This window comes from Symphalangus syndactylus, chromosome 12 (genome assembly GCF_028878055.3).
Source record: "Symphalangus syndactylus isolate Jambi chromosome 12, NHGRI_mSymSyn1-v2.1_pri, whole genome shotgun sequence".
In the NCBI taxonomy this organism is placed as follows: Eukaryota; Metazoa; Chordata; class Mammalia; order Primates; family Hylobatidae; genus Symphalangus; species Symphalangus syndactylus.
Genome location: NC_072441.2, coordinates 95,811,509 through 96,388,224, shown reverse-complemented (window position 1 = coordinate 96,388,224; position 576,716 = coordinate 95,811,509). Strand labels below are relative to the sequence as shown.

The 576,716-nt window shown below is 40.7% G+C and overlaps 7 protein-coding genes, 1 non-coding gene and 3 pseudogenes across 42 annotated transcripts; 4 read left to right on the top strand and 7 right to left on the bottom strand.

Annotated features, from left to right (window-relative positions):
• Positions 1 to 6,710: 6,710 nt before the first annotated feature.
• LOC134734782 (dynactin subunit 5-like) lies at positions 6,711 to 7,620 on the bottom strand (annotated as a pseudogene).
• A 47,237-nt stretch (positions 7,621 to 54,857) lies between these two features.
• On the bottom strand, positions 54,858 to 89,056 carry TBX19 (T-box transcription factor 19). 4 transcript variants are annotated; one of them, XM_063625132.1, is made up of 9 exons: positions 88,226 to 88,311; positions 87,711 to 87,888; positions 78,128 to 78,392; positions 76,282 to 76,416; positions 71,658 to 71,719; positions 69,073 to 69,134; positions 64,377 to 64,565; positions 60,706 to 60,841; positions 54,858 to 56,659 (listed from the first exon to the last, which is right to left on the bottom strand). In XM_063625132.1, exons 3-9 carry the CDS (start codon positions 78,386 to 78,388, stop codon positions 56,365 to 56,367), a joined length of 1,140 nt encoding a protein of 379 aa, XP_063481202.1. In that variant the 5' UTR covers positions 78,389 to 78,392; positions 87,711 to 87,888; positions 88,226 to 88,311; the 3' UTR covers positions 54,858 to 56,364. The 4 variants fall into 4 exon arrangements, with proteins under 4 accessions (XP_063481202.1, XP_063481200.1, XP_063481203.1 ...); XM_063625130.1 differs by lacking the exon at positions 87,711 to 87,888 and having other exon boundaries at positions 88,226 to 89,056; XM_063625133.1 differs by lacking the exon at positions 88,226 to 88,311 and having other exon boundaries at positions 76,282 to 76,380; positions 87,711 to 87,987.
• A 12,453-nt stretch (positions 89,057 to 101,509) lies between these two features.
• Positions 101,510 to 101,612, top strand: LOC134734958 (U6 spliceosomal RNA). The gene has a single exon (XR_010117826.1). It is a non-coding gene; the product is annotated as a U6 spliceosomal RNA (small nuclear RNA).
• Positions 101,613 to 112,302: 10,690 nt separating this feature from the next.
• SFT2D2 (SFT2 domain containing 2) lies at positions 112,303 to 139,391 on the bottom strand. 2 transcript variants are annotated; one of them, XM_063625134.1, is made up of 8 exons: positions 139,179 to 139,391; positions 133,664 to 133,750; positions 133,344 to 133,429; positions 130,085 to 130,166; positions 128,648 to 128,683; positions 128,502 to 128,560; positions 126,135 to 126,164; positions 112,303 to 122,791 (listed from the first exon to the last, which is right to left on the bottom strand). In XM_063625134.1, the coding sequence occupies exons 1-8, from the start codon at positions 139,239 to 139,241 to the stop codon at positions 122,752 to 122,754; spliced, it is 483 nt and encodes a 160-aa protein (XP_063481204.1). In that variant the 5' UTR covers positions 139,242 to 139,391; the 3' UTR covers positions 112,303 to 122,751. The 2 variants fall into 2 exon arrangements, with proteins under 2 accessions (XP_063481204.1, XP_063481205.1); XM_063625135.1 differs by lacking the exon at positions 128,648 to 128,683 and having other exon boundaries at positions 139,179 to 139,373.
• Positions 139,392 to 153,412: 14,021 nt separating this feature from the next.
• LOC134734011 (cytochrome c oxidase subunit NDUFA4-like) lies at positions 153,413 to 154,459 on the bottom strand (annotated as a pseudogene).
• Positions 154,460 to 156,737: 2,278 nt separating this feature from the next.
• Positions 156,738 to 164,881, bottom strand: LOC134734007 (large ribosomal subunit protein eL34-like; annotated as a pseudogene).
• Positions 164,882 to 168,911: 4,030 nt separating this feature from the next.
• On the bottom strand, positions 168,912 to 189,890 carry TIPRL (TOR signaling pathway regulator). The gene is made up of 7 exons (XM_063625116.1): positions 189,526 to 189,890; positions 184,479 to 184,658; positions 183,677 to 183,776; positions 177,073 to 177,204; positions 172,471 to 172,566; positions 170,138 to 170,200; positions 168,912 to 169,217 (listed from the first exon to the last, which is right to left on the bottom strand). The coding sequence occupies exons 1-7, from the start codon at positions 189,627 to 189,629 to the stop codon at positions 169,074 to 169,076; spliced, it is 819 nt and encodes a 272-aa protein (XP_063481186.1). The 5' UTR covers positions 189,630 to 189,890; the 3' UTR covers positions 168,912 to 169,073.
• Positions 189,891 to 232,122: 42,232 nt separating this feature from the next.
• On the top strand, positions 232,123 to 283,812 carry GPR161 (G protein-coupled receptor 161). 3 transcript variants are annotated; one of them, XM_063625111.1, is made up of 6 exons: positions 232,123 to 232,227; positions 264,591 to 265,008; positions 272,057 to 272,781; positions 278,620 to 278,724; positions 281,600 to 281,719; positions 283,512 to 283,812. In XM_063625111.1, the coding sequence occupies exons 2-6, from the start codon at positions 264,635 to 264,637 to the stop codon at positions 283,775 to 283,777; spliced, it is 1,590 nt and encodes a 529-aa protein (XP_063481181.1). In that variant the 5' UTR covers positions 232,123 to 232,227; positions 264,591 to 264,634; the 3' UTR covers positions 283,778 to 283,812. The 3 variants fall into 3 exon arrangements, with proteins under 3 accessions (XP_063481181.1, XP_063481180.1, XP_063481179.1); XM_063625109.1 differs by lacking the exon at positions 232,123 to 232,227 and adding an exon at positions 233,144 to 233,207; XM_063625110.1 differs by lacking the exons at positions 232,123 to 232,227; positions 264,591 to 265,008 and adding an exon at positions 232,570 to 232,709.
• A 9,956-nt stretch (positions 283,813 to 293,768) lies between these two features.
• Positions 293,769 to 433,230, bottom strand: DCAF6 (DDB1 and CUL4 associated factor 6). Of its 20 annotated transcripts, XM_063625080.1 has the most exons (22): positions 432,813 to 432,979; positions 417,620 to 417,681; positions 403,141 to 403,233; positions 394,848 to 395,033; positions 382,367 to 382,480; positions 378,686 to 378,821; positions 376,270 to 376,484; positions 367,066 to 367,159; positions 365,654 to 365,773; positions 364,846 to 365,106; positions 353,085 to 353,255; positions 345,970 to 346,029; positions 330,547 to 330,664; positions 325,909 to 326,024; positions 324,378 to 324,464; positions 323,822 to 324,149; positions 318,141 to 318,182; positions 306,644 to 306,782; positions 304,728 to 304,884; positions 304,003 to 304,091; positions 301,694 to 301,799; positions 293,769 to 294,234 (listed from the first exon to the last, which is right to left on the bottom strand). In XM_063625080.1, exons 1-22 carry the CDS (start codon positions 432,907 to 432,909, stop codon positions 294,170 to 294,172), a joined length of 2,856 nt encoding a protein of 951 aa, XP_063481150.1. In that variant the 5' UTR covers positions 432,910 to 432,979; the 3' UTR covers positions 293,769 to 294,169. The 20 variants fall into 20 exon arrangements, with proteins under 20 accessions (XP_063481150.1, XP_063481162.1, XP_063481151.1 ...); XM_063625092.1 differs by lacking the exons at positions 318,141 to 318,182; positions 432,813 to 432,979 and adding an exon at positions 433,129 to 433,209; XM_063625081.1 differs by lacking the exon at positions 318,141 to 318,182.
• MPC2 (mitochondrial pyruvate carrier 2) lies at positions 432,693 to 451,682 on the top strand. 4 transcript variants are annotated; one of them, XM_063625127.1, is made up of 6 exons: positions 432,693 to 432,816; positions 433,927 to 434,092; positions 445,237 to 445,277; positions 449,127 to 449,211; positions 449,676 to 449,787; positions 451,392 to 451,682. In XM_063625127.1, the coding sequence occupies exons 2-6, from the start codon at positions 433,984 to 433,986 to the stop codon at positions 451,426 to 451,428; spliced, it is 384 nt and encodes a 127-aa protein (XP_063481197.1). In that variant the 5' UTR covers positions 432,693 to 432,816; positions 433,927 to 433,983; the 3' UTR covers positions 451,429 to 451,682. The 4 variants fall into 4 exon arrangements, with proteins under 4 accessions (XP_063481197.1, XP_063481196.1, XP_063481199.1 ...); XM_063625126.1 differs by having other exon boundaries at positions 432,748 to 432,882; XM_063625129.1 differs by lacking the exon at positions 432,693 to 432,816 and adding an exon at positions 433,148 to 433,288.
• A 3,769-nt stretch (positions 451,683 to 455,451) lies between these two features.
• ADCY10 (adenylate cyclase 10) lies at positions 455,452 to 559,906 on the top strand. Of its 7 annotated transcripts, none has more exons than XM_063625077.1 (34): positions 455,456 to 455,715; positions 460,155 to 460,318; positions 464,836 to 465,041; positions 466,024 to 466,128; positions 467,967 to 468,005; positions 468,216 to 468,359; positions 470,985 to 471,190; positions 473,771 to 473,855; positions 476,525 to 476,613; positions 486,772 to 486,963; positions 490,077 to 490,195; positions 490,497 to 490,573; positions 492,836 to 493,025; positions 496,304 to 496,359; positions 499,961 to 500,114; positions 507,564 to 507,756; positions 508,736 to 508,822; positions 512,183 to 512,457; positions 514,122 to 514,258; positions 520,351 to 520,479; positions 522,624 to 522,902; positions 523,034 to 523,324; positions 532,435 to 532,504; positions 533,217 to 533,448; positions 535,680 to 535,787; positions 536,904 to 537,079; positions 540,643 to 540,799; positions 545,507 to 545,711; positions 545,790 to 545,886; positions 547,248 to 547,363; positions 548,555 to 548,672; positions 551,089 to 551,284; positions 558,422 to 558,610; positions 559,526 to 559,906. In XM_063625077.1, the coding sequence occupies exons 3-34, from the start codon at positions 464,894 to 464,896 to the stop codon at positions 559,685 to 559,687; spliced, it is 4,821 nt and encodes a 1,606-aa protein (XP_063481147.1). In that variant the 5' UTR covers positions 455,456 to 455,715; positions 460,155 to 460,318; positions 464,836 to 464,893; the 3' UTR covers positions 559,688 to 559,906. The 7 variants fall into 7 exon arrangements, with proteins under 7 accessions (XP_063481149.1, XP_063481147.1, XP_063481144.1 ...); XM_063625074.1 differs by having other exon boundaries at positions 473,771 to 473,867; XM_063625075.1 differs by having other exon boundaries at positions 455,456 to 455,749; positions 473,771 to 473,867.
• Positions 559,907 to 576,716: the final 16,810 nt, after the last annotated feature.

Here is a 576,716-nt window from a genome sequence, read left to right as displayed (position 1 = left end):
GCAACAGGCATTGTACTCTCTGGGGACAGAAGCCCCACAAGGCCAATTCCTGCCCTCACCTTAGCCTCACGGACAGAGTTCCCATCCTGACCCTCTGTGACACTTTACAACTTAGTGAGATTGAAAAAGAAAGGACAGAATTGTGGAGGTTAGCAGTAATGGAAATTAGAAGCATTTTGCAGCCACCCTTTTATTAAACCTTCTTCCCTGACTCCTCTCTCCCAGCGATCATAGTCCCCGTGTGCAGGATTAGAAAGTTCTCTTGCACAGAAGCACCTTTCTGATATTTCAGTCTTCACCATTCATTCCTTTGACATAATTGAGGCTTTTTTTCTAGACTCTCTCTGAAAATGCAAATATCCCAGAGACAGAAAAGTTGAAGACATGCTAAGGAATCAAGGTTTCAATGAGATAGAAAATTACACTAGTCATAATATTTCCATGTTAATTTACAGTTGATTAAGCACTTTCACAGGTCTAGCCTTATTTGATACTTACTAACAAACATATGACTTAGAAAAGCAAGACATATTTTTGGTGTTATCATTTTCATTTTACATAAAAGACTCCTGAAAACCAGAAATATTGACCCAACACTCCTATCCTATGCAAGTTAGAGAGCTGATTACAGACTCAAAACCAGATTTCTGCCTATCCAAGAATGGAGCTGGCCCCAGTCAGTCATTCTCACTCTTCCCTCTCCCTTGCCTCTCCTGCTCCCCACACTGACCAGTCCCCAAGTCTGTGGCACCAGAATCCTAGCTGTGCCTGGGTCCCAAGTCCAGACACCCTCACCAATTTTCTGCCCCATTTTCCCGAAGTCAGGCAATTGTCTAAAAGACCCTGGGTCCTGTCCTTCCTTCCCTACCCTGCACCAGCAACCCCACTCTATACAATTCAACAATAACAAATATTTATTGAGCACCTACTGTGTGCCAGGCTCTAGGCATTAGGATACAACATTGTAGGATGAGACCCAAAGGTCCTTCCTCCCAATCAGGACTCTCTTGCCAGAGTTCTATGATCTTTATTTCAGTGGCGAAGGTAATGATAACGCCTAAGAGCTGCTGGAGAGATTACAATGCGTGAGTGACTATTCTCAGCATTTGACTTATGGTAACTCATCCAATCCTTATAACAGCCCTATGAGGTATTATTCACATTTAACAAATGAGAAAACTGAGACAGAAGGAGGTTGCCTAGTAAGACTGCACACCTGGTAAGAGGCAGAGCAGAGGTAGACAGAGGAACCTGGCTCGCAGTCCACACCCTTATGTCTTAGGCTAAGCTGTAAACTGGTGGAAGCAGTGGAAAGAGAAACAACCTTTAAACCAGTATGTATTAATGTAATACTTCTCTGTGCTCAGGCCAGGGAGATAGAAATGAATGTAAGTGCCTCATGGAAGGAGCTTCCTTTCTCCACCTCCTTTCAAAGACAAGGCCCACCCATGAAACACTTCTCTAGCAACAGGGAGGGCCCCAGGCCTCCAAATTTACTGTTCATTTGCCCATTCTGTCTGCACACCCTCGATCTGGCCCTGCCTTTCTGATCACCGCTAATGCTGGGCCCTAGCTCCCAAGAGTCTCCCAAAGCCCTATTGGTCTGCTAATGCTTTGGCTATTGCCTCCAACTCAACCCAGCACACACTCTGAGACCCATTTCTGATCGTCAGCTCTCAGCCTTCACACTTCCTGACTTAGGTAATAGGTCAGCCCATCCCAAATTAACCTGCACGTTCCCCTACCTGGAAGTGGGTTAAGATACTAGCTCAGACTTACTACCTATCAGCACAATATGCATGCTTGACTTATATTTGTTCCTTTGATTCACTTTCATTCATTTATCCCTTCAACAAATAATGTGCACCTACTATGGGCTAGGCATGTATAACATACTTTACATGTATTGTACCTTTAAATTCTCCCAAGGACACCATTAGGTTTCTATTACCTCCATTTTATATATGATAAAGCTGAGTTGTCAGCACTTTTATCAAAGAAGAATTTGCTATCCGCGAGCAACTTGAGGTGGGCTTACCTTTCACCTTCCCGCCCCAGCCCTTCAACAGGCACACGGCAGACAGTTGTTAAATTGCGCCAGATTAATGAGCCAGCTGGGCACTGTGTGCAGCCTACCTCCTGATGACCCCCAGTGGAGATCTTGCTGTTCAGGGCCCTCTCTTGTTTATATTCACTTGGTGAAAATCGGCCTGGACGTCTCCTGCATTAACAGCAGCCACCAGGCACAGTATCCAAGCTTTGCAAACTAGGAATGGTTAAAAATTTAGCTCTTGCCACGTCTCTAACAGAACAGAACCAAAAGCAATCATCTGACGTTAGGGGGTGCCACACACAAGCAGTGAGGACCTCTGCCAGCCCAGCTTCCTCCTGGGGAGGTGAGTTTTTTGCCTGGGCACATGGAAAAATAACATATATGATACATGCTCTTTTCTTTGCCCTGGAGGCCTTGACAGCTGTCAGCTCCGTTCTGACAGGTCCTAACCATAATGAACCAGTAATGCTTCTTCAGGTCCTTGCTAAGCGTTAGATCCCTAGGTGATGCCATGTGCCAAGGGAGATCACCCAGAGACTCTGATCCCAAGGCAGCAGCCTTACTGGGGAATTTTAGCCCAGGATTTTCTCCAAACACAGGGGCACTAAAAGTCAGACCTGACCTGACTGGAGGGTTTAGAATTTAGAGCCAATTGACCAAACACCTCCAAAGAAAAAAGCAAATGGTTTTTTGAAGACAGTGGTTCTTGCTGTTTCCTCTTAGGACTCCATTAATAAAATAATAATAAAAATAAAGTCTCATTAAAAGAACATATTTAATGCTCGCTTCAGCAGCACATATACTAAAAAAGAACATATTTAGAACAATTATTCTCTTCAGCAGGTTGTAATTCCTGTAACTCTCAGGGAACAGCTTTGGGCTCTGCATCGCGACTCCCACGCAGGACACAATCTGTCTGTCTAGAAGGGAATGAGTCAGCCTGCAGCAGGAGGGAGGCAGGCTGCAGCATCCTCCCCATGGAAACTGCACAGCCAACCTGGGTTTTCTTACAAGATGAGCTTTTAACCCAATAAGCAAGTCCCTTCTCTCTGTTTCCAAAAGAGGAGTGTCTCAGAGGCTTCCTTACTATAAAGGAACTGTCCTGTCTCAGAAGCCACTGTCCCACTCCAGAGCAGGACTGATGCCCACTCAACTCTTCCCCAGCCTGGGTTTGCTTGCAAAACTCTATATACGCTTTTGACCTCTCCTATCTGTGGGGCCCTCATGACGTCACTATTTCCAGCTATAAATCTGATTTTGCAGGACTTCCTGATGTGCACTGCAGGCATTTTGAGCATGAATTGAATGCTAAGCCCTGTGTTAGGTGCTAGTATTTTAGGCTGGGAAGGGTGAAGAACGGGATCTTCCCAGGTCAGGCCCAGTGGCCATTATTCCTTTATCTTCCCACCCTTCAGCAACAGATAGGCCTCATAGCTGAAAAGGCAAAGCTGAACACTGGCACGTCAGCCCCAGCTGCAGAATTCCTGCCTTCTCCCAGCCCATTGCCTCTCTGCATTATTCTCCCTAGAAGATCTGCCCCAAGAGCAGAGCCATGAGTGAGGGGCCAGGCCACCTCTGTGTGGCCAGAATCCAGAGCTGAGCTTGGGAAGCTCCTCTTTGAGGCTGACTCACGCCTGACAGAGGAGCTGATTGGACACTCAGGGGTCATCATCTCCCCGCGTCCCCTTGCTGCTGGGGGTGTTTCCTAATGTCCACCCAAGATGTTGCCTGTCTTCCCTATTCTGCCTTAAGGGGAACGATGCTCCAGTCCCCTCCTGCGTGGGGCATACTGATGGCGTTCTCTGCCATCAAGGGTGTGTAGATTGGTGCTGCAACTTCCTCCTCTGTCCCACGCCTTCCTGCTTTCTGTCCATCTGACTTTTTCCAGGGCTTTCCACTGTAGCCCTCGGGAGGCACTTGGCTCCGTCATACATAATTCTGACTGTCATCATCCCTGCTGCATTTCCTCAGTCAGCTCTGTTACTTTCTCCTAAACACCCCCAAGTGTGCATCTATTCCAGCAGCTAAAAAGCCTCATTGTGCATGAGGCTCTCCTGTCCGCACTGTGAAGGAAGCAACTGCCACTTCCAGAATCAGGGACATCAGCGTCTTCCGGCTTGCTGAAGAAAATGTTTTTCTTCTTACAGTCCCATCCTTTTCAAGGGCAGCTCTTCACAGCTCATTTTCCTTACCTGGGCCAGGTCTCCCCTCACTATGGCCGGAGTGGTCATTCTAACATTTCTTTTTTTTAAAACCATCTCCAAATAGTTCTTTATTGAACACCCACTTTGGCTAGGCAACATATTCCCCCTGCCCTCTAATCCAGGCTCAGGTACCCGTGCCAGGAGCATCCTCAGAAGGCACCTCCCAAGACCAGGAGTACTGAGAGATTGGGTAGAGGGTAAGGGACAGCAGGGATAGGGAGGAAAGTGAAGATGCCAGGGAAAGAGGAGAGGCCTAAACTGGACAGCTGATGCTTTTTCCTACCCAGCACCCATTCGTCCCTTCTTCAGGTAATCTCATCCACCACCACACCATCAGCACCAACTCTCAGTCTCTGTGGATACATGCCAGGCCTGTCCACTCAGTGTATTCCATCTTCCTGGCCACAGTGATGACTTGAGGCTGGATATCTTCCTTGTGTGGACCAATGAGAACTAAATCCAGCAGTTCTGTCAGCAAATGGGAGCTCTTTTTACCAATAACTCGTGCTGTGGGGCCACACCATGAAGCCCAAGAATAAAGCCAACTCAAAGGAAAGCAGAGCTGAGAGCCGAAGAGACAGATCCCTGTTTGGAGTTCTGGGATGCAGCCCGAAGCCCAACCTAGCCCTGCCTTTTCAGCTATGTGAGCCATTAAATTCCCTTTGCCCCAAGCCCACTGGAAATAGTCCAAATCAAGGTCCTTCCCATCTGGTTGTTCTTCAGCAAGTATTCTGAGGACAAGGAGACTTTCTTCTCTAGGGTTATAAAAGTAATTGTGTGGTGACAGACTGGTCTAGGTCCCTAGGGTGAGAGCCACCATGGAGACGGAGTCCAGCTGGCCTTTCTGAGGATACACACCCACGACTATCAACATCTTCAAATACATCAGCACATAATTATAAACTCCTATTGTTTGTAGTAGCTATTGTTTTTGTCTTCCTAGCACCTTGTTTTGGACGAGAAAAGGTCATGATCCAGACTGGATTAATCACTGTGGCAAGGCCACAGTGACTGATCCAAGAGGGCATGGGGACTCACAACAAACCACTGAGAACTTCGGGAGTTTCCGAATTAGAACTGGACTGGAAGAAACCTTTTATTCAGGACCGCCAAGCTGGGAGGATGCAGGTCTGGAGCTGTCAGCTGTTATGGCCCCAAATGGCACAGAGAAGGCTCACGTGCAGCAGGAGGAAACGAAGCCAACACAGAGGCCTGGGTGAGTTTGCTTGTCGTCTCCCAGTGGCCATTCTCCCCCTGCTCCTTTTTACTAGGAATCTCCTAACTCAGAGTTTTGGCTGCCTAAGTAGAAACTAAATTTGCAGCCTCCCTTGTTGCTAACTGTGGCCACATGGCAAGACAGTAGAAACCTGGGTGCCTGATGCCATCATGGAGCCAGCCACTTGCCTGGCCTGGACCAGGTGACTATCTCTGCACTGTTAAGGTAGAGAGAAATTAACTTCCATCTTGTCTGAGCTATGTATTTTGGTTGTTTTAATGTATAAATGTTTTAAAAAACTGACAAACTGGAAAGGAGTTCTAGATGGAAATAGTGGAAATGATTTCATACAGCTGTTCTATTTTGCAAACCCCACAAATGGACATTAAGTCAGGATAGCTCCTGCTAAATTCTAACCTTCAAGGCTGAACTGTTCTGCCCTATTCACTTTCAGATCAGAGCATTAAGCAAGGCCAACCTTCTCAGCCCCTCACTTCTAAATCTTCCTTCTAAGCTAAGAGGTCAGAGCAGAACCAGGAAGGGTTGTGCTATTGGCCAGAAGGAGATGATAAGAACAGCCCTAGCAAATTCATTTACTCCTGGGGATCTGTGCCCACAAACTGATTTCAAGAGTCCTTCATGTATAGATGCAAATGGTCTCCAAGTACAGACATTTTGGTGTGAATTGTAGAGTTTATGGCAAATACGGGGTAGGCTGAATTTTTCTAGGCCAGGGAGCAAGAGTTCACAAATGCAGTGTCTTCAGTGAAATAAGGTAAGTACCTTGAAGCAAGGAGTAACCACCTGACTAATGCATCCACATGACAGAATCAAATCTAACACTTGGCAGAAGTAGAATCTGGGATGCTGAGGTCCCCACTTTTAGTGAAAGCCAAAGGCCCTAGGTCAAAATGGTAAAAAGCCTTTTACTAACTACCCTAGGACAGCTAAGGTCCATTTAGGAAGAAGAGAGAGAAACACTAATCACTCCTCCCTTCAAGTTTTAATAGCCAACAGGAATCTGGGCTCTGAAAAGTCACAAACACCTTTTCCCAGGATTATGAGCAATTGCAACAACTGGCCAAATGTGTTAACAGCAGAAAAGCTGGGTATTACCTGTGTGGGAGGCACTCAGCATGGGCAGTGTATGGCCGTGAGCAGCACACCAGCTACATAACCTCCACACCAGGAGGGTGCTGCTGCTGTGCAGGCCCATTTCCGGTGGGATCCAGCCATGCACAGGACCAAGGGGCTGGAGCGTTGGGAACAGATGATTCTGTGTTCCACAGATAATGGTACAAAGTGACTGGTCATAGATAAGTTGTAAGCACAGCATTTGAAGACAACTCTTCCAGACAGTCCATCTGTTAGTAAATTCTTAAGAGCTTCGAGCCTTGAGGATTGAGAAATTCTAAAGAAATTTTTTAAAAGAAGGAGGGTGGTAGATGTCAAAGACACAAGAGCTCTTTGTAGGTGCTGACTGGCTTACTTTGTCCCCAGGTTCATCTTAGAGCTCAAGCAGATTCAAGACGTGAGGCAGAGACTCTAGACTTGTGTCAGGGGCAAAAACTTCTGATAGTAGCTCTTGGTGACATCAATCATCAGCTCCTGAGTGCACTCCGGGAGGTCTCCTGAGAAGCGTCCTGGGCAGTCTGAGAAGACAGTGAATGATGGGACCACAGTTTCTGGAGGTAATGCTGTGTTGTCAAGAATTTTGCAGCAGTCTTTCAACAAACACCGGCACCCAATCACACAGTTCTTGCCAACATGAATGCAAGAACCAATCTGAGCTGCGTTGACCACACACTCTTCCTCAATAAAGACATGATCCCCAATATGTAAAGGAAAGAATTCAACACTTTTGCTGAATTTCTTGAATGGTGGCCTTATGACACCACAACTTTTCACCACACAATGATGTCCAACTCTTAGGTTTTCCAGATCCCCCTCGGATAATACAGTCATTCATCACAATGGTCTTGCCATTGAGAACTATGTTCTGGCTTCCACACAACACTGACTGGAGGCTGACTTTGTTCCCAGATGCCGTCTTGATGTACTCAGACTTGTTGTAGAGCAGCTCAACCAACTCCATGGCCACCGCCTCCTTCCCTCAGCCCGGGATCCTGTCAGAGTCAGTCAGTCAGTCTTTCTGAGATTCCAGCTACTTCCGCCATTCCAATATTTCTATCTGGCCATGGCCTTTCTCTGCTGAAACTCTTAAATGAGGCCACATAGGCCAGGGGCTGTGCTAAAAAACATGGTCTCTGAAGCTGGACTACCTGGTTTCAATCCTGACTCTCCTTTCTAGCACAGGCTTCTCATCTGTAAAAGGGGAATAATAATAGCCCCAGTCTCTTAGAGTTGCTTTAAAAACTGATTGAGGTTAGTAGTAGGCTTAGGACAATATCTGGCATAAAGTAGACATCTGTAAACACTTGTTGTTCCCCACTCTTTGCTATTTAAAATCCAAGCTTCTTAAATGGTCGATAAAAGACTTTACAATCTGTTCCACTTACCTTTCCAGTCCCATCTCCCAATCTCCCAAGCCAGCACACACTGCTCCAGACACACTGCGCCTAGTGCAGACCCTGAAAGCACTTTCTCTCTCTCTCACTATCTCTTCCCTTTCTCTCTTTCTCTCTTCTTCCTCCCCATTATCTCTTTGCCTGCCCAACTGCTCCTTGCCTTCCCCACACCGGGTCAGTGCTCTCTGTGCCCATGTCACTTCCTAAGCTATGTTCTCATTCTCTTTTTTCCACTAGCCTAAAAACCCAGTTGTCTTCTCAGCATGTTGCACAGTGCCTGTTACCTAGTAGGTGCTCAGTAAATATTTGATGAAAGAACAAATGTCCAAGCTGTACGACAGATTAGTCATCAGCCATATTTCCAACTCCCCAGTCATTCTGAATACAATCATTGTTTGGACTTGGCTCTCTGCACCAAAAGGAAGCTGCTTCTCTCACAAAGATGTCCAAATCTTAGAGAGAAAACAGGGACTGTGGCAGGGAAGAGTCAGAGGCAGAGTCTGGGTCAGTAGAAGACAGCAACCATGAACAGACCTGGACTCTCTCCTCAAGACTGGAATATGCCAAAGAGCACAGGACCCTGAAACATTAGGGAAGGGCCTCTGGACTGCTGGGTGGTGTCAGAGACCTGGCCTTGCCACTAACTTCGTGGATAACCTTGGACAAATCATCTTGGCTCTCTGGGCCTCAGTTTCCTCACATATACAATGAAGGATTTGACTTTTATGCTCTCTAAGGATTCTTCCAACTCTAATGAAGTGTATCTATGATTCACGTCATGTCATTCCTCCTTTCCAAACATCTGCAGTGGCTCCTCATCACCTGTGGAATCAAGAATCAGCCAGAAACAGTGGCTCACTCCTGTAATCTCAGCACCTGGGGAGGCCAAGGTGGGAGGATCGCTTGAGTCCAGGAGTTCAAGAATAGCCTGAGCAATTTAGATGGGGGGGACTCCTTCTCCACAAAAATTTTGTAATTACCCAGGCATGATGGCATGCGCCTGTGGTCCCAGCTGCTCAGGAGGCTAAGGTGGGAGGATCACTTAAGCCCAGGAGGTCAATGTTGCAGTGAATCATGGTCATGCCACCACACTCTAGCCTGGGTGACAGAGCAACACTCTGTCTCAAAAAAACAAAAAAAAATCAATACAGCACTGGCTTATAGGACTGTGTACTCTCACTTTGGCCTGTCCCTAACTCTCACCTTCCACTCAGTTCAGATCTTTCCCTTTGTGCCAATTCAGCACGTCTATTCCCTATTCCCCAATCAGCTGGTTATTCTTCTACTGACAATGCCTTCCCTCCTCTCTGTCAATCTGACATCCTCCCCCTTTTCAAGATCCAACTCAAATCCCAACTCCTTCATGCCACTTTCCTCAGCCAGCCCGCCGAGGGGGCTTTGGCCTTCCCTGTTGGTCTCCATTTACAGGTTATATACATGGTACCATACTGCCTTATGCATTGCCTCCGATCTTGCCTTTATTGATCCCTACATATTAGTATCGTCTTTTCATAAGGAATATGTGCCTCTCAAGAAAGGGACCCTATCTTTATTTTTACACCTTTCTCTCACCCCCTGCCTCCTATTCTGTAAGCCAGAGAACTGTATTGAGTAAACACATGTTGGCTAAATAAGTAACTCTCTCACAGAATTATACATCTTCTGAGCATTCATAAGTGTTCAGAAAATGGTGCTATACGCCATAATATTTAGGGAGCCCTGGTTTTCTTGAAGACAGTTTTCAAAAAACAAGATGCCTCCGAGTTTGCCGATGGTCTCATAAGTAACTCTGCCGTCACCTCCCTTGTACACCAGAAGCTCTTTCAGCTAAGAGATCTACACATTCTGAGCTCTCCTCTCCTTACCACCTCCCAACCTCATCCCCATAAGTCCATGGTCACAGCACTGATATTTTGAAAAAAATCAAAGCTTAGAGGAAATGTAAAGAGAATAATCTATCAAACTGCCCCATCCTCTTTTGGGCCCTCTGCCTGATTTAAATCTGCCTCCAGATTTGTGGACCCCATACTTTTCATGACTAATTTTACTTAGGTAGGCTCTCTTTACTGCCATTTTTAAAATAATAATGTCAGGAAACTCATTTTCTCACCCAGTGGCATGTATTATGAAATACCCAGTACTGCTGTTTCTTTCACGAGCCTTCCAGTAACAGAAGAATCTGACACTCCCCTCTTTCCTTCCCTCCATTCTTTCCCTGCCCAAGCTTTCCATCTGGCATCATCATCATCACCATCCTAACAGTGCTAGCCACAGCTGACACAGCCCTCTCATGGCCCTTATCTGTTTCACCCTGCTCCAATTGCTGTCAGTGGACAACCAAGATTCTCAGGGGCCCTCCTCTCCCTTCCCCTGCCAGCCACTCCATAGCTACAGCATTCCCAGACTACCACATGATTTCTGTGGATAAAGTGACCTACTCATGTGGTAAAGTGTCACAGAGTGGCAGGAGCCAGGAAAGGTGGCAGGGAAGGGCTGTAACAGGAGGACAGACATCAAGCTAAAACCCAAAGATCAAACTGAATGGCCGGTAGAGATACCAGTCCCATTTAGAAAACTTCTTCTACCCCTTTGGATGTCATTGCCAGCTTGGAGTTTTCTTAGTGTCATGATAAGGTGAAGTGTTGGAACAAATGCTGACAGCAGCACTTCGTTTCCTTCAAACACCAGATGGTGCCAGATACAGATTTCTTTCAGCCATAAGTCAACCTAGTGACTTAGAGAGTAGTCGTCCAATGAAGCTATGAGTTATGAAAAAAGCACCTTGGCTTCCTGCCTCATGACCCACAGGAGCCAACCTGGTTCTGTTTTCAGTGATGGGTATCTGAGTTACCGGCAGCGAATGTGTACAAGTCTGAAGCAACCTCAATTCTTGCCTCCTCAGAAGAAAAAAATTGAGGGACATAAGGCAGAAGAAGAAACTGAGGCAAATTTTAGAGCATGAGTGAGAGTTTATTAAAAAGCTTTACAGCAGGAATGAAAAGAAAGTAAAGCACACTTGGAAGAGGGTTAAGCGGGTGTCTTGGAGAACAAGTGTGGGATTTGACGTTTTGGCTTGGAGTTTTATATGTTGGCATACTTCTGGGGTCTTGCATCCCTTCTCCCCGCTTCTTCCTTTGGGGTGGGTTTTCTGCATGTGTAATGGCCTGCTAGTGTTTGGGAGGGGAGCGTTCAGTGTCTTTACACATGCTGACTTGAGGCGTTCTTCCCATTCCAGTGCAATGCCCGCAGAAGGTCATATACCAGTTAAACTCCACCATTTTGCCTCTTAATGCACATGCTTGAGCTAACTCGCCCAACTCCTGAAATTTTATCAGGAAGCTACTGATCACCAGTTTCAGGTTTTTTCTATCTATAGGGAGACTGCCTTTCCCTGGCACTGGCTGTGACCAATTATTATTTTAGAGAGATGGCTGAAAACCACCTGATCATCACCTGATGGTTGCCCCACATTATTAGGCAGATCCGCCTCCTGCCCTGCTCATGCCTGACTAGCTACCTACTGTAACAATTCCTGCATGCTTGTCATGCCTGATTGTTCAGCTTCCCAAGGAGTTGCAAGCCCCAGATTCTATTTCTGTTATTTACACCCAGAAGAGTCTGACCTGGCACCTTATAAGGTCAGTGGACTCAGTAGTTCCTCAGTTGCACTTCTTGCCCAGTGATGACCTTTGTCACTTTATAAGATCATTTCCCTCTTCAGAAGCTACAGAGCATCTTGACAGTCCAACGTCCCAACCAAAGCAGAGATAAACTGTACCTCACTCCCAATCAAGGACCCACCAGCCCCTTCGTCAACACTTGAGTTATGGTTACTGAGTACTTAGGGAGAAATTCTTCTAAGTCCTTTGCAAGAATTAATTTATTTAGTGCTTGCACTACCCTACAAAGTAGATACAATTATTATCTTATCCCTCGTTTCACAGAGGAGGAAATAGAGTTCAGAGAGGTTAACACACATACCTAAAGTTACAGGAAAGAAACAGGACTAGGCTTTGAACCCAGGCAGTCAGACTCCACAGCCTAGCATCATACACCAACTTATACTGCTTCTCAAAAGCTGCCTAAAAATAAGTACACAGAGTTATTTAGTGCTAACATGTGCTGTGAAGAAAAACACAGTAGGGAGATGGGTAAGGAGAAAAAAAGAGTGATAGGCTGATCTTTTTGTAGGATGCTCAGAGGAAGGCCTGTTAGAATGGAGTTGCTATAAACTGAGAGAGTGAAGAGTGAAGAAGAGTGGGTTTGGAGAACTATTTCCAGCCTGTGGTGCCACTCAGAACTACTCAGTCACACTTCTATATAAAATATCTTCCAAGATCTGAAGAAAACTCTCTCTTCTCTACCCTTCCGTAAATCACCGCATAATTTTGTGCAATGTTCACTTTCCAGTGTTGTAACCACCTTGAAGACCTGCTTTGACCACAGCTCTGACTCTCAATGTCTTCCTTAAGTGTTAGGTCTGCCACCGACTCCAGACTCAGACCCAACAGCACACAGGCAAGTTCTTTACACTCAATCTAGACCTCGCCTGCCTCTGAACTCTCATTGTCTCTGTAGCTGCTGTATCTTTTGGCTCCCAGATCTTTTCCCATGGACAGTTCTCATTCTAGATTCTTTCTTCATATGAGTCAAGGATAAAATTCTTGAACAGGACAAAGTCAAGGTCCAGGACAGAGTCCTCCGTCTCAACTAGAGACCATCCCACAGGTTGAGAATGGATGTTGTTTGTTTCAACAAGTCTGGGTACATCTGACAACAATAGTATCCAGTCATATATTATACACTCTTCTCCACCAAGATAGCCAGAAAGCACATTCCTGAATGTCAGGCAGAAATGACAATACATTGTATCCACAGATGTCCCTGAGATTACAAATTAGTTGCTCTGTTTTAAAAAGTAGAATGATGTTAATTTCTTATATGTTCTTCCTGTAGGAATTTATCCTTCCACCTATTTCAAATATGCCTAATCTCTTTAAGAAATATGCATTTGAATGGTATCTGTGTCATAACTTGCTTATCTGCCTGTCACTCTCTGTGATTTCTCAGCTGTTATCTGCAAAGCTCTGATATCTGCACATTTCTTCAGCAGAGCTTACCACTGCCTTGCCTGGGTTGAGAATGGCCTGCCTCTTTTTTAATTCTCCCTTCTCCCTTTTGTAGAAAAGCGGACTTGCAGCAACCCCTTTTTGGAACATACTGGGAAATAAGTAAGCATAAATAAATGTAATATGAGAATCACAGGAGAAGATTTTTTTATCTTGAATCAACTTCTTCATGTAATGAAGACTTCTGGATAAAAACAAAATTTCAAAAGCCTTTTCTATTATGCTCAGCAGTTTTTACAAGCCTTTCTTTCTGGCACCTTTTCCAATCATGCTTTTTCCTAGAAATCAAGTCTAATGTTCTTTCCATTTCTTGCAAAACTCTTTCTGCCGGTGATACCCTGGATTCCAGGGCAGGGGAAAGCTCACTCCGGGGGCCAGACCCAGCTTCTCCCTGACTTGGTGTGTGATCTGTTTTGAGTCATTGTGTGACTTCATGACACCACCCACAAATCAACCACCAGCTCACCACTCCGTTCCTATGGTCTGTCTTAAAGGAACTTGGTAGAGGTATTAGAGCAATGAGATGGTATGAGTCTGAATCAACACTTGAACATTTCCCCTCAAGTTAAAGGAGAAAAAATGATGCACACTACAATGAAGAAAATAAAACACAGTATAGTTACCTAATTAACACTGTACTGCCATTATGTAAGCATGACCTGACAACAGACTGCTTAAGGGCAGTAAACCCTGCTTTCTCTCAACCATTTTAAGGTTTTATAGGGAATGAAATGATGCATTTGGGAAAATGGTTTAAAAAGTGATAATGCTGGCCATATTGCCCAAAGTAATTTATAGACTCAATGCTATCCCCATAAAGCTACCATTGACTTTCTTCACAGAATTAGAAAAAAACTACTTTAAATTTCACATGGATCCAAAAAAGAGCCTGTATAGCCAAGACAATCTTAAGCAAAAAGAACAAAGCTGGAAGCATCACACTACCTGACTTCAACCTATACTACAAGGCTACAGTAACCAAAATAGCATGGTACTGGTACCAAAACAGATATATAAACCAATGGAACAGAACAGAGGCCTCAGAACTAATGCCACACATCTACAATCATCTCATCTTTGACAAACCTGACAAAAACCAGCAATGGAGAAAGGAGTCTTTATTTAATAAATGGTGTTGGGAAAACTGGCTAGCCATATGCAGAAAACTGAAACTGGACCCCCTCCTTACACCTTATACAAAAATTAACTCAAGATGGATTAAAGACTTAAATGTATGACCTAAAACCATAAAAACCCTAGAAGAAAACACAGGCTATACCATTCAGAACATGGGCATGGGTTCTAGGCATGGGCAAAGATTTCATGACTCAGACACCAAAAGCAATGGGAACAAAAGCCAAAATTGACAGATGGGATCTAATTAAACTAAAGAGCTTCTGCACAGCAAAAGAAACTATCATCAGAGTGAACAGGCAACCTACAGAATGGGAGAAAATTTTTGCAATCTATCCATCTGACAAAGGGCTAATATCCAGAATCTACAAGGAACTTAAACAAACTTACAAGAAAAAAACAAACAACCCCATCAAAAAGTAAGCAAAGGATATGAACAGACACTTCTCAAAAGAAGACGTTTATGCAGCCAACAAACATATGAAAAAAAGCTCATCATCACTGGTCATTAGAGAAATGCAAACAAAAACCACAATGAGATACCATCTCACACCAGTTAGAATGGCCATCATTAAAAAGTCAGGAAACAACAGATGCTGGAGAGGATATAGAGAAATAGGAACCCTTTTACACTGTTGGTGGGAGTGTAAATTAGTTTAACCATTGTGGAAAACAGTGTGGCGATTCCTCAAGGATCTAGAACCAGAAATACCATTTGACCCAGCAATCCCATTACTGGGTATATACCCAAACAGTTATAAATCATTCTACTATAAAGATACATGCACACATATGTTGATTGCAGCACTATTCACAATAGCAAAGACTTGGAACCAACCCAAATGTCCATCAATGATAGACTGGATAAAGAAAATGTGGCACATATTCACCATGGAATACTATGCAGCCATAAAAAAAGAATGAGCCTATGTGCTTTGCAAGGACATGGATGAAGCTGGAAACTATCATTCTTAGCAAAGTAACACGGGAACAGAAAACCAAATACTGCATGTTCTCACTTATAAGTGAGAGATGAACAACGAGAACACATGGACACAGGGAGGGGAACATCACACACCGGGGCCTGTTGGGGGGTGGGGGGCTAGGGGAGAGATAGCATTAGGAGAAATACCTAATGTAGATGATGGGTCGATGGGTGCAGCAAAGCACCATGGTACATGTATACCTATGTAACAAACCTGCACGTTCTGCACATGTATCCCAAAACTTAAAGTATAATTTAAAAAATGATAATGCCTAATGCCAGTAGGCTTATGGCAAAATCAGTGCATTCATTTATTGCTTGCAACAAGTTAAATTGATCAATCATTTTGAATTGTTAATGCAAAGCATGAGTCAATATGAAGTTCACAACTTGCAACTCAGTCATCCCACTCCAAGGAACTTACCCAGAAGAAATAATTAAAGAAAAGAAAGAAGGCAGAGGAGGAGGAGGAGGAGAAGTGTGTGTGTGTGTGTATGTGTGTATTTTTATATACACACATACATACTTATACATACAGGCTCAGAGATATCATTACAGCAAAATTTTCAGCCTTGCGAAGTCCCAGGTATGCACTCAAAAATATTTGCTGAAAACTCAATAAGTCCAATAGTCTAATAATGATTTAACAAATTTTGGTACATTAATAAGATGAAACATTATACCAATATTAAAATTATATCAGGAAGTCCATTAAAATACAGAGAAGAGGTTAGACGTGGTGGCTCACATCTGTAATCCCAGCATTCTGGGAGGCCAAGGCGGGCAGATCACATGAGATCAGGAGTTAGAGACAAGCCTGGCCAACATGGTGAAACCCCGTCTCTACTAAAAATACAAAAATTAGCCAGGCATGTTGGCACACACCTATAATCCCAGCTACTTGGGAGGCTGAGGCTCAAGAATCACTTGAACCTGGGAGGCAGAGGTTGCAGTGAGCCAGGATCACGCCATTGCACTCCAACCTGGGCAACAGAGCAAGACTTCACCTCAAAAAATATACATATATACACATATATAAATATATATATACACATATGTATAAATATATATATTTATATATGTGTATATATGGAGAAGATTGCATAGTATAAAATTAAATGCAAGTATCACATTTCAAAACAATATACAAATTAATTGCAATTACAGTCATTCCTCAATATATGCGGAGGCATGTCTCTAGGATACCCTAGTATACCAAAATCCATGTATATTCAAGTTCCATAGGGCTGAAGTACCTACATGCATGAAAAATCAGCCCTCTGCTTACACAGGATTTGCATCCCATGAATACTGTATTTTGATCCACATTCCTTTGAAAAAAAATCCACATATAAGTGGACCAACACGGTTCATGCTCCCGTTGTTCAAGGGTCAACTGTAAACAAATGTGTATACATAAGGAGAATGATATGCTGAAATAAAAATAGTTCTGAAAAATGAAGGCAGAAATTTTTTAAAGTTTCTGAAATTAATGAAAATAGGAACACAGCTTACCAAAATCTCCAGTATGCAGCTAAAGCAGTGTTAAGCACTGCTTTATAACACTAAAAACCTTCATCTAGAAGTTAGAAAGATCTCACATTAACTGTCTAACTTTGCACCTAAAGGAACCAGGAAAAAAGAACAAACCAGCTACAAAGCTAGCAGAAGAAAGGAAACAACTAAAATTAGAGAAGAACTGAATGAAGTTGAGATGCAAAAATTCATACAAAAGATCAATGAGACCAAAAATTGGTTCTTTGAAAAATTAAACGAGATTGATAGACCACTAGCTAGATTAACAAAGTATGGTGGCTCAAATCTGTAATCCTAACACTTTGGGAGGTGGCAGGAAGATCCCTTGAGCCCAGAAGTTCAAGACCAGCCTGGGCAATATAGGGGGACCCTGTCTCAAGGAAGGGAGGGAAGGAGGAAGGAAGGAAGGAAGGAAGGAAGGAAGGAAGGAAGGAAGGAAGGAAGGAAGGAAGGACGGAAGGAAGGAAGGAAGGAAGGAAGGAAGGAAGGGAGGGAGGGAGGGAAAGAAAGGAAAGGTCCAAATAAGTACACTCAGAAATGACAAAGATGACATTACAATTGATCTCACAGAAATATAAAAGATCCTCAGAGAATAATATAAACAACTCTATGCACACAAATTTTAAAAATCTGGAGGAAATGGATAAATTCCTAGAAACACAGTCTCCCAAGATTGAATCAGCAAGAGATTGAAACCCTGAATGGACCACTATTGAGCTCTGAAATTGAATCAGTAATAAAAAGTCTACCAACCAAATAAAAGGCCTGAACCAGATGAATTCACAGCCAAATTCTACCAGACATACAAAGAACTGGTACCAACACTATTGAAACTATTCCAAAAAAATCAAGGAGGAGGGGCTCCTCCCTAACTCATTCTATGAAGCGAGCATCAGCCTAATACCAAAACCTAGCAGAAACACAATGAATAAAGAAAACTTCGCGCCAATACACCTGATGAACATAGATGCAAAAATCATCAGCAAAATACTACCAAACCAAATCCAGCAGCACATCAAAAGTTAATACACCATGACTGAGTAGGCCTTATACTTGAGAGGCAAGGTTGGTTCAACATATGCAAATAAATAAATGTGATTCACTACATAAACAAAATTAAAAGCAAAACGTATGATCACCTCAATAGACACAGAAAAATCTCTTGATAAAATCCAACATCTCTTCATGATTAAAAACCCTCAACAGACTAAACATTGAAGGAACATACCTCAAAACTATAGAAGCCATCTATGACAAACCCACAGTCAAAATCATATTTAACAGGTAAAAGCTCGAAGCATTCCCCTTGAGAACTGGAACAAGACAAGGTGCCCATTCTCACCACTCCTATTAAACATAGTACTAGAAGTCCTCACCAGAGCAAGCAGGCAAGAGAAAGAAATAAAAGGCTTCCAAATAAGAAAAGAAGTCAAACTTTGCCATCAATATGATTCTATACCTAAAAAACCCTAAAGACTCTGCCAAAAGGCTACTAGAACTGATAAATGATTTTAGTAAGGCTTCAGAATACAATATGAATGTACAAAAATCAGTAGCATTTCTATATACCAATAACGTTCAGGCTGAGAGTCAAATCAAGAACACAATCCCATTTGCAAAAGCCACAGAGAAAATGAAATACCTAATAATACAGCTAACCAAAGAGGTGAAACATGTCTATAAAGAGAACTACAAAACACTGCTGGAAGAAATCAGAATGACACAAATAAATGGAAAAACATTCCATGCTCAGGGATTAAAAAAATCAATATCGTTAAGATGGCCAAACTGCCCAAAGCAATTAACAGATTCAATGCTATTCCTATCAAACTACCACCATTCTTCATAGAATTTGAAAAAAGCTATCTTAAAATTCACGTGGAATAAAAAAAAGAGCTTGAATAGGCAAGGCAATCCTAAGCCAAAAGAACAAAGCTGGAGGCACCACACTACCTGACTTGAAACTATAATATAAGGTTACAGAAACCAAAGCAGCATGGTACTGGTACAAAAACAGACACATAGACCAATGGAACAGAATAGAAAATTCAGAAATAAAGCCACGCACCTACAACAATCTAATCTTGCACAAGGCCAACAAAACAAGCAATGGAGAAAGGACTCCCTTTCATATTGAGAAGAATGAAACTGGACTCTTACTTTTCACCATATACAAAAATTAACTCAAGATGGATTACAGATTTAAATGTAAGACATCAAACTATAAAAATTCTAGAAGAAAACCTAGGGAGTACTCTTCTCAGCATCAGCCTTGGCAAAGAATTTTTGGCTAAGTCCCCAAGGGCAATTGCAAGAACAAAAAAAAAATTGACAAATGGTACCTAGTTAAACTAAAGAGCTTCTGCACAGCAAAAGAAACTATCAACAGAGTAGAAAATAAGCTAATCCTATAGGACAGAAAAAGGAAAAGGAGAGGAGTCATAAGGGGATATAAGCATAAGACACCCAAGCCAGAAACAGCAACCCGTTCAGGTCCCCTTCCACCATGCGGAAGCTTTACTTTCGCTTTTGCTTTAATAAATCTTGCCCCTGCACAAAAAAAAAGCAAACAGAAACTATCAACAGAGTAAACAGACAACCTACAGAATGGGAGAAAATATTCAAAAACTCTGCATACAACAAAGGTCTCATATCCAGAATCTATTTAAAAAAAAAAAAAATCAACAGGCAAAAACAAATAACCCCATTAAAAAATAGGCAAAAGACATGAACAGAAACTTCTCAAAAGAAGACATACAAGTGTCAAACTGAAAAAATGCTCATCATCACTAAGCATAAGAGAAATATAAGTCAAAACCACAGTTAGATACCATCTTGCACCAGTCAGAATAGCTATTACTAAAAAGTCAAAAAACAACAGATACTGGCAAGGCTTCAGAGAAAAGGGAATGCTTATACACCGTTGATAGGAATGTAAATTAGTTTAGCCACTGTAGAAAGCTGTTTAGAGATTTCTCAAATAACTTAAAAACATAGCTACCGTGTATACCAGCAATCCCATTACTGGGTATATACCCAGAGAAAAATAGATCCTTATACCAAAAAGACACATGCACTTATCTGTTTATCACCATGCTATTCACAATAGTAAAGTCATGGAATTAACCTAGCTACCCATCATTGGTGAGTTGGATAAAGAAAATGTGGTACACATACAGCATGAAATACTATGCAACCATGAAAAAGAATGAAACCATGTTCTTTGCAGCAAAATGGATGGAGCTGGAGGCCACAATCCTAAGTGAATGAACATCAGAATAGAAAACCAAATACTGCATGTTCTCACTTATAAGTGGGAGCTAAACACTGAGCACACATGGACATAAACATGGGAACAGTACACACTGCAGACAACTAGAGGAGGGAGGAAGGACAGCATGGATTGAAAAACTACCTATTGGGTACTATGCTCACTACCTGGGTGCAATATACTATGTAACAAACCTGCACATTTATCCCCTGCATCTACAATAAAAGCATAAATTTATTTTTTAAAAAAAGAAGACATAAAAAATAAAAAAACAATAAAAAAACTGGAGCACAAAAAATAATTATGTAAAGTGAGAGAAGTGAAAGCAATTTTTTAAGTTTATTAGATTTTCTTGAATAGTGTTGTATTTTCTTTGACACTTCAGAAGTGCTTTTTACAGAAAGAAAAATATACCATCCATAAAGGCAAAAGATGGTAAAATTCTTTAGGATAAATTTTTTTCCATGAATTTTTCGTTTTTATTTTTATTTTTTTCAACCACTTTATTGCAGTATGATTGACATGTGAAAAGCTGCATATATTCAATGTATACATCTCAATGAGTTTGAAGATAAGCATACACCCATGAAACCATCATCATCATCAGGACCATAAACATATCCATCACTTCTCTAAGTTTCCTCTGCCCCCTTTAATATCGTTACCGTTATGATTATTTCTTGCTTGGTAAGAACACTTAACAACATCTATCCTCTTAGCAAATTTTAAGTATAGAAGACAATATTGTTAGCCATAGGCACTACACTGTGTAGTACATCTCCAGAACTTATTTATCTTGCATAACTGAAACTTCATACCCTTCAACCATCACCTCCTCACTTCCGCTTCCCCTGAGCTCCTGGCAACCACCATTCTACTCTCTGCTTCTATGAGTTTGGCTGTTGTAGATTCCACATATAAGTGAGTCCGTACAGTATTTGTATTTCTGTGTCTGTCTTATTTGACTTAGCATAATGTCCTCCAGGTCCATCCATGTTGTTGCATATGGCAAGGTTTCCTTCTATTTTAAGGCTGACTGATATTCCATCGTATGTATATACCAAACTTTCTTTATCCGTTCATCCACTGGTGGACATTTAAGCAGTATTCATATCTTGGTGGATGTCAGTTATGCTATTAACACAGTGAACATGGGAGTGCAAATATCTCTCCAGGATTCTGATTTCAATTCCTTTGGATATGTACACAGAAGTGGGATGGCTGGATCATCTGGTAGTTCTGTTTTTGGTTTTGTGAAGAACTTCCATACTATTTTCCATAATGGCTGTACCTCTTTGGGATAAAATTTAAATGGTCATTTTAAAATCATTTTGCATGACTCCTGGAAGGTTAAATTGCCCAGAGCAGATCCCTATCCAAGAGAAAGGGCTGCCTTTTTGGGCAACCTTGTGGGCATCACACTTAGACAATGCCCAATCTAAGATTTCTTCCTTCTTGAAACTTGTCAGTTGACTTAACGTCTCAGGCCCAAGAAATTATACAATATCCTAGCAACCACTTTGATATTAGACAGGAGCTTAGGTTCACTTGTTTCTGTTTTAGAGCTGCTACCTGCAAAGTGCCAGGCATTCGACATGTATTATCTGCCTTAATCTCAAAACCACGCTGCAAACTAAGGATTATGGGGCCTCATCCTACAGATGAGGTAGTTAAGGCTCAATAAGCTTTAAAAATTTTGTCAAGTGTCTCAGCTCAGAAATGCAGAGACAATGTTTCAAATTAGGTCTGCCAAGCTCCCAAGATGATGGAGCCTTTTCCACTCGCCCATTCTGTTTCATCACAAAGTCAAGAAGAAGAAAAATCTGCAGTGGAAGCAAGACCTTGAACCTTAGCAGCACCTGGCTGTTTGAGGCCAGCTGCTCAGAGCCTCAAGAATAAAAAAAACAGCATTGATTTGGGCTCAAGTTCTCTCTTTTTTCCAGTCTTGCCCATCACTTTCATGGTTACTTTGAATTTGGAGAGCATTTGTCTGGCTTTTCATAAAATTCTGGCCTGGCGCAGTGGCTCACGCCTGTAATCTCAGCACTTTGGGAGGCTGAGGTGGGTGGATCATGAGGTCAGGAGATCAAGACTACCCTGGCCAACATGGTGAAACCCTGTCTCTACTAAAAATACAAAAATTAGCTGGGCATGGCAGCATGTGCCTGTAATCCCAGCTACTCAGGAGGCTGAGGCAGGAGAATCGCTTGAACCCGGGAAGCAGAGGTTGCAGTGAGCTGAGATTGCACTCCAGCCTGGTGACAGAGCTAGACTCCGTCTCAATAAAAAAAGAGAGTTCTACTTTTTCTACAGTAACCACACTGATACTCAGGGAAAAAAATTAATAAAACTACCTTTAAAAATCAAGAGACAAGCTGGGCATAGTGGTGCAAGCCTATAATCTCAGCTATTCAGAAAGCTAAAGCAAGAGGGTCCCTTGGGCCTTGGAGTTTAAGCCTGTAGTGTGCTGTGATCATGCCTGTGAATAGCCACTTCACTCCAGACTGGGCAAGGTAGTAGCAAGACTCTGTCACTTAAAAAACGAAATCAGGAAACAGAGGAGACAGTGAGACAGAAGGAAAACATTATGGCAAATTAACCCACATACAGCACCATTTTCATTTTGTTTTTTATCTGTCTTAGCTCAGGTCACAACAATTCCATCCCTTATCATCAGGTATGTGTGTCCAGCACCTAACTATGTTAAACTGGGAACAGTTTAAGATACCCAAGTACAACATGGACTTCAGTAACAGAAAACCTTCCTTCCACTTCCCAGCTGAGTGCCCTAAGACAGTGCCCTTACTTAACTTCTCAGCCTTGGTTCCTATCTATAGCATGAGGATAATCATCTTGGCTAACAGTGATAGGGCAAAGGTCAAATTCGGTAAAATATCTGAAATCTCTGTAAGCTATAAAGCACCATGCCCATATTTTTGGACATTATGTTTTATACATCGATTTACTTAACATTCATCCTGGCAACCTCCTTATTTGCATGCCCTCTGGCAAACAGAAATCTAGGACACAGCACAGCAACCTTGGAAGCATAGAGAAAATGCAAACTATGAGCAAACCTACCATAAACACACAGATTTACCAGGAAATCCTTTATACTGTAAGCAAAGAAATAAATTTTGGTGCATAAATGTAGGGGATTCATTATTAACTGAATCTTACTCTTTAGTCAAAGAAGGTTTCTTGAAGAAGGAGGGATGTCAGGCAATTTTTAAATACCAGAAAGTTGAGCCTAAGATGCACTTATGAGGGGTAAGTGGTCCATTGACCCAGGACAGTAAGTAGATGTGTCTCATCCCATCACCCAGGCTACTAAGAGAAGAAGAGAGGTATGAGAAGACATTGAGTACATAGACCAAGTTCTCTGTTTCACTGTGAGTCACATGAAGACCCTGAAACGTGAGGATGTCAACTCAGAGCCTACAGATGGCAAAATCAGGATTCTTATCCTCTACATACTTACAGATCTTTACTACCCTTGGAATTCAGGGCTGCTTAGATGATAGAGAGAAAAAGACAAGGTATCTCATGGGGGCTCTCACTCTTGCTCTGATTTTGGCTTCCTCTCCTTGGCCTTTTGTATCATCTCCTGGGGGGTCTCTAGAGCTACCTAAGTAGCTAACAAACAAGCTGAAAAGCTCATCTTCAGCAAGATCACTTTTGCAAGCGTAACAGCCTCAGATGAAATAGATTGGCTTCTTAAAGGACTTTGGCAGCACTCTTTAAAAAAATCCTGTTGAGGCAGCAGTGCATGTGAGAGGGAGTGGGGAGCACGGATGGTGGGGTGGGCTTACAACATTCTAACAACCGGAGGTCTCATGATACCTTGGCTTTTCCTAGAGAGACAGGACTCAGGTGTTCTGGGCCCTAATGATCCATTCTTGTTTTCACTGCCTCCTCTGTCCCCCACTTGTCCTTGTCCTTCCTCTAGGAGGCAGCAATACAACAGGGCTGTGTTACGCAGTGGGCTCGATCATCCACTCTCCAAAAGGCTCAAAGAACACAGATGGATTCTTCCTCCTGAGTAAATCCTCCTCAATTAGAAAGCTCCACGGCTGGCCCTATCTTAACATCTGCCTGAGGTCCATATACTGTCTACAAGACGCTCATTAGTACTGCAGGCCCTAGAGTCATCGGGAGACCTTGGACACCAGTAGAACATGTAGAACCATCTCCTCCAGAGCCAACAACTTATTACGAAACCTTCACATTTTCACTGCCAAGCAGGCAGAAGGGGGCCTCAGAAAACCACAAGCTTTGTCTCTTTTCATACACCTCTAATATCGAGGTGTCAGGTCAGACAACTCGATCAAAACTGCAGTATAAAATCCTTTATACTGTAAGCAAAGAAATTTATGTCAATGGACCACTTAACCTTCATAAGTGCATCTTAGGCTCAGCTTTCTGGTATTTAAAAAATTGCCTGACACCCCTCCTTCTTCAGGAAATCTTCTTTGACTAAAGAGTAAGATTCAGTTAATAATGAATTCCCTACATTTATGCACCAAAATTTATTTCTTTGCTTACAGAACCAAATTTATTTCTTTGCACCAGGACCAAAATTGCATTATACCCTCCTCAAGAAGCTTCGTAAATGATTATTTGGTTTTGAACTTTGTTTGTTTTTGGTGTTTTGCCTGTCCTACTCAGAAGGCAGCTTTTATCCTGACGACGTTTCAGTTTTAGCTACGGCTCTCTCTAAAGCTGCTAGTTTTGTATGGGTAGCTTCTTCCTTAGAAGGAAAATCTGCAGTATCTTTTTTAAGTTCTGCGTCAGAAGACGGCCTGGACGCAGGGTGGGGGTGATTGATGAGTCGGAGCTTTGCTGCCACCTAGTGTCCGACTGAGAAGGATGACGCAGTTTCCTAGATAAAGACTTGCAAGCTCTAGAGCCTCATCTGCTTTGCCGTGGGCGTGGGTGATTGTGCAGAGTTCTGGGTCACGCGCTTGGCTCTGATTTAAGGAGGTCAACCACACATACCCACAGGCAGAAACACGGAGGCTGGCGCCTGCCGTCGCACCCCATCACCAGGACAAAAGGGGTGGGACCAGCACTCCCCATTTCCACAACCTTTCCCATGGCCTTTGGGTGACTTTTCCTGCGCTCCTCCCCCAATACGATATTCTCCCCTAAGGAATAAATGGAGAGACAGAGGGGGAAGCAGGAAAATGTAAGCAGTGTGATTTTCTCTGGGCTCCTCATTCCCCTGCAGAGAGCTCTGAGGACTAAAACCAAGACTTGAAGGAGAGAAAGAGATTTTAATATCCAAGCTCTGAAATCTCCAGGTTATGCAAACCATTAAAGTGATGTGAATGGCCTCCCATAAGGAGGGATGGAGAGGAACCTGTGAACCAGCTAGAAATAAACACTTAGGAAAAATAGCTTAAGCTTATTTAACTAAAGTTACGTCTGATGGCTGTTTGTGATTCCTCTGCAAGCTTGAACCCCTAATAGCACCTGCTATGTATTACGTATGCCCAAAGTGGGGACATTCATGCAAGACTTCTTCACACTTTTAATAATAATAATGCTGTGAACTTCGGTTAATTAGAAGGGTCAGGGACTGGAAGATCTGATTAATTCAATTTTCTAGTTAACTAAGAGTTAATGAGGCAGTTATCCCTCTTTTCTAGGAAAGTGATTTTTGGTAGTTACAGCTCTCAGTGCTCATCTGTGTCTGTGGAATATTTCTGTCAATGTGAAGACTCTGACACATGCTTATCAAATTTTAGAAGGCATGGGTTTGAAAGGTTTGGTAATGCATTACATGGCAGAAGTCATTCAAAAGTAATTCAACAGTCTTATATTATGAGTTAAGATTAAAGTCCTGGAAATAGATTTTTTTTTAAGTTAACCATACAAATACAGGATGTTGAAACTTGGCTTAATAGCAGTTCATGTGGGAAGCCCTAGGCATTTTAGTAACCCGATGTGGCTGCCAAAAATGACAAAGCAGTCTTAGGCAGCGCTGAACGAGAAAGGCAGTGTTGGGAGCAGGAAAGATGGGAGCGCTACTGAATATGCCATGGTAGGGTCATGTCTGCAGATCTCTATTCTATTCTGCCTGCCACAGCAGAAAAGGAAAGGGAACTGATGAAAATTTTAGAAATCACAGTAATGAGGAAAATTCGAAGCTGCTGACAATGTTTGCAGTAGAAGAATGGAAGGCCCAGGGAGAAACTGAAGAGCTATATTCAAACGTGAAGGGTTGTCATGGGAAGAGAGGACAAGGTTTAGAGCTGTTACAAGAAAAACTTTAAACAAAACAAATTTAACAGAGTTTATTTGTCCAAAGAACAATTCATGAGTTGGGCAGCACTCAGAACTAGAAGCAGTTCAGAAAACTGCTGCAGCAGCTTGGACAGCAAGTTCTTTATGGGCTAAATGCAGAAGGAGGGCAAAGAAAACATATATCAATATTGAACCAGAGTCTTTACCAATCGGCAGCCACAAAGGTGGTTTCTGATTGGTAAAGGCTCTAGTTTCATTTCACTGTTTTATGCTGGGATTTGGTTTGCCTAGTAGGAACTTAAAGCCCAGGAGCCATTCCAGCCTAATGACCTCCCAATTTATATATATATATATTTTTTTATTATTATTATACATGACCTCCCAATTTTAAAAAGTATTTTAGCAATTCCTTGCCTATCAGCCTCTTGTTATGATAGATTGACCACAACATGGCCATAAACACCACTCCCTGTCATGATCATGGCTGGTTTTTCTTCTTCTCAGCACAAAACTCCTAAGTCACAACATCAGGCTCCTGGAAGAAATATTCCTGTTGTTGTTCACCCATTTTTGTCACCCTAATCACAGTGAGACCTTCTCTCATACCTTTAATGGCTACAGATATGCATTTAATACCCTTGAAAGAATACAATGCACCAGGACCAGGGAGACTGCAATGAGGACTATAAGAGGATAATACCAAGACACTGGAGTGTGCTCCTTAGCCAATGCCCCCATTAACCAGATCAACTAAAGTGAACAAAATAAAAACAAAGGTTAATGGGTAGAACAAGCTGTCAACTTAGTCTCTGAGTCCAGAGAGCAGTTAGTAGAGAAGATTTCTAGATTTAAACTCAGAATGTATTTTCCCGATTTGTCATTTAAATGTCTCTGATTATGTCATTGGACATTTCAGTGTATTCCCTGAATGGTCCAGGCATGCATCAATAGGCATGAGAGCTGTCCTCTAGAATTTAGATCAAGTTGTTTAACTATAGCTTGTAGGGCTTCAGGAACAGAGCAGTTTATAGATGAAAGAATCTTGAGGATAATGAGTGAGACTAGAATATGATATCCACAAGGCTACACTCTATTTTTCTGGTGAAATATAATTTTTCTCTCTACAGCTGGTCCCATTTCTACCAAAGATGATCACAATAAGACCAATTTGGTTGCAAAATATGTCCAGTCTCAGTAAACTTGGCCTGATTATTTATGTAGGTGCAGCAAGAATGATTGACTGTATGAGCTCTTTCAAGCCTTCTTTGTCGGGACTTTGAAGTAAGGAATGTCAAAAGAGACTTTCAAAAGCCTCTCCGTGCTAAGAAGCCAAGCCAAGGACCCACCATCAAACTTTGCCTGCCATATGTAAATTTTGGTGAATTGCTCTCTTCTCAAGATTCTCAAAATATTTTTAAGGCTCCTGGGTCTTCTTTTAATAAAACCAGGGAACCCTTCAAGACAGGTACCAAGCCAGTTTGCTACAAGGTGCTTTATTGGTGTTGAAAAGTCAGTCTTGGTTCTTTAAAACTGTCTGGACCATATGAGTATATTTACATCCTCAAACATGACATTCCAGTCAAAGCCTTGGTAATATAACCAATGTTTCCAATTGTGTCCTGTAATAACAAAAACCAATTCTTATTGAACTTATGCAAATAACTATATTGCCATGAAAATAAGAATGCTCTTTAATAGTTTCTGAATTCTGAAGGGATTAGTAGGGATAAAATGAATGTTTCATCTTTGTTCACAAAGGTAAACTTTACCAAATTGCTATGTATAGCTAGCTTAAGAGAGAAGAAAAAGGTTTCCTTAAATCTGAAAAACAAAGCATCAAAGAATCAGCAATTTTTCAAATACAAAGACCATGAAAAACCATAATTCTTCTTCATCAGTTTGTTCAGTCCCATGAAATTAATCCTTCTTCTGCTTGATGTTGTGTTAGCAGGGTTTTTTTTTGTTTTTTTTTTTTTTTTTTTGCTTTTTTTTTGGTTTTTCAGGTTTTTTTGTTTGTTGGTTAGTTGGTTTTTTGAAACGGAGTCTCGCTGTGTTGCTCAGGCTGGAGTACAGTGGCACAACCTCCGCTCGCTACAACCTCTGCCTCCCAGGTTCAAGCAATTCTCCTCCCTCAGCCTCCTGAATAGCTGGGATTACAGGTGCCCATCACCAATGCTGTGTCAGCAGTTTTATGAATCAATTATTTTCTTTATTAGAGTTCTGAAAATTCTTACCTAATTCAATGGTGCAATATTAAAGGTAGAAACCAGTACTTGTCAGAGTCCTTTCTATGACTCTCCTTAAAGACCAAACACATTAGCATTATAGTTGATGAGACTTAATTTTAAGACTTAAAATGGTCATGGTTAAAGATCTGAAGAGAGTTCACTACAATAATGATGCAATTGCCAAGGAAATGTGGTTATTTCTGTGACATACAACATTTTAACACAATAATCAGAACTATGACGGATAACATCATACCAGGATGATATGGTTTGGCTGTGTCTTCACCCAAATCTCAACTTGAATTGTATCTCCTAGAATTCCCGCCTGTTGTGGGAGGGACCCGGGGGAGGTAATTGAATTATAGAGGCTGGTCTTTCCCGTGCTATTCTCATGATCGTGAATAAGTCTCACAAGATCTGATGGGCTTATCGGGGGGTTCTGCTTTTGCTTCTTCCTCATTTTTCTCTTGCTACCACCATGTAAGAAGTGCCTTTCATCTCCCACCATGCTTCTGAGGCGTCCCCAGCCATGTGGAACTCTAAGTCCAATTAAACCTCTTTTCTTCCCCAGTTTTGGGTATGTCTTTATCAGCAGCATGAAAACAAACTAATACAGTAAATTGATACCAGTACAGAGGGGTGTTGCTGAAAAGATACCTGAAAATATGGAAGTGACTTTGGAACTGGGTAACAGGAAGAGGCTGGAACAGTTTGGAGGGCTCAGAAGAAGACAGGAGAATGTGGGAAACTTTGGAACCTCCTAGAGGCTTGTTAAATGGCTTTGACAAAAGTGCTGATAGTGATATGAACAATATGAACAATAAGGTCCAGGCTGAGGTGGTCTCAGATGGAGCAGATGGAGATGAGGAACTTGTTGGGAGCTGGAGCAAAGGCGACTCTTGTTATGTTTTAGCAAAGAGACTGGTGGCATATTCCCCCTGCCCTAGAGATTTGTGGAACTTTGAACTTGAGGGAGATTATTTAGGGTATCTAATGTAAGAAATTTCTCAGCAGCAAAGCATACAAAAGGTGACATGGGTGCTATTAAAAGCATTCCATTTAAAAAGGCAAACAGAATAAAAGTTCAGAAAATTTGCAGCCTGACAATGCAATAGAAAACAAAAATCCATTTTTTTTTTAGGAGAAAGTCAAGCTGGCTTCAGAAATTTGCATAAGCAGCAAGAAGCCTAATGTTAATCCCCAAGACCACGGGGAAAACGTCTCCAGGCCATGTCAGAGACCTTCACAGCAGCCCCTCCCACCACAGGTTTAGAGGCCCAGGAGGAAAAAGTGGTTTTATGGACCAGACCCAGGGTCTCCTTGCTATGTGCAGCCTAGGGACTTGGTGCCCTGTGTCCCAGCCACTCCAGCCATGGTGGAAAGGGGACAATGTACAGCTTGGGCTGTGGTTTCAGAGGGTGAAAGCCCCAAGCCTTGGCAGTTTCCACATGGTGTTGAGCCTGTGGGTGCACAGAAGTCAAGAATTGAGGCTTGGGAACCTCCACCTAGATTGCAGAGGATGTATAGAATTGCCTGCATGCCCTGGCAGAAGTTTGCTGCAGGTGGGGGAGGGCACTCGTGGAGAACCTCTGCTAGGGCAGTGGGGAAGGGAAATGTGGGGTTGGAACCCCCACAAAGAGTCCCTAATGGGGCATTGTCTAGTGGAGCTGTGAGAAGAAGGCCACTGTCCTTCAGGCCCCAGAATGGTAGATCCACTGGCAGCTTGCAGCGTGTGCCTGGAAAAGCCACAAACACTCAATGCCAGCCCAGGAAAGCAGCCATGAGGGAGGCTGTACCCTGAAAAGCCACAGGGGTGGAGTTGCCCAAGACCATGGGAACCCACCTTTTGCATCAGTGTGACCTGGATGTGAGACCTGGCATCAAAGGAGATCATTTTGGAGCTTTAACATTTGACTGCCCTGCTGGATTTCAGATTTGCATGGACCCTGTAACCCCTTTGTTTTGGCCAATTTCTCCCATTTGGAATGGCTGTATTTACCAAATACCTGTACTCCCATTGTATCTAGGAAGTAACTAACTTGCTTTTGATTCTACAGGCTCATAGGCAGTAGGGACTTGCCTTGTCTCAGATGAGACTTTGGACTGTGGACTTTTGGGTTAATGCTGAAATGAGTTAAGACTTGGAGACTGTTGGGAAGGCATGATTGGTTTGAAATGTGAGGACATGAGATTTGGAGGGGTCAGGGGAGGAATGATACGGTTTGGCTGTATCCCCACCCAAATCTCAACTTGAATTGTATCTCCCAGAATTCCCACATGTTGTGGGAGGGATCCAGGGGGAGGTACTTGAATCATGGGGGCCGGTCTTTCCCATGCTATTCTCATGATAGTGAATAAGTCTCACGAGATCTGATGGTCTTATCAGATCTCTTTTGCTTTTTCACTTTTGCTTCTTCCTCATTTTTCTCTTACTGTCACCACCACGTAAGAAGTGCCTTCCACCTCCCGCCAAGATTCTGAGGCCTCCCTAGCCATGTGGAATTCTTAAGTCCAATTAAATCTCTTTTTTTTCCCCAGTTTTGAATATGACTTTTAAAACAAAAGGCTTAATTTAGAATATGATTTTGAGAAGTTTGTCCAATTTATCAAAGGTTTAAAACACTTTATCAAAATAGGATCCCAGGTTACTATGAAATAATAGTCATTCATTTAACCAGAGTGATAATTTAAAATTAACCTTTAAGGCTGGGCTCGGTGGCTCATACCTGTAATCCCAGCACTTTGGGAGGCCCAGGCAGGTGGATCACCTGAGGTCAGAAGTCCAAAACCAGCTTGGCCAACATGGTGAAACCCCATCTCTACAAAAATACAAAAAAAAAAGTTAGCCAGGCATGATGGCGGGTGCCTGTAATTCCAGCTACTCGGGAGGCTGAGGCAGGAGAATTGAATTGCTTGAACCCAGGAGGCAGAGGGTGCAGTAAGCCAAGATAGTGCCATTGCATGACAGCCTGGGCAACAGAGTGAGAACCTGTCTCAATAAAAAAATAAAATTAAATTAACCTTTAATTTTAAATTAATAATTAATAATTTTAAATTAATCATTAATAATTTTAAATTAATCTTTAATTTTTCTGTAATAAGAAGCCAAAATTAGATAAGCTTAAACTTATGTTCAGTAATGTTTTAGCATTCTATCTTATTTGGAAATGATCTAAATGTTTACATTAAGTTAAGAAACAATATTTAAATGAAGTTAAGAAACATCAAAGACAAATACAGAGAGTTACATAGTTAAAGAAAAACCTTAGCTCTTTTAATAGAGAGAACTCAGTTCTCTTCAGTAATTGAAGCCCTAATAAAACAAGAACAGACCAGTACTCCAAGAAAACTTTGTACTCACATTCTTTTGACACTGAAGCTTGTAATTTTTAATAACATCATAAATTCATATAAATCTTAGCCAACTTGATCACACATAAAATTCCTTTTCCAAGATTTATCTTCCACAAACCTTCTACAACTTTCTTATATCCATTCAGTTTAGGCCTACACCTTTCTCCTGTCCTACTGTGGAATAACGAGTCATTCAATTTTAAGACAAAAATTACTTTCTTTTTCCCTTAGCAACAAAACAACAAAAACCCTCATGCCTAATAGTTTTACTTACCAAAAACATGTCTTACACACCTCATATATGAGTTGTTTCTCTTATTATTTCTAGTTTTAATTACCACATGTTAACCAGAATTCTTAACTCTCATTAACTTTAATTTTTAGAAGCATGTACTTTCTCATAGTACAATTTTTCAATGTGGCACAAGACATGTTTGCTAACAGACCAAATATCTTTAATTTTTCTGTAATAAGAAGCCAAAATTAGATCGGTTTAAAGAAATTAATGTTTCAGTATTTTATCTTATTTGGAAATAATCTAAATATTTAAATGAATATTCATCTTTTAATTTCATTTAGTGAAATTCCAAGGGTGTAAGTTACCAAAGAGATTTGGGAAACTATTTTTAAATAGACACATTATAATACAAAACAAAGCTAGCCATCATCAAGTTATTCTCTGTTAGCTATTTTTACAGCATGTGCAGGTCAGACAGTCTTCATGAAAGCAAGAATCCTAAATGTTAAATACGTGATTTTTGTTGCTATTTTTCTGCTACATATGATAGACATGAAGTAATGGACACTGTACTTCCACTTGTACATTTATTCTTAGGTTGACCTCATAGATCTATAATCTGAAACATGCAGTAAAGATAACATAAACTTATTTGACTAGTAAACCCAAGTAAAATTAAAATGTTATGCTGATGTTGTCCTCAAAACTGGTAACTCAAAAGATACAACTACTTTTATTAAACCAAAAATAGTGAACTAGTCTTGTTTTGTTTTCCAAAGATGTACTTAAGTCATGTGAACTTGAAAAGCATTTGGGTTAGTTTCTATACTTCCAAGAGTTTAAGGAATACTTAATTTATATAAGCACTCATTTTTCTCTAAGCCAATTAGAGCTCTTTTATAATTTTGTCAATACCATCCAGGGGTAGAAAAAGGTTACATATATATAACATAAATAGACTTACTTAAACATAGACATATGCAGAGATCCTATAGCTTTCATTTTAGTTTTAGTCACATACCAGGTACAATATATAAAACTCATCAGTTTGTAAAAGAATATCTGAATCAGAATTGTATTTCTGGCCAATGGAATGAGATTATCTGCCCAGATGGCTAGAACATTTTTCCAATATTTGTAGAAAAGACTTGAAAGATTTTGTATTTGCTAATTTCCACATAGCTCCTTTTTTGTTTTCCTCCAATGAATCATTTCCCTTAAATTTGCATTTCCAAAGTGCTCTAAGATATGACAAGGTAGAAAATTTACATTTCAAAGACATGGAGCTTAGACTTTATGATTAAATACCATCATTTGCAGAAACAAAAAAGCACATAGGTGAAGGACCAGTTAAGACAAGAAGACCAGGAAAGCCACCTTAAAGAAAAGTAAGGCTTGTTATGTAACCTTAAGCCAGTTCCTTTTCCATTGTAACAGTTTTTAGTGATGCCGTCTTTCTTCTCTTTCTGATGCAGAGAGGCCTTACAAATGAAGGTTTCCTTTATGGAAGTACATTTTTCTTACAAAACAGTCCCAAAATAATCAGCTGAAAATAGTACTTATGCTGAAAAGGCATATTTTGGAGATTAATTTAGCTGAATAGGCAGCTTCCTAGCCCAGCCTGTGTTTTTCAAACTATATTACTGAGTTTAGAGCAGAACCCATAATGAATAGGGCAGACAAGGCATTTTCTATGCCTGGACTCAGCATGAGACCAGAGTGTTTTACAAATAGTACTTCTAATCTTGCCTTATAGTCAGAGACCGGCTTATTCTTTTTTGTTTGTTTGTTTACAAGATGGAATGACAGAGCAGTGGACTTTTTTTGAGGGAATATTTTAGGAATGGATTCTAGGAGATTATTTGCTATTTTCATAGCCTTTTACTGGTCCACTCCTGAAAGATTGAGTGGTTGGATCTGTCAAGGCGTTTGAGCCAGAGCAACTCCATCTTGAATAGGAGCTGGGTAAAATGGGGCTGAAACCTACTGGGCTGCATTCCCAGATGATTAAAGCATTCTAAATCATAGGATGAGATAGGAGGTTGGCATAAAATACAGGTCATAAAGACCTTGCTGATAAAACAGGTTGCAGTAAAGAAGCCAGCTCTAACCCACCAAAACCAAGATGGCAACAAGAGTGATCTCTGGTCGCCCTCACTGCTACACTCCCACCAGCACCACTGACAGTTTACAAATACCATGGCAATGTCAGGAAGTTACCCTATATGGTCTAAAAAGGGAGGCATGAATAATCCACCCCTTGTTTAATATATCATCAAGAATTAACCATAAAAATGGCCAACCAGCAGCTCTATGGGCGGCTCTGTCTAAGGAGTAACTATTCTTTTATTCCTTTACTTTCCTAATAAACTTGCTTTCACTTTATTGTATGGACTCACCCTGAATTCTTTCTTGCACGAGATCCAAGAACCCTCTCTTTGGGTCTGGATTGGGACCCTTTTCCTGTAACACATATTTGATATCTTTCTCAAATATCTGCCATTTGGCTCCAGTTATTAATTTATGGGCTTTGCCAGGTGCAAGTATCATGTGACTAAATTGGTAAAGATCAAGGGTCTTAGATTATATACTTCAATGAGAATTTTAAATTCCTAAGCAATTTTCTGAGGTTTTTCCTTTGAAAAGGGGAAACCATTTACTATTGATCTGAACTCAAGACTTTGACCAAAGAAGTTACAGAAGTAAATCTGGTTTCTCTGGGGGCCTAATTTTATAAGGCATTTATCTACTTTTATTTTCATCTATGGGGTAGGAAGGTATCTAAGTGAAAAAATTTGTAGATTCAGAGTAGGAGAGAAGGATAAAAACAAAATAAGAGTAGTGAGATACTATTTTTTCTGTTTCATCGATCAGTTGCTTAAGCTTTTCATTTGCCTTTTGTAAGGATTTTTTTGGAGGGGCAATTTTTGATTCATTTCGTCTTTTTGGAGCCTCCATATGCCAATAAAAAAATACATCCCATTGTTTCTGAAGAATTTTGGGTCCTTTATTTTCTAATGCACCTCACAAGCGAACAATTTTAACTAGGGTAAAAATTCTTCACTGTGGCCATTGTAACTCTTCAGTTGTCTTTGGTAAGGTCTACCCATTTCCCTAGAAAAGCACAGGGCCTGGGTCCCTAGTCCTCATACATGAGATTGGCTAGAGTTCCAGATGATGGAGTTCTAGACTCCTTGGATCCAGATGAACCCATGATTCCCTGTCTCCTCATATCTTACCTACTAGAGGCCTCTCTTCTGGAACCAGTTTGGTTTTTATCATGACTTCCAGACCCAGTCCAGATTTAAAACATTCAAATGAACTCGGAGAACTTGACACCAGTTGCAGAGCTTGTATACAAGAGTAATCTTCAAATGCACAGCAAGAAGCAGTGAGCACAAAGGCTTCAATGAGGTACCTACGCCTGTTTACTCATTGCTCCCAGGAGTCATCATGGGGAGTGGGGGTAAACTCCTTCAGATTCTAATTCTGACACCAAAACTGTTAAAAGAAAAACTTTAGACAAAATGAATTTTTGAAAGTCTATTTAAGCAAAGAACAATTCATGAATTGAGCAGCACTTAGAACCAGTAGTTCAGAGAGCTCCATGGCAGCAGCAATGGGCAGAAAGTTTTTATAGGCCAAATACAGAAGGAAGACAAGGAAAATATATTTGGCAAGGTGTGGTGGTTCACACATAATCTCAGCACTTTGGAAGGCCAAAGCTGGGGGATTACTTGAGGCCAAGAGTTTGAGACCAGTCTGGGCAAGATAGTGAGCCCCCATCTCTATTTAATAATAGAATATATGTAAATATTGATGCAAATATTGAAATTGATATTTTAATATAATATGAAACATAAACATCTTTATATAATATATATTATATATATTATTGTATATTCATATATAATATATAATATACTATATATTATTGTATATTCATATATAATATATAATATATTATATATATTATTGTATATTCATATATAATATATAATATATTATATATATTATTGTATATTCATATATAATATATATTATTGTATATTCATATATAATATATAATATATTATATATATTATTGTATATTCATATATAATATATAGTAAATAATATAATAAATATTAAATATATATTTATATATTATAGATATATAACATAAATATATTAAATATATATTTATATATTATATGTATAATATATAATAAATAGATATGTTTTTTGTTTTTGTTTTTGGCAATTTCTGATTGTTAAATTCTCTAGCTCTGTCTTACTGTTTACATGGGGCTTTGATTTGCTCAGTAGGAATGTAAAGCTCTGGAGCCACTCCAGCTTAATAGCCTCCCAACTTTAAAAAATTTAACAGAACTTTCTAACAGAGTTGTTCAAGTCTGCGTTGCAAGAAAGTAGTGGGCCCACCATAGAGTTCATAAGGTCTAACACTGTAAGATGTCACAGAAATAATTCCTATCATGGGTTAGGGGTTAGCCTAGAATACACACACACACACACACACACACACATACACACACACACACCTATAACATCTCTTTTTGGCTCAGCTACTTACCAGCGGTGTGAACTTAAACAAGTTTCTTAACCTCGCTAAGCTTCTGTTTCCTTCTCTATAAGAAAATAATGGAGCTTATGTCATAGAATGGTTGTGAGAACTAGACAGATAATACATGTACAGCATTTAATGCCTGGCACATTAGTAAATATTCAACAGATGTTAGATCTTACACTAACTCTCAGAGTTAATGATCTTAAGTTCCCCATAAGTTACGGAGAGGTGAATATAACACAGCAGGAAGGAGCATAGGCTCTGGAGCCAGACTGCCTGGATTTCAAGCGCAGCTCTGCCATGTAAATAATTTAACTTCTCTGTTTCTTCATTTTCTCATCTGTAAAATGGATATTGTAATAATCCTTACTTCAAAGCTTGTTGTGAGGAGTAAATGAGCCAATATATGTCAAGTGCTTAGAAGTGTGCTTACTATGTGTAAGTATAGTCATGCATCACTGAGAACAAGAATATATTCTGAGAAATGTGTTTTTAGGAGACTTTGTTGTGTGAACATCGTAGAGGATACTTACACAAACCTAGAGGCTATAGCTTACTACACACCTAACCAATATGGAATAGCCTACGGCTTCTAGGCTACAAACCCACAACATGTTACTGTACTGAATACTGTATGCAATTATAACACGATGGTTGTTGTGTATGGTTAGATATAACCATAGAAAAAGTAGTAAAACTACCATATAAAAAATAAAAAATGGTACACCTGTTTATGACATTTACCTTGAATAGCAGGACTGGAAGTTGCTCTGGGCGAGTCAGTGAGTGAGTATGAGTGAATGTGAAGGCCTAGGACTTTACTGTACACTCCTGTAGACTTTATCAACACTGTACACTTAACCTACACTAAATTCATAAAAACAGTAGTTTTGTTTCTTTGATAATAAATCAGCTTACTGTAACTTTTTTACGTGATAAACTTTTTAATGTTTTCAAATTTTTTTGACTCTTTTATAAGAACAGCTTAAGACACAAACACATTGTATATTTACACAAAATTATTTTCTTTATCTCCATATTCTACAAGTTTTCCTACTTCAAAATTTTTATTTTATTTTTTACTTTTTACACATTTTTGTTAAAACCTGAAACACAAACATACACTTACCTAGGCCTACAGAGGGTCAGGATCGTTAATACCACCATCTTCCACCTGCACATCTTATCCCACTGGAAGGTCTTCAGGGGGATTAACACACACGAAGCTGTCATCTCCTATGATAACAATGCTTTCTTCTGGAATACCTCCTGATGGACCTGCCTGAGGCTGTCTTAAAATTAACTTCTTCTTAGTAAGTATAAGGAGTGCCGGGCGCAGTGGCTCATGCCTGTAATCCCAGCACTTTGGGAGGCTGAGACGGGTGCATCACCTGAGGTCAGGAGTTCGAGACCAGCCTACCCAAAATGGTGAAACCCCATCACTACTAAAAATACAAATCATTAGCCGGGTGTGGTGGTGGGCATCTGTAATCCCAGCTACTCGGGAGGCTGAGGCAGGAGAATTGCTTGAACCCAAGAGGCGGAGGTTGCAGTGAGCCAAGGTCACGCCACTGCACTCCAGCCTGGGTGACAAGAGCAAAACTCCATCTCAAAAAAAAAAAAAAAAAACTTCAGAAAAAAATAAGTATAAGGAGTACTCCTTAAAATAATGATAAATAGTACAGTAAATACATAAACCAGTAACCATAGTGATTTATTATCAAGTATTATGTACTATACATGATTGTATGTGCTATAATTTTATGTGCTGGCAGTGCACATAGGTTTGTTTATGCCAGCATCACCACAAACACATGAGTAATACATAGGTGATTGATGGATAGATAGATAGATAGATGATGATGATAGATAGATAGATAGATAGATAGATAGATAGATAGATAGATGATAGATAGATAACAGGGATATGACCATATGCAACTGGGGGAGCTGGCTAAGCAGTTTCTGTAAAATTCTTGTCTTCACATCTGATGCTGGAACTTGAAGTCCTCAGGGCAAGCAGTAGGGGAAGGAGTGAGTGTACAGTGGAGAACAAGAATAAGCTAGAACCCACAAGCATGAGCCAAAACCCACACAGATAAATAACTAGTGTCAGTTCTTGTTAGCTCAACATGAATAGTATGAGTGTCCTACAGAAACCAGGGCCCATCATCATTGGAACTAAACAGATACACCTGGCCCAGGAGTCAGAGAAGCTGAAGGAGGAGTCAGATAGGCTGGAGCAGTTGCAGGCCCAGCCACCGCCTCGCTCCCATGGATAAGCGAGAACTTGTATGAGCTGAAACATGGATGCTGCTTCACTTCCCATAAGACTCTCTCTGGGGGATCCTCTAAGTGGCAATATATAAGAAAAAGATTCTGGGAAATATAGTTCAGCCTAGCAAAATTCACACATGACAAAGCTACTACACTGAATCAGAGATGCAGCTAAGACTTGAAGTCAAAATGGGGCTCTTGTCTCAACTCAGACCTTAGGGCAGGCCTGTGGCAATTGATCTGACCTAGAGAACAACAGAAAGGGGAGTGCAGCCTCCTTACACACTGGAGGATGGCAGAGTATAGATGGGGGATTCAGTGGCTTTACCAATGTGGTAGCACCCAGAGACAGGATTATTACTAAGCTAAGGAGGTTTAAGTATCAGAGCTCTTACTTGCAAAGATCTGTCCAAGATGTTAGGGGGACACTATCAAATCAACAGTCATAATTTTTGCATTTCCAAAATTGTTCAATTTAAGGCATGACAGGACCTGCCTGGGTCCCTCCCTCAATCTCTGCTTAACCTGGTCCAGTGGGCATCTGATCGTCACTGAGTTCCCTATATGTTATTTCTTCTCCCATGGAAAACAGCAAGTGAAATGGAGAGGTGGCAGAATTTTTTGTCCCCAAAACTTCTTCTAGGGGAGAGAATCTCCTAAAGAGAAAGTTACATTGCCTAGAGTGTCTTTCTTTAAGGGTTGATAAAGGAACAATGGGAAAAGAGGCAAATCATCACAATCTGTAAAGAAACCAACCAGCTGGTCACCAAACTCATTTCCTCTTCTTCATGGGCACAGGCCTAGACATTTCCCACTCCCTCTCGTGGCCTGTGACAGATTTCTAATGGAATATGAAAGGAAGCAATAGACACTGTTTCCAGCATTGGCTGAGAAGAATCATCCATATACAATTTGTCTATGTACTTTCTCCTGCTGGCTGAGGTAAAAGAGAGAAGACACCCACGACCACTACCACCCAGGGAAACTTGAGAGCCTGTGTTAAAAATGGAAGAGCCACGAAATGGTTTCTTCCATCCAGAAACCAAGTCAGAATGTCATATAAGTAAAAACTGAAGTCTTACTGTGTGAATTCACTGGGATTCAGGGCTCTCATCTATTGCAGAAGCTAGGATCCTATACAAAGACACATACCTATGTAATTGTTTGGTTTTGGTTTTTGTTTTTTTGGGGGGTGTTTTTGTTTTTGTTTTTTTGAGATGGAGTATCGCTCTGTCGCCCAGGCTGGAGTGCAGTGGTGCGATCTCGGCTCACTGCAACCTCCACCTCCCAGGTTCAAGCAATTCTCCTGCCTCAGCCTCCCAAGTAGCTGGGACTACAGGTGCGCACCACTATGTCCAGCTAATTTTTGTATTTTTAGTAGAGACGGGGTTCACCATATTGCTCAGGCTGGCCTTGAACTCCTGACCTTGTGATACATCCGCCCGGCCTCCCAAAGTGCTGGCATTACAGGTGTGAGCCACCACACCCGGCCCAAATGAACCATTTCTTTTTAATCAAAAATAAGTATCATATGAACAATGTGGTAAAGAAACTTAAAGAGAGAAAGATCTGTTTTGTCAGCCATGAGAGCTCCATAAGGTAGACAGACTGTGTATTGGACCTTAAAAGTTAAATGCGGTTTAATAGGAAAACATTGAAGAAAGCAGTTCCACGTGGAGAAACAGTAAGAGCCAAAACTAAGATGTGGAAAGGGTAATAGTAGATTGGCTAGAAAGTAAGTTTTATGTAAAAGAATAATGGGCAATTAAACTGGAATGGCATGTTGAGGTCAATTTTGGAAGGTATTCTGCAGGAGGCTGAGGAAATTGGCTTTTATATTTATATTTCCAGTAGTGAGTTATTGAAGGTTTTTGAGCAGAGTGGTGATGCAACTCACATGGAACTTTAGGAAGATGGTGCTCATAGCAATTGTAAGATGGCCTAAAGACAGAGAGGGGAAGCCATAGCCATAATCTAAAAATATGAGAATAAGAACCTGAATGACAGCAGTGTTGTGAGACAGTTCTTTATGGGTCTCTCACAGCTTAGTTGTCCAAATAATGTGAAAAATGTATTGTAAGCTCTAAAGCACAATATAAATATCAATTATTATTTTTATTACCATTAACATTATTAAAGGAAAAGGAAGGGGATGAAATTCCAAGCCAACGTTTGCTGCTTAAACAAGCAATCCTCAATAAAGTTGGAGGTGGGAGACAACAGATTAAACTAATGATTAAAGTGGGTTTTGGGAATTATTTGTAATTGTCAATTTTGTAAATTCTCTCATTCTCCCCATTAATATGGAAACTTCAGAGTCAATCATATCAGAACCAATGGGAAACATTTGATGAGGGATTGGAGAGAGACACAGAAAGATTATGCTGGGAATTGTTAATAAGAAGATTCTCCCATGAATAATGGTAAGTTTATCTTTAGTGATCATAAAATTTTATTTAAAATGCATTTCTGTGTTGCTTATTTCTCCTAACTTCATTCATCTTCCACTCTTCATTTTTTTGTATCCACAAGTCACACCAGCTTTGCTGAAGTGATAACTGATAGCACTCAGTCAGGATTGAGACTAAGCATAGTACAGCCTTTTCACAGGACTTGCAATGCCTATAGGGCATAAATTGGTGGGAGGGAAGATGGAAGTTGTACTTGCTTTTGTATTTGGATAAAAACAAGAATGTAAGCATCACTCCATGGGGACCCAGTACTGGGGAGATGCTTTTCTACCCTGGTACCTTTTAAGTGCATTACACTGAAATATTTATGCATGTTGCATTGCAAATAAAAGGAATCAAATAAATGCTAAACTCATAACATTATTAATTTATTGGACATCTATGGTCCTGTACCTCTAGTAATCACAGGAAGTCTTCAAACAACAAACAACTCTTTAAGGAAAAAAAAGATAAAATAATGAGGTCAGCAGGAATAATTGGATGCTCTGTAAAGGTCAGAAACGTGATATCAGAGTAAAGGAACGAGAGTTTAGTTCAGTTCAGTAACACTCACTGAGCCTCTACGAGGTAATGGGCATTTGTGTAAGTTGCCAGAAATACAAAGATGAAGGAGACACAGGGCCCGTCCTTGGGGAGCTTCAGCCAGTGAAGGAGAAAGATGCCTAAAAATATAAAACTGAGGCAGTTATAAAAATCAAGACCTTCAGATGTCTACATTGTCAATAAAAGATTGAACTTGGGAAAGTCCACCAACTGATACAAGAAGAATTATGTGGAAGGTTCTCCATTTTTGTCTAGGCTCTAGGAGGAAGAAAAATTTTTCCTTGATAGTTTAAAATCTCAAACTGAGATCTCAAATTTAGAGGTGGATAGTTTAAAATCTTGAACTTGAGACTGGATTTAGCACTGGTTCAACATGTGGAGACAAGAAAACCCCAAGGTAAGAAATTAACATTAAAATTGGTCCTGATTTGATCTGGTAGATTTTGTTTTGTTTTGTTTTTTTCAAAAATGGCCATAAGAACATTTCCCATGCCACATGCTCTTCTTACAAAATCCCTTTGACATAGCTACTATCAAAAGATGGAGTCCACTTTCCCTCACCCTTGAATCTGAGTGAGCTGCAACCATGACAGAAGTGATACCCTATGCCTTCCAAGGCTAGGTAATAAAAGGCAAGACAGATTTTTCTGGCTTTCTTCTGGATGCTCACTGTTAGAACCCAGCCCCATGCCATGAGCCCAGTGACTTCAAGAGGACACATGTAGGCTGTAGGCATTCCAGCCAACAGTTCTAGCTGAGGTCCCAGATAACATTCAGTGTCAACCACCAGACATGTGAGTGAAGGAGGCTTTATATGACTCAGCCCCCAGGCTTTGGTTCTTCTCAGCTAAGGTCCCGAGTACCATGGAGTAGAGACCAGCCATCCCTACTGTGCCCTTTTTGAAGTTTTGTCCAATAGACTCCATGAGCTAATTAAATGGTGGTAGTTGTTTTGTGTCACTACACTTGAGGGGGTTAGTTATGCAGCAATAGCAACTAGAACAAATGGTGATATGTCAGAGGTACAGAATGAAAGCAAATATAAGCCTTTTTGAAAAAACACTCATGACTCAAATCACAGGCAATGGGAGAGACAGAGACAGAGAGAGAAAGCCTCCAATGAAATGAGCTACCCATCAAAAGTACAAATATACAATAAGAAATCATTCATGAGTGTGAGTCAATAGACACAATAAGCTGCAGAATTAGATCCCAAGAACTTTGAATAATAGTACGATAATCAGACCAGCATATAAAATAAGTATATTTAAAATTATTTAAATTTTTTAAAAAACAACAAGCAGTTGTAAAACTTAGGAATAGTTTCACTGCTGCAAATAACACAAAACCCAAAATAATTTACTTAAGATAGAAGGTTATTTTGTCTTATGTAAACAAATCCCAGAAGTAAGACGTCTAGGGCTGATATGATAGCTCAAAGAGTATGGCGAAATCATAGTCCTTCTATCTTGTGGCTTCTACCTCATAGTTCAAGATAATTTGATTCTCAAATTGTGGCTTCTACCTCATGGTTCAAGAAAACTGCTCAAGCTCTAATTATTACACCTGCATTTCAGCCAACAAGCAAAGGGAATCCAGGCTAAGAAGTTCTCATCCCTCCCTTTAAGAGCACTCCTGGAAGTCACACCGTTTTGGAGCACCTTATTTGTGGCTTCAGCTTTTTCACAGGACTTTCAATGTCTACAGAGGATAAATATGAGGGAGGGAGGAAGGATAGAATTTGTATGCTCTTGGGTCTTTGCATAAAAACAAGAATGTAAATATCACCCCATGGAGGCACAGAACTGGGAAGATGCTTTTCTACCCTGGTGCATTTTAAGTGCATTACACTGAATTATTTACGTGGACAGTTTGCTTATACTCTGTACTGGGTTGAATAGTGTCCCCCAAAATTCATATCCCCCCAGAAACTCAGAATTTGACCTTTCTGGAAATAACATATTTGCAGGTATAATTAGTTAAAATTAGATCACACTGGATTAAGATGGGCCCTAATCCAGTGACTAGTGTCTTTATAAAAAGAGGAAACAGACAGACAGACACACAGGGAGAACACCAGGTGATAATGGAGGCAGAGATTGGAGTAAGGCATCTACAAGCCATGGAATGCCAAAATTGCCTTCAGCCACCATAAGGCGGGGAAAGGCATGGAAATAGCACACACATCTGTAGGAGAGGCTGGGAGGTGCCTTGATTCTATGCTGCCAGAAATGACATAACAATTGCATTCATTTAGTACCAATGTTTGTTAGCTATATACTCTGATTGCCTCTTCATACAGCGATTTTTGTAATATTATTTTCCATAGAGAAACTAGAAAAGTAATTTAGTCTATCTCTAAAATGACTAATCAAGATTTAACATGGTGGGATTTGGGGGGTATTCATATTTTAGATCGGTTTCTTTCCACGTCACAAGCAGTTGCTGCTAATTTCATGTATATTTCTAAAATTGTCAAATTCAGGGAGACTTGTATTAAGTTTCTTTTATATCCGAGACATTACAAGTGTATTTGCTGCTTATGGTGTTGCTAAGGATTTCTGCCTTACAAACACAGGACTTCTAATACATACATTTTTAGAACCCCCATCAAAAAGAGAAATAAAGTATGGTGTATTGCCGGACATGGTGGCTCACACCTGTAATCCCAGCACTTTGGGAGGCCGAGGTGAAAGAATCACTCAATCCCAGGAGTTTGAGACCAGCCTGGTCAACATCATGAGATCCTCATCTCTACAAAAAATAAAAAAGATTAGTTGGGCGTGGTGGGACACACCTGTGTTCTTAGCTACTAGGGAGGATGAGGCAGGAGGATCGCTTAAGCCCGGGAGGTCAAGGCTGCAGTAAGCCCAGATCATGCCACTGCACTCCAGCCTGGATGACGGAGCAGGACCCTGTCTCATTAAAAAAAAAAAAAAAAAGGTGTCATGCATTTATGGTTGTATCTCTTTATTCCTGGTAGGAGATAATTTCCATTTTGACTAGATGTCGCTGAGTTCTCCATTTACAGATCTACATGTCTGATGACCCTATCAAAGAAAATTCACAGAGCAGCTTCTGGTTCTACACACTCCAATCTTGCTTCTCTTCCATTACCTGGACTCTTCTGATGCCATGTGCCATAGGACATGTTTACATGACAATGCAATCTCCGGTACTTTATTTTCACATCATGAGCAGCAGGAGTATCCCTGGAAGACATTTCTTCAGTGAGAGAGCCAGGAATAACATGAAAAATGACTCAGAACCCCATAAATATATTTTATTAAATCCAAACTAAATGTATTCCCAACTCGGTTTTCCTTCAATTCGATTCCAAAATGCCCAGCGTCACCCTGCACAAAGACAGGTGTTAAGAAGGGAAGTAGGAGTGGAAAGAAAATTGGTCTTAACCTAACAGTGTTAAAATAGTTTATTTTTGCAAATTAAAATACGTACATATGATTGTGTAAATATATTGCAATGTCCCTTTCCAGGGCACTGAAAGAAGCCTGTCCAAGCAAGCGGCCCTAAAGCTAAGTTTCTTTAGCTTTACGGTAGATTCACCTCTGCTAAAAAGAGATATCATCCAGACCCTGTAAAAAAAAAAAAAAGACAAATTACTGATAAGAATTATGGGCATAAGAATGAAAACACTTTTCATAAAAGAGAGAACACAAATGGCCATAAAACTATGAAAAGATATTCAACCTCACCTAAGATGAAAATTAAAATAGCCATTCCAATTAAAAAATATTAATAGCTTTGTAACACAGGGTGATAGCAAGATTGGAAACTTATTTATTACTGCTTACATTGTAAATTGATGCAACCAGTTTAGAGAACAATTGAACAATACCTGCAAAAGTTGAGCTACACATATTCTAAGTCTGGGATTCTACTTTGAGGTATCTACCCTGCAGAAACTCTCATGTATGTTCACCAGAGAAATGTACAAGGATGTTCGCTGCGGCACTGTTATATTAGGTAGGAGGAATAAGTTCTACAGTCCTAGAGCACTGTTGACTATAGTGAACAGTATTATATAGTTTCAAATAGCTAAAAAGAGGATATTGAACATTCCCAACACAAAGGAATGATAAATGTCTGAGATGATGAATATGCTAATTATTCTGATTTGATCATTTTACATTGTATGTATCAAAACATCACTGTGTACCCCATACATATGTACAATTATTATTCATCATTTAGAAAATAAAATTTAAAAATAAATAAATCTCTACTCACCCAGGCCCTTACACGGTGGCATTTCCAGAACCTTATTTCCTTTTGCCAACGGAGCCTCCATTCCAGGCTTCCTCTCTTTGGCTCCAAAACTCACAAAGGAGCCTAAAGCTGGTCTTTGGATACACAAAAGATTCACCTATATTTCAAAATAAATTCTAACTTATTTTATTAGAAATAAGTGAACAGCTGTCTAAGGTATTTTAAGGTATTATATATTAGTATCTCTGCAAGACAGTACTTTGGTAAGTTATAAGAGGTGGTCATTTCTCAATCTGCTAGAACTTTAGGCTATTGTGACTTAAAGTATTTTCTCAGTTGGGGTGCAAGGCTTATTACTGTGATTTTCATTTCTGGCTACAGGAGGGAAGTAGCAGTTGAGATGGAGAGAAGGAAGTGGTAGGGTTAAATTGAAAAGTATTTCTGAGGTAGCAGAAACCAGGCTTAGTGGCTAATCAAATGTGGCAAATGAAAGAAAGAGACTTAAGTACCTGGGTAAATGGTGATGTCACTCATCTAAACAGGCAATGTAGAAAGAGAAGCCATTATTGAGTTTTAGGTGTGTTGACATTGAGGCACCCATAGGACACAGAGTGGAAATGTCCTGTAGGTGGTAGTATAGTATACATGGAATCCAGAATCAAGAGAAGAGGTCTAGCCGGAGAATATTTATAAGCTCTTAGCACTTACATAGAAACTTAAAGTTATAAGCTGAGCATATCATTCGAAGAGCATATAGAGCAGTAGATTTTAATTTTGGGGGGATGATGGATCCCACTGGAAATCTAATAAAAGCTATGGATCCCTTCCCCTCACTTTGTCTCTTCACCTCCTAAAAATTACCCTAAGTGCATATAAAATTCTGCGTATACCAAAGACCTTACTTATAAAGTTGCTGATGTCCCAGGTTTATATACAACTCTGAGAACATTCAAGAAACTGCTGCCTGGCTCACGCCTGTAATCCCAGCACTGTGGGAGGCCAAAGCAGGTGTATCACTTGAGGTCAGGAGTTTGAGACCAGCCTGGCCAACATGGTGAAACCCCATAGTGTATTTTTAGTCTCTACTAAAAATACAAAAAATTAGCCGGGCATGGTGGAGCACACCTGTGATCCCAGCTACTTGGGAGGCTGAGGCAGGAGAATCACTTGAACCCTGGAGGCAGAGGTTGCAGTGAGCTGAGATCACACCACTGCACTCCTGCCTGGGTGACAGAGCCCAGGCTGTCTCAAAAAAAAAAAGAAAAAGAAAGAAAGAAAGAAAGAAAGAAAGAAAGAAAGAAAGAAAGAAAGAAAGAAAGAAAGAAAGAAAGAAAGAAAGAAAGAAAGAAAGAGAGAGAAAGAAAGAGCTCCCCAAGCCCTTATCCTACCCTTATCCCACCTATAGTGTAACCTCTCTGGACTTATGAGGCACTAGCCCACATGGAAAGAGATCAGGGCACTGGAAGAATGCTTTGCTTTCTCTACTTCCTATCTCCTCCCTATGTAAACCGATTGATGAGGTTCCTACCTCTTAAACAACAGTTAAATAATTGATCCTGGGCAATGTCATCACCACACCCCCAGGACCTCCTTTGGAACGCCTAATGTCTGAACTGATGAGTAAGCCCTATCCCTGTGTTTCAGAGTGCTGTGAGCCTGCGTGACTCACCAACTCTGATTCTTGATCTGTTTTGTGAACTCCCACCAGTTCTGGGCCATGTTCTGGGCCTTGAGTTTTACAATAACTTTAAAGATGAAAATCTTAAAATCACATGCCAAAAAAAAAAAAGTGAGAGACAGAGATCACATGCTATTTTCCTAGGTCTCAGATCATAGCCAAGTATTTGGGGGGTTACATTTGATAGGGCTGGGAGAGATAAACAGGATTGTCTACGATGAAATAAAACAGCTGTTTTTACTGCATCCAATGCTTTCAGCTGCTCTACATAACAGTTTGCTTTCTGTAAATAATTGTGCTAAACAATAGACCCACCTACAGGATGCTAAGAAAAGTGCAACCGCAGGAATTTAAGGCCATCTGTTAGCTTTTCTACTCTCTCTGCTCATCTCTGCCCTATCTCGTTTCAGAAAAATATTCATTCCGCATGTGGTCAACACAGCAGGATTCTGGACTCCACAAGTACGTGTCCAATGTTATAGGTTGACCAACTCATCCTGGGCAAATCCAGGCTGTCTCCATTTTAAATTGAAATGGAAATTTTATTGGAAATAAATGGAAATTAATGGAAAGTTTATTCCATTTAAATTGAAATTTTAAATTGAAATGCCTATATCCCAGGAAGCCCCTCAGTCTGAGGCACTGACAAGAAAGTATCAGTGGTCCCTGTATCTTATCCTCTCTGCAGAGCAAGAAATTTATGGCATCATCTTGCTGGTAACTGACTTGGCAGCAGGCTGACCAAACAGTAGCATAACTTATACGTGTGGGTTCCCAATTCAAAGTCTAATCATTATAAAGATTACAAAGTCCTTCTCCCTTTCATCACATTTGTGAACTTTAAAACTGCAAAGTTAAGTCTTGGATTTCTGAATGCTTTGGCTACAGCACATTTTTGTTTTGTTGCCAGTAAGTACACTTTTTAAAATGTCTATCCTAAAATCAATCACCTCAATACCAATCAATATTTGCCAGGCTTCATTAGATTTTGAGATCACATTGGTCTTAATCAAATTATAATGTGCTCTTATCCACATTCTCCTGCTCCAGGAAATTCAGACTTTCACCAGAATCTGCCCCAAAAGGTTTCTGGAAATGCCCTAGAGATGCTACCCAGTCCTTGGAAGACCAGCAATCTGCCACCAGGCCCCAGATGGTCCCTGGCCCATGAAGCCCTGCTCATTCCACAATCTCCCTGTCTCCCGCTTTCCCACTCCCTACGCCCAGCCTCCTCCCAAGTATGAACACAGACTCTTTTCCCTAATCGCCACCACAGCCCTGGGAATCTGATGTAAATGTAACAAGAAACCAAGGGGAAGTGCCAGCTGAGTAACATAACTGCTCCTGCTTGGGACAATCCTCAGTACAGGGTGACATTGGGTTGTGAATGGGAACAAGAACTTCATCATCAGGTAGGTCTGAATTCTGCCCCTAGTAGTTGTGTTACACTGAAAACCCCATCTACGCTGTCTGAGCTGGCTCCCGCCATCTGTAAGATGAGGAAAATGATAGCTAGTATCTATCCCACACGAAAACTCATACATGAATGTTCAAAAAATGGGAACATCCCAAATGCCCATCGGCTGATGAATGGATAAACAAAATGTGGCTGTGTTTATCAATGGAATATTACTTGTCAGAAAAAGGAATGCAGTACTGATATTCGCTACAGCATCAAGGATCCTCTAAGTGAAAGAAGCCAGTCACAAAAGACCATACATCACATGACTCCAGCCAAATGAATTGTCCAGAATGGGAAATCTATAGAGAAGCAAAGGAGATCAGTGGCTGCCTAGGGGAGTGGGTGGAGGTGAGTAGGAAGGAAGTGGGCAGTGACTATTAATGGGTATAAGCTTTCTTTGTAGGGTTACGAAAACGTTCTAAAATTAGATTATGGTGATGGGCACACAACTCTGTAAATATACTAGAAAAATCCAATGAATTTCCCCTTTAAAGAGGCTGTGTAAATTATATATCACTAAAGCTATTAAAAATAATAATCTGTCTGGGCACGGTGGTTCATGCCTGTAATCGCAGCAATTTGGGAGGCTGAGGTGCGTGGATCACCAGAGGTCAGGAGTTTGAGACCAGCCTGACCAACATGGTGAAACCATGTCTCTACAAAAATACAAAAGAATTAGCCAAACATGATGGCGAGTGCCTGTAATCCCAGCTACTCGGGAGGCTGAGGCAGGAGAATTGCTTGAACCCAGCAGGCAGAGGTTGCAGTGAGCCGAGATCGTGCCGCTGCACTCCAGCCTAGGCAACAGAGCGAGACTCTGTCTCAAACAAACAAACGACAGCAAAAAAAAACTTACGTAAAGAAATATGATCTTATAAAGACGTAACTTGGACAAAAATATACAAAGAACTTTTTATCAAACCAAACATGTTTCCCCATATAAAATTTCCAAGTACTGCTAAGGATTATTTCTAAAAATTCTGGATTAATACCTATGGGGTGCCTACCATGTACCTACCAGGCACACGTGCAAGGTGTTGGAGGTACAGCAATGGAAGACAGTTTTCGTCCTCAAGTGTAACCAAGACAGTCATCCGCCCTGTAATAACACAATTAGCGATTTCTCTAATTTAAATTTCTAACTCTAGTAACCATCAACACCCACCTGCTCAAGTTAACAGAAATCCATGGAGTATCCTCAATCTCTCATGACTTCCTGTCATTACAACCCTGGACATTTTCCCCCAACATATCCCACTTAGCAACTTTAGCCCAGGCCCCAAGTGTTAAAGCTTGAGAATCAACTCTTTTAACCCACACACCAGCCATTTTTCTCAAGGCACACCAGTGTCCAGGTGGCTGCATAAGTCCACATTGGGTCCAGAAGCATCTCTTACCTCCAGTTGCTCTTGCGTGGAAACCAGTCATCCATTCAAACTACTCCTCCCATAGTGGTAATATAATTTTGTCTTAGAGGAAATACACTTCTCCTGCTGCCCAACCTTGGTCTGGGCTAACCCAAGCCATCCAATATATTTCACTACATTTTAACCACAAACAGAAAAGGTCTTTCCTTCTAAGAGATTACTATGTTCCCACCTAAATATGTCTGATTCCTCCTCAGCAACCTCCAAGCTCCAAGCCCTCCCCATCTAATAAGTATGTAGGAGGGATACCACAGCTCCATCCTCCAGAACCAGCCCTGGTTAACCCAAAACTCCTTGTTACACTCTTCCCCAAACTCCGCCCCCCAAAAAGTGCTCTTTCAGAACAAAGTGAATCTATCCCAAAGATTTATTGACTTCTTCTCTAGGGATAGGAAACTCATCACTAAATAGACATACTTGTGTATACACACACACACACACACACATAAACACACACACAGTTACTCCTACAAAGTGCTCCAAATCAGAGTGGTCATGACCAGAAAATGTGAATTTCCGATGTTTCCATGTTGAGAATGAGAGTTTGACCAACTTCTCACTCCCAACTAGTTGAATTCTAAGTCCTCATCTGGGCCTAACCAGTTGCTCTGGCCTCCGGGTTTCCCAGACTCCAGTTTTATTTCAGTAGCCTAGGTCCTTTGACAGGAAGGAGGCTGGAGAAATGAAACAATTGATTGGCTGGAGATGAAATCACAGGGACATCTAAAACTGTCTTCGTGTGGCTGAGTCAGTTCCTGGAAGGGGGCCTCAGGACCAGGTGGCATCTCTTGTTTTGCCACAATGCTAAATCTGAAAGATATCTCAAAGACCAATTCTTTAGGTTTCACAAAAGTGATGTTAGCTATAGGAGTAGATGCGGGAATTATAAATCATGTGACCCCCAGTTTTGTGATTCTGGGGCAGTAAACAACTTACAGAAAAACAAACTAAACAATGGCAGGTCATGGTTTAACTATGCCTATTCTACAGCAAAGTTCAAGGCCCTACCACAATTTTAGCCTTGTCTTATGAATGCAGCTTCAGTCTACAAAAAAAAAAAGCAATTTAGCCTGTGAGGTTAGAGGCAAGATGGAGTCAGTCACGTTAGATTTCTCTCATTACTTACTCCAAAAAGGTAGTTTCACCAAGAGTTTGGGGGTTCTATTCCTAGAAGGTTGGGGGGTTGGACAGACTACACCATAGATGTGTCTATAATGATAATGATGGAAAAGTTTTGGTGTCTTCAGACCACAGAGGCTATTCCTTTATATCTTTTTTGGCACCACATATCCCTACTTTAACCTCTGTTCCAGGATGCCCATACTCTCTCTGTTCACCAACCTGGCCAGTAGCCAACAAGTGGCTCAATAAAGTGGGAATGGGTGGAGAAAATAAAAAGGAGGGAGTTGAAAGAAGTGCCACTTGAATGCCCCAGTTGCCATCCCCTACTTTGGCTGACCCAAATTTCCATAAAAGAGAATTCATATTCTTCACAAATGTGATATTTTAACTTGCTGATATTCACTCAAATTTATTCTAGTCTTGGAGAAAGTGGTGAAGACCTACCAAGCTTTGAATATCCTTCATTGAGTTTTTTTCTTAATAGCTTAGGTGATGAAAACATTCCTCCTCTAATTTGACCACCATCCAGTTCTGGGGGGTGTCCACCAAGTGACACAAAGAGAATCAGCAGTTTCCCATAAGCATCTGGCTAAGCATGGTGGACAGAGGTGGTTGGTAATGAGGCTGGCTCATCCAGGGAAGGGAGGACTGGTGAGGTCACACAGATTCAAATAAAGGCCCCACAGTAGGGGAAACTTTCCAATAGGCCAGGCTTCAGGGAGAGTTAGAATCTCTACCATCTGGCTAAAAGTACTGCATAACTCTTCTATTCAGGTGGGATTTCAGTTCCTCTTAAATTTCATGAAATAGTCCAGAAAACCTGAAAGGCACCGTTTTTGTTTTATAGTGAGCTGAGTAGAGAAGATACATGAGCAAGGAAATGGTATACAAAACTCCAAAGTTTGTCTAACACATTACAGAAGCTAATCTGTCACTTACTAAACTGACTTATGTAACTAGTGTTGTTTCTTCTGATCAGAAATTTGCCCTAGACTATTTAAAGAAAAAAATTGGGCCGGGCGCAGTGGCTCACGCTTGTAATCCCAGCACTTTGGGAGGCCGAGGCGGGCGTATCACGAGGTCAGGAGATCTAGACCAAGGTGGAACCCCGTCTCTACTAAAAATACAAAAAATTAGCCGGGCGTGGTGGCGGGCGCCTGTAGTCCCAGCCACTCGGAGAGGCTGAGGCAGGAGAATGGCGTGAACCCGGGAGGCGGAGCTTGCAGTGAGCCGAGATCGCGCCACTGGACTCCAGCCTGGGCGACAGAGCGAGACTCCGTCTCAAAAAAAAAAAAAACAAAAAAAAAAACAAAAAAAAAGAAAAAATAGAAAGTGTCTCTGGCTAGATAGCTAACAGCAAATAGAGATCCTATTTGTGGAATCAGCTATCACGGTGTGTGTGTTTCAGAATCACAGCAGGTTCCAAGCTGAGTATCCTACAAGACTGAGAGATGTGATCACCCCAAACTCAGCTAATGCTCATGTTATCACGCTGCAGAGGACCCCATTCACCTGAGCAATATAAATGCAAATATAATGGAGGCTATGAGCTTCTTTCTGTTCTGTGCCCCTGGGCCAGGTCTTCTGTCTGCTCCAGGCTAGGGGAGGTGCAGGAAGGGTGAGACTCAATGTGGGTTTTTATTCCCTAATTACACTTGCTGAGCTCTTGGTACAGGACATGTGAAGGATTTGGTGCCAGGACTTGCTGCAGTGACCGGTGAAGAGGCCTTGGCCAGACCTGCTGGGGCAATTACAGGCCACAACAGCCTAAAGTTCTAGCAGATTGAGAAATGACCACCTGTTATAACTTATCAAAGTACTGTCTTGCAGAGATACTAATATATTAATACCTTAGTGACCTCTAATGGTATTGTAAAGGGACTGGGAAACAGGAACAACGCTGCCTTGGGGGCATGCTGACCAGACAGCTTTCCAAATGCATGGATCCATTGTGCCTTGGCCACTCAAACGCCAATAGTGGCCCAGAGCTCTGGCCAGGCAACCCGAAGTCAGGCAATGTGTCTTCCCTGGACACCATGTAGCTGGAGTAGTATTGCTTCCTGAGATGCAAAAAACAGTACAGCCCAGAAATATTGGGCAGTAACACCAGCTGTGACACCACAGCATGTCAAAAGACCTTTCGCTGTAGAAAGAGCCAAGGACTCAATAGTACCATGTTTGGACCCCTCAGACTAAGCCTTGGAGTGGGCTGGGTTTGCACGGGTTCAGCTGATGGAAGAGTGGTGGAAGCAGCTGAGCCAATGCTAGGCTCCAAGTGGAAACTTAGACTCCTCAAGTGGTGGCCCTGAGAAGGGCTGCTCAGCCGGTGTAGTCTAAAGTCGATGTTTGGAGAACTGCTCATCACCCAGGTCTGGAAACCTCACTCCCAAGGTTATTAGCACATCCAGTAGTAGGTAGCAAAAGAAGAGGAAGACTCATGAAACTGATTCTGCTCAATGGTTACAGCAATGACCTTGGCTGGGGCAGAGGTAAAAACTCATCTGAAATAAGGTTCCTGGAGTATTTATCATTCTATTTCTCTCTTCTAGGTAAGGAGTTTCCAAACCTAGCCCAGGGCCAATGCCTGGAGCTATGGTTTGAAATGCAGATTCCTGAACACCAGCCCCAAAAATTCTGATCCAACAGGTGTGGGGTATACCCATGAATCTGTATGTCTATCAAGGGCCCCCTGTTCCAGGTGATCCTGACTTAGGGGATCCAAGAACTGGTATTTGGGAATAACCACTCTAATACACCCCGTCTCCATATATGATTGTCATTCACTGAGAATTGGTGGTGCCTCAGATGAGGAGCCCGTGTAACTAACAGCCAGCATGTTCCTAGGCTCCCACACGGACGCACCTATGTGTCATGGGGCATGTGTCTCTGAGATCTGCCCCCCAGCCACTTCACACCGTCCTTGTAGCACACATGCACATTACACCAACTCAGTTCAGCAAATGTTTATTGGGCACCTACAAATAGGCAAGGCACAGTACCAGCTGCTGTGGGTTACAAAGACAAGAAGGTTAGGCCTCACCCTCGAGAGGCTTACAGTCTAATAGGGAGAGACACACTCACAGGTAACAAAAATACAAGGCAAAATGAGGTGAGCTCTATGGCAGAGGCAAAAACAATGAGAACAGCAAGCAGAGATAGATCAAACATATCTCAGCAGACCAGATGTTGGATGCAGGGAGTGATGTTTCAGCCAGGCTCTGGGAGATGGGTCGGATTCGCACAGATGAACTGGAGAAAAAAGGACACTAAGGCACAGCCAAGGTATAGAGGTGGGAAAGTGCAATGAATGTTTAGAGAACAGAGATGCCTGCCTTGACCAATACATAGAAGGCCAACAGGATAACAGAGGGACCTAAGCTGGGGAAGTGGTTGCAGCCCAGATGGTGTGATCGCTCACAGTAGGATTTCTTTCTTTCTTTCTTTCTTTCTTTCTTTCTTTCTTTCTTTCTTTCTTTCTTTTCTTTCTTTCTTTTTTCTTTCTTTCTTTCTTTCTTTCTTTCTTTCTTTCTTTCTTTCTTTCTTTTTTTTCAAATGAGACAAAGTCTTGATCTATCACCCAGGCTGGAGTGCAATGCCACAATCATAGTTCACTGCAGCCTCAACCTCCTGAGATCAAGCGATCCTCCTCCAAGTAGCTGGGACTATAGGCACATGCCACCATGCCCAGCTAATTTTGTGGGCATGTGTATTTTTTGTAGACACAGGCTCTCACTTTGTTGCACAGGTTGGTCTCAAACTCCTGACCTCAAGCGATCCTCTTACCTTGGCCTCCAAAAGGGCTGAGATTATAGGCTTAAGCTACCACACCCAGCTATAGTGAGGAGAATTGACTTCATTCCATTGGTAATGGTGAACCATTGAAGGTTTCTGAGCAGAGGAGTGACATCACTTCATTTCCACAAGTCTGGGCACACTGCTGTGAGTAATACATGATTAGTTTTATTCTTTTTGTTAACCTTACTCTATGGCTTACACCCCGTCCTGGTCTCAAGGCAGAAGTGCGAACCTGAGCCCTGTAGCCACACATACTTTCCAGCTGCACAAAGCAGGAAGCAGTGGCCTTTAGCTAGGTAAACTTTGAGCTCATTAAACAGCTTTGCACCTTCTCCACAGAAAAGGAAGTGAGGCTTTCCAGAACGATTTGAGAATAAGTGGCAGGGCACAAGGACGGTACTTAACAAACTTCTGTCACCTAAGCATGGCAAGAATAAGTTGCAGAGAAAATGGGAGTGCAGAAGAAAATGGTGGAGAGATGCAAATGATCTAACTAGCATCATCCAAACTGAACCCTCTCCCAGTATGACTTCTGTAATAACCCACCTCCGCCTCCAGCTAGTGGGAAGGAAGATTCCACAGTCTGACTCACTAGATCAGTTGATGGGGTTTCTAAGCACTCTACACATAGAAGGATCTCTGGGGATAGAGGCTCCTAGGATCCTGCTTAACCATCCAGTGAGGAAGGAGAATGGTGCCCACCCGCTCCTGGGCCACCCCAGCCCGCGAAGGGATGCGAGGCCACTGCTGTCCAGGTGGACACAGCAATGCTGGTTAGTGAGGGCTCCCCCAGAACCTCCACACCAGCCGAAGTGGGTGCTTGGGTGGAGAGCACAGAAGGGGGTGAAGTTACAGCTGGGTTTCCGAGGAGAAATGCTCCTGGGGTGCTGGCGTGCACCTCCGGGCCTGGCCCAGTGGGGCCTCCGGCACCATTGCTGATGGTCCACAGGCACGGGTAAGGGCTGCAGAGACAGAGAAAGAGGGGAAGGGAACGTTCAACGGCACTCCAAGGAAGGAGTGCCACCTGACAAGCACGTACACAGTGCTGAGAAGGGCATGGTTACAAGAGGGCTTCTGGCCATGGCTTTATTTCTAGCTATGACACAGATTGGTCCTGTTCCTGCAGAAAAGCTAAGAGAAGCAGCAAAGTATGGTAGGATAATGATACGATTAAGTATTCTGGTACTGGCCCGGCCACCAGCGAATTATTTGGTTCTAGACAGAATTTCTTTTATCTGGGCTCCCTTGCAGCCTATGCAAAATTGGCAGGGCAGTAGAAAAAAAGGTATTAAAACTGTATGATTTCTGCATATGATCTCTCCCTGGCCAATGTGGCATAATAACCAGGAAACATCACTGTCAGAAGACTTAAGTTTAAATCCCACCTCTACCCCTTATTAGCTCTGTGGCCTTGGCTAAATAATTTAATATCTCTGAGGGTCAATTTCTCATCTTCAAGATGTAGATTCATAACTTTACCTACCCTACAGAGATTGCTACAAGGATTAAATAAGAGGAGTATATGGTCCTTAGCATGTAGTACTCAGTAAATGGTGGTTGTTATCATTAATTCTTCCATTCCTGGTCTGCACTTGTGAGCTCTGGTGCCTGGCAGAAAGGCTGGGAGCTACAACATTTTCTTTGCCTTCTCTGGTTCTATAGCACTGGTTCACACACTTGGTTGCACATTCGGCACGTTGGAATCACTACTGGGGGTTTTTAAAGTAATATTGGTGCCTGGATCCCACTCTCACCCCACTCCCCTGCCCCTGATTGAACTGATCTGGCATGCAGCCTGAGTATGAGGATTTTTTTAAGTTTCCCAGGTGATTGTAATATACAGCCAAGCTTGCACCTCAATATAGACGCAGTTGGAACAGGTGCAATGAACCCAATGTTTTCAGCCTGTAGTCATCACTATGTTTCTTACATTTTAGAGTTTCTGCATTGCCCAACACTGTACTGCTTGATAATTGGCTTATTATCCAATGGCAATATTGAATACATTTGTTTTGTTTTGTTTCTAACAAAATATTCATGGAGTCAGGAATGAGTTTAACACACCAACAGGGAAACCAGAGTTGGCAATGCCATCCTTCACCTGGTGCCATTTTTCAATGCTACAGGTCTCCTTGAACCATATGAAACCTGCAGAAGCCCATCCTCTGAGCTCTCTCTGAGCTAGCTCAGCTTATGGGGATTCTGGCCCCAATCTTCAGAAGAAGCTATTCTACATTATCTCTTACAGACCCTTTCTGATGCCTCCTGGGCCTGTGGGAGAACCATGGGCTCTGAGCTGTACTGCAGAAACTTCAGGAAGTTTTTAAGGCCTCTGAGCTTCAGTTTCTTCATCAGCAAAATCGGAATTTTAATACCTGCCTTATAGTTGTCTTTGAGTACTATAGATGACTTATATATGGATGACTTATATATATGTAAGTATCTAGTATACAACTTGGCACATGATTGTTTAATATCTTCAGGGAACCTCATCTTCACTCTCTTTCTCACTTCCTACCACAGCCCAAATCAATGCTTTTCCCTCAGATCCTCTAGATCAGTGTCAAATGCAAATGATCCTCTAGATCAGCATCAAAATGCAAACCATAAATGCCAGCTACATATGTAAGTTTAAATTTTCTAGTAGCCACATTTAGAAAAAAATTAATTTGTTAATATTTTATTTAACAAAAATATTCAAAATATTACCATGTCAACATGCATTTGATGTAAATATATATATTTATTATATATGTATATATTTACATAATATTTACATAATAACATCTATATTTACATATACTATTATATTTTCATATATTTATATATTTTTAAATATATATTTTATAGATATTAAAATATATAAATATATTTTTATATAAATTATAAATACATATTAAAATATATATTATCTATTTTATATATAAGTCTATATCATATTTTAAAATATAAAAATATATGTAATATAGTAGTATATATATTTTATATATATATATATATAAAAAAACTGGGATTTTTATTCTTTGTCTCACACTAAATCTTCAAAATCCTATGTGAGTATTACACTCAACTTGGACTAGCTGCATTTCAAGTGTTTGACAACCACGGGTGGCTGGTGGCTGCTGCACTGGACAGCACAGCTCTACACCCCTGTGGGGCACAGCAATATCAGCAACACCCAGGAACTTGGTAGAAATGCAGAATCTCAGGCCCCCACCCAGACCTACCAATCAGATTCTGCATTTTAACAACAACCCCAGGTGATTCTAAGCCACCACATTCTCCTAACCTTTCCTAACTTTTTCTAGACTTACAAATCACAAGTCATCTGATGCCTTCCCAAGTCCCATCCTTTTCTTTTTTTTTCTGGAGACAGAGTTTCGCTCTTGTTGCCCAGGCTACAGTGCAGTGCCTCAGCTCACTGCAACCTCCGCCTCCTGAGTTCAAGTGATTCTCCTGTCTCAGCTTCCCAAGTAGCTGGGATTACAGGCATGTACCACCACGCCTGGCTAATTTTTGTATTTTTAGTAGAGACGGGGTTTCACCATGTTGGCCAGGCTGGTCTCAAACTCCCGACCTGAGGGGATCTACCCGCCTCGGCCTCCCAAAGTGCTGGGATTACAGGTATTAGCCACCACACCCAGCCAAGTCTCATCTTTTAATTTTGAATCCACTTTGGACCTTCTCAAAATTCTGCATAACCATATTGAACATAATAGCTGACATTTACACGAATGTTACTGCTTACAAAGCATGCTAATGCATTTTCTCATTTCTGCATTTGATGCTCACAGTAACTCTGCAAAGTAGCTCATATTATTTCCATGACACCGATAAGAAAGGTGAGGCTCAGTAAGGCTAAGAAAATTGCCCAAAGCCACAAAGTCACTACTAAGAGGTAGAACTGGGACTCAAACCCCTGCCTGTCAGACTCAAAGGCCTTCTCTTCCCACTTCACCACTCAGATTTCTAGAAGTCAGAACTTAATGCAGGTCGCTAGTGTGAGGATTAAACCATGGGGTCCCCCATGCTACACTTAGCTCTGTTACCAGGGTCGTGAGGCCAGGCATCCACAATATGTCCCCCTTTTAGGGTGGGTGACTCATGGGAAAATGGACAATCATAGGTCTTGACTTCTCAGTGTATATTTATACTTTTCCTCTAAAGTATTAAGTATTCTGGTACTGGCCCGGCCACCAGCGAATTATTTGGTTTTAGACAGAATTTCATTTATCTGGGCTCCCTTGCAGCCTTTGCAAAATTGGCAGGGCAGTAGAAAAAAAGGTATTAAAACTGTATGATTTCTGCATATGATCTCTCCCTGGCCAATGTGGCATAATAACCAGGAAACATCACTGTCAGAAGACTTAAGTTTAAATCCCACCAAATAGATACAGTCAGTATCTATTTGCTACCACCATAGTTTAAAGTATTTCTGACTGGTTTAAGACAAATGATCCCAGGTCATAATGTCTTTATCCTTTTATTTATTTATTTATTTATTTATTTTTTGAGACGGAGTTTCACTCTTGTTGCCCAAGCTGGAGTGCAATGGCACAATCTCAGCTCACTGCAACCTCCACCTCCCGGGTTCAAGCAATTCTCCTGCCTCAGCCTCCCGAGTAGCTAGGATTACAGGCATGTGCCACCATGCCCAGCTAATTTTTGTATTTTTAGTAGAGATGGGGTTTCACTGTGTTGGCCAGGCTGGTCTCGGACTTTTGACCTCAGGTGATCCGCCTGCCTCGGCCTCCTAAATTGCTGGGATTACAGATGTGAGCCACTGCACCCGGCCTATCCTTTTAAATAAAAGAAACGGTATATGACTGAGCTGTTTCTCCAGTTATGAAAGAACTCCATCCTGTTGCCACCTTGACTTCTTAGTGTTTCAGAAGTCAGGACAATAGGTTAGACCAAGCCACCCTAGGAAAAAGAATGAACTTGAGGCCCCAGTGCTAAAGTAAACCCCCAAGACGACCAATGAGCGAGTTGATGGTGTTAGTCTTACCTGGGCCCTGGATTGATTGGTCCGTTGGTGTGGGGTACAGACAGGATGCTGGCATGGGGTGTGGAGGATAAGGAAGTCCAGCTGTCAGGTCCCGAGAAAACTTGCAGATTATTGCTTGAGCTTTCTATCAAATTCACTTGGGGAAATAACAACAGTTGAATTGATAGCAAATGTAGAAGACATAAAGATGGTGACCAGTGACATTATCCTAGGGCAAAATGTAACCATGGCTTGCACTACAGGCACCAACAGTTAGTTCTTTCTCAGGGAAATAGAAAATAAAAAGAAATGTAGGTTTCTTGAATGTCAACCATATGCCAGGTATCATTCATAGTTTAACCTTCACACCAATGACTCCTTAACTCCATCTTACAGATAAGCCTCAGGGTGGTAGAATGATTTGCCCTGAGTAACAACGATCAGTCTAACTCATTTCACCACAGTCACCCTCTTTTAAGAAGGGACCATACCAGCCTCCCCTCAAGCTAAGCCTAAGGGCCACCAGTGCCCCAGATGAGATTTCTGAGGTCCAGGAACTTATTCTTCTCAGCCATCCCTGAGTAGGTTTAAATATCTCAAGCACAGTGCCTTTTGGCCAGGCATGGTGCTCACACCTGTAATCCTGGCACTTTGGGAGTCCAAGGCAGGGGAATCCTTTGAGCCCAGGAATTTGAGACCTTTCTGGGCAACACAGAGAGACACCATCCCTAAAATTTAAAAAAAAAAAAAATAAGAAAAAAAATCATACCTTTTTACAAAAAGAAGTAGATAGTATGATCTCACTTATATGTGGACTCTAAGAAAGTTGAATACATAGAAGCAGAGAGTACAACAGTGGTTACCAGGAGTGGGAAGCTGGGGAAATGAGATATTGGTCAAAGGATATAAAGTTGCACTTATGTAGGATGAATAAGTCTAGAGATCTAACTTACAATCTGAAGACTATAGTTAATAATATTGTACTGTGTACTGGAAATTGGCTAAGAGAGTAGATTTCAGGTGCTCTCATCATGAAAAAAAGTAACTATGTGAGGAGATGGACATGTTAATTTGCTTGACAGCAGTAATCACTTCACTATGCATATGTATATCAAAACATCACGTTGGACACCTTGAATATATACAGTTTTTATGGGGGTGGGGGAAGAATAATGTCTTCCATTTCTTTGAATCTCTATTTGCATAAATAGTATACAAATAAGAGACAGGAAGAAGGCAGAAGGAGGGAGGAAGGAAGGGAAAAGAGGGAGAAGGAGAGAGAGAAGGAAGATTCCAACGTCTATCTCTGGTGCTATGGTTTGAATGTGTCCCCCAAGGTTCATCTGATGGGAACTTAATTCCCAATGCAAGAGTGTCGAGAGGTGGGGCCTTTAAGAGGTGACTAGGCCATGGGGGCTCTACCCTCATGAATAGGTTAATGTCAATATTACAGGAATGGGTTTCTGATAAAAGGATGGGTTTGGCCTCCTGCCCTCTCCCCCCTCTTTCCCCCACCATCCGTGTGATGCCTTCTGCAATGTTATGATACAGCCAGAAGATCCTTACCATATGCTGGCACCTTAATCTTAAACTCCCCAGCCTCCAGGACGATGAGAAAATAAATTTCTATTGCTTATAAATTACCCAATCTCAAGTATTTTGTTATAGCGCCACAAAGGGGACTAAGACACCTGGCCATGTCTCTTCATTTTACGATCCAGCACTTCCAAGCTCTCCAGCCCTAACTCTTGCATCTTCCATCTGTCCCCATTCCCCCTACACTCTGCTCCAAAGCTATTTCCAGACAACCTAGGGTCTTTCCCTCTTCTGTATCTTTGCCCAGCCCACTCTGTCTACCTGGAATGCCCTGCACCTCTGCCTGTGGCACATGTCATCCTCCACCTTTTACCCCTGCCCACTCCCACTCTGTCCTTTTCTATTCATTTTTCAAGGCTCCATTTAAATGTTAACCCCTCTGGGCAGCGTTTGCTGCCCCACCAGGCATATCTAGCTGCTCTTTTTCCTTCATTCCCATGGCACCCTGACTTATGTGTTTTACAGACTGTTTCTCAAACTCTAGAGCGCTTATGAATCCCCTGCTGATCTTGTTAAAATGCAGACCCTGACTCAGGAGTAGAGCCTGAAAGTCTACATTTCTAACAAGTTCCCAGGTGATGCTTCTGCATTATATTAGGATTCATTATTTATGTATTTGTGTAACCCCGAGCTCCTCCAGGGCAGAGGCTATATCTTTTTTTTTTTTTTTTTTTTTGAGATGGTGCCTTGCTCTTGTTGCCCAGGCTAGAGTACAGTGACACAATCTTGGCTCACTGCAGCCTCTGCCTCCCGGATTCAAGCAATTCTCCTGCCTCAGCCTCCCAAGTAGCTGGGATTACAGGCACCCGCTACCACGCCTGGCTAGTTTTTGTATTTTTAGTAGAGACGGGGTTTCGCCATGTTGGCCAGGCTGCTCTCGAACTCCTGACCTTGTGATCTCCCCGCCTCAGCCTCCCAAAGTGCTGGGATTACAGGCGTGAGCCACCGCTCCTGGCCCTGAAGCTATGTCTTAATCACTTTCCTATCCCACTGCCTAGAAGAACGTGGTACACAGTAGGTGCTCAGAAGATGTGATTTGATGCTGACTGCAGGAAAGAATGAGGAAGGAGAGCGAGCCACTGCTCAGTTTCTGCTATTGGTAAGCTACATAATCTCCCCTCCTGGCAGGAACTGTTGAGGTTGCCAAGAATAGCAGGCTAAGGGACACAGGGACAGGTAGCTGGTGACCAGGAGGACCCTCTACAAATGCAGAGCTCAGGATGTCACCGAGGAAGGAAGGAGGATGGAATCCAAATACTCTCCACTATCTCCCATGCCGTGAACTTGACTTGTTTTATTGTCAGTCTCTTCATATTAGTATAGAATCTCCGTAAGGGCAGGGCATTTGTCCATTTCATTCCTGTGCTTGAAACAGAGCCTAGCATATAGTCGATCCTCAATAAATATTTGTTGCATGAATAATTTAATGAAAAAGTAACCATTGTTTTCATTTCTCCCTTCTTTCTACAAATCTAATAATCAGGCAAGGTCTGGGCCTACATAAGGCAAAGGTGGAAAAGGCAGTAGTCAATGAGAAAAAAGCACACAAACAATACTGCTAACTTAAAAAAAAACAGTCAGCAAAAATTATTTTAAAATATTAAGGTTGGGTTTACATGTCTCCAACTGAATCAAACTGAACATGCAGGGATCCAGCTCCCCAGAGACCTTCCTAATAGTTCCCTAATGCTAGACCCAGTATTCCCTGAACTGAGCCATGAATGCAGCCATAGAAAAGAGCCATGTGAAGGTGATGAGCTGAGTGTTTCAGACACACACAACTTGACATGGCTTTTAGAGATCTGCCTGGACTGCTCAGAACATCAGTGTCCTGGCCTTTCACGCCCATTAGAAACCAGGAGACTGGGGGTTTTATGAAATAATTTTTTAAAAAAACTAAGATTGTTATACCTAATTAATCAAATATTTGTACATAAAATAATAAAATAAAACACAAAAACAATAATATCATAGATGTATATTAGATGACAGGGGTTCCATCTTTAGCTACTCCTTTTCCTAGCTGTTTATCCATTTCTCCTGACTGCCCCCACCCCAGCCCATACCCCAAGGGTTTAATCAGCAGAGTCACAGACCTGAGGGAGAATGGTTTCTGTGCATGTACGCAGAAGGGTAGGGAGCCTGCCGGTGTCCTCGGAGACCCGAATAGTGCTCACAGCCATGGTGGGTGTGGGGAGCAGGCAGAGGCAGAGGAGCGGCATACTGGTAATTGGAGTTTCCTGCTGTGCACACTCCGTCCGGATTGGAAAAGATCCAGCCTCCCACTAAAATGGACAAGAGGAAGACACCAAGGCTGAGTCTGTGAACTCCCACACCAAAAATCAGGTGACCAGCTACTTTACACAGCTACAGTTCGTGTAAATGACACTGATGCCAGCCTGTGTGGTGGTATCATCCCCTGGCTGCCACTGCCCTTGCCCATGAGCAGCTAACTTGGCTTCTCTGGAAATGCATGACCAGTCCTGAAACTGCCTTTGCAAAAAGTCTATCAGTGAGAAAATTATGGCAGTCGTAGAGATCTGATCTACCCAATCTCCCTCTTGCCTTTAGCCTTCAAGCTGCCAAGCTAGCTTTGGGAGACATTTAGCTTATAGTTTAAATAACAGTAACCCTTCTCTAAAACTCAACTGCCTTTGTAAAGCTAATGAAAGACTACCAGGCTAGGAGCATAGAGGAGCCTGAATTCTGCTAAGGTGTAGACACAAATGATTGCCAGCCCTTACTCCAGACTTTACAAGATATGCAACTTTCCCAATTACTCCTGCAGATAACATCACTATTGTAGAACCTAAGATAGGCCTTTAGACATATCTTTTCAGGTTTTTGGCATATCTGACACCAGTGGCTCCACCTGGACCCACCAACCCCACCTGTGGCCCCACCCAGAAGTGACTCAGCACCAGAGGACAGCTTCAATTCCCTGTGATTCCATCTCTGATTCAACCAATCAGCAGCAAGCACCTATTGCCTAGCTACCCCCCACTTCTTCCCTAAAATTGCCTCTGAAAAAGGTAACCTAACCTACAAGTTTTTGATGAGATTGATTTGAGTAAGAGCTCTGTCCCCAACATGGCATGGCCAGACTCATGTCTATTAAACTCTTTCTTTATTGCAATGCTATTGACTTTGTGTCAGAGGTGTTTGAACCAGAGTGACTCCATCTTAAATAGGGGCTGGGTAAAGTGAGGCTAAGACCTACTGGGCTGCATTCCCAGGTGGTTAGGAATTCTTAGTCACAGGATAAGATAGGAGGTGAGCACAACATACAACAAAGACCTTGCTGATAAAACCGTATGTGGTAAATAAGCTAGCCAAAACCCACCAAAACCAAGATGGCAATGAAACTGACCTCTGGTTATCCTCACTGCTATTTATATGTGAATCATAATGCATTAAAATGCTAAAAGACACTCCTACAAGCACCATGATAGTTTACAAATGCCATGGCAATGTCAGGAAGTTACCCCATATGGTCTAAAAAGGGGAGAAATCAATCCTCAGCTGTGGGAATTGCCCACCCTTTTCCTGAAAAACTCATGAATAATCCACCCCCTGTATAGCATATAATCAAGAAATAACTATAACTATACTCAGTTGAGCAGCCCATGCCTCTGTTCTGCCTATGAAGTAGCCATTCTTTTATTCCTTTACTTTCTTAATAAACTTGCTTTCACTTTACTCTGTGGACTCGCCCCGAATTCTTTCTTGCATGAGGTCCAAGAACTCTCTGTTGGGGTCTGGATCAGGACCCCTTCCCAGTAACATCTTTTTGTGCAGCAGGAAGAACCTATCAGATGGTTACAGTCCTATCAAAGGACTCTATCAAAGGGTGGAAAACCTCTAAAGCAACACTGGAATATAACAATATGAAATACAATGAGTTCATGTCCTTTGTGGGGACATGGATGAAGCTGGAAACCATCACTCTCAGTAAACTATCACAAGGACAAAAAACCAAACACCCGCATGTTCTCATTCATAGGTGGGAACTGAACAATGAGAACACATGGACACAGGAAAGGGAACATCACACACCGGGGCCTGTCGTGGGGTAGGCGGAGCGGGGAGGGATAGCATTAGGAGATAGACCTAATGTAAATGACGAGTTAATGGTTGCAGCACACCAACATGGCACATGTATACGTATGTAACAAACCTGCACATTGTGAACATGTACCCTAGAACTTAAAGTATAATAAAAAAAAAGAAAAAAGAAATGAAAACAAATACAATCTGAATGCAGAAGTTAATAGAAATGCATAGTTAAGGTGCTTCTGGCTTAATTAAAATAAAAGTCAGTCTAGGAGGCATTACACGTATATGTAACTCATGGACCTTCAGCTACCAGGGGAGGTAGGGAATGATTAATGTGGTTACGCAGGAAGAGTGAAAGCCTCTCTATTTCTGCCGAGTGGGAAGGTGCCTTCAGTTCTTACTCTAAGCAAGAGATATCATGATGCCTTCCAACCCCACCCCACAAAGAGAATTCTGACAGCACTGAAAGGGAGAGTTGGCCTAGCACACCTTGACAGCAAGCATTTTGGTTTGTTTTTTGGTTTTTGGGTTTTTTTCCTTTTTTCTTCTTTTTCATTCCACTTATTTACTGGCAGGCAGCAAGCATTTTGCAGAATATTTTGGACGACTGCAAAATGTTTTGTAGAAAGATTCTGAACAGAAGACTATTTCAAGTGAGTTCACGGGCAAAGACTGAGAATTAGTACTGCAGGCCCCAAAACAAGAAGCTTGTTCTCCTGCTGACCATGCCTCAGCTAAGGGATCAGTGGATGGGGATTCAGATAGGAATAGAGCTGTTCCTTAAGAACACTGACTAAGGATTGTCACCTGGTCTTCAGCAATGAGGAAATGGAGCCTGATATTAGAACCCACTGCCTTTGCTTAATACTTTTTAAGTACCAGTAAGCAAATTGTACAAAGTTCATATTACAATCATTCTCAACGAATCTTTTTGTCATCTTCATTTTTGCAGAGTTGCACAAACTTACGGCCCAAGGGGTCCCTATCTGACTAACAGAATCAAGATTCAGGCACCCAGCGGGCAAAACCAGGCAAGTGGCCCCTCGGAACCAGACTTTGCCACATATAATGTACACACCTCAAGAAGTTTGCCGAGAAGATTGCAACACATGAACTTTGAACTCCTATGGTTCTGCACATGGCCCTAACCTATACAACGAGGTTTTTATTCCAGTTCATTCCACCTAAAGGAAAAAACTGAGGGGGAAATGATAAAATAAAAATAGTTCAGAATAGTCTGAGTTATGTGAGGCATGCAAAATTTATCAGGCCCAGAGGGATGAGTGTGAGGAGCACCTTCAGTCAAGGGCACCCCCTGCACCCATGCCCGGGGCAATTGTTTAAAGGCATTTTTGTTCCTGACTAGCTGCCTCACCCATTATCTTCACGTTCCTGGAATATGTGATACAAAGAACAATATATAACCAATCAATAGCTCATGTTACAGTAAACAGTTTATGAATCGCCTCTTCTTTTTCCCTTTAAAAATCCACTTGTAACTGCTGCTAACCCAAGTATATATTCAGGGGAACTTGAATCTATGCTCCCAAGTTGTAGTCCTCAAACTTGGCCCAAATAAACTTTCTACTTATATTAATGTTGCCTCAGTTTTTTCATTTAGGTTGACAGTCATTTTTAGAGTGCTTTTCGGCCGGGCACAACGGCTCACGCCTGTAATCCCAGCACTTTGGGAGGCCGAGGCAGGCGGATCACAAGGTCAGGAGTTCAAGACCAGCCCGGCCTATATGGTGAAACCCCGTCTCTACCAAAAATACAAAAATTAGCCGGGCGTGGGGGCGCATGCCTGTGGGCCCAGCTGCTCAAGAGGCTGAGGCAGAGGAGTCACTTGAACCCGGGAGGTTGCAGTGAGCCGAGATTGGGCCATTGCACTCCAGCCTGGGCGACAGAGCAAGACTCTGTCTCAAAAAAAAAAAAAAAAAAAAAAAAAAAAAGAGTGCTTTTCTGAGAGCTGCTTCTCTTTATGCGGCTATACTCCTGGGTCTGGTATGGAAGGTGCATTAAGATTGAAGGGAAGGAAGAAGTAAAGAACTCTGCAGCTGGCAAACTGCATAAGGGATCTTTGCAAGCCAATATAATCCAAATTAAAGAGGGTTTCAGACATCAGGGTTAACTTTCCTACTCTGATGTCACTGATGGTGGGTTGCCTTGCAGCTGCAGAGGATTCCCTCCACCATCCTGGGACATGGACAAGGTAACACCCTGATGGGAACATCCAACGCTACCTTCAGAATCCCAGCTGTATTACTCCACCTCTTCCTACAGCCTTCCAGCCCACAAATAAAGACTCTTCCCCATGGAGGCTATGGCCTGCATGACACATTGCTATGAGGACCAACTCCAAAATTAGCAAACACTAAGAACAGGAAAACTCCAAAACAGAGAGACCAGAGTGGCGAGCATAAAGTTAGGAGGCAAGCCAAGAACACACTGTTGAGGGCTCAGCGCCTTACTGACACGAAAACCAGAGTCTAAGAAATTCATCATTTTCATTCTTATCTCCTGCCTAAGATTTTTTTAAGCCTCTTAAGCCTAGGACCATTGGCTCTCTGGAAATTCTGGAAAGGGCACAAATTTGTCCTTAATAGAATAAACAGTGTGTTGGGTTTTGATCTGGAAGTCGTTAAGCAGTCCTGACAGGCAAAGAGTCTGAGTGTGGAGGGAGTTGGCTCCAAGTACAGCCCCACGCACCTCCCACCTCGTGTACACCCAACTCACGGTGAGAATAGGTCACGTGCTGGCTTTCAGAGATAGCCTCCGGTACGTCTCTTAGGTGATTTCTGAAAGAGTAGAGAAAATGCACCATGGCTGTCCAACTTTTTATGTATGTCCACTATAAAGCATACCCAAAATTCTCCTTGAAGAGCAATCAATTTCTTAGAATAAGAAAACCAAACACCTTTTTTCCTAAGCTCTTGTCCTTCCCCATTCTCCTTCCTTCGGGGTGCTGTCTCTACTTGTGCAATTGCTCTCGGAGTTGCAGTTTTACTGTTTACCCCTCTTTACCACATTTACAGCTATCCCTGTTTATTTTGATCTGAATAATTTGGGGATATTGCTCCTGACTGACAAGATTCAAGCAATAATAACAGCACAATTCCAGGGCACAATTACATATGTGATATGCTAGATCCACCAATGACCCTGTGAGGGAAATATTAGCATATTTTTCTAATTTTGTAGATTAGAAAAGTGGATCTTGAGGAGGTAAACTGACTTATGCAAGAACAAACAGCCAGTAAATTACAGAGCAAGGATTCAGTCAGGATCTCTTACTCAAAGTCCTAAATTCTTTGTATTATACCATGCTACTGTCACTTTGAATCTAGATTCTGTCATCTCACATATCAGTTTGTCCTTTAGGCCTTCTGTTAACTGAAAACGTTATAAGTGTGTCTTGTATATCATCATAATTTATTCCAATATTGGAGCTAGGCACAGTAGCTCACTCCTGCAATCTCAGCAACTAAGGAGGCGGAGGCAGGAGGATCACTTGAGGCCAGGAGTTTGAGACTGTTTGGGCAACATACTGAGACCCCGTCTCTTTAAAAAAAAACACATAGCCAGGCATGGTGGCACATGCCTGTAGTCCCCACTACTTGGGAGGCTGAAGCAGGAGGATAGCTTGAGCCCAGGAATTTAAGGCTGTAGTGAGCTATATCACACCACTGTACTCCAGCCTGCGTGATAGAGCAAGACCCCATCTCTAAAATAATAATAATAATAATAGTATATTCAAATATTGGACAGGACAGGGTTGTGTGATGCATCATTATGAACATCTGTCCATTAATCTAGAGCCTTATCAGAGCCTTTAAGGTGAACAGGAAAGATTAGAGAGTTATAAAAACTATTTAAAAGATTTGAAACTCAAGCAATAAAATCTGAACATTAAAAAGATAATCATATTATACTGTAGGCTTTTTCAATTAAAAAGTCAGTGATAAGCACCATCATCTTCTTTTTCCTGGAATGAAAAAGACATAGAGGCTGGGCACGATGGCTCAAGCCTGCCATCTCAGCAATTTGGGAGGCCGAGGCGGGTGGATCACCTGAGGTCAGGAGTTCAAGACCAGCCTGGCCAACATGGCAAAACCCTGTCTCCACTAAAAATAAAAAATAAAAAATTAGCTGAGCATGGTGGTGGGCACCTGTAATCCCAGCTACTAGGGAGGCTGAGACATGAGAATCGCTTGCACCCAGGAAGCAGAAGTTGCAGTGAGCCAAGATAGTGCCACTGCACTCCAGCCTGACTCTGTCTCAAGAAAGAAAGAAGGAAGGAAGGAAGGAAGGAAGGAAGGAAGGAAGGAAGGAAGGAAGGAAGGAAGGAAGGAAGGAAAGAAGGAAGGAAGGAAGGAGAGGGAGGCAAGGCAAGGCAAGGCAATGCAAGGCAGGAAGCAAAGGAAGGAAGGAAAGGAAGGAAGGAAAAGAAAGAAAGGGAAAGAAAGAAAGGAAAAAAGAGAGAAAGGAAGGAAGAAAGAAAAGATATAGAGATGGCAGGTCACTGCCCCAAAGTACCAGAATCATCACTCATACCCCCAGAAGTCTCTGACTTCTTTTCTCAGCAGAGGAAATGTGAACCTCTCTCCACTTTTCGCTTTTCCTAGGCTAAGTATAGTTTTTAAAAAGCAATTTATTAAAGCCATGCTACTCAGAAGTAATTAGGAAAAAGGCAGAGTGAATTATTGTAAATCTAAATCATTTAATTTTTTTAATGTGATTGTGCTACTTTCAAGAATTCATAGTAAAACAGGTCTTTAAAAAAAACACTGTTAGTTAACAGTTCTCCTGGATCTCTATTATAAGGAATAGATAATTATGATTTGAATCTTCTAGATGTTATTGAATATTGAATTGAATATTGAAAGCCTATTTCTTTTTTTTTTTTTTTTGAGATGGAGTCTCGCTCTGTCACCCAGGCTAGAGTGCAGTGGCGCCATCTCGGCTCACTGCAAGCTCTGCCTCCCGGGTTCATGCCATTCTCCTGCCTCAGCCTCCTGAGTAGCTGGGACTACAGGTGCCCGCCACCATACCCGGCTAATTTTTTGCATTTTTTAGTAGAGACGGGGTTTCACCATGTTAGCCAGGATGGTCTCGATCTCCTGACCTTGTGATCCGCCCGCCTCGGCCTCCCAAAGTGCTGGGATTACAGGCATGAGCCACCACGCCTGGCCGAAAGCCTATTTCTGTAAAAGGTAATGAAAGTGCTACTAGTCTAGTTCCTTTCAAGATAATCATAAATTGCACATTTGTATTTGCATAAATCATTCATTAGAAGATTTCACTAAAATTTCTTTACTCACCTTTCCTTGGCATCCAAGAAGGCTTTGGCAAAAGGATTGTACTTGATTTTGAGAGCTGTTATCTTGCATTTACAAGACAAGAAGTGTTAGTAAAAGTAGGATACACATAGGCAAACAGAACCCTTTGTCTTCTATAAAACCAGTTTAATTCCCTCTCTTTTCCTTCCCTTTCCTGCCAGGCATGGTGGCTTATGCCTGTAATCCCAGCACTCTGAGAGGCAGAGGCCCTTTCCATCTTTGCTTACTCCAGCACTTAATCACCATTGAGCGCAATGTCTCTGGCAAAGGACATTTTATCATTGCATGTGGTGAAAATGCTAATGCCATGTAAAGTGAGAAAAGAAAGGGCAAAACACTGGAAATGAGCAAAGCCCTGATGTGCGAAGCCTAGCATTCATTATTTTACTCATGTATTTATTTTTTTTCAACAATCCTTGATCCCCTACTACATGTGATTTACTTTTCTAGTCACTTGGTACACAGTGGAGAGCAGCACAGGTGTGAACCTGCCCCTCTGGGAGAGTCCCTCATTCATAAATAATCACTTACACATGGGGCCATGTCAATGCAAAAAGCAAACTATCACTCCCATTCACTGTCACTCTCTTTATCTGCCTTAGCCTGAGCCTGCTTCATTTCTCATTAGGGACATCTGACATCTAGATAGATAGTGATCGTGACAGAGATAAAAGAGATAGAGACAAAGAAATATTTATTTTTCATCTCTCCCCACTGGGATGTAAGTGCCTTGAAGATAGGGTATTCATCTGTTTTATTCATTGCAGTATTTCCAGCATCTAGAACAATATCCAGCATGTAGTAATGCCCAGCAAATATTTGTTGAGTAAATAAACATTTACAGAATATATATATATATATTTTTTTTTAGAAGGGAGTCTTACTCCCAGGCTGGAGTGCAGTAGCTCAATCTTGGCTCACTTCAACCTCCGCCACCTGGGTTCAAGCAATTTTCCTGCCTCAGCCTCCTGAGTAGGTGGGATTAGAGGTGCCTGCCACCACGCCCGGCTGATTTTTATATTTTTAGTAGAGACAGGGTTTCGCCATGTTGGCCATGTTGGTCTAGAACTCCTGACCTCAGGCGATCCACCTGCCTCAGCTTCCCAAAGTGCTGGGATTACAGGCATGAGCCACCACACCCAGCTCACAGAATATTTATGTCAGCAAGGATCTGAGACTTGATGGAAGAAGGAAAGCAAAATAAGACCCAGATATGGTTTGGCTACGTCCCCACCCAAATTTCATCTTGAATTGTAGCTCCCATAATTCCCACGTGTTGTGGGACGGACCTGGTGGGAGACAACTGAATCACGAGGGCAGTTTCCCCCATACTGTTCTCGTGGTAGTTGAATAAGTCTCACGAGATCTGATGGTTTTATAAGGGGTTTCCCCTTTCTCTTGGCTCTCATTCTCTTTGCCTGTCACCATGTAAGATGTGTCTTTTGCCTTCCACCATGATTGTGAGACTTCCCCAGCCATGTGGAACTTAGAGTCCATTAAACCTCTTTTTCTTTATAAATTACCCAGTCTCAGGTATGTCTTTATTAGCAGTGTGAAAATGGACTTATATAGAGCCCAACTCCTTCTGGCCCAGAACTTGTGAGAAGAAATCAGGAGAAAGAGGAAAAAGAGGTGTGGGGTCAGATAGGTACAACCTGGTCTTTCTCTTGGCTTAAACCTGGAGAGGTAGAAAAGCATACAAGAAGCTAGCAGGGGGTGCAAACGAGACATTGGCCTCCTTCACCCACCCCCACGCCCACTCGCCACTCGGGGTGCATCTGCATGGACTTGGCAGGGAAGCTTTGTTGGCGGAGGGAGGCACTGGGGCTAGGCTTTCCAGAGCTTGATTGCCATGGAGCATGTTCAAGACCCAGGAGTAGCGGGTCAGGCTGGGAGATTGCTGGATGGGCCAAAAACGACCAGTCAGGTGGTTCAAAGAGAACTGTCCAGCACCTGCAGCCAGGAAGAGCTTCTGAGGGTTTACCAAGTCAGCAGCCAAATGACAAGTTCCGCACACCACCAACTAAACCAACAGCACACAAGTGGGCAGGGGCCTTGCCTGGAGACCAGAGGAGGTTAGGACATGGTCTCCAATTCCATATGCACCCCCCACCACCCCACTTCCCAGAGTTACAAAGGCCATACCTCCCCTCATAGACCCAGACTCCAGCCCAGGGAGAAAAGCTGGGAGAGAGGGCTATCTGCAAAATGGAATTACTTTGTCATCGAAAGACTGGCCACCAGCTGAGGGACTGTTTACATTATTAGCTAGTTCATTTCTGTTCCCATTGGCCAGCTGCAGGGGCTCTGCCAAGAGGCCAGTTTACTTACAGAAATGACATTTTCTCTGCACATCTGTGATGTGAGTTAAATCTGCAACTTGCATTTCACCTGTAGGCACTAAGACAGTAGTTTCCAAACCTGGATGATCAATAGAATCCTCTGGGGAGACTTTAAAATCTACGGATTCTGAGCTTCATCCTTGGAGATTCTGACTCAGTTGGCTGAGTGGCAGCCCAAAATCTATCTTTAAAGCTTCCAAATAAATATAGATGGAAGCAACAACAAGATCTTTTTTTTTTTTTTTTTCTGAGAACAGAGTCTTGCTCTGTCACCCAGGATGGAGTGCAGTAGCATAATCTCGGCTCACTGCAACCTCTGCCTCCCAGGTTCAAGCAATTCTCCTGCCTCAGCCTCCCGAGTAGCTGGGATTACAGGCGCCCGCCACTGCACCCAGCTAATTTTTGTATTTTTAGTGGAGACGGGGTTTCACCAGGTTGGCCAGGCTGGTCTGGAACTCCTGACCTCATGATCTGCCTGCCTTGGCCTCCCAAAGTGCTGGGATTACAGACGTGAGCCACCACGCCCGGCCCAGATCTTATTTTTTTAACCTAATAGAGTGTCAAAGATGACAAAGATTGATAATAGTGTTGATCATGGTGTGGGGGCTACAAATAGAGATGCCATTTTGAGGGAAGCAATTTGGCCATGTCTATCCATTTCTAGGTGTTCACCCATGCAAGTGAATGACAGATGCACCAGGATATTCATTGCAGCATTATCTATAATAGAAAATAAAGGGCCGGGCATGGTGGTTCACACCTGTAATCCCAACACTTTGGGAAGCCAAGGTGGACAGATCACCTGAGGTCAGGAGTTCGAGACCTGCCTGGCCAATATAGTGAAACCCCATCGCTACCAAAAATACAAAAATTACCCAGGAGTGGTGGCGCATGCCTGTAGTCCCAGCTACTTGGGAGGCTGAGGCAGGAGAATCGCTTGAACCTGGGAGGCGGAGGTTGCAGTGAGCTGAGATCACACCACTGCACTCCAACCTGGGTGACAGAGCGAGACTCTATCTCAAAAAAAAAAAAAAAATTAGCCAGGCATAGTGGCAGGTGCCTGTAATCCTAGTTACTCGGGAGGCTGAGGCAGGAGAATAGCTTGAACCCAGGAGGCAGAGGTTGCAGTGAGCCGAGATCACACCATTGCACTCCAGCCTGCACAACAAGAGTAAAAACTCTGTCTCAAAAAAAAGAAAAAAGAAAACGGTTAGAAACAACTTAAATGTCCATTGGTGGGGGGCTGATTATGTGAAATAGTGTATTCATACAATGAAATATTCTGCAGGCACTACAGAAAAGGAGATATACCCAGGTATAATTACATAGAAAGGTAATCATAATACACTGTTAAACTGAGGAAAAAGAAATTTGCAGATTAATAATATATACAACATGAGCCAATTTATGTGAGGAAATCTACATTCACATATATATTTACATACACTTAGAAAATTTGTCAAAAAAACACACTGTAAGTTATTCTTCATCGTGTCCATGGGGAGTGAGTTTCCAAAAGCAGAAGAAACGAGTACAGCTTTCCCTTGTAGTCTTCATGTCTACTTTATATACTTCTGTACTGTCAGTTTATTATGTATTTTTAAATAAATAAATACTGTCTTTAAAAATTTTTTTTAAGTTTAATCAAAAAGAATTCAATCTTCCCTGGGTTCTTCTGATTATCAGCAGATCATGTGAACGGACCCAAAGCAGCTCACAGACAGGCCAGGCGCTAACCACTCAGCCCTCACAGCCAGGCAGCTCAAGTCACTTGGCAGCAGCAGACTAACTGTTCTCAGATATTCAATATTAACAAGCAGGACTGATAGCATAATGAAACCCAAGGGAGGGTGCACGTTTGGATCACTTGCTACAGACTTGCTTCTAGAGCAGGAGACCCGACAGCTCCTGCCCAATTGTACCCACTCAAGACACACTCAGCTCTGAGCAGGCCAAGGACACATAGGGTCCTGACAACAAAGACTCCAGAGTTTCAACAGAACTCAGGAGTTTCATGACAATGCACAGCTGTGCCTTGTTGGCACCAGGAGAGCACATGCTGGTGAGCCTTTAGCAAACAGGCAAGAGGGAGGGAGAGCAGCTACTCCATTGTTTAACTTCACGTCTGCTGAGTGTATCCAAATCCTGGAAAACCTACCTTTCATCTAAAAGGACCCCCACTCCCATCCTGCCATGATCTCCCAGGTGACAGTTACACACACACACACACACACACACACACACACACACACACACTCTCTTACCTCCTCATTCTGATAGGCAGTCACGGCTATGAACTGGGTTTCAGGGAAGGAGCAGTTTGTTACCATTCGATGGGCACTTCCAACACGCACTATGTGAACCTGGGGTTCATATTTATGCAGAGAATTCAACATTATCTGTCGAGGCAGGAGAAGAGAAGAGGAGAAAAGCAAAGCCCCGTGTATCACAGGTGATAAACGAGCCAGCATCTCCAGTTGGTCCTAAGCTCAGCACCACCCCGGTTAAGGACACACATTTCAAATCCTAGGCCACCTGAGCTGCCACCACACCTCTAAGAAACAAATGAAGGGAATTTTCCAGAAGCTCCAGGAATCATAACACTGAAGCCTTTACAAGGGTGAGGGGTGGGTTGTCAGAGAGGAGTCTTTTTTTTCTCTTTTTTTTTTTTTTTGAGATGGAGTCTCTCTCTGTCGCCCAGGCTGGAGTGCTGTGGCGCTATCTCAGCTCACTGCAAGCTCTGCCTCCCGGGTTCACGCCATTCTGCTGCCTCAGCCTCCCAAGCAGCTGGGACTACAGGCGCCCGCCACCAGGCCCGGCTAACTTTTTGTATTTTTAGTACAGACGGGGTTTCACCGTGTTAGCCAGGATGGTCTCGATCTCCTGACCTCGTGATCCGCCCGCCTCGGCCTCCCATAGTGCTGGGATTACAGGCGTGAGCCACCACGCCTGGCCAAGGAGTTAAGAGTGTTCAGTTTTCTGCCAAAATCTTGGCTTCCTTTTTACCTTCCCCTATTTTCAGCACAACAATGTGGATTTTAATCCATCAAAATATAGTTTGCCCTTTTTTTTCATTTCAGGAATCCTAATAACTCAAAATGCTGACAATGGGTGCATTTTCCAAGTGACTAAAGAATAGCGAAATCTGGCATCTGATGGCTACACTCTCTCTGAGTCAAATGAAAGGTGTAATGACAGTCTCCTGCTGTGAAATCTGGTAGGCAGTAACAATTTACTGTTCAATTTCCTGTTTTAATAAGGAACTGGAAGCTTCTGAGTATCACAGACTCGGGTACTGTTACCTCTGGACACATGAACTCCTATGGTCCCTGCCACCTGAGCACAGAGATCAGAGAAGGGGCACATGGGCACAGGGTGGGAGGCTGAGGGAAAGCCAAACACGCAGGTGGGAAAGAGAAGAATCCAGACCCTTTACTCTCATCTGTGTCTCCAATCCCCAGAAACTGCCTACATTATAGAAAGTAACTAGCAACCTTCTATAGCAGACTAGTATTCACAATCCTAACACAGAAAACAAGAGGAAAAAGCCCCAAATGCTTGTTTACTCTAATTGGAGACCTGAAATAAAACCTTCCTTGTTTAAGGAAGGTTTGTTTGGATTTTTTTTTTTTTCTGAAAAACCAAAGCTGATTCAATATTCTATTGATAATTATCATAATGCCCAAGTGGAGGTAGTAATTATTTCATTTAGAAGCAGCTTTTTATGAAGGTATTTGTCTATTGCCAGCATGCCACTTATACTAAAAAAGGGGAGAGGGACTAACAAAACCCTGGTACCCACAAACATCTCCCTCCCAGAGCTGGGTAAAAAGCACAGCACACAAGACAAAACTATGAAAAGGGCCCCAGTGATTAAGTAAACCACTGCTCTCTCACTCTCTTAACATCAGGAAGTCCATTAAAAACTGAAAGCACCAATTAAGAGCTGTTTATTCTTGTTTACATTTGGACTCCGGGGAATAATTGGCTTCTGTGGGAGAAGAGGCTGGTAAGGACACCTCTAATTGCCTAAATGCACCCTTGATATTTCTTGATTGGTGGTGTAGGGAGGCCGGAGCGGGTGGCCAGGCCTGCCCGCCTCATTCATACCTGCCCGCCTCCATTGAGCTTGTTGGTCAGCTTCACTTTGCTGAAGGAGATGGGAGCTTTCATCCAGTGGGCCCCAAAGTTGGGGGAGTCCGGGTGAATGTAGACGCAGCTGTGGCTGGAGACCTCTGGCTTGCCGGCGGGCACCCACTCCCCGTTGACGTACTTCCAGCGGTGACTGTCCGTAGGGACAAAGTCCAGCAGGAGGGAGTACATGGCATTGGGGTCCAACCCTGTGACACTGATCTTTAGGACTGGAAACATCCGTCTAAAAGGAAAGGCAGAAACTTAGCCACAGGAGGGACGTTAGAGGAACTCTCACCTTGTCCAGGGGCCTCTCAATACTGAGACCTTCCACGGAATGCCCTGTGAGGAGGCCAAATAAACAGGGCCCAAGTCCACAACCCCAATTCTACTGGAGCTTCTTTTTATAAATGAATTTAATACTAGGGTTTCACTTTAAAACATGCTCCATTTTAAAGTCTGAAAACCACTGATGGAGTCATTTGACACAACAGGAACCTGAAGCCCAAGATGTATCAAATGCCACATCCCCACAGAAAGCTTTCTTCAAAGATTTCCCACTGGCACACTGATGCCACTGACCAGCCCTTCCCAACCTCACAAAGAACACTATTCCTGAATAATAGCATTTATAGCAAAACATGCCAGCCTGGGCAACATAGTGACACACCCCCATCTCAAAAACAAAAATTAGCTGGGCATGGTAGTCCCAGTTATTCGGGAGGCTGAGGTAGGAGGATTGCTTGAGCACAGGAGTTAGAGGCTGCAGTGAGCTGTGATGGTGCCACTGCACTCCAGCCTGGGTGACAGAGGGAGACGCTGTCTCAAAAGAACAAAAACAGAGTTACATGTTAAGTAAGTGAGAGGAACTCTTAACTGTACAAAGTGAGACCAGTTCTTTCCTCCAGGATGCCTCAAGGCCTTTAACATACCCATGTACACCATGGGACTTTTTGAAGAAAGCATGGGAATGTGCACACCCTAAATGTATGTGACAGTGGGATCATCATTTAACTAAGCATTTTATGAGAATTTTTGTCCAAAGAACACACTTTGAGACATGCAGATCTAGATTCATCGATCCTTCTTCTACATGCTAGAATAATAACAAGTTTACTCTCACAAATATTTGGAGAAACCATCCAAGTAGCTGGCTTATAAGTCTAGAACATTTTCATCATCCCAAAAAGAAACCCCATGGCCATTAGCAGTTACTCCCTATTCTATTTAGACTTCTTTTTTTTTCAGACGGAGTCTCTGCCTCCTGGGTTCAAGTGATTCTCCTGCCTCAGCCTCCAGGAGAGTAGCTGGGATTACAGATGTGTGCCACCACACCTGACTAATTTTTGTATTTTTAGTAGAGACAGGGTTTCACCATGTTGGCCAGGCTGGTCTCAAACTCTCAACCTCAGGCGATCCACCTGCCTCAGAATCCCAAAGTGCTGGGATTACAGGTGTGAGCCACCACGCCCGGTCTCTATTTAGACTTCATATCACCAGAATCAAAGCAGAGAGAAGTAGCTTCTGCCCACTAGGTAGGAGAGAGGCAGAGTTGATATCCTTTGTGCTTCCAACTCCAAAGTCACTGCCTAAGGTAAGATTCTGGAGCCAAAGCAAGGCCAGGCCTGCCGAAGGGCTTGGGTGTAATGGTAATACAGCCAACACTTACAGAGCACTCACTAGGTGCCAGGCATGGGAATAAGCACTTTACATGAACTAACTCAGTGAGTTCTTCACAACAACTTTATGAGGCTGTGTTGGTGTGTTCAAGGAGAGAAAATCAATTTAAATGGGAGGCTAGGACAAGTATATACATTAAGTAAAATTTCTATGGAGAAAAATGCATCAGACGATGCATTCCAAATCCAGGTCTTCGCTGAGAACTGCATTATCCACCTCAACACTCCTCGTCCCTTAGTGAGATGATTACACTTTTACATTAACTAAAATGATCCACCTCCTCTAGGGCGGCTGCCTGTGTGATGTAAAATCTTCATGTTGCATTTTCTTTTGTTCTTTCTTCAATAGAAGGATTATTGTCTTTTATTTTCTCCTACTATCAGATTAAACGATTCCCTTTTACGATATATTTTAATGTTTTCAATTATCTTAATAATATTGGCCAAGTGTAAAAAACAGAAGGATCCTGAGAACACAAACGCCATTTGCAAAGAATCATAAAAGTGGGCATCAGAAATGATTCTAGGGATCATATAGGGTTATTCTGACAGCCAGCAGTCAGACCTGTTGATATGAGGTATATGGAGACATGGTCTCTGTGTTCTGGTCCAGTGCTTCTTCTGAAGTACTAAGGTTTACTTTTTATTTTATTTTAAGGAAAACACAAAAGTGGCATGTGTATAATTGTCATTTTGCATACTAAAGTTAAAAAGTACCAAAGGAGTTTAAGTCCAGCCTGGGCAACATGGCGAAACCCCATCTTTATAAAAAATACAAAATTTAGCCAGGCATGGTGGTGCAGACCTGTAGTTCCAGCTATTGGGGAGGCTGAAGCAGGAGGATCACCTGAGCATGGAAGGTCGAGGCTGCAGTGAGCTATTATCACATCCCTGTACTCCAGGCTGGGTGACAGAGTGAGACTGTGTCTCAAAAAAAAAAAAGTACCAAAGCTTTTCTCAATAAGACTATATTGTACACATAAAGGTAAGAAAAAAAACTTATAAAACATATAATATATACTCATGCACTAAACTGCCAGAGTAATGATGCAATTGTTCAAGCATGAGAGCATGGCTGGTGTCTTCATGATAAGAAATGTCAGGATGTTTCATAAATTTCTGACTTATGATTTAAGAAATGACTTAATGCAAGACACTTTTGTTTGTTTTATTTTTATTGAAAAAGTATCTGACTGTGTTGCCCAGGCTGCTTTCAAATTCCTGGGCTCAACTCCTACCTCAGCCTCCCAAAGTGCTGGGACTACAGGTGTAAGCCACAGTGCCTAACCGTAAGATTGTTTTTCTAATGATAATAGTTATCATGTACAGTCAGGCCTCCACATTCCCAGGGTCTGTATCTGTAGATTCAACCAAATGCAAATTGAAAAATTTGAAAAGAAGTAATACAACAATAAAAAATAATACAAATAAAAACAATATGGCATAACTATTTACATAGCATTAACATTGTATTAGGTATTATAAATAATCCAGAAATAACTTAAGTATATGGGAGGATGTGCATAGGTTATATGCAAAATATTCTAGTCCATTTATATAAGGAACTTCAGCATCCTCAGATTTTGATGTTTGCAGGGGCCTGGAACCAATCCTCTGTGGATGTCAAGGGATGGCTGTACTGAGTTTTACTCTGCACCTAGGACTTCGCGTAGGTGAATATTTCACTTAAGTGAAATAAAACTTAAGTCTTACTTCACCCACAAGGAGGTTATTATGCCAATTTTATAGATGAGGAAACTGGGACTCAGAAAGCACACATTACATTTCATTCACTTCTCCTTTTTTTTTTTTTTTTTTTTTACTCTCTTTTCCTTTCTTATTAGCTTCTCAAAAGCTAACATGGTTGAGCCACAGTGAAAGGAAAAGTCCTCCTCAACGTTTTCCCAAATCTTAATACCTACTTAGAGATTTATTTGCCCATTTGACAAATGGTTTCTTAGTGCCTGCTCTATCCCGGGAACTGTTCTAGGTGGGGATTCAATGACAAAAATTGCAGACCCAGTATCTTCTTGTTCATGAAGCTTACATTCTAACAAAGAAGTCAGGCAACAAAAATGTCAACAAATCTTTGTTGTTTCTTTAACATATAAGATCATTTGGGGCTGGGTGTGATGGCTCACACCAATAATCCCAGGACTTTGAGAGGCCAAGATGGGAGGATCACTTGAGGCCCAGAGTTCGAGACCAGTCTGGTCAATTTAGCGAGACCCCATCTCTATTAAAAAAAAAAAATCATTTTAAATTGCAAGAGTGCCATGAAGGAACTAAAATGCATGATGTCACAGAAGGAGACTAAAGGATGAGAAGCTACTTTAGCCGGATCTGAACAGGAAGTAACATTTGAGCTAAGACCTAAATAATGAGAAGGAATGACTCATGCAAAATGTTAGAGGAGGTGCACTTAGAGGCAAAAGAAATAGCAAGTACAATGGCCCTTAGATTTAAATAGCCCCGCTCTATTCAGAAACTAAAAGAGAAGACCAAAGTGGCTGAGGCAAAGTGAAGGGAAAATTCCAATTATTATCCTCACTGCTAATAGGTTAGAGTGCCCTCCTCTTAACTCTCTCAACTATATTATGTGAGGTCTCATAAAGAGTGTAGCATGACTTTTCATTCCAGAATAAGAAAATGTGTAATGGCTTTCCATCTTTCATGCTATGGTCAGAGCTGTACCTGATGTTTCAAAGAAGCCATGATCAATCAAAAGATGCTTAACATCATTAGCCATCAGAGAAATGCAAAATCCAAACCACAGTGAGATGCCACTTCATGGCCACTAGGATGGCTGCAATATGAAAAGCAGACAATAAAAAGCATTGGTGAAGATGTAGAGAAATTGGAATCCTCATACATTTCTGGCAGAAATGTAAAATGATGCAGCCACTTTGGAAAATAGTCTGGCAGTTCCTCACCTGGTTAAATATACAGTTTCTCAATAATCCAGAAATTCCACTCCTAGGTATATACACAATAAAAATGAAAACAAAGTTCCATGCAAACATTTGTACACAGAGGTACATAGCAGCATTATGCATAATAGCCAAAATGTAGAAAAACGCAAATGTCCATGAACTGATGAAGGATAAATAAAATGTGTTATATCCATGCAATGGAGTATTTGTCAATAAAAAAGATGAAGTGCTGATACATGCTACAACATTGATGAACCTTGACAACATTACACTAAGTAAAAGAAGTTGTTCACAAAGGACCACATATTGTATGATTCCCAGGATGTCAAATGTCCATGATATGAAATAGGTAACTCTATAGAAACAGAAAGTAGATTAGTGGTTGCCAGGGGCTGAGGAGGTGATGGCTAAGGGTGCAGGGCTTCCTTTTGAAGCAATAAAAATGTTATAAAATTAATTGTGGAGATGGATGCACAACTCTGTGAATTACTGAGAACCACTGAACTATACACTTCAAATGGATGAGCTGTATGGCATGTGAATTAGATCATCATAAAGCTGTTAATAAAAACAAAGAAGTCACAGTGTCTTGTCTCTTAGAAGGAGGACATATCTGGGAAATGGTAGAATGATTAATTGCTCTATTTTCTTTAGCATTGCATTTGCCAAGAACTTTATAATTATTTTTTGTTTTTATCACTACATAAATAAACTGAGAAATGACTTTTTTAATCCATTCCCTATTTTAATACATTTTTTAACACATTCCCTATTATGGCAATGAGGAATAAATAAAAGTCAGTCAACTTGCCTAAGGTCTTATAACTGGGACTGGAACTCACCCTGCCTCCAAGCCAAGTTCCCCTCCTCCCACCCCACTTTCCCCTCTTTTGTCTCACAATGACAGGGATGCATTATCCAGGGATCCAGTAACTAATTGATCTGTGATTACCACTCGTGATCAGGCTTTATTTTCAGGAATGAACTGCATTTCCAATCAAGGTGATTTTTTTCCCCATTTTTTCCTAGATGTAGCTAATATAGAGAAACCCAGAGTCTGAGGGATAAGAAATATGTAAAGCAGTCCCTAACTAACAGCATAACTTCACTTAATCCACCCTGGAGAGAAAGCCTCCTTGGAGAGAAAGAGAGGAAAATGTGGCAGGGTGAATAAGCACTCCTCAAGAAAACTACATCTGAAGAACCACAGGCGGTTGGGCTTTGCCCGTAAACTGTTTGGCTTTTATTATGAGACCAGCTTTCCAGTTTCATTTCACTGACAGGGAATCTCCAGAAGCCAGTGTTGCTGGAGGAGGCTATGAGAAGTGAGGTTTGCAGGAAGAAAGGGGGGCAGAGATGAGGGAGCAGCAGAGAATTAAAAGCAAATTCAAAAAGTTAAACTTGTAAACACTTTCCTCCATCTCTCCACAAAACTCTACTATTTATCAAATACTCATCAGAACTTTCAGAGGGGTGTGTGTGTGTGTGTGTGTGTGTGTGTGTGAGACACACATGGCGCATGGATGCTGACATTTATGTGAAGGTGAGCAGGCATAAGAATGGCAACAGGTGTCAATTAAAGATAAATAAATGAAGGGAAAAAAAGAACAGCATTAGGGAAGTAAGGTGGCCTGGTTAGAGGCAGATTACATAAATGCATATGATCTTCTTGAGTTGTAATTTTAAAGTTCAGAGAAAAATACCCATGGGCTATAGGGACGTGGAAATGTATTGGCCTGATGTGCAACCTTACTTTTCTCCTCTCCTGTACTACTGCCCTTACTGGAGACTGTGAACATCAACTCAGTGGCACTGCACAAATACCCCTTAATCATCAAGCATTGGTGAAGCATCGAAACTAATCAGCAAATTTAAAGTTAGTAATTCCCATCTCTTATTTTATGATAACAAGAAATACAGCATTTTCCCCTTAGGTGAAAATGTTACAAGTAAAGAAAACAAAAGCAAGAGATTTGATTTTTTTTTTATTTTTTTTTTTGAGACACGGTCTCACTCTGTTGCCCAGGCTCGGGTGCAGTGGTGTGATCACCGCAACCTTGACCTCCCCAGGGTCAGGCGATCTCCCACCTCAGCCTCCCAAGTAGCTGGGACTACAGGTAGGTGTCACCATGCCCAGCTAATTTTTTGTATTTTTTGGAGAGACAGGGTTTCTCCATGTTGCCCAGGCTGTTCTAAAACTTCTGAGCTCAAGTGATCCACCTACCTGGGCCTCCTGGCTAATCGTTTAAATTTTTTGTAGAGAAGAGGTCTCCCTATATCATCCAGTCTGGTCTCAAACTCCTGGGCTCAAGCAATCCTCCCACTTCAGCCTCCCAAAGTGCTGGGATTACAGACATGAGCTGCCATGCTAGCAAGCAATTTAATTTATTTACCTCTGAAGTCTGAAATGAATTCTTTCTGCAAACTAAAGCATAAGTTTCCAGCTTAAAGGATGGACGTGAAAGGGAATACTGGCTGGATACACTAGAGATGACTCAAATGAGCTCTAAGGAGGTATTATACTTATTACTGTTATATCTAAAGGAGTATTAACTATGAATAACTAAAAGTTTTCAATTTTAAAAAGAGAGAGAGGAAGAAAAGGAGGAAAGAGAAAAGAAGTAGTAGAATGGGGGAGGGGAGAGAGAGAAAGAAAAGGAGGAAGGGAGAGAGAGAAAGGAAGGAACAAAAGAAGGGAGGCCAATATCAGGATCCCAGTTTCTGGAGATAATTCCATGTTTTTCAGGGAAAAGCCTTTCTCTTTACAGCTTCTGATCAATGTCAGAGGCAAGCTTCCTATTTATATATGTGAAAGTAGATCTCCACTTGACAATGAGTCTTTTCACTCTTTCATCAGCCCATCTTATGCTATTTCAAGGTTTGCTATTTTAATGCAGAACAATGAGACCTCAAGTGTACAGGAGTTATCACCCCAAATGATGCTTTTTTAAAAAGTCAAGGTGACAATGTCAATGAAAAAGGGCCCAGGTGACATTGTGAATGAAAAAGGCTAGGACTAGGTAATCATACCAGGAACATTCTTCTCCACAGGGAAGGGCCACAATTCTACGTGCCCCAGGTGCGGGAGTTGGTGTGGAGGGCAAGGATTTGAAGGAGACACAGAGAGTCTACAGACATAAGAGAATGGGTAGAAAGGAGGCATAGAGGAATAAATAGGGAGAAAAGAGAGAAGGAAGAAGGGAGTAAAGAAGATGAAGCAAGAAAGATGTCTATATTAACAAAGGTAAAGTGTGACTAATGGTTTAATCTGAGAAACTAAGAGGTTGGGAGTAATTTCAGAACAAGTTCATTCATTATTAAGTACATCAATTTCTTATGGACTTGTCTTCCCTTCTTTAATCAAAGTATAAAGGGAACTTTCTATCTTCTGGCAAAATCTTGACCCTAAAGGGCTCAGAGATCTTAGGAGAATTTAAGAAAAAGATTTCATTTATAGGAAGAGGAGGAACACAGCAGGACATCCATAGATAAGAACCACCAAGTTCACTGCAATTAGACTTTTTCTACAAGAATACTGTTCATGTAGCTAATATTAAATGACTTTAAAGATGAAGGATTTTGTTTTGCTTTTTAAAGACAGGGTCTCACCACGTTGCCCAGACTGCTCCTGGGCTCAAGGATCCCTTGCCTCAGCTTCCTGCATAGCTGGGACAACAGAAGCACACCACCACGCTGAGTTGATGTGAAGAATATTACATTTTAAATATAGGGGAAAATTACAAAGGCAATAAAGGCAAGATAAAACTTTTCTTAAATGGTAAAAGTACATTCCAATGTGACATATTATTAAATTGGAATTTATAATGGTTTCAGAAACTTTTATTATTTATTCCTTATTGAAATAGATGAACCATATATTTACTTGGTGATTGTACTTATTTTTACTTTAATATATGGCCAATTTGACAGCCAAATCAATAGCATAAGGCTAAGTATTAGTGTAATTCGTATCCAATAATACAAAGAATAATAAGCAGAAAGTTCTACCTATAATCAGATATAATAAAATTTTTACACTTGCATCTTTGCCCATTTTTAAAGGGTAAAAGACTAAATCCAATTAAGAATTTGGGGTAATTCTGTGAAATTAAAAATATGTTTTATGTTTTCTTCTATGAAAGAAGCTAAAAATAATGTGTAAATACAGGTCAAGAGAAGGAATTATAATTACAGTAACAAATATTAAAAGCAATAAATCTATATGAAATAAGTATGGAACCCATTTTGAGAAAGAAAATATAAAAATCAAGCAAGGTTGATATTCCTGCTACTGGTATAATCGCAATTTCTTGAAATGCCCTAATTCAGGTATGGCTTTAATTTTAGAAAGTACTTTAATGCCATGTAACAGCTCTTGAGTTGATAACTCTCTAAGATTGACAAGAAATAGTTCATTTTCTATACTGTGCTTTATTAAAATATAGAAAACCGAGACATCAGGAATGGAAGCATTTTGCACAAGGACAAAAGCCTGACAGAAAGAAGTTCAGATGGCCTTGGCTCTTCTCTATTATCAGAATTCTCTCGAGGGTGTCATAATTAGAGTTCAGCCAAAACTAAGCCTACTGAAAATGCCTTTCAGCATTTTGTACTTTTGTGACCATGTGTATGAAAAGATATGTGAACATCAGCTGAAGGTTGGAGCTAGTTTGGCCAAGCTGCGAGCGGTGAGATTTTGTTTCAAAATATTTATCTCCTCTAAGAAGTGAAATCTTCTAGTATTACCTTGACAGCCCCTTAGCAGACTAGGTTTAATAGAATCTGAGAAATGCCAGCAGAGATCAGTTTCAGTTAATCCCTAAATTTGTTGCACTGAGAAGAAAGAAGGCATCTTCTCTTCTCTAAAGCAGTATAATATGTTTTCATTCACTATTACTGCAACAGCTTTCACATCATCACAAACACACACAATCTCAAATGAACACTCACCACAAACACACACAGGGAAGCAGGTGAAGTGATAGGCAATGAGTTCACATTTGCCCTTTTGCTTCCAATCTTCAACTAGTCAAACATTTCTGGCAAGTTTGCTATACTTAGGAGGAGATCATCCAGGTTCCAAATAAAGTTGTCTTTCACCTTATCTGGACGGAGTTCGGGCTCAGGTCTGCAACAGGGTATGCAGCTAGTCACAAATTAATATTATTTTCTGACATTTGAGTCCATTTTCCCATCCTAATGGGGCATGCCCCCCACTTTATGGTAATTTCCCAGAATTTCTCCATTTAAAATGCACATAAGACAGGTGGCTTCATCCTCTGATGATTTCAGAGAAATTAATTAAGTTGGCTGGAGGAAAGCCATTGAAGACAGTCGTTCCTGTAAGCATGTTTAATCAGATCCCGCCGCCTCTGAGTGAAGAGTGGCAGCCTCTTCAATATTCAAGGGGTCTCATCTCTCCTGCCAAGCCCTGCCAGCCCACGCGGGGCAGCAGATAAACTCACCTGCCATTCTTGGTCACAATCATCTCATTAGTGACTTCCTTGAATCTCTGCCAGAGAGGTGCATCCTCCAGGATGATCTGAAGTTGCTTCTCCGTAGGGTCGCCTTTTTCCCTCCCTGCCTGAAGCTCGCTCTCCACCACATTGAGCAGATGAGAAACAGTGCCATCGCTGGGCTTCCGAGTGCCCAGCTCACTCATGGCCATACGCACTTCTTGAACTTTGCCGAGAGCCGTTACCTACCTTGCCTGCTTCTAGCTTCTTCCTTCCCTCACTTGCCTGCTTTTCAAACCCACTTGAACAGTGCTTGGGGAGCGGAGAGAAGATACCCTGGCTCTTGCCTAAGCTCCTAGGATGACACCCCTTAAAAGTCTCCACGTTATACCACCAACCTGTTAAGCTTTAGTTGGAGAGCGGGGTGGAGGCAGGGGAGAGGTAGGGAAAAAAAAGCCCTCTCTTAATTACTCATTGGATCAGGTGGGAGAGAGCCTGGCTTTCCCATTGGCTGCTGTGCACAGAGTAGATATTTAAGAAGAGTACTCCATCCAAATTATCAGGCTTTTATCTTGTTGTACCTGAAGAGGTCTAATCGGTGTATTGAGGACCATTTTCCCATTAATTAAAATTATTCCAGGCCCAGACTGCACTGTCAGGCAAATCATGTTTGTGCATAAATCATGATGTGTGGCACCTATAAAGAAAAGGGTCCTGGGGAGAATCAACAAACTTGATGCCCAGGCTATAAGCTACTCTCCAGCATCTTAGACAAAGGCTCTGGAGGGAAGAAAGCATATATGGAAGGTCCAAGGCACTGTGCCAAGAAACATGACTACTGTACCAGAGAATAAAGGGAGACACTCTGTGTGCCACTGCTCAAGGGTCAGGGCTCGGGAGAAAAGAAAAGAGCTCAGGACCTCTTTCGCCCAGGGTGTCCCCTACTGATCATCTCTCTCCTGAGTGTCCCATACTTGCTCACACCCCACTTATCTCAAGGGCCCTCCTCACCTCCTACAAATGGAGCTCCAAATGTTGTCCTTCTTCCCTAGAGTCTAGAACCCCAATTTTTCTTATCTCTAGCCTTTGCCAGAGGGAGAAAAAAAAGCAGGTAGTATCATATTAATCTCTCCAAGGAACACTCTGCCTCCAGTCAGTGAAAATAAACTGTTTACATTATTATGTAGAGCAATTTCAATCTTTGGTCCAGAAAGGCATTCTGGTTTTCTCTTTAGACAATTCATCCTTATTTTGGCATTCCAGGATGAATCCCACATTCCCTGGCAAGAAACACTAGTAGAAAGCTTTTCTTTTGCCCACAACACACAGTACTAATGGCGAGTGAGTGGATGGCAGATGGAAGGGACAGGAACAGAGGAAGCTCTACCTTCTCTAGCCCCCAACCTTGAGGAGATCCTGGGGGTTGTGAGTTTTTCTCTCATTTCAATACAAAGTAAGAAAACAAGAACAAAAGGAAAACAAACCCAAAAAGGTAAGATAAAGTCAGGGTAAGGATGACAGAAAATGTATTCAGGGCCTCCTATGCTACATACCTATGAAGCATCACATACAGCAAGGAACAAACAGAAACGGCCTGTGCCTTTACAGAATTAACAATCTGATGGAGAAAATAAATGATATAAAGTAAGTAACAACTAAGTAATTATCAATAGTGATAAGTCTATGAAGACTACATAAAAGGGTGAAGTGGTCAAGAAAAATTTGTGCACAGCAGGGTAGGGAACTCCAGTTAGATGGAGTTGTGCAGAACAGCTTCTTTGAGGAGGAGACATTTCAGATGAGACCAAAAGCTCAGCAAGGATGTAGTCGGGGAAGAGTTGGCAGAGTGCCAAGCAGAAGAATTACATGTGAGAAGCATGGCTTGAGCCAGGTGGAAATCTCCAGGGAGGCCAGTGTGACCAGAATGTGGTGGTAAAGAGAGCAGAATCAGATGTTCTTTGAGAGAGGGCCAGGTCGGACCATGAGGCCTTAGAAGTCATGATGAAGAATTTGGATTTTCTTCAGCATGAGACAGGAAACAATTGGAGAGTATTAAGTTGGAAAACAGCATGATTGGCTTTATGTTTGCAAAAAATCTAATTGATTTGTGAAGAATAGACTAGGAAAGGGCAAGAGCTGAAGTAAAGGACAAATTAGAGGCTATGATAGCAATTCAGGCAAGAGCTGGTGATGGCTTAGCCTAGGGAAGTAGCAGTGGCCAAAAAATGAAGTGTATAGGTTCTAGATATACCTTAGAAGTCAATATGACAGAACAACATGAGGGACTGGATGTGGGGGTGAGAGAGAGCACAGAACCATGTGCCTGATGGGAACAATTATTAGATGGCAGGGCCATTTACTGAGATACGGAAGGTGAGGGAGGTGGAAGGGTAGGCAGAGGTACAATTTGGTTAGGAGACTCAAAAATTTCAATTTCATACAGCTAACATTGAAAAGAATGTGGTAGGCTGAATAAGGACCCCCTGCAAAAATTTCCGAATCCCCAGAACCTGTGAGTGTATTACCTCACATGGGAAAAAGGGACTTTTCAGATGTGATTCAGTTAAGGGTCTTGAGATGGGGAGATTATCCTGGGTTATCTGGTGAGCCCAGTGCAATCACAAAAATAAGAGGGAGACAGGAGGATCAAAGTCAGAGGAAGAAGATGTAAGGACAGATGTAGAAGTCAGAGGGGAGAGAAGATGCTACACTCCTGGCTTTGAAGATGGAAAAAGAGGCCAGAAGACATGGAATGTAAGAAGTCTCTAGAAGCTGGAAAAGATAAGGAAATAGATTATCCTCTAGAGCCTCCAGAAGGAACATAGTCCTGCCGACACCTTGGTTGTAGTCCAGTGAAACTAATTTTGGGCTTCTGATTCCCCAAACTGTAAGATAATAGGTTTACGTTGTTTTAAGCCACTAAGTTTGTGGTACAGCAATAGGAAACTAATGCAAAGACTATTAGGTATATAAGTGGAGATTTTGAGAAGGCACTGCTTAGAACTGTGACACAATTGTGGCTCTGAGCTTCCAAGCAGCCAATGCAAAGTGGGGGAATATAATCTGGCATACATTAAACTGTGTCCCTAAAATAAAAGCAAGCCTTGACCTGTGAGAAATTTCCCCCATAAATCTTTATGAGGAAAACACTGTGAGATACAGTGAACAATGTCTCCCCAAACAGTCTACCAGTAAAATAAAAATCCTTCCTTCAAATAGTTTTACAATCTAGAAGGGACAGAAAGACATGCTTGAGGAATTCCAATACAGAAATGTGAAGTGTTCTGAAGCACCAGTAAGGGAGAAATGAAGAAAAAACAGAACTAAGACTGGAATATGACAAGGATGACCACTTACACTACTGTTATTCAACATAATACTAGAAGTTCTAGCTACAGCAATCAGACAAGAGAAAGAAGTAAAAGACATCCAAACTGGAAAGCAGGAGGTCAAATTTTCCTTGTTTGCAGATGATATGATCTTATATTTGGAAAAAACTGAAGACTCTGCCAAAAAACTATTAGAATTTATAAACAAATTCAATAAAGTTGCAGGATACAAAATCAACATATGAAAATCAATATAGCACTTCTATAGGCCAACAGTGAAGAATCTGAAAAAGATATCAAAAAAGTAATTCCATTTACAACAGCTACAAATAAAATAAAATATCTAGGAATAAACTTAACCAAAGAAGTGAAAGATCTCTACAGTGAAAACTATAAAACATTGATGTAAGAAATAGAAGAGTACATTAAAAAGTGGGGAGATAATCCATGTTCATGGACTAGAAGAATCAATATTGTTAAAATGTCCATACTACACAAAGCAATCTACAGATTCAATGCAAGCCCAATCAAAATATCAATGACATTCTTCACAGAAATAGAAAAAAAATCCTAAAAATTTATATGGAACCACAAAAGATGCAGAATAGCCAAAGCCATCCTGAGCAAAAAGAAAAAAACTGAAGGAATCATATTACCTGACTTCAAATTATATTAAAGAGATATAGTAACCAAAACAGCATGGTACTGGCATAAAAACAGACAAATAGACCAATGGAACAGAATAGAGAACACAGAAATAAATCCTACAGTGAATTCATTTTCAACAGAGGTGCCAAGAACATACATTGGAGAAAGGACAGTCTCTTCAATAGATGGTACTGACACAAACTGGAAAACCTAAAAGAAATGACTGAATTCCTGAAAACATACAACCTCCCAATATTGAACCAGGAAGAAATTGAAAGCCTGAACAGATCAATAACAAGTTTCAAAATTGAATTAGTAATAAAAAAAAATTACCAACCAGAAAAAGCCCTGGGCCAGATGGATTTACAGTTGATTTCTACCAGACATATAAAGAGCTAGTACCAATCCTACTGAAACTATTTCAAAAAATAGAGGAGGAGGAACTCCTCCCTAACTCATTCTGCAAGGCCAGCATCATTCTGATACCAAAACTTGGCAGAAAAAAAATCTTCAGGCCAATATCCCTGATGAACATACATGCAAAAATCCTTAACAAAATACTAGCAAACCAAATCCAATTCACCACAATCAAGAAAGCTTTATTCCTGGGATGCAAGGTTTGTTCAACATACATAAATCAATACATGTGATTCATCAAATAAATAGAACTAAAAACAAAAACCGCATGATCATCTCAATAGATGCAGAAAAGGCTCCTGATTAAATTCGACCTCCCTTCATGTTAAAAATCCTCAACAAACTAGGCATCAAAAAGGAACATACCTCAAAATAATAGCCATCTATGACAAACCCACAGCCAACATCATACTGAAGAGGCAAAAGCTGAAAGCATTTCCCTTGAGAACCAGAACAAGACAAGGATGCCCACTCTCACCACTCCTATTCAACACAGTACTGGAAGTTCTAGCTGGGGTAATCAGGCAAAAGAAAAATAAAAGGTATTCAAATAGGAAGACAGGAAGTCAAACTATCCTTCTTTGCAGATGATATTATTCTATACCTAGAAAACCCTACAGTCTCTTCCCAAATGCTCCTAGATATGATAAACAAATTCAGCAAAGTTTCAGGACACAAAATCAGTGTACAAAAGTCGCTAGCATTTCTATACACCAACAATGTCCAAGTTGAGAGCCAAATAATGAATGCAATACCATTCACAATAGCCACAAAAAAAAAACTAAAACACCTAGGAATATGGCTAACCAGGGATGTGAACGATCACAACAAGAATTACAAAACACTGCTTAAAAAAAAAAAAATCAAAGATGACCCAAACAAATGGAAAAACAGTCTAGACTCACAAATAAGAAGAATCAATATTGTTAAAATGGCCATACTGTCCAAAGCAATTTACAGATTCAATGCTGTTCCTGTAAAACTACCAACATTTTTCACAGATTTCGAAAATATCATTTTAAAATTCATTTGGGACCAAAAAGGAGCCCAAATAGCCAAAGCAATTCTAAGCAAAAAGAACTAAGCTTGAGGCATCACACCACTCAACTTCAAACTGTACTACAAGGCTACAACAGTAACTACAACAGCATGTTACTGGTACAAAAGTCGACACAGAGATCACTGGTACAGGTTAGAGAACCCAGAAACAGAAACCATACGCCTACAACCATCTGACCTTCAACAAAGCTGACAATAGCAAGCAATGAAGAAAGGACTCCCTCTTCAATAAATGGTACTGAGATAACTGGCTAGTTACCTCAATCTTTCAATATGCAGAAGATTGAAACCAGACCACTATTTATCACCAAATATAAATTCAACTCATGTCGGATTAAAGACTTAAAGGTAAAACCTAAAACTATGAAAACCCTAGAAGAAAACCTAGGAAATATCATTCTGGACATTGGTGCTGTCAAAGACTTCATGATGAAGATTTCAAAAGCAATTGCAACAAAAACAAAAATTGGCCAGCTGCAGTGGCTCACACTTGTAATCCCACAACTTTAAGAGGCCAAGGCAGGTGGATCATTTGAGCCCAGGAATGCGGGACTAGCCTGGCCAACATGGTAAAACCCTATCTCTACAAAAAATACAAAAATCAGCTGGGCATGGTGGTACATGTCTGTATTTGCAGCTCCTCAGGAGGCTGAGGTGGGAGGACCGCTTGAGCCTGGGAGGTGGAAGTTGCAGTGAGTCAAGGTCATGCCACTGCACTGCAGCTTGGGTGACATAGCATGACCCTGTCTCAAAAAAAGAAAAAAAAAGATTAAAAGTGGGACCTAATTAAACTTAAGAGCTTCTGCACAGCAAAAGAAACTATCAATAGAGTAAACAGGCAACCTACAGAATGGGAGAAAACAATTTGCAAACTATGCTTGTGACAAAGGTCTAATATCCAGCATCTATAAAGAACTTAAATAAATCAACAAGCAAAAAAAAAACTTTATTAAAAAATGCCCAAAGGACATGAACAGACACTTCTCAAAAGAAGACATAAAAGCAGCCAACAAGCATATGAAAAAATGCTCAATATCACTAATCATTAGAGAAATGCAAATCAAAACCACAATTAGATACAATCTCACACCGCTCTGAATGGCTGTTACTAAAAAGTCAAAAAGTAACAGATGCTAGCGAGATTGTGGAGAAAAGAGAATGCTTATACACTGCTGGTGGGAATTTTGTAAATTAGTGTAGTCACTGTGGAAAGCAGTCTAGAGATTTCTCAAAGAACTTAAAATAGAACTACCATTAGACCCAGCAATTTCATTACTGTGTGTATACCAAAAGAAATATAAACCATTCTCCATAAAGACACATGCACACGAATGTTTATCACAGCACTATTCACAATAGCAAAGACATGGAATCAACCTGGATTCCCACTAGTGGTGGACTGGATAAAGAAAATGTGGTACATATACACCTTGGAATACTATACAGCCGTAAGAATGAGATCATGTCTTTTGCAGCAACATAGATAGTCATTATCCTAAGTGAATTAACACAGAACAGAAAATCAGATTCTGCATGTTCTCACTTAGAAGAGGGAGCTAAACACTGAGTACACACAGATACAAAGAAGGGAACAATAGACACTGGGGCCTACTTGAGGCTGCAGGGTGAGAAGAGGGTGCAGATTGACAAACTACTATCAGGCATTATGCTAATTACCTAGGTCACAAAATTAGCTGTACACCAAACCCTGAAACATGCAATTTACCCATGTAACAAACCTGCACATGTACCCCTTGAGCCTAAAAGTTGGAAAGAAAAAAATTAAAAAATAAAATAAAAATGTGGGGTCAACAGAAAAGAATGTTATGATAAATAAATACATAATGCTGAGAAAACTGAATATCCATATGCAGAAGAATGAAACTAAACCCCTATCTCTCCCCATATACAAAAATCAAATCAAAAGGGATTAAAGACTTAAATCTAAGACCTCAAACTACGAAACTATTAACACTAACCGAAAACATGGGGGAAACTCTCCAGGACATTGGTCTGAGCAAAGATGTCTTGAGTAATACCACAAAACCACAGACAACCAAAGCAAAAATAGATCAATGAGATCACATTGAGTTATTAATAAAATACTCTGCACAGCAAAGGAAATAATCCACCAAGTGAAATGACAACCCACAGAATAGGAGAAAATATTTGCAAACCAGAATTATTAAGGGATTAATAGCCAGAATATATCAGAAGCTCAAAAAACTCAATTGGAAAAAAAAATCTAATAATCTGATTTTAAAATAGGTGAAAGATCTGAATAGACATTTCTCAAAAGAAGACATACAAATGGCAGATGAAAAGTGCTCGACACCACTGATGATCAGAGAAATGAAAATGAAAACTGCAATGAGATATCATTTCATCCCAGTTAAATGGCTTTTATCCAAAATACAGGCAATAGCAAATGCTGGCGAGGATGTGGAAAAAAGGGAGCCCGTACACACTGTTGGTGTGAATATAAATCAGTGCAACCACTATGGAGAACAGTACGGAGGTTCCTCAAAAAACTAAAAGTAGAATTACCATACGATCCAGCGATCCCACTTCTAGGTCTATACCCCCAAAGAAAAGAAATCAGTTTTTTTAAGACATACCTGCACTTCCATGTTTATTGCAGCACTCTTCACAACAGCCAAGATTTGGAAGCAACCTAAGTGTCCATTAACAGACAAATGGATAAAGAAAATCTGGTACATATACACAAGGGAGTACTATTCAGCCATAAAAAAAGAATAAAAACCTGTCATTTGCAACAACATAAATGGAACTGGAGGTCATTATGTTAAGTGAACTAAGCCAGGCACAGAAAGAGAAATTTTGCATGTTCTCATTAATGTATGAGAGCTAAAAATTAAAACAATTGAACTCAGAGAGTAGAATGCTGGTTACCAAAGGCTGGGAAGTGTAGTGGGAGAGTAGTAGGAAGTAGAGATGGTTAATGGGTACAAAAATATAATTAGATAGAATGAATAAAATCTAGTTGTATTGTTGACTATAGCCAATAATAATTTATTGTATATTTTTAAATAACTAAAAGAGTATAATTGAAATGTTTATAACCACAAAGAAATGACAAATGCTTGATTGAGGTGATGGATATCCCATTTACCCTGTTTTGATTTTTAGGTGTTACACGCCTATATCAAAATCTCATGTGCCCCATAAATAGATATACCTACTAGGTACCCATAACATTAATTTTTTTTTTTTTTTGAGACAGAGTCTTACTCTGTCACCCAGGCTGGAGTGCAGTGGCATGATCTTGGCTCACCGCAACCTCCACCTCCCAGGTTCAAGCAATTCTCCTGCCTCAGCCTCTCGAGTAGCTGGGATTACAGGTGCTCACCACCATGCCTGGCTAATTTTTGTATTTTTAGTGGAAATAGGGTTTCACCATGTTGGCCAGGCTGTCTCCAACTCCTCTCCTCAAGTGATCTATCTGCCTCAGCCTCCCAAAGTGCTGGGATTACAGGTGTGAGCCACTGCACCCAGCCAAAAAATAAAATATTTTTAAACAATTTTTTAAAGCAAAGAAAATGACTGCCTTTTAGCCCTATGAGTAAATAAAACAATAACAAGATTTTATAATCTTATTTTTTTAATTTAACGACATATAAAGAATATTTTTCCCATGTCACCAAATAATTTTCTACATTATTTTGACACTTGCAAATTATCCCATCTTATAAATGAGCCATTTTTTAACCAATCTAATATTCTTATGTATTTTTTTATGTTTAAACAATTAAAATTCCAGATAATAAATATTTTTCGAAGTAGTGTTGACAATAATAAAACATGCTGACCATATTTACATCTCATTTACAACAATCTTATAAGGTAAGTGGTATAATTATACCCATTTTATAGGTAAGAAACTTGAAGGTCACAGTGGTTAAGTAACTTGACCACAAGTATCTAGACAATGACTACTAACGCAAGTATTTAAGCCCAGGGAGTCCAAACAGATAGACTTGATTTTAACCCTTCGATTTCCAGGAATTCATTCATTCAGAGACACAACGAGAAAATCAGGAGATTCTAATTATCTCCATAATATAGATGAAAAAAACAGGTAAGAAAGGAAAAAAGGACTTGTCCAATATTCAATGAACCAGGAGAAGGGTTAGAAAAGGAATGACTCAGCCACGTGCGGTGGCTCACGCCTGTAATCCTAACACTTTGGGAGGCCAAGGCAGGTGGATCACTTGAGGTCAGGAGTTCAAAACCAGCCTGGCCAACATGGTAAAACCCCATCTCTACTAAAAATACAAAAAAAAATTAGCCTGGCGTCATGGCAGGCACCTGTAATCCCAGCTACTCAGGAGGTTGAGGGAGGAGAATAGCTTGAACCCAGGAGGCTTGCAGTGAGCCGAGATCATGGTACTGCACTCCATTCCGGGTGGCAGAGCGAGACTCCATCTCAAAAAAAAAAAAGGAATGACTCCCCCCGCCAATTAATCTCCATCTGAGCACAGAGTACCAAGGTGTACAAATCATGTCACTTTTAGGGAACCAGCAAGAAAGACTTTCTCACGAGTGGTCTCAATTCCCTTGTCAGGCTGGGTTAACAGAAAACTAGCAGGTGGAGCTCCTCCATCCCGCTGTATTTCCCTTAACCATAAAAATTCTTTTCTACCTGTTGTATATTGGGCTGCCATGGAAGGTTTTGTTATGAAGAAAAAATACGTGGGAAAGTGTTTTCATATTTTTTAAATTAGATATACAAGTTTTTAAAAATGTTTCCAAATCTCTGGACTAAATAATGTCTAAGTATTTCCCAACTCTAACAATCTAGCATTTCCTCTGATATGTATTGATGGTGTAAGGAAAATGGCTGTGCTTCAGTCAGGACGAGGCAGAGGTAGACATCCAGTACAGCATGATACAGTGGGTCTGGAGTGCAGGCACACAATCCTGTGCATTATATAATCACATGTATGTAGCCATTTGATGTAACCAGTTTGTGTGAGATCGTACCTGGCTTTGAGCCATTATTGTCCATTATTGTTGTGAGTAGTATAACTACACTGCTGACTCTGTAGGAGGGGAGAGAATAAAGCCATGTCCCAACTGCCTATGGTCCCCTTGAGTGTTCTTTCAGCTACCCACCACCAATCCACCAACTCCGCTTGGACCTCAGCTAGGGCTGGAACCTGACAATTGGCCTAATCAGCAGGATCCCAAGGTGAGTGAGTCCTTGGCCCCGATGATCCCGGGTGGGCCATGTGGCCCCAGCATGAGTTATGGTACCTGGTGGCAGCTGTGCTGCTAGGATGGGCCCCAGTGGAAACATGGGCAGTGGTGGACAGGTCCCCCATGAGCATGGAGAAGGGGCGGAAGCACCTGGAAGGACAGAGCACCGAGAAGGAGCTGCTTCTGCCAGCAGAGTTGGATGGGCGTTTTTGACTGTACTACGGGAAGCACACGCTCGGTCCCTGCGGGATGCACACAGGTAAAGGGACCTCCAGGCACAAGCAGAGTGCCAGGAGGCCCGGATACACAGCTTGGAATGAGAATTAGGAGCTGCCATTAGTGTGGGCCTGGGCCCACCATCCCAGCCAGAGACCCTGGCTTGTTCTGATACCTAGGAGGAAGAACCCCTGTTTCAGGCTCGCCCAGTTGTCTGCCAGAAAATAGAGCATGAACAGCTGTTGGAGCCCCACAAATGGCGGGCCCAGGGACCCCTACCATGTGCCCTGGCACATACATCTAGCTTCTGTGGAAAACTGGACATGGTTAGACATTTGGGGTCCCATGGCCAACGTTTGGAATGCAACATGACAAGCTTTGGATAGGGGATGCCACAAAACCCATAGCATGCCCACCCGCTGGCTAACCCGTAGTGACTATGATGGATGGGGCTCGTTAGTGGGAGAACGTGTGGTGCCCCCACCACAGGTACCATGATGTATAGAGCAGCATTGGGGCAATGTCGTCATGGGTTGGTTATCTGCCATAGCCTGCACAAACATAACATATGTCACCACACCAAAGGTGCAGTGGAATAGGCGGCCTCATCAATGCTGGGCCCCAGTGGACTTAGTGCCCCCTGGAAATTTATAGATCTATGAAGACATGGGATGGTCATCTTTGCCAGTGAATTGGACTGGCTGCTGTACCTAGAGGGGCCCTTATGTGCCTGCCACTATTATTCCCACATTACCTAGATGCCCACCTAACTGGGAAGCACTACATTCCCAGTTTTTTGAGTGCGACGAACCCCCTGGTGGCTCTACCCCTTAGCATTAACCATCCCTGAAGCAGGTGTCACCTGTAGAAATGTAAGTTATGGCCCTTGCAGAGCACACTGCTTGAGCTTTGAATTACACCTGAGTTGCCCTCCTTCTGTTGACAGATGAGGTTGATCAAACCAGGAAGGTAGTACTGCAGAACTGGGTGGCCCTCAACATATTAACTGCTGCCCAAGGTGGCACCTGTGCTCTTTTGGGAACACAATGTTGTGCCTTCATCCCTGACAATGAACAAAACATAACAGCAGTTTTGCAAGAGTTTCTCAGGAAATCAAGGCAGTTGACAGCCTTACTGATGACCCCCTACAGACATGGTGAGCGTCTTTAGGCTCTGGCCTATGCTGGACCCTAATAATTATGGGCAGCATAGCAGGAATATTAGTAGTGAGTTGTTGCTCCCTATATTGCTGCTGCAGCCTATGAGTCCAAAGTTCCACCCTGTGGGCACGTATCCCCACTACAAGGACTCCCTCGGCCTAGAGGGTGGAGTGTAAGGTAAATGGCTGTGCTGCAATCAGGAGTAGGCTGAGGTAGACATCTGGTACAGCCTGACACAGCAGGTTTGGAGCACAGGCACACGACCCCATGCATTATGTAATCACATTTATGTAGCCATTTGATGTAACCTGCCTGTGTGAGCTCATATGAGGCTTTGAGCCATTATCGTCTGTAATATAACTGCACTGCTGACTCTATAGGAGGGGAGAGAATAAAGCCATGTCCCAACTGCCTACGGTTCCTTGACTGTTCTTTCCACTACCTGCCACCCGTCCACAAACTCCCTTCAGACCCCAGCTCAGGTTGGAACCTGACAGATGGTACTACATGACTGTTGCCATTTCACTTATTAGTGAGGGGCGAATTATTGTATATATATATTTTTTTTAAGTGGGCAAGGCATGGTAGGTCACACCTATAATCTCATCACTTTGGGAGGCTGTGAGGGAAGATCGCTTGAGCCCTGGAGTTCAAGATCAGCCTGGGCAACATAGCAAGATCCCATCACTACAGAAAAATTAAAAATTAGCTGGGCATGGTGGTATCTGCCTGTAGTCCTAGCTTCTTGGGAGCTTGAGGCAGGAGGACCACTTGAGCCCAGAAGTTTGAGGCTATAGTGAACTATGATCACGCTACTGCACTCTAGCCTGGGCAAAAGAGCAAGACCCTGTCTCAAAGTCTCAACAAACAAAAGCTCATAACATTTCATGGAAGCTTCATCTTCCTCAGATATGATGTTCTGGCTTTCTATTATAGTGGGTTACTGGCTTTCTGAATTATTTTCTAAGAGCTTCACATTTGTGTTCCTGGCATATTTTGTAAGTAGGTCCTGGCTGAGCATCTTAGGGAACAAGTCACTCCTTTTTTTCTCTCTTCAGGTGTCTTCGCAGCACAATACTTCCATGGAACACAAAGTTAAATCTTAGACAATGTGCTATACAATATATCTTCAATATTTGAAAATAGAGACTCATACCTGCATCTTAGGATTAAATCACTAAATTGTTTTGCCTACAATATAATAAGCCCATATTACTTTTAACCGTAAGACCCAACAGCTGTGCTTGCTTTGGCAGCAAATCTACTAAAACTGCAATGATACAGAGAAGATTAGCACGGTCCCTGTACAAGGATGACATGCAAATTCATGAAGTGTTTCATATTAAAAAAAAAAAAAAGATCTAGTAGCTGGCACATAGTAGGTCCTGTATTGTTATTGCTTAATCTATCAAGGTGTAGTGAGGCAAAAACTGATGTTAAGAAAAAAATTAATAACATTTAGAGGCATCATAATATTTATAGAGGCATTTTTAAGAGAAAATTGATATTTCATAAAGATTTCTTCAAGAACATTTTTATTTTTAAATATTTTGGGGCTAGGCACGGTGGCTCACCCCTGTAATCTAAACACTTTGGAAGGCCAAGGCGGGAGGATCACTTGAGGAATTCAAGACCAGCATGGGCAACATAGTGAGACCTTTTCTCTATAAAAAATTAAAGAAAAATTAGCTGTTTATAGTGGTACACACCTATAGTCCCAGCTACTTGAGAGGCTGCGTGGAAGGGATTCCTTGAGCTCAGCAGTTGGAGGTTAGAGTGAGCCATGATTGTACCACTATACTCTAGCCTGAGCAACAAAGCAAGATTCTATCTCTGAAAAAAAAAATTATACACCTTTGCTGTATTTGAGATAGCCCAAATGTGAAAACATTAAAAGATAACTTCCCATTCAGAAATCAGAAAACATTTTCAGTAATGAATAATAAAACTATTATGTTTTAAGTCAAATGTTACATGCTTCTTCTCAGACTCTGGGAATGTTCCACTTTCAACAAAGTGTCCAATCAAATAAAAACAAGACACACAGACATCCCCCCCAAAAAAAATCAATGCAATTAAAAAAAAAAAAAAATACTGGCTGGGTGCGGTGGCTCACGCTTGTAATCCCAGCACTTTGGGAGGCCGAGGCGGGCGGATCACGGGGTCAGGAGATCGAGACCACGGTGAAACCCCGTCTCTACTAAAAATACAAAAAATTAGCAGGGCGTGGTGGCGGGCGCCTGTAGTCCCAGCTACTCGGAGAGGCTGAGGCAGGAGAATGGCGTGAACCCGGGAGGCGGAGCTTGCAGTGAGCCGAGATTGTGCCAGTGCACTCCAGCCTGGGCAACAGAGCAAGACTCTGTCTCAAAAAAAAAAAAAAAAAAAAAAAAAAAAATTACTGACAATTCCCACCTCTATTTAGACTATGAAGAAGCTATGCCCTGGTGATTTACTATTAAGTTGGAGATGGAAGACCTGAGATGTCATGCAAAACTCTGAGCACCTTAAAATTGTGGCTTGAATGAAACATTGCAGGACAAGAAGGAGAAGTAAAGTCTTCACTTGGGAAGGCCCCAAGAATGATCTACATGAGTGAATCAAATAGCCAGGCACAATGAGGTCTAGAACTGCTTTTCTCCCAGCACAAGCATGTCTGAGTCTCACGTTAGACAACTGAGTTTTATTCCTATAGAAGTCTAGCTATTTATGAAAATATCTGAGATGCATTTTCAGTTGCTTATGCAGAGAGCTCCAGCTTGCAAGTGGAAGAGTCATGCGGGAGCCCAGGCAGGAACCCCACTCACTTGAGACTTTCTCCTCAGCTTGGGGCCTGCAGGTACCCACCTTCCCCATGTGGGCCACCTTATCGGAAGGAATCTGAAATGTTGAAGTCCACAGGAAACAGCAAAAGAATGCAGGTTCGGGATTCTGCCACAAATAATCCTGTGTCCGCAGACAATTAATTTTGCTGTACCTTTTTCTCCACATACTAGAAAGAGCTGAAAAGAAATCTTTGAGTTCTCCCAAACATCCTCTGATTTTAGAGATGGGGCTCATGGTAACAAGGATAGGAGTGACTTTCCTGGCATCATTTCACCCATTCATTCACCCACTGAGTGTTCACTTTGTGCCAGGCGTATTGGACCTCAGGGAGCTTACAGTGAGGAGACCAACAAGTTTCCTGCAATGGAAGTTTGGAAGGAAGCATAGAACAGAGAAAGCTTGCCATTCTCTGCAGGAACCAGGGACACCTTCACAGAGCAGGGAACATACAAGCTCAGTTTTGAAGTAGATGTCTGCCTTGGGCCAGGGAGGAACTACATTCCAGGGAAAGGAGACTATTCCATGAAAAGCTCAGGAGGCATTAACGCATTGAGTATTCAAATAGCAGCAAGTTCAGCCAGTGGAATATCAGACTAGAGAGGAAATGATTAAGGGCTTGGAATGTTCCATATTTCCCACAAAGAAATAATTTTAGTTGGCATATGAACTAACATTTGTTACTATAATAGTTACAGCAGAAAAATGCAACTAGAATTTGAAACCTATGCCTTTAAGGAGAATGTTGCTTAGGACAAGAGTAAAACTAAACAGACAGTAGTGTGAAATGCCTGTAAAGTAATAGTGGTGGTAAAACTTGAAAACCACAAAAGATGGAAGATGAAACGGGGAGGGAGGAAAGGAAGGCAGGGCAGAGGTTGAAAAACTATCAGTTACTAAGCTCACTACCTGGGTGACGGATCAATCATACCTCAAACCTCAGCACCATGAAAGGAACAGGCAGATGCAATGCAGGAAAGGGCATAGCAGATGTGAGAGCTATTTAGAAGGTAGAATCCATAGAAATTGGCCATCACTGGATATGGCTATTAAGGGAGAAGGTATCCAGGATGACTGTTCAGCTATCCAGTTGGACAACGGGGCAAATGGCAGAACCATTCTCCAGGACAGAGAACACAAGAAGAATCAGGAGGAATGATGTTGCATGTTCACCATGAGCAGGGGCATTAATTTCGATGAACATCCTGTAGTTCACAGGCTGGCTATAAACACACCCGTGGACACCAACTTGAATATTGGGAACGGGGACCCAGGGAAAGGAGATGCCCAGTGCTGTGACCTCTGGGCTGGAACCCTGCTGAAATGATTAGGAAGGCTAAATGTTTCTCTTCTGCTTAATAACGTAAGTTCTATCTCACAGGCTCAGCAGCTGTCCTGTAGCTAGTTGTTGAGGGGGGCAAAAGAGCTATTAATTAAGGCGTGCAGTCTAGCTGACACCTGATAGTACTGCTGTGTCCTCTGGCACACAGCAGCCCATGTCTCCAATTTAAAGGGCAGAAATTAAAAGCCATGCAACCTGACCTCACAAGCTTGAGCTCCCCTGAACTGTGGCCGGATCCCTAGACATACACCAGGCAGAATCCACGTCTGCACATTTAGTCCCCGCAGCCTGCAGAAACCTAACACCTTTTCCTACCCACTTCCAGTGCCACCAGGAAATTAGCACTCACCCAGGTACTGGGTCATAATTAAACTGAACAAAAAGACAGCTGCTTCTACCTTTCTTTTTTAATCACCAACATGCAGCCTTGGGGATTACCAGCTTTGGGTTGATTTAGGGAGGATTACTCTTTCATTAGTTTCCAGGGTCAGTTCCAATACGCTGTCATAGGAGCCCTTTAAGACACCCTTCCATGCCAACAGTTCATCCCTTTCCATGACTGAAAGGTTAGGTTTTTGCAAGCCTACTATTTGTCAGACCCCCAAATATCTGATTTTTAACCAGAAACAACACCCTAAAATGATTCTGCACCGATTTTCTAGGTGTATATGAGATGTCACTCTAAATCCCCAATGTAGTCTCTAATAATGATGAGAAGGAACAAATGTGGGAAAGGAACAAATGTGGAGAGCTCAAGCTTCTGCATAGCAAAGAAAACCATTTACAGAGTGAAGAGAACTCACAGAGTAGGAGAAAATATCTGTATACCACACATCTGATAAGGGGTTAATATCCCAAATATATAAGAAACTCAATAGCAAGAAAACAAATAACCTGATTTTTAAATGGACAAAGGACTTGAAGAGATATTTTTTAAAAGAAGACATACAAATAGCCAATAGATTAATTTAAAAATGCTCAACATCACTAATAATCAAGGAAATGCAAATTAAAATCACAATGAGAGGTTATCTTACACATGTTAAAATGACTGCCATCAAAAAGACAAAAGATAACAAGTATTGGCAAGAATATGGAGAAAAAGGACCACTTGTATACTGTTGTAATGTAAATTAGTATAGCCATTATGGAAAACAGTACAGAGGTTCCTCAAAAAACTAAAATTAGAATACCATATGATCCAGTAACCCCACTTCTGGGTATATATTAGAAAGAATGGAAATCAGTACACTGAAGAGATATCTGTACTCCCATGTTCACTGCAGCATTGTTCACACAGCCAAGATATGATATCATGCTAGGTGTCCATTAACAGAGAAAATGTGGTATATATACACAATAGAATACTAATCAGCCTTTAAAAAGAAGGAAATTCTGTCACTAGGACAATATAGATGAACCTGGTGGGCTGTGTGAAATAATCTATGCACAGAAAGACAAATACTGCACAATCTCACTTATATGTGCAATTTAAAATAGTCAAACTTACAGAAGTAAAAAATAGAATGATAGTTACCAGGAGTAGAGAGTGGATGAGAGATGCTGACCAAAGAATACAAAGTTTCAGTTAGATAGGAGAATAAGTTTTTGAGATCTATTGCACAGTACGGTGACCATAGTTAATAATAATGTATTATATATTTCAAAACTGCTAAAAGAATAGATTTTAAATGTTCTCAGTTATAAAAAACGTAAAGTATGTGATACATATGTTTACATGTTAATTAGCTTGGTCTTAATGTTAATTAGCTTGATCTAATCATTCCACAGTGAATACAGATATCAAAACATTACATTGTGCCCCATACTCCATTAATATATATAATTGTCAATTAAAACTTTTTTTTTTTGAGACAGAGTCTTACTCTGTCACCCAGGCTGAAGTGCAGTGGTGCAATCTCAACTCACTGCAACCTCTGCCTCCCAGGTTCAAGCGATCCTCCCACCTCAGCCTCCAGAATAGCTGGGACTACAGGTGTGTGCCACTGTGCCCACCTAATTTTTTAGTAAAAGCAGGTTTCACCATGTTGGCCAGGCTGGTCGCAAACTCCTAACCTCATGTGATCCACCCACCTCGGCCTCCCAAAGTGCTGGAATTACAGGTGTGAGCCATTGCGCCTGGGATTATAGGTGTGAGCCATTATAAAAAAAATAGATGAAGAAGTATATACCATGCTAATGTTAATCAAAAGATAGCAAGAGAAGCTATATTAATTTCAGGCAGAGCAAGCTTCAGGGAAAGGAAAGGTATCACAGATAAAGATGGGACACTGCATAATGCTAAAGGGGTCAATTCTCCAAAAAGGCATAACAACCTTTAATGTACATGTGCCTAACAACAGAATATCAAAATATGTGAGGCAAAAACCAATAGAAACGCAAAGAGAAATAGAAGAATCCACTATTGTAGTGAACACTTCAAAGCCCTTCTATCAGAAATTGACAGATCCAGCAGGCAGAAATTCAGTAAGAACACACTTGAATTCAACAACACCATCAATCAACTAAATATAATGGGTATTTATAGACTACTTCATCCAACAACAGCAAGATACATATTATTCTCAAGCTCATGTGCAATACTCGTCAACATAGACCATATTCTGGGCTCTTAAAACACCTTAACAAATTTTTTAAAAAATAGAAATCATAAAATTGGATCCTTATCTTATACCATATATAAAAATCAACTCAGAATGGATTAAGGACTTAAATATAAAACCTGAAACAGTACAACTGAAAGAAGAAAACACAGAGGGAAAGCTCCATTATTTTGGCCTGAACGATAACAGAAAGATAGCTGGAAAATCTCAAATTACTTGGAGATTAATCAACACACTTCTAAATTACACATGGGTCAAAAAAAAAATCAAGATAAATTTAAAAATATTTTGAACTAAATGAAAATGAAAATACAGCTCATCAAATTTTGTGGGATGCAGCAAAAGTAGTGCCTGGTGAAATTTACAGCATTGTGTGCACATATTAGTAAAGAGGAAAGCTCCAAAATCAATAACCTTCCACCTTGGAAAACAAGAGAAAGCACAGCAATTAAACCTGAAGTAAGCAGAAGACAAGAAATAACAATTAGAGTAGAAATCAATGAAACTGAAAAAAGGAAATCAATAAAGAAAATCAACAAAACCAAAAGCTGGTTCTTTGAAAAAAATCAATAAAATCAATGAGCCTCTAGCCAGGCTAACTAAAAAGCCAGGGTGGTGGTGGGGAGGGCAAATTACTAATATCAGAAATGACAGAGGAGACGTCACTACAGATGTCATAGACTTTAAAAGGATAATAAAAGAATTCCATGAACAACTCTATGATCACAAATCTGATAACCTAGATGAAACTGATCAATTCCTTGAAAGATAAAATCTGCCAAAACTCACACAAGAAATGACAATCTAAATAGATCTATATTTATTAAATAAGTTGAATCAATAATTAATAAACTTAAAAATACAGAAAGTTCCAGGCCTAAATAGGTTCACTGTTGAATTCTGTCAGCCATGTAAGGAAGAAATTACACCAATTCTCTACAATCTCTTTCAGAAGATAGAAGCAGAGGAAATACCTCCTAATTTATCCTATGAGGCCAGCATTACCTAATACCAAAACCAAACAAAGACATTACAAGAAAACTACAGACCAGTATCTCTCATGAACATAGATACAAAAATCCTCTACAAAATATTAACATACTAAGTCCAAAATGTAAAAAAGAATTCTATATCACAACCATGAGATTTATCCCAAGTAGGCAAGGCTGGTTCAACATTCAGAAATCAATTAACACAATCTATCACATCAACAGGTTAAAGAAGAAAAATAACACAATATCTTTGTTGTTGTTGTTGTTGTTTGTTTTTTTGTTTTTTTAGACAGAGTCTCACTCTGTCCTAGGTTGGAGTGTAGTGGAACAATCTTGGCTCACTGCAACCTCTGCCTCCCAGTTTCAAGTGATTCTTGTGCCTCAGCCTCCCAGGTTGCTGGGATTACAGGCATGGGCCACCACACCCAGCTAACTTTTTTTGTATTTTTAGCAGAGACAAGGTTTTGCCATGTTGGCCAGGCTGGCCTTGAACTCCTGGCCTCATGTGATCCACCCACCTCGGCCTCCCAAAATGCTGAGATTACAGGCATGAGCCACTGCACCCAGCCTATGATCATATCAATAGATGCAGAAAAAGCCTTTGACAAAGTCCAATACCCACCCATGGTAAAAACTCTCAGGAAACTAGGAATAGAGGGGAACTTCCTCAATTTGATCAAGAATATCCATTAAAAACCTACAGCTAACATTATACTTCATGATGAGAAACTTAAGATTCAGAAACTTAAGGTTAAGAGCATAATGGCAAGGATGTCCCCTCTCACCACTCCTTTTTATCATCATACTGGAAGTGCTAGCTAATGCAATAAGACAAGAAAAGGAAATAAAAGGGATACGAACTGGGAAGGAAGAAATAAAACTTTGTTCATCCATGACAGGGTAGTCTATGTCAAAAATCCAAAAGAATCAACAAAAAAATCCTGGAACTAGTAAGCAATTATAGTAAGGTTACAGGACACAAGGTTAATATACAAAAGTCAATTGTTTTCCTATATATCAGCAATGAGCAAGTGGAATTTGAATTTAAAAACACAATACCACTTATGTTAGCCTCTCAAAACATAAAATACTTAGGTATAAATCAAACAAAATATGTACAAAATCTGTATAAGGAAACCTTAAAAGCTCTGATGACAGAAATTAAAGAACTAACTAAATGGAGAGATATACCATGTTCATGAATAGGAAGAGTTAATATTTGGCCAGTCATGGTGGCTCACACCTGTAATCCCAACACATTGGGAGGCCAAGGCAGGAGAATCACTTGAGCCCAAGAGTTCGAGACCAGCCTGGGGAACATGGTGAGATTCTGTCTCTCCAAAAATTTTAAAATTCACCAGGCATAGTGGTGTGCTCCTGTAGTCCCAGCTACTCAGCAAGCTGGGGCAAAGGATCACTTGAGTCAAGGATCAAGCCTGCAGTGAGCCATGATCACGCCACTGCACTCCAGCCTGGGCAATAGAGTGAAACCCTGTCTCAGAAAAAAAAAAAAAAAAAAAACAATATTTTCATAACATCAATTCTGTTATGAGTGGGATTGATTCATTGCAATCCCAGTCAAAAACCTGGCATGTTATTTTCTATAAATATTTTTAAAAATGAATTCTAAAGTTTACATGGAGAAGCAAAAAGACCTTGAATAGCCAACACAATATTAAAGGAGAAAAACTAAGTTGGAGAACTGACACTACCTTACTTCAAGACTTACTACAAAGCTACAGTAATTAAGGCAGTGTGGTATTGATGAAAGAATAGACAAACATATCAAAGGAACAGAATTCAGAACCCATAAACAGACCCACATAAACATAATCAACTGATCTTTGACAAAGAAGCAAAGGAAATACAATGGAACAAAAATCATCTTTTTAACAAATGAAGCTAGACCTGGACATGAAAAAAAAAAAATGAATCACAGAGGCTAAATGTAAAGTAAAAAACTATAAAACTCCTACAAGATAATAACACAGGAGAAAACCTAGATGATCTAGGGGTTTGTTTTGTCTAGAGACAGGGTCTCGCTCTGTCATCTAGGCTGGAATGCAGTGGCACAACCATAGCTCACCACAGCCTCAAACTACTTTGCTCAAGGGAGCCTCCCACCTCAGCCTCCTGAGTAGCTGGACTATAGGAGCACACCACCACATCAAGCTTATTTATTTATTTATTTAGACTAAGATGGTAGGCCATAAAATAAGTCACAATAAATTGAAAAGGATTAAAATATTGAGACTATATTCTGACTATAATGAAATTAAATTAGAAATCAAGAGATCTGCAAAATCCCCAAATGTTTAGAAGTTAAACATGCTTGTAAGTAATCAATGAGTCAAAAAAGAAATCACAGAAGAAAATATTTTGAATTGAATTAAAAACACAGTATATAAAAATTTGTAAGATACAGCTAATGCAGTGCTGAAAAGGAAATTTATGGCTTAAATGTTATTAGAAAAAAGATGTAAAAATCAACGGTTTAGGCTTCTACTTTAAATAGCTACAGAACAAATTAAACCCAAAGTATGTATAAGAAAGAAAATAGGCCGGGTGCAGTGGCTCATGCCTGTAATCCCAGCACTTTGGGAGGACGAGGCAGACTGATCACCTGAGGTCAGGAATTCGAGACCAGCCTGACCAACATGGAGAAACCCATCTCTACTAAAAAAATACAAAATTAGCCAGGTGTGGTGGCACATGCCTATCATCCTAGCTACTCAGGAGGCTGAAACAGAAGAATTTCTCGAACCCGGGAGGCAGAGGTTGCGGTGAGCCAAGACCATGCCATTGCACTCCAGACTGGGCAACAAGAGCGAAACTCCATCTCGAAAAAAAAAAAAAAAGAAAGAAAATAAGAGGAAAAAAATCAAATAACAGACAATGAACATTGAAAATCAATGAATCCAAATACTGGTTCTTTTATTGTAAAACATAACACAATAGAAAAGTACACAAACAAAAAAATACATATATAGCACAATGATTTATCAAATACCATGAAACTACCACATGGTCTTTGAAGACCATGACCAGCACCCAGAGGCACCCTCACATCATGTCCCCTCCCAATCCCTATTCTCTCTGTCCCTCCCAAAGTAATGACTATCCTAAATCATGCAAATAACTTCCTTGCTTTTCATTATTTTATCACCAATGGAGGAACCGAACAACTTGAAAGTCCAGAGTTATTTTACCTATTTTCTTAAATTTCATATGATAATAAAATATGTACTAGATATGTTTGTTGGCCATTCACGTATCTGGCTTTGGGTGTTCAAATCTTAACCAAGCTGCCTTTGAAAAGATCAATGAAAAAGGCTGACAACCTTCTACCTACACTAAACAAGGCAAGAGAAGGCTCAAATTACCAACATTAGCAATGAAAGAAAGAACATAAGTAGAAATCTTACAGATATTAAAATAGGGAAACATCATGAACAACTTTACACCAATTAGACAACCTACTTTACACAAAATAACTAAACCAGCTAGGTGCGTAGGAATATGCCAAAATAGGCCAGGCACAGTGGCTCAGGCCTATAATCCCAGCACTTTGGGAAGCTGAGGCAGGTGGATTACCTGAGGTCAGGAGTTCAAGACCAACCTGGCCAACATAGTAAAACCCTGTCTCTACTAAAAATACAAAAATTAGCCAGGTGTGGTGCGCTACTGTAATCCCAACTACTTCGGAGGCTGAGGCACAAGAATCACTTGAACCTGGGAGGCCGAGGTTGCAGTGAGCCAAGATCACACCACTGCATTCCAGCCTGGGCAACAGAGCGAGACTCCATCTCAAAAAAAAATGTGTGTGTGTGTGTGTGTGTGTGTTTTCCAAAATAAACACTTAAGGAAATGTCTTTCCTTTTAAAAACCTTCCAAACTGTCCCTAGACCCATGTGAAACCCTAAGTCATTTAAAAGAGAGGACTACATGTCAAGTTAGGCCCCAAAAAACATCTTTAAGTGCCTATAATGTGTGCTACACACTGAGAATTCAAATTAAAGATACGGTTTTTTCTTACAGTTCTACAATCTTCCTTTGGCTTAAAGACTCCTGGAAATACAGACATGAGTAAGAGATAACACTAGATTTATTAAAGATCATAATGCTATCATTTATTGAAGAAAAAAAGCAAAAAAAAAAAAAAACTAACAATTGTGATGGAGAGGAGAGACAGCTTGGCAACATTCCTTTTAAAGTTAAGTTAGCATAAAGAAAACAATACTTATTAAATGAAATAGATATTCAAGGTAGGAAAAGTAGTACTCAAGAATGTATTTTTGGATACAAAAATTCAGTTACACAATCAGTAGCATTCAAAATTAGTTATGAGTATTTATACAATTACAAAAATGGATTCATGTTTTAACAAAGTATTTTAAAAGCTCAAACATTTTAAAACAGGCACAATATTCTAAAGGCATATAAATTCACCATGGGCTTTTGAATGTCCTCACTCCCAACTTCACAATCAAAATTTACAGAAGCAGCAAAAGATCAGAGTTCAGAGGGCTATTTTTTTTTTCCCTTTCCTTACTTAAGGTTGCAAACACATTGACAGAGGCAAAATAAACACCTTTCATAGCAGAAAGACCAAAAAATTGAATGTAAACTATAGCTCTCCCTTAGGAGATTACACAAATACAAGGTTCATTTGTACTTAGAACAAGGCTCATAACTTCTTGTAGCATGGACATTCAACAGGCACAGAGCAACATTCACCCAAATACTAGCTGCAATTTGTCCTTTAAGGATGCCTCACAAGTATATTATGTCCAGGTAGCCAGTCCATTTATATCAGGGACCGGTTGTCCTTTTGTTGTTTGTGGCTGTTTATTAAATGTAGTGGCATTACTTTGTTGTGAATATGTACCATCATTTGCTACAATGCTATGAACTGACCTTTCATTTTACTTTTTTTAGTAAATTATTCCAGATCCTGAATAACCTTTCATTTTAAACAGCAAAGTTTCTCCTGTCTAGTGGACTCATGATTACAGATCATCCTGTCTACAGAAAATCATTTTGTACATTTCTAAGCCCATTATCAGTTTATCTACTCCTGCTAGAAAGGGACATAATTTTTTGTCAATTTACATTAACAAAGGCTCTGCTACTCCCCATTTATCTCGCTGCAACAAAAACTGGTAAGCCAAGGGTAAAGCTTAAGTATCAGGGACTATGAATTTACAGTAGAAGTGAAAATAACCAAAGTGGAACTAAATCCCCTATTCTTGAGTGCAACTGAGATCAAGTAAACTTCGCTGGACTTTCTTCTTAACTATATATAAAACTATTAACTAGAAGGTAAAGTCACACAATTTTACCTCCCAACAAACTTTTGAAATAAAAATTTCCAAAAAATTTAGATGTCTAGGTTTTGTTATATCTTACCAAGAGTTACACAGACATAAATTTGTATTTAACTTCAGTTAAACATCTATTCACTTTTTAAAAATGCTGTCTGCAAATAAACTACTGGACATCTTAAGCTTACTAAAAAAACTTAAGATTTTTAAATTTAAAAAAAAACTAAGACAAAAATCTAGCAAATGGCTTCATGTACCTTTAAACACTGATTCTTAAAAATTTATATGCTGAAAATGAGGTTTGAGAATAGGTATTTTAAACTATTTATAATCCTACAGTCCGACTCTAGTCAGAAGTTATCTGAGCAAAGAAAATAAAGCCTGGTGTAGACAGTCCCATAGAAAATAGAATCCACAGCCACTGGGCTGCCCTTCAATTTCCCAATTCATTCCACTAAGTCTCATGATGCAAATCTGTCACTTTCATAGGGCTATCAAAAACAGAAGCCAAGCCAGATCCTCCACACTTTCAGATATAGTCCCTTATTATCTATTTTAACAGAAGTATCAAAAAGCGATTTTTATTTATTTATTTATTTTTGAGACAGAGTCTCACTCTATTGCTCAGGCTGGAGTGCAGGGGTGCGATGTCGGCTCACTGAACTTCAACCTCCTGGGTTCAAGCAATTCTTGTGCCTCAGCCTCCCTCCCAAGTAGCTGGGATTACAGGCACACACCAGCTAGCCTGGCTGATTTTTTTGCTGTTGTATTTTTTGTAGAGATGGGGTTTCGCCATGTTGGCCAGGCTGGTCTTGAACTCCTGGCCTCAAGCGTATCACCCCCCTCAGCCTCCCAAAGTGCTCAGATTACAGGTGTGAGCCACTGTACCCAGCCAAAAGGTAATTTTATTTGGAATGCATTTCATGATTTTATTTCTTGCTCCCTGAGCATGCAGTGATTAGGGTGGAAGGGAAGTGGCACTCAGGCAGATAATTCACAAAGTCACCACACAAGGGTGATAGATAGATGATCCAGCACTGAGATAATCAACCCAGTGAAAATGCTACACTGGGGACCATGTTTTGCCCTTCCCAGAGACAAGACATCTTGAGCTGGGATCTGAGCTACGGCTACGCAGAGGAGCAGAACTGAAGGCTCCCTTTGAGCCCATTCTGCAAACGGGGATGAATTTCAGATAATGAGACAAGAGATGGGAGTGAGTTAGTACACAGCATGCCCAATACTCAACAAGCAGCCTCAGAGAGACTCAGAGAAGGGGGAGAGGGGACTGGAAGCCATCTCTTCTGTTCTGAAGGGCAGTGCTCCTCCCAAGACAGCACTCAGAGAGCCAACAGCCCAGGGCAGATCACGCCAGGACAGTGCTTCCACATGGCTGGCTGAGCACCACATTCCCATCTGCAAAAGAGTCACCTTATTGGTTCCCTTAACTTCCAAAATGCAGCAAGCCCTCCTTCACCCAGCAGTGAACGGAAGAGAAGGGAATGTAGGGCAGCAGGGAGACAGAGACCATTATTAACCACAGGTCTGAAACCCTAATTCTTTACTCACTCATCAGGTTGCTTTTAATCACTGCTGTTGCTTGGTAACAGGTTTCAGCAGATTTGAAATGGATTTCTTCCTCCCACAGTCTAACAAAAACAAGTAGGGAAACAACCAAAGAATAAGGCAACTTAAGGAAAAACGTAGGAAGACCCTGGGAGGCAGGGTCATGCTAAAGCTGCCAATGGTGTCCTGATGGGAGCTGTCTGAGCAAACTGGCCACAGGCCATGAGTGAAAGCAAAGCAGAAGCCTTTCTACAAGACCCATCTCCTGCCAAGAACCCCTCCCTGATGCCTCCACTGGTGTGGTCTGGGATAGGCTCTTTACCCTCTCACAGGATGGAGGCAATACCATTCACTGGGCAGTCACTGTGAATACTGAATGAGATAAAACATGGCAGTGTCTACAGGGCCAGGCACATAGTACTAGATAGTATTTGTTAGATAAATTAATGATCGGAGATATTCACTCTCACCTTCCAAAGTTGTCAGTTATTTCTGGGATTAAATAACACCTACCCTACTGAGACTCTACTTATGCCAAGCCCTGTTCTAAGCACTTGACATGTCTCACTGACATCTTGCAATGACCCAGCAGGAATTGTTATTCCCACAATTTTTAAACAGATGAACAAACTGAGGAGCCAGAGGTTAGGTAACTTGTTCAATATGACACAACTAGTATATGACTAGTCACAGCTCACAGCCAGATAAACCTGACTTCAAAGCCTACATTCACTACTAGTACGCTATACAGCCCTGGTGACATCCTAAAAGGTACCTTGGCCTCATGTCCCACAAAGTCAATCCAGGCATTAAAAAGGACATGGGGCTGGGCATGGTGGCTCACGCCTGTAATCCCAGCACTTTGCCGAGGCAGGAGGATCACCTGAGGTCAGGAGTTCCAGACCAGCCTGGCCAACATGGTGAAACCCCATTTCTACTAAAAATTCAAAAATTAGCCAGGTGTGGTTGCACATACCTGTAGTCCCAGCTACTTGGGAGGCTGAGGCACGAGAATCACTTGAACCCGGAAGGCAGAGGTTGCAGTGAGCTGAAATCACGCCACCGCACTCTGGCCTGGGAAACAGCGAAACTCTGTTTCAAAATTAAAGAAGTGTGTAGAGGGAAATTTATAGCACTAAATGCCCACAAGAGAAAGCAGGAAAGATCTAAAATCAACACCCTAACATCACAATTAAAAGACCTAGAGAAACAAGAGCAAACAAATTCAAAAGCTAGCAGAAGACAAGAAATAACTAAGATTAGAGCAAGGCTGAAGGAGATGGAGACCACGAAAAAACCAATGAATCCAGGAGCTGGTTTTTTTAAAAGATCAACAAAATGGATAGACTGCTAGCCAGACTAATAAAGAAGAAAAGAGAGAAGAATCAAATAAATGCAATAAAAAATGATAAACGGGATATCACCACCGATCCCACAGAAATACAAACTACCATTAGAGAATACTATAAACACCTCTATGCAAATAAAGTAGAAAATCTAGAAGAAATGGATAAATTTCTGGACACATACACCCTCCCAAGACTAAACCAGGAAGAAGTTGAGTCCCTGAATAGACCAGTAACAAGTTCTGAAATTAAGGCAGTAATTAATAGCCTACCAATCATAAAAAGTCCAGGACCAGATGGATTCACAGCCGAATTCTACCAGAGGTACAAAAGGGAACTGGTACCATTCCTTCTGAAACTATTCCAAACAATAGAAAAAGAGGGAATCCTCCCTAACTCAATAGATGCAGAAAAGGCATTCAACAAAATTCAACAGCCCTTCATGCTAAAAAATCTCAATAAACCAGGTATTGATGGAACGCATCTCAAAATAAGAAGAGCTATTTATGACAAACCCACAGCCAATATCATACTGAATGGGCAAAAACTGGAAGCATTCCCTTTGAAAACCGGCACAAGACAAGGATGCCCTCTCTCACCATTCCTATTCAACACAGTATTGGAAGTTCTGGCCAGGGCAATCAGGCAAGAGAAAGAAATAAAGGGTATTCAATTAGGAAAAGAGGAAGTCTTAAACATAAGACCCAAAACCATAAAAACCCTAGAAGAAAACCTAGGCAATACCATTCAGGACATAGGCATAGGCAAAGACTTCATGACTAAAACACCAAAAGCAATGGCAACAAAAGCTAAATAGACAAATGAGGTCTAATTAAACTAAACAGCTTCTGCACAGCAAAAGAAACTATCATCAGAGTGAACAGGCAACCTACAGAATGGGAGAAAATTTTTGCAATCTATCCATCTGACAAAGGGCTAATATCCAGAATCTACATAGAACTTAAACAAATGTATAAGAGCAAAACAACCCCATCGAAAAGTGGGCGAAGGATAGACACTTCTCAAAAAAAGATATTTATGCAGCCAACAAACATATGAAAAAATGCTCATCATCACTGGTCATTAGGGAAATGCAAATCAAAACCACAATCAGATACCATCTCATGCCAGTTAGAAAGAATGGCAATCATTAAAAAGTCAGGAAATAACAGATGCTAGAAAGGACAGGGAGAAATAGGAACACTTCTACACTGTTGGTGGGAGTGTAAATTAGTTCAACCATTGAGAAAGACAATGTGGCAATTCCTCAAGGATCTAGAACTAGAAATACCATTTGACCCAGCCATCCCATTACTAGGTATACACCCAAAGGGTTATAATAAATCATTCTACTATAAAGACACAGGCACATGTATGTTTACTGCAGCATTGTTCACAACAGCAAAGACTTGGAACCAACTCAAATGTCCATCAATGATAGACTGGATAAAGAAAATGTGGCATATATACACCCATGGAATAGTATGCAGCCATAAAAAAGGATGAGTTCATGTCCTTTGTAGGGACATGGATGAAGCTGGAAACCATCATTCTCAGCAAACTAACACAAGAACAGAAAACCAAACACCACATGTTCTCACTCATAAGTGGGAGTTGAACAATGAGAACACATAGAAAAGGGAGGGGAACATCACATACCAGGGCCTGTCGGGGGGTGGGGGCTAGGGGAGGGATAACATTACATGTATACCTATGTAACAAACCCGCATGTTCTGCACATGTACCCCAGAACTTAAAGTATAATTAAAAAAAAGAAATATTTCCAGAATCTCATATAAAAAAAGAATAAAATTAAAAATGCAGTTTATTTATGTAAAAGATCGGTGGAACTTAAAAGATAATCACTGTGAGTGACTTACAGTAAAAATTAAAAAATGAAAAAGACTAGTGTACTACAAAAAGAGACTATCTGAAAAAAAAATCACAGAATATCAAAAACTTGAATGGGAACAAGAACTCTTCTGCAGTTTGAGATTTCTGATAGTCATGAAAAAGAAGAAGACCTGTTGCATAAAAATCACTTAATGCAAGATGAAATTGCCAGGCTCAGGCTGGAAATAGACACAATAAAAAATGAAATCCTGGAAAAGAAATACTTAAAAGACATTGAAATTATAAAAAGAAAGCATGAAGACCTTCAAAAGGCTCTAAAATAGAATGGGGAAACATCAACAAAAATGAGAGCCCATTATAGCGGACAGCTTACTGCTCTGACAGATGAGAACACAATGCTCCATTCCAAACTGGAGAAAGAAAAACAAAGCAGGCAAAGACTGACGAAATGGAATCATACCATCGTAGACTGAATGTTGCTCTACGTGATCATCATCAAAGTCACTCAACAGAAAGAGACCAAGAGCTTGATGTCCCGGGCACAGTGGATAAATTGCGTCATTTACAGGAAAATTTGAATTCTCATGTTCTGATTCTTTCGCAGCAACTTCCTAAAGCTGAGAGTAAGTCCAGGGGCCTCGAAAATGAGCTCCATAACACAAGAGAGGCTCTGAAAGAAAAGGCTTTGGTTTTTGAAAACATACAAAGAGACCTAAACCAAACTGTGTCAAATGAAGGACATTGAAAAAATGTACACAAATGGCCAAGATAAAGTAGAAAAATGCATAGAAAAGCAAGTAAGATTATGTCAACTACAAAGACAAAATACATTGCTTCAATAGCAACTGGATGATGTTCACAACAAAGCTGACAATCAAGAAAAAACAGTAATTGATATTCAAGCCAAATGTGATGCTACAGTACAAAACCTTCAAGCTGAGTGCATAAAGCGCCGTCTTTTGCTAGAAGAGGATGATCAATAAAGTTAATCATTTGAAAGAAAAGCAATGTCAATATGAAAGAGAGAAAGCAGAAAGAGAAGTAGTTGTGAGACAACTTCAACAAAAACAGGGTGACGTCCTAAACAATCAACAACAAAAGCTTTGCTGGATGCTTCATTGCGTCACTGTGTCCATTGAGAAAGTGAGATGCAGGATTCAAAGAAGAAATTAGGCCAGATGAGAATTCAATTTCAAGAAAAACGGAATCAACTTACAGCAACTATAAGATGTACTAAGGAGACGCAAGGCCACATACAAAAGCTTGAAATAGAAAATTCCATGTTAAGAAATACAATTAAAAAGCAAGATGGCCAAATTGAGCAGCTTCAGAAAATCCTGCGAAGTTCAGGTTTGATGCAGCAGTTGTTGCAAGAAAATGAAACTACAGAAATAGATGAAGCTTCTTCTGAATTTAAATCTAGATCCTCTGTAGCAGAGGTCCCCAACCTACAGGCCACAGACAGGTCCATGACCTGTTAGGAACCAGCAGCACAGCAGGAGAGTTACTGTGGATCTTCTAGATCATCTGCATGCCATGTGAATCTTATAACCAGTTTTTAATTTCTACAACAACAAAAAAAAAAGCCATTGGATGGGGACTGCATTATATCTACAGATTAATATGGGAAAGAATTAACATCAACAATGTTGAGTCTCTCAACCTATCAACAAGATATTTACTTAGGTCTTAATTTTTCTTAGCAATGCTTTTTAGTGTACAGATATTCCACATAGTTTGTCGGGTTTATTCCCAAGAATTTTATATTTAATGCTATTGTAAATAGTATTATTTTTAAATTTTCAATTCCTAATTCTTTACTTCTAACATGGAGAAACACAATTGATTTTTGTATATCAATTATATATCCTGCTGTGCTGCAAAACTCACTTACTGGTTTCAGTAACTTAGTAATGGATTTTATTTGGTTTTCTACATAAATGATAATATCTATGAATAGACAGTTTTACTCATTTCTTTTCAATCTAAAGGCCTTTTATTTTTCTCCTTCCCTCCCTTTTTCCCCCCACTCCCAATTAAAACGTGATTGCAGTGGCTAGAATTTCTAGTATAACGTTGAATAGAAGTGGTAAGAGCTGACATCTGTCTTATTCTCAATCTTAGGGAAAAACATTCAGCCTTTCATCATTACACAGGATGTTAGCAGTAGATATTTTAAAGATGCCCTTCGACAGGTTGAGGAAATTCTCTTGTATCCCTAGTTTGCTGAGATTATTTTTTAAATAAAGCATGGTTGTTCAATCTAAAAAAAAAAAAAAGGGACATGGACATGGAGGGGTGAGCCTTCTAGGTGTCTTATTCCAGGCTGCTGGAGCTCACAGTGACTAGCCAAGCCTCGTATCAGTTCTAAAGAAAAGGAACCATGAGCACTCCTGACCTCCTCCATGCCCCTTCTCACGCCACAGCCCTTCTGAGATCTGTCTCCAAGAGGCACCTGGGATGTGAAAGAATCCCACGAAAGCCAGAGGAGTAGCATAAAATTTCCTTTCCTGGCTGAGGACAGGTTAGTGACCTGAGCAGATGACTGGATGCCGCCAATAGCCTAGAAAGAACCTGGGAAGACTAGCTCCTCTCTCTGGCCCCGTCAGGCTTGTTCACACCTCCCCAGCCTCAGAAGAAAAGATCGGCAGGGCACAGTGGCTCACACCTGTAATCCCAGCACTTTGGGAGGTCAAGGCGGGTGGATCACCTGAGGTCAGGAGTTCCAGACCAGTTTGGCCAACATAGTGAAACCCTGTCTCCACTAAAAACATAAAAATTAGCACAGGCGTGGTGGCGGGCACCTGTAATCCCAGCTACTTGGAAAGCTGAGGCAGGAGAATTGCTTGAACCCGGGAGGTGGACGTTGCAGTGAGCAGAGATCACGCCACTGCACTCCAGCCTGGGCGACAGAGTGAGACTCCATCTCAAAAAGAAAAAAAAAAAAACAGTCTGAGTTCTTAGCCACAGTAGGACAAAGAAAGGTTCAGCAATTAGCCACAAGCAAGGGGACAACCAGCAGGCCACTTCCTTTGGTTTAGCGGTGACAGAGGAGGAGCCCTAGTGGACTAGTTGGCCCTGTGCAAAGAGCAGCAAAGCAATCCAGATAAATGTCATTTGTAGAATGACTCTGGAGGTCCTGGAGGGCCAGGAACGCTGGCTGACAAGACAGGGCACTAATCATAGTCAGACAACAAGGAAGAGCTGAAAGGGAACACAAGGGACATTGAACATCCTGCAAATCCAGGAAGAAGCTTCCAAAAGAGATGGGCAGGGAGGGCCAGGTAGGAGATGGCTTGGCTGATGAAAACGGGGGAAACAGTCACAGGCAGTTACAGAAGGCACAACCAGAAACAGGCCGGGAAACTCTGGGTCATGAAGCAGGCTGAAGCTGTGGCTTTGGGTGGATCCAAAAACCAGTGTGGGCCTTGATTCCCTTGACTGCACGGTGGTATAACAATCCCTGCTTCCTCACAATGCTCTCCATAAGAACCAGGTAAGATCATGGACACAAAAGCACTTTGTAGGTTAGGCATCAGGCTGATATGAGACCACCTGCAGTTTATCCCCAGTGTCCCCAGCACAGGCTGAGTGCAAACACTGGGACTATTTAAAGGTCACTGGGCAGGCATGCCTACTTCCTGCTGGCCTCACAGCAGGGATCTGTCTTCCCACCCACTCTCCCCTGGCCCAACTCCAAGGGAGAACGGAAAATAAAATCAGCTTAAAAGCAAACATTTATAAATAATGAAGAAAAAAATACAGCTGAGCGCAGCAGGATTTTTCAACTCCTATGGGCTCTTATCCAAAAAAAAAATAGCAGTGTTTTCTGCTGCTGCTCTGTTCTTTCTCCATCTAGTGCCAGGAGATCATAAAGAAAGATATGTAGGGAGAGGGAAGGAGGGATGGGAAATAAAACCCAAGAGAAAAAGAGTCTGCACCTAATGTCAGAAAATACATTCCACAGTCAGGCATAGAATCAGAACACCAAGAATGCTTAGATTCAAATTCAGAAACAGCATATACCACCAAAAAGTGCTTCTTTTCTACCTCACTCCATGGCCAGGCTCTCCAGGGCCTTGTCTAAAGCAGAGTCACTTATTCTCAGATGCCCTAGTGGCCTCCTCCTAGATGCCCTAGTCTGATTCTCAGAGTAGAAGCAGACTCACTCTACGCAGGATGGTGGTGATGGTTTCCATGCTGAGGGACAAGTGGACCCCAAAACTCTGTCCCTTACTGTTGCTGCCCTGTGATCTCTTATGGGGCTGCCTTTTGCCACCTGGGAATCACTTGCACCCAAGGCTTATCTGCTGCTGCTGAATAGGTTTGTATTCATGGGAATTCAGTGGGACAACATCCAGAGAGGAAACAGGTACATGAGGAAGATTCCACTCCACAAGATACAGAACCCACTTCTCATCCCGTGCTACTGACATTCAGGTTCAAGAATGTATTGTTGCTTCCAAAAGTAACCCTCAAATGTTCAAATCACAAGCAACACATTGCTGCAAGATAAAAGGCACATGTCTGTAAGACAGAGGTTTCGAAGATAGTTACAAAACTGTCCACCAGCTTCTGTCCATAGTGCCTTCCAAAGCTTCACAAAACTGGCCATGAATTATGCAAGACACACGGCAAAACACTTCTTCACAGCATCCCTAGGAAAGAAAAGACACAAAGATGAGTGGAACGTCATCACCCCAAAGGCACTCCTTTAGAGGGCACCCAGAGTGGAAGCTGCAGAGTAGAAAGCACCTAGACTGAAAGATCAGACCTACACAGCATCAAACTGCAGCTTCAACATTTATTAGTAGTACTATCCTGGGAAAGTTCCTTGTCCTGTTTGAGTTTCAAATTCCTCATCTGTAAGACGGGATGTCCCCACTTACCCTACAGTCTGATTATGGGAATAGCCATCATAATCAGAGAAAAAGATAATATAGACTGTCAGAAACTAAGAAATCAGTCAGGACTGCTGCACTTTAATATCGGCCAAAATCACAGAATGCACTGACAGCATTAAGTCAAATATTAACTGGGACCTTTCTTCATTCTAAGCAGGCAGCAGAAGGGAGCTCACTATGGCTCCTGAGCACTTATTAATATGCTGTATTAGCCTTATCACAGGTATTTACTGCTTGGAATTCAGTGTAGAGGGTGCAAGAAAGAGTTGGTCTTCAAGAAATTACTGTTCTACCCAAGCAAGCACCTCCATTTCCACCACCACACCACACTGTGCAATGTGGCACTAGGCTTCTCATACCCCAGCTCTGTTCCACGTTCTCAACTGTGCTGCACTAAGGATACTGGGAGTCACATAAGGGAGAGAGAGGTGAATGGATGCATTTCCATGAGTAGGCACTGCATTTTAATATCAAGATGATTCCAGGGCAGCATTTCTTGAGATACACTCTGCACTGCAGTCTCAGAAGAGTCTCTGCACAAGAAGGGTTTTATGGCCACATAAGTCTCCCTCATGGCAGCTCACAATACACATAGCATATGGAAGGATCTAGCAAGCCAGGCAAAGAGGAACCTACCTAATTTTGCTTAACCTGTTTCTCAAACTTACTTTATCATAGAACTCTTTTCTTCCACAGAAACACTATTTCTGTGGAACACCGTGGGAAAAGCTATTCTAGGGGAACTTACAAATAGAAGGGTGGGGCCAGGCATGGTGGTTCGGACCTGTAAACCCAGCACTTTGGGAGGCCGAGGCAGGCTGATCACTTGAGGTCAGGAGTTCGAGACCAGCCTGGCCAACATGGTGAAACCCCATCTCTACTAAAAATACAAAAAATGAGCCTGGCGTGGTGGTGTGTACATGGAGGCTGAGGCAGGAGAATAGCTTGAAGCCAGGAGGTTGGAGATTGAGGTGAGCTGAGATCGGGCCACTGCACTCCAGCCTGGGCCATAGAGTGAGACTCCATCTCAAAAAAAAAAAAAAAAAAAAAAAAAATAGAAGGGTGGGATCTAGCTCTGTGATTCCCTCCCTACTAGAGGAGTAATTCATCTCCTCAGCACATGAAACTCACCATCTCAAATAAAATTCCATCATTCTATCAATCACTTGTACATAAATTTTATACGTGCCAATCCAGATCAAGCCTGAAGCTCTGACTAATGACTCCAAGCAAGTTTCACGAATGAGACCTGTGCAACTGCATTGGCCCCACAGTTAGAAGGGTCCACATTGGGTTTAATGCCTTGATTTGATGTTGCCATCTTGAAATTCTTAATCTTTTTTTTTTTTTTTTTTTGAGACAGAGTCTCCCTCTGTTGCCCAGGCTGGAGGGCAATGGCACGATCTCGGCTCACTGCAACCTCCGCCTCCCAGGTTCAAGCGATTCTACTGCCTCAGCCTCCTGAGTAGCTGGGATTACAGGTGCGTGCCACCACACTCGGTTAATTTTGGTATTTTTAGTAGCGTCAGGATTTCACCACATTGGTCAAGCTAGTCTCGAACTCCCGACCTCGTGATCCACCCACTTCGGCCTCCCAAAGTGCTGGGATTACAGGCTGAGCCACTGTGCCCGGCCTATGATTTTTGAACAAGAAGCTCACGTTTTTATTTTGCACTGGGCCCTGAAAATTATGTAGCTGGTTCAGGGACCAAGAAATATTCATATGTTGGCAGGTTGATCAATATCTCATTGGATGCTCAGTTATGATGAACTCTGGCTTACTTCACATAAAAATCTAGCTTCCCAGGACATCCCTGCCCATATTCTTCTCAGACAAGCCACCAGGCCGCAAAACCAGCCAGGTCTGCATGGAGTATTTCATAACTGTTACCCTCCTAGAATCTATCAACAAAGCCACTCAGCTGCCTTTCAACTGAAAGGCTTAACTTCGCATCCAATCAATCACTCCTCAATACTTTCAAATCACTGTTAGCAACAGTCTTGGAATTTGTTAAGACATAAGACTGCTCTTCCTCCTTCCCAAGTCATGCATAATTTTTCATTTCCTCAGTACTTTTTTTTTTCTTTTTTTTTTTTTTTGAGATGGAGTCTCGCCCTGTCGCCCAGGCTGGAGTGCAGTGGCATGATCTTGGCTCACTGCAAGCTCTGCCTCCTGGGTTCACGCCATTCTCCTGCCTCAGCCTCCCGAGTAGCTGTGACTACAGGCGCCCGCCACCACGCCCAGCTAATTTTTTGTATTTTCAGTAGAGATGGGGTTTCACTGTGTTAGCCAGGATGGTCTCGATCTCCTGACAGCGTGATCCGCCCGCCTCGGCCTCCCAAAGTGCTAGGATTACAGACGTGAGCCACTGCGCCTGGCCCAGTACACTTTTTTAATTAGCAGGTAATGATAAAAAAAAAAAAAAAAAAGAACAGAAGTTAAATAGTTGCATTAGAACAAAGTCAGAGGCAAAGATCATGCGGCTAATTTTGAGAGGTCCATCACTGAAAGTGCTTAAAGAGGTATGGAGTATTAGAATTTCAGAGCTAAAAGAGGCCTCTGGAGATGATCTAGACCAACTCAGTCTACTTATCAGTGCTTTGAGGCCAGAGGGGTCAAGAGAGCTGCTCGAGGTCACACTGCTAATTAGGAAGCCCTGGTACTGCTTACTCTCCTTTTATAAACTCTTGTGAAACCTTCCCAGCAGTGGGATACTGCAAGAAGCATGAATTGAGATCCCTCCATATCTTACTCAGTGATATGAAATGACATTCACCTTTATAAAAAAAAAAAAAAACCCTACTCAAAGCTACGGGTTAAAAGAGTAATAAAGTGCATATATGCACCATATATAAGAGTAGAATGTTCACAGCATTGGAAATTGCTGTACCTGGGTAAATATCCATTATTAGTTGTATAATTAGAGTGGGTGGTGGGGTGACCTTTAACTTACGTATCTATAAATGAGATGTATAGTATTTGTCTACTTGGCTCAAAAGACTTCAGTAAAGATAAATAAAATAGGATATACTCTCTGAAAGCAGACTCTAAATTAAAATGAATGACAGAAATCGTTATTTCCAAATACAGTCTTACCTTGCAAATGGTATGAAGGAAAGGCTATACCTATAATGAAAAACAAAACAAAGGGTCAAATGAGATGAAGGGAGTAGAAGATTATCCAGCGGAATGGGCTTCTGAGCTGTAAGAATACCTGCAGTGATTTATCCAGACCCTCTCCCATCCTCAGCCTGGGGGATGAGCATGTGCACACAAAGGCCCACGCATGTGCATGCATGTGTACCCAAACACACACACTATGGCCATGTACAGATAGGCAGCCACAGAAGAAGGGCAAAAGGTTCATGTGGAGATAAACCCTATGACCTCAGCCTCACTGCAGTACTGCTATAACCTTGAGCTAGCAGCAATCGCCTTAAACAGTCAGATTTCAGATACCCAGATGGCACAGAAACTCTACTCTGAAAAAATATCAAATAAAACCCAGAATAGTTGAACCGCCCCCCACCCCCGCCCCCCCCCTTTTTTTTTTTTTTTTGAGACAGGTTGGTGCTCTGTCGCCTAGGCTGCTGGAATATAGTGGCTCAATCATAGCTCACTGCAGCCTTGAATTCCTAGGCTCAAGCCTAGGAGGCTCAAGCAATCCCCCTGCCTCAGCCTCCAGAATTGCTGGGACTACAAGTATGTGCCACCATGCCTGGCTAATTTTTTAATTTTTTTTTTTTTTTTTTTTTTTTTTTTTGCAGAGACCAGGTCATGCTACGCTGTCCAGGCTAGTCTCAAACTCCTGGCTTCAAGCAATCCTCCCACCTCAGCCTCCCAAAGTCTTGGCATTACAGTGTGAGCCACCCATACCTGGCACAGTTGAACTCCCAACATTTTATAAATTCTAAACAGAATTTAACTTCTACCCAATTGGGATAAATTTTCTGCTCTGCTCCTATTAATTTTAAAAGAAGAGAAAAGAGAATAAAAAAGAGAAGAAAAAAATGCTACCAACTACTCTATGAATGAAAATGTAGTACGTCCAAAGGTATCTTGGTAAATTCCAGTTAGCTCAGCCCTATCGCTTAGAAGGGAACCATATACAAGGAAGAGGCTCCATAATGCTGAAGAACCAGGCACTGTGTGTCAGGCAGGCTATAAGTTAGTCAGCCCTTAGAAAAGCAAACACAGTCGGAACATGTCAGTGTTGAAGGGAATATCACCATTCAGCTGAACCTCTGAAACTGGATTCAAAATCAGTCTATAAGCAAAGCAAGGTGTGTGTATATGGGTACCAATTTCTGCCCTAGAAGAAAAATTAAAATATAAACAGTCTACCACTTGAATGTGCATGTCATTTAAAAAAAAAAAAAAAAAACACACACACACACACAAACACCACCATCCTTCTCTATATCTTATACTTACCATGTACAGAAGCTCAATTACTTGTCAACACAGTAAATTCCAAAAGGCAATTTGAAACTATATTTATTCAAAAGTCCAAAATTGCTAAAGGGAGGGATGGGAGTTAAGCTTACAGTCTCAAGATTCATTTCTACCAAATAGGAGTTAACCAATTCTTGGGAACTTTAAAATGCCCACAATCCTCTTTTCTTTGCATTGTAGCAAACATTTTTTTCAAAAATAGGTGAGTCACATCTATACTGAAACTGTTCTGGCAGATACCATCCCTTGATAAACCTTGAAAGAACTACAGAAATGTCTTGGAACCTACAGATTCCACCTGTGCCACCATCCCTCTCACTCTGAGGTCGTATAGGCTTGAAAGGACCATGAACCTACAGCCCCATTCATGGTTTCACAAAATGTCTCCAGCGGCCCTTTTACTATGCTTGGCTCTGGAGTTACAATTTCCTACTCTTCAGCTGAATTACCAAAAGCCAACAAGCCTCTAAGCACATACACTGATCCTACAGCCCACAGACACACATTTTTCCATTTTGTCAGTGACTGTTCCTCGTCTCCTGCTGACAATTCACTCTTTGTCCTTCTGTTAAATGATTTGTTCTATCACAAATGTAACATTCATTATTTTTCTTACCACTTTCCTTTTTTGGTAACCTCTATTGGACTCACAAGCCTTTTTAACATCCTTTATAATACTTCTATTATCCTTGCACTTACCGGACATGAGTGGCTTAATAATATTTGTAACATCTCAAAAATCAACCATTAGTTCAGCAAAAATACCACAGCAGGCAAACAAGGAGCCTCCTGTGACCACTCAAGACCACTAATGCCATCTATTTGCAGTGGGCTGGGTTGATGGGTATTTGCTCTGGAGCCTGACTTCACTTTCATCATTGAGAATCCTTAAATTAAACAGCTTCTGTGTTTTCTTAATTCTCCCACCCACAATATGTGAGTTTTATCTCCTTCGGCTACATTAGTCAGTGGGCTATGTGGGAGGGGATTGTTCAAAAGGTTACTTACCACGTCAATGCCAAAGACTGCAAAATGCAGAAGATAAGTGCAAGTCCCTTGTTATGCCACTGGAAAAATAATAATATGGTTATAGGAGAGTGTGAGACAAGGGGCAAAAGCCAAAATGGTTAAGAAAAATTAAAATATACATTTACCCAAAAGGCGGAACACAGGGTAAGTGCAAAACACAACTAAAGGGAAAAAGGAAACATTAATTAATGACAATAACATGGCAGGACAAAAAAAAAAAAAACTCAAAACTTGTTATTCTTCACAAATGCACAATACTTACGCATCCTTCATCTCAAAGCAGTTAACCCACCTGAGCACCCATATTTGGCAGAATAGTTAAAAATCTCCATGAAATCAAACTAGCCAATAAAGATTCACATAGATAAGATGTGCTTTTACTTTCAAGTTTTCCCAGAACCAAACAAATCATATTTCAGGCCCACCCATTCATCCGTCCATCCATCTTTTCATTCAAATGCACTAAAGTAAGCTTAACACAAATCTTTCTATTTTAACTCCTACCAAATGCTAGTCTCTGCAGCAGAAAGCACATGTGAGGACAGAGGTTAACATGAGATATCAATCTCACAGTCAGCATGCCAGTTACTTGTGTACCTATTACCTAACACTTTCCCTAAGGCCATTCTTAGAAAGCTCTTTCTGCAGGAGACTTGTGCAGGCCGTGGGCATCTGAGGCTGGCCAAGGACAACTGGTGCTACAGCAGTCAGCCATGCCTTTCCTCACCATCCTTCTATAACAGTAACTACTCAAATATGTCCTAAACATTCTCTGTGTCCAGCACTGTGCCCAATACTCTAAAAGGACACAAAATAAATAGTAAATGTGGTCACAGCTTTTGAGAACTCACCTATTTGAACAAATGAGATTATATAAATAAAACTAAAAATAAAAGTATGTTCTTCAAGTTCCAAATGTTGCAATAGTTATAAAACTCCAGAGAATGTAGGTCTGGAATGATTTTGATAACCACAGGGAAGAAAATAGGCCAAAAATGAGAGGCATTTAGGGTCAATGGGACAGGAAGATATAACAAAGCTGAAGACAATGTTGTCAGAGCAGGGTACAAGGATGACAGGCCATAAGGAGGCTACTCCCACTTCAGGGAGACTGATGAAAAACAGTAGTAAGTCCCCAAGTCAGATAATGAGGAATAAAGAGCCCATTCTATAAGACAGGACACCCACCCTAGAGAATGAATCCTGTGTTTCGGAGTTATTCCCTCTAAGCCCTGCCTGTGTGTGGCTTCAACAGTCACCAGGAAGGTGTCTGAGCTCCCTTACTACCACCACACCACTCTGGCTAATCTGACAAGCAATGCCCTCTAGAGGTGCTTTTCAGAACTGGTAGCACCTTGACACCCACTGAAACACAAAGTAGGGGAGGAGGGGATCGTAATATTACACAGAGTGTTCCCTTCTGCCACATGGTTATAGGAATAGGGTAATAAGTCAAGCTGAATGGAAAAAGAGAAGAGGTCCTTAGGTTTAAAAAGAAAAAAACTTATACGATAGAAATAAACACTCCCATTTGAGAAGTCCAGCTAAAAAGCAGACCTTACCAGCACCATGATAGTTGCAATCAAACGAGTAGGCTCAAACATTCGCTTCAGCTGTTTCACTGGTCCCATGAGGAAGATGGTACTGAAAGGCAAACACACACACACAAGCCGTTCAGAACAGAACTGCACTAGGCACACTGAGTCGCCTCCCCAAGATTTCCTTTGGCAATAGTAGCTAACATTTGAAAAGCTCTTATTCTGTGGAAGGCACTGTGCTGAAGGGCCTTTTGTGCATTATTCTCATTTAATCCATCAACAACCAACCTATAAAGTAGAAACAATTACCACACCAAAGCCCAGAGTTACTTTATCCAAGGCCACCCAACTAGGGAATGATAGACCCAGGCTGTAAATGCATGTGGGTGTGACTGTAGAATCATATCATACCACTAGGTTAGATAAGCCTTCTCCTTGAGGTGCCACCTTGCCTCCCTGACAATACCTACTCATGGAAACAAACAAGGCTCAGGAAGTTTAAAGAAAAACCATACCTTACAGGCTTAGGTAGCTTATGTTAGAAAGTAGAGCATTTCATTTTCTTTCATAATCTTCAGGGAATAATTCTAATGATGATGATATCATGATGGGTTATTTGTTGAATGTTTGCTAAATGCCAGATATTACATATATTACCTCATTTCTTCTCCTCAACAACTTTGTGAGTTATGTATTACACTTATTTTAGAGACAAGAAAATCACACGGCTACCATTTGACTCTATAGCTATTGGATTCCAAAGCTCTAAAAAGACATCCCCAGCATGCTTGGGTTTTTTTTGTTTTTTTTTTTTTTCTGAGATGGAGTCTCGCTCTGTCGCCAGGCTGGAGTGCAGTGATGCAATCTCGGCTCATTGCAACCTCCACCTCCTGGGTTCAGGTGATTCTCCTGCCTCAGCCTCCCGAGTAGCTGGGACTACAGGCACACGCCACCACACCCAGCTAATTTTTGTATTGTTAGTAGAGACAGAGTTTCACCATGTTGGCCAGGATGGTCTCGATCTCTTGACCTCGTGATCCGCCCACCTCGGCCTCCCAAAGTGCTGGGATTAAAGGCGTGAGCCACCGCGCCTGGCCCCCAGCATGCTTTCTGTATGAATGAACTTGAGACATGGCTAGCAAGAGTAATCACAAATGAAGCAGACTGTCATGTCTAACACATCAACTTGGCATGAGCCACCACACCCGGCCAATAAGTCTTCCACTCTTTGAAGTGCCATTAAGTTGCAAGGCTTCACTCTCAAGTGTCCCAACTAAGAGAACACTTCTTTAACCTACACCGAATAAGAAGCAACAGTCAAGGCTGGTCCTAAAAATTAAACATAGCATATACACAAAACCTTAACAGACTACAGGCAAAGACACAAACTCCCAAATACCCTGAAAATAACAATTTTCTCCCTTTATTATTTCCCTACACGGTGCTATGAAGAATCCAGCCCACAGGGATTTGCTAAAGAGCTCTTCTGGACGAAGCAACACACCCATATATTTATGCTCAGTCTAGACTATACAATGTAACTTACACTGTCTGCCCAAAACAACCTCCCACCCAAAGTTAGTATTGGAGAAAGCTTTAGGGGCAACAAGAGACGTCTCTAAGGGTCAGCATTTTACTGTCATAAGCACTAATAAATTAAGCTTTACACAGGTGGCCAGAATCATGCAATCATTTAATTAACATCCCCCATTTCCAGCCAGAGACAGAGCTAAGTTTGGGTACAACTGGGGACAAGATACATGTGCAGCCCTTATCAAGTGCCTTACAGATCTAACAAGTCAGTGTAATAAAATGCCACCTGCACTGGCACATAAATACAGATGGGATACTGAGAGTCCAAAGGAAGAGGTCATCAATTCTGGAGAGGAGGAGGTAATCAGGAAAAGCTTCATAGAAGAGGTGGCTTTGGAGCCAGGTCTTAACAAATGAGCAAGTATCTACCAAACCAGGGGAGGTATAGATAGGGCAGTATTCCAGGCAGAGAAAACAACCTAACAAGGGCACAATGGCATTTTGGGAAATGCAAGAAGTTCAGCCTGGCTGGGAGGCACACTGGATAGGGAATGGGACAACGGTGAAGCCAGATCTCAAAGAGCCTTGACTGTATGCGTGCTGAGGAATTTGGACTTCATTTGTACAGACAAAACAGGGAGCCACTTGAGGGGGCTAAGCAGGGCTATAAATGAATGGCTCTACAGCTCAGTGGAAAATGGCCTGGAGAGGGGCAATGGAGACAGACCAAGCAGATGCATCTTGCTCAGGTAAGGGTGATAACAGGCCAAAGCTAAGACCAGCTCAGATATCACCTTCTCTAGGAAGCCCTCCCTGACTCAGGTCGTGTCGGCTGCCCCTCCTTGAGAATCGCTTTCCATATCTTGTTATATCATGAGTTATATGTCTGTCTGCCTGGCCGGGACCAAACTGGACTTGTCTTTGTATCCTCTGAGCCCAGCACAGAGTGTGATCAATGCTTACCCATTGAGCATGCAAGTCAGTCAGTGAAGTACAAACAGCCATAGGGACAAAGAGGAAGGAGCCAGTAAGACAGGGTAACATCAAGCCCTGGTGAGGAATCATGGAGGGGAGACTTGGACCCCCAGGACTCTGAAGCCATTTACAGAGACACAAGGGAAGGGAAAAGGGGGAAAAAAGATGACTGAGTTCAGGTTCCTGCAGGTCATTCAGGTAGAGGCCAGGCCAGTGCTCCCAGTTGGAGAGGGTGGAGTTGTTGGCACCAGTGTGATTGAAGCATCAGTGTGAATGAGCTTGACCTGGAAAGTGTGTGCATCCACAACATGCAGAATGGGCTGCCCACCTCCAGGAAGGGCTCAGATGCCCTGCCCACATGAGCTGCTACTCAGGTCTGGGAAGGTCTGACACTAAATAAAAACCAGTTTCCCTTATGGCCACTGGAGTGATGAGCCCTTTGAAAACCATCAACTCAATCTCTGACAGCAGTAAGAATATAGCAAGCAGGAGGACTGGGTTGTAAACCCTGGAGAAATCACTGAACTGCTTTGTGTTGCAGTTTCTGTACATGTAAAATCACAATGGCAATACATTTGCTGCTTTCTCCCAGGTGTTTCAAACTAAGATATAAAATATTTTCGAATAATAAGATATGAATGTGAGATATTCTAACTATTTCTCTCCAAATCCCTTACAACTACTGGAGCCTCCTCTTTCACCTCCCTCAAGGGCAACCAACATCCATTTTCCCATCTAATGACTGGCAAAGATTGGATTTTTAAAAAACAGTTACCTCCCAATTGATGCGATATTACCAAAGGTATAAAACACTGCGAAGAGGTGTAGTCCCTTCCTGGGCACCCACAGCAGAACAGTACCCTGGAATTTAAAGCACAGTGTTTGCACATGAGCAACCCCTCCCACCCGGCCACACAAGCAGAGCTCCCAGAGGAAGCCCTGAGGAGTCCGTTTCCCTCCCCACTTCCCTTATTCCCCCCTCCTCTCATCCATGCATTTTAGTGAAGGGCAAAAGGGGAAAGGAGGTGGACAAAAGGGGGAATATATAGCAAAGACAGGTAGGAGGAAAAGACAGAGGAGGGAGGGAAATCTTACCAGCAGTGAGCAGAGAATTCCTATAGCAAAACACGCAATGAAGCCTTTTATCCTGGTACCCCAGCTTAACGAAGATGCCTCAACAACCTAAAATTGAAAAGAAAAATACATATACACACACATTTACTAAAAACAAAGCAAGCACATAATTAAATCTAGAAAGTGTTAAGTTGTATTAGGGAAGGCAAGGAGCACAGAATCCTACACACTCAGGCAATGTAAGTCATCGAATCCAGACTTTATCAGAGCTGTAAAGTTATTATGCAGACATGAATCTCCTCTCTAGCAGCTGACAGCTGTGCCTCCAGCTGAACATCTTCAGAGGTAGAACTCCTTGCCTCAAGCACAACCCATTTCAGGAACAGGAAGGCAAGACAGCCAATCCTAGAGTAGCCCAGAGCCTTCCTACAACCCAGGCAGGATGAGGACCACACCTGGAAAGGCATGAGTCCACCAGGGACTCACAAGTCCACCTGGGATCCTCCACCAGGCAGGGTCCCAGGAAATAAGGAAAAGATGAGGGGACGGCACTCAAGCAGCTGCTCCACGGGTCATCCTCTCCTACATCAACTCTCACCCACATTATTCACTCTTGGTTCAGATGTTGTACTTACAGGATGCTGGCATCAGCCAACTCATCCAAGTGTGAGACAGATCCTGGTTAATTAATTACTGTCCTGCTCAAGCTGATTCTTTGCCATCATGATTAATCCCTCCCTGGAGCAAAGTTCAGGAGAAGCCAGGAGTTCCAAAAACACTACTGAAACAGGAGAGCCTGTGAGTAGCTCCCAGTGGTTCTTTTCCCATGTCAAAAATGACAACAGCCAGGCACAGTGGCTCACACACCTGTAATCCTAGCACTTTGGGAGGCTGAGGTGCGTGCATCACCTGAGGTCAGGAGTTCGAGATCAGCCTGACCAACATGGTGAAACCTCGTCTCTACTAAAAATACAAAAAATTAGCCAGGTGTGGTGGTGGATGCCTGTAATCCCTGCTACTTGGGAGGCTGAGGCAGGAGAATTGCTTGAACTTGGGAGGTGGAGGTTGCAGTGAGCCAAGATCATACATTGTACTCCAGCCTGGGCAACAAGAGTGTAACTCTGTCTCGGAAAAAAATGACAACAAAGTCTCTGCACTGGTGACCCTGCTAGTCTGTCCACCTGATGCAAGTGGGAACAGTTGTTCCAAGCTGGACAAAGACAGCTGCCAGTGAGAGACCAACACCACACAGGGCAGCTAGGCCATGTATATTCACACAGGGCTCACCTTGTATGGCCAGCATAGTCTCCATCTAGCAATGTGGTCAAAGTTTCCTACCATATTTCCACCCAGCTGATGGAAGAAGGTAGGTAGTGGCAGAAAGTCAAGAGTCATTAGACTGGCAACTCCCTCAACCCCCAGCTCAGGGATCTGTTTTCAACCCTGTCTCCAGAGTTCCCGTCAAACCAGAAGCTTGAACAGAAGGATGAGAGGCTCCCCTCAGGTGTGGCATGTATTGCCAAAGACTACCTTACTCTCCACTCAAGAGAAAGGTATTTAGGTCAGGTTATACATTCATATATATTGGAACTGGGCTCATGACCCTGCACAGAAGGCACAAATTAGGGATGATAACAGACAGCAGGGGCCCAGTGTTAAGACCTGACAGATGAGCCACCTGGTTTTACGCTGAGATAAACCTCTCCTGGAGGAGTCTGCTTTCCCAAACCCCCTTGGACTCCAAAATGAGCCATGTGATGATGCTCTGGTAGCAGCCTTTACAAGGCCCCAGACAATCTAGTGAGGCTACTTCTGACTAAAGCATTTAAGCTCTCACCAAGGACAGAATAAAATGAGAAGCTACCACTCTTCCTACTCATGCAAGAACCAAAGAACTTACCTTGCCAAGGCGAGAAAGGAACTAGATGCAGGTGGGAAGAAAAGAGCGGTAGTAGGACTGGCCTGGCTTGTCTGTAGGAAGAAGAGTGGTAGTGGGATTGGCCTGGCTTGTTCATAGGAAGAAGAGTGGTAGTGGGATTGGCCTGGCTTGTCTGTAGGAAGAAGAGTGGTAGTGGGATTGGCCTGGCTTGTTCATAGGAAGAAGCATGGTAGTAGGATTGGCCTGGCTTGTCTGCAGCAAGAAAAGTAGTAGTAAGATTGGACTGGATGGTTCTCTGAGCACTACATGGCATCAACAGGGATAATTTTAAAAGATTCAACCTTTCTATTTGAAGAGGATAAACCATAAGGTTAAGAATTAAATTTGAATTGGCTTTGACATCTAGATTGCTAAATAACCTCAACAGAACAGTGAGATTCCAGAGAATGGCCTGAACCTGGGAGGCAGAGCTCGCAGTGAGCCGAGATCGCGCCACTGCACTCCAGCCTGGGCGACAGAGCGAGACTCCGTCTCAAAAAAAAAAAAAAAAAAAGTGAGATTCCAGCCCTCATACAAATCAAAATAACCACAATAGGAAGCAGTTCAGCCAAGAATGTGTTTCTGGTTTCTACCTTCAGAATGGAAAGTGACACTCCATATCCAAGTCTCTCAAGCTGAATCCATCCAAATGTTACTCTGTCTGCCAAAATAGAAGGGGTGGGGGGCATATTTCACCACTGTATTTTTCCATTACATGTGATTGCAAGTTCTTTTACATGCACACTTGGTCAGGGAAGGAGGAAGCTGTTGTTCCACTTCTTCTAACTGGACTCAGTGAAAGCAAAACACTTCTTTTTGCCAAATTATAAAAACAAACTCATAAAAATGTCTGTAAATTCATGACTGCTGGAAGCTGTGCTAGCATATTGTTTTTGGAAACTAGAGTAGCTAAAATGGTACCTGGATGGAATTTGTAGGCAATGCGCTCACAGGCAGTCTGACTGGCAGTTATTCACAAAGGTCCCTTTCACTCTGTGATGTGGAGAGAAGAGGGGCTCTTGCCAAGAAGAATACTAAGAATTGTTCAGAAAAACAGGATCGGTAACCAGAAGAAGGTGAGAAAGGAATACTGCTTCATTTCCACACTTTAAAATCAGATACTATTCATACCTTTTTTGTCCCCAGAATCCTTTATAAAAAACATAAAACCTATACTTTCAGAAAGAAGTCCATTGAAACTAAAGACTTAAGGTGTATTTATGAAGATGAGGTACCAATCACAAAATTAATCGTGAGGCTATTATTAGATACTGCCATGCAAATTTTATAACTACCTAGGAGAGGTAGGAGAAATAGAACTAGTCACACCTTTATGGTTTGCATTAAAGGAATAAAGGTTTTAAAAAGCACTCTCTTCTAGTGACCTCTTAAAGAGATTTCAAGAGTGCCTAATTCAACTTACCACACAAAATAGCAATTTCCCCACAGAATCCTCCAGTTCTACCAGCCCCCAAACCATGAAAAATATGAGACAATCAAATCAGTACCAGTATTTTAAAGGAGGCTCTGACCTAATCGTAAACACTAAGCTGAAACAGCCTGGAAGATGAAGTTAGTCGGCAACAAAACATTTCCCAGGAATTCAAGACTCTGGAAGTGCCATACAATGATGTTATAAACAGAAATCTCACTCAGAAAGAGGAAACTGACCAACTGACCAAAGTATTTTAAAACAAGAACGAAGCGCCTATTCTTTTTAAATTAGATCAACAGATGCCTCAGCATAACACATTAAAGCCCTTCTCACAGTATCCAACACAGACGGTCACCATTTTAGGTTAAAAACAAGCTCAACATTTATGTTTGCAAACTTTACTAGTCGTCCACTGTTGAGGGTCAGCCCACTGCTTCGTAATGATTTTTGAGACAGTAATATCTGCATCATCCCACTGTCAACACTCCACCCCCCAAGAGTCTGCAGGGAGAGAAAGTGTCTGCCTCTTAAGCACCAACTGTTCATAAAGGCTTGTTGACAGTCTATGGAAATAAAGCTTTAAATAACGAGGGTCAGCTACCTACGAGTCAGACCTTTCTTAGGCCCGGTCTGAGGTTCCACTTGAGATTCATAATAGAGGCTAGAAATCAAGAAAAAAGAACCCGTGAAATTACTCCTGAGCCTTGACCAATTATTAAAGGCAACAAATTAAAAAGAACCCACCAACTTGTTTTGAAATATCAAAAAGTTAAACTTCAGTGACTCCAACATTCGATCCCATAGGATTACTCCCTCAAGGTGAAGATTCAGAGAGCAAGTTTTACATTCTGAGATGTCATGCAGAAAGTGTAAGTCCCAGTATCACACAAAACAAAACCGAATAAAATCAGCAACCACAAACGTGGGTGAAAGCAGCTTGCTGAGAAAGAAGAAGAACTTGCCGAGAAACCAGAAGAAACACTGATTAGTTTCCAGTTGGCCATATCATCTTAACATCCACATTTCACAGATGGGGAACGGAGTCTAAAGAATACACCAAAAAGTGAAGAGAAACGTTATTCTGTCATCCAAAAAGGAAAACAAAAGCTAAAAGCACCCCAAATAGAAATGCAGCATTCTGTGTGGTTCAACAACATAGGACATTAGTGGCCAGGTTTCAGCACGATCAAAACTTTTCTAATAGGCCGGGCGCGGTGGCTCATGCATGTAATCCCAGCACTTTGGGAGGCAGAGGTGGGCGGATCACTTGAGGTCAGGAGTTCGAGACCAGCCTGGCCAAGATGGTGAAACCCCGTCTCTAGTAAAAATACAAAAATTAGCTGGGTTTGGTGGCGGGTGTCTGTAATCCCAGCTACTTGGGAGGCTGACGTGGGAGAATCGCTTGAACCCAGGAGGCGGAGGCTGCAGTGAGCCAAGATTGCACCACTGCACTCCAGCCTGGGCGACAGAGTGAGACTCTGTCTCAGAAAAAAGAAAAAAAAAAAAAAAGCTTTTCTAATAAAACAAGCCAACACGCAGGCAGTCTCCTGAGGCGCTGGGTGTCTAGAGTCTAGGTGTGGGCAGTGTGGACAGAGACACAAGATGTGGTCCCTGCCCTCATGGGATGGGGGCAGTTTCTCACCCCCAATCACAAGGCAACGTGTACAGGGGCGGGTGGGAGTGTCACACCCTACAACCTAAACTGGACAGAAAACCAAGGCAGAGCTCGAGGCGCGGCCACCAGCCCCGTCGCGAGGTAGGGACCGCCACCCCAACACCCCAGTCCGGGTCTAGCGCCCCGACCCACCTGGCAAGGGCTCCTTCCGCCAGGACCTCGGGGCCCCCAGCCCTACATGGCCCTAAAGCGCATTCCCCGGCCGGTGGGGCCGGGGCCGACAGCCCAGTCGCCCGCCCTCCCACTCGCAGCTCAGCCCGCGTATTTCCTCCTGCGCCGCCCCCTTGTCAGGGAGGATGGGCTGAAGGGGCGCGGGGCAGAAAAGGACGCCGCGGCCACTGCCCCGTGTAGCGCCAGGCCTCTTAGCGGAGCCCTGCAGAAGAAGAGGAGAAGGGGCAGAGCTACCGTCCAGAAACTCCAGGGAGTCCCCGCAGGCTTCCCAGGCCCGGGCAGGGGACGTAGGACGGGAGCGCGGCGAGAGGGGACCGAGGGCCCCGGGCTCACTCACCTCGGACAGGCCGCTCCGGTCCTCCGTGTCCTGCCCGCTCAGCACCTTCTTCAGCTTGTCCATTGCGGCCCAGTCCCCACCAGCTCCAGCCCCTCTGCCGCAGCCTGTTGCGCTCGCTAAGTTGACGGCTCTTCCGGGTGCTAGGCAGCCGCCCGGGCGCCAACGGCTGCGCGCCCCGCCCAGGCACCTGCCCACCTGGGGGCGCCCGGCATGCTCCGCGCGCCCGCGCCCGCCTCCGCGTGTTTTGGTCCCGGGGGGCGGGTCGGGCCGGAGGGGCTGGGATTGAAGAACCAGACGCTGCCAAACACTAATTCGGCGTCCTGAACAGTTTCAAACCGGAACGGGCCGCGCTCGCTCACCCTACTTGATCCAGTCAACAAATGCTGAGCACCTACCACGTGCAAGGCTCTAGAGAAACAAAGACGGGGAAGAAGCTTTGTGCAGACGGGATCAAAGGCTGTGGTTCATCCATATTGCGATCGTGCCTACACAGGAAAAGATTTTTTTTTTTTTTTTAATCACTCAAGGCCTTAGCCTGGTGTGATGGGGCATGACTGCAAGCCCAGCTACTCCGGAGGCTGAGGCAGGAGGCTCACTTCAGCCAAGGAGTTCCAGGCTGTAATGAACTATGACCAGGATACTGCACTCCAGCCTGGGCAACAGAGCGAGACTCTGTCTCAAAAAAAAAAAAAAAGTGACTGAAGAAATGTGGAAAGGAATAATAGATTGTTAAATTGTTTTGTGTTTGTACAATAGTTTGTTTTACTGACCTCAAAAAAACTAAAAACAGACTGGGCATGGTGGCTCATGTCTGTATTCCCAGCACTTTGGGAAGATGGCTTGAGCCCGGGAGTTCCAGACCAGCCTGGGCAACATAGGGAGACCTCACCTCTGCAAAACATTTTTAAAAATTAATCAGGCATGCTGGCGGGCACCTGTAATCCAAGCTACTTGCGAGGCTGAGGAGGAAGAATGGCTTGGACTCAGGAGGTCAAGGCTGCAGTAAGCCATGGTGTCAGTGCAGTAAGCCACTGCACTCTAGCCTAGGCAACAGAGTGGAAACAATACAAATGGCCACCAACTGATTAATGGTAAATAAAATGTGACATACCCATGCAATAAAAAGGAGTGGAGTACTGACACATGTTACAATGTGGATGAACCTCGAAAACATTGTATTAAGTGAAAGAAGTGTGGACCCCGAAAATTTGAGACAGGTCTCAATTAACCAGGAAGTTTATTTTGCCAAGGTTGAGGAACAGCACCTGTGACACAGCCTCAGGAAGTCCTGACGACATGTGCCCAAGGTGATTGGGGCATAGCTTGGTTTTATACATTTTAGGGAGACATGAGGCATCCATCAATATGTGTAAGAAGTACATTGGTTTTATCTGGAAAGGCGGGACAACTCAAAGCAAAGGCAGGAAGACTCAAGCAGGGAGGGGCTTCCAGGTCACAGATAGGTGAGAGACAAATGGTTGCACTCTTTTGAGTTTTTGATTAGCCTTTCCAAAGGAGGCAATCAGATGTGCATTTATCTCAGTGAACACAGGGATAACTTTGAATCGAATGAGAGGCAGGTTTGTTCTAAGCAGTTCCCAGCTTGAATTTTCACTTTAGTAATTTGGAGGGGGCCCAAGATATTTCCCTTTCACAGATGCTAGACACAATAGACCATATATTGTATGATTTCATTTATAGGAAATGTCCAGAATAGGCAAACACATAGAAACAGAAAGTAGACTAATGGTTGCCTAGGGATGGAGGAGGGGAAATGGTAATAAGAGACTAATGGGGTGATTTAAATGTTCTGGAATTAGATTGTGGTAATGGTTGCATGCACAGCTCTGAACATACTAAAAACCATTGAATTGTATGCTTTGAGTTAATTGTATGGCATATGAATTCTATTGCAATAAAGCCATTTCGAAAATGCTTAGAACAGTGCTCAGTATATATTTCACAATCCATTAATATTATCTATTGTAAAATGTAACAGGCATCCACTCTTATCTTTCTCCAATGTGTCTGAGTCTGAACGCAGAATATGGGCTCCTGATTTACCTACAGGTATATTTGCACATTGTGCAATTGGCCCATTACAAGGTGATTCATTGTAGCATTGTTTGTAACAGAAAAAAATTGGAAACAACTTAAAAGTTCATGAATGAGGGAAGTGCTTGAATAAATTATGGTACATTCATTCACAAGAATTCTAAGTAGTCATTAAACACAGAAGAATGAGGAAGGTTTAATAAATGTCTTCAGAAGGTTTTTTCTGACTGCCACACCATCCCTTGAAGGATCTTTGTCAACGTAAGTCTGACTCATTTGTTGCCCTGCTTAACATCTCACACAGTGTGGTAAACTGAAAAATGTTCCCCAAGGCCGGGCGCGGTGGCTCACGCTTGTAATCCCAGCACTTTGGGAGGCCGAGGCGGGTGGATCACGAGGTCAAGAGATCGAGACCACGGTGAAACCCCATCTCTACTAAAAATGCAAAAAAAAAAATTAGCCGGGCGTGGTGGCAGGCGCCTGTAGTCCCAGCTACTCAGAGAGGCTGAGGCTGGAGAATGGCGTGACCCCGGGAGGCGGAGCTTGCAGTGAGCCAGATCGCACCACTGCACTCCAGCCTGGGTGCCTGGGTGACAGAGCGAGACTCCGTCTCAAAAAAAAAAAAAAAAAAAAAGAAAAATGTTCCTCAAAAGATATCCATGTCCTAATCTCTGGAACGTGTACATGTTACCTTAGATAGTGAAAAGTGGAGTGGGGGCGGTATTTTGTGCAGGTAATTAAGAATCTTAAAATAGATTATGCACAATTATCCAGGTGAGCCACAAATGCAATCATGTATATCCTTATAAGAGGGAAGCAGAGGGAGATTTGACACCGACAGAAGAGGAGAAGGCACTGTGACCACAGAGGCAGAGACGGGAGTGACGCAGCCACAAGCCAAGGAATGCCAGTAGCCACTAGAAGCTGGAAGAGGCAAGGAAAGGATTCTCCCCTAGAGCCTCCAGAGGGACCCTAGAGCCTCCAGAGGGAGCATAGTCCTGCCAATAGCTTGTTTTCAGCATTTCTGGCCTCCAGAACTGTGAGAGAATCAATTTCTGTTGCCACCAAATTTGTGATATGTAACTGCAGCTGCAGGAAACTAATGCCCATGTTCCCTACCACCTACAGATAAATTGCTGCTGACTTCTCAGCAACACATACCTTCCTCTTTGGGTTCATCTCTCTCCTTTCACATACTCAGGCTCCAGGCATAGGAGACTGTAGTTCCTGAACTCATTGTGTTCCCCACCTTGTCCTGGAAAACACCTGCTCTTTTCCATCTTTGTCCCTTTCCCTTCCCCCAACACACAGTTCTCTCAAGTCACCTTATTCTTACCTCCACCATAACACTTAGCACAATATGCTCCATTTGTTCGCATTAGGATCCCTATGAGGCATTGATCTTACTTGTCTTTCCATCCCCAGCGCCAAGCACAGTGCCTGGAACGTATAGTAGGTGCTAAATAAATAGTAACCTACTCTAGTCATTGGCCAGGCGCAGTGGCTTATGCCTGTAATCCCAGCACTTTGGGAGGCCAAGGCAGGTGGATCAGGAGGTCAGGAGTTCGAGACCAGCCTGTCCAACATGGTGAAAACCCGTCTCTACTAAAAATACAAAAAAATTAGCCGGGCATGGTGGCAGGCGCCTATAATCCCAGATGCTCCGGAGGCTGAGGCAGGAGAATCACTTGAACCCGGGAGGCGGAGTTGCAGTGAGCCGAGATCGCCCCATTGCACTCCAGCCTGGGCAACATGAGCGAAACTCAGTCTCAAATAAATGAATAAATAAATAACCTACTCTAGTCACTGGTCACATTCTCATTCCCCACTGTGCAATGCAGATGCAAACAAGTCCTCAAGGCTGAGTGATGTACCCCCTCACAACCTTTCTGTACCTCTGTTTTGCCAGGATGAACAAACAGGCAGCTTTAGATGAAATTTTATGTGTGCTCTGTTAAATTTCACCCTCCTCTCAGCAAAAGCTAAACACAAAAAAAGTTCTTACAAAGTCTCTTAGAAGTGTGTGTGCAAGGAAGCTCTAAGGAGTTAGTTTCCAAGGAATAGGAAATAAGGCAGTCCTCTGAGCATTATTAATGCATGAAATTAACACAGAAATCAACGGGGTGGACATATTCCTACTTAGTTATTAAGAAATAGCCCTTAGAAAATCATGATTGAATACCTTAATGTATCTAGAATAGGAAAAGGAGAAGGGAAGGAAGGCCATTCCTCAAACTGGTTAATCCTAGGGGCTAGGAAAAGGAGATTACTAAGGAAGTGTTGCCAAAGCCCATTTAAGCACAGCACAGGTAAGACATAGTTCTGGTGTCTGAGTCCCACATGAAGCAGGTATATCCTTATCACAATTGTAAGAGCCTAGGCCACCATGCAAATCCTGAACTTTCTTCCTTTTTTTTTTTTTTTGAGATGGAGTCTCGTTCTGTCACCCACGCTGGAGTGCAGTGGCACAATCTCGGCTCACTCCAACCTCCACCTCCCAGCTTCAAGCAATTCTCCTGCCTCAGCTTCCCAACTAGCTGGAACTACAGGTGTGCACCACAACACCCAGCTAATTTTTGTATTTTTTTAATAGAGACCGGGTTTCACTATATGTTGGCCAGGCTGGTCTCAAACTCCTGACCTCAGGTGATCCGCCCACCTCAGCCTCCCAAAGTGCTGGGATTACAGGCGTGAGCCACCGCATCCAGCCTATTCTTTTATTTTGATTTCTTACATACCAAGAACGCTTCTCCATTATAAAATCTGCTGCTCCCAGGAAGATGTCAGTCTTCTGAATGGTCACAATTCAGACCTTGAAGCCGTGAAGCCAAGAGACAGATCTTTGAAGGACACTTAGGGTTGTGCCATTCTGTGGATATTTGTAGGGGCAGCCAGGCCTCCCCTCTACTTCCAGTGGGTATTCTTACCTTTTCTTCAGTCTTCCACACGAAGTAAATAAGTGAAGTAGAAACCTTAGCTGAACCAATCAGGACAGTGCCTCTTGTTCTATTTTGGCATCACAGACCCTTTTGAGAGTATGATTGTCATGGAGCCTTTCCCCACCTGCCCCTGTGGAGAAAAGTGGCCCACACTACCAGGGGTGTCATATATGCCAGGCATTCCGCCATGACTATGGGCCCGTGGTTGAAAACCCCAGGTTTAGAAAAACATTCAGATACACACCACCAGCCTTATATATCACTCCAAGCCCTAGATTGCTTTGTGTGTTCACCTGATTTTAGTGGCGGAGTAAGAGTTTAAATGATTTTTCCAAAGTCCCTTTGAGGGAGAGGCATGACCATTTAAAGGTAGGAAAGGAAGCTGAAAAGTAACTGTTTGATGTCAGTATTCTCATGGCCCCATGGATTCTTTATCAATTACAATATAGCTGGCTGATAAAGGAACAGTTATATAGACAGGGATGAAAGAAACCATTTAAATCCAGGAGTGTTCAGAATTGGGGATAATAAGACTCTCCCAGTCATCACTGCAGGGAAGTAACTTTGCAATACATGAATGTTGTAAGGAGGGCTCTGATGCCCCACCTCATACCTGCTTGCCACCTGAATCCACGTGCACCAGCAATAGACATGCAGTTTGATATGCTTGGCCCTGTGTCCCCACCCAAATCTCATCTGGAATTATAATCCCCACGTGTCAGGGGAGGGGCCTAGTGGGAGGTGATTGCATCAGGTGGGTAGTTTCCCTTACGCCGTTCTCACAATAGTGAGTTCTCATGAGATCTGATGGTTTAAAAGTGTGTGGCAGTTTCTCCTTCACTCTCTCCCTGCCACCATGTGAAGAAGGTCCTTGGTTCCCGTTCACTTTCCATCATGATTGTAAGTTTCCTGAGCCTCCCCAGCTGTACAGAACTGTGAGTCAATTACAATTAAACTTTTTTCTTCAAAAATTACCCAGTCTCAGGAGGTTCTTTATAGCAGTGTGAAAACAGTCGTTTCTCTCCTCACGCCCTGCCCTGTGTGTGTGTGTGTGTGTGTAGGGGCAGGGGGTGGGGTAGGCGCCGGGAGGATAGCAGAAAGTGGTTTATAGAGAGAAATCCCCCCTCCCTCTGTCTCTGTATGGGGGAGCTGTTTTCTCCTTCCTTCCATCTTTCTTGACTATTGAACTTTTTGCTCCTTAAAACTACTCCACGTGTGTCCATGTTGTTTTGTCAAAATTGGTGCAAGACTAAGGACCCTGGTGTTCGAACACTCCAGTCATCAGAACTGTCTCAGTATTGATGGAAGGGGGATCCAGCCATCAACCTGGAGTCAAACCCCAACCAACAAGATGAGACTATAAATGGCACAATCTGGGGCACGTTCCACAAGGTTTTGTAGAAGTCTCCAACAAGATTAAACCCCTTTTGACCACAGCTGCAATCCCCACATTCATGACCACACTTTCTTTGCCTTTTCTTCCTGTCTCCCTTTCCCATTTTCTCACCTGTTCTTCCTGAGATTGCCTGTCAAACTGCCTGCCTGCCTCCTGATGCTTGTCTCAGGGTACATTTTGAAGGAAACCCAAACCAAGACAGGGGTAGTATTTGCTGTAATGGGCTTTTATTTCTATCTTAGACAAATTCAGGTCTCAGAAAAACCTGGCACTTGTAACCAAAAATAAAATTCTAAGGCCCTCCAACCATCAGAATGGGCCCCTCCTCTTGGCCCAGAACATTCCAAAGTTAACTTGAAAATCTAGTTCAGGCCACAACAGGATGGTGGGGTCGAACATGCCTCAGTATGCCCTCCTGCCTTCTGGAATTCAGGAAAAGCTGACTAGCATTAACATCAATACAGACCTTAAGTCTGATAAAAGACATCTGCAATGTATTCTCTCTGAAGCCTTCTACTTGGAGGCTTCATCTGCAATATAAAATCTTGGTCTCTATAACCCCTTTAGGGAAACCAGACATTTCTTTCTATTGATATAACTCTTTCAACCAATTGCCAATCAGAAAATTTTTAAATTTACCTATGACTTGGAAGCCCCACTTCCAGTTGTCTTGCCCTTCCAGATCAAACCAGTGTAAATGTTACGTGTGTTGACGATGTATCATGTCTCCCTAAAATGTATAAAAGCAAGCTGTGCCCCAGCCACCTTGGGCACATGCCATCACGACCTCTTGAGGCTGTGTCACAGGCGTATCCTTAACCTTGGCAAAAATAAACTTTCTAAATTGATTGAGACCTGTCTCAGATACGTTTGTGGGTTCACACACTGTAACACCAATCCAGACTTAAAATCCACATGGGTATTTTCTCTGCCAGTGCCCTGCTATGGTTTGAATATGTCATATCCCCCAAAAATCACATGTTAGAAACTCAATCCCCATACAACAGTATTAAGAGATGGGATCTTTATGAGATTATTCGGCCATGAGGGCTCTGCCCTCATGAATATATTAATGCTATTATCACAGGAGTGGATTCCTTATAGAAAGACCAGTTCAGCCTCCTTTTCTTTCTCCTGCCCTCTGCCTTTTGTCATGGAATGACGCAGCTAGAAGGCCCTTGGCAGATACTGGCCCATTGATCTTGAACTTCCCAGTTCTGGAACTGTAAGCCAATAAATTTCTGTTCATTTTAAATTACCCAGTCTGTGGTATTCTGTTATAGGCGCACAAAACAGACTATGACATGCCATAAATACAACATACGTAGGAAAACACACATATCTAAAGATTTTATTATTATTATTATTATTTAGAGACAGGGTCTTGCTATGTTGCTCAGCCAAGTCTCAAACTCCTGGCCTCAAGCAACCCTTTCACCTCGACTTCCCAAGTGGTGGGTACCCAGCTCTGTCTAAAGATTTTTTACTGAAGAATATCAATCTGAAATAATCAAAAGGATCAGGATCCAGTTTTTTGTTTTTTGTTTTTTTTTTTTTATTATACTTTAGGGTTTTAGGGTACATGTGCACAATGTGCAGGTTTGTTACATATGTATCCATGTGCCATGTTGATTTCCTGCACCCATTAACTCGTCATTTAGCATTAGGTGTATCTCCTAATGCTGTCCCTCCCCCCTCCCCCCACCCCACAACAGTCCCCGGAGCGTGATGTTCCCCTTCCTGTGTCCATGAGTTCTCATTGTTCAATTACCACCTATGAGTGAGAACATGCGGTGTTTGGTTTTTTGTCCTTGCGATAGTTTACTGAGAATGATGTTTTCCAGTTTCATCCATGTCCCTACAAAGGACACGAACTCATCATTTTTTATGGCTGCATAGTATTCCATGGTGTATATGTGCCACATTTTCTTAATCCAGTCTACCGTTGTTGGACATTTGGGTTGGTTCCAACTCTTTGCTATTGTGAATAGTGCCGCAATAAACATACGTGTGCATGTGTCTTTATAGCAGCATGATTTAGAGTCCTTTGGGTATATACCCAGTAATGGGATGGCTGGGTCAAATGGTATTTCTAGTTCTAGATCCCTGAAGAATCGCCACACTGACTTCCACAATGGTTGAACTAGTTTACAGTCCCACCAACAGTGTAAAAGTGTTCCTATTTCTCCACATCCTCTCCAGCACCTGTTGTTTCCTGACTTTTTAATGATGGCCATTCTAACTGGTGTGAGATGGTATCTCACTGTGGTTTTGATTTGCATTTCTCTGATGGCCAGTGATGAGGAGCATTTCTTCATGTGTTTTTTGGCTGCATAAATGTCTTCTTTTGAGAAGTGTCTGTTCATGTCCTCTGCCCACTTTTTGATGGGGTTGTTTGTTTTTTTCTTGTAAATTTGTTTGAGTTCATTGTAGATTCTGGATATTAGCCCTTTGTCAGATGAGTAGGTTGCAAAAATTTTCTCCCATTGTGTAGGTTGCCTGTTCACTCTGATGATAGTTTCTTTTGCTGTGCAGAAGCTCTTTAGTTTAATGAGATCCCATTTGTCGATTTTGGCTTTTGTTGCCATTGCTTTTGGTGTTTTAGACATGAAGTCCTTGCCCACGCCTATGTCCTGAATGGTATTGCCTAGGTTTTCTTGTAGGATTTTAATGGTTTTAGGTCTAACATATAAGTCTTTAATCCATCTTGAATTAATTTTTGTATAAGGTGTAAGGAAGGGATCCAGTTGCAGCTTTCTACATATGGCTAGCCAGTTTTCCCAGCACCATTTATTAAATAGGGAATCCTTTCCCCATTTCTTGTTTTTGTCAGGTTTGTCAAAGATCAGATAGTTGTAGCTATGCGGCATCATTTCTGAGGGCTCTGTTCTGTTCCATTGATCTATGTCTCTGTTGTGGTACCAGTACCATGCTGTTTTGGTTACTGTAGCCTTGTAGTAGAGTTTAAAGTCAGGTAGCGTGATGCCTCCAGCTTTGTTCTTTTGGCTTAGGATTGACTTGGCGATGCGGGCTCTTTTTTGGTTCCATATGAACTTTAAAGTAGTTCTTTCCAATTCTGTGAAGAAAGTCATTGGTAGCTTGATGGGGATGGCATTGAATCTATAAATTACCTTGGGCAGTATGGCCATTTTCACGATATTGATTCTTCCAACCCATGAGCATGGAATGTTCTTCCATTTGTTTGTATCCTCTTTTATTTCATTGAGCAGTGGTTTGTAGTTCTCCTTGAAGAGGTCCTTCACATCCCTTGTAAGTTGGATTCCTAGGTATTTTATTCTCTTTGAAGCAATTGTGAATGGGAGTTCACTCATGATTTGGCTCTCTGTTTGTCTATTATTGGTGTACAAGAATAATATTCACGTTAAATGTAAATGGGCTAAATGCTCCAATCAAAAGACACAGACTGGCAAACTGGATAAGGAGTCAGGACCCATCAGTGTGCTGTATTCAGGAAACCCATCTCACGTGCAGAGACACACATAGACTCAAAATAAAGGGATGGAGGAAGATCTATCAAGCAATTGGAAAACAAAAAAAGGCAGGGGTTGCAATCCTAGTCTCTGATAAAATAGACTTTAAACCAACAAAGATCAAAAGAGACAAAGAAGGCCATTACATAATGGTAAAGGGATCAATTCAACAAGAAGAGCTAACTATCCTAAATATATATGCACCCAACACAGGAGCACCCAGATTCATAAAGCAAGTCCTCAGTGACCTACGAAGGGACTTAAACTCCCACACAATAATAATGGGAGATTTTAACACCCCACTGTCAGCATTAGACAGATCAACGAGACAGAAAGTTAACAAGGATATCCAGGAATTGAACTCAGCTCTACATAAAGTGGACCTAATAGACATCTACAGAACTCTCCACCCCAAATCAACAGAATACACATTTTTTTCAGCACCACACCACACCTATTCCAAAATTGACCACATAGTTGGAAGTAAAGCTCTTCTCAGCAAATGTAAAAGAACAGAGATTATAACAAACTGTCTCTCAGACCACAGTGCAATCAAACTAGAACTCAGGATTAAGAAACTCAGTCAAAACCGCTCAACTACATGGAAACTGAACAACCTGCTCCTGAATGACTATTGGGTACATAATGAAATGAAGGCAGAAATAAAGATGTTCTTTGAAACCAACGAGAACAAAGACACAACATACCAGAATCTCTGGGACACGTTCAAAGCAGTGTGTAGAGGGAAATTTATAGCACTAAATGCCCACAAGAGAAAGCAGGAAAGATCCAAAATTGACACCCTAACATCACAATTAAAAGAACTAGAAAAGCAAGAGCAAACACATTCAAAAGCTAGCAGAAGGCTAGAAATAAGTAAAATCAGAGCAGAACTGAAGGAAATAGAGACACAAAAAACCCTTCAAAAAATTAATGAATCCAGGAGCTGGTTTTTTGAAAAGATCAACAAAATTGATGGACCGCTAGCAAGACTAATAAAGAAGAAAAGAGAGAAGAATCAAATAGATGCAATAAAAAACGAAAAAGGGGATATCACCACCGATCCCACGGAAATACAATCTATCTACCATCAGAGAATACTACAAACACCTCTATGCAAATAAACTAGAAAATCTAGAAGAAATGGATAAATTCCTCGACAAATACACCCTCCCAAGACTAAACCAGGAAGAAGTTGAATCTCTGAATAGACCAATAACAGGTTCTGAAATTGTGGCAATAATCAATAGCTTACCAACCAAAAAGAGTCCAGGATCTGATGGATTCACAGCTGAATTCTACCAGAGGTACAAGGAGGAACTGGTACCATTCCTTCTGAAACTATTCCAATCGATAGAAAAAGAGGGAATCCTCCCTAACACATTTTACGAAGCCAGCATCGTCCTGATACCAAAACCTGGCAGAGACATAACCAAAAAAGAGAATTTCAGACCAATATCCTTGATGAACATTGATGCAAAAATCCTCAATAAAATACTGGCAAACCGAATCCAGCAGCACATCAAAAAGCTTATCCACCATGATCAAGTGGGCTTCATCCCTGGGATGCAAGGCTGGTTCAACATACGCAAATCAATAAATGTAATCCAGCATATAAACAGAACCAAAGACAAAAACCACATGATTATCTCAATAGATGCAGAAAAGGCCTTTGACAAAATTCAACAACCCTTCATGCTAAAAACTCTCAATAAATTAGGTATTGATGGGACGTATCTCAAAATAATAAGAGCTATCTACAACAAACCCACAGCCAATATCATACTGAATGGGCAAAAACTGGAAGCATTCCCTCTGAAAACTGGCACAAGACAGGGATGCCCTCTCTCACCGCTACTATTCAACATAGTGCTGGAAGTTCTGGCCAGAGCAATCAGGCAGGAGAAGGAAATAAAGGGTATTCAATTAGGAAAAGAGGAAGTCAGATTGTCCCTGTTTGCAGATGACATGATTGTATATCTAGAAAACCCCATTGTCTCAGCCCAAAATCTCCTTAAGCTGATTAGCAACTTCAGCAAAGTCTCAGGATACAAAATTAATGTACAGGATCCAGTTTTAAAGAGCTTATTCAAGAGAAGCTGAAGCCATTCCTGGATGCACCCCTTCAGAGAAATGAGGTTAGTGCTTCGAAGTCAAAAGCTAAATTTTTTCTTATACAGGAAAAAGACAAATTTAACAAGATTACAACATTTTCTATACAAAACTGATTTATGAGTTATAACACATTAATTAGTTACAGTTTGTTTCCATGTAGCTTGTTTTCTTCTCCTTATAACTGGTTTTTCATTTCCTTTCCAATTTTAAAGAGAGTATTTAACATTCCATCTTAAGCCATATGATAGCCTAGAAATCTTTGTGTGAGAAAGGTAAGAGGGGGGTCAATATATAATGAAAGTCTACAGTTAGAGGGAAGGGGGTCTTCCCTGGCAGCCTTTAGCCACTTACATTTTATGAAACAATGCAAGTAAGGGAAAAGGCTTCATTTGTTATTAGACAAACAAAAGCTTATAGCTTATAGCTGCCTAGCTTACAGCCTGTCAGTGACTCAGGCCCTCAAATTCTCATTCCTTTAAGGCTCAAAATAATTTAGCATTCCAATAGCTTAGACTTTGAATTACTTATTTTCACAAGAGGACACCTGTAGGCAGGTTTTCTACAACCACTACCTGACCCTTTATTTATAATGCAACTCAAGAAGGCCCTGGCCTGGCACAGCGGCTCATGCCTGTAATCCCAGCACTTTAGGAGGCTAAGGCAGGCAGATTGCTTGAGCCCAGGTGTTCAAGGCCAGCCTGGGAAATACAGGGAGACACTGTCTCTACAAAAATAAAAATAAAAATAAGCCAGGCATGGTGACACGGGCCTACAGTCTCAGCTACACAGGAGGCTGAGGCAGGAGGATCACTTGAACCCAGGAGGTTGGGATTGTAGTGAGCTGAGATCATGCCACTGCACTACAGTCTGGGCAACAGAGTGAGACCTTGTCTCAAAAAAAAAAAAAAAAAAAGGCTTGGCATGGCACCTCACGCCTATAATTCCAGCACTTTAGGAGGCTGAGGTGGGCAAACTGCCTAAGGTCAAGAGTCTGAGACCAGCCTGGCCAACATAGTGAAACTTGTCTCTACTAAAAATACCAAAATTAGCCAGGCATGGTGATGCATGCCTGTAATCCCAGCTACTCAGGAGGCTGAGGCAGGAGAATCTCTTGAACCCAGGAGACGGAGGTTGCATTGAGCCAAGATCACACTGATGCACTCCAGCCTGAGACTCCATCTCAAAAAAAAAAAAAAAAGGAAGGCCCTAAGACAACTAAGACAACAGGCCTCATGCCTCACATTTATAGAGTATCAAGTCCTCCAGACAGCTAAGTTTATGATGATATGAAAGATTAGGGAAAGATTTTTGTATTTTGTGAATCACTGAGGGAAGCTATGTGATTAAGTACATAAGGAAAAAAACTAGACTATTTCTAGTTTCTGGAAGCAGCATTATCTGTAACCTTGTTTTGAGTGTCTTAATAACAATCCTTTAAATGTTAATGTGAGAAATGACTAATAAACAATTATTAAAAATGAGGCTTTAATTTGCCTTATTTGCATAACAGTGATTGCTCCATTGATTATCCCCTCTCCTGAATCACCAATCTGATTATTGGGCTATTCCCATAGACATGACTGTCCCCACAAATCCCTAGCTACCAGCCTGTTTCTTTTAAAGCAATTTTGTTGAGAGATCTATCTTCATATTTCAAAGTCCAGTCTGGCTTCTGCTGTAATCACTCCCCCAAAACTGTATAAAATTAGCAATATCAGGCTAGGAGTGGTGGCTCACACCTGTAATCCCAGCACTTTGGGAAGCTGAGGCAGGCAGATCATTTGAGCCCAGGAGTTCAAAACCAGCCTAGACAACATGGCAAAAACCCATTGCTGCAAAAAATACAAAAAAATTAACTGGACGTGGTGGTGTGCGCCTGTAGTCCCAGCTACCAAGGAGGCTAAGGTGGGAGGATCACTTGAGCCCTGGGAGGTTGAGGCTGCAGTGAGCTGTGATCACGCCACTATATTCCAGCCTGGACAACAGAGAAAGGCCACGTCTTAATAAAAAGAAAAAAAAAATCGGCAATATCTCTGTGCTGCCAATAAAAACTCCTGTCATCTTACTATTAATAGTTCCCTTAACAGCATTCAATTCAGATGCCAACTCCTTCCTAGAAACATTCTTCTCTTCCCTTGGCTTCTATGTGACTGTACTCTCCTGGTTTCTACATTGGCTATTCCTTCTTCTCTCTTGATCTCCAAGTGTTGTTCAGGGATCAGGAATCCCTCCAAGGCCTTCGTTATTTCTTTTTCTTTTTTTTTTTAATTTTTTTTTTTTTTTTTTTTTTTTTTTGAGACGGAGTCTTGCTCTGTCACCCACGCTGGAGTGCAGTGGTGCGATCTAGGCTCACTGCAAGCTCCGCCTCCCCGGGTTCACGCCATTCTCTTGCCTCAGCCTCCGGAGTTGCTGGGACTACAGGCACCCTCCACCACACCCGGCTAATTTTTTGTATTTTTTAGAGGAGACGGGGTTTCACCATGTTAGCCAGGATGGTCTCAATCTCCTGACCTCGAGATCCGCCCGCCTCGGCCTCCCAAAGTGCTGGGATTACAGGCGTGAGCCACTGTGCCCGGCCTACTTCTTTTTCTTTTTAGTTTTTTTCAAGTTTCAGATACTAATTAATCAATATAATCTCCAATCCAATATATCAACATGATTTCATGCATTTAGAGGAGAAATATTTCCTGATTAAGTGGAAAATTGTGCAGATGGCTTCTGGAAGAACTTCATTCTAAAGCAGCTTTATAGGGAAACATTTAGAAATCTGGACCTTCTTTCTTCGGTATGCTGTAATCCACATTCACTGGGTAGAACTTATATGGATCATTGGGACCCAGTTTGTTTCAGGGTTCTGGGTTATTCTTTCTGTCTCAACTAACATCTGGATTGAACAATGCCAGACACAAGACACACAGTGCTGCTGCAGTACCTTCAGCTCCAATAAACACAAAGAGGGGATCAAGCTCAGATGCTTCTTGGCCTGACTGAGGATCTGGTGGAGCATGTTTGCAGCATTTGAAAGGAAAGAAACTCTTCATTTCTTTGTCAACATTCTTTAAGTGATTTCATTCATTTATATGTCTTTAAAAGTTACCTATATTGGTGATAATCCTCAATTTCTTTCTTTAGTTCAGGTATCTCTTGAGCTACAGATTCAGATACCCATTGAACTACACATTAGGCCAGGTGCGGTGGCTCACGCCTGTAATCCCTGCACTTTGGGAGGCCAAGGTGGGCAGATCATGTGAAGCCAGAAGTTCAAGACCAGCCTGGCCAACATGGTGAAACCCTGCCTCTACTGAAAATACAAAAATTAGCTGGGCATGATGGTGTGTACCTGTAGTCCCAGCTACTCAGGAGGCTGAGGCAGGAGAATGGCTTGAACCCAAGAGGCAGAGGTTGCAGTGAGCCAAGATCGTGCCACTTCACTCCAGCGTGGGCAACAGAGTGAAACTCTGTCTCAAAAAAAAAAAAGAAAATGAAAAAAAAAAGAAACTACACATTAAACATTTTCATTTGGATGTCTCAGGCATTCCAAACTTAACATGGTCAAGAGGAATTTTAATTCCTCCAAACTTGTCCCTCCTTTCTGTCTTCATCACATTACACAGCACCAATAGCCTCCTAATTGGTCAAGACCAAAACTTAAACATCCTCCTTCATTCTTCCATTTCCTTCACTCCTGATGTTGAATTCATAAGGAAATCCAATAAATTCAATCTTTAAAATATTCTTTGAGTCCACTTTTCCTCATATCCACTACCACAGCTCTAGATCACACAGCATCATCACTCCCGTTGCCTACTGAAACAGCCTCCTAAATTGACTGCTACTCCTCTAAATACCTTCAATCCATTCCCCACCTAGCAGCTAACATGAATTGAAAATATCAAATCTCTTGCCCCTATGCTTAACTTTTCATTATTTCTTATTGCATCAAAATAAAATCTATCCTTCTTAAACGTGGACTACAAAATGCTGCATAATCTAACCCTAGCCAGTCTCTTCAGTCTCATCTCGTGCTCAAGCAATACACCTCTCTCCACTTCCATAAATATGCCAATCTTTTCACTGACTGTTCTCCATTGTCCCCTCTCTTACAAACTCTTCCCACCCCAAATATATCCCATGACTAAATTATTTTTATGTTCAGGAGTCAGCTTAAATAGCATGCCCTCAGTATAGTGCCCAGACTACCTCATTATTTATTATTATTATTATTATTATTTTAGGATGGGAACTCACTCTGTTGCCCAGGCTTGAGTGCAGTGGCATGATCACTGCTCACTGAAGCCTCAACTTCTAGGACTCAAACAATCCTCCCACCTCAGCCTCCCAAGTATCTGGGACAACAGACATGTGCCACCATTCCTGGCTACTGTTTTTTATTTTTTGTAGAGATGAGGTCTCCCTATGTTTCCCAGGCTGGTCTCAAACTCCTGGGCTCAAGCAATCCTCCCACCTCAGCCTCCCAAAGTGCTGGGATTATGGGCATGAGGCATGGTACCCAGCCTTCTTCTTCTTCAATTGTTCTTCAAATTCTTTTTTGTTCTTAAATTCATGTTTATTAAAGTATAGTTACATATAAAGAAATTTGCCTTTTTTAGGTATACAATTCAATGAGTTCTGACAAACCTATATGGTCAAGTAAGTACCACCACAATAAAAATTTAGCATATTCCATCACACCTAAAATTTCCCTCATGTCCTTTCATTTTCAATACTTCCCCACTCTTGCAACAATTGATCTGATTTCTGCCAATGGTTTTGCCTTTCCAGAATGTCATTGCGATGATGAATTTTATGTGTGAACCTGACTAGGCCACAGGGTGCCCAGATATTTGGTCAAACACTATTCTGGGTATATCCGTGAGGGCGTTTCTGAATGAGATTAACATTTGCATTGGTAAACTGAGTAAAGACTACAAATTAGATTACCCTCCCTGATGTGGGTGGGTCTTGTCCAATCCACTGAATGCCTGAATAGATCAGAAAGTCCAAGGAAAGGGAACATCTCCTGCCTGACTGCCTTGAGCAAGGACATCAATCTTTTGCTTTCTTTGAACTTGAACTGAAACAATGGCTCTTCTTGGGTCTCAAGCCTGCTAGCTTTTGAACTGGAACTGACTCCATTGGTTCTCCTGATTCTCAGGCCTTCAGACTTGTACTGGAACTATACCATAGGTTATCCTAAATCTCCAGTTTGCCAACTGCATGTCTGGGAATTTCTCAGCATCCATAATCAGATGATCTAACTCTTTACAATAAATCTATTTAGATAGATGGATGGGTGACTGGATAGATAGGTAGAAAGGTAGGTAAGTAGTTATATAGGCAGGCAGGCAGATAGAGACAGAGATTAGATAGATAGATAGATAGATAGATAGATAGATAGATAGATAGATAGATAGATAGATAGATGATAGATAGATAGAATACATTGGATAGAATAGATGATAGAATAGATTATAGATTAGATAAATAGAATAGATTATAGACAGAATAGATGGTAGATGATAGATAGATAGATAGATAGATAGATAGATAGATAGATAGATATAGATAGATAGACAGACAGACTCTTTCTTTCTTTATGTAGCTCCAAGTTTCTGACCTATATCATTTTTCTTTTCTCTGAGAAACTTTTAACATTTATTGTAAGGCAGATCTACTGGCAACAAACTTCTTCAGTTTTTGTTTGTCTGAGAAAGTCTGTACTTCTTCACTTCTGAAGAATCATTTCACAGGACACAGAATTCTAGGTTGGTAATTTTTTTCTCTCAACACTAAATTTCACTGACCTCCTTGCTTGCATGTTTCTGAGGAGAAGTCGGGTATAATTTTTTATCTTTTTTCCCCTGTAGGTAAGGTGTCATTTTCCTCTGACTTTTTAAAGACTTTTAAAATATGGGACTTTTAAAATATGGTATTCCTAGGTGTCGTGTTTTTTTGTGGTGATGATTGTGGTTATCGTTGTCTTGGCATTTATCCTGTGTGGTGTTCTCTGAGCTTCCTGAATCTGTGATTTGATATCTGACATTAATCTGCAAAAATTCTCAGTCATTATTGCTTCAAGTATTTCTTCTGTTCTTTTATTTATTTCTTCTCCTTCTGGTATTTTCTTTTTTTCTTTTCTTTTTTGAGATGAAGTCTTGCTCTGTCGCCCAGACTGGAGTGCAGTGGCATAATCTCGGCTCACTGCAACCTCTGCCTACAGATGTGAGCCACCATGCCTGGCCTCCTTCTGGTATTTTCTTTTCTATTTTTATTTTTATTATGATATGGAGTCTCACTGTGTTGCCCAGGCTGGAGTGCAGTGGCACGGTCTCAGTTCACTGCAACCTCTGCCTCCCAGGCTCAAGCGATTCTCCTGCCTCAGCCTCCCGAGTAGCTGAGATTACAGGCACCCGCCACCACACCTGGCTAATTTTTGTATTTTTATTGGAGACAGGGTTTCACCATGTTGGCGAGACTGGTCTCGAACTCCTGACCTCAGGTGATCCACCCACCTCGGCCTCCCAAAGTGCTGGGATTACAGGTGTGAGCCACTGTGCCTAGCCCTTGTGGTATTTTCATTCCACTTATGTAATACCTCTTGTAGTTGTCCCATCATTCTTGGATTTTCTGTTGGGATATTTTTTTTCAATCTTTTTTTCTTTTTGCTCTTCCATTTTGAAAGTTTCTATTGAGATACACTCAAGTTCAGAGATTGTTTTCTCAGCCATGTCTAATCTATTAATAGACCCATCAAAAGCATTCTTCATTTCTGCTGCAGTGTTTTTATTTCTGGCATTATGTTTATGCTTAGAATTTCCATCTCTCTGTTCACCTGTTGCCCATCTGTTCTTACAGGCTGTCTACTTTATTCACTAGAGTCTTTAGCATATGAATCAGTTGTTTTAAGTTCATGGTCTGACCATTTCAACATCCGTGTCACATATGAATCTGGTTCTGAGGATTGCTCTGTCTCTTAAAATTGTGGAGTCTTTGTTCTGTTTTGCCTTTTAGTCTGCCTTGTAGTTTTTTTTTTCTTGACACCTGAACATGATGTAGTACGTAAAAGGGGCTATAGTAAAAAGGACTTTAGTAATGCGTGGGAAGATGTATGGGAAGGAAAGGTATTTTATAGTCCTATGATTAGGTCTCAGTCTTTTTTTTTTAAGTCTTTTCATTTTTGTTACTCAAAAAAGTTTCTTTCTTTCCTTTTTTTTTTTTTTCAAGGAGTCTCACTCTGTTGCCCAGGCTGGAATGCAGGGCTCATTGTAACCTCTACCTCCCATGTTCAAGCGATTCTCCTGCCTCAGCCTCCCGAGTAGCGGAGATTACATGTGCATGCCATCATGCCCAGCTAATTTTTGTATTTTTAGTAAAGACAGGGTTTCACCATGTTGGTCAGGCTGGTCTCGAACTCTTGACCTCATGATCTGCCCTCCTCGGCCTCCCAAAGTGCTGGGATTACAGGTGTGAGCCACCACGCCCAACAAAATTTCATTTTTTATTTAGCTTTTTGACTCTGTGCTTGTGCCTTCAACACTTTCACAACAATTTTCTGCTCCTCGATAAGGAAAGCATGCTTGATCCTGTCATGAACACATTTAGCACAAACAGAACCACCATATTCCCTGCTGACATGTTTTTTTTGTTTTGGACAATTTCATAAGAACTTTAGGTCTCAAGCACAAACCCCTCAAAGTCTGCCTGGGCACATGCCACATGCAGATTTTGGTGCTTTCCCAACCTTCTTGGTATAAAGGTAAACAATTCTATTACCTGGGGTTAGGGACAGCCTAGTTTTGTTAGAGGCTATATTGTAGGAAAGCCTACAATGGTGCATCAAACGCTGGACCATTCTGAATGCCCGTAAACAACATCAGCGAAAGAGGAAGAAGAAAGTCTTTGTGAGTTCAAAAGTCAAATAGGATTCAGTCTCAGTCTTTTAATGAGCCTGTGCCTCTAGACTGTGACCTTCACAAGTGCTTCTCAGTACCTTCCTCCCCACCACTGGGTGGAACAGGATAGCTAGAGCTGGCTGGAGTTGGATATTTCTCTTCCCCCAATCATTAAGACTCTGAAAAAACTTTACTAGATTAGGCTCTGGTAAAACAGTTTCTCTCAAGGGCAGGCCTTGTTAAGAACAGAAAGCTCTGGCATATTTCAAAATGGTTCCTTGTCCCCTTCCCCTGATGAAATCTCAAAGGGATTTTTGGCCAGTCTTTACTGTGAGAACCTGATTGAGTGCCTGGAGGTAAAACTCAGAGAAGTGTGGCGGTTGCCCTATGACTGGGTCCCCCTAGAGTTTTTATTTAATTTATTTGTTTTGTTTTATTTTTTGAGATGGAGTCTCACTCTGTTGCCCAGACTGGAGTGCAATGGTGTGATCTTGGCTCACTGCAACCTCTACCTCCTGGGTTCAAGTGATTCTCATGCCTTAGCCTCCCAAGTAGCTGAAATTACAGGCGCATGCTACCACACCTGGCTAATTTTTGTATTTTTAGTAAAGATGGGGTTTTGCCATGCTGGCCAGGCTGGTCTCAAACTCCTGAATTCAGGTGATCTGCCTGTCTTGGGCTCCAAAGTGCTAGGATTACAGGCGTGAGCCACCACACCTGGGCCCCCTGGAGTTTTTAATCTCAGACTTGTCCACACTGAGCCTCCAGCTATTTGTCAAGCACAATTTAGATTTTCCTACCCTGGCACTAGTGCCCATGGAGGTTTTTGCTTCTGAGTTCCTGCTCCATTAAGTTGTAATTCTCTGTATTTGCCTGTCTCTTCAATTTTGGGAGTAGCATTTTGCCCTGTAACCTCACTTTTCTGAGGGATCCAAGAAGAGTTGTGTCTTCACTTTGTCCCGCGTTTTCCTTATTGTCAGGATGGAACGATGACTTCCAAGCTCCTTACATGGACCCTCACTTCATTATTTTCTTGCTCATTTACTCCCTGACCAGAAGTTGGCTATAATTCTTTTCTTTTTTTCTTTTTTTTTTTAAAAGAAAATATATGCTTTTATTTTTCCGTGATTACAAACACAACTGAATATCAAATGCACAAAGTAAGAATTATACAGGGAAAAAAAAATCAGATACGTTCACATATATATCACCTTTTCAAGGCTATTTCCATCCAGAATAACCTTGGTTTGCCAGGGCCAATAGAAAGAAGTCACAAAATTGCCTTTAGTCAAATTTGTGTGTTTGCTTTCTTCTATAATTCCAATACCTCCACCATCAACGACTTGAGATAGCTGCCAAGGTGTTATATAATCAGTGCCAGTGTCTTCATTCTACAACGAAGGCTGTCACTTCACACTTGGAAGGTTGCACAGCGGCCAGGCAGAGGCGCTCCTCACTTCCCAGATGGGGCGGCTGGGCAGAGGCGCTCCTCACTTCCCAGACGGGGTGGCCGGGCAGAGATGCTCCTCACTTCCCAGACTGGGTGGCTGGGCAGAGACGCTCCTCACTTCCCAGACGGGGTGGCGGCTGGGCAGAGGCGCTCCTCAGTTCCCAGACGGGGTGGCCGGGCAGAGGCGCTCCTCAGTTCCCAGACGGGGTGGCCGGGCAGAGGCGCTCTTCACTTCCTAGGTGGGGTGGCGGCTGGGCAGAGGCTGTAATCTTAGCACTTTGGGAGGCCAAGGCAGGTGGCTGGGAGGTGGAGGTTGTAGTGAGCCAAGATCAGGCCACTGCACTCCAGCCTGGGCAACACTGAGCATTCAGTGAGCGAGACTCCGTCTGTAATCCCAGCACTTCGGGAGGCCGAGGCGGGCAGATCACTGGAGGTCAGGAGTTGGAGACCAGCCTGGCCAACACGGCGAAACCCCGGCTCCACCAAAAATACAAAAACCAGCCAGCCGTGGTGGTGTGCACCTGCAATCCCAGGTATTTGGCAGGCCGAGGCAGGAGAATCACCGGAGCCTGAGGCAGGGAGGCTGCAGTGAGCCAAGATCATGCCGCTGCACTCCAGCCTGGGCAACAGAGGGAGACCGTCTCAAAAAAAGCAAGGACGGAAGGAAGGAAGGAAGGAAGGAAGGAAGGAAGGAAGGAAGGAAGGAGGGAGGGAGGGAGGGAGGGAGGGAGGGAAGGAAGGAGGGAAGCAAGCTATAATTCTTATGTGTTTCTTTCTCTGTAAATGTTTCTTTTTCCTCCAATTGTCTTTGAGAGATAGTAACTCTTATCTTTGTTTTCAGCAGTTTGACTTACAATGTGGAATTTCTGGAATTCTGGGACCCGTGAGTTGTTGTTCTTCATTAACTTTGGAAAATTCTTGGCCATTATCTTTACTGATATATTTTTTTCTTTTTCCTTTTTTTCTTTTTTTTTTTGAGACGGAGTCTCGCTCTATTGGCAGGCTGGAGTGCAGTGGTGTGATCTCGGCTCACTGCAACATCTGCCTCCCGGATTCGAGCAATTCTCCTGCCTCAGGCTCCTGAGTACCTGAGACTACAGGTGCATGCCACCATGCCTGGCTAATTTTTGTATTTTTAGTAGAGACAGGGTTTCACCATGTTGGCCAGGATGGTCTCGATCTCTCGACCTCGTGATCCGCCCGCCTCGGCCTCCCAAAGTGCTGGGATTACAGGCTTGAGCCACCGCACCCGGCCTCTACTGATATTTCTTATCCCGCAGTCCGTTTCTGTTTTCTCTTGGACTTTAATTACATATGGGTGTATGTCTTTTTTTGTACTTTGGTTTATTGTGCTTCACAGTACTGCATTGATTATATCTGTATAGTGATCTGTGATGAGTGATCCTTGATGTTACTATTGTAACTGTTGGGGGATATCAACAATTCTGCCTACATAAGACAATGAACTTAATTGATAAATGTTGTGTGTGCTGTGACTGGTTCATTGACCTGCCATTGTCCCATCTCTCTCCCTCTCCTCAGGCCAGAGGTCTGTTCCCTGAGACACAACAATAATGAAATTATGCCAGTTCATAACCTACAATGACCTCTAAGTGTTCAAGTGAAAGGAAGAGTCACATGTCTTTCACTTTAAATCAAAGGCTAGAAATGATTAAGCTTAGTGAGGAAGGCATGATAGGATGAAAGACAGCCATCTTGTATGAGTTAGCCAAGTTGTGAATGCAAAGGAAAAGCTCTTGAAGGAAATGAAAAGTGCTACTCCAGTGAACACATAAATGACAATAAAGCAAAACAGCTTTACTGCTGATATTGAGAAAGTTTCGTTTACCATTCTCAAAATCCTAGAGCTGAGAATGATGATCAGTTGCCACCACCTGTGCTCTACAACAAAGCCTGGATAACAGTACATCTCTTTACAGCCTCATTCACTAAATATTTTAAGCCCAGTATTGAGACCTACTGTTCAGAAAAAAAGATTCCTTTCAAAATATTACTGCTCATTGACAATGTACCTGGTCAACCAAGAGCTATGACAGAGATGTACAAAGAGATGAATGCTGTGTTTTCATGCCTGCTAACACAATATACAATCTGCAGCCCACAGATCAAAGAGTCATTTCAACTTTCAAGTCTTATTTCTTAAGAAATACATTTCATAAGGCTATAGCTGCCATAGATAGTGATTCCTCTCATGGATCCAGGCAAAGTCAATTGAAAACTTTCTGGAAAGGATTAACCATTCCAGATGCCAATTTGTGATTCATGGAAGGAGGTCAAAATGTCAACATTTTAATAGGAGTTTGGAAGAAGTTGATTCCAACCCTTGTGGATGACTTTGAGAGGTTCAGGACTTCAGTGGAGGAAGTCACTGCAGATGTGGTGGAAATAGCAAGAGAACTAGAATTAGAAGCAGAGCCTAAAGATGTGACAGAATTATTGCAGATTCATGACAAAACTTTAACAAGATGAGGAGTTGCTTCTTATGGATGAACAAAGCAAGTGGTTTCTTGAGATGGAATCTACTGTTGAAGATACTGTAAGTATTGTTGAAATGGCAACAAAGGATTAGAATATTACATATACATATACTTAGTTACTTAGTTGATAAAGTAGTGGCAGGATCTAAGAGGGTTGAATGTCTTTTTTTTTTTTTTTTTTGGGACGGAGTTTCACTCCTGTTGCCCAGACGGGAGTGCAATGGTGCGATCTCTGCTCACCACAACCTCCGCCTCCCAGGTTCACATGATTCTCTTGCCTCAGTCTCCCGAGTAGCTGGGATTACAGGCATGTGCCACCATACCCAGCTAATTTTGTATTTTTAGTAGAGACAGGGTTTCTCCATGTTGGTCAGGCTGGTCTTGAACTCTCAACCTCAGGTGATCCGCCCACCTTGGCCTCCCAAAATGCTGCGATTGCAGGCGTGAGCCACCACACCTGGCCGTTGATGTCTTATTTTAAGAAATTGCCACAGCCATCATCAGTCAGCAGCCATCAACTCAAAGCAAGGTCCTCTACCAGCAAAAATACTCCTACTTGCTGAAGGGTCAGATGATTATTAGCATTTTGTTTTAATAAAGCATTTTTAAATTAAGGTACGTATGTTGTTTTTCTTTAGACATAATGCTATTGCACACTTAACAGACTATGGTATAGTGCAAACATAACTTTCATATGCACTCGTTAACAAAAGAATTCATTTGACTTGCTTTATTATATTTGTTTTATGGCAGTGGTCTGGAGCCAAACTGTAATATTTTCAAGGTTTGCCTGTACATCAGACTATTTGATCTTGCCCCACAGTTCTTGGATGCTCTGTCCTGTTTCCCCACCACTACTCTCTTTTGCTTTGTCTGTTTAGATACTTGCTATTGACCTCTTTTCAAGTTCATGAATTCTTCAGCTGTATCAAGTTTGAAGAAATCCTCTACCTCTGATATTGTAGACTTTATTTTTTTTTTTTTTGACACAGAGTCTTGCTCTGTTGCCCAGGCAGGAGTGCAGTGGCACAATCTCAGCTCACTGCAACCTCTGCCTCCTGGGTTCAAGCAAATCTCATGCCTCAGCCTCCCGAGTAGCTGGGATTATAGGTGTGTGCTACCACGCCTGGCTAATTTTTTCTATTTCTAATAGAGCTGGGGTTTCCCCATGTTAGACAGGCTGGTCTCAAACTCCTGGTCTCAAGTGATCTACCTGCCTCGGCCTCCCAAAGTGCTGGGATTACAGGTGTGAGCCACAGTGCCTGGCCAACCGTTTTATGTATATATATCTGGAGTTTCCATTTTGCCCTTTTTTACCCACTTCTCTGCTGAAATTCACTATCTGTTCATTATTTCCCACCTTTTCCACCAGATATGTTAATATATTAATTGATTGTCTTAAGGTCTGCTAGTCCCAACCTCTGTTTCATTTCTGAATTGGATTCTGTTGGTTTTTGATTGAATGCCAGACTCATGTGTATAACAGAAGGAATAAGGTAGATTGTGTTACACCTGGAAATGCACACACTTCTGTCAGACTGATATAGTTTGGATGTTTGTCCCTTCCAAATCTCATGCTGAAATGTGATTCTCAATGTTGGAAGCACGGCCTGGTCAGAGGTGTTTGGGTCATGGGAGGGATCCCTCATGAGTGGCTTAGTGCCCTCTTTGGGGTAATGAGTTCTTCATTAGTTCATGTGAAAGCTGGTTTTTTAAAAAGAGCTTGGGCCAGGCGTGGGGGCTCATGCCTATAATCCCAGCACTTTGGGAGGCCGAGGTGGGTGGATCACTTGAGGTCAGGCATTCGAGACCAGCCTGGCCAACATGGTGAAACCCCATCTCTCCTAAAAATACAAAAATTAGCTGGGCTTGGTGGCACATGCCTGTAATCCCAGCTACTCAGGAGGCTGAGGCAGGAGAATCGCTTGAACCCAGGAGGCAGAGGCTGCAGTGAGCTGAGATGGTGCCACTGCACTCCAGCCTGGGTGACAGACTGAGATACTATCTCAATAAATAAATAAATAAAATAAGATAAATAAGATAAATAAACAGAACTTGGCATCTCTCTTGCTCCTGCTGTTGTCATGTGACACATCAGCTCCCCTTCCCTTCTGCCACAAGTAAAAGCTTCCTGAGGCCTAACCAGAAGCAAATGCTGGCACCATGTTTCTTGTATAAACTGCAGAACCATGAGCCAAAATAAACCTCTTGTCTATAAATTATCCAGCCTCAGGTATTCCTTTATAGCAATACAAAATGGACTAACACAGAGACCATTAGTTTGGAAATTGCATCAATGTGGACACCAGTTTGTAGGGGTTTGGGTTGGATTAATGCTGTCACTATCTTCAGTATACTACAGGCTTCAAATTCTTCCAGTGGTTGACTGCTATTACCTTATGCTTACCTTATTACCTTATGCTATTACCTTATGCTACTCCTGCACCTGGAGTACAGGAGGACTTTTCTGAGTCCCACTCTCAATTTTCAGGGATCCCTGTATGCCTACACCACAGAGAGGATCTATATTTACACCCTTGCTGCTTCCTCAACAGACTGGTGTTCCTTGTTCCTTACTGCTAGGCTTATAGCAGAGACGGGTTTTTTTGTCCTTGGCTAGCCTCGGTCTTAGGCAGGCTTTGTGTGCCTGGCCTTCAGGGATGTGGCTTTCTCAACATCCTTGCACCATTTCTCACTAGTAGTCAAAATCTGTTTCAAATCTATTGTTGGTCTTGTGCAACAATTTCATGCCCATTCCCCACTGGGAGCAGACCTCTTTATGTTATCCATGTGGCTTCCTGGGCCCAGATTTTCTGCCTATCCTCCAAGGTCAATTTTTGCTTCTATTCCTCTAGCAGTAATATTGTTTTCCTGTGTCCTGAAGGCAGAACATGTCCTATCTCTCTCTCAAAAGCAGATGGGTTTTGTCTACATTCCTACCCCAGAGCAATGAATTTCTGCCTGGGCCCTAGGAATGATTGTTGCCCCTCCCTACAGTAGCCTAAGGCTTTTGCATCATTCAAGAGAAGAGCTTGAAAGTAGGCAGAGTTTCAAGGCGGCCAACTACCTTCTGTTTGCTTAAACCACCTACTGAGACTTTCTGGTTCCCCACCCTGCTTCCAGTCTTTCTTAAATCCTAGTGTAGGCCCTTGGGAAAAAACTTGTGAGTGTGTATGAAGTTCCCTTATTTCAGATTCTTGGCTATTCCAAACTGGTATGCTAGCCCACACGTACACTTTAGGAATTTGTTAAAATTTTTGCTAATATTTTACCTGTTTATATAAAGGCCATCTCTTTCTCTTGGGTTCTTCCTAAGGTTAAACAGTCAGTATGTCCCATCTCTCCTTGTAGGGCTTATCACTCTTTGGGATTTGGTTTGTTTGCCTTGTAATTTCAGTTCTTTGATATGCTCAAGAAAAAAAGCTTTAATTTTATAGATGACCCAGTCTTTTCTCCTTGTTAAAATGGGAATGACAGTCTCTTGAGGTTTTCCACATCTTCTTCAGAAGCAGAGCTCTGACTCTCTCTACTAAAGTTAGTTGATTTTCTGTTACTCTCTTAAGTCAGTATCATTTCCATCACTGCACAAATTAAAATTAGTAATTTTTTTACTTCGTCTCCTTCATTAGACTTTAATCCCACAAAAACATATACTACATCACTTCATTGTTGTAATCTATTATACCTAGTACCATAATTGTACATATAGTACTCAAAACTAATACATATGACAGGTATTCATATTTTCAAAAATCAAAAACATTAACCCAACATACAGAAAATACTGTTAAAAACATCCATGGAAATATTGACGAACAGAGGGAGAGGAGAGGCAAGAGCCCAAAGGCAAACTGGGAAATTATATTCTGAACCATCAGTTAGGTTTTAATTTATAACCTGCCTGGAGACTGTCTACAGTGTTGACTGAGTTCAAAACATAAAGCACAAATAAGAAAAGTATACCCCAAACCACTCTTCTTTAATTAAGCTCTAAGAAAAACTCAATAAATGAAATAGTAAAACTTTGATCAATAATTCCTTACTGTTTATTCTCCTCTTACAAAAAGACACTTGGGACAAATAAATATAAAATGGCATATATCATATTTAGCAATGGGCAAATACACATTTTCTTGGTATTCTCCACAAGAATAAACTAATAAATTTTTCAGAGGCATACTCGTTCTACCCATCTCTTACCCTCTAAAAAAAAAGGCAATTATTTTAATTTCCTGTAATTTTTAACAATGAATTCTCAAAATAAGTAATCTAGGACTATTCAGGGACCAAGACATCTGAATCATCAAGTTAAAAAAAAATGTGTCTGTACACACACACACACACACACACACACACACACACAATGTTGCCCAGAAACTCCAATTAATGAAGAGTCTTAAAAGATTTTCATTTCATATAGTTTGCATGAATAGAGTCTGTTCTGTTCTAATCTGAATGGCAAATAATATAAAACAGAAAGCTGAACACAATGTGTGTGTGTGTGTGTGTGTGTGTGTCTACTTTTCTGTCCTAAGAGAAAACATTAAATACAGGTATATTTAATATACAGTGAACATACCATGTGTTTTCTTAAAGCCAACAAAATCCTGATTTCCTATAGCTTGGAGGTGATACAGAAGGCAGAAGACAAATACCAAATTTAGCTAATAAAATATACCCTGCCTACTGGCTCCAGCAATATACTAGAGTTTGAGCAATGACGGATACCCAAGTGTATATGTTCTGTTAAAATTTATCTTCAGACTGATACCTGAAGAGTTTTGCTAATACTTTAAATCAAATATTCTTACTTAATGATTTATCCATCAAATGGAAATATGTACAACATATTTCAAATCAGAAAAGGGGTGAATCTTCCCCCTGCCCTTCAAAAAATTATTTTAAAAAATCCACTTCAAATAATTTCTTATTTGATGCTTTTTAATCACTTTCCACTTTATGAAGACCATTTTTCTAGAAAGGCAGACAAGAATATAAAATGACTAAGGGGTCATTATCAAAATAATCAAATGGATTTGAAATTTACTTCTGTGTACTTTCTGTACTCCTTAAGTCTTGTGCTAATTAATTACATTTTACTTCATCCCCTGTAATGTTACAAATATGCACCTTAAAATAGAAAAACTTGCTTTTATATTTTAAAACCCCCTCCTCCTCACCTATCTTCCCAAACATTTTAAGCAGAAAATCAATCTTGTTGCTTTAAGGATTGATGTAATATTTGCGACAAACAACCCCTAATAAACCCTTTAGACTCTTTCGAACCAGCACCAAATTTAAGGGGTTTATTCACTCTGAGGTTGCATGGCAGATGGAAATTAAAACCACATTTAAGAAAAAGCACCTAAAGATGGAGGACAGATAACTCTAACATCCTACACACACACAGTGGTAAACCATATTCATGTTTCTATGTATGTAATAAGTTCTCCAAAAATCTGGGTATTTTTGTCTCTGGTACTAAGTCTAATTTTTTTTTTCTATTTCAAAGGCAATTTAAAACTGGGGGGAAATACATTTTTAAAATTTTGGGGGTGAAGTTCACTACACTATGAGACTAATTTCGTATGTGGCAAGTTGCAACTCTCCAAAGGTGTGAATAAACATCAGAAAGCCCAAAGTGAAGAGCCAGTACATCAACATGCACGATCAGGAATCCTGTGAAAGTCACAAGGCATTGGGATTCGGTGATTTACATTAACCTCCTCGTGGTAGAAGATAGTGTTTCATGATGAATGCAGACTGTGCTCACTGCTCATGAGACACACACATCACTACTGCTGAGGTCCCACTTTGTGATAATTTAGAAATCATCCAAATTTAACTCCAGAAAATATAAATCTGGAATATGAATGTGAAGACAGCACAAATAGCAGTTGAGTGAAACCTGCCTGTAACGATCTTTATTTTTTTTTCCTTTAAGGCTACAGAAAATCTGTACATAAACAAGGCAATTAATTCTCATAATAAAAATAACCCCTCACAAATAGCCAAGGTGTCCAGTCAGATTCCACAGTAAGTATATGTTGTATCACATTCTATTCCACTTGTGTACTTTTTTGTGAGTCTGCTGGGTTAGGATCGATTCTTTCTGGAAATATTAGCTTCTCACAAACTGCTTCCTTTATTGGTAAATACTGGGATATTTCATTAGGTTCCGTGAAGAGGGAAGGTGGAACATGCTAGGAAATACACAAATCATATTAGCATATTCAGTTATTGTACTGACATTTCTTGCAAATGTTTTGGTTCAAGCATCCATAAAGCATGGAAATTTTAAAATCAGGTGCAATATATGCATATGTGCTCCTAAAAATAATAGGTTATTTCTTGTTACTGAATCACTCAACTTTGTTACTGAATGATTTCATCAAAGATCACAGGGTTATATCATTTATAATGTTCCCACAAATGTCCTAAGAATTTAATGCATCTTAATCCAACCCTATGTACCTGCTGCTTTTGTATCTTGAAAACACTAGTCTTCGGTTAGAGCCCAGCATGTAGTCTACAACAGAGTCTAAGTAACTTTTCTGGTCCAAGTATATTCTATACCCAGACAGAAATAAGTACTAAGGGTGAAAAAATAAAATCAAGTTTATAGGAAGGTATAAATTTTTAGGCAACCCATTATAGAATCCTAAGTTCTAAGGAAGGCTTCACAGGTCCCAGGGGAGTAAAAAATAAAGAAAAATGACGCCAAAACAAACAAATTATGGTACAGAATCACCACATTTTAGGAAGAGAAAAGGAGACTATGTAGAAGGAAATAAGGCGGCAGGGTGGTTAAGTGGAAAGAACATCCATCACCAGCCAGCTATGTGACTCAGAGTAAGTCACACCTCTGGGTTTCAATTTCTCCAGAACAAAATGTGAAAATTAGATTAGATGAGGCTTAAGTACCTAGCAGCTCTAAATGTTCTTGTATTTGAGGTAAGGTCAGAAAAGTTATGCTCCAATAGAATTTATCCTATAGAGCCCCATTAGGTGAATGAATGGGTTTTGGGATGTAAACTTGGGTGGTTGGGGTCGGGGTATATGCTACTTAAATTAAAATGAAACATTAAAATTAACGTCTAAAAACTGAAATTTAAGTACTTGCCATCAAATTAGAAATTTTGCTTTCTCGTGATGTATATTCTCGTAACATGTAGTTCTTGTCAGCCTGTATTTAAAAATAAACAGTTGCAATAAATTTAATTATACTGATTTACAAAATCCTTTCTATTAAATAGACTGCCTACATTTTAGGATAGGTTGTCAAAACAGCATGCAGTCTAAACAGAACACCTTGTTCTACACTGAGATAACTCCTATTTAACTCAAATTGGATTATTATTTCCAATTTCTATATATTATAATAATGATACACATCTATCTGTAAACAGATTTTATAATTACCATGTAAGAGAAACATAGCAAAGATTTTACTTTGAAAGAATATGTATATAAATGAATAATGTATATAATGAATTTGCATAAATGAAATATGCAAGAGATTTTAAAATTACTACAAGTTTGAAACATCTTTCCCTTAAGCTATCTTACCATTTACCTACATAATTGTGCTACTTTTATGTTGCAAAACATGCTTTACAATTTTTATTCTTTCCCATTCCACAAAGCTCTTACCAAATAGCTTACTTAAAATCACCTTTTTTGTACTTCAATTTTTCCCATTTAAGATTTTTGGTTAGGTTTTAGAACAGCAACTTATTATAATTTACTTCTTGAAACACTTTTCAATAAAAGAAAAGCCACAAAATTATACGCCTTTAAGGTTTCACTCTCTTGTATTAATAAAAACAGATTAATAGTCACTGTAGGAAAAAAAATCAAATAATATAAAAGTATAAATCATCAGTGATCACAGCTTATAGGTAACACTATCTTTAATACTTAGAAATCGCTACAGAGCATCTTATGTAAGTAGATTCAGACTTGCTTTTGAAAGTTCAACACTGAAATGAATATCTTTCAAAATTACTTAAATATTAATCTCTGCAACCAATTTTAATAATTATATATTTTATACCATACGGATATAAACAATTTAATTAATGGCCATTTAATGGGCATTAAGTTCCTACTTTCCTTCCTTTCTGCTATTATAAACAATACTACTGTGAATATTCATGTACATACAACTCTGAGTAATTGCCCGATTAATATTTGTAGATTATTATATAAAAGAATCTTTTTAGGATAAATTCCTAAAATTCAATATTGTTTAATTAAAACAGTATTTTTAACATTTAGGCCAGGAGCGGTGGCTCACGCCTATAATCCCAGCACTTTGGGAGGCCAAGGCAGTTGGAATCACTTGAGGTCAGGAGTTCAAGACCAGCCTGGCCAACATGGCAAAACCCCATCGCTCCATTAAAAATAAAAATAAAAAATTGCCAGGCATGGTGGTGGGCGCCTGTAATCCCAGCTACTAGGGAGGCTGAAACATGAGAATCGCTTGAACCCAGGAAGCAGAGGTTGCAGTGGGCTGAGATCGCGCCACTGCATTCCAGCCTGGGCGACAGCATGACTCCATCTCAAATAAATAAATAAAAATAAAATTTAGATTTCTCTTTCTGGGGAACAAAAATATAGCCTATGTTTAGTACTTTGCCACCACTTTTAAAAAGAAAAACGGTCTATCACTATAACCATGTTATTTCAAGAAAAAATCCCTAAGTGAAGAGTTTAGAAAACATCAATCCAATCCTACCCTACTAGGTTCAAATTCCAGTTCTGCCACCTACTAACTGTATAACTTAGGTTATATTTCTTTTTTTTTTTTCTTTGAGACAGGGTCTTGCTCTGTCACTGCAGCCTCAACCTCACCAGCTCAAGCAATCCTCCCACCTCAGCCTCCCAAGTAGCAGCTAGGACTACAAGTCCGTGCCACCATGCCTGGCTAATTTTTTGTATTTTTAATAGAGACAGGGTTTCACCATGTTGGCCAGGCTGGTCTCGAACTCCTGATCTCAGGTGATCTACCCACCTCGGCCTCCCAAAGTGCTGGGATTACAGGCGTGAGCTACGGCGCCCGGCCTTGGCCTGATTAAAATATTAATGTACTTCCTGTATATTAATGTACATCAGGACATTACATAAACAACATATACTGTAAACAAAGGTAAGAGTTAAAGGACAGTTTTCTTAAACATGGATTAAGTACATACAAAATTGTTTCAAAAGACCCTTCCCCAATTAGGGAGTGTCTTTTAGAAAACATTTTGAGTCACCAGAACCTTTGTAAAAGAAAATGTAATGTTTTGATGATAGCCTGCAGTCAACAGTGAATGTGAAACACTCGGACTTAACAGTTAGAAAGACTGCCATATAATATAGATGGTTTAATTTCAAATTCTCAGATTGACAATGAAACAACACAAACAAGCCCAGTATCAATTAGTATATTCATTAAACAAGAATAAATACCTCATGGTAAAGTCTCGTGTCATTCATTCTGATAAGCACCCCATCAATTCTCAAGAAAAACCGCAACAGCAGGAAAAAGCTAGAAGGCATTACTCTCTGGAAAAAAAAAAAAAGGTACATTAATATTTTAATAAAAATTAAATATTTTATTACTTTGCTGAAAGAAAAAATTTGAAAAAAAAAAAAAAAAAAAAACCCTGGAATAAGGCTGAATTCACAGTTTATAAAAATCTCTCAACTAGAAGCTCTTTGTCCTAGCTCCAACTAGCCTCAAAACCTTGTGCAAACTATTTAACATCATAGTTTCTTTTCGGTTTCCTAAAATATTTTTTCTAGGTGAGGAGATACTGAGGTTTAAAAGACTTAAAAACATACCCAAGTAATGTAAAAATTATAATGTTTATTTTAAAAAATGGCAGGTACTGATAGTAAATGTCAACACCAATAAAACCAAAATGAAAGAACAACCTAGTTCTTTGTCACTACTCACTTATTCACTTTACATAAAACAAAGCAACAGACCTTACACATAATGCTCTAATTCAGTGTAACCAATAGGCACTATTTCATATTGCTAAAGACCTGGTTTATCAGAACACTATAACACATTTTTAACGTCTTTCATCTGTGGCACATCTACAAATTCCTCTGCTTTCCAAGTATAACTACTAAAGATAGGCAGAATCAGTGGAGAAAGTATGAAGGTGGGTCCCGGTGGCAGGAAGGGAGCGGTTGAATGGAATGTGAGGTATTTGGGTCTTTAAAATGAATATGTTTAGCTGGCATAGTGGCTCACACCTATAATCGCAGCAGTTTGGAAGGTTGAGGTGGAAAGATCACTTGAGCCCAGGAGTTCAAGACCAGCCTGGGCAACAGAGTCAGACCCCATCTCTACAAAAAATACAAAAAATTAGCAAAGCATGGTGGCACAAGCCTGTAGTCCTAGCTACGTGGAAGGCTAAGCTGGGAGGATGGCTTGAGCCTGGGAGGTCAAGGCTGCAGTGAGCCATGATTGTGCCACTGCACTCCAGCCTGGGCAACAGAGCAAGACCTTGTCCCAAAATTAATTAATTAATTAATTAAAATGAATATGCTTGGCCAGTTGCTAAATAAATACCTATTGTCTACTAACACCAAGGTCTTACTATAGTAAGTCTTGGATTTATATAAACGAAAAAATAGAATCCCAATGCTCAAAAAGGTTATCAGCCAGGGAAAGGTCAAACAGATGTGGTAGCTGCTATAATAGAGGTATGCACAAAGCTCAATAAGCATTTGAGAAAGAAGTACCTAAGTCTGCTGAAGAACATCAGATAAGACAAGGCTTGAGCTGACCACAGAAAGAACAGCTGGAAATGGGAAGGAGAATTTCAGAAAGGGGACCTGCATGTACAAAAAGTACTGAGGAATGAAATAATAACATATATTCAGGGAACTGCCTATAATCTTACATATAAGCACAGGGCTACATTAAGAATGAAAGAAGAAATAACAGGATAACCCAGTAATGATAGTGACTTAACTGCCTGGAGAGTCACCAGCCACAGGCCAAATTCTTTTCTGCCTTAGGACCATTACACACCCTCTTCCCTTACCTGGAGTATTCTCCTGGCTAATGTTCACTTGTCCTTCAGATTTCAGTACACATGTCACTTCCACAGAGGGGCCTTTCTTACCATTCCATACCACAATAGATTTCTCTTGGTATTCTCTCTCACAGCACTCCATTACGAATTAACAGATTTGTAACTATCTTCATTTATGTTTCCACTTGACTGTAGGCTCCATGATGGTGGAAATATCTGCTTTGTTCATCACCACATCTCTATTGCTTAGAAAAGTACCTAGCACACAGCAGGTGCTCATTAACCATTTTCCGGATAAAATTGAGGCTAGAAGGTATTAATATCTTTGCTGGACAAAAGGCTCTGAGCCAAACTGTATTCTGATGGGGTTATCGGAAACAGACTTAAAAACAAGGCTTTTAGTAAAGGAAAGCTATAGAAATAACCTGACTTATGACAACTTGATGTCACAACAAATTGGGAAGCACATCATTATTATTTGACATTACTACACAGTGATATGTGTAATTTATGGAAAGACTGACTTGCAACATTTCTTCAAATTTCAAAATTAGTTACTAACAGTCACACTGGACACAACACAGGCAGTAAACTGAAGTATCATTTTAGCATGGCACAGTGGAGAGAGTAGGAATTAGGAGACCAGAGCTCTAGTGCCAATACAATAGCATATTTTAGGGCAGTAGTTCTTTCCTAGGGGACGTTTGGGAATTTGTGAAGGTATTTTTTGTTGTCACATCAATAAGCAACCAATATCAACAGTTAGTGAATAAGGACCAGAACGACAGATCTGGGATGTACAGGACAATCCTATACAACAAAGTCCAGTCCTGCATTCCACAAAACTTGCAGTATCTCACCAGGCATTCACACAGGTGAAAAAGCCTACTTATAATGATCTGACTTTAGAACCTATTTCCATTTTACATAGATAATAAAAAAAAAATCACTCAATTATCCAGGAAGGCAACTATTTTCCAAATCAAGGAAAGATTACACTTTTTCTTATTTAGAACTTCACTAAGAGTTGTTCATCATTTTGGAAAATTGTGTTAGAGTCACTGATTGATACATCTCTGTCAGCCTACATTTTCTGCTGTCACATTTACGGTGACTCAATATGCAAATATAAGTACCTGACTGCTTCATTATGTCTTTGGTGCAGTCACATTCTGCATTTAAGTATTAAAATATATTTTATTCTAAACCAATTTCCTTTAATTTTATAGTTAAAATATGTTGATTGCTGTAAAGTAGGTGGATTAAATCATCTACAAATTTCACTACAGGGTAGTAATACCTATGAACTAATACTTCAGCTTAAAGTAGTTGGTTAAAAAAATGCTCTTCAGTTTAAGACTTACTATGTATTCTTGTACACACATATTTATACACATATCCTTTCAAGCAACTCCATCCACAAAACCACATGTGCTTCCCAAATACCGACCCACTTAGAGACATGATATATATACCCCCTTGGATACAAATGCACACCCAGGTATGCAAACTCATGATGAACATTTAGCATAGTCAATTCAGCAGGTGGTAGACAAGTGGAAAGATACAAGACTAGATGAACTGGAGAGAGAATAAATCTAAACAAAAAAAAGTAAATTTAGAGTTATAAGTGAGCAAAGAAGTAAAGCCTATGAAAACGACTAATACTAGAATAATGATATATATTAGATGATACAAAGAAAACTTTGCAATTAGTTTCATGACCGTAAGCTATCTTTTTGGGCCTTATCTATAAAATATGGAGGCCACAAAAAATGATTCTCTAAAAATTCATTACAATTTCAAAATGCTTTGATTCCACCGAAAAAACTAATTTTATTTTTAGATAAGTAAAAATAAAATAAAATTTTTTATTTATCTAAAAATAAAATTATCTTGTCTCCAAAGTTGGGGTGCAGTGACACCATCATAGCTCACTGTAGCCTTGACCTCCTGGGCTCAAGCAATCCTCCTGCCTCTGCCTCCCAAGAAGCTAAAATTTGACTTTAAAACAAATCTGTTGCTGCTTTTGTATTATTTTCATTCTTTAAATCACAGCATCCACAATCATTATGCCCCAAGAACAATGTTTGATGTTAGGGTCTCTGTCTTTGACAGATCTCATGACAAATGCTATAATTGAGAGTTGCTGGGTTTTTTTTTTTTTTTTGAGACGGAGTCTCGCTCTGTCGCCCAGGCTGGAGTGCAGTGGCGCAATCTCGGCTCACTGCAAGCTCCGCCTCCTGGGTTCACGCTTCTCCTGCCTCAGCCTCCCAAGTAGCTGGGACTACAGGCGCCCGCCACCATGCTGAAAATTGAAGTGGTAGTTAAATGATGCATTGAAATCATAACACATGGATCATTTTAAAAAATGACATCCACCTTGCTGTCTGCAGATCCTATCAACATCATTTTTAATCCAAAATGTCAAAATTAAGTCACAGTCTTCATTCGAGTTAAATAATAAACAAATAAACTACAAGGTGGCCAGGTAGGTCTATTAAAAATGCTTTGCTAAAATAAAGCCTTAAGAATACACTAATATTTTGTGAATTTTATAATGGATATTCAATAAGATATACTCTAGATCCAAGTGAAATTGTACAGACATCATGTTAAGGCTCAGTGTTATTCTTTTTTTTTTTTTTTTTTTTTTTGCTCTGTCGCCCAGGCTGGAGTGCAGTAGCACGATTTTGGCTCACTGCAAGCTCCGCCTCCCAGGTTCACACTACTCTCCTGCCTCAGCCTCCCGAGTAGCTAGGACTACAGGCGCCCGCCACCATGCCCAGCTAACTTTTTTTGTATTTTTAGTAAAGACGGGTTTCACTGTGTTAGCCAGCATGGTCTCGGTCTCCTGACCTCACGATCCAGCCCGCCTCGGCCTCCCAAAGTGCTGGGATTACAGGCGTGAGCCACCGCACCCAGCCAGGCTCAGTGTTATTCAAAGTGAGTCATATTTTTGTCTGAGGTTAAGAATGCAAGAAAAATATTAATTTTAAACAAAAATAATACTCACAATCTTCACACTCAGGCTTGAAACTCCATGATCATGAAGTTCATCCTCAAAAAGGAGAACTTCTTCAAAAAACTTAATCTGTTCTCTGGCTTTCAATTTTTCTGTATCTATATGATCTGTTGTAGGTACAACCTGAAAGAAAAAATTTTAAAGAGGAGCACATTAAAAAAAAAGTTGAGGAGCTACAGAGACACAGGAAAGTAGTCTTTTTTCTTTTTTCAATCAGTCTTTTCTGCATAGCCAGGGCACACAGTTCTAAATTTGAGTGTCATTAGTAGATATAAAACATCAGAATATGGCTTGATTCTGAAAAACTGAAGACATTACAGATGCCCAATATTATAGCTTCACAAAAAAAGGAGTAAAAATTTATCATTTTTCATGCAAGTCATATTAAAATCAACTTTTGTTGTGACTATGAGAAAATTAATCAACTAAAAATCAGTCAGTGTGATGAATGACTGCTATCATAGAAGGTCATAGAACATTTGTGCTGTGAAAGCCACTTTTGGGACATTCATATGGAACTTAAAAAATATTTTTCCATTAGAATGTTAGATATTTGCTCAACCTAACTCCCCAAAACCTATAGCAAAATAAAGTGCTTTAAATAATGAGGTAAACAAGAACTTGTAGAGAAATTCTGAGGGAAACTCCTAGCATTGCAAAGAGCTTTGAATGAAGTTGGCAATTTTTCAATGTATTATTTTGTAGCTCTAAGACATGCACGCACATAATCCAACAAAAGCATCAACAGTCCCAAGGCAGATCATATCAGTAGCTCATTAAACTCAAGTGTCTCCTGAGCAGCACCCAAGTTTGAATTGTGATACTATTTTCTACCACATCTAATTTCACTACAAAATGCTCAGCTGTTTTACTCCTTGACAGGTTTACCATAAACAAACACAACAATGCTTGTCAAACCATAGATATTTAGTAAATGTAGCTTTACTTAACCATCATGATTAGGTTATTTGTTTTGACTCATGGACAAAATTAGCAGATGGAGAGTAATTTGAGATAACTCGATAAGAATCAGAAGAAAATTACAAACTTTACAAGACTGCACAGATTTTGGGAGGAAATCTAAGGGAACCTTAAGTAATGTAGGGGGAAAAGATGCCATGAAAAGAAAGTGGCAGTTTGTATATGATTTCCAGGAGGTAAAAAAATGTCCGTAATTCTTCCATGGTCACTTAGAGATAACACTTAGCCCTAAGCAGTTTTACTTCCAACTGTGTACGGAGCAGGTATAAGGCCACTCTTGAGGTGAAAATTGGGAGGGGAAGGGAGTTGGAGTGTAGGGGCAGGGCATATAACCAGTCCCCTGCATCACACGTTAAGTTTATGATCTAGTTAAACAAAGTTGGTCGCCAATGAGGACTGCCTAAGGTTACACAACTTAAGTTAGTATTAAATACACACACTTGTAAATTCCGTCCTTTTTATTTGATTTTAGTTCAAAGGAACACATTTTTAACATCCTCCTTATAGATACTCCCGAATCCCCCAAAAATAATCATTATCTGAATTTTCTCATTAGTAAATTGCTTCATTAATGTTTCACATATGCCTTCAGTAAGTGATTGGTCAAAATGAATCTGTCAGTTTTTCCATTTACGTACTTCTTCTTATAAAATGAAAGACAAAGTCAAAAAACAAAGCATGAGTTAGGGATATCATATTTAACTTATTTATGCTATTGTCTCCATTTGCAAGGCTAAGTATGTCTAAAACTTTATACTTTTCAGCTCTCTCTCTTCCTCAACTCCACATATCTCCTCTCTGAACCCAGGCATCTAAAAAAAACAACAACAAAAAAAACTAGCTAAATATAAAACGTATGGGCTGGGCGCGGTAGCTCATGCCTATAATCCCAGCACTTTGGGAGGCAAGGCGGCCAGATCACTTGAGGTCAGGAGTTTGAGACCAGCCTAGCCAATATGGTGAAACCCCATCTCTACTAAAAATACAAAAATTAGCTGATCGTGGTGGCAGGCACCTGTAATCCCAGCTACTCAGGAGGCTGAGGCAAGAGAATCACTTGAACCCGCGGGGCAGAGGTTGCAGTGAGCTGAGATCACACCATTGCACTCCAGCCTGGGCAACAAGAGCGAAACTCTATCTCAAAAAATAAAAAACATATGGAACAGTATTGGCAGAATAAGTAATCTAGACAAACCTTCTTGCTGAAGACAATTTAAAAAGCTGGCTGAAAAAAACCAAAAACTTCCTAAAAGCATCAAATGGCCAAGGCAGTATGGAGTTACTGGGCTGAGATCTGGAAAAAGACTGGAGCCTAGAAAAGTAAGTCTGTACTTGGCTGGCTTTTGCCCTGAGGCATAGCACTGGCTGATTCAGAGAAGAAGCTGGGCTCTGCTAGCTTTTGGTGCCATCACTGCTCAGTACTCACTAAGGGCAAGGACCCTGGAGAATTTTCTGCTTCCTCCCAAATCAGAGATGACATCCTAAAGAGCTATAGTGATTTCAGAGCTTTTTTTGTTGTTGTTGTTGAGACAGAGTCTCGCTCTGTTGCCCAGGCTGGAGTGCAGTGGCACCATTTCAGTTCACTGCAACCTCCAGCTCCTGGGTTCAACCAATTCTTGCGCCTCAGCCTCCCAAGTAGCGAGGATTACAAGCACATGCCACAATGTTTGGCTAATCTTTTTGTGTTTTTAGTAGATACAGGGTTTTGCCATGTTGGCCAGGCTGGTCTCGAACTCCTGACCTCAGGTGTTCGCCTGCCTCGGCCTCCTAAAGTGTTGGGATTCAGGTATAAGCCACTGTGCCCAGCCTCAGAGCTTCTTATCTGCAGGCCCAGTACACCTCAAACTCTGGTCCTAGACGAAGGCAGGCAAACTAAGACATGTAGGTCAAATCTGCCCTGGTACCTATTTTTATGGGCTGCAAGCTAATAATGGCTAAATAATTGGAGAAAAAAAATCAAAAGAAAAATATTTCATGACACATAAAAATTATATGAAACTCAAGTTTCACTTCCATAAAGTTTTATTAAAGCATAGCCATGCCCATTCATTTATATATTGTCTATGAGTGATTTAGACTATGACAGCACAGCTGAGTTGCTGCAACAGAGACTCTAAGGCCCACAAAGCCTAAAATATTTACGTCTGACTCTTTACAGAAGAAGTTTGCAGAGCTCTGTCCTTGACTATGAATATTCTGGAGCGCCTGTCAGAACTAAACAAAAATCCTCTCTGAAGGAAAACATCATCATCCTAGAACTGAAACAAAAATAAAGAGGCAAATTAGAAGCCTAGATGTCATAACCCAGAACCAACTGAAATAAAAGACACTAGGGATTCCAGAGGTGATTGAAATTATTAGGCCTTAGTCCATTTGGGCTGCTATTTAATATAATAATATACCATAGATAATATATCTACTTTTATTCTAGGAATTACAATATTAACCTAGGTTCCCTAATACTTGATATACTATATTATCATAGTAACAGCTGCCATTTATTGAGAGCTTACTGTAAAACACACAGTTTTGAGATAGGGTGTCGCTCTGTCACCCAGGCTGGAGTGCAGTGGCACAATCACAGCTCACTGCAGCCTCGCCTTCCTGGGCTCAAGTGATTCTCCCACCTCAGCCTCCTGAGTAGCTGGGACTACAGACATGTGCCACCAGACTCGCCAATTTTTCTATTTTTTGTAGAGATGGGGTTTCACTATGTTGCCCAGGCTAGTTTCAAACTCCTGAGCTCAAGTGATCCATCTCAGCCTCCCAAAGTGCTGAGACTACAGGCATGAGCCACTACACCCAGCCTACATACATAATTTTATTTCCTACTTCACAACTAGTATTACCCTAGTTTAACAAAGTGACTGAAACAAGGCTTAGTAAGACTAAATTACCTTCCAAGCTGGCAAATGATGGTGTTGGGATTTTGAACCCAGATCTGTGTTCTGCCAAAGCCTGAGCTCATTACCACCAGTGAGTGGGTAATCACATTGACATTTATCAGCAACACCTCAGAACAAATCACATTATAGGCTGAAGTATCAATAGGAGAGTACTGAACAAATGCTTTTTGCCTTCTACTGCTCTCACACTCCTTGTTTCTACAGCTATGGTTCTCACTTGGTCACAGCTAATGCTGCTTCATAACCTCCAGGAGGCTTTTCCTAAGTCAGTCCACAAAGTAAGTCATCATCATTATTGTATGGGTTTAAAACAAGTTCCCATTTCCTCACTCCTCGCAATGAGATATCAAATGCTCTCTACAAAGTTTTTCAATCAGAAGACAGAAGGGAGGAGAACACTAATCTATGAAGTAGTATAAGGGACTGAAATAACCTTGCTCTCCCATTAGACTGTAAAGGAGGAATTTTTGTCTGCTCTGCTGTATCCAAGGCTCCTAGGATTAGTGCCCAGCATAGAGCAAGAGCTCAAGAAATATCTGTTGAATTAATGAATGAGTTTTTTCCTGGAAGCACAGAAAAATAGTTAAAGCTTGGACTGTAGTAATGGCAGAAACTGAAGATAACAATCATTAAGTTCCTGCTATGAACTTTCATCTTCATGAGACTCTAAACATTTCTGCAGAGAAAAGGGGCCCAGACACAACACTATCTTCTTAACATTTCTGCCTAAGCACCAACATATGATATCAGGTTTCCTTGTTTTGAGATGGAGTCTCACTCTGAAGCCCAGGTTGGAGCACAGTGGCGTGATCTTGGCTCACTGCAACTCTGCCTCCTGGGTTCAAGCAATTCTCCTGCCTCAGCCTCCCGAGTCTCCAACTCCTGACCTCAGGTGATCTGCCTGCCTCGGCCTCCCAAAGTGCTGGGATTACAGGCGTGAACCACTGTGCCCGGATGACATAGGGTTTCCAATGGCTACTTTTAATATAAATATTTCAGGTTACACTGAAATAAATTCATTCTATATAATAGTCTGCAATATTTAGAGACATTCAACCTAAACCAACTTTGCTTTATTTATTGTTTTTTTGAGACGGAGCCTTTCTCTGTTGCCCAGGCTAGAGTGCAGTGGCGTGATCTCAGATCACTGCAACCTCCACCTCCTGGGTTCAAGCGATTCTCCTGCCTCAGCCTCCCAAGTAGCTGAGATTACAGGCACACGCCACCATGCCTGGCTAATTTTTACATTTTTAGTAGAGGTGGGGTCTCACTATGTTGGCCAAGCTGGTCTCGAACTCCTGACCTCAAGTAATCTGCCCTCCTTGGCCTCGCAAAGTGCTGGGATTACAGGCGTGAGCCACTGAGCCCGGCCCAGATTTGCTTCATTTCAGTCATACTATAAGATTTCAAAATACAGCCAACTTCACAATATAAGACCTACCAATTCCATCTTCCTAGCGTTATTTACCATGAATCTCTTTTTTTTTTTTGAAACGGGAACCTCACTCTCTGTCACCCAGGCTGGAATGCAGTAGTGTGATCTCGGCTCACTGCAACCTCTGCCTCCCAGGTTCATGCAATTCTCCTGCCTCAGCCTCCCGAGTAGCTGGGACTACAGGCACGCTCCACCATGCCTGGCTAATTTTTGTATTTTTAGTAGAGATGCGGTTTCACCATGTTGGCCACACTGGTGTTGAACTCCTGACTTCATGATCCACCCACCTTGGCCTCCCAAAGTGCTGGGATTACAGGCGCGAGCCACTGCACCTGGCCGAATCTCTTTTTTTTTAAGACAGAGTCTCACTCTGTCGCCCAGGCTGGAGTGCAGTGGTGTGATCTTGGCCCACTGCAATCTCCACCTCCCGGATTCAAGCAATTCTCCTCCCTCAGCCTCCTGAGTAGCTGGTATTACACAGCTACTGGTATTACACAGCTACTGGTGCGCCACCACACCCAGCTAATTTTTTTTTTTTTTTAATAGAGAAGGGGTTTCACCATGTTGGTCAGGCTAGTCTCAAACTCCTGACCTCAAGTGATCCAACTGCCTCAGCCTCCCAAAGTGCTGGGATTACATGCGTGAGCCACTGCGCCTGGCCCGAATCTCTTCTCAAGCAGGGCTTACACACACAGGACTTAATACTAATATAGAGCTTTAGAATTTACTGAGAGCTTCCCATAAATCATTTCACATCAAAACTCTGCTTTGAGGTAGATATTTCTGTTTACCCAATTTATTGATAAAACTGAGACTCAAATTAAGTAACTTCCTAAAATTATTTCAGGTTCATACTCAGAGCAGACAGGGCATAAACCTACTTTGTCTAACCAGAAGTTCTTTTTGCCCATATATTTGTTCATCTATAAACTTGTAAGCTACAAGCTAGCAGGTTCTGTCTAAATCACGTAATACATTACCAAGGCCTGAAACACATTTTAGTGTTTCTTGATAGTGATAATGATAACAACAAGGCAGTCTGCCGTTGCCAACAACTACACTTTTAAAAATAAATTTTTCCACTAAGGCCGTCTTTTATTTTCTGCTGATAAGTCAACAAGCAAAACCCCCTCACGTTAGGTTCTGAGGAATGCTACAACAGAAAACAAGGACAATAAAAGTAGTTGCAAAAAATAACCCATTACTAGAAAGTCCTAATGCTCAGACTGTCCAAGACAATTAATGACTCATAAAAGAAAAAAGTAAGATTTACCTTTAACTTAAGAGATTCTCCAAGTAAGGTTCCCTTATAATCTGTTGTATAGGTCCAATCATATGGTTTAATAACCTCTTTGGAGTGTTCACCCTCCGTCCTCAAATACCAAAATGAGAAGGATCAGATTCAGTGATGCAGAATAGAGATTATCTGTATTTATATATCACATCAAATTAAATTCTACAATAACATAAAATATCCTATTAAATATATACACTTGTTATCATTCACCAGTACAAGGTTTTTCTTACAGTTTTTCTACATTTATTATTTAACTTGTCATGTACTGATGTAGTCTTTTCAATTAGTCTGTATACTGCCTGAGGACATGGTTTAAAGGTTTATACTTATTTGTAACATCTAAGGTACTTAGTACATATTAGGCACAAAGTAAATAATTGCTGATTTGACTATCAAAGAAACACATGTTGTCTTAATTTCAATGCTTCTCAAACAGGGTATTTATTAAGCATATCATAAGTAAACATTTTTTCTTAAAAACAGGAACATTAAGTATAGCCTACTGCCTCTTCAATAAGGAACACTGAAAAATTGAAAAAGTACATAGCTCAGCACAGTTGTAATTCACTTTAACAAGTATTCAAGCAGTGGGGCAATTAACTTCCATTTTTATGTCTGAGAAAAACAAATTCTAGAATGATAAAACTCTCAAGTTTAATAATACCAGCCCTTCATTCTAACAACACACACATATCATTACTGAATATTTTTTCAAGTCTTTTCTCTTTTGTTTAACCTAATTACCTTTTTTGTTTAACCTAATTGACCGGATTCTCACCTGCTTTCTTGCCACTCTTCAGCACAGGCCACTTTAAGCATTCCTTGGTAGTTGTTTACACATCTTAATGCATCTGTAGCATTGAACTCAATTCCAAAGCCAGAGCAATGCTGGATTCTTAAAACGTTGTCTCCAAACATCATTTCAGGGAGAGATGGCATATGTAATTCATCGGCTAATCTATACATAACCAAAAGTCGGGTGAGATAATTTTATATCGCTGTTGGCATTTTTGTTTCTTTTCCATCCCAACAGAATTCTTCCTACTTGCTGAATGAGTTACACAGCATATGATTTAATCAATATGATATATTTGCAAGGTCTATAAAATGTTTTCATCATCCATTCTTTCATCATCATATGGCACTGTACTAGGCAGTGGGCTAAATAAGATAAATATACAAATACATAATATAATACCTTATTATACTACTATAATATATAGCACACAGATATTACTATAATATATATCATGAGGGTATGAAGAAAAGATAGCAAAGCAATTAAAGATACTGTCCCTTGTAGGAAAATAATTTTTCCACTAAAATTCTCAATTGTTAAAAGTTTCAAAAAGTGGTGATGAAAAAAGCAAAAGCACCTGACACTGATGAGGGACCTCAGCACTTGCCTACACAGACTTTCAGAAGGATTGTGTCAATTTACATTTCACCCTGGGGCAACAATCAAGCAAAAAAATCACAGGAATTTAACATAATTTACACACTTATGACCCAAAGTATCAGTTTTAGGATACCTGTACTAAAGAATAATTCGAAGTACAGAAAAAAATTATACACATTAATACTTATAATGGCTTTACTTATAATCGTGAAAAAGAAATACTCTGAATGTTTCATTATAAAGCAATAAATGATTATGCAAACCAAAGTATATCCATATGATGAAATAGTATGGAACCATTACAAATGTTTAAAGAGAGACTATAATAATATGAAAAAATGCTTATGATAAAATAGTAAGAAAAAACTGGACACACATTGTATATTTATTACATCTAAATGTGTATCTCTGTGTGCATATCAGTGATCTAACTTTTTGAGGTGCAGGTCTTCAGGATGATACCTAACAATGTTAACTTTCATCATAATTTTAAGTAAAATTTATTCTCTGTTATTAGGAGATAGAAAATATTAAATACTTAAAAGATTAGATACAATAAACTGTAATTGGAATATATATTCCGTAAGATTCCATAAAATAAGTTTTAACTTGAATAATGCATACCAAATGTGAAATAATATGTGAGTCTGTGGATTCTACCCAATATATCTGGAAAAATGTGGCAGTCCTATAAAATATTCCACTCATATATGTAAAAGAATCACTGTTACTAATTTACAGTCCTTCAATGTTCTAAATATAGAGTTTCTTAAACAGGCCAAAATGCCCTCTTTCTTTTTTTTTTTTTTCAAGACGGAGTCTCGCTCTGTTGCCCAGGCTGGAGTGCAATGGCACGATCTTGGCTCACTGCAACCTCTGCCTCCCAGATTCAAGCAATCCTCCTGTTTCAGCCCTCCTAGTAGCTGGGATTACAGGCAGGCGCCACCACACCCGGCTAATTTTTGTATTTTTAGTAGAGACAGGAGTTCACCATGTTGGCCAGGCTGGTCTCGAACTCCTGACCTCAGGTGATCCACCTGCCTCGGTCTCCCAAAGTGCTGGGATTACAGGCGTGAGCCACCGCGCTTGGCCTGAAAATGCTCTATTTCTAACATCAAGCTTCTCACTTAAAAACAGGTATAACCAGTTACAAGGAGAGAAGACAGGACGCTCCTGTGGTTTTAAGGTGTCTTAAATACTCATTAAAAGAGCTTCTTTAATCCAATATTTTACCCAATCAATTTATTTAGCATCTTAGCGGTTTTTACAATCTATGATAATGCATCACAGAAAAATTTGGGATTGGTGAGGGTAAGTCTTCCTTTTGTCATATAAAAAAAGGCAGATTTTTTTTTTTTTTGGCAGAGGGTGGGGGACGGAGTCTTACTCTGTCATCCAAGCTGGAGCACAGTGGCACGATCTCAGCTTACTGCAACCCCTACCTCCTGAGTTCAAGTGATTCTTGTGCCTCAGCCTCCGGAGTAGCTGGGATTACAGGCCTGCACCACCACTCCCAGATAATTTTTTTTTGTATTTCTAGTAGAGGCGGGGTTACACCATGTTGTCCAGGCAGGTCTTGAACTCCTGACCTCAGGTGATCCGCCTGCCTCGGCCTCCCAAAGTGCTGGAATTACAGGAGTGAGTCACCGCGCCCAGCCTCAGGCAAATTTATTTTTAAAATAATACATAAGGAGATCATAGATATGGAATTTTATTCCCTTAAAAGTCTCCATGTATACAGCCATCGCTTGGAGAATCTGTAAGTAAATTACATGGGGGCCCCAGTTTGAAGCTGACTGCTTTATATATAATATAATTATAGATTGTATTATGTTGGTGCAAAAGTAATTGCGGTTTTGCAATTAAAAACCGCAATTACTTTTGCACCAATCGGCAATTTGTCACATAAAGTTATGTGGAGAGGAGGCCGGGTGCGATGGCTCATGCCTGTAATCCCAGCACTTTGGGAGGCCGAGGGCAGGTGGATCACCTGAGGTCAGGAGTTCAAGACCAGCCCCACCAACATGGTGAAACCCCGTCTCTACTAAAAATACAAAATTAGCTGGGCGTGGTGATGCATGCCTGCAATCCCAGCTACTTGGGAGGCTGGGCAGGAGAATCGCTTGAACCCCGGAGGTGGAGGTTACAGTCAGCCGAGATGGCGCCATTGCACTCCAGCCTGGGCAACGAGCAAAACTCCATCTCAAAATAAAAATAGAAAGAAAGAATCAGAAAAAAAAAGAAAGAAAATTAAAAATAAATAAATAAAAATACAAAAATTAGCCAGGCGTGGTGGCACGTGCCTGTAGTCTCAGCTACCAGGGAGTCTAAGGCAGGAGAATCACTTGAACCTGGAAGACGGAGGCTGCAGTGAGCTGAGACTGTGCCACTGCACTCCAGCCTGGGCGACAGAGTGAATCTCAGTCTCAAAAAAACAAAATAAAAAAATAAAAGTTATACAAGGCTGGGCGCAGTGGCTCATGCCTGTAATCCCGGCACTTTGGGAGGCCAAGGCGGGCAGATCACCTGAGGTGGGGAGTTCGAGACCAGCCTGAGCAACATGGAGAAACCCCATCTCTACTAAAAAAAAAAAAAAAAAAAAAAAAAAAAAAAAAAGCTATAAAAAAAAGAAAATAAAGTTAAATAGAGAGAAAAAACTAAAAAATGTAATTCAATTTGTGGTGGGATGAAAGGAAATTTTTTTCCTTTCTTTTCTGTATTTTCCTAATTTTTTTTCAGTGAGTCTACTAGACTACTACCACTTATTTTCTTGAATTAGGAAGCAAACATCATTTCATTACTTTCCTCTCTTCCCTGGTCACTCCCTCTGCTCAAATCTTTTTTTTTTTTTCCTAGTTTTTTTTTTTTATTATACTTTAGGTTTTAGGGTACATGTGCACAATGTGCAGGTTTGTTACATATGTATCCATGTGCCATGTTGATTTCCTGCACCCATTAACTCGTCATTTAGCATTAGGTATATCTCCTAATGCTGTCCCTCCCCCCTCAAATCTTAAAATGCAAGTGCTCACTTAGGGTTCTATTTTACGACCTTTTCCTCTGGATGACTTCTAGATACCTTAATTCATTCCCAAAGCTCCAGGTACCAAATACAAGCAGGTAATTCCCAAACTTAAACCCACAGACGTTATATTTTTTGAGCTCCAAGATAAATATATCTAAATGCCTACTAAACATCTTCACTTTATGACCTATACCCACCGCACATTTCAATAAACTAAACTCATCCTCTATCCAACACCCAGCCCCCATCTGCTCCTCCTCCTCCTATGCTTCTCATCTTGTTCAAAGGCATACTATACATGCAAAAATCCAAGCCAGAGATCTTGTCATCAGCACAGACTCTTCCTTTTTTATTTCTCCTCCCATCAGCTGGCCATCCCAGGGACTTAATCTTCTAAAACCTGTCTTTTCTCTTACTAACTGGTCTCCTTCCCATCCCTGCGGACCTGCAATCCAGCCTCAACATGGCCTCCAGAGAAATCTTTCAGCGCGTACATCTGATAATGCAGCTCCTTTGGATAAAATTACACCAAGTGGCTGTCAGATAAAATTGAAAACTCCTTAGCCTGGCATAAAAATTCCCTCAGTATCTTGATTCCCCTGGGGCCTACCTCTCATTTCTCACAACATCCCCTATGGTACATCACGCTCCAATCACACGGACACAGCTCTTTAAACACATCATAGCTTTCACTCTCCCTGAGCCCCCAGCTTTACATGCGTCCCCTGATTCCCCTAAAATTTGTCAAGATTCAGCCCAGGCATCAAAAACGCATCACAACTCACTCTGCCTGACCTGGTGGCATGTACCTATCCACCGCCCCCCGCAACGGTTTTATAAAGATTCAGTTCAGGCATCCCAATTTCCCAGATGGTTCGAGCCCCTAAAAGACCTCACATCACTCCGTGTATACATCTTCATTACATTTATTCACGCTGTAATATAATTGTCTGTCTCTCACGAGACTGTGAATTGAGGCGCACGTTGTCTTTTACATTTCCTATCTCAAGCGCCGGGCACAGCACCTGACGTGACAAAAACCAAACTTATAAATCATCCCCGTCATTAACCCCTAAGAAAACAGGCAACAGCCACCCAGAAAGAAAGGTGGTGCAGGCTGAGGCAGGAGACGTTTGGTGAGGGGAAAGTCCACCAGAATAGTCACACTCTACTCAAACCCAGGCGGATTGACAGTTCACGAAAGCAGCGCCCGGCGATCCCCAACCAAAGGGTCCGGAAGTGTGACTGGATTATTTATCGAAGTTGTCAATCAAAGGTCCGGTCCGGAGGGACCGAACCTCCGCCTCAGGAGAAAGGGGAGGGGCTGCACAGAGTTCGCCCTGCCTCCCGCCCTGGGCCAGCAACCGGCCAGCGCCCAGACCCCGTGCCCCGAAGCCTCACTTCTCCACATCCGCCGACTTCATGATGTGGGTCTTGGAGGCCGTCAGCTTCCAGGGCCCGAAGCAGAAATCCCGGTGGCTGCTCTGGAAGCCGTGGATCATCATGGCTGAGGCAGGACCCGCAGAGGCCACAAGGAATAAGCTGAAGCAGCGGCGGCGGCGAACACCGGTTCCTCCGCCTCCCGCCGGCCCAGCCTCCTAGGCTTCCGAGCCGTTACCATGCCCGGCCCCGCCCCCTGCCGGCCGACCCGGACGCGGGCTCTGCTTCCCGTCTTCTTCTCCGCCTCTTTGCTTTTTGCTTCCGGGACTAGTTGCTCTTGTTGCGTGACCCACGTCTTACGTTCCGACGCTCCGGAAAAAAGGAAAAAGGAGAAAGTCTGAGGGGCGGCACTTGGGTTGAAGAAGGTGTGGTTAGGAACGCACCGCCCTCCTGAACTCGTTGGGTGACGTCATCTCGAAGGATTTTAGGGACTGCCAGGGAAGGGGACGACGGTTCCAACTTGATCCTTACAGACCTCAAAGCAGTGTAATTACCTCGTGTGTTAGTGAATCGTGTTACAGAGGAAATTTTTCTGTTTTGAGGTCAAAAAAAGAAGTAATCCCACAGAGTTTAGGAAATCCAGCACCAACAAGATTTAGAAGTGGCCATCTAGTCGCTCTTGACTATGACCAACTCCTATCAAAAATTGCATCCTCGTAGATATGCCAAGACTTTCCATGGTCTAGTTGCTATGTAGGCACCCAGTATAGTGGAAACAACACAGCCGACTTAGTGCTAAATCTCCTTTTGCAATACTGTTGTGTGAATCCTTGGGCAAAGCGCTTCCCTAACGATTTTAGGCTTCAGTTGCCTCAAAATGAGATGATTTCGTTAATGAAAAAAAAACTCTGTGAAAGGTTTTAAAGAGATTTATTCTGAACCAATATGAGTGACCATGGCCCGGGGAATGGTCCCAAGAGGTCCTAAGAAAGAGCATCCGAAGCGGTGGCATTACTGTTTGTTTTATACATTTTAGGGAGTTGGGAATTGCAGGTAAAATAAGTCAATATATGGAAGATATACATTGGTTCAGGCTAAGGAAGTGGGATGTCTTGAAGGAGAGGCTTACAGATCATAGTGGATTCAAAGATTTTCTGATCAGCAATCTGTTGAAAGATTTAAGCTTTGGTCAGGCGAGGTGGCTCCTGCCTATAATCCCAGCATCGTGGGAGGCCTAGGTGGGAGGATTGCTTGAGTCTAGGAATTTGAGACCAGCATGGGCACCACAGTAAGGCCTCATCTCTACAAACCATGTTAATTAGCTGTGTATGATGGTATCTGCCTGTAGTCCCAGGCTACTTGAGAGGCTGAGGTGGGAGGATCTCTTGAGCCCCAGAGGCTGCACTGATCCATAATCATGCCATAGCACTCACGCCTGGGTGAGCGAGACCCCGTCTCAAAAACAAACAAACAAAAACACAGGCCAGGTGCAGTGGCTCAAGACTGTAATCTCTGCACTTTGGGAGGCCAAGGCGGGTGGATCACCTGAGGTCGAGAGTTCAAGACCAGCCTGGCCAACATTGTGAAAACCTGTCTTTACTAAAAATACAAAACTTAGCCGAGCATGGTGGTGAATGCCTGTAATCCCAGCTACTAGGGAGGCTGAGGCGGGAGAATCACTTGAACCCGAGAGGCGGAGGTTGCAGTGAGCTGAGATCGTGCCACTGCACTCCAGCCTGGGCGACAGAGTAAGACCTTGTCTCAAAAACGAACAAACAAAAAACAGTGTTAAGCTTTACCTAAAGACTTGAAGTCAGTAGAAAGGAATGCCTAAGAAAAGGGAGTCTGCTATCTGTCATGTGATGCTACACCAGTCAGGTTGGAAAGTAAGGCACATTATACCATTGCACATAAAAAACCATTTAACGAGATTTTATGGTTTGTAGGGCATGACTTAATCCTTGCCTTGCATGGCCGTAGGTCTTTTTTTTTTTTTTTTTTTTGAGATAGAGTCTTGCTCTGTCACCGAGGCTGGAGTGCAGAGGCCCCATCTCGGTTCACTGCAACTTCCACCTCCCAGGTTAAAGCGATTCTCCTGCCTCAGCCTCCCAAGTAGCTGGGATTTCAGGCATGTACCACCATGCCCGGCTAATTTTTGTATTTTTAGTAGAGACGGGGTTTCATCACGTTGGTCAGGCTGGTATTGAACTCCTGACCTTGTGATCTGCCCGCCTCGGCCTCCCAAAGTGCTGGGATTACAGGCGTGAGCCACCGCGCCCAGGCTGTAGGTCTTGTTTATTTGTATTTATTTATTTATTTATTTATTTATTTATTTATTTATTTTTAAGACAGAGTCTCACTCTGTCACCCAGGCTGGAGTGCAGTGACGTGATCTCAGCTCACTGCAACCTCTACCTCCCCAGTTCAAGCGATTCTTCTGCCTCAGCCTCCCAAGTAGCTGGGACTACAGGCACGCGCCATCTCACCCAGCTAATTTTTGTATTTTTAGTAGAGATGGGGTTTCACCATATTGGCCAAGCTGGTCTTGAGCTCCTGACCTTGTGATCTGCCTGCCTCAGCCTCCCAAAGTGCTGGGATTACAGGCTTGAGCCACTGCGCCCAGCCTAGGTCTTGTTTATAATATGGTATCTTATATGCCACAGAGTGTTTTGTCAGTCTTATGATCTCTAGTTTAATCTTAATGTTGGTCAGTTGTGCCTAAACTCTAAAAGGGAGAAGGTATAGAGGTGTGTCTGACCTCTCTTCCCATCTTGGCCTGGAATTCAGTTTTTAAGGTTTTTCTGAGGTTTCTTTGGCCAAGATTGGGTTTTGTTTTCTATCTAAAATTTCTTTTTATTTAAAAATTTGTTTTATTTTTAATTTTTATGGTACATAATAGACATTTATGGGGTATATGAGATATTTTGATAGAGGCATGCGATGTGTAACAATCACATCAGGGCGAATGGGATATCCATCACCTTAGACATTTATTATATTTTTGTGTTGCAAACATTCCAATTATAATCTTTTCGTAATTTTTTTTTTTTTGAGATGGAGTCTTGCTCTGTTGCCCAGGCTGGAGTGCAATGGCGCGATCTCAGCTCACTGCAACCTCTGCCTCCTGGGTTCAAGCAATTCTCCTGCCTCAGCCTCCTGAGTAGCTGGGATTACAGGCACGCACCACCATGCCTGGCTAACTTTTGTATTTTTAGTAGAGACGGGGTTTCACCATGTTGGTCAGGCTGGTATGGAACTCCTGACCTTGTGATCCACCTGCCTTGGCCTCCCAGAGTGCTGGGATTACATGTGTACAATAAGTTATTGTTGCCTGTAGTCACCCTATTGTGCTATCAGATACTAGATTTTATTCATTCTGTCTAACTATATTTTTGTACCCATTAACCATTTCTGCCCCTCTCCATTACCCCTCCTAGCCTCTGGTAACCATCATTTTACTCTCTTATCTCCATGAGTTCAATTGTTTTAATTTTTAGCTCCCATAAATGAGAGAGTACATGAAAAGTTTGTTTTTCTGTACCTGGCTTATTTCACTTAACATAATGTCCTCCAGTTCCATCCATGTTGTTGCAAATGACAGGATCTCATTCTTTTTTGTGGCCAAATAGTCCTTCATTGCATGTATGTACCACATTTTCTTTTTTTTTTGAGACGGAGTGTCGCTCTGTCACCCAGGCTGGAGTGGTGCAGTGGCACAATCTCAGCTCACTGCAACCTCCGCCTCCTGGGTTCAAGCGATTCTCCTGCCTCAGCCTCCGGAGTAGCTGGGATTACAGTTTCCCGCCACCACGCCCAGCTAATTTTTGTATTTTTAGTAGAGACGGGGTTTCACCATCTTGGCCAGGCTGGTCTCAAGCTCCTGACCTCGTGATCCACCCGCCTCGGCCTCCCAAAGTGGTGGGATTACAGGCGTGAGCCACCGCGCCCAGCCTGCACCACATTTTCTTTATCCATTCCTCTGTTAGTGTACACTCCAGTTGCTTCCAAATCTTGGCTATTGTGAATAGTGCTGCAGCAAACACGGGAGTGCAGGTATCTCTTCAATATACCGATTTCCTTTCTTTTGAGTATATTCCTAGCAGTAGGACTGCTGGATCATAGGGTACTTCTATTTTTAGGTGTTTTGGGTTTTGTTGTTTTTTTTTTTTTTTTTTTAACAGACAGGGTCTAGCTCTATTGCCCGGGCTGAAATGCAGTGGCATGGTCATAGCTCTCTGCAGCCTCGACTCCCTTGGCTCAGGCAATCCTCCCACTTCAGCTTCCCTTGTAGCTGGGACTACAGGCACCACTGTACCCGGCTAATTTTTTTTTTAAATTATTTTTTGTAGAGATGAGATCTCGCTATGTTCCCAGGGTGGTCTCGAACTCCTAGGCTCCAGTGATCCTCCTGCCTCAGCCTCCCAAAGTGATGGGGTTACAGACATGATTTACCACACCCAGCTCATTTTTAGTTTTTTAAGGAATCTCCATACTGTTCTCCACAGTAAATGTACTAATTTATCATCTAAAATTTCAGCTGCTTCTAGATAGGGTAACAGACCACTAATTCACATAATCAGTCATTTACATCTTACCCTAAGTCATGTTATAATATAATTTTCTATGAACTGGCCTTGATAGAGAAGTACCATGCCACCGTTTCCAGAACTGAGGACTCACTGCTTTCCTACCTACCTTCCCAGAACATTTGTCTCTTTTCAAAATTTTTCCAGACAATATATTATGAACACGTCCTCTAATAGGTATATTTTTATTTAAATATAAAATCTAACAATTACAACAGTTTATGACCTCCAGTCCAACAATTTATTACAGGACTCTAACACTGTAATTATTTGATGATACAAGGAAGTAAATCTCTAGAGGTACAATTTCAAGCACACACACATTAGAGAGATATTTGGGTATTGGTGGGTATTTTCAGAGCACATGCAAGTACCATCATGCATCAACTATCTGTTCTATAAAAGTGATTGTTGGGATGGAATAACATCGGGGACTTGATGGAGGGAAGGAATTCATTTTCAGCCAAATTGGGAAAAGGATGTTAGAGCCACCATATTCAACCATCTACTATTCAAGTTGGTCAAGATTCAGTGCTGAGAACAACCAACTAACCAGTTGGTTATTAATGAGTTATTATAAAAAATTTATGCATTCAACAGACATTTTTTGGCAACTACTATGGTGCTAGAAACTGTTTCAGGTACAGTTTATAACGACACAGGAATGAATAAAAAAGGTAAGATCCCTTTCATCTTGGAACATGCACTGTAATATAGAAGATAGGTAACAAGTAAACAAAACTTATGATTTCAGATATTGATAGATTTTGTGCAGAACATTCACAAATTAAGTGGAGAGGGCAAGAATATGGGGAGTAGGGAGCAGACTGGTAAAGACAGAGTGATCAAAAGAGCCCTTTCTATCCCAGCACTTTGGGAGGCAGAGGCAGGTGGATCACGAGGTCAGGAGTTCAAGACCAGCCTGGCCAATGTGGTGAAACCCCGTCTTTACTAAAAATACAAAAATTAGCTGGGTGTGGTGATGCACACCTGTAGTCCCAACTACTCGGAAGGCTGAGGCAGGAGAATGGCGTGAACCCGGGAGGCGGTGCTTGCAGCGAGTGGAGATCACACCACTGCACTCTAGCCTGAGTGATAGAGCAAGACTCCATCTCAAAAAAAAAAAAAAAAAGAGCCCTTTCTTTGGAGTTTGAGCCCTTTCTTTGGAATTCACACTCAAGTAGAGATCTGCTGGTAAGAAGGAAAATCCACAAGAAAATCTGGAGGAAGAATATTTCAGGCAGAGGTAGCATCAGGTCCAGTGGAGGCAATGGGTTTTTCCCATTTCAGGAAGAGCAAGAAGGCCAGTGTGGCTGGAGTGGAAGGAACTGAGAAGAGTTCAGAGCAACAGGCAAAGACTTGATCACCTACATATTGTAAGCCATACCATATCCTTTCTAAGCAATCTTATTAAATGAATGCACAATTTTTAAAAATGTCATTAAGTAGAAGCTTACCACCTCTAAACAGCTTGTGTCATTTGTGAAGCTCTAATGATAAGAATGTTCTCCCTTAAGTTAAGCTAAAATGTACTTCCTTGTTACTTATATTCTTTGGGCCTGTCTTTTCCCTCTGGAGCACCATGGAAAAATCATATTCCCCCTTCCATGTGATATTTTTATTTTAAAAGTAAATAAATGCAAAGAATACCATGACATCTGGGCAATAAAATGGTGTGTATACATGGACATGGTGTAGAGTGGAAGGAGTAATTAATTCTTCTGTAGAGAACAGGAGTGACTCCCAAAGGAACTGATCCCAGAACAAGGTTTTAAAGTAAAAATAAGATTTCACCAGGAGCAGACAGTCTACTTCAAGGACAAGGAAGAGAAGATGCATAGGTATGAAAGCATGGAACAGCACATATGAGTATGAGAAGTGGTAGCTGTGGGGCACAAAGACAGCTTGCACCCCTTTGCAAGTTAGCTACCTCAGATGAGGTCATCCAAGTGTCTTCACATCAGAAATGATTTCATCAGAGAGAGAAGGAGCTGGGGATTACAGGATCAGGGTACTTGAAGTCCTCCCAAATCTTACTACTCCAACTATAAATTTCCCACTCTTGGCCAAATAAATGTCCTAAATTCACATAAGAAATCCACAAGCCTGCAAATCTATGATGAAATTCAGCAAACTGTAGGACCACAACTGCAGCTCATTTTCTGCTATGTCAGCCATATGGCTATAAGAGGCCAGAGATATTTATAATCATCAAAGAGACTCCCTAGTTTTCTGGCTTAACATGCACTAAGCCAAATATTTAAGTTATATATTCTATTTCATTTTGTTTAGTGGTCCCCCCTCCTTTTTTTTTTTTTTCTAAAGAGTCAGGGTCTCACTCTGTCACCCAGGCTGGAATGCACTGGCACAGTCATGGCTCACTGGATTCTTGAACTCCTGGGCTCAAGCGATCCTCCTGTCTTAGCATTCCGAGTAGCTGGGACTACAGGCTTACGCCACCATGCTTGGCTAATTCTTTTAAAAAGTTTGTAGAAATGGGGTCTTGCCATGTTGTCCAGGCTAATCTCCAAACTCCTGGCCTCAAAGGATCCTCCTGCCTTGGCCCCTTGAGTCACGGAATTACAAGCATAAGCCACCCTGCCCAGCCCTGCCCTAAAATTTTTAACATGCATACTTAACAAAGTCTATTAATCTGTGTTACTATCCTCCTGTCAAACGACATAAGGATCTTAGAGTGTTTTAATTCTGAACACCGATCTCACTTTCTGTTATTTTACTCCCAGGTCTTAAAAAATCCACTGGATGACTCCCTGTTTTTAATCAGCTGTCTAAATGAAATTTTAAAAAATTCCTCAAAAGGAATTGTGTGCATCTCAAAACAAAACAGAGGAGACAGCAGTTAAGAACCCTTGTTCTGTTCCAAAGCAGGCCACGAAGAAGAAAACTTCCTAAGAACAGTGGACGAGCTAGGTGCAGTGGCTCACACCTGTAATCCCAGCACTTTGGGAAGCCGAGGCAGGTGGATCACGAAGTCAAGAGTTCGAGAACAGCCTGGCCAACATGGTGAAACCCCCTCTCTACTAAGAATACGAAAATTGTCCGGGCAGGGTGGCGCATGCCTGTAATCCCAGCTATTCTGGAGGCTGAGGCAGGAGAATCGCTTGAACCAGGATGTGGAGGTTGCAGTGAGCCAAGATCGTGCCACTGCACTCTCCAGCCTGGGTGACAGGGCAAGACTCCATCTCGGAAAAAAAAAAAAAAAAAAAGAACAGTGGAAGGAAGCAGCAGATCTGTGACATAATTAGTGGAGACCTGGGAACAGGGGGCAGCTCACAGGGAGCTGGCCTGGGGCCTAAAACAGTCTCCAGGAATTATAGGCCTGAAGAAGGCCTCAGGATCCCTCAGTTTAGTGATGATGAAATTCCTAAACACAAAAACACATTCCCTAAGGGTGTAGTACCTTAGTTGAGTTACTTTTGGTTGAAAGTAAGAGAAACCCTCTGCAAACTAGCTTTAGCAAAGCAGCCTATTCTTAAAAGAAGAGAATGATTTCAGGATTTGGAGTTACCTCTTGCTATGTGAGGAGAAAGCGAACAATCAGGCCTCAAGAGCAAAGGACTGAGGAACTGAAAAACCTGGGGTGCTAGTCAGCTGAACGCAGTCTCTCTAACTCTCTCACGACTCCTCATCTCTCTCTTTCATTCTCTTCTTCAATTTAGCCCTCTGCTTTCTTCTCTCTTTTTGCAGACCAGCTCTGTCAGCTTTTCTTTGTGTGTTTCCCACACCCATCCAAAACACAGAGTTTCCTAATAGACATCTTGATAGCCATTTCTTGGTTCACCTTTCACATTCTCAAAAGAGAGAATCTGATTGGCTCAGCTTGAGTTAGGTGTCTGTCATGGCCCAATCAACCATGTCTAGATTTGGCCATGCTGGTATAAGCCCATGCATGGGGTTTTGGGGACAGTGGTTCTCAGAGGCATATGGTCCCACATCCTCAATGTCTATAACTGGCCTTTGTGCTAATTAGGGGAGAAATAAGAGGAGTTTTAATGTGGGACAGCTAGCACAGGCAAGCCCAGTGGATGGGGATAGGGCTGGTAGAAAAAGGTAATAGAGTGGAATATGAAAAGAGGAAGGAGTGGCTGAGTGTGGTGGCTCACACCTGTAATCCTAGCACTTTGGGAGGCCAAGGCAGGTGGACCACCTGAGGTCAGGGGTTCGAGACCAGCCTAGCCAACATGGCAAAAGCCCCATCTTTACTAAAAATACAAAAATTAGCTGGGTGTGGTGGCACATGCCTGTAATCCCAGCTACTTGGGAGGCTGAGTCAGGAGAACCACTTGAACCCAGGAGGTGGAGGTTGCAGTGAGCCGAGATTGCACCACTGCACTCCAGCCTGGGCGACAGAGTGAGACTCCATCTCAAAAAAAAGAAAAAAGAAAAGAAAAGAGGAAGGAGAAATGGAAAAAGTTATAAAATTTAACCTGTATTTATTTTACAGTTTTTGTAGTCAAAAGCAGACCTAATGTCCACCTAGCACTCTGGCAAGGTTTGAGGACCCACAAAAGCGTGGGTAAAGAGGTAAAGCAAGTATTAGGGTATTTCTGGGTAAGGTGAAACTGTAGTCAAAAGTCAAAGATAAAATTACTGTATGTAGGCTTACCAAATATGCAAAATGGGAATATCTACTTATATGTCAGGCTTCTAAGTCTTTCATATCTATAGTCATAATCCAATATACACTAATTTTGGATTATGAGAAATTAGGAGAATTAACACTTCTACTTTATCTTCTAAACCATTTCTTTGAATTGACAAGGAAAGTGAATTTTCAGCTGTCTGGAGAGCTGATCAGCATCCACCATGTGGCCATTGTCATAGTGGTCCCCAGCTTATGCTGTAATTTGTTCTCTCGGAGCACTCAGCTGGGTGATCAGAGCACTCAGCTGGATCATCTTGGAAATCAATACAATTGTTTATATTGATTTTTGTCTTTGATGTTATTTTTTGGCAAAGTTTTCATTACATAAACATTTTAATGCTCTGTCATATATATATATATATATATATATATATATATATAAAATACATGTACACATTGTCAGGATAGATTTAAGTGTATGGCATGCAAAGTGGCAAAAAGAGCTGATGGGGCCAGGCATGGTGGCTCATGCCTATAATCCCAGCACTTTGGGAGGCCAACGTGGGCAGATCACCTGAGGTCAGGAGTTCAAGACCAGCCTGGCCAACATGGCGAAACCCCGTTTCAACTAAAAATACAAAAAAAAAAAAAAAATTAGCTGGGTGTGGTGGTGCACGCCTATAGTCCCAGCTACTTAGGAGGCTGAGGCACAAGAATCGCTTGAACCCTGGAGGCAGAGGTTGCAGGGAGCCGGGTTTGTGCCGCTGCACTCCAGCCTGGGCAACAGAGTGAGACTCTATCTCATATAAAAATAAAATTTAAAAAAACCCAGCTAATGGAACATGGGTAAATAGGCTTATTTAAGAATCATTTATAAAGGGAAACAGCTGCACTATATCATGTTATGGTAATTAGTGTTAACTATTGAAGTAACTGTGTCCACTTTATAGAAAACTGGTGTTGTTTTAGTGTAAATGGGCATTCATTCGGGTACTCAGGAAAATATAAACATATAAAACAGCTTGATTCAAATGTTACTTTTAAGGTTGTGAGAAAATCACTAGATAATTTCTTGTAAGACATATTAGACCAGAGGTGTCCAATCTTTTGACTTCCCTGGGCCACAACGGAAGAAGAATTGTCATGGGCCACACATAAAATACACTAACGATAGCTGATGAGCAAAAAAAAATCTGTGCATAAGTCTCATACTGTTTTAAGAAAGTTTACGAATTTGTGTTGGGCTGCATTCAGAGCCATCCTGGCACATCCACATGTGGCCTGAGTGCCATGGGTTGGACGAGCTTGCATTAGACATTTAAAAATGTCTTTCATAGCAATAAACTTTAGTACAGGACAGATTTTTGTATGTGTGTACTTTAATTGAGGTTACCAAAATGCCAAGCTATAAAACTTTAGGAGATGAGCAAAATATCACTACGGGAATTATTTCATCCTAATTTCTGAAGACAGAAATGAAGCAGGTGAACCAGAAATTTCTAAGATAGCTACCAGGGAAACAAAGAATAAAACAAAACCAAGCAGAACTATAATAGGAATTCATGCTCTTTCTGTCCAGCAATGTTGTATGGTCAAAATATTTTTCCTTCTTTTCCCTGCTTATTTTGGGAAGGAGAAAAAGGGTAAAAGAAACTGAGGCAATTTACATGCAAGGAATTTGAATGGGCAAACACAGTCTTTCTGAAATGATAAGCTTAAGTTCAACCCCTGGTGATAGGAACGAGCTGGTAGAGGGAGGATAAAGGAAGATGAGGGCTGAGATCTAAGTGGATTCCCAAGTGGTGTCAGGCCTCTCTCCTGGTGAGCAAAAGCAGGAGGCTGTTATTGCCGAAGTCAGCTGTGAGCCTGGAAGCAGAGGCCTATAATTGCAGTGTGAGTTCCATGACTGATAGGGAAAGGAATGGAAGGGAAAAGAAGGGGAAGGAAAGGTCCCAAGGAAAAAGTCCCAATGGGGTATTGCTATCATGGGATGAGATCAATCAGAGCAAGCTGAGCAGAGAAGAAAAAATTAGGCTTTGGCAAGTGGATTCTTCAACATTCACCTTGAAATGGGAAAAGTTGGTTGTGGCTCACTCCTGTAATCCCAGCACTTTGGGAGGCGGAGGTGGACCGATCACTTGAGGTCAGGAGTTTGATACCAGCCTGGCCAACATGGTAAAAACCCATCTCTACTAAAAATACAAAAGTTAGCTAGGCACAGTGGAGTGCGCCTGTAATCCCAGCTACTTGGGAGGCTGAGACAGGAGAAAATCCAAGCTACTTGGGAGGCTGAGGCAGGAGAATCACTTGAACCTGGCAGGTGGAGGTTGCAGTGAGCTGAGATTGCACCACTGTACTCCAGCCTGGGTGACAGAGTGAGACTCCGTCTCAAAAAAAGAAAAAAAAAAGAAATGGGAAAAGTCTAAATAGGTGTGATGGTTAATACTGAGTATCAACTTGATTGGATTGAAGGATGCAAAGTATTGCCCTGGGTGTGTCTGTGAGGGTGTTGCTAAGGGAGATTAACATTTGAGTATGTGGGCTGGGAAAGGCAGACCCACCCTTAATCTGGGTGGGTAGAATATAAAGCAGGCAGAAAAACGTGAAAAGACTACACTGGCCTAGCCTCCCAGCCTACATCTTTCTCCCATGCTGGATGCTTCCTGCCCTCAAACATCAGATTCCAAGTTCTTCAGTTTTGGGACTCAGACTGGCTCTTCTTGCTTCTCAGCTTGCACATGGCCTATTGTGGGACCTTGTGATCATGTGAGTTAATACCTAATAAACTCATATATATATATATATATATATCCCAGCATATATACCCCAGCATATATATATATCTCCCAGCATATATATATATATCCCAGCATATATATATCCCAGCATATATATATATAGATAGATATACGTGTGTGTGTGTGTGTGTGTGTATCCTATTAGTTCTGTCCCGCTAGAGAACCCTGACTAATACAATAGGGGAGGAACTTAAGTGGCTAAGCACCAGGGATATGGAGTTAGGCTGCCTAGGTTCAAAACTTGGCTTTCCATTTGCTTATTGTGATGTGACCTCTGCCAAGCCTCATTTTTTTCATTTTTCTCATTATTATTTCTAGTAATAGCATACCTCAGAGTATTTTTAGGAAGATTAAATGAGATATACACAAGTCCCTAACATAGTGCCTCTCAAAAGTGCTCACTCAATACACTATCCATTAGTATTATAGAGTAGCAGCAGTGGCCTTGTGCATTCACAGTGACGCTGTTTCTCAAAGTGTGGTGCTGGAGCTGCATGTACATTAGAATCATCTGGAATGTTTGACAAAAATCAGATTCCTGTTGCTCCACCCAGAACTGCTGATTCAGAGTCTGTAAGCATCGGATCTGATTCAAGGGGTGGTCTTTGTTTTTAACAAGGTCCTCAGACTAATCTTATATACACTCAACTTGGAGACTCTCTGGACTAAGGCAATCACAGTAGCTACTTACAAGCTGGTACATTCACTAGAGAGAGAGAGCAGAATACACTTGGGTGAAATAGGATGTCCCTACAAGTTGGTAGGCACAGTGCTTTTCTTCTGTTAGCTGTCTGTGTGTGTGTGCATGCTCACATAGACACACATGCACTTTGAGGAGAGAAGAGCTGGAAACTGGTAATAGTCATAATGATAATGATAACTATGATTTATTGGGTACCTATTCTGTGCCAGACACCATGATAAGTGTTTTACAATTTGAGTTTAATTCTTAATATGAATAAAATTTAACCCATTCTTTTACATAGAAACATGTTATGATTTCAGATTCAGCTAACTGTATGCAGGTGAGACACCTGGATGTTACTACCATGAGAACATGACCCCAGACTACCATGAGAACATGACCCAGGAATCCTGCCAGTCTAGTAGCAGTTTACCCTAATTATAGCAAAGTGGGTTCAAATAATTACAATAGCTCCTGAGGATGTCTTGCTAGGATGTTGGATGGATGGATTCTCTGCTGGACACTGAAGTCATCCATGATGATGGCAGGAAGGAAGGCAATGGTAGGCCAGGTACCAAAGCATTCAGTCAGGCTGAAGACAACAGTAAGGAGGAAAGGGGCAGAGTGGTAGAGTTGGGTGATATAGGCCTCAAGTGGTGGGGGGTTATACATGGAGGCAGAAAAGCAGTGGTCCTGAAGCATCACTGTGGATGAGGATACTGAAACCCACTACCATCTTGGAGGTATTTGGATGACAAAGAATGAGCTGTCTAACTCAGGAGGGCTGTAGGGAAGCAGAGTCCTCAGAGGAGAGTCAGATTTCCTTAAGGTAGGAGTTTGAAAGGGCAATCTAGCAACTTAAGAATTTCTCTAATAGTTTGTTTTTCACAGGATAAGGATGCTGGAGGGTCCAGCAGATGTTTGGAAGGAAGGAAAATGGGGAATTTGGGAAGAGCAAAAGAAAACACAGAACAGGACCTGGATGGGAGGAATGATGAATGACATGGGGGAGTAGAGGCCTGGTGGGATTTTAGGCACCAAGTTTTCAAGCAGTGCTTGGGCATAACACTGTCTTATTGGAGTTGCCCAGGTAGAGTGGAAGGCGCCATGACACCAGCAGCTAATGGCTTTCTCTGTAGGTACAATGGGCCTGGGAGCAGGACCTAGGTGGCTGGAGCTTACTCTATAGTTGCTGCAGCCCTACAGTGCAGGCAGAGGCCCCTTGAGAGTAGAGAACTCAACAGTGAACATTGAAACTACTGTAGAAACAGGCCCAGGAGGATGGAGGCTTTGTCAATAAGCATTACATTCCTGATATTAGTAAGCAGCACCTCTAACCCATGACATTCAGTCACCCAGTCTAGGATCCAGTGGGGGAGGGGGCACTAGTGAAGCCATCATACTCATCTGTTGATTCATCTGCTTAACAACTCTGGAATCTGTCCACCTCCCTTCATCCTATCTTAACCGTGCTTCAGAGCCTCACAACTTCTCTATGGGGTTACTACAGCAGCCTCCCAACTCTTCTCCCTATTCTCCCTTCCTCTAGTCCTTCCTCCATCCTGCAACCAGAGTGATTGTTCTGAAATACACCTGTGAGTATGTTGTGTATGTGGTTTTTTTTTTTAATTTTTGTGGGGGAGCGGGCAGGGCTTTACAACCACTTTTTTTCTTTTTTTTTTTTTTTTTGCTACTCTTAAGGTAAAGTAGACTCCTAGCTGGGCATGGTGGTGCATGCCTATAGTCCCAGCTATTTGGGAAGCTTAGGCAGGAGGATCACTTGAGCCCAAGAGTTGAAGGATGCAGTGAGCTATGATTGCAACACTGAACTGCAGCCTAGGCAACAGATTGAGACCCTGTCTCAAAAAAAAAAAAAAAAAAAAGATGAAGTAGGTTCCTAAATATGGTCCCAAAGATCTGATGTTCTGGACTCTGCTTACTGCTCCAGACTCAACCAACAGTCCTTACCTCTGAGCTCCCATCATAGTGTGCTGTCTCCATTTTCTCAATACAACACTATGTTCTATTCTCTCTCTCGTCTCTCCTCTCCTTCCCTGTGCTCCATTATCTCAGTACTTGTTAGGTAACTAGCAAGATCACCTAATAAACTAATTTAAATAGGTGTGCTAGTGATTTGCATGCCACTCCAGTTTAATCATTAATGTGTATTTTAACAGGGCTCTTCGATGCCTTCTTGCAAGAGTCAAGTATTTTTTTTTTAAAGTTGAGACCTGTGACTAGATTTCTTTATTTACTCAAAAGCATTTATTGAGAGTCAACCATAATACAGGCTCTGATTAATCAAAGATAAGGTAAGCTGCTTACTCTTTTTTTTTTTTGAGACAGGGTCTCGCTCTATCGCCTAGGCTGAAGTACAGTGACACAATCACAGCTCACTGCAGCCTCAACCTCTTCGAGCTCCAGCAGTCCTTCCACTTCTGCTTCCTGAGTAGCTGTGACTACAGGGACGTGCCACTATGCTCGGCTAACCCTTTTTTTTTTTTTTTTTGAGATGAGATTTCACTGTTTTGGCACAGGCTAATCTCAAACAGGCTAATCCTTAGCCTCTCTAGAGCTAGGATTACAGGTGTGCACCACCATGCCTGGCTTGGGTGCTTACTCTTAAGGAATTTACTTCTACACCTAGAAGACAGATGCATAAATCTGCCATTAGTGCAAATAGACATATGTATGAAGTGCTATGAGAGAGAATACAGAGAAAGGAGCTAGTGACCAGACTGGAATGGTCATAGGATTCTCATGTGAAAGGCCAAGAAAGAAGGCCAAGATTCTCTCATGGAGAAGACATGAAGAAGGAACAGTGTAGTGTCTTAGGTGAACTAGAGGTAGTTTGAGAGACTACAACATATCAACATACCTTATTCCTATTCAAAAACCACTGGGGGGCCTAGCGCGATGGTTCACACCTGTAATCCTAGCACTTTAGGAGGCCAAGGCAGGTGGATCACCTAAGGCCAGAAATGAGAAACCAGCCTGGGCAACATGGTAAAACCCCATATCTACCAAAAATACAAAAATTAGCTGGGCTTGGTGGTGCACACCTGTAGTCCAGCTACTCAGGAGGCCGAGGCTGGAGAGTCTCTTGAACCTGGGACGGGGAGGTTGCAGTGAGCCCACATCATGCCACTGCACTCCAGCCTGAGCGACAGAGTAAGAGCCTGTCTCAAAAACAAACAAAAGAAAACCCACTGAGGGTGGATTTGCTTCATTTGTGGGTTTGTTTATTTGTTTGTTTTGGTCATGCTATAAATAAGCAGTTAATGAAAGTTTAATATCATTAGAATAAATAATTTTATAACATATTCCAAAAGAGAATTTTCAGAAAACTCAATTATCCTAAAATCTCAGTAATGAAATCATATTTCTAATAATACAAAATAATTTGGAAGGATTTGACAAATTTGGTTTCAGCTTCCCTGCACAAACTCTGATGGGTCAAATGGGACCTAGGAACCTTCTGAAAGTCAGGAAAAGTCAGCCTAGAACTCAACTTTTCTTCCAGAATCCCCATGGTGGATAACCTATATGAAGATAAAGAGCATCTATAACACATATGAAAGAAATGGGGCTGGATCCACATAAACACAAATAAAATGACTGGATCTGAAAGTACTCTACTCTGTCCTATTTGCTGAACCATCATAGAAAGAATGAGCAATAAAATAATTGTTTTTGCATCCTACCAGTATAAGTCCACCTTCCAAATCAACTACACTGAACCAAACCATAGCTCTGCAGGTCTGTTTTTATATAACCTATGTCACTGTGATGCCACAGACTCTCCTTTCTACTTCTTTAGGTCCATTTACTGTTCCACCCTGCCCCATGCCAGTTCTCTTTCTTCTAATTTCAAATAACTTTCAATTCCTCATTAATTTCTTCAAGTTGAAGCTATTGTCAAAATTCATCAGCAAAATTTATCTTCAGGAGCAGGGACTAGAGCGACTAGAGATGTCTGGCACTTGTCCCCCCACAAGAAAGAACCAAGGCAAAGAATAAACAGTTAAGATTTGACTGGAGTGTTGAAGGGAGCACACTGGAGTGTAGCTGGGGAGTGGTGATGCACCTGTGGTGATTGGAAGTTGAACAGGGCAGTGTAGAGGCAGCTGGCTGATTGGAAGTCGAATAGGGCAGTGTAAAGGCAGCTGGCTGGTTGGAAGTCAAATAGGGCAGCATAGAGGCAGCTGGCCTCTGCAGTCCCATCTTCCCAACCTGGATTAGATCTCCCCAGAGTCAGGAGAGGCTTCCCATTGCAGGGAAAAGGTAAGCAGAAGATCCCCACAACCCCCATTGCTACCACAAACACCTACAGTCCTTAAAACAGAAGAATCCCACAGTCCCCACAAGCCCTGAGGCCAGTTTGGAGAGCTGCCAAGAATTCATGTAGCTGAATTTTCCTGATTAGGAGCACAAAATATGCACTCCCACCCTGCACACACCCCTGTGAGCCAAGCTGCTGTAGCGTGGCACCATCTTGAGACCAGAGTCACCTCTAAAGTGTGCTCAGCTCTGGACCAGTAGCCATTGCACCTCTCTAGCACTGGACCTTCATTTTCATCCACCAAGCCCATACCCATGGCCAAATGTCACAACCTCAGGAGCACACAGCATGGGCCCAGGATTGGCTGTGACTCTGGTCCTGCACAGCAGGAAAGCCAATCCCCATTGCCCTCACTTCCAGCTGAAGAACAGTATAGCAAATCTGTCCAGGAAGAACCTGTTCTTGAGCAAGCCAAACTGCTGTACTCTCTTCCCTGATTGGGAACAGCTATGCACCCATGCCTAGGGCCTGAGAAACAGCTCTGCAATGCCCAACCACCAGACCAGCCTGCCCCTAGCAAACACACCCCCAAGCTAGGTCAACCCTGGGACACAGCCACACAGCTTCTCAGCTAGCATGGGTAGGTGTTTGCCCCACCATTCTAACATCCCAAGAGCCAATGCACCCCACCAAACCAACATCTCAAGACCCATTTCTATGAATAAGTTTTTCCCTACGAAACCACTCCATAAATTTGGAAGAAGTAACTTTTCCATCGGCTGTATGGAATCATTGTAGGAACACGTCAAACATGAAAAGCCAATAAAGCTTTTCATGTTTGGAAGAACACAGTAATTCTCTAATATCTGACCCCAATCATAAGGAAATACATGAAATGCCATAAAAATAGTTCAAAATAATAATCTTTTTTTTTTTTTTTTGAGATGGAGTCTCGCTCTGTCGCCCAGGCTGGAGTGCAGTGGCACGATCTCAGCTCACTGCAAGCTCTGCCTCCTGGGTTCACGCCATTCTCCTGCCTGCCTCAGACTCCCGAGTAGCTGGGACTACAGGTGCCTGCCACCACACCCAGCTAATTTTTTTGTGTTTTTAGTAGAGATGGGGTTTCACTGTGTTAGCCAGGATGGTCTTGATCTCCTGACCTACCTTGTGATCCGCCCACCTTGGCCTCCCAAAGTGCTGGGATTACAGGCATGAGCCACTGCACCCAGCCCAAAATAATAATCTTAAGATAACTCAGTGGGATATAAGAAAATACAGATAGATAATTCAATAAAATCAGGGCCACAATTCATGATTTGAATGAGAAATTCACCAAAGTGATAGATATAAAAAAGAACCAAATGGAAATCCTACAGCTGAAGAATTCAATGAATGAAATACACAATTTATACAATTGAGAGCTTCAACAACAGACTAGGCCAAGTAGAAGTCTCTGAACTTGAAGACCAGTCATTTGAAATAATACAGGCAGAACAAGAAGAAACAAAGCATAAAGAAAAAAAAAGAATTAAGAAAGCCTACAGGATACCATTAAGTAAATAAATGTTTGCATTATGGATTCCAGAAGGAGAAGAGAAGATAAAAGATGTAGAAAACATATTTAATGAAAGAATAACTGAAAGCTTCCTAAATGTGGGGTAAGAGATGGACATCCAGGTCCAGGAAGCTCAGAGAGCCCCAGTAGATTCAACCCAAACAGGTTCTCTCCAGGGCACATTATAGTCAAATTGTCAAGAGTCAAAAAAACAAAGAATTCTAAAAGCATCAAGAGAAAAATGTCAAGTCACATATAAGAGAATCCCTATTAAACTAATAGTGGATTTCTCAGAGAAACCTGACAGTCCAGGGGAGAATGAGATGATGTATTTAAAGTACTGAAAGAAAAAAGCTCTGCCAGCCAAGAATATTACACCCAGCAAAGCTATCGTTCAGAAATGAAGGATAAATAAAATATTTCACAGACAAGGAAAAACTAAAGGAATCAAACCTTATCACTACAGAAAACCAGCCAACCACAAAAATAAACAATGAGAGGAAGTAGAGAAGAAAGAATATACAAAACAAACAACTAGAGAACAATAAAAAAAAATGACAGGCGTAAGGAGGAAGTCCACACCTATCAATAATAACCCTGAATATAAACAGATTAAATCACCCATTTAAAAGATATAGACTGGCTGAATGGATAAAAATATAAGAACCAACTGTATGTTGCCTAAAAGAAACTGACCTCATTTATAGAGACACACATAGGCTGAAAGTGAAGGTATGGAAAAAGATATTCCACACAAATGGAAACCAAAAGCAAGCAGGAACAGCTATACTTACATCAGAAAAAAACAGACTTCAATTCAAAAGCTATAAGAATAGACAAAGAAAGACATTATATAATAATAAAGGGACTAACTCAGCAAGAGAACATATGCACCCAACACTGAAGCACCCAGATATATAAAATAAATATTATTACATCTAAAAGGAAAGATTAACCCAATACAATAAAGGTTGGGGACCTCAGTACTCCACTGTCAGAATTTTACAGATCAGCTAAACAGAAAATCAACAAACACTGGATTTAAACCGCACCACAGGCCAAATGGACCTAACAGATCTTTACAGAACATTTCACCCAACAGCTGTCAAAAACGCATTCTTTTCATCAGCACATGGAACATTCTTCAGGATTGGCCACATGTTAGGACACAAAACAAGTCTCTAAAAACTTGCAAAAATCAAATCATACCCACTATCTTATAACCACAATGGAATAAAACTAGAAATAAATAAAAGAAGAACACTCAGAACTATACAAATATGTGGAAATTAAACAACACACTCTTGGATGATCAATGAGTGAAGGAAGAAATTAAGAATAAAATTGGCTGGGCACAGTGGCTCACGCCTGTAATCCCAGCACTTTGGGAGGCTGAGGTGGGTGGATCACGAGGTCAGGAGATTGAGACCATCCTGGCTAACACGGTAAAACCCCATCTCTACTAAAAATACAAAAAATCAGCCGGGCGTGGTGGTGGGCACCTGTAGTCCCAGCTACTCGGGAGGCTGAGGCAGGAGAATGGCGTGAACCCGGGAGGTGGAGTTCGCAGTGAGCCGAGATTGCGCCACTGCACTCCAGCCTAGGAGACAGAGTGAGACTCGGTCTCAAAAAAATAAAAAATAAAATAAAATAAAATTTAAAAATTCCTTGAAACAAGTAAAAATAGGAACACCAAAACCTGCAGAACACAGCAAAAGCAGTATTAACAGGCAATTTGATAGCAATAAATTCCTACATCCAAAAACTAGAAAGATTTCAAATAAACAACCTAATGATGCATTTCAAGGAACTAAAAAACAAACCCATAATTAGTAGAGGAAAGAAATTACAAAGATCAGGGCAGAAATAAATAAAATTCAGACTAAGAAAATGCAAAAGATGAGCAAAACAAAATGTTGGGCTTTTTTTTTTAGAGACAAGGTCTCACTGTGTTCCCACAGCTGGTCTTGAACTCCTGGGCTCAAGCAATTCTCCCACCTTGGTCTTCCAAAGTGTTGGAATACCAGGTGTGAACCACCACACCCATTTTTTAAGAAGATAAACAAAACTGACAAACCGTTAGCTAGACTAACTAAAAAAAGAGAGAGAAAATCAAAACAAATAAAATCAGAAAAGAAAAAGGAGACGTCACAAAGGATAGCACAGAATTACAAAGGATTATTAGAGATTACTATGAATAACTATATGCCAACAAATTCAAAACCCTAGAGGAAATGGATACATTCCTGGACACATACAACCTTCCAAGATAAAACCAAGAAGAAACCGAAAACCCGAACAAACCAATAGCAAGTAACAAGATTGAATCAGTAATAAAAGTTCTTCCAACAAAGAAAAGTTCAGAACTGGATGACTTCACTAATGAATTCTATCAAACCTTTAAAGAAGAATTAATGCGAATTCTTCTCAAACTATTCCAAAAAATTGAAGCAGAGGGAATTCTTCCTAACTGATTTTATGAGGCCAGGATAAATCTGATAGCAAAACCAGAGAAGGACATGACAAAAAAAGTAAACTACTGACCAATATCCCTGATAAACATAGAGGCAAAAATCTCCAACAAAATACTAGCCTATCAAACCTGACAATACATCAAAAAGATAATATATCATGATCAAATGGGATTTATCCCAGGAATGCAAGGATGTCTAAACATACACGAATCAATAAATGTGATACATAGCATCAACAGAATGAAGGACAAAAACATATTATATCTCAATAGATGCAGAAAAAGCATTTGATAAAATCCAACATTCCTTCATGATAAAAACTCTCAATAAATTATGTATAGAAGGTAAGTACCTCAACACAATAAAGGCCATATATGACAAACCCACAGCTAACATCATATTGAATGAAGAGAAGCTGAAACTTTTACCTGGAACAAGACAAGGATGTTCACTCTTCATCACTCCTACCCAACACAGTACTTGAAGTCCTGGCCAAAGCAATTAGGCAATAAAAAGAAATATAGGGCATCCAAATTGGAAACTAGCAAGTCAAATTATCCCTTTTTGCAGATGACATGATCTCATACATAGAAAACCCTAAAGACTCTATAAACAGTTTATTAGACCAGTTAGAGATTTTTTTTTTGTTCCTTCTCCACTATCACTGCTTTACTTGACTAACCTAAAGAAAAACCTGTTATAACTGATTTGAAAATTCAGTAAAATTATAAGATACAAAATCAACAAACAAAATTCAGTAGCGTTTTTATAGAAAAAGAAATCAAGAAGGCAATCTTGTTTACAACAGTTACCAAAACAAACAAACAAAAACAAACAAACAAACAAAAAACCTTGGAATAAATTTAACCAAGGAGGTGAAAGACCTCCACAAGGAAAACTGCAAAACACTGATGAAAGAAATTGAAAGGGATATAAACAAATGGAAAAAATCCATGCTCATGGATCAGAAGAATTAATATTGTTAAAATTACCCTACTACACAAAACTATCTATAGGTTTAATGCAATCTCTATCAAAATCCCAATGGTATTCTTTACAGAAACAGAAAAAACAATCTTAAAGTTCATATGGAACCACAAAAGCCTCTGAATAGCCAAAGCCATCCTAAGCAAAAAGAACAGTGCTGCAGGCATCCAACTACTAAACTTCAAACTACACTACAAAGCTGTAGTAACCAAAACACATAGTACTGGCATAAAAAACAGAAACAGACACATAGGCCGGGAGCAGTAGCTCATGTCTGTAATTCTAGCACTGCACTCCAGTCTGCGTGACAGGAGTGAGACTCCATCTCAAAAAAAAAATCAAAAACCCAGAAACATAAACTGATGGAGCAGAATAGAGAACCCAGAAACTAATCCATGTATCTACAACCAACTAACTTTAGACAAAGCTGCCAAGAACATACACTGGGGAAAAGACAGTCTCTTTAATAAATAAACCGTTTGGTACTGGGAAAACTGGATATTCACATGCAGAAGAATGAAACTAGCTCTTACCCTACACAAAATGAACTCAAAATGGATCAAAAACCTAAATGTAAGATCCAAAATGATAAAACTACTAGAATAAAATATAGGGGAAACACTTCAGGACATTGGTCTGGGGAAAGACTTTATGAATAAGATCTCAAAAGCATAGGCAACAAAAGCAAAAATAAACACATAGGATTATATCCAACTACAAAGCTTCTGCACAGCAAAGGAAAAAATAGAGTGAAAGGACAACCTGCAGAATGAGTGAAAATATTTGCAAACTATTAATCTGACAGGGATTAATATCCAGAATATACAAGGAACTCAAATACTTCAATAGCAAAAAATAAAAAAATAAAATAAAAATCCCACTAAAATATGGGCAAATGATCTGAACAGACATTTCTCAAAAGAAGACATACAAATGACCAACATTTATATGAAAAATGTTCAACATCACTGATCATCAGGGAAATACAAATCAAAAGCATAGTGAAGTATCATCTCACCCCAGTTAGAATGGCTATTATCAAAAAGACAAAACAAAACAAAACGAAAACAAATGCTGGTGAGCATGTGAAGAAAAAGGAACTCTTACACACCGTTTGTGGGAATGTAAGTTAGTACAGCCACTATGGAGAATGGCATGGAGCTTCCTCAAAAAATTACAAATAAAACTACCATATGATCCAACAATCCTACTACTGGACATTTATTTATCCAAAGAAAAGGAAATCATTATATCAAACAGACATTTGCACCCTCTGTTTACTACAGCACTATTCAGAATAGCCAAAGTATGGAATCAACCTAGATGTCCAACAGCAGAGAAATGGATAAAGAAAATGTGGGGCTGGGCACAGTGGCTTACACCTGTAATCCTAGCACTTTGGGAGGCCGAGGTGGGTGGATCACCTGAGGTCAGGAGTTTGAGACCAGCCTGGCCAACATGGTGAAACCTCATCTCTACTAAAAATACAAAAAACTATCCAGGCATGGTGACCCATGCCTGTAATCCCAGCTACTCAGGAGGATCAGGCAGAGACACTTGTACCTGGGAGGCGGAGGTTGCAGTGAGCCAAGACCGTGCCATTGCACTCCAGCCTGAGCAACAGAGTTAGACTCCATCTTAAAAAAAAAAAAAAGAAAAAGAAAATGTGGTATTTATACACAACAGAATACTATTCAGCCATAAAAAGAATAAAATCCCATCATTCATGGTAACAGACATGGAACTGGAAGACAACATGTTAAGTGAAATAAGCCAGAAATAGAAAATTAAACACCATATGCTTTCATTCATATGTGGAAGCCAAAAAAACCTGATCTCATAGAAACCTTTAGAAAACTAGAACAGAAGATACTAGAGGCTGGAAAGGCTAGGAGCAAGAGGGAGTTAGGAAGAGATTTGTTAAAGGATACAAAGTTACAGTTAGATAGGAGGAATAAATTCTAGTCTACTGATATGGTTTGGATTTGTGTCCCCACCCAATTCTCATGTCAAATTGTAATCCCCAATGTTGGAGGAGGGGCCTGGTGGGAGGTGATTAGATCATAGGGGCGGCTGTCCCCTTGCTGTTCACATGATGGTGAGTGAGTTCTCGTGAGATCTGGTTGTCTGTGTGTAGCACCTTCCACTTCTCCCTCTTTCTCCTGCTCCCACCATATAACCTGCCTACTTCCCCTTCGCCTTCTGCCATGATTGAAAGTTTCCTGAGGCCTCCACAGCCATGCTTCCTGTACAGCCTGTGGAACGATGAGCCAATTAAACCTCTCTCCTTTATAAATTACCCTGTCTTAGGTATTGCTTCATAGCAGTCTGAGAATGGACTAATACATGTACTATAGCACTGTAGGATGACTACAGTTAACAACAATATATTATATAGTTTCAGATAACTAAAAGGAGGATATTGAATGTTCCCAACATGAAGAAATGATAAATAAATGTTTGAGATGATGGATATGCTAAAACCTTGATCTGATCACTATACATTATATGTATCAAAACATCACTATGTACCCCATAAATATGTACATTTGTCAATTAAAAATTAAATATAAATATATAAATTTTTTTTAAAAGAGCAAGGACCTTTTTTTTACTCATATGTATGTCCCCAGAGCCTGGCTGGGGATGCAAATGACACAATGGCCAATCAATAAACTATTCAAAGGATTGAACAGACAATCTAGAGCTTGATTAATGGTAGGAAAGGCCAGGCTGGAAATTAAATGGACGCACAGGGTCAGGGCAGGCATTGGGATGGATTCTAGAGGTGCTTGGTGGGAGGATGCCCAGGGTAACAGACAGAACCCCCTCAGGAGAAGTCCAACACTAGGCAAGCAGAGAGGCTCCTGTTCTGAGTGGGAGCACAATGTGAAGAGGCAATTAAGGCTAAAGGTCTAGCCACAGGAGGGAGACAGTCACAGATCTGAGGACCAAGAGTAGGCCTCTAGTTCAACAACAGTAAAGGAAGGAAGGCAGAACCTCATCCATAGAAAATTATTGTGCACCAAAGCATCAGACATAGAGGGAGAAAAGAGGGCTCCATTAGTGAAAACAGAGACTCAATCATGGGGAAACAAGGGAAGCTTAGATGCTGAGCTGAGACTGCTCTTAACCTTACTTTTTTTTGAGACAGAGTCTTGCTCTGTCACCCATGCTGGAGTGCAGTGTCACAATCTCGGCTCACTGCAACCTCCACCTCCTGGGTTCAAGCTATTCTGTCTCAGCCTCACGAGTAGCTGGGATTACAGGTGTGCACCAACACGCCCGGCTAATTTTTGTATTTTTAGTGGAGACGGGGTTTCGTCATGTTGACCAGGCTGGTCTTGAATTCCTGACCTCAGGTGACTCGCCCGCCACAGCCTCCCAAAGTGCTGGGATTACAGGCGTGAGCCACTGCGACCGGCCCAAAGAACTACTTTTAACTTCTCCTTGAGTATCTGTATCCCACTACTGTTTCATCCCCAAATATTCACATAAAATATATCAGGAGATGCCAGGTTCCTGGGGAAAGAGAGGGAAGGAATATAAAGAGAGTGAGATAATTCAGAGCTTGGGGAATTCAAAAAGGAGGGAGGCATAGTAAGGATGAGAGTATGAATATTTCTGTAGGGTAAGGGAGTAGGGAAAGAGGATGTAGATGACTTAGGATTTGTGGAGCTGAGAGAGGAGCAGAAGTTCATTGTATCCAAATTTATTTTCTTTCCTTTTTTTTTTTTTTTGAGACGGAGTCTCACTCTGTCGCCCAGGCTGGAGTGCAGTGGCGCAATCTCGGCTCACTGTAAGCTCCGCCTCCCAGGTTCACGCCATTCTCCTGCCTCAGTCTCCCAAGTAGCTGGGACTACAGGCACCCACCACCACGCCCGGCTAACTTTTTGTATTTTTAGTAGAGACGGGGTTTCACTGTGTTAGCCAGGCTGGTCTTGATCTCCTGACCTCATGATCTACCCGCCTCGGCCTCCCAAAGTGCTGAGATTACAGGCGTGACAAATTTATTTTCTTAAATGTTGCCTGCTCTCACTTGTGGCATGATTTGGAAGTAAGACTAACTAGTAAAAGAGAAATAGTAGCCGGCCATTGCAAACATTCAGAGGGTTTCAGGGAAATATATTAGCTGTCTTAAGTTGCAGAACAAAAAATAAAAGGGTCCCAAGTTATATTGGACTTTGTTATTACATCAACATGAAACAATTCTCTTTTCCTAACAGAGCTAGAGCTAATTGATTTCTGCATAACCATAATTTAGTTTAATAAATATTTCCTAATTAAGGCAAATCAACTCAATTGCAGTATCACATTAACTTGCCTAATCTCTTTCCTATTAATTACTCCCCTAAGAAATATCTTTTTTTTTTTTCTCCTGAAAAGCACATCTGGTGTTAAACCATCTGGGAGTTGTAGTGGTTCCTCCCTAAATAAATGGCAGGTTGTCTGAAACCAAGGGTGGTTACTTAAGTTTGGCCATAACTGGGTTTGTTAAGATGTGACTGAGTGTATAAGCCTCTTTCCTCCCTAAACACTAATAAAATCTTTGCGGGCTAGCAGAGGCTGACTTCAGGGGAAGTTATATTAAAAAAAAAACAAACAAAAGACAACAACAAAAACCACCGTGTGGTATAATGTGAAGAATACAAGATTTGCAGTCAGTAGATTTGTTAGTTTCCTGATCTGTTACATCCTGACTGTTCAACTTCAGGTAATTTTTTAAAAAGTTGTTTCTGTAACATAAGAGTAAAAGTAACAGTAATGATATTACTTGCATATTACTTGCCTTAGCTTGCTCATACCTGTGAAGTCCTTCTATAAACCATTAATTGCTGTACAAATATCAGTTATTATAGCGGTTAAAAGTATTCAAACATGTTTTCTGAGTGGGGAACTCAATTATTGCAGATGTGGAAAAGATACACCATTACTAAACCCCTGACACAGAGCTCTAGAAATACCCAGTGATTTTAGCTCTTTGTTGTGCTAAAAATACAAGAGTAACTCTGGGGTTACCTCAGGTGACAGTAGGTAAAGAATGAGGGACCAGGACGTGAACTTCATCCTGGAATCCTCAATCAGCGATCTTGCAAAGATTGTATTAGTTTGTGTATTCCAACATGTATGAGGCTGGTTGTGCTGCACTGGGGATGGAGACAGGAGATATGGATTGTAACATCCAGGAACAGCCACGTTAGAGTTAATCGCAGTATATAAGGGGGGTTGTAGGCCTGTAAGTAAGCAGAAGGGGGAATATTTTGATTAAAGACACATCTTATCCAAAAGAACATCTATTACATATCTTCTGTATTCTAGGCGCTGCTCTAGATAATAGAGGTAAAAGACATCTCTCCCCTTAGGAGGCAGCTCGTGTATTTGGGAAAGGAGACATTTATGTGTAAAAGGACATGGGGCCGGGTGCAGTGGCTCACGCCTGTAATCTCAGAACTTTGGGAGGCCGAGGCGGGCAGATCACCTGAGGTCAAGAGTTTGAGACCAGCCTGGGCAACATGGTGAAACCCCATCTGTACTAAAAATACAAAAAAAAATTAATAATAATTAGCCAGGCATGGTGGCCCTCACCTGTAATCCCAGCTACTCAGGAGGCTGAGGCAGGAGAATCTCTTGAACCCAAGAGGCAGAGGTTGCAGTGAGAGAAGATTGTGCCACTGCACTCCAGCCTGGGCGACAGAATGAGACTCCATCTCAAAAAAAGAAAATACATAAATAAATAAAAAATAAAATAAAAAGACATAGACACAATCTGCTTATGTGAGCTCCATGAGGGCAAAGACTTTGTCTACTTCCCTCACGGTGCCTGCCACTCAGAAGGTGCTTCAGAAATGTCAGGTGTGTGAACAAGGAATGAGCAAGGCAAATGCTTCAGGAGTTCAAAGAAAGGAATATTGCCTAGTGGTCAGGAAAGGAAGGAAATGGACAGTGCTTGTGTTAAGACTTCAAGGACGAAGTTGGATTCAAATAGCAGAGGTGGAAAAAACTATTCCAGGTGCTGAAGCATCACGTGCAGAGGCCAAGAACTAGGACTGCCCAAGGGAATGAGAAGAGGGATGATACCAATGGTCAGCTATAGATAGTCATAGACACTGTTACAGACACACACTCATTAAATCTTCACATGTCACAGCTTTGTGAGCTGTGTGTTATTACTGCCCATTCAACAGCTGAGGAAGCCGAGGCTGAGAGAGTTAAATAGCCGTGTTTCCCCAGTATCACATAGCAATCAAATGAATAAGAAAGAGAATTAAAATGTCACATGTATTTGCGACCACATAAAATATTCCTATGTATTTCTTCCTTCCTTCTCTCCCTCCCTCCTTCCTTCCTTCCTTCTTTCCTAACGAGACAGGGTCTTACTCTGTCACCTAGGCTGTAGTGCAGTGGTATGATCACAGCTCACTGCAGCCTTGACCTCCCAGGCTCAAGCCATCCTCCCACCTCCCAGGTATCTGGGACAACAGACATACACCACCATGCCTGGCTAATTTTTTAATTTTTTGTAGAGACAAGGTCTCCCTATGTGGCCCAGGCTTGTCTTGAACCCTGGATTCAAGCGATCTTTTCACCTGGGCCTCCCAAAGTGCTGGGATTACAGGCATGAGCTGCCCCACCCAGCCTTTTAATGTATTTCTTTAAATCAGATTAAACCCAAACTCAAATCCCAGACAAATAGAATAAGGATACCTCACACCATCCCTGTCCACCCCTACCCTTAGGATAATGCAAAGGTTCTAGGGATGAATCTAGGTTTTCGGGGAGAAAAATGCTCGAGGAGGCCTTTCTGCTCTCGGCCTACATGTTCACCTCTGAGATGCCCACAACCCCTACCTATAAAGCCCCGTGGCCTGTGCCCAGCCTCCTGGGAGTTTCCATTCCTCCTCTGAGGTCCTGCCTTCTCTCCAGGATTTAGGAGAGGCAGGAGGAAAGTTTCTGCCAGCCGTGGTTTTCCCTTCTCGTTGTGAAGAACTCTCAGTGTCTCTGATTTTGCCTGTGTCCCACCTCCCCTCTCCTCATCCTCTCCCACCAAACAATACAAATCTCCCTCAAAACTTAGGAGTACAAAACCTTGCTTGCCTTTTGGAAAAAAGGAGAGAAAATACTGAGCGCACAATACAGATGGCTCTTTTTTTTTTCTTTTGGATAATTCCATAGCAGTAAAACCAATACATTTATATATATATATATAAAATATATAAAAATATATAAATATGTATATATATTTATATAATATAAATATATATAAATATATAAAAATATAAAATATATAAATATATATATATTAACACCACAATAAATTAATCTACCACAAATAGTTAACCTTTCTTAGGAGTCTGCTGCATGGCAGGGGGCTGTAGCAAGCCCTTTACCTATGAGGTAGGTACGATTACCATCCCTATTTTAGAGTTGGAGAAACCAGAGCTTAGAGGGGTCAAATATCTTACTTAATATCACAAGTAATAGAATCAAAACTCAAGCTCAAGAGCATCTGGCTGGAACGTCTGAGTTCTTTTCACTACACCATATAAGGGACGCAATGCTTCCCCACTAGAGTCCAGAGCAGCAGTTTCTTTTTTCCTTTCTCTTCAGACAAAAATCCAAAGCAAAACACTCTACATAATTACAGATTCCATATTAAGTAACACATCTAAAAAGAAACTTACTCTTAGTATCATAAAAATTGAAATGAATTTTTACTCTTCCTTGTCACCTTCTAGAACTTTCCATTTGCATACTTAATTTTTACATATTTACCACAATATGAGGTAGAATTTATAGTCCACATTTTAAATTGCTATTAGATTATACTATGCCACAGTCTCATTATTTTAATATATTCTATATATTGTATATATTATATGTAAATACATCATACTTATATATTTTTATTTCATACACACATCATTATGTTTCTATAGTCTTGGTACTCTTTTCCTTACAACATCCTTGCCCGCTCTCTGTGCCCACTCCTCCCCATAAACAGAAATAATTAGAGTCTAGTGTGTATCTCCCATACATTTCTCCATAGTCATACAATCATACAATAGCACAAGTATTGAGGAATTGGCCATTATTTGTTTCCTATATTTCTTTTTAATATATGCTTTTATTTTTCTGTGATTACAAACACAACTGAATATCAAGTGCACAAAGTAAGAATTATACAGGGAAAAAAAATCAGATACGTTCATAAGTAGATCACCTTTTCAAGGCTATTTCCATCCAGAATAACCTTGGTTTGCCAGGGCCAATAGAAAGAAGTCACAAAATCATCTTTAGTCAAATTTGTGTGTTTGCTTTCTTCTATAATTCCAATACCTCCACCATCAACAATTTGAGATAGCTGCCAAGGTGTTATATAATCAGTGCCAGTGTCTTCATTCATTCTACAATGAAGGCTGTCACTTCACACTTGGAAGGTTGCACAGCGGCCAGGCAGAGGCGCTCCTCACTTCCCAGACGGGGCGGCTGGGCAGAGGCGCTCCTCACTTCCTAGACGGGGCGGCCGGGCAGAGGCGCTCCTCACTTCCCAGACGGGGCAGCTGGGCAGAGGCGCTCCTCACATCCCTGACGATGGGCAGTCAGGCAGAGACGCTCCTCACTTCCTAGACGGGGTGGCGGCCGGGCAGAGGCTGTAATCTTAGCACTTTGGGAGGCCAAGGCAGGCGGCTGGGAGGTGGAGGTTGTAGCGAGCCGAGATCACGTCACTGCATCCAGCCTGGACAACTTTGAGCATTGAGTGAGCGAGACTCCGTCTGTAATTCCAGCACTTCAGGAGGCCGAGGCGGGCAGATCACTGGAGGTCAGGAGTTGGAGACCAGCCTGGCCAACACGGCAAAACCCCGGCTCCACCAAAAATACAAAAACCAGCCAGGCGTGGTGGTGTGCGCCTGCAATCCCAGGTACTCGGCAGGCCGAGGCAGGAGAATCACGGGAGCCCGAGGCAGGGAGGTTGCAGTGAGCCAAGATTATGCCCCTGCACTCCAGCCTGGGCAACAGAGGGAGACTGTCTCGGAAGGAAGGAAGGAAGGAAGGAAGGAAGGAAAGAAGGAAAGAAGGAGGGAGGGAGGGAAGGAAGGAAGGAGGGAGGGAGGGAGGGAAGGAAGGAAGGAAGCTGTTTCCTATATTTCTTACAATACATAGTTTGATACACTTATATAGTCTTACAAAAGACATGTCTTAAGTTATTGCTGTACTTTCTTAACAATATACATTGTAAAAATCCTTCCAGGTCAATTGATATCACTTCAAGTCTTTCTTGTTTAATAATACAATCTACTGTGTGGTTATTCTACAGTTTATTCAATCTTTCCTCTATGGATGGACATTTACGGCTCACTGCAGCCTCGACCTCTCAGGCTCAAGCCATTCTCCCACCTCAGCCTCCCAAGTAGCTGGATCACAGGCATGGACTATCACACCTGGCTAATTTTTGTATTTTTGATAGAAATGAGGTTTCACTATGTTGCCCAGGCTGGTCTCGAACTCCTGAGCTCAAGTGACCCACCTGCCTCGGCCTCCCAAAGTGCTGGGATTACAGGTGTGAGCCACCGTGCCAGGCCTCATATATTTTTCTGTACTGGTGCTTTTATTTCTTTTTTTTAAATTTCTTTCTTTTCTTTTTTTTTTTTTGTTTTTGTTTTTGTTTTTGTTTTTTGAGACGGGGTCGCGCTCTGTAGCCCAGGCTGGAATGCAGTGGCGCAATCTGGGCTCACTGCAAGCTCCGCCTCCCAGGTTCGCGCCAATCTCCTGCCTCTGCTTCCTGAGGACTGCCGGCGCCCGCCACCACACCCAGCTAATTTTTTTGTATTTTTAGTAGAGACGAGGTTTCACCGTGTTAGCCAGGATGGTCTCAATCTCCTGACTTCATGATCCACCCGCCTCGGCCTCCCAAAGTGCTGGGATTACAGGCGTGAGCCACCGCGCCCGGCCCTGGTGCTTTTATTTCTATGGGATAGAGTCCCAGGAGTAGAATTTCTGGGTCAAAGGGTACATATTTGTTGTAATTTAATAGATACTGCCAATTGTCATGTTCGTGCAAATATATACTTTTATTAACGGTGTAGGAGAGTGCAGGGTCCTAGTTCCAAATGCTAATCTGAGGACAACTCACCTCTGGAAACATCCATCTAGAGGTGTTGGAAGAGAACCAGGAATATGGATTTCAAAAGCTCTACATGTAGTTGTTTTGTTTGGTATGGTTTTTTTGAGATGGAGTCTCGCTCTGTCGCCCAGGCTAACGTGCAGTCGTTTGATCTCGGCTCACTGCAACCTCTAGCCTCCCAGGTTCAAGCAATTCTCTTTCCTCAGCCTTCTGAGTAGCTGGGATTAAAGGCTCCCACCACCACACCCAACTAGTTTTTGTATCTTTAGTAGAGATAGGTTTTCACCATGTTGGCCAGGCTGGTCTCGAACTCCTGACCTGACCTCAAGTGATCCACCCGCTGTGGCCTCACATTCGCAAAGTGCTGGGATTACAGGCGTGAGCCACTGCGCCTGGCCTCTACATGTTTTTTATTTTTTATTTTTATTTTTTGAGTCTCTCTTGTTGCCCAGGCTGGAGTGCAATGGCACGATCTCAGCTCACTGCAACCTCCGCCTCCCAGGTTCAAGTGATTCTCCTGCCTCAGCCTCCCAAGTAGCTGGGACTACAGGCGCGTGCCACCATGCCCGGCTAATTTTGTATTTTTAGTAGAGATGGAGTTTCGCCATATTGTCAGGCTGGTCTTCAACTCCTGAGCTCGGGTGATCCACCCGCCTTGGCATTCCAAAGTGCTGGGATTACAGGCGAGAGCCACCGCACCCGGCCTCTACGTGTAGTTCTAATAGGTAATAGGGTTTGGGAGTCACAGGTTCTCTTCACTGTAGGGTTTATCAAGAGGGAGGAATAAAGGGCAGGGATCAGGAGAGCTGTTTGATGTGGATTCCCTTTTCCAAAGAGAGCTTAAATTTAAACTTTTTATCTTATCTCCAAATAACGTTATCAGCAAGACACCCAGACAGGACTGAGGAAAGAAAATATTACTCATTCAACCTTAAATGTACGCCTCATTACCCATCTACCCCACTGATAATACTTAATTTTTTGTTGTTAGCGCAATTATATGGAAAAGCATTACCATCTGCGATGGAACATTTTACATTCTATTAAAACTATCCTTATGTGTGACATACGGCCACCATTCAAACGGAAGTTGGAGCAATTTTTTCAGTAATCCTGTATTATTTTTCTGTAAAAATATTGTTTATATCAAAATACTTCAATGATTCTAATTTTTCTGGGTAAAGAAACAAATTACTGCATTGTACTGGAGATTATTAAAAGTATTTATTTGCCAAAAGTAAATTTATTTGCTAGAAGTAAATATTGAATGTTTTAGTAGTCTGTATTGGCATTTCTCCTTTTTTCTTCTCTTTTCTGTCCTTTTTTCTCCTCACTTCCCTCTTCTACTCCCACTTCTTCCTGTCCCTTCCTCTCCCCCAAACCCCCCACCCCCCCACCCCTCCCCACGCCTTCCCACCCCTCACCAAGTCTGTCTTGTGGAGGCCCTTTCGCTCTCTGAGAGGCTCTTGTTCACCAACCAGCAGCCAGGTCCACCCGGTCTTGGGACTGGGCTGCTGCAGTTCCACCATTGGCCACTAGGGGCCCTCTGCCTCCCTGGACTAAGGGGAGAGGAAAAGAATGTCTTTTTACTTTTCTAACTTTCCTAGTAGAAATGAGTCTCGTGGGTAGTTTGAAAAGAAAATTCTCAAATAAACCAGGGGAAAATAAAGCGAACTAAAGAAAAGAGGCTCCAAATAACAAACATAGTTTTCGACCTTAAGGTGACTAAAATCTACTCCTGGTTGTCTTGACTGACAGAGCTAACTGGGCACAGCCTTCGTTCCTCTCTTTCCTCATTAGAGGAAGCACAAAGCACAGATAAAATTAAATTGACCGTGATACGAGGGTTAGAAGGAGCCTCGCTGCCTCTCAAAACTTAGTTGTTTAGCAGCATCACCTCTCTTTACATGACCTTGGGGTCATTCTCCCAGCCCCTGCCCCTCCACCCTGGGAAGCTTTTCCTCTGCAACCGTCCTGATCTCTGACTCCATCCACTGGTCCAAAGGGAAGATCTCCCAGGCTTCCTGCACCAGCCTGGGGGTGTTTCTTTAGCCCTCTTAGAGGTCTCTGTGACCATCCACACAGGAAGTTTGGTCTCTTCAGCCCCTTCCCTTGGAGTATCTGACCCTTAATCCTCATCTCACTGTGGGGTCACAACCATCAACAAGCCCGGGCAGAGTCAGGATCAGAATCCAGGTCTTTGGACTCAACCCATGGACTGATGTTTACACCACAATCCCTCCTTCAAATGCATGACGTGATTTAAAAAAAAAAAAAAGGCAATGGCAGTAAGAATAGAAAGGTATGAATTTAATACACTAACAATAAAGGATCTTGAGTTCTAAAACTGAACAAATTAAGTGTGCAGAAAAATAAGTACACCCATGCCTTCTAAGGTGGTTCAGTTTTTACAGAAAAAAAAAAGGATTTTCCCCAGCTTGCAGTGTACTCATTTTCAAAAACTCTGTTTTTCATGACAGTATACTTTCCATGTACCCTAGACTTAGATTCCATTCCTGGTCAATGTCAATGGCTAAAAGACAACTCAAAATTAGCACAGTAGCAAACTGACAATTAATAGTGGAGAGAAAGCCTGCTCAGGGTGAAATCATAAGGTGGGTAGGAAAGTGATGGTAACGTTTCTCAATCTGTCTCCTATTCCATTGGGTCATTATCTTAGCTAGTGGTCAACTAAGTCAGGAATTATTGCTTAAAGTTTAACATGGACATTTTTTGACTTTCTTTTCTGCTCAACATTCATCCACCATTGCAAGATTTATTCAAGAATACTTCCTAGATGGTGCTGAGTACTTCCCATTACATTCCATTCTTGTGTGATACTAAGATTGATCGGTTCTCCATCAACTATTTACTTAATGGTTTTAGTATACATTGATCACCATTGCCTGCAATCGTTATTTCATTAAGGGTTGCAAAATGGTGATTTTAAAATTCTGTTCTTCTTTGTGCATTTATTTGTTGGAATTTTTCTATTAAAAAGAACTTTCCCTAACTACTCTTTGGTTACACTGAATGCAATTCCTATAGGAAAAGTGGAATAAATGTTTGATTCCTTCCTTTTATTTACTAATTTTTCAGAGAATGAATTGGTTGCCTAGCAATCACCAATGGTGACCAATTTTTTCAACTATAAACTCAAAGATTTGTCTATGTAGATATTATCTTAGTCAGTTTTCTGTTACTATAACTTAATACCTGAGCCTGGGTAACTTATAAAGACAGCGAATTGATTTCTTACAGTTATGGAGGCTGGGATGTCCAAGGCCAAGAGGCTGCATCTTGCTGAAGGCATTCTTGCTGGCGGGGGCTCTCTGCAGAGTCCTGAGGTGGCACAGGGCATCACACGATGAGGAGGGTGCATGAGAGAGAGCCAATGCAGACCTGGCTTCTTTAACAGACCCACTTTTGTTATAACTAACCCACTCCCATGATAACCTATTAATCTATTAATGCATTAATCCATGAATGAGTTAATCCATTCATGCGGGCAGAGTCCTTATGGCACAATCACCCCTTAAAGGCCTCACCTCTTAATACTGTTACATTAGGGATTAAGTTTCAACATGAGTTTTGGAGGATTCAAACATTCAAGCTTTAGCAGGTATGTTCCAATCCATTGCAACTCTTCTTTTTTTTAGAGATGTGGTCTCACTATATTGCCCAGGCTGCTCTTGCACTCCTGACCTCAATCCTTCTACTTCAGCCTTCCAAAGTACTGGGATTACAGGCATGAACCACTGTGCCTGGCTTCTTATTCTTTTTGATGTTCAAATTGTCCCTTCAGATCAGCTCTTGTATCTTTTCAAAATGACCCCATTGGTCTTTGAAATCTGTTTTCTGGTACACAAAGATATTCCAGATTCATTTCATATATTTTAAAAAAAAAAAAAAAGGATATAAAGTCCAGACCTGGAATAAGCCTTTTCTGCAAGGAGCCTTAGTTCCTCTTAATGAGAAGTGGTATTTTGAGACTACGTCTGGTTGCTAGCAGTGTTAATTGCTACAGGAGTGCTCACTCCTTCTGTGTTCTCATTTCTTCTTGCCTTTTGAGTGGTTAGGGTTGGCAAATGCAAATTATTCTTTGCAGGTAGGTTTTTACTTACCTATTCACTTTTATATTTTTTTCCTTGCTAAAAATCACAGGTCCCACAACAGAAAGGTAATTACCTATTTGTTTATATATATATATATATATATATATATATATATTTTTTTTTTTTTTTTTTTTTTTTGGAGACGGAGTCTCGCTCTTTCTCCCAGGCTGGAGTGCAGTTGCACGATCTCGGCTCACTGCAAGCTCCGCAGCCCGGGTTCACGCCATTCTCCTGGCTCAGCCTCCAGAGTAGCTGAGACTACAGGTGCCCACCAGCATACCCAGCTAATTTTTTTTGTATTTTTAGTAGAGACGGGGTTTCACTGTGTTAGCCAGGATGGTCTTGATCTCCTGACCTCGTGATCTGCTTGCCTCGGCCTCCCAAAGTGCTGGGATTACAGGCGTGAGCCACCGCGCCTGGCTTTTTTCTGTGTATCTTTAGTTGTTTCAGACAACAATACCAAAGTACCACTGACATAAGAGAACTGAGTGAGATTGAGATTTGTTTTTTTTGAGATTCTTTTTGTTCTAAGAACATATCCCGCTAGGAAAGTGCCATCAAAATATTATATTCTAAACTCACTTGAAATTTTTTTTTTGGGCCGGAGTCTCACTCTGTTGCCCAGGCTGGAGTGCAGTGGCGGGATCTCAGCTCACTGCAACCTCAGCCTCCTGGGTTCAAGCAATTCTCCTACCTCAGCCTCCCAAGTAACTGGGACTACAGGCATGAGCCACCATGCCTAGCTAATTTTTGTATTTTTTGTTTTTAGTAGAGATGGGGTTTCGCCATGTTGGCCAGGCTGATCTTGAACTCCTGACCTCAGGTGATCTGCCCGCCTTGGCCTCCCAAAGGGCTGGGATTACAGGCATGATCCATTGTGCCTGGCTCTGAATTGGAAGATAGCTTGACAAAGATGTCGTTTCCTAATCCCCAGGACCTTTGAATATAATGAGATATCATTCCTAGGATTATGTTATTTGACACAGTTGACCTTACGACAGGGAGTGTAGACCTGACCTATTACATGAATCCTTAAAAGCAAAGAGCTCTCTCTGGCTGAAAGGGGAATTAAGAGGAAGCCAGAGAGATCAGGGTATGAGAAGGATTTGACATGCCTTTGCTGACTTTGAAGATAAGGGGGCCACATGAGGAAGAATTGCAGGCAGCCTCTGGGAGCAGAGGGTGGCCCCACTGCCAGCCAGCAAAGAAATGGGGGTTTCCATCCCACAGTGGCAAGAAACTAAATTCTGCTGACAGCCTGAACAAGCTTGGAAGCAGAGTCCCCACAAGAGCCTCCATATAAGAGCTCAGATTAGCCAGCACCTTCATTTTGGCATTCACATGAGCAGAAAACCCAACTGAGCCTGCCTGGACTTCTCTCTAAACTGTGAGATTAAAAAAATGAGTGTTTTGCCAGGTGTGGTGGCTCACACCTGTAATCCCAGTGACTCGAGAAGCTAAGGCAAGGGGATTGCTTGAGGCCAGGAGTTCAAGACCAGCCCAGACAACATAATAGAGTGTTTTAAGCTGCTAAATTTGTGGTAATCCTTATGCAGTGATAGAAAACTAATAAAAGTTCTTATGCCACCAACTTGATATTCATCCTAGTTTTTCTTCAGTTTTTGGAGGGTTTTTTTTCTTTTTTGAGTTAACTTTCCTCAAATTTGTAAAATACATACTTAATTTCAAAGTCATACAGCAAGGAACCTTCCTAGAAACCTTGCTTTCTTTTTCATTCCTTCTGTTTGTTCCTTTCCCTTATTGGAAACCTTCTTTGTATTGTTTTTGGTTTGTTTTTCCACTTTCAAATATAAGCAAATACCTATATATTTATTTTCTTTCCTTTTCTCACATAAAAGATAACATAGGTTGGGCGTGGTGGCTCACACCTGTAATCCCAGCACTTTGGGAGGCCGAGGAGGGTGGATCATTTGAAGTCAGGAGTTCAAGACCAGCCTGGCTAACATGGTGAAACCTCATCTCTACTACAAATAAAAAAATTAGCCTGGCGGTAGTGGGGTGCGCCTGTAATCCCAGCGACTCGGGTGACTGAGGCAGGGGAATCGCTTGAGTCTGGGAGACGGGGTTGCAGTGATCTGAGATTGCGTCACTGTACTCCAGTCTGGGCAACAAAGTGAGATCATGTCTCAAAAAAAAAAAAAAAAAAAGATAATGTATAACAAATATTCCTGCACCTTGCTTTTTTTCACTTAACAATACATCTTTGAGGCCACTACATGTTAGTGTATGGAGATTTTCTTCATTCATTTGTAGCACTGAATCCTAACTTATTCCTCTAATCCCCTATTGACAGACATTTGGGCATTTTTAATCTTCTGTAATTACAAATGTATCCCAAATATATAATGTTGCTTTTTATTGGCAACAGAAGATAAATGTGTGCTTGAGGATTTTTTTAATAGATCAAAAGATAAATGTACTTGAGGATAACTTTTTCCCCCGATACAAAATATGTGGAATTTTTTCCAACATCAATCAATTCTGTGACACCAGTTGGGTATCCAACAATTCAATTCAATTCTGACACTAACTCCCTGAGATAGTTCAGACTCCACAGATTAAGGGCTCAGTCCCACACACTGTCCCCACTTCAGGCACCACATGAATGTCCAGGGCCTCCAGTACTTCTGACCAACTTGGCTTCAGATCAGGAGTTCCCATGGCCAATAATTTCCTATAACAGCTCACAGAGCTCAAGAAAGCACTTTACTTACTTTGATTACTGGTTTATTACAAAGGATGCAATTCAAGAGAAGCCAAATGGAAGAGATGTGTAGGACAAGGCAGTGGTACGATCTCAGCTCACTGCAACCTCCACCTCCCTGGTTCAAGCAATTCTTGTGCCTCAGCCTCCCGTGTAGCTGGGACTACAAGTGTGTGCCACCATGCTCGGCTAATGTTTGTATTTTTAGTAGAGACAGGGTTTTGCCATGTTGGCCAGGCTGGTCTCGAACTCCTGACCTCAAGTGATCCACCCGCCTCGGCCTCCCAAAATGCTTGGGTTACAGGAGTGAGCCACCGCATCTGGCCCAATAATGCTCATTTCAATATATCAGCCCTAGTGGATGACATCATGAAGTGGTCAGACACTTGAAGTTATAGACAGAATCACTGCAAGTATGACACAGATATATAAATGTAGACTAAGTCACCTAACTTGTACTAGTAAATCTGATACCATGAGTGGCACTGTTAATAGTGAGGTGATTTCCAAAATACTGAACAACTCTTGGTGAGGTTTGAGTAAATCAAAGTGCAATCTTCCTTCAATTTACATAATACTTGCATTCCTATACAAATTGCTGTACAACAAAACCACGCAAAAAAAACTTCGTGCATATACGTAAAATAGTTTGGTTTCAGACTTAGAAAAGTATAGACAGTTTTTACTGTCACGTGTGAAAGGAACTGTTCTTTTTGTGTAGGACTACTTCATGTACTGCAAGATGTCTGGTATCCTGGGCCGCACCCAATAAATGCCTGAGGTGTCCTCTAATCATTGTGACAAACCCAAAATGCCTTCCAAAATGTCATATTAAGAATCACTGAGTTAGATGCTTTCTGTTCCAAGTAACAGAGAAATAAACCCATACTGATTCAATAAAAATATATATATATATTGATTGGCTCTTGTTTCTGATCAGTCCAGTGGCACATCAGTTTCAGGGAAGTCTCCATCTGAGGTCAAATGGTTTTACCATTCTATCAGTGGAGGCATACTGTAAACAAATAAACAGAAAAATGGATGCATATTTTATAAATGTGGACACATTTTATGTAGAAAAAGAACAGAGCTATGAGAGAGAATATAGATTAGAGAATTTCTTTTAGATTGGTCAGGGGCTGAGTGCAGTGGCTCACATCTGTAATTCCAGCACTTTGGGAGGCCAAGGTGAGAGGACAGCTTGAGCCCAGGAGTTAAAGACAAGCCTGGGCAACATAGCAAGATCCCATCAGGGAAGACTTCTCTGAGGATGTGACATATATATGAGATGTGAAGGGCAGGAAGGGCTTGGCCTGTAAAGAGTGGAGGAAATAACATTCCATGTGGAACAAATAGCATACTTCACAATTTTGCTTTCACCAGTTTTATGTGGACTGCTAGACTGAAATGATATTTTACATAAAATATGCTTTATATATAAATTATTCAACACACATGTGAGGTTCAGTTGGACAAGGCCTCTCATTATCTTAGTTTATAAGCTTTGTGGATGTCTCTAAAACAGAATGGTTTATTAAACTAATTTGGGAAAGGAGAATTAGTGTGTATTTTTCATTTTCTAAAAAAACATAAATACATTCTTGCACAAAATCAGTCACGTTTTGCCACAATTGTCACCTATACAATGATATACGGTGAAATAATTACTTTAATAACAATTTGTCTGTTTTCTCTGCATCTGACTGAATTCTGCTCATAGCTCAATATTAGCTCCAGAAGGGAAAAAAAATCTTAAGAGAGCAATTGAAAATGCATTTGTTGGCAGCAATTTCTATCCCTGAATGCACAGTAAGTTCTGAGCTTATGAGCTCAGAAAAAAGAAAAATCTTTGTGATAAATAATGTATTTGATAATGAGCAGCAGGAGAAAAAAATGTTTTCTGTTGAGGAGTTCAAAATGAAATAGAGTAAGTATGGGAAAAGGTTGCTCAGTATGAAGGGCAGCTTTCGCATCATGGATGGGTATGGAGCCAAAACAGCCGTAACTGTTTATTTTTTATTCTCATTCTTGCCATGCAAGTCTGTGGCATATATTTTCAGACCTTTCGTGAAAACCAATTTTCAAAAGGGTTTAGTTCTCAGATTGTATGTCACTGGATGATTTACTTACTTACATGACCTCATTTAAGCTTTTCAACTCTACAGATAGGAAGGTATGAGTATCCCCATTTTATATATGAATAAGCTGAGACTCAGGAAGGTTAACTCACTCCCTCAGGCTCATAGAGCTTAGTCGACATCTGAGTCAGTATAAATTAAATAAATATCAGGGATTTCAAAATAAGTATCTAAAATACTATTAAGAACAGAAAGCTTTAAGCTCCTTCAAGTGTCTGGCTTGCCGGGTGACCTAGTCTCTAAGTGGAGCGTCAGCTTCCAGTTTTTGACCAAATAAAGCATTTATCCCATAGGAATATTAAGGCATCCATTTACTTTTTTCTCCCCATTATCCCATTTGTCCCCAGAGCAACGTGGGTGTTTGGCAAGTGCCAGACAGTAAATTACTGTTCTAAATGGTGCCTCAGTGGCCCAATAATATTAAGGAAGCATCTCCCACAGTGTTAATCTGTAGACAAGGGAATAATTAATCTCTTTATCAAAGCAGATGGATTTCAGAGGAATGTGAATCCTGCTCTAAGCACAGCATCAGGGTTTTTTTTTAAATCTTTTTTTTTTTTTTTGCTGGAGTTTAGTGAACTGGGCTTTATAACTTCTTACCTGATTATTCTGCTGCCCTGTTTGTCCTTCCTTCTTTCCTTTTTTAGCAGTTCTAGTCTGTGCTTCAACTTTTCATCCCCTTATTAAGACTGCTGCATAGAAAACGTAGGAGGCTGGAGACAGGCAGGCAAAGTGGGGAGTGAGGAAGGGAAAACAAACATTCTGAGAAGGAACTGTTCCGTCCCCCGAGCTGACAGCGCCCGCTCTTTGTTTTGTGATGACTGCTCCCTGGCCTTTTGGTTCCGAGGGAGTGCAGGGCAGCAGTGTGAAGACCTGTTTACGTCCACTCCCCACTCCCCGGGGCTGGCTTCGGGGCGGATTCACTGTGGTATTCACAGAGCCCGGGACAGAGCCTGGCAGGAGGCAGATGGATGCTCGTGCTCGTCGGCTGGATGAATGAAAGGTGAGCAGCAAAGGCGATACCAGGATCGTCCACGGCGGGACTGGAGGAGGAGAATGGGACTGTGCGGAGCCTGCGGGAAGAATCTGAAAGTGTCTGTGTGATGGAGAGAGACATGGAAAAGGGGACGTCCTAGCAGCTGGAACTGGGGCGGAGGAACGGGAACTGGGAAGGCCTGAGTTAGGGACCACAAAGGTTTTCAGGAGAAAAGTGGGGCAAGCCGAGAGGGTAAGGGCGAGACAAAGAGCAGCAGCTGAGGCTGTTCGTGGGAAGAAATGGGAAAGAAGCAGCCGGGAGGGCGGGCGGACGGACGCGAAGGAAAGGGCGCGGGTGGGGAGGGGCGCCGGGAGCCGGGCGGGGCGGGGCGGTGCGGGGCGCGGGGAGGCGGCTCGGGGCTCTGGGGGCCGGAGGGGCCCGGCCGGGCGTGGGGGAGGCGGGGCGCGGGCGCCGCAAAGTTACTTGGCCTGCGCCCGCTCGGGTCCGCGTGCTGGTGGCTGACCCGCGGGAGGAGCGAAGCGGGGCTCGGCGGGCTGAAACCCGAAACCTCCAGTCCCAGAGCGCGGCGGGGAGGAAGGAAGCGGCGGCGGCGGTGGCCGAGGCGGGGAGGCGGCTGGGCCGGGGCCTGAGCTGCCTTGGCGGCGGCTCCTCGGTGAGCACCCGGCGTGGGGCGCGGGCGCGGGCCCGGGCGGAGAGGGCGGTCGGGATGGAGCCAGGCTAAACTCATTGTGCGGGGCTGAGGGCTGAGGGCACGGGCCGAGAAGGGTCCCCCCGCCCACGGCGCTCTCCTTCTCCCCGCGCCCCTCTCGGAGGTCGGGGCTGTCCTCCGTCCGCACTGCGCCTTGCTTTGGAGAGCTGGAGCTCTTTGTGGGAAGATGTTGGGGGCGCGCCCCTCCCCTGCGGCCTGGGGCTTCTGAGAGGCCCACCCCATTCTCCTGGGTGCAGCCCGCCCCCTTTCTCCGGCGCCGCCTGAAGCCCCTAAACAGTCCGCTGGATGGGAGGGCGTAGGTGCGTGCCCGGGACTCGGCCGATACGGGCCGCACCCCCTGGGGCCAAGAGACTCCACGTCCTGCTCAGGGCAAAGGGTGTGGGGAGAAGCGGTCACGCCCCTCGGCTGGAATCCGTGAGGACCAGGTGAGCAACCTTCTCCCAGCCGGGACTCAGGGCGCTGTCTCCCCGAGCCTGGGCGGGCGGCGGGTGGCGCGCCCAGAAGTGGCCCGGCGCCGCCGGGTGGGCGGCTCTGCCCCTTGGATCTGCGGGAGGGAGATTCAGCTGGTTCTTGGAAAGGGGAGAACTTGACCAGCCCTCGGCGCCTTCTGGGCCAAGCTTAACCCCCGTGCAACCTTTGGACAAAGGCATATGGGATGAGAACGTCTGTTGGATAAGTGGGGTGTCTCCTGTGCTTCCCGGAGGTCTGCTCACCAGTAACCACAGAGCTGCGCATTGGCATCGCTTTATATCACATCTTGGAGGCTATTTTTGCTCGTTATTGTACTTTCATCCCTTTTGCAAAGTGCTTTCAAGAGCATGTCATTTGATCCTCCTCCCCGTGAAGCCGTGAGGAGGTGTGTGGTTTTGGAGGGAAAGAACCTCAGTTCCTTGATTGTCCAATGGAGACACTGATAACCTCAGGTGAGCCTGTCTCAGCGTGCTAGGGGCTGGGGGAGGATGGCCATCCTTGTGGCTCCTCCGTGGAGCCAGGCGTGGATTCAGCCTGGCCTCTTCTCCCCTAGTGACCTGGACCTCCAGATGAGTTCTGGAGAGCTACTGCTTCGGGGAATAGGCGGTTTTCCCTTATAATCTGTTTTCCTGCAGCCACTGGGAGCAAGTGAAGAGAGGCATTTTTCAGGCCCTCAGGGCAGAAAGAGGAGGTGGGAGGGACCTCAGGTCACAGAGACAGAGGCTCTTCAACTGTGACTGGAGTGCATGGTACTCATTTCTGTTACTTCTTCCAGAGCACCTCTCTTCCGGTCCTCCTCCACACCCGTCTTATTTTATACTTGTCAGGTGCTTACAAGCACTTTCATGTACACCCTTTCATTCACACAACAGCCTTGTGAAGCTCTACTAGCCCATTTGATAGGTGAGGAAACTGTGGCTCAGGAGAGATGAAGCATTCTTGCCCAGCTAGATAAGCAGCCCAGATTGAACTCAGATCTTTTGCCTTGGTAGTGCTTTTCACGTGGTTTCCTGATGGGACACAGGTGGGTCCTTTAATTCAGGGCTTCTCCCTGCCCTGTAGCTCCACCACCATAACATCAAGAATAGAGACCCCTCATTAAGAGACCTGCTTGCCATTTTGGAACTAATCCAAGGCCGCAACTATATCCAAACCGTTCTCTTTGTGTTGCAGCCTGATGCACTGGGCGTCCTCTGAGAGGTGAAGGAGCACTGTGTGGTCAGAGGGCTGTGAGCTCTCTGTTTGGGTTCCGAGGAAGACAGAATGGGTTGAACTGGAACTGACCTAAATGTCGGCAAGAGGAGGTACAGTTCTGTGGTGTAAACTCCACTGCCAGCCGGGACCAGTCAGGAAGGCTGAGTGCAGGAGGCGGGTGGACAGGAGGGCCGGGTGGGAGCTGTGTGCTGCTAAGCCTGTCTCCAGTAAGGGGGCAGCTGCAGGTGCGGTAGGGCTCCAGCACATGGTTCCCTGATCTTAGTTTTGGGGGAAGCTGTAAATTTTTACGGAAAACAAGCTTCATATATTTTTAAAGATAGCAATTGATTCAAAACTTTTTTTTTAATGTGCATGCAGCTTAACCAAATTATGTGTGCAGGCTGCTTGTGGCCTGCAGACTGCCCGTTTGCGTCTTCTGTGTGAGACCTTGGGAAGCACTGACTGTCATTCTGAGATGCAGTAAAGCATGACAGCAGGGGAGAAATGGTGTCTTCTTACTGTTTTTCTATAAGAACAAAAAACATCAACAGAACTAGAGATAGCTATCAATGCTACCTGGAGTTTGGAGGAGGGATTGACTTTATGACTCCATACTTCATTCATTCACCCAGTACTCGTCTATGATTCTGTTTCTACACCAAGAGAAAAGGCTTACAACTAGTTTTAATCTATTTCCTTGCACATTTTATGTGCTCAGCAGGGGAGAGGACAGCATTAATGGCAAATATGTTCAGGGAGTGCTGGAGCATAAAGGAAGGAATTTGCAGTTGGCCAGGGGTAAAACATGAGGAGGTATATTTCAATTTTATTTTGGTTTGTGTTTGTTTTTTACTCAAGCAATGGGTGAGAGAACACTGTGTTAAGAGCACTATCTGAAGTCAGACAGCCTACCTCCCAGCCCTGCCCCTTATAAATTTGTGACCTTAGGTAAATAATGTAATGCATTCATGGAATATATTAATTTTTCAAAACTAAGAGCTGTAAATATTTTAAAACACAGTAACATATAGGAAAATAAATTAAATTCCCCTCCACCTCTTCTCTATTCCTTCTCCCCACCTTTGAGATAACCACTGTAAATGTCTGTCTTTTTAGGTCTTTTTCAGTGTGCTCAATATGCTCACCAAGCCTGGAAACATAGGTGAATATATAGTTTATTGATATTCTATAAAACATGATAAAATAGTAATATCTACATTTCTCACTCTAGGACCAACCTGAATATATTGAATATACTTGAAAACATACATAAATGAAGCTGGGCATGGTGGCGCACACGTGTAGTCTCAGTTACTTGGTAGGCTGAGGTGGGAGGATCGCTTGAGCCTAAGAGTTCAAGTCCAGCATGGACAACATAGTAAGATCCTGTCTGTTAAAAAAAGAAAAACATAAATCAGGTCATATAATAATGCTTTGTGGTTTACTTTTTCGATTTAACAATATGACTTAGAAGTCATTCAGTAACAATAACAGATACATTGTATTTCATTCTTTTCAATAATAACATAGTATTTCATAGCATCGGTTCCCTATGAATTATTTAAACATTCCCCTCTTGATGGACTCATAGATTGGCTTCCAATTTAATCTAGATTTTCTGTGTATCTTTATCTGTGTACATGTACAATATTTCTGGGTAAAAATTGTTCCTGGACGTGGGATCTGTGGGTCAAAGGAAATGTACTTTTTAAGTGGTTATTTAAGCAGAGTTATCTTTGTTTATTGAGGTCTGGAAGATTGTGTCGAAAAAGAGACTGAATTATTTACTGTATTTATTTAAGGTTATTTGTTTGAGAATAAGTAGTGAATTGGAAAGGTATAGCATTCAAAAGTTATAAAAGGCAACATCTCCCTCCCACTCCTCTTTCCTAGCCCTCTTTTTCCTTTTTTGGATATAACTAATTTTACCAGTTTTTGTGTATTCTTTCAGAAATAGTCTATGCACCTACAAGCAAATAAAATGTACCTTCTGGGCTGGGCGCAGTGGCTCATGCCTGTAATCCCAGTATTTTGGGAGGCCGAGGCAGGCGGATCATCTGAGGTCAGGAGTTTGAGACCAGCCTGACCAACATGGTGAAACCCCATCTCTACTAAAAATACAAAAATTAGCCGGGCATGGTGGTGGGCACCTGTAATCCCAGCTACTTGGAAGGCTGAGGCAGGAGAATCGCTTGAACCCAGGAGGTGGAGGTTGCAGTGAGCCAAGACTGTGCCATTGCACTCCATCCTGGGCAACAAGAGCGAAACTCCATCTTAAAAAACCAACAAACAAACAACAACAACAAAAACAAACCCAAAAATGTGCCTTCTGTTTTCTCTCTTTCAGAAATAAATATGATAGCATATTATATACTCTGTTCTACATAGGGCATTAAAAAAGTTTAATCTAGATCTTGGAGACCATTTCTTTTTTTTTTTGAGACGGAGTCTCGCTCAGTCACCCAGGCTGGAGTGCAGTGGCGCAATCTCAGCTCACTGCAAGCTCCATCTCCCGGGTTCACACCATTCTCCTGCCTCAGCCTCCCGAGTAGCTGGGACTACAGGCCCCTGCCACCATGCCCGGCTAATTTTTTGTATTTTTAGTAGAGACAGGGTTTCACCGTGTTAGCCAGGATGGTCTCAATTTCCTGACCTCGTGATGTACCCGCCTCGGTCTCCTAAAGTGCTGGGATTACAGGCGTGAGCCACAGCGCCCGGCTTGGAGACCATTTCATATCAGTTATGGGCATTTTATTTTTATGAGACAGAGTCTTGCTGTGTCGCCCAGGCTAGAGTGCAGTGGCATGATATCGGCTCACTGCAACATCCACCTCCTGGGTTCAAGTGATTCTCCTGCCTCAGCCTCCCACGTAGCTGGGATTACGGGCGTGCACCACCACACCTGGCTAATTTTTGTATTTTTAGTAGAGAAGGGGTTTCACCATATTGGCGAGGCTGGTCTCAAACTCCTGACCTCAGGGGATTTGCCCGCCTCGGCCTCCCAAAATGCTGGGATTACAGGCTTGAGTCACCGCGCCTGGCCAGTTATGTGCATTTTAAATGCTGATGTATTCTTCCAAGTTTACCCTAAATTGATTGCTTACACTTCCTCTAATTCCTGCATCAAATTCTTTGCCAATTTTTTTTAACTGAGTTGTTTGTAATTTCATCAATTTGTGAGGCTCTTTTTAAATTCTGGTCTTTAATCCTTTTCTTGTTAATAAATCAAATATCTTTATGTCTTCTTCCCCAACTTTGCTTATTGTACCTTTGATTGTCCAGAAGTATTTAATTTGTATGAAGTGAAATCTCTATCATTTTTCTTTGTTTTCAAGTTTTCTGTCTTGCTTAGGAAGTCCCCTCCTATTTCAAGAGTAAATTTTCCTAAATTTTCTCTTTTCTCTCCATTCTTTCTTTGCTTTTCTCCGTTTAAAAATACTTTAAATTTCTGCTTTTCTTTTCTTTATTTTCCCTCCTTGTCACTTCAGCCAATCTATATTTTCTTTGACTTTTTTTTTTTTTTTTTTTGAGACGGAGTCTTGCTCTATCACCCAGGCTGGAGTGCAGTGGCCCGATCTCGGCTCACTGCAAGCTCCGCCTCCCGGGTTCACGCCATTCTCCTGCCTCAGCCTCTCCGAGTAGCTGGGACTACAGGCGCCCGCCACCACGCCCGGCTAATTTTTTTTGTATTTTTAGTAGAGACGGGGTTTCACTGTGGTCTCGATCTCCTGACCTCGTGATCCACCCGCCTCGGCCTCCCAAAGTGCTGGGATTACAAGCGTGAGCCACCGCGCCCGGCATTTTTCTTTGACTTTTATAGTAACTTTTTTTTTCTTTTTTTAACCAAGTCTTAAGTATGAGCTCTTCTCCAGGTGAGTGAGGAGGAAGAGACAGCATTCTGGGCAATGATAACAGTATACAGAGCCACAGAGTTGAGAACAACAGTGAGTGTTTGGAGAACTGTGAGCAATTTGGGATGGTCGAGGTAGAGGGTATTTGCAAATGAATAAATTCTGCAGGTGGCAGGGAATAGCATGAAATGGTCTGGCTGTGTAGGGGACAATCAGTCTGGCAATGGTTGGGAGGAGAGATTGGTGCGGGGGACAGGGGTGGGGGTGAGATCAAAGATAAGAAGAGAGAAACACCTGTTAGTAGTCCAGGGAAAAGATGGTGAGGCTCTGAGCTGGCGTAGTGGCAGTGAGGATGAAGTTTTAACTTAGAACTCGTGATGCATTGGATGTCTGTGATAGGAAATGGAACCAATTGCTTTACACACACTATCTCATTCAAGGCTAGAGAGTCAGTATGGAAATCCACGGTTCAGACATGTTCATTAATACACCCATGGTGACACAGTCAGAAAATGTAGTCAGGGCCTAAACCCCATCAGGATTCCCTTAAGGAGTGGCCAAGGATGTCCTAGGCTTCTCTCCTGAGAGATTGGGTGGGTGGTGATGTTTTATCTAGGGTAGAGAAAAACGTGAGGAATAGCATAGTGGGATGGTAGCAGCAGAGATGTGAATTCCATTTTCTGCATGTGCTATCTGAGGTGCCTGAATGTGACATATGGGAGACAACATCTACAAGGTGGGTGGATATGAATCTGGAGCACCAAAGAGTTTCTAGGCTATACATGGAGATTTTGGAGTCATCAGTGTTTAAGTGGGCATAAAGAGGGAACATATAGAGAGAAGAGGTATCAGATAGGACTCTTTCTTTTGCAAGTGGTAGAATATCCATTCAAATCCACTTAAGCAAAAAGGAAAGCTATTGCCTCGTGTCATTAAAATGCTTGAGTGTATTTGGCTTCTGGTGTGGGTTCAGGGTTCAAGTGGTTTTTATCAGGACCCATTTTCTCACTGGTATTGACCTTTCTTTATGCTAAGGTTCTGTGTGGTGATCTCCAGCAGCTCTGGCAAGGGGGAAAGCTGCAGGTTCAAATCCAATGTGAAAGGGGAACTGTCCTTCTCCCAGCTGTTTCAGCAACACTGTCATTACATCAGAGGAAGTTGGAAGATGCTGATTGGCAAGGCATAGGTCATGCGTCCACATCCATGAAGCCACATGGATGTGGTGTGTGAAAAGGGTGGGTCTCCAGAGACTGCTGGACAAGGGTAAGAGATATTGAGGAGGCCGACAGTTAATTTCCTCTGTAGATGAGAAAGGAAGAAATAGTGCCCCAGAGGGCATCTTGGAAAACTGCAGCACTTACAGGGTAGGATGATTAGCAGGTAAGCAAGACTGGTAAGGAACTAAAGGACGGAGAGACAGGAGAGAGGAGCTCAGGGGAGACAAGGGAAGAGGGAGTCTCAAAAAAACGAAAGGAGTCAGAAGTGTCAGATGCTGCAGAGAGCTCAATAAGGGCCCATTGGGTTTGGCTAGGATGTTATGGTGACCTTGCCCAAAGCAAAGAGAGTCATTTATTTTGACCTTGGCTAGGACTACCCTCTAGAGGGTTCCTGTGCCTACCTGTCTTCCGCATTGCCCACCCCAGCCCTGGGTTGGCCAGGTAAGGGCAGAGGAGTAGTGACGGCAGTCAGGAAATTTGTGCTTTGTCAGTAATTAGGTCTATGACTATGGGTAACTCATTTCAGCCCCTTGGGCTTTCATTTTGTCATCTGTAAAATGATAGACTAGAATGAGTTACTTTGAAGGCCTCTTTTAGCTCCAAAGTGTTGGTGTCTTTAAGGAGATTAGTGAATCTAGACATTTCTTAACACTTCTGTTACCATGACCCTGGTCCAAGCCTTTGTCTCCACTTGGGCCATAGCGGTGGCCTTCTAACTGGGGTCCCTGCCTCCACACTTGCCCCTTGCAGTCCACCCTTCACCCAGCAGCAGGCACAGTGACCTCTTGAAAGTGTAAGTCAGTCATGTCTCTCCAGTGGCTTCCTCTCACACGTAGAATCCAGTCCACACTCTTTCTCCAGGCCTGCAATGCTTTTTGTAATCTGGCCCCTGACTGTCTCCAAAGTCTGCTGTTCTCTTCCTCACTCCTCTCCAGCTTTCTTGCTAATCCTTAAACACGCCAAGCTCATTTCAGCCTCAGGGCTTTGCAAGGGCTCTTCTCTGGCCTGCCTGAGGTTCCCTCGCATCATTTTCTGGTCTCTGCTCAAATGTCATGTCCTTGGAGAGCCTTCCCTGATGACCCACCCCTGACCCAGACACCCATTCCCTCTCTGCTTACCCTGTTTGATCTTTCCTTACAGCACCTACTACCCAGAATTATTTCCTATTTTTAAAATTTATTTGTTTACTGTCTGTGTCCCCACCTCCAAAATGTAAGCTTCAGGATAGGAGAGATTTGAACATGTTTTGTTCAGGGCTATGCCCCAGCTGTAGAGTCGAGCTGGGCACAGAGCAGCTCTTCAGTAAATGTATTTTGTGTAACTCAGTGAGGAATGGGAAAACAAGAATATAGGGGTGTCCAGAAACCAGTGGCAGTGTGGCTATCATGGTGAGGGAGGGAGGGGACAGCCCTTTGCCTGAGGCTCAGGCACATATGGCCATCAGAAAAAAATGTACTCCTTTCAGCTATTTAAAAATAATATTCTCAGTTTTAGCAATATGGGCTTAGTTTGCCTGGCTTGATGAGGATAATAAATAAAAAATAATTAAGGGTAAAAACTAATTCACATAGTCATTATTGTTTATCTTGTGATAGAAGTAATCATCTCAGTCTTGTTCTCAGCACAGCTTCCATCTCTTGTCTTCTCAGAGCATGTGTATGTTTTGTTTATGGAAGGGCTTGTTTTATTTTTCTTGATCTGTTTATTAAGTACATACAGTAAAAAACAGAATGAGAAGAATGAACCCAAACTATTTGTGTAGAGCAGGTTTTCTCAACCTTGGCACTACTGACATTTTTGACCGGATAATTCTTTGTTGTTGGGGGCTATCTTGTGTATTGTAAAATGTTTAGCAACATTCCCAGCCTTAGATGCCAATAGCATCCCCCAGGTGTGACAACCAAAAATGTCTCCAGGCATTTCCAGATGCGCGGGATCTGGAGAATGGGGATTGAGAACCAGTGATGTAGGATAGTGAGGTAGAGAACCAGTGATGTAGGATAGTGGGGTAGGGAGTGGGTTTGATTATTAGCTAGTGTCTTCTGCTTGGACATTTTCAGACCCTCCCCAGCTAACCTCATTCTTTTCACTGATATCATTTCAGTTCTTCTGCTTAAAAAGAAAAGATACGCAATTTCAGGGAAGGGGTTTTGAGCCAAAGGAAGCATGGAATATCAGCCCCACAGTTACAGGTGGAGGTAAATTAAAATTTCATATTTCTCAGTCAGCTGCTTACCTGGGTGCCTACAACCCTCAGCCTGAGCATCTGTGTGGTAGCTGAAGCAGCTCAGTTCTGGGAGGGGGCATCTTCCTATAGTGGGGCTTCAAATCTTGAGGCCCTGAGCCCCTTATGGAGTCAAAGACACTTCTACTTTGCATTCTCTTGCAGTGCATCTTTTCTGTCTTCCATTTCATCTCTTCCGTATCAACAAGTAGTTGATATGCTCTGGCTGTGTTCCCAGCCAAATCTTATCTTGAATTGTAACTCCCACAATTCCCATGTGTCATGGGAGGAACTCAGTGGGAGGTGATTGAATTATGGGAGCGGGCGGGTCTTTCTTGTGCTGTTCTCATAGTGCATGAGTCTCATGAGATCTGATGGTTTTAAAAATGGGAATTTTTGCCTGCTGCCATCCATGTAAGATGTGACTTGCTCCTCCTTGCCTCCCAGCCATGTGGAACTGTAAGTCCATTAAACCTTTTTCTTCCCAGTCTTGGGTATGTTTTTATCAGCAGCATAAAAACAGACTAATACAGTAGTTGAATGAAATCTCTCTGTCTTTAACTAAAAAAATTTTTTTTTTAATGAGATGGCGTCTCACTGCATCACTCAATCTGGAGTGCAGTGGCGCCATCGTGGCTCACTGCAATGCCCACCTCCTGGGTTCAAGTATTCTCCTGCCTCAGCCTCCAGAGTAGCTGGGATTACAGGTGCCCACCACCATGCCTGGCTAATTTTTGTATTTTTAATAGAGACAGGGTTTCACCATGTTGGTCAGGCTGGTCTTGATCTCTTGACCTTAGGCAATCCACCTGCCTCAGCCTCCCAAAGTGCTGGGATTACAGGTGTGAGCCACTGTGCCCGGCCAGCTTGAATTAAAATTTGAAAGGGGAAAAAAGAATTGAGGTTTTTTTTCATGTCTTAAGTAATTTTTGTAAACATTCCTTGAGTATCTTCTGACAACCTTTCTGCTTGCTACTTTTACCCTCATTATCTCATAGATTCCTCTTGGCAGTTGTATAAAGTAGAGTATATCTACTCTCTTTTTTGTCTTAGGAGAAATTGAGTCTCAGAGAGTTTAAGAGACACACACAGAGTCACAGGGAATTCAGACCTGGGTTTGGTGAAGATTCCAAAGCCCATGTTCTTTCTATTCAATATCAGGTTTAAGTGGATATTAGTGTAGGGGAAATTTAAAATATTTGTTTTCTCCACGTGCAGAGTGCTGTTGGGAATTCAAAGGGGAAACTGAGGAAGCATTCATAAGCTTTCTGGAAGGGAAAACATCCTCACCTAAAATAAAAACTTGTATTATGGCCGGGTGTGGTGACTCATGTCTGTAATCCCATCAGTTTGAGTGGCCACGGTGGGCGGATTGCTTGAGCCCAGGAGTTTGAGACCAGCCTGGGTAACACAGCAAAACCCCCTCTTTACAAAAACAATACAAAAATTAGCTAGGTGTGGTGGCACACCTGTAGTTTCAGCTACTTGGGAGGCTGAGGTGGGAAGGTCACCTGAGTCCAAGAGTTCGAGGCTACAGTGAGCTGTGATCATGCCACTGTACTCCAGGCTGTGACAGAGCGAGACCCTGTCTCAAAAAAACAAAACAATACTTGTATTATGAGAAGACATGAATGTCTGAAAGGACAACTAAAATATAAAAGGCAAACCGTAGACCAGAAGAGATGGTAAGGGTCATTGTAGAGGTAGCATTTTCTGGAAAGGCCTCTTCAGAGTTCTTAAGGTGGTCTAGAGATAAATGGTGTTCAAATAAGTGGCAACAAGGAGGTGATTGGCCAGCGTAGGGAATGGCTTATGGTGGTAACCTCTGAGCTCTCCCAGGCTGCATGCATCCTCTCCTGCCCTTTAGTGTCACTTCAGCTGGAGAAAATGCTCAGTTACAGAAAGCTGCTGTGAGTGAATGACAACATAAACAAGGAATTTGAATTCTATTGACCGCAGTAGCATCTATAGACGTTTTCAGAATAATAGTTTACATATGCGTGTAACCTCATTTATTTGGTCTTCAGATGGCTGGGGATATATTTGGTTGGGAGACCCTTCACAGTAGCTGCCACCCACGGTTTGGGAATGCCTGACTTAGAGGATGTGTCATAGTAGAGTTTATAGGGGAAATAAAAATAGGGCCGGGCACGGTGGCTCACGCCTGTAATCCCCGCACTTTGGGAGGCCGAGGTGGGCAGATCACGAGGTCAGGAGTTTGAGACCAGCCTGGCTAACACGGTGAAACCCCATCTCTACTAAAAATACAAAAATTATCTGGGCCTGGTGGCGGGCACCTGTAGTCCCGGCTACTCGAGAGGCTGAGGCAGGAGAATCATTTGAACCCAGGAGGTGGAGATTGCAGTGAGCTGAGATCACACCATTGCACTCCAGCCTGGACAACAGGGCGAGACTGTCTCAAAAAAAAAAAAAAAAAATGATGAGGGGAAGCAAGATAGTCAAGATATTGTACGTGTTATGCAGGCCTGTGCAAATATCTTCTGCACTGACACCTACGGTCTCTTCAAAAAATTCATATTTTCTGGAGTTGGCCTTTTGAAGGATTCTAATGAAAGTCTTTCAGTATAAAACGTATTTGTCTGCACTTATATATTGGCCTTTCTGATAGTATAAAATCCAACAGGACTCAACAGTCTTGTTTAAATTTTTGTTTAAATTCAGCAGTTTCCCTCTTACAGCTTAAAACATATTAAATCCTATTCTGGGCCCTAGACTATTTCAAGGGTCTTTGTTTCCTGGAACAAATCAGCACTCCCCAAAGGCACAGGAGGAAATGACTTGTGTCTGACAGAGTCTGTACTCAGAGAGCTTTGCACTGAAGCCCTCCCTCAGGATAGTATTAGCTTTTACTTTACGCAGACCTTTAACACTCTTGACAAGGGAAACTGCAGGTAAGTATACTTTTATAGGGAAAAGGGGGCAGCTGAAAGTTGAAAGAAATTGCAGAGAAAGTATAAAAAGGAGACAGAGAATGTGCAATACACATTTGATGTAAGAGGAAAACATTCTGGTTATTAGTCTGTTTTGTGTTGCTATACAGGAATACCTGAGGCTGGGTAATTTATAAGGAAAAGAAGTTTATTTGGCTTATGGTTCTGCAGACTGGACAAGAGGCATGGCGCCAGCATCTGCTTCTGGTGAGGGCTCCCATGGCAAAAGGAGGAGCAGGCGTGCCACACAGCATGAGAGGGAGCGGGAGAGCAATGGGAGGAGTACCACACTCTGCATGAGCTCATAGAGCAAGAACTTATTACTATGGGGATGGCATCAAGCCTGCCCCCATGACCCAAACACCTCTAGGCCACACCTTTGACACTGGGGATCACATTTCAACATGGGATTTAGAGGGGACAAATATCCAAACCGTATAAATGAGCTTTACCAGTCTTGAGGGAATCACTGTGTTTTGGATCACATAATAATGGCTCACTGTGATAACCCACTAGCTGAGTGACTGTGGGCAAGCTAACAACCTTCTCTGAGCTTCCAAAAGAAAATGTTCCCATTAGAATTGCTCTCTAAGGTTCTTCCCAAGTCAAAATTCCACGTATCTTGGCATTTAATGACCTCAAATTATTACGAAAATTATGTTTTGTATACCTTATTTTAAAATACAGAAAAATATATGATAGATTTTCATGAATGTTGCTTAGCGGCTTAAAGAGTTTGGGTAGTTTAAGGTGGAAGTAATAAAACTCGACCAATTCAGAAAATTCAGCTATCTAGAATGGAGCATTTCCTGAGGATTAGCTTGAGTGTTAGTGCATTTTTGAAAGGGAAATTGTAACTGGACACCCTCTCCTTCCAATGATTAGAATGTTTGATTTTATTTGGAGTTATCATGGGAAAAGGAGTTAGGGTTGCAGCAGTGTTTGCCCTGGGGGTTGAGGAGAATGGGACAGGGTGGATGGAAGAAGGAGATAGATGGGCAGATGAAGACGTGGTGGCACCAATCCTTACCAGCAGCTGAGCTGACTGCATCATCATATTCATCACAGCACAGTTTGCCTTCCTCAGCACCTCTCTTCTCACTTTCAACCTGTGTATGAAGTTAGGATTGCTTTTTACAACATGTGAAGGCAACCCTGCTACAGGACTTAACCAAAGAGGGGTTGACTAGCTGGGGCTGGGTGTAGTGGCTTCACAGTTCATTAGGTAGCTTGGGCTGCTTCAGCGTCAAACAGACTTGGAACAGCCTTGGGCAGTTCTGATCTTTTGTGACTCAGCTTCACCTTAGGGATTTTCTGCTTTCTATTGCATGGGACTTCCAGCTACATGGTCAAAAAATGGCTCTTCACATTCACCTTCAAGCATTGACTTTGAGTTCCAGTCAGGAGAAAGGGAAAGGAGAAGGGTAAAAGCCACAGCTGAGTCTGTCCCTTTGTATTGGAGAATGGATAACTTTCCACTGCTTTGCAGACTGGGTCTAACGGCCACTCCAGCTTCCATGCACACAAGTGTGTGTGTGTGTGTGTGTAATTTTTTGAGACAGGGTCTTGCTTTGTTGCCCAGGCAGGGGTGTAGTGGTACAATCATAGATCACTGCAGCCCTGACCTTCTGGGCTCAAGCCATCCTCTTCCCTCAGCCTCTTGATTAACTGGGACTACAGGTGTGCATTATCATGCCTGGCTAATTCTTTATTTCTTTCTTTGGTTTTTAGCAGATACAACATCTTGCTATGTTTCCCAGGCTGCTCTTGAACTCCTGAGATCAAGCAATTTTCCTGCCTTGGCCTCCCAAAGTGTTGGGATTATAGGCATGAGTCACCATTCCTGGACCAAGCCCGTATATTTCTGTAGGCACATTTGGTACCCCACATGAAATCAGGGTTCTTTTGATAGAAGAGGAGAATGGATGTTGGCTGGATAATGAATACTGTCTGCTACTCTTCTGCAGAGTAAACAAGAAATGCCTAGTGTGTCAAGGTGTCTAGTGTCCCATTGTTCCTATATTTATTCATCACAATTATTGAACATCTACAATGTGCCAGGCACTTTTCTAGGTGCTGATCAGAAAATTTTTAGACCAAAATTTCCTTGCCCTCATGGAACCTATAGTCTTGTGAAAGAGTAAGACATTAACAAGATAAATAAGAACACACACATGTGCTAAGGACAAAAAGTAAAGAAGGGGATGGGGCCAGGAAGTGTTGGAGGGGGTATGAAGTGTTACATAGTATGGCTGGGGAAGGCGCTGCTGAAAAGGTGAGTTAAGGGTAAGGGCATTCTGGGCATACGAAACAGCAAGTGCAAAGCCCCTGAGCTGGAAGCATGCTTGATGGGTTTCAGAAATAGTGAGGAGGCTAGTGCGTTGGAGTAGAAAGAATCAAAGGTAATTGTTATTAAGATATTGGAGTGGTAATGGAGAGCCAGGCCCTGGAGGGAGCTGCAGGTCGAGGTAACAACTTTGGGCTTGCTCTGTGTGACATGGGAATCTTTTTACGGTTTTGAGCAAAGCCGTGACTTGTTTTGATGTCTGTTTTAACAGGCTCACTGTGGTTGCTGTTTTGAGAAAAGGGGAAGGGTGGAAGCAGGTAGATTCGTGGGAAGCTATTTTAATAATCCAGAGAAGAGATAATGTAGCCTGGACCAGAGTGGTGGTAGCAGAGAATAGTAAGACATAGGTGAATTCTGGATACTTTTCAAACCTAGAGCCAATAGATTTGCTAATAGACTAAGTCCGGGACATAAGAGAATGAGGAGCCAGGAGTGACTCTGTAGTCTAGGGCCTGCACAACTGGAAGGATGGGATGGCACGCGTGGAATGAGGAGGAACACAGGAAGCATTGAGGAGGAACACAGGAAGAGCAGCTCGAGAGTTGAAAGACTCAAAATCCGGTTTTGGACACAGGCTTGTGATGCCTGTGACATGCACGTGGAGATGTTGGTCAGAGGTAGGAGTCTGGAGCTCCAGGGAGTGGCACTGGCTTCTCTCCATCTGAGCATGGGCTCCTGGCACAGTTGCCTGTTGAAGCACCACAGCCACTTCTGGCAGCAGCGCCAAACAGACTTGGAACAGCCTTGGGCAGTTCTGATCTTTTGCGACCCAGCTTCACCTTAGGGATTTGCTGGGAGCCCAGTTCCAGGCAGGATGGCCATGAGCCAGTGTCTGTGGAGGCTTCCTCAAGCCTGCTCTGGAAGGGCTGGAATTTCTGCCCTCTCCCATGGAGGGAATGACGTGGTTGAGGCTGGGGCAGCCAGCGGGCTGCCAGAGGAAAAATCCCTGCCTAATGTGCAGCTGAAACAGTGATTTCTGTGAGGACTTGCTCAATCTTCAGGTTGCTAAAGCTGTCACAGAAAGCTGTGTGGACCCCCAGCTGTTTTTTCTTCTCTATTCCTAAAGCACTTAACTCTTGGGGCCTGAGACTCTCCCCTGAGTGAGCTGTCTTCATCATGAGTCCTGCTAGTTGCTTGTGGATTTTCTAGGAGCCTGACATGGACCTCCGCTGACTGGGAAACATGAAGGGGTGAAGACAGCTTTTAATATAGGAGGTGGAGACCTGGGAGAGAGGCCAGTTGCCCTTTTAAAAAATTCACCGACGGTCTATGGTTGAGAGCCCAGCTTTGCTTAGGATTATGTGCCTCACATTTTCCTACATGCCACAACAAAAACTGCAGAGGGGGTTGATTCACAAAAAATAGAAATCTGTTTTACCATGTCACCTGGGGAGTTGTCCCACTTGCTGGGGTGGGTGCAGCATGATTAATGGTTTTATTTAGTGGGTTCAGCCTTGGAAGTCACTGCTGTATTAGTCCCTTGAGAGCAATAATTAATGCTAGACAAAGTCTTAGTTTCCTCATCTGCTACAGTAGGAGGTTAGACTAGATGTTTTCTAAGGATCTTCTCATCTCTAGCAATGGGTGAGAAGCTGTGGAAATAGCTGGCTTCCTTCATTTCATGACTCTCCAATCCCTTTGGACAGAGAAGTTAAACAGAAGATGCCTAGATATGTTTTTTTTTCCAAAATTTTTAAATTATGGTAAAATACACATAATATAAAGTTTACCATCTGTATTAGTTCATTTTCACACTACTATAAAGAAATACCTGAGACTGGGTAATTTATAAAGGAAAGAGGTTTAATTGAATCACAGTTCTGCATGCTGCAGAGTCCTCAGGAAACTTATAATTATGGCAGAAGGCAAAGTAGAAGCAAATACCTTCTTCACAAGGCAGCAGGAAAGAGTGAGCACTTACGGGAAACTGCCACTTTTAAAACCATCGGATCTGCTGAGAACTCCCCCACTATCACGCGAACAGCATGAGGGAAATCGCCTCCCACCAGGTCCCTCTCTCGACATGTGGGGATTACAATTCGAGATGAGATTTGGGTGGGGACACAGAGCCAAACCATATCATTCTTCCCACGGCCCCTCCCAAATCTAATGTCCTTTTCACATTTCAAAACCAATTATCCCTTCCCAACAGTCCCCCAAGGCCTTAACTTATTCCAGCATTAACCAAAAAGTCCAAGTCCAAAGTCTCACGTAAGACAAGGCAAGTCCCTTCTGCCTATGAGCCTGTAAAATCAAAAGCAAGTTAGTTACTTCCAAAATACAATGGGGGTACAGGCATTGGGTAAATGTTCCCATTCCAAATGGGAGAAATTGGCCAAAACAAAGGGACCACAGACCCCATGCAAGTCTGAAACCCAGCTGGGCAGTCATTAAATCTTAAAGCTCCAAAATCTCCTTTGACTGTATGTCTCACATCCAGGGCATGCTGATGCAAGGGGTGGGCTCCCATAGCCTTGGGCAGCTCCACCTCTGTGGCTTTTCAGGGTACAGCCTCTGTGGCTGCTTTCATGGGCTGGTGTTGAGTGCCTGTGGCTTTTCCAGGTACATGGTGCAAGTTGTCAGTGGATCTATCTTTCTGGGGTCTGGAGGACAGTGGTCCTCTTCACACATCTTCACTAGGCAGTGCCCCAGTGGGGACTCTGTGTGGGGGCTCCAACCCCACATTTCCCTTCTGCACTGCTCTAGGAGAGTTTCTTCATGAGGGCTCTGCCCCTGCAGCAGACTTCTGCCTGGACATTCAGGCATTTCCATACATCCTCTGACATCTAGGTAGAGGTTCCCAATGCTCATCTCTTGTCTTCTGTGTACCTGCAGGCCCAACACTATGTGGAAGCTGCCATGGCTTGGGGCTTGCACCCACTGAAGCAATGTGAGAACTGTCCTCACGAGAACAGCATGGGGAAACCACCCCCATGATCTGATCACCTCCCAGCAGGTCCCTCCCTTGACATGTGGGGATTGCAATTCGAGATAAGATTTGGGTGGGGACACAGAGCCAAGAAATATTACCATCTTAACCATTTTTAAGTGCACAGTTGAGTGGTATTAAGTACATTCATATTGTCGTGCAGCCATCACCACCATCCATCTGCAAAAGTCTCTAGCTTGTAGAAACCCTATTCCCATTAAACTATAACTCCCCATTCTGCCCTCCATCCAGCTCCTGGCAACCACCATTCTACTTTGTCTTTCTGATTTTGACTACTCTAGGTACCTCATGTAAGTAGAATCATAAAATAGTTGTCTTTTTGTGACTGCCATATTTTACTTAGCATATGTCCCCAAGCTTCATCCATATTACAGCAAATGTCAGAATTTCCTTCCTTTTCTAAGGCTGAATAATATGTATGTATGTATGTATATATGTATATATATACTACAGTTTGCTTATCCATTCAGCCCTTGATGGAGATTTGGGTTGCTTCTACATTTTAGCTATGGTGAATAATGCTGCTATGAATATTGGTGTGCAAATATCTCTTTGAGACCTTGCTTTCAGTTCTTTTTGGTAATACACAGAAATAGAATTGCTGGATCATATGGTAATTCTGTGTTTAATTTTTTGGGGAACTGCCATACTATTCTCCACAGTGGCTGTACCATTTTACATCCCTGCCAATAGCGTAAAAGGGTTGCAATTTCTTTGCATCCTCACCATTTGCTTTTTTTCTTCTTTTTTCTTTTTGATAGTAGCCATCCTGGATATCTCATTGTGGTTTTGATTTGCATTTACCTAAATCATTAGTGATGTTGAGCATCTTTTCATGTGTTTATTGGCCATTTGCTCGTCTTCTTTGGAAAAATGTCTATTCAAGTCCTTTGCCTATTTAAAAACTTTTATTCACACTTTTTTTTTTTTTTTTTTTGAGACAGTTTCATTCTTGTTGCCCAGGCTGGAGTGCAATGGCACGATCTCGGCTCACTGCAGCCACCACCTCCCGGGTTCAAGCGATTCTCCTGCCTCAGCCTCCCAAGTAGAAATTTTTTTTACGTGTATAGATTTAAGGGGTACAAGTGCAGTTTTGTTACATGAATATATTGCACAGTGGTGAAGTCAGGGCTTTTAGTGTATCCATCACTGGAGTAATGTATATTGTACCCATTAAGTTGTTTCTCCTCACCCACTCCCCTTCCTAACCCTCACCCTCGTGAGTCCCCATCGTCTACCACTCTACACCACTTCTATACTCTACAGCCCTGTGTATACATTATTTAGTGCCCACTTATGGGTGTTTGTCTTTCTGTGTCTGAGTTGCTTCACCTAATATAACCCTTTGCTTGTTTTTGAATTGGATTGTTTGTGTTTTTCTTGTTGAGTTTTAGGAGTCCTCTGTATGTTCTGGATATTTATCCTTTATCAGATATATAATTTGCGAATATTTTCACCCAATCTGTGTGTTGTCGTCTTTTTACTCTGTTGATAGTGTCTTTGGATGCACAAAATTTTAAAATTTTCATGAAGTCCATTTTGTCTATTTTGTTTTCTGTTGCTTGTGCCTTTGGTGTCATCTATAAGAAATCACTGCCAAATCCAGGGTCATCTGTGACTTGATATATTGTCTGTGTGGTTTCTGAGCCTCAGTCTCTTCTCTACCCCACTTATTTGTTGTTTCTGTTTTTAAATAAAATTATTAGCCCAATAGGTCAATAAAATGCTTTATACTTACTACATCTTCATTCATTCCACAAACAGGGAGAGTCTTTCAAATAAGCAAAAGCAGAGTGGAAATGGGAGAGTGCGGCACAGCTGGCTGCAGCAGAGGGCCTGGGAAGGGGTTGGTGGTGAGAAGTCTGCAACACAGTGAGGCTCGACCTTGTAGCATCTCATCTGCTGTGGTGAATGGATGGATTGAAGATAAACAATAGACTCACAGGCACATGACCAAGTTGTAGGGCTAATACCTGCTGTTCTCTTGAACTAGTCACTTAACCTTTCTGAGCCTCAGTTTCCCCATTTTATTTAACAAACACGTAGCACTAAGCACTGTTCTAAGCACAGTACAGATATTAATTCATTGACTCCTACCACCAACCCTATGAGGTAGATACTCCTATTATCCCTGTTTTACAGATGGGGAGACTGATGCTAGGAGGGGTTAAGTAACATGTCAAGGCCACAGAGGCAGTAAGTAGCAGAGCTGGGATTTGGAACCCAGGCTTTCTAGTTCCAGAGCTCATGCTCTTAACCATTATGTCATGCTGCCTCTTTAAAAAGGGGGAGAAGTCATCCCTACCTGTAAAAGTTATTCAGAAAATCAAATGAGATGATGTGTGTAATAGTATGTCATATATTGCACTGTGTTTAGCAAATACTGTCATTATTAGTTAGTAATAATTAAGCAGTACTCTGGAAATAGCTAAAATTCTCAAGGAATCTAATAGGAAGAAAGGAATGGATTAAGGATTGAGCCTTGGGAATGTCTGTACCCAGAATCCAAGAGCTTGGATTTGGAACAATATTTGTTAGACTCGCTGCTGATGCCCTCGTGGAGAGGGTTGCAGTCAGCTGCAGAAGCTGGAGAGGAACCCCAAACCCAGTGGCATTTGCAGAAGGATGTTGTGAAGGGCAGTGAGGTGCTCAAGTTGATCATGTATGTGTGGAGAGGACCAAAGCCAGGTCTCTCCCATTGGCAAATTCAGAATTCAGAAGTCCATAGGCCATCTGGGGTTCTGACTCTAGCTTCTTTGCCTTTCCCTGGTACATTTTCCCAAGCAGATCAGAGCTCAGACCTGCTGCACTTGTTAGTGAGAGGTTTTGAACAAAGACATTGCTAGATTTGTGGTGCCCTGATGGGGAGAGGGCCAAAGCACTGTGCATTGCAACAGACTCTGGGTTGGCTGGGTGGGTACACACCCCTGGGTTTGCAGAGGCCACGTCCTTGTGCCTGCCATCTATGGGACAATTTTCAGGTGAGTGCCAGGGAAGGATGGAGGGAGGGCAGGAGGGAGCCTTTGCACCTGGCTGTTTACACATAGGTGTGGACACCCAGGGAGCCCGTGATCTCTTTCTGCCTCTCAACCAGCTGTGTGGCCTGGTTTGTGGTTGGGATGAGAGTAGGGTTCCCTTTCTTTATCTCAGTTACAGGGTGGTTATTAGAACCTTCTTCCCAACCCTACCCCCACCACACACCCCGCCCCAGTTAGTGACTGATGTGTGTAAAGTGCTTTGAGGTGCTGAGATAAAGGGGCCCTGGGAGTATGGCTAGATGAGCAGCAGGGTGATTTCACCTGGACTTGTTGGAAGTGGTATTTAGGAATTTTCCTCACCTGGAGGATTATTTATTTGAACAGCTTATGTACCTACCTGTTTGCACTTGATTTCTTTAGAAGAGGGCAGCTGGAAGTCCCAGCGCTGCAGGCTGGTCAGCTCTTCATAAGAATTGATAGTGGGATTCACAGAGTGGAAATGGAGTGGTGCATTCTGCTCTAAAGGAGCCTGTGGAGGAGGAAATGAAACACTGCCTCACTCCGGCAGATTCAAGGATATCAGGAGAGACCTTTATGATAAAAGAAACTATTTTCAGGCTGGGCACGGTGGCTCACGCCTATAATCCCAGCACTTTGGGAGGCCGAGGCGGGCGGATCACGAGGTCAGGAGATTGAGACCATCCTGGCTAACACAGTGAAACCCCATCTCTACAAAAAATACAAAAAAAATTAGCCAGGCGTGGTGGCGGGCACCTGTAGTCTCAGCCGCTCGGGAGGCTGAGGCAGGAGAATGGCGTGAACCCGGGAGGCAGAGCTTGCAGTGAGCCGAGATCGTGCCACTGCACTCCAGCCTGGGCGACAGTGCAAGACTCCGTCTCAAAAAAAAAAAAATTTTTTTTCTCTGGAGCAGAATTCTGGAGAGGACAGGTGTGTCTTGTCCTATCCCGGGGACCCTCATTAGAGGGACCCGCCTCCTTCTGACCACCACACCCTGCCAGTAACCCCAGGCCTGTGATTTGCAGGCTCTCAGGCTGTCCCTTAGGATGTCCTCATATATGAGGGGTATTGTGGAAGTGGGGGAGGTCTCACTTTCCTTGCCGTGGCTTGTGAACTGGGACATAGATCTTCTGATCCTAAAGGGGCACACTCTGGGGGTGAAGAGCTTCTCAATGCCTCCATATGATGAGAGTCTACTTCCTAGGGCCCAGGAGCCCATGGCAAAAAGAGGAGGAAAAGGAGGAGGCTGAGGCAGGCACAGCTGTGCTTGAGTTGGCCTAAACTTGACAAAGGGAAGGCTTCTGGTACCAGTGTCCAAAGAGGTGGAGTCTTGACATGTGTTATACAGATCATGATATATCAGAATATTAGGATTCTGTAAGTTGCAAGTGATAGAAACCCAGCAAAATTAGTGTAAGGGAAGGAAAAAAAGTGACTGGCTTATGTAACTAGAAGAAGATTCAGAATCTCAAGTCCTTTCATCAGCATTTGTGGATGAATTCACCTGTGTCCTCCCCACCTATCAACCCCTTTGTCCTGTGCCGTCATCCTCTGCTTTATTTGCTGGTAAGCTCCTCCAATGTAGTGTTAAAGACGGCCAGCTGCTGCGACCCTGGGTTCGTATTTTGTCACACTGCCAGCCCTGTGGTAAGCTAGCCTGTCCTCCACCGCTTCCAGCCAAAATCCCGGACCTGGGTAATGTGAGCATCCCTAGCCCCATCAGTGAGACTCTCTAGCCCACCCGAGATCAAGAGCTGACCCCTAAAGCTGCAAGTGATGATGGCTTCACCCAAATCACATGGCCTAAAAATTTAAAAAGAGTAGGCCAGAAATAAATAAAGGGTAATTTCCCAAAGTAAAATCAGGTTAAACTCTTCAAATGGTAACACTAGCTTGCAGTGAAGTGTTACTGTGCATCAGATGCTGCTCCAGGCACTTATACAAATGGACTCAGTCCTCACAATAACTCTTAAGAGGAAGATGATACTCATTTTATAGACAAGGACACAGAAGGCAACCCTTTTACTTAGGCATATGTAGCTAAAAAGTGGATGGGCTGGGCTTCAAACCCAGACAGTTGGCCAGTTGGCTTCAGCATCTGTGCCTTTTTTTTTTGAGACAGAGTCTCACCCTGTTGCTTAGGCAGATGGCGCGATCTCGGCTCCTGGGTTCAAGCGATTCTCCTGCCTCACCTCCTGAGTAGCTGGGATTACAGGTATGTGCCACCACACCTGGCTAATTTTTGTATTTTTAGTAGAGACAGTGTTTCATTATGTTGGCCAGGTTGGTCTTGAACTCCTGACCTCATGATCCACCCACCTTGGCCTCTTAAAGTGCTGGGATTATAGGTGTGAGCCACAGCGCCTGGCTGGCATCTGTGCTCTTAACCACCAGGCCACACAGTCTTTCTGACAAGTGCAGGGCAACAGCAATATGATCAGAGAGAAATTTCCACCTTAAGTCAATCAAAATGAAAGAGTTTTAGGTAAAAATATGAGACCACAAAATAACCCAGATTTACACAATTAAATAATAGAAAGAACCTAGTCTTATGTTGTAGTAATTCTGTCCCTGAAGCTCAAGGCATTTCTGGAATTATTTCTTGGATATTACCATGCAAAGCAGTTTATAAAACACAACAGATACCTGTCTCAATACCCTAGTGTTGCCTTATTTTTTATTTTTGTTTTTTAATGTTTAAATTCAGTGGTACATGTGCAGGTTTGTTATATAGGTTAAACTCATGTCACAGGGGTTTGTTGTACAATTATTTTGTCACCCAGGTACTAAGCCTAGTACCTGATAGTTATTTTTTCTGCTCCTCTCCCTCCTCCCACCCTCCACTCTCAAGTAGGCCTTAGTGCCTGTTGTTCCTCTCTTTGTGTTCTCATCATTTAGCTTCCACTAATAGGTGAGAACATGTGATATTTGGTTTTCTGTTTCTGCGTTAGTTTGTTAAGGCTAACAGCCTCCAGCTCCATCCTTGTCCCTACAAAGACTATGATCTCCTTCTTTTTTATGTGTACATAATATTCCATGGTGCATATGTACCACATTTTCTTTAGTCTATCATTGATGGGCACTTGGACTGATTACAAAATGGTATTAATTACTGACTTGAGTGATAAGATTTGGCTTTGAATGACCTGAAGCCGTTGCCAGTGGTCTAATCCAGCAGACAATTTACTATCTCTGGAAATGCATAAGAAGACTGAAGACAATTCCAAAAGAGGAGTGACCACAATACGTTGAGCTGTGGTGACAATGATGAGTTAGTGATCAACTTCCCTGATGACCGGTCTGAGAGGGATAGCTCTCTTTCTCAGGGGTAATTTCTGATAGGTTTATTAAAACCTTTGTCTAGATGTTTCTCGGAGAAGCAGTGCAAGGTGATTTACTTGGCCAGGGCAAGATGTAGTGAGTGTGGGAGTTCTGAAGCACCTTTGTGTCTAGCAGCAGAACAGCCCCAGAGAGTGGAAATGTGAGTCACACTTGAGCTTGCTTCCATTCAATGGGCCCTGGCTTGTTGGGCCCTGGGTAAGCTGGCTGCCCGCCAGGAAGCCTCCTCTGGCTGGGGCATTCCAAACCACTTCTCTTATTCTTTAAAGATACACCCTGAGGGATTTGCTGGGGCTTGTGCCTTCCCTACTCCAGACCTCCTGGCAGAGACTGGGATTTTGGATTTCACTGGGTGGGCAGCTCTTAGGTCCACATTCCTCCTCTGTCTCCTGGGGAGTATTGGACCAGAAGGCCTTAAAGACTGCAGCCAACTCTGGGCTCTCTGATTCTCAGGTCACTGGTGTGCTTGCTAAGATGGAGTCTTGCTCTGTCGCCCAGACTGGAGTGCAGTGGTGCGATCTCAGCTTACTGCAACCTCTGCCTCCTGGGTTCCAGTGATTCTCCTGCCTCGGCCTCCTGAGTACCTGGGATTACAGGCACCTGCCACCACTCCTGGTTAATTTTTGTGTTTTTCGTAGAGATGGAGTTTCACCATGTTAGCCAGGCTGGTCCCGAATCCCGACCTCAAGTGATCCACCCACCTCGGCCCCCAAAGTGCTGGAATTACAGGCATGAGCCACTGCGCCCGGCCTAAATTTTATTTTTTATTGCTCCTACTTAGATTTATCTACGTATTTACCAAATTTTTTTCTTTTTCTTTTTCTTTTTTTTTTTTTTTTTTTTTTTTTTTTTTTTTTTTTTTTTTTTTTTTTTTTTTTTTTTTTTTTTTCTGAGACGGAGTTTCGCTCTGTCGCCCAGGCTGGAGTGCAGTGGCGCAATCTCGGCTCACTGCAAGCTCCGCCTCCCGGGTTCACGCCATTCTCCTGCCTCAGCCTCTCCGAGTAGCTGGGACTACAGGCGCCCGCCACCGCGCCCGGCTAATTTTTTGTATTTTTAGTAGAGACGGGGTTTCACCGTGGTCTCGATCTCTTGACCTCGTGATCCGCCCGCCTCGGCCTCCCAAAGTGCTGGGATTACAAGCGTGAGCCACCGCGCCCGGCCATCTTTTTCTTTTTTTTAATTTGAGACGGAGTCTCGCTCTGTCACCCAGGCTGGAGTGCAGTGGCACGATCTCGGCTCACTGCAAGCTCCGCCTCCCAGGTTCACGCCATTCTCCTGCCTCAGCCTCCCGAGTAGCTGGGACTACAGGCGCCCGCCACCACGCCTGGCTAAGTTTTTGTATTTTTAGTAGAGACGAGGTTTCACAGTGTTAGCCAGGATTGTCTCAATCTCCTGACTTCGTGATCCGCCTGCCCCGGCCTCCCAAAGTGCTGGGATTACAGGCGCGAACCACTGCGCCAGGTCCCAAATTTTTTTCTAACAGTTGATTCTTGTACCCTACCTCTTATCTCTGGATTGTTTCCTTCTTCATGAAATGTATTTGTAAGCAGATCACTCAAGAGTTGTCATTAGTAACCATTCAGGTTTTGTTCACCCCAAAAGTATATTCACTTTCTCTTGAATATTACAGAACTTTAGGGCAAAGTTTCCTTTCCTTAGATATTATTCCATTGTCTTCTGGCCTCTTTTTTTTTTTTTTTTTCTGTTGAAGAGTCTACTATTTGTCTCACTGTTACTCTATAGGTGCAATTGTTTTTTCCATTTCTCTGCATGTTGGTGTTTTCATTTTTTATTATGATGTGTCTTGATATAGGCTTTTAAAAATTATTTTCAGAACTTGATATGCTCTTTCAATTTGAGGACTCATGTATTTCTTTAATCCTAGAAGATGTTCAATCATACCTTTAAATTCTTGTTAACCCTAGTAGGTTGGATATGTTTGACTCAAGTAACAGAAACCCAACTCAAAATAGCTTTAAAAACAGTTTTTAAAAATGTATTACTTCACATAACAAAAAGCCAGGAGAAAGGTGACTTCAGGATTTATTAGTTTATTAGCCCAAGGATCAGCCTTTCTTTTCAGCCATGCTTAGCATATTGGCTTTGCATCCCTAATGGTCTCAAGAGGACTGTCACAGCTCCAGGCTCCCTTTCTGTCTTTGCCACTAGGATCATTAGGGAGATTTATCTTCCTTGTGTCTTTGTGAGATCAAAGCAGCTTTACCCAAAAATCTTCCCCCTTCCCCTCATCAAAGACTTTTCCTCCTGCCTAACTACAGGCGGTGACTGCCAGAACTGCAAGAAGAAAGGGAACATAGTGATTAGTTTAGACCAATCAGGATCTGTATCCCAGAACTAGGGGTAAGATCAGCCTTCTCTGAGGCACTTGGAGGAGGGTTGGACACCAGACAAAGTCAGAGGTCTACCAGTTAAGAAAAAACTGAGAATGGTTGCTGGGTAGGTAGCCAGCAGTGTCTACTCCTTTAATTCTCTCTAACCTCGCCTGCTGCCCTTCTATTGGACATACGTTGGATTTTCTTAGCCCATTCTTCCTGTATTTTGACTTGTATTTTGACTTTTATTACATCATTTCAATTTCTTAATTTTTCTGACTGCATTCTGAGTAATTCCTCGGACGTTTCTTCTAGGAACCATCTTTCAGTTAATCATCTTTCTTTTTAGCTAAATCTGCTGTTTAACATACCCATTCATTTGTCTTTCATTGTGGTTTCTAGTTCTTTTCCCCTTTTTTTTTTTTTTGAGATGGAGTTTTGCTCTTGTCTCCCAGGCTGGAGTGCAATGGCATGATCTCAGCTGACTGCAACCTCCGCCTCTTGGGTTTAAGCAATTCTCCTGCCTCAGCCTCCTGAGTAGCTGGGATTACAGGTGCCCGCCACCACACCCAGATAATTTTTGTATGTTTAGTAGAGACGGGGTTTCACCATGTTGGCCAGGCTGGTCTCGAACTCCTGACTTCAGGTGATCCACCCACCTCGGCCTCCCAAACTGCTGGGATTACAGGAGTGAGTCACCGTGCCTGGCTTCTTTTCTTTTTAAAAGCTTTTATTTGTATGGGTTTTATTGTCTCTTTCTTTTCTTTTCTTTCCTTTCCTTTCTTTCTTTCTTTTTTTTTTTTTTTTCTATGATGACAGGGTCTCACTCTGTCGTCTAGGCTGGAGTGCAGTGGTGTGATCATGGCTCACTGCAGCGTTGACCTCCCGGGCTCTGGTAATTATTCTCCAACCTCAGCCTCCCAAGTAGCTGGGACTACAGGCACACACCACCAAGCCTGGCTAATTTTCTGTAGAGATGAGGTTTCACCACATTTCCCTGGGTGGTCTTGAACTCCTGAGCTCAAGCCATCCGCCTGCTTCGGCCTCCCAGAGTGTTGGGGTTACAGGTGTGAGCCACTGTGCCTGGCCACCATATTTTTTCTATTAATTCAAGTTCATGGAAGTCAGTTGTCCTGTTTTGTTGCTGTTGTTGTTGACTGTCCTTCATGGTGAATGCTATGTGCTCACTTTCATCAGGTATTTTCTTGTTTGTATTGTGAGTGTGGAAATTCCTTATAGAGCTATTTTGATTTACTTCTGCCAGCATTAATTTTTACATGGGTTTGTTAACTTGGATTTCTGTAGCATGCAGAATGTATACATTTAGTTTTGTTTGTTTGTTTTGTTTTGAGATGGAGCCTCACTCTGTTGCCCAGGCTGGAGTGCAGTGGTGTGATCTCAGCTCATTGCAACCTCTGCCTCCCAGGTTCAAGCAATTCTCCTGCCTCGGCCTCTCAAGTAGCTGGGACTACAGGTGTGCACCACCATGCCTGGCTAGTTTTTGGTTTTTTAGTAGAGACAGGATTTCACCATGTTGACCAAGCTGGTCTCGAACTCCTGACTTCAGGTGATCCATCTTCCTCAGCCTCCCAAAGTGCTGGGATTACAGGCATCAGCCACTGCACCCGGCCGGAATGCATAAATTTAGAACCCTCATTAGCATGTCTTAATGTTTGATTTCTCATGGAAAAAAATGTTGGTACCCTGCCCAGAGCCTCAAGTTAAGTGACTATATTTTTGCCACTTTCCTATGCCAGTGGGAGGAGCTTTCTAATCCCTTTTCCATGAAGGAGAAATCCCTTCTAGAACCTACTCTTTATGTAGGATGTTGGTTCCAGTTCTCTGCCTTGTAGGGCCCAAAGTCATTCTGCCACCTGAAAACCTCTGCCCTAGGGGACTTAAACTATAATAGATTAAATACCCTCTGGTTACAGGTGTGAGGTTAATATTCTGCCTTTTAGTTTTTTCTCTGTTACCTGTAGGTTTCTTTCTTTTTTCAAGTTTGATTTTTTTAAAAAATTAAATTTTGGGTTATAGTTAATCCAGCTTTTCTGTGCATTTGAAATAAGAAACATGTCCACATCAGTGACATCCACCATGTTGCCAGAGGAGACTCGCACAGTAAGTGAACAACGCTATACTTTGCTTGGATAAAGTCATTATACCTTATGAAGTGCTTCCTAGTCATGTTTTCATTTGCCTTTTATATTTTCAATTTCTTAATCTTTCTGACTGCATTTTGGGGAATTTCTTCAGACTAATTCTTACATTTATGCTTGAATAGTGAGTTCATACTGATACGTCCAATCACCAATCTAACACAAGGTGTTTTCTCACCTCCCCCCATTCTGTAATTTGTATCTTTTATCTCCCACAGTAAAATACTTGGTTCCCAACATAAGCATGGTTATAGTTCAAACAAATACATTTATACACAATTGCCCTACAGTCAAATAGGTATAAAATTGCAATGCCATTACCAACATCTAACCTACTAAGTAAACTTAGTAAACTTAATTTTTTTCTCTTTATGGTTATATCATCAATCTGATTTACATTAAGCTTTTTTTCTGTCTACAGTCAAGTTTATGTTTACTTTTTATAACTTTTTTATTTAAAATTTTTAGTGTGTAAAATATTTACATGGTTCAGAAATCAAAACTGTAAAGAAATAGAGAAATTTACTTCTATCTCTCTTAATTTCTAATGTATCTTTCCTATATTTCTTTTTAAATAAACATATTTATGTATATTTGTGTGTGTATGTATTCTCATTTCAACTTCTTTCTCACTTATTTCCAATTTTTTTTTTTTTTTTTTTTTTTTTAACAACTAGGGCCTCAATGGATAAGATAACCTTGTCCATCTGTTATTTCATATTATGAACCTGTATCTTCAGGGTAGATGCTTAGATACGGAGTTGCTGGGCCAGGGGTGTGCAATGGTTTGGATATAGTTTCGGAGGCCCTGCCAAGTCTCATGTTGACATTTGATCCCAGTGTTGGAGGTGGGGCCTGGTCGGAGGTGTTTTGGTTGTGGGGCAGATCCCTCATGGAGGAATCAGCATGGTGCCATTCTTGTGGGAGTGAGTGAGTTCTCACTCTTAGTTCCCACTAGAATGGGTTGTTGAAAAGAGCTTGGTACCTCCTTTCTTCTCTTGGCTCCCTTCTCCCCGTGTGATCTGCACACACTGGCTCCCCTTTGCTTTCAGCCGGGAGTGGAGGCAGCTTGAAGCCCTCACCAGAGACAGATGCTGCACCATACTTGTACAGCCTGCAGAACCGTGAGCTAAATAAACATCTTTTCTTTATAAGTTACCCAGCCTCAGTTATTCCTTTATAGCAATGCAAACAGACTAAGACAGGGTGCATGCACGTAGTATTTTTGCCTTTGCCCAATTTCTCTCCCTAGGGTTCTGCCATTTGCATTTGTACTGGAAGTGTAGGAGAGGGCCTGTTTCCCCAATGCCTTGCCTGCAGAGAGTGCCACCAACCTTTGGAATTTTGCTGGTCTAAAAGGAAAGAAATGGCATCTCAGTGTAGTTTTAACATGGATTTCTCTTATTGTCAGTGAAATTGAGCATTGTTTCAGTGTTTGAGTACCATGGGCATATCTTTCTGTGAACTCTGTGTTTCGTTCTTTGTCTTTGTCCATTTTCTGTTGCTTATAACAAAATACTTGAAACTGGGTAATTTATAAAGGAAGGGAATTTATTTCTTACAGTGATGGAGGCTAAAATATCCAAGGTTGAGGGGCTGCCTCTGGTGAGGGCCTTCTTGTTGGTGGAGACTCTGCAGAATCCCCAGGTGGCACAGGGCATCACATGGATGGGGTATGAGTGCTAGCTCAGGTCTGTCTTCCTCTTCCTATAAAGCCACCAGTCCCACTGCATGATAACCCATCAATCCATGAATGCGTTATTCCATTCATGAGAGCAGAGCCCTCATCACCTAGTCATCTCTTAAAGGCTCCACTTCTCCATGTTGCCCATTGGAGGTTAAGTTTCAGTGTAAGTTTCAGAAGGTACAGGCATTCAAACCATAATAGTCTTATGGCCACTTTTTTATTCTGGGTTTTCATCTGTTTTTTTTCCTCTTGGTTTTTTTTTTTTAACTAGTTCTTTACAGATTAGGATGATTAGTTTTTGTATCTGTGATATAAGCTATAAATATTTCCTGTCTTTATTTCATTTGTCTAATGATTCAAGCTCTATTTTCTTTCTTTTTTTATAATTTCAACTTTTATTTTAGATTTGGGGGTACATGTGTAGGCTTTTTACATGCAAAGTCTATTTTCTTAATCACCATGTTGTCCCTTGTGCAGTAATATGCTTATTTAGAAACTTTGAGACATTAATTAATAATTTACTTATTAGAGTCAACAAACCCAGAACTCGCCAACTAAAGACAAAAACCAAAAACAACCTTACAAAGACACAGACATAGAAGGCACACCTAGAAAGTATCTCCATAGCACAAAGCTGGAGTAACTAATATGTTACATAACTGAATCAAAATTCAGAATACTTTAGCAGCCTGGAAATATGGGCCAAAATGCATAAAGGGAAATTTAGTAGAAATAATGTTTTGTACATAGACTTAAAAACATTAATTCCACGTGTTCAAGATTAGGGACATCTGTCTTCATAGAAATTCATGTATGTATAAACTTTGGGGTTTAGTCAATCACACACTTATATAAGCCCAACAGAATTAGTTGCTACAAGGAAATATTTTGAGACAGGGTCTCGCTTTGTCACCCAGGCTGGAGCTCAGTGACACAGACAGCTCACTGCAGCCTCAACCTCTGGGCTCAAAGGATCGTCCCACCTCAGTCCGCTAAGTAGCTGGGAGTACAGGCATGTACCACCATTCCCGGATAATTTTCTTTGTATTTTTTTGTAGAGACAGTTTCACCATGTTGCCCAGGCTTGCTCTCAAACTCCTGAGGCTCAAGCAATCTGCCCACATGGGCCTCCCAAAGTGCTGGGATTACCGGTGTGAGCCACTCTGCGCCCTGCCTCCAGAAAATGTATTCTTAGAGTGAATAGTGGAAGGGGATTATTCTGATCTTGGAGAAAATTGCCCCTTTGGACCTGACACTTACCAGAATACATCCAGAATGGTGTGTTCAATTTTGGGGACTGCAAATCAAGAGAGTCATAGACATCTGAAAGCAAATACAAAGCAGGGAAGCTGAGTTAGTGAAGGGTCTGGAAACCACTATACAGCTCACTATGAGGGAAACTTTCTCTCTGGCACTTAGGACTGTTGGTGAGAGGAAGGGCTGCCCTATTAACCCGTGTACTTCCTCTGGCCAAAGAGTGGTTGAGTAGAGGCAGCAGATCCACCACGAGGGTTGTGAGGATGGCCCCACTGCTGTGTATAGGCAGTTTAGGCAGCAGGGTTTTTGTCTTGATCATGGAAAGCAATCTTTCCTTTCTTTTTGGTGTTTTCTGTGTGCAAAGATGAGAGCAGGTGGGGAAAGTGATCTGTGGGGTTTTTTGGCTAACTGAAGTATATGAAGAGTTTTGGAGAAACATTAGTCTGTAGGCTTTAACATTAACATGTGTCAACCTGCGGCTTTAGCCAAGATCCCAAGCCAGTTTCCTGAGGGCAGGGACTGCACCTTATAGACAGTGATGTCTGTGGTCCAAGACCTCAAATGGTGCCTCTACTTCCCCATTTACAGTTAGTGCTTGCCCTCCCTCGCCGTGTCTGATGAGAACAGTAATGATGTCCCCATATAAACTGTACCTGATTAATCCCTGCTCAGGGAGCTCAGAACAATTCCCATGAGAATCTTACTGTTGAACTGTACTGTGCACCAAAACTGACTGGTGGTGGGGCTAAAATGCAGATTTGATTCTGTGAGGTGGAGATGCAGAGCCCGAGGTTCTGCCTCTCTAGTGAGCTCTCAGGTGATGGTGATCCTGCTGGTTCAGGGCCCACCCTGAGTAGCCAGGGTGTAAACACAGCAGTCTGCAGAGTGTCTCCCATAGACCACTTGTAACAGCCCCCTGCCCCCTGCCCCACTCTGCTTGTTTAAAATGCAGATTCCTAGGTTGTGCCTGTGATCTCTGCACCCAGAACCTCTAGTGGTGGAGCTCAAGGATCAGCTTTCTAAACTGGCACTTCAGACGATTCTTCAGCACATTAAAGGTTTTGAACCACTGGCCTTGGGAAAATGGATAGGATGGGTTAGACTAGAGGAAGAAATTGGTCAGGGGGACGTAATGAATTTCACACATAGTTGGTTGTAGAAAATGGCCCACTTACGTAGCGCTTGCGTGGGGAAGACCTGCTGAGAGTCTGCACTAGCTGGGTGATCTGAGGTGTAGCACTTAACCCCTTTAAGCCTTTCTTCCCTAAGGTGGAGACGATGTGATTTGATGAATCTTTTCCTGTCCCCTGGTCCTGCCTTATCTTTCCAGTCGTCCAGCATGCTCTGCCCACCCCATGCCGAGGTGCACTGACCATGAGCCTCAACTCCTCCCTCGGCTGCAGGAAGGAGCTGAGTAACCTCACTGAGGAGGAGGGCGGCGAAGGGGGCGTCATCATCACTCAGTTCATCGCCATCATTGTCATCACCATTTTTGTCTGCCTGGGAAACCTTGTCATCGTGGTCACCTTGTACAAGAAGTCGTACCTCCTCACCCTCAGCAACAAGTTCGTCTTCAGCCTGACCCTGTCCAACTTCCTGCTGTCCGTGTTGGTGCTGCCTTTTGTGGTGACGAGCTCCATCCGCAGGGAATGGATCTTTGGTGTAGTATGGTGCAACTTCTCTGCCCTCCTCTACCTGCTGATCAGCTCGGCCAGCATGCTAACCCTTGGGGTCATTGCCATCGACCGGTAAGCATGCCTCAGACTTAGAGAATTGAGGGATTACTGATGGGCGCTCATCTGGTACAGTGTCCCTCTGACTGCCTTAGTTCCCTGGAGAGTGTCAGGGACCCTTGCCGGGGGAGGATGACCAGGTGGAGTTCTGCTTCTGGAGTCATCTCTTCAATCAAAGCACATCTCGTTTTGTCTGTGGATGTTACATACAATTTTATATTTTAAAAAGAGGTTCCATTGCCTAAAATAAAACATTGTAGAAACCTCTGATTCTTGGTTTGTAGATGAAGAAGCCGAAGCCAAGGCAGGTTTCGGTTCTGAGCAGCATAGGGTCCAGGGCCTCTGACTCTGCTTCTCTTTCTTCTAGTGTGACCCCTGCTCTGTCTTGCTTTGGTGTTGACTAGTGCAGCCGGAACAGGGAACACCCTCACTGCCCACAGTCCAGGACTGAAAGGAGAGCAGGGGGAAGGAAGACAGCCAGAGAATACAGGCAGTGACACCAGGGAGAGGCCGTGTGCACATTTGGAAACTCGGCTGCTCCCGCCCTCAACGTAGCTGATGCACAGGGAGGTCAGGCGCAGCTGATGTTCCCAAGCAGCATCTCGCAGGTTCTTCAGGGTCCCGCATTATGCTGTCAGATTTAGTTGTACAAGTCTCGTGGGCTTTGGCAGCGAGTTTCCCACAAATGAGTGCATTTATTAGAATTTTGCTAATGGCCACTTCGTTCATCACAGGCAGAGGTTGGGCTTCATGAGGACAGGGAGGATAGATTCAAGGTCTGTGTGATTTACCAGGAACTGGGGAGGAGAGTAAGTAGTGGGGTTAGGGAAAACACAGAGTGGGGCTAGCCAGGGATATTGTCACCAGGTGACACAAGTCCCCGGGCTTTTTTGAGACTGTCAGTTTTTCAGTCGATGAGTGGTAGTGGAACTGTCCACTGGGAGCACAGACTGCACCTAGACCTGAGGCTGGAATCTGGCAGCTCTTTGTGGCTGCGTTGGGGAGGCAGAACCAGTGAAGCCATTGGTCAAAACAAATCAATTAGCTTCTCTTTTTTTCTTTTTTCTCTGAGTAGTAAAAGTAATCCAGAAAATATAATGAATGAAATTAGAAACACTCATGATCTAACCAGCAGAAGCAATCAGTGTTGATGTTTTTAGTATATTTGCTTCCAGTAATTTTTCGTTGTATACAGCAAATTTTTGAAATAGGTTTCTGGCACCTATGGTTTTCTGACCTCCTTTTTTCATTTAGGTGATGGTGAGCGTTTTCTCTTATTTTCAAATATCCTCGAAGAAGGTGATTTTTCATGGTTACAAGGTATTCCATCCTGTGGAGGTATATAAATTATTTTCACAGTCCCCTATTACTGGATTAGGTGACTTCACATAGCTTGCTATTCACTATAGCATTCTGAAGAGCATGTGTGTTTGTGGAATTGCTATATTCTCAGTAACAGTAAACATGCTTTCAAGATTCTTGATATATAAAAGGCAAATGACCCTTCGAAAGTTGTACAAATTTGTACTTCAGCAGCTGTTTGTCAATATCCTATCAGGACTGATTATATAATTTTTTAAAAAAAAAAGTTCGGAAGTTTGTTGGCAGTGGGCAGGAATGGGATCTTGTTGTTTTAACTTTTATTTTATTTTTTTTGAATTACTAAGTTTTGAACATCCCTTTCTGGGCCCTGGGTCCCGTGGAACATGGAGTGAGGATAAACAGCTTCGTTGCAGAGATGGAGAGCTGGTCTCTAAGTGCCCCTCTCAGAGCTGTCTCTATATGAATGCTCAGTAAACATGCCAGGCATCTGCAGGGATAGCCCCAGGAGACTGTAAGCTGCTTGCTTAAATCTGGGGTCTAGATGAGTGAGAATGAGATTTTCTACCAGCAAGCATGACAAATCCTCAAATCGTGCCAGCAAAGTACTTCATCTGAGAGAGGGTTTACCTCTTTCAGGGCCTATTTCACACTGGAAATATTGGTTGGATGTCTACTCCAGGAAAGGCCTGTGCCCAGTCCTTGGAGTGGTGGGCTACAAGCATGAGCAGGACACAGACTCTGCCCACCGGGGGTTTATGGTTGAGTGGCAGAGGCTGACTTCTGGGTGCCAATTTAACACAAAAGTAGAAATAACCACCATCGACAACTCCACCAGCCACTGCTGTTGATGGGCTGGGCAGCGAGTGCTTCAGGGAGAAGGTGGCATTTTAGCTAGGTTCCTAAACAGCGAGTAGGATAGCAGGTACATAACCGGTGGAGAGGCCCCTTCTGACTGAAGAAGCAGCTTCTGTGTATTCACTTGGTAAGCAATTATTGAGCACCTATTATACGCCCAGCACAGTGGTTGGTGCTGGGAATATATAGCTAAATAAGATGAATAAACATGCTGAGGCCGAGCATGGTGGCTCACGCCTGTAATCCCAGCACTTTGGGAGGCTGAGGCGGGTGGATCACCCAAAGTCAGGAGTTCAAGACCAGCCTGGCCAACATGGTGAAACTGTGTCTCTACTAAAATACAAAAATTAGCCGGACATGGTGGCAAGTGCCTGTAATCCCAGCTACTTGCGAGGCTGAGGCAGGAGAATCACTTGAACCCGGGAGGCAGGGGTTGCAGTGAACTGAGATCATGCCATTGCACTCCAGCCTGGGTGACAAGAGCAAAACTGCATCTGAAAAAAAAAAAAGAAAGTAGAAGTGGAGAAGAGCAAGGGCAGTGGGTGTGATTTTAACTATAAAATGTTACACGCTTGTCATATTCCAGGCACTGCACTATGTACACTGTTTATCAACATTTAGCTCAGCTAACCCTCATGGTAACCTTGTTAGCCCCGATTTTGCAGATGAGCAAAGTGAGGTTTTTGAGGCCTTAAGTAACTTGCTCAAGGTCACGTGGCTGGCAAGTAATTCTCTCAGTTCTGAGATGCCCGAGCCTGGACGCTTTGTCATTATACAAAACCGTCAAATCAGTGCTACCAGTCATTCCAGCAGCCAGCTAGCATAGCACAGGGTTTCTCCACCTTAGCACTGTTGATATTTCGAGCCAGATAATTCTCTGTGGTGAGGAGCTGTCCTGTGCCTTGTAGGATATACAACAGCATCCTGGCCTCTACCCATCAAATGCTGGAACACCTCCCCAGTCGTGACAGCCCAAAATGTCCATAGACGTTGCCACATATACCCGGGGGTTCCCAGCTGAGAACCTTAGCTAAAGAAACTGGCTGGACAGATGAACCCAAAGAGTCCATCTTGTAGCCCCATGAAAAGAGAGCAAAGACAGATATAAAAAGAATGGCTGCCTGGAGCGAAATTCACAGTTTGTCAATGTCCTAAACCAGCCAACTGGAAGTAGGGCGTGCTGGGGACACCAATTGACCTGCCAACGGTTCCACTGTGAACATCTATTACTTAGAAGTCTGTAATGGTGGTCACCTCTATCATCGCTGCCAAGCTGCTGGAGTTCCAGGTCTGTGGAAATAGTTCTCATATTTTCATTCCACACCACAGAGGGTGAAACTCCAGGTCTAAAAATAGAATTTCAGTGCATGAAAGTAGCTAGAACAATGGGATGGGTAGGGCTAGCAAAGATGACTAGTGCTTTTAGGAGACTGTTCCATGGAAGTTAATGTGTTGCCCCTCCGTTAGGTGAAGTTGGCTTAGATTCTGTTTCTGTTTTCACTGAAGACAACTTATTAAGAGCAGGGCTTGCTGTCAAAGTGGTTGATCTTGTGGCAGGAGCCTGAAGCATCGGAAGCCCCTTCCCACATTACAACTTTTCAGTTACCTGTGACATCATGAAAGCCTCTTTGGGGTTCAAGGGTCGTGATTGGGCTCATGTCTAAAAATGAGTTGTTGGAGAAAAGATCCAGAGCCTCAGAAGACAGTTAAGAGAATAGACAGCCAAAGAAAACCCCTCTCTTTTGGCCTGTATTATTAGCCCTCATAGGAGTGGGGAGTTGCTTTTGTTGTTTTCCCTTGAATCTTCAACTAGGCTTAAATGAGGCTTCTGCTGCAAATAAGGACTTTATAAATCTGTGATTGAGAACACATATACCCATTTTTTTCTGAGGAGATGCAGGACTGTTCTGTATCTTTTTTTTTTTTTTGAGACAGGGTCTTGCTCTGTCACCCAGGCTGGAGTGCAGCAGTGGAGTAGTCATGGCTCATTGCAGCCTTGACCTCCTGGGCCCAAGTGATCCTTCTTCCACCTCAGCCTCCCAAGTAGCTGCGTCTGCAGGCACACACCACTATACCTGCCTAATTTTGTTTTGTAGAGATGTGGTCTCCTTATGTTGCCCAATCTGGTCTCAAACTCCTGGCTTCAAGTATTCCTTCTATCTTGTACTCCCAAAGTGCTGAGATTACAGATGTGAGCCATTGCGCCTGGCTGGAATGGTCTTTGTCTTGATAGAGGTGTAGATGCGTGCATTTCAATGTACATACATTTTATCCACACCCCCCCCCCAAAAAAAAAAACTTAAAAACAATAACCCCTGGAGGACGTGGCTGTACATGGGCAGGGCTGTGCCTGTGGGGCTTTTCTGCCTGTAGGAGGCGGACCTTGACTGAGCCAGCACCCATTCACTGCCCCGGCTTCCTGATGGCACTCAGGATGCAGCTGGCAGAAATCAGTGTCATGTCACACTGGAACTGCCTGTGCCTGAACCTCAGTCAGTGAGTGATATGGGTACCATTTGTTACAATAAAGGAGAAGTCTTGCCATAAAGTAGTAACAATAACTGGGTGTTGAGAAGATCCAGAAGGAAATCTGGCAGAGGACAGCACATTAATTGTAATCATTTTTATGGCCACCAAACTGGGTTGGTGGAAGGAGGCCTACGGTGAACATTCACCAGGCCTGGCTCCCACAACCGGCCGTACACTCCCGAGGTGACTGAGGGTGGAGTGTCTGCATGCTCTTTAAAGGGACAGAGAAAAGTAGAAATCTCTGCATTGTTTCTTTTGAAAAGTGAAGGAAACCTTCCTAGACCCACCGCTCCCCTCCTTGCAGTCCCACCCTAGCAACCCCCTCACATTTCATTTGCCAGAATGACGTCAGACAGGTCCAAGTCTCAGCAGGCCACCCACAAGGGGAGGAGACCACCGTGGGGTTTGTTCACCCCCCAGGGCTCAAAAGGGCCAGTGTCCCCTGGGGGTCATCGCAGGAGCAGGAGCAGTGTAGGGCTTTTGTCCTCAAGGAGGAAGGGGGAAAGGTCGATGGCCAGTCCCCCATTGAAGGGTAGGCACCATCTGGGCCTTTTCCATGCTCTTCCTCATTCGTTCCTAGGAGCAGACCTGCAATGTGGGTGCCAGAATTCCCATTTTCCAGATGAGGGAACTGAAGCTCTGAGAGGTTACATCAATTAGCTGAGGTCACATAGCTAGTAGATATCAGAGCCTCCATCTGAACTTGAATTTCCAGCTCCAAAGGCATGCTTTTTCCCTTGGGCTGCACGGCCTTTGCAAGATGCAAGCCCAGATAGCAGCAAAAGACAGTAATCCCCTTACCCAGCCACTGCAGTGATTCTGTAATCGACACCCTAATCACTGCGCAATCTTCTCCTCAGGCCGCATAGCCGGAAATGCTCTCTTTCCAGGATAGATCCTGGCCTGGGCTCAAGGCTCAGCTCAGAGCAGCCCCAGGCTCACCCCTGCTTAGGAAGACCAAGGAGGCAGCACCTCCAGTTAGCATGTGGCAGTTCAGCTGCTGGGGCCCAAGGGTGACTCAGGGCGGTCCCTGTGGAGGAACCACCTTCTCAGGCGATGTGTGAGGCACGTAGCCACAGTCATTTCCCAACGTCCTGCTGGGCAGCATCAGTGTGGCCACCCATCCCTTCCACACGTTGCCCTCATGGGAACATCCTCTTTCCCTTGGATAAAATGTCTGGATTGGGAGGGTGGTGGTTGACTTTCAGCCCTGTGGTCTAAGTCCTCCCACCCTTTCCAGTTAAAGGGCCAGTCCTTAGCTGGGCCTACAAGGCTCTGCATGCCCCAGCCCCACCCACCCGGCCTGCTTCTCTCCTCCTCTCTCCATCCGGCACTCTCTCTCCTGCCAGGTGGAGCTCCATGCAGCCTCCCCGCTGAGATGGTGCTCACTCACAACTCCATACCTCGCCAGACTAGCTTTCTGCCTGGGGTGGTCCTGGGTCAGTGCCTCCAACGCTGTGAGACCTGGGTCTGGAGCATCACCTCCATCAGGAGCCCGCTGTGACCCTCCGTGCTGTACCAGAAGCCTGCCAGTTTGAATGGATAGCACTCCTGGCCCACCTCCTTCCTAGCAGCACTGAGTGATTTGGACCCGTCCCCTTGGCTGTGGAACAAGAAGGCTTACACAGAATTGCTGGGCGTGTGCACTGGGGATTGTAGAGTCAGATCGCCTGGGTTTTTGTCTTTCTCCCATGGGTCTGGGGTGCGTTATTTAGCCTTTCCTTGCTTGAATTTCCTCATCTGTGAAATGAAGATAATGACATATCCACTGCTCACAGTTGCTGTGAGGGCTCAATGTCGCCCTTACCACTCCAGGCCCTGATACTTGGCTCAGGTGTCTGCCTCCCTCACATCTTCTCAACTGCATTTCCAGGATATAGCACAGCGCTCGGCACATCGCAAGCCTTTGGTAAATGTCCATTGATTGAATGAAGCCCATAGTCCTTCAACATCATTCTGGTTCTTAATGATCCCTCTGAAAATTGATCTAAATGGATTAATGTCAGCAGCAGCAGAATTGATCTGGCCCAATGCATAATCCCTCAGGACCCCTGTAGGTATCTTAAGACTGGCCACACCCCCAAATATGAGTGGGCTGTGGTGTGGTGACTTGGAAACAGGACTGTTCGAGCTCTGTGTCTTGCCAGTGTTGAGCTCGTCTCTGTTAAAGAGCTCTGCAGAGCTGTGGAACATGATGCAGTCTATAAACTTGTCTGGGGAGACTTGGGAGAAGGTGCTGCTTTTAGAAACATCCAACCCAGTCATGGGAGCCCCTGACGCAAGAAAGCAGCACTTTTCTCTCAGTTTTCTCTCTCTGCTGACTTCTCTCTCTTGCCTCCCTCCATGCCTTTTCTAGCTACTATGCTGTCCTGTACCCCATGGTGTACCCCATGAAGATCACAGGGAACCGGGCTGTGATGGCACTTGTCTACATCTGGCTTCACTCGCTCATTGGCTGCCTGCCACCCCTGTTTGGTTGGTCATCGGTGGAGTTTGACGAGTTCAAATGGATGTGTGTGGCTGCTTGGCACCGGGAGCCTGGCTACACGGCCTTCTGGCAGATCTGGTGTGCCCTCTTCCCCTTTCTGGTCATGCTTGTGTGCTATGGCTTCATCTTCCGTGTGGCCAGGGTCAAGGCACGCAAGGTGCACTGTGGCACAGTCGTCATCGTGGAGGAGGATGCTCAGAGGACCGGGAGGAAGAACTCCAGCACCTCCACCTCCTCTTCAGGCAGCAGAAGGAATGCCTTTCAGGGTGTGGTCTACTCAGCCAACCAGTGCAAAGCCCTCATCACCATCCTGGTGGTCCTTGGTGCCTTCATGGTCACCTGGGGCCCCTATATGGTTGTCATCGCCTCTGAGGCCCTCTGGGGGAAGAGCTCCGTCTCCCCGAGCCTGGAGACTTGGGCCACATGGCTGTCCTTTGCCAGTGCTGTCTGCCACCCCCTGATCTATGGACTCTGGAACAAGACAGTTCGCAAAGAACTACTGGGCATGTGCTTTGGGGACCGGTATTATCGGGAACCATTTGTGCAACGGCAGAGGACTTCCAGGCTCTTCAGCATTTCCAACAGGATCACAGGTAACTTGGGCATTGTTAGAATAGCCCCTCCGAGGCAGATGAAATCTGTGGTCCTCTCAGCCACTCTGGCCTGTTGTTTGTGGGTGAGTTCTCAGGCTGACCGGCGGTGAGGCTCAAAGCACAGATTTCCTTTGGGAAGAAACATTCCAGGGGCTCTGCTGTGATTCCCAGGGAGCTTCCTGTCACTCAGCAGCTCACGGCCATGCTGACGAGGCCAGCAGAGCTCCCTGGTGCCCTGGTATGTATCCCAAAAGAATCGGACAGGGGACACCATGGTCCAGAAATCTGCTTTCTGAAACCCCAGCCATGGCCCTCTGGCCTCAGAATATGTATAGTTCTCTTTTTTTGTTTTTTTTTTGGGTTTTTTTTTGAGACAGGGTCTTGCTCTGTTGCACAGGTTGGAGTGCAGTGGCACAATCTCCATTCACTGCAACCTCTGCCTCCCTGATTCAAGTGATCCTTGTGCCTCAGCCTCCCAAGTAGCTGGGATTATAGGCACGCACCACCACACCCAACTACTTTTTATATTTTTAGTAGAGACGGGTTTCACCATATTGGCTAGGCTGGTCTCAAACTCCTGACCTCAAGTGATCCGCCCACCTCAGCCACCCAAAGTGCTGGGATTAAAAGCGTGAGCCACCGTGCCAGGCCTGGAGTATATTCTTTACTAGAGGAAAAAGAATCCAAGCATTGGACCAGGCTACCTTCTCTTGGCACATCCACATCCACATCCTTTCCTTCAGTGTTTCCTCTTGTCAGCGCCCCCTCCCCACCTCAGCTGCTGTCTTCCTCCTCAATCCTCCTCCTCCTCCTCACAGATCAGTGATCTCCTCAGATGGTCGCAGACAATCCAGGGCGTGTCCATGCCAAACTCCAGCCCTCCATTGAAACATCATGGCCTTGTACGTGCGAGGCTGCTCCTTCCTCTGATGACTGATCCGGTGTGCACAGGTTTCCGGACACAGTCCCACCACCTTTGATGGGACCCGGAGGAATTACTCTAGTTAGGGGTTAGATTTTTTTGTTAAAACTTTTTATTTTGAAATAATTTTAGATTCACAGAAGACTTGGAAAAACAATACAGAGAATTCCCACACACCCAGCTTCCTCTAGTGTTACTGTCTTGAAAAACCATAGCTCTAAAACGTTAACATCAGGGCAGTGCCATTAACTACAACTTGATTCCGATTTCACCTGTTTTTCATTAATGTCCTTTGTTTGTCCAAAGATCCAGCTCAGGATCCCATATTGTTTTAGTCAATCTTTGACAATCCTTTATTCTTCCCTTGTCTTTTATGACATTGACAGCTTTGTAGAGTACTTACCAGGTATTTTGTAGAGTGCCCCTAATTTGTGTTCATCTGATGCTTTCTCAAGATTAGAATGAGGTTATCCATTTTTGGCAAGAATGCCACAGGGGTGATGTGCCCTTCCTGTACATCATTGCAGGGGGCACATATGCCAATATGCCTTATTGCTAGTTGTGTTGCCCTTGATCTCTCGGTTAAGGTGGTGCCTGTCAGCTTTCTCCACAGTAAAGCTGCTGATTTTCCCATTGTAATTAGTACATACAACTGAGGAGATACTTTGAGATGATGCAAATACCCTGTTTCCTCTTTGGCCCTTTCCCACTGACTCAGGACACATTTGTGGATCTTGCCGCTAGCATTTTTACTGTGTAGTTTTGAGGTCAAGTATCTGGATTTTTAGGGCCAAGGTGAAGGGAGACCATCACCTGGCCAAGCCACTGGGAGAGAGATTTGGAGAACATTCACCTCGGACCACAGTCCTCATCTCTTGCCAGATGACTTTGGGCAACTCTTCAAACCACTCTAGTTAATTTCTCCTCTTCATGAAATAGATCTTTCTTCCACTTTTCTTCTCATGAGGGTGAAAGAAATAATGACTCTAATTATGCACACCCAGTGGCAAGGATGACAGGAGATCCTTTCCATGTGGCGATGAGACACACTGGCATCACTGATTTAGTTCATGGGCTGATGGAGTTTTATTTCCAAGAGAGAAAGGAAGTCTGGGACTTTTAACCATTGGAAAAAAAATTTCTCTATATCTCAGTATTTTAACCACTGAAATGCCCACCCCTGCCAGTGGCATTTTCATTTTCACATATGACCTGTGATCCAGGAGTCCATTCAATGTTGGGCTTCATTTCACTGATTAATGTATTAGTCCAGATTTTGTAAAGTCATTTGTCTTCTAGGCAAAAAATAATAGATGTTTTCTATATCAATGAAGTTAAAATGAAGAGGGAAAAAAAGAGGACAGAAAATGGAGCGGAAAGGGTTCGTAGAACAAAAAGAAACACCTGCTTTTGGGGCCAAGATTTTCCATGCAAGTCACTTGCAGGTGTCCTAGAAGAGCTGGTGAAGCTGTGAGCACAGGCGGAAAACACCAGCTGTGGTTGGTTTGGCACATCCCAGGCAGCTGGTGGTCTCATCTTCATTTAGGGAAAGCAGGCTTGTGGGATGCTTTTGGGCTGAAGAGCTTATGGGATGGGTTCCAAGTTGGCCTTTCCGAAGAATGGGAGCTGGGGCGGGGGTAGGGGATGGTTCCTCCTGTTCTTCCTCGAAGGTCCTGATCCCGGAAGGAGGCAGCAGCATCCGTAAGAGTCTGGGAACCAAAGCAGAATGTGGTGCCCCAGCCCAGCCATTCACCCTCCGCTGTCCACGGCTTTCTGACTGCAGGAGAGAGCCCTGGCCTCTGCCTTGTGTCCCTGGTCCCTCTGTCTGAGCCAGGGCTGACCAGACCCTCTGTGGGCAATGCCTTGATCTGCAGCAGATTCTGAAACCCTAATCACTTCCCCTGCCACTGGCTCACCTTAGTGTTAACTAGAGGTAAGAAGGATGATCTGATCTGTCTCAGAGCCAGCAAGAAGCAACTTGGAGGCTCTTTCTTGGTTCTGTTCCTCTCAATTTGTATGGGCACTTGGAAAGTTTTAACCAAAGTAAATGGAATAAGCTTTCCTAAAAGCAGTGCATATCAGCAAAGGCAGAAGCAGAATCCCACACATTTCTGGAGCTTCCCAGCTGACTTGGATGTAAGGAGTCTCCTGGGCACTTGACAGTGTGTCTTTTATATCTAGCAGATTTCAGCCATAATCAGTGGTTCTCTCATTCTGTTTGTACCAAAGTGAGGAAGTACAAAATCTTAGGCTTTCCATGGGTGCCAAATGTCTCTGGGCCACCAAATACCTTCTGCTTGTAAGGTCTCCTTAGCCAATTCCCACGGGGAAGGTCACTTAGGCATTTAGATCTCTGGACTTCCTGGAGGTTGCCACGCAGCGCCACCATGTGGCGGATAGGTCAGCCCTGCATGGACATTGCTAAATGCTAAATGCCACCAGGTGGTCTTAGGGTGTTAAAGCACCAGTACAAAGCTGACTGGTGGCTACTGGCAATAGGAGCCAAGAAGAGGCTTCAGGAGAAAGTGCAGGCAGCCCCTCCACCCGCCCTTCCGCTGGCCCACCCAGAACCTTCACTCCAGCCAGGGCTGGAGAGCCCGAGCACCACCCCTCTCCCCAGCCAGGGAGGGTGGCCCAGGCAGTATCAGGGGGCGCCCCCTCCAAACGCCGCCCTTATGAGACCCTTGAAGCTCCTGGGCGTAGAGCCTTTCCCGTTATCTCCTGCGAAGGACACTGACTCACGTTTGTCCAGGGGAAAACACCTCGCTCCAGGTTCTTCCTTGAGAAGGCCTAGCTTGAGGGCGGGGAGGGTGACCCTTTGGATTTACTCCCTTGCCTTCCTAAGTTCCTTTGCTGGTGGCATCTAGAGGTCTTCTAGCTACCTCAAAGTACTGCAAATTTATCTCAGAATCATGCCCCTGTTCTTTCAGCTTCTCAGAGCACTGTGACTTTTGCCTGCCAAATGCCTCTGGAGAGCCACAAACCTGATTCCCCGAGCCTGTGCCTTTGTGCTTTTTTCTTGAGGGATTGGATTCTGCTCAGCCCAGTAAATACATTGTTTCATGTGAACAATCTCAGGGTAATTGTCTCCACCCTCCACTGGTAAATGCTGCATAAACAGAGAGGAGAGGGTGCCACCTGGCTGCCCCCTTTCCAGACCTCTTAGCTGAGCCACATTGGCCTGGCTCAGACCATTCCTCCCACTGGTGCAGACCAAGACATGTTCCTGGCTTTCACCGCAGCCTCAGAGATGGTGTCCAAAACCCACTGCGGCTTCAGCCATCCCAGCTGGCAGGAGATGCCCCCACAGGCTCTGCTCCCTAAGCCAGGCCTCCTGCTGAACACAGTCATGTTCCCAGGCCGAGACCTTGGGGGGATGGACATGTGCAGGGGAGAGGATTGGGGCCTTTCTGGTCCCAGCTCCCTACAGTAACCCCCAGTCAAGGGGAAGGCCCCTTGCAAAAGCAGGATTCCCAAAAGCAGCGAGAGGGAAGTTCTGAGAAAAGCCTGCTGTGACCGCCCCGCCTTCCCACACCATCTCCTCCTTGGCTCCAGGGAAGAAAGGAGAAAGTGCATTCTATTGCCTTGTAACCTCTGAAGAATTAGGGTAGAATGAAGGGATAGGGTCTCCTCCTATCTGTGAGTGTATCATAAAATACAAGAGTGTCCTTTATGGCAAATGGCAAAATCTGCCAGGCAGTGGATCTTCTTCATGAGCTCTGAGGAGTTTGACTTCTTGTGCATTGTTTTTAATTTCTAAGGGCGTTTTGTTATCTCCATGTTCCTTTTTTCATAGCCTGCAGCTCTTTTTTTTTATTTTCCTGACATTCTGAGGATGACCCATTGTAATATTTTTTGCTCTTAAGCTCCCTGCATTGAATCCTCTGAGGTCCATTTTTCTTTTCTTTTTTCCCATCTCTGTCTTTCACGCTAGTACCTTCCTTTAAATGTCTAGTGATCCTTGGGCACCCCTTCACCTCTAATAACGAGGGCCTAGAAAACCACAGGGAAGCCCTGGGTGGTGGGATGCAGGCAGGCTTCCTGACTGTGGGTTGGTCTGGCAGGGCCATTTCATAGGCACCTGACTCTCCGTGCCTGTGAATCTTTCCTCTAGGCTTGGTGGATTTTCCCAGGGAAGAGTTCTGCAGTCTCCAGCCCAGGTTAAGTGGGACAAGGGGCCAGGGTCCCACTATTTAATATGTAAATTTCCACGATACCCTCAGTTTTTACTGTGTCGCTTCTGCTATGGCTGTGTCCGGGGCTCACTCTCTCTCCTCTCCTACCAACACTGGGGTCTGGCACCCGAGGCCTAGCCTGGAGAAGAGCAGTGGCTCCTGGCCCCCTACCCCCCAACCCCGTTCCTGAGTTTTCAGAGCCGGGTGAAGCCTGCCTCTCCCAAACCTCCCCGTTGCCAGCCTCAGTTCTCTATTCCAGGTCAGCTTATCACGCTCACCCATCTGCTTTCCAGCTTACAAAAATTCTCTCCTTCCTTTGGGGTGTAAGCCTCTTAAAAATCCCTCTTTGATAGTTCAAGTAGGATTTCAGGAGGTGAATGTGGGGTTGAACCCTCCATCTTTAACAGGAAGATCTTCTCACCTCACATTTTCCCTCCTGCCTGCCTTGGTGTTCTGTGTTTTGATTGTGCTCCCTGGCCCTCTGTCATCACCTTGGTGGTGGTTGACATTGTCAGGAAAGTTTCCCCTTTGGGGGAACCCAGTGAGTGCTGCTGACACAGTGGGACAGAAAAGAGGGGCGAGCCGGGAGGGAGCAGCTAAGTTCTCCTGTCTTTCAGGGAGTTGAGAGGGAGTTTTGCAAGGGCGGACAGGAGGGCAGGAGATGGGTCTGTGGGGAAACGGAGGCTGGGGTCCCTCCTTGCAGAGTGTGATCGTGTTGTCAATGCCAATTTTGTCTTTCAGACCTGGGCCTGTCCCCACACCTTACGGTGCTCATGGCAGGCGGACAACCCCTGGGGCACAGCAGCAGCACGGGGGACACTGGCTTCAGCTGCTCCCAGGACTCAGGTACCCTGCGTGCTTTATAAGCCTCTCGCCTGTCGCGTTTTCCGTGTCGCGTTTCCCCGGTGCAGGCTCAAGAGCTAGTGGAGGGGCATTTCCCACAGTGGGTGGGGGATGAGAATCATAAGTCTGGGTTTCCAGTTGTGGCTTTGACTTTTCAGCTTTCCTGTGTCTCAGTTTCTTCCTCTACAAAATGGGGCTCTCAGTTCCTGTTCTCTCTGCTGCACGGTTATTGGGGAGTTGAAAATGAGTGAAAGCCTTTGCAAAGTTAAAATGAGAAATGATTGTGATGATAATAACCACTGACCCAGAGGGGCCTTGAAGTCAGCCTGCCTGGCCTTCAGTCTCCAGTTGGCTTTTTAAGAGCTGTGTTATCTCAAGCAAGTTGCATGATCTCCTCCTAAAGCCCCAACTTTCCCCATCTGTGAAATGGGGGTATTAATCCCCATTACAGGGCAGCTATGAGAATTGAGAGACTTAATGAATGTGAAGCACTCATCTTGTTCTTGGCACAGAAGGAGCCCTCCAGCAAGGTCAGCTGGCCTTGTCACCTCACTCCGTGTCCTTTGATATGAAACTCAGTCTCCCTGTAGAAACGCATCTCCACCACAAATCCTGCGGAGCCCTCCCTTTAGCCTCTGCCTAAGGGATCTTGCAAGCCCAGGGCTGCTCCTTGTCTGAGCAGTCGGCTTCCTGGCATCAGAGTCATGGCACCAGGGAGGTGGGGAGCTGCAGATGCTGTATCCTGTGCTGGAAGCACGCTATTAGAGCCGCAGGAGGCCCTGGGCAGAGGCGCGTGGGCAGAGGCAGGGAGTGCCTCTGTCAGTCACACCCATGGCTCCACATTGCTGAGGAAGAGCCAGGGTGTCTGGCCACACCTGCTGCCCATCCCCAGGCTGGCTGTTGGTGCACTGGCGCCTGGAGGGAGTGCTGCTGAAGCTGCACAAAGCCGCACGCCTGGCAGTGGGTCTGCCGCTCCCAGCTCCTCCATCTCTCTGCTCTTGGGAGCCTTTGAAAAATCACCTCTGACTTGACCTGGGTTTCCTGTTTCCCATGAGTGCTCCAGGGCTGTGCCTGAGCCTGTGTCATGGAACTCAGGGGTGAGCCTTGGGGTTGGCACCAGGACCAGGCCATGACCTCTCTTAGTCATGGAGAATTTTCCTTGGAAAATTTCTTACCTGGCAACCCAGAGGGCCCCGCACCACACAGAGTCATATATGAAGCACTGATCACACGGTGCCCTCTAGGCCTGAGTCCCTCGTGTGACTTAAGGAAAGTCTCTGTTACTCCCCAGTCTGCTTCCCTGTTCTCAGACAACTAAAGGGATCCAGAGGCACTGCAACATTCATTCATGCATTCATTCATTCATTCATGCATTCATTCATTCATTCATTCAGCAGTTATTTGCTACGTTCCTGCCTTGGCTGGACCCCGTGCCAAGTGCTGGGGGCACAGTGGTGAACTGCCATTGTTGTGGAGGCTTCAGTTCTTAAAAGATTGAACTGTAAAGTATATAAAGATTGTAAAGTATACAATTCTCATTGAATTGTGTACTTTAAATGAGTCAGTTACATGGCATGTGAATTACATCTCTATAAAACTGGTTTTGAAAGATGATGAATGTGTCGAGAGCTGTGAAAGGGGAAGCCCTAGTGGAGTGGGAGCCTGTGGGCTGCTATGGGTAGGGGAGTTAGAGAGGCTGCTCTGAGCATGCGATGTCGAAAGCTGAAGCATACGTGGAAGGTGCCCCGGCGCAAGGAGTGAGGGGACAGCATTGTAGGCAGAAGAAAGAGCATGGGCTTCGGGGCACACAGATCTGGTGTGAGTCTCAGCGCTGCCCTTTGTTTGCTGTGTCCTTATCAGGAATGATGGCCCTCAATTTAGCCCCTGCTGTGTGCAAGCACAGTGCTAGATGTTTACGTGTCTCAACTCAAAATCCCTACAACTCCGTGAGGTAGACTGAATGTTGACCCCAGGTTTACAGATGTGGAAAGATACTGAGGCATTAAATAACCTGCCAGTGATCCTAGGTCTGTCCGACCCGAGCCTGTGTGTTTAACCACCGTATTCTACCTCCCAAGGGACTGTTTCTTCTGTATGTCAGGTAATCACACCTCTGCGAGACGCTCTGAAACAGCATCTAAAGAGCTCCAGGTTTCTCTTCCTTCCTTATTTTCTGAGCTTCAAGGCCTTGATGGATTGAAAGCTGGAAGCTAAGAACGGGGCTGGATCTGACACTGTTCCTGGTGTTGGGGCAGGGCACTGTTGAGTGATGAGTCCCATCTCAGCTCTTCCTTGCCTCCCTTCCCTCTGCCCCATTCCCTCTGCCTGCTCTGCCCACCTATCTCTAGTAGGACTTTCCTGACCTTCTCCCTTTATTTCCCTGCTTTTTAGGGGTATATTTGTCAATTATTTTTTGATCCCCAAAGAACTCTACATTTTGGAGCTTTAAATGTTTATTTAGTACAACATATTTTAACTGTGGTGATAGAAATTCAGACTGTAAGAAGAATCATCAGAATATAAAGTTCCTTTAAGTAGGACCCTCTCCTCTACTCGGCCCTTCTCCCCACTTCCCTTCCATGCTGAGCCGGCAGATGTCATGTTTCTGGGGTCTGGTCATCGAGGCACATAACCCCCTACTTCAGATAACTTGGCTGCATTTTTTGTGTGGCTGACGCAGCCCCACCGGCTGTCTGCAAACTCCCTGAAACAGGATGACAGGCAGGTGTTTCTTGGGCACATACTACGGCGCAGTCAGCTGCACTTGATGATGGGTTTGGATGAACGGGAGAGGAGTGGAAGGGGTGTTGAGGGGGGATAAGAGGCCAGGAGGACTTTCGACTGTAGTTATATACGCGCAATCTGCCCGTTGTTTTAGGGACAGATATGATGCTGCTTGAGGACTACACGTCTGATGACAACCCTCCCTCTCACTGCACTTGCCCACCCAAGAGAAGGAGCTCGGTGACATTTGAGGATGAAGTGGAACAAATCAAAGGTTGGTTTCTGTGACTGATTGCTTCAAGAAAACATAGAGAAATGGAAAGGATCTTAGGACAATTCCTTGGCTCAGGCTGGCTCCCGTCCCGGAATATGCCAGGGCTCCATCCCTTTGCCCACTCGCTGGTTACTCCCAGCCCTGTTGGTCTCACCTGAGTCCTTAGGCACCCAGCTCTCAGAGCAAGCAGCAGCGAAGGCTGGGCAAACAATGGCTGTCAAACTCCACACACACACACACACACACACACCACACGTGTTCGCACAGACAGCCCAGATCCTGGGTGAGGTATGGCTATAACTGAACCTGCTCTCCCTGAGCCTCAGTTTCCTCCTGTGGAAAATGAGATAATGGCCCAATGAGTGTATCTCCTTTGCGGGAGGCCGAAGCTGCCATCTTGCTTGTCCATCGCTCCTACAACGGTGATGGCCCTTGGGTCCTATGAGGAGAATGAGTTCTGCCGCAGCCCAATCCCTACATTTTTCTACTCCATCTCTTCCCCGCTCACCCCCAGCACTGTTGTTTACTCTGGAACTTGGAATTCGTTTCCCATCCAGACATGCTGAGAGTGACAAGAGCCATCCAGATACCAACATGACTGGGCTGTGGATTTGGTGGAGTCCAGGGGCTGTATGATGTAAGGAGGCTCTTAAGAAATGTTGAATATGGAAATAAATATGGCCTCTGTCAGAGTTTTAGGTTCATAATTAATCACATCTCCTCTCCACACCCCTCCCTGAGTTCAGAATGAATGGAAAGGTTGTCACAGACGTCAGAGGTGGAAAACAGTTCATTTGCTTCACTGGCAAAGCAGATTATAGAACACAGCTTGGGCCAGCAGCCTCATGGGCTTTATAATATATTGCCTTTCTATAGGAAAAATGAACTAAATGCTCCCCAATCCCCCAGCCCATGTAGGGCCACACTTGCCCCATCACTCCTGCTTTGTGCGTGTGGCAGCTCCAAAGGCACCCTCCAGGTGGTGCAAGAGCAAGGCACTGCCAGGGGGTCATCCCCTCCATGAGTGAGTGGCAGGGCAGAGAGTGGCCAGAGGTCCCTCCAGTCTTCCCTTCTTGGAGAGTGGGGTACAGGTTGCCTACTCTCCAGAAAATGTAAGGAGGAGAGGGTAAATTGTTCCCCTGAAATGTCCAGAGAAAACAAGCAATGAGTTAATAACAGGGCACAGGGTGTGAAATTGAAGGGCTCCCCCCCTCTCTCACTTCTGTTCATTTTAGTTTAGGGCTCCTAATCCTGGGAGGGGGCTTGAACCTGTAACGTCACGTCCAACCTTGAGGTTCTGCATGGGGAATCTCTAAGCAAATATGGAGAGGAGAGAGATGACATTAGGGTTTGTGGAAGTGTATGGACATAGATATTACACTGCTTCAGGGAGCTCAGAGACCAGAATCCTCTTTCAAAGATGTAAAAATGTTGATTAGCATTAGTAGAAAGTATTTATCAAGTCTTTTCTATGGGCCAGACGTAGGCCAAACATCTTAGAAAGAATTATCTCCTTTAGTTATCACAGTAACTTTTTGGAGTAAGAGGTGTCTTAATGTCTTCTCTTTACAGATGAGGAAACTGAGGCTAGATTAGATACTTTTTCCAAGATTTCCCAGGTAGGAAGTCAGGGAGTCAAAAGCTTTTGGTCTAGGAATCGAACTTTGAAACCCACGCCCTTAACTGTGGTTTGTCTCCCTCCCTGGGGTGGTGGAGCAGCAGCAGGCTTGTCCCCAAGGTAGTCCCCAGGTCTGGCTCCTCAGCTGACTTTTTTTTCTGCCTTCTCGCTCAGAAGCTGCCAAGAACTCGATCCTTCATGTGAAAGCTGAAGTACACAAGTCCTTGGACAGTTATGCAGCAAGCTTGGCCAAAGCCATTGAGGCCGAAGCCAAAATCAACTTATTTGGGGAGGAGGCTTTGCCAGGGGTCTTGCTCACAGCACGGACTGCCCCGGGGGCCAGCTTTGGGGGCCGCCGAGGCAGCAGAACTCTTGTGAGCCAGAGGCTGCAGTTGCAGAGCATCGAAGAAGGAGATGTTTTAGCTGCCGAGCAGAGATGAGGGCCTCAGGGTGCCCTGGGGCTGCAGCCCGAGAAGCCGGCCCGGGGAGGAGTTCCCATCACCGCCTGTGCCGCGGCCTTGGGAGCATGTCACTGTGTACAGCTGGCCACACACAGGGAAGGAGCAGCATCTGGTATGCAGCCACCAGGACAAGGACTGAAAATAATGTCTACGGTCCACGGCTTCAGCGCTTCCAGAGACCACATGTGAGCTTCTTTTAGGTCCCAGTGATGGGACCAGAAGCATCTAAAGCAAAAAAAAAAAAAAAAAAAAAAAGGCATCTAGAGATGCGGCTGTGTGGCTTTTTGGGAGGTGGGGCATGGGAGGACCAGAGACGAAGGGCTTGGAAGGAGACCCCCGCATGCATCATTTCCTCTTCTTCGCACTGTGTGCTGGGAGTCCAGCCGTGCACTGTGCCAGACGCCTCAGGAGGAGAACCCTCCCCAGTGTACTGTGGAGGATGACACAGCACTTCTTCTTAATGACACACGACCGTCCTGGTGCCTCTACATGGTTGATGCGGGCAGTGTGGCACCCTCAGTTCTAGGACTGGTCCGCAGAGAGAGCACCCAGGAGCAGAGCGCTTCGGAGCAGTCCTCAGTGGCGCCACCTGCTGGTGCTAATAGGGACAGCCACAGGCCTCTTGAAGACTGGCCCGCCCTGCCCACTTGCCTACTGACAAGTTCTTTGGTATTTCGAAAGGGAGAAACCACTATAAAAGACAAGAGGAAGGGCAGGTACTAGGCGTTTCATTTCCAGAATTAAAAAAAAAAATTTAAGACGTACCACTGTTTTACCGGACTGAATGGGACTGCAGTGCCAAGCACAGCCAGGAAATAGAGAAATTGTCATTATGGAAGGGAATTTGTTCACATGGGAAAGCCTCATTAAATAGATTCTGTGTGTGATGTTTGAGTGACCAATGAAAATAGCTGGCCTCGGTTCTGCATGGCACACTCCCAAGAGCAACAGTTACTATTATCACAAGCCTGGCATAAAATAAGATAGAAGCAGCCCTGGAACAAGAGCCAGCAACCTGGGTTATTGGCCCAGCTCTGTCTTTGTGTGCTCATGTCATTTTGGACATCTTGTCACCTTTCTAGGTCCTCCGTAAAGTGGGAAAACGGAGTGGAGTTGGATTGAATGGTCTCCAAGATCATTTCCAGCTCTGATCTTTGGTGTGCTCAGGATTTGTAAAGCAGAGGTAGGTAAAACACAAAAGCAGATCCATGGACCGACATTTGTATAACTTTGGAGTGTGGTTGCTCATGCACATGTGAAGTGCAGCCAGATCAAGGTTCTGTGGCCCTGTCTGCCCTGTCCGTTAGAGCACAATCTGGATAGAATGCCAGCCACCAAGATGCGTGAGGGGCAGGGTCACCAATCTCAGAAGGGGAAGCACAGGAATGTGACTGGGCTGGTTAAACGTCTCTTCTCCTCCCTTTGTGTTGGAACAGCAGTTGAAGTTTGGTCCTGGAGTAATGGCTGTGATGACTTGGGAAGCCATTGATCTCCTCTTGCGTCTGCCCTTGACCTGCATCATGACTAAATAAGTTCAGGACTTTTCTGCTTTGGTTGGCAGAAGGTAGATTCCAAGGAGATCTTGCTGGTTGCTAAGAGGCAGCTATTCTAGAAAGTGAATTGCCCTTGTGGTGTTTTCTTTGGGGCCCAGCTAGCTCCTGGTGAGGTTGTATTTTTGTGTTGTGTGGCAGAAACCAATGGTTAGCTGGTCCCCTGGTCTGCAGTTTGTAAAAGACCTTTCATGAGGCCTGGAGTCTTGCTACCTGTGGTGATTGAACTCAACTATTCTGGGTCACCTGGATGCCAGGCACTGGCCTAGCTTCTGGATGGCACTGGGAAGGAGCAGAGGGCAGGTTCACCTGTGCAGGTCAGACGTCTACTCCGCTTCCATCACTGGATGGCATTCCTACATCTACATGTGGTTCACGTTTTCTATGTATATTCCCTGTATATATTTTTTCTAGCACTTGTCTACTTTCTGAAGGGACCATATTCCTGATCAACTAGTGTGCACAGAGGTGGAACAGGGCAGAGAGACTTTTATCTCTAGGATGGGTTGCTGGTTAGCTGTAGGCGTTCTTGAGTGCAGCAGCTTGGCTTTGAAACCTGAGGGTTGGAGAATGCTCCCCTGACTGTACTAGACTGGGCTCTAGGGAAAGAATCCTGAGACAGCCCCCCACTCCCCCACTGACCCCACACTAGCTGGGATATTATAGAATTTAAATAAATCTAGAAATACTGCATTTCACAAAATGATTCACCATGTTTCCCTTTTTTTACTGAGGTCCAATTCATTTAGTCATCTGCCAGACGCTGCACATCCACTGTATGCGAAGCACCAGGCTAGGCTCTGTAGGCAATACCACTAAAGTGTGCACCCTGATTTAGGGAGCAGGACCTGGGGATACTGATTCTAATAACTAGCAAAGTCAAGTCGTGGTTATAGAAAGAAGTGTGGCTTCAGAGGGAGGTGGGTATTTCCAACTACGGAGTTAGGGATGGCTCCATGAGGTAGGTGACAGTTTGAGCTAAGTCTTGAAGGATGTTTGGCAGCTAGAACCATATTTTTCATATTCAGGAATTCAAATTTGCCTTTATTCAGCTAGAGAGAAAGAGCAAGAGAAGGGGCGGGTGGGGGACAGGGAAAAGAGAATTTTCACATATTCTGGAAGTTCCCGAGAGGCATTTTTGGGGATATCTGCCGTTAGTGCAGAAGGTCGAAACCCCAAGTGCCCCCACTAAGCCCAGGCTCATTAGCTGTAAACTGCCATGCAGTGGCAGGCCTGCAGCCTTCCTGATGGAACCACATGGACAGTGGCATATGGGACATTTGGCTACTTGTTAGTTTAAACAACTCAGTCCTGTGTCTTCTGGTTTTGACAAGACCACATTTAGGACTGCTGCCCATCTCTGCCTCTTTCATTGAGATTTCCGCCTTACTGGATCCCTATGCTATGCCACAGATACAAGGTTTGGGGTTGTTTTGACCCAGAAGGCATTGGGAGTCCTACATTACAGAGCACACGCACAGCTCAACACAGCCATTTCCCCGGCCAGAGGCACCAAGACTGAAGTTCAGGCCCTTAGACACTAGGTGGCAGCAGTGTGGCTGTGCAGAGCTAAGGATGAACCTGAGAGCTGCTTTGCCTCTGGCTGAGAGCTCTTGTTTTGAATTCCGTGTAGTCCACGGCCTTGGTGACCAAGGACCACCTGGCTAGCCTGCTTACATGCATGACCCCATCCAGGTTCACAGGTATTGCCACTGAGTGATCTTAGGTAGATCACTGCCCCTGGAGAAGCAGAGTTGAGGAGTGTAAGACAAGGGCCATCTAGTGCCAGTGTTCCTTGATTCTTATTTGTGGTCTTTCTGTAAACAAGTGAACAACCAATGAGACTAAATATTTGCAATAGATAGGCTAAGGAATTTGGGTTGAGACAGGAGAGGGAGGAAAAGTGCTTTGATACAATGACAAGACTATCTGTTCAGATTTACCTGTATGAGTATTTTCCATCCCAACAACATGCCTCTTAGATTACTTGCAGATTAGACATGTCTCTGGATGGACCACAACATACATTCACAATATGTGTTCAGCCTTGAGCCCTGGCTGTGTCCTGTCTGGAAGGAACTGTGAGGATGATGTGGCGATAAAGAGGAGGCAGTGAGCTGGCATGTGAATGCCTTCTGTGGGCCTGACCTGTTTAACATTTGAGGGCCTATGATATGCTAGGTGCTGTGTTAGGTACTTCCAAATGCTTTATCTTATTTCACTCCAGTGCAAATGAGATATAGTGAGGATGGTGAAGACGCGAGTATGGTTAAGTCATGAGTTCAGATCCCGTACTTCCACTTACTATATGGGTGTTTTCAAACAAGTCACTACATAGGAGTTTCCTCATCTGTGAAGGGAAGTTTAGTCATCTGTTTCTAGTGGAGACACACAGATTTGAGGGAGTCCTCCATCGCAGGGTGATTGTCTGGATTCTATGAGGAAATACTTGGAAAGCATGCAGCACAATGCCTGGGGTGCAGCTGAAGCTGAGCCACTGGTGTTTCTTCACAGTATCTCTGTGGGGAGGGTGTATTATTCTTGTTTTATAGGGATCTCTATAATGAAGTGAGAATCTTGAAAATATAACTGTTATCCAAGATGGGAGGTGTTAAAGGTTGTTGCCTTGGGAATTGTCGTATTTGCTGCACAGCAAGGAAGGACTTTCGTGAAAGCAGGGACGTGGTGAGGAAGAGAAGGCAATGGAGAGCGGGGAGGAAAGGCTAAGTAGCATCTGGAACTTGAGAGGTCTAAGGGAGCAAAAATGAGATTTTCTTTTTTTTTTTTGAGACGGAGTCTTGCTCTGTCCCCCAGGCTGGAGTGCAGTGGCGCAATCTCGGCTCACTGCAAGCTCTGCCTCCGGGGTTCACGCCATTCTCCTGCCTCAGCCTCCTGAGTAGCTGGGACTACAGGCGCCCGCCAACACGCCCGGCTAATTTTTTGTATTTTTAGTAGAGACGGGGTTTCACCATGTTAGCCAGGATGGTCTCGATCTCCTGACCTCGTGATCCGCCCGCCTCGGCCTCCCAAAGTGCTGGGATTACAGGCTTGAGCCACTGCACCCGGCCAATGAGATTTTCTATTAAAAATGTCTATCCTTGGCTGGGTGCGGTGGCTCACGCCTGTAATCCCAGCACTTTGGGGGGCCAAGATGGGCAGATCACCTGAGGTCAGGAGTTCGAGACCAGCCTGACCAATATGGAGACACCCCATCTGTACTAAAAATACAAAATTAGCTGAGCGTGGTGGTGGGTGCCTGTAATCCCACCTACTCGGGAGCCTGAGGCAGGAGAATCACTTGAACCCAGGAGGCGGAGGTTGCAGTGAGCCGAGATCGCGCCATTGCACTCCAGCCTGGGCAACAAGAGCGAAACTCTGCCTAAAAAAAAAAGGAAAGAAAAAGACTATCTTTTATGCTACTGGCCTGTTTGTACAAAGATAAAAGCATTCTAATTTGTCCTGAATGACTATCAAAGATGATCAAACCCCCAGGGCCTGGTGTAAAGTTCCCAGTCATAGCACAAATACAGCTTGACCTTCTTACAGTCCAGAAAGGACATTCTTCTTGAGAAATGCCCTTGGTTGCTGAGGACAGCTCTGTCCTGTAGTGACAGAGTGACTGCCTGGCTGTGGCTCTTGGGTTCACAGAATCCCTAATCCTACAAGCCCCTAAGAGGCAGGGCAGGGATGCTACTCACAATATATGCAGAACCCCAGATGGAGCCTGTGGGAGAGAGAGGAAATTACTGTCTTCGCTGTAGGCAAAGGAGAGTGACTGTGATCAGCCATATATGCCTACAAGAAGGGGCAAAGCCATACTGTCCTTGTGGGTTGGGAGAGGGGACACAGAATCCAGGGCAATTGTCTGAGGTCTCAAAGTAAGTTAAGCCAGAGTCAGAGCCAAACTCCAAGTCTTGGCCAAGGGGCTGAGAAAAGCAAGGAGCCATCTTACAGGTCAAGGAAGATGAGGGATAGTTAAGAGTCATCAATATCATAGAACAGGCCAGCATGGCTTTATTAGGTAGGTAGAACTATTATAAACCGAGGATCTTGGGAGATATTAATATCTGCTAGCCAGACCTAAAAAATACTGAAGGCCCAAGGAAAGTGACTGGACTCACTGGAAAGTATCTAACAAATACTGTAGATCCCAAAGTATTTCCAATACCTTGAAGATTCCTTTGCAAATATCAAAGCACAAACTCAAATCTGCACAAGATGGCCAAAGCACAATTTTGGTCAGTGTTATTTTTAGAATGCAATACACAAAGCTGTGTTCATTTCTCTCAGCAAGCATTTTCCTGGGTAGTATTAATAGCTTAGGAATCAAATGCCACTTTTGTTTTTCCTTTTTTCACTAGTTTGAAATACCACAAATCACAGGTGAGTCAGTCCTCCCAGAGGAAAAGACAGTCCTAGGGAGAATCACAGGCCTGGCAGACAAGACCACACTGAGAGCAGTAGAAGGAACCTGCATGCTTAAGGGATAGAGGACTGTGTTGTGTTCCCATAATAGACCCCTGGATGAAGAAGTGGTTAAAAGCCAACCCTCGAAAAACAAAAATCCCTGGCTAATCCTGAAACATATTTAACTTGAAGTCTTTGGATGATTTTTTTAAGGTTAAAAAATGTTTAGGATTATTATAAATCAGTATTTATAGTGTATTTGGAATTTTTGTTTACCTGCTTAAATATGTTTTTGGTATGTGTATAGCTGTGGAAATGGTGAATTTGTACTTGGACTTGTGGTCTGTGGACTTTGTTGGGTGCCTCTGCCTTTCTCCCATTTTCTGCAGCCATATCCCTATTGCCAACCTCCCTTCCCATGGGCTAAAGCGAGGGAGACTGAGCAGAAAGGGGTGGATTGCTGCAGAATTGGTGGGAGAGTGCCCATACCAGTCACCTGCAAATACTCCTCCATGCATTTTTCATAAATTCCTCCACGGCAATTAAATTCAGATAACTGTTTAAATGACCTACTTCTCACCATGCCCAACAAACACTCTTAACCCAAAGTTTTTATGGGAGCTATGCCCTGTCTATCCATCCACAGATGTATTTTCTATCCCATAAAGTCAAAGAGGGCAAGAGGCAGATTATCGTTACCATTGAGACTCAGAACCACCTCAGGGCACGAAACCCACCTTTTCCTGACCCCCTTACCTGCTACCACTGAAATCATCTTCCAAGTGGATGGTGGCTCTAGGGTCCAGTTTGCTGAGCTTTCTGGGGTCCTCTGACACACACCCAATCTTGGAAGCAGCCGGGACTTGCGAATTCTGCCACTGTAGAATGTTTTCTCTCTTTGCTGCCTCCTGACGGCTTGTCTGGCTTGCCCTGCTTCTGAGCAATATACACCATCAAAACTGCAAAATCACTGTGGGTGGGGGAGCCAGTTCATTTAACAAATACTTTTTTTTATTATTTTTTGTTTTTTTGAGATGGAGTCTAGCTCTGTTGCCCAGGCTGGAGTGCAATGGCGCGATCTCAGCTCACTGCAATCTCTGCCTCCCGGTTCAAGCTATTCTCCTGCCTCAGTCTCCTAAGTAGCTGGGATTACAGGCACATGCCACCATGCCCGGCTAATTTTTGTATTTTTAGTAGAGGCAGGGTTTCACCATGTTGGTCAGCTGCTCTCGAACCCCTGACCTCGTGATCTGCCCACCTCGGCCTCCCAAAGTGCTGGGATTACAGGTGTGAGCCACCGTGCCTGGCCAACAAATACTTTAAAAAAAAATTTTTTTAGAGCAGTTTTAGATTCACAGCAAAACTGAGCAGAAAGTAGAGTTCCCATAGCCCCGCTCTCCCCCATCAACATCCTGCACTAGAGCAGATGAATACCATTTTGACTTTCTTCTATTGTTTTTCCTGACAGATACTCCTTCACCCCACTAGTCCTCCAGTCTCCTCTGTCCTGTCAATTTCCCAACACCACGCTATAGCACATCCCTGTTACTGTCTTATTACAGTGGAAGGAATGACATACTGTGTGCTTAGTCATCTTTTCAGTTATCCTGTATAACAACTTGTCAATCTTATGGCTTCATCTTGCCCTAACAGCCCGTGACATAGGTAGGGCAAATATGACCACCCCCCTTTAGAGAGAGAACAAACCCAGAGAAGTCAGGTGGCTTGAGCAAGATACATAACTGAAAACCAGAAACTAAGACCCTTGCGCTTTACGGAAGTCATGAAGTGACCTTGTTTGGCTAAAGCTCTGATTTCTTTATCCTCTTGATCATTTACGTTTCCTAATGTGGATACATATGTGCCTTTGTCAAGCTGGATGTTGAAGTCCAACTGAACCTACTGAGCTTACTGAGTAATAACCTACTGCAGTTATTTTTCCTCTACACAAAAAGCTAACCTTCTCAGCAGCAGATGTCTCTGGCTGTGGAGGAGATCCTTGTTCTCCATATGGAAGAGGGATGCTCTGCTTGACTACTGACTGGTCCGTGAGACCAGTCGTGGCTCAGCCAGGAGATATTGTCTTACTCTCAGTATCTGACTTTGTCCTTTCTCTCCAAGATATTTAGATTCCTGAAAATAATAGGAACATTTCATCTATCTGCTAATTAAACAATAAGAGATTGATTACTTTCAACAAAAAAGGGCAGCTGTTAACAGCACAAACACTAAAAGCATCAACAGACAGGGGCCCAGGTTTGAGATGACCATGGCAAGCCATCGTATTTGCATTGGCAATGGCCTCTTTCAGCCACCATGTATAGTCACCAATGGTATGATACCCACTTCCAGAGTGTGAGCAAAAGCTAGAGCTCAAGGCTGGTGCTGATGGTGAGGGATAAGCTGTCATATGGTCCACAGCTCTGACCTTGACAACTCCATTTTCTTTCTTGTGTCAGTGTTATAATTTTGGCAGCACTGAATGGCTGTTTCAAGATGAGTTCAATGATCAGTCCAGCATGTAATTCAATGTCTTCTCCAGCTGCTGGCTGGCAAGGAGGTATAGTGAAGATAGTTACTGGCTGGACTATAGGTCATGGAGAAGTTGCTGGGTTTATTTCTGTCCTTCACAAGTGAGACAGTTTCTAAAAGCCCACTGAATTGGAAGCTCAAAGACTTTTCCCACTAAAAGGGAGAAATGATGTGCCGTCCCAGAAACCTCCAATAGCAAAGGCCAAGCGTGTGTGTGAGGGTGTGTGTGACAGTGAGAGTGCCTTTGAAATCGTGGACCACTAAACACAACACTCTGCCATGCTTGTGATTTTGCCTCCAAGATATTATGAGGCAGCAAACTAACTGCCTCACTTCCACCTGGCAGGTCTGGGTTCTGGAAGTGGCTTTGTATATCAAGAAAGTAGCAAAGAGAAGCCATGGACATGTACTGTGCTCATATGGATGACAAGAGGAGGAGAGAAATCAGAAAGTATATAGAGAATAATTTGGTGTTAAGAAAAGATTTACTTTGTGAATGGACTGAAGAGACGTGAGCATGTGAATAGACTGAGGGGAAGATACCAGCAGAATGAAAATTTAGTAGAAGCGAGGGAGGATGACTGAAGGGTTAGGTCTGCAGGAGCAGTTTTGGGTCATAACCTATAGGATATGTAGGCCTGGGTGTAGATGACTTGAATGGAGGAGGATACTAGAGTTAAGGAAGAGCAGAAATTAGACTGGATGGTCAATAACTTGCAGTGAAATTTAAAATCTGGAGTAAGAGGTAAGCCAGAAGCCATTTCCTTCAGGGCTAGTTTATGCTACTATGTGAGCTACCCGTGATGCTCTCAGTCATTTCTGCTTGAAAACTAACTCCTTTATTTGTGTAATGAGGTTCCACTAATCAGGAGAGATAACGACGGGGGGTAAAAATAAAGTATAGTTGGCCCTTGAACAACACAGGTTTGAACTACATAGATCCACCTACATGTGGATTTCCTCTGCCATCCCTGAGACAGCAAGACCAACGCCTCCCTCTTCCTCGGCCTTCTCAACATGAAGACATTTATGATGATCGATTTCCACCTAGTGAACAGTAAATGTTTTCTCTTCCTTATGATTTTCTTAATAACACTTTCTTTTCTGTAGCTTACTTTATTGTAAGAGTATAGTATATAATACATATAATATACAAAATATGTGTTAATTGACCATGCTATCAGTAAGGCTTGCGATCAACAGGCTGTTAATGGTCAAGTTTTTGGGAAGTCAACAGTTACACATGAATTTTCAACTGTGAGGGGGACTGGTGCCACTAACCCCTGGGTTGCTCAAGGGTCAGCTGTACCTTGGAAAGAGAAATGAAGGAAGTCCTTCTATGTGATTCTATCCTACACAAGTAAAAAAGGAAAAGGTTGTTAAATCTAGAAAATATAGAAAAATAGTCATCGTATGCTACAGGAGAGATTGGAAAACTGGGTCAAAGTAGCAAGGCATTAAATAAAAAGTCAAATTCAGGGTATCTTAAAACAACCAGTTTCTTTAATTAGAAAGCAACAAACATGCAAATGGCAAGTGTAGAAATTTATTTGAACCAACATTTTCACTATGATGAAAATTATTCTTCAACACTGATCCAAGCTCCCGCATTTGAAGGTTAGGGAAAATATTGCACTTTGCATTTTCTAGCACTCCTCATACACGGCAAAAAGTTTTAAAAACATTCTGCTAGTTTTGTTTTATACAATCTCCCAAATTCATGCACACAATCATTCCAAACCAATGTTAGGTTATCCCAAAAAAAGGGAAAAACTCCAAAAACCATAACCTTACAATTGCACTAAAGCTCTGTAAAGAAAAAAATATAATAAATGTCTTATACAAATTTCAGAACATTTAAGTGCTTGCCAAAAAGAGTTTATTATTCCTCATCCTCATTTTCATTCTCTTGACCAGAGCCTTCTGATCTGTCACCCTCCAACCGGTCTGGAAACACAAAGAGAAATACTTTTAGTAATTACAATTATTAATATTTTTCAATGACTTTTATTTAAAATGCATTAAAAATCAGTTCACCACTATGTGTGGATGTTTTTTAGAGGCAAATAAAAGAGTAAAGAAAACACAGTATTATTAGCTTTGATTATGCATGTTATTCTAAAACATGTAAAAATGAAAAAAGAAACCCACTCCCAAAATCTTGATATATTATGTTCTACTGCAGTGGTTGTCAAACAGTGTTCTTTGGAGTATAGGTTTCTAAGGAGGTACATCAGGTGCTGCAAAGGGGAGTGAGGAGGCAGCTGTGTGAGAGAAAATATGTGGACCATTGTTGAGGATTTGTGTAATTCTGTTTGTAAAAAGATTTTTTTAAATTAAATACTATGTTCCAGGCACTGTGATAAAACCTGAGAATACAATGGTGACCAAAACAGATATAAGTTTCTGGTCTCAAGGAGCTTATTTAGGTTAAATACTCAAGTGAATATAAACTTACAAACTGGTGAGTACAGTATGCTCTCTCAAGTTTTCAGGATTTACACTTGCTGTTCCTCTGCTTGGGATACTTTTGCCCAATTCTTTAGCTATAAAGGTTTACTCATCTCAATACAACTATTATCCCCTTTGTGAAACTTTTCCTGGACATTTCCAAACAGGCTATCTGCAGAATTATGAACTCCCTCCTCCACATTCTAGAATATCTTGTATGAACTTTATAATGATGATCCTAATTACAGTAATAGTTGTTTGCATGTCTTCCTGCAGACCAGACTGTGAGTTCCTGGAGGGCAGGACTTACTTCTTTTTATCTTTATATCCTCAGAGCCTAGTATAGGATGTTCAATGAAGGTTTACTGAATAAATGAATATAAGTTGTATGAAGGTAAGATACATTACATGAGGGTATTGTGAAGAAGGCGACAGCATAAAATCACTACCACCACTGAGATGGAACTAGGATGTTTCTGCCCCAGAAACATTTCCACATAGTAACATGGAAAATATTAAGGTTAAGCATAAGGAAAACAGTTCAGTCACACTGTCAACAGCAAGAGAAGACTGAATCCTGAGATTTTATTTATTATCTACACAGGATTAAATGCTCCCACTGGATCCTAGGTCAACAGCACCAAGAACAGTACACTGAAGGGACTGTATGTCCCTTTTAATTGTTTAATTGTCCAAGTGAATTAGATTAAATCTCCTCTATGCCAACTCTAATCCAATGTCAAACCAATGAGATAATGTATGTGTAACCTTTATAACCTTAATTACACAAATAGGTATTGAATACAAATAAGCATTCAATTCCTTACTGATCTATAAAATACAAAGTATTCAATACATATTTATAAAATAAATGAACAAAATAAGATTTGAATAGACCTTTATAGATCAGTAAGGAATTTAAACACAGTGGAAGAATTTGACCAATAAAAGGCTACCTAAGGGATATTAGTGTAAAAAGAATTATATTGTTTTTATTGTGTGATACTTTCAAGAGAAAACAAAACATGAAGTTGCTATTCTACTTAAGTAGGGCTCAGGAATGGGAATCCTGAGTATGACTGAATATATTCAAGAAACCCATCCTGTCACGTTAGAGCATGATGAAGCAGTAACGGCCTACCTCAAAGTTGGCAGGCTTCTTACTCAAATTTCTTTTGGTTTTCACATTATAAAGAAGATGGGATAATAGAGAGTTAAGAAAAAAATGTCACAGCCTTTAAATCAGGGAGTTTGCAGTAGAGGTTAGACTTTTACACTCAGAGGCACATGATAAAGAGACAAATGAGGGCCAAGAGTCTTTTACGATAGGTCACAGAGTAAGTGACAGTGGCTTCTGAAATGAGGAAAGCAGAATAGTTGTTCTCCCCTCAAATCCAATTCATTTAACTGGTGCATAGTCACCTCTTCCAGAATGTAAGCCCAACTTCTCAGAATTAATTAAATTTTCTGTTCATGAAATGCTACTGAAGTAGTAAGGCTGCAAAGCAGTTAACACACAAATCTCTGGTTGGCAATTATAGACAAGGAGGTCTGAAGAACAGTGTGTTCTTTTAAAGAAAAACTGGAAATAAGAATCACTTCTATGTATACTGTTTTTCTTTTTCTTTTTTTTTGAGACCGAGTCTCACTCTGTCGCCCAGGCTGGAGTGCAGTGGCGCAATCTTGGCTCACTGCAACCTCCGCCTCCTGGGTTCAAGCAATTCTCCTGTCTCGCCCTCCCGAGTAGCTGGAACTACAGGTGCGTGCCACCACACCCGGCTGATTTTTTTATTTTTAGTAGAGGAGACGGGGTTTCACCATGTTAGCCAGGATGTCTACGTATACTGTTTTTCAAAAGTAACAATGTCAATTGCTTTTGTAAATAAGGTTTACATTTGTAGAAAGGTTCCTTTTATTCTCTGTTAGAATATTTCTTCAGGAAATTATTTTTGGCTGGGGAAGATATGATATGAAGAGATACTGAGTTTGCTGCAGAGGGAGAGAACGCAGGTAAAAAAAAAAAAATTCCCAATGGAAGCCTGTGTTCCACAAAAAACACTGTTGTATTTTCCAGGCTACCCTTTACAAAGAATTTATTTACTTTCTTTAAAAGAAATAATACAAACTCATTGTTAGCTAGAGATTTGATACTAGATGTGTACTTATTTACCAGAATACTCAATATTTGTTAAGCAACTACTACGTGGTAGGCACTGTTTTAGGAGCCTAAAGACCCAGCTGCAAATTAAGACAAACTGGGTCTCTGCTCTTTATAAGCTTACTTTCTAAGGAGGAAGATAGACAACAAACAAGGTACCACCTGTATTTTTCTCCTCTAAGCTGTAATAAGACAATAAATAAAGAAATTAAAGCTTAAGAGTGATACGTACTTGAGGAAAATAAGGCAATGAACAAGAATGACTAAGTGAGAGGGAAGATACGAGAAGACACAGAAAACAACTTTAGATTGGGTGACCAGGGAAGACTTTTCTTTTCTTTTTTAGACTGATTCTCCCTCTGTCACCAGGCTGGAGTGCAGTGGTGCGATCTCGGCTCACTACAACCTCCACCTCCTGGGTTCTGGCGATTCTCCTGCCTCAGCCTCCCAAGTAGCTGGGACTACAGGCACGTGCCACCACACCCAGCTAATTTTTGTATTTTTAGTACAGATGGGGTTTCACCATGTTGGCCAGGCTGGTCTCAATCTCCTGAACTCGTGATCTACCCGCCTCGGCCTCCCAAAGTGCTGAGATTACAGGTGTGAGCCACCGTGCTACCAGGGAAGACTTTTCCAAGGAGGTGATATTGGAGCTAAGACCTCAACTGTATGTGAAGTCCTGGGGGCAAAGTTGGGCAGAGGAACAAGTGAAAAGGTCCTAAATGTGCTACTAAGCTTGATGAGTTTGAGGAAGAGAGGCCAGTATGGCTAAAATGCAGTGAGCTAGAAAAAAAGGTGGACTGAGTGGAAGTCAGAGGTTGGCAGAATGTATGTCATGTAGGACCTTGAAGGCCAGAGTAAGAAGTCTGGGTTTTACTTTAAGAGCAATAGGGAGTCCCTGAGAATTTTAAGAGGGGGTAGTATCTAATTTGTGTTTTAAAAAGGTGGTAGCAGACTATAGCCCATGGGCAAATACAGCCCACTGCCTGATTTTGGTTTTGTTTGAGACAGACTCTCGATCTGTCACCCAGGCTGGAGTGTAGTGGCACAATTTTGGCTCACTGCAACCTCTACCTCCCAAGTTCAAGCGACTCTCCTGCCTCTGACTCCCAAGTAGCTGGGATTACAGGTGTGCACCACCATGCCCAGCTAATTTTTGTATTTTTGTATTTTTAATTTTTTTTATTTTTTATTTTTGTACAGATGGGGTTTTGCCATGTTGGCCAGGCTGGTCTTGAATTCCTGACCTCAGGTGATTCACCTGCCTCAGCCTCCCAAAGTGCTGAGATTACAGGCATGAGCCACTGTACCTGGCTCTGTTTTTAAAAATTAAGTTTTATTATAACAGAGCCATACCTGTTCATTTACATATGGTCTATGGCTGTTTTTGCATTACAATGGCAGAGTTGAGTGGTTACAATAGAAACCATACCTGGTTATTAACAAAAAAATTAACTGACCTGTTTTGAAAGGATCCCTCTGGCTGCTGTGTGAAAATCAGACTGTATGAGGACAAGAGAAGTAGGCAGGGAGATCAAGGGTATATAAATATTAGGTCTATTCTGGAGTAAAGTTAGTATCACTTACTGATGGAGTCAATCTGTGAATGATTTAATAAGTGATTGTGATCTCAATAGGATGACAGGCTTTGCAAACCCATGACAGAGAAATGATAAATATCTGTGCCAAGATCCAGAGGTATAATGGGAAGAATGTCAAGAGATAATGCAGGGTTTTATAAGACATGTTAACACATTTGGACTCTACCCTAAGAACACGTGTGGGCAAAGGAGAATTTTAAGCAGGGCAGTAAAGTGATTCTAAGACATTCTAGAGGAGTCTAGAATGATCTGTGCAAACCATTACCATCTTTCCAAAGCCTCTCAAAGCTTCCAGGGATGTCAGAACTGCCTTTCCATCTCAAGTGGCCACTAGACTAGCAGTCTTTAGTGCATTATTCATGAGATTAACTTTGGTTGCTTTTTAAAAATGTAGAAGCTTAGGCCGGGCGCGGTGGCTCACGCTTGTAATCCCAGCACTTTGGGAGGCCGAGGCGGGTGGATCACGAGGTCAAGAGATCGAGACCACAGTGAAACCCCGTCTCTACTAAAAATACAAAAAAAATTAGCCGGGCGTGGTGGCGGGCGCCTGTAGTCCCAGCTACTCGGAGAGGCTGAGGCAGGAGAATGGCGTGAACCCGGGAGGCGGAGCTTGCAGTGAGCCGAGATCGGGCCACTGCACTCCAGCCTGGGTGATAGAGCAAGACTCCGTCTCAAAAAAAAAAAAAAAAAAAAATGTAGAAGCTTAATCTCTATCCAGCTAAAATGAACCAGAATCTTTAGCAGGTGAGACCTAGGTAAGTATTTGTAGTTTGTAAAACCCCTACAGATGATTTTAAGAGGCTCCTTCATTAAAAATCACAGCCCCAACAGAAAGAAACTGTCTCGTATCTATTCCCTGCACTTCCTAGGAAGACTTCTGGAGTGATGGATGAGCCGAGAGGTACTTTGTGGCTACCATGTGCTTATTTGATCCAAGTCCATTTTTAACTCTCCTGAATATGCACATATTATTGTACTTGGACTGCAGGACACTGGATAGGAGAGGAAAAGAGTGGTTGACTAACTGACCCATCAAATAACTAGATATCTTAAAGATAAGGGCAGCAGAAATGTTAACTCTTGGGCACTTTATTCTATCTAGTATTTTGTACAAGAGAAGCCAGAAGATAAGCTGACTAAACCAACTAGAAATTGTCTTTTTGATTGCTGGCAAAAAGAAATGAAAGAAAGAGAATTTTTATATTAAAAACATCTTATCTAATTCTAAAACCAAAGAAGGATGGTAGTGGCTATTAACTAACCAACCATTGCTACACTAGCACAAATAGATTTTTGTGCAATTGAAAAGAGAATTAATTTTCTGCAGGAAAACTACTGAGGAAGAGCCATCCACTAGATAAGAGTAAGCACATTTTAGGTGTCATTACCAGTAAATGTTTTTCTTGTTTTAAAATGCTGCTTCCTCAAATGTGAAATTCAAATGGATGAATTTTAAGGGTTACTTGCTGTTATTGAACAAAATACATTTTAAAAAAGTTACAGTGTTATTACAATTTAATAATACAGGAACCCAAAGAAGTATTACAAAAACATTTTGTTGGTCTGCTAACATTTTTTGTTTACATTCCAGGTTTATTTTTGTTGTTGTTTTCACCATTTGAAGTTTTCTCTGTTTCCTGGTAAAAGTTAATATTTACATTTGAGGATTATTTTCTAATTCTTTTATTACAAACATAATGGGTCTTCTTTCAATTTGTCAGATGTGCTACACTTTCTCTCCTCTAGGGCTTAGAAAAATGCTATACGCTGCCTACTTTCTGTGGAATACTTGTCTCCATTCCCCACTCTCTCTGAGGAAGTGATATTTAATTCACTGCTTATGCAGTTCTTACAGTAAGAAGTTATCTTTTTTTTTTTTGAGATGGAGTCTCGCTCTGTCACCCAGGCTGGAGTGCAGTGGCATGATCTCGGCTCACTCAAGCTCCGCCTCCCAGGTTCATGCCATTCTCCTGCCTCAGCCTCTCCGAGTACCTGGGACTACAGGCGCCCGCCACCACGCCCGGCTAATTTTTTGTATTTTTAGTAGAGACGGGGTTTCACCGTGGTCTCGATCTCCTGACCTCGTGATCCGCCCGCCTCGGCCTCCCAAAGTGCTGGGATTACAGGCGTGAGCCACCACGCCCGGCCAAGAAGTTATCTTAACAGAGTGAAGATGGGAGGGGACAGCACGATTATAAAAACCCTGAGGTGGGAAAGAGTTTGGTGTATCCCCAAAAATCAAAGAGGGCCAGTGTGGATGGAGTAGTCACAGAAGAAAAGAATGCTGTAAATCAGCTAGAATAGTTTGAGATTAGATCATCCAGAGGTTTGCATGTCATATGAATAATTTGAATATATTCCTGTAAGTGAAGTTTATAGGTCAAAAGGGAGTAAGGGCTTGGAAGCTAATTTCAAATTCTGGCTTTAATATTTATCAGTTGTGTGACTTGGGCTAAGTTATTACAAATAACCTACTCTGTAAAGGATTGGAGGTAAATGAGGATAAAGCTGTGAAATAATTAGTATAAGCCTGACACATTATAGTTACTTTATAAATGGTAGATATTATTATTAAATGATAGCTAATACCAAACGTATAGACATTTATGAAATCAGTGAAGAGTGATAAAACTCTTTTGTTTGATAAATATATTCTGATTATAACAGATACTAGACCTTTTCTTTTGTTATAAATTATTCAATTCCTTCTTGAACATTAGTTGTAATATATGCATTTTTATGTATCTGTGGCATTGCACCTCACACTTTATCTAAAACAAAAAAATATTCAAATAGCAAACTGAGGTATGTTTCATTTCTTATGTTTCATTTCTTAGCATGTCATATTTATTTCTGTTTGGGCTATGACTGATTTTCAACAAACCTACCATTAAAGAATATGCACTATAATATATCTTAAGGTTTATGGTACAGTCCTGTACTCTAAGAAAACAGCAGCTGGTAAGAGTTTTTACGTAATTCTGGTCTTTTCATTTTGACCGTTTTACGACAAATGTAGTTCATGAGGAACTAAGTTACTGTGCTAAGATCAAGCATTCGCAGAAATCCTAGAAGTTAAGCTACCCTGATTTTGTGATATTAAAATATATATATAAACCCCTTTAAAGTAGATCTTAAATAATAATATATTTTTCAAATATAAAAATGGTTTTAGTAGTATACTTAAAGTTCCTACCAGCTCGGATATGATTAAGTGAAGCCAACATCCTCAACATGAAAGAGGCAGGAACTGTAATGGTGTTTCTAGTTTCTTCCAACATGAGTTCATTTCGAGTTATAACCTACAAGGCAAGTTAAAAATCATATCAAAGATCATAGAGTAACTGTATTTTTTCCTTGAAGATCGGGCAAACAGTAAACGATCAGCCAGTACCAGGAGGAATTACTTCATTCTTTATGCGTCTGATGTCTATATTTCTGCCTTAAGTCTATTCAATGCCAAATAATCACTGTAACTTGTATTTAAAGGAGGAAGGTCAGAGAACACAACTCTTTCAAACGGCAGAAAAACAAAGGTCAAACTTTGAGCCTGCTTAAAACATTTAAGAATTTAATTGGCCAGGCGCGGTGGCTCACGCTTGTAATCCCAGCACTTTGGGAGGCCGAGGCGGGCGGATCACGAGGTCAGGAGATCGAGACCACGGTGAAACCCCGTCTCTACTAAAAATACAAAAAAATTAGCCGGGCGTAGTGGCGGGCGCCTGTAGTCCCAGCTACTCGGAGAGGCTGAGGCAGGAGAATGGCGTGAACCCGGGAGGCGGAGCTTGCAGTGAGCCGAGAGGGCGCCACTGCACTCCAGCCTGGGCGACAGAGCGAGACTCCGTCTCAAAAAAAAAAAAAAAAAAAAAAAAGAATTTAATTTAGCTTTTACTTGCAATTTGTTTCTCAGAGCCATTTACTTTGTTGGCTCCTTGTTTTCCCTATAGGAGAACTGATAACTTTAGTGATGCAATACAGTTAAATTATTATCCATGGGCCACTTGAATCCCTTGATAAGATGTTACCTTGACTGAGGCAGAGTAGTCTTGAAAAATAAATTTTTGGGCAAGGGTTAACACGGAACTGAGCCTTAAGTACCAAGAATAGGATTACTTGAATATTCATGAACACCCAGAGATGCAATATGTAACCATGAGGAAAGGAAAAAAGTGGAAAAGCAAAAAACATGGCAAAGGAAAAAAAAGGATGAAAGAAAGAGTATGAGAGGAGGAGAAAGATGCTACTCTGATCAACAGTTCCCCAGTACTGAAATAATAAATTCCCAACTCATCAGGGTGCCCCACAGGGCCCTTCACAATCTTACCCTCACCTACCTGTTTAGTTTGATTAAGCTACTTTTGTGCATGTACTCTGGGGTTCCAGGCACACTGATGGTTCATTTACCCTCTCATGCTTTGGCACATGCTGATCCTTCTGTCTTAAATGCTGCTTTGCTCCCTGTCTGCCTGGTGAGCTATTCTGACTTCTGTCTAGTTCTTATTTCTTCTGTGACGACCTCTCCATCCTATCTACCCCATTTACAAACAGAGCTGTTCCTCCCTGTGGGCTTCCGAAACACTATGTGTATACCTCTGACTGACACAGACCCCACTACAGTACGTTCTAGCTGTTTACATTGTCTTTCCCACTAAACTCTGAGGGTAGGGCTTTATCTTTTTTACACCAAGCATTATGTATACAATACATCAAGTGTTTGTTTTATAAATGCCTATTCAATGAGTGAAAGTATACATGGGAATTGTGCTACAAACAGTTAGTGTTAGTCTAGAGTAATGGTTTTCCAACTTACTAACATCTTTAGCAATGGATTCTCATTTTCATAAGAAATAGTATATGAGAACCCACAAATAAAAACCCTAGTTGAAGTTGGGGAGGAAAGGCCCAGAGTAATGCCTTCCTATTATCCACCTTCCCTCTCCCATCCCAGAAGAAATCCAGAGCTCCAAAGAACTCAGGTTGAAAATACTGTTTTAACAGGCTTAAAAAAATCTTAAAATATAATGATAAAGGAAAAGATTCTTCACTCATTTGTTCTGCTATATACTAATCCTGAAAAACAAAGTTCCATTTCCTTTTTAAGAAAAACTCAAAATGGAAAAATTGCTGTACTAAAAATGGAAAAATTGCTAGGCTTTTGGAGAAACAGTTATAATAAAATTATTTTCTTAAAAGGACAGATTTTTTGTGTGTGTGATTCTTTATTGTAATAAAATGAATACTCAAACCTGTTTTTCTTAAACTACTATACACCTAATCTGGTGTTACTGATGATGAATATTATAATTAGTAAGCTACTATTTTGATTTTACCTCCCTAGTATTATAGACATGCTTTTATCTTAATTTTTCTTTTTCTTAAAATTTAACCTCCTTAACTGCGTTAACTTGTTTCATGTTAGCAACTAACAACTTTTAATTTTTCTTAGGGAAGCATTTTAGGAACAAATTGAAATATGGTCTATAGTAAGTACAATAAAAATCTTACTTCATCAGCAAGTTTTCGGTTAAAAATCCTTGACTCTTCTAATGGTGACCAGATCTTTATGTCATAATCTATGCCAGATGAGGCTAAAACTAGAAATAAAATTTACATATTAATATGAAGCCTAGAAACATGCCATTAATTCAGGATATGCTTATATTATGCATATATGTATATGTAGCAAAACTGAGCTTGAACAGCAATTGTACACTATATATTTAACTGTTAATTGAAAATATTATTTTGACAATTTGCTAAATGTTATCCTAGAACATAATTTTAAGACCATGTTGAAGTCACTCAGATTCATTGCTGAAGTCACTTATTCATTGTTCTTTTATGAGATATGTGGGCAATTTCAAAAAGAAGAAAAGAGCAATGCTCTTTTGTTCTGATAAATTAATTGAGATATGTGAAGACTAAAAATGACTGGATGTTCAATTTGGATATACAATAAAAAGTTCAGTCACACCAAACCTCTTACAGCTTGTAAAACTTAGAAGAAATATTCGGAGAATAAGCTTTTTAACCTATTTTCTTTTACTTTGTGCAAAAAGCAGATTATAGGTGTGTTTGAAGCTCAAGTTCAGCTGTAATTGACTCTAGTGGTGCCTAGTCAGATAGTTTGGATTATTCTTATAATATTAACAGCTAAAAAAAAATAATTTTGTGTGACTGATGAGTCATACAAATAATTTCTAGCCCTCGTCCTAGAAAAGATATCTTACTTGGGTCAAACGGATGTGGCTGCAGGCAGTTTACCACATGATTATCAGCTTCCAGAAGCATCAAATGCTCAGCAGTGTGCCGATCCCAGATGAAAATGTGGCCACAGTCAGAACCACTCATTACAAAGTTAGCACCCCAGAAATTGGCTTCTTTTATCTAAGGGTTAAAAAAAATTATTTAAAAATTCAAATCAAAGTTATTAAAACAAAGATTTATGCTATTCTTACATTTTTTTCTTTTTTTTTTTTTAATTCTTACATTTTTAAAAAACTGGCTTAGAAAATAGTAAAATTAAAAATTGATGCTGGGCACAGTGGCTCACACCTGTAATCCCAGCACTTTGGGAGGCCAAGGCAGGAGGACTGCCTGAGCTGAGGAGTTTCAGACCAGCCTGGGCAATACAGTGAGATCCCCTCTCTGTAAAAAAAAAAATTGACAAAAATCTGTCTTCTAGCTTCTTTAAATTATGATAGAAATTCATCAGCAAGGGTAAGATGGCAGTAAGTAATAGAAAATCCCCTGTAAGGATAGGGACTTTGCTTTGTTCAATACTATATTTACAGCACCTGAAATGGTACTTGGGATACAATAGGTGCCTAATTATTAACTGCTAAATGAATGAATAGGATTTCTGGGTTTTGGACAATATAATGGTAATTTATATATATGTTGCTGAACTTTCCAAAAATTGTACCAATTTAGCTTTATAAGACAATGAAATAATTCACAGAAAAAAGAAATCGTCTTTTGTATTTTGCTTTAGACCCAAATAGAAAGCACCAATTTTTTCATTAGCTATTATAAGCTAACACAATTGAGAAAGATATAAACATACTTAATTTTATGAAGCAGAACAATTTTATGAATGAAACATCAAAAATCCTTGTATTTCAAACAAGGATTTTAAAAAATCTTAACTGCAGCTGCTACTTTGCCATTTTTGGTGCTCTCACAAAAGAGGGGAGACAATTTTATTGTTACCTGAGCTACTGTTAAATTTACTTATCCTCTCTTTTCTCACTCCTTCCTCTAATTATTTTCATGCTAACTTTTAGGCAATAAAATGCAAGAAATATAAATTGGTTACTTCTATTAATGAGTAACCTTTTAAAAATGAGTATAATTGTTACTAGCAATGATATTTATAGAAAGAGCTAATTACTTCCCCAAACCAAATGTTAATTTTTTAACCTAGATCCTAAAGAAAGCAAGCTACAAATTCATCAGCAAGGGTAATATGGCAGTAACATGGATTAAAACTGATTCTGTAGATACCTTCTGATGATGCAATGAATATGAGGAGAACAACACTTTCTAGTTATGAAGGGATCAGAGTAACAGTTACACTAGTCATCTCAAAAACTTTTCTTATTAAGTAATTAATATTACACTGGGTGTAGAAACTTGTAGATCGTAAAAACTACAAAAGATCTTAGAGATCTTTCTGGTCTATTCTTATTTTCACTTGTCAATCTTAAAAATGGGTATAAAGTGGCCTGACTATATTTTGCAATCAACTTAGATTTTATAGATTCAAATCCTTCTCTCCAAAACTAACAAAGAATGCTAATACAAGCTAAAAAAAAAAAAAAAATCCACCAGAAACTTTTCAGGTAGAGGGCAAATGTGAGAGAGAGAGAGGAAAAAAAAAAAAAAAAAAAAAAAAAAAAGCAATGATTACTTGTATAAACTAAAAATTTTTTTAATCTACTTCTTTTAGTAGAGTTTTCTTGTAAAAAATAATGGTCTTTCACAATATATTATAGGACTAAAAGAATCATGTTGGATAAAGAGATAAATGAAGATTTAATAATACTGAAATCCCATTGGCAATATATGAAGATAAATCATTATGGAAAAACATTCAGAGTATGAAACTGCAATTTCACCAAAAAATGCCATGAACGTTTGGTACCATTGTCCTGGAGTTGCGATGGCCTTTATAAACCATTTTTACTAATGGCCTTCTAATGTTCAAAGTATCCAATTCTTCCATTTCTTTCCTTTCTTTTCTCCGTCTGAAGAACTCCTGAATACGGGCAACAGCAGAGCGTCTATGAATTACATATTAAAAAACAAAAATAAATAAAAATATTCACGAAGAATAATGAGAAACTTATGAAAACATAGTAAGTCTAGGAAATACATAAACACACTATCTCAATAAGGCACCCCCAACCAAAAGCATAAAAACGCAGACACAACAGTGAGACATCAGACTAGTTGAGTTACTACAACAAAGTATTTTAGTTAAGAGATCACTTAGAACTTTGGTACTGGTTGAAAAGTAAAGGCAACAGCATGCGGCAAACTGGTTTTTAAAGGGCTATTTTATAAAAACATAATACAGACAAAATTCATGTGCAATTTTACTACAAATATAACAAATTTTATCCAATGTTCTTTCCCCTCTTCTCCATATTAAGAAAACACATAAAGAGAAATGAAAAGAAACTAAGAGTAATATATAATAGCAGTGGATAGACTTCTATTTTGATATTTTATTTAAAATATTGTTTAAAGATGTTCCAAAAACAGACTACTTTAGGTAAAAAGAACAGTGAAACCCGATCTCTACTAAAAATACAAAAAATCAGCCAGGTGTGACAGCGGGTGCCTGTAATCCCAGCTACTCGGGAGGCTGAGGCAGGAGAATGGCATGAACCCGGGAGGCAGAGCTTGCAGTGAGCCGAGATCGCGCCACTGCACTCCAGCCTGGGTGACAGAGTGAGAGACTGTCTCAAAAAAAAAAAAAAAAAAAAAAAGAATATTAATATATAAGCAATAAAACAAGGGCCTTCAAATAGCATCTTCTTTATGGACTCCATATTACGAATTTGGAACTAATGAAGCAGATTTTACTCTCTTAAGAAATGATTTGGTGACAGAAATGGGACTGAAGAACAAAGGACTCTTAAAAACTGATTTAACTATTAAAATAAAACTTCTCCTCTCCTAACACATATTACTTAATAATTTTGTCAGTTTGAATTTATTTAAAATATATTTTGACATATAATAGACCAAACGTCTATAATCTTTAAAAAGGTTACAAATCAGTAAGAAAAACAGATCTCGTAAGTTAACAAATATAAAAGATGCTCAGTCTCACTAATAATAGGATAAAAACAAAAAACTGATCTTTTTATGTTTATTAGATTGAAAAGACTTTTATGTATACAGAATGGTAAGAGTTCAGGAAAACAGGCATTACTGAGAGGAGTTTGAAAGTGGTTTTTACACATAAAAAAGATATTGTAAACTTTTTACTAAACATAACACACATACAGGAAAGTTGAAAATCGTAAGGTAAAAAGCTCAATGAATTTTTGCAAACAAAACAGGCCCATATAATCAGCACCAGTATTTAGAAACAGTATAACCAGAATTCCTGAAGTCTCCTGAGTGCCCCATTTCCATCATTACTGTCCCTTTAAAGGAAACCATTATTCTGACTTCTGATATCATGAATTAATTTTGCCTGCTTGTGAACTTTAATTAAGTGGAATAATACATTTTTTTATGTCTAGCTTCTTTAGCTCAAAATCATGTTTGTAAGATTCACCCATGTTGTACTTGGCTGTAGTTCATTCATCCTTTTTGCTGCAGAGTATTACTTGGTATAAATATATTAATATTTATTTATCCATTCTACTGTTGGTGGACAATGGGTTCTCAACATTTTTGATTACTAATATTAGGCTACTATCCACATTTGTGTATGTCTTTTGGTGAACTATGCACATATTTATGTTGGATATATACCTAGAAGAGGAGCTGCTGGACCTCAGTATGTGCACAATGTTCTGCTTTAATAGATACTTTCAAACTGAAGATCTATTTGTAGTTTTCCAAAGTGGCTGTATAAATTTACACTCCCACCCACAATGTAAAGTTCCAGTAAAATATATTTTTGAAGAGAAATTAAATAATATAAGCTTTGATTCAGCAATTTAACTTTTAAAAATGTATATTATAGAAAAACTTAAATATGTAAATACATAAACTTTTTTTCACTGCACAACAGTAACTGAGACAGATTGGAAATAATCTAAATGTTCATATAGAAAGAATAGGTTAAATAAATTATGGCACATCCATACCATGAAATACTTACGCAGCCATTAAAAAGGATATGAATGATCCATAAACAACCACATGAAAGATACCACCACTATACTGCTTAATCTAAAACACAGGCTAAAGAATAATTCATAGAATAAAATTATATATGCATAGAAAGGGTTTGGAAAGATGAACACTAAATTGTGACTAACAATTTTTTAAATAATTATTTAACAATTATATACTTCTACTTTCATAATAAAAAGATGTTTACTTTTTCATAAACTAAATGGTATACTTTAAGCTATACAGACTTACTTATATAAAAACTTTTTTCTGGCCGGGCGTGGTGGCTCACGCCTGTAATCCCAGCACTTTGGGAGGCCGAGGCGGGCGGATCACGAGGTCAGGAGATCGAGACCATCCTGGCTAACACGGTGAAACCCCGTCTCTACTAAAAATACAAAAAATTAGCCGGGCGAGGTGGCGGGCGCCTGTAGTCCCAGCTACGCAGGAGGCTGAGGCAGGAGAATGGCGTGAACCCCAGGGGGCGGAGCCTGCAGTGAGCCGAGATCGCGCCACGGCACTCCAGCCTGGGTGAAAGAGCGAGACTCCATCTCAAAAAAAAAAAAAAAAAAAAAAAAAACTTTTTTCTATGCTATCAAAGAAAAAGGAATCTCCACATACATTTTTAAGTCAGATACAGTTAGAAACTCCCAGAAAAGCTGACATGTTTAGTTTACTCTATCTCTTTCTGACTGGGAGGTGAGAATGCGAAGGATAGAGAGGTCAAATATTCTCGAAAGAGACATACTTAAGAGACATATGCTTGGATCTCTCATTTTTCTGAATGGAAGAAAAAGGAATAATGAATCAGTTACAAATATGTGATTAGCAAGAAACCAATAAAGAAAAAACTCTTTTGCTAAGAAAGTAGAGTTATAGGTAGCAGAGGAAATAACTGTGTTGCTAAGCCAAAGGACCTAAGAGCTACAAATGAGAAAAAAAAATTATGCAACAAGAATTTACATGGCAGCTCAAATCATTTATTTTATCACCTAGGCTGGAGTGCAGTGGCGGGATCTCAGCTCACTGCAACCTCTGCCTCCCAGGTTCAAGCAATTCTCCTGCCTCAGCCTCCCAAGTACCTGGGACTACAGGCCTCCACCACGTCTGGCTAATTTTTGGATTTTTAGTAGAGATGGGGTTTCACCATATTGACCAGGCTGGTCTCGGACTCCTGACCTCAAGTGATCCACCCACCTCAGCTTCACAAAGTGCTGGGATTACAGGCATGAGTCACCGTGCCCAGCTTTAAATTATTTAAGACAAGATGGATAGACAAAATTAAGGCTGCATTAGTAAATGAGGTGGTAAAAATTATGAATAAACAAGAACTGTATCAAAGCATAAATGTTCATTTAAAAAGTATGCTCTAGGCCAGGCACAGTGGCTCACCCCAGTAATCCCAGCTACTTGGGAGTCTGAGGCAGGAGGGCTGCTTGAGCCCAGGAGTTCGAGACCAGCCTGGGCAACACAGTAAGATCCCATCTCTAAAAAAAGATGAAAAAAATTAGCTGGGCATGGTGGTACACACCTGTAGTCCCTGCTATTTGGGAGGCTGAGGTGGCAGGATGGCTTGAGCCCAGTAGTTCCAGGATGCAGTGAGCTAAGATCATGCCATGTATTCAAGCCTGGGTAATAAAACAACTCTTAAAACAACAACAGAAACCAAAACTCAAAAATCTACGGGCCAATTAATACAAATAATAGAAAAGACATGCAGCTGGATACACAATCATATACAAGTTAACTGCATTTCTAAATATCAGCAGGGGACAAATAGCCTAAATTTTAAAAGGAATGCATTTATAACAGCAACAAAAAGTGTCTTTAAGTTATAAAAAATATGTGTAAAACCTGCTCACAGAAAAATAAAATGTTACTGAAAGATATTTTGTAAAAGGCCTAGGCTGAGTGCAGCAGTTCCACACCTATAATCCCAGCAGTTTGGGAGGCTAAGACAGGAGGATCCCTTGAGCTCAGGAGTATGAAACCAGGCTGGGCAACATAGTGAGACCCCATCTTCACAAAAAAATCACAAAAATAAGCCAGGAATGGTGGCACACATCTGTGGTCCCAGCTACCCAGGAAACTGAGGTGGGAGGATTGCCTGAGCCCAGGAGGTCAAAACTGCAGTGAGCCATGATCATGCCACTGCACTCCAGCCTAGGCGACACAGCAAGACCCTGTCTCAAGGAAAAAAGAAAAAAAGGCCTAAATAAATGTAGACATAACTTTGTATTATAAACAATTTTCACCCAAATTTATTTTACAGATTTATTACAACTATAAGCATATTCTGATGACTTATTTGTAGAACTTAAAAAGTTGATTATAAAATCAACCAAAGGACAAAGAATAGCCAAGATCCTTCTAAAAATGAATAAAGAGAAGGAAGGGTCTTGCCTTAGAAGCCATTAAGATTTATTACAAAGCTATAATAATTACAAAAGTATGATACTGACAGAGAGACAGACAAATTGTCTGATGAAACAAAAGAGCCTAGAAACAAATCTATTTTATATAAATCTTTGTAATATGACATAGGTGGGATAGCAGATCACTGGGAAAATTCACCATTTCATAAATGAACAGGGGAAAAACTGGCTATCTAAATGGGGCAGGGAAAAGTTACACATATACATCATAAACAAAAATCAGTTCCAAATAAATTAGTAACTTAAATGTCAAAAGTAAAACTTCAAAAGGAAATTCAGACAAATTTTAAAATTCCAGATAAGGATTTTGTAAATAAAAGAAAGTGACAAGCATAAAAGATTGATAAAGTTTAATGTGAAAATTAAAAATCGATCATCAAAAAACAGCCTAAAAACAGTGAAAAAAAATCATAAAACAGAAATTTGTACACTAATACACGACAGTGGATTAGTATCAAAAATGCATTAAGAATTCTTATAAATCAATAAGGAAAAGAAAAACAACTCAATTAAAACAACCCAGTAGAAAACCAGATCAGGACTGGGTGCAGTGGCTCACGCCTGTAATTCCAGCCCTTTAGGAGGCCGAGGCAGGTGGATCACTTGAGGCTTAGGAGTTCAAGACCAGCCTGGCTAACACAGTGAAACCCCATCTCTACTAAAAATACAAAAATTAGCCGGGTGTGGTGGCATGCACCTGTAATCCCAGCTACCTGGGAGGCTGAGGCAGGAGAATCACTTGAACCTGGGAGGCAGAGGTTGCAGTGAACTGAGATTGTGCCACTGCACTCCAGCCTGGTGACAGCAAGACTCCATCTCAAACAAACAAACAAAAAAAACCAGATCAGGAGATCAGGCTGAAAAACATGAGATGCATCATCTTATTTGTAAATTGGGCAATGAACATCAAGACCATGAGATATTATTGTACACCAAATCAATTAGAAAAATCAAGATATGTGACAACAAGAATCAGTGATATGAATAAACATGATTTTTAAAAAATATTGTTAGATATTATATTTAATTTACACTCCCAAATTGGAAAACAATTTTAAATTATTTTGTAAATGGTCCATTCCTGGGTATATACCCAAGAAAAATTGTTATCAGGAGAAATATTTCAGAATACTCAAAGCAGCAAACTAGAAACAACCTAAATGTCCATTAATAGGAAAATGGATAAACTGTGGTTTAGTCAAACATGGATTATTAGATAGCAGTAAAAATGATTGGGCAAGAGCTACATATAACATGGATGAATCACAGTAAGATAATATCTGAGGGAAAAAAAGAGTCCCAGTCTTGTATACAGTATGACATCATTTTTATATAAAGTTCAAAAGTGAGTAAAAATTTATGTTTATATGTTTATGTTTTGTTTTTTAAAGCAAGGCATGATAACCATAACATTCAGGACACTGGTTACCACTGGTGTGGTAGGCAGATGGACAAAATAGGGTGAACAGGTAGATTTAAGTTATAGCGAGCTTTTTAGTTCCTGGATCGGTTGGTGGGCTCATGGGTACCTAAAGAAAGAAAGAAAAGGAGCCAAGTATGAACTAACAATGATAGTGTGTCACAAACCAAGAATTATAAAAATATAATTCTCCCCTTCCTCAGGTTAGATTAGGGGTCCTTAATACTCTCAAAGCTCTGCAAAGCTCTGTCAATGCAATTACTGTATTGTAACTATGTATATGTGCCTGTGTATCCCACTGAACTGAGAGCTCAAGGAGAGTAGGTGTTGTGTTATCATTATCACCAGCACCCATCAGAGTATCTAGCACATAATAGGTTTATTGAAGTAACAAAATAATAGGTAAAAAACTGATTATCCAGCAATTTCAAAGCAATAACGAAACAGCTCAAAGTATCAATTATTATTCTATTTGGAAGAAACATTTAATGGAGAAAAAGAGTAAATCTGAAGGATGTACAACTAACCTAAGAAAACAAAACCTAGACTCCTGACTTTGTATTTTACTATTGCATATTCCAGAAAATCTGGAATCTTGGAGATAATTCCAAGGTTAAACTATGAAGTTACATGAACCAGAAACAGTCTATAAACCCCTTTTAAAAGTACTAGTCACATTTAATAAAAAACTAGGCTAAAATATAAGCAGAAATTCATTAAATAGCACTAAAAAATATGAATTAATTTGCATACCATTTTCAAGATGGTAAACCCTTTCATAAAACACCATTACACACAGGTAGAATGGCACAAATTAACTGATATTATAGGTATTACTAAAATACCTTACAAGAGAACAAAGACTTTTTAGGGTGGAAAAAACAGCATAATCAAAGATTCGGAGAGGACAGACCAGGAATGAAATGACTTAAGTATTCAGTTACCAAACAAGGTTATTATATAAAGGATACTGTACTATGGATAGAATACAAGAACATGACTAGAATTATAGCAGGCGATTTTTGAATACATCTGTAGAAAGAAATTATTTACTGTGCAAAACACACAGTGAAAAACTAAAGGGAAATAAAAGCTTCTCCTAGTCCAGGTTTCTAAGGAACTCAATACTTGTCTAGAGTGTAGTTAGAATAATCTGGAAGCAGAGCATTTCTAAAACTTGGGATTTTTGTAGGTATTCCACAAAACAGGCTTATGATAAAGTAAGTGTGGAAGATGATATACTAAACAAAGCTTAAAGAGGTTTCTTGCTGCAAGTCTTCTCAGAGGCTTTATTACACTACAGGTTCTTGTGAACCTCAAAAAGAGGTATACACAATGTAGTATTTCCCAAATTTTGTGACCACGTTGTAGAGTATCAGAACACTTTGGACAACAGTGACCTTCATCTTCTTATTTTGTAATTAAATTATTCCATTCAAAAATAAATTGAGTGTGAATTTATTATTAAAAACTTGAGCCTGATTTTTTTCAATTCAAAGATTGAAGATCTAGGTTCTTACAAACATAGGAAAGCTATCCTCACCACCATCTCCTTCAATAGAAGAGTTTCTGCAACAATTATTACATTAGCTTAGTAGTTCTTAGAAAAGAAAACCTCATTAACTTGAATCTTCTTATATGTAATCTGTGATTATTCAGACAGAGTGAAGCTAAAATTTACATTTAAATTATAAATTTTAAAATGTTTGCAGTCCAACTGAATCCTGTAAGAGTCTAGAAAAAAGTTATTAAAAAATAAACATTTTAAGTGCTTTAAAACACACACTTGGTTTATAGTAAAAGCTATGTGCTATGGTTTGCATGTCCCCTCCAAAACTCATGGTGAAACTTAATCCCCAATGTGGCAGTATTGAGAGGTGGGGTCCTTAAAAGGTGATTGGATCATGAGGGCTCTGCTCTCAAGAATGAATTAATTCACTTATAGATTAACAGGTTATCAGGTCAGTGGGGACTGGTGGCTTTATAAGAAGAGGAAGAGAAGCCTGAGCTTAGCCTTCTCATCATGTGATTTCCTGTGCCAGCTCAGGACTCTGCAGAGTCCTTGCCAGCAAGAAGGCTTGTACCATTGTGGCCCTGCAACCTTGGATTTCCCAGCCTCCGTAACTGTAAAAAATGAATTTCTTTTATTAATTACCCAGAAGATTTCTATCATAAGCAACAGGAAATGAACTAAGATACTATTAATATGTTAGCATTACCTAGCTTTATCAACAAAAAAGGTCTATATGTTAGAATTTCTGTCATTTCAACACATATCTTTACAAGTATCTAAAACAAGTGAGGGAGATGGGTTGCTAGAGAGTATCTTGCTGTTTCTGCTCTTTTGTGGGGGCAAGAAACTGGATTCTTTGCCTTACAATGTATTAGTAAACAAAGGTAAGGGATAGCAGGTCTGATGCTGCTATCTTTAGAAGGGTCTGCTTATAAGGCTGGCCCTTGGCCGGTGTCTGAGAACTTGACTTTTGGCATGTTACATTGCTCTGCCTGCCTGGGACGCAACCCTGCAGGGCCAGCTTGCGTAAACTGCAAAAATAACATGATTTGTGGTGAACATCTACTTTCCTTCTGGGTCTGGAATTCAGGTGACTGTGGTTAGGCACACAGGCAGACGTGCCTACATGACCAGACCCCAGTAAACACCCTGGATTTTGAGTTATAAGCAGGCTTCACCAGGGCAGAAAAACTACACAAGTATTACTGTATTTTATTGGGAAGGGAGATGCGCATTCTGAAAGGGAGAACTTTGGAACATTATGCCTGGATTCTTCCACTCTGTCTGATCTTTTTTCCTTGCTATAATAAATCATAGCCATGATTGAAGTGTCTTTGATTCTTCTGAGTCTTTGTAGCAAGCAATCGACTGTGTGGGGAGGCTGTGGGACCCCTGAAACAGTAATTCATTGGTTTCTCGTTCAAGTTTTAGGAAGCAGAGAAAGAAAGCAAAAACCCATATCATGCAGGGAGATACGAATAAAAATTTAGTTAGCTAGAGTTTTTGACAAAAAGGTGTTTTTGCCAACTTTTATTTCTGTATGAATGTATGTATTACACTGTCCTTAAAGGTGCTTACATTCTTATATATGAAAACATACAAATATACAATGAACTGTGATAGGTAGTAGAGTAGGTGTATATAAGGGCCCATATTTTTGATTAGGGAATATATGGGCCAGGAAAAGTAGCTTAAGATGATGTTGAAAGATGAGGTGACCCAAATGATGGTGATAGTGATGGGAGATCTTTTCTGTTAGAGGGCTCAGAGTATGTAAAGATACGCTGGCTTAAGGCAGCATAATGTATTCAGAGAACTCCAATAGTCCTCTGAATGTATTCAGTGACACTCCAAGTATGGCAATGTAGACAGCATGACCAATTTTTGGCAGCAGCTATAACATGAAGTGCCCTATACACCAGGCAATGAAGCTGGGTTTGTTTCTTCTTTATATCATAAACAATGGAGAACTACTGAAAGCAGGAGTAGAAGGAGTTGGAGAACTCCCTCAGTAGACCAGGTAAGAGGTGATGAGGTAATAAAAGTAGAATGAAGAATAGGGGTTATCTACCATTTTATTTACTATTCAAAGAAATATGATACCTATCATTCAGAATCTTAGCAGATTATAGGAAAACACATTCCCCATTGTAAGACAGTCCCTAATGAAGACTAGTCATAATGGGCAGTAGATATAAACATCTGTGATAATTTTATTTTTCTAATTTTGTCTATCTTAAGCAGAAGTTTACATTCTTTGAACATCTCCAATTGCTAAAAGGAGAAGCAGAACAAATGTGTGTTCAGTGGCAGGAAAATACTGCCTTATAATTAGAAGTTTCCACCAGATAATCTCTACATAAGAAATAAATGAGGTAGAGAAGAATGAGTCTCACCTCATTCACTCTATAGGGAGGTAACTGTTACATTTTCTGCTTTACCATTGCTTATCAGTTCATGATAATCTCCACTTTAGTGTTTTAGCTTTTCTAAAACTCAATTAAAGCATCATGGTACTTTATAGTTGCAATTTTCCTTATAAAACCAGAAACCAGCTTTGCGTACTTGGGATAAAAAGTATAAATCAGAATATCAAAAAACTCTGAAGCAAATTCCATTTTATTGTTATATAATTAATCAGAAAGTGATAACCAGGCCAGATGCGGTGGCTCAAGCCTCTAATCCCAGCACTCTGTGAGGCCAACATGGGCAGAACACTTGATGTCAGTAGTTTGAGACCAGCCTGGCCAACATAGTGACCAACTCTGTCTCTACTAAAAATACAAAAATTAGCTGGGCCTGGTGGTGGGCACCTGTAATCCCAGATACTCAGGAGGCTGAGGTGGGAGAATCACTTTAACTCTGGGGGCAGAGGCTGTAGTGGGCTGGGATCGTACCACTGCACTACTGCCTGGGCAACAGAGCAAGGCTAAATCTTGGGGGAAAAAAAAAAAAAAAGAAGTGATAACTAGTAATAATTTGAAAAAGTTACTTCAAATATACCTTAATGTTAAAACAGGCTAGAAACAACAGCACAAAAACAAAACAAGTTTGAGAAGCAAAAACAAATTTGAGACTTGTAGATGAGAATCCTCCCGACAATGAACCACAACCAGAAATTTCCATACATCTATTATATTTTTTGGCTTATTTCATGACTTCTGTATTTTTCATTAGGAACTCTACAAACCTTAAATTTCTGATTGTTGCTATATGTTTCATGTTCAACTCTGTTTTAGAAACTGATGGTAAATAACAGATGTATGCCTCTAGAGTTAAGTACAAGGTTGATTTTGTCAGCAAACCAGGTTTTGAGTAGGTGACTGACGTCATTAAGGTTCACTTTAAAGATCTACTCAAAAATATGTCCCATTGTCAGAATTAGAGAAGTGCTTGAGGCTTATATATCATCTTGATATGTGACATTATTTCTAAACTATTTATAAGGAAACAGCTTTCTTGCAAAAATCAGAAACCTATACACAGATTTAGATTCAAGTACATTTTTAGTTATTGAGCTCAAGGAAAAGGAGCATATATGAATAACAAAAAGTTGATAGTTGTTATCCCAATCAAATTTAAAGAACATAAATTGCATTCTTCAATAAAATATCCAAAAAGAGTAACTGATATTTAAAGTACATCATTTCAGATTATAGTTACTTTGTCATATGACATATTTGAAGTGAACATCAGTCTGCACACAGGAAACTTCTTTTCATTCTATCCCCATGCAGTGCATGCAGCTAAATATAGTTTGTGGAAAGCGACCTGCTTTACAATGCTTAGCACTTAGAGTTCAGTAAGTTCAAAGGAAGTATTAACTGTTAATGGAAAGGTGGTTAGCTGTGGCAAAAGAGGACCTGGCAAATCCATCATAAAAAAAAAATTATGAAGGAACATACTGAATTACCTCATTATTCTATCACCTATTGTTGTTCCTCTGATATTAAATCTAGTGAAGGGAACACAATAACTGAAATCACTTACAAAGACTTCAAAGAACCAAATATTTAAAGCATTAAGGACACCCTTTTTATCATCAATCATCTCAATTTAAAAAAAAAAACTTTTGTTTCCCTTTGTGACTTAGGGCATTAAGCAAGGAACATGTCAGTCAACTAAATGTATATGAAGAAATTAAGGAAACAAACACTCATTGAAGATAGAATAGAAGGAAGACATTGCACTTAATCCCTTTTATCTTTTAAATAAATCAGAACCCAATCCTGTCACAGTATGGGAAACTGCACGGGCTTATTATGAATACCATCCACTGGAACACGTACATGCTCCTCAAAGCTGAGGAGCTCTTTGGAAAATAAATAATTAAGCCCTAAGCTGATTCACTTGGCCTAACCACAAGACTATATAACAAATGAGCAAAGAATAACAGGGCTTTTAACGCCCTAGGAGTTCAGTTCTTTCTCTTTGACTACTTCTTTTCTCTCTGCAATTTGCTTTAATAAAGAGTAAACTGCAATAATGAGAAATATGGAAATCGCGGTTATAATGATAACTGAATAAATGCTGCCAAATTTACAGTACAAGGAATTTTGGCTTTAAAAGTGAGGGCTATGCTCCATGGTCCAGAGCAGGTATATGGAACCAAATTTCTATGAAAATAATACTTTAAAAGTTATTAAAGGGCAATATAGGATATTTCCCTAATTCACTCTTTAGGGAAAAAATTGTTAGATCATCCTAACTGAGGCTGTAATTAAAAACTATTCAAGACTATGTGAGGGCTTATTCAGGAAGCTTTCTTAGATGCTTGTTTTTTTTTTTTTTTTCAGAGAGTAATTTAGGTTTTCTCTTTGAGTTTAGAAACAGAACTACCAATCAGACCATCAAATCACTTACAACAGATTTGGCATTGTAAAAAAAAAAAAAATTATATGGCCTGGGTGCGGTGGCTCATGCTGGTAATCCCAGCACTTTGGGAGGCTGAGGCAGGCAGATCACGAGGTCAGGAGATTGAGACCAAACTGGCTAACACGGTGAAACCCCGTCTCTATTAAAAATACAAAAAATTAGCTGGGCGTGGTGGCAGGCGCCTGTAGTCCCAGCTACTTGGGAGGCTGAGGCAGGAGAATGGCGTGAACCTGGGAGGCAGAGCTTGCAGTGAGCCAAGATTGCCCCACTGCACTCCAGCCTGAGTGACGGAGCGAGACTGTCTCCAAAAAAAAAAAAAAAAAAAAAAATTATATGAAGATTATCTAAACAGAGAACTCAACCACACTCTTTTCATTCCAAGGGCATATATTTACGTTTCTTAACCCAGTATATGGCCAGGCGTGGTGGCTCATGCCTGTAGTCCCCCAGCACTTTGGGAGGCTGAGGCTTGAGGCCAGGAGTTCAAGACCAGCCTGGTCAACACAGTGAGACTGTCTCTTCTAAAAAAAACAACGACAACAACAACAAAAATTAGCAGAGTGCAAAAACATGCACCTGTAATCCCAGCTACTTGGGAGACTGAGGGAGGAAGATCGCTTGAGCCCAGGAGTATGAGGTTGCAGTGAGCTATGATCGTACCACTGCACTCCAGCCTGGGCAACAGGGCAAGACCCTGTCTCAAAAAAAAAAAAAAAAAAATGAAATAAATACAGTAGATAAAATCACTAAGAGATACACATACTATTTTTTTGCTTTGTTTTGCTTTTTTCCTAAGTCAGACTTATTTTTGACATTAGGACTAATTTTGTTTTTTTAAACACCATGATTAGAGCACATACATTTCTTTGTCTTTTTTCAATTTATTTCCCATTTACTGTTCTTGCCTTACACAAAGTTAAAGGGAACCCAAACGTGGACATTCATATATTTCATTGTTTCAAACTCTGGATTTCTGACAGTAGAGGCATTTTACCACAGACTATAGTTTGACTTCTCTCTATAACACTGATTACTATAGAGCAAGTATTTGCAAGCTATGGCTCTTGGGCTAGATCTCCGCCAAATGCCAATTTTTGAAATGAACCTTAGGCTAAGAATAGTTTTTACATTTTTAAATGGTAATATTTTAAATGGTCATATAAGTACCTACCATAATGGTCTCCATTTTGTCTCCTGGACAACAAAGCCAAAATATTTACTATATGGCTCTTTAGAAGTAAGTCTGCTGCTCTGCTATAGACTCCCAGTTATATTTATATAGACTTGCTGTAGTTAATGAGAAGAGCATTCCATTTAAAAATATCTATGTTAGTTGTTAAGGTCTTCATTTTCTAAGACATTTCCTTCTCATGCTTGATCTCAGCCCAAAAGTGAAAACCTGGGTCACTTATTTAACCAAATTATAAGAATGAAATTTTTTTTAAAAAAATCATTACTCTGTATTGCAAGGAACTGTTCTGATATTTTCAGTAAATTTGTCAGAAATGACTTAGCTATAAAGCCTTTTAAAGTTTCCTTTTAAAAATTAAATTTGGAACAAAAACTGATGAGGTCCACTATATAGTTCTTCATATAAAGTACAGATCAAATTAAGTACACACTTGTATAATATTTAATTTTAGGACGACTTCTCTATCCCAGCTAAACTAATATTGACTGGGCTTTGCAAATGGCAGCATGGAAGGAACTTTAAGACATACATCCTTTTAGGTGGGCATTTCATCCATGTGTGCAATGTATCCTTGGACTCTAGGAACCAAATGGTATGATTTTTACAACAGAGCTTCACAACCCTTAGTCTCTTGGGAAACAGAAATTCTCCAAAATCATAGGACTAATTATAAGCTGGTAAGTGATTCTTTTCATGTTCTTAAGAAGCAAAATCTCTTAAACTTTCTCTCTTTAGAATAAAAGTCAGCTAAATTGAGAAGTAAGATAAACTGGCAGGAGTGTCAATGATGAAGAGCCCTTAGAAAGGTACAGAAATATTAAAAGTATATTTTTTACAGTTGTTCAAGATTAAATCAGGATGGTGCCAAAAAAGTTAAGAATTATAAAAACTGATTTAGATAAAACTCAGAGGAAATATTTACACCATTTACAAATTTTTGGTAAAGAGCTAGAAAATAATGCAAATCTCAAAGGAAAATTAATGTAATTGTTACTCTAATCACTTTCTAATTACCTCAGTATACACATCTTTATATATACACACACACACACACACACACACACAGATATATATATATAACTGTATTTACTTTCATATATTAAATGTTTTCTATGTTCCTATAAATGGCTTCGGTATTCTCTCTTCTTCATAAATACGTCTCTTGAAGGATAAGAATTTTATTATTCTTCTGTTACTCTTCAGGAAGTTTACTACTATATCTTACAAAACAAAATACCATGTAGGACCAACATAGGCTAAATACTCAAATGAGTGTACAGAATACTAAATAATATTTAATTTTTAAAAAGTAGGGAACTAAATATGATCCCAGAGTGGTTTCAAATCTGGATCTAACCATGAGAGTATGAATTCAAGAGTATATGCATGAAGTGGGATCAGTTCCAGGCTGTTTGTTGTCACTGCTTATCTCTCTTCTAAAAGATTCTGCTAGTCTAGTTCAGCACCTGGGTTTCCTTGGGTCAGTGAGGCTATTGGGAACCAACTTTGTGACAGATCTAAATGCTAAAAGAATCCCTAAAACATATAAATCATCTAAGTATTATGAAGATGATAAAGCTCTATAGAAAGATTACAGTTTCTGTATTCTCCAGGACCCACCCTCCCTCAAATCCTCCTTTCTTATTAATCTTATAGTACTGTGTTTCAAAAAACAAAACTCCTTAGGTGTAGAATATACAAAACCCTTTGCTTAGCACCTAAGTTTCCTCAGCTATAAAGCAGGCTTGGTATTAGTGTAATAATTAGCCTGCATAGAAGCTGCTAAATAGTTATGACTTTCTCAAAGTGTCTAATATCCATAAATAACATTACTAGAAACTGGGCACTTAAAGTTTATTTTCAATTATGACCTCAATATCATGTTCTACTACTTAAATACAGAAAAATAAGACATTAGCTCATTTATATAAATGGAAGGCCATAAATGTACAAGCTTAATTAAATTATAGAATCTAGCTCTCAACCTTGGGTTTTGGAAATTATCAGTTTGATTTTCAAATTGTGCTAGGCTTGCTAACCTCATCTGCATATATTAAGTGGTAATAACATTCTAAGGAACTCCCTCTGGGTATGGAAAGAAATAGAACTAAGTCTTACTTGCCTAAAATATATATTAAGAATGCTCAAGATTAATGTGTACAGGTAAAGAGAAGATGTTTGATTAATCTCTAAGTATAAATATGGGGGGAAATTCTTGCTTCATATCTACAAAAAAAGTGCCATGGCAAAGTAAACATTTCCCAAATATGACTAAAGGAAGAAACATACCCTTTCATAGTTAAGAAAAGGTAGTTCCCCTGAGCTGCAAGCTATCCTCTTCAGGATTTTTGCCTGTCTTCTTTCAGTCTTTATCCCTAGAGTCATTCTTACTGTAATTCTTTTAAAAATTAAGGTGGCCTCATAGACTATCTTGATTGTTTAATACAGCTATCATTTAATTAGTGCTATTAACATGAGCCAGGTCACATCATGATTGACTGATAGATGTGTTTTTAAATTCTTACAATAATTTTAGATAATCATAACCCTATTTTATAGATAAGAAACTGAATCTTTAAGAGTCATGAAGTAATTTGAATGAAAAAACATTGCTGGTAAGTGGTGAAACCAGTATTTAAACCCATCATCATGCTCTTGACTATGAGTGGTAAATTAATCTTTCATTATATTTTTCAGTTGACAGATACTTTAGGGTATCTTATAAACAGCAATATATTGAGCATATAAAATGTGAAATATTCCAAATAGAATCTCACTCCTTTGTAAACTAGGATTTTAAGATTAAAACTAGGTTCTCTGAAAGAGGACAGAACTTACAATAAGATATGATAGCACTAATAATAGAAATAGTTTTCCATGAGAATGAAATGCAGTATGATTTAAAAATTTATTTTATCTCCCACAAAAGAAAATATATCCTTGTGATCACATAAAATATAGAAAAACTATATAAACATGTTGGCAATTCAATTTTTTATTGCTGCTACAGTATTTATTTGGTATAATTTTTCATTTTCTAAATTCAGTCATTAAGTTTAGTAGAAATCAAAGAAAAACAGTGTTCCCAAAAACAGAACTACTAACACACTACCTTAATCCAGGGTCAATAGAAAAGCAGAAAAAATTAACATTAAAACCAAAACAAAACTGATAAAGGCCTGGATATCTACAAGATAATCTGAGAGCTAAGTATAACCTTGACTTCATAAATAACCTGTGGGTCATTCTTAACATTCTTTTCTCTTGATCTGTAAATTCAGAAGCAAGCCTCAGTGCTAGAGATACGGAGAATGAAGACTTTTTATTTCCCTATTAATGCACAGTGCTCAAAGAATATAATATGTAAAATCATTTACAGTAAACTGTAAAGTTTCTTTAAGTTTATATGAATGAGACACTCTTAGAGGAAGCAACTGTCAAAAATGGAGAGATTCTGTTACATGACTTCAAACAAATCCTTGTGAAATATATTTTTTACAGCTCATGTTAATTAAAAATTTACCAACCTATCACCAGGTCCTGCTCGATACCTTGCACCTGGGATCAGGACTGGGTCATCATCACTGTCATCTGTGTCCTGAAGAGCAGAGTCCCTGGTGGATGTTTCTTCATGAGCTGAAGGCCCAATGGCTTCTGTTTGGAACTGAGGCTCAGGATTGGTGTTATTTTCATTGGTAGCACTCTCAGTGCTAGTCTGATCTGAAGTTTCTGGTTCCTTGGCTTCTTCAGATGAAGCAGATTCTTCTGGAACCCCACAAGAGCTATCAAGATTGAGGTCATTTCTTTCTCCTGAGTTGGAATCCGATGGCTTGGCTGTGAACTTATCTGATTGTGCTGTCAGAAAATAAAGTTGTATGTAACAGGTGGTAATGTGGGCAATATTAATTATTTAACCTAACTTAGGAGCTGACAAACACATTCTAATATGACGTCTAATTCCTCTATAAGGGGAGGAAAATTCCACAACACATTCGGACACGGCCTCTAACTCTAGAGAGATTAACATAGATTAAGGCTTTTTACTTTCCCATACAAAGCAATTATCTAAAGGGAGCAACTCACTTATATTGATATGGTTCTCAACTGGGTTTTCTGCAGATACTCCTTCCTGATATTTTGTCTCATCCTCTGATGATTCTTCGGGAGCTTCTGTAAGTAAACCAAATTACAGTCATCCCTTGGTATCCATGAGGGATTAGTTCTAAAACTGCTGAAAATACCAAAATCTGCAGATCATCAAGTCCCTCATATATAATGGCATAATATTTGCATATAACCTATGCATACCCTTCCTTATACTGCAAATTATCTCTATATTACTTATAATATCTAATGCAATGTAAATGTTATGTAAACGGTTGCTATGCTGTTACTGTTTTTAAATCTATGTTTCTTTTTATTGTCATATTGTTATTTTGGGAGGGAGTATTTCCACGGAATCCATGGGCATGTAGGGCCAAATGTATCATTAAATCCAGATTTTTTTAGAAAAGTAAACATCAACTTAATACTCCAGCTTTCCTATGGATAAATGGTTCTTAACCCTTTCTGAGTCATAGGAACCTTTGACATTCAGCTAAAACCTCCCCTCAGTACAAGGCAAATATGTATTTGCACACAAAATTGTACAAACACTATCATAGACGGATGGACCCACTGCTTCTTCCTGAAGTCCAGGAATTGAGCTTCATGAACTCTACGTGTAGAATCTCTGCTTTAGACTATCCCTTACAGCTGAAATTACTTGATCCTGCATTTTACTAACCTTCCCGAAATCTAAACTTAAAACTGAGCATTTTTCTGCCCCTCTATCATGTATTTGGTAAAATCTAAACTATCATGAACAAGTAGTTAAGCTGACCAAACTATAAATTCTGTTTTGGCCATTGAAAATACTTAATTCTGGAATTTAACTGTCAGATGCATGAAGAATCAGTCTTTAATGTTCCTTATTGGACATTTGCTTACCAGACAGCTATCTTACGTATGTGTAATTTTAAACTCTGTTATACTAAGGTACCTACACATTTATAAGAAATATAATTCATTTGTTCCTTCATTAATCAAGCATTTATTGAACATCTACTGTGTTCTAGTCTCTGTGCTAGACATTAAATTTCATGTAATTGTCATATAAAAATATTCTATTAGAAAAGGGTTCTGAAAAATCCCCTAAGTGGCACTTCAGGTATTAAATAGATTCACTCGTAACTTGTTTAGATTCTATTCCTTTTTCCCCTTATATAAACCACATATACAATCAAAACAGATACAGTGGATTTCATTGCTAGGTATAAAAATGATAAAGATTAATTCAAACTAATATTTATATCTCATCCATTTATAGTATGATGAACAACTATCCTGGCCACTGTGTCCACAAAGAGGATTGTGCTTCACTGTGTCTCCTCATTTTAACTGCTTAAGGTCCCCATCTTTTGGATTTGCTATCTATCAGTTTAACAGCTGGACTACAGAAGCAAAAGTAATTTATTAAAAACAAGAAACAAAATACAGCATCAAAGGAAACAGAAAAGTAGGTAAACATACAATGCTGGGATTTTATAATAACAAAAGCAAAATAACACCTTACTTGTTTCACTGTCTCCTTCTGGTGGTTGCATTGAGCTCTGTGGGACCAAAGATTCCTCCTGACCCTCAGATTTGCAATGGCTCCCAATTCCTCTAGAACTTGATGCTATACTGCTCCTATCATCAAAACAAGATAAGTGATTCCACCAAGAAGTTAATCAATATGATCTTTTAGGATAATTTTTATATTTTACAACTAGAGAGGTAGACCAAAAAATTGACAATACAAGTAAAATGTAGGATTATTTTAATAGCATTTGTAAACATCATTTCAAACAAATCGAGATGACTATCATAACACACTTTACTCTTGACAAAACGATTCAAAAATATAAAGGGACTGCTTCTTCACCGTTTGGATCCTTTCATTACCTAGTATGTATTTCTACAAGTCTCTCTACTGAATTTTAAGTGAACTACATCGTCTCCTTTCTTGTCTTCACTATAGATGGTTCACCATATCCAAATCCTTAATGGTTATACAGATTTTTATCATATGCCCTTTTAGACTCTGTTATTCCAGGTTACTTTAAAATTATATTTGAACAAAAGCCTGGCCAGTTCTTTGGTCTTTTGAACTGCTCCCTGTGGATCACTTCCAGTTCTGATCTGCTGTTCAAATATGGCAGGTGACTGAGCATCATAGTTCTGTAGAAGGACAGGGTAATATTTTCTGCTTCAGTTTTAATACTCACCTGATGATGACCATAGTTCTATTAGCATTTCTAGCTATAGCAGAATATGAGGCCAATTTTTAAAGAAATAATTTTCAATAAGTATTCTATGACAAATCATGGCATATGTGTAACAAGAGGACTGAATAAGAGGACATGTATAACAATCTGACTGAGATTTAAATTAAGTTCATAGAAATGCAACAATTCTTTAAGTTTAAAATAAATGTGAACAAGAAAAAAGTAAGATTTACAGTAACTTAAAAAAACATTAATTATAGACAAATACCAGTAACTCAAAAAACAATACAAACGATCATGGACTTTTTGCCATGACAAAAACTCTTTTAGGCTGACTGCAGAAGTCAATTTGACTTAAAAAAAAAAAAAGAGAGTACATATATAATATTATTTAACTAAAATTGTATATTCATATGGGTGTATATATGCAGAGAAAAATGTCAGGAAGGCTATGCACCAGTGTTGAGTGTCATGTCAGTAGAATTACTGCAGGTAAATTTTTTATACTGAATTTTGTGTGTGTGTGTGTGTGTGTGTGTGTGACAAACATGTATTTCTTTTAAACCAGAAAGGAATATATAGCTATTTTGGCAAAGAAGAGCTAAGGTGGTATATATATATTTATTTTTTCCATTGAGAAAGCTATGATTCAGGCATGAATAAAACGCTTAGTGTATACGTTATGGTAATTAAAATATTATGGTACTGAGTAGGAATAGAGACATATTAGTGGAAAAGACATAGTAACCAAGTAAATATATTTAACATATGTTAATATGGCATTTTAAATCACACAGAAATAAAAAGATTATTCAATAAGTGGTAATGAGACAGGAAAACAGCCACGTGGTAAAACCAAAGCTATGGCTTCACATTATACTTTATGGAAAAATAAATTCTAGACGGAATATACAGTTTTTGATACCAAATTATAGAAAATACGAGAGGAATATAAGAACCTTTTCCCTTAATTCTAGGAATAACAAGGCTCTCCTATGCATGCTATCACAGGCAGAAACCGTAAGGCAAAACCACTGTAAGTAAACTGAAAAACAAACACCAAACCGGGAAAAATATTTGCAACAAATGAAAGACAAATGGTATAATCCTTATTTAATTCTATAATAAATAAATAGCTCTAATAACGCAATAAGAAAAAGATAAACACCATAGAAAACTGGGCAAAGTATCTGAAAGACAATTTACAAAAGATGAGAACTGCAGCTAACAATCACTGAGGGCCTTCTCAGGTGCCAATGAATGTGCTAGTAAGTGCTACGTACTTTCTCTGCATGATCTCATTAAATCTTCACACTAAACCTATGAAGTAGGTTCTATTAAATATGCCCGTTTTCAAGGGAGAACACTGAGATTTAGAGAGGTTCAAAAACTTGTCAATTTCAGTCCAAGCTCTTAGCATGTTCTATTGCCTCATCTGTTGCCAAAGAAACTAAAATAAAAGCAAGAGACAATCCTAGTATAGATGAAAAAGACTGTATACTTTTTTTTTAAGTTCTGCCTGTTTTTGTTTTTTTTTTTTTACAATGAATGTTGAATACTTGTATAATAATAAAAAATGCTAACTGCTTTTCTGACAAAGAAATAAGAAACTGATGAATGAGAATATAATTCATGGTCAGTTTTTAGAGAAGGAAAAGTAGTATTCAAAAGAAGAATGGGACTAATGATTTTCTCTAAAAAAAAAAAAAAAGCCCAAAAACTTTAGATAAGATTCTTCAGAAGACGCCAGCTCCTTGTGTACAGAATCATGAGAATGGAAAAGACGTGATAAGTATGACGACCTACTGTCATCTTAAATTATGTATTAAGAAAAAGGGCCACAAACATCACGATTTTTAAATGGTCAGGCACTAAGACTTATAAAGAAGTCCTACTGGCTGCACCTTCAAATATATATCTAGAATCCAACCACTTTTTTTTTTTTAACCACCTCCACTGCTCCCATCCTTGTCTAAGCCACCACCACCTCTAACCTTTCTTACTGCCATAGCTTTTTAACTGTTCTTCTGGTTTCTACTGATGGCATATGCTCAACACAATAACCAGAAATAACCTTGTCTTTTTAAATATCCTCCTCAATTTCCTGGCTGACCTTATCTACTACTCTTCTCTCCACTGGTCACTCCACTCCCGCTACACTGGTCTTCTTAAGATCCTTGAACATACTAGGTCTGATGCTTCTGCTTCAGAGTCTTTGTACTGGTTTTCTCTCTGCCCCAAATGCTCTTCCCCTAGATATATATACGTGGCTCACTCCTTCTCACTCTTCAAGTGACATTTTGCCCAAATGTCACCTTCTCAATGATGCCTAGGTTTCCCAATCACTTTTACCTGCTCTATTTTCCTCCATTGTCCTTTTAACATAACTATATGGTACACTTATTATGTTTATAATAAACTTCCTCCATCTAGAATTAAGTTCCAATAAGGCAGGGGTTTAAGTATTTTTTTTCACTGATGTATTTCTAATGTCTAGAATAGTCCCCAGAACATAGAAGATATCCAGTAGTATTTTAAGATCCTACTTAATCAAATATTTTAATATAAAATACATACATACATAAACACAAATGGAAACCAGTGAATTTAAATAAAAGTAATATCACATATCAACATATAATTCATTACATATTAAGACAATATATAACTATATTATATTACATATAATATATTATAGTAACAGATAACATGATGATCATATATTAATATACAATTAAATATTTAATATATTAATATATTAATTATGAATAATTAATATATTGGTCATTAAACAATTGGTATAATTATACATTAACAAATATTATATATTATATATTAAGAAATACTATATCAATATATTAACTAATATATTACTATTCCTAAATTTAAAAATTGTGTATGTTCTCTCAATCAAATGGTCATGAGACAGTGGGAAAGAGTATAAAAAGCTTACATAACTTGCTTTTCTCAAATGTAAAGTTTCATTAGATTAATGAGCAATAAATATGATCAGAAATATTATTAAAGAGAACCTATATGAGCATTAAATAAAGAAAAAGTTTAACCTTACTAGTAATCAATTAAATAAATACTATAAGTATTTTTAAATCAAATATAGAGGTTAAAAATAAATAAATATATTGAACACTAGCCTGGAGACAGTAAATCGTATACTTCTATATATGTCTAGTAGGACTATAGTAAGTAAAGATTCTTTGGGAAATAATTTGGCAATATCTTTTAATCTAGATATAGTTCATTTCAGAAATATCTCTCAAATAATCGAAGGCAGGAAAAAGCTTTATAAGAAAAGATATTCATTAAAGCCTTATTTGGTAAAAAATGGTAAACAAATTTACTGCCTAATTAAAGGAAAATGGCTAAGTAAACTATAGTATATCTACTTGATGGACTATTACACAGCTAGTAAAATAATATTTATTAAAACTAAGTAGTAACATGGGAATATTTATTATAAAGTCAAACAAATGCAGGGGAGAATACAGTGTATTTAGTATCACTAAAATTATATTCTAAAACTCAAAACAAAAATCATACATATACACCTACAAAGGACCACAACTGCAAAAAGTCCCAAAACGTTAAGTTTATATTTCTGCACTAATTTTAATTATTAATTATTATTAGTATTATCTTTAGCATTTTCTATCAGAAGAAATATTCTAGGATGAGCAGCACTGGCATCATCTGGAAAGTTTTTAAAAATGCAAATTCTCAGACCCCCACCCCAAACCTAATTCTGAGAGTGGGGTCCAGTAATATGCATTTTAACAAGCTCTCCCAGTGATTCTGAAGCACACTCAAGTTTGAAAGCCAATACCTTATAGCAAAACAAAACATAAAGATGACAAAGTGTTAAAAATTAAAATCTAATACAATCCTACAAAATGGCTAAGAACATCTTTACAAAAATATTAACTTACCATTCATCTGTAAAGTTCAGTTTTATTGTGCTTGTAGTTGTTCCTTCTGTGCTGTAGTGCAAACTTAAAACTGGTTCACCTGTCCCTGGTTTGGGGCTCAGCTTTTCATTATTGTTATCTGAAAATTGTGTTTAAAACATTTGAAAAAGTCTCTGAAACCAGTAAAAAGATGACATTTCCTAAAATTTATAAAACTTATATTAGGTTGTCCTTGTCATAATTCTTTTCTCACATCTGTTATGGGTTTCATTTAAAGTTTGAAGGCAAGTGTTGTAGAAATACTCTTTTATATTTCAAAGTAGCACTGCATCAAATTCTAGTTTTGTGTACATGACTCCCTTTGATTCAGATGGAAATCACACACATTGAGAACCATATTTAGTCATTAGGGGAATCAAAAAGTATTAACATGCAATGACACAGTTACAAACTAGTACCCTTATTTAATGGAATGCTCATTAATTCCTCAGTTGCTTGAGCATCAATAAGAACTAATTTTGGCTCCTTTAGAAACACTGAGATGTAAGATACAAGGGCTCTGTGAAAAGCGGTTTGGCAAAAACTTTACTACAATGAAATGTTATCAAATTCCTTCTGTTCTTTCAAACTCACAGATCTATAATTTAGGGAGGAATCATAGTCTGCACTTGATGGGGAAGAGGGTGGTATTTATGGTGCTTTGATATTTTCTAAAACACACTTTGTTATAATATATTTTGGTATATTTCCGCTTCTCTTCCTGACTAACCTTGCAAGGAATTTGTTTAATTGTGGAAATAGCAATTTCATTTTAAGAGCCTACAGATGATGTCTATAATACACATCTATCTCAATGTATGAAATCTTTTTTAAATGACAAAATCAAGAAAGTCTACACAAATTAATAGAGTATTTAAAGCTACCTTCCCCACCTCCCAAAAAAGAGTACGTGGATATGCAAAGACATAATTAAACAGAGCTTTACATATTTTTCATTTTATGATGAACAACAGTTTGGGAAACATTAAAATACATAGGAAATACAAATGGATACATAATCAAACATGTCACATTTCTGCCAGTTGCTTGCAGAAAGAAAACACTTCTGTGAGATATCTTTTTCCTTGATACCAGTTCAAGGACTGATTTAATATTAAAAATAAACTTCTCTTGAAAAATAACAACAAAGACAATCACAATTTCCTAAAAGCAAATTTACTTAGAATTTTTTTTTATTATTGGATCTACTTTCCATTGCAACGAAGGACTTATATCTTTTTTCATTCCTCTTGAAGATGTTGGAGCACACATTAAGAGAATCTCAGCTGGGCTCAGTGGTGGGAGGAACCCTTAAGCCCAGGAGTTCGAGTCAAGTCTGGGTGAGACCTCATCTCAAAAAAAAAAAAAAAAAAGGGAGAATCTCATAGAACCTCTCTTCTAGCCTTTATTCTGTGAGAGGACAATTAACAAGACTTCAAGTACAGAAATGCAGTAGAAAAGTATTCCACAAGAGTCAAGCTGATAACAAAACTTAGTATCAATTCCTCTGTCTTAACTTCCAACTCATGAGAAATCCTGTCCTACAGAATTGCTATTTGAAAATAATGTGAATTATAAACCTGACATCCCAAATGGTAAAGTCACTTTGTTCTGTACTATTTTTGTTATGATTATGTCTTTGATTTAAACAACCCCTAGAAATAATAACCCATTCCAACTGTCAAAGATTTAGTATTACATTCAGTGTTTTGGAGGAGGTATTTTACCAAATGGCATTCTGATAAATAACTGAATTAATAGACCTTTAGCTTACAGAAATGTATTAAGGAAATATCTACCCTACCCTTGACCCTCCTTCAAAAACTTGCTGTTTGCTAGTCATTTGTCCACACAGTTTCCTCTTATTCTTTAGTTATGTTACTGAGATTTTTGTTTCATCACTGCTGTCTTTAGCCTTCTGGAATAGATGAAACAGACAGCTAAAGATTGGATGATTGGATGATTAAGGAAACTGAGAGGCAAAGTTGGGGCTAGTTTTTTCATTTTCTCTCTCAATATTTTATAAAGTGTTTTGCTGTTTATTTTTCTTTTAAGGTAAAGACGGTAGAGAAAACAAAAGCAGATGTGAGAGAAGTGTAAGACTGAATTTCTCAGATCCACCTTGGTTACAGTTAAGACTTCTTAAGTTATGAGAAGCCTTGTGGAATTTAAATGATATATGGAAACTTTGCTTTTGAGGAAAATTAAAGAGACAGTTATAGATATCTACATGCTATGACTATAGGAGTATATTAAACAAACAATTATTAAGAGATCAGAACAGAGCAGAAAACATTTATACAGGTTCCCCACCAAAAGCAAGCTTTCTAACATGGTTAATGATAACTAAAACTTTCCTCCTACAGTATCTACTACAAAGTTCTTTTGTTTTGTTTCATTTTTTTTGAGATGGAGGTTCTTTTTGTTGCCCAGACTGGAGTGCAATGGCATGATCTCGGCCCACTGCAAGCTCTGCCTCCCGGGTTCCAGCGATTCTCCTGCCTCAACCTCCAGAGAAGCTGGGGTTATAGGCACCCGCCACCACACTTGGCTAATTTTTGTATCTTAGGAGAGATGGGGTTTCACCATGTTGGCCAGGCTGGTCTTGAACTCCTGACCTCAAGTGATTCACCCGCCTTGGCCTCCCAAAGTGCTGGGATTACAGGCATGAGCCACCACACCCGGCCTACAGAGTTCTTATTTAATCTCTCAGGACTATAATCTACATACTATAAAACATGTAAAATATTGGTAATATTCATTTAATCATAAAGTGATTGATTATAGTTGATAGAATATGTTCATTTACGTTGTTAATGAATTCATCAGCCTTGTGTAAAACTAGCCTATTACTATAAAAATAACATGAACTCTTCTGTTAGTTACAAAAACTTCAGGTCCCTGAGTGTAGTTATTTCCTTGTAGCCTACACTTAACAGTGTCTCTGGCAGAAACACAACACAATGAAGAACCTGGTTTCTTCAACTGCAAGTTGTTTTGTCTTTGTTTTTGTTTTGAGACAGTTTCACTCCATCGTCCAGGTTGGAGTGCAGTGGCGAAATTATGGCTCGCTGCAGCCTCAATTTCCCAGGCTAAGGTGATTCTCCCACCTCAGCCTCCTGAGTAGCTGGGACTACAGGCACATGCCATCACACCTGGCTAATTTTTTGTAACTTTTGTAGAAACAGGGTTTTGCCATGTTGCCCAGGCTGGTCTTTAACTCCTGGGCTCAAGCAATCCGTCTGCCTTGGCCTCTCAAAGTGCTGGGAGTACAGGTGTGAGCCACCGCACTTGGCCCAACTGCAGTATTACTGACAGTATATATTCCAAGGTTTAAATTCACTTCCTAGCCTTTTTCCATTTCACTGTCTTCTTTAATTCTAGTTTGCTTGGTCATATACAACCTATCAGGTTACATTTTCTCAGGAATTAGGATTCCTGGACTACTAATGAATGCATTCACTATTTGTGATAAAATGCATATTCTAAACTACAAATGTCTATGAAAAACCTACTTTAATGATTTTAAAAATTAAATATTTTTACTTTATTCGAAAAAAATTGTAACTATTTAAACGTTCCCAACTTCTCTGTCAGCGGTTGGATCAGCAAACACGTTCTAAAAACTGTATTTTTCAGTCTTATTTACATAATGCACAGATATGTTACTTAAAAGGTAGATTTTTATTTAAAACCCTTAAGGTTTAGAACTTCACCTAAACACACAAATAGCTTTATGTAGAAAGCCATCATATTAATAACTGTAATTTACTGAACATTACTATGAATATATATCAATTATAAATGTGTGCCAAGATACATACATTCCTTTAAAAAAATCTTTGTAATCAGTATTGTCATCTCCATTTTACAGATGATGAACTGAAAAACAATAAGCTTAATTTTTTCTCTAGTTACAGACATTTCCTCCCCCACCCCATCCTTTCCATAGACAGGGTCTTGCTCTATCACCCAGGGTAGCGTGGTAGCACCTTCATAGCTCACTGCGGTCTCAAACTCCTGGGCTCAAGTGAATCTCCTGCCTCAGCCTCCCAAGTAGCTAGGATTGCAGGTGTGTGTCACCATGCCCAACTTCTTTTTTTATTTTTTGTAGAGATGGAGTCTCACTATGTTGCCCAGGCTGGCCTTGAACTCCTGGCCTCAAGTGATCCTCCTTCCTCAGTACTCCAAAGTGTTGGGATTACAGGCGTGAGCCACTGTGCCCACTGAGGTTTCTTTTTATATGAAGTTCCTACTTAATATACAATCTTAGAAATAATCTGACTACAAAGACAAAAAGATTACTTAGATAAGTAACTATTTTAATTAAGAAATATCAATTGTTGGTGTTGTTACTCCTCAGAAATAAATAATTCATATCAACAACATTAATAACTGGTAAGAGTTCTGGTAGCCAAAATTATCACTTTGGCATCATAGTATAGGAAAACTATGTTGTATCTTCTTTTAGGGCACTTAACAGACTGAACTATTTCTTCCTCTAAAAACATTACAGGAGATTATTTATTTGTAGTGTGCTCAGCACACAGACAATATAGTGGGGAAAAAATCCCTTTTAACTTGTTCAACACTGCTAAGTTTTTAGATTGCTCAGTAATTATGGTTATTAAGAACAAATGATGACATCAGCAGCTTAGAGTGGTCTCTATGGAGGCAAATTACCATTTATTTGAAACATGCTTCAGAAGCACAGCAATAACCACATAAACATCAAGATAAAAGACTGTAAAGGACTTCATTTTGGCGGATTAGAAGTGAAAGGTCCATAACTTGAGATTCAGGAAACCAACTTAAAAGATCCTTTTCAGAAATGCTACTAGAGACCTCTCAGGATAGTGCATTGGCTCAGGAAAAAAATTCAGAATAAGCTGAAATATAATTTGAAAGCAGTTTCCTTGAACTGTTATGTATTTAATTAGGTATCTTTCAAGTCTTTTGCATAAAATCACAAAGTAACTATTTTTTGTAATGCACACTGTGAAATGATTTAATCTGTACATTTCCATTAGGAAATTATAATCATGAGAGGTTCTAAAAAATGCTCAAAGACATACAAAAACACTACATGTGATAACCGTAGTAAAAAAAAAAAAAATGCTATGAGTATTTTGTATATTTAAATACTGTTCAAAATGTTGGTATAGATCTAAATATCCAAATACTGATAAGGATGTCCAGACTTTAAGCTGCGATACCCCTGGAGAATCTATCTCATATGTAAATCTAAACCAAATATTCAAAATGAAGATGATTAACTAGGGTATAGCAACAATAATTTCTTTAGAACCATCATGCCCAATAATTTTTTCTGCTGCTGGGTCACTATTATAACTTTATAATCATACATTAATTAACTATGGTAGTTTAGATAAGCTGTGGAACATATGAAAATAAAATACTGTTACCTAATGAGTTTTCTATTGTATAATGATGTGTGTATGATTACATAATGATACTCTATTTCCCATTTCATTATACCAAATATTTTTTAAAAACCAAAGTAAGATGGAAATAAAACATATGGTGAAATATTCTGAAAAAATAATAAAGTTTAACTATCTCCCCACATTTTGCACTCCAACTTAAATTTCTCAATCATACTTTTTAAACCAATGCAAAATTTTCCATTTTCATAGGTCAGGGAATCCACAACTTTTTTGTAGATTCCAGATTAGAGTATCTCCAATTCTCCTTCCAACTATTTGTAAAAGGAAGTATATCTGGATTCAAAGTGGAGATGCTGCTTCCAGGAGTAGACTGCTAACAGAGAAGATCTATCTACCCTACAGATAACTGTGAGGCAACACATTTCATTCTAAAAAATGAGTGCTTACACTAGTGCAAATCTGGCTTTATAAAACAGAAGTAAGTGATACTATGCAAGCCAAAATGAAACAAAGTGCAATTTTAGTACAGATATTTATTAGAAGTCCATTCTCTCTAATGTTTTTAACATTCAGTCAAATTTTCTGGCAATCACAACTCAACTCTATGTCAATTATAATAATTTTAACCCAAGAACTTTTTTCATGACATAACACAGAAGTGTGAATTGAACTTAAATATGTGATTTCAATACATTTAGACTGAAATTGTGCTTGGTTCCACATTCCTACCAGTATTTAGAATTTATGGGTTGAAATGTGGTAACCATTTGACCTTTGCTTCCTTTTCTCCTACTTCAGAACCAGTAGTTTTATATACTACCTGTATTCATAAACATCTCCTATTCCTATCTCACTTTCAGTCTAGAGGGAGAACAGTATAGAATGAAAATAAGTAAATATACCCACACGCCATGTGGCACATAAGCCCTGCCAAAATCCTTTTCCAGTATTTCTTTTCATGACTGTTTCCTCAGGTATATTCTCCTTTACTGGAAAAAAAAAAATCAAGTCTGCCTACCATAAATAACACTCTCATTTTGTAGATAAATTAACAAGTTAAAATGTGACTTCCAGATGAAAACAAATGAGGTAGACAGCTTAGGAGAACACTCCCTTTAACCACTTCCCCTAGGAGTTACTGTCCTCCTAGCTTATTGTTTTGAATTGCTTTTCTTCTCATTTCCATTTTTTCATCTCCTGCTCTAAAATTTGGCCTATATCTCTATCACTCTAGTGAAAATGTTCTACTAATGGGCTCAATCACTCCCACATTGACTAACTTAGGGGATATTTTTTTGGAGCCAATTTACTTGACCTTTCAGCAGACAACACTCTCTCATATTTGAAAATTTCTCTTGATCACAAGACACCACACTGTTCTATGTCGCCATCCACCTCTCTAGTTGCTCCTTCTCAATCTCCTTTACCAGCTCTTCGCTGGCAAAATCTTTTAATTTTAGAATTTTTCTGATTTTTCTTGAGATGTTTTAGCTCTCTTACTCTGTCCTCTTCTACTTTCATCCCAGTTAATTCCATCTACTTCATGGCTTCAGTTAACATCTGTAGGCAAAAATCTCCCAATTTTTTTTCTTGAGCTCTGATATCTTTTCTGAGCTCTATATCCACACAATCAACTACCCAACCGATTTTCAACTTGGGTATCTCATACAGATAACTCAAACTAAATATATTCAAAACTGAGTTCATGATCACCTACCCCTACACGTCCATGCTTCATCCCTTTTCCAGGGTTACCTGTTTAAGAAAATAACCATCCACTTAGTTGTGCTCAATCAAAACATGAGCTACTCTTGCAGTGGCTGAAAAAGTCACCTGTTAATCTCCATCAGTACCTCCCACAAAGCACCACAAATAAATGTATAACCTAAGTAAAAACAGTGTATTTGTTTTACAAAAGATTTAAGACACAAGTCCTGGCCTCTCCAGACTGCTATTTATCACTATCTTCATAAGAAAATTCTGAAGTTGTTACTGCAACTTATACTCTGGATTCCTCCTCAATCCCTGTCTCATTCAATCTACCACCAAGTCCTGTTTATTCTACATCTTAAATATTTCTTGAATCTCTTCACATCTCTCCTACCTTACTTTTATCACCAGATCAAAATCTCTATTACCAGGAGAACTTCCTAAGTGATTCAGTCTCTAATCAATTCTCCATACTCCATTCGGAGTATCAGGCCATAGCCATGCTCCCTAATTTAAACACTTCATTAGCTTCCCTCTGTTCTTAAAATAAAAATGCCAAACCTAAAAATATCCAAAAAGTCACTTTGTCTTGCATACTGGGATTCTCCTAGTCATCCTGTATGTGGCATCTCAGAGGCTCTGCATATGCTACTCATGCTTCCCTTTACTCATGCTCCTTCACCTAACTTATTCAGGCTCACCTTTCAGATCTCAGCTTAATGTCTCTTCGTCAGGGATGCCTTATTTGGCCCTCAACTGGAAGGAATGAAGGCCCACTCTCCTACGTTCCACACTGAACCCTGCTATTTCCCCTTCCTTATATAACACTCATCACACTTCTATTTTTTCATCCATCTTTACTGTTAGATCAGGCAAAGCAAGTGGTTATGATCACCGATGCCAGAGACAGACCGCTTGGGTTTGAGACACGTTTCTAATGCTTACTAGCTGTGTGCAACCTTAGACATGTTTTTTTTTTTTTTTTTTGAGACGGAGTCTTGCTCTGTCACCCAGACTGGAGTGCAGTGGTGCAATCTCGGCTCACTGCAAGCTCCGCTTCCCGGGTTCACGCCATTCTCCTGCCTCAGCCTCCCAAGTAGCTGGAACTACAGGGGCCCGCCAACACACCCTGCTAATTTTTCGTGTTTTTCGTAGAGACGGGGTTTCACTGTGTTAGCCAGGATGGTCTCGATCTCCTGACCTCGTGATTTGCCCACTTCAGCCTCCCAAAGTGCTGGGATTACAGGCGTGAGCCACCACGCCCGGCCTTAGACATGATTCTTAACCACCCTTTGCCTCAGTTTCCTCATCTGAAAAATGGGGGTAATAATAGTACCAACTACATATGGTTGTGGTAAGGATTAAGTAAATCAACATATAAAAAATTGCTCCAAGCAATGTTTGGTACAAAGAAAATGTGGTATTAAATGTCTACGTTGTTGTTGCTGTTATTATTATAAATCAACTCAATGCTCCCAGTATAGAAAACAGTAGTGTTATTTATTCATGCGCCCTAGTACCTATCCCAGTACTTGCCACAAGGTAGGTAGGCATTTACATATCAGTTGAATTAATAAAGTACAGACATACAAATATGGCTCCACCACTTATTTAACTCATCTTAACATATTTCTTGGAGTCTTAGTTTCTTCATTAGTAAAATTAAGATAATTCACCTCATTGTTAGCACAAATTAGATGATGCATGTTAAATTCTTAACACAGCGCTAGTCACAAAAAACTCAATAAACGTCAGTTATTTTTATGACAGACAATTCTAAGTTAAAAAACAAACTGGAGGTATAGGTTTGATCAGCAGAAGAGTAGAACAAATGAGCATATGCAACAAAACTTAAATAGGGATTAACTTCCAAAACATCAAATATATCATTAATTGGAACAATCAAGACCTAGCAGTTGGGGATAGGAAGAAATTAGTTACTTCATTCCAAGTAACTAAGTGATAACTAGTTCTAAGAAATACAAAGAACTTAGAATGAAATTTTATTTCACTAACTTATTATTTCACTAGAATTTAAAATATACTATTTACGGATGTATTCCAGTGTGGTGAATATTGAACTTATATTCTTATTAATACAGCAAGCTTCAATCACTAGATATTTATTTAATAAAAATTAGAATTGTCAATATAAGTTTAAAATAATATTAGATAATAGTACTAAAATGAAATTTCAATTTGGTGATAGTATATAATCTTAAGGTAATACATATTTAATGCATGACAGGTCCAACTTTTCCATTTCCCAATCTACCTTAGTAGAATTAGTAAAAATCTGCTTCACTGGTTTTTGATTATCCACTAGTCTCCTATAGATGAATGTTTCACAAACATTAGTCAGCTTATACAAAATGATACATAGTGGAAAATTAACATTCATACTTTTCATACCTACAAATTAGTGTTTATATTTCTTTAAATCTAGAACAGAAAATTAGTGCCTGCAGATGCACAATTGCCTACAGACGTAAGTTTCAAACTTGATGGCACTGTCAACTTCCACTTAATGGAATCACTGTAAGGAATAGAAAGCAACTTGTTTCAATCATGGCCAAAACCTAAAACTCAGACAAAATTACTTTCTTATATCCTCTCAAAAGTTAACTGTTCTCAAAAGAACAATCATATATTCTTTTTGCTGTTGTTATATATATATATATATATATATATAAAAACATATATATTAAAAATATATATATATATATTTTTTTTTTTTTTTTGAGACGAAGTTTTGCTCAGTTGCCCAGGCTGGAGTGCAGTGGCATGATCTCGGCTCACTGCAAGCTCTGCCTCTCGGGTTCACGCCATTCTCTTGCCTCAGCCTCCCAATTAGCTGGGACTACAGGCGCCTGCCACCACGCTCGGCTAATTTTTGTATTTTTTTTTAGTAGAGACAGGGTTTCACCGTGTTAGCCAGGATGGTCTCAATCTCCTGACCTTGTGATCCACCCGCCTCGGCCTCCCAAAGCACTGGGATTACAGGCGTGAGCCACCACACCCGGCCGCTGTTGTTATTTTTTAAAATAAAATAAGGGGGAAATTGCTGGCCTACATATTATTAAGAGGTAAAATTTGTTAAGTTTTAATAATATAAACAAGGTAAGAGAAACATATGTCAGAAGAGAATTTTTCCTCTTATAGTAGAGAGATAAAAAGGAAAACTAAAACTACCCATTAAAACATATTGTTCAAACTAAACAAGATGCATGATGGACATTATTGTGCTTACTCAAACAGAATTTCACTTTATGCATAATTAGCACAAAAAGGCCATCAATGTGTTTACACACAACTCCAAATTTGGAGAACACTGAAAATTATTTTATAATAGGATACAATTAATAACAATGTGCATGTTATACATTTATTTCCCTACAATTTCGTTTCTTAAAAAAGTAAAACTATTGAGACAACCAGGGAGCTGTATTAATGATCGAAGATTCAGGCTAAATATACTTCTATTAAATTGTGATTTTGTTAAAAATTCAGGATAAATAAGCAAAGACACTAGTTGCACTCAACCAGTTTAATACTGTGTATACAATTATTCAAAGAAAAAATTTTCTTCAGTAAGCAAGTCCACTAAAATTAAAAAAATATTTTATTAGTAACATTTTTGTCCTTGGTAATCCTTCCAAGTAAAGAAATCTATGAAAATGCTATGGAAAATTAAATTAAACAACACATAAAATCACTTGGGCACTTGGGAAATGGTGAAGAAATATTTTGTGACATAAATATAAAACTGAACTATCAATTTTTAAAAAGCATTCGTGTTTTGTTAAAAGTATGAAAAAGAAATTTAAAATATGCTTAAATAATCATTAGTCAGAGATATATTCAAATAGGAAACTTATTAAATGTACTACTTTTTCCATTCTCCATGGTAAAACTGAGAACAAGAATCTTGGTAAAGGTTAAAATTTTGAAATACTAGCATATCTGGGGACATCAACTATCCCTTACATCTTGAATACACAATCTTTCTATTTACTCTATAAACACGCTCAGTTTTGAACCTACCACCACCCATACCTGACATTATCTTTGCTCTGTCTTTCAATTCTTAATTGAGCTTATGAAAAGAGACATATCAAGGTCTCTACCTTTTTTCCCCAAACCTTTCTCCTCAAACCACTACTATCTGGCTTCTGCTTCCACTACATCATATCTCAAACTAAAATGTCAAAGCAATCACGTTGCCAAATTTAAAAAATGATTTATCAGACCTTTTGGGAGTTGGTATCATTGATTTACATGGCATTACTAACCTGTCCCTCCTTGCACTTCTTTTCTCCTGGTTTTGGATATGGCATTCTTTCTGCCCTGCATACTTCTCTGATCATTCCTGTTTGGTTTCATTCGCTAGATCCTTTTGTCTACTTGCTCCTGTAGTGCGCTCTACTCTTCTCACACTATCCTCTTTTTCTGGACAATCTCATCCATTCCCATGGTTTCAACTGCTATCTATAAACTAATGATTCCTTATCTTTATCTCTACCTTATATCACTTTGGTGACTTCCAGAATCATATAGCCATCCAACCATCTATGAGATTTCTCCATGTGGATATCCAAAGACACTTCAAACTTAACATTAAAAAAAACTCACATACTTTCTTCTCCCCTCAAATCAGCTAGATGTTCCTCCTAAAGTCTCTATCTTGGCTGATGGTTCATTATCACCCTAACAAGACACCTGGTTATCATACTCTCATTCATTTCTAACTTATCAGTCTCAAAGTCCCATGAATTCAACCTTTCAACTATTTTTAAAATCTGTCCATTCCCACTTTTCACCACTATTGCCTTAGGTTGGATCCCTCATAATCTCTTAGGTGGACTATAGCAATGGCCTCTTACATGTTCTTGGTGTTTTCAATCTTACTCCTTCCAATCAATCATTTATAATGTTGCCAAAATGATCTTTCCAATATGTAAATCTGATCACATTTCCCCCAAGCTGAAGTAATCCCTACAGCTCTTAAATAATTAATTGCTTAAAGAATCCATTTACTCACTCATTTAACAAATATTATTTACCACATAACGTATGATTTTAGGCATAGAGGAAATTATAGTAAATGAAAATATTTAGACACTATGCAAAAAGGTAGATATTAAACAACCCCCTAAATAAATGTATGATTACAAATGTGACAAATGCAATGAGGAAAAATAACAAGTCACAAAGGAAGAAAAAGAGGAGACCTACTAGAGATTGTGAAGTTATATTATTTTTGAGAGAGTAACATCTCAGTGAGTTTAAAAAATGAGAAGTTGCTGAACAAAAAAGTAGTTTTGGTAGCGGGAACAGCATGTACAAGGGATGTACAGCCTGTACAAGGGATGTAAAAGAAATGAAAGTAAGTCTATTTGGCAAGAGCTTAGTGAATGATGGGATAGTGGCCTGAGATGAGATTAGAGATACAGAAATCAAGTCATGTAGGTTTTGTAAGCCAAGGTATGGATTTGGGTTCTTTTGAAAGGCTATGGGAAGCAATTAAAACGTTTTAGGCAGATAAATCACATGATTATATTTACATCTTAAAGTTTCACTCTGGCTGCCGGTAGAGAATAGATTACAGCCTGAGTGGATGTGAGAAGACTAGTAAAGGGATTATTCCATTAGTCTAGGAGAGACAATTGGTGGTGGGCAGTCTCTATTAACTTTTAGAAGTTATCTTTAGGTAGTGTGAGCCTGCAATGTGAAGTTCCTAGTACTTTAAAAGTTGTAATGCTGATGAACAAAAAGGTATGTAAAAACTCAGGGTTTAATTAATTAGATATATTTTCCACCATTAGAACATTTCTGCTCAGAGGTCTTATTACAAAGCTACATTTCTGATAGTCTACTACAGTGCAGCTTCTGCCAAAGTCACTCAATACTAACCTCTTACACAGCATCTCTACCTACATGACTAAAATGCATATCATACTTTACACAGCCAAAAAAGATAAAGAACCACCTGATTTCTACTTCCAAGCTACTCAACCCTAGCAAATGGCCTTACCATTTACCCCACCCAGGCACTGATGTAAAAAAATCTGGGAGTTAATCATAATTTTTCTCTTCCTCTCATATCCCATATCATATGTAAATTATCAACTTAAATTGAATATAATATTCAATGTAATGCTATGAAAATTATTGTATGTGATTAACTAGAATATAAATCTGGCTATAAAATCTCTGACAGTGATATATTATTAAATCCATATATCCTTAGGAAAAAAAATCCTTTAATTATAGAGTAGTTATAAACAGTAGTCTAATATAGTAGGCTATAGTTGTGTTTTGCCTTAATTATTCTTCATTGTTAATACCTCTGTAATAAACATATAAAATAAAACATGCTTAATTCCTTAGTTTGCAAATTAATTTACCAATTCATTCATTCTTTCTTTCTAAAGAACAGAAAACCTTATAGTAATACAAGTCATCTCAGGTCCATAAGGAGTAATTTAAGATCAGAAATTCATCTCAGGTCCATAAGGAATAATTTTTTTTTTTTTTTTGGATACAGAGTCTCACTCTGCTGCCCAGGCTGGAGTGCAATGGCACAATCTTGGCTCACTGTAACCTCCGCCTCCCAAATTCAAGCGATTCTCCTGCCTCAGCCTCCTGAGTAGCTGGGATTACAGGCGTGGGCCACCACGTCCAGCTAATTTTTGTTTTTAGTAGAGACAGGGTTTCACCATGTTGGCCAGGTTGGTCTCAAACTCCTGACCTCAGGTGATCTGCCTGCCTCGGCCTCCAAAAGTGTTGGGAATACAGGTGTGAACCACCGCGCCTGGCCCCATAAGGAATAATTTAAGATCAGAAGTACAAAAGAAGTTTTCTAATTCACTTTAAAATTAGTTTCTGAATATTTCTCTAAGAATATAGTTTAAATTACATCTATTTCACACCAAATAAGTACTACAGCAATATTTAATTTCTGCATTACTATTGACATATGAGTCATCTAACATGTAAACTTTCAGTCAACCAAATCTTACGGCTTTAGCGCTAATTTTAAAAAAATGTTTTTGAAAGGAACATTTGTAAAATATATAAAGGCAATCATCTGCCTTTTTTTTTTTTTTTTTTTTTAAAGAGATGGGGGTCTCACTCACCTAGGCTGGAGTGCAGTGGTACAATCATAGCTCACTGGATCCTTGAACTCCTGTGCTCTAGCAATCCTCCTGCCCTAGCCTCCCTATTAGCTGGGACTACAGGCATGCACCACCACACCCAGCTAATTAATTTTTTTTTTTAAGAGACGGGGTCTCGCTATATTGACCAGGCTGGTCTCAAACTTCTGGGTTCAAGCAATTCTCCTTCCCCAGCCTCCCAAGTAGCTGGGATTACAGGCGTGTGCCACCACGTCCAGCTATCTGTCTTTTTAAATAGAGAAAGTCAATATCGTGTTAAGTCATTCTTAAAGACTTAACTAAGATTACTTATCATACTTTGTCACAATATATTTAAAATACTTCATTAAATTCTGAGGTGAGATAGTAAAACATTTGCACTAACACTAAATAGCCTTTTTAGTTTTTAAATAGTCTTCCTATCTCCAGCCTTTTCAGATGTCCCTTCATGTCAGAATGTCTTCCTCTACTAATCCTTCTCTGTGCTGTATTTGATCTGCTAGTAATAAAGCCTGATAAATAAGTAACCTGTTTATTTCCTCAGGCTCTATTCAAGGCTTGGAGATTGATTCTATACCTTTCCCACGTTGAAAAGTACAAGTGGAAGTGGGAGCTTCTGATTGATAGCTTTTGAGCTTACCTCTGGGTTCGTAACTGTATTCTTTAGTTAAAGCTATCAGGAATTTGGCTACTAGATAAGTGAGACATACAACCAAGTATCATTACTAAAGCAATCTATTAACATAGAATATTACTGTGTTTAAATAACTTATCCTACATAAGCAACGAGGTAGTGTTAACCTCACACCCACAGTTCTACATGATTTTATGACAGATACCTAGAATTTAAAAAATGGATATAGTTTACATCCATTATAATTTTGTTATAGGGAGAGAGTTCAAAGTTGGCATCAAGGGCCAAAGTGAGAAATTAGCTTACATAGAAAATAATCTGAATAGGCCAAAAAGACCTTTTATGTACAATACCACCTATTATAATTTGGTCCACAAAATACTGACTATAAGACCATAATCAAAATGAAATGCTACGAAAGGGTGAGAGAGCTTAGTTTATGCATTGCAATAAAGCTATGGATGGATGGGCATAGCGCATCTCCTGTTGCACGCACCCTGTTGCTCGTCAAGTGACATGGATCCGAGCTGTTTGTTAACCACAGAAGAAGGAGAATCTGAAACAAAAATGAGATTTCAACTTAAAAGTAAGCAGCAGAAAACTGCACAGCAATGTCATGATCATCTCTAAGCTTCAGAAACAAATGTATAAGGCTGGGGAATAGAAGTAAGTACTGTGGTGTGATTCCCAAGCAGTGAGTAAGCAGGGCCATGTGCTTAAGATATGTTATTCCAGGCAAGCATTTAGTAACTTTGAGAATGAGTTGAGAAACTATTCTTCCATTTCCATGCATACAACTTTAATCAAATTCATATACCAGAGGCACAAGGTGCAAGGTAGATATATTAGAAATGGGGTATCTAGTTCACTACATACAAGACTCCTTGCCCTTCTCAAACCCCCTCTCTAGCTCCTTAAGATGGTTTTCATCCTGCCTTGGAGGATTTGAAGCATGAAATGAAATGCTCATTATACTTTGAGAGATGTTGTTTGCTGTACTGTGGGCTGAACAAGGAGCTAACATCAAGATATTACACAAAGAAAATGGTTTATAAGAAAAATATTTAATGAAGTAATTACCATTACAGAAACATGCATGACTTTAAAAACTCCACAGTATATTGTGCATATTAAAACTATACTATGTAAAGGCTCAAGTTTCTTTAGCATTACCTGGTAGGGAAAGGAAAAGAGAGACAAAGAGAAGACTTAATGATCTGGGCTTTACACTTTCTACCTTGGCTTCAAATAGAACAGCTTTGTTCTTATCTTTTTAATATGCTGGGTTTCTATGTAAGAATTTATTTTATAAGTGGTTTCTACTGTTTGAAAAACACTGGTATTAAGGCAGGCAGCATAATAAAATGGAAAGAGCACTCATCAGAGGTTAGTAAGTTTTAATTCTAAACTTGATTCTGACAATAATTAGCAACATTTTTAGGCCCAAGCTTCTCCTTACTCTCTAATCAGTAACTAAATCCTGGGGATCTAGTAACCTAAGCAAGACACTGGGGAATAGGTGTTCCAGTAGGGCTACAGTAAAAGAGAAACATAGGTAATAAGCACAACTCTCCCCAACCAATAAGAATAATTCTCAGTTTCTAATATCCTGTGCTCTAGTTCTTAGCAAATGTTAACAAAATACTTTTGGCCAACACCAGTTTCTGCTCATAATGGCATATTTTTCCCAAAAAGTAGGTATTTTAAGATTGTCCTTAGCTGGATAGCTGAGTTTTCCAATATATCCTGGATTCACATTGATTTTATAGGATTTGATTGCTTGCATTTGTACATTTAAAAGTCTGAATCCTGCTAGTGGTACCATTTGAATCAACTTTAAATCTTCCATCTTCTAGTATCACCAGTTTGTTCACGTATTTTTCTCTCACTAGATTTTGACAAAACATGATCATTATTTGAATAATAGCTTTTACTTATCCTTACTTAACACCTCTTTTTCATCAGAAGTTAAATCTTTAGTACACAAAAAATAAAGTGGGAACAATAGCATTTCAATCAGTTCCCTTATCTATTCGTGCTTTACTTTCTTAAGATGACTTCTCATTTATCCATTTCACAGCTGGATTCAACACTACCATCTATGTTGTTTTTAAAGGACAGATAAATTGGTCTTCAGAAAAAAAAATTAAACTCTTTAAAAAAAACAAGAAAAATGTGAACATAGTGAAATAAATATTAGAAAACTCTCCTAAAAATCTGTGAAAAATATTTTTCATCCATTTGGATTTGTTATACATTTCATTGTGCCCTCATTTAATAATTAAGAGCCATAAGAAAACTACAAACTCTCCAAGAAATCTTATCTTCAAATATTTAATTTTTCTAAAAAATACCATGAAATGTACAAATCTTGTTGAGACAAAATGCATCTTATTTTTAATAAAATTTAAGAATGAGTAAGTCATCAGAAAAAAACTACTGATGAAAGATCTAGAATGCTGTTATCTCTACAAAACTATATTTTCAAACTCTTGAAGTATTTAAAATATTAAAGCTATGTTAAGACAGAAAGTATTAAACTAAAAGAGTTTCCTTTTTGGTTTTAGTCTGCCACAGATATTGTATATTTCTGAGGCATTTGCTGTTCCTCCCATCTTGAAGATTTATTTTATGAAGAAATCCTTCCTGGTCACTGCTTTCATTCTATTTGTAATCTTGGGAACATACAACTCCTTTGGGAAGGATTATTTTCCTATCATATGAACATTTTAAGTGACATGTTTTTTTAACCACTATTCATAAATACAATACCTATAACTCCTATCTTACATAAATATTTTCAAATATTAACATAATAACCATTAGAATAGCTAATATTTTAAAAAGTAGTTACTAGTTTAAGCTGACTGCCTCAGTTACTGGCATATTCTACTCTACCTCTCTGGGAAATACCTTCTAGAGAATACAATCACAAAATAAAAACCTGAATATATGGTCCAATGGTAGTTTATTGTAACATGTAATATGGTTGGTCAGCTTATTTGAAGTGTTTAGAATTGTAACTTTTTTTTAAGGTAAAGATATACTTTAAGCAAAAGCTCTGTCAGTACTAAGCTCAGCATGTCTCATGGTCAATTACTGTGTATTTCCAAAATATGTGTGGTTTGGTCTTGAGAAAATTCTTTAGCCCCTTGACACCAGAATTATCTCAACTGTAGAAAAAATAGACAATTACAGTCTAACAGGTAAATCACAAAGATTCTTCGGCCACACTTTCTGGGTTCAAATGTGGTTTTTCTACTCAGTAATATTGTAACCCTGGGCAAGTTATTTAACTTGTCTAAGTCTCAGTTTCTCCATCTGTAAAATGAGGATAATCACAGTATCTACTACATAATGTTCTTCTGAAGATGTAATGAGATAATCCATGTAAAATATTCAGACAGCACATAGGAATGGGTCATTTAATGTTATCATTACTTGCCTATTTTTCAGACATATAGTATTGAATGAAAAAAAAAACGGTACAAAGCTGTTCTGAAACATCTGGAGCGCATTATTATGTTTAAACTTCTAAAAGACTCATCATTGTTTTGCTTTGGACTCTGTCATTCAAGGTAGTTAAGGACTGCTGGTAGAACTAGACTAATATATCTAATTTATTAACTATTTATAAACATCAAACACATAGATCCAATGCATCCATCTGAGAAGTGCTGCCATGTGACTGTCATTATGGACACTGTGGGAAATCTGGTGTTGTTTAGAGCCTGCTTGCACAGGATCGGGTAAGTGCTGATTTTTTCCAATATGGCTCAGTTTTGAAAAGCCCTTTTTCAAAAATAATCACCAATGTTTTATACCCTTTTGGGGTATAAAAATTACTCTTTTCCAATTGGTAAAACCGTGCCATAAAGTGAAAAAGCAGTTCCTACCTGACCCTCTCTAGGCTGGCTCCATGCTCCAGTGGGGCTCTGTGGTGGTTAGGTCAGTACCAGCAGACTCCACAGGGTGCTGTCACTCTGAGCAGGAGCCAGCAACCCATGACTTCAGGGGACCTGAAATGGAAAAAAAGAGTTGGGCTTAAAATCAGCCATATGCTGAATGCCTCTGCCATACCTGTTTAGGGCATTCATCTGATAAATGTACATACAGCTCATTCAAAACCCTGAATGCTATCAACCTTATGGGGCCTTTATATGAGGACATTTTTAAGTAGTAAACAACATACTACAATTAAGATAGTACATTCTTGGCTGGACGTGGTGGTTCACACCTGTAATCCCAGCACTTTGGGAGGCCGAGGCGGGCGGATCACAAGGTCAGGAGATCAAGACCATCCTGGCTGACACGGTGAAACCCCATCTCTACTAAAAATACAAAAAATTAGCCGGGCATAGTGGCACGTGCCTGTAATCCCAGCTACTCGGGAGGCTGAGGCAAGAGAATCACTTGAACCCGGGAGGTGGAGGTTGCAGTGAGCCAAGATAGCACCACTGCACTCCAGCTTGGGCAACAGAGCGAGACTCCATCTCAAAAAAAAAAAAAAAAAAAAAGAGAGTACATTATTATGTGTACTGCTCTCCTCAGGTAGGTAACTTTATATATACTATATTGTCTTAACCCATCCTTACATGGTCTCTGTAAATTACAGCAGGCTACACTATCTAAATAAATCAATAATTGGGAAACTGAGGCATAACGCAGTCAAATGACCTGCCCAAGGTCATCTAGTCATAAAGCCAGGGACAAGAGTTCAGCCAATCTAACTCCCAGGCACTGATGTGATAAAGGCAAATTCATTTCTTTTTGGTTAAAAAAAATTGCTAAGGATTTTATGAGTTCCTGCATATTTCCTAAAAGTCTAGAAAACAAGTTATGGTGTATTTCCTAAATGAGTTGTGGTGTATTTCCTATTAGTCTAGAAAAGATATACTTTTAAAAGACTAACAAGTAAAAATATTTTTAAATGATACATTCTAATTTTTTAAAACCATATTTTTGGAAATTAGTTCTAAAGAATTATCATTTACAGATGTCAAAAATTCTTTTAAAGCACTGATTTTCAAACTGGGCTTCAAGGAGCAGAGGAGCTTTAGGGGTAGCAGGAGGAGCAAGCATGTGGGTAGTCGCTCCTTGTTTCATGTTTAAGTCCCAACAGTGCTACTTTTACATACTTTCTATTGGAATTTCCACATAAGACTGATGACAAAGAGTGAACAACCAAAAATAAATAAAAAACCACTGTTTAACATCTTCTAACACCTATTTTATACAGCTCATTTTAAACAGTTTGAAATTTAAGGTGATATCATTTGGTGCCTTAGAATGGTGTTTTAGTCTTCAATTGCCAAGAAATATCAGCAACTAAATAGATAACATTCCATCTGGGATTATCCTAAACCAGCATCAGGCCCCTTCCCATTTGATCCCACTAAAAATGTAGGTGATTATTTTTACAAAGTGGTTTCAAGGTTTGATCTCACTTTCCTACAGGAATTAGGTATTACTGATTTCACAAAATATTCCCATGAGTTCTATATATTTTGAAAAGAGAATAAAATGGTTGCCAAACAATGTAATTCAGAAATTCTTTCTATACTTTTAAAAATTTCTTGGTTTCCAAATCATAGTAATGTCTCCTTTGAACATCTTATAGCTAAAACACTTAAATAGGTGAGAAGACAACAGAAATATGTTTTACAGGCACTATCACCACTAATTGATACTCTAAAGATATCAAAGTGTAAAGGAAAAATATGCTTCTTACATATGAGAAATGCACATTCTTCTATCATTAATAAATAAAATCTAGGAGGCTAATTTTGGTGCTTTCTGTATGGGTAGATAGTAGTAACATCTATCATAAAAGAATGAATCAATTAATGTCCATATACAAAACTGCATTTAATTATTATGTATAAGATAAAGTTTTATAATTGTTACTCAATTAAAACCTACCCTCCTGCTGAATTTCATAAATTTAATTTCTATTGTTGCCAAACTAGATATTTAATTAGAAAACACTTAGAGTTGGAAAGACAGCATCTTACTTCACAGAAACCATACATTCACTCTAAAGCTTTCTGATTCTAAAAAGAGCTTGCTTCAATTCAAATTCGTGAACTAGTTACAAAAGATTAGTGAATCTCAAAATATTTTTCCAACATCTACAATGTATACTTCTCTCCTGTTAGTTTTGTTTTATACTCAAGATCATTTTAATACTAAGTTTGTAATCTGCTAAATTTTAGTATTTTAAAAATAATTATATATGTAGGGACACTTTATTTTTCTTTTTATTGACTTTTAGGTTTCATGATTTTTTAACCTTCAAAACATGTTTGCTAGAGGTTTATATACAGCAAAAAAAAATCAAAAATGTTTTATTATTAAATGTCATTATTGTAATCTGTTAAATTTTCTTGTTAATTGTTAAAGTATAGGAAAATATTTCCCCACAGGAAAAAAAAAATCAGAGGCCTCTGCCTGATACTCCCTCTATTAATACAACATTGAATTAAAAATCAAGTTTATGATTTATCCCAAACATCATATCTATATTACAATGACTTAAATTTATTTAATTTTACCACATATAAAATGTGCTTTTGTTATCACAGCACTTACTAGAACAGATATTTATAAAGTGGAGGTTGTCCAATTCTACCAATATATAAATTAGTTCCAAATAATCAAATTAGAACTCTCAAAGCCCAAACTCATCACTCTTTAGGGTAGCAGAAGAAAGCATATCAAACAAAGCATTATAAACTCATTAGTATGAGAACCTAGACATTCTTCTTCCTAAATAACTTATTACACCTACTATAGTATTTATATAATACTATAAGATTTACAGTATCTATTACGCATCTTGAAATAACTAAGTTGACAAATTATTTTGTGCTATTAATATATCTTTCATTAATTTCTTTTAACAGCTGTTTATTGAGCATCATGAACTTTCTGGTCATAAGATGACAGGGCATTAAAACACTCAGTGAGAAAAAAAAGAGTGACAATTTTTACTATTTTATCACAGTTTTATAGCATAATAAGAACATGAGACTGTGGAGTACTTTTGCTGCCCTACATATCAGACAGTTGATTATGTATAGAGGAATAAGAAAGCAACTATTGAAAATTTTCAAATAATCACAGAAGGAAATAATTTAGTCAGCATGCTAGTATGGCCAAATAATACTATAATTCTAAAATCTAGCATTACTAGGTTTTAGGAATATTGGCTAACATTCAAAGAGGAAGAAGAAGAAGAGCTAGGAGCCATAAAGCATAGATTCATTTCGGCATATGCGAACTTTCAATAGAAAGATCAATGCAGGCTCTAAATTCACTAATTATTCAAAAAGAAGTCATCAGCTCTAAAAGTAATAAATATTTGCCCCTCTCCAAATATATTAAAACTTTTAAAATTGATTATTTTATATTCATCTCTCTGGCAGATGCTGCTGCCAATCTGTCCCCCTAACACATGATGTTGAATACCACCATATGCAAGGAAGGGAGGGGTAAGCTGCAAGCGCATTAGCTCTCTTTTTGAATGGGAAAAGGGAAGCACCTTATTACACAGTAGCAGTATTAAAAAACAATTCTATCAGCTGCTTAAGGACACTTGACATTAATAACCTGAAGGATGAGGGTCCTGTGAAGAGCCCTCATGAGAAGACTGATCAGAAGTGGAAGGCTGTTGCTGGGTATGTGCAGCTAGCTCTTGCTGCCTCTGCTGCTCAGCCTTCTTAAGCCTCAGTTGTTGCAGGCGCTTACGAAGCAAAGCTATCTCAGGGCCCCTTAAAAATTCTGACACAAATAGGAAAAGAAAGGTGAAAAGACAGTAATAAAATAGAAAATAATAAGAATTTGATTATACATTAAAAAAGAATAAGGATATGAACAAAACATACGTCTCATAGAGGAATACTATAAACAAATTACTGATAAAAAAGAAATTACTGGTCATTAAATTATGAGACGAACCATACATACACAACCAAATGCTTCTATTTAACTACAATGAATTAGATACATGTATTTCTCTAGGAATATTTAAGTAATTAAACCAAATGGAAATAAAAAGTCGTCCATAAGCAAAAGATTTCAAAATGAACATACAACAAAATTATACTAGGAAAGAAACAAAAATTGAAAAAAATCATTTAAATTATCTGATTTATACACAAAAATTTAAACTGCTTCATTAATTTCAATCAAATAACAAAACTCAATTAAAATGATAAAAACTTATGCATTTAGAAACAACTCAGAATTTATTAAGAGCTCTAAAAAAGTGAAAGTTATAGATTCTTCAGCTAAATATTTCATGTTAGAATTGTCATTTTAAAAAATTTTTTCTTTTAAGTTCAAAAAGATTTACATAATCAATATTTTCATAACCTTTATCTGAAGTGATCACAGATGAAAAGTAGAAACACAACATTAAATTCTGCAAAGAGATATTTACTGAATGTCTTCTATATATGAGGCATCGTTTTAGGCTCTAGGGATAAATAAAATATTGAACAAAACAGTCCTTATTCTTGTGAAGTTAATGTTCTGAGAGAAAAACAGACATTTGAGAATACACAGGCACACATGATGTTGAACATATGTGTCTGTGTCACGTGGGGATAACTGCTATGAATTAAATTGGCAGGGTAAGGTAAAGGGGATAGTGAATAGTGATGGCAGGGCAAGGGTTATTTTATATATGGCAACTCAGGAAAGCTTCTCTCATAAGGCACCACTTGAACAAACACCTCAAGGAAATAAGCGAGTAAACCACATGGATACCTGGAGGAAGAGTGTTCCAGGTGGAGAAAAGAGCAAGTGCAAATACTCAGGGGGAAAGCGTATAGGAATGTATAATACATTTTAAAGGTAAAAGCAGTAGAATTTGCTGATAGTTTGGATGTAGAGTGATCCCAAAGTTTTTGGCCTAGGTAACAGGAAAAACAAGTAACCATTTATTACGGTAGGGAACAATGGAGGAACAAGTAGTGTTGGGGGAAAGAATGAATAGACATCCAAGTGGAGAAATTAGGTAGGGACTGAATATAAAAGTCTACAATTCAGAGATATAAATTTGGATGTCACTTTAAGCCCCCTAAAGAGTAAGGGATGACACAGAAGAGGTCTAAGAACTGAATCTTGAGGCAGTCAAATGTTTAAGAGGAAAAAGAACCTCTAGAAAGAGTAAGAAGGAAAAGCCAGAGAGAGATAGCTGGAGAACTGAATGATCAGAGCTCTATAGGCTAAGTCATGAAATTGTGTCAAAAATGATGGAGTAAGCAGTTGTGTCAAATGCTGCTAGTATACTAAAAAAGATACTAAGGGCTAATCACTGGATTTTGTACAATGGAAGTCATTGATGACCTCGACAAGAGCTATTTTAGTTAAATAATAAGGACCAAAATCTGATAGTAGCAGGTTTAAGAGAAAGGGGAGATGATGAAGTAGAGACACAAAGTATATATATTCTTTGTACAACTCTTGCTATTAGTGGAGAACAGATAAATTGGATAATCATTGTCAGGGTTATAAAGAATCAAGGGAAGGCAGGAAGGGCACCGTGGCTCACGCCTGTAATCCCAGCACTTTGGGAGACCAAGACGAGAGGATCACTTTGAGCTCAGGAGTTTGAAACCAGCCTGGACAACACAGTGAGATCCTGTTACCACAAAAAAAATCAAAATTAGCCAGGCATGGTGATGCACACTTGTGGTCCCTCGGGAGGCTGAGGTAGGAGGATCACTTGAGACAGGGAGGTCAAGGCAGCAGTAAGCCACGACTGCACCATTGCACCCAGCCTGGGCAACAGAGCAAGGCCCACCAAAAAATAATAATAATAATAATCAAGAGAAGTTTGTGGTTTTAGTTTGGGAGCTAATATACACATCTGTATTCTGATGGAGAATGTTTAACTGAAGGAGAGAGAAAGATGATGCTTAAAAAAAGTGGAAAACCACAGGAATGATGTCCCTGAGTAAACCAAAGGAGATAAGTTCCAGTGTATCAGAGGAGGAACTGGTTTTGAATAGGTGCGTAAAAACCTCATTAATTATAATCAAAGGGAGGCAGAAAATATGCACAGAGATGTCAATAGTTAGATTTGGTGGTAGGAACATAGAGAATTTCTGACACTAGCATGAAATTACACAAACTACCAAATAAACTTTCAGCCTCTCCAGATACTAAGAGTAAAAAATTTGGTTTACTGTTTCAGAAATCAATAATGCCAGGTACTAATTTCTTGTTACAATGGTTTCTATTTATAAAGCATTTTATTCAATTACCCAATTGGTAGTTAAGATTTAATAACTCATAATATCATACTCACTCACTGTTAGTTCTTCCTAGAAAATGATCCAGTACCAATAGGATAGTATTCATTGACAAACAAATGGTGATGCTCAGTGGCACAGTGCTTTCTTTTCAGGTATGTACAGACACCTTATTTATAACAGTAATGCTTTTAGCAATATAAAATAAGGCATTATTATACAGCCATAAAGTTTGTCACTTCACACTTCAAAAGAAATCTACAAGAGAGAGGCCATATATGTCAAATTTTGCTAAAAAAGTAGAAAAATTGCTAAAAAAGCAGAAAAATACCATCAGTTTCACTGGAGTGTCAACCCTCTCTATTGAGTTACCAAATGTTTTATGAAGACATAAATCTCCATCCCAGAACCCACTTGGTGAAGTGGCAAACAGCAAGATCTCAGTACATGTAGTGATGCTCTAAAACTTGAAAAAAATCAAGATTTAGTTGTGATAATCTTATGAAACATTTATTCAGTATTTCCAGTGCTTTTTAAATAAGAATTTATCTGCTTCGAAAGCTGCTTGTATGGTGGCTTTTTTCTCCTTAGATTAAAAACAAAATCAGGCTCGGAAGAGAAGTCACCACATAGCTGTTAACTAAGAAAAGCAAGTATTGAATTTAAAAATTCAATCAGACATACCAGATTAAATAACAGTTCTGCTAGCAGCTTGAAATTTTAAAGCAGTTAACATACACACATATTACATCCTTTAAAAAGAGATACACACACATACATAATTTGTAAATGTAGATAAATGCTTGGAGAATTAGCTTTTGTCAACATGAGCCAAACTGAAAATTGAATACCATAAATACCTTGGGTTGAATTTTAAAAACAACAATGACAAAAATTCAACAAGATACTATAAACTGCTACAGGAAAATTGTACTTTGTCATCTCCTCAAACTACAAACCTTATTCTTGTTTTCTTCTGAAAGATTACAGGTTATTCTCCTAATGACTTAATTCCACTGAGACAGAAGAACAACAAAAACAGCTACAGTTGACCCAGCAAAGGTCCACTTGGTTCTAACCTCACATCCTGCCTCTACAATACATACAGTATTTTTGCCCTGGACTCTGGATCATTTTTATATCTAATTTGGTGGCACTTTATTTGCCTGCTATAAATCTGTCTTCTAGTCCCAACTTATTTCTTGTCCTGGTAATGATCCTTGTGCATTTTTTCTCCTGGGACTGGTCACTTCTTGACTGACCTCCATGTTTCTCTGTTCTCTTCTTTGGTTTCCCCAAAAATGGCCATCAATCTAATATTTCCACTTGTTTCTTTTTTTTTTTTTATGAGACAGAGGCTCACTCTGTTGCCCAGGCTGGAGTGCAGTGGAGTGATCTCGGCTCACTGCAACCTCTGCCTACTGGGTTCATGCAGTTCTCCTGCCTCAGCCTCCAAAGTAGCTGGGATTACAGGCACGTGCCACCACGCACAACAAATTTATTTTGGTAGAAATGGAGTTTCACCATGCTGTCCAGGCTGGTCTCAAACTCCTGACCTCAGGTAATCCACCTACCTCGGCCTCCCAAAGTGCTGGGATTACAGGCATGAGCTACCACACCTGGCGTCTCCACTTGTTTCTAACCTATAAATGGTCTATATCTATCTGACTAGACTAGACTAGACCTTTATCCTATTTAAGGAAGCTATAATTTGGATTTGGGGCTTTGAAAGGTTTGCTTTGATATGATGCACAACAGAGTTCTTCTCCAGCAATTTTTCTACAGAGCTCAATTTAGCTATAATAATTCTACATAGGCCAAAATAAATTTGTAAAATTCCTGTTTATGACTAAATAAGCAAGAATCCACACACAGACCACATCATATATTATCTTTAAAAAATTCTGGGTCAGGCGCAGTGGCTCACGTCTGTAATCCCAGCAGTTTCGGAGGCAGAAGCGGGTGGATCACGAGATCAGGAGATCAAGACCATCCTGGCCAACATGGTGAAATCTCGTCTCCACTAAAATACAAAAAAAAATTAGCCGGGCATGGTGGTATGCGCCTGTAGTCCCAGTTACTCAGAAGGCTGAGGCAGGGGAATCACTTGAACCCGGGGGGCAGAAGTTGCAGTGAGCCAAGGTCACGCCACTGCACTCCAGCCTGGTGACAGAGCAAGACCCCACTTCAAAAAAAAAAAAATTCTGATGGTCTGAGTATCCTATTTAATTAAAAACCCAGAGCAAGGAAGCTTTAAGTGATTCACTTCTCAATATGAGCCCTAAAGGTGAATTTTATATATACTGATATCCCCATCCAATTCAAAGTTACCACCTTCTCTAAATCATATTCTTTAAATAGGTTAAAATGAAACCAAAGAAAAAAATTAAATAGCACACTTGGAAAAATGCCTCACTTAATGCTCTTTCATTATGAAAAGATTCTTAACATGAGAATAATTTACAAATCATGAACTAAATGAAAACATTTCCAGGCTTAACTTAAGAAATAACTGAAAGAGATGTCTGATAGGCCTTACTGAGAAGAGAAGAAAATATTCACAGTTATTTTGAAATTTTTTTATAAATAAAATTATGAAGATTTCATTTTAACCTATACAGTTTTAGCTCATGGTCGTATCTTTCTCATTTTTAAATATATAATTTTATAATCACATTTTAAAAAGCAGTCTTTTGTTAAATGTTTAAGAAAAGAAGATATATAAAAATCAAAATATCTTCAAATTCTGGCGAGGTATATAGAACATGGTTTCAAATGGTCTGACATATGAATTAAAATAAAATTCAAGAATACAAAAGGTAAAGCAAAAAAAAAAATCTATCAACTGATTTTAAATTCCATTTCAGTCTACTTACCTTCCTAATTTAGCTACAAAACTCCAAAGCCAACACTGTGACCCCTCTAGTTTACCATTCTTTTGCATATTCAACTCACTCACAGCTTCAATTAATTATTTTCTTTTTTGAGACGGAGTCTCGCTCTGTCACCCAGCCTGGAGTGCAGTGGCGCGATCTCGGCTCACTGCAAGCTCCGCCTCCCAGGTTCACGCCATTCTCCTGCCTCAGCCTCTCTGAGTAGCTGGGACTACAGGCGCCCACCCCCACGCCCGGCTAATTTTTTGTATTTTTAGTAGAGACGGGGTTTCACCGTGGTCTCGATCTCCTGACCTCGTGATCCGCCCGCCTCGGCCTCCCAAAGTGCTGGGATTACAAGCGTGAGCCACCGCGCCAGGCCTAATTAATTATTTTCATACCCATATTCACCCATATATATATGAGTGAAAAAGGACAAACAGAAATATATATATATATAAAATCACACATTTTTTTAAAGTATTTCTGTAAGTTACCTTAAAATGTTTTCAGAACAACCTAAGAAAAATTATCTACTCAGACCTATGTGGTCTAGACAGTCAAAGGCAAACAATGGATCCAAAATGATAAATGGTTAGACAGCTAATCACAGCATCTCTCTTCTAGGTGTTACCAAATTTTGGAAACTTAATGGAAACAGTCAGAGTAAATGACTGGGGCTAAAAGTATAATCTAAAGACTAAAATAAAGATAAATATACCCTATCTAGTCTATAACAGCTTAAAGATAACAAAATGTCTCATCACACTTTTAATCGTATCTTTACAGGGTGAATATTGTGGGGAAAAAAAGATGCTTACTCAGAGACAACAAGATAGACAATATCCTGTCTTCATGAGAGCTTATTATAGTAAAAGAAATGTTATAAACAATCAATCAAAAGTGAAAAAAATTATAAATTTATATAATTGCTTTTCAGAAAATAAACAGGGTTATATAAAAGAGAATAAAATTTCAGCAAGAAGAAAAAGCAAAGAGGACTTTACCTAGGGTAGTTATGAAAGACCTGTCTTATATGGCATTTGAGTTGAGACTCAAGGAAAAGGAAGTTGGCCAAGTGAAAAGCCAGGACAAGGGCATCCCAAACGTACAGAGAATAACACTAAGAACAAAGTGTAAGAAGGAAAGAAAGAAAGAAAAGACAAGAAAGAGAGAAAGATGGGAAAGGAGAAAAAGGAGAAACAGGAGAAGGAAAGAAGGGAGGGAGGGAGGGAGGGAAGGGAGGGAAGGAAGGAAGGATGGAAGGAAGGGGGGGAAGAAGGGAAGGGAGGGAGGGAAGGAAGAAGGGAGGGAGGGAGAAAGGAAGGAAGGAAGGAAGAGAAAAGGAAAGAAAAAGAAGGAAAGAAAGAAAGAAAGAAAGAAAGAAAGAAAGAAAGAAAGAAAGAAAGAAAGGAAGGAAGGAAGGAAGGAAGGAGGGAAGAAGGGAAGGGAGGGAGGGAAGGAGGAAGGGAGGGAGGGAGGGAGGGAGGGAGGAAGGAAGGAAGGAAGGAAGGAAGGAAGAGAAAAGGAAAGAAAAAGAAAGGAAGGAAGGAAGGAAGGAAGGAAGGAAGGAAGGAAGGAAGGAAGGAAGGGAGAGAGAGAGAAGAGAAGAGAAGAGAAGAGAAGAGAAGAGAAGAGAAGAGAAGAGAAGAGAGAAAAGAAAGAAAAGAAAATGGCAGGGCGCGGTGGCTCACGCCTGTAACCCAACACTTTGGGAGGCCGAGGAGGGAGGATCACAAGGTCAGGAGATTGAGACCATCCTGGCCAACACAGTGAAACCCCGTCTCTACTAAAAGTACAAAAAATTAGCTGGGCATGGTGGCGGGCGCCTGTACTCCCAGCTACTTGGGAGGTTGAGGCAGGAGAATGGCATGAACCCAGGAGGCAGAGCTTGCAGTAAGCCGAGATCGCGCCACTGCACTCTAGCCTGGGCAACAGTGCAAGACTCTGTCTGAAAAGAAAAAAAAGAAAGAAAGAAGGAAGGAAGGAGAAAAGAAAAGAAGAAAGAAAAGAGAAAGAGAGAGAGAGAGAGAGAGAAAGCAAGCAAGTGGGAGGAAGGGAGGGAGGGACGGAGTGGGAGGAAGGGGGGGAGGGGGGTGGGGGTGGGGGTGGGGCAGGGCGGGGCAGGGCAGGGCAGAATTTGGCACCGAAATTCTTTGGTAACCGAAAGAAACCAGCAGTACATCTAGAGTGTAACAATCATCAAGTACTGAGAAAATGAAATGAGATGAGGCTAGAGAGACAGGGAAGGGCAGGCCATATAAGTTCTTATAGGTCCACAGTAAGGAGTTTAATTTTTTTTTCTTTTGTAGTTGTATTTCTAAATGCAATTAGGAACTTCTGAAGGAATTTAAACAGCAAAGTTATATAATCTGATTTAACATTTTAAAATACTCATTCTGGCTCCTGCATGGAGAATACATTATAACGGAACAATAGTAGGTACAGGGAGATTAATTAGGAGACAAGAAATGATGGTGAGATGAAAAGACCCAGGTTATAGTTTAGATACAGGAGCAAAAGAACTTACTGATGAGTTGGCATGGGACTTGAGGGAAAGAAAGGAATCAAGAATAACTCACAGGTTATTCAAATAAGCAAATGGACCAAGAGGGAGCCAATTAGGGAACAGGAAGGGTACGAGGCTGCATTAAGTCTTAGTTTGAACATGTAAATTTACGATGTACAACAATAGGCCAGGTGCAGTGGCTCATGCCTGTAATCCTAGCATTTTGGGAGGCCAAACCAGGTGGATTGCTTGAGGTTAGGAGTTCAAGACCAGCCTGACCAACATGGGGAAACCCCGTCTCTACTAAAAATACAAAAATTTGCTGGGTGTGGTGGCAGGAACCTGTAATCCCAGCTACTTGGGAGGCTGAGGCAGAATTGCTTGAACCCAGGAGGTGGAGGCTGCAGTGACCTGAGATTGTACGCTGCACTCCAGCCTGCGCGACAGAGCGAGACTCTGTCTTTAAAAAAAAAAAAAAAAAAAGATGTACAACAATAACAAAAAAATACTGTCAAAATAGTAGTCAGACATCAGACATAAGGGTCTGGAATTCAGGGTAGAAGATCAGATTGCTGATATATATTTGTAAATCATCAATTTACGGGAGATATTAAAAGCTGTGAGGAACTGACACAATCACCCAGAGAAAGAGTGTATGTAGAGAAGACAGCCAAAACTAAGGAGTTTGATTATAATATTCAGAAGGAGATAGAACAAGAAACACGAACAACAGTTACTGAAAACCCACCAGAATTAGGAAGAGTAAATAGGCAAATATGATATCATAGATGCCAAGAAAGGAAAGTGTTTCAAGAAGGAGTGACAGCCTATGTTAAATGCAACCGGGTCGAAAAACCTAGTAAGGTACTAACAGAGAAATATCCTCTAAACTGGTGAATGTCACTAGTGACTTTGATTAAAAGTTTCAGAGGAAAAGGGGGTTGAAAAGCAGATGGGGGTTGGTTAATAAATAAATGAAGTATGGCAAGAAAATGGAGATAGCATCTATCAACAACTCTTCTGAGGATTCTCATTACGAAAGCACCAGAGAAATAAGGCAATAGCTGAAGGGGAATGTGAGATAATTAAGAGAAAATTTTTAAAGAAAGGAGATAATAAGAGTATGTTAAAGCCAAAAGAAACAATTTGGCAAAAAAAGGCAATGATAATGCAAGAGAAGGGGCAAAGTCTTTGAGAAGCTGGAAAGGGACAGCAACTACATTGACTAGCTTTTGGTAGGAGCAGATACATTTCTTCCAAAATGTGTTTCTGCTTCTATCACAATGTGAGTACAGATGCTGGAAAGCTGGAAAATTATTGATAGTAGGAAAATGAGTACTTTTCATTGTGAATGAAAGGTTAGAATCTGGAAGTGTGTTAAAGTTTGAGAGACATGAAGGTGTAAAATAGTCATTTTGTACAGCTGGAGAGCAACAATGTGAGGCTGCTCTGATGCACAGTGTTGAGCACCCATTGAAATTTGTGGTCATAACTTTCTTCACTATCATTCAGTGATTCCACTGTAGACTAAGAGAAGGCAGACAATTAGGTTCAACCAGAGATGGAGTATAGCAAATTTTCATATTCCGATTGTCCCTTTCTTTGATATCAGTAAAAATGACGAAGGACATGTAAAGGGATAAACATTTCCATAAAAAGGTATCCACAGCAAGGCAAGCATAGACAGAAGCATACTTTATCATTTTCTCTATCTCTATGCAGGGAAATAATAGAAATCATGGTCCTAAGCTGACATTTCCATCTACTACATTCACCCAATGGACAATTCCCAATATTCACAAACACATTTGGACTTAGGCTATGGCAAATGCAAAAGAGATTGGACAAAAAACAAAAACAGAAACAAATTAAGTCCTTACTCCTGAAACGTTGAACTCCAGAATAATGAAAAAGCTGTTATCAGAACAACTACAGTCATAACCTTCAGATGTTACATCTAACACCAAATCATTTTTCTCAATAGTGATACTGTCTTGGTAACATGGAAATGTTCTAATTATCTATAGCTTAGTCAACCAAAATTCTCTCAATAATCTCCCAGTTAAAAATATTTTCTTACTTCCTATAAATAATTTATGAGTAAAAGTACTGCGTAATGTTTCAACAATCATCACATGATCACCAAAAATATTTTTTCTTCTTCAATAATTCAAATGATTGTCATATTTAATACTTACATTAAATACTGAAAGGAATTTAGCAATTTGAAATGCAGTAATTAAAATGCATTAAATAGCTTTAAAAAATAAAGTTCCAAATACTTTACTCATAAATATGCTTAAGAAACAACTAGAATTAGTTGAGATTCAGTGGAAGCTGAATGTAAGCTAGTCTTCTTGCTAAGTTTTCCTAAAAACTTATAATTGATCAATATGTTCAACAATATCACTTTAAAAATTCTGCTTTTCCCAACTTTACCCGCTTTGAAAAACAAACTTTTAACTACTTCTGCCTTTAATTCCCAAATCTTCCTAAATATTTTATTTTTCCATAAATTAAAATGCTTTGAAAAACAAACTTTTAACTACTTCTGCCTTTAATTCCCAAATCTTCCTAAATATTTTATTTTTCCATAAATTAAAATGCTATGTTGACTGAGTGTGAAAACCTTGATTCTGTAGCTCAGCTTTAGCTTATTATTATGGATAAAATGTATACAGTGTTAACAGTTATGTAACTGACTCTGGCTTTTATTCCCATAGAAACTGAAAATGAATTACTAAAAGTGGTATATACTGATAAAAGAGTGCTTAAATTAAAATATCCCATATTTGGTAATCTGGCATCAGTTTCCAGGGATGTAAGAATAAAGTGACAGCTTGGCAGCTAAGCTGTTAGAAATTTTTTTATAGGTTTCAGCTTAGGCCTGCCAGCTATATTTCTAGCTGCTAATAATTCTGGCTCTATATTGAGTAAAATTCTTCCTTAGAAGAACCAAAGAAAACTATGAATAAATATCTTATTGGTTTTTATAAATACATGTATATAGTTTAAAGTACCGAGTAAACTGTAGATACATCTGTTGAAAATTACTATTATAAATACTAGCACATTCCATAGTTAGGGGAAAAAAGTTGACCATAAAGACTTATAATACTGAGAAAAAAATAACATTTTAACAGAATGTAGAGATTTTCACTAGCATCAAGTATCAAGAAGATAAGCATTTGGTAAAATAATTCTTTTTCATGTAAATACTGGAGAAATTTTTTGGTAAATTATATGTTGTTGACAAAAGACCATATCAAATCCACCTCAGAGAGTATATTAAAAGTACTGCATTATTTGAGAGAAAATAATCAAGAATATATGCAAAGTGAAACTAATACTGATATTTTTGTAATCACTTTAATATAGACATAAAATCAAATAAATCTAGAAAGATATTTTGGTCTCTAATAATCTATAAAATAATATTTAAGTCAGGCACATTAAACTATGTCAAAACACTATCTTTTGGTACTTGTACTTTTAAAATAATTGTTTTATATAAATTGAAGATTCCTGCTATTTGTTAAAATTCATGCAAGTAAGACATAATTAATTTTTGTGTTTGTTACTTAACCATATATTACATGTCATTTTGATCATTTATTCCAACAAGAAGCTGATGTGATTTAGTATCTTTCAAAATAGCCAGTAAAGAAGTTTTCGTTATCAAAAATCATTAGATGAACCACAGCATACTTAGAGAGGAATATCCTCACCAGACTGATGATGTGTGTGGTGTCCAGATGCCTCAACAGACTGCCTTTGTTCACTGTCTGGAGAAGATAGCAAAGGAGCAGAATGAGGGCTTTCTGTGGGAGATGATGTCGAATGAGCCTGAGCTGACATCGTAGAGGATGTAGAAGGCTGAAGAAATTGTTCAGCTGGAGTATCTACTTCCATTGCAGTTTCACTCACTTCCAAATCAGGACTTGATGGGACCGTAGGAAGAGTTGAAATATCTGATTGACTTGTTCCACCTTCAAAACACACGTTAATGCAAATTCAAATTTTAAATATTTTCTAAAACCAACAACTCTAAACAGATATGCTCAGAAAACACATTTATATTTACACACACAAATATATAATTTGTGATAATAACCACTGGTGATTTGGCCCATTTGACAAAATAGGCCAGTCAAGAGGGGTAAAAATTTATCTACAACATATTCTTGTTAAAGCAATATTTCCAATTACATAAAACTTGTTTATACACAGAATTTTATGTATTTCCATCCTCAGAGCACATTAAAAAAAGGCTTAAAATAGGAAACCTCAGATTCTTTTACTTTACTTTGAGAAAAGCAAAAGATATCCACTAGGTCCAATGGCACCAGAAGGGACAAATTATATCCAATACCTTTTATTCTCTACTACTTCATGCCATACATGTGTGAATCATAAGAACCTTGTGATTATTACAGATGTAAAACATGGCATAATTTACATGATATAAATAAAAACTGGCTTCAATAAGTAGTTTTTGCCAGCTTTCTGATGACTTTAATTAATATTAAAAATTACCTCTGGGTCGAGATCTTCCTCGTCCTCTATTGCTTTGTGCAACCTCACTTGCTTCTTCAAACCATCTTGATAACATATCAGACATTCTCTGCATCAATGACACATTGGGACTCTGCTCTCCTATTACAATATAGGTCTTATCAGTGAGTTTAGTAATACATCAGAATCTTTCATTAATACAAAAACCTAGATTTGAAGGGCTTTAAAATGAAAGCATTTTTTTAAAAATCAAATTTCCTAAATAATGTATGAATGTATATAAATCTATTACAGCTTTCATCACATTTTATAGTAAGTGTTTATATCAGTGACTCTCCATGTGTATGGTAAAGTTTGTTGAGAACAGGGCTCACCTCTCCTTCATCTTTGCCTATTCTTAGGCACCTCTAAACCTCCCACCTCCTACCTCAACCTAAATTTTTAGTTCTAAGAGTACCCAGCCAAGAAAGGCTCATGAATTCTAAGTTTAATAGATTAAAAGAAAGGTTTTCCCTCTCCCTAAAGCATTATAATCAAGTACAGACACAAAATAGCCTTATGTTTTTGCATGAAGTTTCCTTAAAGTCAATTTATTTTCAACATCATTTACTGTAAGCAAATTCCAGATATTTGAAATTAACTGGAACCAGAAAGTATTTTGTCTCCTCCCTCACTCCTTTTCCTCCTGCAAGTAAACAAGTTTTTCCAAGGGCATTTTCAAATTAAAAGTGTAATGTCAAATTCAAAATGTGACAACTCTATTCTATAGTCTTATAATTTAAAATGAAAATTGGTTCTTCTTACATTTTCTGTGAAATCAGAGTTTATTTTACACTTTACTGCCTTTATATAATGTAGCTCATATATTGAGAAATATGCTTTTGATCACAAGAGATGTTTCAGAAGTCATTATAGTAAGATTTTGGTTACAGACCAATTTAATAAAACATAATTATATAGAATTATAATTCATAGATTAATTCTATTTTCAAGTGTGCTATCTTAAAGCTCCCAGGGTAGATTCTTATGTTTATCAAAGGCACTTGACAGAAAACATTTTATGTGCTAATATAAAACCTTTGGCCTGAGTTTTCACTTCTCTTAATATCTAATAGAAAGGCAAAAACTGCGAAGTCTGACAACACCCAATGTACTATGGGGCAATGGGCATTCTTATACTTTCAGTGGGAATGTAAATTAGCACATCTTTTTTGGAGAGTAATTTGATAACAACTACCAAAATTAAAAGGTACTTATCCAGTGACTCAGCCATTCCACTTCTAAGAATTTATCCTAAGATATATTTGCATAAGTATACCTATATGTATAAGAATGTTCATTACAGAATCATTTATAATAGTGAAGAAACTGGAAGTTAAAATATTAATTTTAAAATACCATATACAAAGAAAAGCTGACCAAAGTATAGTTACCATCTCGTTCTCGTTCACTTTCCGGCCTTGCTCTGGGTCCAGTATCTGACCAATCACCACGAAGTCTCAAACGCTTAACTGGTGGTTGTCGCAACTAAAAAATAAGAATGGGTAAATTCTATGTAAGTCTAAAACTCATCTACTCTCAACTCTTAAAGCATACTTTATGTCTATTTATTTCCATCTCCCTACTTCTTGACTATGCAAATTAGATCTACATGAAAATATGAAAGACACTGGTATAAGCCACATCAGTCTTTTAAAGTACTCATTCTGAGGATAAATATCCACTGATGTTGACAGCCTATATCTAATATCTTCAACCTAAAGAGTCTGAACGCAACTTTGAAATCATGTATATGTGATTTCTAATCCCACCTGTATCACCTTCCAGCTGACAAAAGGAAGATATTTTTAACCATCTTGAGCCTTAGTTTTCTATTGTGATGATAAATATGGTCTAGTTAAATTACCCACATACCTAATTAACAATGGGAACCATAATTATTTTTATTTATTATTGACAATTTACTCTTCAGTTCCCAAACAGGATCTATTCCAACCCTTTATGACTTGCCTCAGGCTATCTATTCCATCCTGCTGCCCTCATTCTTGCCCTCTAACAATTTTTCCTCCTACTTCAGAGAAAATAAAAATGACATCATTTTCTTCAGCTGAATTCTATAAATTACATCTACATCTACAACTTTCCAACTCCTTCCAGCCTTTCTTGAAGGGTGTATCATTTATTCTATTTAAGCCTAATTTCTCCATCTGTGCTTTTTATTTCATTCCTTCAACTCCTTGAGTATCTTGCTTGACCAATTATTCTCTCTTTTCTATACCTACATCCATTTTCTCTCTTGGCTCTTTACCACAACATGCTAAAGGTTCTTATCATTTTTAAGAAAAAAAACAATATTTCAGCTTCATAAAATCTCAGTTTTACAGCTACAGTCCTTTCTCTTGCTATCACTTTACTCAAGCTTCTTGAGAAAATTCTATATTCAATCTACCACTCCTCCTCCAATCCACTGTAGTCAATCTTTCCACTGATTTCCTATCTTTCCACTAACTTCATTCTCACCAGTCACCAGTGAATATCAATTGCCAAGTTAATTGATCAATTATAAAAAATGTTCAATAATATGATCAATAATCGACTGCCAACTCAAAGAGCATCTTTCAGAGCTTATTTAACATGTTTATGGCACCTATCACTCTTGACCGCTCCCTTTAATGTTTACATTTTTAACTTTTTTTTTTTTTCCAGGCAAGGTCTCACACTCTTGTCCAGACTGGATTGCAGTGGTCCCATCATAGCTCACTGTAACCTCCAACTCCAGAGCTAATATGATCTCCAGCCACAGCTTCCTGAGTAGTTGGTCCATGTGCCACCACAAACAGCTAAGTTTAAAAAATTTTTTTAGAGATGGAGTCTAGCTATGTTGCCCAGGTTGGTCTTGAACTCCTGGCCTCAAGCAATCCTCCCACTTCAGCCTCCCAAAGTGTTGGGATTACAGGCATGAGCCACCACATCTGATCCATTTTAAACATTTTTGTATTGAAATACAATTCACATACCATAATATTCATAATTTTAAATTATGCAATTCAGTGGTATATATTCATAAAGCGGTACAACCATCATCATTATATAATTCCAGACCGTTTTCATCATCCCAGAAACAAACCATCATCAGCCAGTCCCCGCTCATCCCTCTGCTCAGCTCCTGCCAACCACTAATCTACTTCCTGTCTCTGTGGATATGCCTTTTCTAAACATTTCATATAAATAATCATATAATACATGGCCTTTTGTGTTTGGTTTCTTTCACTTAGCATTATGTTTTCAAGGTTTATTCATATTGTAGCAGGTATCAGTACTTCATTTTTCATAATACCGCATTTTAGCAAGATACCCTATTCTGTTCATCCATTCGTCAACTGGTTGACGAATAAACTTATTCCACTTATTGGCCATTATGAATAATGCTGAATTGAGCATATGTACAAGTTTCTGTAGGAACATGTTTCAATTCTCTTGGGTATACAGGAGAACTACCCACAGGATAACTACCCAAAAGAATTGAAACATAGTACCTCATTTTATTGCACTTTGCTTCACTGAATTTCACAGACACTGTAGTTTTTTACAAATTTAGTGGCAACCCTGCATTGAATAAGACTATTGGTGCTATTTTTTCCAACAGCATGTGCTCATTTAATGTTTGTGTCACATTTCAGTAATTCTCATATTTCAAACTTTTTCATTATTATCCTACCTACTGATGGTGATCTGTGATCAGAGACCTTTGATCTTACTATTGCAATTGCTTTGGGGAGCCACAAACCGCATCCATGTAAGACTCTGAATTTAATTGACAAATGTTATGTGTATTCTGACTGCTTCACTGACCAGCTGTTTCCCCATCTCTCTCCCTCTCGAGCCTTCCAATTTCTTGAGACACAACAATAATATTGAAATTAGGCCAGTTAATAACCCTACAATGGTCTCTAAGTGTTCAAGTGAAGGGAAGAGTCATATGCCTTTCACTTTAAATCAAAAGCTAGAAACGATTAAGCTAAGTGAGGAAAGCATGTCGAAAGCCAAGACAGGCTAAAAGCTAGGCCTCTTGCACCAAACAGCAAATTTGTAAATGCAAAGGAAAAGTTCTGGAAGGAACTTTTAGAAAAGTGCTACTCCAGTGGACATATGAATGACAAGAAAACGAAACAGCCTTATTGCTGATATGGAAATAGTCTGAGTGGTCTAGAAGGAAGATCAAACCAGTCATCACATTCCCTTAAGCTAAAGCCTAACCCAGAGCAAGGCCCTAAATCTCTTCAAAGCTATGAAAACTGATAGAGGTGAGGGAGCTGTAGAATAAAAGTCTGAAGCTAACAGAGGCTAGTTCATGCAGTTTAAGGAAAGAAGCTGTCTTTCTACAACATAAAAGTACAAGGTAAAGCAGCAAGTCCTGATGTGGAAGCTGCAGCAAGTTACCCAGAAGATCTAGCTAAGATAATTGATCAAAGCGGCTACACGAAACGACAGATTTCCAATGCAGATGAAACAGCCTTCTATCAGAAGCAGATGCCATTTAGGACTTTCACAGCTAGAGAGGAGTTGATGCCTGGCTTCAAAGCTTCGAAGGACATGCTGGTTCTCTTGTTAGGGGCTTATGAAGTGGTGACATTAAGCAGAAGCCAATGCTCATTTACCATTCTGAAAATCCTAAGGCCCTTAAGAATTATGTTTAATTGAATCTGCTCTATAGATGGAATAACAAAGCCTGGGTGAGGGCACACCTCTTTACAGCATGTTTTACTGACTATTTGACGCCCACTATTGAGACCTACTGCTCAGAAAAAAAATTTCCTTTCAAAATACTAGTGGGCGTTGACAATGCACCTGGTCACCCAAGGGCTCTGACGGAGATGTACATGGAGATTAACATTTTCATTGCATCCCATGGATCAAAGAGTAATTTCAACTTTCAGGTCTTATTTAAGAAACACATTTTGTAAGGCTATAGCTGCCATAGATAGTGATTCCTCTCATAGATCTGTGAAAAGTCAACTGAAAACCTAGAAAGGATTCACCATTCTAGATGCCTTATTAAGAACATCTGTGATTCGTGGGAGGTCAAAATAACGATATTAACAGGAGTTTGGAAGAAGTTAATTCCAACCCTAATGGATCACTTTGAGGGGTAGAAGACTTCAGTAGAGGAAGTCACTGCAGATGCGGTGAAAACAACAAAAGAACAAGAATTAGAAGTACAGACTGAAGGTGTGACTGAATTGTTGCAATCTCATGATAAAACTTTAACAGATATGGAGTTGCTCCTTATGGATGAGCAAAGAAAGTGGTTTCTTGAGGCACAAACCACTTTCTTTGCTCATCCATAAGAAGCAGCTCCTAGTGAAGATGCTGTGAACATTGCTGAAATGACAACAAAGGATCTATTACACAGTACACCACATAAACTTAGTTGATAAAGCAGCAGCAGGGTTTGAAAGGACTGACTCCAATTTGGAGAAAAGTTCTGTTGTGGGTAAGAAGCTATCAAACAGCATTACAAGCCACAAATACATCTTTTATGGAAAGAAGAGTCTATTGATACAGCAAACTTCACTGATGTCTTATTTCAAGAAACTGTCACAGCCCCAACCTTCAGCAACCACCACTCTGATCAGTCAGCAGTGATCAACATCAAGGTAAGCCCCTCCACCAGCAAAAAGAATACAACTTACTGAGGTTCAGATGATTGTTAGCACTTTTTAGCAATGAAGTATTTTTAAATTAAGGTATATACATTGATTTTTAAGATATAATGCTATTGCACACTTAATAGACTATGGTACAGCATAAACATAACTTTTACATGCACTGGGAAACCAAAAGATCTGTGTGACTTGCTTTACTGCAATGTTTACTTTATTGCAATGGTCTAGAACCAAACCTGCAATATCTCCAAGAGAAGCCTGTATATCTAGGAGGGGAAGTATGGGTCACATAATAACTCTAATTTTTTGAGGTTTCCAATTTCTCTACATGTTTGTCAACACTTGTTATTGTCTGTCTTTTTTATTTTAGTCATCCTAGTGGGTATGAAGTGATATTTCACTGTGGTTGTGATTTGCATTTCCCTGAGGACTAATAACATTGAGTATTTCCTTATGTACTTATTGCCATTTTTATTATATGTCTTCTCTGGGAAAAAAAAGTATTATATATTCAAATCCTTTACCTATTTTTAAGTTTGGATATTTGTCTTTTTATTGTTGCACTGTAAGTGTCCCTTATACATTCTGGATACTAAACTGTAACCAGACACATGATCTGCAAAACATTTTCTCCCATCCTGTGGGTCACTCCTTTTATTTTTATTTATTTTTTAAAAACAGCATTCATTGATTCTTTTTTCCTGAAAATTAAGCAGGTTTTGATAAAAACTTGGTGACACTTAACTGTGAATTTTCTGATTTCTTCTGGAAACCATACCTAGTAACATGAATAGAAAAAAATCTTTGCATCCTCAGTAAAGGAGACAGAAAAAAAAATCCCCATAAATTCCATATTATGTGTAAGTATGGCTAAAGGCAACTGAGGATAGTAAAATCTACACAGGAAGACATAAGTGTGTGACAGGGAATAACCAGAACAAAGGAAGCTTAATGTGGCAGCTGTGCAAATTTTCAAACAACTAATCACTCCCAAAAGGAGAGGGCTTCATCCTTCATATGAACTATTCTTAAAACAATATAATAGAATCTTGCTTCGTGGTTTCAAGAGAGAGGAAATTTTATATTACATAGCCAAATAACTGGTTTTACAACCTCAGCAATTATTTATAGAATAAAATCTTCAAATCAAAAACAATCTCAAGTTTGACTTTCTGAGTATGTGAAATAACCTAGTCAAGAATACTGAAAATGGCGTTTCATTCACCAAGTATTTTTTTGAGCACCTTTTATATGTCAGGTACTATTACAGGTATTGGAAAACAACAATGGACAAAACACACAAAAAATCCCCAACGTCACAGAATTTACAGCTCAATGGAGCAAACACCACATGAAATAAAAAAGCAAAATATACATAGGAAGTTATTGTTATGGAGACAAATAAAGTAGAAAAGGGGATAGGTAGTATCAGTTAAAGGCTGTGATTTTAAATAGGATGGTGAAGTAGGGCTTCACCAAGAGAAGGTTACATAAGCAAAGACCTGAAATACCCAGGGAAGAAAAAATCCAGGTAACCAGGGAAGAGCATTTCAGGCAGAGTAAATGCAAAATCCTAAAATACAGTCATGCTTGGCCTGAGTTACTAAGCAAGTAGATGTGGTTAGAGCAGAGTAAAGAAGAGAACAGTAGAAGTAATAATTAGGACCAGATAATAAGATCTTGAAGCCACCATTAGGACTTCAGTTTTGCGTTAGGTCAGATAGGGAGCCACTTAGAATGCTGATGAGAAGAGTGGCATGATTTAACTTATGTTTCTAAGGATCACTTTGAATGCTATATAGCTATAGGGCTGTAGCAAGTGAAAGCAGGAAGACTGGTTAGAAAGCTAGCAAAATCAACTATAAAGGGGGATAGGTCATGCCAGAGATGCTGATAGCTCGGATCAGGGTGGTAATGTAGCAAGGGTGGTGGTAAGCAGTAGTCAGATCTGGAGTATATTTTTAGGCACAAGCTATGGGGACCAGAAGAAAATGAAAGAATGAATTCAACAAAGAAGCCCAATAATGGGGTAGGGCAGGTGGTAAACTATCAAAAGTAAGAAAAGAGAGATGATAAAAAGAAAAAAGCATACAAAAATAAGGGAAAACAGAAAGTACAAAAAAAATTAAGACAAAAGAATGAACCAAAGAAAGAAGGGGGCAAAAATGAAAGAAATTATTAGAGGCAGTCCTCCACAAATCGAGAAAATACAAAACTATTATGGAAACATAAGACAAAATCATACAATAAACTTTTATTCATGCTTTAAAACCTTCCTCAGGCTTTACTAATGTTCTCAATCAAGATTAGTTCTACTTATACAGAACATAGTCCTTATAAATAATTCTATATTAAGTTTTACATATTTATTTACTTGTATCTCTACTTCCACTAAGCTGTGAATTCCTTAAGTAAGAGATCATGTCTTTGTCTGGCCATCCTTCATTTTCCAAAGTTTAGTAAAAGACTTGGTGTATAGTAGGCACCCAATAAATATTTGGTGAGTTAAGTTTGTCTGAATACTATCATCAAAGTTTTAGTATAAAACACCAAAACGTGTCAGAATTACAAATAAGACAGATTATTAATTTATTCTATGTATACCTTTGAATTGTTTGGTTTGTTATAAAAAGCTTTTTTTTTTTTTTTTTTTTTTCTGAGACTGAGTTTTGCTCTTGTCACCCAGGCTTGAGTGCAATGGCGCGATCTCGGCTCATGCAACCTCCTCCTGGGTTCAAGCAATTCTCCTGCCTCAACCTCCCAAGTAGCTGGGATTACAGGCGCCCACCACCAAGCCTAGCTAATTTTTGTATTTTTAGTAGAGAACGGGTTTCACCATGTTGGCCAGGCTGGTCTCAATCTCCTGACCTCAGGTGATCCACCTGCCTTGGCCTCCCAAAGTGCTGGGATTACAGGCGTGAGCCACTACGCCCAGACAATAAGCATAATTTAAATCCACTTTCAGCATTATTTTTCTTAATTTAGTTAATGCAACAAACAAGACCAAGGAAAAGGCTCCCAGAAAAAAAAAATGTTCATGACTCAGCCTCATTCACTCTGATTATATAAATATCTTTTGGCTAAGTATTCCATGGTATCAAAACTAGTTGGCCCACTTAAAATGTCTATGGACTTCCAACTCTTTCATTATGTAACAATCACAGTTTGACTATAACTTTACTTACCCATGTATTTCAAGGGGAAATTTACATAGCAGTAACAAAATGACAGAGCAGATTTCATGTTTTCAACCAGAATAAACTCAAAAATCATTTTATTAGCCATCGTATCCTTCTTCATCAATTTCCTAATTCAAATAAATACACTGCAGTGATAAAAATCTCAAAGTATATTTATAAAGTAATCCTGATTTCTAATTTTACAGCCCTCTACACCTGAAATTATGAGGAATGAATATAGTTTTGTATCTCGTAGGAATTCCAAAATCACTGTTATTAGTAACCTTTAAAATGTATTAATAGGCATTGAGCCAATACCAAAAAGTCACCGAAAATAAAAATCAATGGTTAATTTCAAGAGACTTTTACAAGCCAAAGTTCAGAGTGAATAAACACAGGACATTATAAAATAAAAAAGCCAAAGTGAAAAACATGTTGAGGAAAGAAGCTTAACAGGTTAAAGTAAACTTTGTTCTATAGCTGTGTACTGTCAAAGATACCTTATTTCTACTTTTCCCCTTTTATAAATAATAAATTCATTATCTTCTAGTAGTTTTGTGAAAGTAATTCATTCACCTAATTTTCAATATATACAACTACTTTAACTTATCTTTTTCCCCACTTGTATTTATTTTGTAAAATATACCTAGGGTTAATGTTATAAATCACTAGTATGTAACTGTGAAAGAGGCACAATTGGGAGAGAAAGGGACTGCTGTCCATATATGAAGAGTAAATGGTAATAGGTAAAAATTCTATTGATCCATGGACATACACATTTAGTCTCTTGGAAATTTATCATCATATTTTCTATTATTTTAATCGCCTTTTCTGCAAGTGTTAGCACTGTTGATCTTTCTTGCTGCTGCTGTACATCTACAAAGATAAACATTTTGCTATCAAGTATATTCTCCTTAAAAATAATTAAAAATATTTTTTTCTAAAGCCTTATCCCTAATAATTCACTATTAATTAGTATTTAGAATATCAATGATAAATTAGTGATTTATTATTACTAATACTAATATTAGTACTAGTAATATTACTAGTACTAGTATTATTACTAAATATTCTTAATAATTAAGAATAGACGCTAGTAATTATTTACTATTAATTATAACACAAATTACAAAATACAAATACATTACTTATAACAAATTACAAAATACAAATACAAAATACAAATATACAAATTACAAAATACTATTTTTGTCATTAATCATAATTATACATTAACTAATTACTAACTATAATTAGTAACTATTAGTAATAGTAACTAATTGCTAATTATAATTATTAATAACTGATAGTAATTTATTAGCTTATATTCTTTCAAGTATGTCTCATGTTTTTTGTTTTCTGAACTGTAAGTGCCTTGAAAATTAATTTTTTTTTTCTTTTTGGCCTTTAGGCCCCAAGAGCCACTGAATTGTTTTCTGAATTGAATAAAGGACATGGTGTTTTTGTTGTTGTTGCTTTTTCTGAGATGGAGTTTCGCTTTTATTGACCAGACTGGAGTGCAATGGCGTGATCTCGGCTCACCACAACCTCCGCCTCCCGGGTTCAAGCGATTCTCCTGCCTCAGTCTCCTGAGTAGCTGGGATTACAGGCATGTGCCACCACGCCCAGCTAATTTTGTATTTTTAGTAGAGACGGGGTTTCTCCATGTTGGTCAGGCTGGTTGCGAACTCCCAACCGCAGGTGATCCACCCACCTCGGCCTCCCAAATTGCTGGGATTATAGGCATGAGCCCCCATGCCCGGCCAAAGGACATGGTTTTGAGTAAACCTACCTCTTCTCTTCTCTCTTCCGCAGAAGGAGTTTTAAGTTCTCGTGCTGTATCATCTTTCGGGTCAAAAAGATATATGTAATCTGAAGAGTAACTAACGAGAATCTCTTGACCATCTTCACTGTAACACAGAGATGTCACTCTGCAGGACTTATTATTAAGATGGGAAGGAATAAAACGGGCAACCATTCCAGTAGTCCCTCGACCTGCATAATTCCCTAAAAAAGAAACAAGAAGTTATTTAAAATTAATAATGCTTTAAAGAAAAACATTTTTTAAAACTCAATCTGAATATTACATATGTGACTTAATGTAGCAATATAAATAAAAGCCATCACGTTTATTTCTAGTAGAGGTTCTTTCTCTGTAGTCAGATTTTGTAACAAAACAAAAAAGAATATGATATAAAGGTAACACCTCTACAAAAAAATTTCATGATTGTCTGAATTCCAGATTACACATGCTTTGTTGAAATGAGTTAATCAAGGAAAATGATTTATAAATACAATCACACGAAGTCAGCTTCCAAAAGTTCCCCCCAAATTAAGATAATAAATTTTTACAAAAAGCTAATACTTATTAGCATACTACATACATTAGTATGCAATGTATGCAATATCCTTAAGATGATACAACTTTTACTTTTTAAAAAAATTTCTTATTGCCATGAAATTTGCCTGTTATATAGTACAGAGTTCAGAATACTATTCCAATTTTAATTAACTCTGGTAGTCTTCAATGCAATATGATAGATAGGTGTACAACTGGCACTTTGTGCCCTAGGGGCCCAGGAATGCTAAATTCTAAGAATCCCACAAAGCTGTATAACCTTGCACAATGAAGTCTTATCATGCTCAAAATGTCAACTGTGTCCACCTGTTGAGAAACAATAATTAAGCCTATTATTTCATATTATATTACTATTGTTTCCCCTAAATGTACATATCCAAATAGATTGGACTCCTCAATTATTATTAGATATGTGACTTAATGTAGCAATATACATAAAAGCTATCACAGTTCCAAAAAGAAAGATCTCATCTGGTATTCCCATCTCAATAATCTATGTCCATCTTTACTGACATTGTGGGTTTCTGCCCAAGTCCGCCCTTATTTTTAACAATATAAAATATGTGAAAATACGAATGTGCATTCAGGGTGTGTGTGTGTGTGTATGTGTATGTGTGTGTGTGTGTGTGTGTGTGTAATCCTGGCCTTCCTTTACTGAAAAAATGTGAATGGAAGTTGACTTCTAATTGATTATTTTGGAAGTACTTTGATCCTATAGTGAGTGAAGGGAAAGGGCACTAGTTTATATTAGATTCAAATTCAGTATTCAGCATTATTAACAGCACTTTAAGGTAAGCAGGAATAAATATATGCTACACATTAATACATACCCAAGTCGCTGTTCTAAATTTTCTTACTACCACATTTACCATTGTTTTCTTGATTGAAAAACAGCAGAGTCTCCCCAAAATTCATGTCTACACAGAACCTCAGAATGTGACCTTTACAGATGTAGTTAGTTACAGTGAGGTCATACTGGATTAGGGCCCACCTAATCCAGGGCCCACCTCACCCTAACTGGATTAGGGGTGGGCCCAAATCTAGTATGACTAGTGCCCTAAGAGGAAAATGTAAACGCAGACACACATGGGGAAAATGACATGTAAAGAGAGAGAGTGGCAGAGATTAGAGTGATTCATCTACACCAAGGGGATGCCAAGGATTGGCAGCAACCACCACAACCTAGGGGAGAAGGCATGGAACAGAGCTTCCAGTAGAAACCAATCATAAGACATCCTGATTTCAGACACTGAGCCTCCAGAAATTTAAGAGAATAAATTTCTGTTGCTTTAAGATACCCAGTTTGTGGTCATTTGTTATGGCAGTCCTGCCAAACTAATACATCAAATGTTACAACTTTTTTTTTTTTTTGAGACGGAGTCTTGCTCTGTCACCCAGGCTGGAGTGCAGTGGCGCAATCTCGGCTCACTGCAAGCTCCACCTCCCGGGTTCACGCCATTCTCCTGCCTCAGCCTCTCCGAGTAGCTGGGACTACAGGTGCCCGCCACCACGCCCAGCTGATTTTTTGTATTTTTAGTAGAGACAGGGTTTCACCATGGTCTCGATCTCCTGACCTCGTGATCCACCTGCCTCGGCCTCCCAAAGTGCTGGGATTATAAGCGTGAGCCACCGTGCCCGACCCAAATGTTACAACTTTTTAAACTGCAAAAGTATCATCCCAAAGGGTCAGAAACACTTGGTGAAATGTTATTTTTTATAATAATCCATATTAAACAAATACTATTTTCTGAAATTTTATAACAAACAAGAAATTTTAAAACTGAAAATGTCATAAAAATTTACTCTTTGAACTGACAGTCCTATATTTTCTCTAATATTATCTTCTTACCTGTAGCTCTTGTGCCCAGCATTCGCCGATCATATATTCGTACTGAGCTGTCAGAACAACCAACAGCAAGGTAATACGGTATTGGCGGGCAAATAGCAACCGATGTGGCAGCACGTCGACAGTTAATTAAAATATCCTACAAAACATAACATAATACCACTTACATACAGTTATACAGCAGAGGTGAAATCATATTTAAAATATTTTCTCATTAGTAATTAGAATAACCATTCTCAGAACTCCTAATTCAGTCAAGAATGACAATGAGCAGAAAAACAATATGGCTTTCTTTTAACTTTTTTTTCAGATTTCTACTAGAAATTATTTCTAATACATTCAGCCTATGTGAAATCAAAATAAATATACTCAATATTTCTAAGGAAGATACTCTTTTCTTTACAGTCAGCCATACAACTTCAAAACTGATTGATTTCTACCACAATATTGTAGACTTTCCTTACAAACCAAAGTAAGAAAAAATATGAAAATATTAAACTTAATTAAAATACAGATTTTTAAAATGATCAGTATTTGAGCAATTAAATACATTCTAAAAAGGAAAAAATAAAAATTACTTTCAAATATAAGACTGAAAATACTGAGTAATTATACTAGAACAGCGCCAGCTACAAAAAGATGGTAATAATCCAAGAAACTCATATTTATGTGACCACAATTAAAACTGTCTAAACTAGCTACATTTCATACAATGTTATAATACAATTTGAATTATTTCTCAAAAATGCCTGTTAAATATTCCCATACTCATGAATAATGAATATCTTTAGAAATGTAAAAAATTCAAAATTACCTATATAATGTATCACTAAGTCATTAGTACCATTAGAAATGCCTGCTATTATTGGTCCACTTGACAGCAAAGACGGAGTTATAATCTACCTATGACAAATCTCTCATACTGTCTATAACTACTGATTATTTATATAGTATTCATATTTTTTTTCTTTTTGAGACATGTCTTGCTCTGTTGCCCAGGCTTACAGTGGTGTGATCACAGCTCACTGTAACCTCAAACTCTTGAGGTCAAGTGATCCTCCTGTCTCAGCCTCTCAAGTGGCTAGGACTACAGGTGCACACCACCATACCAGGCTAATGTTTTAAAAAAATTTTTGTACAAATAGGGTCTCACTATGTTGCCTAGGCTTATTCATAATATTTTAATTGTAATCATTGCTATTAAAATATAACAAAAAATTAACTTCTATATTTTATACTTCTCTTTACTTATAAAACCTTTCTCCTTAACCAGCTCAAAAATAAAGTACACATATAAATACAAACCCTGCAAAAGACAGGTCTTACTATGTTATTACTCATCTCTGTAGAAGAACTGGAAATTGTAAGAGCTAGTACCCCAAACATATATCCTGAAGGTACTCTGTTGATTCCATACTGCTTTGTCTAATGACTCTCATTCCTCATTCTTCTCAGTAATTTTTTTTTTGAGATGGAGTTTTGCTCTGTCGCCAGGTTGGAGTGCAGTGCAATCTCCGCCTCCTGGGTTCAAGAGATTCTCCAGCCTCAGCCTCCCGAGTAGCTGGGATTACAGGCATGTGCCACCACACCTGGCTATTCTGTATTTTTAGTAAGAGACAGGGTTTCTCCACGTTGGTCAGGCTGGTCTCAAACTCCTGACCTCAGGTGATCTGTCCGCCTTAGCCTCCCAAAGTGCTGGGATTACAGGCGTGAGCCACTGCGCCCAGCCCCTCAGTAATGTTTTTAAGTCAATTTAACCTTATACTTTATTCAATTACTAATCTTAGAACATTACTCTCATTACATAGAATTCATTAAACAAATGCCTTTCATTCTAAGTTTTTAGTAGTTAAGGATTACTCTAGTTACCAGTTTTTCTTTATACTCTGCTTCATTTCACTTTTATACATAAAGGAGAAGTTTTACTAAGGCAAGAGTACTTTCACGTCTTATCAGACTTGTTTTCTTATTTTCCTGGGGGTTTTGTTTAGAAAAGCACAACTAAATCTTACTACACTGAAACACTAAAATAGTTTAAGAGAGTTTGCAATAACAAAATTTAGTACCCACCACTTACTCTAAGGAACAGGTATATCAAACACCCCTAATAACCTGATATTTAAACTTATTTCTGAGTTTAGTTCAATGCTTCCCTATTTGCATATCTGTGTATATACAAATACATAACAAAAAAACTGATTAAACTATGTATTTAAAGCTTTTTTTGTTTAGTTTTGTTTTGTTTGAGATGGAGTTTCGCACCATCACCCGAGCTGGAATGCAGTGGTGTGATCTCGGCTCACTGCAACCTCCACCTCCCAGGATCAAGCAATTCTCCTTCCTCAGCCTCCCGAGTAGCTGGGATTACAGGCACCTGCCACCACGCCTGGCTAATTTTTTGTATTTTTAGTAGAGACAGGGTTTCACTGTGTTGACCAAGCTGGTCTCGAACTCGTGACCTTGTGATCCACCTGCCTTGGCCTCCCCAAGTGCTGGGATTAGAGGCATGAGCCATCGCACCCAGCCTAAAGGTTTTTCAATTTCTACTTTTTGTTTTATTTCTCTGTTTCAAATATATAAAATAATCTTTTTCCCCTAAAGCATGTTAACCAGTTGGTAACTGGTTTATTTAGCAAGTACTTAACGTGATTAATAGTAATACCTTTTTTTTGTAAAAATATATTTTGAATAGTACTTTCTTATTTCATTTACTACTTCAAAATGATCCAAGGAAAAACTACTGTGCTCTAAATAATGTATGTCACGAAAAATCACTTGGAATTACTTGTCTGGGGTCAAAAGACTGAATGATTTCTCAGGCCTTTTATAAGTTTAAAATAGTATTAAAAGCCAAACACGGTGGCTCATGCCTGTAATCCCAGCACTTTGGGACGCCAAGTCGAGAGGATAACTTGAGCCTAGGAGTTTGATGCCACCAGCCTGGGCAATATGGCAAGACCTCCTATCTACTACAAATAAAAAAAAAATTAGTTGAGCATAGTGGCACACACCCGTAGTCCCAGCTACTTGGGAGGCTAAGGCAGGAAGATTACTTGAGCCCAGAAGATTGAGGCTGCAGTGAGCTAGGATTGCACCACTGCACTCTGGCCTGAGATGACAGAGTAAGACCTTGTCTCAAAAAATAAATTAATTAATTTAATTAAATTGTATTAAAGCATAAAAAACTGATAGTAGAGATATTATCTTTAGGAAAGTGGGCTAAATTTGAACAAACATGTTGATGGTATGGTATCTTATTATTTCTTTTTTAAAAAGATAACATGTAATTATTGGTTTAAAAGACAGGAGAAAGAAAGACAAGAAACTACCACAAGCTTTTATAACTGCTATTTGATAAGTCGAAGTTGTTTCCATGAGTAAATGAGATACACTGATATAAATTCTTCGGGTTTTTATAATATTAGAGAGTATATACTGAACAATTTTATTTGAATTTTCATAAATATATTTTAAATGTACAATTAAAATATAAGTTCCCCAACTTCAATATTAACATTTTATATTTTTCAATTTCTGATTATAAAATATATGCTTATTAAATATTTTAGCAAAACAAAAATTTAAAAATTCACCCATAATCTTACCATCCACATAACTTACTGTCCAGTTTTAATTATAACCTTAATTTTTTCTGCATCATTTGTATAAAAATTTAATTCTTACATCTTTACAATCTTCTTTTGTGCAGCTAGTTTTGATGCGTGTATCAAACCACCTAACAGTTCCATCTTCACCACAAGAGAGAAAAGTGTAAGGGTCATTGGGTACAGTCATAATCTGAAGATGAAAAGAAAAGTACAGATAATCATACTGAACATTTAAACAGACGGCTCTGAAAAACACTCCTACTATTTCATAAAATGATTAAGGCAAAGGTTACAAAAACAATGCATTTTAGTTACTCATGGCTTACCCATACTATGATTCAGAATGGTACAATACAGATAGAAATAGATAAGAAGTAATTGTTGAATTAATATGATTCAGTACTTTGAAGATTAGCATTAACTTAACTTCAGATAAAAAGTTATTTGAAGTTATAAACCTCTAACAACTAGGGAAGAATGATTCTCCCCTAGGTAGCTTGTTCAAACTATTCAAAGCTTAATTTTTATGTTTTATCTATGTGAATTTATAATTGTACAATAAATACGTAAGCAAATTTTCTTCTCTGGTAATGTTTAAGAAAACTGTGGGATGCTGAAATGATTTAAGTGCGTAACTCACCTCTCAGAAAAATTTTAATTGTGATAATGGTTATACAACATGAATATGCTTAATGTCAACGAAATGTACTCTCAAAACAATAGTTTAAATGTCAAACTTTATATGTATTTTACTACAATAAAAACCTTTTTTAAAGAAGTACAATATTTTAGATATGCCTGTATCCACTTCTAATTTAGCAATGACAATATTGTAAGTTGAGGCTCTCTATAAACCCTGCCTCAATAAGTTCTTCTCTCCCTATGTCCCAAAGACCCAGTACCGGTCCGTAGCCTGTTAGGAAGTGAGCAGCAAAGCAGGTAGTGAGCAGCAGGTGAGCAAGCATTACCACCTGAGCTCCACCTCCTGTTGGATCAGCAATGGCATTAGATTCTCATAGGAGCATGGACCCTATGGTGAACTGTTTCTCATAGGTTGTGCACTCCTTATGAGAAGCTAATGCCTGGTGATCTGAGGTACAACAGTTTTAAACCCCACTCCATGTCCATGGAAAAATTGTCTCCTGTGAAACCAGTTCCTGGTGCCTCTGCTATACATGGTTTTCTGTATACAATATTCCTATGTCTGAAACACTGTATATATGAAAGGTGTTCAAACTCAGCCATCAAGGAAATGTAAATTACCACCACAAAGATATACAGCTATACCATACCAGAATAGCCAAAATGAAAGGACTTATAATATCAAGTGTTGATGACAATGTGGAGTAATGGAACACATTGCTGATGGGAGTATAAAATGGTACAATCGCAATGGAAAACTATGCATCAATATCTATTAAAGCTGATCATATGCTTCTCCTATAACCCAGCAATTCCACTAAAAATAAACGCCTGCATGGGGCATGTAAAAACATGCACTAGAATGTTCATAGCAGCACTATATATATTAGCCAAATACTTGAAACAACCCAAATATCCAACAATAAACTGGGATTAAATTGTTATCTATTGCTAAAATAAAGTACTAAATCATCAGTAATAATGAACAAATCATTACTATTCCCAGCAACATAAATGAATCTCACAAACCTTCTGTGTGAAAAAAGCCAGACACAAAAGAGAAGGCACAGTATGATTCCCATTTTTATAAAATCGTAAAAAGGCCCAAACTAACCTGTACTTTTGAGAACCTAGAAAGCAGTAAACCCTTTGAGGGGGCACAAATGACTTATTGGGGGCTGTTTCTTGTTCTAGATGCTGAGTACCTATATATTTCACTTTGTGAAAATTAACCAAGTTGCACAAATACACGATGCCAGCACTTTTCGGTAGGTGTTTTATACTTTTTAAAAATTTACTTGGAAAACTTTTGTCTTAAAAGGTTTACTATTATTGTGGTAAGCAGAATAATGGTAGCCCAAAGATATCTACATCCTATTTGTTAGAACCTACGAATACTTTACCTTAGACTGCAAAAGGGATTTTGTAGATGTGATTAATTAAGGATTGTGACCATAAGGAGATTATCCTAAATTATCCACAGAGGCCCAATATAATTACAAGGGTCTTACTGAGCAAAACAAGGCAGGAGAGTCAGAGTCAGACAAGGAGACAAGATGATGGAAAAAGAAAAAGAAAGAGATCTGAAGATGAAATGTTGCTGGGTTTGAAGATAGAGGAAGGGGACTTGCTCCAAGGAATCCAAGCAGCCTCTAGAAGCTGGAAAAGGCAAGACCAGAAGGAATACACACTTGCCAACACTTCGATTTTAACCCAGTACACCTTATTTCAGACTTCTGACTTCCAGAACAGTAAGATAATAAATTTGTTACTTTAAGCCACGCGCACACACACACACACACTCTACACATACACACTCACACACACACACACGACATGGTTTGGCTGTGATCTCACCTAAATCTTATCTTGAATTGCCACGTGTTGTGGGAGGGACCTGGTGGGAGGTAACTGAATCATGTGGGCAGGTCTTTCCCACGCAGTTCTTGTGATGGTGAATAAGTCTCACAAGATCTGATGGTTTTTAAAATGGGAGTTTTCCCACACAAGCTCTCTTCTCTTGTCTGCTGTCATGTGAGACATGCCTTTCACCTTCCACCATGACTGTGAGGCCTCCCAGGCACACAGAACTGTAAATCCAATAAGCCTCTTTCTTTTGTAAACTGTCCAGTCTCGGGTATGCCTTTACTAGCAGCATGAAAATGAACTAATATAATATATAATTTTTAATTTACCAAACTTCAATATATTAATGTCCTTTGCTTCAATTGAACCAATTTTGCAATGAACACAGAATAATAAGATTTATACACTGCAAAAAATATATAAAAAGTATATTCAACCTAAATAAGTATATATTTCAAGGAAAATGAGAATTTTTACTCATTTCATATTTGTGAAAATGTAATTAGTATTCCATCTAATCAAGTCAGCAGTTTACTTAAGAAACTATTTTATCAGTAAGAAATATTTATGTAATTTATTGACTTAGCTTTGATGACTTTATTAAGTAAAATGATTACTTTTGCTTTGTATACGACTGTCTATAAATGAAATTATTGGAAGCATATATTTCCAAGGATATTTATTTTTAAAAACTAGAATACTGAATTTGTTAATCAAATTAATGAACTATGAGCTGTACTCATACTGCTGTTATAAAATTAAATTATTAAAACATATATCTATTTCTTATAATTAATGGCTTTATAAGATATGTTCAGAAATCTGCATCATTTAGGAACCTTTCCTCACGATTTAATCTTCCTCAAGAAGGAGGGGAAAGGTATAAGAATGTTACAGAAGAAGCACTTCTCCAATGGCTGAATAAGACCTCTGAAAATATACTTCTTCATAAGAGCACTGACTACACTACAAAATTTCAAAATCAACTTTTTTAGAACTGTGAAACTTAACCAAGGGATTAGAACAATCCAAGAAACATTTATTCAAGACAAGTAACTGAATCTCAGAAAGAACAGTGAGCTTTGAGCCACTTTAACTTGTGGTATTTTCCCTAAGTCAACAGCAGCCTTGTGACTATGGTAGTTGTAAAAAACAGTGAACTTCGCAGCCACTGTAAGTCACAAAACAAGTCTGAAACTCCCAATGCCCTATCCTCAAAGACTTATCACAATTTAATCTGTCCTTAAGTTCCCTGGAAAAGCTGCCTTTTAAGGACTTACATGAATCTGACCATATTCAACCCCATCCTGAGGGTGCTTGTCAAAAATAATCAACAGCAATGATTTAACATCACAGTTGCTTGAGGCAGTAATACTAGGTGAGGCAAACAAGAAGCTGACCAGAAAAAGTTAAAAGTAAAAGTAAGAATCAGACATTAATAGAAGAATTTGAAAAGCAACAAAATATTTCTGGGAATTTAGAAATTATGCACATGTATAAGGATGTGCACATGCCAAAGAAGGACCCAAGAAGGCCCTACTCCATCTCTGGCTGACCTTGAGGCTCTGAACAAGCAAGAAGTGAAAGCTAAGGCAGAGTTGTAAATTTCCAGGGCACTTGAAGGCAACCCAAACGCACAGACCCCTTTGACAAAGACTGGAAGGCTTACTGGTTCAAGGCATTTAAAGAAATCTCTATCTAATCCTTAGCTGATAACTAAGCTAACCAAGCACAGACTCCAGTGCCTACACCTGAAAAAGAATGCAGATTTAACAGAATTAGTCTAGGAAAATCACTAAACAAACAGCAACGACAGCAATAAACAGCAACAGTGTTTTTCCATTTATTCCATGCTCACGGATTGGAAGAATCAGTATCGTTAAAATGACCATTCAGCCCAACACAACCTACAGATTCAATGCTATTCCTATCAAATTACCAAATCATTTTTCACAAAATTAGAAAAAACTATTCTAAAATTCACATGGAACCAAAAAAGAGCCTGAATAGCCAAAGCAATCTTAAGCAAAAAGAACAAAGCCAGAGGTATCACATTACTTGACTTCAAACCATACTTTAAGGCTACAGTAACCAAAACAGCATAGTACTGTACAAAAACAGACACACAGACCAATGAAACAGAATAGAGAACCCAGAAATAAAGTCACACACCTACAGTCATCTGATCTTCGACAAAGCTGACAAAAACAAGCAATGGGGAAAGGACTCCCTATTAAATAAATGTTGCTGGGATCGCTGGCCAACCATATGTAGAACAACGAAACTGGACCCCCCTACGTTTCACCATATATAAAAATTAACTCAAGATGGATTCCAGATTTAAATGTAAGACCTCAAACTATAAGAATCCTAAAAGAAAATATAGGAAACGCCATTCTAGACATTGGACTTGAGAAAGAAATTATGACTAAGTCCTCAAAAGCCACTGCAACAAAAACAAAAATTGACAAGTGGGACCTAATTAAACTAAAAAGCTCTGCACAGCAAAAGAAACTATCAACAAAGTAAACAGACAACCTAAAGAATGAAAGAAAATATTTGCAAACTATGCACATGACGAAGGTTTAATATCCAGAATCTACAAAGAACTTAAAAAAATGTCATGCCTGTAATCCCAGCACTTTGGGAGGCTGAGGCGGGCGGATCATGAGGTCAGATCAAAACCATCCTGGTTGACACGGTGAAACCCCATCTCTCCTAAAAATACAAAACATTAGCTGGGCGTGGTTGCACGTGCCTATAGTCCCAGCTACTCAGGAGGCTGAGGCAGGAGAATCACTTGAACGCAGGAAGCGGAGGTTGCAGTGAGCCGAGATCGCACCACTGCACTCCAGCCGGGCGATGAAGCGAGACTCCGTCTCAAAAAAAAAAAGAACTTAAAAAATTAAGCAAGCAAAAACCAAATAACCCCCTTAAAAATGAGCAAAGGACATGAACAGACACTTCGCCAAAGGCATACAAGAAGCCAACAAACACAAAATAAAATGCTCCACATCCACTAATCTCAGAGAAACGCAAATCAAAACCGCAATGAGATACCATCTCATATGAGTGAGAATGGCTATTATTAAAAAGTCAAGAAACAAAAGTTGCTGGTTAGGCTGCAAAGAAAAAGGAATACTTATATACACTTGGTGGGAATGTAAATTAGTTCAGCCAGTATGGAAAACAATTTGAAGATTTCTCAAAGAACTTAGAATGACCATTCAACCCAGCAATCCCAATCCTGGGTATATATCCAAAAGAAAACAAATTGTTCTACCAAAAAGACACATGCACTCACATGTTCATCACAGCACTATTCACAATAACAAAGACACAGAATCAACCTAGGTGCCCATCAATGGTGGACTGAATGAAGCAAATGTGGTACATATACATGGAACACTATGCAGCCACAAAAAAGAATGAAATCATGTCCTTTGCAGCAACTAAGATGCAGCTGGAGGCTATTATCCTAAGCAAATTAACACAGGAACAGAAAACCAAATACAACATGTTCTCACTTATAAGTAGGAGCTACACATTGGATACTTGTGGACATAAAGATGGCAACAACAGAAACTGTGAACTAGCAGAGCAGGGAGGGAGAAAGGGAAGGAAGGGGTGAAACACTAACTACTGGGTACTATGCTCAGTTCCTGGGTAACGGGATCATTTGTACCCCAAAACTCAGCATCATGCAATACTACCTATGAAACAAACCTGCACATGTACCCCTCAAATCTAAAATAAAAGTTGAGGAAAAAAATGAATCCATAAAGTAAGAAAAAAGCTACTGGGAAAACTGGTTATATACATGCAAAAGAATGAACTTGGACCCTTACCCTACATATGCAAAAATTAATTCAAAATGGATTAAAGATCTAAACCTACAAACTGAAAATACAAAACTCCTAGAAGAAAACACGGGGGAGGCCGGGAGCGGTGGCTCATGCCTGTAAGCCCAGCACTTTGGAGGCGGAGACAGGTAGATTACCTGAGCTCAGGAGTTTGAGACCAGACTGGGCAACACGGTGAAACCCCATCTCTACTAAAATACAAAAAATTAGCTGGGCATGGTGGCATGCACCTGTAATCCCAGCTACTCAGGAGGCTGAGGCAGGAGAATTGCTTGAACCTGGGAGGCAGAGGTTGCAGTGAGCTGAGATTGTACCACTGCACTCCAGCCTGGGTGACAGAGCTCAAAAAAAAAGAAAACATCAGGGAAAAGCTTCATGACATTGGATTTCACAATGATTTATCAGATATAACGACAAAATCACAGTTAACAAAGCAATAACAGACAAGTGGAACTACATCAAACTTAACAGGGTAAAAAGGCAATCTATCGAACAGGTGAAAATATTTGTGAACCATGTATCTGACAAAGGGTTAATATTCGGAATATATAAAGAAATCCTACGTTAACAACAAAAAATAATGCAGATAAAAAACAAGCAAAGGAGATTTCTCCAAAGAAGATACACAGATGGCCAAGAAGCATATGAAAAGAAGCTCAACTTCACTAATCTTTGGGGAAATGAAAATCACAACCACAGTGAGATAAAACTTCAAGCCCACTGGAATGCCCGCTAAAAAAAAATTGTAAGTGTTGGCAAGGAAATGGAGAAATTGGCACCCTTGCACACAGCTGGTAGGCATGTAAAATAGTGGAGCTGCTATGGAAAATAGTATGGAGGGTCCTCAAAAACTTAAAAATGGAATTACCATATGATCCAGCAATTTCTACTTCTGGGTATACATCCAAAAAAACTGGAAACGGGATCTTGAAGAGATTATTTGCACACTCATTTTCACTGCAGCATTATTCACAATAGCCAAAGAGTAGAAGCAACCTAAATATCCATCACTAGATGTATTTATTTATTTATTTATTTATTTATTTCTGAGACGGAGTCTCAACTCTGTCGCCAGGCTGGAGTGCAGTGGCACGATCTCAGCTCACTGCAACCTCTGCCTCCCGTGTTCAAGTGATTCTCCTGCCTCAGCCTCCCAAGTAACTGGGACTACAGGCACATGCCACCACATCCAGCTAATTTCTGCATTTTTGGTAGAGACAGGGTTTCACCATGTTGGCCAGCATGGTCTCAATCTCTTGACCTCGTGATCCACCCTCCTCAGCCTCCCAAAGTGCTGGGATGATGGGTGTCAGCCACCACGCCCGGCCTGTTTATTTTGAGACAGAGTCTCACTCTGTCACCCACGCTGGAGTGCAGTGGCATGATCTCGGCTCACTGCATCCTCTACCTCTTGGGTTCAAGTGATTCTCCTGCCTTAGCCTCTTGAGTAGCTGGGACTATAGGCACCTGCCACCATGCCTGGCTAATTTTTGTAGTTTCAATAGAGGCACAGTTTCATCTTGTTGTACAGGCTGGTCTTGAACTCTTAACCTCAAGTGATCTGCCCACCTCGGCCTCCCAAAGTGCTGGGATCACAGGCGTGAGCCACAGCACACAGCCTAGATAAATGAATAAAGAAAATGTGGTATATACCTACAACGGAATCTTCTCCTGCCTTAAAAAGGAAATAAATTCTGACATATGCTACAATATGATCATGCTAAGTTAAATCGGTCAGTCATCAAAAGTCAAATACTGCATGATTACAATTATATGAGATATCTAAAATAATCAAATTCTTAGAAACAGAAGGTAGAATGATGGTTGCCAGGGACTAGGATAAGGAAGAAAGGGGAGCTGTTGATAGATGCAGAGTATCAGTTTTGAAAAAAAAAAATTCTATGCTGATTAAACTGTGTGTATGTATTTGGCAAAAAACATCTTGGGTAAATGGGTCTATCATGTTAAAATGGTCTGTCTTTTGTTTGTGTGCTGTTTTGGATTTTGATTTAATTTTCTAAAAAATAAATTATGTTAACACAAAAAACTTCATATGGGGTAAAAAAAAAAAGTTGACTTAAGTCATACTATAACAAAAGTCAAATCCAGATAGATTATAGATCTAAATGCTAAAGATAAAGCAATGAAATTAAAGTAGAAGAATATCTTCATAACTTTGGGATAGGAAAAGATTTCTTAACCAGGATGCAAAAGATACTAATCATAAAGGAGCAGACCAATATATTAGACAACATTAAGTACTTTTCTTCATCAAAAGACACCATTTTAGGCTGAAATCCCAGCACTTTAGGAGGCAGAAGCAGGAGGATCGCTTGAGCCCAGGAGTTCTAGACAAGCCTGGGTAAGATGGCAAGGCCCTGTCTCTACAAAAAAGTAAAAAAAATTACCCAGGTGCAGTAGTGCATGCCTGTAGTCCCAGCTACTTGGGAGGCAAGACGATTCCTTGAACCCAGGAGCTATAATCATGCCACTGCCCTCCAGCCTGGGTGAAAAAGTGAGACCCTGTCTCTCAAAACACACAAACCGCACCCTCCCCCACCATTAGGAGAGTGAAAATATAACCACAGAATAGGAAAAGATAGGCTCATATGCAGAAGTTTTTTTAAAAAACTCCTATAAATTAATAATAACAAACAACCCAACAGAAAAAAAAAGGCAAGAGATTTGACTACACATTTCATAAGAATACGTCCAAATAACCAACAAACATAGGAAGAGATGCTCAGCCTCAGCAGTATCAGCACAGAAAGGCAAATGGAAACCAATTAAGATGATACTATACATCCACCAAAGTAGAGCTGAAAATACCAACTGTTGGCAAAAATCAGAAGCAACAGGACCTCTTACATGCTGTTGGTGGGAATGTAAGTCGTTACTACACTTTGGAAAACTATTTGGCATTATCTCTAAAATAACCAAATATATATTCTATGACCCAGCAATTTTACTGCTAAGTATACACCCTAGCAAATGTGTGCATTTGTGTACTGAAAAGACACGTAAAAGAACGTTCTCCAAACTTCCAACAGCATAGAACAGACCAATTGTGGTACATTCACATAATGGAATACTATACAGTAATAAAATGGGCAAATCATAGTTACATAAAACATGGATGAATTTCACAAATGAGTTAAGATTTTGCTCAGCAAAAGAAGCCAGATACAAAAACAACAACAAAGACACAAAAAGCCATAAAGTATATTTCCATTTATATAATATTCAAAAACAGAAAAACAGGGGTATTAGAAAAAACAGAAAACTTCAGTGTTAGAACTCAGAATAAAGGGAGCTTTTGGGATACTTAATGTGCTAGGTGGTAGTTACATGAATAGATTTGCTTTGTGACAATTCACTAAGCCATATACTTAGGATTTATGTACTTTTCCTATATGTTCTACACTTCAATTTTAAAATTTTTAAATAGTGGAGGGAATAAGGTCTAATAAGCAGGTCTGATACGGCTAATCAGAATTTCTCCAGACTACAAAAAAATGGAGAGAATAATGAAGTAGTAAACCAAAGACCTACTGACTGAAAACTTCCTACATTTTTCAAGATGCCAATTGCTCACATCAAGACCATCAACAAATCCCAAGTATAAAAAATAAAAAACAATGCACATCAAGACACACTGTTCTGACATAAAATAAGAAAAAAACCTGGCAAAGAAAAACAAAATTAAAAGTAGTCAAGGAAAAGAAAGAGGTTACCTATACAGGAACCACAATTAGACTGATGTCTGACTTTGTAACTTCAACAATGGAAGTCAGAATATAATGGAATATCATCTGAAATAGAATAACTATCAAATGAAGTCCATACCCAGCAAAACTATCTTTGAAGAACTGGCATTTAAAAAAAAAAAAAAAAAGACATTTTTCACAAAGGAAAGAAAAGGAAGAAAGGAAAGAATGAATGAAGGAAAGAAAAGGAAACTGAAATTGTTTTCTATCAACAAACTCTCATGTAAAAAAAAAAACAAAAAAACTGTGGGCCAGGCGCGGTGGTTCATGCCTGTAATTCCAGAGCTTTGAGAGGCAGGGGCGGGCAGATCACCTGAGGTCGGGAGTTCGAGACCAGCCTGACTAACATGGAGAAACCCCGTCTCTCTTAAAAAAAAATACAAAATTAGCCAGGAGTGGCGGTATGCGCCTGTAATCCCAGCTACTCAGGAGGCTGACAGGAGAATTACTTGAACCCAGGAGGCAGTGGTTGTGGTGAGCCAAGATCATGCCATTGCACTTCAGCCTGGGCAACAAGAGCGAAACTGTCTCAAAAAAAACAAAACAAAACTGCTAAAGGATGTACCTTCAGTACAAAATGATACCACATGGAAAATGTGTGATGGGAAGATGGAAAGGTAAACCAAAGGTATTAGTAAATATGCAGGTAAATCTAAACAAACAACACCAACAGTAAACCAATAATATCTAATTCATGAGAGAAAACAGTATACAACTAAATCTTGAAAAATGTAATCACATAAAATTGAACAAGGTATATTCCAAGTTCCTTTATTCAGGAGAAGAGTAGAAATATTTACTGATGTTTGGCTTTGTTCAATATTCTTGTGAAAGTAGCTGGGGTAACCTCCAGAATAACAAAAATGAATGTCTATCTTACAAGTAAGAAACAGAAACACAATGGACAAAAAGTAAAATACTCAAGTAATTCGAAAGGTAGACTTTATTTTTATTTTTTATTTTTGAGACAGAGTCTCACTCTGTCACCCAGGTTGGAGTACAGTGGCACAGTCTTGGCTGACTGCAATCTGTGCCTCCCGGGTTGTTCAAGCAATTCTCGAGCCTCAGCCTCCCAAGTAGCTGGTATTACAGGCATGCGCCACCACACCCAGCTGATTTCTGTATTTTTAGTAGAGATGGTTTCACCATATTGGCCAGGCTGGTCTCAAATTCCTGGACTTAAGTGATCCGCCCACCTCAGCCTCCCAAAGTGCTCAGATTACAGGTGTGAGCCACCACATCTGGCCTCAAAAGGTGGACTTTTAAAAGGAGAGGAGGGTTAATGGAGATTGGAAACTTTTTTTAAAAAGTAGAAAACACAGAATAAAGGATAGAAACAAATCCAAATATATCAGAACTCACAATAAACGTAAATTCATAAATCTCCAGTAAAACCCCAAAACTGTGAGACTGGATAAGAAAACAAAATCTAGCTATATATATAAGTACATACAAAAACATGAAGACATAAAAGAATTGGAATTCAAATGATGGAAAAAGTACACCAGTTTAACACAAAAAATGGGAAACCTATCAATAATTTGATACAAAAAAATGACATGCAAGTATTTCAGAAGAACACTCTGGAGGCTGGTACAGTGGCTCACACCTATAACCTTGGCACTGTGAGAGGCTGAGGTGGGAGGATTGTATGAGCTCAGGAGTTGGAGACCAGCCCTAGCAACATAGCAAAACCCTGTCTCCACAACAACAACAAAATTAAATTAGTTTGGCATGGTGGCACGTGCCTGTAGTCCCAGCCACTCAAGAGGCTGAGGTGAGAAGATTGCTTGAGCCTGGGAGTTTCAAGCTGCAGAGAGCCATGGTCATGCCACTGCACTCCAGTGTGAATGACAGTGTGACCTTGTATCATAAATAAAAGAGCACTCAGTTGTGCATTTTTTCTGAACCAAATAAAGCACTAAAATTGAGTCTTAAATGTATTCCACCTTATTTAATTCAGCTCAGGTCTTAAGCTCATTAATATGCTTTAGGAATCTGATTCTTTTGTCTACTGGAGTCCCTTCTATCATATAAAAATTTGATAAGCATGTTAGCTATGACTTTACACAAGCGAGCGATTGTTTAAAAGGGTAAAGCCTAGTACAGTCATGCAGCACAATAACAGAGGTATCTTTAAAGGTAAACGTCTGTTTGCTTACAGCATGGTTGCTCAAGCAATTACAAACCCATCTTAGAGTACTATTAATTGCATCTTATTTCTTAACTTTATCCAGAAGCCTATCAAGATACATTTTCTCAAATGCTCTGCTGACACCTAGATATTGTCAGTAATTTATATGCATCAAATGTGCATACACACACATCTGTACATGTACACACATGCATCTACATATGCATGTACACTTAATCAAAAATATACATACTTATATATCATATAATCATAATAATACCATACCTCATAAGTAGTTCCATAATGGCACGTAAATTGGCATTGTCTGTTGGTTTCTGCATCTTGCTCAACGTTGGTATAAAATATTACTCCATCTCCAGAGCAGGATACAATCTGTTTATCATTTGTGCAAGGTAAGAACTTTGCACTAAATATGTTTGCTCGATGCCCTGAACGAATTGTTGTCAAAACCTAAAACACACAGAGAAAGCAGTTAATGGTAACTTATTATTTCCTAGAAATATTCATTTTTAATATAATCATAGCCAGTAATACATTCTCATTAACATTCTCATCTCAGTGAAAGATTATCACTAGACTGCAAGCTATTATAATTTAAAAAAATCAGAATCCCATATATTTTCTTTTGTTCCCTGTGAGATGTGAATAAGATGGAGTACCATCAACAGGAACAGTATCATGAAAATAAAACATGCATATTTCCATTTATTTAGTTTATCTGACTCACTCATAAAATCTCAATAAATAATAAAGAACGACTTTGACTTTTGAAATTTACTGTATGCTAAATGATTAAGTCATTCCCTTTTGGCATGACAAAACAATAAATTGAATTTTAATTATTTTCATAAAATCAAAGTAATGAAATGGTACAGATAAGACACAGCAGAAGTCCCTACATCCAATTAATAATATTTAAAAGACCAGAATTACTGTGACAGTAATAAAGTTTAAAATTGATATTTTAATATTTGTATAATTTATTGCAGACAAAGGACTAATTCTCCTAGTAGTGTTTTAAAGTTGAGAGGAAAAATAACTGACAAGACCTGATTTTTTTTTTAACGGGCAAGGTATCGGAACAGACAGTATACATGCAGATATACAAATGGCCCTTAAAAATAGTAAAAAATACTCAACTTGGATCATTCATAAGGGAAATGCAAATTGAAATTATGCTGAGATATCAATTCTCACTTAACAGACTGGCAAAAATTCAAGAGCTTGACAACAGACTCTACAAACAAGCTTATGCGGAAACAGACTCTTAAACACCGCTGGTAGGAATGCTAAACGGTATAATACCAGTGGAGGGGAATTTAGCAATATCTCACAAAACTACGTATGTGCTTACCCTTTGAGTAGGCAAATCTATTTCTAGGAATTTACCCCAAAGATATGCCTCCAATAAGACAAAAAAAAAATGTCAAAGGTTATTTACTGAGTTATTTATAACAGCAAAACACAGGAGACTGGTTGAATAAACTACAGTATATCCCCATAACAGATATACAATAGAGAGAAGGTGAGTGGGGAATATCTGTTGTGCTTTTTTAAAGTGCTAAGAGAAAAGAGAAATATGTCAAAACACGAACACTAAGTTGGCTTGAAATGTCCATGGAACAAATTTAGGACAATTTGAGTATCAAAAAGAGTAACATCAGTGACTGATTATAAAACACTGAATTAAAAAAATTGTTAAGGTGCTAGGGACAGAGAAAATGCTCTTATTTACTGAAGAATGTAAATTAATAAATGTAGAAGAAATGACAATTTAAAAATCACTGTTTTGTGACCACATTATAACAACCGATTCAAACGGAAGTCATCAATTAATATAAAAACCACTGGGGGAAAGACTGTTAGGAAAGAGAATATTCACAGTCTCAACATGCCACTTCACAGACAGCTTGTTAGTTACAAAGGGTAACCCAAAATAGAAGGATCAAACAACATCTCCAATAAGGGAATAAATTATATAACATCATGTACCACAATATCGCCTGAGGAGAATTCTCACCAAAAATGTTTAATCTGAATCTACTCTTGAAGAAACAATCAGACAAATCCAAATGGAGCAACATTCTGTAAAATAACTAGCCTGACATGTCAAAGTCATGAAACATAGAGAGTAATTAACGTAAAGCCTTTAAACAAGATAAATATCATGTTCTTTAACCCTGTCAGAGATTTAGGGTGGTTTACCATGTAGCTAACTGCACACTACATACAGCCATTAGTTACTTCGTTTGTTAGGCCATTTGCTTTGGCTGTGCATTAGTAACATTCAGCAGACATTACTCTTAAAAATTTATGATTTACCTCCACTTAAGACGTTTATTTATAATTTCAGTAACAAAAGAGCCTCACTGCTTCATCAGTCACTCATAAATTGAAAAGCCTTCCTTTATTAAATAAACTAATTAAGATTTAGTGAGTAAAAAATTGGGAGCCCATTCCTTTGAACAAATCTCTAGATTTCAGATGCCCCTCTCAAAATACACTACCCTCTTCCAGTGTTCTCCATCTCAGTGGCATCAGTATCCACCCATACAGTTGATCAAGTCAAAAACTAAGGAACCTTTTTTCATTTTTCTTTCCCTCATCCGCTGTATCAAATCCACCAGCAAAGCCATGCCAAAATACATCCCAAATTACTTTTCACCAACTCCAATGCCATTATCTGTGTCTGAGTCATCATTCCCTCTCACCTGGATTATTTCAATGGCCTCCTATCTCCTACTTCCAATCTAGTTCAAACTCTACCCTCCAAAAGCAGCCAGAGCTATCTTTTAAAAATATAAATCATATCGGTACATGTTTAAAACCCTACAGTGACTGTCTACGAAAATTACACTAAAATGTAAACTCCTTAATAAGCTTATCTGATTCCTGCCTATCATTTGAACTTCATTTGTACCACTCTCTAATTTATTAATGAATAATTGTTGAAAGAATTATTATTTGTGTATGTATGTATGTATAGTTGGTAATTTCAATGAAGGTTAGAATTTGTTTTTTAATTGTTGAAACGAAATCTATACAGCCAACATGGGTATGTATAACACTGCAGATAAACAGCAATAAGGTTGATAAAAAATATTTATGTGTACTTGGGAAGTTATAATTTTTGATAGCTGGGCCAGGCATGGTGGCTCATGCCTTGTAATCTCAGCACTTTGGGAGGCCAAGGCAGGCGGATCACCTGAAGTCAGGAGTTCGAGACCAGCCTGCCCAACATGGCAAAACCCCATCTCCACTAAAAATACAAAAATTAGCCGGGCATGGTGGCGCATTCCTGTAGTCCCAGCTACTTGGGAGGCTAAGGCACGAGAATCACTTGAACCCGGGAGGTGGAGGTTGCAGTGAGCTGAGAATACGCCACTGCACTCCAGCCTGGGCAACAGAGCAAGACTCTGTCTCAAAAAAAAAAAAATTATAATAACAATAATAACTTTTTATTGATGGATTTATCTTCTCAGTTGTGCTTTCCTTGGATCAATGCATTATGAGTTATTCTGAAAACACCCTAAGGATAATGCCCTAGAGAGGTATAATTGCCAGAGTAACTTAATCTGAGATGAAAATAACATATTGATAACTGCAATGACTAACACGTTAAGGTGGTCTAGTTGTAACATCTATCATTCTCCTGATTACCAGGTTATTTTGACTAAATAGCTGGCCAAAGTTGGCATTTCTTTCCTTCTTAATTATGTCACGTACAACACTCCCAAAACTTGAAGCTCAGTCCAAAAGTATCCAGATAGTAGAGGATGGTTTTTTAATCCCTTGGTAAAAACAACCCCCTTTCAAACCTGACCCACAACCTGTCTGAGGTATCAAATATACAGATTTATACACTCATTTTACTAAGACTTATTGGGCTCCAACTATATGACAGGTAAATAAATAATGTTAAGTGTTGAGGATGCAAAAAGAAAAACGAAATTGTCATTATCTCAAAGAAGTTGCCATCTAAGCACAACATGCAAACAAATATAATACAATATAATAATAGAGTTATCCACAAGACAAGAACACAGATGAAGGAGTGGCTATGTGTGTCTAGGAAATGTTGGAGAAATATCACACAAAAAAGCTGAGATTTGAAGAATGAATTTTAAATTTACCAAGGGAGATACCTGAGAAAGCAGGTGATCTCAGAAAGAAAGAAGAGTATAAGCAAAAGCACACAGTAATGAAAACATTTTAAGCTCTGAGGACTACAAGTAGCTGGCTGAGGCCAAATCAAGAAAAATCATGTATACAGTATATATTTGGAATTTATTTTACAAAAGATATTGCAAGACCATCTCTGGGCTTCCTTCTCTTTCACCTATGCCATAATGGGGTACCCTAATGGGACTCCCCAGTATATGATGGGGAGTCTCTATGCTATATTAAAATATAATTGCATTAATAAGGAATATCTCCAGTCTCTTAAATCTATTTTTTAAAAAAACTAAGTGTTTCAAAACTCTTATTTTCAATAAATTAATGTTCCCACAAAATCATAGGATCTAAAAATAATCAAACTATAAAAACAGGTAGTATTTGACTCATGGTCAAAAAGCCTTTTTTCCTGTATAATGAATCATTAGTGTTTTAAAATTTTAAAAAGCCCTATAAAGGCTTATGATACTAATTTTTTTTTTTTTTAAAGATATCACCTCTTGCTCTGTCATCCAGACTTAGAGTGTAGTGGTGCAACGCCTGGGCTCAAGTCATCCTCCTGCCTCTCCCTCCCGAGTAACTGGGACTACAGGCATGTGCCACCACATCCAGCTAATTTTAAAATTTTTTGTAGAGACAGAGTCTCACTACATTTCCCAAGCTGGTCTTTAACTCCTGGCCTCAAGCGATCTTCCCACCTCAGGCCTCCCAAAGTGCTGGGATTATAAGTGTGAGCCACACACTTGGCCTATGATTATAATTTTTAAAAAGAAAATCTGACTAATCATTTCTCAAGCTGGAAATGAGAAAGAGTAATCACTTTTTCAAATATACACATTCTATTGGAAATCATACATCAAAGGGATCGTCATTCCTTTAAAAATAAGCAAATAAAACAGAAACAGGTCGTTTAACAATCATTCCTTTGGTACTCAAGTGATTATTTTGTATAATGTAAGAGTTAAAATTCTGAATAGTGATCGTCAAAAAGCATTCTACATATACATTATTTCAGGAAATCTCTATTATAAGAAAAGGGGGCTAGGCGCAACGGTTCACAACTGTAATCCCAGCACTTTGGGAGGCGGAGACAGGTGGATCACTTGAGCTCAGGAGTTCGAGACCAGCCTGGCCAACATGATGAAACCCCATCTCTACAAAAAATACAAAAACTAGCTGGGCGTGGTGGCACACACTTGTAGTCTCAGCTATTCGGAAGGCTGAGGCAGGAGAAACTCTTGAATCTGGGAGGCAGAGTTTGCAGTGGGCCGAGATCGTGCCACTGCACTCCAGCCTGGGCAGAGCAAGACTCTGTCTCAAAAACGAATAACAAAAAATAAAAAGAAAAGAGTTACCCTTGTAATTACTGACCTAAGAGAAGTAGGATTTGAAAACATCAAGCTTTTTTTTGGTAAGCCAGGACAATTAAGTAAAACTTAATGAAATAAAACTACGACCCATTAAAGACAGCCTCAATATGAACTTCTTTTTTCGGCTGATAGATGATACACACTTATTTAAATATCTTATTGTTTAAATGTGGAAAAACAAGAAATAAACAATTTATTCTGTAAAACTGAAAATTTTAAATTAAACTTTGGACTGTCAATACCATGTTTTCACTGATATAAAAATAGCTGTATACTTCCTTTATATATGAACTCAGAAGCTAAAAGCCAATGAAAATCAGAACATAATCCTAACCTAATTAAAACTCGTATGTTATTCCAGCTTATTGAATTGTGTATCATGAAGCATTTCACTAGAACCTAGCCACTGTTTGTAAACTGATAAAAATCCAGTTTCTTAAACTACTTGGCTGGAGATTAGATTCTGTGAGCCTAAAAGAATAAGTCATAATCTCTAAGATCCAGCTTCAAACAGCCAGCCAGGCCCATTCATACATCACTATATAACCTAAATTAATAGACAAAAATGTTTTAAAACATTTTTAGAAACAAATATAAAATATTAATATTAGAAAAGACTTTAGACATAATGACTCTCTTAATATATGAAGAAAAAGGCTAAGGAAAGTTTAAATAACTTGGTCAGAATGGTAAAAAAAAAAACCAACATATAAATCTATATATGCCATTATAGTAATCATAATACAGTTTTAAAATTTTCATGGAGCTCTTCTTCATTCAAAGACCTAAATATTAATGAAGTAAATTTCACATTGCAATAACACCAAGAAGCAGATAAAGGTAAGATAATGTGCCACTTTTCAAATTATTTCCTCTCAGTTCCAAATTTACCCTTCATTTTTATAGATTATGCAATGGAACTGAGTCCTTCAAATATTTTTCCTTTGCCAGTTGGCATGATGTAAGCTTTGTCAGTAAAAAGCACTGAAAGGATAATGCAGGAAAAAGGAGTTTGCTTCCTATCTCTAATGGGAGCTCCTGCAACCATGCACAGGTTTTCCAGTGCCAGGGTCTTCCAGTATGGGCAGTTTCCCCAACACCATAGCACCAGAGTCCTGCAGTTTCACAAGGGCCCACCTACTAAATGAACAGTGCAACACCCAACAGCTTCTCCTGCCTCATTTCCCCATGTCCCTAGACATTTTGTAGCATACTACTCTGATGAGAAACCTCTCCTTAAAAAGTATTTCTCAGTGCTCTAGAGAGAGGTGTTCCAGCAAGTTCCAGAGGGGAATTCCCAACAAGTTACACTAGCATGACATCACAGACTTCTCTGCCATCCAGTGAGTCATGACACCCTCTTCAATAAGGTCTAAATCTCAGCACTTAGCAGGGGGTCTCTTCTTTTGGGTGATTTATCTCAGTCCCAGGGTTAGTGGCGGTTCATAGTATCTGTTATTTCTGCATTTTATAGAGACCTCTTTATTTTCTAGCAGCCAAGCCTTGATTACTCCAATCTCCTGATATAGGTAGTAATTCTTTTTATTACACTTTCCCTATTGAAATTACTGTGTGGTTTCTTTGACTAGAACCTGACTGATACAATCACCAATACATGGTTGCAACTACCGGAAAAAATTAAAAGCTAGAATACATTTTTGGAATTACTATTAAAAGAATAGATGTTAAAAGACTTAAAGATGTAAGAAATTTGGGCTGGGCGTGGTGGCTCATGCCTGTAATCCCAACACTTTGGAGGATGAGGTGGGCAGATCACTTGAGGTCAGGAGTTCAAGACCAGCCTGGCCAACATGGTGAAACCCTGTTTCTACCAAAAACATAAAAATTAGCCGAGCATGGTGGCACACGCCTGTAATCCCAGATCCTTCGGAGGCTGAAGCAGGAGAATCTCTTGAACCCAGGAGGCAGATGTTGCAGTGAGTCGAGATCGCACCACTGCACTCCAGCCTTCCAGCCTGGGTGACAGAGTGAGACCTTGCCACAAAAAGGAAAAAAAAAAAAAGATACAGGAAATTTAAGACAATCAGGAGGGAAAAACGTATCATGTGAGTTGGGAGGCAGCTAGGAAATATACATATTCCTATTCTTAACTGGAACTTTAAATGATGCGTTGAATGTTTAAGATCTTACAAATTTTAAAATAACTATTTAGCCATATTTCTAAAACAGAAGGTTTCTCATTTAACTGTTATATCAAGTGTAAAGAACATCACACACTTTTCTTTTTATTACAATCAGTCAGCTGTTTATAGCTTTATCATTCAGTATCTAAATTTCTCTGAAACCATCCTTGGAAACATTCTGTGGATATAATAGAATGCTATTTGAAACAGTAATTAAAGTTACTTGAGAGTTAGAAAATTATTTAATTCTTAGATATCTCTTGCCTTCTAGTGGCTTATGGTAATTTTTTTCTTCATTGAAACCATTTTAATTTTCTCAGTACCTCAAGAACTATTCATACTGCAGTCATTTGGCTATTTTTGTCTTTAAAAGTTTTAAATGTAAATTTTCTTTTTTTTTTTTTTTTTAAAAGACTAAATTTCAAATTTTTAAGAAAATGAAACAATGACCAAAGTTGGCAGCTTTACCCACACTATTCTTCACATTAAAATAAATAACTTTTTAGAATGTTAATATATTAAGGTTACACATAAAAGTAATTTTCTCATTAACTCATACTTTATTTATGGCACATTTTCCCCCAAAAATGTTATTGAAATAATGTCACTTGTACCAATTATTAACCATTTAAATAAAGTATATTTAAATTTTCTAGAGCCCAAGGCTGAATACACTCTTCTATTTCCCTAAGTAATCTAAGAGACCCACATGTACCTAAGAACCTCTAAATTATACAATAAACCTCAGCAAAATAGGGAGGATATTCTATTATAAATGCCCATTCTACGATTGTTTGCAATTTCTTCATTTCTGCCTTCTTGATTTTTTTTCTCTCATTAAATTACAGATTTTTTAAACTACTTTACCTTTCTGCTGTAAGGATTACTAATTACTAATTTGGTGTCATCTGAGCCAGATAAAATATATTCTCCAGTGTCATTCCAACAGATTGTATTAACCTAAAAAGAAAGCAAAAAAGAAATATAAGCAAACTGGACATAAAAGAAAATATGCCACCTTTCACTCACCTGGTGGTACAAAATTTTTACCACTAATGAGGTTACATGTTAAGAAGTATTTAACATAGGGGTGTCCAATCTTATGGCTTCCCTTGGCCACAGTAGAAGAAAAATAATTGTCTTGGGCCACACATAAAATACACTAACACTAACAATAGCTGATGAGCTAAAAATAAATTGCAAAAAAATATCGTAATGTTTTAAGAAAGTTTATGAATTTATGTGAGCCACATTCAAAGCTGTCCTGGGCCTCATGCAGCCCACGGGCCGTGTGTTAGACAAGCTTGATTTAACAGTTGATGTATTAAAAAAACAAGCTTCCAGTTTCCAGTTCCACACGTAAGAAGCTTAGCAGTTGCCACTCCATCCTAACAACAAGTAAAAAGTTAACAGACTGTAAAATCAATAACTGATCTTGGATCCTTCAGAGAGGTAAGGACACAGGACAAAATGCTACCCCCTAGATTGGAGAGATGAACAGGTAAACACAAGGAGTCTTGGCTTACCGGAGCACAGACTCATGAGCAGAAACCTCTGTGAGAAACAGGGCTAGAGTAGGAAAACCTGAACTATAATTGATGAATTATTGGAGGTTCAGAAAGCGTTAAGTCTGAATGTTAAAAACTTCAGGGAAGGCTGGGCGTGGTGGCTCACGTCTATAATCCTAGCACTTGGGAGGCCAAGGCGGCTGGATCACCTGATGTCAGAGGTTCAAGAGCAGCCTGACCAATATGACAAAACCCCGTCTCTACTAAAAATACAAAAATTAGCCAGGCATGGTGGCATGCGCCTGTAATCCCAGCTACTCAGGAGGCTGAGACAGGAGAACTGCTTGAACCCAAGAGGTGGAGGTTTCAGTGAGCCAAGATCGTGCCACTGCACCTCAACCTAGGTGACACAGCAAGACTCTGTCTCAAAAAAAAAAAAAAAAACTGCAGGGAACCCAGTCATGGGGCGGGAGTTATGGTGCAGAGGGTGTTTTTGTGATTTGATTTTAACTTCAGAGCTCAACCAGATTTTCACAATAAATTTCAGATTAAAATCGTCTTGTACATCCAGCAGAAGGAAGGAAAAAGAAACCATTTTGGGTATCCCAGAGTACTCTAACGTTCTTAACAAGCTCTGCCCTCAAGAAAAGCTATTTCACCACAGCCTACCCACTGAGGGTTTATTAGAGCCTAACTGACCTAGGCAAACAGAAATACCCAATTCCAGCCTTCCACATTGGGGAAGGAAAATACGTAACTCCAGCCTAATCTACTAACCTGTTCCACCTCAGTTGGGAATAGGAGGTACTGATAATCCCTTGTGAAGCCCACAGTCTAGACGTATAGGCTCTTTAAGTGACAGACACCTAATCATAGGCCTGTAGAACACTTCCTCTCCTCCTACACTTTACCAGTAAATTCCTAAGGACCTATTTATACCATTACTTTTAATAAGTACTTCATGTCCAGTTATCAAGAAAAATTACAAGCCATACTAAAAGGCAAAAATACAATTTGAAGGGATAAAGCCAGCATCAGAACCAAACATAGCAGGACTGTTGGAACTGTAAGACCAGGAATTTGAAACAACTATGATTAGCATGCTAAGAGTTCCAATGGATAAAGTAGACAGCATGTAAGAAGAGATGGGCAATGTCAGCAGAGAGATGGAAATCCTAAGAATAAAAAGGAAATGTTAGCAATCAAAAACAATGTAACAGAAAGGAACAATGCCTCTGATGGGCTTATTAGTAGACTAGACACAGTTGAGGAAACAATCTCTGACGCTGAGGATATATCAATAAAAACCTACAAAACTGAAAAGCAAAAAGAACAAAGACTGAAAAAAAGCAAAACAAAACATAATGTCCAAGGAATGTGGGACAACTACAAAAGGCATAACTCATGTATAATGTGAATACCAGAGAAGAAGGAGAAAAGAACAGAATATCTGAAATAATAATGACTGATAATTTCCTCCAAATGAATGTCAGAAACCAAACCACAGATCCAGTAAGCTCAGAGAACAACAATCAGGATAAATACAAAAAGAACTACACCTAGGCAAGCATTTTTCAAACTAAAGAAAATCAAAGACAACAAAAAATCCTGAAAGAAGCTGGAGGAAAAAACATTATCTATAGAGGAGCAAAGATAAGAATTACATCCAACATCTCCTCAGAAATCATGTAAGCAAGAAGAGTGAAATATTTAAAGCAGTAACAGAAACAAAACAAAACAAAACCAACCTAGAATACTGTACCCTGCAAAATTATCCTTCAAAACTAAAGGAGAAATAAAGCTTTTCTCAGATAAACGAACATGAGGGAATTTGTTGCCAGCAGACCTACTTTGCACGAAATTATGAAAAGAAAAGGAAAATAAACATAGGTCAGAGACATATATCTACATAAAGAAAGAAGGAGCACTGAAGGAGGAATAAGTGAAGATAAAACACAAACTTTCATTTTACTTATTCTTAATTGAGCTAACAAATTATTTTATTGTTCAAAATAACAGCAACAATGTATTTGATCATCTATGCTTATATCTAGCACATATACAAAACTATGCTTATGAGTGCTTATAAATAAGTGAAATGAATAATAGAAATAGTACAAGGTATAAGATGGAAGATTTAAAATTATTTTGTACTCACACTCCCTGTGAATCATTATAGTGTTATTTGAAATAAAGTGGACTTAGATTGGTTGTATATGTATATTGAAAACTTTAGGGCAACTACTTACAAAGTTTAAAAAATAAGTGTAACTAATAAATACTAAGGAAGGCGAGGAAAAAAACTATATGAAATGCTCAATTAAAACCACAAAAGGGCCAGGCATGGTGGCTCACACCTGTAATCCCAGCACTCTGGAAGGCCAAGGTGGGTGGATCACTTGAGGTCAGGAATTAGAGACCAGCCTGGCCAACATGGTGAAACCCCATCTTTACTAAAACACAAAAATTAGCTAGGTGTGGTGGCAGGCTCCTGTAATCCCAGCTACCCGGGAGGCTGAGGCAGGAGAATCACTTGAACCTGGGAGGTGGAGGTAGCAGTGAGCTGAGATTGAACCACTCTACTCCAGCCTGGGTGGCAGAGTGAGACTCCATCTCAAAAGGGGAAAAAAAAAAAAAAAACCAGAAACAAAAAAAACACAAAAGGCAGAAGAATGGAAAACAAAAATAGGAACAAGGAACAAAGACAAAAAGCAGAAAACAGTAACAAATATAGGAAATACTAATCCAACTATACCAGTAATCCCTCTGAATGACAATAGTCTAAATTAAAAATTATTATTATTATTCTGGGTTTTTTTTGAGACAGAGTTTCGCTCTTTTGCCCAGGCTGGAGTGAAGCAGCGCAATCTCAGCTCACTACAACCTCCGCCTCCTGAGTTCAAGCAATTCTCCTGCCTCAGCCTCCTGAGTAGCTGGGATTACAGATGCCCGCCCGCCACCATGCTTGGCTAATTTTTGTATTTTTAGTAGAGCCAGGGTTTCGCCATGTTGCCCAGGCTGGTCTCGAACTCCAGACCTCAGGTGATCCACCCACCTCGGCCTCCCAAAGTGCCAGGATTACAGATGTGAGCCACCATGCCTGGCAACTTTTTTTTTTTTTTTTTTTGAGATGGAGTCTCGCTTCATCGCCAGGCTGGAGTGCAGTGGCGCTATCTCAGCTCACTGCAACCCTCTGCCTCCCGGGTTCAAGCAATTCTCCTGCCTCAGCCTCCCAAGTAGCTGGGATTACAGGCATGTGCCACCATGAGTAGCTAATTTTTGTATTTTTAGTAGAGACAGAGTTTTGCCATGTTGGCCAGGCTGGTCTTGAACTCCTGACCTCAGGTGATCGCCCACCTTGACCTCCCAAAGTGCTGGGATTACAGGGGTAAGCACCGTGCCCAGCCTAAAAATTAAGACAGAGACTGTCGGAGTGGATCAAAAAACAAGATCCAAATCGATTTTAAATATAAAGATCCATATGGATTATAAGTAAATGGATTGAGAAAAATATATCATACTAATAAAAATCAAAAGAAAACAGAAGTAGTTGCATTAATTTCAGACAGACCAGAGTTCAAAGTAAGAAAAATTATCAGGGAAAAAGAAGGGTATTTCATAACGATAAAGAGGTCAGTTTCCCCAAGACAACATAGTTTCCCAATACCTAACATGTATGTGCTTAACAACAGAGCATCAAAATATGTGAGACAAAAACTGATAGAACTATAAAGAGAAACAGATGAATCTAGTATGATACCTGGAGACTTCAATTCCCTCTATCAGAAACAGACAGACCTAGCAGGCAGAAAATCAGTAAGCACACAGTTAGACTCAAAACCATCAATTATCTGAATATAACGGACATTTATAGACTACTTCATTCCACAACAGCACAATATACAGTCCTCTCAAGCTCACGTGAAACATTTACCAAGACAGACCACACTTGAGGCCTTAAAACACACTTTATCAAATTTAAAAGAATAAAAATCAAACAGTGTCTACTCTTAGATCACAATGGAATTAAACTAAAATCAGTAACAGAAAGATAACTGGAAAATCCCAAAATACACACAAGTTCAAAATAACACATGGGTCAAAGAAGAAATCTCAAGAGAAATTTTAAAAGATTTTGAATTCAATAAAAATCAAAACAAGGCTAATTAAAATCTGTGAGATGCAAAAAAGTAGTTCTTAGAGGAAATTTTACAGCATTTCTGAAATCCAAAATGCTTTGAGCATCATGTGGCACTCAAAAAGTTTTACATTTTGGAGCATTTCAACTTTCAGATTTTCAAATTAAAGACACTCAACCTGTAGAAGATTCCCTGCTAATATCAAAAACAAGGCAAGGATGTCCTCTCTCACCACTTCATTTCAACACCATACTTTTAAGTCCTAGCTAATGCAATAAGACAAGAAAAGGAAGGAAAAGCAAAGGAAAAGTATGAAGATTGGAAAAGAAGAAATAAAACTGTCTTTGCAGATAACAAGATCATCTATATGGAAAATAAAATTTTAAAAACCCTTCTGGAGTCCGGGCACAGTGGCTCACGCCTGTAATCCCAGCATTTTGGGAGGCAAAGGAGGGCACATCACGAGGTCAGGAGATCAAGACCATCCTGGCTAACATGGTGAAACTCCATCTCTACTAAAAATACAAAAAATTAGCCAGGTGTGGTGGTGGGCACCTGTAGTCCCAGCTACTTGGGAGGCTGAGGCAGGAGAATGGTGTGAACCCGGGAGGCGGAGCTTGCATTGAGCCGACATTGCGCCACTGCACTCCAACCTGGGCAACAGAGCGAGACTCCGTTTCAAAAAAACAAAACAAAACAAAACAAAAACCCTCCTGGAACTAATAAGTGATTGTAGCAAAGTAATAGGATACAAGGTTAATATTAAAAAGTCAATTATTTTCCTAAATACCAGAAATGAACAAGTGGAATTTGAATTTTAAAACACAATACCATCACATTAGCACTCCAAAACATGAAACACTTAGGTATACATTGAATAAAATATGTATAAGATTTCTATGAGGAAAATTATAAAACTCTGGTAAAAGAAATCAAAGAATTAAATAAATGAAGAGCTATTCCATATTAATAAATAGATTCAATATTTTCAAGATGTCAACTCTTCCCAACTTGTTCTATGGATTCAATGCAATTCCTATGAAAATCTCAGCAAATTACTTTGTGGGTATTGACAAACTGATTTTAAAATTTGTAAGAGATGCCAAAGACGCGGGCTAGCCAACACATATTAAGGGAGAAGAACAAAGTTGTTCTTCTCAAGCTCACATGGAACATTTACCAAGACAGACCATATTTGAGGCCTTAAAATACACTTTAACAAATTTAAAAGAATAAAAATCGTACAGTGTCTACTCTTAGACCACAATGGAATTAAACTAAAATCAGTAACAGAAAGATAAGTGGAAAATCCCAAGATAGCTGACACTACCCAACTTCAAGACTTACTATAAGGCACCTGTAATCCCAGCACTTTGGGAGGCCAAGGCAGGCAGATCACGAGGTCAGGAGTTCGAGACTAGCCTGGCCAACATGGTGAAACCCCATCTCTACTAAAGATACAAAAAAATTAACTGGGCATGGTGGCGCGTGCCTGTAATCCCAGCTACTCTGGAGGCTGAGGCAGGAGAATCACTTGAACCCAGGAGGTGGAGGCTGCAGTGAGCGGAGATCGCGCCATTGCACTCCAGCCTGGGCAAGAGGCCGAGACTCCATCTCAAATAAATAAATAAATAAACAAGTAATAAAAAAAAATTTACTGTAAGGCTACACCAAATAAGACAGTGTGGTATTGGCAAAAGAACAGACAAACAGATAACTAAACAGAATTCAGAGCCCAGAAACAGATCCACATAAACACGATCATCGGACCTTTAACAAAGGAGTAAAGTCAATACAATGCAGCTAGTCTTTTCAACAAATGGTGCTGCTACAACTGGATATTCACATGCAAAAAATAAAAATAAAAATAAAATCTAAACACATAACTTACACCCTTCACAAAAATTAATTAAAATAGATCACAGACCTAAATATAAACACAAAACTATAAACCTCTGAGGAGATAACATAGGAAAAAAACTCAGATGACCTTGGGTATGGCGATAATTTATTAAGTCCAACACCAATGCAAGATCCATAAAAGAAATCATTGATAAGCCTGACTTCATTAAAATTAAAAACTTCCACCCTGCGAAAGACAATGTCAAGAAAATGAGAAGACAAGACAGGGAAAATACTTTCGAAAGACACATCTGATAAAGTGCTGTTATCTAAAATACATAAAGAACTCTTCAAACACTACAATAAGAATCTGATTAACAAATGAGCCAAAGGCCATAACAGGCACCTCAGCAAAGATACACAGATTGCAAACAAGCATATGAAAAGATAATCCACATCCTATGTTATCAGGGAAATGCACTACATACCTATTAGAATGGCCAAAATAGAGAACACTGACATCATCAAATACTGGCAAGGATGTGGAGCATCAGGAACTTTTATTAACTGCTGGTGGGAATGCAAAATTGTACAGTCACTTTGAAGGACAAATGGTGATTTCTTATAAAAACTAAACATACACAATACAGCATGCTCCTTGGTATTTATCCAAAGGAGCTGAAAACGTATGTCCACACATACACCTGCACACGAATGTAAACGTATGTCCACACAAACACCTGCCCACAAACGTTTACAGCAACTTTACTCTTAACTGCCAATTTTTGGAAGCACCCAAGATGTCCTTCAGCAGGTGAACGGACAAACTGTGGTACATCTACAGAATGAAGTATTATTCAGCTCTAAAAAGAAATGAGCTAGAAGCCATGAAAAGATAGAGGAAACTTAAATGTATATTACTAAGTGAAAGAAAACCAACCTGAAAAGGCTACATACTATGTGATTCCAATTATATGACATTCTGGAAAAGGCTTAACTATGGAGACTATAAAAAGATCAGTGGTCATCAGGAGTTTGGAAGGTGGGTGATAAATAGGCAGAGCACAGAAGATTTTTAAGGCAGTGAAACAACTCCACATGATACTATAATGGTGGATATATATCATTATACATTTGTCCAAACTCATAAAATGCCTGAAACCAAGAGTGAGCCCTATTGTAAACTATGGACTTTGGGTGGATTATGATGTATTAATATAGGCTCATAGCAAATGTACCACTCTGGTGGAAGATGTTGATAATGGAAAATGCTATGCAAGTACGTGGGCAAGGGATATATGAGAAATTCCCATACCTTCCTCTCAATTTTGCTATGAACCTAAAACTGCTCTAAAAAATTAAAAATAAAGCATTAAGTATTGACTGTCATTTAGTAAACACAATGTTCTGATATTTTACAATGAAATGGCTGAGCCACTAAGTTTCACTGTGTAAATTTACTTATTTGAATTTATTTAGTGTTCACAGGCATAAAACCAAATCACCTAAAATAAAACTAGAAAAACTTATTACAAAACTACAGTAACCAAGACTGTGTGGTACTGGCAAAAACAAAGACATACAGATCAATGTAATAGAATTAAGAGTTCGGAAATAAACTCTTCTATTTATGGTCAAGTGATTTTTGACAAGAGATCCAAGACCATTCAATGAAAGAAAAGTATTTTCACCAAATGGTACTGAGACAACTAGACAATCGCCATCAAAAAAAAAAAAAAAACCCTTGGACCCCTACTTTATACCATATAAAAATTAACTGAAAATAGATCAAAGATCTAAACAAAAGAGCTAAAACTATACAACTCTTAGAAGAAAACAGGTATAAATCTTCACGACCAGTGATTAAACAAGTTTCTTAAATACAGCACCAACAGCCCAAGCAAACAGCAAAAAGAAAATCAGACTTCACAAAAACTTTTGTACATTAAAGGACACTATGAAGAAGGTGAAAAGACAACCCATAGAACAAAGGGAAATATTTGCAAATCATATATCTGATAAGAGCCCCAGAATATACAAACAAAACTCAACAACAAAAAGACAAACAATCCATTAAAAATAGGTAAAGGATTTAAATAGACATTTCTCCAAAGAAGGTATGGAAATGACTCATACCTTCATATGCACATAAAAAGATGCTCAACATCATTAGTCATCAGGGAAATAAAAACCAAAATCACAACAAATTACCACTTCACATGCACTAGGATGATTATAATAATTTTTTAAAGAAACAGAAAATAAGAGTTGGCAAGGATGTCAAGAAACTGGAACCCTATATGTTGCTGTCAGAAATGTAAAATGGTACGGCTCTTTGGAAAACAGTTTTGATACCTCCTCAAAACGTGAGATATTGGTTTACCACATGACCTAGCAATTCTGCAACTAGGTATACAGCCAAGATAATTGAAAATTTACAACACACAAAAATTTGTACACAAATATTCACAGCAGCATTATTCATAATTGCCAAAAAATGCAAACAACCCAAATATCCAACAACTGATGAACGGATTAAATGTAGTATATCTGTACAATGAAATATTTATTCAATCATAAAAAGGAATGAAATACTGACACATACTACAACATAGATTAACCTTGAAAACATTACACTAAGTGAAAGAACCCTTACATTAACAGCCAATATTGTATGATTCCATTTATATGAAATGTCAGAATACGCACATTGGTAGAGACAGAAAGTATTAGTGATTGCTAACTGCTAAATGGAGTGGAAATGGTGACTGATAATTGGTACTCTTTTTCAGATGATAAAATTAGAGGAATTAAATAGTGGTGATGGCTCCACAACTTTACAAATACACTAAAAACCACCAAATTGAACACTTAAGATGGGTCAATTTTATAGTATGTGAGCATATCTAAATTAAAAAAAAATGTCCACTTTTAGTCAAGATGTCAGCACATGGACCAGATTTATCATCATGCTTGTAACAACTAAAAAACAGCAAGATATACATTTTTTAAGTGTACAAGAAACATTTACCAATAGAGACGACATTCTGGGCCACAAAACAAATCTTAATATATTTAAATAAAAGACTACAAGTCATTGAAAGTATGTTCTCTGACCAAAATGGAATTAAATCAGAAATCATTAACATGAAGACACGTTGGAAAACTAAGAAATAACAGATGGCCATAGAAATAACAGATGGTCAAAGAATAAATCACAAAATAAATTAAGAAGTATTTTGAACTCAATGAAAATAAAAATGCAACGTATCTCAATTTATGGATTACAGCTAAAACAATATTTAGAGGAAAATTTACAGCACCAAGAAAACCTCTATTTTAGAAAAGAAAACAGTCTCATATCAATGACCTCAGCTTCCACTCAAAAAATTACAAAACAAAGAGGAAATGAAACCCAAAGTCTGCAGAAGACTCAAATAATAAATATATTAGCAGAAATCAATGAAATAGAAAACAGAAAAACAACGGAGACAATTAATGAGACCAGAGGTTGGTTCTTTGAGAAGACAAAATTAACAAGCCTCTAGCCAAACTAATCAGGAAAAAAACATGGAGAAAATATTACCAATATCAGTAATGAGAAACACAGTAACATACACTACAGATTCTACAGATACTTAAAAACATAAGGGAATATTATGAACATTTTTATGTCAATAAATTCAACAATTTACATAAAATAAATTCAGTGAAGCACACATACTAAACAAGGTTCACTCAAGACACAGATACCCTGAATAGTTTATTTTTACTAAATAAATGGAATTATAGTTAGACATTTCCCAGAAAAAAAAAAGACACTTGGCAAAATCCAGCAATGATTCATGATGATAGCTCTTAGCAAGTTAGTAATAGAGGAGAACAACCTCAACCTGACAACAAGCATCCGTGAAAAAACTGATGATATCATACTAAATAGAAAGAGACAATGTTCTTACGCTAAGCACAGCGGCTCATACCTGTAATCCCAGCACTTTGCTTTGGGAGGTTGAGGTGGGAGGTATCACTTGAGCCCAGGAGTTCAAGACCAGATGGGCAACATAATGAGACCCTACCTATACAAAAAACAAACACATTTGCTGGGGTGGTGGCACGCACCTATGGTCCCAGCTAATTCAGGAGGCTGAGGTGGGAAGATAGCGTGAGCCCAGGAGGTCGAGGCTATAGTGAGCTATGATTGTGCCACTGCACTCCAATCTGGGCAAAAGAGGGAGACCCTGTTTTCCTTCTAAGATCAGAACAAGACAAGGATGTCTGATTCCACCCCTTCTATTCAATCGTATAGTAGAATACTAACCAGTGAAATAACTCAAGAAAACGAAATAAAAGGAATCCAGACTAGAAAAGAAGTAAAACTATCTTAATTCTCAGATGACCTGATTATTTACATAGAATATCCTATAAAATCTTGAGGAAAAAAAAGCTACTTGAATGAATATGAGAGTTCAGGAAGTTTCCAGACTACAGACGAATATGTAAAAATTAATGGGGCAGGAAATGTAACCACAACGTGATACTACTAGATGCCTGTTAGAATGTCTAAAAAAAAAAAAAAAAAAAGACCACACCAAATGCTGCTGAGGACATGGACCAACTGGAATCTCTACATACTAACAGTGGGAATGTTAAACGGTACAATGGCACTGGAAAACAATTGGTTTCTTAACAAGTTAAGCAGGTACCTACCATATGACCCATTCGTTCCACTCAAAGGTATTTATCAAAAAAGAATAAAAGCATATGTCCATACAAAGACTCTACATGAATATTCATGGCAACTTTATTTGTAATAGTTCTCAACTGGATACAACCCAATGTCCACTGACAGGTGAACAGATATAAACATTATGACTTATCCATACAATAAATGCTCCTCAGCAATAAAAAGTAATAAATTATTGATACACTCAACAACATGAATCCCAAAATAATTATTCTAAGTAAAATTTAAAGTAAAAAAAGCCAAATGAAAAAAGGATACATAGTCAATGATTCCATTTATTTAAAATTCTAGAAAATGCAAACTGATTTATAGTGACAGAATAGAGATTACTGGTTGACTGGGGTTGAGGGTGATGCGTAAGGAATGAGAGGGCACATGGGCAAACTTTTAGTGGATGATTGATATTTTATTATCTTGAATGTGGTGATGACTTTGTGTATGTTTACATGTGTTAAACATATCAAATAGTACACTTATATTTAAAGTATGTACAGCTGATCATATCTCAATAAAGCTCTTAAAAATATAAAAATTTAAGCACAAATCTACGGGGTAATTCACAAAAGTAAAGTTATTATATAATAACAAAAAGTAATTAGGCTGGCAACAGTCTTACCAGCTGAAATGAATACTAGAAAACATTTGTATAAGACCTTGAAAACTACAGAGTGGGTGGGGTGCGGTGGCTCACACCTGTAATCCCAGCACTTTGGGAGGATCACCTGAGGTCAGGAGTTCGAGGCCAGCCTAGTCAACATGGTGAAACCCTGTCTCTACTAAAACTTCAAAAATTATAAAGGCATGGTGGCGCAGACTGTAATCTCAGCTTCTCAGGAGGCTGAGGCACAAGAATCACTTGAACCCAGGAGGTGGAGGTTGCAGTGAGCCGAGATTGTGCCACTCCACTCCAGCCTGGAAGACACAGTGAGACTCAGTCTCAAAACAAACAAACAAAAAACTACAGAGTGAAAATAATGTCCAACCTAGAATCCTGTATCCACTCAGATCACCAATCAAGTACAAAAGCAGAGAACAAAGGTATGTTTAAACTTGCAAAAAATGTTGGGCCAGGAACAGTGGCTCACACCTGCAATCCCAGCACTTTTGGAGGCCAAGGCGGGCAGATCACCTGAGGCCAGGAGTTCAAGACCAGCCTGGCCAACATGGTGAAACTCAGTCTCTACTAAAGACACAAAAATTAGCCAGGTATGGTGGTGGGTGCCTGTAATCCCAGCTACTCGGGAGGCTGCGGCAGGAGAATTGCTTGAACCCGGGAGATGGAGGTTGCAGTAAGCCAAGATTGCGCCACTGCACTCCAGCCTTGGTGACAGAGCAAGACCCCATATCAAAAATAATAATAATAATTAATCTAACACATAATATACTCTTTGTCTCATCAATGAATAATTCATAAAGTCCCACATATGTTTCAGGCATTCCTGTTGATACTAAATTTAAAAAACAAATTTGTGAAGGTATTTTCTTGGTCCAACATGCCAGGGCAGAGAGGCAAAAGTGTAGACTATAAACAAATAAATTGGTTTGTTAATTATAATGCCAGATAGTCAGCACTATCAAAAATAATAATAATATAAGGAGAAAGATACTGACCAGGCGTGGCATGCTATTTAATTAGGGTGTTCAGGGAATGCTGCTTTGGTAGGCAACATTTGAAAAGACAGCTAAATAAAATGAGAAGGTAAGCTTCACAGATAAGTGGAAGAAGAGAATTCTAGGTATAAGGCATAAAATATACAAGGTAGAGGTGTCCTTGGATCATCTTTTGAACAAGTAACAATAAAAAGACATTTTAAACCAAGGAAAATATGCACTATATATTAGACAATACCGAGAAAATAGTCAATATTATTAAATTACCTAATGGCATTTTGGTTATATAAGAAAATGTCAATCGCTTTTTAGGCTTACATATAAGGGTAAAATAATGATATCTTCAGCAAGGCGGATCCTCAGCAAGGTAGATGGGGGAAGAAAATAAAATAGAAAAGAAAATATGGCAAAATCTTGATAATTACTAAGTCTAGGTGACAAGTACATGAAAAGTACATTTGAAATTTTTATAATAAAAATTGAAAAGAGCTCTGTTTTGGATCTGCTAAATTTGGGATGCCTATTAGACATGCAACTGGACATGTTAAGTAGAAAGTTGGATATATAAACTCTGGGAAGAGGCAGAAGTCATGTTTTCTTTTTTTTTTTTTTTTAGCCATGGGACTTGATAAGGTCATTTTGAGCTGGAGGGAAAAGAGCGTGGGAGGTACCAGGACAGAGTCTTCGTGCAACCAACATGTGAAGGAACATACTGTGGGGGAGTCAGCTAAGACAGAGAAGATGTAGCAAGTCAATGGATTGAAATAGGAAGAAAACCAAGAGAGTATGGTGTTAGCAAAAGCCAAGAGAAAAAGTATTTCAAAAAAAAAGGATATGGGACGGGCACGGTGGCTCACACCTGTAATCCCAGCATTTTGGGAGGCCGAGGCGGGAGGATCACGAGGTCAGGAGATCGACACCATCCTGGCTAACACAGTGAAACCCTGTCTCTACTAAAAAATACAAAAAAATTAGCCGGGCGTGGTGGCGGGCGCCTGTAGTCCCAGCTACTCAGGAGGCTGAGGCAGGAGAATGGCGTGAACCCGGGAGGCAGAGCTTGCAGTCAGGCTGAGCTTGCAGTGAGCCGAGATCGCGCCACTGCACTCCAGCCTGGGCGACAGAGTGAGACTCTGTCTCAAAAAAAAAACCAAAAACAAAAACAAACAAACAAACAAAAAGTATGAAAAAAAGAGGATATGTTTGAGTGATATGTCTAAAGTTTCTATGAAGTGAACACTACATTTGGAGACATGAAGTCACAAAAGCAGTTTCAGTACAGTGAATGAGATGGAAGCCTTTCAATAATATTAGAAAACTCATCTGTACTTTAAAAAATCTTGCATACACTCTTCTAAATTCAAAATATAATTTTATCTTTTAATGTAAAACTTTATTCTCCCATTTTATTATAGTCACAATCCTTTCTGGGAGGATTGGGACATTTCATCGAACACTTAAACAGTATCAAAGCCCTTCAGAGTTGAGAATTAACTATTACTTACACAACCATCATGCACATTAAGGGTTGCTTCAAGTTTTAATCTTTGGATAAATTCTCTTCTTCCTGTTTAAAAAGAAAGAACAAATTAAATAAATCACACAAATGCTGAGAAAAATATAACACTGAAATCAGGAGCCTAGGATCTGGCATGAAAAGTAAATTCATGCTCTAATTTCAGTTCCACCATTTATAAACTGAGTGATACTGGGCAATTTAACCTCCTCCTAAGACTTAGTTTCCTCATTAGAGTACCTCTACCTCATGCAGCTTTTTGTTTGTTTGTTTGTTTTTTGAGACACAGTCTCGCTCTGTCACCCAGGCTGGAGTCTAGTGGCGCGATCTCAGCTCACTGCAACCTCTGCCTCCCAAGTTCAAGCAATTCTCCTTCCTCAGCCTCCCGAGTGGCTAGGATCACAGGCACACAGCATCACGCCCAGCTAACTTTTGTATTTTTAGTAGAGACAGGATTTCATCATGTTGGCCAGGCTGGTCTCAAACTCCTGACCTCAACTGATCCACCCGCGCATTGGTCTCCCAAAGTGCTAGGATTACAAGTGTGAGCCACCACGCCCAGCCTGTAGTTATTTTAAGGACAGAAAGGGCTTAGCACAGTATCTGGACCACAATAAACTCTCGTACATTTCTTCATTCATTCATTCAACAAATATTTATTGAGTACTCACTCTGAGTCAGGTAAAGTATATTTTACAGTGGTAAAATAAAACAAAAAGATTTCTGCCTGCTTATGAGAGGAGAAAAACAATAAATAATCGGGATAAGTGCTATAAGTTAGTATAGTGCTATGCAGAAAAATAAAGCAGGAAAAAGAGATAAAGGATGACTGGAGGTAGGGAGTAAGGTTTTTAATTTTAAATAGGATGGCAAACAGCAATAGTAAGTACCAACTATTTTTAAACATTTCTCAATTTCAGAAATGTTAAAGTTAACATTACAATGATGAAATCTGGCAGTAAAAATCAGCATAAATGTCCATCAATAGCAGAATAGTTTAAATAATGCAAAAACAGAGTAAGTTCCTTCTTTGAAAAAGAGAAATCTGTCCCTTTAAGGAATGAATCATCTTTACCAAACACAGATCAAAAAGCATGTTTATTCAGAAGCTGTAACGAAAGAAGGCTGAATTTACAACAAAGAACAATAATTAAGTAATCAGGCTGATGAGATCTCTCATAAAATTGTATCTGCCTATACTTTCTGTATACTGTCACAAAGGGCAGATTTCTCTATTGCACTTTCTTGCCATTCCATGTCAAAATCAAGAGCCTCTTGAAGCCCATTGGTTTTACTTCTTTATCCATGTTATTTAACCGGTAAGATGGCTAAGTAAGGGATGAATATATAAGTTAAAAAAAAATTATGGATAATTATGGGGGCTTTTATTTTGGGGAGGGAGATGCTCTATGATTTCTAAACTTACTGAAATAAAACAACCTGGAGAAATTCAGTAACGTGTTTTCATGAAGTAGGTTGTACTTTAGATAATTACCTTTTCAAATCTGATTTTCGCTTGTAAAAAGATTCTAACTTCAGTAAAAAAGATAAATTTTTAAAAACTCATTTCCTTTTGGCCAAAGGATTGGTAATCTCCTTGAGTTATAGAAGTTAAGAAATAAAGTATTCAAATTAACAATATGACATCAATTAAAACTCATTAAAATATTAAAGTATTGGAAACTTTATTGTCAAAATTTTAAAACCTGCGTTTGAAAACATGGCTCTAGCCATTTCAGTCTGGAGAAAATGGTGGCAGAACCTAAGAATAGAAGATAAAGTAAGCTGTTTTAGCAAGAACTCTTATATATGACGTTTGCACATTAGAACATGTATAGAGGCATAATACATTGTGGTTAGATAGCTTTTGAATGACATTTTTATATATGACTTTGGAGATAAAATTTATTGCATCGTCCAGATATCTCATAAAGTATGCTTCTAGAGCAAACTAGCAAAAACATCCACTACTCTTTTACTAATTAAATGTAATACCAAGAAATAGAAGCTAAAAGCCACCATAAAATAAGGATGCTACCTTAATAAAACTGAGCCTCCTCAAATTAAAATAATAAACTCACATCTGAATGCTATTAAAAGCTGTGCAGGGTCTGGCCTATTTGCAAGGTAACCAATTGGACTGCTACCTTTTTTGGATGCTAGCAAAAGACACCAAACTCCTAAGTCAGAGGCAAAAAAATTTACTGCTCATGTATGGCAAGCAGTATGAGCTTCAGGTTCACATTGGTGGTTCTTGTCCTCCAAGTCTCATAGGGCAACTTGAAGATGCCTGGATAGATGCTGTGCATGTAATGGGTTTTAATCACAGCTGAGGAATCTTGAACTTGGGGAACCCAAATCTTTTATCAAGCAAACCTGCCTGACCTTTATCCCTAAGGAGACATTAAACTGAACAACAAATTTGTCCTTGGCTCAAGAGGCTCTCAGTACTCCAGTGTTGGGTGCAAATATATATTTAGAATTGTTATATATTCCAAGGCTATTCACTATATAAACCTCACTGAGAAGATAGTCCAGAACAAAACGACTAGTGCCTCTGCTCCCAAGATGTTCAGAAATCCAAAGAGCTATGAAGAATCTTCTCCCAAGAATTACACACTTGTTATGGATGAACTTACCATTGTGGCTTCCAACTCAAGTCTTTCTGTACCTCAAGCTGCCTCTTATAATTCTGACTCTACTCTGGCATTCTTTTATATTAATAGGTTATAAACTCAGTAAGAACACTGCTTTATTCACCCATGTATTCCAAACACCTAATACAGTGCCTGCCACAAAGTATGCAATCAATATACATTTGCTGAATCAGTGAATAAATGACTGGGATCATGATATTCATTCTGTTCTGGAATCTGTATTACCACTCAATAACACATGGTGATTGCTGGGCGGGGTGGCTCACACCTGTAATCCCAGTACTTTGGGAGGCCGAGGTGGGTGGATCACCTGAAGTCAGGAGTTCAGGACCAGCCTGATCAACATGTCAAAACCCCATCTCTACTAAAAATACAAAAATTAGCCAGGTGTGGTAACAGGCACCTGTAGTCCCAGATACTCGGGAGGCTGAGGTAGGAGAATTGCTTGAACCTTGGAGGCGGAGGCTGCAGTGAGCTGAGATCGTGCCACTGTACTCCAGCCTGGGCAACAGAGTGAGACTCCATCTCAAAAAAATAAAATAAAATAACACATGGTGAATGTATTTCAATGACAACACATATACAGCTATTGCTCATTTTTAATGGTTGTGTAATCATTAAACCATTAAATAAATTACAACTTTGTAATTTATTTATTCACATACCTATCTCCTTTACTAGAATAGTTGAGAATTATTACTTATAGAGATGGTTGGGGCAAGAAATGTTAGAATTAGGTTTAAATATCTGACTTGAACATACTACACTTAGGCTGGGCAAAACTTATTTTCTCAGAGCCTTAGTTCTTACTTGGGAGTGATAAACTCTACCAAGGAGAGACAAAACACAGAATTATTTCATCCTTGGCACAGCACAGGACAGGTGACTGCTAGTTAAGAGATTTAGAGATCTAGATATGAGAGGCTTAGCAATCACCAGACAAATACAGTGTAAAAAGGTCTCCACCATGGCAACATTATAATCAGACTGTCTGAAGTCAAAGTGAAAGAGTGAATCCTAAAAATAGCAAGAGAAAAAACCATCTAAAAAGTTAAAAAAAAAAAAAAAAGGACTAAGGAAGTCATTATATAATATTAAAGAGAACAATTCAGCAAGAATATATAACAATTCTAAATACATATTTGCACCCAACACTGGAGTACTGAGAGTCATAAAACAAATATTACTAGACCTAAAGAAAGAGATACACTGCAACACAATTGTTTGAAACTTCAACACCCCACTTACAGCATTAGACAGATCATCTAGACAAAGAATCAGCAAAGAAACACTGGACTTAAACTGGACTTTAGACCAAATGGACTTAACAGACATTTACAAAACATTCTATCCTACAACTGCAGAATATACAATATTTTCATCAGCATATGGAACATTCTCCAAGACAGACCATATGTTAAGCCACAAAACAAAGTCTCAACAAATTTTTTAAAACTGAAATCACATCAAGTGCCTTCTCAGACAACAGCAGAATAAAACTAGAAATCAATAGCAAGAGAAAATTTACAAACCTTACAAATACACAGAAATTAAACAACATGCTCCTGAATGACAATAGGGTCAATGAAGAAATTAAGACAGAAATTTAAAAAAATGTTTTTGAAACAAATGAAAATGGAAACACAACATACCAAAACCTGTGGGATACAGCAAAAGCAGTGCTAAGAAGAACATAGCAATAAATTCCTACATCAAAAAGTAGAAAGATTACAAATTAATAATCTAAAAACGCACCTCGAGGAACTAGAAAAGCAAGAACAAACCAAACCCAAAACTAGCAGAAGAAAAGAAATAAAGATCAGAGCAGAACTAAATGAAATATGGACTAAAAAAAAAAAACCACAAAAGGTCAATGAAATGAAAAGCTGGTTCCTCAAAGAGATAAAAAAAAAATTGCTAAACCACTTTCCAGACTAACCAAGAAAAGAAGGGAGAAGAGCCAAATAAAATCAGAAATGAAAAAGGAGACATTACAATTGATTCCACAGAAGTACAAAGATCATCACAGACTATAAGGAACTATATACTCATAAACTAGAAAACCTACAGGAAATAGATACATTCCCAGAAAAACACAACCTACCAAGATTGAACCAGAAAGAAACAGAAAATCTGAACAGACCAATAATGAGCAGCAAGAATGAATCAGTAATTTTTACAATCTCCCAACAAAGAAAAGCCCAGTACCAGATGGCTTCACAGCCGAATTCTACCAAATGTACAAAAAAGAAGTAATATCAATACTCCTGAAACTATTCCAAAAAATCAAGGACAGGCCTCTCCCTAACTTATTCTATAAGGCCATTATCACCCTGATAACAAAACCAAAGAAGGACACAAAACAAAGGATACAGAATAAAAAGAAAACTACAGACTAATGAACGCAAATGCAAAAATCCTCAACAAAATACTAGCAAACCAAATCCAACACCAAATCAAAAAGATAATACACCATGATCAAGTGGGTTTTATACTGGGAATGCAAGGATAGGTCAACATATGCAAATCAATAAATGTGACACATATCAACAGAATGAAGGACAAAAACCATATGATCATCTTAATAGACGCAAAAAAAGCATTTAATAAAATTCAACGTCCCTTCATAAGAAAAACCCTCAGTAAATTAGGCATAGAAAGATCATACCTCAAAATAATAAAGGCCATATATAATAAACCTGTAACTAACATCATACTGAATAGGGAAAAGTTGAAAGCATTCCTTTAAGAACTGGAAAAAAACAAGGATGCCTACTTTCACCACTCTTCAATATAGTATTGGAAGTCCTAACCAGAGCAATCAGGCAAGAGAATGAAACAAAAGGCATCAAAATTATAAAGGAAGGAGTCAAATTATCCCTGTTTACTGATGATATGATCTCATATCTAGAAAAACCTAAAGACTCCCCACAAAAACTTTTAGATTTGCCGGGCGTGGTAGCTCATGCTTGTAATCCCAGCACTTTGGGAGGCTGAGGTGGGCAGATCGCCTGAGGTCAGTAGTTCAAGACCAGCTGGCCAACATGGTAAAACCTTGTCTCTACTAAAACTACAAAAATTAGCCGGGTGTGGTGGCCCATGCCTGTAATCCCAGCTACTCGGGAGGCTGAGGCAGGAGAATCACTTGAACCCGGGAGGCAGAGCTTGCAGTGAGCCGAGATTGTGTCATTGCACTCCAGCCTGGGCCACAGAATGAAACTCTGTCTCAAAACAAAAACAAAAACTCTTAGATTTGGTAAATGAATTCAGTAAACTTGCAAGATACAAAACCAACATACAAAAATTAGTAGTGTTTCTACACACCAATAATGATTCAAGATGAAAACCAAATCAAGAACACAATCCCATTTACAATAGCTACAAATAACAAAAAAAAAAAAAGGCCGGGTGTGGTGGCTCACGCCTGTAATCCCAGCACTTGGGGAGGCCAAGGCGGGTGGATCACAAGGTCAAGAGATCGAGACCATCCTGGCCAACATGGTGAAACCCTGTCTCTACTAAAAATACACACACACACAAAAATTAGCCGGGCATAGTGGTGTGCACCTGTAGTCCCAGCTACTCTGGAGGCTCAGGCAGGAGAATCGCTTGAACCTGGGAGCCGGAGGTTGTAGTGAGCTGAGATTGCACCACTGCACCCTAGCCTGGGTGACAGAGTGAGACTCCATCTCAAAAAAGAAAAAAAGAAATTATAAACACACACACACACACACACACACACTAGGAATATATTTAACTAGAGGTAAAATCCCTACAAGGAGAACTACAAAACACTGCTAAAAGAAATTATACATGACACAAATGAAAAAACATCCCATGATCACTGGATATTCAGAAGAATATCATTAAAATGACCATACTGTACAAAGCAACCTACAGATTCCATACAATCCCTATCAAAATACCAAGTTAATTTTTTGCAAAATTAGAAAAAACAATCCTAAAATTCATATGGAACCAAAAAGAAGCCCCAATAGCCAAAGCAATGCTGAGCAAAAAGAATAAAGCTGGAGGCATCACATTATCTAACTTCAAATTATATTACAAGACTATACTAACCAGAACAGCAGGTTACTGGTATAAAAATAAGACACACAGGTCACTGGAACAGAATAGAGAACCCAGAAACAATGCCACATACGTGCAGCCAACTGATGTTTGACAAAGCCGACAAGAACATACATTGTGGAAAGAAAACCCTCTTCAATCAGTGGTGCTGAGAAAATTAGATATCCATATGCAGAAGAATGCGATTAACTCCTAACTCTCACTAGCATACAAAAATCAACTCAAGGTGGATTAAAGACTTAAGTGTAAGACCCAAAACTATAAAGATACTAGAAAACAGACAAATGGGACACAATTAAACTAAAAAGCTTCTGCATGGCAAAAGAAATAACAGAATGAAGAGACAACCAACCCTGTTGAATGACAGAAAATATTTGCAAATTATTCATCCAACAGCAGACTAATATCCAGACTATACAAGGAACTCAAACAATTCAACAACCAAAAAAATCTAACAATCCTATTAAAAAGTAGGCAAAAGACATGAATAGACATTTTTCAAAAGCATACACCCAACAGGTATATGAAAAAATGCTCAACATTACCAATCATAAGAGAAACGCAAATCAAATTCACAATGAGATATCACCTTATCCTAGTCAGAATGTCTTTTATTAAAAAGACAGACAATGTTGGTTATTATGTGAAAAAAAGGGAACTCTTATACACCATTGGTGAGAATGTAAATTAGTACAGCCTCTACGGAAAACAGTATGGAGATTTCTCCAAGAATTAAAAATAGAACTATCTTTCCATCCAGCAATCCTACTACTAGATTTTTACAAAAAAGAAAAGAAATTAATATATCTAAAAGATATGTGCACCAGTATGTTTACCGCAGCACTATTCACAACAGCAAAGATATGGAATCAACCTAACTGTCCATCAATGGATGAACAGGTAAAGAAAATGTGGTATATATACACAATGGAATACTATTCAGCCATAAGAAAGAATGAAATAAGGCCGGGCGCGGTGGCTCACCCCTGTGATCCCAGCACTTTGGGAGGCCGAGGAGGCCAGATCACGAGGTCGGGGGATCGAGGCCATCCTGGCTAACACTGTGAAACCCTGTCTCTACTGAAAATACAAAAAAAAATTAGTCGGGCATGGTGGCGGGTGCCTGTAGTCCCAACTACTCAGGAGGCTGAGGCAGGAGAATGACGTGAACCTCAGAGGCGGAGCTTGCAGTGAGCTGAGATCTCACCACTGCACTACAGCCTGGGCGACAGAGTGAGACTCCATCTCAAAAAAAAAAAAAATGAATGAAATCATGTCATATACAGCAACGTGGATGGAACTAGAGGTCATTATCTTAGGTTAAACAAAGCAGGCACACCCAGACAAGTATGACGTTCTGACTCATAAGTGTGTTCTAAACAAATGTGTTCACACCGATGCAGAGAGTGGAATGATACATAATGGAGTGGAAGAATGAGGAGGTGGGAGGATGATGAGAAATTAGTTAATGGGTAAAAAGAACATTATTCAGGTGATGGATACCCTAAAAGCCCTCACTTGACTGCAGCATAATCTATGCATGTAACAAAATTACATATGTACCCATAAATTTGTACAAATAAAAAGTAAAAATAAATAAAAATATCATCTAAAATAGCATTAAAAATATGAAATATTTAAGGATAAACCTAACACCAAAAAATATAAATCACTGCTGAATCAAAGAATGCTGAATACACGGAGACAAACCAGAATCATAGATGAGAAGATTCACTATTGTAAACATGTCAGTTCTCCCTGAAATAATATATAGATTCAACACAAAATCCCAAGTCTTTTTGTAGAAATTGACAAGATGGTTCTAAAATTTTTACGGGAATGGAAAGGGTTCAGAATAGCCAGGATAACTATAAATTTTTTTAAAAAAAAGACCAAGTTTTGGCCAGGCGCGGTGGCTCACGCCTGTAATCCCAGCACTTTGGTAGGCCAAGGCGGGCGGATCACAAGGTCAGGAGATCGAGACCATCCTGGCTAACACGGTGAAACCCCATCTCTACTAAAAAATACAAAAAAATTAGCAGGGCGTGGTGGCGGGTGCCTGTAGTCCCAGCTACTTGGGAGGCTGAGGCAGAAGAATGGCGTGAACCCAGGAGGCGGAGCTTGTAGTGAGCCGAGATCGAGCCACTGCACTCCAGCCTGGATGACAGATCAAGACTCTGTCTCGGAAAAAAGACCAAGTTTAAAGTATCACACTAGCTGATTTCAATCCTCGGTATAAAGACATGAAGCTAGATCAATGGAATGTGGCTAGGAAATTGACTTAAACATTTATGGTCAATTGATTTTCAACAAAGGGAAAAAGGTAGTCTTTTCACACACACTGTTGGATCAATTGCACATTAACATGCAAAGAAATGAAACTTGACTCTTACAACATATGTAAAACAACTCAAAATTGTTCACAGACCTAAATGTAAGAGGTAAAAAGAGAAAATCTCCAGGAAAAAAAAAGTAAAACTCTTTGTTACATTGGATTAGGTAAAGATTCTTAGATAGGACATAAAAAGTATGAACTATAAAGAAACTGTTAAGAAAAAGACAAAAACTGAGAGAAAATATTTGTAAAATACATATCTGATTAAGGACTGTTATATAAAGAATTATAGAATTCTTACAATATTAAAAAGGTAAACCTGAACATTTAACCAGACTATACGGATGACAAAAATAAAAGCCACAAAAAGATACTCAACATCATTAATCACTAGAGAAATGCAAATTAAAGGCCAGGCGCAGTGGCTCACGCCTGTAATCCCAGCACTCTGGGAGGCCGAAGCAGGTGGATCACCTGAGGTCAGAAGTTCGAGACCAGCCTGACCAACACGGCGAAACCCCATTTCTACTAAAAATACAACATTAGCTGGGCGTGGTAGCACATGCCTGTATCCCAGCTACTTGGGAGGCTGAGGCAGGAGAATCTCTTGAACCTGGCAGGCGGAGGTTGCGGTAAGCCAAGATCACGCCATTGCACTCCAGCCTGGACAACAAGAGCGAAACTCCGTCTCAAAAACAAAAAAAGAGAAATGCAAATTAAAACAACAATGATATATTTCTACACGCCTACCATGAAGGCTACAATTAGGAAGACTCACTACACCAAATGCTGATGAGAATGTGGAGCAATTGGAACTCTCATATACTGCTGGTGGGAATGCAGTATGGTAGAATTACTTTGGAAGACAGTCTGGAAGTTTTTTATAAAGTTAAACATACTTACCATAGAAGTCAGCAATCCCACAATAGATATCTACCCAAGAAGATTTAAAAGTGTTCAACCCTAGTTATTTTGTCCAAGATGTACATGAAGTTTCACTATTTACATTTTCCCTGTAAGCCATCAGCAGTGTTTAAAAAAAATTTTTTTTAATCTCCTTCAAGTACTCGGGGAAGCCTGCCTACCTTAAACCTAAAGCAACATTAAATTACAAGAACTACACACCATCTAGAACAATTTTCCAAACCTCAAGCTGAGACTCATTAGTGCATATTCTACCAGTTCAATACCAACAGTTGCAACAATATGAAAAAAAACAGAATGCATCCCATCTAGTAAGGCTTATATATACACCTAGAGAATCCTTTATTTTCGTTGTGTATATCACAGGTTGCCACATAAATGTATTTTTATCATGGATCATTTTAAAAACATTTTAAAAACACTGACCTAAAGCATACCTGTAACATAAGCTCTATGCTACCAGAAGCTTCTAAACCTTCTAAGCACTTATAACTTGATTCATCCTATTTTAGGAAGCAATGAAACCCACAGTAGAGCTATCACAGTGTCTACGGTTGTTATGATTGCTTATATGCCTTTGGTGTCCTGCCTTAAGGAATTATCAGTATACTCTATCTTACGTTTGTCACAATTGACTGTCATTTTTCAATACTAAAATCATACATTTTTCAGCTTTCATTGAAATTTCAAGACTAAAGAAACAACATACAAATATTCCACTAACTTTTCCCCAATGGCTAAAAAAAGAGGCCAAAGTCAGAAGTTACTAATCTTCTTATATATTATATATTATATAATATACTCTAACTTGGCAACATATTATGAAGAACCTGGTAATCTAGAATGTAGATGTATTCAAGATACACTAAAGAGTAATCTATACACAAAATTATCCATTTCAGTACATACTGACTCTAATGATATTCAAAGGACATTGACTTCATAAACCCCTTACAAAAGGATGAGATTCAATCTCCACTAAAAAATTGTCACTGGCTGCCTAATCATAATTTACACATTTTATACATTATAATAAATAACTCCCTTGAGAAGTACCTTAAAATTACTTTTTTATCAATTACTATCTTTTAATTTAGAAGGGTTAGAAAGTTGTAGGAGTGTCTGCCCAAAAGGAAAGAAACATGAGTAGAAACAAGCAATGTATTGAAATAATAGTTTCTTTTATTAACAATGTTTATCTTCACAAAACTGTATATATATGGGATAATAAAATCTGCGTGGCTAATAAATCACTGATTTCCAAAAGCACTACTCTACACTTAGTATACGGTAATTTGAGAAACTATTACGTTTAAACATTTAAACCTACAGTTATCTCTGACTTTGATAATTATTCTTTAAAAAAAAAAAAAAAAAAATTCCAGGAAGCTGAGGTGGGAGGATGGCCTTGAGCCAAGGACATGGAGGCTGCAGTGAGCCATGATGGTGCCACTGCACTCCAGCCTAGGGGACAGAGCAAGACCCTGCCTCACCCTGCCCCCCGCCTCCCGCCAAAAAAAGAATCCTACATTGAAATTTAGATCAGGCTCACAAAGATTAAAATCCCTGGCCTACCCTCTAAATCTATGCTAGTATAAAACAACACTCTATTGGCCCAGGTGAATCTTGTGGATTTGGGAGCTCTAAGTAAACACATCTTTTAATCATAAATAACATCCGGGAAATTATTCATCTTCATTCCCACAACATAATAGGAAGTTTTGTGAAGTGTAATTTTCTTTGATGGGAAGAAACGAGGTAATTAATGAGTTTAAGTAAAATCAATTACAAAGGTTGAATATTACCATTGAAAGGGCACATGCTATGGTGAAATAACTGGAAATGTAAATGCTACGAGAAGAATTTATCCACTTGTTCTATCCCAATTTTACTATTTAGCAGTAATTCAGCGCTAAAAATCTGTAGAAATACAAATAATGAAAATGTATCAGAAAAATACTTAAATCTACAACCCTGTAGATAGACAATCATAATGTTTAAATATTGAAGTCTTTTAAAAAAGGAATCTATTTCCTTAGGAAAATCCTAACTTGGAATTTGATTTTTTTTTTTTTTTTTTTTTTTGAGACGGAGTCTCGCTCTGTCACCCAGGCTAGAGTGCAGTGGCGCAATCTCGGCTCACTGCAAGCTCCGCCTCCCGAGTTCACGCCATTCTCCTGCCTCAGCCTCTCCGAGTAGCTGGGACTACAGGCGCCCGCCACCACACCCGGCTAATTTTTTTTTTTTTTGTATTTTTAGTAGAGACGGGGTTTCATCGTGGTCTCGATCTCCTAACCTCGTGATCCGCCCACCTCGGCCTCCCAAAGTGCTGGGATTACAAGCGTCAGCCACCGCGCCCGGCCGGAATTTGACTTTTAAAAGGAAGTCTTTATAAGTGTACCATACTTTATTTTATTTATTTATTTATGACACAGAGTTTCCCTCTGTCGCCCAGGCTGGAGTGCAGTGGCGCAATCTTGGCTCACTGCAACCTCCACCTCCCAGGTTCAAGCTATTCTCCTGCCTCAGCCTCCCAAGGAGCTGAGACTACAGGCGTACGCCACCACGCCCAGCTAATTTCTGTATTTTTAGTAGAGACCAGGGTTTCACCATGTTGGCCAGGCCGGTCTCGAACTCCTGACCTCAAGTGATCCACCTGCCTTGGCCTCCCAAAGTGCTGGGATTCTAGGCGTAAGCCACCGTGCCCGGCCAAGAGTACTATACTTTAAAAAGTCATTTTATCTAATAAAAAAAATACAATTAATAATAATAATAAAGTCATTTTATCACCACACACAAAAAAAGATGGTAATTATGTGACATGATGGATATATTAACTTGATTGTATATGAAGTTATCAAGTCCTATACCTTAAATATAACAATTTTTAATTGTCAATTATACCCCAATAAAATTGGGAGGGGAAAGTCATTTTTTTAAAAAAAACCATCACTAATTCAAACATTACCAATGTGGATTTTGCTGTTTCCTGAATGCAAAGCCAAGATTAGCATTGTAGTATGGAAGAGCTGAATAACAGTGTAAAGGTCTACTAAGGGTAAAGGCCAACAAATTAGTTCTTTGCAAACATTTTCAAGTTTCCATACTTTCAAAAAGTATTTTCAAGTACTTAGAAAACCACTTTTAAAGGCAGTCATTCCAAAAAGTCCTATTTTAAGAGTATATATTATCATGTCTAAAATATTATTTAAGATAAAGAACTCCCTGTATGTATACACATACATTTGAAAAACTATAATTCAGGCTTTCTAATATACTCAGTGAACCCTTCAATTCCCCTAGACCCAATACACAAATTCCATTTCCATTAGGGAGTTGGAGTAGGAGGGGGAAAAGAAAGTATATGGTTTTGTTATATTTTAATTAACTCGTTTGTAGATATAGCTGAAGTAACTGAACCAAAAGAAAACACTAAAATATAGAACTATATACAAGTACTTAAACTGTCCAACTGAGATAAACGACCAAATTATAAATGTATCCATGCAAAACAATGTTAACATTTGTTTTATTACGCTAAAATTTTTTCTCCGCAAATAAATTCTAAAAGAAATACTGCACACTTTTTTTGGTAAATAGTTTAAAAAAGCAGACTCTAGCTATGTTCAATTTTAAAATGATTAATCACCACTCTAGGTACTTATCCTACAACAAATGCACAGAAGCCTGCAGAATGATGTTCATTAAAATGCTGTAAGGGCGAACGTCCACTTAAAGAAGAAAGGTTGAGTACCCTATAGTACTTCATAATGTTACCTACTATGTAATAATTTAAAAGACAGAATCAATCTATTTTTACTGCCATGGAAAGATCTCCAAAATCTGGAGAAGTGAAAACAATGTTTACAATATGACACCATGTATTCAGGTGTCTCTCTCTCTCTCTCTCACACACACACACACACAACACACACCCTAGCATTTGTACATGTACATATGTACTTGTAATAATGCAAACAAAAAGGTCTGGAAGAATATTCAGAAAACAGAAAATATTATTTCTAAGGGTGGCGGAGTGAAATTGAATGGGAGGGATCAAAGGGATTTTTGCTTCATTTTTGGGTTTCTACAAACAAAATGTATTCGTATTTTACTTGAGACACTAAAAATCAAGAATTAAAAAATTGCATGCTAACTTTTCTTAAATAATTTACAAACCAGAACTGTTGGCTGTAATGAGATTTCATTTTCTTCTCTTTACTTGAAATCAAAAACAAATGACAGCAACACTTTTAACCTAGCAAGTGGCAAAACTGGAAAGAAAAAGATTTTATTTGATGTTGTTTGCCGTATCTACAAATAGAGTAATGAAGAGTATACAGGAAGAAACAAAAAAGACCTTTACTAAGTGCGTCCATTTTTAAGAAACCAAACTTTTTAGTTGACTCGGGCGTGACCTAGAATCCTCAAAAAAAAAATGTTATGCAAAACGAAAAAAGTGGAATACTGTTCCCTCAAGTATTGAAGGTTGTTTTTAGAAAGCTTAACTAAGAAACTGTAAATGCCAAGTGTGTTTTCCAGGGGTGGGAAGAGGAACGTGAAACCCTACACCACCTTTAAGCGGTCAAAACGAGCTGAAGAGCAGAGTGGAACTGGGAGAGCGCGCGGGGGTGGGGAGAGCTCAGCTATCACTTTTAGGTTTTGGCTCAGCGCCGCAAAAACAGTTTATACGGATTCTGTCTGGAGCGTGAAGTCCCTGAGGGTGGTCAACGCGTCGCAGCCGACACCTAAACCCTCTGGAGATGGAAGGGGAGGGTGGGCAACAACTTAGGTTCTTCGGCTGAGCGGGGAGAGCGCTCCGGAAAAGAGCAAAAGAGCGAACTTTTGCTCTAAACGCGGCAGCTCCTGGAGGTTCCGCAAGTCCCCCGAGTCCCAACCCATTAGCGACCCCAACACCTTTACAAGCCAGTACCTTCTACCCACGGCCCGGCCCTCCGAGGAAAACCCAGCAAGGGCGGCGGCTGGCAGCATGCACAGGGGGCTTGACTCGGGGAGGCACTGGCACGGGATTCGGCGACCAAGGCCCCACCCAACACCGCAGAGTCTCCGGGCGCCCCCGCCGAGACGCCGTCCCACCTCCAACAGACCCGGCAGCGTGCCCCCTCCCCCACTCTAGGCGGCGACCTCAGCGCCTCCGCTCCGGGGCCCCCGCTCACCCAGGTAGCGACTCCGCAGCCGGGACGGGTCCTCCAGCCCGAGGGACCTTTTCCTCACGTCCCACAACAGGTGTGGGCAGGAGCCACCCCGAGACATGGCTCTGCCTGAGCCGGGTGGGAGGGGAGACCACCGCGTGGGGGAGGGGAGGAGGGGGAGGGGACACCCGTTTCAACACCCGAGCCGCACCGGCACCATCCGCGCGCCGGGCCTCCAGGGCGCAGCGTTAGATGGAGGTGGCAGCAGCGGCGCCTGGGCCCCCGAAGCCCGGCCGCACCTGGGCCGGAGCTCGCCTCATACTCTCCTTCTTAGACTAACCAGAACATCCAAAGATCAGCAACAGTCTCCTCCCTCGGCCCCCCTCCAACAGGGGAAGGCGGAGGCGGAGGCGATGGCGACTCCTCCCTCTCCTCGTCCTGGATACCCTCCCCGTCAACCCTTTCTCGCGAGATGACGACCACCCTGGGGACTGAAGCTGGTGTGTGCCGCGGCTGCCCTCACCCTGAAGAATGCATTCGGGCCACCGTAACCAGATCCTTAAGTCGCTAGGGATAAAAGACGAGTAGAGACAGAAGCTACTTAATTCTGTAGTGTCTCGCTCACGAGTCTCCAGTCAAAAGAAGCAAGAGAATTGTGCGGCATCATCTTTAGGCACTGAAGGCCCGAAAAGCCCATTTTAACTACGGGCCTGCTTAATCAAAGTGAACGGGCAGTAGAGCCAGCGCAGCTTCACTTTCCCTTCTCCAACATGGCCTCGAGGGCATGGGGAGAAGGAGGAGGTTTCCGCTCGACCCCGCCCGCGCCTCGGGGCGGGCCAATCATGGCGGGCAGCTCTGCCTGCGCAAGCGCGCTGCCAGCAGGGCGCTGGGCGGACTCGGTGAGGTGATTATTTTGGCACCTGTTGCCATGGCTCCTCCTCCCTCTCCCCTGCCGGGGGCCGGAGGCGGACCAGGGGCTGGCTGTCTGCAGCCTCCGCCCCCTCAACCTTCCCGGGGCGCGGGCCGCAGCTTTTTGGTTCACAGCGGGGCAGGGAAAGCCGCGGGAAGGGCACTCCAGGCGAGAGGCGGACGCGAGTCGTCGTGGCAGGAGAAGTGACTAGCTCCCCTTCGTTGTCAGCCAGGGACGAGAACACAGCCACGCTCCCACCCGGCTGCCAACGATCCCTCGGCGGCGATGTCGGCCGCCGGTGCCCGAGGCCTGCGGGCCACCTACCACCGGCTCCTCGATAAAGTGGAGCTGATGCTGCCCGAGAAATTGAGGCCGTTGTACAACCATCCAGCAGGTAATGGACCCCGAATGGCTCCTTAACGAGACCTTCCTTCTCGCTTCCTCTAAAACGGACCTTTTAGAGGCCCTCTGACAACTGCCACTAGAGGCATCCACAGCCCCAACCCCTTCCCTTCAAGTGAAGCCGTGTACTCTCCTAGCCTGTGCATTTCACCCTCTCTCCTGCAACATCTCTTCCTAAGCCAACGTATCTCAAGTCAGCTTCCTTGCCCACCTATGTGACATCCGCTCCCTTACGCACGACTCCAACCCAAAGCTGATCTCCAAATTTGAGCCTTCTCAACTTCTGCGGCCACCAGTGTCTGGGGCCACCATGGAACACTCATTCTCTTTCTCTTTTCAAATTGTGGCATATTAACCCACGCTAGGCAGAGCTGGATGGGTGGTTTGTCGCACTGTAGGGTTTGGAGTAAAGGTCACTTTCTTCAGCTTCTGCTGGCAGAGGCTTGCAGACTGAGCCCTCCCCCAAACTGCATGTTTACTTCATCCAGGCTTGAGTCAGTGTCATTTCTCATCCCATAGATCCAGTGTGTTTCTTTAAGTCTATCCTTATTTATGAAATTGTTGAACAAGCTCTACCCAGAGCTTTTTGTGTGGACAGACCTGGATATCATTCTCTTCTACCACTTATTATTGTTGTGACCTTGAGCAAAAGCCTAGATCTCTGTGTAATATGCGGTCTGCGAGAATGACAGATAACATATGTGCTTGACTCTTTGTAAATCCTCAGTAAACGTTACATCTCTCTTGGCCTACTGGAAAACTGTGTTCTTGTGGTTGAAAAAAACAAAAACTCTGTAAGAAACTGAAAGATTCCAATCCCTTTATTAAAGATCTAGAATTCTGTTACCTCTTCTATAAAGTGAGTTGTAATAATACTTATTAGGCTAGAGGCTAAACATCAGATATATTCTGAGGTCTATTTCAAGCCTAAGACTTGGCAAACTAGAAAATGTGTTGTAAATTGAAAGACTGACGTGCTACCCGAAAAGTGGCTTTTTTTCTCCTATGCAGTTAAAATCTGTATTCTGCAGTTGGTATCATTAGGAAAGTTGTCCAGTTCCCCCATTATCTGATTATGAACCAGCTCTCTGGAGTCTGAACTGGTTACTAAATCTGATTTCCAGTTTATAATGGAATGAATTGAACATCTGGATTATACTTTAACCCTTAATATTATTTACTGCAATATTGAACCCATTATAAAACTGATCATTAAGGACAGTTTGTTACTGATTTAAGAAGTTTTTGTTTATTTGCCTTTTAGTTATTTTAACATTCAATTTTTTTGGAATTATGCTGTGTTTTGTGGCAAAGATTTTCGGGAAGGAGGGTTGAGCTATGCTTTTTGTAATAATCTGGGCTTTACAGAGTCAACTGAATGTGAAGTCAACCCTGACCCTCATAAGCTTTGTGTTTTAGCTGTAGGATAAGGGCATGGCAGAGTAAGAGTAATTTTAAACTACTTAATACAAAATTGGAGGGTAGTCTTACCTTGATCCTTTCCTAGGCTCTAGTTTTTAGCCACTCGTAATTACTGCTTAAAATACTACTCAGCTTTAAGGCCGGGCGCGGTGGCTCAAGCCTGTAATCCCAGCACTTTGGGAGGCCGAGGCGGGCGGATCACGAGGTCAGGAGATCGAGACCATCCTGGCTAACACGGTGAAACCCCGTCTCTACTAAAAATACAAAAAAATTAGCCGGGCGTGTTGGCGGGCGCCTGTAGTCTCAGCTACTCGGGAGGCTGAGGCAGGAGAATGGCGTGAACCCGGGAGGCGGAGCTTGCAGTGAGCCGAGATCGCGCCACTGCACTCTAGCCTGGGCGACAGAGCAAGACTCCGTCTCAGAAAAAAAAAAAAAAAAAAAAAATACTACTCAGCTTTCAGAATGAAGAGGGATTACCTTTCACATGCAGGATGTGCATTTCATCTGAAAATCTTTGGATTCGTTGTTATTTTAACCCCCCTTTTCAGTGTAGTAAAAGGAGCTACGCTTTGAAGGGAAATAGACCTATGTTTCAGTCTTGACTGTGTGACCTTGACCCTAAATTCCTGGCTTAGTTATCTCATCTATAAAATGGGAGTAATTGTAATCATTTCAGGATTGTTGTGAAAATCAGATGATCTAATGTCTCCAAAACATGTAGCACAGGGTTTGCACTTAGACTCTCGATAACTGTCATTTCTAAGATTTGAACAACATACAGAGTAAGGATATCTATTACAGCAGAATTATTTATGATGGACAAGTTGGAGGCACACCAGTGTAGAAATGGAGGAGCTTGAAAAATATGTTGACTGATGAGTATTGAATAAACTCTAAGGAAACACTGATTATGGTCTTAAGAGTTATCCAGAGTGAATATTCAAGGATTTTGCATACTATTTTGCCTAACAGTATTTGTTATTGAATTATCATTGAAACATTTGTCTAGATTCACCTACAAGGAGTTTATTAAATGATATGAAATGCTACAGTATTAACAGTTGGAAATCATACATTGCTGATTCTAGATTTTTGAGATTTAATTTTATCACTGACACTGTATGTCTCGACAGGTAACAAGAATGTGTTTTTAGCCAGGCGCGGTGGCTCACACCTGTAATCCCAGCACTTTGGGAGGCTGAGGTGGGTGGATCACCTGAGATCAGGAGTTCGAGACCAGCCTGACCAACATGGTGAAACCCTATCTCTACTAAAATACAAAAATTAGCCGGGCATAGTGGCGGGTGCCTGTAATCTCAGCTACTTGGGAGGCTGAGGCGGGAGAATCACTTGAAACCAGGAGGTGGAGGTTGCAGTTAGCCAAGATCGCGCCATTGCGCTCCAGCCTGGCAATAGAGTGAGACTCCATCTCAAAAAAAAAAAAAAAAAAAAGAATGTGTTTTTATGTATAGATATATATTTTAGTTACAGTATTGCATCTCTGACCTGTGACCCAGAATTTTGAGGCTCTCATTATCCATTTGCCTATGTGTTGTTGCTGGCATGTCATGATCTGCCTCTGTAGAGAAGGAATAGAGTTCTAGCCAAATATGTGTCCTGGTCAAGTTCCTCAACTCACAAAAAGGATGTCAGTCCCTGCATTATCCCCCACCTGACTATAAAAATATGTGACTCCACCCTAGCCAGTTGCATAGCTGTACTCCAGTGTTTGTCAAAGAAATAACCTTGAAGTTATTTTGCCCGGTGTGATTTTTTCTTTTCTTTTCTTTTCTTTTTTTTTTTTTTGAGACAGAGTCTTGCTCTGTTCCCTAGGTTGGAGTGCAGTGGCGTGATCTGGGCTCACTGCAACCTTGGCCTCCTGGGTTCAAGCGATTCTCCTGCCTCAGCCTCCTGAGTAGCTGGGATTACAGGCGCGTGCCACCATGCCCAGCTAATTTTTGTGTTTTTAGTAGAGACGGGGTTTCCCCATGTTGGCCAGGTTGGTCTCAAACTCCTGACCTCAGGTGATCCACCTGCCTTGGCCTCCCAAAGTGCTGGGATTACAGGTGTGAGCAACCACACCCGGCCCCAATGTTTTCTTAAAAGCTTAGTTAAGGAAAACAAAAAATTATCAGTGGAGGAGTGTTATTTATTTGTATTTGTGAGTTCCAAAATGGGGTGAGTCATCCCAAGGGGTACACACAATGAAACACTGGAATGCAGGAAGAAAATTATAGAACTTCTAGTAACGTTTACTGTTATTTTATCCACTTAAATTTTTCATTGCGTATACATTCTGTAATATAAAAATATATTAGTGCAGTAATTCTATATAATTTATAAATATATAAATGATTTATAAAGAGGATATATGCTCAAATTGTTTTTTACTGATAGGGCATATGTTCAAAAGGAGCTGGAAGGCCACAGCTCTAAAGAGTCTAAAAACTATCCTTTGGTGAAGTTAACCCCAAAAACAGCTATCTGAACCATATCATTTTAACGCATTGCAGCTCTCTTTTTACTGAATTACATTTTGGCTTACGTGGAAGAGCTTTTGAAAAAATAGTTCTGTGAAACTCGTTGGAGTGCTTAGTGTGCTGGTGCTGAGAATATCATTCTCAACTGAAGACTCATGGGAAAAGTTACTTTAAAGTCTAAATAAGAATAATTTTGCATTTTTCCTAGATAATTAGCTTGTTTAATTTTAAAGACCTAGAGGGTATTTCTTTTTAAATAAAAATAAACTAAATGAACCAATGTTATCAGTGTTTATATGGAAATATCTGTATCATAAAAATTTTATATTCAATGCTAAGAGAATTGATGTTACAATAGATAAATACAGCTTAGTGCAAATATATATTGTTCTATTATATGTAAATAAAATCAAATGTGGATCAAATAATCAGTGTACATACCTACATAGTTTGAATTGCACAGTTCTTTAGCATCTCTAATAGAACTTATTTTGTTGCCACAGATTGTCAGTGAAGAATCTTAATGCTAGTCTAAGATATTAATATATGTCCATTTATATTCTTGTGTATAATATATTGTTTAAATATTTACACTAAATATACATACTTTTTTTAAAGTAATAACTTATTTAAATAAAAGTTAAGAGATAACTAAAATAGATGTAAAATTAGAATTTCAAATAAAGTTGTAAAACATTGGTGAAAAATGGAATATCTTCAGACAATCAGCTACCAAGAAAATTGAATTATTCAATATTTATTGAGGGCCTATTGTATATTAGACACTGTTCTGGCACTCAGGGTAAATCAGTGGATAAAATAACAAAACCCACCCACACAGAGTTTGTATTCTCAGAAGAGTTCATTAAAAGGAATATCAGCTGGGCGCAGTGGCTCACACCTGTAATCCCAGCACTTTGGGAGGCCGAGGCATGTGCATCACCTGAAGTCAGGAGTTCGAGACCAGCCTGGCCAACATGGTGATACCCTGTCTCTACTAAAAATACGAAATTTAGCTGGGCATGGTGGTGCACACCTGTAATCCCAGCTACTCTGGAGGGTGAGGCAGGAGAATTGCTTGAACCCGGAAGACGGAGGTTGCAGTGAGCCAAGATCGTGCCACTGCACTCAATCCAGCCTGGGCGACAGAGCAGAATATCATCCTTGATGCAGTTGTTCAACACTTAACATATTTTTTGTGTGCTATCCTGCTTTTAAACTAATTTTAAGAAATTAAAACTGTTTATGCAGATGTGCTAAAGGAGAAGAAAGCCCTAAGAAAAGCTATAAATAGTTTATCATTTCCAGGTCATGTAAAAATATTAATTTTGCTTATAACAGAGAATGAAATATGTTTAAAGTGCAGTATGGTATAGTAGAAAGAGGACTAGGATCAAAGAAACTGTGTTCTAGTCCTTGCTCTATCCAGAACTCTCCTGAGTGTAAGACAAATTACTTAACTTGTAAGTGCCTCATCTTTTTCACATATAAAAATGAGGGAGCTTGGACTTTCCTTAAAGTCTTTTCCAGCTAATAATCTATAATTTGGTATTCTCTTAGGATTTTTCTTACATTCAGAACCTTCAGGAAACTCAGATTTCATTGGGGAAAGTCATATAATTATTGTTAGATTAGGATTTAGGGATCTAGTTTTTTATCCTTGCTGGATTATTTATTTTAAACAAGTAATTTGTTTACTGGGCCTCATTTGCCTGATTTATGAGTGCCTACAGTAGATGATTTCAACAGTCTTTCTAAATCTAAAAGTAACTGATTCTTTGTACCTGAAGAAATAAGTAAATTTAAAATGTATCATCCCTACGATGCATCTTAGCTATTTTAGTCTCTTTACCTGTTCTTTACTCTGGAATTTCAAACCAAAGCGTATTTTCAGTCAACATTTTTAAAAACATTATCTACCCATGATGTTTTGGGTACTATTTTAGTGATAGCTATTTCCAAGGCATTGTGGAAAATATTAAAATTATATGGTTCTAAAATGGTAGCTTAGTCATGTTCTTAGTGTTAAATCAGAACTAGCTTTGGCACAAATAAAAATGAATGATTTTTTTGGCCGTCAGTATCCATGTCAAAGATTAACCTTTACATATTCTAAGGATTTGTATCTAGTTTGTCACATGATAGCAAACAGGTGAATTTGTGTAATGTAAGGAATTAAGAGGGGTGTTAAAAAGTAACAAACCATAAAGGAGTGGCATGAAAGGGATGAGAAGAGGTAGGGAAATGTAGTGATTTTATGACCTCTTAGCATTCAATAAGAAACTTTATTTTTCACAGAGGGATACAGTGAATACCTCAATTCAGTATTTGTAAGTGTGTATATGTGCTTGAGAGTAAAAATTACCTATTCTGTTCCAAAAAGTAAGTCTTTACTTAGGGAGGGAATCATATATGCAATAGGTGGCCTACTTTCTGGGTAGGATTCATGTAATATTTTATTAACAGTAATTTCTCTCAAGGAAATTAGGAAGTTTATGTCAGTTTCTTAATAGGTTCATTGAAGTTCAAGGCAACTAAATTTGTTAATTTGAAAATGTCTGTCTTATTATTTGTTTATGATATTCACTTGTAGAATTTCTCAAATTCTATGAAAAGTTTGAATTTAAAAACATGAGTTTCACTTTAAAAATAAGGCAATAAAACACAAAATACCTTATAGTCTGTGTTTTTCATTCTTGAAAATAGTTCACAGTTTAAAATGTATAGTTTTTTTTTTCTTTTTTTGAGATGGTTCGCTCTTATTGCCCAGGCTGGAGTGCAATGGTGCAATCTCAGCCCACTGCAACCTCTGCCTCCTGGGGTCTAGTGATTCTCCTGCCTCAACCTTCCCAAGCAGCTGGGATTACAGGCATGTGCCACCATGCCCAGCTAATTTTGTATTTTTAGTAGAGATGAGGTTTCTCCATGTTGGTCAGGCTGGTCTCAAACTCCCCACCTCAGGTGATCCGCCCACCTTGGCCTCCCAAACTGCTAGGATTACAGGCGTGAGCCACCACGCCCGGCCTAAATGTATAGACATTTTAAATACTTGTTTAATGTTTCTAAATTGTCAGCATTGGAGGCCTTCTTCAACATCCAGTAGTACTGTTCAAAGAAACAAGATGAAAACGTGTTAATTCTTTTTCTAAAAGAATATATGGTATGTCTGATGTGGACAATTTCCTTCATCTTGGGCTATAAATTAATGTCTTATGAGGAGATTTTTCTTAAGTATATTTTCAGCAGTTCAAATTTTCCACCTAATCAAGTTATTTCATTTATCATAATGTATGTTAGCCAGGTATCTGTTAGTTTATGCATCTGCTTATTCTAATATTAAGGTATTATAATCACTTCATGTGTCATAATTATCTATTTTTATGCTCTCCCATGAGAATAGCTGTGTCACTGTACAGAACATAAGCCTGTGTTTTCCAGGTCTAGAATGACACATGTGACATTGTATTGTCACTATTTGAGTGATACCTATTTCTAAATGCTGTGTTTTGTCAAAACTTTATGTTTAGAAATGTTGAAGTAAGTTGGAATGTTTTTTCGCTGCCATATCCACTGTTGATCAATTGCTGTTTTCTGGAAGACAGCCTCTGTATGTGATTTATATATGTTTAAATTTACTTGTCTAGCTTTATTTGACATATTATTTACTCTTACAGAAAAAAAGCTAAGAAATGTTAATTGAATGCTAATTAGCTAAAATGAAAGGGTTAAGTTTTCTTTAAAATTTTGTTAACCCATTGTGTGACCTTTTTTTTAACAGTTAAGAAAACACTATTTGTTTGCATTTGTAGATATTAAACTGATTTTTTTTGTCACTTGTCCACATCTTCTAGTATCTCAGAAAAATTAGCAATTTAGAAGGCCTTATGTATTGGCTACTGCTATTTTTCTGTTTAGTACATAGCAGTTGTTAAACTAAAATTAGAGCTTGTTTTCATAGTTTAAAATTATTCACTCACTAAAATACCTCTTAGTCCAGGTTCTAGCAACCATAATTTGATGTTTGAAGTTTTTTCAGTTCTTGTTTGGTTTGGTGGGGAAGGGCTGCTGTTAATATTGTAAAACTATTACCTAGCTCCGGGCAGTTTAGTAAATTAGTTACCAGGCAAACCTACTGAAAAGATTGACTATTCATTAACCCCAAAGGATCAACCATTTAAGCTTGTCAACCATTTAAGCTTGGAACCATAATCTAGAGGCTTTACTCAGAAAACAATTTTGGGGTGACAGAAACTTCAGCTTTCAGATAGAACAAGAGAAGTCTGCTGAAGAGTTCAAAGTAAAAATGAACACCCATTCAGCCACAGACTAAAACAATACACGGACTGACTCTTGATTGATGAAGCAAAACTCTATGCGAGGATAAAAACTAAACTTAGTAATTGATACTGCGTATGAGCCAGAGACACTGTGTTTGACAAAGAAAAGTGAACCAGGTATAATGATAGGAATCCCAGAATCTCACCCTAAATTTCCAGAGAGTTTGAAAAGACTGACTTATAGGATTAATGCATTATGGCATCAGACTCAGGGGAAGAGAGCCGTGGTCTAAGAGTAGAGTAACTAATGAGTGAAATCTAATATATCCTTGGCATAAAGGGAACCTGATGTCCCTAGAGATGAGTAAACAGCAAATTCCAGCCTTGAGGATGAAGCAGTGTCGAGGCAAATCTGGGTCAGACAGAAAGTTTGAATATCTTTGATTAGCATCTATCCTGAACATGGTGGATCCAATTCAGTTCTGTTGGCACATACCTGTTGTTTGTCAAGGAAGATTAAGAAAAGGACCTTATCTTCGGGTTAATGTGACAGATGCATAAATAATCATTTTAACAGAAAATGATAGAAGAATATATAGGCTGCTTTGGTAGTTAAGAGAAGGAGCATTTAGCCTAACCTGGAGTTTTTTTGTTTGTTTGTTTTTTAAGGCTTCCTTGAGGAGAGGCAACCTGAGATGAGTTTCTGATGGATAGGAGTTAGGTAAAGACTAAGCAGGATATTGAGAAGGGACAGCATAAACTGAAGAGCCATAAAATAGCATGAAACTAGTTGAATGCCTAGCTTATCAGTCGCCTTAGGCCAGGATTTCTTAACCCTCTACTTTCTGGGAGCAGCTGTCCTGTGCATTGGAGGATGTTTAACAGCCTCCCAGGCCTCTACCCACTAGATGGCAGCAGCAGCAGCATCTGCGGCAGTTGGGGCACCACAGTTGGGGCAACTAAAAATTCCCCTGGGGGGACACTCCTGGTTGAGAACCGCTGACCTGGGCTAAGATTTAGTTAAATTAGAATTATATATTCTGAAACTCAGTGGCTTCATGTTTTCTTTTATATTCCCCTTTTTCCCTTCGTAAAAATTTCTTCAATTCCAGCCTTAACCAAAGAAGACACTAAATTATTTTCTATCTTGTAGAGAGAAAAAGATGTGGCTAGAGTTCTATGTGTGTGGTGGCTGTGCCCAGAACAATACTGCTTAGAGAACTGGATAACAGAAACTGAATATAGATAGGTTTTTCACTCAGTTGTAAGAACATCAAAATTTAGAACTCCTTGATAGTTTAAATTCTCTCACCAGCTGTTTCAGCACTGTTTTTAGATTTATTCTACAACTTAAAATACGGAAAATTTGAACATACACAAGAAAATGTAAAAATGGTTAGATACCAGATGTATGTGAGAAAATAAAATTTAACATTATAATGGGCTGAGTAGGCCCACAAGGAACTACTCAGTTTCCACAAGGAAAGGTTTGTGGCATGATCTTCTTTCTAGTGTTTGAAGAATTATTCTAATGATACCCAGCTTCCCTGAAGAATGAGAAAATGAAACTTAGATTGCTGTAGGACTTTAGGATTAAATTAGAAAATCAGCAAACATATTTTAAAACTATTAAAAGCATAAGCCAGACTTATCAAGTATCAGGCTGATAAAAACAACTTATGATTTTAAAGTACTTTAAAAGTTATTTGTGGCCGGGCACGGTGGCTCACGCCTGTAATCCCAGCATTTTGGGAGGCTGAGGCGGGCAGGTCACAAGGTCAGGAGTTTGAGACCAGCCTGGCCAACATGGTGAAACCCTGTCTCTATTAAAGATACAAAAAAATTAGCCAGGTGTGGTGGCAGACGCCTGTAATCCCAGCTACTTGGGAGGCTAAGGCAAGAGAATCACTTGAACCCGGGAGGTGGAGGTTGCAGTGAGCTGAGATTGTGCCATTGCACTCCAGCCTGGGCAACAGAGTGAGACTGTCTCAAAAAAAAAAAAAAAAGTTATTTGTATGTGTGTATATATATATATATATGTACATGCATATGTATATCTTTATATTATATATACACATACATATTATATATTAGGGTAATAAATATTAGTATAAACTGCTTCCAACTCTACTGGCTAACTTTCCTTTTTATTTAATATTCTACATTCTATTAGGTAGGAGGGGTACAAGTATGAATAATATTGAGCCACTAGCTTCGAGGAATTCATAATCTTGATAGGTACATAGATTTACAAATAACTAGAGTAAAATATGTAAAATGTACTGTGTTAGATTTTTAAATGACATTGAATTAATGAATTTTGCTGTAAGAATACTGTGAATTCATTTGAGAGGGATAAAAATATCAAGGACTATGTTAAATTGTGGAAGATAGAATGTGTAGCATTGCCATCACTTAAGGCTAAAGGCAAGTAGTTTGCACTATCTGGTGATACTTTTCAAAACCTGCATACTAAGCAAAAGTTGCAGGGAAGCAACTGCCATTTTTAAATTTTTCAAATTTTGCTGCTTAATGTTAAGATTACCCAACTATTTGTTATAATAATTCAGCCAAAATGCACAAAAATGGGGTGTTATCACTGGGTTCATTTTCACTTGGGATGAGAGTATTACTTAAGTGTAAAACTAGTATGAAAGTACATTAGAATCAAGGTTCCCTAAAATATTTTTATATGGCAGTATATTTACTGAAAAAAATTTGCATATAGTTGAACCTGTGCAGTTCAAACCTGTGTTATTCAAGGGTCGACTGTATTGTGATACTGTGGTGCCTCTCTAAATGTTAACTGAAATACAAAGTATGCAAAAAGCATAGTAAAAGTGGTTAAAAATAGATTGATAAATCCTTTGGTTTTTAAAATTTGGTGACAGCTGTTAAAAGACATGTATAATATATTTGGTTTATTCCTGAATTTTTCTTTTCTTTTTTTTTTTCAGGTCCCAGAACAGTTTTTTTCTGGGCTCCAATTATGAAATGGGTAAGTCTTGAGTTTTTACAGAAGCTACTGAAAGACAAATTCCTTAATAGGAATTTACTAATTTGAAGTAATTTTTATGAAGGATATACTTTAGAATATTCTTGGTATGCCACTAGATGATTTCATGGCAAATATTCTCAGACATATTGTTTTCTATATAAAGCAACTATCTACTTTAGTTTTTCTGAACTCTTTAGATAAGAGGCCTTCTGGGAACATACTTGTTATCAAAAAACTTAAAATTGTGTGCCATATGGACATGAAATTTCATTCTAAAATTTTATTACTAAGTAAAACATTAAGCTAGTTAGAACCCCCAAGTTAACTTTTATTATTAATTTAGTATGAGAACTGAAGGTACTAACACCAAAATACAGGTGAGGAAAGTTAGTCTCAAAAAGTAGATGGATTTATTCGAATATAAATATTAGCATTTGGTAAATGAGAGAACCTAGGACTTCTGACTCCAAACCCAGTGCTTTTACTCTTCCCCAAAATTTTCTTTCTTAAAGTTCTTACTTAGCTGAAAAGAAACATTTGTGGTGGCTGTTTGTAGCAAATCATTGATTTTATGTTGAAAGGGCCAGTTTGGGTCTATAACTGTGCTTCTCAAAGTGTCATCTCTCTGGACCTGCAGTGGCATCATTTGAGAACTTGTTAGGCCCCATCACAGACCTACTAAATCTAAAACTCTAGATGTGGAGTCCAGTGAGGTCTGTTTTCATAACCTCTTCAGGTGATTCTCTGATGCCCTCTAAAGTTTGAAAACCACTGGTCTGTAGGTTTTTTTTTTTTAATGTGGTAAAATACATATAAAATTTACTATCTGAACCATTTTCAAAGTATACAGTGTTAAGTACATTTACATCATTGTTAACCAATCTCCAGAACCCTTTTTATCTTGTAAAAGTAAGACCCTGTACTCATAATTCCCCATTCTCCTTCTCCTAGTCCCTGGCAACCACCATTCTACCTTCTGTCTCTATGAATTTCACTACTCCAAGTACCTCATGTAATGGAATCAAAATGTATTTGTCTTTTTGTAGTTGGCGTATTTCCCCTAGCATAATGTCTACAAGGTACATTAATGTTGTCACATGTGTCAGTTTCCTTTCTTTTTAAGGCTGAATAGCATTCCATTGTATGTATTTACCACATTTTGTTTATTCTTCTATATGTTGATCGGACAATTGGTTTGCTTCCACATTTTTGCTGTTGTGAATAATGCTACCATGAACATTGATGTGCAAGTATCTGTTTAAGTCAATACTTTTAATTCTTCTTAGTATACACCCACATGTTGAATTGCTAGATCATATGATAATTCTGCTTAATATTTTTTGTTTTCCTCAGCAACTACATTATTTTGCATTTCTACCAGCAATTCATAAGGGTTCTAATTTCCCCACGTTCTCACCAACACTTGTTACTTTTGATGGGGGAGCATTTTTGTTTTTGTTTTTATGATAGGCACCTAATGGGTGTTAGATATCTTGTTTTTATTTGCACTTCCCTAATGATTAGTCATGGTGAACATATACTTATTGTACTTATTGGGCAGTTGTGTATATTCTTTGGAGAGATATTTATTCAAGTCCTTTGCCTGTTTTTTAATTTAATCAAGTTGTTTTTTGTTGTTGTTGAGTGATGGGCTGTTGTAATTCTCTTAAATGTACTTTTAAAATGGTTAGAACACAGAAACTCAGTTGTAAATTCAAGTGGTTGAGAATGTTAGAGTTGGAATTGGCTATGACTCAATCTTATGGCCTTGGGCAAGTTTAGTCTCTTTGTCATTTTGTCTCTTCAACTATAAAGTGACAAGATTAGAATATAAGTGATTCAGAAGCTGTATTTTACAGAGATCTAGGGAGCAGTTTTTTTTTTCTTTTTTCATATCTACATGTTGAGGAAAGATCCTAAAACCCCCTATACTAATGGAAGTTACATTACCATTTCCTTCTTCTCTCCCTACCTATACTTAAAATTACATAGTAATAATATATCTTTATAGTGGAATTGATTGCTGAAGTATTCAATCATTAAAAGAGTTTGAATGATTTCATCTATTCACAATAAATTTAGGGGACTCTTTGATCTCAAATTTACCACAGTTTAGGAGTTTATTGATTTTATCAATAGCTTTGGGGTTTATTTGATCTGGTTCATTACTGTTGTGAAATATTGACAGCATTATATACTCATAAATGCCTTCTTGACTATCTGTCTCTTTAAGAACATCTATTTTAAGTACATGTTGAAATCATAGTCTCCAGATGACAGCATAGCAATAGAAACTTCTGTGTTTTGTTCTCTGGTGGGGAGACTTCTTCTATTAGATACTTACCTTATGTACCTCTTACTGTGTTTTATTATCCCAGAGTATTTGATAATTAAGCTGTAGAATTCTATACATGACACATAACAGTTGCTTCTGCAAGCCACATATGTTCTATAACATTAAGACTCTCAGACCATATGCCTTCAAACATATAACTGTAGTAGAGTCCTTTGTAACGACTTTAGTTGAAACCACATAACTAATCATAAAGGTCAAAGTGGATAATCCTGAAAACAAAATACCTATGTACCTTAAATATTTTATTTTAACCTTAAGGATATAAATATATATTCATTGACAATCAGTCTTTTTTAAAGCTAAAGCTTTTATTTGTGTATGGATTTTTGAGCTCCACATTTTCTATCCTGGATAAATTACACTACAGTGCGTCCTATATAATTTCCAGCTTAGTTTTTTTTAAAAAACAATTTATTAAATCATATAAATTACATTAACAAGTAAAACTGGCATAAACAGATTGGGGACAAACATAGTGACTTGGTAAAAATACAGCTCATCTGGTGGGAGCAAAAAAGCATGAGTGCAATAGAGACAGTGTTAAAAACACAGAAGAGAAATGGCCATGTATATGCTGATGTTAAAGAAAAATGGTCTAACAGCCAAGGCTGGGCATGGTGGCTCATGCCTGTAATCCCAGCACTTTGGGAGGCTGAGGCGGGCGGATCCCCTGAGGTCAGGAGTTTGAGACCAGCCTGGCCAACATGGTGAAACCCCATCTCTATTAAAAATACAAAAATTAGCCAGACATAGGGGCATGTGCCTGTAATTCCACCTACTTGGATGCTGAGGCATGAGAATTGCTTGAAACTGGGAGGCGGACGTTGCAGTGAGCCTAGATCGCACCATTGCACTCTAACCTGGGTGACAGAGCGCGACTGTCTAAAATAAAAAAAGATCTAACCAAAAAACTAAAATGATAACAGTTTTTCTGATATTTATACTTTTAAAAAATAATTCATTAGAAGCCCAAACCTCAGCATCACACAATATACCCATGTTAACAAACCTGCACATATAACCCAAATCTAAAATTTTATTTAATTTAAAAATAATAACACTGGCAGAAAACATCAAAGGAAGAATCTATACAAATGACCTTAACAGCTTTCAGTTATCTTCCATGCTAGTGGTTAGTGGTTCCTGACATATATAAAGAGTATATAAATTCATATGTGAAATAGGTAGACAAAAAAAAACAAAATATATATGTACGTATAATGCATACATATATATCTTATCTATATATGTACTACTGACTTTCAGATATATGAGACTGCTTAGTGTACCTAACAAAATAAAATTAGTTCAAAAAGCAGTTTTTTAATTCATTGTGCTTTTTTTGTTGTAATCTACATTTTCTTAATGAATGGATACTAAAATTATAGCTGCTAACTTACGGAAATCTCAAAAATGTTTTGTGCTTGATTTAAAGTTAAAACTATTACTCCACACTCTTGATACTTTTTTTCTTTCTATGCCTTAATGTGTAGGGGTTGGTGTGTGCTGGATTGGCTGATATGGCCAGACCTGCAGAAAAACTTAGCACAGCTCAATCTGCTGTTTTGATGGCTACAGGTAAATTAAATAAATATCTTCTGTGTTTCTTGTAGAACATAAATGATTTTTGTTTTGTTTTATATCAGTTTATTTAGTGGCTTAGTGTTTGAAATATACCCACACACAAAGGAATTAACAGTATTATGTCTGGGAAGTTATTAAGTTATGGATGGAGCAGTCACAGAAAGAATAAGTATCTGAATGGGCTTTTGTTTTTCAGGTTTTTGCCATGAACATATTTTTATAAGTGGGAAGAAAATTACAGTTAATAGTCACTTTACTCTAAAGATTCCTCTTTCATGTAAGAATTGAGTCTTTTCTGTGACACTAAGCTACAGAAACATTATTGAAAATTCAGAGTATAGCATTTCTTTGTCCTTCATCCTACATTATTGTTGTAATTACTTTACTCAATATTAAGTATACACTGAAGTTATTGCAGCAGTATGTATGCTTTTTAAAGTAACATTTTGTTTCAACAGGGTTTATTTGGTCAAGATACTCACTTGTAATTATTCCAAAAAATTGGAGTCTGTTTGCTGTTAATTTCTTTGTGGGGGCAGCAGGAGCCTCTCAGCTCTTTCGTATTTGGAGGTAAGCCTACCAGAGATATTTTTAAAACTGTTTCAAAAGTTATGCAGATGGCACTAATTTTTTTTTTTTTTTTTTGAGACGGGGTCTCGCTCTGTCACCCAGGCTGGAGATGGCACTAATTTTTTTTAAAGATTCATATATAATGCTAAGACAAGAAGTACCTAAAGTAGAAATTTAACATTTCTAGAAAAGTCTAGGGGTTTACAAATAAGTTAACCAGTTAACCAGTTAACTGGCTAAAATCAGTTAAGCAGTATGTTACCTAGTTTTTAGATTTAACTGTGCATCATTTAGATGGTTAACCATCTCACATAATCTCTTTTATTAAGACAACATATACAGTTTATGATTTATTAATTTCTTATGTAAACCTTTTATCACTTTCTATTGTATATAATAAATTGGAACTTAAGTGTATTGTTATGTAGTATTGGAAATGATATTTAGAGTGAGGTCTTTGCTTTCATTGGAAAGTGTTCCATGAGCACTAGAAATTTTTAAACTATTTACTCAGTAGTTAATATTGTCAGTGATTTATGATAATGACATTATGATCAAATATTTGAAATCAGGATCTTTTGAGAAACCTAGGAGGTATGGTTGGCTTCATGGAATAAGTTCCTTCTTGTGCTTATACTACTCTCCATTCCATTATAAGCTGTGAGGAATAGTAAATGAAGCCCAAGATATGGTAGAAGGGAAGGAAAAACTATGGCTCTGTGGTTACTTCTTTGGATTGAGAATTGAGGAAATGGTCCTTAGCTTTAGTGAACTTAAGTGTTTACAGGCTGTTAACCCAATAGCCTGCCTGCATCACAGAAGTATATTTTACCTTAGTGGTTAGAAGTATATTTTACTTTAGTGATTATTTTAGTATATTTTACTTTACCTGTTGATACTATTCTTAGGAAAGGTGCTTTGTGAGTATAAATTTAAAAATTCTAGATGACCACATTTTGCTAAATTTTATACATATGTTCACAAGTTTGTCACACTCTTGTAGAATTCCAGAATGAGAATATTTATTAAAATAATACTTTTGCACAGGAAACTATATGTCAGCTAAGCTGTTAAAAGTTTCTGGCAGGCCAGGCACGGTGGCTCACTCCTGTAATCCCAGCACTTTGGGAGGCCGAGGCAGGCAGACCACGAGGTCAGGAGATTGAGACCATCCTGGCTAACACGGTGAAACACCATCTCTACTAAAAATACAAAAAATTAACCAGGAGTGGTGGCAGGCACTCGGGAGGCTGCAGCAGGAGAATGGCCTGAACCCCGGAGGCAGAGCTCGCAGTGAGCCAAGATCGCGCCACTACACTCCAGCCTGGGCGACAGAGCGAGACTCCATCTCAAAAAAAAAAAAAAAAAAGTTTTTGGCAGTTGTGATCTTATTATCTGAAACAAAATCCAGATGCAAATGAACTCTTTGAATCCTTTCCCTTCTGCCTGTTTCTACCTGTAAGCCCCCTGGGAAGATTCTGTTTATAACTGTATAGCTACTTGACCACCAAGAAAGAAGAAATGGAGTATGCTTTCCGTTCTTTCCTTACCATAAATTTATCTATTATTATTGATGATTATTTTTCTTTCTGTTTTCTTTATAGATATAACCAAGAACTAAAAGCTAAAGCACACAAATAAAAGAGTTCCTGATCATCTGAACAATCTAGATGTGGACAAACCATTGGGACCTAGTTTATTATTTGGTTATTGATAAAGCAAAGCTAACTGTGTGTTTGGAAGGCACTGTAACTGGTAGCTAGTGCTTGATTCAATAGAAAAATAAAGCAAACTTTTAATAACGGTCTCTCTACATGACTTAAGGAACTTATCTATGGGTGTTAGTAACATTTTTCTACCATTTATCCGTAATAAACCATACTTGCTCATGTATACCCCCTGCCTCCTTCTGTTCCAGTCAGCCAACATGTGTACATAAAAGAACACACAAATTCAAGAAGTTGGAAGATTAAATTATCTGCTTATTTAGTGTAGGATGGTCAGGTAGCTAGCTATAAGTGAAAGGAAATTTTGCTGAAGAGACTGAGAAATGGGTAGTGGAATGACTATCAAGATGACCTCAAACTATTTAAAAACGTTTTAACTTGCCATGCACAATCTTGATGATTTTTGTATAAAAGTTGTGTAAAATTCTTTTACAGCTACAGATTTTTAAATAGGATCATTGTAAAGATTAATGAGATAATGTTTTAACATAGTGCCTGGTCCATGATAAGTGTTAAATTTTTCAATTACCCTCAGAAACTGATAATGTAGCAGAAAACACTCCATATTCAGACAGACCTGAATTTGAATCCCAGCTCTGTGACTTATATGTCGTGACTTTTTTTTTTTTTTTTGAGACAGGGTCTCGCTGTGTGGCCCAGGCTGGAGTGCAGTGGCACAATCTCGGCTCATTGCAAACCCCACTTCCTGGGCTCAACCGATCCTTCTGCCTCAGCCTCCCGAGCAGCTGGGACTACGGGCACACACCACCACACCTGGCTAATTTTTGCATTTTTGTAGAGGTAGGGTTTTGTCATGTTGCCCAGGCTGGTCTCGAACTCCTGGGCTCAGGTGATCTGCCCGCCTCGTCCTCTCAAAGTGCTGGAATACAGGCATGAGCCACCATACCCAGCCTATGCTGTGACTTTAGACAAGTTAGGAAAGTACCTAGCAGAGTACCTGGGACATAAGTAGGTTTTCTGTAAATGTTTGTGACCTTTGGCTCCATTGTGAGGAGAGACTGAGCATACATTACTCCACACTACAAATTATTAACTATCTATTTGATTTGGCTTTCAATGTGGAGTGCTGAGCTTTTTTTCTAAAAGTGCTAATAAAGCCAGTCCTCATTAAAAATATAGTCAGATGAGTCAGCAAAGCAAGTTATTTCAAAATTTGAAGAAACGAGACAAAACAACTTTTTGAGTAATACTATAACCTATGAAAATTTGGCAGTTAGCAATTGAAAACCTTGTACTTCTTTATCATTTGTCCCTTAACCACAGCCTACCATCAAGGAGAAAAGATTAGAGAACTTGACATAGGCCAAAATGAAGAGGTTCTGAAGAGTCAAATTATTATTGCTTTCATTTCATAAACCACACTGTTAAATTCATTTGTGTGTTTGGCATGGGTGTGCACACATGTGTTTCCTAGGTTAAGCATTTAGGAAAAACATTATGAAATATGACATAGACACAAAAAAGTTTATTAAAAGTTTATATGTGAACTTGGTGTTTCACTTCCTTTTCATTAAAACCTCTTTTCTGTGCAGGGTCTCCTAAGCCCCTCTTGTCAGTCAAATTTGTTGTAGCATTTAGATACAATCATAGGCAGTCCTCCTTTCTTGTTTCTCAGAAGTTTCATTGACAAACAACCATCACATGCTTCTTTTCTGCCCCAAAACTCTTAATCTATCCTATTTTCTTAATCTTAAAAATTAAATGGTGGCCAGGTGCGGTGGCTCACACCTGTAATCCGAGCACTTTGGGAGGCCAAGGCAGGTGAATCACCTGAGGTCAGGAGTTCAAGACCAGCCTGGCCAACAGGGTAAAACCCTGTCTCTACTAATAATACAAAAATTAGCTGGGCGTGGTGGCACACTCCTGTAATCCCAGCTACTCCAGAGGCTGAGGCAGGAAAATCACTTCAACCCAGGAGACGGAGGTTGCAGTGAGCTGAGATCACGCCTTTGCACTCCAGCCTGGGCGACGAGCAAAACTCCATCTCAAAAAGTAACAATATGTATCCTATCAAAAACTCTCATTGCCACTTGGAACACATAGCCTAGTTATCAGTTTCACAACTATTCTCAAAGACTTAGTAAGGATATATTAGAAGTCCTTACTATCAATGCAGTTACTGAACTCCATAAAAATAATTTCCACAGTGGTGCAAATCACTTGATTAGTTGAGTTGAATTCTTTATCACAACTTTCTGACAGGTCTTTATTGATAGCTTCACTACGTAAGTTTTCTTTCTCAATGCCAAGTCTGACAGCCCTGGGTTTCAACTCAACTCTGCCACACATTAACTGTGAGACTTTGTTAACCTCTGTCTCTGACCTTTAATATTTTCAAGAGCAAAATGAGGATAATCATAGTACTGACTTCATAGGATTGTTCTAAAGATTGAGATAAGGTTTTAACACAGTGCCTGGTCCACAGTAAATATTGAAGATATAGAAAGTTCAGGAAATGGGCCGGGCGTGGTGGCGCTTGCCTGTAATCCCAGCACTTTGGGAGGCCGAGGCAGGTGGATCACCTGAGGTCAGGAGTTCGCGACAAGACTGACTAACATGGTGAAACCACGTCTCTACTAAATACAAAAAAATTATCTGGGTATGGTGGCGCATGCCTGTAATCCGAGCTGCTTGGGAGGCTGAGACAGGAGAATCACTTGAACCAGGGAGGCAGAGGTTGCAGTGAGCTGAGATCGCGCCATTGCACTCCAGCCTGGGCAACAAGAAGAAAGTTCAGCAAACGGTAATCTTATTAATTGAAGGTAGACCCAGAAAGTACTTTTCTTTAAGTACTTTAAAGGAAGTTTTAATTTTAACTACAAAAAGGATACACTGTGTTAACCTATTTGCACGGTTTCTAAACTAATAACTTTATAGCAGAAAAGAAGCTGCTTGCAGTAGAGAAGTAGGAGGTGGGGTGGAGAATGCTCAATGAGAAATAAATTCTTTAGTCTTTTTTTGTGGTATGGAATTTCTTTTAAGGAAACTTTGATCCAAGATACGTCAGTGCTGCTGTTTCCTCAGAGTAAATATTTTCTTTTTTAACTTATAAAATGATAGTGAAAGGTTGAATGTTAATGAGGATGGACCTCAAAGCTAAGGTTCCTTTCTGTAAAACAAAGGTCTCTACTGGAGCCTGTTTATATAATGAAGCAGAAATAGAAAACACTGGCATTTATTAAGAATAGCTCTCCCTAAGTGGATTATTTAATTAAATGAGGTATGATTCTAAGACTGGTTTCCACAACTCACACCAGAAAATTCACTCAACAAACATAATTAAATGACCCTCTTGTTTTCCTCCCTAAGACAACTGTGTTTTACAACATTTTGATGTACACAGTAAACTTAATTATAGAGCGGGGCTTTATATGAGAACATGTACAGCTTTTTAAATAAGACTTTTTAAATTCCCATTTTAAAAGCTGTGCCCCTAAATAATTGTGGTTGTGATGATACACATAAGAACATTTAGAAAATCAACACATGATTTAAGCTGTTAGAAAACACGCCGGCCTCTTAAAATACATTTTTCCAGTGTCACATCAGATAAAGAAAACTCAAATCCAGTGCCCATTGGATTTCAAGTTATCTTTGGGATAAATTTGATTAAAAGCGTGCACTTGACCAGTCAGGGCAGGTATATAATTCTTCAAACAAAAATTTACCTCACAAATATATCTGAAGGTAAGTACTGAATTTATTATAACTGGTAAATTGTCCTGGTACAAGCTGTAACCACTATTGACTAAAATTAGGTGTTTGCTTGCTCTGGAGATACTTCTGATGATCACCTACCAACTATTGCCTAATTTCAACCCTCCTCCACATGGCCAAGGGAAGAGTTGTGTAAAACACTCTGGGGTCATGTCAGTCTCCCCTGACCCTTGCCTCAAACGTGCGGATAAGAGAACCTGAAACAGCCAGTCCTTGTACAGTAGTAGGCCACTCAGGTTGGTGGGGGAGGGGACGGCAGTGCCACCCAATCAGAAACATGGTCAGTGCCCGTGGAACAATGAGCTACTGATGAGGGTGTGGCCTGGAAAACGGCTCTTAGACAAAACTGTCATTTTATGGGTCAGCTATAGACAGACATGGCACTTCAGCTGTCTTCAGAATAATGTCACCTGGCCTCCTCTTCTGTCTTCTGCATTCTTAAAAGACCTAGTCCCTAATTGAGGTATGGCTTTTCCTCAGCCCTGGATGAAGTGGAGGTATGTGGAAGTAAGAGTCTCAGCAGAAAGATTGGTTGCAGAGCTGAAGATGAGGGCGACAGTCAGGAAAGAAGACAGCTATTGGAGTGCAAAGGAGTGGGAAAGCCTGGGGCTAGAAGTCAGGGTTCAAGCTGGTGTATACCTCTGTGTCAGTCCCTTACATGAGCTTAGAAGCTTGAAGGCTTAAATATTGCCTCATCTTATTTAACCTGGATGCTCTGTCTTTCTAGCTTACTTTCTTTATTTGCCTCTTTTCTGCAGTTTCTCATGTGATACCCTCCTTTTTATCAGTCAACAACTACTAAGTGCCTACCTCTTGAAGGGGGTTCTGGGAAGGTGCTGTGGAGTAAACAAAGATATGTAGAAGATGGTTCCAAACGGGGAGCTTACAATTCAGATGAAGACAAACTAGAAGCAATTCAAAAGATAATCAAGGATATTTGTATGGGAAATAAGCCACTTAAGTGTAGACATTAAGAGCCATAATAGCTCAGAAGAAAAATTACCATGGCTAGAGTAGGCAAGCAAGCTTTCATGACAGATAACACTGTGCCTTTAAGTTCAGAGTATCTCCCTCTTTGGACTCTTGTGAAACCTGACTTTACATATAGGCGAAAAGTTGAATATAAAATCTATTAGGAAATTCTAGAGGAGAGATTTAGGGAAACTGATGAATATAATCAAACCCTAATTTTTCATTTTTGGGTACTACTGAGTTTTCTTTACTCACACTCTTCATTCAGGAATCCTTCTTGGTTTATCTTTCGGGCCTCATTCGCCTGCTTGCCTTTTTTTTTTTTTTTTTTTTTTTTTTGAGACGGAGTCTTGCTCTGTCACCCAGGCTGGAGTGCAGTGGCACCATCTCGGCTCACTGCCAGCTCCGCCTCCCGGGTTCACACCATTCTCCTGCCTCAGCCTCCTGAGTAGCTGGGACTACAGGCACCCGCCACCAGGCCCGGCTAATTTTTTGTATTTTTAGTAGAGATGGGGTTTCACCACGTTAGCCAGGATGGTCTCGATCTCCTGACCTTGTGATCCGCCCACCTCGGCCTCCCAAAGTGCTGGGACTACAGGCGTGAGCCACCGCGCCTGGCCGCCTGCTTGCCTTTTGACTCAGGTATCCTCATTTCTCATTCCAAGGTGCTTCCATGCTTTGTCAGTACCCACGCTGTTCATGCTCTATTATTGATGTGATAGAATTGGCTGAACAGTTGATAAGGGTACCATCAACATGCATTGAAAGTGCTCTTAAATTAAATACATCTTTTCTCTAGGTCATATACATCCCCAAAGTGCTATAAAGCATATACAAATGGGATATAGCATGATATAGTAGAAACAACAGGGTCTTTCAAGTCCCACAGACCTGGATATTCCAGCTGTATAACCTAGGGCAAGTTAATGTGCTTCAGTTTTCATATCTATAGAAATAAGGTCTACTTCATAGTGCTCTTTGGATGATTAAATGAGGCAACCTATGTAGAATTGATATGGCTCCGATGAGTGGAGGAACACCAAGGTTCTTAGTCCTCATCCCGGTTTAGATAAAACGACACGGACACATGTGGAGTGATTTTTAAGGAGCGGAGACTTTAATAGGCAAGAAGGAAGAGGAAAGAGGGAAGAAGCTCCCCCATACAGTGACAGAGGGAGGGGGGCTCCAAAGCCGAGAAAGGGAACCCCCAGGGGGGTGGACGTCAGCCAGGTATATATTACAGAGGCTGGAGGAGGTAGTGTCTGATTTGCATAGGGTTCAGGGGATTGGTTTGACCATGCATGTCATTCACGAAGCCCTCAAAAAAGCTGGCCCTCTCACCCTAGCCTTTTAATATGCAAATACAGGGTGCCATGATGTTCTACACATGTGGGAGTATGTGGGGGCGGCCATGTTGCCAGGAACATGTGGGGCAAGGGCAAGAAGGCCTCGGGAATCGCCATGTTGGGTGGGCCCTGTTTCTAATGACCTTCATTTGCATATCAAAGGTTGCTGGCCTGGCTGTAAGAGCTAAGGCTATACAAGAAATTTTCTGGAGATGCTTTAAAAAACGAAAATTTCCCAATGACCCCTTTTGCTCTCTATCTGCCTAAAATAGTTTCTTAATAACTCCTACAATAGAATGCTTCACATAAAGAGGTCATAATAAATTAGAATTACAATGTGGTATGTGCCTGCAGAAAGGTAAATATCGCTATCACTAATCATTTTGTGATGTTGCAGAACTTAAAGCAGAAAACTATATCTTCAAAAATAGAAAATTTCTATTGTCTTTTATGGATGTTCATTAGAAACTCCCAGATATTCATTTTAGATCTCCCTGCCTTTTAAACCTATCATTTTCTTCTTTTAGTTTCACATCTACATATGCTATCTTAATCTCAAAATGCACATACTTTCCTTGTTTGGTCATCATAAACAGAAAAATCTGTCCAAGTTCATTCACATCCTCTTAATTAAAACAATAGAATCTTAGCAATCATCTAATTCATCTCTACACTGACTAAAATCATTTCTGTTTGAAATGCTTGTTCTCCAGTGCCATAAAGAAATAGCACTTAAACATAAATTTAATTATTTAGTAAGGCCATTTTTACTTCCTGCAGAAAGGGTATACTCGCCAGCAGTTTTGCCACAAGAGTACACTGAACAAAGGAGACAGGGTCATTTATAAGCTGATGTGTTCACCCTACTGCCCATTGGCTGGAACGGGACCTCACATTCTGTATTTGTCCCGATTGGCTAGCAACTTAGAACCTTTTCAAAGAGGCAAAGGTAGAGGAGAACAAAAGGAGGAAGTAACTTGTGGAATGCTGAGAAAGGTAAAAACACTTTTAAATAAGGAAGAGGAACACGCTATGACCTAATGCTTGCTTGGGCCAGTACAAGCATGCCAGGGCAAATATTTAGGCTACATTGTGTGAGCCAAGAATATAAAGTACGTTGATTTCTTTATTATGGCTAGCAGATATTTAAGAATGTTAGCACAGGTCTTTGAATAAATTTTGCTTTTAAGAGAAGTTACTATTTATTCCTAATTAGACGGGGAGGAAAGTCTTTGAAGAGGAACCTCTACTTTACTTTTTATACCCCTACCCTCACAGGTAGATAGCTATCCAACACTTCCTAAAACTGCCCAGTTTGAACATTCATTCTTACATTGTTTGTATCTGTCCTTCAGTGATTGCCAGTCATTGATCCTAGTTGATCCTGAGCAACAAAGAATAAACCTAACCCACTTTTCATCCAGTGTTAACAACTTTAGCAAAACAGTCTATACTACGCATGTGAGGAGAGTGTGATATTGCCAAAATTGAAGCGGCTGACAGTAGGGCTGCTAGAAAGAATGCAATGTTTGGAATATATTTATACTAAAAAATTGTTGTTTGTTTAAAATTCAAATTTAACTGAGCATCCTCTATTTTTATTAGCTCAGTCTTTCAATCTTACAAGTTTGGTAGCTAAAGAAATCAAAGTTGAGCTAGTGAACTGGGGGCAGGAGAGGGAAGAATAGAGCTACGCCCTGCTCAGTTCTGCTTAGTCCTATCTTAGTTCTCTGGCTACTCAGCACATCGTGGAAGCCACTTCAGAGCACCCATGCCTACAGAACATACTGTTTACGGTCACTTATTCTTTGATAACTAGCTCCCTCCACTGAAGAAAAACACACCAACTTGCCTTTCCCACTACATACTTCCCATGAACTTTAATCTTGCTAACCCAAACCAAATTTCTACCTCAAGGAAGGTAGGGAAGTTGTTCTTTGATTGCAAGGTCCCACATTACACTTTGCATACACACCCATGTCCCCCACTTACCCCACGTCCACCACTTACCCCACAACTTTCACAGTTCAGCCCAAATATTTGAAGACAACTACCATTTTAACCAAAATGTCATAATTTTCTGACTTATTTCCAATCTCTCCCATCATTCCTCACATTCCAGAGTCAATGAACTTTAAAGAGGTCAATGAACTTCAATCCTCTGGATTAGACTTGAACACTTTTATGTATCTTAGAATTGCATTGCCTCCAAATAGCTAATTAACATATGAAAAGGTGCTTAATCTCCTTAGTACCAACAAGGAAACACAAAACCACAGATACCATTGTAGCAGGACAAGCCACAGACAAAACCCCTCAGACACCGGGTTAAAGAAGGAAGAGGCTTTATTCTGCCGGGAGCGTTGGCAGATTTGCATCTCAAGAACTGAGGTCCCCAAAGAAACAGTTCCTGGTCCTTTTAAGGGCTTACAGCTCTAAGGGGTTCCACGTGAAAGGGTCGTAATAGATTGACATCTGTAGATAGCACATGTGGTTAGAATGGGGGGTTAATCTTTTAACCTCAGACCTGGTCATCAGTGGCGCTGGCTGGTCTTGCCACTGACTTCATTCCTGTGTTTTTCAGCTTTTACTTCCTCCTTCTCTTCAGAGACAGGAGACAGTAAGAGAAATGGCCTGTCTTCTCACCACCACTTACCTAGCAAGATGACTAAAATTTGAAAAGACTGACAAAATAAGTGTTGGCTGAGATATGTAGCAACTGAACTGTCACACCTCGCCTGAGGGAGTGTAAGTTGGTACCCTCACTTTGGAAAGCTGTTTAGTAAGATCTACTCAAGCAGGGGTATCCAATCTTTTGGCACATTGGAAGAGGAAGAATCATCTTGGGCCACACATAAAATAATACTAACAATAATGATAGCTGATGAGCTAAGAAAAAAAAATCACAAAAAAATCTCATAATGTTTTAAGAAAGTTTACAAATTTGTGTTGGGCTGCATTCAAAGCCATCCTGGACCATGTGTGGCCCACAGGCCATGGCTTGGACAAGCCTGTACTAAAGTTTAACATGTATATATCCTATGACCCAGCAATTCCATCCCTGTGTATATACCCAAGAGAAACGCATACATCTGTTCACCAAAACACATGAATAAGAATGTTCTTAGCACCATTATTCATAATAGTCTAAAACTGAGAACAACCCACAGGTCAATAGTATAGTGGATAAATGTTTTGTGGTATAATCAGGTGATGGAATACTATATAGCACTGAAAGTGAACAATTACTGATATACAACAACATGGATGAATATCACAAACACAAAAGATGTAGTATGATTTCATTTATATAAAGTTTGAAAACTGGCAAAGGTGATCTATGTTGTTAGAAATAAGAAAGCTTACCTTCAGGGAGAAGAGAAGGGTAGTGACTTGAAGGGGGCATGAGAAAAACTTCTGGACTACTGGTAATGTTTTACTTCTTGCTATGAATGGGTATTACATGGATTTGCTCACCTTAGAGTAATTCCAGCTATACACTTATGATTTGTACATTTTCCTACGTGTATGTTATGCTTCAATAAAAATTTTTTAAAAGATAGCATTAATTTGCAGTAAATCTAGTTTTTTAACACCTTGTGCTTATGCATTTGATTTTGTTAAAAACTCTAAATACAGCACTTCTCACTTATTCTTTTGAAATTTCATTATTGTGGTTGATTAAGATATATTACAATCCTAGCTCTGTCATCAGTGCATTTTCAAGTTTTATTTTCCCTCAGCTTTATTAAGGCAAAAATGACAAAAATTATACATATTTATGGTGTACAATGTGACGTTTTAATATATGTATACATCATGCAGTAATTAAATCAAGGTAATTAACATATCATCTCACATACTTAACATTTTTGTGTGGTGAGAACATTTAAGATCTACTCTCTCTTAGCCATTTTGAAGTATATAATACTTCATTAACTGTAGTCACCATGCTCTAGGTTAGATCTCCAGAACTTTTTCACTGTGTCTAATTGAAACTTTGTATCCTTCAGCCACCAACATCTCATTCCCCCCACCCAACCCCAGCCCCTGGCACCACCATTCTACTCTGCTTCTATGATTTTGACTTTTTTAGATTCCATATATAAGTGAGATCATTCAATATTTTTGTCTCTCTGTGCCTGGCTTATTTCACTTAACATAAGGCCCTCCAGGTTCATCCATGCTATCATACAAGAAAGGATTTCCTTCTGTTTTAGGGCTGAATAGTACTCCATTGTATATATTATCTATTATCCAATGTTTTCTTTATCCATTCATATGCTGATGAACACTTGGGTTGGTTGCATATATTGGCTATTGTGAATAGTGCTGAAATAAACACGGGAGTGTAGGCATACTGATTTCAATTCCTTTGGGTATATACCCAGATATGGGATTGTTAGATCATATGGTAGTTCTATTTTTAATTTTTTAGGAACCTCCATATTGTTTTCCATAATGGCCGTACTTCCAATTATATCGTTATCAAAGTCCTCTATCATGCCCATGGAGGCTTACCTCTGAGTTGACACCAGAATACTAAACAATTTCCATTAGGTGTGATTGTTAACCAGCCAATTATATTTTCTTTATTCCTGTAATTTTGTATATTTTACTCACAAGCATATGAGAAATTTGGCCAAATGCCTTAAAGTCAATATATACATTGTCTATAGCAGTCTCTTGATTTAACAGTTTAATAACTCTTCCAAAAAAAGGAAATAATGTTGGCTTGCTCTTGGCTCTGAATCCATTTGACTCCTTTTAATCACGTCTTGCTAATCTAAATAACCATTGAGGCTGCTCCTAAATATTCCAACTCTCTTTCCTATTGTGCACATGGTAGGAATACACTTCCCTGCCTACTTGAAACTAGGCATGGTCATATAATTTGCTTTGGTCAATGCCACGAGTAAAAGTGAAATAAGTCATTTCTGGGAGTAGAATGAGTATACTCCACTACCTCCTCTTTCCCACTACCTTGACAACCAGAATATTCCAGTTTGGGTCCCAAAGTGAAGGCAAAAACAGAGGAGAACCCCATACAACCCACAAGAGACATGTAGGATGAGCAAGAAATGAACAAGAAATAAGCCTTTGTTACTTCAAGACATTGAGATTTCAAAGTTATTTGTTAATGAAACATAACCTGTATTATCTCAACAAATACATTATGTTTACTGGTCTATGCTTTCTGGGATCCATGAGTAGCCTCATCTTTTGAAATTCAAAAGAGAATGTGCCCATCTATGGTATTCCAGCCCATCTCTTGTTCTCCATGGTTTTTTGAGATTATTGACATTACACCTGTCTGTTCTTTCAGTATCTGAAGATATATGTTGTCTGGGACTAGCTAGAATTTATTTAAAATGACTGTGTGCTTTAACACTACTTATCTTGGATTTCAATTCTTTCTTAGCAATGCTTGTTATACTTTTCAATCCTCCATGGTGGAGAAGGTAGAAACAGAAGAAAAGTTGTATGGTACATCATACTTAAGCTTCGTCCTTATTCCTCTTTTATTAATTACCTTGTTTTCAACAAAGCCTTTAAAAATCCCTCTAGGTTTTCTTAACTTTAGCATTTTTTATAAGTCTTTCATTCTGGACATTCAATTTTCTTGTACCTTTCTTTTTATTATTATCATTATTATTATTTTAGAGATTGGGTCTCACTCTGTCACCTAGGATAGAGTGCAGTGACACGATCTCAGCTCCTTGCAGCCTTGACCTCCTGGGCTCAAGCTGTCCTCCCACCTCAGCCTCCTGAATAGCTGGGACTACAGGCGCATGCCACCACACCCAGCAATTTTTTATTTTTATTTTTTTTGTAGAGATGAGATTTCACTATGTTGCCCAAGCTGGTCTCGAACTCGGGCTCAAGCAATACTCCTGTGTAGGCCTCCCAAAGTGCTGGGATTATAGGCACAAACCACTCCACCTAGCCTCTCACACCCTTCTTAAAAGTTCATATAGCACCAAATTTACTATCTGAAGTTATTTATTTGATTTTATTTTATCTATTGACTGTTCCTGGCACATGCTGTGGTCTTTTGTTGCGTTTTTAATGCTACCTTTTTTTTTTTTAAACCTTAGTTATATGCTTCTTTCTTTTGTTCACTTCTTAACATTTGAGTTTGCCAGGACTTTTCCTTTTAAAGGTTATCCAATATGTAACATTTAGCACTCATTTTTTAGCATACTAAATACATTTTTAAATGTATACTATATACATTTTAAAGTTTGTCTGTTAAATGCACAAATATTTTTCCCTGAGTTATTTTGTAAATAATTCCCCTTAAATCTAAGGGATATAAGTGACTGTCTCAATTTTTTCCTCTAATACTCTAATATATCCCAATATGACCTACTAACCAGTTCCTGTCTGCTGGTCAGAATTAAACCAAAAATAACAATTCCTTTTCTTAAAAAACAAATCCTCTTATTTTCTGTATAACCTATTACAGTAACTTGGATTGCTCTGAAAAAGTAAAGCGTGTTTGCTTTTACTGTTCAGGCTGGTAGAGCATGATTTTTACAACATTTAGGCATGAGCATTTAATCTGCCCCAGCAGCTACAGGAAGGCCTTAGGAAATCCTAGTTTTCTCAGAACTAACTGGGCAACAAACTGAAATTTCAGCATTTCCTTCCATTTATAGCTTAAGGTCTTCCATCTTTCCAGCTGCCACAGACACACACACACACACACACACACCTTTCTGAACTCTTTTCTTCTATTTATTTAACATTATACCTTTATAGACTTAATCTCTTGCCTATATACAAAACTCTAATACTCACTTACATATAAATACACTCACACACATAAATCACATCTACACTTGATTTTTTTTTTTTTTTTAAGAGAGAAAAAAGTAAAAGACCAAGGTAGAGAGAGGGTAAAAGGAAACATGAGGACAGAAGAAAAAGAAGTCTGGCCTGAGTGAATAGAGCTTAACAGCCTCCTACAACTGGACTTGCCCTGCGAGGGCCTACCCCTTCCTGCAAATGAGTGGAGCCGTTCAGCTACCCTCTTTCACCCCAGCCTCTTTGTAACGGAGCTCACTTAAGCAACAGCTGTTCAGGGTGGGAGGGTTCTTCCTCTGTATAGAAATTGGCCCTTTTGAAGTGTGGCTCAACAACTCTGGCATTTTCACCACTATAAGCAGGCCGCAGGTTAGAACAAAACAAATGGAGAAACAGCAATAGGAAAATGAGCAAATGAATATATCAGATTTCCTCTATTTCAATTTTCTTTTTAGAAGACCTATTTGGAGACTGCTTCCTGTCACCATAAAATCCTGAACATTTGTCTTGAACATGAACACTCCAAGAGAAGAATTCCAGGACTGGCCCATAGTCAGAATAGCAGCTCATTTACCAGACCTCATTGTCTATGGACATTTCTCCCCAGAGCGACCCTTTATAGATTATTTTGATGGAGTCCTGATGTTTGTTGATATTTCAGGCAAGTGCAAAAGGGATGTTTGTTTAATGTGGATGAGCAACAGGCTCACGTGGGAATTCACATGCAGAGCTTGACTGCAGAGTAGGGAGGCCATTCTGGAGCCCTTGGGCTGTCACAGATGTGCTCCATTGAGAACACAAGAGGGAGGAAATAGCTTGTGGCCCTGGCTCTCTCTCATCCTCCCTTACCCAGTACTGCCAGTCATGGGCATATCTTTAAGATGCTCAAGTCCCATTCTTTGCTCCAGTATCTCTGCCCCAACTTCACTGACTCATCCTCCCCAGCCCCAAGCCCCACACACATCCCAGTCAAAATTGACCTCAGGAAATGATCTCCCTAGATGATGTTTACATCTCACTAATAAACTTGCCACCTCTTCAGAAGTGTTTGAAATGTGTGTGTTTTTGTTACCACGGAAAAAAATTTTATTCCCAGTTAAAGAAGTTGCAGTTATCACTGTACAGTTGAGAATTTGGAAGAAAGAGATATCTGGAGCCTTTTCCTGACCCCTAAAATAATAGAGGAGGCTGCATGTCTGACACTTGACCAGCCACAAAGATCCTTAAGAAGAAACTGCCTGTTTTTAAAAGCTGAGGCCACTGGGCACAGTGGCTCACACCTGCAATCCCAACACTTTTGGAGGCCAAGGCGGGCGGATCACAAGGTCAGGCGTTCGAGACCATCCTGGCTAACGTGGTGAAACCCTGTCTGTACTAAAAATACAAAAATGAGCCTGGCATGGTGGCGCACGCCTATAGTCCCAGCTACTCGGGAGGCTGAGGCAGAAGAATTGCTCGAACCCAGGAGGCGGAGGTTGCAGTGAGCCGAGATCACACCATTGCCCTCCAGTCTGGGCTACAGACCGAGACTCTGTCTCAAAAAAAAAAAAAAGCTGAGGCCCACTGCCTTCCAGGGTAGTCCTCTTCTGGCTCTGTTTGATTTCCCCAAGCAGCCAAGGAAACCAGCTGCACATTTATTCCAGGTTTTACTGCAATGACTGAGAAGTTCAGCAGTGCCATGTACATGGACAGAGGGGCTGAGCAGTTGGTGGAGATCCTCAACTACCACATAAGTGCAATAGTGGAGAGTAAGTGTTCCCATAGGTTTCTGGCTTGAGAATATTTCAATTCATTGTTTTTTCTGTAGTTGTCAATTATAACCTGATAGAGTACAATTGCTTAGCACTCCTCCTCTTCCCCATGAAATGTGTATAAAACCAGTCTTTTTTGAAATATGATATAGTATAACTGAAGCAATAAATATAATCAAACCTCACTAATACAGACTATTTGAGGGAAGGGATGTTTTGTGTTAGAGGGCTGAATTATAGACTGCTTTTAAAAGAACTGTAGTAGTAATACTTTTAGTTATATTATATATCCAAGTATTTATATTTATTTTTATTTATTTATTTAGAGATAGATTCTTGTTCTGTCGCCCAGGCTGGAGTGCAGTGGCATAATCTTGGCTCACTGAAATCTTCGCCTCCTGGGTTCAAGCGATTCTCATGTCTCAGCCTCCCGAGTAGCTAGGATTACAGGCGCCCGCCCCCACGCCTGTCTAATTGTTGTATATTTAGTAGAGATGGGGGTCTCACCATGTTGGCCAGGCTGGTCTCGAACTCCTGACCTCAAGTGATACGCCCACCTCAGTCCCCCAAAGTGCTGGGATTACAGGTGAGAGCCAGGGCGCCCAGCTATTTTTATTTATTAATTTTTTTTTTTGAGTCAGAGTCTCACTCTGTCTTCCAGGCTGGAGTGCAGTGGCAGCATCTCAGCTCACTGCAACCTCTGCCTCCCAGGTTCAAGTGATTCTCCTGCCTCAGCCACCCAAGTAGCTGGGGTTACAGGCGTGCGCCACCATGCCCAGCAATTTTGTATTTTTTTCCAGTAGAGATGGGGTTTTACCATGTTGGCCAGGCTGGTCTCTAACTCCTGACCTCAGGTGATCCTCCCACCTCAGCCTCCCAAAGTGCTGGGATTATAGGTGTAAGCCACCGCTCCTGGCCTATCCAAGTATTTTTAAAAGCCAGCATCTATATAACCCAAAGATAGTCATTAAGAGATTGTTGTATGAGTAGATAAATGATTTATAATTAACTTCTCAATAATTTGTCTCCTAATGATGGATGGTAAAACACTTAGAGTGAACTGAAAACTTTAGTCTCCTTGTCAACCTCTGCCTGCCATCTTGTTTGCATTGTTAATTCAAACTATTCATGAAGACAACAGTTTACTCTGTTATGGTGAACTCCTGGCCTAGTGTTTTATCAGGCTCTGAGTTCCTTAGTAATATCTTGATGTTACCCACTAGACAAAATTTAATGCTTCATAAAAGCAGGAACTATGGTTGATACCTTTCTGCATCTGACTTGGCACAACAGGTGCTTAACCAACCCGTGATGATGCGTAACTAAAAGAGAGAATGACCATTTATGCCATACCATCTAAATAAACAAAATACACAGTTGGTAATAACCAAAAATGCAAGTGACTATGGTTGTGATTTTCCCATTCCCTGACTCCTAGTTTTTGTGGAGTCCTGTCATTCATCCACCCACCCATGCTTACGCAAGCCCCAGCCTATAACATATATTGATCAACAAATTAATTAAAACATTCCATTATCGTGGGAGCAGGGCAGCTGTCTTCAGATCTCATCAGAAACCCTACCTGCCTTTCTCCTGTCTTTCCCCATTCACAGAAATGGAGCATAGACATAAACTGTTTCCACATACTCATTCTCCACTTGAGGAAACAGACTCAAATGGGTTAAGTGGCTTGTCTGGGATGAGATCTTTAGTATAAGCCTATTCTCTGAATCACTATTCTTTTGACCTAGTTTCTCTTCCACTAAGAAAGAATTATTATTTCTTTTACTACCTTTAAGGAATCAGGGTTTGATTTAATTTTTTTTTTTTCTCAGAAGTGTTGATTTTTGGAGGAGACATCCTGAAATTTGCAGGTATGGGGGCTTACTAAGATAGGAGGGGTAAGAAAGGAGTGCTGAGGTGCCTGTGCTTCTGTGTTGGGGACAAAAGAGGCATCCCAGAGAAGGGAGTGGCCAGGAGATAGGCTGAGGAATGCTTGATGAGTAAGTTTCTATACAGATCTCATACGAAATAGATTGATCCCCAGGGCAGGTCAAAAGCCCGCGGCATGTCTCTCTCTGAAGGTGATGCACTGCTAGCCCTGTGGAGGGTGGAGCGAAAGCAGCTGAAAAACATTATCACAGTGGTAATTAAATGTAGCCTGGAGATCCATGGATTGTTTGAGACCCAGGAGTGTGAAGAAGGCCTAGACATCCGAGTCAAGATAGGTAAGCATTTGAGAAGGAATAAATCCTATGGCAGTTGGGATAGGGGTCTTGACTCCTGGGGCATCTCTCTCTCCCAAAGAGAAGTAGTAGAACATGGTGGCTCAGCCCCATGATGCCCTGAACTTTGGAATCAGGACAATCAGAATGTGAATTTTGGTTTCCTCACATACCAGTTGAGAGAATTTGGGCTAATCATAATATCTACCTAATAAGCTATTACAAAAAGTAAATTAGTTGGTATGGTAGTTGATGCATAGGAACCACCCAACAAAATAGTCTTTATTACTGCTACTGCTGTTATTCTTATTCCATCTTGCTGCTTGTCAACGTTGTGCAGTATAAAACAAAATAGAGACTAGCTTGCCATTACATATTTTCAGCAACGACATGAGACTGGTCACCCCCTAGCTCATAAGAATGATGTGCAGGAAAAGCTTAACAGGTCAGCCTGCAACACAGCTCCAGCTTTATACAAGGCTTCTTAAAGTTATACATATAATATAGTAACAGTCACACATATTTCCTTATTACATTGCAGACATTACACACTATGCATGTGCAAACATTACACACACTATATGACAGTCCTGAGATACAGGCATCATTGTATCCATTTCATAGATGAAAATTGAGATTCTGAGAGGTGTAAGTAATGAGTAACAGAGTTATGGTTGGTGCTGTTGGTGTTAGCTTCTGCCTAACTAAACTTTGCAAAACTTGGAATTCTCACATGTCATACCTGATGGGATCATCAGCAGTTATACAATTAACTGTTTCTCAGCCTTCTTTCACCTAGGCCTGCTTTTGATGTTGTTAAAAATTTCCAAATAAGGCCAGGTGCAGTGGCTCACACCTGTAATCCCAGCACTTTGGGAGGCCAAGGTGGGTGGATCACCTGAGGTAAGGAGTTTGAGACCAGCCTGACCAACATGGTAAAACCCCGTCTCTACTAAAATACAAAAATTAGCCAGGCGTGATGGCGAGTGCCTGTAATCGCAGCTACTCGGGAGGCTGAGGCAGGAGAATTGCTTGAACCCCGGAGGCGGAGGTTGCAGTGAGCCAAGATGGCGCCATTGCACTCCAGCCTGGGCAACAAGTGTGAAACTCCATCTCAAAAAAAAAAAGTCCAAATAAGTTAAATATTTTGTTGAAAAAAAATCAAAGTTATTATAATACTGAATATTTTTTCTAAGTTAGCACTCAAGGAGTCTGATGTGTTATCCTTCTTGAGAATGATGGGGCTGGGCGCGGTGGCTCACGCTTGTAATCCCAGCACTTTGGGAGGCCGAAGCGGGCGGATCACGAGGTCAGGAGATCGAGACCACGGTGAAACCCCGTCTCTACTAAAAATACACAAAAAATTAGCCGGGCGTGGTGGCGGGCGCCTGTAGTCCCAGCTACTCGGAGAGGCTGAGGCAGGAGAATGGCGTGAACCCGGGAGGCGGAGCTTGCAGTGAGCCGAGATTGCGCCGCTGCACTCCAGCCTGGGTGGCAGAGCGAGACTCCGTCTCAAAAAAAAAAAAAAAGAGAATGATGGAAACCCAGCCCCCTCTTGCATGCTGATTGGCTGTTAGTGAGGTGGGTCCCAGCACCTTTTTTTTTTTTTTTTTTTTGAGACAGAGTCTTGGGTCACCCAGGCTGGAGTGCAGTGGCGCAATCTCGGCTCACTGCAAGCTCCGCCTCCCGGGTTCACGCCATTCTCCTACCTCAGCCTCCGGAGTAGCTGGGACTACAGGCGCCCGCCTCCACGCCCGGCTAATTTTTTTTGTATTTTTAGTAGAGACGGGGTTTCACCGTGGTCTCGATCTCCTGACTTCGTGATCCGCCCGCCTCGGCCTCCCAAAGTGCTGGGATTACAAGCGTGAGCCACCGCGCCCGTCCAGCACCTTTTTTTAGAGTAAGTCCAAACATCAGTGTGTTTCAGCTAGAAAACAAACCGTATGTAGAATCAGGGGGGAATCAGCCCTGACAAATCAGTACAGCAGAGAGCGAAGATAAAAAATAAACTTTGATTGTATTACTGTCATTTAAAAGAAATGTGTGTCACTTATAGTTCATTTATACATATATTTTGTGTACATGTCATATTATACAATATCTTCTTCTGTCACTCAGGTACCAAAACTTTCATTTACCAACTTAAAAACAATGAAAGAAACTGTTGTTGGGATGGGATGTGTAACTGTCAAATGCATACTTCTTTTCCCCCATCCTCTGTTGTCTAAAATTCGACCCTAAGGGATTATTTTTAGTTATGGCTTCAATCTCTACTAAAATGCAAATTCTCCCAAAATAAAAATTATTAAAGGTATTCCCTGTTGCCCTTAAGTATACATAATTGAAGAAAAGTTAAAAATAACTTGGGGACTGGTAGGGCAATGTAGGGAGATAAATGTTACAGACAGGCAAAATTTAGTGATAGAACTTTCTAGCTTTGGAAGAAGGGGAGCTTTGGAAGGCCCGAGCCCAAAAGAGGTATGCCATAATTCCTATGTAAAGTTTTAGAAGTGAGATTTTGCTCTGAGACGGTATAGTCCCACCAAGATTATGGTTTTTCCAAGAACCTGTGCTGCTGGGAAATAATCCAGAACTTCTTGTGCAACCTATTCCTTGCCTTCTTGCCAGGACTGGCTGCTGGCCACATCAGCATGTTGGTCTTCGGAGATGAAACACACAGCCACTTTCTGGTGATTGGTCAGGCAGTGGATGATGTGCGCCTTGCACAGAACATGGCTCAGATGAATGATGTTATTCTGTCACCAAACTGCTGGCAGCTCTGTGACCGGAGCATGATTGAAATTGAGAGTATTCCAGATCAGAGAGCAGTTAAGGTGGGTGTGATGCTGCTACTTGCAGAAAGTTCTGCCAGCTTGTAACAGAGGCCCCCTGCCAGAAGAGTCACTGGGCACACTGGTTTCATAAAGCTCCTGGGCTGGAGATTGGGATGGGGTCAGTCTGGGTTAGGCTACAGAGGCTTTAGTCCAGGGCAGCCCCTCTGGGAGGAGTCCAGGCTGGTGAGCTTGAGGAGGAAATGATTAGGCTTCTTTGTGGGTAACTGAGGATATGGAATTTGGGGATTGAGGTCTTTTGAGGGGCTAGTGACCTTCTTAAGGAACCAGAAGGGTCTGCCGGTTCATCCAGGAGCAGAGGGGAATAGTTTTAAAGGCTGTCATTGACCCTCACTTTCTTTACCCAACACCCTCCTAACCCAGAGTGAGGGATCACTGAGGGTAAAGATTGGAGTTGAGCAACTGCGGCGAAGTTCAGTGATAGAAGAGAGACTTTTCCTGTGGCTCTGCCTAGTAGAAAATATTGTGATTAAGTTGCAGATTGACTATAAGCAGAACTGTCCCTGGGATATGGCCAATTAAAAAAGCTGTGCTTTGAGGGTATGAAAGTGGAAGAAAGGTGTGCTGCTAGATGAGCCAAAGGAATGGGACTACGTGGCAGAAAGAAAGAAAAGACAGAGAATCTGTGCAGATGCTGGCCAAGATGGGAGGCACTCCCACACTCATGCATCAGCCTACAACCCTCACCACCACTACCCACTCCTCAGTCTTCCAGCAAGACATATCCAGCCTGCATGGCCTAGCTGGCTCATAGCAATAGCCCATTCCCATCCTTTTCAATCATTGTTTTTTTTGTTGTTTTTTGTTTTTTGTTTTTTAAGACGGAGTCTCGCTCTGTTGCCCAGGCTAGAGTGCAATGGCGCGATCTCGGCTCACTGCAACCTCTGCCTCCCGGGTTCAAGCAATTTCCTGCCTCAGCCTCCTGAGTAGCTGAGATTACAGGTGCCCACTACCACGCCCAGCTAATTATTTTTATTTTTTTTTATTTTTGAGACGGAGTCTCGCTGTGTCGCCCAGGCTGGAGTGCAGTGGCGCAATCTCGGCTCACTGCAAGCTCCGCCTCCCGGGTTCACGCCATTCTCCTGCCTCAGCCTCTCCGAGTAGCTGGGACTACAGGCGCCCGCCACCACGCCCGGCTAATTTTTTGTATTTTTAGTAGAGACGGGGTTTCACCATCTTGGCCAGGCTGGTCTTGAACTCCTGACTTCGTGATCCACCTGCCTCAGCCTCCCAAAGTGCTGGAATTATAGGTGTGAGCCACCACGCCCAGCCTCTCTTCAATCATTCTTTATACCTTTAAAAAGTGTTTTAACTTTGAATTCATGTTAGACTTACAGAAAAGTTGAAAAAATAATACAGTTTCCATATATCCTTCACCTATGTTAACATCTTTCATAACCAGACTGCAATAGTCAAAACCAGGAAATTAACATTGGTACAATACTACGCACCAGTTAAAGACCTTATTTGAATGTCACCAGTTTTCCCACTGCAGTCCTTAGTGGAATGTTCCAGGACTGTATGCATGATCTCACATTGCATTTTGTTGATATTTTTGCGTAGTCTCCTGCAGTCTGTAACAGCACTTCAGTCTTTCCTTGTCTTTTATGACCTTGACAGTTGAGAGTTGTCAGTTATGTTGTCAAACATCTCTCTGTTTAGTTTTGCCTGATGTTTTCTCTCTCTCTCTCTCTCTCTCTCTCTCTCTATATATATATATATATATATATAGTTTTTTTTTTTTTTTTTTTGAGATGGAGTCTTACTCTGTCACCCAGGGGAGAGTGCGGTGGCATGATCTCAGCTCACTTCAACCTCTAACTCCCAGTCTCAAGCGATTCTCCCACCACAGTCTCCTGAGTAACTGGGACCACAAACATGTGCCACTATGCCTGGCTTTTTTTTTTTTTTTTTTTTTTGTATTTTTGGTAGAGACAGGATTTCACCATTGTTACCCAGGCTGGTCTCGAACTCCTGAGCTCAAGCAATCTGCCCACCTCAGCCTCCCAAAGTGCTTGGATTACAGGCCTGATGTTTTCTGTTTATTGGACTAAGTTTATGCTTTTTTTTTTTTAACCAAGAATACCACAAAAATGAGGTCATGCCACCCTCAGTGTGTCATCACATGTGTCTCATGATCTTCATGTCTTATGACTGGTGATGCTCCTAATTCCTTTTTGGCCATCAGCCCCCGTCCTTTAATACTTACAAGAAGGAAATGGTGTGCAGTTTAACCAGGTTTTATTTGAGTTAAAACGTCATGAAGGACAAAAAGCAGGAAAAAGTTCTAAGGGCGGAAAAGTGTAAGATTAGTCCCCCTTGGAATGACCTTCTCTGTATATATACCAAACATTGAGATATGAGTGAATACTGTAACTGGAAAGATTTTTTAAATTTTCAATTTAAAATTTCAATTTTACAAATCAAAGATTTTTGGTGTTTAAGTGTGCCAATCACTGTTCAGTCAAAAGCATACTCTCTGACTTTCTGCTGAGAAATTACACTCCGAAGGGTTAAACAGTTCTCAGAATAACTGAAAACTTCTCATTTTCTTTTATTTAGGTTAACTTCTTAAAACCACCCCGTAGTTTTAATTTTGATGAATTTTTCACAAAGTGTATGACCTTCATGCATTATTATCCTTCTGGTAAACACAAAAGTAAGTACCCACCATGGAAAAACGCCTTCGCCTCTACCAGTGGTCAGTAGGGTCTTATACCAATGCCAACAGCTTCATTACTAGTGGGTGGGCTCCTCAACACAGCTCCTGGTCCTTACCAGCACACAAAGGGGACCTGCTCCCCATTCTCCGGGACAGCAATTCTAAGTATGACACTCCCCACACCGTCCACCTCTCCCTATGCACTGACTCCTTTCCCTCATCCATCAAACATTAATAAGTATCCCCTAGGATAAAAGAAAAAGTAAAGCTTCTTTGGGTGCTGCTTTCCCCTCCTAACCTTCACCAATAAACTTCTCTGAAAAGTAATCTGTAAATGTATTTATACCTGTTCTTATATCCCCTTATTTATTTATTTATCCAATAAATATTGATTGCAAGCACCTTGATGTCTGTGCTCACCTGCTCTTCAATCTTGCACCGCTGACATCTAGCTTCTACCCTGGTCCCCTGCTGTCTACTGAGACTGTTTATGTCAAGGCCGCCAAAGACCATTAATTTGCCAAACCAGGTGACCTCTTCTCAGGCCTCATCCTAGATGGTTGACCGTAGCTTATGCTCTTTTCTTGGACACTACCTTCTCCTTTTTCCTTGGGTTCAAAAGTATTATTCTTTTCTAGTTTTGCCTTTACCTCTCAAATCACCTATTTTCAGTCCTCTTTGCTTAGTTCCCTTCCCGTGTCTTAAATGTTGGTGACTTCAGGGATCTGTCTTTGACCTTCTAGTCTTCTCCACTCACTTCTTAGTGAACCATTTATTCGTGCTTAACTTCCATATGAGTAAGATGAGGCAAATAAGAAGGCTGTATCACAAAACTTAAGCAGACACTCACTCTCAAGGTCCTGCAAGTTGCTTATATCACCTGAGTCTCAGACCTAACTGCCAGAATTCACTTCAGTCTTTTGTCCTGAATTCTAGGACAGATTTTTGTCCTGAATTCATAAAAAACAAACAAAATACCCTGCCTATAGGCTACTTCCACTGGATGTCAAATAGGCATCTAATATTAACTATCTGAACTTTAGCTACTTACCCTTCCCTGAAAACTCCATCCAAGCGAGAAACATCAGTAACATCTTTGAATCATTCTTTCTCATCATTTATGTACGGGTCTGGAATATTTGAGATGTTACATATGGAAGACTGTACTTTTACAAAGCCACAATAGGCAGTGGGGTAGGGAGTGGGGAGACTGTACAAACATTGATCAGGAAAGGCCGAGAACCTCTCAGAAGCTCCAGAGATGAAGGAGAAAGCCTCATGACATTACCCACTCCTTGAGCTTTACTAATGCCATCTCCTGGGTCTTAATGGTACCTTCTATAAAGGGTTTCTTCAGGCCTTACTTTGAGCACCGTAATACTGCAATGCAATTCCTTTTTTTTTGAGATGGAGTCTCGCTCTGTCACCAGGTTGGAGTGCACTGGCGCGATATGGGCTCACTGCAACCTCTGCCACCCGGGTTCAAGCAATTCTCCTGCCTCAGCCTCCTGAGTAGCTGGGAATACAGAGGCGCGCCACCACATCCAGCTAATTTTTGTATTTTTAGTAGAGACAGGGTTTCCCATGTTGGCCAGGATGGTCTCCATCTCTTGACCTCGTGATCTGCCTGCCTTGGCCTCCCAAAGTGCTGGGATTACAGGTGTGAGCCACCGTGCTCGGCCTGCAGTGTAATTCGGTGTAACTCCACCTGGAGTTAGTGCAGGATTTCATTGGTTGAATCCTCTACAAACTTCAGACACTAGCTGCAAGCTCTGGGATCCCCAGACCACCGGCACTTCTGACCAACTACCTACAAATTTGGGGATCTCCTTAATGCCCTAAGGTTCAGTAATTCACTGAAATGACTCACAGAACTCAGCAAAGTGCTACACTTACAGTTACAGCTTTATTATAAAGGCTACAAATCAGGACCAGCCAAATTAAACACACACACACACAGACACACACACACACACACATTTTTTTCACACTATCATTTTCTTCCCTGCTGAAAACCCTTCGCCATTTCTGTCTCCCTTATTTTTGGACTCCCTCCAACTCATTCCTACCATCTCTTATCAGTCTATCCTAGAGCATAAGACTATCAATCTTTATAGTGAAGGGAACCATAGAGATCATGAAGCTCAACTACTCTTTTCCCAGGTGAGGAAATGGGAGGCAACCAGGGCAGCAAAGTGACTTCTCCAGGGTCACACAGTGAAGCAGTATCAAGCCTGAGATCAGAAACCAGTCTTCTTAATGTTATTCCTGCTGCCCTTTCAACTCTACCATCCCCTTCATTCTGTCACCTTGCTCCTCTCGTCATTCCCTCATTTGTTTGTTCCCATCTCCTGTGGCAATAGTTCTAAACCAAGTTCAGAAGTGAAAATCTCCCTAAGTCCCAAAGCATCATGTCTGTTTGAACAAGGTTTTGAGCTACATGTGACCGAATTTTGGGAAACCCGTAACCTCTAAGAGCTCCTCTTTGGATTTCCCTTGGCCCTTTCGGCCCCTAGGTGTCCCAGAGTCTCCTGACAAGTGTAAGGACAGGAAGGCCCACTGCCCAAGAGGATAGGGACTGGGAGCCTCCTCTCGCTAGCACTGCAGAGCCAAACTTCCCTCTCTGAGCCTGTACCCTCCTTCTGCCTTCTTAGACCTCCTGAGGCTTGCGTGCACGCTGAAGCCTGATCCTGAACTGGAGATGTCCCTACAAAAGTATGTGATGGAAAGCATTTTGAAGCAGGTATTTTCATAATTGAATTTATTGGCTTTGGGGATGTCAGGGATCTGGACAGCTGGAATTTTAAGATTTAAGAAAAAAACCCAGCAGCTACTAGTAAATAGTAAAATGTTCCATTAAAATAAAAAGACTTCCTTTTTTTTTTTTTTTTTTTTTTTGAGACAGAGTCTCGCTTCACCCAGGCTGAAGTGCAGCGGCATGATCTTGGCTCACTGCAACCTCCGCCTCCCGGGTTCAAGCAATTCTCCCGCCTCAGCCTCCCACATGCGCCACCACACCCAGCTAACTTTTTGTATTTTTAGTAGAGATGGAGCTTCACCATGTTGGCCCGACTGGTCTCAAATTCCTGACCTCAAGCAATCTGCCCGCCTCACCCTCCCACAGTGCTGGGATTACGGGCATGAGCCACCACACTGAGCCTAAAAAGACATTCTCTATGCGTAGGTGACTGTGAAATTCATTGTTCAGATCTCGATACTTTCAAAGAGGTCATTATTCATAATTATAATATGACAACAGGCATAAAATAGGACTGCGTTGCCTTATATAATTGGGCAAATGGGAGCTGTTATGTGGGCACCCTTTCTATATGCCACATAACAGAAAGACTTCAAGTGGATGAACATTGGTACACTATTTCTCCAAGTTATTTGCATTAGATCTTAAGTTTTGAGATTTAACAATGCAGGTAATTAGAATACTCTGAGCTACCTCCACCCTCCAGTGTTTTCTCTTTTTATTCTCTTAATCTTGGTTCTCTCAAATTTATTAATCCATGTGAATTATAACTGTCTCTTATTACTCACCATATACCAGTCACTCTGCTTGTTCATGTATTTATTCTTTACAGTCCTTGGTAGATATTTTTATCCTCATTTTACATGTATGAGAAAACTGAGACCCAGAGAACACTACAACCTTTCTGAGGTTGTCAAGTAAAAGATATAGCTAGGATTTGAACCCTAGTCTGTCTGACTTCTACAATTTTTGCACAGGCTATCCACCCTCCTAATATATGCCTGCTTTAATGCTTAGTCCCCTCAAAATGCTGTTGTGTCCTGGAGGAAATCTTTGTAACAAAGGCCTGTCCAGTGGGTAGCTGCCTTCATAGAGTGAATTGGAGAGGTATCAGAATGCACCCTGCCACCTTCAGCCCATTGTAAAAACATTACTCCCAGTGCCTGCAATTGCTTGACTCTTCATGGCTTTTGAAGCTTAAAAAGTCACCCCATTCTCCCCTAGCCATTCTCAAGAGATATAATACATTATGCTTCTTTAATTGCAACCAGCTGAAAACAAGGTCTTTAGCAATGGAATGTAAGATGGACTCTGTGAGTCACTGGGAAAATTCCAGGTAGGAAAAATGTTTACCTGGTGAAGAGGTACTGCTAAGAGGGTTGAAAACAAGACCAAAGACAACCTTTTACAACTTTACCAAAACCAGACCCTGCACCCAAAGAGGAGAAGTCCTTAAAGATACTATAGTCCTCTTTTCCAAGCCAAAACTCAGAATACATAGTCTGACAGAAGTTTTTTATTTGTGAATTATTTTATTTGAAAAATCAAGGCCAGGCTCATGCCTGTAATCCCAGCACTTTGGGAGGCCCAGACAGGTGGATCACTTGAGCCCAGGAGTTCAAGACCAGCCTGGACAACATGGCAAAACCCCATCTCCACAAAAATACAAAAATTAGTTGGATGTGGTGGCACGTGCCTGTAGCCCCGGCTACTAGGGAGGCTGAGGTGAGAGGATCACTTGAGCAAGGAGACGGAGCTTGCAGTGAGCCGAGATGGTGCCACTGCACTCCAGCCTTGGGGACAGAGCAAGACCCTGTCTCTAAAAAAGAAAAAGAAAAAAAATCAGCACATTGGTTAATTAGAAATTATTAAATCTCTTTTTAAAAAGAATAAAATTACATGAAACCAGGGCCTTCTAGGCAGTTAGGAAGCATGGCTGCATTATTCCCTATACCAATTCCTTCTTTAACCTAGAAAATGTGCCTCACATTGTCATTGAAGAATCTGACACTTCTTGTGCTATTTCGGAGAGAAAGTGCAGTGATTTTCCCCCATTGGTTTGCTATGTATCTAATTAACAAAATTGAGGGATGATGATTGGCAGGGATAATTTGGGAACACTCTCCTTTCTTTCTTTTTTTTTTTTTTTTGAGACAGAGTCTCGCTCTGTCGCCCAGGCTGGAGTACAGTGGCGGGATGTCGGCTCACTGCAAGCTCCGCCTCCCGGGTTCACGCCATTCTCCTGCCTTAGGCTCCTGAGTAGCTGGGACTACAGGTGCCTGCCACCATGCCTGGTTTTTGTATTTTTAGTAGAGACAGGGTTTCACCGTGTTAGCCAGGATGGTCTTGATCTCCTGACCTCGTGATCTGCCTGCCTCAGCCTCCCAAAGTGCTGGGATTACAGATGTGAGTCACCATGCCCGGCCCAACACTCTCCTTTCTTTTCACTCTGCCTGTTGTGTTGGAGAGAAGAGGGGACCTAAATGAAATATACCACCCCAGAGAGGCAGGAGAGTGTGGCAGATTAAATGTTAGATGAGCCAGGCGTAATGGCTCATGCCTGTAATCCCAGCACTTTGGGAGGCCGAGGTGGGCGGATCTTCAGGTCAGGAGTTCAAGACCAGCCTGACCAACATGGTGAAACCTTGTCTGTACTAAAAATACAAAAATTAGCCAGGCATGGTGGCGCACACCTGTAATCCCAGCTACTCAGGAGGCTGAGACAGGAGAATTGCTTGAACCCGGGAGGCGGAGGTTGCAGTGAGCCGAGAATGCGCCACTGCACTCCAGCCTGGGTGACAGAGCGAGACTCTGTCTCAATAAATAAATAAATAAATAAATAAATAAATAAATAAATAAATAAATGTTGGATGAGGAGTCTGGAGATTTGGGTTCTAGTTTATTGTGTCTTTATGTGACCTTGGGAAAGTCGTGTTACTTCTCCATACATCAGTTATCTAATCAGTAAAATGGGGATAATAATACTGATTTCATTTTGTTTGAACATAGAGTAGGATGGAATGTGAAAACATTCCAGAAGGTACCTAATGAAAATAGAAGGTTGAATTACACAGCATGCTATTCTTATCCCTAACTATAAAAATAAGAGAGCCAAACTCCCAGATGGCATCTGTGGACCTGCCTGGGGCCTGGGGGAACTCGTCACCCTTAAGGGAAAGACACAAGCCTGACTGGCTTTGCCACCTGCTGATTGTAGAGTGCTAGAGCCTTGAACAAAAATAGGTGGTAGCCTGGTAGTAGTCACAGTGGACCTTGGGCAATATCCAGTGCTGTGCTGGCTTCAGGTCTGACCCAGTGCAGTCTCAGTGATGGTAGCCACAAGGGTGCTTGTGTGACCCCACCCCCAGCTCCAAGCAGCTCAGCACAGAGAAATAGAGACTCCATTTGTTTGGGAGAAAGTAAGGGAAGAGAACAAAAGTCTCTGCCTGGTAATCCAGAGAATTCTTCTGGATCTTATTTAAGACCACAAAGGTGGTACCTCTATGAGTCTGCAAGAACCATAGCATTACTGCACTTGTGGTGCTCTGTAATACAGATATGGCTTAGATCACAACACTCAAGTTTGTTTGAATATATGGAAAGCCTTCCCAAGGAGGACAGGTACAAACAGGCCTAAATGTCAAAGACTACAATAAATACCCAACTCTTCAATGTCCAGACACTGACGAACTTCCACAAGTATCAAGACCATCCAGGAAAACATGACCTCACCAAAGGAACTAAATAAGGCACCAGGGTGGAGAAACAGAGATATGTGACCTTTCAGACAGGTAATTCAAAAAAGCTGTTTGAGGAAACTCAAAGAAATTCAAAATAACACAGAGAAGGAATTTAGAAACTTTCAGCCATGCTAACCACGAAAACAAGAGAAAAGACCCAAATAAATAAAATCGGAAATGAAAGAGGAGACATTACAACTGATACCACAGAAATTCAAAAGATCATTGGTGGCTACTATGAGCAATTATATGCCAATAAATTGGAAAATCTAGAAGAAATGTATAAACTCCTATACACATACATCCTACCAATATTGGACCCTGAAGAAATCTAAAACCTGAACAGATGAATAACAAGTAACAAGATCTAAGCCATAATAAAAAGTCTCCCAGCAAAGAAAAGCCCGGGACCCGAAGTACTCACTGCTGAATTCTACCAAACACTTAAAGAAGAACTAGTACCAACCGTACTCAAACTACTCTGAAAAATAGAAGAGGAGGGAATACTTCCAAACTCATTCTACGAGGCCAGTATTACCCTGATACCAAAACCAGATAAAAGTACATAAAAAAAAAAAGAAAGCTACAGGCCAGTATCTCTGATGAATATTGATGTGAAAATCCTCACCAAAATATTAGCAAACTGGGTTCAACAACATATTAAAAAGATCATGAATCATGATCCAGTGGGATTTATCCCAGGGATGCAAGGGTGGTTGGACATATGCAAATCAAACACTGTGATATGTCTTCATCTACAGAATGAAGGACAAAAATCGTATTATCATTTCAGTTGATGCTGAAAAAGCAGTTGATAAAATTCAACATCCCTTCATGATAAAAATTCCCAAAAAACTGTGTATAGAAGGAACATACCTCAACATAAGAAAAGCCATATAGAATAGACCCACCGCTAGTATCATAATGAATAGGGAGAAACTGAAAGCCTTTCCTCTAAGATCTGGAACACAAGGATGCCCACTTTACCACTGCTTTTCAACATAATGCTGGAAGTCCTATGTAATCAGACAAGAGAAAGAAAGAAATGGCATACAAATTGGAAAGGAAGAAGTCAAATTATCCTTGTTTTCAGATGATCTTATCATATTTGGAAAAACCTAAAGACTACCAAAAAACCATTAGAACGGATAAACAAATTCAACAAGGTCACAGTATACAAAATCATCATACAAAAATCAGCATTTCTATATGCTAACAGTGAACAATCTGAAAAAGAAATCAAGAAAGTAATCCTGTTAACAATAGCTAAAAATAAAATTAAGTACCTAGTAATTAACCAAAGAAGTGAAAGATCTCTACCATGAAAACTACAAAATGTTGATGCAAGAAATTGAAAAGGCCACAAAAAAAATGAAAGATATTCCATGCTCATAGATTGGAAGAATGTTCATACTACCCAAAGCAATCTACAGATTCAATGCAATACCTACCAAAGTACCAATGACATTCTTCACAGAAATAGAAAAAAAATTCTAAAATTTACATGGAACCACAAAAGACCCAGAGTAGCCAAAGCTATACGAAGCAAAAAGAATAAATCAGAAGGAATCATATTATCTGACTTCAAATTATACCACAGAGCTATAGCAACCCAAATAGCATAGTACTGGCATAAAAACAGACACATAGACCAGTGGAACAGAATAGAGAACCCAGAAATAAATTCATACATCTACAGTGAACTAATTTTTGACAAAAGAGACAAGAATATACATTAAGGAAAAGACAATCCCTTCAATAAATTGTGCTGGGAGAATTGAATATCCATATGCAGATGAATGAAACTAGACTCCTATCTCTCGCTATATACAAAAATCAAGTCAAGACGGACTTTGAGACCTCAGACTATGAAACTACTACAAGAAAACATTGGGGAAACTCTCAAGGACATTGGAGTGGGCAAAGATTTATTGAGTAATACCCCACAAGCACAGGCAACCAAAGCGAAAATGGACAGATGGGATAACATCAATTGTTTTTTTTTTTTTTTAGAATTATTTTATCAGATAAAAAATTAGTTTCATTGATGAGTTTTTTTAATCTTTTATTTTTATATTTATTTATTTATTTTTTATTATACTTTAAGTTCTAGGGTACATGTGCACAACGTGCAGGTTTGTTACGTTATGTATACATGTGCCATGTTGGTATGCTGCACCCATTAACTCGTCTTTTACATTAGGTATATCTCCTAACACTATCCCTCCCCCCCCACCACCCCACGACAGGCCCCGGTGTGTGATGTTCCCCACCCTGTGTCGAAGTGTTCTCATTGTTCAATTCCCACCTATGAGTGAGAACATGCGGTGTTTGGTTTTCTGTCCTTGCTATAGTTTGCTCAGAATGATGGTTTCCAACTTCATCCATGTCCCTACAAAGGACATGAACTCATCCTTTTTATGGGTGCATAATATTCCATTGTGTATACGTGCCACATTTTCTTAATCCAGTCTACCACTGATGGACATTTGGGTTGGTTCCAGGTCTTTGCTATTGTGAATAGTGCCACAATAAACATACATGTGCATGTGTCTTTATAGCAGCATGATTTCTAATCCTTTGGGTATATACCCAGTAATGGGATGGCTGGGTCAAATGGTATTTCTAGTTCTAGATCCTTGAGGAATCGCCACACTGTCTTCCACAATGGTTGAACTAGTTTACAGTCCCACCAACAGTGTAAAAGTGTTCCTATTTCTCCACATCCTCTCCAGCACCTGTTGTTTCCTGACTTTTTAATGATTGCCATTCTAACTGGTGTGAGATAGTATCTCATTGTGGTTTTGATTTGCATTTCTCTGATGGCCAGTGATGATGAACATTTTTTCATCTGTCTGTTGGCTGCACAAATGTCTTCTTTTGAGAAGTGTCTGTTCATATCCTTTGCCCACTTTTTGATGGGGTCGTTTGTTTTTTTCTTGTAAATTTGTTTAAGTTCTTTGTAGATTCTGGATATTAGCCCTTTGTCAGACGGGTAGATTGTAAAAATTTTCTCCCATTCTGCAGGTTGCCTGTTCACTCTGATGGTGATTTCTTTTGCTGTGCAGAAGCTCTTTAGTTTAATTAGATCCCATTTGTCAATTTTGGCTTTTGTTGCCATTGCTTTCGGTGTTTTAGTCATGAAGTCCTTGCCCGTGCCTATGTCCTGAATGGTGTTGCCTAGGTTTTCTTCTAGGGTTTTTATGGCTTTAGGTCTAACATTTAAGTCTTTAATCCATCTTGAATTAATTTTTGCATAAGGTGTAAGGAAGGGATCCAGTTTCAGCTTTCTACATATGGCTAGCCAGTTTTCCCAGCACCATTTATTAAATAGGGAATCCTTTCCCCATTTCCTGTTTTTGTCAGGTTTGTCAAAGATCAGATGGTTGTAGATATGTGGCATTATTTCTGAGGGCTCTGTTCTGTTCCATTGATCTATATCTCTGTTTTGGTACCAGCACCGTGCTGTTTTGGTTACTGTAGCCTTGTAGTATAGTTTGAAGTCAGGTAGCATGATGTCTCCAGCTTTGTTCTTTTTGCTTAGGATTGTCTTGGCAATGCAGGCTCTTTTTTGGTTCCATATGAACTTTAAAGTAGTTTTTTCCAATTCTGTAAAGAAAGTCATTGGTAGCTTGATGGGGATGGCATGGAATCTATAAATTACCTTGGGCAGTACAGCCATTTTCATGATATTGATTTTTCCTATCCATGAGCATGGAATGTTCTTCCATTTGTTTGTGTCCTCTTTTATTTCATTGAGCAGTGGTTTGTAGTTCTCTTTGAAGAGGTCCTTCACATCCCTTGTAAGTTGGATTCCTAGGTATTTTATTCTCTTTGAAGCAATTGCGAATGGGAGTTCACTCATGATTTGGCTCTCTGTTTGTCTGTTATTGGTGTATAGGAATGCTTGTGATTTTTGCACATTGATTTTAACATCAAGTTTTAAAAGTTTCTGCACAGCAAAAGAAACTATCAACAAAGTGAAGAAATCAAAGAAAGTATTTGCAAACTACCCATTTGACAAGGGATTAATCACCAGAATATATAAGGAGCTGTAACAGCTCTATAGAAAAAAATCTAATAATCTGATTAAAAAATGGGTAAAAGATCTGAATAAGGCCAGGCGCAGTGGCTCACACCTGTAATCCCAGCACTTTGGGAGGCCGAGGCAGGCAAATCACGAGATCAGGAGTTCAAGACCAGCCTGGCCAACATGGTGAAACCCCGTCGCTACTAAAAATACAAAAAATTAGCTGGGCGTAGTGGTGGGCGCCTGTAATCCCAGCTACTCAGAGGCTGAGGCAACAGAATCACTTGAACCCAGGAGGCGGAGGTTGCAGTGAGCTGAGATGTGCCAGTGCACTCCAGCCCGGTTGACAGAGTGAGACTCTGTCTCAAAAAAAAAAAGATTGAAATAGACATTTCTCAAAGGAAGACATACAAATGGCAAACAAGTATGTGAAAAATGTGTGAAAAGGTGCTCAACATCACTGATCATCAGATAAATGAAAATCAAAACTACAATAAGATTATAATCTTACCCCAGTTAAAATGACTTTTATCCAAAAGACAGGCAATAACAAATGCTGGACAGGATGTGGAAAAAAGGGAATCCTTGTACACTGTTAATGAGAATGTAACTTAGCACAGCCACCATGGAGAACAGTTTGAAAGTTCCTCAAAAAGCTAAAAATAGAGCTACCATACAATCTAGAAATTCTACTCCTAGATACATACTCAAAAGAAAAGAAATCAATATATTGAAGAGATATCTACACTCCCATGTTTACTGCAGTGCTATACACAATAGTTAAGACTTGGAAGCAGCATAAGTGTCCATCAACAGAGAAATGGATAAAGAAAATGTGGTACATATACACAACGAAGTCCTATTCAGCCATAAAAAAGAATGAGATCTGTCATTTGCAACAACATGGATGGAACTGGAGGTTATTATATTAAGTGAAATAAACCAGATATAGAAAGAGAAATCACATGTTCTCACTTATTTGTGGGAGCTAAAAATTAAAACTATTGGGCTGGGCATGGTGGCTCATGCCTGTAATCCCAGCACTTTGGGAAGCCAAGGCAGGCAGATCATGAGGTCAGGAGCTTGAGACCAGCCTGACCAACACAGTGAAACCCCGTCTCTACTAAAAATACAAAAATTAGCCAGGCGGGGTGGCACGTGCCTGCAATCCCAGCTACTCTGGAAGCTGAGGCAGGAGAATCGCTTGAACCCAGGAGGCAGAGGTTGCAGTGAGCCAAGATCACGCCACTGCACTCCAGCCTGAGCAACAGAGCGAGAGTCTGTCTAAAAAAAAAAAAAAAAAAAAAAAATTAAAACGATTGAACTCATGGGGATAGAGAATATAAGGTTGGTTACCAAAGGCTGGCAAGGGTAGTGGGGGATGAGAAGGAATTGGGGGTGGTCAATGAGTACAAAAAAAGAGAAAGAATGAGAAAGACCTAGTATTTGCTAGTACAACAGGGTAACTATAGTAAAAAATAATTTAATCATTGATATGTTTGGATTTGTATCCCCTCCCAAATCTCATGTTGAATTATAATCCCCAATGTTGGTGGAGGGGACTGGTAGGAGGTGATTGGATCACAGGGATGGATTACACCCTTGCTGTTCTCATGATAGTGAATGAGTTCTCATGGGATCTGGTTGTTTAAAAGGGTGTAGCACTTCCCCCTGCTCTCCTCTGGCCATATAAGAAGTGCCTGCTTCTCCTTCATCTTCTGCCATATTGTAAGTTTGAGTCCTCCCCAGCCACGCTTCCTGTATAGCCCATGGAACTGTGAGTCAACTAAACATCTTTTCTTTGTAAATTACCCAGTATCATGTAGTTCTTTATAACAGTGGGAGAACGAACTAATACAACCATACATTTTAAAAATAAAAGAGTATAATTGGATTCCTTGTAACACAGAGGATAAATGCTTGAGGGGATGAATAATCCATTTACCCTGATGTGATTATTATGCATTGCATGCCTGTATCAAAATATCTCATGTAACACAAAAATATATACATCTACTATAGACCTACAAAAATTAAAAAATGTTAAGTTTTTTTTAAAAATAAGAGAGCCAAAAAGAACAGTAGTTATTTCCCTTATTGCAATGGCTCATATTGGCATGAGGAAGCCAGCAGTTGGGGTAATGGAGTGGTTGCTGGCCAAAAATTAGCACATGTGTAAGTCCCCACTGGAAGAGAGGGATTTTGATTCTATTTCCATCTGCTCCACTTCAGGCATGCTGGCTCTGTCATGTTGTACCTCACCCATTCTGAGGTAGACATTCCCTAGATGATTTCGGGTATGAGGTGGGGGTGGTGTTCGGGGAGGGATCCACTGCCAAGGACACCTACAGAAAGCTGCTCTCTACTTTGCAGATTGATGACAAACAGCTTCAGGGCTATTTGTCTGAGCTTCGCCCAGTGACGATTGTGTTTGTGAACCTGATGTTTGAAGACCAAGACAATGCAGAAGAGATGGGCCCAGCCATCCAGAATGCCTATATGCACATCACTTCTGTCCTGAAGATCTTCAAAGGCCAAATCAATAAAGTCTTCATGTTTGACAAGGTAAGTGTGAACTATGGGATGGGAACCTACCAGTAGTTTGAGGTTAGCATTCATGGACAAGCACATTGGTGAGACAGAGAATAGACACAGGAAATTTAACCTAGAGGCTGGGCGTGGTGGCTCATGCCTGTAATCCCAGCTCTTTGGGAGGCGGAGGTGGGCGGATCACTTGAGGTCAGGAGTTCAAGACCAGCCTGGCCAACATACTGAAACCCTGTCTCCACTAAAAATGCAAAAATTAGCTGGGTGCGGTGGCACGTGCCTGTAATCTCAGCTACTCAGGAGGCTGAGGCAGGACAATGGCTTGAACCTGAGGGGCGAAGGTTGCAGTGAGCCGAGATCGCGCCACTGCACTCCAGCCTGGGCTATAGCGTGAGACTCCGTCTCAACCAAACAAAAAAAGAAATTTAACCTAGAAGGCCAGTCTTTATTTATAATTATAACTTCTATGGTGGATATGGCACTTACTATGTGCCAGGCACTGTTCTCAGGACCTGATCTGTATTGACTCATTTCATCCTCATGACCACTCTGAGCGGTAGGTGCTCTTGTCATTATCCTCATTATATAGATGAGGAAGCTGAAACAGAGATTAAGATACCAGGACAGGCCGGGCGCGGTGGCTCACGCTTGTAATCCCAGCACTTTAGGAGGCCGAGGCGGGCGGATCACGAGGTCAGAAGATCGAGACCACAGTGAAACCCCATCTCTACTAAAAATACAAAAAATTAGCCGGGCGTGGTGGCGGGCGCCTGTAGTCCCAGCTACTCGGAGAGGCTGAGGCAGGAGAATGGCGTGAACCCGGGAGGCGGAGCTTGCAGTGAGCCAAGATTGCGCCACTGCACTCCAGCCTGGGTGACAGAGCGAGACGCCGTCTCAAAAAAAAAAAAAAAAAAGATACCACGACAAGGCGAGATTACGTTTCGCTTATGATCATCAAGCTAGTAAGAAGGAGGCTGGGATTCAAACCCAGGCAGTCTGCCATCCCCATCTGAGCTCACTATGCTGGGCTACCTCTCACTACACATAAGTCTCCAGCCCAGCGCATGATGTATTACCCAGGGGTTTCAGGTCAGGAGTCTAGTAACCTTCATACCGCAGAAGCTTGTTTCCAAGAATGCCCACGTGCCACGTCAACACCTCCAGTTCCCCTTTTATTTTCATCCATGGCAGGGAGGGGACTGCCTCTGGCTCCCAGGTGTTTTCACTCTTGTTCTTTTTTTTTTTTTTTTTTTGAGACGGAATCTTGCTCTATTGCCTAGGCTGGAATGCAGTGGCACGATCTCGGCTCACTGCAACCTCCGCCTCCTGGGTTCAAGCGATTCTCTTGACTCAGCCTCCTGAGTAGCTGGGATTACGGGCATGCGCCACCACACCTGGCTAATTTTTGTATTTTTAGTAGAGATGAGGTTTCGCCACGTTGGCCAGGTGGGTCTCGAATTCCTGACCTCAAGTGATCCACCTGCCTTGGCCTCCCAAAGTGCTGGGATTACAGGCATGAGCCACTGCACCTGGTCTTCGCTCTGTTCTTAATCAATTCAGAGAAAAGTTATGTGATGAACAAATGACCACAGATGCATATGTGAGAATTGATTTCCCATCTCAATTTCTTTTGTGTAGTAAAAGCAGAGCACTTAATTACTGCCCCACATCCACTCACTCACTAATTCAACAAGCATTTACTGAGCATTTCATAGAAGATGAAAAGCTAGGGCTGGGCAGCAGAGATGAGTAACACACATATTAACACAACCAGGCAGGAAGCATGCATTCCATATGAGATGAACTAACTCTGTGCTATGGGAGTTCTGGGAAAGGGATTAATTCCAGCCTGGTGCCTCCAGTATCTTCTTCAGTATTGACTCATGGGTATCATAAGAAAAGAGTGTAGAATCTAAGAGAACAGTCTTTTGTGTCTTGCAGACATGGCTCCAAAGATTCCCAGCTGTGAGACTTAGCAAGTCATTGAACTTCTCTGAGCCTTGGTTTATTCCTCTTTGAGTGGGGATAGTATTTGCCTCAAATGATTGTGGAAAGTTTTAAATAATGTAATATGTGTGAGGCACTTGGTGTAATGCCTATCTTAGAGTCAGCACGCAATAAATGAGAGCTATCTTTCTATTTCTAGGGGGAATCAAAAGCTCTTACCAGGCCACTACATAAATTTGCAGGCAAAAGCTCCCTGCTTCCCCCAAAGGGGTTGCCCTCTTTACATGTACCTAGAAGCAGGGTTTCCCCCTTCATGTCAAGGCAGATCCCAGTCCTTTTTAAGATCTAACAGTTGATCAAATTCTTTTGGAGAGGGTTGAAGAAATTGAGGTATTTTAGTGTTCTTTGCATTTTATCAGGATGTAACATGTCAAAAACTCAAAATTTCAACCCATCACCCTTTATTCACAATGCTCTTTTTTTACAGACAACAGCACCTGACTGAGGTCATTTTTTAAGTGACTAATACTACAAATGCCAAGTTTTAGAGTTGAATCATTGCATGGAACAGTTAGCTTTATTATAAGAAAACCTACTCGCAGCCTAAGCCTTTATCCCTAAGAATGATAACAGTATCTGCAAAGTACTTTATAGTTTACGACGACTTTTTGAATATATATAACACATTAATTCTTTTAGTAGCCAAAAACATCTCAGCGGGTCTACAGTATATCCATTTTCAGATAGATAAAAGGAAGTTCCTAGACTGTAATTTACTTATCTAAGTTTCCACAGTTGAGAAGTGGCTTGAGAACAGACTTTCTGATTCCAGAGCTGGTGCCTTTTCCACTGCTCTGTGCTGCTGCTTCATAGATTTAAACTGAGCACTTTGCAGCATGGACCTTGGCCACAGGAGAGAGTAGGCTGGAGCATGCACACAGATAGCTCAGCCCTATTCACTATATCTGGAGCAAAACAAGCCCTTCTCAAGGGCTCAAGCCCTCCTGTTGATAATGCAGTAGAAGTGATTGAAGTGTACTAAAAATAAAATACTGTGAGAGAAATCATGATGAAATCTGATTCAGAAGCCAAAAATTGCTGCCGGCTCTCTGTTAAGCCTTCTGGCCAGTCCAGTTTAAAGCACACTGTCCATCAGCTGTGGTTGCTGTCTCTCTCCCTCACAGGGCTGCTCTTTCCTCTGTGTCTTTGGCTTCCCTGGGGAAAAGGTACCTGACGAGCTCACTCGTGCTCTGGAATGTGCTCTGGATATATTTGACTTCTGCTCTCAAGTCCACAAAATCCAGTGAGTATTGACCCTGGTCCCACCCAGTGGTCCCTGACCCTTTTGAGGCATAAGTGGGGAGGGCATGCAGGGTACAGGAAAGAAAGAAGAATTAATTAAGAACTTAGTCCTGTGTCTCAAACTGTTGTTCCTCCTTCCCATCTCCGGGCCATGCAGAAATGCCATATAAACTAATTCCAACGGGTAGAGAAAATCCTTTCCCACCCTTTCCCAACCCAGTCATTATTTCCCACCCTTCCCACTTTCTCTACACTCATTATCTTTCTTTCTTTCCCCACAAATCTTGTCTCCCCTGCACCAGAACTGTATCCATCGGCATTGCCAGTGGGATTGTCTTCTGTGGGATCGTTGGACACACTGTGAGACACGAGTACACAGGTGTGCTGAGTCAGCTCATCTCCACTTTTCTTTCCGCAAACACAGCACCTTGCCACTGGGCTTTGTGGGAGGAAGCACAAAAATGAGTGAGACATGAGCCCTGCCCTCAGAAACTTTAGAGTCTTCCAGATGGAGCCAAGCCATGGAGCTCTCAATGCTTGCAGAGTGTGCATTTCTGGGGCTATGCATGAGTAGAGAAATATGTAGTCCTGGAAGGGGAGCAGTGGGAGGCTATATGTTGATGGAATGAGGGGCTCCTGTAATACTTTCCTGTTAACATTAAATAGTTACTTCTCTTAATTCCTGGAATAAGCTAGAACTCCTTAAAAATTATGAATGTTGATATTGCTGAAAAATAATGATACTCTCAAAAGAGAGTAGTAATAAGTAAATCTTATCTCCAGATTTCACGACTCTATTACTTCCCTCTTCCATCCTATCAGGGTTTAAGATTTTCAGCAATAATGTGTCTAAAATACTGAATATATGTAAAATACCACGATAGTTATGTCTGAAATGATACAATGTCTGAGATTTTCTTCGAAAGTACACAGGGTGGGGAGTGTATGGGGGTGAGGATGGGGCAGGATTAGCCATGGGCTAATGGCTTGTTGGGATGGGGTGATGGGTATATGGAAATTCATTATATTATATTTTATTTTATGGTGAAATTTCTCCACAATAAATAGTTTTTAAAAAAGAGTATCTTGCCGGGCGCGGTGGCTCACGCTTGTAATCCCAGCACTTGGGAGGCCGAGGCGGGCGGATCACGAGGTCAGGAGATCGAGACCACGGTGAAACCCCGTCTCTACTAAAAAAAAAAAAATACAAAAAATTAGCCAGGCGTGGTGGCGGACGCCTGTAGTTCCAGCTACTTGGAGAGGCTGAGGCAGGAGAATCGCGTGAACCCGGGAGGCGGAGCTTGCAGGGAGCCGAGATTGCGCCACTGCACTCCAGCCTGGGCGACAGACCAAGACTCCGTCTCAAAAAAAAAAAAAAAAAAAAAGAAAAAAGAAAATAAAAAAAGAAAGTTAATGCATCTTAGCTCTCGCCAAAAGATCCCAAATCTTTCCTTCTCTCTCAGGGAAACAATAAATAGTTTTTAAAAAGAGTATCTTGTTCAGAAGTATTCAAGTTTATGCTAAAGTGACACATTTGCTACCTCATTTGTAGTAATATTAATTGAAGGCTTACAAGCAGCCAGCCACTGATCAAAGTGATAAACGTGTATTAACTCATTAATCTTCATAAACTACCCTCTCAGATAGTTACTATTATCATCTCTATTTTATTTTATTTTTTATTTTTATTTTCATTTTATTTTATTTATTCATTTTTTATTTTTTTTTTTTGAGATGGAGTCTTGCTCTGTCGCCCAGGCTGGAGTGCAGTGGCGCAATCTCGGCTCACTGCAAACTCCACCTCCCAGGTTCAAGCCATTCTCCTGCCTCAGCCTCCCGAGTAGCTGGGACTACAGGCGCCTGCCACCACGCCCAGCTAATTTTTTTGTATTTTTTTTTTAGTAGAGACAGGGTTTCACCATGTTAGTCAGGATGGTCTCGATCTCCTGCCCTTGTGATCCACCCACCTCGGCCTCCCAAAGTGCTCACGGGATTACAGGCGTGAGCCACCCGGCCCGGCCATCATCTCTATTTTATAGGTTAGAGAATGGAGGCATGAAGAGTTATTTAAAGTAATTGTCCCAAGTAGTTTGCACATAGTTAGAGGTAGAGCTGGTGTTCAACCCTGCACAGTCTGCCTTCAGAGCCTGTGCTTCAATCCTCCATGCACGCCTCTTCTAGCCCATTTACTAAATCGAGAAATTGCCAAATGAAGGTTTATTCATAGGAGCATACAGACACGATTTTGTGTCTCATATGGGGATCAGTACCCCAGGCCCAAGCTTGTGCTTGTCCACCTTGTGGCAGAAGACCAGCTTACACCTTCTCTGAGAGCCTTCAGTGCTGTGGCCATCCCGCTTACAGAGCCTGCTCCATACTCAAGGCCCTTCCATCCCTGAGCAGATCATTCTCTTGATCTCCCAAGTGAGGCAGAAACTTTGCTAATGGCTAATTAACTCCCTGCACATTTTGTTAATAGCCATTGGCTGAATATGGGTCTTGAGGCTAGACTTGTGTGTCATTCATGAATGGCAAAGGGAGTAAAGGGTAAAAATGCTATTTGGGGACAGTATGTTTCAGATTACATTCAGTTCAATGGCTGTTATTTCCCTGATCTTTGACTTTCTCTTTCTTGCTGTAGTCATTGGTCAAAAAGTCAACATAGCTGCCAGGATGATGATGTACTACCCAGGAATTGTGACCTGTGACTCTGTCACCTACAATGGCAGCCACCTACCAGCGTACTTTTTTAAAGAGCTTCCAAAGAAAGTTATGAAAGGTGTTGCAGATTCTGGACCATTGTATCAGTATTTGGGCCGTACTGAGAAAGTGTGAGTGTGGAGCATTAATTTTGAAGTATATTTTAGTAAAGAAGTGGGAGAATTATTATAGCAAGGCAGTCACCCATTTAAGATTTGGAGCCAATTCAAGAAGTTGAAATCTATGCTTTCCCCAGACCAAGGCCCAGACTTCAAAATCCTTAATCTTTCCTCCGTCTGACTGACACTATGGCATGGTGGAAAATCCCATTCTCTCCTCAGATCTGAGAATATGAGGGTGATTCTTCAAAGGTTGTACAAACCAAACAAAAACTCCTCTCATTTGAGTATCTATTTGCACCCAAATGAGCCCAATCACCAACCATTAAATATTTACTAATTATGTCAACTATATGCCAAGGCATTGTTAGGGTTAAAAGAGTATAAGATATTATTTCTCCTCTAAGTCTTTAGTGAAATACATTCCCCAGCTCAGCATAGATTTACGGGTGTCACTTTGAAGCTTAAAATCCTTCAATGGCTTTCAGTCATTTTCATGGTGATGTTCAAAATCTTTGCAATGACATGCAAGGTACCACCTGCCTTTCCAACCTCATCTCCTCCTGTCCCCCCTCCTCTGTGTTGTTTAAGTAGATTGTCCTTATCAACACCCACCTACTCCTGGTCTATTGGGAAAATCGCAGTCAATTTTTGAAACCCAGCTCGAGGGATTCATAGACATTCCTCTATGAATTCCCCATCCCAGCTAGACAGTTAAGCTCTTTCCTCCTTTGTCTTCCTTCTTCCTCTTCCTTTTTTCCTCCTATAGCATATATCTCTATTAGAACACTCCTCACCCTATATCACAATTATTCACTTCCTATAGTTTTCACTTGTTACACTGTGAACTCTTTGAAGATACTAATTATTTCTTTATTCTTATATCCCCAGTGCTTGGTATACAGTAGGTCCTCAATAATGATGAATAAATGAATGGCACAGAAAGCAGAAAGTTGTTATTCATTATATTAGCAAGCTAGAATCGAGGTCTTCAAGAGTCAGATAACAGAACCAGGGCTGCAGTTGGGTCAAGGTATCTTTATTATTCACTTCAGTATTCCTGAGGCTCAGCACTGTGCTTGGCATACATAGGCCATCAATAAAGTGCAGTTTGAATACATGAATGAATAATAATTTTTAGTGAGTACTTATTAAACATCAGGTACTTTACCTCAAAATATATAATCCGGTCTTAATATTGACCATATGAGATAGAAATTATTATAATTTCCATTTTTATAAATTCAAAAACCGAGGCTCAGAGATGTTAAATGACTTGTCTATGGCCATATCTACAGTGAGCAATGGAGTCAAGATTCAGTCACAATAATATGGCCTTACAGGCAATCACAAAACCTCAGTGGTGTGCAAAAATAAACATTTATTTTTCTCACAAATGTGGGGTTCAATTGATCTTGGCTGGATTTGGTTGATCTTGTCTTGGCTTATTCATGTGCCTGGGGTTCAACAGGCTGTTAGCCAACCTAGCGGCCTCAGTTGGGATAACTATGGCAATCTGGCTCTATGTGTCTCATCTTCCATCCAGCATGTTTGTCCTGACAATATTAGAGGAGCAAGAGAGCCGGCCCAATGCAAAAGCATTTTTCAAGCCTCTTCCTATGTCTTATGTTTGCGATAGTCCATTGACGAAAGCATTCACAAGGTTGAGTCCAGAATGAGAGGACTCTGCCAAGTTACATAGCAAAGGGCATACATAGACACAGGTACTGGGGCCATTAATGCAATCAGTTTACTATGCAAACCCAGGACTATCTGATCCCAAAGCCTGTACCCCTCATGATTTTTCTGTACCACCTCTGCAGATAAGAGTGTAGAAATACACATACAGACATGAACAGGGCCTAGTTCCTGCCCAGAAAACTCACAATCAAGTGGGGAAGACCAACATATACAAACTTAACTGTATGTTACATGGGAACCTTTGATATATGCTATAAGAGAGGCATAACAAAGTAGTATTGCAGTTCAGAGAAGGGCATAATCCATTTTGACTAAAAGGCTTCTTCAAGAGATAGTGTCATGGAGTGAGCAAACATGTGCACGCTGGCCTATGTTTGGATACTGTCAGTATCCTGTGTTACCACCTGCTATGGGGTCTTGGGCAATTAAACTCTTTGTGCCTGAATTTCCTCACTGGCAAAATGAACATAATAGTAGTCCTTTTTTTTTTTTTTTTTTTTTTTTTTTTTGAGATGGAGCTTTGCTTTTATTGCCCAGGATGGAATGCAATGGTGTGATCTTGGCTCACTGCAACCTCTGTCTCTTGGGTTCAAGCGATTCTCCTGTCTCAGCCTCCAGAGTAGCTGGGATGACAGGCGCACGTCACCAAGCCCAGCTAATTTTTGTATTTTTAGTAGAGTCAGGTTTTCACCATGTTGGTCAGGCTGGTCTCAAACTCCTGACCTCAGATGATCCACCTGCCTCGGCCTCCCAAAATGCTGGGATTACAAGCATGAGCCACTGCACCTGGCCAGTAGTCCTTTTTTTTTTTTTCTTTGAGATGGAGTCTCGCTCTGTCACCCAGGCTGGAGTGCAGTGGTGCGATCTCAGCTCACTGCAAGCTCCCCCTCCTGGGTTCACGCCATTCTCCTGCCTCAACCCCCTGAGTAGCTGGGACTACAGGCGCCCGCCACCACGCCTGGCTAATTTCTTTTTGTATTTTTGGTAGAGACGGGGTTTCACAGTGTTAGCCAGGATGGTCTCGATCTCCTGACCTTGTGATCTGCCCACCTCGGCCTGCCAAAGTGCTGGGATTACAGGCGTGAGTCACTGCGCCCAGCCAAGTAGTACTTTTTAACAGTGTTTTTGTCAGGATTAAAGAAAATGATGCATGCAAAGCACTTGGAACTGCCCCAGACACATAGCGTGTGCTCCAAAAAAAGGTGCACTATTATTGATTGAGCAATTGGTGGAATCTTTGCAGGATGTGTGACTCTGCACCACATTGAAGTCTATTAGGTCATGTATCAGGTGTCTGATCTCCCCAGAAAGGGGTTTCCTCTACCAGTGCAGACTCAACAAGCATTTATTGAACAATGTGCCAAATGCTATGGAAACAAATGCTACCTGAGTTCTTTGGATTCTCCACTACCAAGTCAGACCTTCTCCTCATTTCTCCTTCTTTTGGTGTTTGCAACCCTTGAGTCAGGGGATAGACTCTTGTTAGCAATTGAGACGGAAACTTTCTGGGAACTAAGAACTAATCACTCTTGCTCTCAATATTTCCCTGTTTTGAATCTAGCATACTGTTCTTTTGTTCTTCTCTTCAGCATGTTTGGTATGGCGTGCCTCATCTGCAACAGAAAGGAGGATTACCCTTTGCTGGGTAGGTAGTAGGCCTTGATTTTAAACTTCTTTATTGAACTATAACAAAACATGCAGAAAAGTACATCAATGATAAGTGTGCAGCTTAATGAATTATCACAAAATGAAAATATAATCATCTTCCAGGTTAAGAAATAGAAAAATAGCAATACACCAGGATTGCTCTTTCCTTCTTCCTTTCCCCAAAGTCTTCTAATACCCTCGATTACTTATACCTGTTTAAAAAATTGATGCAGATGGAATCATACATTGTATAATTATATACGCCTCATATATACTTTCTCTTACTCAATGGTATGTTATATAATTCATCCATATTGTTGGGTGTAGCTGTAATTCATTCTCTGTCATTACTATGTAGTATTCCATTTTTATAAATATACAACAATTTACCCATTCTGTTGCTGTACAACATTTGGGTTATTTCCAGTTTTTGGTTCTTATGAATAATATTGCCATAAACATTCTTACACAAGTGTTTTGGTGAATGCATGTATACATTTCTGTTGAGTACAATGTAGGAGTAAAACGTACGACTGAAATTGTTGGGAAAAAGGGTGCAATTTTGGTCGATGATGCCAAATAGTTTTCCAAAATGGTTGTATTTATTTATATTCTGACCGAGAATGTTAAGAGAGTTCCAGTTGTTCTTCATCTTTGGCAACAACTTAGTTTTATCAATCTTTATCCTTTCAATAATTCTGTTGGGTATATAGTAGTATCTTATTATGGTTTCCATTTGTATTCCCCTGATGTGGTTGAGCTCCTTTTTCATAAGTTTATTGGCCATTTGGACTTATTTATTTATTTATTTATTTGTTTATTTTGAGACAGAGTCTCACTCTGCTGCCCAGGCTGGAGTACAATGGAGCGATCTTGGCTCACTACAACCTCTACCTCCTGGGTTCAAGTGATTCTCATAACTCAGCCTCCTGAGTAGCTGGAATTACAGGTGTCTGCCACCATGCCCAGCTAATTTTTGTATTTTAGTGGAGATAGGGTTTCACCATGTTGGCCAGACTGGTCTTGAACTCCTAACTTCAAGTGATCTGCCTGCCCCAGCCTCCCAAAGTGCTGGGATTACAGGTGTGAGCCACTGTGCCCAGCCCAGACATTTTTTTTAAAGTACCTGTACAATTTTTCACCTATTTTTCAACTGGGTTGTATTTTGATTATCTTTTGGAATTATTTACACATTCTAGAGATGGGTCCTTTGTCATTTGTTTCTACTGTATATCACTTTTCCCACTCTGTGTTTGCCTTTTTACTCTCAATTATGCATTTAATAAACAGAATTCCTAATTTTAATGTAATCAAATTTACCTGTCTTTTATAGTTAGTGCTTCTGTGTACTATTTGAGATACCTTTCCTTACCCAAAAATCATGGAGGTATTTTTCTAGCATTTTTTTCAGAAATTTTGTTTTTACCTTTTATATTTAAGTCTACAATCCATTTGGAAGTGATATTTTTGTGATTCCTGGTGATAGGGACCTTATTGTAAGAAAGATAACTCGAGATTAGACAGGGGAGTAGACCTAAAATGAGGCAGGGATATACCTATGAGAGAAGAGACCCAATGAAGATTGACCTGTGGATTCTGAAGGCAGCCACTTCTAGTAGCACTTGTAATTTCCTTCTGTCAGACACGAACATCCCCAAAAGTCTTATCATAAGTTAAATCTTGGTCCTGTGTTAAGGCAATTAAGAGGAGGCTCTGTCTCACACTTTGGAGAAATATCAGGCCACAATCTTGGTGTCAGCAGAGCCTGATGGAGGGCAACAGTTCCAGAACTGCAAAAAATGCTTGAGCCAGCAGAAATGCCTCACTTTCACTGCTTTCATGTAGTTTTCAGGGTCTTCAAGCCAATCACTTCATTTAAGTCCAGATTCCAAAACTCCTGAAGTTAGAGAGAAGGAATACCCACTCTCGCCCTCCTCTGAGGCCTTACTTTTCATCCTAGGATATACTTATCTTAGTAATTGACAGCAACAGAATCCTAACCTTCTTTCTACAAGATTGCAGACCCAACATGACAGTCACATTAGAACACATTATGTGTATGTTTCTTTCTTTTTTTTTTTTTTTTTGAGACAGAGTCTCACTCTGTCACCCAGGCTGGAGTGCAGTGGCGCGATCTCAGCTCACTGCAACCTCTGCGTCCCGGGTTCAAGCGATTCTTCTGCCTCAGCCTCCCAAGTAGCTGGGATTACAGGTGCACACCACCACACTCAGCTAAATTTTGTATTTTTAGTAGAGACGGGGTTTCACCATGTTGGCCAGGCTGGTCTTGAACTCCTGATCTTGTGATCTGCCCGCCTTGGCCTCCCAAAGTGCTGGGATTATAGGCGTGAGCCACTGCGCGCAGCCTATGTGTATATTTCTCAGTCTGATCTAGTTGCCTTTTTGCCCTGATTCCACCAGTATGACATAAATATCAGGCCCACATACCTTTCCTTCAAGCTATAACCAAACACAGATTGTCAGAGGCTAGCAGCATGGGAAATGCCTTTCTTTTACAAGGGCTGCTGTAAATGAAATTGCAACAACATGGTTGACAACAAAACTATAATAAATAAATAGTGGCTTTTTAGGGTAAAAACTGCATACAACAGTCCCCGATATTGAGGCTTTGCTTAGATAGAAACAAGGTGCATGCATTTCAAGTTAAGGAGACAACCTCATTTTAGAATCCAGCTAAAGATAATCCAAAAGGTTCTACCTGTAGGTGTTCTGTATGAATAGAACACAGAGAGCTGGAAGAGTCAGCTATGCAGCCTTTTTTTTTTAAGCTTCCTTAGGGAACTTTATTTATTTATTTTTTTTTGAGAGGGAGTTTCACTCTTGCTGCCCAGGCTGGAGTGCAATGGCGCGATCTTGGCTTACCGCAACCTCTGCCTCCCAGGTTCAAGCAATTCTTCTGCTTCAGTCTCCCAAGTAGCTGGGATTACAGGCATGCACCACCATGCCTGGCTAATTTTGTGTTTTTAGTAGAGACGGGGTTTCTCCATGTGGAGGCTGGTCTCGAACTCCTGACCTCAGGGGATCTGCCCACCTCAGCCTCCCAAAGTGCTGGGATTACAGGTGTGAACCACTGCGCCTGGCCTGGAAACTTTATTATTTTTTATTTTTTTATTATTATACTTTAAGTTCTAGGGTACATGTGCACAACGTGCAGGTTTGTTACATATATATACATGTGCCATGTTGGTGTGCAGCTATGCAGCCTTTTAAGCCTCATCTTCTGAGTTCCTATGTGAGCTTCATTCAGGCCAAAGAAAAACACAAAACATCTCACAAAATTGAGGTTCAAATGCATTTTCAGAAAGGGAATATTTCACCCAAATGAAGCAATACAGTCTGCTAAGTAGTTCTCACTAAGCCATACTCAGAAATGTATATTACCAAGCAAAGCACTTAGCTTCTTTTTATTAAATGTCTACACTTGAATCTCGGCCTCCCAAAGTGCTGGGATTACAGGAGTGAGCCACAGCGCCTGGCTCAAGGATATTTTTAGAAGGAGTGTTTCTATGTGCCTTTTTATATCTCTAGACTATTTTATGTTGACTGAGTTTGCCCTTTTTTAAAACTAAAAATAACAGGACGTAATAAAGAGATCAACTACTTCATGTGTACTATGAAGAAATTTTTGAGATCTAACAGCAGCCGAGTCTTAATGTATGAGGGATTACCGGGATATGGAAAAAGCCAGATACTTAGGAAAATTGAGTACCTGGCCCAAGGTAAGAACCACAGGTGAGTGTCTTGGAATGATTGTTCTGTGTGAACCCATATAATCCTGATTTATTTTGATGCTCCTCTCCTTCCTATAACTTGCTTTATGTAAATTATCTATAACCTACAATTATTGGATGCCATGACCCTTGTGCTAAATAGATAACTAATAATAAACATATAGAGCTAAGAAAAAGAGAAACTGGGCTGACCCATGGATATCCTGATTTAATGCCAGGTAGGGCTTGGTTATTTAAAGTTTCCTAGGTAATCCCAACATTCAGAGAGATCAAGAACAATTGGCATAGATGTTGAGATCAGGGTTAGATTTGGCCTGCAGAACAAACACTTAAGTTTATCCAGCTAGCTGACAGTGTAGCAGGATGAGCTGCAGACAAAACCCCTCAGACACGGAGATAGTGAAAGGAGTGGCTTTAATCAGCTGGGAGAATCGGCAGGCTAGCATCTCAAAATCTGAGCTCGTCAGGTGCTCAACTTCTGCCCTTTTAAGGGCTCACAACTCTAAGGGGGTCCACATGAGAGGGTCGTGATCAATTGAGCAAGCCAGGGGGTACGTGACGGGGGCTGCGAGCACTGGTGGTCACAGTGAAACAGAACAGAACGGGAGATTTCACAATGTCCTTCCATACAATGTCTGGAATCTATAGATAACAACAGTTGCTAGGTCAGGGGTTGAATTTTAACTACCAGGCTTAGGTCAGGCAGGCCCAGGCCTGGTTTCGGGTCTGGTTCCTTGGTTTCAGGTCTAGTTCTTAGGCGCTGGGCTACCTGCCTTTAGTTTCGCTTCTCTGTCCTTTTCTGAGTATAAAACAATATAAAACAATATGAGAGGGTCTCTCTCTTCCCTCGTTTCTCCCCTTTGAGACTCTCACTTTTTATTAGTGGGAGTTCTCACTCTTATTTTTGCTACTTATGCCTTCTTGTGCAATAGATTGATAGTGATTCATATAGTACACTTGTGCTGAAGCATTTTGGTGAACTAAAGTAGCAATGAAGCTTTTTATCATTTGAAGAAGTACAGGTAGCAAACAAGGGAGCAGTAAGCAGGTTTCTATTACTATTACAACTCCTATTATAAGAGTTTTAAATCCTTCTAGTGCTGGGAACCACCTTCTAAACATGGCTTCAGGGTCGAATCCGTGCTACACTTGTACGGGCATATGTGCCAGTTTTGTCATATTTTTAACTATGTCTTTAACTACTTGCCTTTGATTATCTATGTGTAGACAGTAATTAGTAAGGTTAAATTTTGTATAGACCTCGCTTTTGGCTGCTAGCAAGTAGTCGAGAGCCAATCTATTTTGATAGATAGCATTTCTTATTTGAGTTTCTTGCCGGGCCAGAATAGTCAAGGCTTGACTGGTTTTATTAGTGATGATTTCTTTTTTTTTTTTTTTTTTTTTTTTTTCTTTTTTTGAGACGGAGTCTCGCTCTGTCACCCAGGCTGGAGTGCAGTGGCGCCATCTCGGCTCACTGCAAGCTCCGCCTCCCGGGTTCACGCCATTCTCCTGCCTCAGCCTCTCCGAGTAGCTGGGACTACAGGCGCCTGCCACCACGCCCGGCTAATTTTTTTGTATTTTTAGTAGAGACGGGGTTTCACCGTGGTCTCAATCTCCTGACCTCGTGATCCGCCCGCCTCGGCCTCCCAAAGTGCTGGGATTACAAGCGTGAGCCACCGCGCCCGGCTATTAGTGATGATTTCTAAAACAGCTTGCAACCGTATGATTTGGTTGAGCACGTAAATGGGGGTCTGGTATACCCATGAGCTGTCTTATGTCTAAGTGGCAGGCCTATAGTATTGTATAATTTTTCAGGTGGTCATTCATCATCCTTTTTTTTTTTTTTTTTTTTTGAGACGGAGTCTCGCTCTGTCGCCCAGGCTGGAGTGCAGTGGCGCAATCTCAGCTCACTGCAAGCTCCGCCTCCCGGGTTCACGCCATTCTCCTGTCTCAGCCTCTCCGAGTAGCTGGGACTACAGGCGCCCGCCACCACGCCCATAGAGTGTACAAAGTTTCGTCAGGTCAGGTAGCCCCAGGGCTGGGGCCGACCTGAGTTTTTCTTTTAACTCATGAAAAGCTTGTTGCTGTTGGTTGTAGTAGATATAATTTATCTAATTTACATTTTTATTAACTGTCACTCACTAAAATATTGACTTAAATTTTGTAGCTATTTGATTTCAAGCTTTAAATTGATCTGGTATTCCTCGTGGGACTCCAATTGCGTCTAAATGGACGTGAGAGTCGAAAGACCTATAAGGGGGCTTCTCTCGCTTTACGATGTCTTATTTTTTCTCCCTCTGGTTGATGAAATGCCAGGGTGAAAGGGATAGCTAAATGGACTAAAGTATAAGTGCCACTCCAGTTATTCGGCAGAGTGCCCAGTAAAGGTCCACCACAATACCACCACACATCTGCTCAGGGATGAACAAGGGCTGACTGATTGATAAGCTCTTGAAAATTCTTAAGCTCATTGCATCCCTTCGGGTCTCTAAGGAATCCTAAGTTTCCTCCCTGTCGTGAGAGACACGAAGTGAACTTTGTGTTGGGAGACGGAGGCTGGATGGCCCTCGGGGGCTGACCCACAGGGATGGCAGAGAGAGCTTGGCATGACTTATTACTCCAGGCTGTAGAATCCTGGAAAAGAGCTACCACGCAGCCCATGCCTGGTCGACTGGAGGACCACCTAAGTGGAAGGGGGACAATCAGGGCCTCTGGCCTGCCATGTGCACAAGCATAACAATTGCTTTTGTTTAACGTGCAGATGGAATATTTGATCCATTTCAACCAGGCATTTGCATCTTGGTATGCTGTCTTAATTGCCAAAGTTTGTTTTAAGTCTTTAACTTCTATGATCCTCTAGTAAAATGAATGTTTCCTTTAGGACCTATTTTTATTAGTTTTTAGACCAAAGAAAGCTAAACACCATTTTATATTTAATATTGCTTCTTGTATGATTTTAATACAAGATAAGCTAAATTTTACCTTTATATTAGTGTGTTATTAATGTTAAACTTAATTTTAATAAAACCTTGTAGACATATTTATCCAATTTTTCATGTTTGACCATAAGGTAAGTTTTTACAGACTCTTTTTAACCTTTTATAATTTTTGTTAAAGAACAGGTTGGTGCTTTAAGAAAAACCTGTTTCGTTTTTACTTTATTGTCCAGTTCACAGAAAAACTGGATGATACCTTTTTATCTTTAGCTAATATGTTTACACATAGAATTTTTTTTTATAATTAACGTTTTAAAACTTGCTTAAACTTTCAAAACAATAATTTTTTTAATCTTTTAATGTAGGTAAAAATACACATTCTTATGCCTCCTTCTAATCTTTTTACCAAAAATATATTTTACTTTTCTTATGCACCTTGCACATAAACTGTTTCTTCAACAGTACTCAGGAGGCCTTATTACTTTTAAGTTATACAATATTTTTTGCATAAATTTTTTTATAACATTTTTTTCCATGACTTTCGCAGACAATTCCTCGACATGTCTCAACTTTCTGACTTATTACAAACATTTCTTTCTTTAAACAACAGTTAATTTATTTCAAGACAAGAATTTACCATATAACACTCTTTTTACATAAATTTTGCCTTCCCCAGCCTTTTTTTTTTTTTTTCTGTTAGCAAAGCAGCTGCTGCTACAGATTGAATGCATCTGGGCCATCCGTGGGTTACTGGGTTAAGGATTTTTGATAGGAAGGCCTCAGTGCTTTCGGGATATGCCTTTGTTTACACTGACAACAAAGTGGTATTAGAGTGTTACAGGGTTACGGAGAATACCTTTAAGTATCAATTTTAGGTTTTAAATTTACCTTGGCTTTTAAAGGGAATAGGGTATACTGTTTTTTTCTTAACTACTTGTATATTTCTCTATTTTTCTTTCTCTCTTTGACTTTCTGTCTCTCTCTCTCCCTCTCTCTCTCCGACTTTCCTTTTGCCTCTGTTTCTTCCTCTCTTTCTGCCTCTCTTGACTACTGTGGGACGGAAGGGGGTCTAAAACCAGCTGTGATTGTCTATGTACAGAAACTGGTCTGGGTGCCTTGGCTTACAGGTTACCTTGTGCCATACCTTTGAAACAAGGGACCTGTCTAGGCTTCCTTCTGATGGCCAACCCACCTCTAATGCTGGCCAGTCTATTTTACACAAAGTTTTAAGTTTTTCTGGTGTCATAGTAGCACGGTAATCTCCCTTAAATCCTTTCTTGAAATTTTTCAACGTAGTTTCTAGTAGGATGGGCTTATTTGTGCCTGACCCATATTTCTTCAAGACAAAACACCATTCTCACACCACATGCACACCACAAAACAAAAAACAGGTAAAAAGGGCACACACACACTTTTGCAGTTTACACCAAACCAAAATCAAAACCAAAATCAGGGTATCCAGAAATCCAAGCCAGGTCAAAACCAAAACCAAAGTATCAAGCAATCTAAGTCAAGTCAAAAACAAAAACCAAAGTGCTGGTACAGGCACACCATGGGTGATCAGGGCATGCTTCTACTCAAATGGAGTGGGCGAGTTCCCAAGACCAGTCCTGTCAAGCAATTGAAACCAAGCCAAAACCAAAACCAAAGTGCTGATAAAGGCATGCCATGGGTGATCAGGCCACGCTTCCACTCAAATGAAGTGGGCAAGTTCCAAAGACTAGTCTTACCAAGTTTTAGTTGTCTGGACTCCAAGTGCCAGTTCCTTCCCGGTGTTCAGCCACTGTGTTGATCCTCCATGGGGGCCTGCCACACACTGCTCTGGCGAGGTGTCCCACCGGGGCAAATGCCTTCCCGGGAGCGCTCTCAGGATCCGCGTCGCTCCGTCGCTCCGGCTGATTGGAGTCCCCAGCAGGGATGTTCCACAGGGCAGGCTAAAGGCGCCTAAGGAGCTGCCTCGACCATCCATTAATCACCTCGCTTCCCGGTCAGGGAACCAAGAAATGTAGCAGGATGAGCTGCAGACAAAACCCCTCAGACACCGAGATAGTGAAGGGAGTGGCTTTAATCAGCTGGGAGAATCGGCAGGCTAGCGTCTCAAAATCCAAGCTCATCAGATGCTCAACTTCTGTCCCTTTTAAGGGCTCACAACTCTAAGGGTGTCCACATGAGAGGGTCGTGATCAATTGGGCAAGCCAGGGGGTATGTGACAGGGGCTGCAAGCATCGGTGGTCACAGTGAAACAGAACAGAACGGGAGATTTCACAATGTCCTTCCATACAATGTCCTTCCATACAATGTCTGGAATCTATAGATAACAACAGTTGCTAGGTCAGGGGTCAAATTTTAACTACCGGGCTTAGGTCAGGCAGGCCCAGGCCTGGTTTCGGGTCTGGTTAATAGGCGCCGGGCTACCTGCCTTTAGTTTCACTTCTCTTTCCTTTTCTGAGTATAAAACAATATAAAACAATATGAGAGGGTCTGTCTCTTCCCTTAACAGGGAATCACTAGTTCAAACCATTTAGTCCTGAGACTGGGGATAGAGAATAAGAGGTCTTTGGATTTTTCCCTGGAAGACCGATCTAATATACTTGTCTCATGTTGTTTATTTCGTTTCATATAAGGAATATTATGAGGGCTATCTTTGGGACAATCCATTCTACTTCCTCATGGAAGTAGATAGTACGGTATTCAATAACAGTGGTGATGACCAGGACAATAATGACGGTGTCTCATATCCTTTCCCCATCTAACCTAAACAGTATGAGGGGGAAATGCTTGTTAATCTTATAATATTCTTAGCTGTATCTCTATCCCACATTAAAGTTAGGCCTGAGAAAGGCCAGTTTTAAAATATCTTTACCATTGCTGAAGGGATAGTTCACAACAGTCAGAAGACATTTGTTTATTCATGTATTCAATCATTTATTGAATTCCTACTATGTTCAGGAACTACTAAGTGCCGTATTCATTAGCCAGGGCCTCTGTAAAAAAGTACTACAAATGGATGGCTTACAACAGAAATTTGTCTCACAGTTCTCGGGGGTAGGAGTCTGAGATCAGGGCATCTTTTCTTCTGGGGACCATGAGGAAGAATCTGTTTCATGCCCACCTGCTAGCTTCTGCTGGTTGCTGGCAATCTTTGGTGTTCCAAAGATGGCTTGTAGAAGCATCACCCTAATCACTGCCTTCATTTCACATGGCATTCTCCCTGTGTGTTGTTTGTGTCCAAATTTCTCCTTGTTATAAGGGCATCAGTTATATTGGATTAGAGGCCCACCCTACTGCAGCATGATCTCATCTTAACTAATTGTATCTGCAACAACTCTCTTTTCAAATAAGGTCACACTTTGAGGTCCTAGAGGCTAAGAATTTAACATATGAATTTTGTGGGGACATGTGTCAACAAGTGCCAAAGCCCTGAATATCAATAAAGTCTGCTCTCTGCCCTCAAGGAGCTCTCACAGAAGAGGACGAGAGAGATAATGTGTTAGTCGTTTTCACGTTGCTATAAGGAACTACCTGAGACTGGGTAATTTATAAAGAAAAGAGGTTTAATTGACTCACAGTTCCACATGGCTGGGGAGGCCTCAGGGAAATTATAATCATGACAGAAGGCAAAGGGGAAGCAAGGTGTGTCTTACATAGAGACAGAGAGCAAAGGAGGAAGTGCCAAACTTTTAAACCATCAAATCTCATGAGAACTCCCTCACTATCATGAGAACAGCATGGGGGGGAACCGCCCTCATGATCCAATCACTTCCCAACAGGTCTCTCCCCTGACACTCGGGGATTACAATTCGGGATGAGATTTGGGTGAGGACACAGAGCCAAACCGTATCAGATAACATTAAAAGTTGAATGTAGTGAGGGCAATGATAGAGTCATGCAATAGAGAATTGTGGAAGTTCAGAGAAGAAAGGGTATGTAGCCAACCTTGGGACATTGATGACAGTTTCCAGGAGGCTACACCTGAGCTGAGACTTAAGATGAACTCAAATGAGGGGCAATGAGAAGCGATAGCACTCTGGGCTGAGGATACAGCATAAGCAAAGGCATGGAGAGGAGAAACAGCTCTGGGTGTGCAGGGAACTCTCACCTGCTTGCTGTTGGTGAAGGGTAGATTGCTAGGCAGAGAGCGGCAAGAAAGGATAGAATGAGGCTTTGGAAAATCTTGTGTGTCACACAAAGGAGGCCTGGGTTCATGCCATTAGGCAATAGGAGCTCCCAGTCAGAGGGTCATGACCTGGATGGGGGTAGTGGCTTGCTATTGTGGTAGTATAGGGTAGCAGTAGGACTAGAAAGGAGAGAATTAGCTAGGTTAAATTAATCAGGGCTTAGGAACAGGAGAAGAGGGAGTATATCAGAAGCAGCAATAAAGAACCATTGCAAGATAGCTTGGAAAATCTCCATCATTACAGCTGAATATGAGAAGACAGAGCTTTCCTTCAAACTTTATTATTTTCAAAAATATATATTTAAAAATTTCTGATTCTTGATTTTCTCACAAACAGGATTATTGCCATTTCATTGACTAAGATCAGCTTCCGTCAAACTTTCTATACCATCCAGATGCTCATGGCCAATGTCCTAGGCCTGGTCACTTGTAAACATTATAAAGAACGACAGACCAACCTTCGAAATAAAGTCATGACACTGTTGGATGAAAAGTTCTACTGTCTTCTTAACGACATTTTCCATGTTCAGGTAACTAGCTAGTATTATACTTCTGCACAAACAGCCATGGGCAGGCACAGCAACTCCTCTCTGGTGCATTGTGACTTAGCATCTCTTTGGTCTGTATATCTGGAGTATCCAGATGGTGAGTAAATGGCTCCCAATCCTCTTTGGATGTGCATCCACATTCTTGACATATTAGAGGTATCTTGAAATACCATACTCAAGAAAATCCAAATGGCCACCTGCTGACTAATTTTTTTCTTACCTTTCTATCATAGCTATACTAGCTACTCTGGGACACAAAGTCACTCTGTTCCTATAAGTGATGCCAATGCAGACTGTGCCCTGTCTTTTCCTGAATTATCTAACACAAGGGTCCTCAACCCCTGGTATTAGTCCATGGCCTGTTAGAAACCAGACCACACAGCAGGAGGTAACCAGTGGGTGAGCAAGTGAAGCTTCATCTCTATTTATAGCCACTCCCCATTGCTCACATTACCACCTAAGCTCCTCCTGTCAGATCAGCAGCAGCATTCGATTCTCATAGGAGCATGAACCCTATTGTGAACTGTGCATGCAAGGGATCTAGGTTCCATGCTCCTTATGAGAATCTAATGCCTGATGATCTGTCACTGGCTCCCATCAGCCTCAGATGGGACCATCTAGTTGCAAGGAAACAAGCTCAGGGCTCCCGCTGATTCTATCCACATTACGGTGAGTTGTATAATTATTTCATTATATATTACAATGTAATAATAATAGAAGCAAAGTGCACAATAAATGTAATGCACCTGAATTATCCCAAAATCATCCCCCTCTGCCCCAGTTCATGAAAAAAATTATTTTCCACAAAACTGGTCCCTGGTGCCAAAAAGGTTGGGACCACTTATCTAACACATGAGGATTTCAAGACACAGAATAGTTAAGTGTTTTGCCCAAAGTTGCACAGCCAGTAGTTCCCTTTGCTATTTTCCCATACTCAATATTCTCATAATTCTTTGTACAGTTCCCCATTTCTCAGGAGATTTCCAGGATGAGAACCTTGAAAAAGCAAAAACAATTGGAAATATTGTTTATGAAGATCTTGAAGCAGGTAAGAGCATCTGTGGGTCAAGAAGTAGGGGGAAGAAAACTGGGCAAATCACCACAAAGCCAGGTGGTTTGAGGAGTTCAGACCGCATTGGCAAGAGGCTTTTGAAGTATGTGAAGGCTTTATCCTAAAGTGCTTCCTTCTCTTCCATCCTTCCAAACTTCAAGCTAAAGTTCTGTTTAGAATTTAGATGCCTTGAAAAGAGTCCCTTAACATTACTCCTAGGAGTCTGGCCTCTCTCAGCACTCATTTTTTCATCCTTTGTTGAAATATAATGTACCAAAGTGGTTACATACGCAGGCTCTGTAGTCAGACCACTGAGGTTTGAACCCCCAGGCCTATCACTTGCTACCTGAGCAACCTCGAGCAGTGACTTATCCTCTCTATGTTTCTGCTTTATCATCTATCAAATGGAGGAAAATAATAGTATGTAGCTCACTGGGATGTAAGTTTAAATGACTAGATTATCTGTAGAAACACTTAGAACAGTGCCTCTTTCATAAGAAACACTCAACAAGTGTTAGCTCTCTCTCTCCCAGTAATATCATGACTGTCTGCTATATATTGATCACCAAATTTATATTTCAGTCCCCACCTCTCTTATAAACACCAAAACCATATTCCTAAGAGCCTTGTATATATTCCACTTGGATGTAGTGACTCACGCTGAGTTGAGTGTCTAATGCCAAATTCAATTTTTTACTATAGTGCCCTTTCTTCTTCATCCTGATCCTGATCCTTGATTTCATTAGCAGCAAATTATGCCATTCTGTATCACTTAAAGTTATCCTTGCCTTCTTTTTCACCCACATTCCCGCATTTACTCACTGCCAAGTCCTACTATTTTTACCTCAAACAGTCTCTGGAATCTCCTTGTCCTCCCTTCCTATTGCCATAGTTCAGGCTCTTATCATCTTTTCCTGGACTATTTCCATAGATTTCAAAAAAACTCTGTGCTTCACACCTCTCTGCTTCAATTCATCCTTCGTATAATTCTCAGAGTATATGCAAATCACACCAACCCATACTGTATACTCTCGAAATAAGTCCCAGTGGTAATAAGATAAAAGCCAAAAGATTTTTTTTAGCCTAGAGAAATGGTGCTCATCTTTCAATGTCACCTCTTTGGTGAGAACTTCCCCAGATCACTAGACATGACTAATTATTCTTCCACCAGGCTTCTGTAAGGCTTTGAACACATTTCTAGTTATACCATACACTCTATACTATTATGGTATATTGCCATTCATTACTTATAAATCTGTTTCTCTCTCCCTCAGGAGATCGTGAGCCTCTTTTTTTTTTTTGAGACAGAGTCTCGCTCTGTCACCCAGGCTGAAGTGCAATGGTGCAGTCTTGGCTCATTGCAACCTCTGCCTCCCAGGTTCAAGCAATTCTCCTGCCTCAGCCTCCTGACTAGCTGGGACTACAGGCATGCACCACCACCCCCAGCTAATTTTTGTATTTTTAGTAGAAATGGGGTTTCAGTATGTTGGCCAGGCTCTTCTCAAACTCCTGACCTCGTGACCCGCCCACCTCAGCCTCCCAAAGTGCTGGGATTACAGGCGTGAGCCACCGCACCTGGCCTGTGAGCTTCTTAAGAACAGAGAGTCTCTTAACATTTCTGTATCACTATTGATGAGCAATGTGCCTCATAGTTGTACATAATAAATGATCAATATAAGTTGGTGGCATTGTATTATATTTATAATACAGCTTTCTTCTTCTGCACTTCAGGTCATAGGCAAGACAATATCAGCAGTTTCTAAGTGTCAGGCTTTAGACTGTTTGCATCACAAGTATTTACAAGAAGCTCCTTAAAAATATGGATTTGTGAGTTCTAACTCTAAAGATTAAAAAAGTAGGATGTGGATTGGGCCTAGGAACCTATTTAGTTGTTTGCTTTTGTTTTAAAACTTTTCAGTTGGTACTGAAGCAGAATCTTGTTTGGAAACTGCTACCAAAGCTGTGTTTGATTATGTACTGACAAGTCTTTGGACCATTAACTATCTGTGTGACCCTGGGCAAGTTACTTAACCTCTCTGTGCCCAAATTTTCTCAGTAAATAGATTCAATAGTACCACTTTATATGGACGTTGTGAGGGTTAAATGAGTTAATTTTGTAAAGAGCATCCTGCAGTACTTGGAACATAGTAAGTACAATATAAGTGTTGGCTTTTTTTCACTTTAGAGAGAACCCAATCCTCATTTTAAATTGTAAGAAACCAGGCCAATGTTTTATTATTGAATTCATGCTTTTTTGTTCCTGCTTTATTCTCTTCCATTTATGAATAATTCATTAACAAGGCTATCCCAAGATTAAAACTTAAATTTCTATCTGCCCCATCTTTTTAAAGATATCAGTCAAAATCAAAACAATGTAGTGCTTACCTCCTCATTAATTAAACTGTTCTCGGGGCTAGTCAAAGGGCTAAGTATTTGGTGACAGAATGGGGCTGCAGGAGTAGACTTACGCATGTGTAAACAAGGCAGGTTATAACACTTTATAATGACTGCCAAGCACAAAGAGAAAGAATGGGTTAACTCAATCTCTTCTCAGAGGGAAACAAAAAGCAGCCATTAGCAGTCTGGAGCAGTGAGAATTGGGGAGCGGGTTTTCTGCATTGTGACACCTTACACAGTGGTAAGGCAGAGCCTGCTATGTAAGTGGTTGACGCTAAAATGTAGGCTCCATATTTTGTTTGAGACTGTATTCCCAGTACCTAGAACAGCAGCTGACACTGATAGATGCACAATAAATGCTTAATGAGTGAATAAATAATTCAGACTACTTAGGGGAGGGTAGTCTATATGAGAAAAGGGACACATGATCTGTTTTTTAAGTGTAACACATACCACATTTCAAACTAGAATAGCATCAGCTGCCAGCAGGGCGAGGACTAGTTTCATTTAGCACTTAGCCCAGGGGGTGCTTAGTAAGCATGTGTTGAATATATGTTGGTTGAATAAATGTCAAGTAGATTTCCCCAGGAGAACTTTATCCTTCAATAGATTAAAATGACTCATAATTAACAAACCAGTTATTTTTATGTAATGGCACTTCAGTTGGCTTTTGTGGGTACCCCTAAAACTCCATCTATCCTCCAAATTTGCACTATCTTTACACAAAGGTTTGACCAAATAAGAGTCCATTCCAGCCAGCTTTGTCCAAATAGCCACAAATTCTAAGTTAATGGAATATAAATTAATGCAAAGTTACTGGAAAGAAAAGATTGAACTTAGTTCTTTCGCTGCATCATAAGCAAACCAGGAAACTCAATGGATACATATGCATACCCATACACATGTAAAAAAATCTGACATCCTATAGTGTTTCTCTTTCTCTTTCTGTATCTTGTCCAGACAGTGAAAGAGGAAAGGATTATTTTTATCATTGATGAGGCCCAGTTTGTGGATTCGACCTCCTGGAGATTTCTGGAGAAGCTTATCCGGACTCTTCCTATCTTCATCATTATGTCCCTGTGTCCCTTCGTTAACATTCCCTGTGCAGCTGCCAGTGCCATAATGAAGAACAGGAAAACCACCTACATCACCGTTGGTGCAGTACAGCCTAACGACATCTCCAACAAGATCTGTCTTGACCTCAATGTGAGCTGCATCCCCAAAGAACTGGACTCGTAAGTAACCTCTTTCTATTCTGAACTCGACATCTACATTCATTCCCTCGGTCCAGACTTCATCAGATTTCTTAGTATGTGTCTTGATGCGCCTAGTTCAGTATCTTTCCTGGCCCCACCTTTTAAAAAATTTTTCTTTTCTTTTTTTCTGTCTTCTTTTGAGACAGGGTCTCACTCTGTCACCCAGGCTGGAGTGTAGTGGTGTCATCATGGCTCACTGCAGCCTTGACCTCCTGGGCTCAAGCCATCCTCCTGCCTCAGCTATCCGAGTACCAGAACTACAGAGGTGCACCTCTGGTAAATTTTTTATTTCTGTAGAGACGGGGTCTCACAGTGTTGCCCAGGCTGATCTGGAACTCCTGGACTCAAGCAATCCTCCTATCTCAGCCTCCCAAAATGCTGGGATTACAGCTGTGAGCCACCATGCTTGGTCTGGTCCACCTTTTGAAGGGGCCATTCATAATGCTTGGTAGGATGGATGTTGCTCACCTTTTCCATGTTTTCTCCCTGTTAATGCCTTCTCAAACTTTGCTTAGTGAAAGGCTCTATCTCCCTTTCATTGTGGGGGGTATGGGTATACTCACTTTAACCTGCAGTGACTAAGAGCATTGTTATGGGCAAGTGACAGGAAAGGCAAACTGGTAAGCATTAAAGACCATGACCTGCAACTAAGCAAGGTCTTACCTGGCTGGTAATGGTGTGGTCTGGCATTGGTGTTCTCTGTCTATGGCAGATGTGGAAAGCTGACTCACTGGTGAGTGCTCTCTGAGCTTCTCAGTAATTCCTCTACTGGGGTTTTCTTTGTTTTTTGTTTGTTTGTTTTTTGTTTTTTAGACCTAGTTTCGCTCTTGTTGCCCAGGCTGGAATGCAATGGCACGATCTCGGCTCACCGCAACCTCCACCTCCCAGGTTCAAGCGATTCTCCTGCCTCAGCCTCCCGAGTAGCTGGGATTGCAGGCATGCCCCACTACGCTCAGCTAATTTTGTATTTTTAGTAGAGATGAGGTTTCTCCATGTTGGTCAGGCTGGTCTTGAGCTCCTGACCTCAGATGATCCGCCCTCCTCGGCCTCCCAAAGTGCTGGGATTACAGGCGTGAGCCACCGAGCCTGGCTCTCCTGGGGTCCTGACAGCAGTCACCTTAACAACATAGAGAATGTTTCTTCTTTAGCTGGCTGTTTACGGCCCATCTTAGTATCTGCAATGAGGTTGCCCTGCTTCTGGAAGAAAGATGTCTTGAACAAAGGCTCATTTAAGATAACTCCAGGCACCAATTTGACACTCATTCTCTCTGTCTGTCTGTCTCTCTCTCTCTCCCCCTCTCTCTGTTTAAATTATATAGAACACGTATATCTTTCTAAAGCCAAAAAGGTACATCTTTAGTCTTGCTTCACTCCCTTATCCTATAGGTAACCATTTTGATTAGTTTTTGGCTTATCCTCCCAATGTCTGCTTTAAAAACTATAAATAAAGTGTGTGCACACTTATTGTGTACACACATAAGTGAAATAACAAGAAAACAAAACAATGCCTCAAAATTGAAAACAAACAGAAACAAATGAAGAATGACAAGAAATTATTTTCAAGTGATTGAGAAGACTTAAATGTTTTTCCTTCCTAAAAGATGTATCTTCAATGTAAACAGATTGCCTTGTTTTCACTACAGGTACCTGGTGGAGGGAAGCTGTGGGATTCCATTTTACTGTGAAGAATTGCTTAAAAACCTGGACCATCACAAGGTATTCGTTTTCCAACAAACGGAGTCTGAGGAAAAGACAAATAGGACCTGGAATAACCTGTTCAGTAAGTCCCGCGGTTATGGTTCTTTGTTACTCTGTTCTGCCTAACTTAAGTCTTCATTCAGAGAAGGTAGCAAAAATGGGCTATTCCACAGGCTGCTTCCTGTAGAGTCAGAGGGTTCTGGGGAGCCAGGAATTATTGGATCTGATATTCCAGATTGTAAGAGAACTTAACATTGCCTAGGAGTCACTGGACTCGGCTAAAGATTGTATAACTATGGCCGGGTGCGGTGGCTCACGCCTACATCTCAGCACTTTCGGAGCCCGAGGTGGGCAGGTCACTTGAGGTCAGGAGTTCAAGGCAAGCCTGGCCAACATGGTGAAACCCTGTCTGTACTAAAAATACAAAAATTCGCCAGATATGGTGGTGGGTGCCTGTAATCCCAGCTACTCAGGAGGCTGAGGCAGGAGAATCTCTTGAGCTCGGGAGGTGGAGGTTGAAGTGAGCTGAGATTACATCACTGCACTCCAGCCTGGGCAACAGAGTGAGACTCTGTCTCAAAAAAAAAAAAGTAACTGTAGTAAAAATGAAAGAACATTGACAAATCTTAAGGCCCAGAACTGAAGGGCTGCTTTGATGTTATCTTCAAAAAGCCTTTCCTTTTTTGCCAGAGGTAAAATTGCTAGTATGAAGTGAGTTATCAACAAAGATCCCGTGCTACACAGATATACACAGGGATGAAATAGGAAGTGATGGCATGAAGGAGGCCAGTTGGAATTTTTAGGAAAATAATTTTATTGCAGAGAGAAGGGTGGGGGCCAGAGAATACAAGTTGGAAAGTAGAGAATTAAGGCTAGATAGAGCAGGCTTTAATTAGGACTTTTTTTGTTTGCACTCCCTTGGTGTTTCTGAGTTGCTAGATTCTTCAGCTCTAAGTCTTGAACATGTGAGGCAAAAAGAAAGCCCTGCCATGGGACCCACTACCACATTTTTCCTTGGGTCCTGAGGTCCCTAGCTGGTCTGACTTCTCTCCACCTTCAATGTCATCTTCTGTTTGTTTTACACATAATGTCTAGGGGTTTTAATTATATTTAGCAGGAGGAATAGGGAAAAATGTACCAACTCTCTCTTCCTGGAATTGGAAGCCTCTTCATTTTTTTGGACTCAAATTAAGTAATAAGATGATTTAACAGCTATAAGCACGACGTGTATTAATATTACTAAACCTAGAGGGTCAAAACTTATTCCTCTGCGACTAAATTTAAAGACAAGAATATAGATGTGAGATCAGTGTCATGTTGAGGTGAATATGGTGCAATAAAGGACTTGTGGTGCTGCTGTCTTTATGTAGCAGGATAGAAAATCACCACCTAAAGGTGATAATGAGGGAAATTTCGTAAGAAAGGTTCCTCTTGCTTCCTAAAAACCCCTGCCTCCCGGGTGAATGAATGATGCTCAGATGTCCCTATCCATGTTTCAGTCTGTGCTGTATCTGTTGCCTCTCACTTCTTGTTCAATAGCATGACTACAGGACCAGGTGGCCCCTGAGGGCACATCTGTAGGAGAAATGAGACAGATGATTGTCTGAGAGAACAGGGCAAAGCTCCACCTTTTTTTTTTTTAAGGAACAAGAAACATTAGCTTGCTTTTTAAGGAAAGATCGATTTTTTTTTCTTTCTGGATGATTGTGATGAAAAAATAGAGAAGACTTTCTCTGGCCAAATTAGTTTTAAAGATGATAATGGATCATCAAATAGATAATGACTGCTATGATTATTATTTTTAGACTAAATAATTCCATTATAATAATATTAAGATGCCAATGGATTAAAGGAAAGCGATATGTAAATATAAATACTATAAATACTATTTCTAAATTTTATACATTTGTTTACTTGTTCAATAAATGTTTATGTAGTATCTGTTATGAGCTTTTTTTTTGAGACAGAGTCTCACTCTGTCGCCCAGGCTGGGGTGCAGTGGAGCGATCTCGGCTCACTGCAATCTCCATTCCCCAGGCTCAAGCAATTCTCCTGCCTCAGCCTCCCATGTAGCTGGGATTACAGGCATGCACCACTACCGCCCAGCTAATTTTCATATTTTTAGTAGAGACAGAGTTTTGCCATGTTGGCCAGGCTGGTCTTGAACTCCTGACCTCAAATGATCCACCCGCCTCGGCCTCCCAAAGTGCTGGGTTTACAGGTGTGAGCCACCGCACCTGGCCCTGTTATGAGCTTTTTAAAACATAATCAGGTGTCTTTTCTATTTAAAACCCTTCAGTGTCTTTTGTGTCTTAATTTTAAAAAAATGAAATTAAGGAGAGATTCTGGTTACACAATATTGTGAATGCACTACAGGCCGTTGAATTGTATACTTTAAAATAATTAATTGCATGTTGGGTGAATTTCACTTCAATTAAAAAAAATATGATACATAATCCTGGACTGGATCCTATACTGGAAGAAAAGAGAATGTTAAAGGATATTATTTGATCAATTCACAAAATTGGGATATGGACAGTAGACTCAAGTATTGTATCAATATCAAATTTCTTTTCTTTTCTTTTCTTTTTTTTTTTTTTTGAGACACTCTGTTGTCCAGGCTGGAGTGCAGTGACACGATCTTGGCTCACTGGACCCTCTGCCTCCTGGGTTCAAGCAATTCTCTGCCTCAGCCTCCCAAGTATCTGGGATTACAGGCAACTGCCACCACGCCTGGCTAATTTTTTTTGCATTTTTAGTAGAGATGGAGTTTCATCACCTTGGCCAGGCTGGTCTTGAACTCCTGAACTTGTGATCCACCCACCTCGGCCTCCCAAAGTGCTGAGATTACAGGCGTGAGCCACTGTGCCCAACCAATGTTAAGTTTCTTGAACGTGATAACTATATTCTAGTTATATGAGAGAGTGTTGGCCAGGTGCAGTGGCCCACACCTATAATCCCAGTACTTTGGGAGTCTGAGGCGGGCGGATCGCTTGAGCCCAGGAGTTTGAGACCTTCCTGGGCAACATGACAAAACCCCGTCTCTACTAAAAACACAAAAATTAGCCGGGTGTGGTGTCGCACGCCTGTAGTCCCAGCTACCTGGGAGGCTGAGGTGGGAGGATTGCTTGAGCCAGGGAGGTTGAGGCTGCAGCAAGCTATGATCACGCCTCTCCACTCCAGCCTGGGCAACAGGAGTGAGACCCTGTCTCAAAAAATACGAAACATGGCCGGGTGCGGTGGCTCACGCTTGTAATCCCAGCACTTTGGAAGGCCGAGGAGAGCGGATCACGAGGTCAGGAGATCGAGACCACGGTGAAACCCCGTCTCTACTAAAAATACAAAAAAATTAGCCGGGCGTGGTGGCGGGCGCCTGTAGTCCCAGCTACTCGGAGAGGCTGAGGCAGGAGAATGGCGTGAACCCGGGAGGCGCAGCTTGCAGTGAGCCGAGATCGCGCCACTGCACTCCAGCCTGGGTGACAGAGCGAGACTCCGTCTCAAAAAAACAACAACAAAAAAAAAAAAACAAAAAAAAACGAACAAACAAAAGAGTGTCAATATTTTTAGAAAATACAGTGTAAAGTATTTGGGAGTATAGGGTGTGATGTGTGTGACTTATATTCAAATGCTTCAGAAAAATATGTACACATAGAAGGAACCTAGGATATAGTAAATAGGGCAAAGGCTGACAAAAGGCGAAACTGAGTAGGGAGTACATTCTGTCTATCACCCTTTTATTTCTTTCACACAATTGAATTACATTATGAGATTATCCTTTTAATGTATTTATCTATTGTTTAATGTTTGTCTCCCATTAGAATGTGAGCTTCATGAGGCAGGGAGTCTTGTGCTCTCCTGAATCCCCAATCCTAGGAAAATTCTTAGCACCTAGAGGCAATTAGTTAATACTGGTTGAGTGATGGAAAGAATGGTTGTCTCAGTGCTAGGTCCTGGAAGGGGAAATAAGCATAAAAGAGCATGCACCACATCATACCCTTGAGCCCCACTCTCCTACTCCCAACACACACACATACACACACATACACACACGGCCCCCTTTTTGGTATGCTATCCTCCCTTGGCTTCCCTGACCCCACACTCCTCCTGTTCCCCTCTCTGACCAGTCCTCAGATAATCCTTGGCTCTCTCCCTGGGTCTACTCCTCCTGGGACGTTCTTCAAGTTCTATCCTTAACCCTTTCCTTTTGCTAGCTTGCCAGAATTGGAAACAACTCTTTCCCCAGTTGTTTTCATTTACTCATCTATTTCTCAGCCTTCGTGTGTGTGTCGAACCCTAACCTCACCCTTAATTCCACACCCATATTTCCAATTGCCCATTGAACTATTCCACAGATTCCCTTAAACTTAATAAATCTAAAACTTCATGCATTATCCTCCCTCTCAACCACCCCTCCTTCTGTACTCCATGTCTCTGTCACTTCTATCACTGTCTTGCTTAGGCCCCATTTCCTCCATATCTTTAGTACTTGCTTTCTCCTTGCTGAACCACTTGCCTGGTTCTATCCATCCTCACTTCTTGACATTCCATTGTTATAGCTCCGTACGTAGTCTTCCCTGTCCTAGTCTCTCGCCTTTTCCATATGCTGCTTCCAGTGCTACCTTCCTAAATATGACTAGTTGGATTACTACTATCTCCTCTTCAGAAATCTGTGATCTTTCCCTCTTGTCTATAAAGTCCAGTCTTCATATTATGGTGTTTAATGCCCTCCATGCTCTGCTCCCAAACTAGCTCTCCAAACACGTCTCCCACATAGCACTTGAGCACTCCAGCCCCTGCACTTTAGTCACGCTGGGCAGCTCCATTCCCCTAACTCGCTAAGTACTCTGAGGTTCCTGTGCCTTTCTGTTGGCCTCTCCTCCACTTTCCGCTTAGAATATCTCTTCATCCTTCAAGGATCAATCAAAGTACTTCCTCCTCTATCAAGCCTTTCTGAATCCACCAAGTCTGATTTAATTGTTATTTTCTGTTCCCACAACATGTTACTCTTTGCTCTTTAGCTCTTAAGTCACTCATCCTGGTGTTATAATTAGTTACTTATATATCTGTCTCCATAGATTTTTAAGCCTCTTGAGGGCTGGAAGCATGTGTTATTCACATTTACAGCCTTCACTGGATATGATGCACAGAAAGTCCTTAATAAATATGTCCTGTATTGATGTGAACTCTGGTGCTTACTGTTTGTGCCCAGTCACATGGCACTCATTTACTGCCTGGCAGTCCAGCTCTTTGTGTACATGACTTAGAGCTCTAGGAAATAAGGAACTTGGTTTTATTCACCTTCCTATTTCCACCTCACCTAGCACAGTCTTGCAGCTACCAAGGACTACATGAATGGCTGAAGGGATAGAAAAATAATGCATTTTGGAGTACTAGGAAATCAAATTACTAGGCACATTTACTATTCAAACTTCACCATTTAAAGTATCTCTTTCTGATAGTAGCTATGTCCTAATTAGAGTACAGTGCCTCACAGAATGTGTTTGTAACTGAGTGTGGGTATGTAAATATATACATACAAATAAATGTTTCTGTATAACTGTAATACATTCTGATAATCTGTGAATCAAATGTTTGTAAAGCCTTATATCCTATGGAAGACATCAATAGTGCCAATTCTTTTGGTTGGGCAGGGTTGGCAGAGGGAGACAAAACATTTTTGAGTACATCTAGATTTTCATGAATCAGTTTTACTTAGAATAAGGTTTCCAGTGGCCTGGTGCAGTGTGGCTCATACCTGTAATCCCAGCACTTTGGGAGGCCGAGGCAGGCAGATCACTTGAGGTCAGGAGTTTGAGACCAGCCTGGCCAACATGGTGAAACCTCATCTTTACAGAAATTAGCCAGGCATGGTGGTGGGCGGCTGTAATCCCAGCTACTTGGGAGGCTAAGGCAGGAGAATCGCTTGAACCTGGGAGGTGGAGGTTGCAGTGAGCCAAGATCACGCCACTGCACTCCAGCCTGGGTGACAGTGAGAGACTCCGTCTCAAAAAAACAAAAAACAAAACAAAAAAAACGTTTCCAGAATAGTTGGTGAGCCAATATACATCTCTGCCCTGTCTTCTTATATGAGATCCATCTCAAAGTTCATTGGAAAATCAGACCTTATAAGACAGGATAATGACTCAACTTTTCTTCCCTTTTATACCCCTGTAGAGCGTTTCATTAAGCCAACAGAGAAGTTAAACATGGTTACTCTCCATAGTGATGAGGAAAGTGAAGAAGTCTGTCATCTCACAAGTGGTGTCAGACTGAAAAACCTGTCACCTCCAACGTCATTAAAAGGTAAGAAAATCTGGCTGGGCGCGGTGGCTCACACCTGTAATCCCAGCACTTTGGGAGGCCAAGGCAGGCGTATCACAAGGTCAGGAGTTTGAGGCCAGCCTGGCCAATATGGTGAAACCCTGTCTCTACTAAAAATACAAAAAAATTAGCCAGGCACATGCCTGTAATCCCAGCTACTTGGGAAGCTGAGGCAGGAGAATTGCTTGAACCCGGGAGGCGGAGGTTGCAGTGAGCCACTGCACTCCAGCCTGGGTGACAGAGTGAGACTCCATCTCAAAAAAAAAAAAAAGAAAAGAAAATCTGACCTAGTATTTATTTTCTAGTCCCTAAACTCCACTATGGCTTTCTCTAGGATGTCTGTTTTTAAAAGGAAAAAGTATAACAGCAACATAGGTTTTTTGTCTGTTTACTCTGTACTGCTGAAGCAGTGAGAAGGCTCCAGGGTAGGCTTGGCTTTTCTCCTAATTAAGAGCCATCTTTCCCCTGTGTATATTCTGGGATCTGCATAAAAGAATGAAATATTGTACATTTTCAATTAAACAGAAACCAAATAATAAGGGAGAAAATCTAATACCGAGATACTTCCTGTCATCCACTTTTATGAGAAAGAAATGACAAACAAGAGTTTATATGAAAGACATATTATTGGCCAGGCATGGTGGCTTACTCCTGTAATCCCAGATTTTGGGAGGCCAAGTTGGGCGGATCACTTGAGGTCAGGAGTTCGAGAGACCAGCCTGACCAACGTGGAGAAACCCCGTCTCAACTAAAAATACAAAAAAATATTAGCCAGGCATGGTGGCGCATGCATGTAATCCCAGCTACTCGGGAGGCTGAGGCAGGAGAATTGCTTGAACCCAGGAGGCAGAGGTTGCAGTGAGCTGAGATCATGCTATTGCACTCCAGCCTGGGCAACAAGAGAAAAACTCCGTCTCAAAAAAAAAAAAAAGAAAAGAAAAGAAAAGAAAGATGTATTATTATTCTTTTAAAGAAAAATGACTTTCAAGGAATGTTTTAGTATGAACTCAGCTCCAATTCATGCCATCCATAAGCAACTTTCAATGTTTAGAAAGGTGGCCTAGGGACATCTCAAGGTCTTCAGTCTTCAAAAGAGTGCCATTTATGTTTCATTCACTGTGTCTACTAATGTAAGAAGGCGGTGGCTCACACCTGTAATCCCAGTACTTTGGGAGGCCGAGGCAGGTGGATCACCTGAGGTCAGGAGTTCGAGACCAGCCTGGTCAACATGGTGAAATCCCATCTCTCCTAAAAACACAAAAAATTAGCCAGGCATGGTGGTGGGTGCCTATAATCCCAGCTACTTAAGAGGCTGAGGCAGGAGAATCGCTTGAACCCAGGAGGCAGAAGTTGCAGTGAGCCAAGATTGGCCATTGCACTCCAGCTTGGGCGACAAGAGTGAGACTCCATCTCAGAAAAAAAAAAAAAAAAAAAAAAAAAAAAAAAAAAAAAAAAAAAAAGAGGGTGGACTAGTTTAGTTTCTACTGTGTTTTTTGGGCAAGTTGAGAAGTTCTAATTTTGTCCCTAACAGAAGGACATCCTGGTCAAAATGCCCAGAAAGCCACATGAGCTATGATATTCAAGCTTAGATGAAAAGTTCAGATAGGAGCTGTGAACTCTCTGACACTTGGTCATGACACAGAGATGATAATGTATGTCATGAGAATACATAAATTTCTAGGGCAGATAGAGAGAAACTAGGAGTTTCTAGGAGAAAGGGGAGCCAGAGAAGAAGATACAAAAGGACCGGCTGAGGAAGTCAACAAAGCAAAGGAATGGCAGGGCCTGCTCCTTCTGACAATAGTGATTACAATGTCCTCTCCTCTCCTCACACACACTTGTCACACTTTAGCACAAAATCAGAACACCATGAAATCGATCTTAATTTTGTCAGGTCATTGTGCCGTGTGTCTTTCTAGGCCATAAGCCTGCATCTTTAGTACTCCCAGCACAAGTGCTATCCACAAATTAGGTACTAAACAAATACTTCTTTTGACTTAGCTTGGCTGAGTTTCTTTCAACAAGAACTGTAGAGCAGGCTGGTTGTGCACCTGCTCTTTATCAAATACAGCATATTTGATAAAGATAAATAACTAGTTTTCTACTGTGTGGCCTTCTACCTGCAGAAATCTCTCTGATCCAGTTGGATAGCATGAGACTTTCCCACCAAATGCTGGTGAGATGTGCTGCCATCATTGGCCTGACCTTCACCACTGAGTTGTTGTTTGAGATTCTCCCCTGTTGGAATATGAAGATGATGATCAAGGCCCTGGCAACCCTAGTGGAATCTAACATTTTTTGTTGTTTCCGGAATGGCAAGGAGCTTCAGACAGCCCTGAAACAGAATGATACCTCATTTGAGGTGCACTATCGTTCCTTGTCTCTGAAGCCCAGTGAAGGAATGGGTGAGTAGCACCTGGAGTGACCCAATTTCCTCTTAAGGACCCATCTAGATCAAAGAATTGACCTATGTTAGGTATAAGGGGCTGATCTGTTGCCCACTGCTTGGCTGAAAAACCCTTTTTGCTCTCTCCAGATCACGATGAAGAGGAAGAGCTTCGTGAACTGGAGAATGAGGTGATCGAGTGCCACAGGATTCGATTCTGTAGCCCTATGATGCAGAAAACAGCCTACGAGCTGTGGCTCAAGGACCAGAGAAAAGCCATGCACTTGAAATGTGCCCGCTTTTTAGAAGAAGATGCCCACAGATGTGACCACTGCCGAGGCAGGGACTTCATTCCCTTTCATCACTTCACAGTGAATATTCGGCTCAACGCTTTAGACATGGATGCCATTAAAAAGATGGCTATGTCTCATGGATTTAAAAGTAACCTACTTCATTTTAAAATTATCCTAACTGTTCTTGGGAAATCTAGAGACTAAGATCTAGAAGGAGTGGGTGTGGACCTTCAGGGCTTCAAGTCCCATAAGCGGCTTGGGCACAAAGAATGATGAGACTTCAGCAGCCTAGGCCAATGGGGAAGAGAAGAGTAAGGGAATGTACCTGTATTGAGTCTGGCAAACCAATCTCACTATAACTGTCAGGGAGGGTTTGGGGATAGGGGCTCTGGCAAAACGGGGTGTGACCAGAACTCAAACTAAAATATCCCACTTAATTCACACCAAAGGATGGAATCCAAAGGAGGGTACAATCTGACAGGATGACATGGTGTTTCCTGGCAGATAAGAATATTATTGCTTTGTTGGTCTAGCTTGAAACAGGTTCCAGTGGGTAAAGAATATGATTGAGAGAGAATTAGCCAGGGCTAAGCAGGTCAGGGCTCCAGAAAAGAGGGCTTGGTTTCAGGGCAAGAATTCAAGACCATCTGAGAAGCAAAAGTTAAAAAGTTACAAACAATAACACCAACGAGCCATGTGATCCGAGAAAACATAGCAGAGGATTCAAGGGATGTAAGGACCCAAAGACTCAGTCACTACATGCATGATGGGTGTCAGGCATAGAGCAACACCACCAATTCTAGCCCCCATTCATGGTGGCCAGGGAGCTCCTAATGGGCTGCCTACCCTAGTCAGAGGACCTTGGTGATTATGGCTAAATCTGGTTGAGAAATCAGAGGCTACAAGTAGAGGACTCCTATATTATAAGGATATTAAAAATCAGGAAGAAATGTATCTAAACTGCCGAGCACATAGCAGGAGCAAAATAAACTTTTTTTTCTCATTCGTTCTCCATTTCATGTGCATTCTCAGTGGATCCTCATATGAACCCTTTAAGGTTGATGAGGGTTATTTTCATTGTATAGATTTTTTTTTTTTTTTTTTTTTTTTTTTTTGAGTCAGAGTCTGGCTCTGTCCTGCAGGCTGGAGTGCAGTGGCACCATCTCGGCTCACTGCAAGCTCCACCTCCCGGGTTCATACCATTCTCCTGCCTCAGCCTCCCGAGTAGCTGGGACTACAGGCATCTGCCACCACGCCCTGCTAATTTTTTTGTATTTTTAGTAGAGACAGGGTTTCACTATGTTGGCCAGGATGGTCTCAAACTCCTGACCTCGTGATCCACCCACCTCGGCCTCCCAAAGTGCTACGATTATAGGCTTGAGCCACCGTGCCCAGCCTCATTGTATAGATTTTTTAAATTGTGGTTCTGGAAGCTTAAGTAACTTACCCAATACCACAGAATGAGTGACAGGCTTTATTCAATCTGCCATCAGTCTAATTCCTAAGTTCATCCTCTGCTCATTATACCTGAGCTCCCCCAAATGTGGGGTTGGACTTTTAGGTAATACTTGCCAGAAGATAGGAAGTTCATAGACACAGCATGAAGTAGAAATCAAGAGAGTGAGAAAGTTGCAGCTTTGCACAGTGGGACAAGCATGTTGTTGAAACTGCACTAACACAAGTCCATCTCCCTTTTCGGAAAACAGGAATCAGGCTGTAGGTTCAGAGCCTTAGGATCTGGACCATGAAGATTTCTAGTCCTCTGAGAGCTTGAGTACAAAGAGGATAAGACTTCAGCAATAGTCTCACCCCCACTGGGCAGGGAAGATGTCAGGGGAATGTACACCTACCTGAGTCTATTTCTATTACTAGCATTTATTAAATTCTCTCTCGTCTGTTATATTTTTACAAAATTGGTAATATTATTATCACAAAAGTGGTATGTGTGTAATATGATGTTGAAATTGAAATTTGTGCCAGAGCACCAAGATACAACGAATGCTGTAATTCAAACTGAGGCAATGGATATACAGAATTTACAAAGGAAATAGCTGAGAATCAATTATAATCTTGGATCCTTCACCCAGATCTAAGACATAGAAATGAGGAAGAGGATGTAGAGGGTCAGGAATTGTGAAGAGATCTCTTTGGTGAGAACTGATGAGGTGCTGTGTGCCCTCCTCAAGTGGGTTGTTTACTTCATCACCTCAAGCTTAGTGAGGTGTCTTCCTTAGAATCAGAGGACATAGAACACTGGGGCCTGCCTCATGCCTAAGAAGGCTGAAGTGGCCTGTGGCTGCATTGGGATCAAGCTGCCATCCCAGACTGTGGGAAAGGATGTGTGAGGGTTTCTCATAAATCAGATAAAACCCACCTGGGAGAAACAGCCAGTCCGGAACCATTTTAAGTTCTTCCCAGAGTGCCCTTGGGAGGGTAAGAAGACCCTTGGGTGTGGACTGCTAGAATGAGACAGGGATAAGGGGGACAGACTGGAGCACCGAGAAGATGCGCTGCCTGAATTAAGGAAGCTTTAGTGAAGGATCCCACACAGGGCCCTATTCAAAGAACCAATGAAAGTATCAGTAGGAGATGAAATGATGGAAAGAAATGAGGGAAAGGGGAAAGAAGAATATTTGACTGTGTGGGGTCAATGAGTCATAAACACACACACATACATATACATAGATGCATTTTTGGTAGATTGATGTTTTATTTTGGGGGATAAAATAAGCTAAAATACACTGACAGCTAGAAGATAGGTCAGTTTGAGCAGCTGGCCTTGAGCAGGCTGACTAGTGTCATCAAAGCAAACAATTTCAGTTATTTGCAGATTTTCCAATCAACTGGCAGTTCAGCTCTGGAGCATATGTGACCAAATGTCTCTGAATAATGTCTGCTGGTATCCCTTCCATCAGCACCTCCACCTGAGTGAGGCCACGGCTCTACTATTTCTCTTATCAGTATTTTTCACCTGTTCAGAAGGCTATCGACTCGACAAACTTTAGAGACTTTGTAAATTCCCTAAATGTATCATAAAACAGTAATCCCATGGCCCACCGTCCCACACACCTTCAGTAGTTCCAGTCAGGGGCAAACATTTTTAATTTAGCTGTTCTTTCTAGTCATTACCTCCATATACTAAATGGTATATTAATATTGCTTTTACTGATTTTTTAAAAAATCAAATTCTGACATCTGTTTTCTGGCTATGGCAGATGAGGATTTAACTCTGTTACACCACTCCTCGGCCCCTCTCCCCTATATTGTCATATAACTGGCATTAGATAAGTCAATGAAGTGTTTACATTATTAAGACTATGTAAATGTTGTCCATTACAAACCAAGTAATACACTGTGAATAGATTTCTTAACAAATGTTTATTTTTCCTAGGGTTACTAGGAAAGCTTTTTTTTTTTTTTTTGCAATGTCTTCCTTAAAATATCCTGCTTCAATCTATCCTAGACAGATAGATACTCTGTCTATCCATTATCCCTGAATCTCCCAAAGTGTGGAGTATAACCTTTAGGCAATACTGGTCAAGGACATAATTGGGACCAAGTGTGGTGGCTCACGCTTGTAATCCCAGCATTTTGGGAAGCTGAGGTGGAAGGATCACTTGAAGCCAGGTTGAAGTCAGGGCTGGTTCAAGACCAGCCTGGACAACAAACTGAGACTCTATCTTTACAAAAAACTAAAAATAAGAAAATTAGCCAGGCATAGTGGTGCACATCTATAGTCCCAGTTTCTCAGGAAGTTGAGGTGGGAGGATCTCTTGAGCCCAGGAGTTCAAGGATGCAGTGAGTCGTGATCATGGCCACTGCTCTCCCCAAAAGGGAAAAAAAGACATAATTGGAGGAGATTTAGGGCCACTGAATTATGTAAATAGATAGGGAGGAAGCTGGTAGCTGGTTCCCTTTCAATTCTCTTTTGATCCTCATGTCCTTCTTTTTTTTTTTTTTTTTTTTGAGACGGAGTCTTGCTCTGTCTCCCAGGCGGGAGTGCAATGGCGCGATCTCGGCTCACTGCAAGCTCCGCCTCCCGGGTTCATGCCATTCTCCTGCCTCAGCCTCCCGAGTAGCTGGGACTACAGGCGCCTGCCAACACGTCCGGCTAATTTTTTGTATTTTTAGTAGAGATCGGGTTTCACTGTGTTAGCCAGGATGGTCTCGATCTCCTGACCTCGTGATCCGCCCGCCTCGGCCTCCCAAAGTGCTGGGATTACAGGCTTGAGCCACCGCGCCCGGCCCCTCATGTCCTTCTTAAGAACTGTCATTTTCTAAGTCTTGATTCATTCCAACAGTTTACCCTCCTGGGCGCTGTCCTTCAGCTTCTTCCACCTATTTCATCAATGACTACTCTTCTCACTCCTTTATCTTCTATAGATATGTTGAACTTTCATTCAGCATTTCATTTACTCATTCCACAATTATTTATTGGGTTCCTACTATGTGCCAGGCATTGCTTACTGCTCTAGGCATCTGAAATGCATCAGTGAACAAAACAGCATTCTGTTGGAGAAAAGTAGACAGTGGAGAACAAAAACATAATAAAGAAGTAAATTTCTGGGTGCAGTGGCTCATGCCTATAATCTCAGTGGCTTTGGAGGCTTGAGGCCAAGGGTTCAAGACCAGCCTGGGCAGGATAGCAAGACCCCATCTCTTAAAAAAAATTAGCCAGGTGTGATGGCTTGTGCCTGTAGTCCCAGCTACTCAAGAGTATTGCTTGAGCCCAAAAGTTTGAGACTGCAGTAAGCCATGTTCACCCTACTATACTCCAGCCTGGGTGACAAAGCAAGACCCCAACTCTTAAAAAAAAAACAAAAACGAAAGCATATAGTATAAGTGATAAATCCCATGGAGAAAAACAGAAAAGAATGTTGGGTAGGACATGGGAGATAAGGAGCGCAGAGCCATTTGGGTGCCTTCACTGCAAAGCAAGATTCATGTAAAGACAGAGGAAGTGAGGGATTTTGCTGTGTGAGTGGCTGAGGAAGACTATTCTAGGCAGAGGGGTAGAGAATGCAGTGGCCCTAGGATGGGAGCGTGGCCCTTCCATTCTATACATGTCGAATTTATACTTTTAGAGATCATTTTATTCTTGCCAGGCACAGTGGCTCACCTGTAATCCCAGCACTTTGGGAGGCTGAGACAGGTGGATTGCTTGAGCTCAAGAGTTCAAGACCAGCCTGAGAAGCATGATGAAATCTTCCTCTACAAAAAATAAAAAAAATTAGCTGGGTGTGGTGGCAGGTGCCTGTAGCCCCAGCTACTCAGGAGGCTGAGGTGGGAAGATCACTTGAGCCACAGAGGTTGAGGGTGCAGTGAGCTATGATTGCGCCACTGCACTCCCGCCTGAGCGATAGAGCAAGGCCCTGTCTCCAAAAAAAAATCATTTTATTCTCATTTAGTTAGGTAAAATGTCCTGAACCTGGGGAGACAGAAGATAAACCCAAGAGGTAGTCTGACATCTTGAACCTAACGTCTTATTTTTAGTTCTTTGAAACCATAAGGTGGACATGTGATACCTTTGCTTTTCTCTTTTCGTTTGAGAACCTATAGGCATTTTGTATCTTTTTTTCTTTTGATTTTTACAGATTCTCCTTGTAGTAGGAAACTCTTAATATAATATCTCCTTTGTAAATGAAAAAAATGAGAATCAAAAATAATATGATTCTGGTTGGGCACGGTGGCTCATGCCTGTAATCGCAGCACTTTGGGAGGCCAAGGCAGGTGGATCACGAGGTCAGGTGATCGAGACCATCCTAGCTAACACGGTGAAACCCCATCTCCACTAAAAATACAAAAAATTAGCCAGGCATGGTGGGATACACCTATAGTCCCAGCTACTTGGGAGGCTGAGGCAGGAGAATCGCTTGAACCCAGGAGGCGGAAGTTGCAGTGAGCCGAGATCGTGCCACTGCACTCCAGCCTGGGTGACAGAATGAGACTCCATTTCAATAAAAAAAAAAAAATAAAATAAAATATAAAATTAGTCAGGTGTGGTGGGGCGGGCCTGTAATCCCAGCTACTCGGGAGGCTGAGGCACGAGAATCACTTGAACCCAGGAGGCAGAGGTTGCAGTGAGCTAAGATCGCACCACTGCACTTCAGCCTAGGCAACAGAGTGAAACTCCATCCAAAAAAAAAAAAAATACTACTAATAATATGATTCACCCAAGCAATAAATGACATAATGACAAAGAGCATACCTCATATGCCCTGATTCTATTTGCTTTATCTATCCAATTTTTGCATACCATTCTATCACCATTACAATTTTTTTTTTGAGACAGGGTCTTGCTCTGTTGCCCAGGCTGGAATGTAGTGGCGTAATCTGGGCTTACTGCAGCCTCAAACTTCCAGGCTCAAGCCATCCTCCCACCGCAGACTCCCAAGTAGGTGGGACTACAGGCACATGCCACCATGTGCTGCTAATTTTTTTTTCTTTTCTTTTTTTTTTTTTGTAGACAGGTCTTGCCATGTTGCCCAAGCTGGTCTCAAACTCCTGGACTCAAACGATCCTCCCACCTCAGCCTCCCAAAGTGTTGGGATTATAGGGATGAGCCACTGTGCCTGGCCACCATTACAACTTTAAACATAAAAAAATACATAGAATGTTGAAGGAGGAATAGCATTTTCATTTTACTGATTGATTTATTTTCAACAAACGTGCATTTATGCAACAAACATTTATTAAGCGTCTACCATGTGCCAGGAAATGACCTAGATATTCAGACCATAGTAGTGAAAAATGATAGACATTTATTATTAATTTTTATTTTATTATTAATGATAGACATGTCTATTCTTATAAATTTGAATTTTAATGGCAACTGACAGACAATGAACAGATTAAGTAATAAAATCTTCAAGGGGCCTTGTAGACTTTGATAAATAGTCTAAATTTCAGTTTAAGTGAATTGGAACACATTGGAAATATATTAGTTGGAATGAGTATTGGCTGCATATAATAAGGACCTAGCTAGTGTGGCTTAAATTTATTTATTATTAAATGCATTATATTTATGTATTTCTCATGTAAAAGGCTTGCCTCATCACTGGGATTAGTATGGAGGCTTCATGATCATCAGGGTCCTTGGTCCAAAACAGCTGCTGAGGCTCCAGCCAGCACATTTAATGCCAGGAGGAGAAAGAAGCCAAAACATGAAAGGATGTCCCCTTCCTTTTAAAGGATCTTCTAAAAGTCCTACCCAGTATTTCCTCTTACATCCCATTGATCAGAACCTACTCACATGACTATATCCAGTTGCAAGGGAAGCTGAAGAATGTTGCTGTCTATTACTAATGCGAAAAGGGGCAATGGAGATTGAGATGGGAAACCGGCAGTTCCTGCCACAGAGATCTGAATCATGCTTTTTAAATGGTACTGCCTTCTCTACAGAAACAGATTGAAAAGGATAGGAATAGAAGGGAGATTAATTTTTTGCAGTTGTCCAGGTAAAATTTTGGTAATGTACTGAGGTGGTGCTGTAGTGAAGATGGACAGAAGACGATGAATTCAGATATGTTTTTGGGTACGGTCAATGGGACTTTCTGATGGACTGAATAGGAAAGGGGGTAAGAAAAAGAAAATAATCAAGGATCTTGCGCAGGTTTTTGTCTTGAGAAAATGGATATATGACAGTGATGCTTACTAAGATAGGAAAAGTTGTAAGTGGGTATAAGTTTCTGGAGGAGAGATTCTGGAGGAGAGCCACCGCGCCCGGCCTAAAGACATTTTAATATCAAAAGTGATACTGTATAAGAGAGTTTCTGTTTGAATCATGTTAATTTTGAAATGCCTATTACACATTCAAATGGCAGTTGCCAAGGTGGTATTTGAATATATGGGTCTGTAGTTAAAGTAGATGTCAAGGCTTAGATATATAAAATGGAAATCCATTAGCATATGAATGTAATTAAAAATCATGGGCAGATGAAACTGCCTAGGGAGAAATTGTGAATGGAGAACAGAGCCCAGGACCAACCTGAGGTTTACCAACATTTAGAATGTTGGTAGAAGAATAGTAGCCAATTAAGTGGGTAACCAATTCCCTTATAACACACAAAACAATGTGTGCTAAAAGAATCAGTGAAAAGAGAGAGTGTTCACTTGTCTTAAATGCTGCTGAGAGGTGATCAAGTGCAGACAAAGATGTAGTCTTTGGATTTGGCAACATGATGGCCACAGGTAACTTTAACAAGAGCAGTTTTAGAGAAGCAGGGTGACAGGGTCATAATTCAATATATTCAGCTGCTAGTCACTAAGGAATCAATAAATAGTAATCTAGGAGAAGAGGTGGCCAAATTGATTTCTGTGCAGTACAATAAGGACTATGATACAGGTCTGCACAGGGTTGATGGGCACACAGGAATTGGGGTACTTATCTATGGGGGCAAGTCACAGAGGGCTTTCAGAAGAAGGTGATAACTTCTTAGATGTTCAAACTGCATCTATAAGATGTATGGAGTAATGCATTAGCCTGGGGGCCAGAAAACCTAAGTTCTAGTCCTACCTCCACCACTAACAGATATATGACCTGAGATGAGCTCCTTCCCCTCTCTGGGATTCTTTCTTCTGCCTGAAGGGAGAAATGGCTGGACTAGACAAGCCTCATTTGTTTTCTGTTTTAAGATCATTATGGAATTTTCTAACCTGTTCAAGTCTGCTTAGACAGAAATTTTTAATTTAAGATTCTCTGCCCTTCAGTTAACCTTTTGGGGTATTTCATTTAATTATCTATATTTCTCCACTGGAAATTGATGTCACTTTCTTCAGGTTTAATTCATAGTTTTTACTGCAGAATAAATTAGTTAGGATAATGTTATTAGCTATCACAAACCCCAGAATTTCTATGGCTTAACACAAGAGAGTAATTATTTCCACCTTATGAAATAATCCAGTGCAAGTATTGACCAATGGTTTTGCATGCAGTTAGCAAGGGACCCAGGCTCCTCCCAACTTGTGAGTTTGCTATCCTTCAGGTTCTTAGAATTACTTTCTTTCTTGTGGAAAGAGAAGGCAGAAAAGATACATAACCATCTCAGCCTAGAGGTGACATACATTACTTCTGATCTAATTCTATTGTGAGAACTCATCATGTGGCTTCACCTAAGATGCAATGGGGACTGGGCAATGTGGTTTCTGGCTGGGCAGCAACAACTCCGTAAAGGGAACAAGAGTCTTGGGTAGACAGCAGATATCTCCAATACAGAGAACATTTCAATGACCCATACAACTCATTTGTTTATTTTCTAGCTGAAGAAGAGCTTATCTTGTCCAAATCAGAGATTCCTGAGACATCTGCATTTTTTCCTGAAAATCGCAGGTAGAGGCATATATCATTGTTTAGGAAGTAGAGCATAAACAATTGTCATTAAATTCAGAACACTATTGGAATCATTTGTCTGGCCAGTACTTTTGACCTCTTAGATGCAAGTGGGAAACTTTGGGAGGTATGCATGGTGAGTTTAGTCAGTAGTATCCACACTAGGTTTTATTATCCTGCTCTTTTGTTTTTAAAGATATTTTATTTTATTTTATTTATTTTTTCAAGATGGAGTCTCGCTCTGTCGCCCAGGCTGGAGTGCATGCAATGCCACAATCTCAGCTCACTGCAACCTCCGCCTTTGGGTTCAAGTGATTCTCCTGCCTCAGCCTCCTGAATATCTGGGACTACAGGCGCCTGCCACCACACCCAGCTAATTTTTTGTATTTTTAGTAGAGATGGGATTTCACCGTGTTAGCCAGGATGGTCTCGATCTCCTGACCTCATGATCCGCTTGCCTTGGCCTCCCAAAGTGCTGGGATTACAGTCGTGAGCCACCGCGCCCGGCCTAATTTTTGTATTTTTAGTAGAGACGAGGTTTCACCAGGTTGGCCAGGCTGGTCTTGAACTCCTGATCTCAGGTAATCCACCCGCCTCGGCCTCCCAAAGTGCTGGAATTACAGGCGTGAGCCACCGCGCCCGGCCTAAAGATATTTTAATATCAAAAGTGATACTGTATAAGTTACTATTATTTATTTCTGCATATGGACAGTTCTGAAGAAATAAGAGAAAAGATCTTGAGTTTCTTTGACCATGTTTTAACAAAAATGAAGACATCTGATGAAGACATTATCCCTCTGGAATCTTGCCAGTGTGAAGAAATCCTAGAGATTGTCATCTTGCCTCTGGCCCACCATTTTCTGGCTTTGGGAGAAAATAACAAAGCCTTATATTACTTCTTAGAAATTGCATCTGCTTATCTCATCTTGCGTGATAACTACATGGTAAGCTGTTTCTACCCAGACCACCTCCACCCTAGAGACAATTCATAGAACATAGAGCCAGAAGGGAAGCTCCAGTAGGCTTTCTGATTACATCACATTGTATATTCCCGACAGCACCCCTTTCCACTGAAAATCACATTGCTTAGAAGGGAAATGATCTAAGATTGAGAAAAGAGAATTGGAATACATTGCAACTAGCATCGTAAATTATTTAAAATATTGCCACCTTTAGAAATTTGCCATGAATTGTCTACCTGTATGGGAGGTATGGGGGCACATCTCATTCCCAAAATGATGCAGAGAGGACTCTTAGCATAGTCTTCCTCAAGTGGCACTTACCTTCTGTTAAGCCTAAAATACCTGTGAGCGCAAAATACCTGTAGGTCTTCGGATGAGTGCAATTCTGGTTTTTTGTTTTGTTTCTGAGATGAAGTCTTTGTCACCCAGGCTGGAGTGTAGTGGCACGATCTCTGCTCACTGCAACTTCTGCCTCCCGGGATCAAGCCATCCTCCCACCTCAGCCTCCTGAGTAGCTGGGACTGCAGACATGTGCCACCATGCCCAGCTAATTTTTTGTGTTCTTGGTAGAGATGAGGTTACACTGTGTTGCCCAGGCTGGTCTTGAACACCTGAGCTCAAGGGATCTGCCTGCCTTGACCTTCCAAAGTGCTAGGATTACAAGTGTGAGCCACTGTGCCCAGCCAATTCTGGTTTTAATCTTGTGATCCCCAAAGAGGCTCTCCCTGCCTTCGTCATCACGCAATGTGTGCTAGATTGTCACACATACCGTTAAACCACCAAAGCACTAGTGAATGTTTCTCTAGGGTAATTATAAATAAGGTTCCAGGGCAATATGCCCCTAGAGATGAGGGGATTTGATACACATAATGAAATAAACAGAATTCATTGTTAAGTAAGTTGGAAATCACTGAGCTGAATACAGGTAAATAGATGCCTTTAGATACTTCAGGGCCTTTGATATGCTGAGATACATATAAATCTGTTCAGAGGACACAGAAGGGTAAACGCCAGGCTAGGCTGAAGCATACTGCGTTTCCCAAACTTATTTGCCCTTAGATCTCTTTTCATGGAGCAGCTGGCTGGGCTAACCTTCCATGAACTCACTTGAGGAAATGTCTTTCTGGGCCCTTGCTTCATCTGACTTCAGCCAGCTTCAGGAAGACCTTCATAGACCTTCCATAATTAACAGTTGCTACTGGTCACAGCAGCCTAATCAACCCTCCTACCTTAGATTTATATAAAATTATAAAATTAAGCTATTAAAAATGTCACTAAGTTCCTGTCCTTGAAAGCATTTATGTTAAGAATGAAAGTCTCCTGCATATTTCATGCACATATTCGAGGTGATGATGGGGATGTAGCCAATGAGTCCCAGGAGGAGGAGGCTTAGGTAGCCCTGGGGGCCAACTTTCTAAAACCTACGCATACCCCATTTCATTTGACAAGAAGACAATGATTGGAAGCACAGCCTCAGTGCAAGGTCCCAGAATGTGCCATTTGTACCCCCTCTCCCATCAAACTCCAGTGGGACTGGGGCTGGTGGCCAACTCATCATGTCTCCCTCTTTTTTTGCCTCCCACACATACCCAACAGGATGCATGAGACTGGGAGATATTGCCTCACCTTATTTTATTCTTCAAGTCTGATCTTACCTTGGTGTGCACACATGCTAAGATTTGCCTAATGATGTTGGGAGGTGAAGATGAAGTGATGAGAGTTGTGCAGGGACTTACTTCCTCATCCACCTCCCAAAATAACCCTGGCAAAGGAAATGGGGGTGATTCATAATTCATTTCAAAACTGAAGACCAGCTTCTCACAGAAGTGGGGATGCTGGTCAAGGGAAGTGGATGTGTTGTTGGGAATAGGGAGGTTGGGGATAGAATTACTGAGAGGAAGAAATTGGCTTGAGGGAAACTTCGGATAAGGCAACCTAGATGATAGTGTGAGGAAAGGTGGAGATTTCCAGATTCATTCTCTTGATGGAGTGATCCAGCAGACAAAGGTAAGCATGAAGGTGAGATCTTTACCCATCAGCTCCTGTCTGGAATTTAGAAGCCCATTTTAATCAGTGGAGCTGGGGATGGAAGTGGAGGTGGTAACTGAAATGGCTCCTGCATCTCTTGCTTCAGTAGAGTCTGGGGCAATGGCCCTTCTGTGGGCTCAATCCCTGCTGAATCAACACTTTTCTACTCCTTGGGCTGGTTACAGGCATACATGTATTTGAATGAAGGAGAGAAGTTGCTAAAAACTCTCGAGAAGGACAAATCTTGGAGCCAGACATTTGAGTCTGCCACCTTTTACAGCCTCAAAGGTGAGGTAAGAAACCATTAAGGACTTGAATTAATCTGTTATATATCTTAGGCCTTTCCATAGAAGTCATCCCTATACTTTCTACACCCTCCTCCCATCTCTTGCCACAGACTACTAGCCAAGACTCTAGAAACTCAAATCCCTGGACTCCAACCTCCTCACCATGGCTTACAAGCAAGATCTTCCCTGTCTTCCAGGTTGATATCTTTTTTTTTTTTTTTTTTGAGAGGGAGTCTTGCTCTGTTGCCCAGCCTGGAATACAGTGGCACGATCTCAGCTCTCTTCAACTTCCGTCTCCCGGGTTCAAGTGATTCTCCTGCCTCAGCCTCCAAAGTAGCTGGGATTACAGGCATGCGCCACCACGCCCGGCTAATTTTTGTATTTTAGTAGAGATGGGGTTTCACCATGTTGGCCAGGCTGGTCTCAAACTCCTGACCTCAAGTGATCCACCCGCCCTGACCTCCCAAAGTGCTGGGATTACAGGCGTGAGCCACCGTGCCCGGCCCAGGTTGACACCTTTATGAAATATTTTTGTTACAATCTCTAAAAATGGACCTGAATGGGTAAACATTGTCTCAGAGGTAGACAATGCACAACTAAGATGCTAAATCCTAGTCATTCAACCATCCTTCATGCATATATCCAATAGACATTTTCTATTATGCCAGGCATAGGAAGGTTTTGTTTCTGGTCCATAAATCACCTTTTTTGATAAGAATCCCCAAAATATGGGCCGGGTGCGGTGGCTCACGCCTGTAATCCCAGCATTTTGGGAGGCTGAGGCGGGCAGATCACGAGGTCAGGAGATCGAGACCATCCTGGCTAACACAGTGAAACCCCGTCTCTACTAAAAATACAGAAAATTAGCCGGACGAGGTGGCGGGCGCCTGTAGTCCCAGCTACTCGGGAGGCTGAGGCAGGAGAATGGCGTGAACCCCGGGGGGCGGAGCCTGCAGTGAGTCGAGATAGCGCCACTGCACTCCAGCCTGGGCGACAGCGAGACTCTGTCTCAAAAAAAAAAAAAAGAATCCCCAAAATATGGATTGTTGGGACCTACTGATTAAGTTAGAATCATCGCTTTCCCTCTTTTCCTCTCTTCCCTCCCCTCCCACCTCCCTGTAGGTCTGTTTCAATACGGGCCAGATAGTGCTTGCCAAGAAAATGCTGAGGAAGGCACTGAAGCTTCTCAACCGAATCTTTCCTCACAACTTAATCTCCTTGTTTCTCCATATCCATATCGAGAAAAACAGACACTTCCATTATGTGAATCGGCAGGCCCAAGAGAGCCCACCTCCAGGGTAAGGGAAGGAGCTGGGGAGAGCAGACTGTTCAGTCTCACTCCCCAGAAAGCCCTATACATAATCCATGTCAGCCTCCAAAGCCTGGCCTCCAGGGGGCACAAGGACTCCTGTTTGGCTCTGACCATTCACTGGGGAGGAGGCGAGTGTGGGAGGCGCTCCCAGACCAGGGTTGCCACAAAGTACTTTACGGGCAGTTTTTGCCAAAGGGAATTTTGATGACACAAACATAAGGGACCTCATTGTAAGGTAATTCTAGTGTCTGTCCTAACTCATCTAGCCCTTTAACCCCCATGGCCATCCGTGTTCTCATTGGATGGATCCTGCACCACTGCTCCTGGGACCTCAGTCACAAGCCCTCTTCCATTAGGTGCTAAGACACTGGGTTTTGCCCCGCCCCGAAGAAAAATAGCAAGCCCTGAAGACATTTGCCAAAGGACAAAACTCCCACCCATCTAGGAATCTCAATAGGGATGTGGGTTAAATGGGGGTATACGTTGGTCAAAATTGTACTGTTAAGATTTGGGCATTTCAATATATGTAAATTCTACCTATAAGATAACTATAATAATAATGAGTGGGAAAAAATAGTGAGTGGAGAGGTAGATGAAATAAGCATGTTGCTAGTTGTTGAAGGTAGGTGTTGAGTGCATTTCGCTCATTATACTCTTGTTTGCTGTGTGTATGCTTGGATTATTCTATAAATGTTTTCAAAAATATTCCACCTATCTAGCAATTCATGCCAAAAGAGATGCCGCCTTGTTGGGTACCTGAAGAGCTGACAGAGGACACCTCTTCCATCTTGGGGGAGCTCAGTAGCTATATTACTATAGGTTCTGCCTAAGATACAAACATCTATTCCTATGAGCAAGCTACTACAACTCTTTTGCAACCCCATCAAAAACTGCCTTCCCCAGCTTCCAAACATGTTTCTTTAAATGTAGGGAATCCTGAGGTGAAAAGGAAATGTAATGGAGCTGAGCTCCTGTGCACGGTGGAGGTGGGCTCCTGGGAATACCTGGCTGTTCCTGGAAACCCCAGGAGGAAGGGCTGGGAGATGTTCAGCAGAGATCTCTCTGAGAAGGCAGTGGTCTTTGCATTACACATAAGGTTGCAGGATGCCTCAATTTGAATTTCAGATAAACAGTGAATACTTTTTTTAGTATACATCTATCATATGAAATATTTAGGACATACGCATTCCATAAAAATAAGGTTTAAAATTCAAATTTAACTGGGCATCCTATATTTTCATCTGCTAAAACAGGCAATTTACACATTTTACATTTTGTAAAAGGAGTAAGAAGTACCTGCACAAAGGGAAAAGGTAAAAAAGTGTTGAAGAAGAAAAAACTGAGGAGCTGTTGGCTTAAAATATCCGCAGGTCAAAAGGTTCTCATCTCAAAAATGAGTATGACATGGAACAACATTTAATGTCAGAGTGTCCATGACCCTCATGAATGCCCTATAAGAGATTTTACCCAGGGCTGGCTGTTGTGGCTCACGCCTGTAATGCCAACACTTAGGGAGGCCGAGGCGAGTGGATTGCCTGAGGTCAGGAGTTCGAGACCAGTCTGGACAACATAGTGAAACTCCGTCTCTACTAAAAATACAAAAAAAATTTAGCCAGGCGTGGTGGCGTGCACCTGTAATCCCAGCTACTCAGGAGGCTGTGGCAGGGGAATTGCTTGAACCAGGGAGGTGGAGGTTGCAGTGAGCCAAGATCGCGCCACTGCACTCCAGCCTGGGCGATAAAGCGAGACTCCGTCTTAAAAAAAAAAAAAAAAGAGATTTTACCCTGTCCATGTTTCCTTAGAACCTTTTAAAAAAATCATTTCCACATCATAATTTAGAAAGTTTATTTTGCCAAGGTTGAGGACACACCTGTAACACAGCCTCAGTAAGTCCTAACGACATGTGCCCAAGGTGGTCGGGCACAGCTTAGTTTTATACATTTGGAGAGACATGAGACATCAATCAACATATGTAAGAAGTACATTGGTTCGGTCTGGAAAGGCGGGACAACTTGAAGCAAAGGCAGGAAGTTGGAGGGAGCTTCCAGGTCACAGGTAGGTAAGACACAAACGGTTGCATTCTTCTGAGTTTCTGATTAGACTTTACAAAGGAGGAAAATCAGATATGCATCTATCTCAAAGAGCGGAGGAGTGACTGAATAGAATGGGAGGCAGGTTTGCCCTAAGCAGTTTCCAGCTTGAGTTTTCCTTAGTGATTTTGGGGGCCCAAGATATTTTCCTTTCAAAATGCAATAGTTAAAAATGCTCATTTTTTGGCCGGGCGCAGTGGCTCACACTTGCAATCCCAGCACTTCGGGAGGCTGAGGCAGGCAGATCACCTGAGGTCAGGGGTTCAGGACCAGCCTGGCCAACATGGCGAAACCCCATCTCTACTAAAAACACAAAATAGCCAGGCATGGTGGTGTGTACCGGTAATCCCAGCTACTGGGGAGGCTGAGGCAAGAGAATCGCTTAAACCTGGGAAGCAGAGGTTGCAGTGAGCTCAGATCATGCCACTGCACTCCAACCTGGAGAACAGAGCGAGGCTCAAAAAACAAAAAATCCTCTTCTTTTTTTTTTTTTTTGTAAACTAAAAAGTACCCGAGACAGGTCTCAATCAATTTGTAAGTTTATTTTGCCAAGGTTATGGACATGCCCAGAAGAAAAAAAAAAAAAACACAAAACCACAGAAACAGTCCCTGTTTGAGACTGCAGTATTTAAAAGGGAAAAGTGGGCTGGAGGAAAATGAGGGAGGGCATGATAATAATCCACGTTGCAAGATAAAAGGAGCAGCTAGGGGAATAGTCAATTATGTATTGTCTCACGCTCAGTAAATAGGCACTTAACGTAGGATAAGGCAGACATAGAGTAGCTACCTGTGCAGATAAACTTAACTTTTTATCTGTAGCTGTCTGCTAAGGAACAAAAGGAAAGGCAACTTCTTGCATGACTCAGCTTTCAGCTTAATTTTTTCCTTTCGGCATAGTGAATTGGGATCCTGAGTTTTTATTTTCCTTTCACACCTTTGTTGAGCTGAGAACTAGTTCCTGAAAGCAGTGTGCAATGGAGAAAATAATACATTGGGCTTTTGGGCTGGAGGTAGATGGAGTTTGAATCCTGGCACCACCACATTCCAGCTGTGTGTCTTTGCCTTAATTACTTAACCTGAGTCTCACCTTCCTCATATGTAAAATGGAGTCAGTTATTCCACTCTTTTGTTACAGGATTGTCATCAGAATCAAATGTGATGAATAATATCAATGTGCTTTTTAAATAGCTTCATTTAGCAATTACCTGACACAGGACAGACGCTTTACATAAATTATCTTAATCATTACAAAGTAGGTATTATGATTCCCATTTTACAATGGAGAAAATGTGCTCCATAAAAATTAATGTGCTTGTTTGTCAGTCATGGAGACAGGCCTCAAATTCAAGTCAGTTTTGATTCCCAGGCCCATAGTGAGGACACCATATACCTGTGCTCCCCTAAAGCATGGTAATGATGATACCTTTTATGTTCCATTTGTGTTTACTTTATCCAATAGGAAGAAGAGGCTGGCACAACTTTACCGGCAAACTGTCTGCCTCTCCTTGCTGTGGCGCATCTACAGCTACAGTTATCTTTTTCACTGCAAGTGTTATGCCCAACTGGCAGTTATGATGCAAATGAATACTGCACTGGAAACTCAACATTGTTTCCAGGTAGGGGATTTTTGTAGCTGCTCCTTTAAGTTTCTGAATTTCATTTGGGAAGAAAAGCCTAGTGAAAGCCAATTAGGATTCAAAATTCTGAGGATTTAATAATAGAAGGCTTTCTGACTGGCTTGTTTTGACAAGGCCAGCAGTTCTCAAACACTTTGGCTCCAGGATCACTTCACACTCTTAAAAATTATTGAAGATCCCAAATAGCTTTTATTTATATGGGTTGAATCTATTGATATCATATAAGAACCAAAAGCCGAGAAAATTCTAAAATATTATTATTATTATTATTATTATTGCTTTTTTTTTTGAGATGGAGTCTTGCTCTGTCACCCAGGCTGGAGTGCAGTGGCACGATCTCGGCTCACTGCAACCTCCACTTCCCGGGTTCAAGAGATTCTCTTGCCTCATCCTCCCGAGTAGCTGGGACTACAGGCATGCGCCACCACACCCAGCTAATTTTTGTATTTTTAGTAGAGACGGGGTTTCACCATGTTGGCCAGGCTGGTCTTGAACTCCTGACCTCAGGTGATCTGCCCGCACTGGCCTTCCAAAGTGCTGGGATTACAGGCATGAGGCACTGCACCTGGCCTAAAATATTATTTTAAAATAAAGATAACAAGCCTATTACATATTAACATAATCACCATTTTCATTTTTTAAAACTCTGTTCCCCCAAACAAAAAACGGGAAATGTGGCATTGTATTAAATTTTTGCTAATATTTTAATGTCTGGCTTCATAGAAGACAACTAGATTCTCACATCTGCTTCTACTTTCACTGTTGCAATATCACATATGTTGCCTCTGGAAGACTCCAGTGTATATTCATGAGAGAATGAGGGTGAAAGAGAAAAATCTTAAAGAATAATTCTTTTTTAAAAAGATAGAATTATAACTGATAACAAATATGGAAAGTACACATCAAAGATTTTATTTAACTCACTGAGTTGACTCAATCAAAATTAGTAAGATTGGAACCAAGTGGTTCCAAGGAGAATTCAGTTTACCAACGGATACAAAACTTGTCTAGTAACAGCGTAACAATCACTTGTATTCCACTGAATATTTACATTTCTATGAAAAACAAATCATATCACTTATATTATTATCAGTTTTCTGCAACATAGTTGTAAGATAGTCCAAAGAAAAATAGAGATAACTTTGATTAGTAAGTTAGGTAGGACCCCCACTAAGTTTGTGTTTTTGCCCATTTTAAGGTCTTTCACTACTTTTCCTGTCACAAATAATGCCTGGATATTAGCTAGGCACGGTGGCTCACGCCTGTAATCTCAGCACTTTGGGAGGCTGAGGTGGGCGGATCACGTGAGGTCAGGAGTTCGAGACTAGCCTGGCCAACCTGGGGAAACCCCATCTTTACTAAAAATACAAAAATTAGCTGAGTGTGGTGGTGGGTGCCTGTAATCCCAGCTGCTCAGGAGGCCGAGGCAGGAGAATTGCTTGAACCCAGGAGGTGGAGGTTGCAGTGAGACGAGATCGCACCATTGCACTCCAGCCTGGATGACAAGAGTGAGACTCCAACTCAAAAAAAAAAATTTTTTTTTTAAATTTAAAATGCCTGGATATTATGGAACTAGCTTTGACCTCATGTGGTCTCTGAAAAGATGTCAGGGATCCCTAGGGCTCCCAGGATGAATTGGGAGAACCACTAGTCTAGGTCATAACCAAAGAAGCCTTTGACTGGATGAAGAAGATATCAGGAGACATGATCAAGAAATTATTAAGCTAAATGAAACCCATCTAATGAGAGTGACCTTGCTCCTTTATAAAAGTACATTAAGTCGGCCGGGCGCGGTGGCTCACGCTTGTAATCCCAGCACTTTGGGAGGCCAAGGCGGGCGGATCACGAGGTCAGGAGATCAAGACCACGGTGAAACCCCGTCTCTACTAAAAATACAAAAAAAAATTAGCCGGGCGTGGTGGCGGGCACCTGTAGTCCCAGCTACTCGGAGAGGCTGAGGCAGGAGAATGGCGTGAACCCGGGAGGCGGAGCTTGCAGTGAGCCGAGATCGTGCCACTGCACTCCAGCCTGGGTGACAGAGCCAGACTCCGTCTCAAAAAAAAAAAAAAAAAAAAAAAGTACATTAAGTCAGCAGGCTGGGCGCAGTGGCTCACGTCTATAATCCCAGCACTTTGGGAGGCTGAGGTGGGTGGATCATGAGGTCAGGAGATCAAGACCATGGTGAAACCCTGTTTCTACTAAAAATACAAAAAAAAAAAAAAAATTAGCTGGGTGCGGTGGCGGGTGCCTGTAGTCCCAGCTACTCAGGAGGCTGAAGCAGGAGAACGGTGTGAACCCAGGAGGCGGAGCTTGAGCGAGCAGAGATCGCTCCACTGCACTCCAGCCTGGGTGACAGAGCAAGACTCCATCTCAGAAAAAAAAAAAAAAGTACATTAAGTCTGGGTTTCTTCCTCCTGGAGTCATTGTCAAAAATTAAGGGAAGGGGTCAAGTAGCACCATAAATGTTGGAGGAGCTTAGATTCCTAACCTGGAGTCTGTCCTCTACATTAGTTCCTTTCGGTGAACTTAGGCTGGCTCTCCTAGAAGACAGAAGTATTTATAAAGCCCATCAAGATTGACCCCTGCCTATTTCCCATCCTCTTTTAGCTCCGTAGGCTATGAAGGAGCCACAAACCCAGCCATATTGGTCCTCTTTTAGTTCCTCAAACACAGAAGTTTAATCCCATCTGTCACCGGATGTTCCCTCTGCTTGGAGGGAACTGGTCATGGCCACCCATTCACTTTCTAACCTGTCACTCTGTTTTAATAGGTATTAATACCATTTGACAATTTCTTGTTTGCTCCTGCATTGGTTCTTGGTCTCTCTCCCTTACCAATGTGTAAATCCCATGGAAGCAAGGACCTCTTCAGCTGTCTTGTTCACATCCTAAGTTTCTAGAACATTTGCAGTTGCTCAAGAAATTTATATCGACTGAAATACTTCTCCACACTTGGAGCTATATCCTAAGAATTGTGGTAGAGTTGGGGTGGGGAAAATAAAAAGTCAGGATAGAATGTGAACCAAGACATTTGTCTTCAAGGTGGATGGGATTGAAAGCAGAGAAGCGCTCCCCTCAGTGCTCAAAAGCAGGTGAGGGACTCAGCATAGGAGAATGGAAAGACCCAGACTGAGAGCCAGAGGATGGTTTCCAGGACTCCGCCTATCTGCAGTGTGACCACTGGCAAGCCACATAAACAAGGAGCTTTATATTTTCTCTGTAAAGTGAAGCAGTTGGACCTCCATTCTCTTGGTCCAAATCCAAGAGGTCCTAGGCTTTATTACAGCCTTGGATTTCTCGTGCCCAACAATTCTGTCTCCCCCACCACCAATTCTGGCTATCTTTACCTTCTGGTAGCATTATCTGGAGCATGTTCCAAACCAGGAAGAAAGGAATTCTCTAAGACTCACTGTGGTTTAAGTATCCAGGGACCTGCTATAACACAGAATTTGTAGGCTGCTTATTTTGTCCCATCTGAGGAATTCCAAGAAAAAAGCCTCTACTCTAAAATACTTCCCCGACCCCAATACTCCCACCACTAGAGACACTATATTTTTCCTGTTTGTATTTTTCAAAGTAGTTTACGTGTATTATTTTGTTTTTGTATACATAATAAAACTGCTTCTTTAGAAGGAACTCTTTTCTCCTCACTATTATCTAAGCATGTATGCTCTGAAGCAACTTTATCTTTTTAAAGAGTTGTTTAGAGTAACCAGTTTCTCTTAAACCTCCAAATTAGATTTATTTGTTTGTTCATTTTTGAGAAGGGTCTCACTCAGTCACCCAGGCTGGAGTGCAGTGGCGTGATCATGGCTCACTGCAGCCTCAACCTCCCCTGCTCAAGTGATCCTCCCAAACACCTCAGCTTCCTGAATAGCTAGGATTACAGGCTTGTGTCATCATGCTGGCTATTTTTTTTTTTTAATCTTTTGTAGATATCAGGTCTCACTATATTGCCCAGGCTGGGCTCAAACTCCTGTGCTCAAGTGACCTCTCGTCTCAGCCTCCTGAGTAGGTAGGACTACAGGCATGTGCCACCATGCCTGGCTAGTTTTTGTTGTTGTTGGAACAGGGTCTCACTATTGTGCCCAGGCTCATCTGGAACTCCTGAGCTCAAGCAATCCTCCTGCCTCAGCCTCCAGAAGTGCTGGGATTATAGATGTGAGCCACTGCACCTGATCTCCAAATTAGGTTTAAAACTAGTCCTTATTTAAAAAAAAAAAAAGCCAAACAAACCAAACCAACTTTTCTTTTTTGTTAAATTACAAAAGTTATACATGCTTGTTATAACAAACATCACAGAGGCGCATAAAGTAAAACCTCTCCTCCCACCCCCAACAAATAGGTAACTGTTTACACTTTGGAGTGTATCCTTGCAGGCTTTTTGCTCTGCAATTATACATCTAATATATAAGCTATTGCTTTTATTTTTCACAGAAATTAAAATTTTTATTTAAGTCATTTAAGGACTACATGGGCAAGGGCCCATCAAGCTTATCCTGAATGACTCAGTAAACAGGTAGCAGAAACCCAATTTGATTTCTGTTTCTAAGCCCATGGCTTCGGCCAAATGTCCAGCTCTGTTCCCAAGTTTAATAAACAAACATTTACTGGCAGACATTGAGTGATGTTCCTGAGCTTTCTGCTTTGCGTTCCGCCTCATTCTTCCTCCACTCTGCCATTTCAGATCATTAAGGCTTACCTAGACTATTCGCTATACCACCACCTGGATGGCTACCAAGGTGTGTGGTTCAAATATGAAGTCATGGCCATGGAGCATATCTTCAACCTCCCCCTGAAAGGCGAGGGCATTGAAATCGTGGCACACGTGGCCGAGACACTGGTCTTCAACAAACTCATAATGGGACACCTGGATTTGGCCATTGAGTTAGGTAAGGGCTGGCTGGGCAAGATGGGACATGAGGATACAAGGAATGCCCCAGAATATACTGCAATTGTTTTCTTCCCAGGCTCCCGAGCTCTTCAAATGTGGGCACTGCTCCAGAATCCCAACCGACACTATCTGTCCCTCTGCAGACTTAGCAGATGTCTCCTTTTGAACAGCAGGTATTTATCTTAAAGCATTTTCCAAAATTAGGGGGAGGAGGCCATATTATTGAGTATCCTGGGTTCAACTTTAGCCTGGTCATAGGGTGGGGAAGGGAGTAGAGTTTGCAGTAAGAAAATGTAACTGATAATCGTCATCCTTTTTTCTTTTCTCAGAGTCTTGCTCTGTCTCCTAGGCTGGAGTGCAGTAGTGCGATCTCGGCTCACTGCAACCTCTGCCTTCCGGGTTTAAGCAATTCTCCTCCCTCAGCCTCCCACGTAGTTGGGATTACAGGCACGTGCCACCACACCCAGCTAATTTTTGTATTTTTTAGTAGAGAGGGGGTTTCACCCTGTTGGCCAGGCTGGTCTTGAACTCCTGACCTCAAGTGACCCACCCACCTCAGCCTCCCAGAGTGCTGGGATTACAGGCATGAGCCACCGCGCCAGGCCTTGTCTTTTTTTTTTTAAAAAAAAAAACAGAATTCTTTGCCATGCATCATCTCTAATCTGGTTGCTCTGGCCAGTGATCAGAGGGTAGTCAGACAGTCATCCCAGCTGTGGGAATCAGGCCTCCACTTCTGTCAGGTGGAGACAAAGGGAAAAGTATTCCAGGGAGGCAAATGGCCAGAGAATAGCAACCAGGACTAGAAGTCAAGGCCAATTTGCTCTGACTCTGGTCACCCTGATATAGAGGACCCAGGAAAGAACAATTTGAAAAAAGAGCCAATCTGAGATTGAGGCTTTAGTCCTGGATAGGGGTGTGTTTGAAGTCTGTTTAAGAGGTATATTTGGTTCTGAATTACTGAGAAGGACCAAGACTAGACCAGGAAGGGACTTTACTGAACCTCATCCTATCCACTGCTTTTTTTATTCAATAGCTTTGGGGGTATAAATGGTTTTCGGTTACGTAGATGAATTTTATAGAGGTGAATTCTGAGATTTTAGTGCACCTGTCACCCAAGCAGTGTACACATACCCAACATGTAGTCTTTTATTCCTCACTTCCCTCCTCCCCTCCCCTCCGAGTCCCCAAAGTCCATTATATCCACTGCTTTTCTTTTCTTTTTTTTTTTTTTTTGAGACGGAGTTTCGCTCTTTTGCCCAGGCTGGAGTGCAGTGGTGTGATATCGGCTCACCGCAACCTCCACCTTCCGGTTTCAAGCGATTCTCCTGCCTCAGCCTCCCAAGTAGCTGGGATTACAGGCGCCCACTACCATGCCCAGCTAATTTTTGTATTTTTAGTAGAGATGGGGTTTCACCATGTTGGCCAGGCTGGTCTCGAACTCCTGACCTCGTGATCCGCCCACCTCAGCCTCCCAAAGTGCTGGGATTACAATATCCACTGCTTTTTAATGGTCACTACCTTTTCTTTTCTATAGATACCCGCAATTGATCCAGGTGCTGGGGCAGCTGTGGGAGCTTTCTGTAACACAGGAACACATCTTCAGCAAGGCATTTTTCTATTTTGTCTGCTTGGACATCCTGCTTTATTCTGGTAAGTGTGGGTTTGGAATGTAAAAGAACTTGGGGGTGTGACACCTGTGCTGGTGTGGTGTGACAGCTCTCAGGTTGGGGCTTTGGGACCACTAGGTTTCTGGCTGGGTGGACTTACAGGGCAGGGATGGAGAGAGGCTGGTTGTGTGAGCTGAAGCACTGTCTAGCAGGTGCTGAGATTGTGAAGGCACGGCAAGAAGGAGAATTAAGTCTGAAGGAACCCGATGGATATGAGCTGCCAGTTAAACTGTCAGAGGCCAGGCGTGGTGGCTCACGCCTATAATCCCAGCACTTTGGGAGGCCGAGGCGGGCGGATCACGAGGTCAGGAGATCGAGACCATCCTGGCTAACGTGGTGAAACCCTGTCTCTACTAAAAATACAAAAAATTAGCCGGGCGTAGTGGCGGGCGCCTGTAGTCCCAGCTACTCAGGAGGCTGAGGCAGGAGAATGGTGTGAATCCGGGAGGCAGAGCTTGCAGTGAGCCAAGATCGTGCCACTGCACTCCAGCCTGGGTGACAAAGCAAGACTCTGTCTCAAAAACAAAAAAAAAAAAAAAAAAGAAACTGTCAGATCAATTTGCACCTAAGTGATAGTGGCTGACTGTCTTACTATGTGCCTTTTACTAGGGGTTTTTAACTTTTAGCAGGTTGTACTTAGAGACTTCATGCTTTAGAAGTCTAGATTTAGAAGACTAGATTGCTTGAGGTGAGAGTTCCAGGCTGGTAGCTATTGGTGATTTGGAAAATTAGTTACTTCCTGATAACCTTCAAGTGACACCAAGTAGGTCCCTTGAAGTGTACACACTAAACCACAGGAACCAACCTGGGAATTGTTTTCCCCACATGTGATCTTGAAAGGGGATACAGACATTGCCATCAACAAAGGAAGCATGTGTGGGGAGACAGAGAAGTCCTAGGCTGCACTAAGGCCAGGAAGGATTAGTTTAAACCCCACACCTGCCTGGTCTGTACTGTGGAACTGTAGTATATATCCATAACACTCCCCAATAGGTAGGACTCAGCAAACACAGGGCAATCCAGTCATGAGGTTGTTGCAATCCACGGGACCCTTTGGATTCATAAATAATCAGAGGCAACTCTCCCTGCAGTGGGAAATTCAACTGAGAGCGACTGGGCTAGAAAAATGATCACCCACACCTACCAATAACTCTCACCCATTCCTCTCTCTTAGGTTTTGTTTATAGAACATTTGAAGAATGTTTGGAATTCATATACCAATACAAAGACAACAGAATCCTCAAGTTCCAGAGTGGACTCCTCCTGGGACTTTATTCCTCTGTAGCTATCTGGTAACAATGTGTGGCATATCACTAAATTCCCAAAGTGAAAATGTTGGATCCCAAGGAAGAGTTCTTGAAAAATCTTTTAGAAAGTATTGATAATTTATACCTGAGACAGCTTAAAGCTGTCAGAGGATATTTACACTGAGAGACATGTTAGGGATCAACTAGTTCATCCCCCTTGGCCAAGGACAGAAAAGTAAAGTTGTCTCAATTACATTCCATGCAATAAACATTTATTGCAAACATATCATGTTGTGGTGATACAGGGATAAATAAGAAAAGATTGCTTTCTTCAGAGGGGTGCTGGGGTTTGAGGAAGACTAATGAATAGCACCACTTGCCCACCCGGCACCTGGCCATATCTAATCACATGGATTGATAAAGCCAATGTTGGAAGACATGGCTTGTATCTTCACGAAAGCGGGCTTCGTAATATTGAGCCCTGGAATAGACGTAACCCATTCAGCAGCAGGCAGTTCTGGAAAACTGTAGGTCTACTCACATGGAGACAGACCTCTTGTAGCAGAGAGATCAGTATCACACTCCCTGTTGGCTTCACTGGCTCTCAAGATAGAGAGAGACACGGACGGAGTTATACTTGCCCAATTCCTCTCCCAAATCACCAGCAAGATCTCTCCTTATCATTGAAGGGGCAAGTGAAGCAGGGAAAGAGTTCTGGTGCTTTGCACCAAATAGAGGCCCCTCACATGGAAGGAAATTTCAGGAGTGAGGAAGAAGCATTCTCCCCGCAACCCATTAACTCATTAAGCCTAAGGCTCAATTCCTTTAACCTACTAGGTTTTTAACTCAGTTAAGCATGTAGTTATTATGGTCATACCCTTAAGGAAGGAGATGAATGCTAAGGTTCTAAAATGGGTCAGAACAGAACATTCATTAAATTATTTCCATGACTATCCCCAAGACTGAAAATCATCCCCTATTATTTTATTTCCTATCTTAATTAAATTATATGCAACCATATGGTCTATCAGAGGTTTGTGATGAGACTAAATGACAATATGAAGACATTCCTATATAAAATGCTACAAGTTAGAACAGCTTCAAATTTGAATAGAAATCCACCCCTTCCTTCTTTCTGAGACAGTCTTGCTGTGTCACCCAGTTGGAGTCCCGTGGTGCGATCACGGATCACTGCAGCCTCGCCTTCCCAGGCTCAAGTGATCCAAACACCTCAGCTTCCTGAGTAGCTGGAGTTGCAGGCACATACCACCATGCCTGGCTAATTTTAATTTTTTGTAGAGATAGGATGTCGTGATGTTGCCCAGGCTGGTCTCCAACTCCTGGGCTCAGGTGATCTGTCTACCTCAGCCTTCCCAAATGCTGGGATTACAGGCATGAGCCACTGCACCTGGCAAGAAATCCCCTCTTATTATAAAACTAATGAGGAGAAATTAAAATCCAAAAATTAATTACTCTTGCCAATTAAAGTTCAAAATCAAATAACTTACCAATGTGAGTTAAAGGTTAAGGAATCTAAAGTCCAGAAATCATCCAAATTTATTTTTCTTGTCTATCTCAGCAGGAGAGTTTTTTAAACAGCTGTGTCCTAGGCCAATGCTGCTCAGACTTTAGTGGGCATAAAAATCATCTGGAGAGCTTGTTAACTCAGAGATGCCACACCCCCAGAGCCTGTATGATTCCGTAGACCTGGACTGAACCAGAGAACCTGCATTAATGAGAACCCAGGTGATACTGATGATGCCAGTCTGTGGACCACATTTTGAGCAGTACTGGCCTAAATCATCTCTCTTTGGTATTGGAACAACTTCTTCAAGCCCCAGAATCTACAGCTCCAAGTGTCTGATCTCCCTCACTCTTTAATTTAAAAAGCCAAAGTGGCCGGGCGCGGTGGCTCAGCCTGTAATCCCAGCACTTTGGGAGGCTGAGGTGGGTGGATCACCTGAGGTCAGGAGTTCGAGACCAGCCTAGCCAACATGGTGAAACCCCGTCTCTGCTTAAAATACAAAAAATTAGCTGGGCGTGGTGGTACACACCTGTAATCCCAGCTACTTGGGAGGCTGAGGCAGGAGAATCACTTGAACCCAGGAGGCAGAGGTTACAGTAAGCCAAGATCGTGCCATTGCACTCCAGACTAGGGGACAAGAGCAAGACTTCGTCTCAAAAAAAAAGCCAAAGCCAAAGAGTTCAATGGTGGCTAATATTACCTGAGTGTTTCCAAGGATTCTATTCATCTCAAGTCATCAAAAAAATTTATTATTTCCTTGCTCTGTATCACATAATTTCCTGCTTTTTTAGGGAGTGTGAAGCAGGGGTAGGCAGGAGACTACACACTTCCAGAGACCCAGGTAAAGGAAGCTGCACATCCAGAGACCCATTTCAGAAAGCCAGCCTATTCCTAATGGGTGATACTGATTTTTCTTATTCTCTTGTGGTAATGCAGGTATGCCAGACTTCAGGAATGGGACAATTTTTACAAATTTTCCAATAGAGCTAAAAATCTCCTGCCAAGAAGAACCATGACACTTATTTACTATGACGGAATATCTAGGTACATGGAGGGGCAAGTTCTTCACTTTCAAAAACAAATCAAGGAACAGTCAGAGAATGCCCAAGCCAGTGGGGAGGAGCTACTCAAGGTGAGGCCTATTCTCCAGTTTCCAGTATAAAATACACCTTAAATGGATCTCTACTTCCTGTGCTAATTATTTTCTCATTATAGAATTCATATATTTTTAATAATAGATGTTTTTGAAGGCACTTTCCCAAAGTAAGAAAGAAAATATAAACCTTACTACTCAGAGATAAGTACTTTTTGTATATTGAGATCCCACTTTTCAAGTATTTTTCTGTGTGTGCATGCACATTTCTCTATTTTGTAATTTGCTATTAAATATATTATGAATAATTTCCTGTCATTAAATTGTTTTTCACATCATGATTTAAAAGGAAGCATGGTACTTTATCTTACAGATATACGATTGTATGGCCTAATTATTCTTGGATAGAACTTTTCTGTATGATTTTATTGCTATTGCTGTGATGAAGCATCCTGGTAGACGAAGCATTCCACACGACAATTTTAAAAATTCGAATATGTATTAAGCGTATTAATACAAGAGTGCTGGGGTGCAAGAGTGAGCAAATTAAACACCTCCAAGAGTTTACAACCTGGCATGGGCAAGCCCCCTAAAAGAATAAAGGGCTAAATCTCCGGTGTTGGGTTGACACGTTTGCCTTGTTCTTGTAAACACTGAGCACAGGTGTATTAGTTTTCTATTGCTCTGTCACTCATTACCACAAAGTTAACAGCTTAAAACAACGCCCACTTCTTAACAGAGCCTCACTCTGTCACCCAGGCTGGAGTGCAGTGGCGCAATCTCGACTCACTGCAACCTCCGCCTCCCGGGTTCAAACAATTCTCGTACCTCAGCCTCCCAAGTAGCTGAGATTACAGGCACGTGCCACCATGCCTGGCTAATTTTTGTATTTTTAGTAGAGATGGGGGTTTCACCACATTAGCCAGGCTGGTCTTGAACTCTTGACCTCAAGTGATCCACCCACCTCAGCCTTCCAAAGTGCTGGGATTACAGGTGTGAGCCACCATGCCAAGGCCAAAACAACACCCACTTCTTAACTCACAGTTTGGCGAGTCTAAAGCCTGGGTGGTCTGGTCTGGGATCTCTGCTTAGGAGATGTATTTACATAAGTAGACATAATTGAACACATTGTTGCTGTTGTTATTTTGAACAAACTGTCATCTGTTAGAATAAGAAAAGGAAAATTTTTATTTTACCTCCACTTACTCCTTCTTCAATGCTTTCTTTCTTTATGTAGATCTAAGTTTCTGAACTACATATTTTCCTTCTCTCTAAAGAATTTCTTTAACATTTCTTGCAAGTCAGGGCTATTAGCAACAACTTCCTTCAATTTTAGTTTGAGAAGTCTTTATTTTGTCTTCGATTTTGAAGGATAATTTCACTGGGTAAAGAATTCTAGGGATTTTTTTCCTGTCAACAGGTCATGGCACTGTCTTCTTGCTTGCATGGTTTCTAAGGAAAAATGAAAGGCAATTCTTTTGTTGTTGTTGTTCCTCTATAGAAGTCCCTTGGGCTTCTTTAAAAATTTTTTGTTTTTCTCTTTTTTTTTGAAATGGAGTCTCACTTTGTCACCCAGGCTGGAGTGCAGTGGCGTGATCTTGACTCACTGCAACCTCCACCCTCTGGGTTCAAGCAATTCTCCTGCCACAGCCTCCTGAGTAGCTGGGATTACAGGCGCCCGCCAATATGCCTAACTAATTTTTGTATTTTTAGTAGAGACACGGTTTCACCATGTTGGCCAGTCTGGTCTTGAACTCCTGACCTCAAGTGACCTGCCCACCTCTGCCTCCCAAAGTGCTGGGATTACAGGTGTGAGCCACCGTGCCCGACCTAAAATTTTTTATCTTTGATTTTCTGTAGTTTACAAATTATATGCCTATGTGTTGGGGTTTGGGGGCATATATCCTACGTGGTGTTCTGTGAGCTTCCTGGATCTGTGGTTTGGTGTTTGACCTTAATTCAGAAAAAATTTCAGTCTTTCTTGCTTCAAATATTTCTGATGTTACTTTCCTCTTTCTTCTCCTTCTGATATTTCTATTATGCATCTAGTATACCTTTTGTACTTATCCTACAATCCCTGGATATTCTGTTCTGGTTTTTCTTTTCTAGTCTTTATTCTCTTAGCTTTTCAGTTTTGTAGGTTTCTATTGATATGGCCTTGAACTCAGAGATTATTTCCTCAGCTGGGTCATGTCTGCTAATAAGCCTGTCAAAGGCATTCTTCATTTCTCTTACAGTGTTTTTGATCTCTAGCATTTATTTTTTGTTCTTAGGGTTTCCATCTCTCTGCTTATATTGCTCTTACATGCTCTCTACTTTATTCATTAGAGCTTTTACCATACTAATCATAGTTATTTTAAATTCCCAGTCTGATAATTTCAACATCCCTGTCATGTCTGGTTCTGACTTGTGTTTTCAAACTGTGTTTTTGCCTTTTAGTATGCCTTGTAATTTTTCTTGATAGCCAGATATGATGTACCAAGTAAAAAGACTTTGTCTAAATAAGTCTTTAGTAATGTGATGGTAAGGTGTGAGGAGAGGGAAAGCATTCTACAGTCCTATGATTAGGTCTCAGTCTTTTAGTGAGCCTATTCCTCTGGACTAAGAACTTCACAAGTGCTTTTCAGTCCCCTCTTCCTTAGGTGGGATATAATGGCTAGAGCTGGGTTTAGTTGGGTATTCCTCTTCCCCAAGATCAGTTAGGCTCTAATAAAAACCCTGGAGGTTAGGCTCTGGTTACATAGTTTCTCCTGAGGGCACACCTTGTTTAGAAAAACGGAGTACTCTGGCATATTTCAAAATGGTTCCTTTTCCTCTTCCTCTGCTGAAAGAATGAGAGATTTTTTTTCCTCCAATATTTACTGAGAGATCCTGGTTGAGCTTCTGGAGGTAAAACACACAGAACTGTGGGGGCTCACCTGAAGGTGTTTGGGGTTTTTTTTTTTTTGTCTAATTTTTGTTGTTGTTGTTGGATACAGAGTCTCACTCCGTCGCTCAGGCTGGAGTGCAATGGCGCGATCTCGGCTCACTGCAACCTCCATCTCCTATGTTCAAGTGATTCTCGTGCCTCAGCCTCCCGAGTAGCTGGGATTACAGGCACCTGCCATCATGCCTGGCTAATTTTTGTATTTTCATAGAGATGGGGTCTCACCATGTTGGCCAGGCTGGTCCTGAACTCCTGACCTCAGGTGATCCGACCACCTCGGCCTCCCAAAGTGCTGGGATTACAGGTGTGAGCCACCACGTGTGGCCTAATTTTTTTTACTGTGATCCAAATACACATAGCATAAAACTTAACATCTTAATCATGTTTAAGTATGCACTTCAGTGGTATTAAATACATTTATAATGTTATGTATCCATGTCTGCCCTCCATCTCCATAACTCTCTTCATCTTGTAAAACAGAAACTCTATACCCAGTAAGTGTATGTTTGTTAGATTTAGTTGGCTTATTGTGTTGTCTAAGTCCTCTATGTCTTATCTTTTGTATAATTGTTCTATCCATTATTGACTGTTAGTGAAGTCTCCAACTACTATTATACAACTGTCTATTTCTACCTTTAATTTTGTCAGTTTTTGCTTCATATATATTGACAATCTTATTATTAGATGCATAAATGTTTATAATTGTTATATTTTTATTTTAAAAATATAATTATAAAACAAATGTTTATAATTGTTACATATATTTTGCTGTATTTAAATTTTTATTAATATATAATATTATTCTTTGCCTCTTTTAAGTTTCTTTCTGATTTAAAGTTTATTTTGTCTGACATTAGTATAGCCACGCTTATTCTCTTTGGGTTACTATTTGTATAAAGTATCCTTTTCTATCTTTTCACTCTCCATTTATTTGTGTCTTTGCATCTAAAGTGAGTCTCTTTTAGTATGTAATTAGATCATGTTTTTAAAAAATCCATTCTGCCAACTTGTTTTTTTGTTGAGAGTTTAATTCAATTACATTTAAAGTAATTACTGATAAAGAGGGACTTGTGTGTATCATTTTGCTATTTGTTTTCAATATGCCTTACAGCTTTTTCATTCCTCATTTACTGAACTTATTATTTTGCATTTAATTTTTCATAGTAGAACATTTAAGTTCTTTCCTCATTTTCTTTTGTATATATTCTATAGCTATTTTCCTTATGGTTACCATGAGGATTACATTTAGCATCCTAAAGTTAACTTCAGTAATGCACAAAGAACTCCACTCCTTTAATAGCTTCCCACCCCTTTCAGTTGTTGATGTCACAGAATTACATTTTTATACAGTATATGCCCCAAAAATAATATGAATAATTATTTTAAATGATTAGTCTCTTCAATTATGTAGAAAACAAAATGTGGAGTTACAACCCAAAGTTACAATAATACTAGCTTTTGGGTTACTAAATTTTAAAAACGTATTAATCTCTTAAAAATGTAGAAAACAAAACAAGTTACAAACTATTATTACAATAACACTTAATTGTCCATGTATTTACCTTTGTTGATATCTTTATTTCTTCTTAGAGCTTTGACTGTCCTTTCATTTTACCCTACAGGGCTCCTTTAGGTGTTTCTTTTCTTTCTTTCTTTTTTTTTCTTTCTTTTTTTTAAGGCATGGGCATTTTTTGGAAGAAAGTCCTGGTGGTAATTAACTTTGTTTTTGATTGTCTGGGAATGTCTTAATTTCTCCCTTATCTTTGAAGGACACTTTTGCTGAATAGAAGACTCTTGGTTGACAGGGTTTTTTTCTTTTAACATTTTGAATATATTGGCCCACTGCCTTCTGACCTCTAAATTTTCTGATGAGAAATCTGCTGGTGATCTTATTGAAGATGTCTTCTATGTGATTAGTTGCTTCTCTCACTGCTTTCAAGTTTCGTGTCTTTCACTTTTCAAAAGTGATTATATTTGTCTCAGTGTGTATGTCTTTAAGTTCATCTTACTTGTTGAGCTTCTTGGATGTTTATATTCATGTCTTTTATCAAATTTGGAAAGTTTTCAACCATTATTTCTTCAAATATTCTTTCTAGTCCTTTCTCTCTCTCTTCTTCTTCAGGGACTTCCACAATGCATTTATTGGTTCACTTCTTGGTGTTCCACAAGTCCCTTAGGCTCTGTTAACTTTTCTTCAATCTTTTTTCTTTCTGTTCCTCAGACTCAATAATTTCCACTGTCATATCTTCAAGTCTGCTGCCTGTTTAACCCTGCCTTTGAATCCCTCTACTGATTTTTTTTTATTTTAGTTATTGCACTTTTCACCTCCAGAATTTCTTTTTGGTATATTTTTAGGTTTTCTGTCACTTTACTGATATTTCCATTATTTTCATACATCAATTACTTGACTTTATCCACATTTTCCTTTAGTTCTTTGATTATTTAGAGTTGTTTAAAAATCTTTGTGTAGGATATCTGCCATTAGGTCTTTTTCAGGGACAGTTTCTCTTGATATTTTTTCCCCTTTGGGATGAGTCATGCTTTCCTGTTTCTTGGTATGCCTTTTTGTTGTTGTTGAAAACTAGACCTTTGAATCTAATAATATGATAGCTCTGGATATCAAATTCTCCCTCTTCCCCAGGGTTTTCTGGGTTTTGTTGTTGTCTTTGTTTTTTATTGTTGTAGGCTGTCTCTATGCCAAGGATCAGCCTGAGGTGCAAACTTAAGGTCTTCCTAGATCTTTTCTGAGCCTGTGCCTTTCCCTAGGCATGCACAGTCACTTTCTAATTTTCCTTTTATAGGCAGTTGCTTTTGAATGTCCTAGTATTTAATGTCTGGCTGTCAAGGTGGTGGAGGGTGGGTGGAGAGAAAAATAAAGTTGGGGGAGGAAAGGGCAATAGCCCTTTAAATCCACTGGAAGTCACTTCAACTTGAGTGGGAGGGGCTTGCAATGATGGGGAGAGGTGCAACAATGACTGCCTACCTCTTTCATCAGAAGCAGCAATCGGTGATCAGAGCACAGATCCCTGATATCTCAGACAGGGTCCTTTTTGCCCACCCTTGTTCCCACAAATTGTGTGCAGGTTCTTCAGGAGCATGTGCACAATAACTGTTTGCCACAGGTTTTGAGGTTGGGGGACAGGCAGCTGTGCTAAGAGCTGAAACTGAAATTAACCTCAGTTTACCATCCAAGCCTTCCTCTGGTATTTACAAGCCTTCAGTAGACTCCAGAGTTCTAAAATAGTTACATTCTGACAGATTCTGCCAGTGTAATGATAGTCTAGGTGGGGGTACAGATAGTTGGTACTTCCTACTCTGCTGTCTCTCCAGAATCCTCTTCTCCCTAGAGTTTTTAACTCCCAGACCGGTCCACTCTGAGTTTCTAGCAATTCATCAATTACAGTTCAGGTTTTTCTAGCCTAGCACTGGTTCCCACAGTGGTTTCCACTTGTGAGTCTCCAACTGTTTGTCTCTCCAGTCTTAGGGGCAGCAGTTTGCCCCGTGTTCTCACTTCTCTTATGGATCCAAGAATAGTTGTTGATCTTCCAGTCTGTTCAGCTTTATTGACTTATTTATTTTTGAGATGGAGTCTCACTCTGTCACAAGGCTGGAGTGCAGTGGCGCGATCTCGGCTCACTGCAACCTCTGCCTCCCTGGTTCAAGCGATTCTCCTGCCTCAGCCTCCTGAGCAGCTGGGACTACAGGCACGCACCACCATGCCTGGCTAATTTTTGTATTTTTAGTAGAGATGGAGTTTCACCATGTTGGCCAGGATGGTCTTGATCTCTTGACCTTGTGATCCACCCACCTCGGCCTCCCAAAGTGCTGGGATTACAGGCGTGAGCCACTGCGCCCAGCCTGTTCAGCTTTTTACTTGTTTCTAGGACCAAGTGGTTATTTCCAAGCTCCTTACATGCAGAAATGGCCAATTTTTTTCCTAATTTTTCAACAATTAACTTGTACTGCCTTAATAATCATAATAATCAAAATAATTTTTTAAAAAAAGTTATTGCAGAGAAGTAATGATGGGATCTCTCAGGTCAATTCCTGATCTCAGTGGATCATGGGGGCTACTCCGCCTGACATTTATTATCTTATCTCCAATACCTACTGTGTGTGTCTCTATAATGTATTTTCTCACTTGATTGCTTAAATCCTTGAAATGTTCCCAAATCATCTGTGAAGGAAATAACTTACAGTCAAGGAACCCTGTTTAATTCTAATATACTGTTGTGGGTTTTTTTCTTTAGAATTTGGAGAATCTGGTGGCTCAAAATACCACTGGCCCTGTCTTTTGCCCAAGGCTCTACCACCTGATGGCTTATGTCTGTATATTAATGGGAGATGGGCAGAAATGTGGCCTCTTCCTGAACACAGCCTTGCAGCTCTCTGAAACACAGGGGAATATGCTGGAGAAATGCTGGCTGAACATGAACAAAGTATGTATCATCAGCTAGCAAACTGGGGTGGGGGATGCTCACCCACATAAAGAAGCCCGGAAGCCTACTGCCTGGTTAGGTTTCACCAGGCATGGAAGGTCTTAGTCTATCCAGGCTGCCGTTAACAAAATATCTTAGACTGGGTCATTGATAAACAATAGAAACCTACTGCTCAGTTTTGGAAGCTGGAAGTCCAAGATCAAGGCTCTGGAGATTTGCTGTCTGGTGAGGGTCCGTTCCTCACAGATGGTGCCTTTTGTTGTGTCCTCTCACGTGTCAAAAGGATGGAAAAAGAAAATTTGCTCCCTTCAGCCCTTTTATGAGGGCAGAGCCCTCATGACCTAATTACCTCCCGAAGGCCCAACTCAATACCATTACCTTGGGGGTTAATTTTCAACATATGAATTTCAGGGGATGCCAACATTCAGACCATAGCAGTCACCATAGGCCTTTCTGGATTCTTACCAGAAAGGGTGACATATCCATAGTTCAGGACTGTGAGCTTCCTCTTCCCCTTTAAGTTCTCATGGTCTCTCTCCCTCATCCAAATCCCCCTTAGCATGCCCTCTCTCTGCCCTTCTTTGTGGCCACTTTCCACTTTGTGTTACATCTGTCTGTGTGTCTTTCCTCTCCTTGAGAATGTGAACTCTTTGAAAGCAAAAACCACACTTAGTGCCTAGCACAGAGCCTTATACTCAGTTTTGTTGAATAAGTGAATGAATGTATGAGTATATATGTGTATTTAAAGAGGGCTGTGTCAGTATCCTAGTTGGGACAGCAAGATTCGTTTTTGTCTATGGGTTCACATGGTTTTGAAAGCTCAAAGACATTTTGCCTTGTTTGATATTGGACTAACCTTGATTACAAAAGTCAAGAAGCACTAATGATTTCTTTGTTCTGTTTCTTTCCTCTCAGGAATCGTGGTACTCAACCTCTGAGTTAAAAGAAGACCAATGGCTTCAGACGATCTTGAGTCTCCCATCATGGGAAAAAATTGTAGCAGGCAGGGTAAACATTCAGGATCTTCAAAAAAGCAAATTCCTGATGAGAGCTAATACCGTGGACAATCATTTCTAACATGTCAAAGAAAAAAGATTTTAATAAGCACTATGTCCTTGTGATTATCTATTATTGACCTTTCTGCATGGCTGGCCTGCTCCAGGTTCCTACATAATCTCTTCTGTTCCAGACACAGAAACAGACATGTTGATTTCTTCTCTTTCTGGAGAGCCTAAAAGGGTCAGGAGTGTCATGGTTTACTTCTTCCTAATGTTACAAAAAATTGCTTTTACCATTCATGTTGTTTTAGCTTGACCTGTTTATTTCAGCCCATGCAAAACTGTATCATATTAGAAATTATTAATCTCAAGATGGTATGACATCGTGTGTTGCAAGACATGTTTCTAGTTAGTATATTAACTGAAAATACTTATTTTTAAATGTCCAGTTGTTAAGTCTTTTGGAGGTAGCACAATATTACAAATAGCAAACATTTGTCATGGTCTACAAAGACAGAATTAGAAAAGATACATGTTTGTAGGGCCTGACTGCAGCTTCCAAAGCCAGGGTGATGTCTTAGCCCCTCTAACCACATGCATCAAATATCAAATAAAATTTTAATGTCAGATAAATATGTTTAATATAAAATAAAGATCATTTTAAAAATTAAAATATTAATAATTTTTACATGGGTATCTTTTACATATTTAGAGTTTGTATTTTTTTTATATTTAAGAAATAACAACATTCATTCTTCATCATTTCCCAGATGCAAAAGCAAGGCTGTGCATTTTTTCTCCTAATCACATAACTGAGTTCCACAAACGAGGTTGGACAGACCCAGATGATACCACGAGATTAGCCACAGAGGCCTGGTGGCCTGGCATGGACGAAAGAGCTCCAAGCTAAGAAATCAGAACATTAGGTTCTAACATGAGCTCTGCCGTAAGCACACTTTATTCCTGCCTGATACATATACCCTGCCTGATCCACGTAACTTCCCTATGTTAGTGTACATTTGTGAATATTGAATAAGATAGTGAAGGTTAAAAAGTATTGAAAATTACAATGTGCCATACAAGTAAAAACAAACTAATATTAGATGACTGATTTTAAAAACTAAACTTCGATTAAGTATTGTCCCCTTCAAAGCTGTCATCCTGGAAGCTGCATGCTTGCCCCATGCTGCAATATAGAAATCCCTTGCTTTCCAGTTGCCTTATTTTGTACTTTATTCATTCTCTCACTTATTTACCCCACTACAATTTTCCAACTCATTACTGTGTACTAATCCCTGACTAAGTACTGGAGATTAAGATATAAAAACATGAAGGACACAATTCTTGACCTCAGCAAGCTCACATGTCCAATAGAAAAAACAGATGCACATGTAAACCTCACTGAGCCCATTCTACTGTAATATAATAGAGCTGTGTTCAAATCCTGCATGGTGGAAGGAGTGACACATACAAAACCTGGACAACTTGAAGAAGCGGAACAGCCTCTGAGTTGAGATTCATTTCGATTACATTGTCATAATAAGCTAATGCCTTAATCATAACAATTCCTTACATTTGTACAACTCTTTATAGATACAGAGAGTTCTGGGACCTGCCCTTGTCTTCTCCCTGTAAACCCTGAATGGTGAGAATGGCAGATGCTTTGGCTTGCCTGAGATCATCTGGCCAGTAAGTGGAAGTGGCTGAACTGGAGCCTAAATCTAGAAATTGTGTGCCCTTATCGAAGCATATTCAAGTCCACTTTTTCTGGCTCTCTGTCTGTGCAAACCATCAGGAAACAGTGTTTTCTGTCTTAAAAATTGCTTTGACCATCTAAAGATTCAAGTTCCCTTTAGCTTCCACAAAATGGACCTAGTTCTACTCTTTGGAATAATACAGAATAAATTTAAACTTGTTCCTCACTGACCCCTTCAAACCCTTGAACATACCTCTCATGGTTCTCTTGAGCCTTCTGCAAGCTAAATATCTCCGGTTCCTTCTGCTTCTCCTACCAGCTCCTTGTTTTCGGTTCCCTCAGTATCCTGGTCACTTGTCTCTGAATATATTCAAATCTATCTCTATTTCTCTTATATATGAGCTATAGATTGGCCAATCTGGAATAGGAGAGGACTCTTACTTCTTTTGTTCTACCTAGAAGAGTCCTATTAAAACCACTTATGCACCTCACTTTTTTGGCAGCCATTTTTGGAGTCACTGTGGACATATTCCAATTATCTGGAAGATAATCCCAAGTTGGCTACTTACTCTCTGTGCCTTAGTTTCCTCATCTGTAAGTGGAAATAATAGTAGTACATACTGCATGGAGTTTTGTGGGGTTCTTTTTTTTGAGAATTACATGAAAAACACTGCCTAGGGCTGGGCGCAGTGGCTCACAACAATAATTTCAGTGCTTTGGGAGGCTGAGGCAGGTGGATTGCTTGAGCTCAGGAGTTCAAGGCCAGGCTGGGCAACACGATGAAACCCTGTCTCTACCAAAAAAAAAAAAATGCAAAAGTTAACTGGGTGTGGTGGCATGTGCCTATAGTCCCAGCTACTCGGGAGGTGGAGGTGGGAGGATTGCTTGAACCTGGGAGACGGAAGTTACAGTGAGCAGAGATCATGCCAGTGCACTCCAGCCTGGGCAACAGACAGAGTGAGACTGTCTCAAAAAACAATTTTTTTTTCATTTAAAAAAAACCGCTGCCTAGTATACAGAAGGAGATCCATAAGCATTAGCCTTTAATACTGTCACATGTATTCTAACAAGTTCTCCCCATCCTGTATTTAGACAGTTTTTTTTTTTACTTTAAAGAGAACAGACGGTACAGACAGGAAACAAAGAAGCCCACTGTGGTCTGCTATTAGCCAGTGAGAGAGAAGTAAACTAAAACATATGTCTAAATGCTGATGGGCAAAGGAACGTGGGCCTTTGGGCACTCTCTCTGGATGGTGGCCTGTATCTCTAGCCTATGCCTTCCTTATTGGGTTATACTTGTTCCTTCTCTTTAAATATCCTGCACCCTGTGTTAGGCCTTCCTGGTGGTAACTGCAGGCAGTGATCATGATAAAGTCAAGTCATGTCCTTCGAGTTTAGCATCCTCTGGTTGCCACTCTGCATGCTTGAACATAGGCTCAGGGGACAGTATTCTGGGGTCCTGCCCCAACCACCTTAGTCTGGTTCATACTCAGCTGCCCGACAGCTGCCAAAAGCATGAGTCTCACCCCTGTGCCCTTTGTGAACTGCAGGCAAATATTCACGTTTTCTGTAACTCAACACCACCAGGCTTCCCTGTGATTTTGATTCTATGGATAGATAGTGCTAATGAATGTGAGGATTTCTAAAACTAATAGTTCATCTCCCAAATTACCAAAAAACTAAAGCATACCACACACCTATGAGAATGGCCAAAATCTAAGACACCAAATGCTGGCAAGGGCGTGGAGTGATGGGAACTCTCGTTGCTGGAGGGAATGTGAAGTGGTGCAGCCATTTTGGAAGACAGTTTTACAGTTTCTTACAAAACCAGACATATTCTTACCATACAATTCAGCAATTGTGCTTTTTGGCATGTACCCAAATGAACTGAAAACTCATATCCATACAAAACCCTGCACATTTATAGCAACTGTATAATTACCCAAATGTGGAAGCCACCAAGATGTCCCTCAGTAAGTGAACGGATAAACTGTGGTAAATCTAGACAATGGAATGTTATTCAGCACTAAAAAGAAATTAGCTATCAAGCCATGAAGAAACAGAGAAGCACCTTAAATGCACATTACTGAGTGAAAGGAGCCAGTCTGAAAAGGCTACATGCTCTATTGTTCCAACTGTGTGACTTTCTGGAAAAGGCAAACTATGGAGACAGTGGTTGCCAGTAGCGTGGGAGGAGGAGAGATGAACAGGAGGAACCTAGGGGAGTTTTAGGGCAGTGACACTATTCTGCACATTACTCTGAAGGGGGATTCACATCATTATACATCTGTTCAAACCCATAGAATGTATAACAGCAGAGTGACTCTTAATGTAAACTATGGACTTTGGGTCAAAATGCCGTGTCAATGTGAGTTCATCAATTGTATCACATTTACTGCTGTAGTGGGGAATGCTGTTAACAGGTGAGGTTGTGAGTATGTAGGATCAGGGGCTATATGGTAATTCTCTACCTTTCACTCAATTTTGCTATGAGTCTAAAACTGCTCTATAAATAAAGTTTATTTATTTATTTATTTATTTATTTATTTATTTATTTATTTATTTTTTTTGAGACGGAGTCTCGCTTTGTCGCCCAGGCTGGAGTGCAGTGGCGCAATCTCGGCTCACTGCAAGCTCCGCCTCCCGGGTTCACGCCATTCTCCTGCCTCAGCCTCTCCGAGTAGCTGGGACTACAGGCGAAATAAAGTTTATTAATCAAAAACAAAACCAAAAATACCTAAAGCATATGTTGACCAGCTCCCTTTCCCTCCACAGAGCTAGGATGCCTCATTCCCCAGTGCTTCCCCTGTCCTAGAAGTGCAGTGATGAGAACTGGTTTCAAAAAAAAAAAAAAAAAAAGCAGAGGGGAGGAGAGATGGGAAGGGGAGGAGAAGGGAGGGATGGGGGAGGGGGAAGGGAAGAGAGAGGAGGGAAGAGGGGAGGAGAAGGGAGAGGAGGGGAGGGAAAGGGGGGGAGGGAAGAGAGAAAGGAAAAAGCGAGAAAAGACTATACTGCAATTTGAAGGTTAAGTTCCATGTGCCTGAATCCAGAGGAGCGTGCATCAGGTTTTGCAGGAACCCTGTACTTGGTTCCGGTTCTGACTATGCCACAAACCAGTTACGTGACCTTGGGCAAGTCCCTTTTTCATCAGTTTCCTCATCTCTAAACTAAGCGAGTTGTGATAAAATCCCTTCCCTCCTCCATCTGGCTGTGTGACTCAGCCTCCTAACAGGATGGGTGTGGGCGAAGCTGCTCTTGGCCAGCAGGTGGCAGCACTGGCTCCTTATTGTGGCTGCAGCCAAACGAACCATTCCTGGTCACGCTCTGGAGGCTTTTGTCTTCAGACCTGCAGCCTCAGCACTTAGCACCACTGCGGCGCCCCTCGTTACCTACAGGAAACTTCCAGCATGATGTCCTCGGGGCATTCTGGATAGAATTATTTTTAGGAGAAGGCAAACATAAATAATCCACGAAGGCTTCAGGAACAGGAATGAAAAAGTGATGATCTTCTAAAAATATTTATTTTGTCACGACCCCCATGCCTGTCAAGGGTAAAGGTATTGTTCTCATTCTCTATTTTTCGCACTGAGAGCAGTGTGCCTGCACAAACAGTAAGTCTTCAGAAAGTATAAATTAATAAGTTCATTAAATAATATTTTCTTTTTTTTTTTTTTTTTTTGAGATGGAGTTTCGCACTTTTTGCCCAGGCTGGAGTGCAATGGTGTGATCTTGGCTCACCACAACCTCTGCATCCCAGGTTCAAGCGATTCTCCTGCCTCAGCCTCCTGAATAGCTGGGATTACAGGCGTGTGCGACCACACCCAGTTAATTTTTGTATTTTTAGTAGAGACAGTGTTTCACCATGTTGGCCAGGCTGGTCTCCAACTCCTGACCACAGGTAATCCACCCGCCTTGGCCTCCCAAAATGTTGGGATTACAGGCATGAGCCACCGCACCTGGCCCATAATATTTTCATTTGATCATTTCAAGCTAATTCTTACAGACTACCTTAGAAGTAGAAACCTAATATTTACTGAATGAGTAAACAATATGGAGGTAAACAAAAATTACTTAACATCAACTATACTAGTCAGGCTCTGCACTAGGGTTACAACGAGAAGTAAGAAATACTCTGCATGGTGGTTACCGACGTGGGCCTGGGACCTTCCTGGACTGGATCCAGTTGCTACTTCTTTGTGTCCTTGGGTAAGTTATTTAACCTCTTTGTTCTTTCTTTCCCTTGTTTGTAAAATGGGGATAATAATAGTATCCACCTCATAAGGTTGTTGTGGGTTAAGGGTGATAAGGTTTGGCTCTGTGTCCCCACCCAACTCTCATCTGAGTTGTGATCCTTAGTGTTGGAGGAGAGGCCGGGTGAGAGGTGATTGGATCATGGGGGTAGGTTTCCCCCATGCTGTTCTCATGATAGTGAGTTCTCACCGGATCTGATGGTTTAAAAATATTTGGCACTTCCACCCTCACTCTCTCTCTCCTGCTCTTCCATGGTAAGAAGGTACTTGCTTCCCCTTCAGCCACTGTAAGTTTCCCGAGGCCTCCCAGTCATGCTTCCTATTAACCCTGTGGAACTGTGAGTCAGTTAAACCTCTTTTGTTCTGAAATTACCTCGTCTCAGGTAGTTTTTAATAGCAGTGTGAGAATGGATTAATACAACAGGTAAAGCCCTCAGCATTCTGCTGGGGGAAGAGATCATTAAAACGCATAGCTATGAAGGGGCCTGGCACGCACCCTAACCTGGCTTTAGAAGGCTGGAGAAAGCTTCCTGAGAGAGGAAACAGGACTCAGCCAGGTGAAGAGCTTTACAGATTTGGGACACAGTGTTTGGTGCTGGAGAAGTTTTGGAGCTTCTGGAGCTTTTGGAGAAGTTTTGGAGCTCCACTTGGTCTGGCTGGAGCTGTCCTCAACAAGGGGAGGTGTGTGTGATGACTAGAGCGGCAGGAGCTGCATGCCCTCAGGCCTTATGGGCCAGGTGGTAGAGTTTGGGACCTTATCCTGCCAGCAGTAGAAGGCACTGAATGACTTTCCCAAGGAAGTGCATGGACCATATTTCTGTTTTAGAAAGACCATCACTCTTGGCCAGGCATGGTGGCTCACATCTATAACTCCAGCATTTGGGAGGCTGAGGCAGAAGGATTGCTTAAGTCTGGACAACATGGTGAGGCCCCAACTCTTTCATTAAAAAAAGAAAGTAGGGTCGGGTGTGGGGGCTTACGCCTGTAATCCCAGTACTTTGGGAGCCGAGGCAGGTGGATCACTTGAGGTCAGGAGTTCAAGACCAGCCTAGCCTACATTGTGAAACCCTGTCTCCACTAAAAATACAAAAAAAAAAAAAAAAAATTAGCCGGCTGTGGTGACACACACTTGTAATCCCAGCTACTTGGGAGCCAGGATAACTGCTTGAACCCGGGAGGCCAAGGTTGCAGTGAGCTGAGATCGTGCCACTGCCCTCCTGCTTGGGCGATGGAGTGAGACTTTGTCAAAAAAAAAAAAACTAGAAGGACCACCATTCTTTATCCAGAATGGGTTAGAAGACAGCTGAGTCAAGATGAAGACTGGGAGATAGCTGCTGTTGCAAGCTTGGAATTAGGGTGGCCTGCAAGAAAGAAGTATCAGTGGAGACAGAGATGAAGGTGTTGATTTGACAGATAATGGAGGAAGAACATATTGAAATCAGAGGTGGACTTTTTAAGGAGGATGCTCAAAATTAACAAAGACATTGAGAGAGGCTAAGTAAACTAAGGACTGAACAATTTCAAGCATTTGCATGGTTCTCATTACTTGCTAAGTGGACTGTTATGTTTGTCCCTCCTGCTGCACTCCGAACAAACCCCAGCCTTTCACCCCCACCTTTCCCTGGTTGCCTGCTCATGACGTTTCCTATCTGTTAATGGTACCAGCCCCTGCGGTCAAGACTCCTCCAATCCCAGAGCCAGTCATATTTTGCCAATGCTCTTGAACATCTTCCTACATATTTCTTACACCCCTCCTATCCTCTCATTCCCATTGCTGCTGAAAATCCATTTCCTTCATCTCTGACTGAGCTCTGGAATGGCCACATAATTAAGTGGTCTCCTGATTTCAAATTTCCATCTGATTTCAGATTTTCAGCCATTGGTAGGATAAGCTTGCTAAAATACCAATCCCCATTTATTACTCTACTTCAAATCTGGCCTTCAGGATACATACCGATTTCTTAGCCTGGAAGGTAGGCTTTTAAGGCCTGGCTCAACCCAAATCCCCATGCTGCAACCACACTGGCCCCACTCTCCTACCCTGAACCCTTGTGACTCGTTGCTCCGGCTGGAATGTCTGTGCCAGTGTCTTTCAGATGCTTCTGCCTCAAAGGACCTGCTTCTGACTGCTATGGGTTGGGTTTATCAGTTGGTCCCTGTTTTTCCCCCAGGCTCTTCCAGGACTGCCGCTGTTTGGGGCTGTCTCCTCTTTGAACTCATCAGTGGCAGGGATTCTGTTGCTCTCATCTTTATTTTTAATTTATTTTTATTTTTTGGAGACAGGGTCTCGTTTTGTCACCCAGTCTGGAGTGCAGCGGCACAATGATCATAGCTTACTGCAGCCTTGACCTCCCAGGCTCAAGTGATCTTCCCATCTCGCCCTCCCAACCTTGCCCCCAGCCCCTACCGCCCACTATCCCTGAGTAGCTGGGGCTAATTTTTAATTTTTTTCTAGAGATAGAGGCCTCATTATGTAGCCCAGGCTGTTCTCAAACTCCTGGGCTCAAGCAACCCTCCCACTTCAGCTTCTCAAAGTGCTGGGATTACAGTAGTGAGCCATCATGCCCAGCCAGCCCTCATCTTTGTATCCCAGAACTCGGCATAAGGTCAAAGCTTAGAAGACCTTCAGCAAGCTCTATCTGGTTCTCAGATGCATCGTAGCACTTTGCAATGTGTGGGACATCATAGGCCATAAATTATATTGAGTGAGTAAAGAGTGTATGCTGTCTACCCACCAGAAAGTGTCAGCCACCAGACCACCGCTGTGAGGGGTACCCCTATCCCCACCATGAAAAAAAAAAGGCTGTGGAGGATTCTCAGCTTGTGTGCATATAACCTGACACAACTATCTAAAACGTTGCCAACCCCTGCGTGGTCTGCACCAGTGTCATCCAATAGAACTTTCTGCAATGAAGGAAATGTTCTGTATCTGCACTGATCAATATGGCAGTCACAAGACACACATATAGCCACTGAACACTTGCAGTGTGGTAATGTGACTAGGGATATAAATTTTAAATGTTATTAATTTTAATTAACTTAAGTTTAGCTGGGTGCGGTGGCTCATGCCTGTAATCCCAGCACTTTTTTTTTTTTTTTTTTGAGATGGGGTCTCACTCAGTCACCCAGGCTTCAGTGCAGTGGCACAATCACGGCTCACTACAGCCTCCGCTTCCCAGGCTGAAGCAGCCCTCCCACCTGAGCATCCTGAGCAGTTGGGACTACAGGCATGTGCCACCACACCTGGCTAATTTTTTATGTATTTTTTTTTTGTAGAGACAGGGTATCACTGTGGCAAGCCAGGTCTCACTAACGCAGGCCTCCATTAAAACTGTCCCAGCTCTGACTGAGTAGCTAGGTTAAACATTAAAGCTGATTGAGCCAGTGCCCTTATACAAAGGGCAGACTGTAACAAAGAGCCCACCAAGAGTTGTGCCTAGGCTTTTCCTGGGCCTTGAAGCATGACAAGATAATGAAGGAATTCTTAACAGGACCCTTTTACAATTAAACAAGTTTTATTGGGGGTCTGAAGAAACTCCCCAGGCCTCCACAAACAAGTTTACTGGGATCTAAAGGAACTCCCCAAACCTTTATGACTTAACAGGAGACAAGATAAGGGTAATCACCCCAGCACCTACACCTATCTAGATTAAGTAAATTTACTGAGGCTCCAGAAGAAGGTCTTCGGGACTCAGACCTTAGTTATAGATTAAAAGAAGTTAATCACTTATGTCTTTAGATTAATGCACACTTACACACAGACATATAGCTTGAAGGTATATACACTCTGAAAAACTTCGTAATTTTGAGTTGGTCTGGCGATAATTTCCAGGTCTTCTCCCTGTAACTGGTTACAGAAATAAAAACTCTCTTTCTCCCCAGTTCATCTGCATCTCATTATTGGGCTGCGAGAAATAGCAGCCTGACTCTCAGTTTGGTTTGGGAACATCACCATGTTGCCCAGGCTAATCCCAGCACTTTAGGAGGTTGAGGCAGGAGGACTGATTGAGCCCAGAAGCTCAAGACCAGCCTGGGCAACATAGCAAGATCCAGTCTCTACAAAAAAGTAATTAAAAAAAAATTAGTCAGGTGTGGTGGCATGCATCTGTAGTCCGTCCCAGCTCTCAGGAGGCTGAGGTGGGAGGACTACTTGAACCCAGGAGTTTGAGGCTGTAGTGAGCTGTGATTGCACCACTGCACTGAAGCCTGGGCAACAGAGTGAGGCCCCATCTCTTTCATTAAAAAAAAAAAGTAGGGTCGGGTGTGGTGGCTCATGCCTGTAATCCCAGTACTTTGGGAGGCCGAGGCAGGCAGATCGCTTGAGGTCAGGAGTTCAAGACCAGCCTTGTCAATGTGGTGAAACCCTATCTCTACTAAAAATACAAAAAATTAGCCAGGCGTGGTGGCACGCTCCTGTAGTCCCAGCTACTCGGGAGGCTGAGGGGGGAGAATCACTTGAACTCAGGAGGTGGAGGTTGCAGTGAGCCGAGATCGTGCCACCATTGTACTCCAGCCTGGGCGACAGAGACTCCATCTCAAAAAAAAAAAAAGAATGTGGAACATTTTACAAAACCTTGTCCATGATCTTGCCAGCCCAACAGAATCCCCTGTCTAAAACAAACAAACAAATTAAATGGCCACATGTAGTCAGTGGCTGCCATATAGTACAGTGTAGGTCTGTGCCTATCTCCATTAACCTTAACATGCCAAAACAAAACCACCGAAGGTTGAACTGAGATGTTTCTATAGCACAGAATGATATCAACTTGGATGAGATGGGAGTTACTAATATATGAGAAAATATATCAGGCATATTTTATCAATATGTAGTTATCCAATTCTTGTGATTCCAGGATGTCAAATTAGTGCTTAGTAACAGATTAGATATTAGTCTAATGCACAGGTACTACATTGGCTAAGCTGCTCCTATTTCTCTATCCTCCTTCATATGACCTCTCTGCCTCTACCGGAAGAACCTGCATTTTGCTGTGACTTTAATGCATGCCTACTGATGGGAGGAGGAGGTGTGATGGGTAGCAATAGAACTATAATCTAAAAGCTTGAAATTAATTTGAATCAACACAATTTACAATAGAAACCACAAATTTTTTACTTTCTCTTAAGGTATTTTTTAGAGAGGATATGGAAGAAGGCCAGTTATTTCCAGCCAAGTACAAGCTCTCCTCCTAAGTTTATTTCATGTATCTCCCTCGGGTATTTTTCTCTCTTGCTCAACCTCAATTAGTCAGCATTAAATGATTACCACGACCTCCTCTCCAAGAGCCTGGTGTGTCAGAGGGACTCAGGCAGCACTCAGCAGTGTGATCTCCTTGCCAGTGAGGCAGTGTTGTTTCATCTTCCTGTAACCCCATGAGCTCAGTTCAGCTTCCTTGGCTGCAGGACACTGAGCAGTGTGGGACTTGCTGGCTGCTGGGAACTGTGTGTTCCACAGATGCTTGACATTCTTGGGACCCAGGTGCTTCAGCAAGCTTTTCAGAAAGTTTTCCCCTCTGCTGAGGCAACCTTCTTCAGGAATAGCTTACAAGTAAAAGACTAAGGCTTTTTCTCAGATAGGAACATCCAGACGCATTACAGACAAACATCTGGGATTCTGCTGGGCCGGCAAGACCATGGACAAGGTTTTGTAAAATGTTCCACATTCCTTTTTTTTATTTTTATTTTTTGAGATGGAGTCTCGCTCTGTCGCCCAGGCCGGAGTACAATGGCATGATCTTGGCTCACTGCAACCTCCACTTCCTGGGTTCAAGTGATTCTCCCTGCTCAGCCTCCCGAGTAGCTGGGACTACAGGAGCGTGCCGCCACGCCCGGCTAATTTTTTGTATTTTTAGTAGAGATAGGGTTTCACCATGTTGACCAGGCTGGTCTTGAACTCCTGACCTCAAGTGATCCGCCTGCCTTGGCCTCCCAAATTGCTGGGATTATAGGTGTGAGCCACTGCACCCGGCCAAATGTTCCACATTCCTATGAGTCTATTGTACATTCTAAGAGATTCCCTACAAAATATATTTAAAAGTTCTTTCTTTTAAAAGAAACTTTGTAATTTAAAAAATAATTCTATTCAAAGGCAGCGAAAGAACTCAGAATGTACTCTAGTATTGAAATTCAGTTTCCTTGGAGTCCTTATCAGAGAATGAGAAACCTCAGGCCTTAAGATGGTTTTTAGCTATTCTATCCCCCACTCCCATAGCAGAGCAGTGACTCAGGTATAAATACCTGAAATTATTTAATGCCCTGAAGGGCAAAGTAACCAGAATTTTGTCAGCCCCACAGCAGGGAGGGCAAGGCTTGAAAGCAAATCTGCACAACATCCTCTTCACAGAGGTAGGGAGATTTTAAAAAACAAACCAACCAACCAACCCAGCCCTTCCTTATATTCTGGAACACTAAAGGCCAGCTCCACAAAGCCCACAGTGAAGAAATGGATGGACAAACAAATCCAAAAGCCTGAGCCAAGAAGGGACAATAGCTTCACATCCTGTTTGAAGGAGGAAATGGAAGCTGGAAGCAGCAGTTCCCTACGGACCCCTTTGAGCTTTACGTCTATGTTTTCTTCTTTGCACACACAGCCAGGTCTCCCGTGGATTCTAGAGCTCCCTCCTGCCTTCCACTCCCAGTTGTTTTTCTAACAACCCAAGACTCAGTCAAACTTGAGAGCAGCCAGTGTACTCTGTGGCCAGCTCCTGATGGCTTTAGGAAGGATGTGAGGAGGGCAGGGGAGCTTGCAAGCCACTTTCATCGCTCTCAGATATTAGATCCCATTTCCAAGGCCAAGGACGTGACTGACTCTGTGTTGCTTCTCCGAGCCTGCAAATTATTTGGCTTTTCTTCCTTAATAGCTCATGAAGGCAAATGACAATTACAGCACTACTTGTAATAGACAATAACAAAACAACTGGAAACAGCCTATCCAGAAGTTCAGAAATGGTTTAAAATGCAAAGGCCCGGTGCGGTGGCTCATGCCTGTAATCCCAGCACTTTGGGAGGCCGAGGTGGGCAGATCACCTGAAGTTGGGAGTTCGAGACCAGCCTGACCAACATGGAGAAACCCTGTCTCTACTAAAAATACAAAATTAGCAGGGCATGGTGACGCATGAATCCCAGCTCGGGTGGCTGAGGCAGGAGAATCACCTGAACTTGGGAGGTGGAGATTGTGGTGAACCGAGATCACGCCATTGCACTCCAGCCTGGGCAACAAGAGCAAAACTGTTTAAAAGAGAGAGAAAAAAAGAAATGGTTTAAAATATTCTGGTGCATCTACAAAAGAGAAAGTCCTGTAGGTGCTATTATCTAATGACCTAGTTCTTCATGCTGAAACTTCTCTGCCATAATGCTAAGGGAAGAAAGCAAACTGCAGAGCACCATGATCCCATTTTGGGTTTAAAAATACGCAAAAAAAAAAAAAAAAAAAAACTTTACCAGAACGATGTTTGGATCCTGACTGGAAGAAACCACTTGTAAAATGCTATTTTTTAAGACAAGGGAAACTTGAATACTAACCGGGTAATAATATATAAAACCAAGGATTTTGTTTTTAAAAAATGTGTTTTAGAACAGGTTTTTGTTAAATGTGACAAGATATTGTGATTATGTAAGAAAATGTCCACATTTTTAAAAGATGTACAGTGAAGAATGCACTTAACATGATTTTGGGATTTGTTTTAAAATAATTCGGAAAAGAGGAAAAAAGAAAAAAGGGGCTGAATAAAGTAAGTATTGAAGATAAGTGTATGGAGGTTGATTCTACTATTCTCTCTTCTTTTGTATATGTTTACATTTTTCTTTTTTTGCCATCTCACCAATTTAATAAAAAGTAGAAAATTCAATCAATCATCAGTCAATCTTTTCATTTCCAAAAGGATCAAATAACCTATGGGGCATAATAGGATCTATTCTTTTAATGTCTTCAAGGAACAACCAGAAAGTTTTAAGCAATTTTCAGTATGATCATACAAATAATTGAGACAATTATCTTTCAAGTTTCCTGTCTAACTGGGTATTTCAAACAAAAATGCTAATATTGCTGAAGTGAGTTGATACATGCTCTGAAATCCCCACATCACTTGATACCTCTGGGAAATTTAAGTGGCCTTCATATTTCAAGCTCATTAATACCAGTGGAAATCATACCTTCAATAACAGAGATGAACTTTCAGCACATAGGAACCTGGCTTTCCATCACTGATGAACAGGGTATAACAGAATGGTGACTCTAGGCTGTATGTGAGTTGTAATTCCTGTCATGTAGTTTTGTTACACTCAGCCAGTCATATACTTTTATTTTCACCTCTTTTGGGCAGCAATAGGAATTTGTGAAATGGTTTTTGTGGAGTCAAGAGTAAGTCTGTGGTTGGTATTATGAATCTCTCTGATGCCATGGCCAGAATCTCTGCCTACCTACTTTCTCTATCTAAATCAAGATACATCTATTATTGTATCACTGGAAAAAACTGAGACAGATCATAGCGCTGAACATAATCCAAGATACACATAAAGCTATGAGTAAAGTTAATGTAGAAAGTGTATATGGAGTGTACAATCTGTGTACAGTGGTAGAAAGTGACCCACAAATTTGGCTAGGACCTAGAGAGTAGCAAACGCAAAGAGACAAATACAATCAGTGACAAGTCACTGCACACGACTAGTATGAAACAAAATTTTCATAAGAAACAGTTTTCCTGATGTATTACTTGTTTTCACGCTGCTATAAAAAATACCTGGGACTGCAGGCCAGGTGTGGTGGCTCACGCCTGTAATCCCAGCACTTTGGGAGGCCAAGGCGGGCAGATCACCTGAGGTCAGGAGTTCGAGACCAGCCTGGCCAACATGGTGAAACCCTATCTCCACTACAATACAAAAAAAAAATTAGCCAGGAATGGTGGCGCATGCCTGTAATCCCAGCTACCCAGGAGGCTGAGGCAGGAGAATCACTTGAACCCAGGAGGTGGAGGTTGCAGTGGGCCGAGATCGTGCTACTACACTCCAGCCTGGGCGACAGGGTGAGACTCAAACTCAAAAAACAAACAAACAAAAAACAAACAAAAACAAAACCCCAAGACTGCGTAATTTATGAAGAAAAGAGGTTTAACTGGCTCACCGTTCTGCAGGTTACACAGGAAGCATAGCGTCTTTGGCTTCTGGTGAGGCCTCAGGAAGCTTCCAAACATGGCGGAAGGCAAAGGGGGAGTGAGGCTTCTCACGAGACGTCTCACGTGGCGGGAGGAGGAGCGAGAGAGCAAAGTGGGAAGGTGCTGCATACTTTTAAACAACCAGGTCCCGTGAGAACTCACAATCACGAGAACAGTACCAAGGAGGACGGTGCTAAACCATTCATTAGAAATCTACCCCCTGTGATCCAATCACCTCCCACCAGACCTCACCTCCAACGCTGGGTATCACAATTCGACAGGAGATTTAGGCTGCGACACAGATCTCAACCATATCATCTGGTATTAAATCCAGAGAGATATTTGTGCTGTGGGTCTTTATAAAACTGAAAAATGTATGACAGGGAACAACGTTCTCAAGGCCATCCTGGCAGTAAAGTACAATAAGTAGCTAGTTTCCTAGGACTCTTTTTTTATGACACACTTCAGTGTAGGCTGATAGAATTATGTCAAAGGGGCTGGGCACGGTGGCTCACACCGGTAATCCCAGCACTTTGGGAGACTGAGGCGGGCATCTCTACCGAAAATACAAAAAATTAGCCGGGTGTGGTGGCACGTGCCTGTAATGCCAGCTACTGGGGAGGCTGAGGTGGGAGAATCACTGGAACCTAGGAGGTGGAGGTTGCAGTGAGCCAAGATCATGCCACTGCACTCCAGCCTGGACGACAGAGCAAGTCTCTGTCTCAAAAAAAATTTTTTTTTCAAATTATGTCAAAGGGTAATTCCATTAAAGTAATTCTACAAAAAAAAATAATGAAATTTTTCATAAAATATCTTGACTATGCAAGAGGAAAATGCAGGGGAGAACCTGCCATAAAAGCAGATGGTTGGTTCCTACCACCAGCTCTACCAATGCCACAGATGCCACTTTCCTGCCCGTAGCTGCTCCCTCGCCTTCCCTACACAGTGGAAGGATTAAGTCAGAGGTTTCCCAGTCCAGTTAGCACAGGAACTACCCAGAGGGGTCAGAAGGGAGCCAACTGGGGTGAGAGAGTATCTGAGTTTCCTCTAAACACAGCTCATCTCCCTCAGGGGTGGAAGCTGCTTTCATAAATCCTAAGTCCATCTTTGGTTGGCAAGGCCCCTATGTAGCTTGGAAACCAGAGCCCCAGCGGGTGGATGCCCTCCGACACTTAGTGCTGACTTGGGAGGAATTGCAGAGATGACAAAAATGTGATTCTGTCACTCACTGCTCCCCTTGTGTGGTGGAGGAAGCATCCCTTTTCTTTTCGTCACATCACGTAAGATGGATGCTGTTCACATGTGAGAATTACTCCCAGGGGAGTTCCTGCCAGCTGTAACTCGTCCTCTCCCACTCAAGAACGCATTAGGCTTTGCAAGCCCAAAGTTATGCAAGGCAGGGGCTCATTGTGAATCCAGGGTAATTTATAAAATTACTAAGTCACTGCAAAGCCTCAGTGTTTTATTAGTAACACATTATTTGTAACATAGTTCTCAACAAATTAAGTCACCATATTGTCTTCCAGACTGAGGTTAAAGATCTCAGACATCTGTGCCTACCACCTAGACTACACTACCCTCTCAAGTTCCTAAGGGACTCCCTAACCAGCTCCTAAGGGACTGGGAGAAAACTGCAGCTGCATTTCAGGCACACAGCACATTTATTTGAGTAAGGAAGCAGTTTGGTACTTCCTTTTGGTGTGAGAGGCCACAGGACATAGTGGTTAGGAACAAGGCTTTGGATCAAACAGCAGCCCCAGGCCCAGCCCCTCTTCTCTGTACCTTTATTAGCTAAGTGGCCCTGGGCAAGCCATATAATCTTTCAAACAATGGGATTAAGATTAGTACAATTACTATTAACTCACAGAAATAACAGAGCAAGAAATGCAAAGTGCCTGGCTCACGCTAAATATTTGGTAACTATTAGTTACTTCCATTCATGTCACCTGTCACCTCCACCCTGTGGCAAGCTCCTTGAGGAGCTTTATCTTCTTTGTTTTGTTTCCTTATGCTTAG

What these genes read in the sequence shown, in the direction of transcription:
- SFT2D2 (XM_063625134.1), bottom strand. Translation starts at nt 139,241, where the DNA reads ATGGACAAGCTGAAGAAGGTGCTGAGCGGGCAGGACACGGAGGACCGG. An exon ending in CCCTGTGTTCCGCCTTTTGG is followed by an intron (nt 128,561 to 128,647) that starts GTAAATGTATAT and finishes TTATTTTTCCAG; the next exon opens with TGGCATAACAAGGGACTTGC. An exon ending in TCCTTCATACCATTTGCAAG is followed by an intron (nt 122,792 to 126,134) that starts GTAAGACTGTAT and finishes TTTCTTTCCTAG; the next exon opens with GGATGCTGTGAAGAAGTGTT.
- TBX19 (XM_063625130.1), bottom strand. Translation starts at nt 88,428, where the DNA reads ATGGCCATGAGTGAGCTGGGCACTCGGAAGCCCAGCGATGGCACTGTT. An exon ending in CTGCCTATCAGAATGAGGAG is followed by an intron (nt 71,720 to 76,281) that starts GTAAGAGAGTGT and finishes TGTAAATGCAAG; the next exon opens with ATAACAGCTCTCAAAATCAA. An exon ending in GCACGTGACCTATTCTCACC is followed by an intron (nt 64,566 to 69,072) that starts GTGAGTTGGGTG and finishes TGTCCATTTTAG; the next exon opens with TGGGAGGCTGGATCTTTTCC.
- ADCY10 (XM_063625076.1), top strand. Translation starts at nt 464,894, where the DNA reads ATGAACACTCCAAGAGAAGAATTCCAGGACTGGCCCATAGTCAGAATA. An exon ending in TCTTGCGTGATAACTACATG is followed by an intron (nt 533,449 to 535,679) that starts GTAAGCTGTTTC and finishes GGCTGGTTACAG; the next exon opens with GCATACATGTATTTGAATGA. An exon ending in AAACTCAACATTGTTTCCAG is followed by an intron (nt 540,800 to 545,506) that starts GTAGGGGATTTT and finishes CTGCCATTTCAG; the next exon opens with ATCATTAAGGCTTACCTAGA.
- TIPRL (XM_063625116.1), bottom strand. Translation starts at nt 189,629, where the DNA reads ATGATGATCCACGGCTTCCAGAGCAGCCACCGGGATTTCTGCTTCGGG. An exon ending in AAGTCGGCGGATGTGGAGAA is followed by an intron (nt 184,659 to 189,525) that starts GTGAGGCTTCGG and finishes GGTTATGTATAG; the next exon opens with ATTAGCCGATGAATTACATA. An exon ending in GCAAAATTTCTAATTTGATG is followed by an intron (nt 169,218 to 170,137) that starts GCAAGTACTTAA and finishes TGTATTTCCTAG; the next exon opens with CATGTTCCACCTTCCCTCTT.
- GPR161 (XM_063625109.1), top strand. Translation starts at nt 233,186, where the DNA reads ATGGAGACACTGATAACCTCAG. An exon ending in GGAGACACTGATAACCTCAG is followed by an intron (nt 233,208 to 264,590) that starts GTGAGCCTGTCT and finishes TTATCTTTCCAG; the next exon opens with TCGTCCAGCATGCTCTGCCC. An exon ending in CAGCTGCTCCCAGGACTCAG is followed by an intron (nt 278,725 to 281,599) that starts GTACCCTGCGTG and finishes CCGTTGTTTTAG; the next exon opens with GGACAGATATGATGCTGCTT.
- DCAF6 (XM_063625080.1), bottom strand. Translation starts at nt 432,909, where the DNA reads ATGTCTCGGGGTGGCTCCTGCCCACACCTGTTGTGGGACGTGAGGAAA. An exon ending in ATTATGGAACTACTTATGAG is followed by an intron (nt 382,481 to 394,847) that starts GTATGGTATTAT and finishes TTTCATCTTCAG; the next exon opens with ATTATGACTGTACCCAATGA. An exon ending in CGAGCAGGACCTGGTGATAG is followed by an intron (nt 318,183 to 323,821) that starts GTTGGTAAATTT and finishes TCCCTTCACTAG; the next exon opens with ATTTAATATCAGAGGAACAA.
- MPC2 (XM_063625125.1), top strand. Translation starts at nt 433,559, where the DNA reads ATGGCCTCGAGGGCATGGGGAGAAGGAGGAGGTTTCCGCTCGACCCCG. An exon ending in GTTGTACAACCATCCAGCAG is followed by an intron (nt 434,093 to 445,236) that starts GTAATGGACCCC and finishes TTTTTTTTTCAG; the next exon opens with GTCCCAGAACAGTTTTTTTC. An exon ending in CAGCTCTTTCGTATTTGGAG is followed by an intron (nt 449,788 to 451,391) that starts GTAAGCCTACCA and finishes TTTTCTTTATAG; the next exon opens with ATATAACCAAGAACTAAAAG.